Source organism: Vidua chalybeata, chromosome 5 (assembly GCF_026979565.1).
Source record: "Vidua chalybeata isolate OUT-0048 chromosome 5, bVidCha1 merged haplotype, whole genome shotgun sequence".
In the NCBI taxonomy this organism is placed as follows: domain Eukaryota; kingdom Metazoa; phylum Chordata; class Aves; order Passeriformes; family Viduidae; genus Vidua; species Vidua chalybeata.
In genome coordinates this window covers 32,491,977-33,068,692 of record NC_071534.1, presented here as the reverse complement: position 1 = coordinate 33,068,692, position 576,716 = coordinate 32,491,977, and the positions used below count along the sequence as shown (strand labels likewise).

The 576,716-nt window shown below is 38.0% G+C and overlaps 3 protein-coding genes and 3 long non-coding RNA genes across 15 annotated transcripts; 4 read left to right on the top strand and 2 right to left on the bottom strand.

The window, feature by feature from the left end:
* The first annotated feature begins 36,707 nt into the window (after positions 1-36,707).
* On the top strand, positions 36,708-43,085 carry LOC128788415 (uncharacterized). Of its 2 annotated transcripts, XR_008431067.1 has the most exons (5): positions 36,733-36,798; positions 38,814-38,878; positions 40,729-40,809; positions 41,468-41,658; positions 42,296-43,085. It is a non-coding gene; the product is annotated as an uncharacterized LOC128788415 (long non-coding RNA). The 2 variants fall into 2 exon arrangements; XR_008431066.1 differs by lacking the exon at positions 38,814-38,878 and having other exon boundaries at positions 36,708-36,798.
* A 23,566-nt stretch (positions 43,086-66,651) lies between these two features.
* On the top strand, positions 66,652-82,711 carry LOC128788429 (uncharacterized). 3 transcript variants are annotated; one of them, XR_008431073.1, is made up of 3 exons: positions 66,652-66,766; positions 66,891-66,987; positions 82,504-82,711. It is a non-coding gene; the product is annotated as an uncharacterized LOC128788429 (long non-coding RNA). The 3 variants fall into 3 exon arrangements; XR_008431071.1 differs by having other exon boundaries at positions 66,881-66,987; XR_008431072.1 differs by lacking the exon at positions 82,504-82,711 and adding an exon at positions 68,193-68,364 and having other exon boundaries at positions 66,881-66,987.
* Positions 82,712-148,242: 65,531 nt separating this feature from the next.
* CCDC59 (coiled-coil domain containing 59) lies at positions 148,243-154,220 on the bottom strand. Its single transcript, XM_053942312.1, has 4 exons — positions 154,056-154,220; positions 152,571-152,793; positions 151,713-151,812; positions 148,243-148,476 (listed from the first exon to the last, which is right to left on the bottom strand). The coding sequence occupies exons 1-4, from the start codon at positions 154,183-154,185 to the stop codon at positions 148,318-148,320; spliced, it is 612 nt and encodes a 203-aa protein (XP_053798287.1). The 5' UTR covers positions 154,186-154,220; the 3' UTR covers positions 148,243-148,317.
* Positions 154,221-154,259: 39 nt separating this feature from the next.
* On the top strand, positions 154,260-201,415 carry METTL25 (methyltransferase like 25). Of its 3 annotated transcripts, XM_053942310.1 has the most exons (13): positions 154,260-154,512; positions 158,434-158,598; positions 164,314-164,414; positions 170,127-170,759; positions 173,031-173,175; positions 182,774-182,868; positions 185,331-185,360; positions 186,487-186,560; positions 188,685-188,778; positions 198,821-198,895; positions 199,508-199,579; positions 201,144-201,263; positions 201,352-201,415. In XM_053942310.1, the coding sequence occupies exons 1-12, from the start codon at positions 154,260-154,262 to the stop codon at positions 201,240-201,242; spliced, it is 1,836 nt and encodes a 611-aa protein (XP_053798285.1). In that variant the 3' UTR covers positions 201,243-201,263; positions 201,352-201,415. The 3 variants fall into 3 exon arrangements, with proteins under 3 accessions (XP_053798285.1, XP_053798284.1, XP_053798286.1); XM_053942309.1 differs by having other exon boundaries at positions 201,144-201,415; XM_053942311.1 differs by lacking the exon at positions 198,821-198,895 and having other exon boundaries at positions 201,144-201,415.
* Positions 201,416-268,826: 67,411 nt separating this feature from the next.
* Positions 268,827-271,608, bottom strand: LOC128788600 (uncharacterized). The gene is made up of 3 exons (XR_008431138.1): positions 271,150-271,608; positions 270,358-270,456; positions 268,827-269,070 (listed from the first exon to the last, which is right to left on the bottom strand). It is a non-coding gene; the product is annotated as an uncharacterized LOC128788600 (long non-coding RNA).
* A 366-nt stretch (positions 271,609-271,974) lies between these two features.
* TMTC2 (transmembrane O-mannosyltransferase targeting cadherins 2) lies at positions 271,975-510,600 on the top strand. 5 transcript variants are annotated; one of them, XM_053942254.1, is made up of 12 exons: positions 271,975-272,344; positions 369,644-370,214; positions 408,182-409,010; positions 423,733-423,847; positions 437,480-437,565; positions 438,389-438,573; positions 440,195-440,273; positions 453,305-453,426; positions 461,748-461,829; positions 478,396-478,510; positions 485,423-485,486; positions 507,220-510,600. In XM_053942254.1, the coding sequence occupies exons 1-12, from the start codon at positions 272,262-272,264 to the stop codon at positions 507,400-507,402; spliced, it is 2,514 nt and encodes an 837-aa protein (XP_053798229.1). In that variant the 5' UTR covers positions 271,975-272,261; the 3' UTR covers positions 507,403-510,600. The 5 variants fall into 5 exon arrangements, with proteins under 5 accessions (XP_053798229.1, XP_053798230.1, XP_053798231.1 ...); XM_053942257.1 differs by lacking the exon at positions 369,644-370,214 and having other exon boundaries at positions 272,271-272,344; XM_053942258.1 differs by lacking the exons at positions 271,975-272,344; positions 369,644-370,214 and adding an exon at positions 370,516-370,551.
* Positions 510,601-576,716: the final 66,116 nt, after the last annotated feature.

Sequence of the window (576,716 nt, the reverse complement as noted above, 5' to 3'; positions counted from 1 at the left end):
TCATAAATCACAGGGCAGATGCTGATCTCTGTGCAAGCCCATGAATTTCCATTGCAAACACAGAGTATTTAGTTTCATTTGTGGTATTGTTCTTGAGTTTTACCAATCCAGGCTATGGGAACCCTTAAGGTAATGCATGGAGGACAGACCCAGGTGAGTGCTGCAGATAAACAGAGTCTTGCTGGGCATGAGACACCTCAATTTAGCACCCTGTGTACTGCCAGATTTTGTCATTGCTGGAGGTTGTCTGGGTGGTTTGTCTCTGGCCTAATTTTGAAAACATCTGTTATTTGTGTTTGAAATGTGTCAGTACTGGAACATAGCAAATGTTAATTTCACACATCAAGAACATTTGAAAAGTTAGGTCCTATTTAAAATTTTTATTCTTTTTTCTGCTGGATGACACTATTGATTGATCTCAACTTTAGATACAGTGTCTATTTTAGTCTAAGTAAAAAATAGAAAAAAAGAAAAAGTATACACTGTTTAGTTGTCCTGAGGATTTGTATTTTCATGCCAGTAACAGGAAAACTTTTCACCTAGGTTAAAAAAGAGCTTTTCCTCTGGATATAGGAAAAGTTATATGTATACACATACATGTGTATACATATGGGCATGTATGTATGAAGTTTCTGTACTTTTACTTTTTTCTGTGATGAGATCCTAGCCAAGGACTGCTGCCCTCCCTTCTGCCCTGCACTGCACAGTGCTGTTGTCTTTCCCTAGAAAACACAGCAAGGAGCAGAACAGTGCAGTGCTCAGATGCACCCAGCATGGTGGAAGGGTACAGACAGGAAACACACCACAGCTTCAGAGTCAGAAGTAGGCTTGCATCCTACATTTTAGAGATGTACAAATAACAAGGAGAATAAGATATTAAGTGTATTAAAAGGACCGTTAATGAAGAATGCTTGTCACATCTTCAAGCCATGACTTTCAAAGATAGTGAAAGCAAAATATTCTAAAGATTACTCATAAAATCTGCTCATTACTATGTCCATGGGTATCTTGACTAGATTACCCCCATCTTTAGACATCCTATATACTCCATGTTTTCATGTTTTGCATTGTGATTAAGGCAGCTACTGCTTTTCCTCAGGATTCCCATTAATATTTCAACTGTAACACACAGTTCCAAAGACAGGGGAATTCTGGTTTTGTTAGAATATGGAAGCTGGACTCTCCTGCGCCTGAAAGATAATGAATGATATGAACTTTACCATTGAATAATTTTGTATTTATTTTCAAATGCAATGTATTATGGATTTTTTCAGATTTTAGCTTATTTCAAGCAAGACAACTAAGCCACAAGAGAACAAGATGTGAGTTGTTATGTGAGTTCTCTGTTCTTCAGAGAGATTAATATTTTCCTCTTTATATATTTGTTGCTTACATAAGCCCATAAAGTATTTAGGACATGATGTAGGTGACCTATCTCCTAGTATGAATTGGTATAGTACCATTAAAACTGTTGTCATCAAATATTTATGCAGTGTTGTTGCCACACTACATTGCTCAGGAAGCCCCCCCATACTTGCCCTCACAAATTTTTTTTTTCTAAATGCAAGAATAATTAGCATCACATTAACCAGTTCAGGACTGTCATGAATCTGACCACATTTATCTTCTTCCCTTTAGGTCGGGTATATGAATTTCAAAACATACTATAATGTAAATATGTTTAATTTAAGGAAATCTACTTTTGTTTCATATGTGCATTTTAGGTGATGATGTATTGCACTTATTTAATCTTCGGGCCTCAATCAATATTTTATTATCTGAAAAGAGGAAACAATGCTACAAGACCATAAGCAATCTCATTCATGTCATTGTATCTCTGAGTATTTCTTCAGTGAGACATCTGTTCTCAAAGTAGGAAACAGAGACTCCCAACAGACAAGGAACTATGCAGAACATATTTGTTGATTTCAGAATCTCAAACTGAAGTGAACCACTTCCTTTAACAACAGAAGGCAGAAGTCAGATTATGCTAAAGAAGAATGTGCTCCGAAGCTGATAATAATCGAAATGATGTTTTTACAAATGATCTTTCATTGATATTTTCATAGAATCATAGAATAATTTGGACTGGAAGGGACATGCCACAGCTGTTTGCATGCTATGAAATTGCTTCTTATGTAGTTGAAGCACCTGGGTTTTTGAGGATAAGGTGGCTTTATTCATTTCTCAAATCATGAATTCTGTTTCAAACTCTCAAAAAAAACCAGCGTAGCATTAAGCAATGTATACAAGTACAGATTGTGCTCTGTGAAAACATATGCATGACACTCTTCAAAACACAAAATTGAGTTTACATAATCTCTATGAATAAGTAATAAGTAACCAAAAGTCAGTACTAAGTGGTAAACTTTCCTAAATCCTCTCGTGGCTGAACTGAACAGACACTTGAGCCAAGGTACGTAAGTCTGTCTTCATTTTCTGAAATCTCCCTCACTCAGAATAAATTAGGAAATGGAAAGCAAATAATAAATTAACCTTCATATATTAAAAATTTTCACTCTCCTATGAACCGCCAGCTTGACGCCACTTTGAATCATTACAAAATTATGACCTTTTGATGGTGGTCACTGCTAACTCCACACAATGACTTTCAGATAACACAGTCTGAGCCTTCCTGTAATTTAAAACTGAAACAAGCACAGTAGTCTGTAATGCTGAGTGCCTGACAGTGATCATTATGTTCGGGAAGGTTTTAATGACACAGCTAACTACGTCACTATTTTGCTTTAGGAGTGTTTTCTTTTACATAAGCTGTCCTCAATGATTAGAGTATAAATTTTTGTTTCTAACAAGGGATCATGGTGAAACTGTCAAGTAGAGAAGCTAAGCACAGGGATTTATTACTTTCACTGAAATCTTTAAAAAACATGTAAGTGCTGTCAAATTTGTATTACCAAAAGTTGTTTGTGGGATGTGCAGAGAAATTTTAAGAAAACAGGCTCACATTTATCTTATTTTCCTCATGCTGGAACAACAATATATTCCAAAATATTATTATTTGAGATGGAATAACTAAATGCAGTGCTTTTTAAAAGAGAAAAAATGAAAAGTGTGCCAAAGATACACACAGAAGATATTTTTGATTAAAAAAAAACAAACAGAAAATGTTTACAAAACAGTATAGTTGCAAGTTCTGACTTTTCTTAAATACTCATAATACTGATAGAAAATTTAGAAAAGTACTGTATATAGAGTATAGAAAACAGCTTAATTCTTCCTATCTCTGAAACTAAATGAGATCTATTTTCTTTTAATGAAAATACATGCGAAGGAAAACTTTCCTAGTACCTTACTTGCTGTATTCACACCAAAGAATTAAATAGTGATGGAAATCTCTAGTGTTACATAATAATGCATTTTTTTTCACTCCTGAAATGCATTTTGGAATTGCAAAATTGGCTCAGGCAACATTAACTAGGCTTCCTACATCTCAGTACAGCTTTGATTGAAAGACATATGGGGCTCTTCGTTGTTTCCCCAGGCTCCAGGCAGCTCCGGCGCCTTTTGGCACTGCCTCCCTCCAGAGCTGGGGCTTGCCGCTTGCTCCTGCGTGCCACTGCCGCGGCACGCCAGTTGGGACTTGCTGGGTTCTGTCGCCTGTGCAAGGGACGTTGGTAAAGAGCAAAGGAATGTCCCAATCACCCACGAGGGAAGTGGGAATGTTTTAATGGCCGCGGAGAGCTGCTGCGGAGAGGCCGCAACCCACGCTTCCAGCACCCGCATGGAGGAAATGGCAACCAGGACCTGGGACGTGCAGGGTTTTATCAGAGGCGGGGCGAGGGGAGCAGGAGCCCCACCCCGGCCCAGTGGGGGCAAGCACCGTGGTGATGACGCGGACCACAGCGCCCAACAGGGATGTGACGGGGCGGACACAGGGCTCCAGGGCGAATGGGGTAGCAGGGTTGGGGTGACAGACACAGAATTCTCAGGAGTGGACAGGGAGTGGTTACAGGATTGGCGGGGGGAAGCTCCAATAGCAGGCAACCTGGAGCGAACCACTGCGGGGAGGGGGAAACACTGGGGGTGCACGGGGGTATACAGAACTCGGCTAGCTAACACAGATCCCAAACCCGGGATGCAACAGACATATAGAAGTTTTTTCCTCAGAACACTGTCTGCTGTAGTGCAAGAATAAAGAGTATCCTTTGACAGGATATTTTGATGTTATTTGCTTCTTCTTCATTATTCTAGGTGTATGGATCCGTCCATTATTTACTGAGGCATACAGAATTAATTGTTCATTCTCTTACAAGCTTTTCTAAATGCTTGCCAGCAAATGAAATTATCTGCACAGTCCTTCTGTGAGGTAACTCCATTTCATACCTGGAGAATTATCAAAAGTAACTTAAGGCCAAAGTTATCCAGAGTATCCATTTTTCATAGTGCTAATTTGAAACACACAGAGGTGATTTTTCAGAATACTTAGTCCTTTGATAGCATTTGCATGCATTTTACCTCCTCGTTCTTTCCTGCTAAATAAATTTAAGGTGAGTTCTTTGACATACCCAAACCCACATAGTAATTGTCTTGTTTAAGTGAACTGTACAACCTCTCACAAAGGCACTCAATGGCAGAAGCAAGGACACCCTGCACTCCTCTAGGGCATCACTTTTTTTTTGGTCAGCTCTCACCTTGTTCTCTGTGCTTCTGAATAGATGCAATAGACATACTCAGATCACTAACTTATTATTATTATTATTATTATTATTATTATTATTATTATTATTATTGCCTTGCTACTGGCCTTACTTCTATTTGTTCTTTGCAATTTCCACTGTTGCTACCAATGTCAACAGCCTATATTCCCAGTCCAAGCTCATTCACGTAAATCAGCTGAGAGTGGATGGGTCACAGTGGGCAGAGCAGAACATTAATTAGCATTTTTATATTGTAATGTTTTTAAAGTTTGTAAGTTGTCCAAGATTGAGAGAACATTAACAGAAATATTTTTTTTTTAATTATGGTTACTTTATTATATTTAATAAAATCAGAAAATGTTGCAAATTTCATGAGAAAGAGAAGTATCTCTGCTTTACAGACTTGTTAATATAAAGAATCAGAATATTTTCCCAAGTATCTTTCTGGGCAAGAACTGAAGTATTTGAAATTCTATTTTCTCTGCAATTCCTCTCTTCAGTAGGCATAGTATGTAAAATTCCAATCTAAACAGTACATTAGGTCTGAAAAGACTAAAAGTAATTAAAAACTGAGTCTTCTAATGGAAACCAGTAGGCATCCTTAAGTACAGGCTTTACTACTTACACCACCTGTAACAAATAATTTTATTGAATAAGCATAAAACTCAAATCTGTTGCTCAGTTGTACTACTACAACACATTGGTCTTTCATATTTTTCTAATACATCATTAACATATAAGATTCTATGTAAAACTGTTTAAAGCCTCTTTAAAGCAATGTTTTTTAATTATAAACTACATGTTCTTTAACAATAAATGGGGAAAAGCAAGAGAAATATTCCGTTAGTCTATTTGCATGCTTTTTAAGAAAAGAACTCACACAAACAGAAACAGCTTGTCAGCAAGTACTAATAGAGCTGTTTCCCACTAATAATACTGCTGCTGTTATCTGCACAATGCTGAGAGACACACCATTCAATTATTACAGGGTACAAAACCACCTCTCATAGTGAGAAGAATGTAGGTGAAGTCAGTTTGTTGTTTGCTTTGAACAAATTCTGTTTCTTCTGTGAAAGAAGACAAAATCCTACACAATCAGTATATCAATACCAGAAGATGTTGACTGCTTGACTTTGGTATAATTAGCTGACTTACTCAAACAAACATGAAATGATAACATATGAATAAAAGGCTGTAAAATTGTCTCAAACCACAAATTCAGATCCTAGTAGGAATGACTGGGTATGTCTTTCACTGAGTTGCCTTGAAGACTTGAGAGGTTGGAAGGCATCTTTCTAATCTCAGTGGCCAGAGTCCACAACTGTCTCAAACTTCCTAAAATTCTTTCCAAAAGACATTAAATACTTTTGAGAGAAAGAGACTGGCCTAGAGTCATCTGTTTGCTTCCAGGTCTTTATCAGTACATGGCTCTCACCACATAGTTACCGCTCATAAATGGTTTGATTTATGCTGTGCTTCTGTTCCTGTTTTCATTTGAAGTAAAATGTATGAGTATAAAATTCTGTTAGCGAGTCTCAGCTAATGCTTTACAACCATTTTTCAATGATGGTATAAGCGAACACAGGAGATGCAAGCACGCACAGAATTCTAGTACTCCTTTATTCTTTTAAAAATTCAAATTCATAGAATTCAATATAATAAGGAAACAATCTTAAAAGAAAATGAGAAAGCAAATAATAATGTCATTATACAATCTACACTAGTACAGCTTTGTTAAAAACAAGAACATGGAGATGTTAGCTCATACACATTCAAAATAGAGACAAATATTTATTTTACTTGTACTGGAATGTTGGAGCCTCCCCTTTTTATTTTCTCCAGTGAATGAGAGTGAAGATACAGAAAATGCTTTAGACTGGAAAGTGATGACCTACTCAATTGCCTCAATTCAATAAAATATTTATGTACCATAAGCAAATATAGTTGAACTATGATCTTTTACATTTTTTTCTGTCTGCCTTTGTTCACTTTAGAGGCAACAGAAAACTATAGGACAAGTAATTATGTTATTATGTTTTGAATTGGTTTGGATAGATGAATGGATAGACATATACATAATCATACAAGGGTTTTGGTTGGAAGAAACCTTAAAGATCATCTGGTTCCAAACCTCTGCCATGGACAGGAACACCTTCCCACTAGACCAGGTTGCTCAAAGAACTGTCCAGCCTGGCCTTGAACACTTCCAGGAATGGGGCACACACAACGTCTCTTGAAAATCTTTTAAGTGCCTCACCACCCTTATTATGAAATATGTCTTCCTTACATTCAGTCTAAATCCACCCTCTTTTAGTTTAATACCATTGCACCTTGTGCTGTCACTGCAGGCCCTGGTTAAAAGTCCCTCTCCATCTTGGCTATAAGCCTTCTGTTTTAATTTTTGCTGAGCAGTGCTCAGACACTCAGCATCAAAGCTTTTTCTGCGCCTCACAATGCCCTACCAGCAATGAGGCTGGGGGTGCACAAGGAGCAGCGATGGGACACAGCCAGGACAGCTGACCAAAGGGATATTCCAGAACATATGGCTTCATGCTCAGCATATAAAGCTGCAAGAAGAAGAAACATGTATGAGAACATATGGAGTCATGTAGTGTTTGTCTTCCCAAAACACCGTTATGTGTGATGGAGCCCTGCTCTCCTGGAGATGGCTGAACACCTGCCTGCCCATCAGAACCAGTCACTGAATATTACTTTGTGGCTATTTCTGAGGTAAATTGCATTCTGAAATTATGACTGCATTCCAGGTAGCTGAAGGATATAGAAGTTTGATTTGTTCATTTTTGCAACAAATGCAACAGGCACACACTCATATATAATCATATAATCCAAGTCCACTCAGTCCTTCTTACATAGCACACCATTCAGAGCAGTACCTATCACAACATGCAGAGGCATAGACTACATTTTTCACTTTCATCTGGAAAGTATCTTTTCTTTTATTGTGACAAATATGTCATTTTTATTGAAAGTTTCAGTCTCTCTGGCATTTAATGTTTCACATTTCATAGATACAACTTGGGAAGGAGCTTACTAAGCCAAGAACGCAGTCTGGAAGGAAAATATTCAAGGCAGTTTTTCATTTCAGTGTTCTTGTGGACATGTGTTTTGTTGTGTTTTTTTGTTACTGTTTTTATTAAGGGTCTACAAGAGACATAGTAATTATAGTCTTCAGCTAGAAAAGACATTATTGTAAAGTCATGCAAAGGCTTTCTTTTCAAGGCTGCAGTTCAGTGAAATTAATATTTTGTAGCTTCAGGAATGCTATAGCTTGTATTAAAATTTTCATCAATTAAAAAAAAATGAAGCAACTAAATTCTGCATGAATCCTATAGTATAATCCTGTGGTAAGAGTAGGACATGAAAAAAGTGACAATTCTTGTTATAGGTTGGGTTGATTTAGTCAGGAGTTTTATTAATGTTAGTTAGGTTTATTCCTTGTATTTCCCTATTTTTCCCCTCACAGTGTTTTGCTCCAAGCTGTTTACCCCGAAAGTTCCTGCCACCCAGATCCACAGTTACCTGTCAATCTTCTCACCTCTCCGTGTTTTCTCCTTATTTGGTTCTGTCAGTCAGGGGTTGTTCACTCCCTGTTGAGTGTCAATCTTGTAACCACCCCCAGCTTCTTCATGAATGTTCTGTATCAATCACCCCATCTTAGCCCTTCTATTCGTCCCAGAACACTGTACCCACCTCTGTTATGTTACCATTGATTGTTATAATCTATGTCACTTCTCTATTGTATGTCCCCATTGGGCGAGCCAGGTTTCCACCCCTGTCTGCCCACCCCCTACTTAATCTGCTGCAACACTTTGTTCTCCAGCATTTTGCACTGCATTGCTCTGAGGCATTTTGTTCCAACCATGCATGGGGGAATAAAAGCTCTTAGGGCTCACAAACAGTGTCCTTCTATCGTCCCTTTGTCTCCTCTCAGCGTGAAGCTACCAAGGCTACGTTACCCACGCCGCAGTGCTCAGCATTACCAGGGAGGCAGACGCCATTAGCCTGGAGTGTCTGCGCACATGTGGCGGCCACCCGGACTTACACAGGCAGTGCTAGCCGGCGCTTCTCAATTGCTTGAGGTCGTAGCATGTAGCCGCTGCAAATACTGGCTCAGGATCTAAATTTTGACTCAACATCTATCTTGTTTTCAGCTCTAGTCAGCAATGGAAGCTCAGAGAAAGGGAGAAAAAAGAAATACTTGTAGAGGAGCTTTCTCCTTTGAGGAGCTTCCTGGTCCAAAGAAAGGTTTTAGAAAGGAGGCCAAGGGAATTATTATATTCAAAGAGAATGTACTCATATGTGTCATGTAATGTGCTGCATCCAGACACTGAGGTTGCACTTATCTCTGCATGTTCAAACCTGCAGAAATACACAAAGGTTAAAAAATGCGATCAATCAATTTGACACTGGGAACAACACCACAAAACCAAAAAAAACCAAAAAAAAACAAAAAACCAAAAAAAAAAAAAAAACCAACAAAAAACCAAAACAAACAAACAAAAAAAAAACCTATGAGATGATGGTGTCAAAACCAGAAGAGTACAACCTACCTGCTAGGCTAATGCCTGGTCTATACCTACACTAACAAAATGGGCTGTGTTACAGGTACAGGCACTTTTCAAACATTCCAGCTCCTTTTTGTTTTTTTAAAAAACTTGGGAAAGAGAGTTGTCTTATGCCACTTGCTTTGTCTACTTTACTGAAGCAGCAAATGCAGGCTGTCAGACTGGTGCTCTCATGAGGTTTGTGCGTGGCTTCTTCGCTGGGACAAAACAAGAAGTGAGGATTCTCCAGGGACAGGGAAAGCAGTGAAGGCAGTCAGGAACCCAAACAGCTGGTACCCCTGGACTGGACACAGACACAGACATCCCTTACCATTGGCAGTCATCTTCAGCTACAAAAAGCCTGAGAATGAGACAGGAAGGCTGGGGGAAAGGAAAAGCACAGACTGATGGTGGCAGAAACTGAAGTCTCTGTTTTCAGGGTCAGCTAATCCAACTATCTGTATGGGAGAACTCAACCTACATTTGGCACAGCAGTTCATTAAGCCATACTTGTTAATGTCACAGATTTCACTCTCTGAAGTGATGTTGCCATGACCACTTCCCTTGATAATTTATTCCACGGTCCAGTTGCTTCTGCTGTTTTTCAGAATGGAACTGTAAATTAGAGGGTTAATACACAAAGACTTGTGCATGCTTATTCTGGGAGGGGAAAATTCTAACTGGGGTAGTGGGGCTTTTCTATTTGAGTAAGAATAAATGTTCCTAGAGTGAAACCTGAATTAATTTCTGACAACTAAGAAAATTTTAATGGATTCATTTCTATATGACAGATATAATTATGCATTTTCTTTCATTGTAAATGATTGACAAGTACATTTACAGTTATTATTCAGAGCCTTCAATTGGTTTATTAATAATTATCTTTATTTTGAAACAAGACAATTAGGAGACATATCTGTGATTTAATAACAGAGTCTGCCTCATTTTATACATCTCTGGGGACAACTGCTACCATAATTTTCCAGTTCTATTTTATATATTTAAATAGCTTACAGATACTGAAAATTAGCTGAAAAATTATTCTATATTAAGCCATGCAACTATGCAGGAAAAGTGTGTTTGTGTGTATGCATGCATATGTATGCACATGGTTGCAAATTTTCCTTTATTACCATCTGTCCTCTTCACACACCAGAATTAATCTGGTTGCAAGTAAATAAACATATAAACTCCATGTTTAAATTTTGTCCTAATTCACTAGAAACATAGGATTGAAAGTTATTATAATTTTCAAACACATAGATCTTGAAAGACTTAAAGGGGGAAAAAACATTAAAGTTAATTTATTTTAGCATTGTGATGAGGCTAGAAAGAAGAATAACTCTCCTGAGACACAGAGTGCAGCTATCTGACCTTCTTTCATGGGACAATAGCAATTTTGGAGCCCATGACTTCCATTTTAGATATGTTCCAAAACTTTTTCTAGTTTATGTAGCAATTCATCCTTTGTTAATTTGTTGGTATTTTTCTGTGTGCTAGTCTGAGCTCTCAGTGCTAAAATTTTCTTCTGTTCCCATTGTTTTTATTCTCATATATTTTGTGCAATGCTGATATCTCCTTTCAACCTGAATTTGTTAAAGCAAAGAACTTCAGCTTTTTTTTTAGTTTCCATGTAGAAAATTCTTCAATCTTCTTATCAGCACAGCAATCCTTGTGTATCCCTCTGCAATTCCAACATCTCTCTTCAGCAGAATTATACATAGAATTCAGATCTTGGGAGGATATTGTTACTTTCATGGCCTCAAATTATCTTGTAATCAGCTGATGTTTTTTTGCTGTATTTCTGATTAATCCAGTTGAGCTCCTGACATAAAAAAAATTACAGCTTTTGTTTTCCAGAAACAGGAAACAGCATTTTGTACTGTTCAATTTCATTTGAGAAATAATTTGGCTCAAAAAAGCATTGAGTATTTTGACTCTCCCTGAAGTTTACAGTTAAGCAAGACTGTAAACAGCTGAAAGGAATTAGGAACCAATACATGCCTTCTAGAGTGGTGTAAAATTATGTAAGTGTTAATTGTTTGCCTGATTTAGCTTTGAATGTTGCTTTATGATGAATTTATGATGCTGAAACTGTCCACCTTGGTCTGTTACCTGAAAACAGCTGCACAATGAGCAATCTGTTTGTTAAAAATTTCTCTCGGTCCACTTACTGTCCTTGTTCCAAACACATTGCTATGTAAGTAGCCCTGGGTAATAAATCATAGTTATGTTTCATCTTTGCATCCAAACAAAATGACACAAACATCTGGGAACAGATACAATATTCAATGTTTTTCCAACAAAATGTATTATTGACACTGCACCTGTTCTCTAAGGCAAATAATTCTTTCTTCAAAAAGTGACATTTAACCCTGGTACGTTTAAGCTGCAAAGGGTTAATCTAGAGATTTAACCTTCATAAGCATGAGGAAAGAGCTGTATTGCAGTTAATTATATACATCTCAACAGGAATAATCACAGATACAGAGCACATGGGACAAAACAGAATATAGAACTTTCTTCTGAGTCTCAAATAGGACTTTTGTCCTAAAGGAGAGATTAGGAGTATTGCTTTTACTTTTATATACAGGTACTTCAATACAAACCTTAAAATAATTTTTTTTCTATAATATTCCTTTTTTTTCTTCCTTTTGCTACTGTATAATTTTTTTTGTTTGTTTTATAATTGTCATATTATTTCCTCATCACAACTGGAAAGAAACCTGTGTGCTTGCTATGCCATATCACTTATTGTCCCAATTGTTATCAATGGTAAGAGTTTTCTATTTATTGTAGTAGCATGAAAAACACTTAGTCTTAATTCAAATTGAAAGGGCAAATAGCAAAGAGAGCACAGTGCTTCTGCCACAGAAAAGAGGTCCAGGACTTGCATGGGACTCCATGACATCAAGGGAAGGCCCTCATAGCTTATTATGTTAAAGAGACAGCGAAAAATGGGTGAAGTCTGAAATGGAACCACTATCTTTGAAAGCAGTTCCTGCACAAAATTTCCTGAAAAAGTAGCAAGAAATTGTATGCTGTGGAGGTAGGTCTCAGAGGAAGAAAAACCCATGCAATCTAACAATTCTGAGGAAATCTTGCTCTTCCAAGGTTTGTGTTGTAGTCTTCATTTAAGTCAAAGAAAAGACTACCAGCTCAAATGTAATGTCAGCCTTTTAGGGGAAATCTTTGTGTTGTTAAATGTTTTCCCTTGTAAAGGCCTAACTCTTATTCATTATGCTTTATTAAAAACTTGATGTAATGTAGTTTTTCTAAGAAAATGAATAAGCACTACAGAGTAAATGCTGAAGTATCATTAGAATAAGCACTACAGAGTAAATGCTGAAGTATCATTATTAAAATTATTCTGAAATTTCTTCATCTTGCAAAGCAGTAGACATTTCTTTCTATTTGAAAGGAATGTTTACAATTTTAAGGCTTTTCATCTTTATGCCCTACTAGATTTTCCATCAGGCACACCATCTGTAATTCTCCTAGGAGCCACTACTTGTCAGTGTGAAAAAACCCAACAGAATGCAATCACACCCATCTAATTGAGGAACAGAAATAATTTGCATAAGTGATCAAACACAGAAAAGCTCAAATTTCAGGTATTTCCAGGAATATAGCCTAGAGATTCAGGGAAGATCCTTTCTTCTTCTCCCTCTTTTTTTTCCCATATCATAATCATAACCTCAAATAAACCCTAAATACCTAATTTGTAGTCTCACCTAAACTGTTTAACCCTGAAGATTCCCATTCATCACACCAGTGAGGTCTTTTCACAAGAGAAAACAAATTAATATTCCCCTTTTATTTAAAAGCTAATCTACAGACAGAGACACAAGAGGAAACTTAAACTTTTTTCCTTTTGCAAAAGTTATTGAATAAATACCAAGGATATCTGGTAAGATTATCTCATCTTGGTATGATAATTTAAAATTTTCTATTTTGAAAAAATCTATTTATAAAGATAGATATCCCATGTTTAGATAAATATACACTCTTCAGTGAAGATAATCTAAGATAAAAAAGGCATGTCTGGAATTTTTCTGGTTCTTATTCTGAAAACAGTGAAACATCAGATGAAGAACCACATTTGTTACAGACAAAAGGTCTTCTGAGTTGTAGGACATTCCTAAGTTGTTTTGCAGAAACTCTTGAAAAGGCAGTAAGTTTATTTCTACACAGTCTTTTTTTGCCAAGTTACAGTATTGTTTCTGTGATAGGTTGAAGAATCTTAGATGCATTAAGATTGCAATATCTTCTGACAATCTCAGAAAATCTGAGAAACTGGAAATTTCACCCATCTTTTCTGAGTCATAACTCAGTGCTCAACAACAAGGTTCTCTTCTCTTGCATCTCTTGGTGATACACTGATGTAACACCAGTTTGAAATCAGAGTTATGCTTAGTTTAATTTTTTTCTGTTCATTTCCACAGTATGCACAGCATGTTTTAAGAATAACAGGAGGCACTGACTGACACCAGTTTATTATATTTTGCTCCAGAAATGAGCAGAGTAGGTCAACAAGCAGTAACAAAATAGATATGTTCCAGTACAAATCATTCATTTACCCTCTGCCAATTCACTTCTCATGAACATCAGCACAGAAGTTGCTTCCCTCCGTACTGACAGCTGACATATACAAGACAACATCAATACTCTGCAGAGATTCTAGTAGAAGTGCACATAAAAAACAGTAAGAAAGTATGTTTTAGTGAGCAATATGAATTCTTGGAAGGAAACCCTAAGTATGTTTCTGTCTTCTAAGTTCATGGTTGTTTTAATTGTTTCTTTACAGAAGTATTTTAAAACACCTTGAAGCAGAAATTGTTTACTAATGATGGAACAAACCCTATAGACATTGAACTGCAAAACCAGCAGGTTTTATTACTTGTCCTGATAGCTTTGATTTACAGCTCTGGAGAAAGATCACAGAATTTTTGCTGATTTACACTGGCTGAATATCATGTCACTGGTTGTAGAAAAAAAGAAGAAATGCTCAAAACAAAACTATCCTACTGGAAAAGGAAATTTTTACTGTATTTCATAGCCATCATTCACATGGAACAAGCTTGCTTTTTTTTTTAAAGGAACACAGATGCCACAATAAAAACTAACAGCAGCCATAGTCAATGAAATGGTAGCTGCAATATAAGAAATTTACGGTTTAAGGTTAAACCAGCTTCTCTTCTTCAGGGATCTTTCTTTTTGTTACAGGAAATCACTATGAATCACATTTTCAAAGCAAATAACTAGAAAATTGTCTTTGCAAATTCAGGGGGTCCAATTTACTGCTGAAACATTTATTTTCAAAAAGTGTCTGTTCTTCTGTTTGTGACAACCCCTAATCATTTCTTACAATTCAATCAGAAATATACTCTTATGTATTATAATTATTTCTTCCTTTTTTTTTTTTCTATTACTTCTATTCCATGTGTCTATTGAGGCTGTGGTTCCAGTAGCATTGGAATATTGCTTTGGTTTGAGAACGTAGCTCATTGCTTTGGGAGTTAGATACCGTGTAATCACAAGAAAAAGCACCTGTATTTGAAAAATATATTTTGTTCATCTGTTTTAATTTTTGCTGTTGTATTTTATAGTACTACTGCATTTTTTACAGTCCTTGAGCTACCAGCACGTTTTCTCCACCTATAGGCTACCCCAGACCGAGTCCTGCAGGGTAACCCTCAGTTGGCTGGTCAACAAGTACCTGGATAGCGTAATTAAAATCCCCACCAGGAAGACGGAAGGACTCTTAAGCTGCTGGAATCTGAGCGGGTTTATTGAGGATTGATCGAAGGAGTAGGGAGGCAGAAATAGGAGCAGGGAGACAACCACACTCAGGGGAAGCAGACTCTGAGAGAGCCTGGGGAAGGAGGGGCCAGAGTATATAACTGGGAAGGGAAGGAGTAACTACGGTACAAATGATCCAATGGGAAGAGGGTGTAAAGGATGGGGTAACATAAACTGGGCCAATGAGGCAAAAGGGAAGGAGTAGTTTACAGAGGGAACCATTAGAAACAACGAGAATGGGGAACTTTTCAGAACTTGGGAGATGACAACCACAAACTGACAGGTGATGGGCATGTGCTCATTTGCATTGGGGGGCAGAGGACTCTGGGGAAATGCCTTATGCTAAATGACTGTAGTTTCCCATGGCATTCCCACACTGTCCTCCCCATGGGCACATCCCAAATCCACCCCCAATAACAAGATTTTTAAGGTCAACTGTATATAGATGCCTCTATGTTTGCCATGTAGTCAAAATTCAGTTAAATGAGTGACATGCTGACCATTTCACCTAAAATACATAATACATACTATATGTTTCAGATAACAGAATAAAATGTAGAATTGAGAATTATTAGGTATTAGAAGAGAAGCTAATAACCTACAATCCCTAACAATTTGCGTTTTAAAAGTTCCTCTTCTTTCCAGTGTAAGTAGACACCATTTGTTTTTACACTAACTGGTAGTTACTGGTTAGCAACTAAGTCATAGTTATTAAAACTTATAAAATAAATTTACTCAGAGATTTGTCACAGTTCAGTTATCAATTACAAATGACACAGAGCAGACAGTTGATTTTTCTCACTTGCAGTCCTCCAAATTAGTGGAATTTTCCAAAATGACTAAACATTACAAGGTCAGATTACCAGGACCCACAAGTAGCATCAGCATGTACTACTCTGAGAACTGCAGAACGCAGCTAGACCTTTTAAAAGAGGGAAATAGGGAAGTGAAAGACGTACAAAAGGACTTTAGTCATACTAGAAGGGTGCTTCCTAACACTTTGTCAAGAAGGGGGCTTAATGATCCATTTACTAAAGCAAAACTTGAGTTTCCTCAAGTCTTTCCTTTGTTTGTGTATGTGTATGTGTAAGTGTATGTGTATGTGTATGTGTATGTGTATGTGTATGTGTATGTGTATGTGTATGTATATGAACATGCATATGTATATGTGTGTATATATATATGGAGGGGTGTGAGGGGGTGTGTCTGTGTAATATTTTTTCACAGATAATTTCCTTTTTACAATAACCATTGAAGACAATTGCTTTAGAAGCCTAAAGAAACTTGCTCCAAGTGTTAGGATTTTGTCCCTGTATCCTCTATTTTCATTAGCAATTTTCACTAAATACACATTATGTGTGGCTTAAAACAAAATCCATTTAACATGTTCACTAACTAACAGCATGTAACACTGATATTGCATTAGGTCTTTAGAAGTGAATTTGCCTTTTACATCCCCACTTGTGAAAGTATGCTTCTGATCTGCACAACTTCCAACCTGACACACAGTGGGAAAGAGGCTTTGGGACCTCTGTGCCTTTCAGAAAGTTTAGTTCTCTCAAATAGCATAAAAAATCATCAAATAATTGTCCTGTAATTTTGAAATTTATAAACAAAATGAAGGTTTGGAATCACAGTGATTAGGTAGTCTCAGTCACAGAGAAGGTGATTGTGGGGAAGGTGCGCGTTGCTCAGCAAGTGTCTGTTCTGGAGCACAGCCCTGCTGTTCAGGTGGATCATGCAACTCCTGGAGCACTGGCATTGATCAGAAACTCACTGGTCTCATCAGATATGACAATTTGCATTTAGGCATGCCAGGAAATTTGTGTTTGAAAATAGTTCTACTTATTATTGCTTCTGCAAAGTGCAGCAGGCAAAAATCAAGGAATATTAACACTAATCACATGTTTATTATCCTAATAGTGAATCATTGTCTCCCAATATTGTGTATTTTGATATTCTTTAATTAGTCAATACACATTAAGATTTCTGATGTATTTCTGCTGTAGGTTATTGTATTAAATGTTATCCCAACATGTGTTTTGACTGGCTGAGGGCCAGCACTTGTAGTAATCAATCTAGCAACATTATTTCACAGTTTCTAATATTTCTTTGCTACAATCAACAATTCTATTTATTAGACTTAAAATTAAACCAACTGATACTATGAGACCTAATCTCCAAAGTTTGAGTATATAAGTAAACAAGATAAGATTTTACCTTGGAAAGATTTCATTTGATTAATTCCCTAAAGCGTTTTACAGATACTCTACTCGGTTCTCAAAATTAATTTTATAATTCACTGTGTGCTCAGTTCCAAAAAAACGTTACATCTTCTGTGGATCTGAGTGGCTTTACATTTTAAATATCCTGCAAGACTTTAAACACCCAGTACATATTTTCTAGAATAAGAGCTTTCTTCTTAGTTTGGAGTGCTGTAACTTCCAGTTGTTTGCTGCCCACAATATTTGTAACAGGGCAAAAAATGTCACATTGATCAATGCCTGTATGTCCCTTGTTCTCTGTCAGATATTTCTTTTTTTGAATAAGTACTCCAGAGACATTTTCTGATGATGTTAACAGGAGAGATATTTAGCTATGTCATTGTTTCACTATGTTTACCATTTGAATTAATGGGTTCATTTAAGCTACAAAAGCCAGAATCTAAATGTTTTTAAAAGGAAATTTAAAAGTGTCAGGTGCAAGTAAATATTCCTTAAAATTCAGTCAGAAAGATTGAGAGGGCCAGAGAATGAAAAGAAAGCAACAGACCTAAATAAGAAAGAGGCAGACACAGCCATTAATGTCTTTTCAGATATTTCAGAATAGTGGTGAATGGAGATGAATGTAAAGCAAATGCCTTGATAAGAGTTACTGCTATTTTCTTCTAATACATAAATGACAAAGTCTATAAACTCCATAACCATGGAGGAGCGTACTAGACTTAAAGCATGACAGCTTCCAGAATAAAGACACATATGTAATAAAAGTCTCATTATTAATAAATAAACATTTTTTGAGTACTGACAGCTACAAAGTGATTAGTATTTGGAAAGACTGTTGCACTATCTTGGGCACTGAGGCTACAAATAGCAAAGCCCTCTGTCCTTTATCAAGTACTTTAGTTTTACACATGCATTGGTGTTTTTTTTCAAATTGAAGTAGAGAAGTACTTGTAATGACAACTCATAAGGAAATGAAAAAGGATGTACATAACACAGAGCAAATGTACAATAAACACACATTACCATGCGACCTTTTGATTTGCTGAACATCATTTGAATGTTATAATGATGGCACACAAATGCATCAAAAGAGAACACTTCTTTTACAAATTGAGAAGAGATTATGTCCTGCATTTTACAAAATTTGAATATTCAGTGGATGAAGAGAGAGGTGGGAAGAGGACTGAGTTTGCATGCTTCTTACTGTCCCATGCATTGAAAACCCAACTGAAAATCTTTTGAAAATAATAATATTTAAAAAGAAAAATTAAAAGGGTTCAATTGGTATTTTAACACACAGCTATGAGTGAGCTAACATTGCTGTTCTGGTGCTCCTGCTGGGCTGAATGCAAATCAGAGAAGTACCATACTGTGCCTACTATCAGCCTGCTATTATTTCTTCAACAAAACCTTCATTCCCTACTGCTGCTAAACACTCACTTCTGAACAAGCATAACACAAGGAAGAGATAGCTCATTCTTCTCATGAAATTTAAGGCAAAATCCACCAACACTTGTTTTGCTGTCTCAGCCCTGATATGCACATATTGCAAATATTATTCATATAATAGCTTATAAAATGGCTTATAAATAGCCATTCTTCTGAACAAGACAGAAGTGTAAAATTTCCTGGTTTGTGTTCCTTTCCAGCTTCAACAGTGATGACATGACCAAATAATTTTTGTGCATCCATTTCTCTGTTTATAAAATGGAGATGATGAGGCCTTGTTTGTGAAGGATTCCAGGTTATAACTGAAAACTCTGGTTAAAACTAGGACTTATTATTAACTGTGGAAATGGTCAACAGATGTTCCAGAGGACAATAAATCCCTTTACAGTGCACCTATTATTGTGTAATGCTGGAGAATAGATAAAAAAAGATATTTCATGATTCAAAGGAGTTGTGAGCCAATCCTTGCAAGCTCAGCCTTGTATCTCTCAGCTGTGAATGGCTTCAGTCTGCCTGCATAAAAGCACACTGCTGCCTTCTTTATGTTTCAGTCATACCTGCTGTGGCAGAAGAGAGGATGTTCAAGGCATGTCTCTCACCCAGGCACTACTACCCCACACCACCTCCCTCCCCAGCCATGCAAGACCTGTGGCTGTTCCATGTGGCTGCACACCTCTGCCAGGCAGATTTGCTGCTTCGAGGGACCAATGACTTGCACTTGACTAATCAACTTCAATTGCTAATTCCTAGTGACTTTAATGAGAGCACAAACATAGGCAATCCCTATCTAACCAACACTGTCTGGACTAGCAGAAGAGAAGATTTAGCTTCTGGTCATAAAATTATCTTTTCTTTAATTTTTAAGGGTTAGTAGCAAACTCTTTCAGTCCTCTTTCCAACTTTCTCTTTTCATACACTGAATACAGACATATTGTAAAATGCAGGATACATTATATATTTCAAATATTTTTCATAACGCAAGACTACCCTCTAAAAAGGATTTTTTTTTCCTTCATTCTGAGGGAAAATAAAATGTGATAAGCTATAGCAAATAAATTTAATTTTGCAAATTAAATCTAAATTATCACTGTCATTACTAACACCAGCATTTTTCAAGATCTGAAGCTAAGAACTGCTTTACTTTTTAAGTAATGTTGTATAAACATATGCCAGAACTTACAGCAAGTGCTATGCAGTGACATTGTAGGAGTTGCTTTTATGTGTGTATTCTACGATTTCTATCAATTACCAGTGTGGGATCTTACTGTTACATCAATAGAAAGATATTGGCTTTTTTGAGGCTCCTTGCAGATCAATGTTTCTATAAATCCACTATCTTGTAATCAGACTCCTGGATAAGTGAATACCATTGTTTTCCAAATATCTGCTCTTAGAATGATTTCTTAAAGCATTTCTTGAAGCATTCTCTGTGCCACAGTACACAGCAACCTTGACTTCCTAGCAGCTGTGCGTTACTTTTCCTGGCCCCAGTCAGCTCCCGAGCGCCTGGCTTGGGCGCCTCGGCTTCTCGTCGTGGTTGGCATTTGCCACTACTTCCGAGTGCTTCTGCAGCTGCGCCCCAGGGTGGGCTGGCTGTGTATTGCTGTTGGTGCGAGGGAAGAAACGAAGAGGCGGGAATTCGTCCAAATCCATCTGCGTGACGGCTGGATGCTTTATTGGTCATGGGAGCTGCAATGGAGAAGATGCAGCCCGCTTCCTGCCTCGCTTGGATGAATCTGGCAGCGAGGCTGGGAGGGAGCGGGATGATACAGGGAAAGGGATAGGGGAGGACGGGAGCCCTCCGCCCAATGAATGCAGACACCATGGCGGTGACGTGGCCACAGCGACCAATGGGAACATGACGGGGGCGGGCACAGGTCTTTGGGGCTAGTGGGACTGGGGTGACAGGCACGGAATTCCCGGGGCCAGACGGGGGAGTGGTCACAGGAGTGGCAGGGGGGAAAACCCAATGGCAGGCAGCCTAGAGCTAACTTCCGTGGGGGAGGAAACACGGGGGATGCACGAAGATATACAGAACTGGTAAACTTAACAAAGACCAGAACCCCTAATCTGAACCTAAAACCCAGGATGCAACACTTCCTCATCTTTATTTCATAAGAAGTCAGAGACACTGAAAACCCTTTATTTCTGATTATTAGAAATCAGAAACATTTGAAACATGTCTGAGAAAAAAAGTGTTAATAATTTTCTTTACAGATTTTTTTGCAATACACCATTAAGCTGTAACAGCAAGTATAGGACTTGTTTTGACTTCTATTTCAAGATGGAATGAGGACAGAAACTGCTGGGTTTCCTGTCAAAATTCTTGCCAATGCTAAAAAAAATAAAGCCATAGGGTTTTCAACTTGTGAGTTTCTAAAATCATCAAAGTTTATTTAAGTGATAAAACATAAAACTTAGTATATCTCTATGCCTCAGTCTGGAGGCAATGCATCACAATGGGAAAAGATGTGTAAATAGAAGTGACTGAAACTGGCTACTCCCACTCCCTCGATATGATAGTATAGGGCTTATTTTGGTTTAAATTCCATCTGGATTGAATTATTCAACTCATTCTTTGGGTTGAGTGTTATAGCTACTTGTGAGGTCAGAATCTTCTTTTTAAGGAAAAAATTTAAGTACATAGTGGAAGATCTTGTCATAGTAGAACACACACATTGGTTCAGAGCATAATGCCTCCATTAGCACTGAAGCACTTAGAGAGAAGAACTTCTGATTTAGTTGCCTTTGAAAAAAATATATTTAATGAACACCAAATCTGCTCTCAGCAGTGTAGCAGCCCATGGTAAATGGGGACAAGCAGGGGATTAGCTTCAAAACTGTACTTCTACTCAGAACAAAATAAGTGAAGTAGAGCCATTAGCACTTTCTGGGCCAGTCAGAGCAAAGAGTTCATTCGGTACAGCACTTCTGCTCTCCCATACAAGTGCAAAATGGACTGCAATTTCCTACCTGTACAGCACAAATATCATCTTTCCTTCAATCTCTATTAATTATAAAACTTTTTTTAATTATATACATTTTGCTGAACATCATGATTGATTTGAATACATTTTATAGGCTGTGCAATAGAGAAGTTTGTCACTAGTCAATGTATTGGAAATTTCTGGAAGTAAATGACTTTGTAAAATAGATTAAACAGGTTCTTCCTACACATGAGCTGATCTCACCTTTGAAGGATGAATGGGGTAGAACATAGCCATGTTTATCAGAGGAATTTTAGCAGAAACTCATGAAAAAATATTCATCCATATTTAGAAGTATTTTATTTTCCTGAAAGTAGACTGTGATTACAAATGAATTAGAACTTCCGAACAGTCATTCTTGGAGGAATTATGTAGAGATAGTACTAAATAAATATTTGCAGATTCTTGTAACTAATTAAGAAATTGTTGATTTATCACAAAGTTTTCAAATCCTGGCAGTGTTTTACAGAACCTTTGAGTTAACTTTGGCTTTTATTTGAATGCATGAATCTTTGTGAGGCTGTCAGATGTTGTCTCCTGACTTACTGGTAGGCAGCATGTCTTTTTACAGCCAGGCAAAATTTAAATTTTCTACATTTTTAACTTTTCAGAAAACCTAGGGAGCAGAGCACAGCTTGTAGAAATTGTACTGCAATAAGATTTATTGCCACCCAGCAGCAACTTACTCAATATAAGTGGGAATAATTGCTTCCTAAAGTATATGAATATTACACAAAAGATTACCTATTCTGAAAGTACTCTGGTGTTTAAGCACTGGATCAAGCAGCCAAATTTTAAGAAGCACATAATTTTCGTTCCTGTCAATGTAACATTGAATTGAATTGAATTGAATTGAATTGAATTGAATTGAATTGAATTGAAAGAAATTGAATTCATTGAATTGAATCTTCTGTGATTATGGAAGCCAGATTTCAACTCCAAGCTCTCATTCTATTCTTTTGTCGCAGTGTCTCTAGTTCCTTCACTGAATGCATCATTACTCGGTATTGCTTTTCATAAACATCAGTCAGTTCTTGGCAAAATGTTCTTTTTAGCTAAAATATTTGCAGTATTTTGAGAAGAAAAAATCACTGCTTGTTTTTTAAGGATTTCTGTTTCTGCTACGTACAAAACATATAGAAGATGTTAATGCAATTTAGTATCCCCTCTGTAAAAAAAAGTGGAATTATTACACCTACTTGCACACCTGGAACTTAAGTGCAGGGGTAATGTCCAAATTTCCAAGAAATAATTAATTATGAATGATAATTACAGAAGCCCAAAGGCATATTTTTATTTGTGCGCTTTGTCTGTGGAGACACTTAATTCTGTTGTCTTGAATTCAGCATCTTCCTTATTTACATGTATAACACGTTTTTTCTTGCATACTACCTTACCTGATAGGGCAGATCAGGCTCTCAGTTCTGCTGTCTTGTAGTATAATGCCTCCCAGACCAGAGAAGAAAAATGTCAGGAAAGCTCAAACTCTGTTTTGAGTTTAAGTGTCTGCCCTTCTGGGAAGAGTGGAGTTAGGAGAAGGGGGACTTTTAGGCAGCTCAACTGTGTGAAATTCTGAGACCTTTTGCGAACTTAGAAAAAACTCAAATCTAGGACCTTTTGCAGAAGAACAATAAAATCATCTTCTTTACACTTGGATGAATTCTTTGCGGAATTTTGAGTTGCTTCAAACTGCAAAGAAATAGCATTATACAAACTATATTATTCAGATTTTTAAGACAAACAAAGCTCTATCTTTTCTACAAATATTTTGGCTACAATTTATGTATACATACATAAATTTATGTATTTGTATGAATGTATATGCATACTAGTCAGTCATGGATAGATTCTTACCAAGGAAAACCCTTGATAAAGATCTAACAGGATGCCTTGATAAAACTAACAAGAATATTTCCCAAAACTATAAGTAACTGGAAAAAGTATAAGGCAATACTTATTACTCTTGAGAGCTGTGCTTTCAGTTTTGAAAACCAGGAGCACTTCATTTTCAGAGCCATACCCTGATGGGGTAAGTTTCCTGAGATATAGAAAAACTTAGCATAAATGCAACGTAGTGAAGGCTTCAGAAAAAAAGAAACAAATAATGATTTGTGTGGAAGGGACATTTGTTTGTACCATATCACATCTGAAATTGTTATAAACAGCTGTGTGTTTTGTCTGCTGTTCTTAAAGGCAAACTTGAATTTTTCTTTTGCTTTTTTTTAATAGACCAATATATATATTTTAATGAATTCTTCCTTTTTTAGGATACATTTTAATAAAGGTAATGTTCAAGATGCACAAGATATGTCATGTCTTTCAAAATTTAAATTTGCCAACAACAGCAGCTATTTATGATCTGTAACTCCGATTTGTGCTCATGTAGCTGAGTTAAGAGAGCTGTTAGCCTCTATTGTAATCATCAGTTTCCTTCACTTAATGATAAAATGTATGTTGTTTTCAGATAATGTTCTGAGACCAGTCATATGTGAATATGTGATTTTTTCAATACACCTACCTTTGCTTTTTAATAAATCAAATTTTACACAAAATAGACATTTAATCTAATTTTAAATATTATCATATTAAATATTATGATTCTAATCTAACAAACTGGCACAGATACTTAAGATAAAAGCAAATACTTTGAATGTAGTATTTTCAAAATACTTTATTATTTTTATTAATGGAGTCTGTGTTTTAAACTTGTTTTGCTTTCAGAATATGAAAGTTATTTGCATTAACAGTCCTTGCTGTGGCAAAGAATCCTATGGTGCTAATGTTTCAGGAGTCTGTACTCAGTCTCAGCTTAGAACATCTAAATCTCACTTGTTTTGGCAGATGTCCTAAGAGGAATCGTATAAAGAAACCACTCATTAAGACCTCCAAAACATTCAGGTACATGAGCACAAACCAGAGTTGCAGATCTTAAATAGCTGCCATCACCAGCAAATTTGAATTTTGAAAGACATGATATGTCTTGTCTATCTTGAACATTACCTTTATTAAAATGTATCCTAAAACAAGAATTCATATTTAAAACACTGGGGATGCCAGAAGCTACATTAGACTTCCATATTTCTGACACAGTTTAACCCATGTGGACCATTTTACATAGTTTGGAACTTTTTTGTGAGCTGACTGAGTAGGGGCAGAGTGGAATGGAGATTACTGAGGAGGGGACAGGACAATCACTATTCCACAAACTGTTGAGGTCACATCTGAGGGGCCAGCAAGTTTGCTGCCTCCAGTGATGAACCCATGATCCAGCCTTTTCCAGGAATTGCTCTGGGGCAGCACTGCAGGGTGGAAGATGGATGCTAGCCCTGATTTTCCTGAGTGGTTTCTAAAAGAAGTAGCTTCATGTGATGTTGGATTTCATTACAGAACCAGAGTTGTAATGCACAAACCAGATGTGAGCACATTGCTGCTTTGGTACAGCCAAAGAGCCCATTTTCATACACAATGAGAAGAGGCTTTGAGCCTCTGTTTGACCTTTCTTTTCTTTTCATTTCATGCTTTCTTGCTTCTTCATCTCTAGAAAAGCACAGCTATCATTCTCCTTGTTTCATACTTAACATCAGAAAGAAAAATGGATCAGATCCATTTTCTTCTCTAAAGGTGCCTACGTAATTTTTAGAAGTTTAACTTGAAATGAAACACCCAGGCTAATAAGGGGTTATTGCATTGTCACATGCAGAACTGTATTGTACAGTGTATTTTTTCTACTAAAATGCTCTTTAGAAAAATACTCTTTATTGTTAATACATATCACAAACAGTATAGATGTAGTAATGATTTCTGATATGAAAAAAGAGTGGACGCATTGCTTTTTATCTTGTGAACAAAACATTCTCCATTCGAAGAATGTATTTTTGTGGAATATTTGGTTGGAGCACACACTAAGATCTTTTTAAATATCCCATATTGGGAACAAGGCAGTAGTCCAAATTAAAAAAAAAAAACAAAAAAAAAACAACAAAAACACAAAAAAACCCACAAAAAACCCCCACCACACCTTTAAAAAAATAAAAAGAAGGCAAACAGAAAAAAACAAACCCAATATCAAAATATTCATAATAATGATTTCTCACTTTAAACCATATCACAAGCCTTACAGCTCACAGAAAATTATAACTTCCCTGAAGTTCCTAGTGCCAGAGGAAAAACAGATAGTAGGTCTTACATAATTTTCTCAAGTTAATTGTAAATTGTAATAGCTTTCAAAATGAGAATGCTTCAGTTTGTGGCACTCATTTTATATTCATACAAACTGTATTTGGATTATAAATATTTAACACCAAGACTCTATCATTTAGAGTCTCTCTAGGCAGTATCTTCTGTGGGCTGATTATAAGTAGGCATGTAGTGAGGGGGATGTACAACAGTGTATTCCTAATTTCTATATCTGGAGGTCAGAGAATGAATCAACTCTTAAAAAAACCCAAAGGGATTTCTGATTTTCGAGTTCACCAGATATTTGGATTGCAAAACAAATGGGGAATACAGATATTCTAAAACTGTGAGGGGGGAAGTGGCAGGGAGGAGTAGAAACACTGTCAATACACAGACAGATCTCAGCCCCCAAGGACATACTTCTTTTGGCAAAACCTGAAAAAACCCCAAGGTATAGCTTAGCAGGTAGCACTGCACATGTTTTCTAGTGATGTGTCTAGAGCAGAAACACAGTACTGTCTCTTAGTATCCATAGTAAAAATATACATTTATACATTACTTCTATACATTTTGAATTCTTTTCATTTGGGGATCTCAGAATGGGGGTATACTTAGCTACTCTGCCCTAAAGAAAATCTTCAATATGGTCCTTCTTTTTATCATGGGCAAAGACTGATATCATGGCCATCAGTTTAGTTATTAAAATGGAAAATGGTTATGTCCTTCAATAAGACAGTGGATAATTTCAGAGAACTTAAGTATTGTTTATTAGAAGTTGCTCTTGTTGATTTTAAATCTTTCCACTAAGGATGTAATATTCCTTTCAGGAGTTCTGGACACTTTACTCTTAACATGTCACGGTAGGTATAGAACTCAGAGGGATTTGTATTTGCATCTGATCTGAAGGACATTCAATTTTATGAATTGGTTGGTGGCCATTCTCATTCTGTAATGGGCAAAGTTTTTTTAACATTTATTGACACTAACATGCTTGAAAGTACATAATGCTACAGAGAAATAGTCTAGTTTCTTCAGTTTCAGACTGGAAGAATGAGTTCTGGCTGCTTTCTCCTCTGTCTTTTAAAATGCTTTCATCTATCCTAAAATAATAAAAAAAAAAATAATTAGAAAAAGTAAATCAGCAAATAGAGGAATTGTAATGAAACCAGAGAAAGCACCTACCTTATCATTTGAATTATTTTTTTCAAGAGAATAAAGCTTAATATGTATCTAGAGCCTTTGTGAACACACAAGTATGCTGAGTCAAATCTAATTATGGCATGACCAATTATTCAATATTATTATGCTTTATTAGCCTTGATTATACACTGAATGAAACATCTGTAGCCTAAACAGCAAAATTTACTTGAACAATTATATTGTTTAACAAACGTACAACTGTGTACAATATAATCAGCTACTCGTAAAGCTTATGGGAATAATAGCCACTGAAAATCTGTTGGCATTTAACCATCTCCACAGACTCTTTCCCTCTAGCTTTATTCCTAAAAAGGTTGGAACTTGGTCAGTGACTTTAACAGTATTTTTTTTCAAAGCATCAGAAAATCTTGTGTAGACCTGTTTTCTCTGCTGGTTGGTTCAGTACGGTTTGATATGTAAACAGGGTGAAGGGCAATGCTCACAGCAGAATGAACCCCAGGGTAGTCCACCAGCTGTTGATTTTCTTCACAAAAGCCCCTGTTGGGCAGTTTTGGATCTGTGACTAAGACAGTGTTGATAACTATTGGTAAACAGTGATTGCACATCAGCAAAACCTTTCCCTTTTCCCAGTCTGTCGCTACCCCAGTGACTCTGAAGGAAGGATGGGCAAGAGGTTGGAAGATGGCATAGCTGGGACAGCTGGCTCACGTTGGCCAAAGGGATTTTCCGCAGCACACAGAGTGATAACTCAGCAGCTAAATCTTTGCTTGGGTATTTTTTCCTTTTCTTTCCTTCACCTATTAAAGTGCCTTTATGTTGACCATTTCATTTTGTCCCTCTTGTCTTCCTATTGCCATTTCTCTAGAGGAGATAGAGTGAGTGAGCAGCTAGGGGTAAACTCTGCTAGCAGCCAGAGCCAACCCACCACAGACTGACTGGAATTTAACAAGCTTAAATTTACTTTACATTTCATCATTTATTTTCATAAAATTTTCAAAAATTTTATTAAGATCATGTCACAATAGAAAGGTGATGGTTGGAATTCCTTCTCATCAGATCATCTTGCAGTGAGGAATGGAGAAAAAAGGCTTTCCTATTAGCCAGCAGTACTGATAAATCTTAAAAATAATGTCTTATTTATTAAAAGCACAAATATAAAACAGACATTCCAGGATGACTTAATCCTATTAATAATATCTCTCTTTTCTCTGTACTCCACTTACTTCCCGCTCTATATCACTGAAGAAGGCTGCTTTTAATTCTTGTCAAAAAAAGTTATTTTAATGGCATTTTTTAATAAGACATCTACAACATTGTCCCCACTAGAAGAGGAGAATATGTAATGGAAAATGTCCATCTGACTTTTTCAAGTACCATCCCAGTGACTAGAATTTTTTTGTAATTACAGCATGCTATTTCTGTTACTTTTTAGAAAATCTACTGCTATGGCAAAAATTATAGCAAAGGTAACCTTTTTTTTAATCTATGTATGGCCTCTACTAAGGCCATATCCTCAGTATAAAATGCTCATTTGTGCCAAGAAGGCATACAGCCTTGCGTCTGCTGTGAATCTCAATTTAATTTTTTTAAAAAATTAAGTTTATGATACTAATATTAAAGAAATCCCATTTTTAAAAGGACGTATCAGCTCAGAACTCTTTAAACTGCAACACAGAGCCATCTCACTAGGTCAGGCTACCTTGCTAGATCAGCCAAGAGTAGCTGTTTTTAAACTCTTGCTTAGTTCAGGACATATATCTCTGCAAAATCATTGTGGCACCACTGCTATCTTTTGTATTTTTTGAAACAGAAAAACTAGCTATTTTCCTCTTTATTGCAGGTTTTTGTTTTATTTCACTTTGATGTATTTTATTTCATTTCAGTTCAGTTTATTTAAATTATTAAACTTCATTTATCTTAAGTCATTAATTTTGTCACTTTCACCCTTCTGATTATTCCTCCCCATCTTGATGGGGTGAGCAAGCAGCTGTGTGGTACTTAGTTACTGACTGGGCTTATAACAAGTCAAGTAATAATGTTAGTTTGAAAACTTAAACAAAAACCTATTTTCATCCTTATGAAAGAAAAATATCAGTGCCATTATTGTGTAAAAAAAAATTCCAACAGTCATGGAAATTCCAAAATTCCAAAATAAAGCACTCAGTGAACTGAGGGACAGGATTTCTTGTATAGAGATGCCAGTACAGAGAGAAGAAATTTTCCAGGGTACTTGCATGTCTTAAGCACCACAGATTTACTTTCTAATTTACTTTACTAGAAAAAATGAAGACGTCAGGCACAGGGAAGACAATATGTTTTTTTATATGTGGCATTATGAGTAAGCAGTATCAGTAATTTTTATAACGTCTTATTTTTATTAAATTAAAAACAATTAAATAGTCTTTCCTGGCATGTCTCCTGGATTTCACAACACATTCAAAAGCATCAATTTTTAAACATATTTGTATTATTAAAAGTATTGCAAATTGCCAATAAAGACAGAAGAAAAGACTGCAATAAAGTTAATATTCTTGTCCCTTCAGGACTTCCTCTAGGATTTTTGGAAAAACATTAATGAGAAAGTCTAAGTCTCTTCTAAGAGTCAGGATAGATGTGCAATTTTAGCAGGTTATTTTTAGATTTTGAGGTTACAATAACTCAAATTTAAGTATTAATAGTAAATTAACTTTGAATTACTACAGCAATAGGTTTTGCATTGTAGTATCTAACATCAAAAAAAAATTTAGAATCATTGATTATCTGGAAAAAGGAAGAAGAAATACTAAGGCCAAAGACTGAGGGGAAAAATCAGAAATGGACCTTTTTAAGATCCACTCAGTTCTTATTAATGTCACTAAGACCACTTCACACTGACTTCACTGTACTGTGGAAGAAACTTGTTACCAACAAAAAAATTTGAGGTTAAAGACCAGATAAAATATGTTTTTTCTGAAGAGAATTGAGATCTTTACAGGAGAGGACTGTAATACAGTTAAAATGCCTAAATTTTCAGTAAATGCGAAAATTTGAAGCTTTCCTCAACAAAGGAAATTATTAAAACTTTGTAATAGATGTGCAATAGAAGGAAATTTTTGCAGGATAGCCTATTTATCCAAAACTCCTACTGATATCTATATTTTTTACACAGCAATTGTTAGTTCAATACCCAAACCAACACAAAATTACTGCATGAATCTGATGTGTATTTCTGCTACCTGGACATGGAACTGATTAATTATTCTAATGCAATAGATGTTTGCAATCTATATTTTTCTCTTAATCAAAAATATATATGAAAATACTTAGATATAGTTTCTTAATTCCTGACTAAACTGTTTGACAAAACATTTACCTTCAGCAATTTTGTCTTCAATAATCTCAATACTATTTCACCTTTTTACTCAAGGTTTTTGGCCCCTACAACAAAATTACAATAAAGCAGAATTCTGCCATGTCCTGTGCATCCTTGGGCCATCCTGGCAAACCATGGAGGATCATGCTCATGCATTTGTAAAGGAGGAGAAAGGAGCTTACTGACTTAATTGAGTTTTAGGGAAGAGCAACTAGGTCACTGTCTTCAATACTCCACAAGGTGGTGCACCAGAGATAGGAGGATGCTGCTTCTCCAGTGCCTGGGAATGTCAGGAGGGTAGTTTCTGTAATCACCTGTACTTTGTCTCACAGCTGTATACTATCTTGCCCACAAACTGTTGCGGTGCGTTTCGGGGGACCCTCTGGGGTGTCCCCAGGGAACCCCCTAAGCTGTGAGTTCGCTGGTAGTAGCAGGAAGGCAAGGAGACTCCACATGGCTTCTGAGGATGCTAATTAGATGAGGGTTTATTGGGGGTCCTACCCCCAGGAGGCAGCATGGTTTCTGAGGGAGAGGGGAGGGAATGGGGAGTGAGGGGGAAAGGGGAGGGGGAGAGAGGGGCCAAGAGAGCACCAGTCATGCGAGCCAGCTAAGAGAGCGAGCCTCGTCCCCCCGGCACACTTAACAGGGAGATTCAAAGTGGGCGCAGAATACGATTGGGCCAATGGGATTACAGGCATGTGATACTTCAGGGGAGGATCACAGGCTTGGAATAAACCATACATTTTCAAGGGGTGAGACAGAGCATACCATTTAACTAAAATATAACACCACAACAAACCTGCTGATTTTTTTAAGGAGTATAGTAAGGATGAGCCACGGAAAAGTATCCACTGCTCATTCAGTATTCCCTGATAGTTTGGACAAATATGCAATTTATTTGGTTTTGATGTTTAGATTTATAAATTTCTTTTAAATTACCTAACTTGCAATTAATATACTCTTAATTTCTTATACGCAAATTTTAAATTTATTTCAAAGTTTCAGGTAGACAAGGATGGATAACAAGCTCAGAAGTGATAGCCAAATAAATGTTCTTTTTCTTTTAGTTTTGTTTAGTTTTGTCTGTAAATTGCAGGAAGAAAAGGGAGGAAGAACTTGAAAGCGGAGTGGTGCAATTCTCAGGAACGCATGAAACAGCAAAACAAAACTATTCAACAGTATTTTCAACTGCAAGCAGTGCTTGCAAAATGGTCCCTGCTGTGGTATACACATTCTGGGAAACTAGGTTGCTTGAGCAAACCTGAGGGGGAACAATGCAGCCTAGAGGTCTACTAAGACAGAATGAATTTATAGCTGATTTTAAAAGTTCATGAGGTAACTGCCTGTGTCCTCATTTTATTTCTTCTAATTGTGGTGTGGTTAGTTTGCTTAGAAATTTGATCTTGTACAATTCTCAGAGATAATTATGATGTAATTTTCAATGCAATTTTTCTGGATATTTAATGCAGTCAGTGATTCTCAAAGAAAAATATTAAAAGTTACTGAGGCTGCATACTCCTCAGCTTAAGATACATAGTCCTACCATGACCAAGAAATTGTCTTTAATACTGTCAATGAGATATATATATATACATGTATGTGTAAGCATTGCTTGTAAATTTTTCAAACACATTATCCTTTAAATGAGACTTTGTCCTTGTGTAAAGTGGTTTTGGCTAGGATAGAGCTGAATTTCCTAGTAGATAGTATGGGACTGTGTTTTGGATTTGTGGTGAATATGGTGTTGATGTCACAGGGATGTTTTAGCCATTGCTGAGCAGTGCTGACAATGCATAGAGGCATTTTCTGCCCTTCACACTTCCCCACCAGTGAGGGAGCTGGGGGTGCACAAAGAGCTGGGAGGGGACGCAGCCAGATCAGGTGACCCCATCTGACCAAAGGGATATTCCAAACCATATGGCTTCATGCTCAGTACATAAAGCTGGGGGAAGAAAAAGGAAGTGGGGTAGCTTAGAGGGATGGGCTTGTCTTCTCAAGCAGACATTGTGTGTAATGGAGCCCTGCTCCCCTGGAGATGGCTGAACATCTGCCTGCCCATGGGAAGAGGATAAAGCACTTGCTCATTTAGAGTGAGCACCTATAATTCCTTCCAAAAAACTGGGTTCTGATTTCAAGACTGCTCTCTATTCTAATATGTTTCACACATATTTTGCTGGGGAGGGTTTGCAGTTCCATTGAAATCAAGAACCAAAGCAAAGACCTGAGGATTAATGTGATTGCAAATTAAATCATTGAGGTTTGTCGCTTCACAATCCTTTTTTACAAACTTCTAGTCATGTACAGTGATACGCTACATGTAAAAGCAAAGGCTATTTCATAAATAGGCTAAATGCTTTATGAAATAGTCTTTGCTTTTACATGTACCATGGAATAGAGCTCTTTTTCCTTTGCATCTGGATTTGAATGCAGAGCACATAAGCCTGTTTGCAGTCTGTGATGCCTAGAGAGGTTAGTTGGTCTGGTCTGCCTCATCTCAGCTCTAAGGTTGTTCAAGAGAAAGCAAATTCTGACTTTCTCTCAAAAGACTTCTCCCTGGGAAACATTCCCAACTACTTCTGATAGTGCTGATTTTCTGCCATTTTAGCGCTTATGTATGTGCCATGTTTCCTGAGATTCATTTGCTTGGAATCAAGAAATGAGGGTGACATTCAGATGAATGTCCCCTGAAACATGTCCAGTGTCTGTACTGTTAAGCAGTTCTTTTCTGATCCATACCAGAAGATAGTTAGCTACTCTGAAGATAGTTCCCCACAAGAGTGAATAGGCAAGAAACAGGTTTTTTATATCCTGTGTTCCTGTTTGCTGGCTAAAAGCAAAGCTAGAGTTCTGCCACTATAAGCACCTGAAACTCAGTGGCTAAGGACCCAAGACAGATTTTCGTAAAAGCATTCATTCATTTAGAAAATCCAATATTATTTCGATTCACCTGCCTTCTTTTTTAGGTAATAAAAGACCACAGCATTTGAATTAAATGGAGCCTTTTAAATGTTGTAAGTAGTCTGTTTCTTTTTTTTTTTTTTCTCACAGCCTTGTTTTGAAGGAGTTTGAGTGGTGGTTTTCAAAGATATTGAACACACTGCTTGTAGAAAAAGCAAAAGACTGTCTTTGAAATTCTCCCAGAAGAGATCATCAGTACTTTTACAGGAGATTTATTTTTATATTCTGTAATTTGTTGAAGGCACACTATAAGGGCAGATGTCAATCACAGATTCTGAAATACTTATCTGCCTACTGACTTGTAGACAGGCTTGAAAGCTAAAACGAGCAGCACACATTGCTTCCTTTCATATGATGAAGGATTCAGTGCCTTTCTGGTGAAGATTGTCTATGGAATTATGCAAATAATTGACTTTCTATTATTTTTTTATGAACCAAATGAGAAAATTGATGTCATCTCCCTCATACAATCAGTATTTTCATGCATTTAATTTATATTCTGTTGTTTTTCTTTCTAAGTAGACAGGAAGCAGACTGAAAACAATTAAAAGAGAATTTTCCCATTTATTAATAAAAAGAGTATTTTGGAGATAAATATGATGTGGCTACAAAAGTTATCTGGAAATAAATTATTGAGTGGTGCAAGAAACCTTATTCTCCTGAGTTATATGTGATCTTGAAGTTAAAACAGCTCAGTGAAAGAGTGAGACTGCTTCCTTTAAGAGTGATTATGAACATGAAATGTTTTCGTCCAGGCTCTTTCTCAATTTTCTACCACTTACCAGGAGAGTGAGGGGGGATCTGAAAAAATTACCCTCAGTTCTTTGTTACTTATTTTACTTTTTGACTTTTATTCAGTAAAGGAACCAGCAAAGGAGTCTTTGTTGGGATCTTGTTTTTACAAAATATGGAGGCTGGCTTTTGCTATATTCAGTTGGCTGGGAGGATTTACAGAGTCTAAGAAGGATGAATGAAATTTCCTTCTTTTAATAGCACTGAAAGAGAAGAAAAAGCAAGGACCCTTCTCTCTGAAGGGTAGTTCAGATACACAACTCTTACAGGTTTAGCAACCTCTAAATTAAAAGAATTGAAGATAAATGGGGAAACTAAAGTATGAGAAATTAAAGATTTTTTAAATTTTTACTTATAGAAAAGGACCAGTTTATATTGTGAGCTAATTTTTGTATTAATAGTAGCTTCCATTATTTTCTATGTGAAGTAAAAGAGAAGATCAGGTACTTTGAAAATTCAGAACACAATATATGCTAACATGTTTTTTACAGTAGTGTTTTACTATTGTGCATTGTTGCATCCTGGGTTTTGGGTTCAGATTTGGGGTTCTGATCTTTGTTAGCTTACCAGTTCCATGTATCCTTGTGCATCCCCTGTGTTATCCCCCCCACGGAAGTTAGCCCCAGGCTGCCTGCCATTGGGTCTTCTCCCATGCCACTCCTGTGACCACTCCCCCGTCCGGTCCCCGGCAGTTCCATGCTTGTCACCTCATTCTCGCAGTCCCACTGGCCCTGAACCCCTGTGTCCGCCCCCATCGGGTGCCCATTGGCGGTTGTGGCAAATGTCACTGCCACGGCATTTGTGTTCATTGGGTGGAGAGCTCCCATCCTCCCCTGTCCCACCCCTATATCACTCTGTGGCACCCCAGCCTCGCCGCCAGATTCGTCCAAGCGAGGCTGGGAGCGGCCGTGTCTTCTCCATCGCTGCTTCCGCGACCAATAAAGCGCCCAGCCACAATGCGGACGGGTTTGGACAATTCCCTGCCTCTTTGTTTCCTTCCCTCGCGCCAACGACAGCGCGCAGCCATCCCATCCCGGGGTGCAGCCGCAGAAGCGCCCGGAATTAGCGGCGTTCCAACCCCGACAAGGAGCCGAGGCCCCAGGCTGCGCTCTCGGGAGCCAACCGGGGTGGGAAAAGCAACACGCAGCAGTAGTGCATTGAGGACTGAATGGTAACTTTAAAGTCTCTGAATTTTATAGTTTTGCAGAAACAAAAACAAAACAAAAAAAAAAAGATTAAAGTGACAGAGATTTTTCTTTGTGGAATTCCTAAGTAATTTTTAATTTCTATAATTAACATCTACTTCTAACATTTACAATAGGCTACATAAATTCTGTTTCTTTTTTCCTCTGAAAGGCTTGTAACATATTTATCACTGTTTTGTTGTTGTTGTTGAAAAGCATAAAGAGATCCATTTTGTGTGTATTTGCAATTTTCAGATTGTGGGGATGGGGGAAGTATTGATTAACATTGTTTTGGTAGAGGGAGGGCTACAGGGGTGGGTTCTGTGAGAAGCTGCTGGGAGCTTCCCCATGTCCATTAGAAACAATGTGACATGAACTGACTGAAACCCCGTTCCTCATCCCCTGCCACTGGAAGGGAGGGGGTGCAGGAAATCGGGGGACATGTTATAAGATTTGGTTTTATTTCTCATTATCCTACTCTCATTTGCTCAGTAATAAATTATTCTACATTCCACAAGTCAAATCTGTTTTGCCTCTGGTAGTAACTAGTGAGTGATGTCACCCTGTCCTTTTCTCAGCCCAGGAACCTTTTGTTACATTTTTATCACCTGCTCAGCTAAGGAGAGGAGGGATAGAGGAGCTTTGGTGAGCACCTGTGCCCACCTGAGGTCAACCCACCACACAATGTTTTACAATATAGCTTGAAATCAGTGCTGGAAGAAGAAAGGCAAGGACATCAACCCAATTTGCAAAAGACAGTAATAATTCAGCTATATTTAACTGAATTAAGTTTAGGGTCAGGAATCATGATGTAGAGTAATGCAAACCAAGCTACTACACCATTCTGCTTCATTTAGTCTGTGATGATAATGAGGTATTGCTGAATGCTAAATAGATTATACATGGAAATTTGGGCTTGGAAGGAAAGCTTTAATCCTTTTTATGGCAATGACAGAAACACCAAACAATATCTTGAACCAAAAATTGAATGGTATAGGAGATATTCAGTAGCCCCTCCATCTCAAATTGAACGTAAAAAAAAGTTCTTTAAAATTTACTGTCACAATTAATTGCTTTTCAGTGCCATCATTGCACGTTGCTGGAAATAATTTTCCTGCACTTGTTCTTATCCTTCTGTAGTTATTTCCTGAGTTTTAGAAAATCTGTTTTAAATTTAGCCTTGTGAAGGATCATTTCAGTGCAATCACTGGATTTTGTTGAGTGTAATTTTCCTGCAGTCAATCTAATTTGTGGCTCTTATAGCTATTGCTTAGTCCTTTCCATTAAAGGCAGCCCCTCTACTGTTTGTTCCACTGTGGCGTTTGCTTTTGTTGTCCCCGGCTGCACGCAGCTCTTGGGAGTCCAGCTGTGACGTAGCTTCCACGTGCTGATGGGGTTTTCTGCCACAGGTTCCCGGACACAGCTACCGTGTCCCGGGCGCGTGGGCTGCCCAGCCGCTGTTACCATGCGCTAGGGATCCGGCAAAGAAGTAAGGAATTTGCCCATTTACTCCGTGCTTGGCAGGAACAGTTTATTGGTCACGTGGCGCGGTTAGATGGAAAGATGCAACCACTCCCGGCACTCGCATGGGAGAAAATGGCGCCTGGGTTCTGGCAGGGTAGGATTTTATGGAGCGGCAGGGCGAGAGGATCCATGGCCTCCCGTCCAATAGGGGCGGCTGCCGTGGCGGTAACGCCAGCAACATCGACCAACCAAGACGGCGCTGGGGTGGTTCCTGGGTCCCAGGGCTAGTGTGGATGCGGCATCAGGGAGATTGGCGGGGATCTCTCTGGTAATGTTGGGGAGTGTCTGCCGGAGTGACTGGGGTAAGCTCCAATAGCATGCAGTTAGGAGCAAACAACCGCGGGGAGGGGAAACACAGGGGGTGTGTAGGATTACAGAACTTGGCTATTTAACATAAATTAAAAACCCCTAATCTAAACCCAAACTCCAGGATGCAACATTCCACTACTTGTCATCCAAAAAGTACTGGAAACATGTCAGCCTTGAGAAATTTGTATTGGAAAATGTGTATATTGTAAGAAAATACATTCTATTTTACATAGGTTTGAAAAGCTAAAAGTAGTAACTCAAGTGTCATGAAAAAAATAAGTAATTATTACTATATTCTGCAATTTGTTGTGAGGTCTGTGTCTCTGTTCTCACTTCTGCTCTGCTCTATAGTTATACAGTAAACCACACTAACCAGGAATTCACTCATCCCTATACAATGCAGATTGCAAGCACACACAGAAATTACCTGTTCATGCTTTTTAGCAAAGATTTTGCAATGCTTAAAGATTTAGTTTTTTGGTACATCAAAAATATAATCAAATACTTATATATAAATTCTATTCATGAGGGATTTATTGTTTCTTAATAAACAGCTATTTTTAAATTTCTATTTATCTACACAAGTAAACATCCTCCTAGGTGTACCATCCTACAGACAGAGCCATTGGTCATGCATACAGTTAAAATTAGTTGTCATTTTTAACATTCCCTACGGCTTCAAGTCTCACACTTTCTATAGTCATAATCATCTAACAACAACGATAAAAACAAATTATAACAACTTCAACAGTCCCATCAGCATGTTGTTCCCCACAGGGGACCTATGTTATGATTAAGAAAAAATATTCTCAGTAAATTTTTAGTGAGGATTTTCCATGCTGAACTGGATATACCATCACAATATAATATTCCAAATTCTCCCTACAGAATTTTAGTAACATATTATTTTGGAGAAAAGAAAATATAGGAATCAGTCACAGCTTTAAGTACCTGTATATGTCCTGTATAACTTATCAAGTTTAATATTAGTAATTAAAAGTTTGAACAAGGGGTACTGGAAACACTGTATTTGTGTTTTATAGCAGCTAGTCATAGAATAAAATACAAGCAATAGTCAAGAACCTAGAATGAAACATAAAATTCATTCATTATAAGGGGTGGCCAAATCATGGAATCATAAAATTGAGTTTCTCTTGAATTATGACATTTTTATATTAGTTTGTTCCCCAGAGGCCCAGTATCAGGGATGTGGGTGTTTTCCATACACTCAGGCTTACATTAAGTCAAGATGTTCTCCAGAAAGGTGAAATAAGCCATTTATATATATATATATATATATATATATATATATATATATATATGAGGTGTGTGCTAAATGGGCCATAGGAAGATAAGTCAAATGAGAAAAGTACATAGCTACTTGTTTAGCTAGTGATACAAGAAACCATTCAAATCAAAATGTAACTAAAGACTGGATCATCCCATGTGTGCACAAAATAAGTCAGTTAATGGTTAGAATTGATAACTTAGCATTTTTATAGTATTTGTATATAGTATTTCACCTTTTCCATGTGAACATCCTTGTAAAATATACAATATTTATGTGGGGAAAAAAATGCCTGAAAATAGAGGTATGATCCTTCTTGCTAAAAGGCAACATTGACTGAAAAATGTTGACCTCCCTCAGTGTGTGTATCTGGATTATTTCAGTCATTACCAGTTCTTCAGCCCTTTATCAGAAGCCCCAGCTTCTGCAGGCTGCCGGCCAAGGAGAGGTGAGTGGGGCAGCACCGGGGCAGGGATGGGCACCCACTGCCGCTGTGGCCATCCTGTCCCCTGTGAGGGTTTGGTGCAGGACCTGGGGCACCCTCTGCTTGACGAGCAGACAGATGTTGAATTCCAGCCCAGCTACTGATGGTAGTGGTGTTTTAGCCTCCTGTCTACCTCTCTGAACATCTCCTTCCTTCCCCAGACAGAGCTTGGCACCCTCATGGACCTGCTGGTACCCACACAGCAGATCTAAATTCAGGAAAAACTGACTTTCACCCCAGTTGCCAGTGGCTACAGATATTTTTCAAAGGCTCCAGTTAAGCATAGCACCCCAAAAAAACTATTTCTGCTAGTGCAAATGGGGACCAAGTTGTTTTCTTTTGTTTTCCAGCTGCTCTTTTGTGCCGTGGCCTGTACTTAATCCTCTGTGACATGTGGCCCAGTTTATTCCCTGCTAATGAGAGGGATACGTGACTGCGGATACAGATGTGATACCTGAATTTCCAGGCTGGAGGCTCAAACCTACACACTGTGCCTCCTTTCACTTTCACCCCTCTTTCCCCTGCAGCAAATCACTTCTATGTTTGTATTTATTGGGCAGTGCCCTTATGGAAATCCTCTCTCGAGTGCAGTGTGTAAAATGCTGGCTGCATTGTCAATATGCACATATGCATCCAAGCACAGTTTTCTTATATTCATTAATAAGTGGCTGTAGTTTAAAGTATAAGGAGTCTGTTATTTCCATAAGTATTATACAGGTCAGATGAAATAAATTTTTCTGTGCAGTGATTAAGATTGATGTGGTGTTCCTCTAACCCTGTTTGTCATCTTGCCTCCTCAGGAATTATTTCTATCACCACTTACTTTTAAAAACCTGAACATAACTACTCATCAAAATAAAATATACTTTTTAGGTTATATGATTTTTTAACATGGAAGACACTGGGATTTGTTAGATTTGACATGTTTACTGTGCTCTGAGGCTAAATGTAAAATATAATACATTTACCAATTTTACATGTAAGCATTTATTTTGTAATGTTGAGAGAATGGGTTACAATCGTAAAACATAAGTCATAGCAGCAATATGAACTAAATTATTATTATATTAAATTTCATAGTAGTAAAGTCAACAAAACATAACACTTTTTTTCCTAAGATTTTGGTCACAACTGCTGAGGAAGGCTGCACAATAAAATTTGTTGTTGTAATTATTACAGTAGCAACATAGCATCTCTCGTGGTCCCAGCTTGGGACTTAGAATTCCCTATGCACCATGTTAGCTACATTAAATCAGGCATTGGCAATGGAATGTAGGCTTTGTGTTTCTATTACAGCAATGATTATGAGCCTTTGGTCAGGAAAACAAAGGCTAGCTACACTTGGGAACTATTCAGATAGAAAAAGAATAATTCTTGCCCTAAAAATCTTCCAATCTTCCCATCTATGAAGGGAATCCATTTAACCACCTTCCATTACAGCAAATTTTAGCCACATGAAATAAGGTACTAGAAAGAATAACTAGTATCAATGGCAGTCAATATCAATGCAATGAAAGGAAATGAGAATGATGCAGGATTGTTTGTCAAAATAAAAGGGGTGTTTATAAATGTTATGAGAAGGGAAAGTAGAAGTCATCCCTCAAGGTCCTAACAGCAGCTGCTGTGACTTGGATATTTCTAAAATGAATTAAATTTGCTTTGGTTTTAAATATAAAACCCTAAAATTGTCAAATTAGTCCTTTATTCTGTCCTATACTGCATAATGCCTTTTTGGTTTAGGTCACCATTTAAACCCAGACTGAATAACTGCAGATTTTTCTGAAACTGCTGTTTTTTCATTTTCCTATTCACAGCCACTATGCTGACTTGCAGATGATTCTTTCATGGAGTCTGACAGCAGGAATGCAGCAGCCTGGATTCTTACACTAGGAAAGGTATTGCATCTTCTTTGTTAGAAAAAGGCACAAGGATATTAGAAAATCTTCCTTTTTGAATTTGGTCTCTTATCAAGGCGTCAGCAGCCAACAGAATGAAGACACTACACATACCCAGTCACTCATTATTTTTTTTTCTCCATTGCTAAGTAAAGGATCACTGACTTATTCTTGCTGTTCTTACAGTGTTTTAACAGAGATAAAGTCAGACAGTTGTGGCCTTGTGTGGCTCTTTGCTTAAATCCTGCAGAGGGCTCAGGGACAGCCAGGAGAAGTGATATGCACTAGATGTGTCTCTGGGGCATGGGAGCCTGCATTGGTCTTTTCAGGGGTCTCTCTGCTCATGCTGGCACTGCACAGGTCAATGCCTTCACCCTTTGTTTACTCCTCTGAAATAATGTAGATATACAATGAACCTGCTAGGTTTAGGTGTTGGTTTTGCAGGTTAGTTCAGGCTGGGTTTTTTCCTTTGTTTTTACAACCTATTTCTGATTTCATGAAAGGTTAACTTTTCATTTGTAAGCAGGTGTACAACAACACCTTTTCTGGAAAACACATATATAGACATGGGCTTAAAAATGTTAGATCACAGGTTTATGTATTCCTGAAAATAAAGTTATTTGAAGGATTTACAAAGCCTATTCTATTGCTTTTTCAGGCCTTGGAAAATTTTGATGAAAATTAAATAGTTCCACTGCTATTGGGAGTCAAGAACTGATGGAGGATCTCTGTGAAGATCATAACTCAGGAAGGAGAAAGAACATTTTGGTGTAATAATGAAGCATATTCCTTTTCAGGGGTACATACCCACTGTTACACTTTAAGCAAGAAATATTCTCAACAAAGAAGGTGACTAATATTTCAAACTCAAATTTGTTTTTAAAATGGTCATTGTTTTAAGTCAATGGCTCCTCAGATTTCAAATGATGCTACATTCCTTTCTGAATAAAGCTGGTTTACTGGGGTTGGTAAGAGAAGCTAAGCTAACATTTGGGCTAGCACTTTGTGATTAATGGTGCTTTCAAAGCTTTCTGAAGTTTTACTATATGCTTGACACAGTAATCACATGTGTAGCAGAAACATTGTAAATTATGTTCTTTGTTATTCATGGGACAACAGAAGAATTGTGTTTGTGAATACTTAAGAAATCTTCATATAATACAAATTGTTTTCCTATAAAGTAGCAGTTCGTAATAGAGTAGCATATAAAATATTTTTGTAGTACTAAATCTGGTGTGATTTTAGTGTAAAGTATTTATTAAATTAAATTTTTAATGGATAGCTGGAGATAAAGATGCACATTGTTGACAGTGTCTGATAGGAGGGAAGGGGATTCAGAGCCTTTCTCTGACTGATACAGGGTCCTAAAAATGCCTGTGTACTGGTTATTGCTCTGGATATGTCCCCACCACAAACCAGAGTGAAGTAATGACACACCAGCTGAGCTGGTACATCCACGGGTGTGACGCTGCTTTGTTTTCCCCAGCTGCATGCAACTCTTGGGAGCCCAGCTGTGGCGTAGCTTCCATGTGCTGCCGAGGTTTCTGCCGCAGGTTCCCGGACACAGCTTCCCTGTCCCGGGCGCGTGAGTTGGCCAGCCACTGTAACCATGTGCAAGGGATCTGGCAAAGAAGTAAGGAATTTGTCCATTTACTCCGTGCTTGGCAGGAACAGTTTATTGCTCATGCGGTGCAGTTTGGTGGAAAGACACGACCACTCCCGGCACTCACATGGGAGAAAATGGCGCCAGGGTTCTGGTGGTGTAGGATTTTATGCGGGCGGGATGAGAGGACCCACAGCCTCCCATCCAATAGAGGCGGCTGCCATGGCGGTGACGCCATGGCGACGACAGCGACCAACCAAGATGGGGTTGGGGCAGTTCCTGGGTCCCTGGGTTAATGGGGATGAGGGATCGGGGTGACTGGCAGGAAACTCTCTGGACAGGATGGGGAGTGTCTGCAGGAATGCATCCAATAGCATGCAGCAAGGAGCGAACCACCACGGGGAGGGGAAAACACAGGGGGTGCACAGGATTACAGAACTTGGCTATCTAACATATATTAAAAACCCCTAATCTAAACCCAAACCCCAGGATGCAACACACAGGGTGTAATGCAGCACCTGGCAGAGCTGCTCAGCTCAGTGTATGAACCAGCCCACCCTCCACCTTGTGTAGTATGCACAACTGAAGCAACAGTGGGATGCACAGTTAGAAATTGTCAGGCAGCACTGCAGCCAGTAGACATACATTATTGCCCCCTTTGGTTTTCATGAAGATTTTCTTTCCTAATAAAAGGATTATCAAAATGAAATGATGAATTGATTATTTGAATTGTTTCAGAAGAGTCACAGATAGCTGTGCACAATAACAATGACTACAGATATTAAAACAAGACAAGACTAATGTCGGTTTCAGCCCTGTATTTCCTTTGAATTTATCTGCTCTGTCCTCTCAAATACTAATGCAAATAAAAACAATTAATGTAGGAAAGGCATTCAAGCCGCTGAGTTCATATTTTGCCTCATCTATTATTTTTATGGATGTCCTAGCAATAGGAAAACCATGTCACTGTGTTACTTTTTTTTTTGGTTGTTTCATTAATCAATCTTTAGGAAAAAAAAATACTGAAATTAGAAAGAACACAGATTGTACCTATGCTTTCATGAAGACATATTGAGTTTATCTGCTGGAGAGAGATATTTTAAAGGAAAGGGGATCCAAAAGGAGACACATGAACTATTGACTAAGTAGAGAGAGATGGTTAGGAAAAAAACATATTAAAGGCACAGGCTGCTGAGGTGAAACTGGATTTGTCTTTGTGCTGGAAGAAGGTATGTTATACCTTCTTGACCTATGACCTATGCAAAGTCAAATTACAAGCTTTGACTTGAAGTAACCCTACAGACAGCTCATTAAAATAAGGTATGTCCTGTGCTCTGGCAAATGCCTCTTGCGTAGCCATTAAGTACAGAGAGTTTAATAACATTTCTACACTAAGGCTACTCCTGAAGCAAAGGGGCAAAAAGATTGATTTATTTCTGTGCCCATAATAGGCATCCCTGGCATTTTTATTTCCTTTTAATGTATTAAAAAGTAAGGTGATAATTGCATAAGTGGGGTTTGGACATGCCTGTCCAAACTAGACTTCTATTTACATTGTCTTTTTAAGGTAAAAATTATCTAAAAACATTTTTTTTTTTAGATTGTAGTTTAGTGATCCATCACTTATATTTTGTTATTTAGCTAATTCTAATTTTAAACAACAGGGTAAAATTCCATACAAGAATTTGTATGTAGGACCTAATAGCAAATTTTTTTTGCCAGAGAAAATACACAGAATATTTTTGAAAGGTGGTCTCTTCTTATATAAATTATAGTTCCAAATACTGTATTTTTCAAATTACTGAGAAGAATACACATTGAACTTGAATAAGTTATATCTATCCATGAGTTAGGTACCCTGCTTCAAAATGCATAAAGGTTTTCCAAACATTTCCAGCCTCTGTTTTCCACAATTTTTCAGTTTGCAGATGAAAATGCACTAGCAGATTAGCTGCACTGGCACTCAACAAAGGAATCTAAACAGAACATCATTTCAGAAACAAACCAAATTTAATAGCAGCTAAAATGGTTGTGATGTGTATTGAAGTTTTGCAGTCATCTTACTGCATTTCTCTCTCTGTGAGAAAGCTGGTAGGAAGCTTGCTTCTCTGCTCATTTCACACGAGTGAAATATGCGAGAAAATGACAACTGTGACTTGAAAAGTTATTACTGAAGATAACATAGAATATATATTTGCATGTAAAATCACTGATTTACCAGAAAATAATAGTAAAGTAAGATCAGTTCATTGCTTAGGAAAAAAAAAAGCCCCAAGAACAGTGGGGAAAGTACCAAAAGCTGTGGAGGAGTTAGGACCAATTTTTTCACTCAGTATGTAAATTATGAAAAGTAAAAAAAGTTATGTAAGATCAGTTTATATAAGAGCAATTTTTATAAGCTAGCAAACTTTATATAAATTATCGAAACTGCACAAATGACCTCAAATGGGACAGTTTTATTACATCTCAATTTCCCTCTACAAATCATCTAGAAATTAAATATTATGGATAAAACTTGGCTTGATCATCGCGATTAAAACCCTCACAAAATAAATAAAACCCGCATACACCCATAGCTTTCCTAAAAACCTACAATGTTTATCATCAGTAATTCTTTTAATACACATTTACAATCCTCATTTCCTTACCTCCACCAAAATAATGGATCCCACAACCTCTAAAAGAGAAAGGCAGTGCAAAACCCTCAAACCATAATGAAAACAAATCTCTTCTCCTAGGATTCAAATATAATAATATGAATTATTATTTCACTTTGCCGTGGCACTCAAAGTTATTACAAATGCCATTCTTAAATTGTAGGATGACATTATAGAGCTCCTTTGCATACTTTGATGGCAACAGATCAAAAGTTAAATGTCAAGTGATTGTTTCTTTGTAATCAAAACCTTTAATATATCAAGTAATAAGAGAAAAGCATAGCTTACATGCTAAAAGATGTAATATTTAAGTAAAAACCAAGATTAAAACCAAAATATTTTAGTAACTTTGAAAGCAGTATTCATCTATGAACTTGGCTCTAGAGTTTATCACAAATTTGTTCATTTATTATCTAAACATACTGTTTATTTTCTTTTAGTAACTACCAAATTCAATTTTCAGGTGATTTTATTTTGATGCCTTACATTGAAAACATTGTTCCAATAAACGGAAGTGATTTAGCATAATACTGTGGTGTATCTTTTGCTGTAAGATTATTAAAGATTTTTGAAAATGTATTTAAAATATAGATGATGTAGATGTAAATGTTTTCAGGTTTTCTATACACCCGTACCCTTCTTTGGGTTTGTTGAAAGCTCCTTAATACTGCGTCTGCCATGTATATTGAGAAGAAAACAGTTTTGAAACTGATTATCTAAGAGTATGAAGTAATCAATAACAACACAATATACCTGCTACATTTCCAAGAGGAAGAATAATTTTTTACATTTCTGAAAGTACCCCACTGACCCATTTTTGGAAATGTCAACATTCTATCCTGCACCGAGAGGTGTTTCAAAACAAGTAACTCTTCTAAAAGAATTTTGTTTGAGCATTTTTATCACTAAGTATAAACAACAATAAATGGGTGATACTAGTCTTATTCAAATATTAAAAGCAAGTCACAAACATGGAGTCAAGAATAAACATAGAACACATTTTGCACTTGTAAGATCAATTGAAGAACCATGTTATCTTTTTTGTTTTTCAGTTTTTTAAAGACCTTTCCTTCATCAGAAAGTCTAAGCTTTTGCAGTAGGATGAAAGATTTCCCAGCCATTTTTGCTATTTCCACATAAGATGTATGCCCAAGACTGCTCTGTGTCTGTGATATTCAGCCATGTTGGTGGTAAAGGGAGAAAAATCAGCCACTGATTTTCACCAATCCCCCAAATGCTACTGCCTTTGCAGCCTGCCACACTGTGTATGTGTGCATAATGTGAAATAGCACAAGAAGTTGACAGCAATGGTCACCAGTTCCAGGAGCAAAAGTATTCAAGATTCACAGATTGGTGATGAGCCTACTGAGCAAAAGATGCTGAAATTTCCTACCAAGTATTTCTTCTGGAAAATACATGTTTTTGAATATCAGAGGGTTAATAATTAGAAGGGGCAGGTGGAAGATTAATTTCTGTGTTTTGAAGAGGATCTAATTAGAGAAAGTTAAAAGAGCCTCTACTTTGGCATTAGAGTGGGAAATGCTTTCTAAATAGTCTCAACATTAACTTAAATTACAATTATGGGAGAGGATACTTGAGAAAACTGCAAAAACCTTTGTTGCATTTTGCCAGACATTAAGAAGAAACAGTCTTAATAGAAGTATACAAAATAATAAAAGAGAACAAAATAATGAAACAAACAAAAAAAATTACAGCATTATCTTTTTCATCTAAAAATTATTGGTAGGAGCCAGGGAATGGTTGACCATCAGCCTTGCAGATACACTCTGCTTGAGCACAACCACCTGATGGGCATTGTCCTTTCCCTCCTCTGTCTAGACACTGACAATTTGGTCCCATCCTGGGGACCCCAGTACTAGAACAATTGTCCATTGAGCACCCTAAGCACATAGCGGATCCAACAAGGACTAATGGATCTAAGCCTTAGTGTGTTTAAGGTGCCCATTAACCTGAATTAAACTTCTCAATAATAATAATATACATATAGTATATTTGCAAACCCTGTTTTTAACATTGGCTCAAGCAACTTATAGCATGTTGTTTATTATTTCTATTTTCTATAGGGAATACGTATTTCCCTCTACAGTAAAAAGCATAAAAACCGAATCTTTTTACTAATACTCAAAGATTAACAGTAATCTTTTCAATAGCACCTCCACATTTCCCTTCCTTCCTATATTATAGCTAAACATAATGTAAAATATTTAGAGAAAATAGATTAGGGACAATCATATAAGAGAAATTCCTTTAATCTCCATAGAAGTCACTATTGTCAATGGAGACATTTTTCACGGGAAATTTCTGATGAAAGTTTTCTATGGGGAGCACGTGATGGAATAGTTACTTCCTTCAAAGGTTTCTCATAACCTCTAGAACATTTCCATATTTCACAATATCGTAAATAAAAGTGCATTCCCAAATTTGTTTCATAATTAACCTTTTTACGGAACTAGTTTTTGACATTTTGTTTGTTTTTGTTTTGAATAGTCGCAAACGAATCTTTTTGTTCAACTATTTCTGACTTGGAGCTCTTTGTTCCTACTTGTTGAATCAAACTGAAGTCTATCTTAATTCTTATGGCTGAGTTCTGTGTTTCCAAAGACTGCCATACTGAGCCTTGTGGGCTGGGCACTCCTGCTCTACAGTACTGCCCTTGCATGCCACACCCATCTGCAAGATACAGTGATTGACACAATCTGAGGAGAGGACTCTGCTAGTTAGAAGTACAGAAACTAAGAGTTCCAAGAGTGCTGCTGGTAGAACATACAAATATTAATGCCAATCCAATTAAGTTTCAGTGAAAGTGTATCAAAACTATAAATGTTTGATTCATCTCAGGAAAGAAGAGTAAGAAGATAAAAAAATGTCTCTCCAAATTAAAGAGATATCATTTACAACATAGCAGAAAGAAAACAAGCTTTTTGGTCAATAGACAAAATAAATCAATGATGATGTTAGCTGTTATTCCTGGATCACAATATATTGTTGATTAGCATCCTGTTTTTCCTCTCATATTTTTATTTCCTCACATTTTATATCAGCATTCTGCATGAAACTGACCTCTGCTTACCTCTGGGAAAGCGGTTACGTAGCATTGAAGATTTGGTTTGTCCTTTGGCATATCCCCTGTCAAAGCGTGGTGCAAAAGTTGTGCTGTCTCAGAAGGAGTTTCACACTCGTGAAATTCCATTCCACATTGCTTCCTTATCAGATCAGGCTCATGACTTCTACTGCCATTCGTTCTACTGCATTTCTCAGGCTAGCTCTGCCATCCAGCACTCCAGGGACATAGGAGACTGACTCTGTTCCTCACCCTCCCTTTTCTACATATTTTGCTTAAAGATGAGTGGCCATGCAGCTTGCACCTACTACAGCAGCATATGATGTTTGTGGAGGGCCACAAATGTTGTCATACTTTTCTTCTTCTACCTGTATAAGCTCATTGTCTGAACTACAATCTAGTTTCAAGGAATAATTTTCAATATTCTTGAGTCTCAGCTGTTCTAAAGCAGGCCTTTGAACACTTGAGAGATTTGCAAGATGGCCAGATGTTCTCTGTCCAAAATGTGTGATTTCAAGATTATGAATATACATGCCTGGGCTTCTATGCACTCTAGTATATCAAAAAAGAATTAACCTGGCAAGACTTCCAGTTTCTGATTTGCCCATTTAGTAGCAGTACTAATTTTAAAAAAGCAATTTAAAAATGCATGAGGATAGAGTTGGGGCTCTTTTGGTCACCTGCAATGAAGCTATACCCTGGATTTGCTGAATTCTTATCTTCCCACACACAAGGATGTATCATTCCATGACTGTTTTAACACCTGATGCAGTTATTTCAGGGTCATTAATTACAACTTATCAAAGTTGTTTCTGAAATAAAATTGTATTTTCAAGGCTGGAATGTATTTTCAACCTGTCAGCTTTGAAAATATATGGTTGAAAGAGAGTGCAACAGGAGAAAACATATTTTCAACACTTAGAATAATGTTTGAGACACAGAGCAGAAACAAGCAAGACTTCATTGAGGCTGATAAGCATCCTAAATCCTGCAGGGCTTATTGTACATCACTATCTTTTTAAAGGTTCATTTAAGCAAGTAATTTAGGGTTGTGAGCTTTTTTCCCCCTCTCTAGATATGCAGTCTCATAAGTAGCAGAGTGCTTCATGTCTTTAGCCATACCAGCTTAATCCCCTCAGCTCATAAACACAGAATTCATATAGTATTGTCTGTTTAAAAAAATCAGAAAGAATGACAGGAATTCTGCTCTTGTTAACCTCCCTTCATCTCCTCATTGACCTCTATCCTAGTTGGAAGATGTTTTCTTTATTAATTTGCTCTGTATAGTACTTAGCACACAGGGGCTTTGTTGCTAAATCTGGAATCCTCTCTGTAAGACTTACACTGTCTGTACTTACACAGTCCTTGCTAAGAAACACATGACATTGATGGCAGAATCACAAGGCAGGCTGGAGGCTACACCATCCAGCTGGGCCTTGGAACTATAGGTAGACCACCTTAACTAATAATTTGGGAAGGGAAATGTTGGGTACAGAATGTCTACAGTGTCCTCCAAAGCATATTTATCTGCTCCATGACCACACCTGTGCAGCCTCAGGCTACCAGATCTATCTTGTCACTAATGATGTCAGACAGAGGGATTAGAGTTTTCCCTGCAGGAGCCCAGTGCCCTGAGGACATCTGCAGGAAGAGCAACCAACATCTAAGTGACATGAATGCAAACTGGATTGAGGAAGTTTTTACATACTCTGGAGATGCTTGAGTTTTGCTTTGAACAGTTGCCAAGAATAGTTGCCCCTACGGGTGCACTGTCATGTGCTGTATCAATATTGCTGTTGGTCACAAATCACATTCTTGTACTGGATGCTGGACAATTACCACTGCCTAGGCCAGTTCAAAAGAAGCTGTGGAACTGGCTCAAACCTGAACTTATAGGTTCCCACCAGAGTGGGGGATGACACTTATTAACAGTGAGGAAATAAGTGAATATGGTTAAGTGACTGCACCCAATATTAGGTGTTTCGAACCCAAGGTAACAGAGAAATAGTGGCTTTATTATATTATGTACATTGAGAAAGGATGACAGAGTCTTTGTCACATGAAAGAGGGTTTCCTTAAACAACTTTGGTTGGTCTGTCAATGCCCCAGGAAGGCTGAAAACCTTGTGCCCAAGCAGTCTGTAAGTGCCCCATTGTAGGGTCCCCAGTGATCAGCCCGCTGTACCTGAGAGCAGCTTGACTTGGTCAGGGACACGCACTAACAGCGTATCAGGGTGAAACTTTTATTGCAATTCAGAAAAAGAAAACCCCTCCTGCCTCTCCCCACTCTTAGTCAGGTATGTTCTCCACTGCCAGAAAGAGCTGGTACCCTAGAAGGACTCACACTAAACCCTTCACAAAATTACACACTTTATTAATTAACGCACTGATAATAGGAAATTGTGACAGGTTAAGGTTTAAAGATTGACGGTGATAGTGATGGACTGCAAAGACAAATTTAAAGCAACATATAGACAAACTCTAACCATTACTGAAATCTAGATCAGGATAATAATTTAACACCCATACAATATGGTTCTTACTCAATAGGTGTCACGATATGGAAGAAGACAAGTTCGACCAATCAGCTGATCCCCAAAGTTACAATGGAATCTTCTACATTTAGATGGAGCTTTAGTGGTCCTGGTCACACGTACTTTTATTATTGATTGGTATAAAATTCTCTTGCTTCACTCTCAGAAACATAGCCAATAAAATTTGGGGTGTGTGCTCAGTGGGGTGGTCATACCTGAGGGGTGGGTAATTTTGGCATGGAGGTGTGTGTTGGTATTGCAATTATATTATAAAGGAACAAGTTCACCCAAGGAGAGCAATTTCACCCCAGCCGCTGGTTCAGCAGCAAAACATCTTCTCCTTTCTCCCTTAGATCGCAACTGCTGTGCAGTTTTTTGGCTGCATGGCACCACTGGGTTCCTATCCCTGCAAGGATTTCAACACAGTCTGGCCAAGGTGTCCCCACTTTGATCCACCCTCCATTTCCTCCCTCTTAGCATGTGCTTAAGGTTGCAGGCTCTGTGTGTGGTGAATTATAATGGAATGGATTTCCTGCATGCCAATTGCATTCCATCCTGGAAGCAGCAACTGCATTTCAGTCCATAATTTCCTCACTGTTGTAACATCTCTTAGAATGTGAATATAACTTCACAGATTTCTCTGATTTCACCCCCAGTCATCTCACTACAGCCCTTCTGGACAGTAATTAAGAGTACTTTCTATTTCTCTTTACTTACATTGCTGAAGTAGCCTCCTCCTGGCAGCTCCATCATCACTTCCCTCCTTTCTGAAGACTTCCTACTATGCAGTCAGAAGAGTTGCAGAGATTTTGGTAAAAGGGTAGATGTTATTGGAATTATCTGGCACAGAAATTCTGCATGTAAGCATCCAGTATTTCTAGAAAGAATTCCCTCTTTAATCACAGCAAAAGGTGGGAGTGATGCAGACAAGGCTATTTTTTCACTTTCTTACAAATTATAACAGAGCACATTACTTAACACTGGTTGATGGTCACTGGAAAAACTGTAGTGGTATCTACAAGTTACCAAGGCAAGTGCTTATTGTTGTCTTCTGAAAGTTGCATCATATAAAACTGAATTTTAATCACTACCAGTTTATATACCGTGGTTTACTTACAACTAATTGATCTTCCTTCTGCTTCGTATACTCAGAATTGGGCTTTACTTAGCCAAGAATAGGAATCATTAGATGCCTTATTGTGTCAGCACCATGTAGTTGTGTAATATTTTTCCTGAAATTCTACTAGCTGGTTTTTCTATACTTGGTTTGTATAGAGAATGGACTTATACATGATAATGAAATACTGCCTTGCTATTTTATATGCTGAGCTAATATTTTAATTTAATCAATCATTTTGTCATACATGAAAGAATTATAAAGACGAGCCTTTATTCCTCAGACATTTGAAAATGGTCTTCTAGCTCATCTCAGAGATCTATCACCTGTCAAACAAACAAACAAACAAACAAAAAATTCTTGATTTAGTACTGTGAAAGCATTAAGTCTATAAGCAGAGTAAGTCCATGGGGGGGAGTATTACTGACCTGGGCTTTATAAAATTATAACCCAAACCTTTGGCAAAATTACTTCTACAGGCCCAAGAAAATGGTGTAAATAGCTTCCTTTCCATCTGGCAAAACTATCCCCTCATGACAATGACTGTGAAAGCTTTGAAAGTGTCACTGTGAAAAATCTTTGCCTAATACCATGTTCTCATTTGCTGCAGCAAAAATGCATCCTTTTGATCTGCTGTGTAAAAAACATTATTGCACACTGTTTATTTTGAGTAGTTTATTCATTGTCAGAAAAGACATTTAAGGGAGTGTTCATGATCCTTTAGAGGATGTCGAAACTGTAAGCAGATTTAGGTTCCTAAAATCACACTACCTTTGAATGCCTGCTTCAGAAAAGTCCCTACATGCTTTTTCCAGTCCAGTCCATCGTAGCAGATGTTTCAACACAGCTTTTGCTGGGACAAGAGGTGGGAGAGAACAGCTCTTCCTAGGGAGGACCTGAGCCACATGAGCTGCTGTCTTCTGCTGTCACTTGCAATGCATCCATGACTATAGCCCTACAATATTCTGCTTTCTCATCACTATGCTTAGCAGCCCACATTTCACCTTAAATACTTTACAAAGATCCACAAGCATTCTCAAAACAGAGTCCCTATACTCATGAAAATTACTCCTGTACTTCAGGAGTACAAAGTGCTTTGCCTTTGGGTAAAGGGTAAATGGGCAAGCATGAATTTGAGTTTCACTTCATGTTTTTGATACTATCAGACATAAGATGCTGCTGACTTGAAAAAAGCTAACTGGCAGGAAAAGACAGGAGGTATATTGGACTTAGCCTCTCTGTGTCATGAGTAAATCCCAGGGATTACTGTGAGAGAGCTAGTCCTTCTTCCTAAAAACATTGGGGGGGGGGGGGTGTATATGGCAGAATATGTGATCATAAACTACTATTCTGTGTTTCATAGGAAGTGTTAAGACTTAAGTAAATTATATTGATACACATGAAGACCATAAAAATCATATTATATTTTATACACAGTTTCTATAACCATTTTATTAGACACAAGAAGAAATATTTTTCATTATTATCAGGTTTTCATTAGTGTTTCTTTTTGCTTTGCAAGATGAGCCTTGCAAGACACTACTGCTAAGTGGTCCTATTTTAAGATACATGCAGCGTGGTTGAAAACTTTAATGCAACATTTAGATTCAGATTTTCCATGAGAAGAACAAACCATCCTTCATGTACATAGAGTGACAAGTTGTAAAATTGCATTATAAGTTCACCTTGATTAATTCAAATATCAGTGAATATGATCAAACAAGAATTTGACTTCTCCACAGAAAAGTAATTTAGAGAAGCTAAAACAATTAATTAAAAAAAAGCAAAGTGAATTTTCCAAAATCTATAAAAATATTTAAGATATTCCAAAAAAATGGCATGTGTAAAAGTATTGAGCACATCCAGGACTGGCATTTATTGCCAAAATGTATGAAAGCACAGATTCAATTATCTGCTATAAAATCCTTTCCTGCTAACATACACAATAATTCTATAGTGCTGACTTTTTTAGATCTTTAAGACTATACCTATATACTATAGATGCAACAGGATGGAGAAGCACTTAGTCATACTGAAAAATCTTTTGAATTTTGTTTACAGAAAAAAGGAAGTATTTAAACCAACAGCAATAGATGGAAATAGCAGTTGTATTTTTTATCATTGACTGTATTGTGTAGGAGTTTCTTGACAAGTCATGAATTCACTTATGCTGCATAACCTCATCAGCCAATAAATCTGAAAATTCATTTCATAATATCATTGATTTTATTTTCATGTGAAACTTAGATGTATTATTTCCATATGGAAAACCTACTACAGGATAAGGTACAGAATAATAATTCCTTTGGAAGCCAGAAGACAATATATAAAAAATGATCAGCACACACAAGATACCTGAGTCTTATATAATAGTGTTATCTCAAGCAGATATGTCTTTCCTAGATGACAGCTTCTTCATAGCTGTCTGATTGAGCTGTTGGCCCAGAACTTGGGTAGATAAACCTGTCTGTCACTCAGGTACTGTTTTCTCCCACCAAGATGCTGCGTGGCTCTCCAAATTTTCAGTTCCTTCTTTCCTGTGTTCCAAATGTGAGCCCAGATGCTGAAAGGGTCTGTGGTGGTATGTCACTCAGGGTCACCTGCTCCTTGTGTATCCCCCTCTTCAGCCCTTATCACACAGGCTGCTTGAACCAGCATCATGACTAACATACACAGGGAAAAAAACATATCTGCAAAAATCACCATATCATTGTCTAAATAGGGTTAGTAACGGACAGGCTCCAATTTTAGATAGATTCCCTACTTTTGGTGCACAGATTTTGTACCTCCTGCAAACACTCACTGCTGGGACTCATGCACATTCCTGCAAAAGATCAGTACAGGTGGCTTCCTTTATAAAATACTGTGGTCTTTCCAGGAATTTAAATCCTGCACTTTCTAACTTGGTCGTGTCCGAGTGTATTAACGTGAAGGTGATGAGACAGGAATGTTTTCTCTGTGCCTGCTCTCGTGATGCATAAGCCTGTCAGCTCTTGGCAGACGTGCCCATGCCCTGCTGACAGTGCACTCGCTGCCTTTGCTGTGATCTTTGCTGGAGTTCCTGAAGAACTGGGCTGCTGCCATATGCTACTCTTTTGTGTGGCTGTTGGATGATGGGGTGAAGAAATGTTCAGCCCTATTTAGCAGTGTCAGGCCTTACAAGCCTTTGGCTTCAGCCCACTACCTGCTTGGTGCCCCCTTGGTGTCCCCTACATGCCACATGATAGTCCAACTCTGTCTTCCTTTTTGGCTTTTTGCTCAACAAATATGTTCCAACACAAGGATTTGTGGAAAGCTATTTTACATAGATTGTTGAACTTAAATGCTTTCAATTGTGTTCAAGAATACAGAAATGTTGGTGAAGAAAATGAAAAATAGTACTTAACAGAAAATTCCATCACATCAAATAGAATGAAAAATAGTGGCTATTGCTGACAAATGCCTGTAAAGTTAATTATTCATCAAAGCAATTCATCTGAGTCAAGCAGATGAACAATCTAAGCTAACCTACCATCATAATTTTAGAAACACTGCTTCAGAATGCTGCTTCAGAAGAACATAAATAACATTTCATATTACCCAGAAAGTTTAATATACTGTCATCTTTTTTTTATTAATATAAAGCTGCTGTGTTTATTAATCATGAGGTTTGGGCAAGTTCCACATCAAATTCAAGGAGCTGAAAGGCCCTCACAAGGCAAATAAGAATGAATAAATTTTGTGGACTATATTGACTGAAAAAACTCAGTGGTCTTTTAGCACCAACAGGTTCCACAGATAGTCCAGAATGACCTTACAGTACATTCCTCTAAAAATAGAAAATGATCTGTCATATAGCTTAAGGTTAAATAACAAATATTTGTAATCATTCTGTCGCAATCACCTGGCAATACACTTTCCTAGATAAGATCTTGAACCCCAAAGAATTTTCCCAAAAGAAATTGACAAAATTTTAATTAAAAGTTTTCTTTCTAACTGCTTCTCTCAAGCAAAAAAAAAACTTTATCAGAACATTTCTGTTTATTTCAATTTAGAGTAAAATTTAATAACAATCAGAAATAAAGGCAAAACAATATGGAATATTGTATATGGAGTATCATAAGAGAAACATATTTTCATCTGAGAGAAGACAGAATTATTTCGACATGCTGAAGTTTTAAAGTCCTGCTCAATATGATCATATATATTCGTACGTATATATCGTATGCATGCATATCCATAAAATTAAAAAATTAAATTTCTCTTCTCTAAAGTCTGTAGCAAGCTGTCATTCTTTTTGTCTTTTTGTCTTTTTGCCATTGCAAAGATATTTCTAAACACTAAATGAGTATTAAATATTATATTTGTTTAGGGATTGTATAACTATATATGTGAATCAGAGTTTGAAAGCAATACCTGGAGTTCACAAGCAAATTTAAAGTAAAATATTTAGAAATAGTGTGAGAACATAGCAAGTCCTTTCTCATTTTGCATTTTCATGCAAATAGCCACTGCTCACTATAAAATACATTACATATAAGTCAACTATTATCAAAATACCTTGGCTGTAGGATTTTATTCTGTGTCCTACTGTGAAGATTAAATACTGGTAGTATAAAATGTAGGCATTTTACTTTTTCTTTTAAGCCCAAATTCATCATTTACTGGGAGCAATATTGTCTTAAGAGAAGGTAGGTAATCCCTAATGTGAAATGAGAGCATTTAGATGTATGTCAGCCTCTAGACTGAAGAGGAATAAAAACAACAGTTTAGAATGGCAGATAATAAGAGAAATGAAGAAAAAATAAGATATTATACCTGAGAACTTACTTCCCAGGGATGGGAGAAAGCAGTAAGAAAATACAACTTTACAGAGGTATTTTAAAATCATCAGAGGAATGTGGACAAAAATTAAAAACAGCAAAAGCTGGTTTTACCATTCTGTGCTTCAAAATAAGCAACTTATTTTATGATAAATTACTTTAATATTTCTGTTTGCTTCACAACATGCAACTATTTAATGAGGGATAACTTTCATAATGTTCATTATTGCAATGGAGTCATCAGCCCACAATAAAATGCTGCAGGAAAGAAAAATAAAGTCCCAGAAAGATGAAAAACATACATGTTTTTTTGAAAGGAGACTATTTTTTAAAAAATCAAAAAGAAAATTTTTATGTAGGAGATACCATTATATGACATACTGCCTTTTTGCTTTTTTTTTATTTCTGTATTTATTTAATGTCATCTCATTTAAATTAGTATTAAACCAAAGGGTAAAAATCAAATAGACACACAGGTTTTCAGAAACCCATGTGTTCTTCAAATGAGCTTGGAAGCTGTAGGAACTGCTGCAATTGTTGATTTCTTGAAATCCATTACCAGAAAATGTGAAGTCAGATCCTCACATAGGTAGCCTGGCGTTGTTTCCATTGACTCTTTGTTCCATGAGCAAACTGAACAATGGCCTGCGACGAGTCCTCAGGAGATGAGTTGTTGAGAGCTCTTTCATGGTAAAATGCATAATTATTTCATATCTTCCCACCAAACTCTTACATGTTTATGTGTCTTGTAGTGTTATGAAAGTGCACATGGCTGTGGCACCTAGTTAGAAGGAATTCAGATATCTAAGGAAAATGTACCTTCCCTTTGTGTGAATTTTCTCTTTTTACTTGCGGCAGGGAAAAGCGTTATCTTCAACAAACACAAATGTGAATGAATAATTAAATTTTATTCCTTTTATTCTGCTCATTCTTCCAGGTTCTTGTTGCTTTTTTTTTTTTTCTATGAGATAAAAAGATACATTCAGACTCATTTTTTTTTTAAATAAAAGACAACTTGGGCAACAGTGGCTTATGTGCATAAGTGGGTAGATTGTAATGCATAGATAATAAATATCAAAAGGCAGATAGAGTCAGTATTGTTTCTTCTTTTTTCTTTTCCCAAAATAACATATATTAAACTTACATTTTCATCTCAAATGTTCTGTTCTGCCAGGGAATTAATTTTAAAATATTAGTGTATATGACTACATCGCTCTATTTTACTGTAATTAACCAATCCATTAATTAGATTTCAAGATTCTCTCACAAATGTGTTAGCCATACTTAACTGTTTGAACAGTGCAGTATTTTCTTTTCAAAGAAACCAATTGAAGAGGTGGGGAAGGAGTTAAGAATTGTTATTGACAAGAGTCTGGGCTTTTGTCTTTTCTGCATTATTTACCTGTGATTTTTCATGTCTAATAACAAAGACACAGCATTACTATGGAGACCAAATATCTTTGCTATTAATCTTCTCTCCTCATAAATTTAGACTTTATACATTTTGCCCACTAAAGAGTAAAGCTGAGAAGTAAACACAGTGCAGTGTGGTTCAAATAAATAATGGGGAAAAAATTATTCTTTCTTTCCTGAGGTATCCCTTGAAGTGTGCATGTTCATTGTAAAGCAAGATAAATCAGGAAAAAGGGGGAAAGCAAAAAACTAGCCTCAGGCAGCCTTATGATTTATATAGGTTTTACATATGGCTATATTTTGTTCTGCTCAATGAAAGAAAAAAAGGGTACAAAGCACTTGGAATTTGAGTTGCTTGTTCTCCACTGCCATTCCCCACTCAAGGGAAAAGAGCAGAAGTTGGACATCTGGAGGTGTAACTGAGTATAAGAGGCACTGAAAGCCAATCTGAAGAGAGATTTGAACAGGATTATTCCAAAGAATGCTCAATACTACTTGTTCTATAAGCAATTCTGGCACAAAGGCGAGGAAGAAGTCTTTCTCATTGCACCCAGAGATGTCACAGCCTCTTTGATCATTGTTATGCCAGTGCGCAAAATTCAGAAGCAAAATTTAAGACTGATAGCTACACAGTTTAACATCCATTCTGTATCTGACTGATGGTATTTGAATTTATCAAACTGGACTTTTCCTTTGGGAATGAAAGATCTGATGGGAAAAACAGGAGAACTTTTCAAATATAGAAACCAAATTGTCACATTCTCTCAGTCTTTGTATTTAGGTTGTTAAGAAAAATATCAGCTCAGTTAAGTTCGTTAAAATACAGGCGCAGGGAAGGACTACAGCAGTGATGAAGTCTCAGATTCTGTACTTCAGGAGGTTTGCAGTTGTGCCTATAGCTACCCTTGTTTCATTAGTACAGCAGACAAAAGATTTGGAAATATATTTCTTTCCTTATCTAAAGACCTCAGACAGACTTTGAGGGTTTTTTCAAGATAAAATTATAAAGTTGAAAATATCAAGCTACAATCTAACTTATTTTCCTGCTGTTTAATTTAGCAGTACGTGATGAGGCATTTTGCCCCAGAGACTTTCATCAGCTCCTTCCAAACAGGGCAAACCTTTGTAAAAGGACCAGTGTGAGATAGTCCACACTGTCCAGGAAAAGCTGTGACAGAATAAAAACTGGTGTGACTGCTTGTTTTTAGGTACTAGTGGCAAAAACTATTAATTCTTCTTGTGACTAGATAAAGACGCAGGAAGTCCTCTGCCTTCATGTTTTCTTTTTGACTTCTGAATCTAGACTTGGAAGCTGGCAGTCTGTCAGGATTGGGTCCAATAAGAACCTTCGCCAGTGAGCCTATTTTCCACCAACTGAGAATTGTTTATGGGTGAAAAGAATGTAATTCAATGCAATAGGCTTCTAAACAAGAGTTGAGTTTATCAAGTCAGTCCCATACAAAGTAAGCGTTGCTTACAAAGCAAAAGAAAAGAACAGAGTGGAATAGAACAGAAATGGTTGGCAAGTAATTCTTCTGCAATAAAAATCTGAAAAAATATCTACATTAGCAGACTAGCTTGCTGCTTCTCTGATGTTTGAGAGTTGAAATTATTTAGAGAAATAAAAAGGCTTGTGCACTATCTTCTTTGAGCTGCAAATAAGAGGAATAAGAGTCAATAAATATTGAAAAAATTGGGTTGCTGGGTTAGAAAAGGAAAGTATAAAACTTGATAGTGGTTTGGACTGATAAAGAGAAAATAAAGGCAAATATATAACCTCAGATGATACTTGTCTGTCTGTCTGTCTATCTATCTATCTATCCATGTCCATCCATATATACAGACATATAGATACCTGGTATGTGTTTTCAGTTGAAAGAACAAACAGTTGAGCAGCTCTGTTTGTTGAGAAGTAGCTGTTCAGACATTAATTGTATCTTAAATTTCTGCAGTGTCCCAAGTTTGAAGTAAAAATTCCTTCATCTTTTAGAATTGAAACATTAGAGGCTTGTGCTGTTATGAAAATTAATTCACAAAGGTCAGAGTTCTTAAAAAAAGTTCTTTAAAGTCTTCATCTATATGGAAGGGAAGCTGAAACAAAGGCTGGAAGGTGAATATGTCCAGGCTTTTGTTTCTGTGTGATGATTTTTAATGATATTTTATCCAAGACTTTTTTTTTATTGTGTGGATGTTTGCACTATCAGGTCACAATGATTTTCACTTAACCTGGCTTGTAATGAGTGTGCTTGATATATTCAAGTGTCTCCTAGTTTGCAGACACATACCTGAGACAGCTTTTTTGTTTTGTTTTGTTTTAAATGAAATGTTGCTATCTCTAAATTGAAATATCAGCCAGATATATTTGTAGTACAACCAGTATCATAGAGAATGAAAATGAGACATTTAGCATCTTTATGTGACCATATACTTATAAACTAATAAATGTTCAAATTGACCTTGATTAAAAGATCACAGTGGCACCAGCATCTGCTTAGGATATCAATACTCAGGGAAGTATATAAAAACAAAGTAGGGATGTTGCTGAGGTAGTGTATGAACATAGCTTTAAAAAGCCCACAAGACAAAGGAGATCAAACCAGAGTAGATAGAGATAGTGGTTCTGTGAGGCCTGGCACACTACAAATGTTAACAAAATCCCACAGTGAGCACATTCAGAGCCCCAAGATCCCCGTCCTGTGTGCACAACACCCACGACACCTGCACACCTTGTGGTGAGAACCGCTCTGCCTGGGGGGCAACAAGCTGCTCTTGTGTGGGCGGCAGTGCAACACCCGCTGTTCCCATTTCTGGTACCTTATTACAGAGCAGGTCTCAATCCCTTCCTACTGCCTTTACTGCTTTGGCAGGCTGCATTTCAAACAGTTTCTTCAATTTTGATTACTACAATGCACTCCTCTGCCTGAGGAGCTCTGAAAAAAAAAAATGCGGACTAAACCTTTGCATTAAGCTCTTTTCTTTCTGTAGCTCCTGGCTAATCACAGGACAGTAGGGCTAAGCGCTGCCACATGAATGCTGGCACCTTGAGAAAATTACTGTATCTGTACTGGAATCATAGTTTCTGACCCTGATTCCTTAAGCACCATATTAAATGGGCTTATTTACTGTTGTAGTCTATTTTCAGTGCTCCTGATTTGCTCTTGGGTCCAAGACGCCCCATTATTGATATTGACTGTAACTGGTTTACATCCACTTCTGACCTGAAATAAATAATTTAAAAAAAAAATCTGCTGCAGAATGAAGAGCAATATTTTTCTGGGTCTATATATTACAGCAGGTGTTGATGTAAATCAGTTAATATATTAATGTAAACCCAGTCCATCTATACTGATGGTCCTAGAAAAAGATGGTAAGAGGGTATATATCCTCTGTCTTAAATGAGCCTCTAATTAGGAAACATTGAGATACAGATAAAAAGTTTATTAAAGCCAATAGAGCTGTCCTGGGATCCATTAACAGCAAAGATCATTACAGCTGTATTAGGATGTGGCAGGTCACTCAAGCCATGCATGCTGAACTGGGGAATCGTGCTTGGCTGTGATAAGAGCAGCTGTCAAGAGTGAGACAAACTGAACCTGTAGTGGAACCAGACACTTGAGTTTATTTAGGGGCCAAAACCATTAAAGACCATACTCTACTTTCTTATGTTATACACTCACTTGTTTCCCTCATAGTGTCAGGTTCACTACTTCTTGGCTTTCCAGTAGGGAGATCATGGCTGGTCTGGGAAGGCTGGGCACAATGCCACTTTATTTTCTGTGGTGCCATTACTCAGAGTTCTCAGTCTCAGCTGTTACTGGACCGGTCCCTGAGTATCATCCAGCATTTATCTCTATACATTTTCCTAATCTCCAGCCTTCTGGAATCAGGACATCTCCTGACTTCCAAGGTTGTCCCTCCAGATAGGATTTTCTTTCCAGATTCCCGTCTTATTTCTGAAATCCTTTATTCTTTCCATGAACATTTTTTTTGGCCCTTTCTTTTCAGCAACCCAAATTTCCTTTCTCCAAATCTAAATAGTGTGTGCACAGAAGCACAATGGGCAATCAGTGTCCTAACTGGTATTTCTGGCTGATGTTACTTTATACATTGGAAGACTAGTCAGAGCATTATCAAAACTTACAACTTCTCTGCACAAAAGTTCAATTCTGGACATTCAGTACCTTCTCACAGTTATCTGTCACCTATTAACACACAGTTTAAACTACTTTTTCACCTATCATGCTATGAGGTCTCTCCTCCCAGTGAGAGCTCCTACAGCAGTCTCAGCAGGCTTTTCCAGAGACCTATAGCCAATCCAGTGGAGACCAGATGGCCTCTTCATCTTTGAAGAGATGTAGGGTTCATGAGTGGGATTCAGTCTCAGATTAAGACTAAATGTCCACAGGATGAGCTAGATGTGTTGTTGTAGGAAAGAGAGATCAATATGGTTATTTGATATGGTAGATGGAGTAAAAAGAATCGTTCAACCAACAATCAGACATCTATTGTGGGAGTTGGTGTTGAGGGTAGCAGACCTGGGATGCCATGGGAGGATACTTTTGTTTAACTGTGTCGATTCTCCGAGGTTCCCTGCTCCCACATGTCAATAGCTACCTGCCAGTCACCCGGGACTCACTCCCACAGCCTAGAAAGTTCTATTCTCCCCATTCCCCCATTGGCTCCTGTGTTACAGTCACTTGCCCTCCTGTTACACCATTGGTTAAATGTATATCACCCCACCTCAACTCCTCCTTCTGCCCCTATCCCCATTGGTTAATTGTACCCTGTCGACTCCTACTTTCCTCTGGTTTATATACTTTGTACCCACTGCCTGCTGGGGGTCTCAGCAGACTCTTGGCTGTCAGCTCTTGGCTCCAGCTGCAGTTTCAGTCTGCGTTCCATCCCTGGATTCCTCCTCCTGTGGTTTGTCTCCCTCCTAGCCTACCTTCATCCTACCCCTGTGGATCCTCTACTCAGCCTTCAAATAAACCCAGTTGGAATTCTACACGGAGTGCACTCCCGTTTGTTCCTGGTGAGGAGGATTACTACATCTGGGCACCGTCAACTGGGGGATTTGTGGGACCTGGGACAGTAACATCGCCAACCCCACGGGTCACCCTACAGGACATGGTCTGGGGCAGTCCGCAATCTGTTTTTTAGGCAGGCTGAATTGCTTTCTTCAAATCTACTCACTGCTGTTGTAAAATGCAGGCGAACCCAATGGGAAGAATGATGATGTCTGACTCCAGTTCAGAAGGCTGAATGATTTCTTTATTATAACTATGCTAAAATACATTAATATAGTATATAAAGGAAGATACTAAAAACTACATGCTACTTTCTCTAACTACCACCAACTTGTGACCCTGTTCTCCAGAGTCCAGACACAGGTGGATCCGATTGGCCACCAGGCTCAAACAACTCTCACCAGAATCCAATCAAGCAATCACCTCAGGTAAACAATTCTCCAAGCAAGGAGCAGAAATAGAAATTGTTTTCTCTTTCTTTGTGTACCTCTATGAAAAATCCTGAGAGAGAAAGAAATGTGCTTGCCACATACTGCACTAATTTTTTAACTATCCCACTGATAGCTGCTGGTAAGATTTCTTTATCCATGGTAATACCATCATTTTTCCATGGCAATACCACTGACCACAATGGTCCTTTACTCATATCATCCAGACTGTCCTTAGGAGCTAACTATCAATAAATTAATCAGCAGTTCCACTAATGGAAAATGAACTCTTATTCCAGCTCTAATCTCAGCATTTCTGTGTATCCAAACACCTAAGGTAGAACAAACACCTGCTTTGCTCCTTAAATGTATTCCTTCCCCTTCCTCAGTTCTCAGTAGTATTTTCCTAATGCAGCAAGAGTATTTTCTACTGAATAGAACTCCAATAAAATCTGTTTGGTAAATTGGTACAAGAGATGGCTTCTATATTCTGATCAAAGGAAAGGACAATACACATGACAAATGCTGTATCTATCTCGGTACACTCAGAAGCTTTGTAGGACAGAACCTCTAAATAATTCCATCTATGGTGGCTAAATTAGGTGGTAATAAAATATATAATCCATGGAGCTCATAAGAAAGCCCTGAGAAAGTCATCTTGCAGTCCCAGAGGCAGTGTAGTTGCACTGTTCTTGGACAGTAGCAACTGCAAAAATCTCCTGAATAAATATGACCAGACAGTATAGATCTTGAAAAGCCAGTTGTGGTTCTGCCAGTGGTGTTGTCCTGATAGGTGTCACAGAATTTGTATCACAGTACGCAAAATGACTGAGGTTTTACCCAAGAAAACCATTCTATGTGTGTTGCTGCTCTGCATCTCACCCTAAATTAGTAAAACCAGCTGTACTAATCATATCATGAGTGTTCAATATTCTACTCAGCAGTCTGCAAGTATAAAATCCTGCTTCCTTTCTATCTCCAAGAGATGATCATCTAAATCTCTGGTCTAAGACTTCTCTCAACCCAGGTTATCTCAATTTCTTGACTATTTCTGACTTTTCCTTTGTATCTCTACTGGAGATTTGAGCTGTCCTTCAAAATGTTGTGTCTTTTTTCATCCACATCAAGATCTGTTTTCATTTCTTAATCTGCTCCTTCTATACTTGTCCTGGATTTTCTTATAGTCCAAAAATAATTCATTAGGATCAACAATAGTTTTTTTTTTCCCTAGGTACCTACCTAATGGCCATCACTGCAGTGGGTAAGAAAGCTCAATGTAAGCTGTATTCTGGAAGTGTCTAATGAGTCATTTCCTTCTAGCAAAGTCAACTCAAGAATGTTACTAATATGTGCCAGTTTTGTACCTGACCATTTGGCAGCACTGGAGTTGGGGTGCTCAGTGACATATCTAGATGTAGAAACTTAGAAAATATCACAAAGTTAGTCATCTCCAGAATTAGGTGGCAGAATATTTATGCAATTTCTATAAATTCAAGAAATACTTTAACAGGTTTTGACTGTGGAAGAAATAATAATTGGCACAGCGTGACAATTTAATAGAATTGCAGTCTTAAAAATGTAATTAAACACTGTCTGTTTCAGTGGATACATATTTCTGTGTTTTTATAAAGATTATTTACTTACCAAATCATATTTAAATAGTATGTTGTTATCCTTTCCATATGCTCCAGAGTTAATTACTGTTGGATGGATTCTGAATCCTTTATTCAGGCTGACAAACTTCTGTGAGACATCTTTTAAACTAAGACTTTATCTTAGACCTTGTTTGCACATATGCAAGTGCCTATGCTAGACTCTTCTTTAGTTCTATACATACTACTGGGCATATTCAGATTATGCTCAAAGATGACATTGTCCTACAAGTGTCTTTAACTCTGTAACTATATTTTAAAGAATCAGTGTTTCTTCATGCATATATTTAATATTCACTTATTTTATGCATAAAGGTGAGATCTACATTACATAAGAATATTTTTTTCCCAGCAAACTCCTATTTGACATGCAAAAGATTCATTTGTATGTTGCAAATGAGTGCATATTAAAGTAGCTTAAGCAGTATTACTTGCTTCATGAACCAGATGTACATTTAATTTTGCTGGTAAACATACAAGAGGTAAAATCTAATGTGACTAATATCAACAATTCTCTGTACAATGTAAAGTGAAGTTCTGACTCTCCAGAGCTTGGTCCCTCCAAAAACCTACCTTGGAACTTAAGTGCATATTGCCTTAATAGTTAGTTCTTGTTTGTGTTAATAAGCAGCTACACAGAAGTTGCAGTATGGACAATGTTTTTCATAAAACAAAGTTCATCTTCATCTCATATTGAGTGCATTGAGAAAGACAGATCTTGAAATCTACTGACACAGAGGACCCGGTACCATTGTCTCTTGTTCCTATTCCTTTCTATATTAATGATACACTTTCTAAACTTAGCAAATCTGTATCCTTTCTGTTTTGCCTGTCTGTGTAAAACTACAGAACTATTTTCTACGTCTCACTTTTAGTGGCAGCACTACATTGATATCTGTCTGAATCCCCATTTCAAATCAGAGTGAGTGCAAAGAATCCTAAAACTTTCTAAACACATTAAAATAACAGAAATTATTGCAGTAAGATGGTCATGGTGATTAATGTTTTTTTTAATGACTGACCTTTTTGTAATGACTCAAACAATATACTCACCCTGTTATTGACCTTTCTGGTGCTTGCCTGAAAGAGAAATATTAACTTCCCTTCTTGGTTCAACAAAAGTATTTTTTCTTTCATTCTTCAAGATGCCCTCTGCTGTTCTTAACTCATAGGGAATATCTTTGAATACACATACATGCTTAAATAAATATAGGGTTAGTGCTGAGCCTCCTTTGGTCAAAGCATGCAAAATGCCTTTTCCTGCCCATGTTCTCGTCTTGTTTTCTGCTCAATACTCTTAGAATTTCTGAGGATCTGACAGCTGGACCAAAGTGGAGGAAATATTCCTGTTAATAGCAAGTAAATTCTGGATACACTGTGTGTTTGCTTTCTGTTTCTATTGGCAGTAGTGCCAGGCTTGGGCACTCTTTGCGTTTGCCATCCAGTGTGTCACAGTCAGTCAGCTATGACTGTGCTGGCAGAACTGTGATGGAATGTTTCAGGTTGTCGTGAGATATCAGCACAACAGCAAGTACCTGTTTCACACTCAAAAATATACTCACTCTCCTCTTTGCTATCTAAAGAAACTGCAATATTTCTTAAACATTCATAAGAATTTCAAAAGCCAGGTTAAATACATGGAGGTAAGAATGAGGAATCAGTGTCCTATTCATTGGCTGTTTTCCTAATTATTGTACTCTATTGGGGAATTACCTGAAGGTTCAAATTTGATATATCTGCTCTGAACACTAAAACAGCTCATTACAGGTACAGGCACTTTCTTTTGAATTGGATTGGATCCTACATGGGGGTGCCAAATTCAGCTATATTTCATTTTTTCCCACAGCAAACATCGCATTTACAGGTACTTTCTTCCAAAAGACATTAGACTACATTCTATTTATGTAGTAAATATGTAAACTTGTAAACTATGCATATATTTAAGACTATATTGGCAATCACTTTTTTAAATAGATCTATTGATTTCCTCTTTTCACAACAGTGCAACTACCATACCAATGCTCAGCTTTTCATTATTCTCTTAATGACTTGGATTTTTAATTATACATCTTTTAAAAAGGCTTGTTAACAAATTTCTATCCCTTTCCACTCTGCAGTACCTAATCTGGATTTTTTTTTATTGCTTAAAGTTTTCAGGATATTATCTATAATTTAAAACAACATTTTCAAGGTATTCATAGGGGAATGGCAGGGAAAGAGAGAAAGGATTTATGTTTAAATGCATGATAAATAACTTCCTGGTTTTATTCACTTGTTCTGAAGACTGGCCTTTAGAAATATGGAAAAGTTGAGAAAAGTGAAAAAATTTAGTTTAAGATCGCCTTATCAAAATTAACCTTGAAATAGATCTACTGAATGCATACAAATGATTGTACATATAATGATGTTTCAGCAGAAAATTAAGGCAGGCATAATAAAGATAGTTTTCTATTTAAAACAATATAAATAACCTTTCAGAAGTATCTAGCAAAATATTTATACAGCATGATTTTAAGAGAAAAGGAGAATGCAAATGCATTATTCAGATTAGCAGAGATAAAATCAATCTGGCAAATCAGTAGGAAACCGAAGAAAAATTCTGTTCTATTTATAGCAAGGGCTCCAGAGCAAGCTCTGCTCTTTTATGTGAAGCAGCAAAATTACAACTGCAGAACCAGCACTTTGTGGATCTATGGCACTTGGCAGGAGATACAAACTGATTCAAGGCCAAAGAAATAACACCAAAGGTGCTGCTGTTGGGGAAAAAAAAGGGAAAAGCAAAATGCAGTAATTTACAAAAAGTGGGAAAGCATGGGTAACCTCTGAAATCTAATTTTACCCAAAACATAGAGAAGGAAGTTGTGATGGAAATTAAGTTAAAATGGGCAGGCATTGGACTGGTTTTGTGGGTAAAGCAAGAGAAAACCAAAGAGACATGCAGCAAATTTTTCAGCAGCAAGTAAATAAAATCCTCATGGGCAAGTAGTCACAGTATTTTCCATCAGCAGTGAATTGCTGATATTCTGTATAGAGACGAGGGATGCTAATCTATAATATTCTGTTTTCAAGGTGCTGTTTTGTCTGAAATAATGTGCTAATGAAATGGGAGGCTGTTGGCTGAGCTGAAAGCAAGTCTGAAATTGTAGAGGTCACAGCCTATATGCATACAGAAAAGGTTGTTCCTGATGCCACTAGACCTCACAGTTTAAGAGTGGGTCAGAAATAGCACAAAATAATTGCATTAAAATGGTGCCATCACAGCTTCTGATAATAAATGCTTCCAGTGCAGAAGAAACCATATAAACCTGTGCTCTATCCTTCCCAAATGGGGTTAAGAGATACATGAAAAATTTATTTCTTTCCAGGAATCTAGAAATGCAGCTCAGATATGAGTGCTCATATTCTTGTTGTCACTGCCTCTTACAGGTTGGTCCTGAAACCAGAGTGCATAGGTTAAAACTGCAAAGGAAATAGGTGCTCTTTTAGGATATCCAATTCAGCACTGTGGAATACTAAAGATATCAGTGCATTAGGTGGTATTAGTCTGACTATTTAAGGGAGCAACTGTCCAACAACTGTTACTGCACTGAGGATTTCTGTGCCAGACCAAAAATATTTCTGAGGAGACTTTTAGGTTAAAAAAATTTTCACTTTTGACCAGAAAGTTTCTTTTGCAGCTAGACACAGCTTATTTTTATGGATTTCTTTCTAATTTACTGAAAAACAAGCAGAATTCTTAGGAACATGGTTTTATATTTGGGTTTCCTAAGATTTAAAAATAGAATTTCTAAATTCCAGTGAATTACATCCAGAGTTATTTTTTGTCTGTCAGCCCAAAAAAAAATGTGGCTGATTATATGATATCTACTCTGTCGCCTTCTGATGAGAAGGCGGGCGACCTGGTTCCAAGATACAGCACGGCGACCCGGCTTCCGCTGGGTCACTCGGTCCACTGACATGCACAGACACCAATGTGGTGGATGGTCAAATGGCGTTTATTATCTCATCTCGTGGGGTTAAATAGTCAAGGGGGCTTTACTACGTCAAAAGGGGACGGTGGGTCTGGCTAGGGTTAGTAAGGAGTGGAAAACTACTGAGGTTAGGAGGGGCTGCATGCTTCAGGGGTGATTGATCACTTATAGCAGGAAGAGGGGGGAAGGGTCTTGCTTTCCGTCACATCCCGAGATTTTCCGTTCGCCTGTCCCTATCTACCACATCTCCCCCCGCTTTTTTACTAATGAATGAGGTAGTTATAAACATAGGCACTAAGGTGAGGTACAAAGTTGTAATATGATAAGGGAAAAGGGGTTTTTGGTAAACCTGAGTAATATTCGCAAGGGAAGTTTAGAGAACCTTTGCGACTGGCAGCGTCCTCGGTTTTTGGTTCACAGCATTTGTTGCTGGCCTATAAACAGGATGTTGGCCCGTTCTAGGCGAGCTTGAACAAATGAGACCAGCTTGTTTAGCAGGCATGGTCCGAATGTGAAGGTTAAAAGCAGTATCGCTAGCGGACCTATTAAGGTGGAAATTAGAGTAGTGAGCCATGGCGATTGATTGAACAAGGACTCGAACCAGCTCTGTTGAGTTTCCCTGTCTTTCTTTCTTTGAGCCAGTCTATCTCGGAGTTCTGCCATGGAGTCTTTAACGACTCCTGTGTGGTCCGCATAGAAGCAGCATTCCTCCTTCAAGGCGGCATGCAGACCTCCTTGCTGCATGAACAAGAGGTCCAGTCCTCGCCTGTTCTGTAAGACCACTTCCGAAAGCGAGGAAACGGATTTCTCTAGAAAGGAGATGGATTTCTCGATCCTCTGCAGGTCTTCATCGATGGTCATTTGCAGCTGAGCAAGCCCTTGGTGTCGGGTCGCGAGGGCCGAGACACCTGTGGCTGTGCCAGCTGCTCCCAGGCCGAGCAGCATTGCGATAGTCACTCCTGTTATTATTTCTCTTTTGTGGAGTCGGCCGGGCTCCTCAAAGATGTGGTATACCTCTTTGTCTGAGTGGTACAGGACCCTAGGAACAATCAGAACTTGGACACAGAAGTCGATAGCGTCATTGAACTTGGCAAGGAACACGCAAGGACTCACCCCAGATCGCTGACAAACCCACATCCAGATGCGGATGGGACCGCCCACTTGTTGACCTTTCTGTTGGGCTTGACGACTTCGGTGCAGAAGTTGCCTTTCTGCTTTGCCAAGGCTGCATTGCCAAAGCATTTGCCCTGGCCTGTGACTTGACTCAGGGTGATTCCCCTACGGGGAGTGTCCCATCTGCACTGGTGAGGGGCTTCGGCTGTGGAGTAACTGAAGGGGGTGTTTAGAGCAACTCCTTCGTAGAAAGGAGGTTTAACATCGTAGCAAAGCCAGCAGGAATTGGTTAGGTTCGGGTTGGATTCGTTCAAGGATAGAAAGGTAGCCTCTAGCATGCGGAAGATTGGGTCTGAGTCCGACTCAGCTAAGCGGCCTATTTGGAAGGCATCTGCATGGCCGGTCGGGATATCAGTGGCCTTTGTGGGTAGTGGTTTGGGATGGGTTATGTTTCCCCCTTTCAGCACGTCCTTAATAACCTTATTGGGTCCTACCGGTCAGGGTGCTGGTGGTTGGAGCCTGATAATTCGCACATTCACCCACTCTTTTGGCCCCTTGAGGACTACAGTCCACGTTCTGCCTGTGGCCCAACTAGGGTGTTCTGGCTGCAGAACCGTCATGTTATAGTCTGTGCACTTCCGATATTTGGGTTGTGTATAATGGTTGCTATAGACCCCTCCCATGAAGGCGGGTTTTTTACAGCTGGCAGGTGCCCAGGTGAACTGTAAAAATCTATCGGGCTCTTGCGGTTCCCATCCTTCTCCCGATGGTCTGGCATCTGTGACAATGGTTTCACAGCCCCAGTGTCCGCAGTGTCCCCACCCCGGGTAGTTACAGTACTTCTTCCCAGGGTTGGAGGCTGGACACCAGTAGGACAGATACATGTACATGATGTGTGGGTGATGGGGTCGTATTTTTGGTCGTCCTGGAAACAGGTCGGCGATATGGAACACGAAGGATGGGGTGCCTGCCGTGGTGATTTCTTTGAACACCTTGTCACCTGAAAGATGCTGCAGGACCCACCTGAATGGCTGATGGGGGTAATAGTCTGGGTTAGCTCGCCCCTCGGCGATGAGCCCTAATAGCAAGATCACACAAAGCCACCGTTGCTGTCTGGGTCTCACCGGTGTAGGACTCTTGGGTGCTGTCTGGCGTTTTGGTGGTTCGTCGTTTTCCTCTGGAACCGGGATGTACGCGTTACGGGGACGACCCACGAGCATGTCCTGTAAACAGAAACTCGCAATTCTCGTTAGTCTCATTCTGAAGGTCTGGCTTGATTGACTTAAGTGGGCACCACTTGATCTTGCCCTCTTTCTTAACCGCTGCATACCCCCGTCCCGTGAGCAGCAGCCTCCAGCCCCGTTCCCATTCACCCAGCTCGTTTTTGATTACAACCTGCGGGCCCTCCTCTAGGGCTCAGGTGACCCAGTGCTTTCGAACAGGACTGTCTGCCTCATCTCCTCTAGGGAACTGATTCAGTGCTAGCAAAGCTGTTGCCAGTATACGCGCTTGGTCTCCTGGGGGAACGGAATTGGCAAAGCCCTCTGCCTTTGCCAATACTTCTAGCTTAGCTTTCAGGGTCTGGTTTGCTCGCTCAACTATGGCCTGCCCAGTGCTGTTATACGGGATACCTTGTACTAAGGTGATGCCCCATTTCGAGGCGAATTCCTGCACTGGTTTGGAAATGAAATTGGAACCGTTGTCAGTTTTGATTTGCTTGGGGATACCAAGCCATGCCATAGCTGTCAGCCAGTGCTGTATTGTGGCCTTAGAGTTAGCTTTGGGGTGCTGTGTGGCTACGATCGCTCCGCTGTAAGTGTCCACCGTCACTGCAAGCCATGCTCGGGGCTTTAGCAGTTGACATAAGGTGAAGTCCGACTGCCAGATTTCCGAGGCCTTGAGACCTCTTGGGTTGACCCCACTGGTCCACAGGGGTGACTTCTGGCAGTGAGGGCAAGTGGCCACTACATGTTTTGCATCCACGGCCGAGATCCTGCATCTCTTTGCGGGTGCTTTGGCTCTGATGTGGAGTGACTCGTGCAGCTGCCGAGCTTCCTGCAGTGTCCACACTCCCTTTGCTGTGGCGTCCGCTTTGTCATTGCCGGTCTGGAAGAAGCCTTTGACTGGGTTGTGGCTGTTGACATGAATGACAGACACGGTGCCCCGTCGCGAGGAGAGCGCCTCCTCCAGCATTGAGGCTGCTGCTGATGTTGACACGCCTGGTCCTGACATGGCCAGGCAAAGCCTTGCCACGAATATAGAGTCCGTTACGATGCTGAGGTGTTCGTCTTGGAAGAGTCTGCACGCCAAGACCACTGCTGCTGCTTCCAGTTGTTGCACTGACAGTGTGGGGTCACTTGTTTTGACGCAAAGCCATTGCTCTCCTGCCTGCCACACTGCCGCTGCAGTAGAAGTCGTGGAGGAAGCGTCTGTGAAGACCGTCAGTCCCGGCTGCGGTCGGTCCATGACCTTTGGCGGCATGTCTATATCGACAATGGTCAGCAGCTGAGTCCAAGGTGGCTTGGTGGCGTAGGAGATTTCTCCTCCGAAGCCGGTGAGAGCAAGGGCCAGGTGCTCCGATATTGCGGTTGACTCCGCAGTTGGCCGCTTGCGAAGGGGGAGGTGGATTCTTGTCAGCTCGGTCCCCAGGTGTCTCAGGGCGAGTCTCCTGCCTTTCATGATGAGGTTGGCGACGCATTCAACTCCCGGGGAAAACGCACGAGTTGGTCTTCCGAGGACCACCCATTGGATCGGCCGGGACTTTTCGGAAGGTCCTTGGGCCAGTGCTCCCACTCCTCCCTTTTGTGTGAAGTGGACGTATAGATCAAGTGGCGCATCTGGGTCCCACCTGGCAAGCGTGCCAGTAGACATCTGGTGCTCGATGAAGTCGAGGGAGCTCGCTGCTTGCGGCGTCAGCTCCTTGGGGTCCCAGGGGTGCTTTCCTTTCAGGAGGTCATATAGGGGTTCCATGACCTCGGGGGGAATCAGGATGATGTTGCGGAGCCACTGCAGAGAACCCACAAGGCGCTGCATGTCATGGAGTGTCTTGATGTCTCGGCGGACCTTCACCTTGGGGGGTGTCACGTAGGAGTTCGTGATCCCCACTCCCAGGAAGGTCACGCAGGGTCCTCTCTTGATCTTCGTGTTCGCGATCTCAAAGCCATTGGTCTGGAGAGTTTCCGTGATCGCGGTCACCAGGTGATCCACTTGGCTCGCCGATGGTGCAGCGACGAGGATGTCGTCCATGTATTGAATGATGGTTGCAGCGGGGTAGGATTGTCGGACTGGCGTCAGTGCTCTGTCCATGGTGATCTGGCTTATGGTCGGGCTGTCCACGAGACCTTGCGGCAGCACCTTCCATTGGAAGCGGAGGTTAGGCCACTCGCCGTTTGGGAACACGATGGAAAAGGCGAACTGTTCCTTGTCCTCAGCGTGCAGGGGTATTGAAAAGAAGCAGTCCTTGATGTCCAGCACTGCGCATGGCTGCCCTTTAGGGATGGCTGAGTTCATGGGCAGCAGTGTCTGAACTGGACCCATGGGTTGGATTGCCCTGTTCACCTCCCTCAGGTCGTGGATGAGGCGATGACCCTCTCCGGACCTTTTGGGGATTACAAATACAGGGGTGTTCCACGGGCTGGTGGAGGGTTCTATGTGACCCTTCTGCAGCTCGCGGCCGACCAGTTCCAGCAAGGCTGCCATTCGAGGCTTTGACAGGGGCCACTGCTTGACCCATATGGGGTCTGACGATTTCCAGGTCAGTCTGATTGGCAGCGGTGGGTGTACAGCAGTGGCCCTCAGGATAAATTTGTGATTCTGACTCCTAACATAGCGAGGACATCCCTTCCTATCAAGGGTGGAGAGCTTTGTAGAATGTAGGGGTAGATTGCCACCATCTGTTCCGGTCCCTTTTTCGTGTGGAGTGTTATAGCCACCAGCTGGGTGCTTTTCCACACCCGGGATGGCCCTCCCACTCCGTTCACTGGGGGGACCTCTTTACATTGCCAATGCTGAGGCCAAAGCGCTTGGGGAAAAACTGAGCAGTCTGATCCCGTGTCCGCCCAGAACTGAAGCCCTATGATGTGGGGATCCTGACTGCCATAAAGGCGGCATGTCCCCCACATCTTCAGGGGTTCCTTCCCTATTTTCATGGCCAAGGCCACCCAGGGGTCCCACTCTGGGGTGTCCCCTGCTGGCCCTGTGGCGCAGGCGCAGCTTGTGGCAGTGGTGGATACGAAGGTGCCACTGACGGCGCTGCAAAGCTCTGCGATTGTGTCGCTGGTGGGAGTGCGAAGCTGGCTGCCTCCTGTGGGGCCATGGGGTATGAGGGCCCCCTCCCCACTGGGGGTTGACATAAATGAGCCGCTTCGCATTCGCAGTGGGAGGAGGCTGAGTGCGGCCAGTGCGCCCCCTCCCTTTCCCGTTTCCCTGAGGCCGGGACCTGCAGTCCTTAGCGAAATGCCCCTTCTTCCCACAGCTCCAGCAGGGCCCTCTCAGGTGTGCTTGAGGTGGGGGCACCGCCGTGGGCTGCTGTGCCGGCTGGGGACGGCTCACTGCAATGTGGCCTGCCTGACCACATTTGAAGCACGCCATGGCACTGGTTAGGGTGCGAACGGCTGCTTGGACGGGTGTTAGGTGTTCCTCTCTTACGACGTGCCTGATCATGTCGGCTAGGCTGGCTCCGGCTGGCAGGGAGCACAGGATGTCCTTGGTGACAGAGTTGCACTGCTGGCGCAAGCAGTCCGCCACCACAGGGCCCTTTGCCTCTGCAGGCAGGGTAGAGGAATCTACTGCTGCCTGCAGGCGGTCTACGAACTGCATGAAGCTTTCGCTCTCTGCCTGTCTTATAGTGGACCACGGTGACGGCTTGGCCACAACCAGAGAGGCAGCCCGAATAGCCTCCCTAGCAGCTCGAGTGGTGGCCCTGACTTCCTCAGCCCGCATCTGTGCGGCTTGTTGCTGAGGTGTAACCATCTCGTCGTGTTTCCCCAGCAGCCTGGATAGGCTCGACCCGTGCAGTGGCTGCCCCGCCCCGGAAAACTGGGCTAGCGCTTTTGTACAATTATCTTCCCATTCCTGCTTAAACACGATCATTCCCGCACCACTGAGTATCATGCGACTTATTTGTTTGATATCAAAGGGGAGCAAGTCGTCATTGCCAAAGAGGCCATCCACAAGGGTGGAGACCATAGCCGAGTTGACCCCTTTCTCTGAGATCACTTTGACAATTGCCTGTATGTCTTTGGGGTTTACCGGATTATATATCCTTTGCTGGTTCCCCTCTGGCCCGGTGATCCTAACCGGGAAAACTTGGACCGTAGCTGAAGGGGTCCACTCTGCACAGGCTATCTTTATCTTAGCCCAGTCGGTAAACTGGGCTGGTTCGCATTGTGATTGCCTTTCGATGTGGCTAAAGGCTTTATTCGTTTTTGTTTTAAACCGCGTTAGCTCCGCTTTTTCCGTTTCTGAGTCCCCGTCGGCATCCGTCAGCTCTCCCGAGCTGGTGGAGCTGGTAGAGCTGGTCTCAGAGCCGGAAGTCGAATGCCAGCGCATTTCCAGGTCCCGGTGCCTTTTCGTGCGGCTCCGGCCCCGTCGCTCCCCCTCCCTTCGGGGGTGGTGCCGTTCCCGCCCCCTGGGCTTGCCCTGCCGCCCGCAGGGGGAGGTCTCTCCCTTAAATGGTAGCAGCGCTGAGTGCGGCTCCCGATTGGGCATGCGCTCTCCGCCGCCCCCCTCCTCCTCTTTTCCTTGCGGATGCGCACTAGCAAGAATTCGGGACTCTGGGTTCTTCCCGCCGAGAGCTCCCGCGCCCCGCCCATCCATGGTCGCCGGCGCCATGTTCGGCTGGGTATGGCGGCGGCGCTGCCCGCGTCTCCTCCCGAGCCAGGTTCTCCGCGTCTCTGGCTTCCCTCACCAGTTCCTCCCAAAAGGACTGCGCGCGCTGCCGCGCCCCCGGCGCCGAATCGCTGATCCGCGGTGAAGGGACGGATGGGGGGTCCGTGAGTTTTTCGGGAGGTCCTGCGGGTTTTTCGGGAGGCCCTGCGGGGGAATTGTGCTCGGGCTCGGGGAGGGGGGGAACGCGCCCAATCCCCCCAGGTCCCCGCTCCTGGGTAACTCACTTCCGGGGGCGGTTTGCATTGCCGCTCCTACCCCCAGCTTGGGTGTTGCTAATAAACATGCGCTTGCGGCGCTCCATGTTTCTTGCTCCTCTAGCGCCTTGCACAGGGCCCGCTCGACCTTTCCCCAAGCCTTAAGGCTTTTGCCACTGCCTGAGGTCTTTGTATCCTCGGCTAGCGCGTTCGTGCATTTCCCCCACACCTCCGGGTGTAATATTTCCACGGGACGTTCAATCGCCCCAAGCTCTAAGAGTCTCGCAATAGCGAGGTAAAAATCCTTGAGCTTGTATTTAATTCCCCACTGCTTATAAACTGAACTCACGACCTTCGCGATGGCTTCCATATCCGTCGCTGGTCCGGGGACGTCTCCCCCGCCAAGAATCGGGCCCGCCGTTCTGGCCGCTGTTTCTCGTCCAGAAGATACCCGCTACCCTAGGGTTTTGGCACCATAAGTCGCCTTCTGATGAGAAGGCGGGCGACCTGGTTCCAAGATACAGCACGGCGACCCGGCTTCCCCTGGGTCACTCGGTCCACTGACATGCACAGACACCAATGTGGTGGATGGTCAAATGGCGTTTATTATCTCATCTCGTGGGGTTAAATAGTCAAGGGGGCTTTACTACGTCAAAAGGGGACGGTGGGTCTGGCTAGGGTTAATAAGGAGTGGAAAACTACTGAGGTTAGGAGGGGCTGCATGCTTCAGGGGTGATTGATCACTTATAGCAGGAAGAGGGGGGAAGGGTCTTGCTTTCCGTCACATCCCAAGATTTTCCGTTCGCCTGTCCCTATCTACCACACTACTCCCATCAGCCAGCTGAAATATGCCCAGAATTTTGCAAACCTAGCTATCTCAAGTTATTTCAACATATTAGGTTTTATTCTCTCCTTAGGGAATTTGTGTGGCTCTGATGTTAGAGACAATCAGTATTATGGCTCTACTAGGAAATCCTAATCCTGACAAATCAGTTTCCATACCTACTTTTTTTTGCGAAATGTTAATCAGTCAATAAAATATGTGGAGACAAATTTACATTGTACTAACATCAAAAAGGTAAATTACTTTCTAAATGACTTTCAAGTTTTAGCATTAATATTAGTACAGAAAGTAGATCCCTGATTTTTTCCCAAGAGTAATCTTGGCTGCCCAAGTCACAGTTTAAAACTCTGGATCAGACAATGAGTTTTACTGGTTTTACCTAAATCTCAAAAGGGAGATAACACATGTTATTCCTTAGGTTTCAAGGAGGAATTGAATGTCTCTAGCTTGTACATTCCTTTTAAAACTACACAGACTTTTACCTTCATGGCAGAAAATAGAACTTTTTTCCCTTCTTGTTTTCCCTTTCCTTTTTTTCTTTTTGAATTAATGAATGTTTTTATTTCTTGTGTATTTCCTGTAGCTGAACTGAAGGGAAGCAAACTTCCTGACCTAAGAAACTTACTGCGCTTTTCTTCACACAGACATTTCTAGTGTAGAACTGACATGTGTGCATGCTAGACAATTCTGTCAGATGAGTATATGCTATGCAGTTTAGACATAATATTAGTCTGGTCCAATTTGGAACACAATGGAACAAAGTCTGCATGCAAGACATGAATTTCTGACAGGATTTGTAGCGCTGGTTCAAAAATACCCCTTAGGGTATGAGCTTCATTTAAGAAGCTCTTTGAAGTATTAACTTAATAGAACTAAATACTTGTCTAAATATATGAATTTGCTTTAAAAGCTTGCTGAATTTATGCCTTTAATAAATAAAAGACTTGAACATCTTGGAAGAAGTTATAAATTGCAAGTGCATAGTGTGCAAGGCATGATCAAAAGTACTGTGAAGAATACACAAAGTTAATAAGGTGCAATAGAAAACTTATATGATTGATAAGAGGTGTAATTTTGCAAATCATTTATAGTAAATTCTGAATTTGATATGGCACTACACGAAGAACCACAAATCCAGGTTCAGAGCAAGTCATGTAGTTAGACACCCTTATGATCATGTGACTTATTTTATGTTGAGTGTGGTTTGTTTCTGTGTCAGCCAATAAGACAGAACACAAAGCAGGCTCCACTGCTGTTGTCTATCTGAGGACAACCTTTGTCATTCTTCTACACCAAAACTGTGTGTTCCCACTTCTGTGTGTTCCTCCATGTACAACACAGGTCTGTCCTAGAGATTCTGTTGATTTGTTTTTAAGGTACACCTAGTTATTTCTAGCTTCCAGAAAACATTAGAGGAAAAAAAATTTAGTATTTTAATGATAATGGATGCATTTTTAAATACCCCACACTAACTGCAGAGTGTTTTCTGGTCTATCATATTTTTATGTATCTTAAGCTTTTATTGTTTTAAAGCTATTTCACTACAGTCACCTTCATAGGTTATTTTTGGTTTTTTCAGTTGTAGATTTTTGGATGATCAACTGAAACTACTACTTTAGCAGTTAAGACCTTTGGCTATTATCAGAATTCACATTACCTGTGAAGAAAATGAATGGTCCAGTGCCGTGTATCTTCTTGTCTTCTACAATAATGCCTGAGCTGGGAATTAGTTTGATTTATGCAATTAATTATTTAAGTTATTTGTGCAATTCTGTAAGAAATACTCTCTGCCAGCATGTTTTCCTGTCACTCTTTAAAAGAACAAACTCATGTAATTTCTTCTTATAGATTTCATTTTAAATTTCACTTCTTCAAAGAATAGCTTCATTTAGAAAATCTGACTCTATAAAATGGTTTTTGAATCAAGCACTGTTTATATGATGTGTGTCTCTGCTTTTTATTATACTGAAATCAAGAGCAAGACAGGCAGTTGTAAGAGAACAAATTCTCACTGACATGTTTTTCTGTTACTATAGAATTGTGCAGTTTGACCTTAACCATAATGGGAAATCTTTTCAAAGAAAATTATTTATGTTGGTAGACTGTTGCATGTTGGGTTGGTTCAGTCACGGATTTTATTAAATATTAGTTAGGTTGGTTCTCTGTATCCCTATTTTTCCCTCACAATGGTTTGCTCCAAGTTGTTTACCATGGGAGCTCTTACATGTCAATCTTGTAGCCACGCCCTGATTCTTCTTGAAAGTTCTGTATCAATCACCCCATCTTTGCACTGCTATTTGTCCCAGACCACTGTACCCATCTCTGTTATGTTCCCATAGGTTGTTATATTCTGTGTCACTCCCCTGTTGTCTGTCCCTATTGGGCGAGGAGGTTTCCACCCCTATCCGCCCGCCCCCTACTTAACCTAATGCTTTCTTTGTCCTGTCGCCATTTTGCCTTGCATCACGCTGGGAATGGTCGCTCCGACTATCGCTGCGACCATGCATGGAATAAACGTTCTTAGGCAAGCAAGCAAAGCGTGCCTCTCTTGTCCCTTCACTTCCTCTCAGCGTGAAGCTACCAAAGCTGCTTACCCACACGGGAGTGCTCTGCACTACCAGGGAGGCAAATGCCATAACCCTAGAGCGCCCATGCATGTGGCGGCTACAGTCTCACAAAGGCAGCGCTAGCCAGTGTTTTCAGCTGCTTGAGGCCGTAGCGAGTAAAAGCCGCAGTAGACCTTAAACTTCAAGATGTTCTAGAGTGAACTGTAGTATGGAATGTCAAATACTCCACTGAAATCTAAAAGTTGCATATCAAAGGTATTTTAGAGGCTTTTTAAAATCTATTGTCCTTTTTGACAACTATGCTAATTTTGAAAATCTGGTGAATGTGTGACCTTTCAGGCCAAAATCCCAGCTTCTTATCTTCAGCCAGTTGTCTTTTTGCTGGTTAATGTGATCCTGTGGTAAACTGGTTATCACCAAAGGAAAAAAAAATCTCAGGAACTATTGAAGTAGCTTTGATCACTCTTCTTTGATACTTAGTCCACAATGGCATTTTTGAGAGCTTTTATTAGTCCCATAATTAATTAAAAAGATTAAATATTTTATTGAAGAGTTCATCACCACAAATTCCCCACTGACTTATATTTACCTACAGATTTGCAGGATATTAGTCTCTTTTTGCATGTATAATTTCTTTGTGGTGTGAGAAACATTTATGTTTAATTTCCATTACAACTTAATAGTTTCTTTGATGTTAATCTACAAATTGCTCTTGAAAACATTTTGTTATACTCTCTTTTCTTTTCATTATCACTGTAGAGAGAGGCTTTTCTTTGTTTATTCTTCCTAGAAACTATTATTTTTGTGAACCAAGTACTTAGAAATGGGAATTGATGTAGTATTTCACTATCATTACTTTCAGCATTTTCTTCAGATTTTTTGCTGCTGTTATCCTTTTCATTTGCTTCCTAGTTAATTTTTTTTTTCATTTTGGGGTGCGGGGGGTTTTGGTGAGGTTTTTTCTTGTTTGGTTTTTGTTCGTTTGTTTGTTGTTGTTGTTTTTCCTATAATTCAATGTATCTTCGCCTACACAGTGCAGCTACTCTTATTGCAGCATCTGTGATGCTATTTTGTTGGAGCGATTGTGTCAGTTTAATATTGATCTTTTATGTTGAAACCAGCTTTCATGTATTCTTCAATTGGAGTCAAAATTATTACTGTACATTCCTACATATAAGTTTTTTGCTATCCATTTTTTGGTGGATTTTTTATAATTGATCTTCAGTTGAACCACATACAATTTATGCTAATCCATATTTCAAGTGTTCTGTACTATTTGAAATGGGTATGCATGTTCTTCAAAACAGAACACAAATGGTCTTTACTTCCTGTTTTTCCTGGTTATTTTGAGGATTTCCAAATTATTTGAGATATTTGTCTGTAGGAATACTGGTCTGCTAGTTGTGTCCTGATAAGAAACAGATGTTAGTGCTTCTTTCAGTGCTGTACTGTGAGAGAAAAGGCCACAGAAATCATGCTTTCTAACCATATGTCAAAGAGCAGAATACTGTTATCTGGGGTTTATAAGCTATTATGATTTTGATTGTAATAAAATTTTAGTTTGCAAGTCTACACTATTGGAAATCTTGTTTGGAGTTTTTTGACTACTGTTTGATCATACATAGACTGTGGTTATATCTGCATTGCTGAGAGCAGCATGGGCTAAGAGACTCCTGTTAGCTCTGAGCAAGGGATGTGTTGGAAATTGTCTAGCCATAGTCTGAGGGATCAGCACTGGCTCTGCGAACTTGCTAAAAACAGAGCAGAACTGCCAGTGGACAGGTGTGACATTTCAGTGGCTGAACTAGAGTGGTATTTCTATACCAGGCTACAGTTCACAATAAGCAACAGCCTCTACCCTCTTGTAGTGCTTTGAGTTCTAGTACTGTCTTTCAATCATTACTATCATTTTTTATCATTTTAATTTCTGGTTTAGAGATTTTTAGGGATTCTTCAAATGATGATGTTCCTTTATTTCAAGGGCTTCAAAGTTGCATGCATTCATTATTTTTCTTTTGCAACTTGCTACCACCACAGAAATAATCTACACAGACATTTCTCTGCCCCTCTCCTACCTCTTCCCTTCCTTTCCCCTAGCAAAAATTCAAGCTCTGGTAGGGTCCCCAAGGCTTACTTTCATGAAGTAGTGCAAGACTGCAGAAATAGAAAGGCAAAAAAAAATATTATTTAATATTAGCCTTCTTAAAAACCTCTTTCTAGGTAACAAGCAGTGTTATCAACATAAATGACCAAGAAGTTGCCAAGGCAACAGCTAGAGTAGCCAAAGTCCTGCACAGAAGAAAGAACCAAGGAAAAAAGTCCTTAAATTAGAAAATAACTGAGACTGGTTTCTGGTAATGCTATAGCAATTCAAGATGCTCACACTTTCCTCTTGAAATGGACCAAATTGTACCAATGCTACCAAAAATGTGATTATGATCAGCTAATTGACTGAATGAAGCACAGTAGAGGCAATGTACTTTCACAGTGAAATGTATGAGTGCAAAGAAAGAAAGGCTGTATGTATTTCTTAATAAAAAAAAAATTAGTCTATCATGACTTTGTTTTGCCTAATGTAAATCACCTCTGAATAACTAGACAATTAAAAGAAAATAATTTCAGAGGGTATTCCTCACGTGCAATGCTATACATATGGTGTTTTCAAAATATAATTTTCCTGGGAGGTTTGAAAACTGTATCATTTTGAAAAAGCTGCTAGTGCATAAAAAGTATTATAGTCATGTATTCAAGACACAATGCCTTTGCTGTTGCTTGTATTACTTATATTAATGTTTCATTTAGGAGCTGTTGTCATAGGCTGGAGCTTTACTGTGTTGGAAGGAGCATCACCATGGAAGCAAGAGGATCCCAAGCTCCTACTCTCTTTTTGATTGTGTTTCAGCAATTTGCATTTCTATAGCACCTACTTAAATCATAGATCTAGAACACTATAAGATTTATTTTGAACAGAAACTGAAGTTGAATGTTAAAGTTTGTTTGAATGATAATTGTTTCCCCTTGTGATAAATAAATATGATTCGTGCTAATAATTGTAACTATATTGATGTTTTAGAAATATTTGTTAAAAAGTAATAGAGGAAAGTGAAATGTAATTATTGTCACAAAACAGATGTTCGCAGATGTTCATAAGATACAGGATGGAGTATTGAGATATTTTAGCACAAACGGCCTTGGGAAGGACAAAGTTGGGAAAAACTCCAAGAGCGGAATCAGCATTGAGACAAATGAAAGTCCAGGCAACTCCTTAAGCAAGAACAGCCTTGAAGACAAATAAGTTGGTATAATTCCAGATAGGGAACCCAAATTTGGAACATAATGCTTACTTATATAACACCAAGCTCAATGTGCATGCACAACCTGCCAGGTTTTTCAGAGGACAGCGAGGAAGACCATTGGTCTTCATCCCAGAAGACCCCTGAAGAGTCCAGAAGACCCCCTAGCAACAATGGGAACATGTGCTGTGTAATACAGTGACGTAGATTTCAATAATCAAAATGGGAGAAGATTTACAGGAACTATTGATGAATATGTATTAGCATACAGTATAAAAATTGTGCTTGGATTCTTTTGCCTTCTGTACAAGAGGCAGGGTGAGAGGCCCTCCCCATACCCCGAGCGGTTTTGCTTATGCTTTATCTGAACCACTGCCAAATTTCTATTTGTGACTACTTCATTATAATTGATTTTATTATTATTTTATATTTTTTATACCTCAATTAAAATTGCTGCTAAATTTTAAATCTTATGGTTTATTAAATTGGACATATGGGACCTCATTCATGACACCCTGGATGCTCTGCCAGGCACAGCTCACACAAGGCTGCTTCTATTCATCCCTATCAAATTCATAGGTTAACAGAACTTTAAAAAATTTAGATTATGCTTATTATTAAAATTTTGAAATTCACAGTTTTTAGGTTATATGGGATGTCAACAGTGCTACCAGTATGACCACCATATCTTTAGGTCTTTTACTGGTAGGTTAGCTCTGCAGATCTGGACAACAGTGCATGGCTATGGAACATACATCCTTGCCCTGACTGCACATGTGAATTTTAACTGATTTGGAGCCTAAAATTTTGAGATTTCACTCCTGTAGATTGCCCACCAGCAGTGAAATGATGGAATTGTTTCAAATTTAAATTCTAAATAATCCAATAAACCAAAGGAGAATAATTTTATCTCCAGCTGCTGTATGACAATTTCTTCCATATCAAAACTAATGTGAGAGTGGGTCTGTGGGACTTCTTCCCAAATTTTGGTGATGCATAAACTGTCCTGGATAAAAATATTAAAATATTATTTTTCTGAAGTATATAATTAAGTGAAGTATATGTACAAAATACCTGATAATGCAGTTAATTATGAAGGGGTTATTTGTTTCCTCTTCAAGAAGAAGAAGAAGAGAAGTAACTGCTTTTTCTCAAATGGAGCCCTCGGCAAGTTAGTGACACTAATTTTTTGTGTTGATCTGTAAACAAAAATTATCACCTGGACAATGAAAGTTCCACTGTTTCAAAGTTTTTTCAATTAGAATTGCCTCAAAATTAGCAAAAGTAAATTTATTAAATAAAGACATGAAAATTGCCTTTATTATTTAAATCTAGTCCTTAAAACTGCTTGCTTTTGGAGTAAAGAGTTGAGTTTTTTACTGACAGAATTAGTGTACCCAAACTTATAACTGGGAATTTCTCAAAGGCATCCTTACCATATCTTGAATAAATAATATTTTGAGGTAATCCTGTTACTTAAAATTACCTAGCTCAAGCAAATTTAGCGAAATGAAATACAAGCTATTTTTAGCTTTCAGTACATACTGCATTATCACAGTTGTATAGAAAAGCAGAGATAAAAACAAGGACAAATCCATTCACATAATTATAATGATTCACTATCTTTAATTGACTTTTGGTAGATACATTAAAAATGTCTTTTTTTCCCCCTCATTCATCCTACTTTCCTTTTTCTTCCAAAAAGAATACACAGGGTTTAATTTCTCTTCAGTACCTGCTTCCCCTTTTGGCTGGGAACTGTAACTGTTATAAACAATTTCCTCTTCCAACCTTTAAAGTTCAAATCCCTCACCTTTGCCTCTAGCACTGATTTGGAACAGAGAGGAATGTTTCACTGACTTGTATCTACCAGACAATTCAATCAGACATGATGTAAGCATACAAATTGAGAACTGCCTGCTCTTGATAGACTGGACAACAGTGAAGCACTTTGGGATAGTGGACCCTTAACCTCTCACCTTTAATAAACTCCAGCACCATTTCCATCACTTGAGAAGTTAGACCAAAACTTGAACAAAACAATGGCATTTAAATAAATACCAGTTATTCTTAACTTCTATATGGTAATACTTATATAAAACCAGCATATTAACTGTGCATTAAATTTTAGTACTACACCAGAATTGTTCCCACTTTGTGACTCCTTAATAAATTTCATTTTTCCGAAAACAGAAAGAGAGAAACAGGGAGAAAAAAGGCTTTTAACTAAAGGAATTACTAAAATCAAACTTGTGTATGCTTAAAAGATGCCAAAGTGGGCAGTTAAAATTATTAAACTGGAATAAAATGGCTTTTAATTGTGTTTTTTCCCTTCAAATAAATGAGCCAACTCTTTTTTCTAATCTGAGTAATCTCTGTTTATGAAGTGATTAAAACTGTTGACTAGGTCTTACATCCTAATAGCGAGTATAGTAATTTCTGACCATGAAGATTTGGGGTGGATTTAACACATATTTGGTATTGTTGGAGAATAGCAAACACCTTGGACTAAATGTTTGCTTGAAATGAAAGCAAACAGTGCTGTTCTGCTCCCAGTCCAACCTTTCATGGTTCTTTCTTTGCTTATCAAAGACACACATTTTCTTTCCAATTGCTGCTTGCCGATATAAATTATTTAAGTACCTGTTCAATAATTTGTGTTTAGTAGAACTGACTTCTTTAAGTATTCATTCAGTTAAAACATAATTAGCACAACAGAGACAAAAAATGCTCTAAAAGAAATGAAATAATTGACAAAAGAACCTGCAGAGTTCGACAATATATGAATGACAATACAAAGGTTCAACTTCTGAAGAAGGACCCAAAAAGCTGCAGGTTACATCTTTCAATCCTGTTTAGCCCCTCTGAATATGAGCATATTTTATACATCTCACATAGACAAGTAAATAATTGGTAAGAGCCAGCAGTTACAATTTATTTAAAGTGCTAAAGGAATGTTACAGTTGAGATAGTTTATTATTGTCCATAAAACCTGTGTTCTGCCTGGATCATATTTCTGTAAGATAAGCCCATCTTTTTCCGCTGGGTGTCTCTGATATGGTTTCAGCCAGGTGGGGACAGATTGCAAAAATGAAAGCAAGAAGTTACCAACCTGACAGAGAAGACCTTGAATTTGGTGCTTTGTGTGGTAGTTACAGCAGGAAGCCTTTAACTTATTTGTCACATTTCCACTTGTTTAAACCCTAGTAAGTGGAAAGCATAAAGGAATGTTGGAAAAGTGTCTGGGTGGCTAGCTGCTCTATACGTTTTACCTGGAGAGCCAGGTAAAAAATTAAAAAAACTACAAAATGTTCAATTTTCTTTCACTGAAGGAAAAATTAAGTACTATGCAACATGCGATGTATTAATGGATTAATTAACATTTCCTTAGTTAACATTTCCTTAGTTATCTTTACTTATAAATAGTTCCCAGGCACACTAATATATTAAAGTATGACTTTTTTTTTCAAAAATTTTTCTAAGTGCAAAGTTGAATAATAATTACCAAATAAATATTTGGAGATAACATTGATTTAAAAATGAGCTAAGTTCACTGAAATTTAGGTTATCATCATAGCTGTCAGAAGCTGAGGCTAACAGGATGACAGTATGAAGTAGGAAGCATACAAAGTAGTGTACCAACATCAGAAACTACTCACCAGTAACAAAGAATTCACTCAGGGCTGCCTTTAAGCATCAACTCTTAAGGTCAGATTAAACCACACCAGTGACAAGGCACCCATCACACTGACACTTCCTTGGGTGCAGAGAGGACTCTCCATCACTCCTCCAGTAACATCAGACTCACTGCACATGCAGTGTAGAGTCCTCTGTGTTTTGGCAAAATTCCGCATGATGGTCCCAGGAGATTCCAAGACACTGACCTGTATTTCTACTCATTCTTCCCCTTGATTTCTCATCTTTAATGTCAGTTTTCCCACTGTGGATTATTATTATTTTGAAGGGAATCATTGATCAGCAGGAATTAATCAGGAAAGATTATTAGTCCAAGCAAAGAAGGAAGATGTGCCAATATCCTCATATGTCGAAATTCATTATTCCCTAAAACCATTAAAACTTCCAAAAAACTCTCATTACACGGTTCCTGTGAAATTAAACTTCAATAAAAATACAGCAAAAATCTCGGCAGTTTATATGTTTGTTTAGTTCTGATAATGCACTGCAATTTTTATCTAAAAAAAAATCTTGGTTTAATATTTTGAGGGGGTGTAAGCTTCACTGCCAAAATTGTTGTTTCCCTACTGTGAAAAGTTATAGCAATTCATTCTGGTTTAGAAGAAGAAAAAGGTCATAAACTGCAAATTCTCTGCAACAAATTTGTTAAATGAAACTAATAGAAAATAAGTACAATTAGCTAAAAGCTTTAAATCAAATTCCAGCATTTGGCAGACTTCCCATTACCCAAAAACAAGTGCTGAACTGAGAAGAATTCATTACAATATCTGACAAGGACCTCAGACTGTTAGCTAAAACATGGCTAATCATGATTTGGTATCAATCCCACAGTCACACAAAGGAAAAAAATATATACTTATCACAAGTCAATTAAATATAAGGCACTGCTTTACTGTAGCTGTTGTTCTTTACACTCTCTTGCTGCAATGGCCCACTGCTTGAGCAATCCCACAGGAATGGAGTGACAACTCTTTTTGATATTAATCCCTAATTTCTTTTGTGGCATCTCCATGTATAATGGATGGTTACACATAACTTTTTATTTCATGTATTTTTGTCTGTGTACATATGTGAAGTGGTTTTAATTTTAAAAAATCTTATCAAAAAGTTGATTATAGTGTTCTAGTCTAATAAAAACAAAAGAAACTGAAATTTCAAAAGATGCAAGAGCTAAGGATATAGAGATTCCTTCAAGTCCCCAGTGGAATAAGTTAATGTGGCAGCTGTAATAGTCTGGGCTTCGTTAATCAAGTCAGATATTGGAGCAGCCAAGTTATAAAACCAGAGGAGCAGCATGAAGGTTCACTCCCAGCTGCCAGCTGTTGGAAGCTGCAGGTGCATGGAGAAACAGATGCTTGGGGCATGCTGCAGGTGCCCATGGTGGCAACAGCCTGTGCATGAGCGCTGGGTGTGGCTTTGTGAGTTGGTGCAGAATTGGGTATCTTCTCTCCCAGCCCACCATGGATGGTGTCTGGTGTCATTTGTGACAGAGGAAAAATGGAGAAGCCCAGGAGAGGTGCAATGAAAAACGGGGAGGGGAGGGGAGGGGAGGGGAGGGGAGGGGAGGGGAAGGGAAGGGAAGGGAAGGGAAGGGAAGGGAAGGGAAGGGAAGGGAAGGGAAGGGAAGGGAAGGGAAGGGAAGGGAAGGGAAGGGAAGGGAAGGGAAGGGAAGGGAAGGGAAGGGAAGGGAAGGGAAGGGAAGGGAAGGGAAGGGAAGGGAAGGGAAGGGAAGGGAAGGGAAGGGAAGGGAAGGGAAGGGAAGGGAAGGGAAGGGAAGGGAAGGGAAGGGAAGGGAAAATTATTTCTAAAAATTGGAAGCTGATTTGGAGGCAGAGCTGATTTTGTAGTAATATGGAAATGAAGAACAAAAGCCTTGAATTTATCACAAAAGATAGTTTTCGAAGTGACAGCTTGAGCTAAATGTAGTGTGGTAAGAATGGGGCAGGTCACCCCAGAGAAGGATTCAACAGGCATATATCCTGTTCAAAGAGTAACCAGCATGTGGTCCCTTGGCTAGTGGTGGACAGTGAAAAGACAGCAAGTTTTGAGGGAATGTTACCAAGATTAGAAATGAAACAGAGAGGGAAAAGAACTGAGGAGCAGGCTTTCCATAATAAGACAAACGTACTTGAGCTATGAGTAAATATATAGCACACAGGCTATGGATGTCCTTCCTCCCAGCCATATCATGAAACAGAGGTGAGGCGGTTGGAGTGATAAAAGACAAATCAAGGAAAGATGTGGGGAAAGCAGCGTGAGGTGTTTTTTTCAGGTTCAATTTCACCTTGGTCAAAGAAATGACCATTTTTCAGTTTTGAAAATGTAAGTGTTTAGCATATTGTCTCATGGGTAATCAAACACACACAGTGTGAATCAGATTGGAATTCACAAAAGGGGACCAGAGCAGCAGCATCTGCTTCTGCTCCAGTGCCAGCAAACTAAGGAGCAAAGTTACAGAACTAGAATGACATCTACCCCTAAATAAGACATTATTTTACTGGGTTTTTTAAAATGTTTGGTGGGCCATTGCTATGCTAAAGAAAAAAGGATATGCAAGAAAAGTAGAATAAGTAACACTGATCATACAGAAGGCTCACATATTAAGACCTTAAATGAAATTGATAAACAAAGCACCTCAGTGAGTTACAAAAGCCTCTTTAAATGGCTTTCAACCCTAGGACTCAGCTGTATATGATCCAGTGTCTAGGCTGCTACAACACAGTTTTTGTTCTCTCCTACTCAGGAAATTCTTACAAGTAAAAATAAAGTATGTGAGCTAAGCCATGAAAGATAAAAAACTGAAAACACAACGGGTATTAGAGATTCTGTAGAAGGCAATAGGACGGAGGAGAGGTGAAGCTCAAGGAGCAGCCACAGAGAAACCTTTACTTCTTTCTGGCAGTAGTCTGATGAGGAAAGGCTCTACTGCTGCTTCAGTGAAAGGGGAGTAAATATATAAATGCTTCGCCTAGTAGCTCATTAGTCTTTGTTTCCCTACTGAGTGCAATAGCTAATAAATAATGGCTTTCCCTTAAATTACATATACCCAGCTGGTCTCTGTGCAAGGGAAAAATTCAATGAAAGTGACCCAGAGAGAAGGTTATATCTGAATTGGTGCTTCAGTCGAAACAATAAAAATATAGTATGGGATCTGTATTACCGGTGACTCAACTTGGAGAGCAACACTGACTGGGATCTGCTGAAAGAGATACAGAAGCAGGAAACAGAACTGTAATGGGAGACTTTAATTACTCTCTGACAGACTACACAAATGTCATACCCGGATGTGAAGCAGAGAAATTTTAGATAACATCAGTGGCTCTGGGAAGAAATAGAGAGACAGCTTACTGGGGAGCCTGCAGTAGGAAATGCAACACTGAGCTGGGTTGTGAGTAACGCACAGATATGTTATAAAGTGTTCCAGGCAAAGGGCATCTCTGTAGCACTGCCATTGGGAACTGGCATTTGGAAATACATAAAATAATAATAATAATAAAGGCCAACAGACAACTAAATTGGAATGAACACAAAAATCAGCAGGTTTTTATAGGACCTGATAGGGACTGTTTCAACTGTCTCTGCCTTCTCCACCAAAAAGTCCTCCACTGGGTGAAGCTGGACTTGTGAGCACACAGAGAGGCTTAGCCAGTCTCCAGGCCAGCAAATGTCTTACCATGGGCTTTTCTGAAGGAGGGTCAGGTCCATAATCAGGGTGTCCTGTGCTTCAGGGAGTGTGTGGACTGTGTGACTCCTTGATTTTTGAAAATATTTGCTCTGATAAAGTGCAGGAGAAAGCATTTAACCCAATTTGAAACTTGTCAGATAAGAGCAAAGGAAAAACCTGATTATCCTTTATGTTCAATGAAGGCTTGTTGTCTATAGAAAACAAAACAAATAAATAAAATGCAAACAAACAAACAACAACAACCAAAACCAAAAACAAACATGAGAGAGTAATCTCTAAAAGCAAAATTTCAATAGGTCAAGAGTGATTGTTCTCAAGCAGGTTTCCATCATACAATTCTGTGTTACAAAGGAGAGCTAATGTTTCATTTCAGCTCTAAGGCAGGGCCTTTGGTTTCCTCTCTTTCATTCCTTTCCAGCCACTGTTGGGCAGCCAGTGTGCTGGGCAGCATCAGGTATGGCCCTGCTGAAGTCAGCTGCCTGAGCTGCATTCTGCAGCCATCCCACATCACTCTGCACTGCCTTCCCCAGGCTTCCCACTGCTTCTGCTTCTCCACACAGAGCTGGGCTCCCCTTAATGTGAAGCTTCTAGCATGGCTGTCCCCTCCTAAAAACCAGGGACAGCAGAAAGCAGAGATAAGAAGAAAGGACAAAATAATGAATGGTGTCTGAAGAGGTTTTGAAGAAGCACCTCAATGTCAGTTTGCTGTAGTAATCCAAATATTTGTGAACGTAGTACTAACACAGTATGGGCTTAGGCATACATTATTTGTTTTGCTAGATGGATATAACTGACTACAGTTTAATTTTATACAACATCTTTCAGGTCTCTAAATCATTTCTAGTAATAAAAAACAGGGGAAAAGCAAAAAAAATGTAAGCATGGAGAAGAAAGAATTTGGGTGGGTGAGTAGGGAGGGTAATAAAAGATACATTTTTCAGTTGAAATTTGAAAACTGAGTTGATGAGACAGAGATACAGAGAAATGCTTTCTGCAGTGCATTTGTATTACAGGAAGATATATAAAAAGATACATAAAAAGAGCTTTTGCAACATGATAGCTATCATGCTTTCCAGGCAGTCATCTGTCTGACTGTCTTCACATGGGAATCTGTACCCCTTGGAAGCTGAAAGAAAATCTATGTGAAGTCGCATAAAGTTTTGCAATGTAATCTGTTCTGCATCATCTCTGTTTGACTTTCTTGTACTTATGTTTCATAATGACATCCATCATCACAAAACGCAAATATTTCTAGTTAGATTTTTATTTTCTCTTGATTACATAATTCCTTTTTTTTTGGTTATGTCACATAGCCAAGTAGAAATTTTGTAGAGAAATCGTGTCTGAATTGATGCTAAGGATCTGTAGTAATAGCTGGATATTCAGTGCCATACTTTGGCAAAGATTATATGCTAATATTATCTGTTTTCAATCAATTCATGCACAGCCACTCATTTATTCAGGATCTACTTGACAATTTTAAGCTCCTTTATACTGTGTGTTCTACATCTGGGTAGCTGTGGTTGGACCTTCTATTCAGTTGTTGGAAAATGTGGCCAAGACTCTCCCCAGATTTATGCTCACTCCTAATTATTTGAAGGCATATCAAATAATGTTAAAAACACCCTGTCTTTAAAGCTTCAGTTCTGAGCATACTGTATTGAACAAGTCTCTGTTTTTTTACTGTGTAAGAAACCTGACATATTTCTGAACTCTGCTACAAAGTCAGTAAAATGGGGCAAGGCAGGGTGCCAGGCTGGAGCTCCATGTGGGCTCTTCTTGATCACAACTGGTAGAAAGCCCAATACTTCATGGCAGGGCAGTGCTACAACTGATTTTCTCTCCAATACACCATGACAACCTAGTTGCCAAGCAGGTGGCAGGTTAGGCAAGCAACAATACCTCATGTGGAAGGAGGGAATCGGAGATGGGCATTGTGATTTGAATTTAGAAGATACTGATGTAGAACATGTGTATGAACATGCCAAAGGAGCTGGCATGGATATCTCACATGCAGGAAATGAGACTGGGCAGACTTGCATTCAAATTTCTTCTGAATATTTCAGGATTCATCTGATTTTTCAGATTTCACTCCTAAGAGTCTTGAAATATTTTCCACCATCACCTCCTCATTAATACCTTTCTATTAAGTCTTGTGCATTTAATTTCCTAATGGAAATTTTCTTCTACATTCAGATGCAGATCTGCAGCTCACCCCAGACATGCACCTTTAATCCTTCTTCTTGGTACTGATGTGCTGACTTCACCTTCTGTGCAAGTTAGCCAATGGAATATTTACTCACCTCCTGGGCTGGTTTTGCAATTCATGCTGAGCTCTGTACTGTAGCAGCATTACTTTTTCTGTACCTGGGCTTGCTAGTTTCCATATAGCCAACATATACCTACCTCCCTAATTATATTCTTTTTTTGCAATTTACAATGATACATCTTTCATGATCCTTCCCCCTTTTTTTTTTTCTTTCCTAGTTTTCAAGGCAGTTTGCAAAGGATATCTCGTATTGTCACTTCTACTTTATCTGTTAGGAAACTGAGCCAGGAGCAAATGCCTGTATTCATCTGGCAAGCCACTGGCTGAACCAGAAATAGCACCCAGAAATCTTGCTTGCAGTCCCATCCCTGATCTTCTGGTCCATGTTGCCTTCCACACAGATGAAGAACTACTCTTCCACAAAAATGAAATGCTAAATAGTCCCTAACAGCTCTAAAGTTTTGTCCCAGACATTCACCTACCAATAAAATAAATGAATGATATGCCCAAGCTGTGTGTAATATGTGTAATTCACAATTTTATTCTCTATTTCAGTGTAGCAAAAAGGAAGGCAACAAATGAAAAACAAGCAAATCTTTTCCTTTATTGCAGAGAAGCTTAATAAAATCTGGAGCATGAACACAATGTTTCATATGTAACTGATCATAAAATTCTGTAAACAGAATCTGTATTATAGAAGAAAATACAACAGTTTGTCACAGAATGAAAAACACTGAAAAAATGTACATACCTCCAAAATAACACACTGGAGTTACTCTTGCCATCAATGTTCACCTGTAATTCAAGAAAATAAAACTGTGTATTTGAAAAAAAGAAGCAGATCTATCTTAGAGGATTTTAGCTCAAAGTTCATTGTTTTTCCTACAGAATCTCACACAGCTCAAGGCGTTGTAGGAAGTTGCTTTTTCAATACTATTTCTGATACTTCTGATTTAAAAAATAAATCACAGAACTTCGACTACAGCTTCTATGTCACATAAGATGTAAAATAATATTTACTCGTCATCAAAACACTGCACTTGCATTGAAATGAATCAACATTTTAAATCAGTATGATTCAGTTCTTTTTCAAAAGCATTTCTGTTGACTTTTAATGATTTTATGTGAAAAATAAATATTCTGAAATTTGTATTTTTTAAAATTAAATATATAATATCAACCAGGATAGTCAGCATGCTATCCAGCTTTGGAGTAACAACTTTGGAGAAATCAACTGCCAACACAGGATCATTTCTCATGCAGGGTTTGTTTACACCTGATCTTGTGGGGCAAGAGGTGAACAAAGTATTTCCTTCCCTTGAGGGAATATATATCTCTTGCCAAAGAACTTTCCCTGAGCAGTATACATGTAAGTGTACCAAGAAACAGTTCCCATTATGAGCTATTATGATGGATCAAAAGGAACTGCAAAGACAGTACAATGGCAATCGAAGGTTTTTCAGTGGTGCCTCATATATTTGCACTTCATAACTAAAAACATGAAGTGACGCACAGAAGTGCAGTGAAGTGTCTAAAATATGCACTGACGTTTTAAGAATATGCCCACAGAATATTAAATAAAGGCCAAGTTCATGCTGCTGCTGAGTAGAACCAACTTCTGTTCTGCTTTAGAAGCCATGAATGTCCTGAAGGGGTTTGGGCCCTGAAGCACACACACCAGTGAAATGATGATTCCTGCAGAGATATGGAACCTTTTAAAACATGCCAGAAGTTCAGTTTTGAGAAATGGTGTCTAATTTTTAAGAGGATGGTCTAATTTTTAATAGCAGCCTTTCTTATCACTTATTAAACTGCATGCAGCAGTGCAGACAGGAATACTGCTGGTGGATGAGTGTGGAAACTTCAAATTCCTCCTTTGCTAAAGCTGAGATCTTGATCTATAATCCCGTCTTTCTTTCCTGCTTTGACTGTTCCTTGCCAGTTTCATTGTCACTCACCTAAATTGTAGCAGGTCTGTACCGGTGTTTGATTGTCCTTGGTCCCTTCCATCTTTCCATTAGATAATCATACCTTAGAGCACCTTCAGCTGCCATTTCTCCATGGCTGGATTTGCTCCTATGGTTGAAGTGAAGCTCCACTTCTCATTCTATTTATATATTTTTCTGGATTCCCTTATATTATTGTAAATTCATGTGAGCTTGGAAATATTGTTTCCCACTTAAGGATGACTATTTATAGCAGTAAAGAGAGAATTCTTGGGCAGGAATTGTCCAAAACCAGTTAGTGCTATCCAAAGCCTTCCCTTACCACAGCTCAGCAGTTGGAATGGGGCAGAGATCACTCTCAGTTGGCCATAGGCAGTTTGTAAGCCATTCACCAGCACAGACCCTGTGCTTGTATGTACCCACTGAGTCTAATATGTGTTGATAACAGAATAGTCCCTCAAGAAATTATTTCCACTTACACCGTCGGATTTTTTTGACTAATTTAATTTTTTGTCACAATTGCACAGCTTGATATTTCTTTCTATACAGCCTGTATCATCTACAACTGCAGAAAAATTAGCAACTTCAGAAGTACATTCCAATCCCCATCATCTTTACTTGCTTCCTTTTTCTCTTGCATTTCTCACATTCATTTCTGTTTCATTCCATTCTTTCTCTGATTTCCATGTTTTTTTGTACTAGTCAATTTTTTATATCTCTTCCTGATGTTTTTTTTTTGTCTCTTGTCTCCCCTGGCATGGCCTTCTGTTGTATTGTGTTTTTATTTCTCTGTAACAGTTCTGTAATGATTTGCCCCTTCACCCCCCATTTTCTGCCAATGGTTCCACCCCAAGCTTTCCCACCTTTCCCTCAATGCCAATCTCCCTGAAAATGCTCAGTCATTCCCCTGTCCCCTCCCTGGTACCCTGTCCATCACTTGTCTCCCCATCCCACTCTCCCAGAATCTTCCACCTTGGGCATCAAGTGAGTGGATGAGGTCCAGGGATCCCTCCCTTGAACTTCTCCCATTGGTTGGTGTATCTGTCCTTCCACCTTCCACTCCCCCAAATCCCCCCATTGGGTGGTGGGCGTCCTTTCTCCCTGGTTACCGCCCCAGTATTTAAGATGATTGCGAAAGACTCGATAGTACATTCGGCTGTCGGGAGAATGGCATTTGGCGTTCCTTGGAGCTTGCATTAAACTTGAGACCTTTTCCCCGGCCTTGAGTCGACTCCCTCATTACCTCCTCGGACGTCACCTCTCCTCCTTACAAGACAGACAGCGAAGAGCTCTGTCTTAGCCGCTCCCCAAATCTCCTCGAGACACAGGGGAGTGTCCCCTGCTGCTGACCGTGCCTTGGCCAGGGAGCTTCAGGGCAGGCACGGCGGCAGCCTTCCATCCCACACTTTGGGCTTTTTGGCCTGGATTCCTGGCTAGGAGTATGTTTCATAGTAAAGACTCATTCTTCTCCCTGCTCTGAGATAATGAAGGTCTTGTTCACCTTCCAGCAACTTGATTACAGAGTTTCCATTTCCTTCGGATGATTTCCATTTGCTGTTTTGTTAATTTTCTTTATTTTAGCTGAAGTACTGCAGTAATATAATCTCCTGTCTCAGTAAGTTACTTCTCATAACTATTCTTTCTTCCCTTTCTTCTCCTCTTATTCTGCAGTTGCTGTGAACTTGGTCTGCAGATGCATGGATTTAGGCATTACAAGCTGGGCCCTGGATCAGCTGGAATAGTGACTTCCTCTTTGGCTATTGACTCTTCTGCTGCAGCTTGTGCCAGCTGTGGCTGGTACCTCATTTGCCCACTCAAAAGCTGGCTGGTAACTGAGCTGCCCTGCTCAGTTTCAGCTTCAGAAAAGACTGGATGCGTATCTGTGGTTTCAAACCTGTAAGGATTTTCATATAAATAAAAACTTTAGAGAGGCCAGAAAGAACTATTGGATGATTTATGCAAATCTGGTCTGTGCTCAAGGCTTATGGACCTTCCAGAAATGCCACTAAAGAGTGAAAATCACATATTCTGGACTCCATAGTACAGACAATACACTTCTCTCACTTATCCTGTGTTGAGCCTAATGCTAATGTTTGGCTACACTATAGAGAGACATCTGATATGGTTTTAAAACCAAAAAAAGATAAGTCACCTCTCCCCCAGTATACTCTAAGCCTTGTATTGCTTTCATCTGCTAGATAAGACTGCTGTTATTTATGTATTTAGATTTTTTTAATATATACATGTATACAGATGACAAATCTTTCTCTCATGATATCAAAATGTACAAGTTCACAGTACCCTATCTGTGAAGCCTAAATTTCACAATGAACAACGATGAAGAGCTGGAGCAGATGAAGTACAAAGAGATGCTTATAGAGCTGGGTCTTTTCATCCTTGGCAAGAGAAGGGTAAAAGAGACCTCACTGTTGTCTTCTGTTGCTTGATGGTAGGGTGAAAAGGAGATAGAGTGAAATGTTTCTCAAAGATAGAATAGTGGTAAGATAAGAGGTAAAACATACAAGTTGCAACATGCAAAAGTCTTTGTTGATCAAATAAATGTGTTTTGAAAATCTGTCATATCATTTTTGAGCCAGATGTATTATAAATATGCAGCCACTGAGGTATCCTGCAGAGTTTTCTCCATATTCCATGCATAGCTTGGAGTCATAGAATCATAGAATCATTAGCATTGGAAAAGATCTTTAAGATTGTCAAGTCCAACCATTGACAGAGCACTGCCAGGTCTACACTAAATCATGTCCATAAGCACCACAGTCATACACAGAGGACAGATTTCTTGCAAGAGTCATCAGTTGTCCACAATTTATCAAAAGTTATAAAATTACATATATTCACTAAAGACATCCTTCACTAGAAGTCAATCAAGAAAAATCAGTGAGAGATTTGTCCATCAGTCAGAGCTGTGTCAATTGTTTTTCAGTTCCACTCATGAAAATGTGGATGAGCGGCCATACATACAATTGCCCAAACCCCAGCAGCAAAGCCAAGGTAGAGCCCCATGTTGCCTTGGGTAGGAACACATCACAGATCTCACTGTCGGGACCAAGATATCAGTTTTCATTTATGCCCTTAGCCCCTTATTGTTTTGTTTGTTGGCATGATCCCTTCCAAAGTCAAGAGCCCAGGACTTATTATAGGACAGAACTGAGAGGCCATCCAGTGGTGGACAGGTCTCTCAGATGTAATTTTGCAGCTCTTTTTATAAGAACTTCCTAAATTATGGCATGGCCCTTAATATGGGATTTGCAAAAGGCGCATTGGGAAGGAAAATTGCACTGCATGTCCAGCAGAATGAATCCCAGTTACTTCAATCAAAAAATGGGAGGGGAGAGTGGAAGCAAAAAACCATTTCTTTCCAGTCCTGCTATTTAATCTTCTAGCTATTTTTCCTGTAATATGCTTTCTGTTACATATATAAACTAGAAAAAGATATAGCTAAGAGTTGAATGTAGAGATAGACGTATCACTAGCTCAATCTGTCCTAAAAGGAAATTGCATATTTTTTCCTGGTTCTCCACAGAATTGGAAGTCTATCTATAAGTAACTAAGTGGATTCATAAAGAACATACCAGTATTCTAAGCTCAAGAAATACTCAGATGCTGAAATTTCTTTAAAAAAATTAAATATACAGAAACCAAGTTCTGTAAAAATGAAACCAAATGCAGTAAATGAAGAGTGGCTTTCTCTAGATGTTTCACGAGATTTACCATGCCCTTAAAAATCCCACCTTCAGTTTGGTGAATAGTGTAAACTGTCCTCATGATTTCCCAAACCAGCTTCTTCAGGTCTGTAGTGGGATAAATATGCCACATCTCTAGGGAAAGAATGCTAGGATTATGCTGCTCCTCCACAAAATTACTCAGCTGTCTGGCATTATTATAGACATCTGCGAAAGAGTACAGCTGGTCTTGCTGAAGGGAATTCAGACTATTATAAGTCTCCTTTAATAGAATAAACATCACTTAAATGAAAAAGTGCACACAGATAAGTAAAAAAAATGAGCTCTGTCTTTTCCATACTGTAATTCCACGCTACAGTGAGTAAAATACTGATTATTATGACCTGATGTGGACAAACAAGAGATCCATAAAGCAGTATCAGTAGCAGGCTTAGGACCAATCTTCACCATCCAGGCAGGACCACCATCTTGGTAATATGTCAGCAAGACTTTACTGAAGCTGATGTGCTATCTGGGCAAAATCTGCTGCATTGTTACAAATTTCTCCTGTCCAAACCTAAGGGGAGTAGGAACCAGTGGATGGATGCCAGTATGTTGACAATGTAAAGCTAACACGTGTGAAATTGGAAAATTGGCTCTTTAGTAAAAAGCAGCCTAGCAGTGGTACAGCAGAATGTGGCAAAATCCAAAACATTTGTATGAGGTATAGACTGCCTTGGGAAGCTAATTTAATTTTAATATGAGCCATAGACATCTGTCAAGCCAGTAACATTGGAAACAGATGCAAGCTCTAAAAAATCCACTATAGGATGAAGAGCTGGCTTACATGAGATTACTCCAAATGCACAAAATGAAAAGAAAAAGGTAACCAGATAAACGAAACAGATGTATTAGGAACAAGGAAAATTCTTGCCTCCTGACAGCTGAGAAAAGCATAGGCTTGAGGCAAAGAAGATAAAATGGAAAATAAAATTCAATGGGAAGTAAGGCTTTTTGTTAACACCAAGAGTATTTCTCCTCCAGCAGAAACATTAAGGCAAACCTCACACAAAAGTGTGGTTTTTAAGAAGTTTTTTAAAATGGATACTCTGGTGAAGTTCAGAATAGGTCTGCAAAACCTATATTAAACAAAACACATACAGTATCCTGAAGCTTTTTTCATATAGTCAAGTGAAAAAACAGACAAAATATTGAATAGAGTGGCTCAGGAACCAAATCCAAAGAGTGTGTTAAAAATCCCTTATCTGGAGCTCTTTGTGTCTAATTTACTAAATTTCCATCCCATGCTGATTATGTTTAGTTCCATAGATTCATATGAGCTGAGATTTTTTTTATCTTAAAGTCTTTTAGAGAAAATAGAATATCTATCTCTATGTTCTGAATGGACCATGAAATTTATTTGTTTTCTTCTATGTCTTACTTCTAAATAAGTTATGAACCAGACATACAAACAAAACACCAGGACATACTATTCAATTTTAAAAGGTTCAATTTTACTAATTTGTTTCAAAAGGTAGGGTTGGAAACCAAAGCCTGTGCAACACCATGAATTCAGGAGACATGAAAGTTGCATGATATATCCTCATTTATTTTCATCCTGACCCAAAGTATGCAAAACCTTCTTTCTTGCACACATTCTTAGTTTATTTACTTTGAAGTTGCCTGCTAGTCTTTCAGTCACTGGTTTATGTGCATAAAAGCTTGCCTGTTTGTTCCAGTTGTTTAAGCTAATAATTGGTATGGCTTTGCCCCTTTGGAAAATGTCTCTGACATTTTGTAACTTTTAAGTGTTTTATTCTCTACTCATAATAACCTTCTTTTAAGACAGGGTTCCACATGTTATAGTTATATTCATCAAAGGAATTCATGTTAGCAATTTTGGAACCACTATAGTACTACTGTACAGCAATAATTCTGTTGGGTTGCAGAAGAATGTGATATTAAAGCATGAAGTTCTTGCTTCTATCACATATTGCGCCTGAAAGATTTTACAATTGCATATTTGCATGGACATCTGCGCTGGGATGTCATCCTAGCATTGATATCTTGAGCTCCTAAAAACCCAAGGGATTTTGGTAGAAAAACTGTCAGTTGTTTTCTACAATGCAGTTTATAAATGTTAGCTAAAATAAAAGCAAATTTTTTTTCTGTAGACCTAAAACCTTTAAACTGGAGTCTCCGTGTACTTTAAGAATATTTTTTTGGGTCTATAACTTTAAATTTTTTAAAGACAAAAAAAGCATGTGGTGTACCATAGGGAATATTCTCTATTAAAACTAAATTAAGATTGAAAGTGCATTTTTGTAATTAATAGGTTAAAGAATATGACAGATATGCTGTAACTACTTGAAAGGTAGCATTAGGAAACCCCAAATCTCAGAAGTAAAATTAGTCTTAAGTGCACAGTTGTTACTTACTCTGAAATTGATTAACATCAACATGGGGAAAATATTCCTAAACTCCATTGTTTCATTAAATTAATTTAATCTATTTCGTAACTATCTACAATGAATAATTGATTAAAGATATTATATGCTGTCATTACATGGAATATTTATGGAACTCAGATGCTTTATCAAGCATTGATATCATTTCTTCCTTGCATAAATTTTGGTTTTAGATTCAGAAATACATTTATTAAGAACTTTTAACAGAAAAGAGATGATGGAGAGTGGTGCCCAGTGCCAGAACCAGAGGCCATGGGCACAAAAAAAAAAACAAAAACATGAGAGGTTCCCTCTAAACATCAGGAAACACCTTTTACTGTGAAGGGTGACTGAGAGCTGGCACACGCTGCACAGAGAAGTTGCACAGTCTCAACCCTTGGAGATATTCAAAAGCCATCTGAACCTGGACCTGGGCAACCGGTCCTAGGTGGCCCTAACTGAGCAGGGGAATTGGATCAGATGCATTCCAGAGGTTTTTTCCCACCCTCAACCAGTCAGTAAATCTGTGAAACCCCACACAAAATAGCAATTCCTTGACTGCATTAAAAAAAAAAAAAAAAAAAAAAAAAAAAAAAAAAAAATTAAAGTAACTGTGACTTTTCTAGTTCAGTTCAGTTCTTGTCATTGTAACTCAGAAATAATAATCATTGAAATTAAAAAAAAAAGGAAAAATAACAACAGTGATGGAGAAATTCTAGATGCAAGGGTGAAAATGATTCTACTATTTAAACCAGAGTGAAAACATACATGAAGTGGCAATGGGTTTATTATTTATATTTTCGTATACTGCAGGAACTGAGTTCCCTGACACCTATTTACATGATGTAGAGGACATTGTTCCCTGAAGTATAAATTCAGGCTCAGCACATCTATTGCAACTGTTGTAGCCTTAAGTAAACTAAGTAACAAAACAGCAAAAAACTCAGATGAGCTGTGTGGATGCTCCTTTCTTCAGATCACTTTGCTATCTTGTATCATATTGCTATTTATGTAAGTTTTGTCTTACAAGCATTAAATGTAATTGTATCTAATTGTTTGATCTAAAGTGGTGTTAGTGACATTGGATTGTTCTGGTTACCTGCCCCTGCAGTGTTAATTTAGGACACAACACAGCAAGAATTAAGGATAAACCCAGTATTTTAGCTCTATGAGCTGTAGGATGGTATCTTTCCAAAACCTCTGTGCTCTTCCTATGGTTACACAACAGCTGGTATATGTGAGTTGCCCATATTACCTGACTGATTATTAATTTCAGTCTTCCTTACAGTCTAAAGATATATGCAGGGTACCCAAATACTCTGCTAAGAGTCAAATGCCATCTTAACATTCAGCCACTTGATTGCATTTCTTTAACAAAATATGCAAAACTTGGGTTATATATGGAATAATCCATGGAGGATTAAAACTGATAACATTTCACTTCACTTCAGAGTGAAGATGGACCTGGGCTTGACTAAGCCCTGGATGAAAGAATATGTGGGAATTCTCCATGAAATCACTGTAAGAACACTTAAGAAGAAGAACCTAAAGTGTGAAAATCATGGGGGTAGAATAAGTGTGGTGCACAATGAAACATGCAGCAGCTGAAGTGAATTGACAGAAAAACACCAGTAGAGAACGTACCACTATCCACTAGAAAGTTTCTTTTCCTTCAGATAATTAGAAGTAGAAAAAATGATGAAATAAATTTTCTCAAAGTCATTCCAACATTGTTAAGAATATGTAAGCTTTAAAAAGAGATCCTGAAAAAAATAAAGATGTATAAATTAAATAAGACTATAATTCTTGTATATCATCAACCATATAGATGATGTAAATTTATTTTTAAATCAGAATAATTTTAATTTACAAATTCACTATTCATTGCATATTCTCTGTCTGCATCTTACTGATATGATAATTTCACTTGCAAGTTAACAAATAAAAGAGAATTTCCTGAGAATCTACAGAATGGAAAGCTCTCTTGAGATACAAGCATTTGAAACACTTGGATAAATGTATTTTTTCATTTAAAATGTGCCTGTATATTTTGACCTTTAACTGACTGATGCTTAAATATTGAATTAAAAACATAAAGGACAAAATTTTCTCAGCTCAGTACAGTGGACACTGACAAGGAGGATTGGGATTTTTATTTCCACATACCAGAATACAACTCAGCATCACTGACAAGATCCTCATCTGACCTCAAAGAGAAAAAAGGTGTCTTTTAACTGAAAATATGTATGTAGAATAATAACATAAATATCAGTAAGTCTGACTCATTGATTCCTTTCCAAGTTTGTTTTTTATATGAGTTTTATAATCTGATTTATGTAACTAGCTTTAAGCTCCCCAGCTTGAGTTTGTCGACACTTCACCCAGTGCTCTGTAGGGACTCATGGCTAGCAGCTCCTTAATGTGAAAAGGGAGAGTAGTCCTGGGTGTCAAACACACTTTCCTCTCCTGTTTGGATTGAAGGAGTCATGCTTCCTCTTCTTCTTCTGGCTTAACAAAGCTTTTTTCTTTTGATGTGAGACTTTGCACAAGGAGCCTCAAATAACCTTACCCTGCCTGGTTCACCTGCTGGTTATGGCACTTTATCAGAAGTGGAAAATAGGGATACAAATTCCTGAAGCTTAGAAGTTATAAAATCTAAACTTCCTTTTAGTACATGCTGCTGCAGCCTCTAGAGCCCCGTAATTATAGACAAGAAGTAAAAAGAATTAGATGAGTCTGTTTGCTGGTCCTTCCCATGAGATTCATATGCTACTCATATTTGCAGAACTGCAGTTTTGCTCTGACTCCTGGGCCTTATTTACTAGATTAACAGAGCCAGAGAAAAGCTGCACAAAGTCTGGAGATGTAAATGGGGGACAAAATGTAGCAGGGGAAGAGGGGGGATGAAAAGGGCACTTAAGACCCCTACCAGGAGAAGTGCCCACCTTGCACCCACAAAAACCCAGCCTCCAGCTGTGTGCCCAGTGAGAACTGTGGAGGGAAGGACAGGGAGGAAAGCAAGCTCAGCACCCTCCTCCCTCCCACCCCATTAATATCAGCATATTTTTGTGCCCACAGCTGTGTTACTATACTTGCACTGTCTTGTGTTGAGTCTAGGGAGAGGCACATCTCCTGGGACGTGAGAAATTTGTCATGTACGATTATCAGAAGCATCAAAACCTAATGTGTCCTGATTTGGAAAATGACAAAGATTAATCTACTTGGTTTTGGAAAAGGAAAGTTAATCAAATGTCACACGTATCATTTTTGGTAAAACTCTTTAGACTAGACCTTAGCTCTGAACCTTACTCCTTTATACAAATTTATCTTTGGAGTCAAAGATGATCCTTGTGAGTCTGTTGCAACCCAGGATATTATATGGTTTTATGACATCTTCCAAATGCCACCTTTATGACTATCTTATTATTTTCCATTTACACAGAAAGTCCATAATGTGTTTTAAATATCACATCAGTAAAGATTTGTATAACAGTACCATCATTAAGTATAAAAAGAACAATTGTGAAAAGGCATATTAGCATGTCCAGATTCTGTTTTACAGCACCATGAAGTGTATACCCTTACAAATTGTGGGTTCTCAGTTTGTTGTCCTAAATATGAATTGCCATCATATTGGTTACAAACCACAACCCAGTAATTCAGGAATACAGACATTTTAAGAGGGAAGTAAATTGATAATTACGGTACACATAATTTGATATTTAAATTCTCAAGCACGTATGAAGGTATAAGCACAGGTTGTAAACTTGTTAATGTAAGGAGCACTCTTGGGTATCCTTAGTACTCATGCTCATGCTATTAAATTTCTAAATTAAGGACCTAAGTGATTGTTTTCATTAAAAAAGTGCTTGTGTGCAGCTGTCACCACACTCCCTTCATAAATCTATCTTGGATTATTTATAGGTTTCCAGCTTTTTAATTCTGCCATACAAGTAATAGTAATTTTCATACAGTTATCAAGACTGTAGGTCTCAGGAAAGTGAATAACCTTGGAAGAAAGTCCCCACAAACCTTAAACATTCAACCACTGATTAGAAGATTTGATATATGCAGAAAAAAGGCAGAAAATAGAGTGAAATGAGAATTATGCCACATACAAATGAACACGAATACAAGTATACAGATTATGATCATGCATATGCATTCATAGATGCATATATAAATAGGTATATATATTTATATGTACAAGCATACATTCTCACTTTCTGTGAGTTACAAGGTTCATGTACTATTCATGCAAAAATATAACTGTCATTCTAAAACAGAAAGTACTGGATTTAGTCATATAATGAACTGTTATTATTGCACATTTTTGCATTTAACTGTACAGAACCCTTTTAATGGCAAGAAAAACATCTATCTGTGGAAGAAGGTGAAAACTGTTACTACAGTGAAACAACCACAGTGTGAAAGGAAGTTCTCATTTTCTGTATGATAACATCCTTTGTCTTCCGTTGCACCAACCTTCAGTTAATGGTTGACCCATTTTTGACAGAATTTCACATCACAGAATATCTGAAATGGCTACAGCCCTGAGAGGCATTTTAACTGCAAAATCTCCATCACAAGACATTTCTACAGTGCTATAAAAATAGGAAAGAATGTAGGTAAGCAGCATGAAGACTAATGCTTATCATTTATCTGCAAAACATACCATACAGAATTCAGCATCTTGAATTTGACAAATGTTTAGTTTCTGTCAGAGAAAGGAATAGGTTTTCTACTACAACTAGGACCACTTTTATATTTCACATGCAAACATGATTGGAAAAACTGTTCTGAAGAGCAATTCATTGCACTGAAGTGCAGCTAAGAGCATAAAAACATCCCATTATGCTTTTTTCAAGGTCAATATTCATTGTTATCTTGCAGAAAATGCTAAATTCAACATAAGATTCTGGTCAAGGCTCTGTTCTTCTGAATGTATTCTAGCATTTGCTTTACACAAATGCTGTGCCAAGTGCAAGTAACCTGTCAAACAAAGGGCATCACATGGGAATAAGCAGGCCTTTAATTTTCTGCATAGTTGTACTGTATCTGCATTTTGCTTACCTGTCTTTAGTTCAGCCAGGCTCCCTTTTAGATTCCTCTCTAAAGCAAATTGGCTCAGCTCCAGGTTTTCTGTTAAGGATGTTTTAAGATGTTATTTCTTCAAGCTGGATTTTACTTTTTTTATTATTAAAACAAGAGCAGGCACTGGAGCATTTAATAATCTATCCTCTATTTACAAATCTTTCAACTTGCATTATCCCTTTCTGGAAGATAGAGAAAACATGGATTCTTGATACTAATAAAAATTTCACATCACTATTAGTTTGATGTTTAAAAATACTTTCTTTACTCTGTTTCTCTTTTTAACTGGATTAGTCCTGACTAGGTAACTAATTTAAAAATATCTTTGAAGTGTGAATATAATATTGTCTCATATTAGTTAACTATTTTAAATATCTAAAAGTGACTCAAAATATTAATCCTATAATACGTTCACTTCTGTGACCTTTTAATGTGAGAAGCTGATGTGCTTAATCCCCGTGAACCAAACTGAGCAATTATTCAAATCTTTGCTTTTACTTTTTGCAAATCATAAAAATAGATTTAATGTAAACATGGGGCAACTTCTGATTTTGGTTACTAATTATTCATTATGTTAATAAGAAACACTTGAGGAGTAGCCCAGCTCCTCCACCCCCAACTTATACTTGAAAGCAAGGAAAAATACTGTCATTTTATAAATTATTTGAAACCATTTGTAGTTCTTGCTTCACAAACTGAAGTATGAATTGACAATATTCTGATTCAAATGAATGACTAATCATTCCTTATAGCTGCCAGTAGTTTGAAGTATGTTTGAGCAAACAGGGTTTAATCAAACACGTTGACGTAAAGGCTGAGACCAGAATGGTTATGATTAAATAAGATAAAATTCTGTATGTTTTCAGTCTGGAGGAAAAAATAATGAGATCTTCTTTTGCAAATACACTTTGCTATAGTGACACAAAATATATTTCCATTTATGAAGATGTTTAGAGATCTTAATTCAAAATATCAGTTCTACCTCTCAGAAGAGATACTTTTTATTCATGAAGAGCTTAGCCTAGGATTGCAAACTGTAACTGTCTTTAACAAATTGCTCATGACCAGTTTTTCTAAGCTGTGTCAGTTGGCACTTTGGAAGACATGGTGATCACAGCTGAGCGAAGGCTTTTGGTCAGACACAATCTATACCCGGAGTGTAACTGCTATACAGTTTTGTTAGCCTGTCCTGAGCTGTTGCCATTTGATATACCCACTCATTTAGCAGCCTGTCAGCAAATCTGCCTAAAACACCAGAATCCTACAAGTCCTGGGTAAAAAAAAAAAGCCCCTATCCCTGAGCTTTGTGGTTTGAAGGCTAAGATCTCTTCATTTTTGTCTGGTGATTGAAAGAGTGAAACTAATGGTATAATCTTCTCATTTTTTAGAATTTTTAAAATACATGTCAGAGGGAAACCAAGCAAAAGCTATCCAGTCACTTAAAGCAAATGCTGACAATGTTTTGTGTCAGTTCTGTACCCTAATACAACTACTGCAGATGCAGAACACAATGCAAAATAAATATTAACTCTAACTTAATGTCATAACTTTCTGAGTAAGCATTGAATTTTGGATGAAATCTATTCCCATCTAACTTTATTGGACTTCTGAATTTCTCTATAAATGCTAACATGGAATTAATCTTCCATAATGATAATAATCTCTAAGCATAATTATTAAAACCTTGGTATATCTAGGTTTTCCAGTCTCCTATGTAGTAAATAGAGAGGAATAAGCCCTTTTCAGGAACAACTCATACTGTCCTAAGATATGTATGGCATTATGTCTTTCTGCTTCACTGCAACATTTTTTTCTTATTTTACCAACTACGGAAAACTAATTGAAGCAGTTTTGGTTTGGTGAAGCATGAGCAACCTATAACATGTTTTGAAATTCTGTTACAATAGTCATATGCCTATTATTTGTATTGAATGCAATAAAATTTGAAATCATCTTGAGAGATCCATTGGTGATGTCTTTGAGACTATGACCCAGAAGAGTATTCTTGAAAAGATTGTATTTTACTGTATGTCACACTATCATGCAAAATGAAAGATTCATCACACTAATGGAGATGGTCCAATGGAGAATGCATTTAGCTAATCATACTTCAGGAATCTAATTCCTTATGTGCACATGAGTGAAAGTGGAAGAGTCAGTAATGCAAATAGTCTTCGGGTGATGGGATGACTTGTCTGATGTTAAATGACTGGAAATTTACCTTATTTACAGATCAAGAGCAAAGTCTAAAAACATAGGAATCATGGCATTAGCAACTTTGAAACAATATTTTCAATATAAGTTCTGTCCCCACAGTACTTTAAAAACTGCAGCAAAAACCTTGCCAGTGGTGTGAATAGGTTTGTGTGTGCCTGTTAATGTATGGATTTCCCTCATATTAATTGTTCAAGACCAGCCATCTTTTTGGGTTTTTATGGGAGAGGAGAGCACTAGACTGCAATTCATGGATACTATGAACTCTTATTTGGCTACAATCATCTACACACAGAGTAAAATTTTTCCATAACTTATGTCAAAACCCAGAAGAAATAATAATAATAAATCTTCCTGCTACACTTTTCCAATACTACAATAAGAATGACAGTAGTGATGGGAATTTATTTTAATTCTATATGATTAAAAAACCCCAGAAAAATTGACAAAAATGAAAACCACATCTAACAGCTTCTGATATAGCTATTATTTAATTTCAATGCAGTTTAAGTCCTACTCATGCTGAAATTTTTTTACCATGCCTGCAGAAATAGCTGAAGGGACAGCTCCAACACAGCTGAAACAAATACTAATGGAAATTATGGAAGTCCTCTAATCTTTAAGGATCTTAAGTAATTTGCTTGTAAGTTCAATAGTCACTGACAATTTCAAGCAAAGATTTAGCTTTAATTAGCATTGGTGAAATAGTCAGGACCTTATTGCTATGTCAGGGGAATATTCTCTGAAAGAGTAATGGAGCTATCTAGAAGTCATGAGCAAATAAAAATTAACCAGTTCCAGCCATTCCTTCTTCCTATTAACACAACAACACTCCAGTAAGTACTGACATAGAAGACTAATATGGAGCTACATTCCTGGTACAATCTCATTAGTGCTTTTTTACTTAACTTCTAAAACAATGTACTGATTAATTTTTATCAATACAGGTATATGCAATTTTTATATTATACATGGTGTATGTAGGTATGTATGTAAAGTCTGTACAATTTGACACATGAATAAAGTTTAATTATTGATTTCATATTAAACATGTTCAGTAAAATAAAGTAAATATTATTCTGAAATATGAATCCTGAATGAAAAAAAGAAATCATTAAATATTTGAGGTGTCAGGAAGTGATTTTTTTGGATAGTGCCAAAATTCACAGAGCCATAATAGGGTTCTTTATCCTTCTTAACATTTCCAGGTAGACCCTGGGTAGCTTCATAGCAGAAGTGCTAGGAAATATAAGTGTGAAGTTTCACAATGCCATTGAGAAGTGGAAACCTCAAAAACCTAATGGATAAAATTAATATTTTAGCACTTCAGCCTTGTCCCCTATGTTCAGCCTACTCCCAAGTAGAGACTTCCAATTCAGGGAAATGTTATCAGTACGTTAAAGATAAATGCTCCCCAGAGACAGATATTACAATCCTCTTTCAAAACAGTCCAATTTTCTGATCTTACCATACTTAAATGAAAAATCCTTATTGCAATAATAAAGTTACAGATTTCTGTATGAAATCCATCCCATTGTCTATCATCAGTAAGATATAATAAGTTCATTACAGAAATGCTTTAAGTGCCTATTTTTGATTTAGATTATTTTATTTATGATTTGGAAAATATTCAGATAAAATGAAATGCGTTTAGGATCATTTACTTAATTTCTTTTTACACATGGAATAATCTTTTTGGATACAGAAACCAAAGAAAATAATTTCTTATTTTTTTATAATACACATCAACACATAAACCAAGTAATATCCTATTATAAGGAATAACAACGGATTTTTTAAAGTCATATATTTGTTGTTTCTATTTTTAGATGTTGTGTATAGCAAAACAGTAAGTCTGTTAAGTAGATTATTTGTAAGTATGTACAAGCACAAATAACACCACAATTCATTGACAAATATACACTTGTGCACACTGGTAAGTTAAACTGCACATTTATTGTGAAGTATGCCCCAGTGTATATACCTACTGACATGAAAAGAAACCTTGTATTATTAAAAGGTATAAAATAATCTTTTAAGTTAACATGTTTGGACACTAAATATGCCATCATTAACACAAGGAATTACAAATGTACATCTCTAGATATGCTTCTGAGCTTGCATTCTGCCTGTGATTTATATCATCACTCCTTCCTAATTTTGAAGTCATACATGCATAGGGTATGTGTACACACATGTGTGTATGATACACACGTAAATAAAGTTGTAGACCAAGCAAATATGTGCAATATCTTTTTAAGGGAACTTCAGACGAATCACTGCAGGATCTAAATATCCTTCATTTTCTAAACTTGGAAATCCCACCAATAGTCTAAAGTTACCAAGAAGGACTACAAAGCACTGACAGTGAAGCTGATAGGAGGCTGCCCGGAACTGTACATTGTGACAGCCAAGGGATCTGCAGATGTCTGCCATAGGAAAGGAAAGCTGTCTTTTAAAACAATTAACTTACAATTAAAACCAGAGAATAACAAACTGTCTGTCATGCTATTTTTATTATCATCTGCTCTCCCTGATGAGAGCCTCCTAATGGATTTTATGTCCCATGAAAAGCCCAAGTTCACTGTTTTTCCCAGAATATGTATTTGCTCCTTGCATTAATAATTTCTGGAATTCTGATACATAAGATGAATAGGAAAATATATGTAGTATTATAATGAGAAACTGTGTTCATAGTCTATAAAAGACAGTTAGTTTAGTATTTTGTAACTACAGTTTTGTTTTCAAAGTCAATTTCTATACAAGAAAGTTTTTTTCTTTTGAAAATCTCTTCCTAAATTTTCTACATCTTAAGCTTTACAACATTTATGCAGTGAGAGATATATTCAGCTAAAAAATATGCCAAAGATAAGCCTTTAGGTATATCTGAATTCAGTGCAATTGTCTATGAATTTTATTGATAGCACAGTAACACTGGTTGAGCTGCAAAGCTACTAAGGAAACAGTACATTTATTGACAATTTATTTTGTGAGCTTCTGATGGGGTGTGAAGGATGAGTATTTCCAGTCTGTTAACAAAACCACTATGTCTGATGCTGAAAAGTAAATAGAATGTAGGAGTTTTGGTTACAAATATGCAGTCAGGTCAACCAAGGCTTACTGTCTACATCTGTTGTGGGGAGGAGGTAGCATCGTCTATTTGCCAACAATAGTGTTTATATTGTTCTACATTTCTTCCAATCCTTACCGTGCTGCCTACTCATTGTATTTCAGTATTATAATATACACAGTGCACCTTGGATTAACTGTAACAATATACACAAAGAAATATAATCCTCCTTGCTTTCATCACAGCTACACACAATTTTTTATAAATCAATGTAACTTAAATCTAAAGATTTAGCAGAGATTCACATTGTGTTATTTTGACTATCCTGCTTGGGGGCAAATTATGTGCTTAGAATTATGCAGTGTAACCTGTTTAAAGTGTTTTAGCTGGGGACTGCATTGTTTTAAACTAAGTCTATTTAAAAACAAACTAACTCAATGACCTTGCACATGGGTCACTTTAAAATCCCAAATTCCTGTATAAAGTACCAAGCTATTTCTTCATTCCAAGCACACACTAGTTTCCTTGCACATCAAAAGAAGTAAGATTGATTGGAATCTAACACGGTGCTGCTATACTTGCTTTCAAAAATGTGGTACAGGCTGTAGCTGAAAAAGATATTTCCTTGTCCTCTCCATTGTACATTAAGGACAAACCAGATTCATCACATGCCCTCAAATTTTTCTTTTATTTTTCTTTACAGGATGTAGTTCATCTGAAATCACATCTGACAGTCCCTCAGGGTTATTTTTCATTCTCTGAAGTCAGACATTTTACCTCTGTGTGATGTACTGCACCCAGTTATGTCCTTGCACAAACTGACCAATGTGACCAGGCAGAATTACCAGGGCAATGGTAATTCCCTGGTGAGCCTGGGAAGTCTAAATACAAAACTAGTGCAAACATCACCCTAATTTCCTGAGGATGGAAACAGAAGTGGTTGCAAGAAGCAGTATAATAGTTTTAATAATTTAATCTATAGCTTTAATCAAAATTTTACCTTCTAAATAGCAAGAAAACAACTTCTGTTGAATTTCCTACTTAGTATCTATGATAATAGGTTGAACAATCATTGATTATCTCTTCTTAATGATTAATTATTGCATACATTCTAGATTTTGCAATGGGTTTTGGCAAATCTCTTTCAGTCCAATGTAATAAAAGTATACCTTTCCCAGCTTAAATGAGAATTGTGAAGACTATATTATAATGATTTACAGAATGACACAATGATTCACTGGAAAAAAAAAAGTGTCTTGTGTTATGTGTTTGACATGCACACTCCATGCACACTGAATATCCATACTTCTATGTATATTAGAAAATGTGTATTAGAAAATTAGACAGACATGCTGCCATGAAGCACTGCACTGAAAAAAAAAAATGCAGCATGTAATAAAAAAAAAAAATTAAAAGTTACCTTTACCCTGAATTAAACAGCTCTGAAAGTTTCCTTACTCACTCCTAAATTTTTCTTTCCACATACAGAGACATCCCCATGTCACAAGATGAATAGAGAGCTTTTACAGAACAACCAGAAGAGCTTAGAGAGACATTTTTGAAAACACAAAAGAGAATAAGGCCTAAAGACAAAGGTTCATATTCTGCAACAGTTTTAAGGCATTGTTGACCCTTCCTACCTGCCATGTCTGTTTTAGGATGCTCTTTCCTCAGAGCCCCCAACACAAGTGTTTCAGGGGCTGGGCTCTCAACCAAATCAGGTGCAACTTTAAATCAAACCAGACAATTTGTAAAATTTATAGCTTAAAAAAAATAAAAATCTAATTTCCCTTGGTTATATTTTGGCCTTGGAAATGAGTTATTGGAAAGCAGGGGGAGTACTGAAATTATTTTAGACAGTGCTGTCACTGAAAAATTGCATGTGGAACTACATTACTGTTCTTAAAAGCTGACATGCACAGCTAATACGGATCTACCCTTAGGGACACCTGGGCAGCTAGAAGCAAAACTTTGCTAAGTGCCACTAGGTATCCACTGACATTTTCAGGTTATTAAGCACCTTTACAAACATCTTCCTTTTTTAGGTAATGGAAGTATGTAACACTTCAGCTCCCCCCTCAAGAATTTTAGTCTTGGTGTAACCAAGAAGTAGTCAGACATCTCCTGTCTATTTCACAGTTCTAGATCAGCGTTGCATTTCCTGGCAAAGTTTTACTTTGATGGCTAGCTTGAAGTTCTACCCGCATATTATGGAGTCAACCTTTGTTCCATAGAAGCTGGCATATTTTAGAATTGTACTGAAAATTTGTGTCTCTGTGAAAAGTACAGCATACATATTGAATATTCCCTATATTCATGTTCAGTTCACTATTCAGTTACAATGAAAATAAAAATTGACAATATAAAAAATATATCTCTATTTCTGCAACAAAGCCCTTCTTTCAAAATTGTATTTGCAATGAGCTTGAAATACACAGTTTCACACTAGTCCTTCAAACATGGATATGTTTACTGATGCACAAAATTAATAAAATATTGTAATTTGCACTAAAGATATTAAATATAATATCCAGAATTTAAAGAAAATGTGGTCTCATAGTATCTTGATCAGTTTGAAATTTACTTAGGAAGTATAGTATTTTTTAGTTTAGCAAGATTAACAAAAGAAAGAAAAACACAAGTCCTGCCAGGCTTTTCATGTTAGACATAAAACTGTGAAGCTGTACTTGAACCTGATGAGGTGATATTTTGGTTGTCATGCTCACTTTGCTGGACACACTGGGGAAGAGTCTGATCATCCTATGTCTACAGTACTCATTTTGGCCATTTCCTATGCAATGTGAAGGTTTCTGGGAGAGTAGTTTTTCAGGAATACCTGCTCCACAGTTCTACGTGACATATCCCCTATGCCCCACTGGCATTTACAAGATGTCCAGCGTGTCAGGAAAGTGCATCATCCTCCATCAGCTTCTTTGTCTTTACAGAGGATGTCAGCCCCTGGGTCACCAATTACAGATGTGCACAACATCCTCATATCCCTGTGATGAGCAGGGACTGTCTCCAGATTCCTTGCCACCTCTCTGAGTCTTTGGTGCAGCTCAGTGAGCATTATTTGATGCCTGCCTGGGATCGGAGTGGAACAGGAGTGATCCATAGTCTTGAGTACACTGGGACAGGACCCAGTGAAGTGCCAATCTTCTGGTCTGCTCCTCATGCATAGGCATGGCTCCTGGAGCACTGGAGATCCCAGCAGTCTTCCAGAAGGCATGGGACAGACAAGTCTGCTTGGGCCACAATGAGTTGCAAAGTGCCACAGGATTGAGAGAAAGAAGTCTGCCATCATCACAGCTATAAGATTTTGCCTGACTTTTGCCTATCTTCTGTGGAGGAATATAAATCTGTGTGAAATAAATCATGTTCTCTGATGATTGACATAAGTAATTGAACTACATTGAAAAGGCACTGTACTGTTAGTTAGAAAAAATATTCTGGCTCCTATGTTTAGGCAAGAATGTTTAATCATGAAATATATTTCTGTGTGGTCATCTATTACTGATGTCAAAAATGAATGCCTGAAGTTAAACAATTCCTTCTTCTATTTGACAGCTTTGAACTACTTCATTTTTCTGGTTCAGAAAACTAACATCAAATTCATCAACATCCATATAATACAATATGTGTTAATTGTCTGTTGGTACTATATTGGAAACTATTTCTGTTCATAGTGCTACACTATACAAAGCCAATCTCGTGTTATACTTTATCCCGTTCTATTAAAAATTATCTTCCTAATCTTTTAAAAATCAATTGATTTCTGCAGTGATGAAATTTATGAGTTTGGATCATTTTCAGAACTCTTAATCCACATACTTATCTACATATTAATTTCAAATGTTGTGAGATACCAGATACAGATCTTGAAATCTTAAATACTGGGCTAGGAGATATTTAAGGAAAAAAAAAAATTCAACTGGCTAGAGAAATTCTGACTCAGCAGAATTTGAGAATATAATAGAATAAATGGAATTAAAGGATTATTTTTAATATTTGAATGTACTTTGTGTTTTGAATAGATGTGCTTTCCTCCAGCCTCACTGTTTGTTTTTGTGTGTGACCTGATATACAGTAGTTATATATGTCAATGCGTAATATATGTACAAACCCCTTTACATGTCCAGTTTAAAACATTCAGTCATATATGGATAAAAAAATTTCCATGATTGCCCCAAAACCTATTATGTCTTTTTTAGGCAAAAATACAGAAAAATACATATGTTTTCAATGGCATTTTTCTGTCTCTCTACTATTGGTATTAAAATTGTTTATACATTATTTTATATTTATCCTTGTTCCATTCTTGTATAATTTTCAAACAAATTCCTTTGTTGTTAGGAATAACATTGTAGTCATCATTTAAGAGACAACATTGCTTAATGGGTTGCCGAAGCAATACAATACAATAAATTAATTATGAGAACTTCTGGGAGTAGAACCCAAAGTTTCCTAAATAACTCCATTAGCTGGAGCCAGCACTGTGTCTTTGTAGTATTCAATCAATGCAGACTTCCTCTCACTGTTTCCTCTTTTCAATCAGTATAATTGATAACACTAGCCTTTTAACTTGATAGACTCTTCTTTATCTGCTGTGTATTTTGTACCTTTGCAGTTTTTCTAAGGCCAAAAAGCAATTAAAATCAGAAATAACTAAAATTATAGGTAGCAATTTGAATATCCACACAAGTTTTATTAGCATTTCAGGCAGGTTAGTCTGAAAATCTTTCTGATCTGTGGTGCCTTCTTCTCTGTTTTTCTTTGTGGAAAAGAAAAATTGCATCTTTAGTTTCATATGCACCTGCTCACCCAAGAGGACTAAACTGGTTCAGGGTGTTTGGCACTGTATTTCTTTAGCTTTCATCTCTAGTAGGTGCAGGAATAGAATAGAATAGAATAGAATAGAATAGAATAGAATAGAATAGAATAGAATAGAATAGAATAGAATAGAATAGAATAGAATAGAATAGAATAATCCTGAGTTGGAAGGGACCCATCAGGACCATCGAGTCCTGGCCCTGCACAGGACATCCTCAAGAGTCACACCATGTGCCCAAGAGTATTATCCAAATGCTTTTTAAACTCTGTCAGGCTTAGTGCAGTGGCCATTTTCCAGGGAAGCCTTTCCAGGGCTCAGCGACCCTCTTGGTGAAGAACCTTCCTCCACAGAGATAGATTTTTCCATGTTTTTTTTTACCTAGGAAGATCTGAATTTTAAGCTATCAGTCACTAAATACTACCTTACTCTTTTGTACTTGCAGCTTAATGTATTTCAGCTACCTTTTCCCTTCTTAAAGAAAAGAGAATTCTGCCTTTTATGGTCTAGCCATTACAATGTCTCTTACACTAATGGAGTTTAGTGTGGTTGTATATAACATGTCTACAGGCAAGAGCATCTATCATATTTTAAAAAAACTCCACCACACAAAAAACCAACTTAGGCAAACCAAATTCATTCTTAAGATTCATCAGATCCAAAGACATGTTCCTTAAAACTGACTGATGGTTATCAGGTGATGGTGCACTTTTGTCTTACTTGCAATAGAAAAAACATAGATAGGCAAGGTGAGCTGAAACACTAACTTTTTAGATGGCTGAAATTACATGTGGTCCTCTTTTCCTTCTGTTCAAAGATACAAATCCAAAGTGTACTGAAGGTAATGCACTTGCAGCTGTGAAAGTACTTACACAGCAGGAGATTTGAAAGAAAAAATCCCAGACATTGACTTCATAGGGTTCAGCACAAGCTCAGGAATCCATTGAAACAGGAATTATTACTTCATCCACTGTCATTTAAGCCTGCAATACTTCAGAATTAAACAGCATTGGATCAAGTAAAATTTTATATTTATAGATTCAGTGGACTTCATCCAGACTTTTGATCTGTCAAAATACCTGAAACCAGCAAATGAAGGTTTGGATGCCTGTCTCAGACTTCAGTGGTGGTTTATTAGTACTGAAAACCATCCTACCTTTTAACCAGTTTCCATTTTAGGTAATCTCTTCTTTTCCTTTTTGGAGGTTGACCCTTAGTCAAATTAATAATCATTTTCTGCTAACTAACACACCAGCTTCATTAACTTAGCTGGAATTAATGCAATCTCTCAGTTACTTAACCTGGACCTTCTCCTGCTAGCTCAAAAGTAAAATTTGTTTAACTAACTGGATTTGTTATATATAAAAACCAGAATAAAATGTTTTCTGCAGCCTGAAATTATGCAAGCAGAATAGAAGGGTTTTTTAAGAGATTAATATCGAACATCTCTCACACCAGAGTGCAATTTCACAAGTAGTGGAAAAGTGGAAAAGATGAGTTAATTTTCAAGGGCCAGAAAGGCCTGCAAGAGAAAATGCATGAGGGCTGAAGAGGATAGATAAAAATACCCATTGCAAGTAATATTTTGATTAAGTTTAGAATTAGAAAGTACAAATGCTTCAAATAAGAGTTATTAGTTTAGTTTTCTTGGAAACCAATACATAAGGATAAATAATGAACATGGTTAAGACAAGTATCAGAGCAAATTATTTGGTGTCTGTGTGTAAGTAAGGAGACTCCCATGTCTTAGTAACTGTTCTGAGTGTTGGAGCCTTCATGGTGCAGACCTACTTGCTGCTTATCACATTTGCTTTTTGGCTGCTGTGAGATTTACCCAGAATTTACTTTTGTCTTTAAATTCTATTTTGGTTCAACTACTGCATTTCTTATTGTATTTCTTTATATATTTTTCAAAGGATTCTAATTATATCCACACATCTCTATGTATTTTTTTTCTGAGGTTGTTATATCTCATGGCAAAGTATTGTTTACATTGTGCTCTATTTTGGTAGCTATTTCATGCAGGCAGTTCCAATTCTTTCAAATTGTTCTGAAGCTAAATCTTCTGATCCTGCTGTCAGCTAGTGTATATGACCATGTTTCCACTGATTTTGATGGGTTGTAGCAATTTTCAGCAGCTGACAGCAGCAACTTTTCTATACCAAAAAATACTCTTGATTTGTAAGAGAACAAAAAATTCCCAGTGCTTACAGAATTGCATTATCCTTCTGAAACTAATACATTGCTCACAAAAATAATCTTTTTATCTATTCATGAACAAGTAAAGACAAAATTACTAACTAGAAGGTGTAATTTTCATCTGTTTTTAATGGTGCAAAAAAAATTTTCAAAGTAAGCATATATAACCATTAAGTGAATTGTTCTGTTTAGCTTTTAACAATAGTATGTGGCTAGAATTATTGTCTAGCCCATTTAAATAACCTGATTTTTTCCTAATCTGTTGCAGTTTTTAATGATCTGCACTAGTAACAGCAGATGTATGTAACATGAATATTAGTAACATGAAAACATCAGTCCATGAATTTCTTATTCTGATGTCTTCTGCAACCCAGCATATTAAACATCACATATCAATTCACACTTTGAATTGGGTTGGTTTACTTAACTATAGATTATATTTTCTTTTTTAAGGACAACTTCAGTAGCTGTTACAAAACAAAAAGGAAACATTTTAAAAAACATGACTGAAAAATAGCATCTAGTTTTAAAAAATGCAGAATTTCATTCATATACCATGTCATATTTTTAAGTGTGTATTGGATTTGTGTGGCAAGGCTTTGCTAGTACAAGGGCAACAGGGGTGGCTTCTGTGAGAAGCTGCTAGCCTCCCCCATGTCCCACAGAGACAATTCCAGATGGGCCCTGGATGGACTCACTGCTGACCAAGGTTAAGCCATCAGCAATGGTGGCAGCACCTCTGGGATAACAGATTTAAGAAGGGAAAATATTGCTGGACAACAGCTACTGGGAAAGAGAAGAGACAATAAGGGAGAGGAACAGTCCTGCTGGCACTGCGGGCAGGGCAGAAGGAGAGGCAGGAGGTGCTCCAGGCACTGGAGCAGATATTCCCCTGCAGCCTGTGGTGCAGAACAGAGTAAGGCAGGATGTGACCCTGCAGTTCACGGAGGTCCATGGAGGAACAGAGATCCACCTGCATCTTGTAGAGGCGTGCATGCCAGCTCAGGTGGATGCTCAAAGGAGGCTGTGACACCATAGGAGTGCTCCTGTTCCTGTGCTGGAGCAGGCTCCTGGCAGGACCTCTGGCCCCATGGGGAACTAAGGCCACACTGCAGCAGGTTTGCTGGCAGGACTTGTGTGACCCCATGGAGGACACACACCAGAGCAGTGTGTTCCTGAAGGACTGCACCCTGAGGGAGGGTCCTACACTGGAGCAATTCAGTAAGACCTGAAGCCTTTGGGAAGGACTCATTTTGGAGAATTTTGTGGAGGACTGTCTCCCATAGAGAGATGCTCCACATTGGAGCAGGGGGGAATATGAGGAGTCCTCCCCACTGAGGAGAAAGGCATGGAAGAGATGACATGTGAACTAAACACAATCCCTGTCCCCCTGTGGCTGACACAAGGGAGGTAAGAAAAATCAGGAGTGAAGTTGAGTCTGAGAAGAAGGCAAGGGTGGGTGGAAGGTGTTTTTAAAAAATTCTTTCTCATTACCCTACTATGAATTGATTGGCAATAAATTACACAAGTTTCCCCAAGTCTGTTTTGCCTGTAATGGAGTTGGGTGAATGTTCTCTCCCTGTCCTTATCTCGAGCCATGAAACCCTACTCATGTTTTTTTCCACTATCCAGCTGAGGTGTGAAATGATAGAGTGGCTTGGTGGGCACCTAGTGTCCAGCCAGGATAAATCCACCACAGACCATTTCTGTATTTAAAGTTTGGAGGTTTTTCTTTCCAAATTGGCTTTTAAAAGTTAAAATAATTTAACTGAAATATTTCTAAATTTCAAAATCACAAATAAAGGTATATGTAAGAAGTTTTAATATTTTTTGACTTTTTGTTTCATAGGAAATTCTATAATTTTTTTAGGCTGTAAATCCTTGTTCTCATCCATCTCTATATCCAAATACTGATTACCTATCTGAACTATACTTATTTGTATAAATTGTGCTGTGTATCTGCAAATACTTGGAAGAATTGTTCTCTGAGCTACCACACGTAAAACAAGTTTTCATGAGCAACTGAGTTTGACAATTCTTGCAAGAGTTTCTAGACAATAACTGGCATCCTCTCTTGAGTAGACCAGTACTGAATACTTTTCATAATGTTACTGCTTTACTTTTCCAGGTGTTTGAGCCAGTCAACAATAAGTAATTCTGAAGCAGGTATATCCCATTTTCCAACCAGCTCCCTCTAATACCAGTTTCCATTTGCTCCCTCTAATACCAGTGACTTCCCAAAGGCTCCCTTAGGTGTAAGAGATCTGGCCCCTGTAAAAGTTCATTAAATACCCTGGGACAAAGCACTTGGTAGCAAAGAAGCCAAATTAAGGAAATAAAATACAACAGCTGAGAGATGCTTAAGGAAACTGCAGGTGTCTGCTTACCATTTTCCTGATTATCTTCCACTTCTCTATTATCCAGACCCATTTTTGCTCACTGGCAACTTGATGGCAAAACTCCATGGCAGAACACAGTCCACAGGGTTTTGTTAAAAGCAGACATGATCTATGTTTAGACAGTCCCATAAATAACAGACAACCACATGAAGTACTTTTATCATATATGTGAAGTACCTGGGTATAAAACCTGAATGGTAGTTTGCAGGCAGAGCTTCAGTGTGAAATCACAGTGAAATCTTATTTAAAAACATGGCTATTTTTTGTGACTAGCCAGAAAGATCTTTACTGAGGTTCTGATTCATGGCAAGTTGAACACGAGCCAGCAGTGCCCTGGCAGCCAGGAGGGCCAACCCTGTCGTGGGGTGCATCAGGCACAGCATGGCCAGCTGGGCAAGGGAGGGGAGTGTTCCACTGTACTCTGCACTGGGGCAGCCTCACCTCGAGTGCTGGGGGCTCTTTTGGGTGCCACAACATAAGAAAGACATTAAGCCCTTAGAAAGCACACAAAGAAGTGCCACAAGGACAGGGAAGGGTCTAGAGTGAAGCCATATGAGGAGTGGCTGAGGTGACTTGGTCTGTTCAGCCAGGAGGAGACTGAGGGGAGACCTCACTGCGGTCTTCAACATCCTCATGAGGGGAACCAGAGGGGCAGGCACTGATCTCTTCTCTCTCATGACCAGTGACAAGGCTTGAGGAAATGGCATGAAGCTGAGTCAGGGCAGGTTTAGGATGGATATCAGGAAGAAGTTTTTCACCCAAAGGATAATGGATCACTGGAAAAGGCTCCCCAGGGAGGTGTTCACAGCATCAAGCCTGAGAGCTCAAGAAGCATTTGGACATTGCTCTCAGGCACATGGTGTGCCTGCACATCCTGTGCAGGGCCAGGAGTTGGACTCAATGATTCTGATGGGTCCCTTCCAAGTTGGCATAGTCTATGATTCTATGATTGTACTACATAGAATAACCTAAGCATGTTTATCTTTTTATTGCGGGGATAACACTCTTAAAAGTAGATAACCAGAGTTATAACTCCCGAAAGATAGCTATGTAAAACTGATGTTCTTCCTCTCCTGGGAAAGCAACTGCTACAGCTGCTGGTTTCTGTAGTTAAGTAATCATTAAGTATTGCAGAGAAGCATGGCCTGGTTGGAATAAAAGTGTTAAGGTGAGGGGGGATAAGGTGCGGGGACTGGTTCTGCATAGTTCATTGTTTGGCTAGCTGCCCTTTGCACAGCCATCTCTTCCAGCAATGGGCTTCGTGACTTCTTGTGCTCTCCCTGACACTCCTGCTGTGGTGCCTATCCACCATTCTTGGCTGCCTTTTGCCTTTTGCATGTCCTTAATCAGCAGAAGGCAAGCCAAGTTGTGGCACAAATTTAGATAGAAAAAATTTTAAAGGAACTTGAGAAATTGTTAGTGCTTGCAAGCAATAGTTAAAATAACACCTATAATATATGTAGCTCATATATCATCCAGAAGCAAAGGGCTATTTTAAGCAAAAACCCGAGTTAAATTAGTATTGAGCTTTATTATGACAGGTATTATATTTTGGAATTTAACAAATCCAAATGAAAGATTTGTTTAAGCCTGGGCAACGGGGATTTAACAATGAGATAAACAGCCTACATTCTGTCTAGCTATGAAAGATTTGACAAGGAAAAAGTTATCTAAATGTTCCTCATTCTAACTGGAGCACTGTAAAGCAAATTACATAAGAAAAATCGAACTTGCTGCATATTAAGAGAAAAATCTTTGTGGCCAATGAACTAAACCAAAATAAATAAAAACATTTCACTGAGTTTTTAGTACAAAAATATCTCACTGTAGTAATTTGGTTTTGACAGCCTATTTAAACTATGTAATTTGTTATTATTAACAGATACAAAAATTATGTATGGCCATCAGACAAATGTTTTCTATTTCAGCTGTTAAATAAATAGGTCTGTCTTTCCTTTGTGTCTCATTAAAATGGTAGAAGGCATATATCTGGCTTTAATGCATGGTTATATGAATTATTGCTAATTAATAGCATTAAGTGTCTGAGCAGTAGACAGTGCAAAGTAAACTGAACTGTAAAAACACTAAATCAGGGAATTGAACATATCCAAGCAAAATGAAAATGACACATTGAAGCTGTTGTTCATCAGCTATAAATTTTTTTTTGAGTCCTGGGGGGTATTAATTTGTAGGACTGTGTTCCAATGTAATGGTCTTAGTGGCTTACTTAGCATGCTACATTAGGAAGAGGAGAGCCGTATGACCTCTCTTCAGAAGTGAAACTGGATAGAATGAGTGATCCCAGGATTAGTGATAAGGAGCTACCAAAATCAGGGTCCAAGGGCTAAATTCGATGTCAAAACATAAGACATCAATTGAGACCTGTGCTCTGTACTCAAAAGCAGAAGGAGCCACACCTATTAGCTGTACTTAATGTTCGTAGCAAAAGACATTTTACAGTAATAATAAAGAGAAAAAGTTAAAAATAATATTAAGTGCTGTAGAAAAACAACCACTTCAATAGAATATAAATTATTATTGAGAAGCCAATTTTCATTTCAGTTCTTGCCCTACGTTTAAAGAATTATAAAAAACAGTAATCTTCAACCTCAAACTTATGATTTTGAATATTTAATTTAGACAAATGAATCTTTGCAATTTCTTCAGCTTACATATATGAAAAGGATTCTGCCTCTGGACGTTATCTGTTCAAGAATGACTGTAGTCTACCCCTGCCTGTATGGCATCTACATTCCAGGCACAGCATGTCTCATCATTCTGTTTGAAGTTATAGAACTAACACATATATACATGATAAAATGTGTAGTAAAAGTGTACAGAGCTGTAAGCAAACTTTAAAGCAAGAAAAATACAACATGCCCTCCACCCTACCCCCCCCAAAATATAGATTGATCCATTTAATCAGTCACTTATTCATTATTTTCCTGGAATTTCATTCATTTAAAAAAATGTTTGTGTGAAAGATAATAATCAAGAATCAGTGAATAAAATTCTAAAAAATCTACACTGAAGAACAATAAATACTGAAATACTTTAGTAAACTGTTAACCTTTTTATTGTGAAGAACCAGTTTTAAAATTTCTAGTAACTATAAAGCAGTCACCAGCCAAGTAAGAAAATCAAAGCAGAAGAATCCTTTTGAGAACTAAATAATTTCAAGGAATGACTCAAAATATAAATGGAAAGAAAACTGTTAGTATGCAATACATGTTTGCTACCAAGGTAAATGGAATAAAAATCATATGAGATGATCATCCAGAAATTAACAGGACTTATTCCACCAAAAAGACTGTAATGTGATCCTTCAGCTGTTAAGGAATATTTTGATTACAACTTTATGTAGAAGCTGTTACATTTCATTGCACCATATGGCACTAAGGTGCAGTACAACATATGGAAATCCAGTCAGGCAAAGAGAAACATTAAAGGAATAATAAGTGTATGGTGGCACTATGAATACCTGTTTGTAAGGAGTCATTTTGGGTCCCTTGCTGTCTGTGTTGAGTACACAGGTATTTTAGCACTTCTCTTATATTTAATGGAATTTTTTTTTTATACAACTGTCAAGTCCCAAGTTCTTGTGGCACTCACCCCAGGCCATTCAATATCACTGCTCTGGAGACACTGATGGAAAGTTGTTTGATGGGGATATTTTGTCTTCCTTTCCTCCTATCCTATTTTTCCCTTTCTTTCCTTCCTTTCCAGCTGCTTTTCGTGCAATACCATTTATTTAGTCCCTACCCCCACACTCACATATGCACTAAAGATTTGAAGCATTTTGAGCAAACACGTTTTAATTAATGTATTGTACATGTGATAATGCTCAATATATTACATATATTACATATATATGTCATATATATGTAATATATATTATACTTTAAGGAATTTTATCTTCCAAAGTGAACTGGTTAGATATTTTGCAGGTCTTCTCTATGCAGTCACTGTACAAATAAAATTGGGGGTTATTTTAAAATTACATCTGAAGATATTGAAATCTTCACAAAGACTTGTTTTAATACAATGAATATGAATTTTATTGATGAAAATTGCAGCATTTAAACTGACAGTATTAACAATGGCTAATACTGTCAGATTGGAGATATTGTATAGAATATGTGATATATATTTGGGTACAGTTCTTGCAGCTATCTTTATTGCAATGGAACATCATACAGCTGAAAAATCCCAGTTAGCAAGATAGGGAACCTGTGGAAGGTAAAAGTTCTTTTCCTGTGCAGCAGCATTCTCTGTTGAAGGCAGTGTAATGAATAAACACATTACTTATATTACAATAGCATCCAAAAGCCAAAAGTCCATCCACAACCAACAAAACTTCAGCTCCTGCTGAAGGATTTAATCATGCTCACTCAGAGAAAGGATGAAATATGGGAAAATGACATAACATATAAGCAAAGTGTCAGTAGTGTCAAATGGAATGTATTTGCTCAATTCTCATAATTGTTGAATTCCTTTTAAATGCAGTTTGAACAAGAAAACAAAGAAAAATAGGAAAATTATGAAGTAAGGAAAAATATGTTAAAAAAGAACAAGTTTGATAAAACTTAGAAAAGTTTAGCATAAAATAATCAGATCATATTTATCCTAATAAATCAAGAAAATGTGATGCTGGGCTTATTTTGGCACTAGAATTATGCCCCTGATTCATTTGAACATGTAAACATTTAAGCAGCAGAAATGGGTGATAAAATAGAGAAACCTGAGGGAGAGGAGAGGAGAGGAGAGGAGAGGAGAGGAGAGGAGAGGAGAGGAGAGGAGAGGAGAGGAGAGGAGAGGAGAGGAGAGGAGAGGAGAGGAGAGGAGAGGAGAGGAGAGGAGAGGAGAGGAGAGGAGAGGAGAGGAGAGGAGAGGAGAGGAGAGGAGAGGAGAGGAGAGGAGAGGAGAGGAGAGGAGAGGAGAGGAGAGGAGAGGAGAGGAGAGGAGAGGAGAGGAGAGGAGAGGAGAGGAGAGGAGAGGAGAGGAGAGGAGAGGAACTCACAGCAGGGAGGGAGGGAAACAGCCAATTACGGATCATTGGTGCTGATAAATATTGCTTTTTGTTTTGTCTTCTTTAAAAGCAAAACATATACACCGGGCAATTCCTGCCCAGATCTTTAATTGTAAAACTATCCATAGGTGGCAGAGTTCATATTTTTCCTGTATAAGATTTACAGGAACAAGATTTCAAAGCCTATTTCAGCAACCCAACCTAGTCATTTTTACAGTTTGGAGATTAGCCAGTTCCTAAGATTGAGCACTATATGTAGTGCTCCTCACCCATGTTGACATGCAGCCAGCACTGTTGGTAAGAAGCCACTTAATGACTGCAAAATATTTTTAAGATGGGAAAGGAGAATAAATCTTTTTGCCAGCTCCATATTAAAACAATCAGAGGGGAAAATATCCAGGATTTATCAATAATTTTAACACTTACGGTTTTTCACAAGCATTCAGAGAGCTCTTTTTCAGGACTAGGGGAAAATGTGTACACACAGCAGCCATCAGTATGACTGCCACACAGGTGTATATATAGGAAAACTTCTTTTGAATACAGGAAGCAAGAGCACTGATAGCAAGGACTTTACAGTATCTCAAATTGTAAAACAAGAACTTGAGATCCATGATAGCTTTTTATTGTTCTATCTTCAGACTCCTCATCGTTCTTTTCTTTTAGTGTACAAATTAATTAGATCAAAAGCAGTCCACTTATGTCAACTCAGGCTACAATTACAATTCCCATGTCTATGGAAAGATTTGAGCTTCTGACTGACAATTATTTTAAAAAAAGCAATTAGTTCATGGGGTATTAGTAATTGGGGAATGGAAAGAAGTGACACAGCTACAGCCCAAGAGAGTGTTTATTTGCTCTCGGATCTCTGATGAGTTGCATTAGAGTCTGGAGGTAACCTCCAAAGAGTGATTGCTCCTGGCTTTCCAAAGCTGGTGTGTTAGCTTTGCCTGGCTGGGTTCTGGCCAACCATCTGTCAACAGAGCATGCCGTGTTTGGCTTAGCAAAACAAAAGCTGAGAGATATAGTCACTCTCTATAAACACTTCAGGAGAGGAATAAGAACTATTTAATCTAAAGGATGATGTTGGCATAAAAACAAGTAGAAACAAACTGCCATGAATAAATTTTGGTTGGAATTTAGATGGCCTTTCAGCAGAAGTACAGTTGTGGAATAGCCTTTCTACAGCTGTAATTGGAGTTATACAGCTTCAGGATTTTCAAACTTGGAGTCTTCTCTGTTTACAAAGAGAATTTTATTATATTGTCTCCAAAACCTAAGTAAAATTATGCCTGCTCTGTACCAAAATATTCACCACTGATCATTACTCAATTTATACTGCCACAAAACAGTTGGCTTTGCAAATATCTGAATATTTGTTTCATAAGAACATTAAATGGATGCCTTTCTGAACATACAGCTTAGAACATCCCATAATCTATTATTTTAGCACAAATTCTAGGGAGCAGCTTAGGCAAACTAAAATTACTTTAGTTCCAAGTTTGGACTGTGTCAAGTAAGTGGCACTGCAGCTCTCCTTGCATAATTGGTGATGCCCTCACAAGTTAAACACCACCTTTAATACAAATCTTGTGGTGCTTTAAAGGAGCTTCTATGCCACGTGACCAGGAGATATATGCAATTTAATAAAATATAATGACTATGAGGGACTGGAGGGAAGATGTACATCCCATTCTTTAAAGGTAAATCCAAATTCAATTACATAAAACCTTGATCCAGCACAACAGGTAAATTCATGATTGCATGGATCTGCAAATAAGATAAAAAGACAGAGCTTATTTTCTTAATCTGTTTTATAACATGCTTGGAATCTCTACCTTCAATTATCAGCCTCATTGAGAAGATACTCTGGTTGTGCTTTCCTCATCTCAGAGAAAATTATAAAAGATGCAGACCTAAATCTTGCCTGATCTTGGCTCTGGGCTAGAAAAGCATAATAATAAGCATGAAAGTCTGAAATAGTTCAAATATTTGGGGTGCTCTGATCAAAATAAAATATGTTTGTGTCAAGATAGGCTGAGCAATTCAGATGAACATAATTAATAATTATAATTAATAATAAGGTCTCCTTCTGTGACCTTTCATATAGAAATAATTTTCATGCATGAACTGCATATGGAAAACTCATATTTTTTTTATTTACTCAGTGAGGCAGTATGGAAGAACAGAAGACTTGCAGGCTTCCTGAAATTAAAACATAAGTGTTCTTCATTTGTTTAAACATGAATTTTAACGTATCCTTTTGCAATTTCTTGCTCTGATCCTGAAAAGGCATTTTTATAGAAAACCTTGCAGCTCACTAAACTTCTCTAACTTAACTTATTGTGACAGTTGTCCTGTAACACTCCATCTCCTGTACACATTATACTGCTCTTGAAGGACACAGCAAACACCAGTTTGGCACTGATGTACACAGCCCTGAATGCAGAGAGAAAACGATGGCCAGCACTTCCTGGGATGACCTTATGTCTTAGTGGAAATCTGTAATAGATCTTCAGAACTTCAGTTTAAGCCAATGTTTTCCTCTAGTTATCAAATCAGATATCCTCTAGAAAAGTCTCCACCTGCTCTACTACTACTGGCTACTTTTTCAGATGGCAGGCAAAATTTACATTGCTGACAGGAGTAAAAACTCCAGTTAGAAGTGCTAGAAAAAAGGTAAGAGTTAGAGTAGGACCAAAGCACCTTCAGATATGAGTAACTCAATCCTGTGTTACTGTTGCTTACCACACAACATTTACTGTTGGTCTTTATCAGTGGGTCCAAAAAGGCTCTAATTAAGTACTGTTGACCTCATAGGAGCTAAAAGATTTGGAAACTGAGTTCAGTGGTGACTTCATATTTGAAAATAAATGAAGTTACCTATACATCTTCTATTTGGAGATGCAATGGAAATGACTTTTATTTGAGTTAATTAACATGCAGTTATTTGAACTCATAATTAAAATTTAAAATATCAGATAGAAAACAGGTGCTTAATGGAGCTGTGGAGTCAGTTGAAAATATCTGACATTTCAAAGTGACTGATGAAAAGGTCAAAGTAATCTTTAGCACTGTTATGTGAATCCCACTTTTATCTATCTTTGGATCTCACTAAGATGCTCTCATTTTCCATAATAGTGAGATACTGCTGACAGTCCAAGCTTTGGAGAACACACTCTTTGCAAATGAATACTATTTTCTTTTTTATTTGCATAGTTATAATGGAATGAAAAAAAATGCAGACAATGCATAAAATGTAGTAAAAAGTCTTTACTTTTTTTCCAGAAATTATGTATTATAAAATAATCCAGACGCAGCTATGGGAACATGTGACTCTTACTATAGATGTTAGCCAACACTACTGTCAGATCCTGGGGGGCTGAGCCCTGGCTCAGAGCCCTGTCCATCCGGCACCAGATCCCCTGGGATCCCCACTCCCTGCACTGGGAGGGAGCTCTGGCTGCTCCCTGGCAGCTGTGTCCTCCCTCTAACCCAAACTGCATAGGAAAACCAGAAAAAATTACTGCTTGGCAGGTATTTTTAAATGGAGGAGATATTTTATAAGGTCACTAAATAGTTAAGGTAGCTTTTGTTCCACATCCCATTTAATCCATATGTACAAGCTATAGACATGCAAGAAACTGGAAGGGACAAATGCCGTTGCTCAGCAACAAGAAACTGGCAGAAGCTCAAATACTCCATGTTTCCAGCAGACAATGGCTCTCTGAGCTCACAATCAATAGCATTTGATGCAAAGGAAATGCCCAGTTTATCACACTTGCCATCTAATAACACCTCAAGTGTATTTGTGGCTGGCATACATAAAAACATATCTGAACTTCAGCTGTTTGAATAATGTATTGAGAAATTCACCCTTTTATTGCATGAAAGCCAGTTACAACAAATGAGTTTATTATTTGTAGGTATTCAGTGAATAATTTATGGAAACAAATGTCACAATCTAGGTTATTCAAGAAATTCAGTTTAACTATTCATGAGCCAGGCTGTTCAAAAATTACTCAAGTCCATAATAAAATCTGAATTATGCTTTTTCATTTGTTCAACAGCCCCTTCCTTTGTGGTTCTTTATATATCACCTTGTTTTTATGCATACACAAATAAGTCTCACATTTTGTTTTTTCTGCTACATCTATCCTTTTCCTGTTTCTTTACTTCCCTTCAGACTTTTTGTCCTTCAAGTATTCTCTTGGCCTTTCCATAATTTCTCCTTCCCTCTTTGGGGCTACAATTATCTGCTTAGAAGATTAAATGTTTTATCCCACCCCTCTATGCAGCAAGTTGCTCCTTTGAGGTAGTGAGTTTCTGTCTTGTCACCAGGCAGAGGCAGGTGTGGCCCCACAAGCTGTCACAAAGGTAGAGCTGGGAGCAGCATGGCTCCAGGAGCTGTGGAGATCAGTAAAGTACTGATGCTAGTGCTTGGGTACAGCACACAAGAGACTGTCAAAAATCTGAATTTCCTGGTGTTGAAAAACTGTGGTGATGAGCACTTCATCACAAAATTAGTTTTACTGCCCTTCATTTTACTAATAGAAACTAAGGCATCACATGCTTAATGCTTCTCATCGAGCTATGACTACACTGTCTCTCCTGCCTTAGACATCTGTCTTAAAGCAGGATGACTCCATCTCTAGCACTACCAATTTTCTTTATAGGATATAGGTGAGTCCTAAACAATTAACTTAAACAAGGTGCCTAAACTTAAGAAGTTCATAGTTGGATGAGATTAATCTCCTCCAATTTTCAGAACGGCACCAACAGTCCACAGGATTGAATTATTTATTCCTTCATATCTCATACTAGTACTGAGGTGACAGCATACATTTTAGAAAAAAACCCAACCTTGCATTCAAAATGTTAATTAGCAATTAATCAGAATCACAGGTATCGAAAAATATATTAGACATATATAAGATAAATTTACATAAGGGGCTAAGATTTCCATGCCATCCAAATTTTGGTTTTTAAATTATCAATATTGGTGGTATTACTATTCTGTAAGAAAGATTTATAACTGGTCATATATCAAACACCTTTTGGTTTGTGGATAGACAGATTCCCTAAGGTAAAAGAATACCTTTCAAAATTTGCTACCTTCATAAATAGTCTGAAAAATGCAAATAATATAAAGGATGTAAACTAAGATAGCACTTCTCAGTCTTTGGTCTTCATAAGGTAAAACAAAACCTCGTTTCCTTGCTTTTATAATGAAAAAAACACATTCATATGCAAGACTAGAGGATATTTTTGCTTCCTTTCACTGAAACAAAATCATATGTCTTGAAAAATGTCATTGTTTGCTACAAGTGTAGAAATGATCCTGTATCACTGAAGATATAACCTCAAAGACACTAGGTTACAAAACCAGCTATAGAAAGAACCCTGTGAGGTTATTTTTATTTGTTTTCTGGAATGTGTGCCCTTACAGGCTTTTGAAGTCCTATTTTCTGTTTTTTATCAATTTCTATAAAGACAGAATGCTTAATAGAGAAGACAAACAGAAAACTTGCATCTGAAGCTCCAACTTACCCACAAAAATCTAGGAGATGGTTCTGGAAAAGCAATGTGATTAAATGAGGAGACTTTAAAAGGCATGAATTAGGGGAAGCAGATTGGGGATGTTCTGTATTTGTTTACAAAGTTTCCTGACACCAATAAAACACAATAATTACTTGCAGAATCAGTAAGAGAAGATAAACCAGAGTTAGGATTTGAGTTGATGCTCAGCATTTCAGGTGCAAAGCAGCTCTGATTTGGCTGTTTCCCTGATTATATAAAATATTAACTTCTTAATAGAGGTTGATCTAGCTGATTACCAAAGTAACATGCTCATGTTAATGAACCTTGAGGGCTCAGGATTCTTCTCAAAAGCCAAAACAAATATAATGAAGATCATAAATATAAACTGGCTTTCTATTGACCCTTTTAGAGGACTGATCCCACAAGACAGTTCTTTTAAACAAAATACTTGCTTGATTTTGTTCAGGTAATTATTGTTGTAGGAGACAGTGCATTTTCTGTTTTGGTTTTTTTTGGGGTTTTTTTTTGGTTGGTTGGTTGGTTTTTGTTGTGGTTTTTTTTTAAGATTCTTGTGTACTAACCTGGTAGAAATAACAGTTGAAGAACATTATAGTCTAGAATACCTGTCATTAACCTTTATAAATGCATTAATTCCCTGTTGCATCCTGGGGTTCGGGTTTAGATTAGGGGTTTTTAATTTATGCTAGATAGCCAAGTTCTGTAATCCTGTGCACCCCCTGTGTTTTCCCCTTCCTGTGGTGGTTCGCTCCTCACTGCGTGCTATTGGAGCTTACCCCAGTCACTCCTGCAGACACTCCTCATCCTGTCCAGAGAGTTCCCTGCCGGTCACCCCGATCCCTCATCCCCATTAGCCCAGGGACCCAGGAACTGCCCCAACCCCATCTCGGTTGGTCACTGTGGTCGACATCACCGCCATGGCAGCCGCCTCTATTGGATGGGAGGCTGTGGGTCCTCTCATCCCGCCCCCCATAAAATCCTACCCCACAAGAACCCGGGTGCCATTTTCTCCCATGCAAGTGCCGGCAGCGGTCACGTCTTTCCACTGAACTGCGCCACGTGACCAATAAACCGTTCCTGCCAAGCACGGAGTAAATGGACAATTCCTTACTTCTTTGCCGGATCCCTAGCATATGGTTACAGCAGCTGGCCAGCCCACATGCCCAGGACATGAAAGCCGTGTCCGGGAACCTGCGGCAGAAACCTCGGCAGCACGTGGAAGCTACGCCACAGCTGGGCTCCCAAGAGCTGTGTGTGGCTGGGGAAAACAAAGCAACACCGTAATTCCCAAAGGTGGAAATTCCCAAGAATGTAGAACAGTAATTCCTGGCCACTTGGATCAAATTCTGTTCTTACTGCTTTTACTGGTAAAGTTGGCCTAACTTTACTGGGATGCTGACTTTTTAATATTTATCTGAAGGCTATTAACAAGCATTAGCATGCTGCAGCTATGCCCATAAATATTCAGATATTCTTCATTAAAACTCCATATTGTTCCATCATTTGTTTCAAAGTATTTACAAATAATTACCTGTGTTAAGGAACATTAACAACTCCAGAAGTTACAGAAAAATTACAGGAGGCATCATCAGCTTCTTTCATTCAATTTTTCATAACTTTGGTTTCCATGACAACAAAGAAGGCAATTCCACAAATCCAGCAGCTCATTATTTGAGACAGTTTGCTGTTTTCTCTGGAGAGGAAAGACACTTTTTTTTTTTTTTAAAGTCTCTTGTGCGAAATTCATAATTTGGTGGATGAAATCTGAAGAAAAAAGTAATTGAAGTGAAGCTTCTCTTTGGGTAGCTGGTATATCTTGTGAAGAACACTTACTGAGACTTATATTGGTTCTTCCTACACTTCCAACTCACTGACTTATGTTGCCAGTATTTCCTCTCTTGGTTTTCTGAGACAAAATCTGACATAATTTGAACTCTCACTAAGAAAAAAATATTTGTAAGGTGAGGAAGATATTGTTTTCCTTGTTTTTCACCCTAAAACACAGCATCCAGAACTCTGCAGTTCCCCAGTAAGTGAATGAAAGTACTGTTGATCTTAACCATGTATGAACTCTCATTATTTTAGGAAATACCTCTTGAAAATACAACTAAGCAAGATCTCAAGTTCTGCTAATATTTTTTTAAGACTTGTTTATTTTTATATGGTATGTTTGAGAAATCCACATATAGAAAAGCAATTTGATGAAGAAGGCACAAATCAGGCTTCTTATAAATGTACGGGCAATATAAAAAGGTTTCTTTATCAATGACCCAGCTCTAGCACTACAAAAATATCCTTTTAGAAAGGGTACTGCTGTAGGGAAGAAAATGGTATGCATATTTTTTACTAGTTCTCTAAATGTTCCACAAGCAGGCAAGGCAAGAGGAAACATAAAACAACATGAACATTTGAATAATGAAATGTAAGCAGAAAATCCTTTAAGAAGAAGCATTTATTGCTATTATCCCCATTTAAAGTACAATACCATAGTATATGAATGTCCAGTTTCAAGATTTGGTTCCAAATTCTTCCATGGGTTTTAAATGGTCACACTAGCAGTAGTCCTGATGGAATCAGATCTTGTAGGAAATTGTAATTTTCTTCACAGTCTTAGCATATCATTACTGAGCAGTGTTTAAAGGCTTGAAGTTAGGTTTATTATGACAACTTTAGAAATGCTGAAAGCCAGACACTGTTGTTAAGCAGTAAACATGTTGCTTGCAATATTCCCTGCATTTTCTACCTTAGCATCAAACCAGATTAGCTGCATAGAATTTCAGGTCTGTTAAATCTGTATTTATCCAGCACTTTTGTTTCCTGATACTATATGAGGTTCTTGGAATCCAAAAGTTTTACCTAGACAACAGAAAAAAAGAAATCAAAAGCTTCACTACAGAAAAAGTATCTCAAGTATCATATCAAGTACAGCAAAGTCTTTCAACAATAACCAAACCACCAGAACCAAACCAAACCAAACCAACAAAACAAACAAAAAACCTCCAAAAATTTAGTAAAGTGAAATGGTGCATTCAAATGGCAGAAGGGTCATAAGTAAGGCAGCAGCAAAGGAATGAATGAGGGATCTGACTCTTACCCTTCACCCAAAAAAAAGTCCCAAAACTATAAAGTTTACTTGCAAGCAATCTCTAACTTCCCAGCTTATTTTCTGATGTGGTAAAGGACTCCAGTTCTGCTTCCATGGAATCACTACATTAAGAAAAGGCTGATTTAAAAGGGATCCATCAGAAGAAAGACTTCTGTTCAAAATATGTAACTAAAGATTTTATATACTGCTCTAACTTTATTTTCCCTTGTTTCTGAATGTGATTTGTAGCTGCTCTTTTCAATGCTCAACTGTTTCTGTCTTGACTTCAGCATCCAGACTCCAGTCAGAAATAGGATTTTCCAACAGTTAAGAAGGCTTTATAGCTTGTGATCCACATGCTCATAAAGTTGCGTGAACTACATGTAGCAAGCTAACAAAATATTTCTCAAGAAACCCAAAGGTCATATATTTTCATGCAGCAATCTGTTTGCCTGTTTTGAGTTTTTTTCCCAAAGTGTTCAATGCCATCACAGGAAAATTTCTTGTGGTCCACAACTGGACACAGTGACACTCACCTCACACTCCAGTATAATGCAACCGTATGCTGTAGCAGAATTGTGGGCAGTAAAAATAGATCACATTACAGGGTATAAGTAACCTAGACATATCATTATTTTTGACTGAACTTACACTTCATTTTACACTAGCTTGAAATCCACTGGTGAATTTAAATCCATGAAGTAGTAAAATTAGTAACTACAGAAGGACTGAGCTTCCTTTGTAGAAGTGTGCAGTTTGTTTTTAGAACTGAGTTTTGTAAATGTTTAATTGACCTAGTGGTTGAATGGAAAAACACATATTTATTCAGAATACACATTTGTTAACACTGCTTTGAAATGACAGTTTGGCTTTCTCTCAAGAAAATATTGCTTGAGATACACAAAGGAAATCTTGAATGATATGATTTCTGTTAAGATTGTTCATTTTCTTTTGTAAAGGATACAGAAAGTTTCATTCATCTGCCTTTAAAGTGAACTGAGGGCATCAAAACTAGGAGTTTCTGAAATGCCCTGAAATTCCCTCTCTGTGCTTCATGCAAGCTGCAGCTTCTACAGAATGTTCTCCTGAGCCATTGTCAAATCACCAAACAATTTTGCCTTTCAAAGACATGACCCTGGGTGCACATCTGAGGTGATGCATTTGTTTCTCGACACCAGAGGGAAGGTGACTTATGCTTGTTACAGGATGAAATACTCACTCTGCATTGTTACATGGTATTTTCAAACAGAAGTCTCTAGTTGTAGCTAATTTAAAAGCAGGGGTGTAATGAGAAATCACCAGTTCACCACGAATTAACTGCACTTTTCTTTGAGTTTATAAAAAGCTGTGTGTTCCCTATTAGAGAGACAGCCAGGTCTTGAGGTACTGCGTTTGTGTTACCATCTTCATACACCAGCAAAAATAAATAAAATATGTTCATCTGGAGGTCTAGCAAGCTTGCTTTTACAGCTTAAAAATTACTGACACATCAAATAAAGGGCTATGGTCCACAAGATCTATCAAGTGTTGCAATCAGATCTTTGAACTCCATCATTTCAAGAAATGAAAAACTAGAATGGGAGCAAAAAAGGTTAACAAAAGAAACAGAGGTTGAAAACACAAGGTGAAAATCTAATTATCTTCAAAAGATCAAAATTGTACTTCAAGAATCAATTAAATAAAGATAATACAAGCTGCTTCATTTATGACTAATCATCGCACTTGAATACATGCCTCCTTTTTAAATATTAAAGTCTCTGGATAATTTTACTAGTACTGTTACAGCTATTATTACTATGGTTTTATGACAGAAATTTAATTATTTTAATGAAACAAATTTTTTAAAATATCCAATGTTTTCTTATTAGAATAGCTCTTTTGAGTTTAAAAACAGTGGAATTATTTGTTGCTACTTTATTTCCTGGGAGATATAGTTGTTATGGTATGTTAACATACAATGTGATAAGATGCTAACTCCACAGGACATTGCTACCCAGTATGACTTTTACTTTGTTTGAGATCTACCTGTTTTGAGTAATGGCTTCATCCTACATTGAGATTTGCCTTACAGACTCTTCTTTTGATTCATGTAACTGCTAGGAGGAACTCTGGCAGAAGATCCAGCAGTGGAGATTGAATCCAGGGAGCTGGGAGTTTTCTGAGTTTTGGTTTTTATGATTTGTTTTTGGTTGGTTTGTTGGTTTTGGGGTTTTTCAGGGCTCAGGCTACATACCAGTAAATTGCAAAGCTAAAACTGTAATAGAGATCAGCTTCAAATGTGTCTGTTTCATTCATTTTTTCCACATTGAAAAAAGACAGAGGGCAGGAAAGCAAGCTTTGCTGACTTGAAGAGGAACCAAAAAGAAAGCTGTCCAATCCAGAAGAGATGCTTTGTTTTAAGGCTCTCTGGAGAAAATACTGTTGTAAAGCTCTATGGCAAAGGGCTGTTAATAAGATAACTGCTGAGAAAATGTTCATGTTCATTCTTTTTTACTTTGGAAGACAATAAAACCCCGAAACAAGAGGCATAATCAAGGTATTGGCTTGGAATGTATACTCTATTCACTCCAGAGAGCTATCAGAAACATCCCATAAAATTATACATTTTCTGTTCCCCAGGGGCTGGACTTCATTTGACAGTTACTTTTGCACTGAGACAGGCTAAGGAATGCTCCTCATATGATGGTGAGTGTAAAAAAGTAGCATCTTCATACTTGAAGATCAGTTTTCCTGACTTCCAGCAGAACAATTGAAGGTTCTGATAAATCCAAATAAAGAAATCTCACTCCAATTTTCAGATACTGAAATAATATAACCGGTGTAGAGGAAAAGTATCTAGATATTACTAGCATCAAGTATGAAAGAAAAATAACAACAGCCTTCAAAATAGATGGGTAAAGGAGGATATCATGTACTTCAGAAGTATGGCTCCAACTGTACCTTGGTTTCTTAATATCTGTTTAAAAACTCTTTTTTATGCCTTTGTGTAAAGAATGTGATTACTTCCCTGGAACTGATCACTCTTAAAACAGTTTTATGGATCCAGGGTAAAAACCAGACAGTGGAAAGTATGCAGCAATGCTGAGTATGTAAAATCTTGACAATTTAAGCATGTACACACATGTGTGTGTACATACACATATATGAGTGTGGGCATGGACACACAAAACCAGTGTTTTTATTAGTCTCATCCTGCAGGTCAAAACTGCAGAGGTGTTGAAAACTGTGGAAGAGATAATGTTACAGATAATACTAAAATATTCATATTCTTTATGAAGGTACATAATGAAGAATAAAAATATCATTTTTACCTACTACTTATCAATCATTGTCCTATTTAAAAGGTTTTGATAGAAGAATCAGAATGTAAATACATTGTATGAGATCCTATTGCACCATAAGAGGAAGAAAATGTGCATAATGTGCAGGCTGAATTGTGTTTCCACAAAGCACTGGATAAACAGTGATGAATAAATGATATAAAACAGCAGAGTCACTTATCTGCCCCCTCACTCCTGATGCCCACTCGTGCACTGGTTCTGTTGGATACTGTTGAAAGAGAAAAAGAATCTCTATGCCACACAGGGGACAGTGGTGCCAGGCCAGTTTCATTCCTGTTATATTCACACTTTAATATTAGCATATGTTTAGCAGGGAATAATTTAACAGAAAGGAGCTGAGATGTCAACTACCTGTCTCCTGTTCTGACTGACATGACCCTTTAAGCTTCACGTGACAGACACTGCACTGGCTGGCTGGGTGTGCCCTTCTCACCCTGCTTCACTCCAGCTCTGCATGAATTGCTGCTTTACTGCCTCAGGTATGGCTCTAGACTACAGATTTCAATCACAATTATTACCCAGCACAATTATCCTGAGTAGGCATCAAAGAAATCAGTAGAATTCAAAATCAATGGTCCATCAGGACTGTGTTTCCAAAAGCCATGTGGAACAAAACCTAAAATTTAACAAACACTTATTGTTACATAAAACATTCCCTGTTGTACACACACTATTGTTGTTAGAATACTGCTATAGCTCCAGCAAATAAAGTAATCCCTTCAGTTATGCTTTTCCCCAGGAATTTTTTCACAGTGTGTGAGTAATTGTACTGAGGTGTTTGTCAATCATATTATGTAAACAAGCTGTCGGTGATTATTTCACTTGAAAAACATCCATTTACCCATAAAACTCACAAGAAAAATCAAATTTGTAAGTTGCCACAACTTATATATACTACACATTTAGACTCAGGAGAATAACAGTCAGGATAAAATCTGCATAAATGTACAAGGGAGCTTTCTCTTGTATATTTTTGCATTGGCTTAGTTCATCACAAATCTACAAGACAAAAGTATCCAAAGTCATAAAGAAACTGTCTAGCTATTTTACAACCTTATATTGTAATAACATTGTATTATTTGCTATAATATTATTTGCTAGAATAAAGAGATGCCTGCATTGAAGTGTATGCCAGGGTCAGTAGTTTTTTCAAGTATTATTCCCCAGTATGTAATTTGTAAAGAACAAGTATAATTGAAATATATTCAAGACATGGTCACTGGAACTGAGCTACAAAAATTTATAATTCTGTGAGATAACTCATCATCTGTCAGAGTGGAGGATAAGACCAAATATTACTCATCCGAATGACGTTAATTTCAAAATAATTATGTAAGACTTTTAGAATAATCTTGATACAGCTGATAACATTGGGTTTAAAATCTTCAGTGGAAAGACTTCTTTTTTTTTCCCTTAGAAGCTATACATACAAGATGATATAGATTATTTTAGAAAACAGGATAAAATACTTGTGAAAATATTCTCGTACTTCAGGATTGCTAGGCATTGCAAATATAACAGCTATTGCTATTTTTATATGGAGTATCTCTGCCTCTTTATGATGCTCATTTTTTGAGTAATACTAAATTAGCTGAATTTATGTACATAAATTAGTACTTCTACATTTTCATTTTTATTACATATATACATCACAGGGTTGCACAGTTTAATTAAAAAATCCTTTTTATGTTCAAGAGAGCGGAAACAAAGAAGGATAGCAAAATGAATATCAATAAGAAATTGTAGAAAATCAATAGAGGAAATTAAAGGATAACAAGGGAACTCTATAGCAGACAGTAAGGAAAATAAAACTAATTTAAGCTCTATTTAGGACAGAAGGAATCCTATCAATTCTATTTTGGCAGAAACTGATTAAAAAAATTATAAATGGCCTAAATTTTCAATAAATATTTCTACTTGCTACTTGGGGAAAAAGGAAAATGGGATACAAAACGTGTATTTATTTACAATTTAAAAAAAATATTATTTAACAGGTTACAAGATTGCTAAGAACTTAGTGGATGACTGCACTCAGAGGGTCATGGCTTGCTAGTTGGAGCCAGTGAAAAGTGAAATAACACAAGGGTCTGTTCTGTCTTGTCTGACATATTTATTATCAACCTGGGCACAAAACTAGGGATACCAATTGCCATGCTCAAATACAGAGGCAGGACTTGGATTCAGACCTAGGCAGGCCAGAGGAACAGGCAAACAGGGGCAAGGACAAATGGGAGTCCTGGGTTAGAAGGACCTGGGTTAGAAGGACCTGGCACCATGTCACATGATCCACTCCTGAATTTGAGGGCATCCTGACCTGGATGAAAACACTGCTTCCATGACCAAGTTTTTTTTGTACTTTACACTGTGTTGTGAAAAGCAACAGTAAAAGAAAAGAACCAGTAACGCTGGAATTCAATTCTCCAGGGGAAGGACCTCCTGCCCATCTATCCTTGGGTCAGTGCATAGGCTGAAAACTCCCTTCTGTAACCCCACCTGAAGGCTGCCCTTGCTCTCCCCTGCGGACTGGTCATCCAAGGCTCAGGTCTCATGTGACACGGGAGAGTAACCTGGGCTCAGACTGCCATTAAAGTGCTGTGAGAAGGTCTGTAAAGTGACAGAAGAAACAAGTCTCTTTGATGGGTAGTATTATTGATACAGTATCAATAGTAGCTCAAAGATACAAGAGAGAAAATACCAGCATGAAAATATGAAAAGGTCTGATGGGAAAACAGGAAGGTTAGTTGGGATGGTCTGTTTAGTTTGGAAGGAGCTGTGAAGCATTGGGTCAAACTGGCAGTGTTGTCAGTGTTGATGCTGCTGGTGGCAGGCAGCACATTGAAGAAGTGAGGATACATGGTGGTGTCCAACCCTTCCTCCTTCTGACTAATTCCAGAGTGTCTGCCAAGGTTTTTCACACCAGAGGTGGTGGGCATGCTGTTGTTTAGATTAACAGCTCATTCCTAGCTATCTCTTTTATGTTAAATTATAAATTTTTGCTTTTTTACTTTAAAGGTGCATCTATCCTGACTTCAGGCTGTCTTCATTCCTGGCTGAAGATGCCCAAGTGAACCTGCCCAAAAGGGAGTATAACAGCATTGCAGCAGCACAGCATCACATGAGTTGACCTTGGGGCACTGATTTGTCTCACAGATGGGTCAATATTTGCCAAGACTGCACTTAGTAATTGCAATTCCTCTGGAGACTTACTACAAGCATTTCCCAGGAACAAGGAGCACAGAGAATAGGCATTTATAGAAAAAATTATAAAGCCTGACCTTCTGATACTTGTGCCTCCACTAACTAAAACTGACTATGTGGATATTTGTCAAACCTCTAACTAGATCTCATTTCACTTTGTTTTTTCTTCCCACACAGATCTGCAGAAAAGACTTTGTACAAAGTTGCTTTGAGAGACGTCAATAGAAGAACGGTCAATGACAGATGCCACCACCATTACAGCTGATAGATAGAGGTCCTGGGCTGAAACTGTGTCCAAGGCCCAGAAAAGCAGATTAGGCAGAGATTATCAAATCCCAGTGCCTCACAGTGCTCCATTAACAATCCCTGTGTACATATGTAATGGATGTCAAAAATCAGCTTTTGGCCCTTTACTCCCAGTTTCGTCTGCAAGGTGGGACCCTGCTGAAGCAACTCCTCCAGCAGAATCAGTGCAGGGGGATGCAGGAACATCCCTTGTGGCATTTTGGATTGGCCCCCTAAAGCAGGGGCTCACCTGATTAAAAGTATTTGAGCTACCTGTGACACTGAGGCCACCACAAAGCTCAGCCACAGCTGTCAGCACCTGCAGGAGAAAGCTGAGCCTAGGGAAGCTGTGGAATTGTGAATAGTTTCTGCTGCAAGAAGGGTTGTTTGCTGATATTATTACTGGGGCAGCAAGTGAGAAATGAGGGATTGTGGCCAAGACTCTTACTTAGCATTAGATAAGAGTATAATGTAGCAGTAAACAAGGTGTTGTGCAATGCAAAATGGCTTGTAGAACAGTTAGTCTTGCTCAGCTTTCATGCCCCTATTAAGAGAAAAACGTTGTTAAACTGGCAACTAGCTTTCAGAAGAATAAAAAAATCTGAAGCAGATTCTATATTGCAAGGCTTCAGGGTTCCTTCTAAGTAGTTCAAGAAGGATAAATACTTATGCAACTGTTAAAATATTGTTTGTGTATCTGGCAGGATATAGCCAAAATTTTAAGAGAACAGCATAAAATTAAAACTAAGGGATACATGTGAGCAATTCAAAAAAGTTTTCCACTGATTCTCTAATGCAAACATAATTCTAAGTTGTAATCAGGAAATTTCAAGGAAGATGTGCACAACTTCAAATAGCTATCAAGTCTTAAAGACTTCATTAAGCAGGGCTGCTGCATTTTGTTCTCAATGTCCCTTCCTTTTTTTTATATTTATTAATCTACAAATTGCTGTCTCCTGATGAAATTTATCTCCATGCTTCCACCCAGTGGGCTTTTCTTAACCAAGAACAAAAAGAGACCCTAAAAAGTGCATGCACACACAGTAACAGCAGCAACACTGGTGGTGTGATTTCTTTCCATCTTTTCTGTAGAGTGGCTCAGCTGAAATGAAGACAGGTACTTGATATTACCTTCTGCAGCTAGATAACCACAAATGTGAGATCTTTAAAAATATTTTAATATTGCTTCCATAATATATTTGCCATTGCTATAGAAATGGTAATTGGGAAGCATCCAATTCCAGTTGTCACCAGAGAAAAACTTAAATTTCAGAGTGGGGCTTTTTAAATCTAAAAATCTGAAATTAGTTTTGATTTTTAAAATAAATGAGAATCACATTACAACACTGGCTTGTGATTATAAATAACCCTTTACTTCATAGTACTTCTTTTCCATAAACTTAACTTAAACTTAGAAAAAGTATTTTCTATATTTTTTTCTTTCCAATTGAAATTATTTATTGATTTGCAATGGCACCCCTGCCTTAAACTGGAATAACGATCCTGGATATATATCCTAAAGAGCTTATAACAAAATGAGTTCTGTAGATGTCAACTTCTCTCTTAAATTACATATGGTATTTCAGATATATGCACTGGTTTTGTAAAACTGTGGTTCATATAAACTGAATATTGTTTACACTAAGAAACACATGGTTCTTGCCAGTTCTCCAATTGTCTTTTCTTTCCATTCCTTTTTTTTCTGTCAGGCCTCCAACTGAACTGTGGTGTGTCACTATACATTAAGGAAAATAAACTAACGAGGAAGTGCACATTTAATGTATCAAAGAAGAAAACACAGCTTAGGTAAACACTTTAATGCCAAGCCAGGAAGAAGAACAAGATCCCTTCCTCCATTCCAGACTAAGAAATAAAAAATACACTTTTCTGATGCCCCACCACTTTAATGACAATGTCTTCCTTATTTCTAATACCAAAACCACCCTCTTTCCCATACAATAACTCTGCTACTCTCTGCAAAGATCTGTTTACAATTTACTAATACTACCATAGAACTGAAACTAAAAGACAATGAAATTAAAGGATAATGAAAAGCTTTTCAGCCTGTAATTAATCTGCAACTGTTAACAGATAAGAAAATCTGCAGTCTTCAGTACAAATTAGATTTTGGTGGAGTAGGAATAATAGCCCAAACATATTAGACAGTAATTCAAACTGTAAAGAAGTCATACACTAATCTTCTGTTCTTACATTTCTTATACCACAGGTCAAAGAATCATTTCTGTATCAAGTGCATAATTTTATAGGAGACTTTTTGAGAGATACATAATACAAACTGACAGACAAAGATGCTTCTAGCTATTCCTGCTTTTTGGAGGGGGGTGTGTTGTTTTTTTTTTCCTTTGTTTCATGAAGTTGTGGATTTTTTACAGCTGCTAAAGGTCTGAGATAGCTTAATTTCACATTTGCCAAATGACATTCTAGGGAAATGGAAAGAATCTTACCTATACATTACAGTTTCAGGTTAAGCTCACTTTGATCTGTTTTTTTGCCTTTCCTTGGTTTTCAGTTACAAGCTTTTCCGTAAATATTCAAACTTCACCATACCAATGTTTTTGGTCTGTGAATCCAAATCCAAGGAAGGTAATTACCTATTTTAAGAGTTTACAATACAACCCAAGAATCTTCAGTAAGTTAAAAATACTTTAAAGTTGTCTTAGTGTCAAAGTTATGACTATATATGACTTTTATAGAATACCTGTACCTTTCAGAATCAAGGAATTTGGCAAACAATATTCATTTGCATTTTATACAGAGAATTAATTTTAGGTCCATCTTCTAATCAAAATCCTTTGGCTTTCTTCAGTTGTGAATGCTGAAGGAATGAACAATATTCAGAATTTACTTGAAATTTAAAACTTTTGTGAAAAACTTCTTTCGGTGAAGAAATGTTTCGTAATAAGAAGTCTAAACCTGCCTGGTGCAAATTGAGGTACGATTCCCTTTTGTCCTGTCACTTGTTACCTGGGAGAAGATGTTGACCCCCATCTGGCTACAGCCTCCCTTCAGGCAGTCTTAGAGACGGATAAGGTCTCTCCTGAAAGAGTGTTGAAGGCTTTGCTGAAGTTGAGGAAGTTAACACCCACACTTTTTCCCTTATCCATTAAGCACATCACCTTAACAGAGAGTGAGATTAGATTGGTCAAGCAGCACCTGCTTCTCATACTCCCATGCTGGCTGGGCCTTATCTCCTGGTTGTCCTGCACCTGATCTGTGATGGCAGTCAGGATGATCTGCTACATGACCTTCCCTGGTATGAAGGTCGAACTGTGAGACCTGTAGTTCCCCCAGCTCCTATGCTCTTGTTCTGGTTCTTCTTGTTAAAAAAAAAAAAAAAAAAAAAAAAAAAAAAACCCACAAAAAACCAACCAAAACCAAACAAAAAACCAAACCAAACCAAACCAAAGAACAACAACAAAAAAAAAAAAAAAAAAAAAAAAAAAACCCAACAAAAAAAAAACCCCAAAAAAACCCAAAAAACCCCAAAAAAACCCCCAAAACAAAAAAAAAGGAGAAAACTACTCTGCCAGAAATTAATAAAATTAATAAGGCTTAGGTTGCAACTTAAGGAAAAAAAACCCAAACGAGCAAGATAAGACATCAGAGGAACAATGAGGTAGCTTTTTATTTTTCCTTTTGCTTCCCCTTATATATGATTAACATCAAGAATGTGCTTAAGCCCCACTGATTGACAGTGCAGTCCATTCCTAGGTGTGCTTCTTCTGAACAGATACAGGATGTCAGGGTGTGGGCTGGAAGAGCTGCCCTGCCACCACTCATGCAGCTGAAAATTGGACAACTTGCTTTAATACAAAGTATGATGCAGAAATGGAAGCTGTTCCTGTGTTATGTTGTAACTGCGCTTTGTACCCTTTCTGCACTCCCCAAGAAAATATTTGTTAAATGCAAAATGTTTTTAAGTTTTGGCATGATTTATTGCTCCTAGTGCAAAGGCAATTTATCAGCATACCTCCAGTGCCTTCAGAGCAGATTACTGTATGGATCGGGGAGCAGCAGCTCATATACTTGAACATTCAGCAACTGAAATTACCACAAAATGATATCTATATATATAAAAGATTGGTTTTAAAATAACATTAACAATAGTAATTACTACCACCTGGACAAGGCACCATTTTAAAATAAAAAGTGATAATCTTAAGATATTGCCTGAAAATCAGACAAGTTTTTACAGGTAAGTCTGTGAAGATATGGATGTGTAAATTATATCTCCTTTGTTTTGATCTTGAGCACAGTGCATATTAACTAGTTCTGTGTTTTCAGACCTGCAGTGCAATTCAACATATTGACACCTATACAATAATTGCAAAAAATACACCTCAAATACATTGATATTTTAAAACATTGCTATTTTGTTGGTTTATCAACTGCTTAATGCATACCAGATTACTTTAAAAGGAGCCCTCTCTACCTCATTAAACTCGAACACCATTTTCCACTGAAGATAACAAATTTATTTATATTATCTATAGGGAATAAAATATAAAAACCCACCAAAATTAAACAAGTAGGAGGAAAAAAAAAAACTTGAATATCAGTTATATCAGTTAAAATGTTGACACAGAATGGATTCATACTTTTTATACCTATAATTTCTACAGACTTAATCATTTTGAGAAATCAAAAAACATTTTAAAAAGCTTTAACTGCATTGTCTTTAGAGAATTACATGTATGTGCTGTATTCACAAGCAAATGTTTTAACATATTCCTCTGAGATGACAAAATGTCACATTAATGATAACAGTGGAATACAAAATATAACATACTACATCTTTATAGGGTGAGGAAACACTGCCTCCAGCAGATATATGCTCCTTGATTCTAAGTCCAGAACGCCAGAGGATTTTTAATTATCATCAGGAAATAAGATGCAAACTGAAAAGGGACACCAAAGCAAAGGGAACAATATTTATAAAAAAATAAGGCTGGCTTTAATTTATTAAAAATTTGGGTTATTAAATATTTGGTGTTTGGACTTTTTTGTATCCAAGAACATTGCCTGAAGAAGTTTGATGACCAAATGTTTTCACATAACTGTTGAATATGCAGTAGTGTGGATGCAGACTTGGATGTTGTGTTGCCAACACTCAGGGATGCTGAGAAAGCTGTTTTTGTGCCACGTATGTAAACATGTTGTAAAATTTCTAGAAGCTTCAAAAGCTCAGTATCTGTGCATATCAGTAACAAAGCTTCCTACCATAAATCTGATGAGTCTTGGCCAGATCAGCTATACTGTGTGCACACCAAAAGCAGAGTTCATATGTGCACAGCAAATCCTACATGCCAACACACCAGATGAATTTCCTGCCACCGAGATGGCTTTCTGTGGAGGGCAGCTTCTTCCATTCCTCCCTGGAAAATTCTCAACTGAAATACAGCAGTCCTGTCACCAGTGAGCAACCCAAAACTGGTATAGGTAGGAAGCATGAAATACATCAGCCTGAAGACTGTTTAATATAAACACTCAATTAGCACATGGAACTCTTGGGGAAACAAGCACTTAACAGCAGCAGCCTGACTATTCTGGTGGATAGTTTTATAAACAAATCTACAAGTGGTCCTTGAAACTGAGAACAAATTTTAAAATTGTTAAGTATGCAATTTAGGATTCTGTTTTTAAAAGAAGTGTATTTATTTATTCAGCATTGTATTTGCTCTAACTTAACTGGACAATAAAGCAAATTGAATGTAAATATTAACAACTGAATGATAAAAATTTAAGTTTTTCCATAATCTAGCATTATCATTCTCCCCTATGTTTCACCACCTGAGTCTTCTTAAGCAATCTAAGCAATGTGTAACTGATTTGTGTTGAGGACTGACTGAAAACGTACAATGTATTAGTTTTAATTTTTTTAAGCACTGAACATGAGAATTATTTCTAGTTTTATTCCAGCATTTGACTTTTAGATTCAAGTGACATGTCAGCAACTGTAGATCATGTATTTTCTATCTGCTATTGGCAGTTCAAGTTCTTGTACTCATTCTATCAGAGAAAGAAAAAAAAAAGAGAAAAAAGAAAAAAGCAAGAGAGCAAAAGAGGGAAAAAAAGGAAAAAATGAAAAAAACCTACTTTCTAAAAAATCACTACTGTTAAAAAAACATAGGGTGAAAGAGAGAAATCACTGTTATATTTACTTCACTGCATTTTGGGTCTTATAACACCTTTCCCTACATGGCAATCTCTTTGGTCAGCTGGGTCAGCTGTCCTGGCTGTGTCCCCTCCCAACCTCCCAGGCACCCTCAGCTGCCATGCCAGTGTGTCAGCATGAAGGCCTTGGCTCTGTGTAAGCCCTGCTCAGCAGTAACAGGAACTTCCACTATCAACCCAGTGCTCAGCACAAATACTAAATGCAGCCCTGTACCAGACACTGTGAAGGCAATTAGCTCTACCCCAGCCAAAACCAGCACACACATTTTCTAGTGAGCAAGGGTGTTGACAACTAAGCATTGTCAGCTTAGTTTATAATTTTTTCCTTTAATCTACAAAGTGGGATCGTCAGCTATAGTTTCTCAACTGACAAATGTGTTTTCTCAACGGGGTTGATGGCAAGATATTAAAAGACACAAATGTGGGGATAATATCTCTTTTGGGGAAAATACATAAATCCAGACTTGAAAACATTGATCCAAATTGCTATTAATTAAAAGCTCCATAGAAGAAAAAAAATTTCATGACAAAGCTATACACAAAAGATAGAGCAATTAAAGTTACAAAGCAGCTTTATGAATGAGCCAACAATTATTTTTCCAAGATCTTTACATACAAACCACTTTTGGACCTTTGGCAAATTCTATTCTTTGTAGAGAATGAGAAATAATAGCCATCCATGTATAATATATGTACTTTGTCTTCATGTGCCAAACCTATCCAAGAGCACACAAAAGGCGCTCCTAGAACTGGCAGTTCCTGCAATACCAAATACATCACATACATAATTTTAATCCTCCCAAGTGAATGCAATTTTAGCAGTCACAATTGCAGGAAGTATTAGATTCATGGCCTATTATTTTGAATTCAAGATGTCACACACCTAATAGAATTTAGGTTCAGAAATACAGACCTTTTATTTTCAAGGTACCAAATCCCTTTCACTCTCAGCATAGAATACATATTTTCAGGATGAATATATGATTACTGGACTAATGAGATAAATAAAGGCAATAACAAAAGTAATACAGAGAAAAAAGACATTATTTATTAAAAGTAATTTAATAAAATGTCCACAGCTAACTTAAATATATGCAGGGGTTATGTGTTTTGCTGTATTTTCTGAAGAAGAAATTCTACTTGTAAATTTAGATTTGGCTGTCCTTTCTTTGTCTTCTTACTCAGTATTTTATAAGCTTCCATTTTCTTTTTCTTGTACAAACATTGAGCTTCTTCTCTTTGTTTTCTTTTTTTTGCTTCCTGAAATTAAATAAATATGTAAGATTATGAAACAATTACAAACCTGTGGGAATCCACGGCATCCCTCTCTGGCTGCCCTGGAAGGTCTGGGACCCTGGCAGGGGGTTAGAAACCCCCCTGTACAGAGCCCCGAGAGACACTGTCTCTGATCTCTATCCATGGAAAAGAGTTTTCAATCTTACAGGATGAATTATGAGCTCTGAGTGTTTGATATAAGTAGTAATTAGTGTGGCATGGGTGCAAAAGTAGAATTTTAGGATTCTAGATAAGGGGTTCTAAGGAGGCAAGATGGAGGAAATTGGGCGTGCCTTGTCCTTTTTCTTCTTCTTCATGCCCTCCATGTTTCACTGTGGTGTTGGCATTTTTCTATTGGTTTAGGCTGGGGACACACTGTTCAACAGGGGTGACAGATACTGGCACATTATTGTAAATATAGCACACGTAGTTTCTAGTATATAATGTTTGTAACATCCCACTGAGGGGCAGAGCCCCGCACGCTATCCTGCAAGACAGACCTGCTGCAGGTCAGAGGGAAAATATTTTAGATAAGAAGAAATAAACAACCTTGAAAACCAGCATAGACGAATTACGACTCCTTCTTTGGCAGCAGGGCTGAAAGACAGAAACTTTCTACAATCTCAGGAGCATTTAAATATCACAGATCCCGACACAAACCCTCTGTGACTATGAAGCTATTTACAAGCAATAAAGTTAATTTTTGTATAGGTACTGGTATTTAGGTATTGTACTGCCAATAGAAACACCATTTCTCTAAAGCTGAATCAGGATGTTCTTTCAGCACATACTGCACTCAGAACAAATTATACAGTTTCAAGCTTTAAGAAAAAAGCCAAGCTTTCTTCAGCAGAACATCCTACAATATGGTTTGCTGCTGCAATGTATACTACTTCCTTTCTGTGAAATGTGCTCCTTCACTACTCTCCTTAAATAAAAAAAAACACTTTCTCCTCTTGAGTGCAAGAAAGAAAAAGGTGATTCAGCAGCTCCCATGTGAGTATCTTGCCAATCCAGATGTGCTGGGATATTGGACACCTCTGCACGGGACAGGCTGATAGGATATGCGACCTATCTAGACCATGCGTTGGGTAGGTTTGTGATACTAGGACAGCATTATCTAGGGGAAATTAATCCAGACCAAACTACTAGTGGCCTGTTCTCTTTAAAGCAGCACAGACCCTGTCTTTACTTTTAAGAGAGACAGAACAAAACCACGAACCCTAATCAAAATTTTACCCATAAAACTTTCCATGAAGCACACATGCAACCAAACTACTAATAGAGTGTTCACTGTATATGGATGCACTATCAACACTATATAGATAATCACCACAATGTTACATTCAGACTTTATCCAACATCTCACACCACGCTCTCCAGTGTTGTAATTTTACTCAGTAATTTGGGCAAACATCCACAAGCCAGATAACCAGCTTACTTCACTTATATCATGTCCTACCAAAATATGCAAGACATCACAAATCAGACTGAAAGACTGCTCCAGTTCATTTGGATAATTTCTTCTCAAAAAGTTTATTCTTTGAAATACAGTGCCATGCTGATCAAATAGGCAAGTATTTCCACAGAATGACTGAGCAGATGATAATTTATGATCATATTTTTGTTTTCCACAGCATAGATGGCCTCAGTGATGTACAAAAACTAGTAACAATGGCTCTCTGATATAAAATTTACAGGACATAACTCAAGAAAAGATTTCTAAAAAGAAATCTAAGAGGCCTCAGGAAAAAAACCCCAAACAATCAAATAAACACACATATGCAAAAATATGCACAGATAAACAGATAACCTCTCTCCATTCAGAATCGTTGACTTATTTTACCATAATGACTAACAAAATTTATTCCCTTTTTAAAAAAACAGAGCAGCATCAGCTCTAACTTACCTGTAATTCATTTTGTATCTAATAATTTTTCTGCTAGCTAGCAGCCAAATGCTTACTTCAAAGCAAGAACATTCATCTTAGAGAGTTGCTACTTACCTTCATATTTTTTCTGATCTTTACTAAATACTAGCTTTTTTGGGGCCAAAAAAGGCCTTTGAGGAGGCAAAAATTGTGTCTTTAGGCTTATTTCTCTTCCCAAAATAAATAACAGTAAATCCAGTGTTTGCTAATACACATGACAATGAAGTACATACTTTACTTTTTCATCATGCTCCACCTAAGTACTCCACCTAAATGACTACTGGTTTTGGGGCACTTAGCTCCTGTTTTGCCTAATTATCTTTAACAAAACTAAAAATGCCAACATCTGCACTCAGACAACTCCTATGTTCTGCTCAAAGAGAACTCTCTGCAGTCTTGCTAGGGTTTTGCTTGTTCCCATCTTCTCTAAATAAGCCAGTCTTAACGTTAATTTCTTTTGACACAATTTGTAGCTAATACGCAAAAAGCAGCCACCAGCTGAATAACCATGTAACTCACCCAGAATCACAGATCAGCTTGCATAAAACTAAATACAGCTGAAGAAATCGTATCTTTTTTACAGCTATATATTCAATATTTATTCAGTAGCTACTGAAATTTAGCAAGTCACCAGGAAGTTACAAACTTCTACAATGTTACACTGTGCGCCATTTTACAGTGCAACAAACAATGTCCTGGGAGAGAAAAAAACTAGTTAAAAAAGGACCTCTCAAATTAATAATTCAAGTGAGCTAATTGACAGTGATGATATTACAATATGTCCTGTGAAAATAATTCCAATTAAATTCAAATGAAGAGAATGACTAAAAATTTTGATTGTGGATACTATTGAATTTAATTGTTTCACTGTTGGTCAAAGTACATAAAAAGGTAAAATGAAGACTGCATTATGATAATGCCATAAGAAACAGGATGGGTATTTCATTTTTCATCAAGATGATGGTATTGTTATTACTTCCCTTTCTACAAAATTTAAGAAGTCTAATATAATCCACTGGGGTATGCAGATCAAGCTCTAAGCTTTTTTTCATGTACCAACTGACATAATAAAATCCTGCTATGGGCAACAGCAAGATAAAAATACTAAGAACAAAGAGAATGATCCTTTGAATGCCTGTGTGCCTAAATACCACTGTCAAGTTGAAAAAGACTGAAAGAGTTCCAATACCTCCTATGGTCTTCCCTGGCTTCAGATGGAAGACTGAGTGGTAGAAATGCTATTAATCTAGATTTTGTTTAAAATCAAGAAAGTATTCTGTGTAAGCTTTACCTCTTTCTTTCTAGCATGCTCAGCCTTTATTTTCTCACACTCTTCTTTTGCCTTCTGATTGGACGTTTTATTTTTCAACTTCTCTTGAGTCCCAACTGACCTGGAGGAAAAAGTACACATTCTTGAGACACTGAGTATCATCAAGCAGACATAACCACAGATCCCACAGCCACTGCAGAATCACAGCACAGTCTTCCACTGCTTTTGTCAGTGAAGTTAACTACAAATAGAGGTTTCAGAACACTCATCCTTCTACACTGAATAGATTGTTTGAACCACTCTTAAATGGTACCCAACACCCTGCCAGGTGCAGTCAGCATGAAAACATAACAAACTAAACTTCTCCAATGCCAAATGTACCGAAGACCAGAGTGCACACAACTGTTAGTAATGCACACACCTTATCTGCTGTATCTTCACATGGATGATGTTTCCTGAAGCTTAAAGACAGCCTAGAAGAGTCTTCCCCACCATTCATGCTCCTCAGAGCTAGAAAACCTGATCATACTAGCTTAGAGCTGCATTCTCTCTTTCTAGTTTGAACACATGGAAGCAACTGCAGAGAGATGAGAACAATCATTTAGAAATATCACTCTCATGAAAAAACAACAAAAATTTTTCCTTTATTCTCATCTCCATCTGGTGGCCATACTGTGCAATGATGCCTCATTGTCTCAAGTACAAAACCCTTACACTGCCATTTATTTTTCTAACAAGCAGGAAAGAATATTTAAGACATAACAGCAGTTTTAGTAAAGCAAATCACCACACTAAAGTCCATGTGAACTGTTAAGGTCTAAAATATTTCTTTAGCGAGGGAAAGAACTACATTTTTAAAAACACACTTTGAAAACTTACTCTGCTGCTTTATTAACCTTTTCTTCTGATGACACTGAATCATTTGGAGTCCTGTGCCTCTTCTTAAGCTTTTCTTCCTCTGCAAGGTAAAGATGTTTCAAGTGCTCTGGATAGGTGTCTGTAAACTGATCATCTTGTTGTGAATGCACTTGTCTTCTCTTTTTCAGTAATTTCCTGTACTGTCGTTCAGTCTTTTGTTTCCTTTGTAATGCAAATCCTCGTCCTGAAAGCACAAGAAAAAGGGAGTTAAATACACCTGCACTAAAATAGTACCAAACCGTTCTACTGTTGTCAGGACCCTTTCCATCTGTTTTCTACCCAAACTGAAAAAAGCCACTACATATGGCAATTTCCATACGGACCAGTCATAAGCTCAAGGAAAGAACCACTATGATTAAGTTGTTCCCTACTGCAACATTGGAGCTCGCACAGATTTACTGAAAATTACTGCCTAAACCCCCAGGAGAGCATTGCAAACACTGCTACTTAATGCCTACTCACCACTATGCACCTTTGCCAATGTTTTTTGAATCCAGTGAAAAGATGTATTAACATTTCACTTCACTCCTACTTTTGACAGCTTCTAAAGCAATATGAAAATAGATTCTAAATAAGCTCCTAAAGGCAGTTTCAAGAAAACACTGGTAATAATGCTGGAAGCAGCAGCAGGAGCATGCAGCAGCTGTGTCACATAGAAAAAAAATCACTAAATCCTCCTACCACTCTATATTAATAATCCACTATGTCTTTTCACTTAAATAGCATTTATTGCTACAACTTTTCTTCTACACATGTCCAGAAGTGTTTTTTTACAGCGGCATCATAGAATTATTTCTGCTTAAAGGAAAGCTCATACACTGGTTGTTTCAGTCTCGACCATTTAAGAAAACTTACCAAAGCTGAAGTTAAACATGCTTTTTTCCTAATGCCTTATTTTTTATTGCATTAGTCTTAAGATCTACTGACTTTCATAATATTCACTAACAAAACAGTTTCTAAAGGGAAGTCAAACTAATTCCAACTTTTCCTTTTATTTTTTTTCCAAAGCTGCCACTTCAGTAAAGTGCTGCTGAAGCCCACGCTCTTTTTCCTATTCATTTTTACATCTGCATAGCTACCTACCAATAACCTGAACCTTTTTTCAAACATGCTTTCTTTTTAAATCTACGTTTGTCTATCCAAAAAATTCAAAGCGAGTCCTAAACCCGAAAACCATCCCCACACGCCTCAGGGGCTGCAATCCGAGCCCCGGGAGCTCCAGCTCACACAGGCCGCCCCAGCCAGCCCTGCAACCCCCATCCCCGAGTCCAGGACCACCAACACCGGGGGCGACGCGGGGCTGCGGGTTCGGCCAGCCCAAATCCCCCGCTAGGCCTGGCAGGGATAGCCCCAGCCTGGACGCTCGCGTCGAGCCTGCTCGTAGCTGGGCCAAGGAGTCGGGCTTCCTTCGGCGTCCCCTCAGGCCCACCGGCGGCCCCGACTCACCCTCCTGGACGCTGCCGACAACGCTGCGCAGCAGGACGGGCCTCCACCGTCGCTTCCGGCCAGGCCCGCGGGCCGCCGCGCCCGCCTTGGCCGCCGCCGGCCCCTGCCCATCGCGCTTCGCCGCCGCCATCGCGCTTCCGGCGCCGCGCACCGAGACGACGTCACCAAGCAGCGCCGCGGCGCCGACGGGCCGCGCGCGGGGCCATGTCGCGGCCGTCGCGCGCGCTGCCGGCCCAGCTGCCCCCGGCGGCAGCGGCGCGGGCGCTGCGTAGCGCGGCGCGATTCGTGCGGCGCGCGCTGCCGCTGTGCCGCGCGCACACTGTGGAGTTCTTCACGTGCGGGCTCTGGCAGCGCCTCGTGGCGCCGAGCCCCGACGCCGTGCTCGAGGCGCTGCGCGTGGCCGGGCCTCTGGCGCGCCCCCGGGCGGCGGGCTCGGGCGCCGCGGCGGCTCCGTGTGGTGAGTGGGGCCGGGGGCGCGGGGGCCGCGGGAGCCACTCGGCCGTGCCGGGAGAACGGGACGCGTTCGGACCCGCCCCGCTTCAGAGGGAGCGCAGCCGGTCTGGGAATTCTACTGCCGGGGCTCGCGGTAGTGGCGCTTGTGACGGTCGTCTCATGTCGTCAATTTCATCCTGTTCGTTTGGAAACGAAACGAAACTCCAAACTGTCAGATTCATTCACTCTGATTGCCCCTGAAGAACGCAATTAAAATGAATAAAAACCCAAATCAAACAAAACATACTAAAAACCTCCACGAGTGGAAAGATGTAACAGTTAAAAGTCCTCCGGGTGTTGAAACTGGAGATGCGGAGGACAGCTGGAAAAGGCTTAAACACTGTTTTCCTGTGTATCTGTAATAGTCAGTGTGTCTGGCACAGGAAAGCAGCTGCTTTATTTCTGACGAGATCTATTTAAGAAGCACTTCATATTTTCAGTAATTTTTACGTGACTGAAGAGGAAGCCAGCTAGGCTGCTGTGCTGCTCAATGTGCCGTAGTCCGAGTAGGAGGGAAATACACCGATAATGCTCCTTCAGGCAGGGCACAGAAATGAAGATAAAGCATCTGAAAGCAGTGGTATCTGGGGGGACTGAGCCCAAGCAGAGAGATCATTTTCAAATCCAAGGTGAAATCTCTGACAAAGCACTTAGCTGAGAAAAGGTGGTGTCGTGCCAAAGCATATGGAGAGTAGATAACTGTCACATTGCTTTAGCTCTGAAATCCTACTTTAAATGGCACTCGAGGCAGGAAAGTGTGTAGAGTGTAAGAGAAGGTTCCACAGAGAGTAGCATGTGTTTTCTGGCATAGAAGACAAGCTAAGATAATGATTTGGACTCAGAAAGAGATTGAAGAACTGTGAATTGCTACTTCACTATCAACATTTCTTTGTTGGATCTGAAGACCTCTCAAAATATTAACTGCAAGACTCATTTTTAAAGGTTTGAGTTATTTGGGAAAAATCCCACCAAGTTTATTGGTGCATGGAAAAGACACTGGATTATGAATTACCTTCAAGAGCCAGATGGAAACAAGACAGTGGTGTGGTCAGCAAGCAAAAGTGTTGGGAAGCAGCAAGGACAGGCTTAATGTTCTTGATAAATAATGTCAGAGTCAGAACTGATTCAGAGCAACAGGACATAAAAATGAATGTAAATAGAGGCTGGAACAAAACTAATTATCAGATGCAATCATCATAAAGAAAACAGTAAAGGAAAATTACTCTGATGTAGCCTGTTTCTATGGGAAAGTCCATGGAATGAACAAACACTGAAGTGGTGGCCTGTAGAGTAGCATGCGAATCAGGAAGGCAGAGTTTTGTTTTGTAGATTTCAAAACAGGATAATAATTTAATAATCTGCATTCAAAATGCATGTTGCAGAATCTCATACAGAAATTACTGGAACAAAAAAACAATTTATGTCTAAAATTAAGCATGTCTTTTTTGAAGAGTATGAAGTTTTCATGCTGTGGCTAAAATATGATATTTCTTCTTTGGTTTCTGCTAATTAAAATAAAAAAGGAAGAATTCCCCCTTTTTTTCTGACTTTAAAATTATAGTATGCTATTTAACAGAATGCACTGTAGTGGAGTGGGCATGTCCTTGATTTGTTGGTTCATGCCTTACTCATTTGACTGCATGGTGTCTGTCCATCCAGTCATATGATGAAAATACTTCGTAGTAGAATATGAGTTTTTCAGTGAAGATACCTGCAAGCATCTACTTACATTTGCAAATTAATGCACTGCTAGCCTGTAAAAATAAAATTGAGAGAGAAATGTAGTGTCATAGCTTATTTGAGTGCATTAGTGCAACTCAATAACGTTAGGGATCAGAAATGGACCATTAGAGATCTTGAAACCCAACATAAACAGAAATTACTCTTCCATGTTCAAAGTCATGTCATTATAATAACCATGTGAAGGATGGAACCCTTGTTTTGACTTGTACCCTGCAGAAAAATGTAAGATCCCCTTTTTAGATTCAGAAACTGATTCGAATACATCAAAAAGCTGACACTTGCCACATTGCATTTTGTTTGTCATGTCATTGCTGTAAATTGGACACAGGCCCAGACAAATCTGTGTTTAAGTATTTTCATATTTTACTGTTTGTACTGTGATTCCAACTTTGGGGCATGTGTTTCTTTCCTCTGAAGATTTGTTTGCAAATGTATAGACTGACTGGTTTAAAGACAAGCTAGATTTCCTCTTGTGAGCATCCAGAATAGACAACGTTTTTAATATTCATAAATAATGAAAATTTCACCAACTGCCATTCTGTAGTTTGAAGTTAGGCTTCAGATGCCTTAATGCAGTTGGTTCCTTTTTTTTTTAGTTGTCAAGCTGGGACAACAATTTAAGTTAGGTGGGAGTGTTGCTACGGGTGATCTTTTATGAGATTCTGCTAGTTCTATCACGTTCTTCCACCAGATAACCAAGTTAAGGAGTGTTATAGAACATGGGCGTTGCTGCATTGGATTTCAGTTAAGTGATATTTTTAAGAACAGTAATATTATTTTATGTCAGCTGCTGAAAAAGTGAAAACACATCTGTTTTCTTACCTTCCTGTGATAAATCTTACAGAAGAGACATTGGAAAGCAAAGTTGTCCCTTCTCCCTAAAAGCTGTGGTCTTTATTTCTCTTTTCTAATATCCTGTTACCATCTTAGCCTTCATGAAGACTAAACTAACTACAATTTTTTCAGACAAGGAAGTTATTTATGGAGAAATGTGGCTTTCTTTTTATATTCTGTAGTAGAGAGGAGTAAGAAGTGCTGTGCAGACAACAAAACCATGTTAATTCTGGTCATAGCTTAGAGAATATTTATGCTTTCTTAGATACAAAATTTGCTTGCTGTGCTTGTGCCCTTGTAGAGTCATATCATGAAAATTAACATGGTTTGGGACTATTTTTAGTGGATTGTGATGTATGCATTACCTTTAATTGTGGTCATGCAAGGAAATCAAGAGCATTAAAGCTGAGGTCAGTCAAAACAGCTGTATCCATTGTCATGCCAGAGTCAGGAAAGCTACTGTGCTAGGTAAGTACTTCCTCAAAATCTACCTATAACACAAAAGACAAACCAGGAGACTCTTTCCAAATTTTTGCAAATTTTGGTTGCTGGACTGGGTGCATTTATATATTGAAAATAATTACAAATATATAAAAATTATTTGCAAAACTATGTAGAATTCACAAATAGTTATAGGTAAAATAGAGAGGAATTAGACAACTCAAAACAATCTCAGAATTAATAAATTATTCATACTAATATGTTTCACTTAAAAATAAATGTACATTTTTGAAACTCAGTACTAAGCAATACCAAAGTGAAGTATTTCATCATGAATCTAACCAAATACACATTGGAATCTAACTTTGGCCCACACCTGATTTGAAATAAAATTTAATTTCATTCTCCCAGTGTTCATCAGTTACAAAGGAACTTGGAAATTACTTGAATCGAGTGATTGTGAATCCATACATTTCATATACTAAACAGCTGCATTCCTTAAAAAAAATCTAGCAGCATATATTGGCAGGTTGGGCTGACTAGGACATGTATAATGAGCAAGTTTGTAAACAGAAGAGAAGTGATAATGTTGACTGAATTAGCTTGTCAATTATACTGAAGTAGGTCTGCTGAAACAACAGATTTTGTCACATTTACACTGATTCAACTAAGGGCAAAATTTGACCTCTGTTCTGGAGGGGTAATACAGCTGAAGAAAATATAATGAGTTTTCCCACTTAGGGGAAGCAAGATGAATGGCCAGTTGTGTGTGATACTAAGTATTTATTGTCTATAGTTCTCTGTCAGCACTATTAGAGAGCTGTTAAGCACTGCTTACAAAAATCTTTTCCTTTTCTTTTATGTGCAGATGATGACATCTTTTCCAGTGTGTTTTGTGAAAACTCTGAGAAACTTATTGATGTACATTTGTTTGCCCTGGCTGCTAAGTATTATTCTTTGTCCAACCTTGGAGTGTGTACCCCACTGGAAGATGTGCTTGAAGCACTGAAAGGAGACAGTGAAGGAGCCACAGGTATATTTACATTTGTATTTTAATGTTTACTTAGTCACTATAATACTATAAGAGAGTTTTGGTTTTGGAGGGTAGTTTGTTGTTTGCGGGTTTTTTCCTACATGATCCTCACTTCCATTTTAATTTGTTCTTGGGTAGTTTCTTTACTGTCTTTGTTTATGAAATGATAAACAAAAAACTCTTGCTACAGTTTGAGGATTTGGTATCTATAGACCCATCATGGGATTCAGTTTTAAAAGGGATGGGACAGAGAAGCTGGCACATCACTATGTGAGATACCCTGTTAATACTTTCTTTGTCTTGTCCCCAAGTGGCAAGAATCATACTTGCTACTCATGTTTTTCTTAGAATTATAACCCTAAAATATGGCAAATATATGATGTCTTAGAAAAAAAAAGATTTTATTAATTCTGTATTTTTCGGACTAATCCCAGTTATATGTGATAAAACAAGAGTAATTTCCTTTACATTTTCTGTAGTTAAAGAAATTGAATTATAACACTCTTAAACTGGCATTAAGTTTGACACTTACCCTGATTATAATTTTTAAATCAGATTATAAACATTTATCCTTGCTTGGAGTGCTGTCATTTTCACTGCAAATGTGCTATTCATGGAGTCCTCAGCCTCGCTATATTTTGAAATTTCTCATTAGTTTTTAAGACTGAGCAGCTCTCTACCTTTGCCTCCTAGTGCCTTTTATCTCTGGAATGTATTAAAAATCCTGACATTTCTTATCCTAAGTGATAGCCCCATTATACAACATCTCTCCCAATTTATACAGTGATCTCTTTCCAATTTTGCCATTTTTCATGGTTGGCTCCTCAGGATTTTTTTAGAAGTACTAGAATGCCATTGCTGAGATACTCCTAATGATTTGTAGTGCATTCCTCTTACTTTCTGGCTTCTTTCCTTATGCCCTTAGTTCATCAGAAACCCTTTTTTCTTCCTTGACAACTGTATGCTGCTTTTCTTTCCCACTAGCTTTTTAGCTATTTTCATTTTTACTATATCTCATTCCCCATGTTTCTCTTAATTTTCTGTAATTCTCTAGTTCTACCTTCTTGTACTTGAGTTCATACGTGGATTAACTTTCTTAGCCAAAACTTTGAGGATTCTTTCATCTTCTTGTCATGCAGGATGGAGCATCAGGAATAAGGCAATTGCTGAATATTTTGTTTTCTGTGTGGCAGGAGTGTTGCTTGGTTGGGTAACTGGGGCCTGATTATGTATTTTTGAAGTACTTCTGAGTTGTACTTCTTGGGAAAAATATAATGTGTTCCAAATTTGTACGATAGAATTATAATTCAGAACCTTTGTGCTGAATTGGCAGTAAATATCACTTAACTTAATTGAAGTTCCTGGTAATCATTTGGCAGAGGCAAAATACCAACTTAGGGATTCATTGTGTGAAAGTTGCCAAATGAAAGTTGTGATCTTAGAGCTATTTTAAATATTTTAAACTAATTTCTATATTTCAGAAGATAAGTTTGTTCCCTGACATGCTAAAGCTTGCAAGTTGAAAGAAATTCAAGTCTGAGAAAACTGGCAACTTTATGATGGTGTTGCTTATATTCTGAAAAATATGCATCAGGATAATTCCATTTATATTTGAGATGTTTTTAATACATTTTCTTCTTCTAAGACAAACAGACTTTTGAGCCTATTCCCACAGTTTGCATACTTACATAATTCTCTGGCATCTTTGCAATCTTAATGTAGATACACTGCTATCCTTCCTGAGTATAACTGGGAAGCACGAACATTTTAAGCATGTTGTGGACACAGCTACTCAGTATGGACTTCTGAGCCTGAAGGGTGTTCCCTTTGCTTTGTAACCACCCAGAAGTGAGGGTTGCACTGAGAGTACTCCACCTTTGCAGTGTGTTTATGACCACGGTAATAATCACAGCATGCAGTGACTACTAATGAATCCATCTTTAAATTCCATGTGCTGGAATATCACTGTCCTCAGAAAGGTTTTTTTGAGTGTATGGTTAGTCCAGTTCCTCACTCTGGATCATGGTGTTAAATCACCGTGGTAAACTTCTGTACAGATGGTGTTGTGTGGTGTGGACTATGGATTTATACTTCTTTATCTGATGTATGTGAATTTCCACATGTCTCTGGGGTATAAAACCCCTGCACCCTGCCATAGGAGATCTTAAAAACATCTGTGTTAGCATATATAAAAACAGTCTCTCCTCAATTTGCTCAGCTTCACAACTAAAGATGTAGCTGTAAACAGCACTACAGAGTTAAAGCAGTTCTTCAAATAGAATACAGGTACTCAGGGTAGGGATTCCCAATGGAAATGAGCAGCATTTCATTACCAACTAAAACTGGTAATACGAAGCTTTCTGTTACTCCATCATATCCAAGCTACTTCTGTAAAGTATTTGAAACCACACTATCTTTTTTTCATCACAGAGGGAGATGGTTCTCTAAATTTCTGATGTTTTTTGAAATTAGTATTTGTTCTGCCTGCATCAGTTGCACACATAATAAGGAAATGTAAATGTATAATTATTTGTTTCAAGAAAGTAATTTTTTGATAGCAGAAAGAATTTAGACAGTTTGAGTCAAACTAGTATTTTTTTTAATTGAAATTTTCAGTTGTCCGGGACCATCCCCACATACATTTGTTTGCATTAGTTTGTAATATCTGGTTGTTTTTCAGAATAATGTTAAAACCTATCAGAATTTTGCATAAAAAGCGGAGAAAATAAAATTTATTTTAAAACCTGTAATTTTCTCCAAAAAGTATAGTTTTCCCGTAGCTGAAATATGAACAGTATGCTATCCTGCAGAAAGCAGGGAAAGAAGTCAAAAAGTGCTTAAGAAGCTTTCGTAGCTGTTGGGGAAGATGAAATAGCAAAGCCCTATAAATATGATGGCCTGGCAAAAGAATCAGAGAATACAGATATTGAGATGAAAACAAGGTTTGAAATACCAAACCTTAATCACTGAGCATCTCGAAAACAATAATATAGCCAAGCTGAAAGCAATCCCCCTTTCTGATGATCTAAAAGGTCAAATGGAATGTTCTGTATCACCCCACAATGTATGGTTCATCCCATACCTGTAACCCTCCCTTGAAGTATCAGGTAGCTGTAACCCCATTGGCCCAAGTCCTGTCCCAGCCCACCTTGAAGCCCCCTGATAAGGTGTGGCTGAGGGACCGGACGCTCTCTTGGACCTTCCTTTTAGGACACCCACCTGGTACCCTCTCTCTCTCTCTCCCTCTCTCTCTCTCCCCCCACTCTCCCTGGGCCTGCCACGAGTTGCGGCTGGCAACTCCAAGCAAGGCCCTTCACCCTTTACAAAAAACCATATGTTCTAAAGACCTGGCTTCAGAGATCCCTCATCACCACCCATCCAAACCGTCCTGGAGCCCAGCAGTCCCCGCAGTAGCTAAGGTGATAAATAAACTATATATGTAGATATAAACAAATTATGCCTTTTCTATCTGGAAACTCAGCTTTTTAAAGTTAGGTAATTGTTCTGGATTTCTACCATGTTTGAAATACTTAATTTGGATTAAGTACTCTTTGACATAGTACTTTACCCAGCATTACCCCATTCAGTCTTTTGAGTTCATAATAGAGAAAAGAGTAAAGGTGCAGTATGTGGTCATTGTCCAAAGTGACAGTGCTGCTTTGGAGAAAAAACAACTTTTATTTCTGTCAAGAAGTTAAATGCCTCTTCTCATTCCAATTCTGCTTCATTTTCTGATGAGCCTATCCAGACACAAAAATGTTCAAATATAAACAAAAAGAGAGACCTTTTTTCTTTTTAATTTTTTTTCCTGTCTGTTTTTCTTTAACTAGATATGCTTACAAATTAAGAGCTTTTTAGCTCTTAAAAGAGCTGTTTAAGTCTTTTAGTCTATTTTTCCTTTTGTCAGTTCATAGAGTCTATATTCGATTTTAAGTATTGTCATAACAGTTTATTATAAAAACCCCAGATGTTTAAGAAATAGACAGATCCCTTGGGGGGTTTCTTATAGCTCACTTCAATTCCCCACTCTCTATTAAAGAAATAACACACTTGGCTCCGTTCCCAGCATGATCTGATCAAGATGGTTTTTGCCTAATGATCAGTTTCTGGATAGATGAATACATACTGTGCATAAAGCAGAAAATGGGAAATTATATTAATCTGCCTAGTCATGTAGAAAATGTAAAAATGTAGAAGCATCTCATCAGTAATGATCCAGTTTCTTCTACCATCACTTAGACTTATGCTCAATTTAACTAGATCCAAGTGTACTGCGGCACTGGACCCCTAAGAGAAACCTGTGGGTCTTTCCCAGGGGAGTGCCTTCTGAGCTCCTGCTTTGGCTGGGTGGCACAGAGGTTAGCAAGTGAGTGCTTGGTGTTCTCCACAGGCAGTTAACCCATGATGGAGGTTGACTCCATCTCACTAACACATTCTCCAGCAACACTGAAATGAGTGATTTTCTGCCATAAAGGTGTAACTGTTTTATAACCAATCCATAGGATAAATAAAGAAAAGGAAAGTTCATCTTGCTCTGAATTTTCCCAGGACCGCTCATAACTTTTAGTAGAGATATCTCCCTCTTGATATTGTCGGCAAATCTGCAGCATTAACAAGCAATACAATGTGATTATTTATTGTCTCTGCCCTTATATTTAATTTATCGAAAGGTAAATATGATAAATGAGACAAAATAAATATTTTTCAATGAAAAGGAAGAAATAGTACAGTGTTGCATCCCAGACTTTGGGTTTAGATCAGGGGTCTGATGTGTATTAGCAGATTCTGTGTATCCCCGTGTATTCCCCGGGTATTCCCCCCTGTGGTAGCTGGTTCCCAGGTTGCCTTACCATGCGGGCCTGGCTCCCATCGCCCCTGTCCCTTCCTGTGGGTCCTTTCCTGCCATTACCCCTCCCCTGCAGCCGGGGCCGCCCCAGGCCCCGGCACCGCCCCTGCTGCCTCCCCATTGGCTCCTGCCTTCCACACCACACCCCTGCAGCCCCAGGACCGCCCCGGGGCCACCCCTGCCATGCCCCTATGCCATGCCATGCCCCAGGACCGCCCTGGGACCGCCCCAGGCCCCGGTGATGTCCCCTACTGCGTCCCTATTGGCTTCCCCAGAACACGCGACACTCCCCCCCCCACTCCACCCCCAGTAAAAGCCCCATGTGGTTGGGGCTGGGCGGCCATATTCCCCAATACAGGAATTGGGAGCACACCAATAAAATGCTCTCAGCTCCTGCTGCAGGAAATTTGGTCCTTCCTTCACCCCCTTTATCGAGGTTCCTCACGCGTAGCGGTAGAAACGGCTGACCCACCTTCCCGGAGCACGCGGCACCTGGGAACAGCGGCGGGACCAGTATCGGAGGAGCCGCGGTGCCCCGCCACGCACAGCGGCTGCTCCAGAGTCAGGAGAGACAGCAGAACGCCGCAGTACAGTTTTATAGTTGTAACCATTGTCTAATATCTGGTCAGGTATTAAATATGGTACATCTTAAAAAAAACAGAGTTTTACAGGGTGTTGAATGTTGCTAATTCATCCATAGTTCAGAAGTTTACTCTTGTAATAATTTAGTGAGTTTTTAATTAAAAATTACTATCCTGAAAATATATTAACAATGAAGTATATATTAGCTTTTTTTTTTTTCCTGATTGATCACAAATCCTTATTATTACAGGCTGTGTTAACCTGTGTATTTTCCTAATCTGATACAGGTATCAAACCAGATGAGTTTATGAATAATAAGAAATCACATGAAGTGAAGGTGATGTCAGAGCTGGTAGACGGCATAGCAAATTATTGTGGGATAAAGCAGGTGAGAAAGCATTTCTTACTTTGTGTTACCAGATACCTTCCAAGTTACTCTCCTTGTTGTGTACAAATACATCACTTTGATATTCTGTCACTGCTGTTCTTATTTTTCTTGTACATAACTGGAACTAAAGAAGAGCTGTTGGGACCAAACTGAAGGACAATTTTGTTTAAAAATGTATTGTTCTAAAGGAAGTGCCTTTCAGTTACTCATAATCATGAGTAATTTTAAAAAGTTATGATCATCCTCTATGTGCTGAAAAACTAAAAACTGTTCCGCTTTTTGGACCAGTCCTGCCTTGTTTGTCAGTATTATATTGCTGGTAGTTTTGCACATGTGTCAGTAGGAGAGTTGCCTTGTGTCATGCACACAAGGGTGTCACGCAAGAGACCAAGGCAGAATATCTTGAGAAATTTTGAAAGCTCCTCTTATTCTGATGCAAGATTTAAATTATTTTCTGTTGTTTAATACTGTTCACCTTTATTTAACATGGATTGAGTTCTATAAATTGTAAAACTAGTTATGATGTTTTAGTTTGAAGAGAGACCAAATTAAGCAGAGATTTTGGTAAGAGTGTGTATGAAATACATTTGGTAGAACATGTATGAGGTCTGGACAAACAACACCATTATCACCAAGCTTTATTTATTAAATTACTGTATTAGTTGGCTGTTTTATACATCAGATGCTAGGTTTATCTTTGGGTGGTGAAGAATTGCAGGATTCCTTTCTCAAATTTGATTGTAACTTAAACCTTTTTTTTATATACATGTAATTATGATTGCACGGTGCACTAGATCACTGTTTCAGTAAAACCTTGTGGAGGTTTATTTTTGGATCTGTTGACAAAACACAAGCACCCCAGCAATACTTGACATTTTTGAGTAGTATGTTTCACATTTTGTTAGACAAAATGCACCAATACAATTTCCTCAGTTTACATACATATGCTTTTTTGTAAGCTTTTTCAGTGTTAAACCTTATGTTAGATTCCATACCTTAGGCCTGTGTTGTGGTAAGGCTAAATTTTTCAGGTGAGCTGAGTTTGTTTATTCATTTTAATCTCTCTTATGCTGGTAAGTGGCCAATGTAACTTCATCCTTGCTTTAAACTGGAGGTGACATGGGGATCTCAACAGACATTTGATTCCTTTCTACATCTGAGCTGCCCTTGCTTTCCATGCAAGGGGCTGTAACTGTAAATGGAGACTTATATCCTCCAGGCTAATATTCATTCCCACAAAGATTTGTGGAGAACAAACTATATTTGTTTAAAATCAAAGGTTAATAAGGTACCTGCCCAGATTTTATGGTGAGGGTGTTTTCTCTGAGTATTCTTTTTTGTAAGTAAATATGTATGAGTATAGTTTAAAATTAATGTACCTGCAGCATCCCAAGTTGCTGTTGCTCCCACCCAAAACTTGGATTCAGCTCTGAATTGCTGAAGCTGAACTTTGCTTAGGAGGTTATTTGGCTCAGACTGAGTTTAATTTAGATAGGTAAATGATGCCGTACTCTTGATAGATTTGGGTCAGGCCTTTGTGGCATCCTTGGAAACAGAGATCAGAATTCTCAGTCCTGACCATCTGTTTTGTGAGGAGCAGCTGATGAGGACAATGTTTTAGGCAGTGTTCTTACAACTGGGATTGTCAAGTAAATAGAGAGCTTTAATTAAGGCCAAACATTACTGGGTGAGACACAATGAGTTTGTGAGCATATGTGGTCACATACAGCGATGGAAGGTGGGCTCTCCAGCAGCCGTTTAAGAGCCAGCCACAGTGATGAGTGTGGGTGCCCTCCACAGCTCCAAAGGGTGTGCTCTGTAGAGAATAGAAATACACCAGCAGCACAATTGTGAATGTTTTGTATTCTGTCACGAGCATGGATTTTTGCCTTGCTTACCTTTTGTTTCAGGCAAATATTAGTTGTTTAAGTGTTGAAGACTCATATACTAAAAAAGCTGTAGGAGGGTATAGTTTGCTTACAGTGCAGTAGTAAGTGGTTTCTGCATTTGCTGGAAATTGGTGTTTCATATAGCATTTCCATTGAGATTTAAATAGTTCCTGTGAGATTCAGGAATGAAAGGAAAGCAAAAGCCCTGTTCAGAAAGTAAAAAAAGTAAAGCCATCTTAATAACTTAACTGAAGTTTCGATGTAACCGGTTACTAATAAAATCACAAACCAATCCTTACTAAGTATCTGTTAATATGCTGCAATTTCATCCAGGGATTAATAATTTTATCAGGTAGCTTGGAGCATCTCTATACATGGGATTATTTTCTGTTTAATTTTTTGAAAAAGTTATAACATTAAATGAAAAATATTATTGCAGTGTATCACTAAATATGAAATGCTGACTGCTCTATAATAACTTTTTCCCTTTTTAGTCATACACTATAACACTTCTGCACTATGAAACTTTGCACTTTTATTTGTGCAAAGTTACAAATCCCTAATATATGAAAAGAGCTTTCCCGTTACTTTGGAAAATAAAAAAAAATAAAAGTCTCCTTCTCAATCTTTAAAAAGCAACTCCTTTTGTTTTTGTTTTCTTTCCACTTAAAAAAAAAGGTAGCAATTATAAATTTTTAGGAGTTTTTTTCTTATTGAATTTTTCCATCCTTCTTGCAAAACAAAATATATGTAGCATTTAATTAAAAATCTAGAGCCATGAAAACACAACACATGTTTTACAACAGCACATGTCCTGAGATATTTTCAGATATTACAGATCACTGACAGCCTGAAAAATGCCCTCCATTTCACCTCCATACCCATGTTGTGTAATGGGTGCTAGAGGATATTGCTCTCTGTTGGTAGTTTATGATGTACAATAGTAAATAGTAAAATAAGAATAAAAGCAAAAATTTTATTACCACTATAATCACTTCTAGGTTTATGATTTTAATTTAAACATTAAAGCAAAATAACGAAAGGGCTTTTTTTTTCCAGTAGTTTGCTGACCCTTTTAAGCACTGTTCCTATCATATAAGTGAAAGTTTTTTTTTTAAATAAGTACTGGATTAAACTCTGAAAAGAAGCCAGTGTTGACTCCTCTTTGCTTAAGCGCACATTTGTTTTATTTAATGTATTGGTCAAAGTTTTCCTTGGAAATTGCAGTATGTGCAGCAAGACTTGGAGTGTATAATGTAAGGATGATATAATTCTGCATTCAGCATCCATTACATTTGTGATTTGGTGCTGGGAAATGTTGGAATGCGTGATTGTGCCAGAAACTGTGTTTAAACATAGGACCCAACTCACTGTGGACAAGACCTTTGGAGTTTATTATATCATGGAAATTTCATTTTAAAGGTTCATGCTTGACAGATATGCTATGGATTGCTTATTATCTTTCCCTATGTAATCAATTGAAGGTAAAGTAGGGAATAATTTGATTCAGGCTATTTGTTTAGCACAAGATCATTGCTTGCTATTTTTAGTCAACTTTTCCTTTTGTTTCTAAATCCCAGTGCTAATTTAACAATGCATTACTATTTTCAATTTACTTGAGAAACTTTATGCAAGCTGCAGCTGGTCTCTACAGCCACTAGGGGTCACACTTAGGAATTATTCACTACCCCTCTCTTGGGTCCAAAAGCTGCTTTTTACTGAAAAAATTCAGAACTTGAAGCGGAGGTGCGCATATCCTACATAATTGTGATGTCTGTTAAATAAAAGGGTGGGTGAAGTTATTCCTTCAACATTTCTCTTTCATTTCAAACGACAGAAACACAGAATGGATCAGGTTGCAAGGGACCACAGTAGGTCACCTGGTCCAACCTTCCTGCTCAAGCAGGGTCATCCTAGAGCACATGGCATAGGATGGTGTCCGATTATTCCTTAATATCTCCAGTGAGGGAGACTCTACAAGCTCTCTGGACAATCTATTCCAGTGCTCAGTCACCTGCACAGTAAAGAAGTTCTTCCTCATATTCAGGTGGAACTTCCTGTGCATCTGTTTCCACCCGTTTCCTCTTGTCCTATTGCTTGGCACCACCGAGAAGAGCCTGGAAACATCCTCTTAACACCTTCCCTTCACATACTTATACTTGCAATTATCTCCTTTCAAGGTTGAACAGGCCCAGCTCCCTCAGCCTTTCCTCATAAGAGAGATGCTCCAGGCCCCTCATGATCTTTGTTGCCCACTGCTTGACGTGCTCCAGGAGCTCCATGTCTCTCCTGTGCTGACTTGCCCAGTACCAGGCACAGCACTCTAGGTGTGGCCTCACTACAGCTCAGTAGAGCAGAATATTGGTGATAAATGTGACAAATAAAAGACATTTCAAAAAGTATGCTTGTTATAAAAATTCCATTTCACTAAATTCATTCCTGTACAGATTAATTTAAAAAAATGCTATGGTTGTAGCTTGCCTAGATTGCAAATATTCCACAATATCACATGATGACTACCCATGAGAATGCCATGTGCTACCTGAGTAAACAATTTGTACCTAATAGTATTCTCCACTGTTTTCTATAGTCATTAGTGACATTGGCTCAGATTTTTCTTTCTAATTCCATGACTGTCCAAATCTTTTTTATTAAGATAATGACTAAATCTTTCTTTCTCATTGAATAAGAATATTGTTGTATTGAATAGTTTTACCTGGTAAAAAGCTATGCAGTTGAGTTTAAGATGCATCAATTTAGTGTATACTGCAATTTAGGTTTAGCAGTATCAGTGTAAGCTTTATTATGAACATGTGACAGCCCAAGAACAAAACAGATGTTCTTGAATCAAACACTTCCGGGAACATCTACAAAGAAGTCATTATACCTAGTCAATATTATTTTTGGTAGATAACTGGACAGAAGTGACCCTTATAATTTTCTTTCCTTAAAGAAGTGTCACTCTGCCAATTCTTATAAAAGATAGTTTTATGTATTTATTACATATTAAAACATGCAGTATATAAAGCTGTGATTATGTACTGAAAGCTCTCAGGTTACACTTGTTTCTGCTAACACTTTGTAAGGGTATTTCCTTCCTGAGTTACATCAGTCACTGAACTAGCACATGGTATCAGCTATGACACAAATTGAACTGGTACCTATTACTCCTGCCTCCAGAATGGGCAGTGGAAAGTACATGTGGCTTATGAGCCCCTTTGTTTATTAGAAAAGCATCCTCATGTTAAACAAATCTGTATGGATTGTTTTCACAGAATGGGAAAGCAGAATAAACAAGCATTCTGACATAAAAGAGTATCAATATCACCCATCTTTAGGTCATATCTGAAGGGATTAAATTAAGCACTGAAACTAAAGATGCTTTTTGCTGTACCGGTTGTAGGCTCCTCAGTGTGAGAATTAGGTGCCTAAAGCTGAATACTGTGAACTGTTTATTTGCTAACTCTGACCCAGTTTAGCAAGGGCAGGTGGAATTGCTGGTGGTTTATGGTTATTCTTTTTGGCAGAAGAAAGGTTTGTGTCAAAAAATGTACTGAAAGTCTTTACAAGAAGCAGGGCATGTGAATTGCAAAAACATTGCAGTGTCTATTTTCTGGAGCACATTAGTTAAGAACTTAATTCTGTGTTTTAAAGTCAGAAGGTAGACCAACAAAGCAAAAGAACTATGTGCATTGAGAGGTATGATGCTAATACTGTAACTATTCAATCCATGCTTAAATTTTTAGGGAATAATTTTGCACTTAATTGTGCCTTGTTGCTCATTAATATAGCAATTTTCCTTTATATTTTCTCCATTATCTAGGTGATTGATATAGGTTCTGGGAAGGGCTACCTGAGTTCCTTTTTGTCCATGCAATATAACTTAGAAGTTTATGGCATTGACTCCTCAAGCTCCAACACAAATGGTGCTCATGAAAGAAATAGAAAATTGAAGAAACACTGGAGAGCATATCAGAGTCGAGGAAAAGAAAGCTTCAAAAGCCAGAGTTTGGAAATGGCAAATGACAGGCCAGTGGAAAATGAAATTAATTGTAAAACAATCAATGAAGAGCTCTTAAATAATGCCAACAGTCTTCAAAATGAGGGCCAAGTGATTATCCAAGATTTAGTTTCTTCTTGTGGCTTCACAGAAATGGCTACACTTGAAACCAACACAGAAACTGAATCTGATTTAGTGACTGGGACACAATCTCATGAGACCAAACTTTCTGAGGATGTTCTTTCTATTCTAAATGTTCTTCCTGTTGATGCTGTAGAAGATTTTTCGTCGTCTCATTGTAACTGTGGGGAGCTCTGTGAAGAGGAAAAAGTACAAAGAAAAATGACATCTCTCAAGACTAAAGCAAGAAAGTCAAGTGAATCGAACCTGTATTTTCCATTGACCTCTTGCATCACTGCAGAAACAGAACTCAATGACATCATAACAGATCTGGAGGTTATTTTCCGCTAAATATTTACTGTATTTAGATTGTCTGTTGTCTTTATATTGCCATTTTAATATGTACATGTTTGCTGAATGTACATAGAGTACTATTTCTGGTGTAAATGAATATTCTGACCCAATAATGGTTTTTAACCAGGTAGCAGAAGTATGTCTACCAGATAAAGATTGTATTTCTATTTTGATATATATGTTGGGATTTTTTTGAATCAGTCTTTAGAGTTCATGAGGTAGATAATAATTGGCTGTCAAAGTTAACAACATATTCAGTTATTTTGTAACTGTCATTATAGATAAAATCTAATTATTATGAGCTTATTATTATTTACCAGGTAGATGCATATATTAAGCATTGGAGTTTCATTTTTCCTAAAAGTTCTTACTTTTTCAAGTTGCATATTTTTACACTTTCCATCATACTGGGAAAGCAGGAGAATTTATTGTGTGTAGTACTCAAGATGAAGATTTTGTAAAGAATTATTTTATTTTTACTTTACAGAATTACTTTGTAAAGTTCATTTAGTAATTTACTAGCTGGTAGGATTTGTGTTTACACAAACAAGCCCAAGTTCAGCTGCCAGTGGCGCAAGTCTAGAAACTCTGAGGTTTTATGTTTAGTTTTTATGCCTGAACTAACATACGTTCATTCAGTCTTTTATGGAATTATAAAAACTTCTCTGTGTTCAGTAGTAACCAAACTATTTTATTCCAGGGTGTAATAATCTCTGATTCAAGAGCATGATGGCCCTATAACTTGAGCTATAAGTGCAGCTGAGTATCTGAGAACATGTGGATCAAAGTCATGTCTGTCTGCAAAAGACACCCTGAGCAGCAGGGTTTCTTGATGAAGCATATGCCTATACATTTGCACAGCTGGATCTTGTATTCTCTTAGTGTGGAATTTGTAAAATGTTAAAGGTGGAAGAAATCCTATATCACTGCCTTTCTTGATATAAAAAAATACTGTCAGGGAACATGAAAGAGGAAAGCAGAAGTTTTACTGTTTCAGACATGAATGCACTATGTAATACAGGTGGGTGAGAGAATTAGATAAAATCAGAATGATTATAGAAAGGTATCTCAGTTGAGTGACCCTGGCCTAATTTCTTGTTGATAACCTGGAAAAGTGAAGGCTCTGGGGAGGCTTTATAGCACCTTCCAGAACCTAAATGGGACCTTACAAGATGGCTGGAGAGAGAATTTTTAAGAGGGCATGTAATGATATAACAAGGGGGAATGGCCTTAAGATGAAGGAGGGTAGATCTAGATTAGGTAGATATTAAAAGGAAATTTTTTACTGTAAGGGTGATGAGACACTGGAAAAAATGGCCTAAAGAAGTTGTGGATGCCACTAGAAGTGTTGAAGGCCAGGTTGGATGAGGCTTTGAGGAACCTGGTCTAGTGGGGCAGGGGGGTTGGAACTAGGTGATCTCTAAGGTCCTTTTCAACCCTAATGACTTTATGATTCTATGAGTAATAAATATGTCTGGAATTCAAAGCAACACTATGTTTGCCATGTGGATCCCAAATAATAATGTCAGAAGGGAAATACCTTGTTATGAATGGTGAGAAGAGAGAGAATTTTCATGGAGAAATGGAGGCAAAAGCAAAGTTGCAGAAAAAAAGGAGAGTAGGAAATAGAATGGACAGAAGAGCAGAGTATCTGAAGCTGAAGTTCTTACTTTGTGCTGTGAAGGAGAATGCCCATTTGTTGTTGAATAGTAGCAGGCATACTCTAAAACTGTCAGTACTGCTGTTTGGGAAATAACAAAGCTGCTCTTCACCTTATAACTGTATTTAGGAAATTGGTTTGATTTCAACAACTTAAACTAGCAGAAATGCCTTAGCTAGGTCCAGCCAGATTTACAGAAGGAATCTTTACTAAGAAAAATAGCAGTAGTACTAATAACAAGAACAGGAAACCTAGGAACAGAGAAAATGGTCTGTGCCCAGTAAGCATGTAGATATTCCATGCAGCTGTGTTACTCATAGTCTTGAACTTCTGCATCATGGCTAGTTTTCACCATATTTTCTTAGCACTGAAGAGCTTTGATTAGCATTGAAAAATTCTAGAACAGAACATCAGGAGTCCTCATGGAGTTGGGTATTTCTACCTTATTTCTCACTATTTGCACCACGTTTGGGTTTTGGAGTTTGTTTTTATTTGTGCTCTTTCAGTTGATGAAGGAGATGATTTATTGTTGCTTCTCTTTTTTTTTTTTTTTTTTTTTTTTTTTTTTTTTTTTGTTTTTTTGTTTTCCTTAGGACTGTATGATGGTGGGTCTACATACATGTGGAGATCTTGCTGCAAATACACTACGAATTTTTACTGCCAAGCCTGAAATCAAAGCCGTTTGCAGTGTGGGCTGCTGCTACCATCTGTTGTCAGAACAGTTTGAAAACCAAGAAGGTAATTCTTCTGAGCTTAACTTGTGGCTGCCAGTTTGCATGTTAAGAGTATTATACCTTTTAATTAATAAGCTCCTTATGTTTGTTGCTTTCCAGTGGCTTATTTAGTACTGGTTTTATTTACTTTATGAGGATCATTCACTCCCAGATGCATTGTTGCTTTTCCATTATGCTCATGCTCCTAATATTTTTACTGAGATTAGGGACATAAGTGCATAGGGGTTTTATGTTGTTATAACTACAGCTGATTTTATTTCATTAACTCACTTATAAATTTGTAAAAATTTATACTGGACTCTTCTAGTCCAGTATGTTTCCATCCTTTTGGAATATTTTGTACTAGATTTTGTCCTCGGCTGTCTGCATGCAACATCCAATTATGTTAAGTTATAAATACACAACAATGAGCAGAATTAAGATTTTGTAATGTGAGGTAATACTCAAAAAACTAGTCATCTGGGTACTGTGCCAGTCTTTGCCCATCATGAAACAGTACATACATGAGTTTTTCATGGGAAGATAACATGAAAATTATTTGAGGATTCAGAATATAGGCAAATTTTCCTACAAATGGGAGGGAGGGAGAAAGTTGGTATTTTTACTTGAAATTGTGAATAATGAAAAATATTTAAGGAACTGGCTTTCCTGAGACAAATGGTACATAGCTGAGGTGTCTAAATGACCATCTGCTGAAATGCTATGACCTGATCATCATATCAGTAAATCTGAGAAAGGGGTGGCTTGGCAAGGTTTGCTTCAGTTCTTCCAGGGAACTTCACAGACATGAAGGCATGTGTGTGGGACCCAGGTATTGCTCTTTAAGAGTTAGCTGCTTAAGTAGTCACGGCACAGTTCCACACTGACCATGACACATGCTAGCTCTTCTTACTTTAATAATCTTTTCATGTTGTTTTTAATTAACTCTACAACTGTTTTAAGAGTTTTTTTTCAGTGTATTAGTCTTAGTAATTTCAAAATTCTTCAGCTTACTCCAAAAGGAAAGGAAAAGAAAATACAATTGAAATTTCTGTGCTACAGAAATGCAATTAGAGAAAAAATATACAATTACTTTTACATCAGAGTTTTAAGAAATTAACAGCTTTTCAGGTACTTCTCATTAAGTCTGAGTGTCTGAAACATTTGGTTGTTCCTTATTATTGCAAAGAGGACATGGCTTCCTGTGCTAGCTGTATAGGATTAATTCTTGTAGACCAGTGCATAAACTCAGACACCCCCAAAGGATCAGGCGTGATAACCTTTTCAAAGTTCAAACAAACAGATATATGTGCATGGTTAGAAGAGATACTATAGTTTCATAGCAGTATGGAAATGAAATCAAATTGTGTGTTGGATTGATTTTACTCTGCTTGAAGGACAAAATTATTCTCAGAGGAGAACATTTGGACAGAACAAAAAGAAATTACAGTATACTTTCTTTGGGAAATAGTATATATATTGTCCTAGTAATGCTCAAAATAATTATTTTCTTTTACTATGAGAGTGCATATTCTAAAATGTATAATGCTGTTGCATTCCTCTACTAAGTCATCTACCATATGGCTTGTTCTTAAATGTACAGTGAAGGGCTAAGAGAACAAGGACTGACAATATCTAAGAGTTAAGATTTCTTCAAATGGAAAATGGGAAAGAATTCAAACTGTATCTTGTGTTTGCATTTCCTATGCATGGACTTCAAACTGACAAAGCATTCTGGAGGATGCTAGGGGACTCTGTCGCTTATCAGATGGTATTGGTCCAACAATTCAAGCAGTAAATGAACTCTTCTTGCAGCTGTCGGAAGCTAGTGGATTTTAGTACTGCTTCCAGAATGGACCAAATCATAGCACTTAAGTAGTAAGTAACTTCTGAAGGTCATGACCAGATCATGGCACAAAGCAGGGCCAGCTTAGATAATTTCTGGGTCTTGTCCATTCATGTTTTGATTATCTCCAAGGACATGATTCAGTAGCCCATTTCAATATTTGCCCTCAGCATGAATTTCTTTCCTTCATATCCATTCACGGTTTGCAGCTATTGTGTATTATCTATTGTCTTTTTTATTTTACACTGCCAGGAATAGTCCAGCTTAATCCTTTTTGTTGTCTTTCCTTTAGAAAAACAGCAGTTAGATCCCTTCTTGACCTTCTCTGAAGCCCTTTAGTGCTCTTGCCACTAAAAAATTCATTTCAGTCATTCTGGTGGGCTGAAGAGCCCAAAGAAACACTCCAGATACTCTCACAAGTGCTAAAAATGGAGAATAATCACATCCCTTAATCTGCAGGCTTCACTGTCAAGCTTCAGATTACTGTCAATTTTCTACCTATTTTAGAATGTACCTGTTTGAGTCATATCTTTTCCTTTTGTCTATAAAGATACTAAGGAAACCTTGTTGAAAGATTTAATAAAATCAAGATAAACTATGACTCTGCTGTCCCCTAGTTCATGGAGCCAGACACTGCCTTACAGAAGGCAGTAGTTTGTCAGTGCCTGATGAATTCCTGCTAGCTGTTGTCAACCTTCTTCTTACTCTTCATGGGCCTGGGTATGGTTTTCAGGAAAATGTGCTCCATAAACTTGTTGAGACTATCTGAGTTTATTCAGGTGAAGATGAGTGTTGTTTTCACCTGTTTCCTGTAATCAGGATGGACATGACCTGTCAAAGATGATAGAGTATGGTCTTCATGTGGCACCGGTGAGTTATGTGGTCCTGAAATGCATCCCATCTGGCCACATGCAGTTGTGTATTTCTGGTTGGCCTGTGGGGTACTTCAGCCAATATAATCTCTGCTGTAGATAGTCCTTCGCTGGCCCAGGCTCTAACACTGAACTTAGGAAAGCTACTGGCTGCTCTAGGCATCAATCAGAGATGGCAGAGACATGTAGATGCTTTGTGTGGAGAGACTAGTTTGAATATTAGGAGGCAGGTTTAGAGCTACATCTCTGCAATGACAGATTTTCTTAAGAAGCAAAGAGAATTGGGCAGAATTTGCTGCAACACAGGAAATCACTTACGCATTTGAAATCAGTCCAGTAAGCAAGGGCTTGCCTGCAAGGACACAGTGGGAAGGTCTGTTATAAAGGATTGACTGAGTAGCCTCAAAGTTTTTCAAAATCTGTTTTTAAAATGTCATTTGTCCTCTTCAAAAGTTTTTTGTTCTCTTGAGGTGTGCACCCTTAAAGTCAAGGTTGTGTCAAGTCCACCTCAAAGCTCTTGCCCCCAAAGTAGCACATTTTCCATCTTTGCTGTTTCTTTAATGTAAACTCAGAGGGTTGTTCTCATAAGCACAGCTGAAGCAGAGGAGCCAGCTCACAGAGGAGCTGCAATGGACTTCTGGTTGCCATAACTTGGTATGGCTGGACAGTATGTTCTTTGGCATGTAAGATTTAATACCAAGATCCGTCTTGTTTGAGGCCAGTGAAAAATTACTTTTTCACTTCATATTAACTGGAATTAACTGGTATTCATAGGAATAAAATTTACCTGTTATGATGCCTAACATAGTGTTTGTAAGTCTGGGGTGTTGAGTTGACAAAATATCAACAAAATGTTACTATGTTGTTTTTGTTGGACTACTGAATTACCTTGGTTATCACAAGTTTGGGATTTTTTTTTTTTTTTGTTTCTGACATGACTTCAGGGAATAATGCATTACATTTCTCACATACTGTAAAAATAGTACAGATTTGCAAGATTGGCTGATTCAGTTTGCTGTTGGACCTGCTGTGAATACTTTGTGAGCATTTCTGAATAAAGTAGGTGCCAGCAGTCACAATCTTGAATAATAATACAAGCAGTATACAGTGTCCTTCTGTGTGTCTCTAAATAAGCTGAATTCATCTGGAAATTTTTGTAATGGGACCACATTTCCAATTATGCTGGGAATAATTTTGAATTGTTAAGATCATGAAAGCCTTTGCTTTGATTTATTAGTAGCTAAAAAAACCAAGAATTGCTGTGTAACATCAAATTTCAACTCAGTTTTAAAAAGTTGAAGCCAATGTCTTTTAACACCTGTCTTTAAATTTCACTGCTCTTATAAGCAGTACAAAATTCTAAGTTTCAGTTAATAAGAAATAATATGACAGCTCTTGGAAAATTCTAAGTAGTTTTACTTTGGCTCTCTGTAAGGAGAATTGTCTGTTTATGTAGAGATTCTTGTATGGATAAAATATACATAGCCGTTAGTATAATTGATTCCTTTGGGGGTTTTCTTCTCCGTTACTGCATTGGGTAGTCAATCACATCAGAGTAGAAAGGATTTTATTATTTATCAGAGACATTTTACATAAACATATTTACATAGTGAGCCATTATGTCAGTTTTTCTGGGAAAAAATCACTTTACTAATGATTTTTAGGTTAAAACAAACTCTGTGTCCTCTGTTCAGGAGATATTCTTAGGATTTTGGGGAGCTGTTTTGTCTTACATTCAGCTAACATATTTTTGGGGCAATGTACCAGCTGGTCTATGATTATCCCTAAACAAATAACTGAAAATTTAACATATTTAAAAAAAGATTTTACTTTCCTTGAAAAGGAATCTGGGTTTCTGTGTTCTGATTCTCTTATTTCCATCCTCCATACCACCAAATACATCAGTACCAGTCTAGAAACCAGTGAAATTCTCCAGTATTATATCCTCTGTTTTGAGGAAAAAACACATGAATGTTGCTCTTGCTCTGGAGCTACTGTTAATACCCACCACAGAGATGGGATAACCGAGATTCTTTTTAATATATCCCTTGGGGCAGAAGAGAGTGAAATGAATGACAGGTATATATATGTGTGTGTGGAGGTATATATAATTTAGAACAATTTGGTTGCAATAGAAATGTAGCCATTGTGGTTATTATCTATAGTAATATGACATTATAAAAGCATGAAAATATCACTGAAGAAAATATACAAGGAAGAGAAAGAAATTATAAGAGTAGCTAGCAGATAGGAAAGATATCACCACGCATTATTTTTGCACTTCAGGAGCACTTTGCACTTCAGATGTCCATTGGTTGAAGTAACGGTCACTGTCGTGATCCATCAGGGGTGGGGGAAGCCATCAAACAAACACTTAAAGGGTTAATATAGGCTCTGGTTCAGGTGGAAATGCCCAGGTACCTCCCCTGCTGGGGGAAGTTTTAACACTTTGGATCATGTGCAGTCCTCAACACATGTGGTCACAGCACTAAGCCTGACAGAGTTCGAGAAGTGTTTGGGCAACACTCTCAAGCACCTGGTGTGATTCTTGGGTATGGTGCTATGCAGGGCTAAAAGGTGATCTTGATGTTCCTTTGGGTCCCTTCCAACTCAGCATATTTTTTGATTCTGCAATTTGAAATAAGAGATAGGTGTAGTTGTATAGATACTTTCAGTGATAGCTATCTGATAGAAACTCTTTTTGTGGTTACCTTAAGTACGACAAAACATTAATTCCAGATTGTGTAAGGATTTCCAAAGTCAGGTCGCTGCTGGGTAGAGAAGTTCTGAAGCCCTCCAGGAAGCTGTGGAAAGTAGCTTCTTAATAAGGCACTCTGGAAGAAGTCAGCAAAGTTTTGCAGAATAAACTTTGACTATTAAAAGCTATTGAACATAATTAAGGGAACCAAAAGGGTTGCAAAGGGTAGTCAAAATTCACATACAGAATTTTATCAGAATTGTGAAACATGGGAAAGCCTTGAGTAAGGTGGATTCAAAGGACAAATACTACGAAACCAAATTTTCTAAAGATTACTTACACAAACATTATGGCTTTGTATCTGTTCCACTCAAATATAAAAGATTACTCACTGTTTCAGGGTATTAGAGTACAGATGATTTATGTGTAGCCTAGGTATATTTTCAAAGATATTCCACAGCCAGTGTCTTAAAATAGCTACCACTGATACCATGGCAACACAGGAAAATACTTCCAAACAATAGATCAAAAAGCTTAATTTCCTTCCCAAGGCATCTTTAGATATTGCTGCATAGTGAACCCTTCCATGTATTTGTGACACAGCTAACTAGTCACTAAGCCCCAGATGTTTTCTATAAAAATTGATTCTGAAAAAATATGAAACTTGAAAAAACACTAACAAGCTAAGCTTTACAGATTATAATGAAAGTATTGCCTATTGTAGCTATTATGGTATTTTTCATTAATTAATGTAGCAAGAATATATTAAAATCTGAAACCATCTTACGTTTGTATTTTTCTCAGTGTGTACAAAGTATGAGGTTAGAATTGAGAATGCCAAAGTTTTAATGCACATAATTAAAACACACTCTCGGTTTGGGTTTTGGAAATTATTTTGGTGACAGCTGTTTCTGTTTCCTGGAATTAAAGAGCATTTTTCTTCCCCAGTACCCTCTGCTTCCCCCAGCAAAATCCTGCTTGTTCAGGAGACTTTTTTTGAAAAATACAAATTTAAGGAACAGTGAATTACATGGCCAAGGAATATTTAGTCATTCCCATGAAGGAAAAAGGCAGTTTAGTAGTTATCTATTTTGTTTGGAATAACAGAAGTAGACTGAAAATCTACAATGTTGTGGAAGACAGAGGCTGTGGAGGATCTGAAAAAGGTTATTTGTGTTTTAGTACTACTTTGTTGTAGTTCACAATATATACAAAGAAGCAAAGTAAGGGTGTATGTGAAGAAAAATGAGGAGGGTAATAAAGATTAATTTCCATTGTAAAATCTCAGAAGAAGAAATGCCATTTCAATCCATTGAATTACATAATCAGCCAAAAGCAGCCATTAGGTTTAGGGCTGGGATTCAGAGATTCCCACAAAGCCTACAGCTCCTGAGACACCAGGGCTGGAAAAAGCATGCCAAGAGGAACATGACGCTGCACCATTTCTGCCTCCACACCTTTCTGATCTGGCTCATCCCATGGAACTTAAGTCAGGCTTATTTTTCCCAGTAATGTTAAAGATTGTTGGTCCTGTTGTTTTATAAAGACCATATTTTACTGTAAAGCTTTGTGAAGTAAAGTTTTAATATTAGCACACTAAAAATTGTAGTATTATTCTTAGAGATGAAAATCTGTGTATGGCCTAATATTAAAGGTATTGGAGAAGCTTGTCCCATTATCTTGAACTTCCTTGTCATCATTTATGCACATACACATTGAGTTATATAAGATGTGCAATGTGAAATTCATTCTCTTGAAGTTCCTTGTCATCATTGGTGCACATACAGAGTTAGCAACTGTGAAAAGGATTTTACCTTTATCTTACTTGTATTGCCTTATATTTTTTAATAAATACCATATCAATTAAAAAACACTGATGTTTTGTTGCGATATTTGCAGTATATTATTGTGTGATTCAGTCTTTTTTATAAGTTGGGTTAGAGGTAAAGTCCTTGCTCTTTAGCTAATATCTTCTGATACTAAACACCAGTATAGCTTCAGTTCAGCTCATCGAATGATTATGTAAAATTTCCCATTTTATTAACTGTTCATAGAGGTAACTCTGTCTGATTAGCTACTCTGTAGTGAATTATAATGTGAGTGCTTCATGCGCTGTTGGACACTTGAGCTGTTTCCTGTGAAATGTTCCATGGAATACTTAAATCATACTTTAAATGTTTCTTGAATATTTTTTGAGATTTATACAGTTTAGAACAGCTGTTGTGTTAGATAGACGCACAGTAAGGTATTTAGTGAGCTATATAATATTAAGTATATCTGAAAGAGTTGCAGGCATTAAAAGAATTTCTAGTTTTTTTAAATGTAGCTTGTAAATATATGACCTTTATAGCAATATATTAGTCCTAAAAAATTTTAAAGTGTGCTTAAAGCAGAATGGATGTGAAAAGATGAATAGAACTTAAAGCAATGCTGTAGATGTGTGGTCAACTTTTGATACATATGAAAACTTTCTTTCTAACTTAATCATTAGTTTCTCTCTCTTTTTCTCCTGCTTTACAGTTTCAATAATTTAAATTAAGATGGTGCTTTGACTGATAATCTTTTCCAAAGATTATCTGAATTATGCATGAATACAATGCACTGATATTGAGATTGTAGCTGACAGGGTAGTAACTTTAACTTGAATGAATGATTAGTTTGCCTAGAGGACAGGGTATAAATTGGAAGGGATTTGCTTGAAAAGATCAAGGATTTAATCTTTCTAACTCAGTTTGCAAATTTTTATTTTGTAATATTTTAACAGTGATATTAGAAAGACATATTAATGAGAAGCATACAATAGGAACCATATCCATCATTGTTTTCTTGCATTCAATAAGTTGCCATTCCTGCAGCAGAAATAACCATATATTCCATGTACTCCATAATTAGACTTGAAGTTAATTAATATTTTAGAGCTTGTCGTAAGGCATTTACAAATTCTTATTACATTCCTAGTGCTGAAACCACTTGCAATCTGTTTGGTCAAATTGCATCTTTATTTCTAAAAAATCTTCTTTCTCCTTCTGCTAATAATTAAAATCCTATTTTTAAATTCACAGTTCTCAAAGCAGTATTTGGCCCCTAAGAGCCTCTGACATTCCTCAGGGTTAAGAGGAGAGCAAAGTGTGATGTTGCCTGCAGAGGTTTCTTGCCTGCTTGCTGTTCGTCTCTAGTGGTCAGCTGAGACTGGGCACTTCTGCCAGAAAGCCAAAGGCTTTCCCTCCCTTCCATGAGTTGTAGGGAGGGTTCTTTATAGTTGCCTTTTTTTTTTTCTTTGCTTAACTTTTATGGAGTGAATTCTGCTTTTATGTATGTATCTTCAACTGTTGGTAAATTTTCTGCTGTCCCCTCTTTTTAACCCTATTATATGATTTATTCTGAAATATGCCCCAGTCACCTTCCTGTGCTAAAAAGCCAGGATCTCGGCCAATTTGTGTTTGTTTTTTTTTTAAGAAAGCACTAAATCTTATTCACTGTTCTAAAAATCAGCTGACAATGTGTTAAAGAAAACTCTAAGCATTTAGAGTTAGTGTACATTTAGATGTGACTATTAAGAACATCTATAAAGTAATCTCTGTACCAGTTTTCCCACACTTGCATTAGTGTTAAACATGAATAATTGCCTTGTTATTCAAAATACAAATGATACTGAAACTGAGCACAGATTGTGATGCAAATGTTTCTTGGTGTTTTGAAGAAACAGCAAGAGCCTTTGCAGCTGCTCTTTTCTGGAAAACAAACATTCTGCCTTAGAGCAGAATGTTGTTTCAGAATTGGAATAAACAAATACATATTGTTCTGTGTGAATATGTTTGGGATAGGATAAGAAGACAGTGAGAAGTGGTACTGAAGCCCTGCTGAATGGAATGACTGCTTGGCCTACATCTTGTGATACATGGCATGGTGTAGGTTGCCATGAGTATTTGCAAACTTTTCTCTTGTCCCTTTGACTGTTTTTTCAGTGGATTTTTGTAAAGGACACTCACTTAAAATTGTTTTGGAAAATGTGAAATTACCAGAAATTCAGCATAAACCAAAAACATCTGTTATAGGAAAACATGTTTTTTGTAGCACCATCACAAGTTTTGGTACTGTATGAAAACAGTTAAGTGTTTCTACTACATTACCTACTGTTCATCTTGCTCAATCCATTGTGTATTCTGTAAGAGGAAAAGCTGTGCCTTTTGTTTCCTCCATATTGCAGAATGCCATGACCAAGTCTGGGGATTTCCCATGTGCCAGTACTTGAAGGACAAAGGGTGGTGCTGTGGTCGCAATGTTAGGATGTCAGCATGCTTGGTATGATTCCCCTTCTTTTCTTTTTCTATGAGAGCTTTGTCCAGATGTTACAGGATTCATTGTTTTTGGCGTCTGATCCTGAAGCCATGACTTCAATCCAAGAATCTACAGGATAACATCATTAATGTTGTAAGCATGATGAATTATATATAAAAAAAAAAAGTATTGACCTTCCAGCTTTATGTATTTTATACTTGCTGAAGGCATGAAAAAATGAGTATTGATAGAAATGTATTTTAAGAGTGGACAGAAAGGCCAAAACTTTGCTGAAACTTAAATAAGGTAACCCCTCAAGTTAGTAGTTCTTAGCCAAGGACTTAGCGAGAAACAAGGTAATTGTAGAAGGATTGCAATCAGTAACTCCCTCAATGCCCTCATGATTCATAATATTGAATGTTCTAGCTGTTTAAAACCTGAACAACCCTGCCTATTCCAAAAATTAGAGGAGCTCTAAAAATCCATTTAGCTTAAGAGTCTGGAAACATCTTTTTAACATTCCACCAAGAGATTAAGTACTTTCAAAGACTTAGCCTCATCAAGGTAGGATGATGAGCTGTTGTCTGATTTGAAAAAAGAGATGGGTACTGAAAATGTTGACCACTGTTTCAGTTAAAAGACCACTATTCCTTCCCTCTATTAATTTTGAATTTATGGTATCCAGATAAATCAGATCAGGTTCTGGCTAGGCTCTGCTGCTAGCTCTATACCTCCATTACAGAGAAGTGTATAGACTAAAGAGTCAGTGTGGACTAATGTATTCAGGTTATGTGAACTTGAACTACCATGATAATTAAATGCTGTCAGGAGAAAATATAGGAGGACAGTGGTTTAGGATCCATGAGGCATTCTTGGCAAAGTAAAAGAAAAGAATTGTTCATTTTAGAGATGTAGCTGTAAAACTCAGCGGAAGAAAAGTGCTTTCTAAAGGGATTTGCCTTTTCTCTTCTTCTTGTCAGTGTCATACAATACCAGTCCTTCCTCAGCTGACACATTAGCTGTTTCCTATTCCATTTTCTTTGGAAAGAAAAAGGTCAGGCTGTATTTCAGCAGTGGTAGGAAGATAAATTTTATAAGCAAATGACCCTCAAGAGAGTAGTGATCATGCTAAATATATCTATTTTAGATTTCTCACAAATCACAGAAATCTGGCAATTAAAAACTTTTTGTTTGAATATTCACAAAAGGCAGAGAGTTCTCCTGTGTAACTAGATACTTCTCCTGTTATGTTTGTAATTGTCTATATGCATTTTTCATTACTAGGATTTTCCTTGCCATGTAGGATGTACAAGGGAGCCAGCACAGAGCCACTAAGCACCCACATTTCTTGGGTTAAATGGCTGGTTAGCAGAAAGTCTGCTGAGCATGACTCTCAGAGTTTAAATTCGTTGAATTGGCAAGGGCCAGAGGTGTTGCCAAGAGTTCCAGCTTCAGAGCCTTACAATATGTCTTGGAACCCATATCCATCTCCTCAGCCGCAGCAGATAGATGCTGCTATGAGAGCATACGCAGCAAAAGGCAAACCTGATAGTTGGCCAAAGCCATGAATGGAGGAACCGCAACTATGTGGACTGTGTTTGAAATACAAGATTAGTGTGAAAGTGTGAAATACAAGATCAGTTCTATAACAAGGAGAAGGAGGAGTGGGTGATTGTGTAACAGGCAGTCTTATTTACTGTAGTGAAGTTTGGGACTAAAGGTGATAATAATCTGTAAATGATGAGGCATTTTCAGTTTGCTACCTAATTGGATGTAGTATCAGATAATCAGATACTGAGGTTTTGTCTTCATTTCTACTATGATCTTTAAAACTCTGTTGAAAGCTTTTTAGACACACTATCTTTTCAATTGTGAAAGAATATTACATGCTTCTAATTATTGTTCTTTGTCACTATGCATCATAAAAATCAAGTAGTCTCACATCTACATCAGCATTTATAGTATGAAGACTCTAGTGAAAAATAATGCATAGTATTTTTAACTGCAGTCTATCTGAAGTTACTTCATTTGCCTGTATATCAGCAGTTCAATTTATCTGAGTACTAGTGATTAAAACTAATATTGTCCTTTGGACTAGTATTTACTTTTAAATAATTACATATGCAAAGTGAATTATTTGTATTTCAGTAGAAATAGATTCAATAAAAATGCATTTGCTTTTAGCACTTTCACAGAAAGTAATCCTCAGAAATTCTTGTGCAATAGAAAGAAAAACAAGCAAATTTTCCATGTATATATTTCCAAACAGTTGGATGTCATTGCTTCTCCTATAAATAAACCAAAATAACAGGAGTAGCTACTTATGAGTGGCTAAAGGTATTAACACTTTAAAGTGTGCAAGCTCATGTTATGTCACACCATTAATCTTTTAAAATGTCATCTCCTCTGACTTTTATACAATGTGTTTATAAAATGTTATGATAAAGAATAAACATATCAGCAATTTAATTCCTTGACTTTTAAAGGCTTTGGAGAGAGTTGCAGTTGGCCAAATGGTAAGTAATACTATTTATTTTAGCTATTCTAAGATTAAATGTGGGTTTCCCCCTTGAATGTTCTTAATCCATGGCCTTTTATTGAACTTCTCCATATCTGGAATCTGAAATATTGGCCTATGCTATGTCAAATCCTGATAGATAGCATGCATCATCATGAAATCGCATTTTTATTACTGTGCTTGTACTTAGTGAATCTGTTTTCTTTTGACAATTAAGAGTCTGAAAAAAAAAAAACCACAGCTTAAAATTTAAGGCATTAAACTACCCTTCCTAATTTCCTTTGCTATCTTTCACCTAATGCATAAATTCAGTGCAAGTGTCCTTCTGATATCCCTGGTTTGGATCACTCTATCCCAATGTTTTATCAACTAATGTAAAAATAGATGTTGTTATGACAAAAGCTTGAACCTGTTAGAAACATCATCATTCTCATTTTTAATCCATGTAGAGGATTAAAATATTACACATTAAAAAATGTATATTTTTTCCCTGTGAATATTTTGATTTACTGTTGTGCAGTTATCCTGAAGGGATGGTGGGCACCAACTGTGCAGGTATTTAAAAGGCTAGGCTGAGAGATTTCTTTCCATGTTCAATAAGCCCACTGACCCCAGCAGTCTTTTTCTGTGTATTTTTAATTGGCAGTCATTAACTGGTTTTATACAAACATATTTTCCATAGACAAATACATTAAATTCTTAGTTTTTTTTTTTTTTTAGCATAGTACTTTCTGCATGGTTCAGACTACAGTCTAACCGCAGATGATTCAGCTAGGTAAATTACTCCTTTTGTCTTCGAAACAACTTAGATAATTGTTGTTTATTTTGCATATTAGAATTTAGATCATGAGCAGTGTGGTTTTGTCTGTTGTCTTTCTTTCCATCAAGACAGTCTGGATTTATTTATTTTCTTTCTTGCATTTATAGTTATATTAGAAGCTGACTTAAAAACATAATTTTAACTGGATGCAAGAACATTAGTAAATTGTCCTCTTAAGTCTGGTATGACTGATTGTAAAGTATATAACTCAATAAATAGTTAGGGAAGCCAATACTGGTTTTGTTACTCTGATCTTAATTTCAGTGCCAATTTTAAATCCTTGCCATTGTAAATTTTTTTGCAGCTGCCTACAGAATCGTTGTTTTATCGAGCTGTTCTTCAGGTTATTGTAGAAGAAATTTATGGCGTCACCAAAAGGTAGGAAGCTCTGAATTCACAGAATACCAACCAAAGACTGATCTGATTCTCTTTCATCTCTGTGCTGTAGAGAAAGTATGTTTTGGAAAGCAGAAGGATGTTGGAATCAGTCTTACCAGGTTGTATATACAAATCAGTATTAAAATGCAAGGTAGATTTGCTCATCCTCAATCCACATCACAAATGTATTGTCCTTCCTTTACCTGTAGCTGAAATAGGCCCTCTTTGGTACTGGGTACGTGGGTAAAGCACATCTTCACCTGAGAATACGCAGAAAATACACTGAACAGTCAATGCAGTCCTGGGCTACCCTGTCATGCAGAGGTCCTGGCAGCTTTGACACTGCAGATGGAAAAAGGCATTTCTGTTTGTCCTGAGAAAAACTGCTGACAACTCAATGGCCATCATTGCTCTAAAGAGCTACTCACTGCCTGTGCCTACACTAGCAAATGCTGCTTTCTTGTAGGAATGGGATTTGGAGAGCTACTACTGAGGACCTGACATCTACATTATACTCTTCTGTGGTTGCAGTTGGATTCAATTTTCTCTTCTTCTGTGGGATGTATGCCTGTTAGCACTAGGAGCACATCCAGAAGCACACCTTTCAGTTTAATTTAGTTTGAAAAGAAACTCTTTTTGAGCTCTGATACTATTTCATGGTGTGAGCCAATGCATGAGAGGTGGGGAAAACCAGAAAATTCACTTCAGAAGTATAATCCTGATCTAAAACAAGTGCTAATGCAAATACCCTTAAAACTTTTACTGGATGTAGAGTCAGATGGCTTACCCTTCAGAAGGTCAAAATCCAGAAAAAAGAAATGTTTCTTTATTTTAAAATTGCATAAAATATCACACAAAAAGTCATGGCTGCTAAATTGCAAATAAAAGAAAAACTGTGAGGTAGATTTTTCAGTGTTTGAACGAAGTAGAATTTGGAGGAAGTAATTAAGATTATATGTCTGTAATTAACACAATAACTACCTTGGAAAGACCTGTCTCACCCCCATGTTTTTTTTCTTTCTGAGCAAGATGTTAAATGCCCATCTTCGTAGGAATGACGTAGCAACATAATCATTAACTGATTCTCAGGCAATGCACCTAAATGTTTAGGTGCATTTGAATATTAAATATAACAGCAGAAATTATTCTCAGTGAGTGAGGGTCCTTGACAGCTAAACAGCATTAGAACTGCCACTGAGTGAAATCTTTTCAAATCTTTCTGTTGACTTCAGATGTTCATTCTGGGTTTTAGATAAGGAGATAGGTTTTACTAAGAATTAAGAGGGAGAAAAGTTTTAAACTAAGATACTTCTATTCAGTTTTTCACTGGGAGGGTGTGGGGAGAGTATATTTCTTGTTAAGTAGTTCAGTAGATGAAAATTCTGTACCTGAATATTTAACTCCTACTCTGCACATTTAGAAGAGAAATAATGTTAGACTCAGTCAAGAAAGTGAATTCAGACTAAAAAAAAACTTTGTGTTGTTTCTCCAAGATATTTCAAGCACAGAGAAGAGAACAAATATGACTGGTCTGCTAGGATTCATTCTTCCTATATGTTTTTTTTAAGTTTTTGTGCATTATTTTAGTGCATTTTTTGAAACAACATACATTTTTGTCTGGCTTGAAATGCAAGCTATTGAGTTGTGAACAGGATGGAATTCTGGCACCATTTAGTGAAATAAAAATTGAAAGGATAAGAACACCAGGTAACAAGCAAAAGTGTCATTTGCTCAGTCCAGTGGTTGCTGTTAAATAAATTACAGCAGCATCATGGTAGATTATAGAAGTAATATAGAAGTATAGAAGGAAATGTCTATGATAATATTGTCATTCATATAAGGAAATAAAAATGTTAATGAAGAAATTAAAAAGAAACTTTAACTACCTCTCAAAATTTTAGGTAAAATAATAACTGTATTATAACCATAATACAATTAGACCGTTGCTATGTCTAGAAGTTATTTCAAGTATTAGCTAGATTGTTTTAAGTGGAAGGGGGAAAAAGGAAAGTTGTTACTAACTTGGCAGTAGTAGCCATCCAACTGATTTATTTCTCCTGATAAAAATATCTGAATTTTGTTGTTGGATGTATAAAAGCCTACACCTCGGTACTGTATTTGCAGTGATCGACATGTTGGAAAAACCTTCTCCAAATCATCCTCCTTCATAGATTATGTCAGACAGTCTCTGAAAAAGCTGGAACTGGATGATTCAAAGGTGAGTCACTAATTAGTGATTATGAAATTGTTATATCCATGCAAGTTCTCAAGTCAGCATCACAGTGCAATGTTTGAGCCATTTACTTGATTTATGTCATATATTGCTATATGAATATTATGTTTGAAGACTTAATACCTTTAAATTAGTAAATGTTAAGGAAGCAGATGAAGATTTTAAATCACTTTGTTAGATACAGAAAAAGAAGCAAATATAAAGTAGAGATTTAAAAATAGAGAGATTAAATAGAGATTTAAAAATCTCTATTTAAAAACAAAGATTAAAAAATAATTTTGAGATTTTATTTGTGTTCTTGAGTATCTTAGTCTTAGTCCTACAACTGCTCAATTGGTAAACAGATGGCAACATAGCATTAGGCATGGAATATGACTGTGTGAAGCTCACAACCATGTTGTGACAGCAAGTTGTGCAAAGGAGACACTAGAGAATACTAGACAGGTTGTTAAAATTAAGTACAATCAAAGGAAAAGTGGGAATGGCAAGCATGTGAAATATTTAAGGTAAATGTTTTTGCAGTCTTTGGTAGTGTTTAAAACCTGTAGTCAAAATGGCAAATCACTTAAAATTTGCCAGGCACATCAAAGCATGAGTTAGGAGAAACAGGCAAAGCCAAATAAGTGAGTAAATTCAAATGACATTGGAATCATCCTGACACCACTAAGAAAAGGACTTACGCCTGAAGTGTGCTATATTTTAAAAGGATTATATTTAATTCTGTAGTTAGCAGATCACATCTAGAGAATGTAGTTACCTGTTTGCTCTCCTGTATGAATAGGCAATAACAATTTGCATTCACCCCAGCTAGAAATAAAAATATGTCTTTCTTCATGCGTATACAGTCACCCAAAAGCAATAGTGGACTGTTTGTGTAATAATCAGTTCACGAGATCATTGATTGAACTCGGCTAGTATAGATTTGTTCACTGTGTTTTTTTAAAACCAGTAAGCATAGAAAGTTTGTGTCAAGAGGTCTGATTTTAGATATGTTGCCTTTTGCTAAGAAGGGTCTGGACAAATGCAAGTTGCCCTGAGACAAAGATGTCTGTCAACAGTGCTTCATGCAGCACATTTATGTGGTTGTTAAAGACCTGATTCAAATAAATGCTTACTTTTGCTCATGTCTCTCCTCATTTTATGTGCAGCTGGCTGCATACTGAAGACTGGATTTTATGCTGATGTAAACAATATTATTTTTTATTTCCCAGCTATATTGAAATCTGCAGCAGCACAAGACCAGTGCTATTTTGATACTACTGAGAGGAAAGTTGTTACTGCTCCCTTAACAGTGGTTCTGACCCTGCAGTTTTCATGGTGGAGTCAGCGCTGTATCTACACAATATTGGAGAATATGTTAAATGCCTCTCTTCAGAAAAAAAACATACATAGCTAGAAATGTGATGAAGTCTAAACATTTGCTATGAAAGACAACAAAATCAAAGATAAATTTATGTGGAGTTTGGTTTTTTAGCTCTATTTAGAAATGAACAAAAGAGCAGCTGTACTGCATAGACCAAATGTCTACTTTGTCTCTGGCAGTGGACAAAATTGATGTATTGAGAAGAATATAAGGTGGGAGCAAGCATATATGAAGCATACTTCCAGAATAATCCAAAATGTCCTTGTTATTCACAAAAAAAAAAAAAAAAAAGGGAGGCAATCATTGTCTTAATGCATAAATATATTTAGGTTATATTTAAAAAGCAGCTAAAACTTAGTGACATTGTGGAATACAACCAGAGAACTGTGAGAAAAAACTGTTTCCATATGGGTCTCTGTTTCACATGTGCAAAGATATTTTCTAAAACACAGAAGTCAAGAAACTGTGAGTCTCCAGTCTTTTAGTAAGCTTATCAGAATATTAAAAAGAATTTCATCTCTGTATGATAATAAAAGTACTGGAAAGGAAAATAGAGGAGTAGAGGCACTGTTTCTAGGAATCCCTGCCAGGGTTTGGTAGCTTGTCATGCATGGTTTTTATCACTGAAGCTGAGTCTGTACTGTGGGATGTAAACACTCTTCCAAACTTAATGGTTCATGATAAGCCTCACAGCTGCTTCCTTTATACACACCAATACTTCTGTTTCTGATCAAAAGGTAGCCCTGGGCAATCCAGTCATTTTCCAGTCAGGGCAATTGTGGAGGCAGGATGAAGGGTGCAAATATATAAAACACCTAACCTGCCTTGATACTCATTTTTGTAAGTGTGTGCCTTTTGCTAAATATTACACTGATGAAGACTTACCAGGTAAATTATCCAAATACTAAGGTTTTTTTGGCTGTTGATTTTAAGTAAAGATAAGTTCTTGGATCCTGCCAATAATTCATGTGAAGAAACTGCTCTCTGTCTTCCCTTTGTGAAATAGATGTGAAGCTTTTGCTTATGTGAAGCAAGAATTAGACTCTTTTTGAAAAGAGTCTCAGTCAGAAATGAGTTAGAAAGAGACAACATAGTAAAACAGTTTTTCTACCAAAAAAAAAAAAAAAAAAGGCATTTATCAATAACCTAGCACCACTCATTGTTAAGAATTACTGTTCAAGAACTGAAGTTTCCTATTAAGTGAGCAAACATAATTTCCTCCATTCATGGTGTTTCTTTTTAGTGTGGGAGAGCCTGTCAGTTAAACACCTAGCTGCAAGTGAAATCCTTTTTTCTGCCTTGGTACAGGACCATTCCCTTCACACATCTCTTCACCTCAGTAGTAAAAATGAGGTATAAACCATGACTACTGAATTTCTGACAAAATATTCTCATTCTGTAAGGGCAGGGAAAGATCTTTTAGTGTGAGCATGCTGCTTCACAGGTATGGTTATATTGATTACAGCTTCAGAATTAATGGAATTGCTTTCTGGGCCATCTATCATAAAATCAAAGAAGGGATGTTAATGGTCATCTAGTTCCAACCCCCTTGCTGTGGTCAGGGACACCTTTCACTAGGCCAGGTTGCTGAGAGCCCCAACCAGCCTGACTTTGAACATTGCCAGAGATGGGGCACTCACAGCTTCTCTGCACAACCTGTGCCTTGTCTCACCACCCCCATAGTGAAGAATTTCTTTCTTATGTAATCTAAACTTATCCTCATTCATTTTAAAGGCATTTTCCCTTGTCCTGTCACTACATGCCTTTGTGAAAAGTCCCTCTCCAGCTCTCTTATAGGTCCCCTTTAGGTACTGGAAGGTGCTTTAGGGTCTCCTCGGAGCCTTCATTTCTCCAGGCTGCGCAGCCGCGCTCTTAGCCTGCTGGCCACAACTCTTTTAGTGTGGCCATTCAGTAAATTCCTTATCCACTGAGTACTCTCCAGTTTAGAGACAAGGATGTCATGTGGGATAATGTGAAATGTTTTGCACAAGTCCAGGTAATGATGTCAGTTGCTCTTTCCTTATCGACCAATGTAGTAACCCCTTCATAGAAGGCCACCAGATTTGAAGGCACAATTTGCCATTTATGAGCGTGTTGGCTGTCACCAATCACCTCTTTATTTTCTATGTGTCTTAGCATAGTTTTCAGGAGGATCTGATGCATGATCTTAGGCATTGAGGTGAGACTGACTGACCTGTAGTTCCCCAGGCCTTCAGTTTTCTTTCCTTTTTGAAAATGAGTTATGGATTATGTTCCCCTTTTTCCATGGGAACTTTACTAGGCTGATATGACTTCTCAAATAAGCTGGATAGTGTCTTAGCAACTTCATCTGCCAGTTCCTTCAGGACCTACAGACATATCTCGTCAGGTCCTATGGACTTGTGCATCTTCAGGCTCCTAAGATGTTCTTGAGCCTGATCTTCTACAGTGAGCCATTCTTCATTTAGTCAGTTCCTGCCTTTGTCTTCTGCAGCTCAGGTGGTGTGGCTGAAACACTTGCTGGTGAAGACTCAGTCAAAAAAATTGTTGAGTATCTCAGCATTCTCTGTAAGCAGCGTAACCAGCCTTCTGTTGCAGAGAGTGCACACATGTACCTTTAGAAGCTTTTCTTGTTGCTCTTGATGTCAGTCAAGTTTAATTCTATGAGAGTTTTATCTTTCCTAACCTGATCCCTGGATGCTTGGACAATATCTCTGTATTCCTCCCTGGCTACCTGTTCTTGCTTCAACTCATGATAGCTTTCCTTTTTGTTGTTTAGTTTGGCCAGAAGATCATTGTTTCTCCCTGCTGACCTCATGGTATTTTTGCCTGACTTCCTCTTTAAGCTTGGAGTATTAACCATAGGCCTTCATGGGCCTCTTTTCCCTCTAGGGCTCTATGCCATGGTACTCTGTCAAGCTGGTCTCCTGAAGTCCAGGATAATGAGTTTACTGTGTGCTCTCCTCACTGCCCCAAGGACCTTGAATTCTACCATTTCATGGTCACTGCAGCCAGGGCTTCCCCTTGAGCTTCACATTCCCCACCAGGCATTCCTTGTTGGTGAGAATTGAGAGCATTGGCTCCCCTATCTCATGGGAAGGAAGTTCTCACCAAAGCATTCCAGGAACCTCCTGGGTTGCTTATGCCCTGCTTTGTTGTCCCTCCAAGAGATACTGGTGTGGCTGAAGTACCCCATGAGGACAAGGGCTTGTAAAAGTGAAGCTGTTCCTTTGTGCTTGTAGAGGGCCATATCTAGAGATCCCTGCACAGGGCTGCAGTAATTGGTCTGGATACATACTGAAGCAGTATTTTGTTCCTGGTTGTTTTCTTTGTCATAGTTCACTCTGTTCCTGTAGACTGGGTGTTGTACAGACAAAACATTAAGGGTCACATAGATTTCGGAGAAATTCTTTCTGTCACAAGGTTTCTTTTTCCTTTTGTTCACCATTTTACCTAATTAACGTGAATGGGGAACTCTCTTTTGGGAATGAAGGGAGATAACATGAAGCTTACTGTGTGCCTTAATTTTCTCTTGCTTTAAAAAGAGTTGGAAAAACACTCACTTAAGACTGGGAAACTGTCAGTAGTGGAATTGTGTAATACATTAAGACATGAACTAACCTGAATATATGCAGCTATTCTGGGAACTAACAAGAATTTTTTGCAAGAAATGGGAAAGAGAGGGACTTTTAGCCTGAGATTTCTTACAATCTTAATGTCTACCCCACAGCCAATGTCTGTGGATGTCTTGAAATGACAGTGAATATCTGAAACTGGTTGGTATTGCTAAGAATATTTGTAATTTGGTAGGTTTTATTGTGTTCAGCCATTGGACAAACACGGAACAATGCTCTCCACTTTCCCCTAAATCCTGAAAAGGAATTAACTGAGACGGTCAAAACAGTCAAAAAATGAAGGTACTACATGGATTTATACACTTAATGCATTTTACAATTGTTGAAGAGTTGACTTTCTTTGCTGTTTTCTTGGACAGAAGGAATTTCATCTCACAGGCTTCCTGTTTCCTTTTTTAGTTAGGAAAGTACTAAATGACAGCTCAGGTAACACTTGCATAGTACTCTATAAAGTGTAAGCACATAATGCTGTTTTTAAGCATAACTGTTTTTCACATAGACAAAATACTATCCCAGTTATGGTACTGTAGCATTTTACTCTGACAAGGAGTCCTAAGAGATGTGACTTGTATCTCAGTTAGGTATAATTATAAATAATATAGATTCCATTAATTTGAAATGTATTTTAAACAAAGTTCTAAATTAATCACTTGGTAATTTCATTTTCTGTTTTACATTCTTTTACAGTATATAAAATTAAGTTATTTTTAACTACCTTAGTCTTGGAAAAGTTGTAAAATTTCCTGTTAGGTATGTTCTCCCAAATGCTTTGAACTGATCTAAGACATTGCTCTGCTAGAAGGATTGCCTTACAGTTTTCTTGTACTCTCATTAGTGTTCCTGATAGTGCTGGTAAAAGTAGAGAGAGGAAGCATGGAATTGTGCAGTCAGTGCAGGAAGAAGCAGTCTGTTTGAGGTAGCAAAGAGGAATTGCATCTAATAGACTGTGGAATAGCATCCTTAGGCTGTCTCTTCTTTGGAGGACATGTGCAGCATTGGACAGTAAAAGAGACTTTCATTCAATGAAAGTACTCTTAGCCTAGGAAAGGATACAGCGCTGAAAAAATCCTCTCTAAAGCAACGTGAAGTGTGGTATCAGTAATTGCCCCACACCTTGTGCCTGAATATTTTCTTTTCAGCCTGTGTTCTGTCAGCATGCCTGTGGGACTGCAGCCCAAGGTGAGTGTGCTCAGGTGTGTGGTATCTCACGTGCTCTCAGAGCTCTGTGACAGTCTCACCATGTTCACAACAGATCAGTCAGCCCTATGGCTCATGTTTAGTGCCATCTCCACCATATGGTATTTATGGTATACCTATATAGTATTGTTACAACTAGGTCACTGGAGACCTTGCCAGGTCCTCTTCTTTGTTCCTGCTGTTTGTGACCACATCAATCCACAAAGAAATCAGTTCAAAATAAAGCTTCCATCACCATCACAATGCAAAGAGTTAAGGTCCTTTTGTTGACAACCTGATAAAGACCAGAAGACATTGTAGCTTTATCAGGGAAGACATACTGGCCAAAATGAAATGAAGGTCACTTCAGTGTCAGTAACATAAGCTAGATCTTGGAGTGCAGAGTCATTATTAAGATAAATGTGTATATTTGAGTTTTTTCATATTCATAGTATCAACATCAAAATGTAAGAAAAAAGTTCACTGCATATATATGAAGAATTTTTTTTGATACACAAAAAGTGAGTGACAACACAGAGAACAGTTGCTTGGACAACTTCAGTGGCTGAATGGGCTTGCTTTGCATGTGGAAGTTCAATTCTTCTTCAAAAATACCAAGAGTAAACTACTCCTACTTCACCTTGGAGGGAGAGCTGAAGTTTGTGTTAGGTACCAAAGGCAGGTGGAAAGCTGTTGCAGTTTCAGACAACGCCAGTGTTATCTAGATTTTAGTTGTCTTTCAATAAAAAGCCCCATGGCTGGCTACCAGTTACTCTTTTCATGCCCTTCTCTACTAGTGTTTTTCAATGGACACTTTCTTTTCCAGCTGAGCTGCTGCATTGAATTGGTTCGCTCACCAAACTGTTATCTGAGCCACAGTTTGGAATAGTACCTAGTCTATCCATGACAGCAGGATGTGTTCTGTCAGAATGTGTAATAGGCAGAGAAGAAGTGGAAAAGCACATACTTGAGTATGGCAATGTGCAAGAGACATTTTTTGACCCACTTTTTATTTGCCAAACATGTCACAGCTTGTTTCCTTTCAATTTGAATGCTTCATCTTGAAAAATGGAGAACTTAAAGGAAGCAAAAGCAGAAAGGTTTCAAGATCACATTTTTCCAAATATAGATCTTTGCATTTTAATAGCCTGTAATTTCAAAAATCCATTACACTAAACCCCTATTAATATTCAGTTGAAATGAAAAGCTTATAGGGCAGAGGTTAAATAAACTATTTTATTTATTTCATGACTGGTATATTTTTGTTGGTTTGACTGTTTAGAGGGGAAGAGAAAAACAAAAACAACTCTAAAATATTTGCACAGCTTCACAGGAAATAAAATAACAATAAGACCAAAAAAATTCTTGTTAGTCCACATTAGTACTGCTGGATAAGCTACTCAGCCTTGCCTTTGCAGTTGGGAAAATGTACTTTCTAAATTAAAACATTATGACTGAAATACTACAAAAGTTTTTTCTGATATCTTATTTTAAAGCAGAGTTAGAATTATGCATCATTCCTGAAAATATTATTTGTCAGATCTTCTGAAAGCTTCCTGTGATGGAGACTGACAACCTTGCCAGTCCTTAATTAACCTCTAAGAGAAAATATTTCTTCAAGTTTTTGGCTGACTGGTGGTTTTTTTTGGCTGCAATTCAAGCCCATTAGTTCTTGCCCTATCCACTACAGACACAGTGAACAAACTGTTCCCTACTTCTTGGTGATAGCCATGTAAAAACTGTTATTATCCCCACTCTTAATTTTGTCTCATTTAGCCTCATCAGTTCCAGTTCTCTGAGTCTTTCTTCATAGGTCATGTTTTCTAGATCTCTGATCTATTTTCCCTCTCAGGGCTTTTTCAGACAGTTCATTTCTTTCTTTGAAATCTGATGCCCAAAAATGGATGCAGTATTCCAGCTAGAGCTTTTCCACTGCCAGAGTGGAAGGATTACTTCCTGCACTTTGCAGGCTGCTCTCCCATACATTTCACAGAATGGTGATTGGGTTTTTTGGTTTTTTTGGTTTTTTTTTTTTTTTTTTGGGTTTGGTTTTTTTTTTTTTGGGGGTTTTTTTTTTTGCAGTAGCACAACTGGGACTCTCAGTCCGCTTATGATCTGCCCTATCTTCCAGACTGTCATTTGGTGCTCCCCATCCTGAACAACGGATTATTTCTCCCTGAGCCTAGTCCCTTCTGCTCTTTAGCACAACATTTCAAACTTCTTCTCTAAGTAATGCTCCAGTTTCTGAAAGTTACTTTAAGTTCTGGCAATGCCTTCCTATTGCACATTTACAGACTTAGCAAATGTGGTTTCTGTTCTATTGTCTGAATTCTTAATGAAAATACTGCATTCCGTAATGGACCTCCAGTCAGCAGGTCATTCCAGTTGCTCAGACCCATTACGAACCACTCTCTGGTTATGGTCATTCAAACAGTTTTCGCCGACTTTTTGGTACTTTAATCTGAAACTTGTTTCCTAAATTTGCTTATAAAATTATTATGGGAAATGTTACCAAAAATCTTATTGAAATCAAAATATATGAGAACCAGTTGTTTTTCTCTGTCATGAATCCTTTTACCCTCCTCACAAGTGAAGTAGACTGAGTTATGATTTATTCTTGATGAATTTGTGTTGATTATTGCTCATTTGCTTATCTTTAAGTTGTTTTAAATTCTTTTTTTTTTCCATTTTTTCAGTACATTGGATCTGAACTGTCTGTTCTCTAATAAAAGATACATATCTGCTATCTGTCTGACATATTCTCTTTGAGAACTTCTCAGTGACAATGAGTAATAGTTCTGAGGTCACTTCAGTCCCTTCTTGGCTGTCCCAGGATAAAGTTCATAATACTCACCTGATTTGAAAACTAATGTATTTTTTAAATGTTTCCTGATTTGTTTCCCTATTTTAGACAAAGATTTTACTTCTTTGCAACTGTATTAGCCACATGCTCTCAGATGATTCTTCTAATGTGCAAAAATTTGTTAAGCACTTCAGCTTTATTAAGCACTTTCAGCACTTCCTTGTCTTTTGTCAGAGAGTCATTGAATCATTTAGGCTGAAAAATACTTTTCAGAGCAGCAATTCCAACTGTTAACTCAGCACTGCAAGTCCACCACTGAGCCATGTCCCTCTGTGCCACATCTACATGTCTGTCAGAGCCGTTAGTTTTCTGCTAAGTTTGGACTCTCATTCCATAGCCACGACAGAACAGCCATACTGCAAAACTCCCAGTACTGCAGAAGTGCATCAGACTCTTCCAGCCCGGCTCTTCCCAGCAGCCTCCATCAGCAATAATGCTGCAATCCTACTTCCCACTACTTTGGCCAGCTCAAGTGTGTTGTTTAGTGTCCAAGACTGTGGTCAGCAGAGCAGACAAATCATGACCTTCAAAAGCCAGGAGATGTGGTGGTCTGGCTGCCCTATAAAGAGCATGCTTTGTGAAGAGCAGTCATGGTCACAGCTGCAGCACCTGCTCTGCTGCACTGGCCAGCAAGGGCTGAAAAGGCTTGGTCAAGTTCCTGAACTGCCTGTGTATCAAAGTCAGCCCCAAATTGTGGCATTTACAGTCATAGAGGCAGTGCTGGCCACTCTCCACTTCGCTGTGTAATTCTCATTTAAGAATGACTGGACTTTTCTGAATAATGGATATATCTCAGTATTTCATGTCAGTGGAAAATACTGTGTGAAGAACAGTTACTGTAAATAAGAACTGAGAAACTGCTATTGGAAAATTATTACAAATATTAGCAAAGTGCTAATTTCAAAAACAAAACACAGATTTCATTTTGTAGTGTGACAATATTTAATTCTAAAGTTCCCTTTAAAAAGTAACTAGAATAACTCTGATATCTCTTTTTTTAATCCCTTGCAGCTCCCAGACAGCTGTATAATGGATTACTATGAAAAGTACAAGCACAGAATGAATGAGCTTGAAGCATTTAATATGGTAAAAGTTATAGGATTAATACTACTACCTTGCATATATATGTGCTAGTCTACAACAAAGCTCTGTAAAGTTTTATGTGTCTTACACTGTGGTATGCAATCTCAAAAAACAAAGCAGTTCCCCCTTCCATACTTCGGAGTGTATCCTATTCCAGAACTATATTAGGTGTAAGTAAAGTAATAAAGTGAGCACATGGAAGATTCTTTTTCAAGAGAGACTATTGCACTGGAAAATGGAATGTTAGTCTCCCTTTAAATCTAGACTGGTCTCCATGCAGTGATTTCATAAAAAACTTGTTATTAAAATTCATTAGTTCCCTCTTTAAAATTGTTCTGCTACATTTAATATTATTTTCTTGTTGGACAATGTCTGAAAAACAACTAAATAACATCGTTCCCTGACTTTATGGTGTTCCATGTATTTTTGATCTTTAATATAATCTGTTTTGAAGATGTCTGCCCCATAGGGAAAACTAGCAAGGCAACATTTGTACAACAGAACCCCTAAAAACTTATTGACCTTCCTGGAATTGTTGTGAGGATATGTAGCCATTTGGAAGTGTATTGCCTGTCTTTCCCAAAAGGATTATATAGCATCTAATCTTTCTTTCAGTTGAAGGTTGTTCTGTCTCCTTGCATAGAAGTTTTGATACTTCTGGATCGTCTTTGCTACCTCAAGGAGCAGGTATTTTTGCATTCTCTTTTATGATACCGAAAGGCTACATCACTGAAATGAGGCTATTTCAGTCAATTTATTACTGTGCACACCAAAAGTCTCTGTTGCAGAATTATTACTCTCATCATATTTGTAAAAGTATAAGCATTCATTCCATTTAGTATAAACATATGCCCAGCAGATGTTTTTATTTTCAACAAAGCAGCAACAGTAAAGTTTATGCTCTTTTAATTGTATGGTAATTACTAGTCAATAGATAGTAAAAAATAAATTAATCAAAGATGCATCAAATCTCATTTTATACACCATAATGAGATATTTAATAATTTAAAAAATTTTGGAAATGCTAAACAAATATTGTGCTGTTAATACTCAAACTTTCAATTAATGTGCTTTGGAACATATAATTCAAAAAATATTGAATTAGATCCAAAATGTTTATTACTTTCTTTTACTATTTCTTAATTAAGATGATAATGAGAGAGGGTCCACTTTTTCTAACTGTATGGGTCAGCTGAGGTACATTTGACTTAACATACAGCCTGGATATATTTTACAACTATAGATCTGGGATATAATAAGCAAATGCTAATACATTTACTCCATGATGACTTCCATTATTACACAGTTTCTACTAACACTGATTTGGAGCCCTGGTAATACTTTTTCTGCACCTATAAACATTTTTCACACAACTAATAATTTCCTAGGAGGAAATGGTAGCATCTTCCAACTTCTGTTCTGGGCCATGGTCAAAATAAAATTTTAAAATAAAGTTTAAACTCATCCTATGAATAGCTGTGTTTTTCCACTGTAAACCTTTCATTTTAACAGCTCCCTTTTATCGTGAGTGAAAAATCAGTTTATTCGCTGTCACGATGCACTTGGAACAACTGAATTGTAGTAAATGTATGTCTTTGTTCTAACTGGTATTTTTACAGAGAGGCAATTTGAAATAGTTAAATAATGATGTATTTTCCCAAACACCAACCAGTTAAAAATTGCATAGAAATCTGTATGATTTCCAAGATGGGAGATCAAACTTTCTGCCTATAGCACTAATTCACCTTTTCTAAATGTAACATATGCATGGATTTAATCTTGCACTGAATGATTCACAAAATGTGTTTAGGAAGAAAAGTAAAAGTTATAAAAGCCAAATGCAGCATGATGACCAGATCCAGCCAGCCTGATTCATTTGAAAAGTCAGTAACTTAGTTTCAGTAGTAGAATGTGCAACATAAAATGAGTATTAATTTCTTTGCTCTAGTTCAACCAATTTCTTTGCTGTAGTTCAACCGAAAAGCAAAGTTTTATTGATTAAGCAGATGGGAAGCTTTGACTCGATAGCACCAGAAATAATTAAATTACTCTAAAATTGATCCTATTATAGGCATCCTTTTTTCACAACAAACTTTCCCCTATTTTCTTATTAGATAAGTGGTTTTCCTGCTTTGCATTAGGATAATTCTATTTATTTTCAATTTTGTATTTCAAAATGTGGACCTAGTACAATATTTTAGCTTATAAGTCAAAGAAATTTTTATGCACTTCAATCATATATAATTTTCAGGAAAACATTGCCTGGTCTGGACTTGTGAAGTTATTTGATCCTGTGAAGTCCCCGAGATGCTATGCAGTTATTGCACTGAAGAACCAGTCATGTTCTTAAGTGGAAGCAAATTGCAAAGAGGTTGGAAATTCTGAACTGATAATGCTGTTTCCTCCCTTTTATTCTGATATTTTTAATTGATTCCTCAAGTACAATGTTTGCTTTTCAGATGCAAAAGAAAAAAGTTCAAAGCCTCTTTGAATCTTCAGAAATAAATATATCCTTTATAAATATGATTGCTTCCTTATGTCTGTTATTAATGCTAAACATCTGACTTAGCTATAAATATTACATTATAAATGTGATTGTTATTTTAAAAAACATTTCTATTTCTTCTTTTTAAGGTATTATGTTTGTGTTTCCTTTCTCTTGATACTTCTAATCTCAAGATAACCTCAATTTTTACTAGTGGCTGGTATCAGCAGTCTTAGACTAGGCTCACTTTTTTCTTTTCTGGATTCACATGGTGCAGAGTATAAACAGAAAAATAACCTGCATTGTAAACAAGAGGCTTGTAGGCACACAGTTTGTAGTAACTGGGAGTGGGGCTGGGGCCAAGCCTCATCCCCAGTGGGCTACAGCTGTGGAAAGCAGGTGAGCAGCATTGAGGGTAATGAGACTTGGAGTGCCCAGGTGCACCGACCAATCCCAAAGGGAACAGAGGGCGCACAGGTGTAATGCATGAACATGAGGGGTATAAAAGGTTGGGCTAAAGAACAAGCAGGGTAGATGCTTGCAGCTTTCTAAAGTGGTGTGGTATTGTGTAACTTTGTATGGACAGATGCCTAAAGCCTTCTGATGAGGTATGGTATTACTCTGTATGGGTGAATGCTTAAAGTTTTCTGAAATTTTGTGAGGGTACTCTGTGTATCGTGGCCATCTTGACTGTGCATATGCTGTGACAGAGACTTAACAGACTTCATAGGATCTTTGTGCTATGTTGTCTTCAGGTCATCAGGACCAGCTTATTTATAGAGCAGTGTAGAAGAGCCTAAGTAGTGACTACCTGCAGAGGACAGTTTTCTATCAACCCCTTCTTCATTCAGGCATTTTCCTGGCATGCACTTGCTTGCCTGTTACCCTGAAAGTGAAGGATGTGTGGTCTAACCCAGTGGAAGATTTCCTGGTGCTTAAGAATCAGCTGCCCTGCTGGGGTTCAGTCTGTAATCTTTGGGTTGTATTGGAGAGCTATTATCTGGCCCAAATCTGTTTGGTATAAATACTTTGGTACCCAAATGAATTAAAACTTCCTAGGCAGTTTCTTGTTAGCTGTGCTGTGTTCATGAGTGGGAAAATTATTTGTTGATGCATTTATATCAATGGGTTGCCTAATTAAACTTGCAGATTTTCCATCAATTAAAAAAGAGAAAAGCTTATTTTTGAAGTCCTAGTGCTTTTATTAGAATTTTTTGAGCATATGTAAAATATAATTCACTATTAGCATGCAGAAAAAAGGACAACAAATAAATAATAAAATACAGCATTAAAGAGGAAAAGAGGATACACGTGGAAGATAAGAATAACAAAAAATATTTTTATCTTAATTGTATAGTGACAATAATTAGACTGAGACTGAGATGTGAGTAGGAATGTATCTTACTCTGTTGCACTTTGCAAAATATAATGAGAGCTTGTAAACATGGCCACTCAAGAAAAGAGAAGTAAGGTATCTTTCTAACAAGTCACATCTTTCTTGATGTATTCATTCACTTGGAATAAATATTTTGTTTTTATGTTTGTCTAAACTCTGTTTTAGAACTCCAGTCCCTATTAATTCCATGGATCCAGTATGAGATTCTGATGTCTGTTTGGTCTGAGTATATTTAATCCTTAGAGCTGCTGAACATCTTTAGTGCCCAAGGAATTAAGTTGAAGTTGCAGGTCTGGAGTAGTAGAGCTAAGAGAAAAATGAGGGCTTCCATATATGCTACCTTTTGTTATGCAAAGAGTACTGAGGAAACTAACAAGCTGCTGAATTTTTTTCCCAGGAGAGGAATCAAAAGAAAGAACATCCTCTCTAAGCATCTGGAAGGAAAAAAACAATAATATCTGATACAAAAAGGCATTCTAAAGTACATGATGTTAAAAAGAAAAAAGGTGAACAAAAATCCTAGAAAAATAAGTTGTATTAGATTATGTTCTGCTAAGACATGATGACTAATTGTTACTGAAGTGTTACAGTGTTGTCATCCCTATCTTGCGTGCTCTTGAAAAAATGTTCTTGGGTAAGAAATTGCCTTTTTTTCTGTTATGACTCTGTTCTTCCACTTTTTCAGAACCAATTTTAAAAACCAGGCATATATGATATTTAAACAAAGGAAACACAGTTTCCCATTGAAAAAAAGGGCTTAAAAAAGTACCTTTTTATAGTCTAAAGATACTAATTTGGGCAAGCCCCATCTGGTTAATCTGAACACAGCTGAAATTGCAAAGGGTATACACACTAGTGTTAATTTTATGTGAGATCTGTGTAATGCTAGATAAAGTTAAATTTTTATTACTATCTTAAAAGAACACTTGCTGCAACAGTTTAGAAAAACAAGCACATCTCTAGGATTAGCAGAAGTGCTTGTCTACTGTTTTAAAAGTGTCTGAATAAATTTGCGTTCCCTCCCCCAGCAGCTTCTCAGGCTCTTTCAGTACTCATGCACTTTGCAGTCTGTGCAGGCAAAAACAGAGGTAATGTGCTTCTTAGAATAATAACTATCAAGAGGTTTATATGATGAGTTTGGATTCAAGCAAAGTCAGTTGCTGTCTGCTCACAAAGCTTTGGGTGCCTGAATACCTGTGAGTTATTGTTTACACAATGAAAAAAATCCCTGACATTAATCAAGGTGAATAAAACTGCTTTTCTTCATGGTTATTTTCTTTCAGTGTGACAGACCATTATCAATCTTGCTGTGCTCCCTAAGGAACAGAGGATATACCTGCTTTCCATCAGGTGTTTGCCTGATTCTGTTTGCAGCACAGCTATGTATTCTCTAATGGAGTGTATTATTTATTCTCTCTTAGGGTTGAAACGTATTCTCTCTTAGGGTTGAAACGTATTCTTTGATGGAGGAATAAGAGTATATGCAGGGTATGTGTGCAGCATTAATATTCAAGAGATCAGTGTAGCCCTAAAATCTCCAAGCCTGCTTTTGTGACAAACTTTAATTCTGCAGGTCAAGTGGGGTTCCTCAGGGCCTGGTATTGGGGCTGGTGCTGTTTAACATCCTTGTTGGGGACATGGACAGTGGGATTGAGTGCATCTCAGCAAGTTTGCAGATGACACTAGGCTGTGTGGTGTGGCCAGTGAAAGGATACCATCCAGACGGATCTTGGCAGGCTTCAGAGATGGGCCTGTAAGAACCTCGTGAAGTTCAAGAAGGCCAAGTGGAAGGTCCTGTACCTGGTTTGGGGCAATCCCAAGCACAGACACAGGCTGGGCAGAGAATGGATTGAGATGAGCCCTGGGGAGAAGGACAAGGGGGAACGGTCTCAAACTGAAGGAGGGTAGGTTTAGATTAGATGTTAGGAAAAAATGGTGAGGCACTGGAACAGGTTGCCAGAGAGCTAATGGACTCCTCATCCCAGGGACTGTTCAAGCTGGATGGAGTTCCCAAGGCCTGGTCTAGTAGAGGGTATCCCTGCCTATGGCAGGGGGGTTGGAACTAGATGATCTTCATGGTCCCTTCCAACTCACACCATTCTGTGATTCTATGATTCTAGGTCTGATTCCTCACTTGTAACATCACATCACAAAAAAATTTTGTGCTGTTTTAGTTTCTGGGGTTTTTTTCTGATTAAATATTAAGTATGTTTTTATGGTAAATTATCTTCATTGACATTATTCATTACTGTTAAAGTGCTTAATATCTGCTCAGAGTTAACATGCTTTTGCTCTGTCTTGATAGACTTAAAATTTTGAGACTCTGTGTCCTGTGATGGCATAAAATCTGCACAGGGGAAGCATGCTAAATATATTTGGCTTTGTGGCAGCAATATGTCTTTTAAATTACTGGAGTACTTATTGGCTTATATTTACTTATTTCTTAAAAACTATCCTAAGTGTGTCATTATATTGCCAAGTATCACTGGTACTTAGGGCAAGTGGTAAAACAGGACCAGCACCAAGAAAGTCCTCCCTGCTTATGTGTGAGCTAGCCAACTTAGTGTGGTGCTTCAGACTTTCTTTCCCAGGGAAGTAACTGAATACTCATTATTGTTAGCATCTTTAAATCTCTTTATCCCATGCATCTTAGTGTTCTCACTGATATCTGTTCTCCTTCCTGATGTATAGCCTAGTGCTCTGAAAGGAGGGGAGTTTGTGCTAGGCTGTGGACCATGAAGAATTTTCAGTATTCATAAGCAAATCAGAACTGAGGTATAGTCCAGACACTTAAACCAGCCACCTAACCCTTAGAACTGTGACTTTAGCTCCCTAAGTTTCTGAAATCCACTCAGATTTTGAATTCCAAAATCCTGCCAGATGGGAGCATGGCCTAATTCTCTGGGAATCCAGCTGCAGTTCTTTCCCTATCTGAAATGACCAACTCAGATTGGTGGGTCTATATTCTCTATCTCCAGGCAACTGCTGAATAAGATGGTTTCTTTGACTTGCTTATCCTTGCTTGTTATTTCTCTCAACGTTGCATTTCGGTGTACTTTGAGATAGAGTAAAATCCTTCTGAGGTTTAGGATGCCTCAGAGAAGCTACACCACAGTTATGCTTTTTGTTGCTTTCTGCCTTAAATTAATTTCTGATGATCAGAAAGATTAGTAAGCACCAGACATCCTGAGAGGTATAGAGTATTAAAAATTACTGTGTACAATATCTTGTCTTCACAAGATGTTCTCAATTCAAGAGCTCTAAAGCATTTGCTTCACAGGAATTCCAGAGCACATTATCATTAAACTTGGACATCTAAGGAAACCCACCAACATAATGAAGATTGGCCTCAAACTGTTAAAACATGCTGTTGTATACCAATCTCCCCAATATAAACCTGAATTCTTTTCAAGGCTGTCTGCAATGTCTGTACCAAACTGAAAACAAATAGATACTTGTCTCACATTCAGAGTGATGCTGTTCATGAAATCAGCAAGAGAATGACATTTTGGTCTCTGCTTTACGCTAAAAGGCAACAGCCATTAGAATGGATATGCCAAACACCCAAAGATTTCTTCTGATACCATTATTGAAATCCTTTGAACAGATTTTTTTCAGTCAGTTCAGTCTGTTACTTAGTCACTACTGACTGTCATCAGCAGGTCTACAATGTGCTGTGGTTTATGTTCCACAGCTGGACTTTTCTCAGAATACACTTGTCCAAACAATAAATTACTTCAACTAATTGCTAGAAGTAGTAGCTGCTCCTAGGTGTATTTATGGATTTTATAGTACATTTAGGTTGTCTTATCCAAATGGAATCCTGCTATATACCATAATTTTCTCAGAAATGTACATTTGAAGTATACCAGAAAATAGTTTCTAGATAACCAATTAAATGTAAAAGGAATTGAAATTGTACTGTGTGTCTTTTTGGGTAGGAAAGCACACATGAAAAATATGTAACAGGTTACATCATGAGGTGCACTTTTGGCCAGAATTTGATATTTCACAAATACAAAACACATACACAAGATAACATGGAGAAAATGTTAGATTTGCAGTTACCATAAAGTATATTGCTGGTCGTTATAAGCCTTAGGAAGAAATGTAATTATGTTATTTAACTGGAATACAGGAAAACTGGAAGTTTCAGTAAGTAAATACGAGAGTGCCATTTTAAATTGCCTTACAAGTTAGGAACTTACTGCAAAAGTGACTATTGGGGGGGGGGCAACCATCTGATATACTGTTTGCCCCAGGAAATCAAGCTGTTTTCTACACAATATTTATTTTATACCCGTTCTATAATCCAAGTCTATGCTTGTTTTGGATTTTTTTTTTTTTGTGTAGTTGATTATTAAATAATCTCTTTTCAGTGTTTTGCAATTACAATCACAGAGGTTATGTGTAATAAGCAAGGACTCTTTATTTCTTCTTGTAGCTAGCACATGCTAACAAGATACAATTATTTAATGTCTTTAAGATTAACAAAGACTGTCCAAAAGCAAAATATCACTTCTGAATTTAGCTGCAGTTTATCTGTGGATTAAAAAATTTTGCATGTGAAACTCTAAGTTTTCATTACAAAAGTCTCAGATTTATACAAGTCTTTCTTTTTCCATCTTGACCAGTATGAACTTACTGATGTAGATAAAGATGTTGTCAGGGTAGCTGATATTGGGTTTCACATGGAATTTATCAGGAAAATCAAGCCAACAAATCAGATTGTTAGACTGAAGCTGAGATGGCCTTAACACACTGTCAACTCTTTCATGACTCACTGATGAAAAGAGCAAAGCTGTCTGCTTACGAAATAACGAGGTAGTGTCTGGCACTGAAGGAAAAAATTCCAAAGCAGAAAGAAGCAGTGATCGCCTCTCTCAATGAAACAATAATTAAAATGTACAATTGTAAATCTATGCTGTTTATTACACCTCCTATTATTAGAGTAATGAATAAAGAAGCAGAAGCAACCATGCTGTTTCTTAACTATAAATCCTAAATTCACTTGTTAGTATTAGAAAGTCTAAAGTCATCAGGAGGACACACAGATGTTTGCAGATGTTAAAAACTGCAAAAAGAGCTGTACATTGCTTGAATAAATGTGCCATTTGCTGAGCTTTTTATACTCTGAGGCATGGGCATCAATTCAAAGAACACAAAATACTCAATGAGCAACATATAAAACAAGTTTTATCAATTTTAAGTTCTCTGGTGTTTATTGACTATTATTAGCTAATACAAAAATCCCTCCATTTCACAGAAATTATAGTTTTAATTTGAGAATATAAATAATGTTAGAGAATCTCATAGTAGAAGTGCATATCATTAAGGTTAAGGCCTAGACAAATTCTTGATTTAGGTAAAAGATGTCTGTCCGACACTGTAGTGAAGACCTGCATTGTCTTTTGAGTCACTGGCTAATTTCTGTTGATTACCATGGGAGCAGGCTTGGATACAAAAGCATCTGCTGAAGACAAACTATGGATGATCAAATACCTTTTGTACAAGGACAGTTCCAAATTTACGTTTCTGAAGGTGAAGAGATTGTGTATGCTTCCTTTATTCAGGCATATTGAAGTTGAACAATATAGAAATTATTGTGAATACTGGTTCATCATTGAAATCTTCTTGACATATACTAAGAGGAGGTTTAAATGACTTTTTGTTATTTTTTTAATTTCAGATAATATGTTTGAATACATCAAAACTCTCAGAATTTTCTCTTCTCCTCTCACTAGTCTTCAACGAGTGTACTGACTATAGTAACAGAGTTAAATGGCACTTTTTGTTCCTAAAAACAACTGAAGTGTCACAGCCTGTACTTTGAATCCAATGGTATAATGTTCATGAACACCATTTAACTGATTCTGTGAATAAGAATAGCAAGGTTTGGCCTTAATTCTTAAAAAAAGCAACACTTGTCACAGTACCTTAACAAAATATTTTCATAGCAAGATTTTCCTTTGTGTTCACTTTTCATTTTCCCCTGTATTTGCCTTCTGTCTTTCTTCTATGCAGAAATTTTATAAAATATTATAAAACAAAAAAATTGAATTTATCTGAGTGGTATGTTTGACCAGTTAGCACCTCTACCAACCCTGTGTAGGCAGCACATCCCTTATTTGTGAACTATGTGTTAAAGAAAGGAATATTAATTAATAACTCTCTGTATGGCCCATGAATTCAATAGAACTTATAAATGTTGATTGTCAGACAAAAATTTTGATTGATTTTTATAATTCCATTTAGGATGTATTTTAAAAATGGATTTCTATAGAAAACATTTTAAAGGCGATTTAATGAAAATATTTTACAGCAGGACTTGAAAATTATGTAACTGGAGGTAGAATCTCAGTGGAGAATTCAAATAATATTTCAGGTTGTCTGTGGGGATAATTTAATAAAAATCCTGTTTGTTATGATTTAGCAACAACAGAAATCAATAAAGTGTAAAAGGTATCACAATTATTCATTCACTTCTGGTTTATTGAAATATTACAGCCTCATATGTTGCTAATTTACTGGTGTTTGGCAAACTGCACATAAGATTTTGGAAGAGTAAATCTGGGAACATTTATGTTTTTACACACTAGTGTTTTACAATTCATTGAATGAAATAGAAGTGTATGATATTGTAAGCAATGCTGTTTCTCCATTGAAAAAGCTGCCAAAACAAATCTGAATACATGCAAGAGACTATTACAGTTCACAGTAAGCATTTAGTTACTTTATCAGAAGTTAATATCAGCTTAATTCTGTGCTTTTTAACTAGTTAAAGTTTGAGACCAGCTTCACATTTTGATTCCCCATCTCAGAACAGGAAGACAGATTCACTTGACACTAGGTAAAACTGCTGTATTATTACCTTGTGTCCCAGAGGCCACATAAGCCTGTTAGTCTGAGATTCTCCCAAATTAATTCTGTGCTCTGCAGCATCACCAGTCTGTGGTGCAGTGCTGCCCTGATATAATTCTACTCCTGTATAGCCCAGGTGAGAAGTGTATGCTCTGAGCATTATCTGGGGTTTTTTTTTGACAGGATAAACAAGGAAGAAGGAAAAAGTTTTATTACTCCTCCCACCTACTGCTTGTGTTATAACTTCAAGCACTTTGGGCCAGGTTTTCCTTTACTGTCTAAGGATAGCAGTGAACAGCTCACACAGTTCTTGAGGGCCAAGCATTGCTCCTGCACATCTCTGTGTAATTGGTGCCTGGGACATGCAGCCACCAAAGGCTGGATAATTCCCTTTGTGGAAGTCAGCCTGATTTGACCCTGTTATGTCCAGTCCTTGCAGAGAGTGGCCTTATTAATGCAGTGGTGTGGACAGTTAGGGGACTGCTTTCTACAGGAAATGGGTGCAGGATTTACTTTCCCTCTTAGAAGTGACACTGTGCTTTGTGGTATGGTGAGGTGTGCTGTTCCAGGTTGTTCTGAGCATTTTTTATTGAACTGGAGTTCTTCCCTTGAGCAGTGAAATCACAGGCTTGCCATTGAGCATTGCAATACATCTTTTCATTCCCAGGTTGCCTAGAGGACATTATTAAAAAGAAACAAAACAAAAACAGTTTTGCGTTCAGACAGGTGAATATTTTTATGTGTGATAAATCATAAATATCTCCCTTTGTTGGCAGAAGAGCATGTACACTGCGTGCATTATCACTACATTTGCATTCTGACAACCATTTTAACAACAAAATGCTCTTCAAAGTGCTTTTCAAAAGCTGACCCTCACTCTTTAAATATCTCCTTAGGGGTAACTATCTTTTGATTATAAATGTATTTTTATCTCTAATTTCGATGGACTTTTTTCCTGGGTTTTTTTTGGCTTTTTCTTCAATTGAGGGATAATGGAGTGTTAGAGAGAAGTACCATTTTCCAGTTGAAGTAAAAGTTTGTAACATATATTTTGAAATAATTTAAGTAAGATTTCATACAGATAAGAAATTCGAATTTTCTTTTGTAGATGTTGAAAAGGTCTGTTCCCATTGCAAAGTTTTAAACTTAGAAAGTTCTAATGTCAATATACACAGTCAACATATGCAGTTTGTATGGCTTTCAAAAACAGTGATGTTCTGAGCAACATGAATTCCAGTGCTCTGCTTTCCCAAAACACTAAGCAAATTATTCTAGAAAGACAGTTTTATCTAACAAAAATTTCCTAATGTTTTTTATGAAAGCCAGCTACAGACACAGTAATATTTTAAAGTTATTTTTATTTTTTTTTATGTCTAACCAATGTATCTTCTGTTCAAAGTGACCTTAGAAGTGTGTGCATTTAATTTCTGAAAAGTTGTGTATTTGTTAGTTGGCTTAAAATGCCAGGTTTTTTTACCTCTGCAATTTGTTGCTAAGTTGCCCTAAAAAGCAGTCAGGTAATAAATTACTTCCCATACAGAACAAGGATGCTTCAGTAAACCCTATCAGAAGAATACTACAAAGCATTCTCATTTTTTAACTGAATGTCACCTTTCCTTGTAAAAAGAATATTTTTCATCAAGTGTCTATTTCCTGCACAGAAGAACAGGAAAACATTTCAACAGACTGATTAATTTAATTTTTCACTTGGTTTATGTGAATTTTGATCCTAGGTATAAAATACTTTATCTACTTATATCTAATTTAAACCCTATTTGAAGAGCTAAAAAGCAGCCTGCAAGATTCCTACCTAATTCTGTCTCATTGTTTGGTGTGATTCCTCCCTTTGTGAATTGTACTAACAGATCCTATGTATCGCTCATACTTGTTGTTTTGAAGGATACATTAATTTCTTCAGGGAATAACTTGACCTGTGGGTGGCTTACAAATGGTATATAACAATTATTTTCCACTGCTTTGCTTTCTGACTGGATAACTTTTGCAGTAAAGCAAGATCTGTTTGTGCAGATGTTGGTTCATCTGCTTACTCTCACGACTTTAGTCCAGTCTAGATATGAGGCACTGCACTGTGGTACAGTGGTACAAATAAGTGGGAGATATCCTCCAAGATTGTAACCTAGCAACAATGGCAAATTAAATGTGGATTAATGATGGCTTATGAATTATGAACTATATTTCCTGCTACTAAAAAAGCATCTGATCAAAACTAACAGTTGTAACTACTCAGTGAAGAGTATTTACAAAAGTATTTATGGAACACGTACACCAAATAGGCACAAACAAAGCCAAAGAAATACATTTTTAAAATAAATTAGATAGTTAAAGAAAGTAAGCATTTCTGAAACATATTTACCCCAGACTTTTCTGCAAGCTTAATATGGTATGTGTAATATACACATTTAATATTTGTTTGTATCATAATCAAATTAAGTATGCCATGAACCAATACCAGAGAATCTACATTTGATGCCAGAAAGAACACTGCATGATAGCAGACTGAACACTGACAGAAAGTACATGAAAAATAGCCAAATATGTAGTGAATTGGACATACCACAGGATGTTTTGTAAACACAGCAACAATGGAATCTTTTTAGACTTTGTTTAGCTAAAACAGAAAAAAAAAGCAAGACTGATTGAATTAATTAATGAAAAAGAATATGTTGACCACTTGGAACGTAGCAAATGTAAACCAAAAGAATTGAACAGAATATAAATTAGAATTGTTTCCAGTTAGTGTATCTATTTTTATACATTGTATGCTCAACAGAAACTTCTATAAATAATTATCTCTAATGGGAATACTCAAAGCTAACTTGGTGAGCATTAAAGATGTGAGGCTACATGTTTGTCTCAAGTATGCTTGAATGTAACTATTTGATTTAGAAAAATTGTCATGTGTGTACTGTCATGGTCTATAAATACACCCCTTGTAGCATTGTGCTTGAATGGCACAGAGTGATGAATTTCTGTAATTGTTTTTACTGTGTCTAGATCTGTCTTTCACAGTTTTTACAAATATTTCAGGATTTGAGGAAAGTTGCAAATTAGACAAAGCCACAATCATGCTTCCATTAAGTTTTATCTTGTTTCTCTATTTTCATTTTCACTTTTATTTTTTTCAGTTCTGGACAAGAAAATCACCTTACCTTTTTGTATTGCTTTAGTAAATATTCTCACTGCTGTCTGTTGAATATGAAATGAGGTAATACTGTCATGAAAGGAACATCTTCCCAATTTCAGTCTGTTATGTAAATCATTAAAACAAATTTAAACATTACATAGTAACCCCAGGATCTTTTAAATTCCCATTTCCCATTCCCTTATGCAAGTCTGTTTTAGTGCTGCAGTGCTCAGGGAAGAAGTAGTGTTGAGAATCCTTGTTGGCTTTTCTTGGAATGTATTTCCTGCCTGCTTTTTTTCCTAACCACTCCTGTGACAAATCCAGTGTCTGAGCATGCTTTTTTGTGTTTATTTGGCATAAGTGAGTCTTTTTGCATTGTTCTCCTGCACTAACAGTGTGAAATACTTGAGGAGTAGCAGTTTCTGCGCAGATCTGATTAAAGACTGCTTTATGGTATCCTATCAGGCATTCAGAAGCCAGTGTTATTAGTGGTAAGAGCAAGAAGTGTTATTTTTTGTTTAATGCATTTCCTACTTTTTTAACTGCATGGTTCACCTCCAACACTGTTTGAGTGGGATAATACTTGTTAAATTGAAGAGATCCTTTGTAGCCACTTGACTCCAAGCATTTCAAGGAAAGCTGCCAAATGTGATTTCTTAGGGCTGTACCTTAATGCAAAAAACACTGGCAAGAGGAAGGAAGGGTTGGCGTTCACAAGCAACTTCATGTACCAGGAAAATCAGCTTTACCTTCTGAAGATTATATATGAAGTATTGCATGTTAGCAAGTTGCGAAAAAAGGCATTTGTGGCAATATTTTGTAACTACTTTTACCAAGAATGCATAAGGATACAAGATTTGAGCAGTTGCAAAGATTTCTATTATTTTTTGGGAACCAGAGATAAGTGGTTGAATTCGTCAGATCATATCCTTCCTGCAGTTATGTGGCTACTGAAAGAAGATTTTTTGGACCTTATGAAAAAGATTCATTATATGTTGTTCTTCTATATTAGTAGTAGTTCTGTGCATACTCTTCAAGAATGTTATTTGTTTTCGTGAAATATTTTTAGATTTTCCTTTATTAGTAAATTTGTTAATCACCAGACAAATAATCTGCATTCCTACCTGTATTCCTACTAGTCCAGGATTTCTTGTATAGCTTATGAAAAAGGAAAAAGTTAATGGATGGGGACAGTTCTCTGTGTGACCTATATAATCAAAACTTCCTCTACTCAGTGAAAAATATATGGAATTTTCATGATCTTTTTACCATTTTTATGGCATGTATCAAGGACATCAGTACATTTTCTATTACAAACAAGTATCAACAATCCAGACTAGTTCTCATACTTTTTTTCCCCCAAAATTAAATTAAGGATTTTTTAATTAATAAAAATGTAGCAGTAAATGTGGGGGGGGGGGGACAGGGGACAGAAAAGGAGAAATTCAACCAATTTGCACAATATCTTTTTCACCATATAAACCAAATTTTTGAAATGTCAGTATTAAGCCTTCAAGGCATGAACTTCTAAAGCCACCACCCCACATTAATTAAGGAATGTTATCGTTATCTTAAAAGTAAAATCCTTACATTTGCCAAGAAAATAAGCTTAATTTTTGTCTGCTAGGTTTCCCTTCTTTTGGATTTTTCTTTTGGGTCTATGTACACATAAACATGTGTTTCATGTCATGTGCTTCTATATTTTTAAAGTCCTACTTGGAATTTAAAAGTCTTACTGGAAAAGAAAACTGTGAATTCAAAGTGTTGAACTATAGGTTACTCTTGGTCAACTGGAATTGGTTCATGTATGGTTTTGGGTTCCGTAAGCCCCTCTGTTAACCTTTGACTTACTCCAGTTCAAAGCATTGTCTACACTGTAGATTCCTCAAAATGGAAGTGCTTGACAGAGGCTTATTGTACAAACTCAGTATGGATTGTTTTCTCCTCGAGAAAACTTAGGTTATATTATACCACAGTAATTGCAGAAGGATGACGATGTCACCTTGCCAGGCTTCTGGCAATTTTTTCAGTCTTCTAAGCTTGCAGACCTTGGAAATCCATTTAGTTCCCCACAGAATATAAATGTTAGTATTTGCACATGGATTTAGCTCACAACTGAATGTTTCCTGTTCAAAGTTATTTTTCCTCCAGACACAGGCACAATACCTATGAAGGTTCAGAGAAAATCTGCAGATTTCTCTTCTGAGAGTAAGGGAGAGAGATGCTACAGGGCCATGTAACAAGGGATGGAAAAAAATAATTTTTATACTGATGTGTGCTGTAAATCACTGACTGTCACAGATAATCAGTTTTTCTCTGCTACCACCCCAGGCCTCCTGTGTCTCTATATGTGACTGGCTCCAAAGGCACAGGGTTCCACATCTCCCATCCCATCTTTTGTAAGGTTATCTTTCAGCCCTGTGCACTGTAACTTACAGCATACAGCCTTTCAATGTGACAGTGATGAGCACAAAGCTGGCAGGACAATGAGCATTAATATGGGATGAATGCACACTTCAGCCTTTCCAGTTCAGCATTGTGTCTGTATCCTGCTTGCCACTTCACATCCACTCATCTGCATTCTCATCTCGCACTATGTCCATTGCTTATGCATCCAAGGGCACTCAGGCTTCACTGCTTTAGGATGTTTTTGTGTAAAAATGATGACACAGAAGATGTTCAGTTGACACAAAGCCAACTCAGCTCTGGCAAAGCTTGATACCCAATCTAATTCATAGGTGACCTCCACTGACTAGAATCAAAAGAGCTACATGATCCCTAGAGAGCTGTTCCAGAGCCATGTTTTATCCCAGTGTATAATCTTCCACATGTTTTACTTTCCTTATCAAATCTAGAAATAGCAATTTACACAATGTCAGGTTTCAAATCTTCCCAGTCCTCTAGTCAACTTACTGAAGCCTTTTGTGAATTATGAAATAATGTTAGTACTGGCACTCATAGCAACATAAAAAATATGTTCATAGGTGCTTCTTACTAGCTTTGACCCCAAGAATACTGAAATAATTTTCTATGCCTATTTTGGAAATGAGAGAATGAAGACAAATACAATAAACTCCGTTCTGCAAAACATGGGAAGTGGAAATAGATGCTCTCCTTCTACATGTCAGCTTACTCACTTTTAGGACAATTATATTCACCTTTTCATGACAGGGCTTCTAAAATACGATTGTTTAACCTGCATCTTTCTTCTTGTCTACTTTAATTTACATTGTAGTTTTGTTCTATGAAGTCACTAAAGGCATATCTCATATTAAAAAAAAAGTCAGTAGTATTTAAAGATCACTTTAATACTTGACTTTGAAAATCCATTTAAATATATACTGACATTCATGAAATGTATATTTAAATTTGCATTCATACTCAAAGCTATTGTGATTATGTGATTCTGGACCCTGAAATATGTAGGCAGGGAAAAAAATTACAGACTAATGGCAAACTTATTAGAAAATGAAAAAAAATAAGTTGATATTAAATATCAAGAAGTCCTATATCATTGTGTATCAAGAAAAATACACTGTTACACATCTTCAACTTTGACTGAGGTTCCTTTGTGTAAGTTGCTAAACTAGTGGGGAGCTACAGATGTTGCAAACACTTCAAAAGCTGTGGGAATGCATTTTGCTCTGCTGAGGCTCACTTTCTGTGTGTGCTGCCAGCTTACAGCTCAGGCACTGAGGTCATGGTCTGACTGCACACTGGAGTCAGGTTTAGAGTCCGTAGTGCAAGATCAAAAATCACGCAGTGTATAGGCTGCATTAACACCCTGTTGAATGCTCTTAATTTTACAAAACAGCATTTGTATGATTACATTTGATCTCGATCAAGAATGTATTACCAGTGATCTGGAAATGCATCGATCTGGTGTTGATGATGGGGAGATTACAACCTAAAGCAGACATTTGTCAAGAACTTTGATACTTATGCTTCTTAATGGATGCAGGATGCCAGAAGGGAAACTAAAAAACACAAACACTAGGACAGACAGAAGAAGCACGCTCTGAAACTCGCAGAAGTGGAGGAATGCTCTGTTTCATGTTCCATGAAATGGTAGAGAGGTGTTCTTAATCACAGCATGAAAAGAGAGGATGCAAGACTTTCTGACTTACAGAGGGTTGGAACACCTCACATTTTGGAGGCTAAGTTTCTGTATAGCAAATCACATTGGAAATCTGAAACAGAAGATACTAATTATTAGGGGATCCAGGTTCAAATCTTTAAAAATTTACTTGGATTTTTACTTTGAAGAAGTGAAGGCAATTTTGACCCAGAAGATGCAAAAGAATATTAACTACTGCAGTAAGGAAGAAATAAAGCATGTGGAAATTAAAATCAGCATACATGGAATGGTTCTATGCATTGCAATAAACAACACAATTCCTGGCCTTCAAGAGAATGCAGACATCACATTGTAAGAGTTTACTGGTGCCAGGAGGGAATGAAGAAACAGGAATTTTTAGATGTCATTGCATCAGAAGATGAATTAACCACCAGTCCAAAACAAATTTAACATTTATCCATTTTAAGTTGGGCACAGGTGCACAAGCCTGTGTGCAGCCAGAAACCACAATATTATCACTGAAAAAAAGGCCAGAGTTAGTAGAAGGTAACAGAGTCAGGATTAAATAGGTGTGATCTTTCACCTATTAAGAAAAGAAAGAAGTATGTGGGTAAAAATTATTTGGAAATGTCACAATTTCTGAACCAAAAAGTGTTTATTTTTATAAATTATCTTCTTGAGAAAAATCCTGGTTGAAAGAAACAAAATACTGAGGAAGAGTTTAAGGATGCTTTCCAGTAGATAACGCATTTTTCAAAGGAGTACCTGCTAGGTCTGACAGAACTGACAGTTCACACTTCCAGCAAAGTTCTGCTTACTGTGAGGGATCCATGCAGGATCTCTTAGCTGGCAGAAATAAGCCTGTGAGCAAGACCAGAAGCTTTGTGTTGCACCAGACATTACCAAAGATATAGATCTAAAACCTCACAATTTTATTTGAGCATAAGGAACAGAAGAAAGGGATAAACATAGTAAAGCACACAGGTAGCCAGCACCTCACAGGGGAATGTCAGTCTCCTGTAATTCCCAGAAGCATATGTAGATTGGAGGAGGAGACCATGGGGATCAGACAGAGAGCCTATGCCCACTCAGCCACAGCTGGAGGGTGCCCCTTTGCCTCACCACCCAAGAGCCTGAACTTAAAAATTAGGTGTTTGAGGTGGCTCTGCAAGAGGTGCATCTGAGAAATTAGTTAGAAATACATAAATACCCAAGCCTAAGGTGTCAGGAGCCTGAGGGCAAAGTCTTTTGGATTGCTCGCAGATACTGAAGAGAAGATGATTCATATGTATGCGAGCAGAAGCTTAAAAGAGCTGTGGGCATTTCCAGGATATCTCAAACTATGTCTGTTTATTGGCCATACTAGTGAAAAGAGAGCGTTCAGGCCTGGGGAGAAGAAGGTCTGCAGAGCTTGTAGCCATGTCTACTTACAGCTCTTCAAAAAAGATGGCCTCATCCATCCTTTTCTATTTGGAATAGGAACATTTGGAATGTTCCATGGCACCACGGTCCTCAGGATCCTGATCCCCTTCCCAGCACTGCCCCCACCCTGCCCATGGCCTGTGATGTCATGTGAGCCCCCAGCATGTGCCCCAGCAGCTCTGCAGCAGCATCGCTGCCCAGGTGCTCACACACTCCTGCCAGCAGGCCCATGGCTCGGGCCCAGCACCCCGGGATAGGCTGTCCCTAGCTGGGATGGTAGGGTGGGGCCTGCAGCCAGGCCCTGCCCTGCTCTGCTGCACCCAGGAGCCTGCCCCCCACTGCAACCCAGGGCACCAAACAGCTTCCAAAACCAGGATAAATGACACAGCCCAGCACCTCTCTAGGGCTGCTGAGTAGGAGTTTATCTTGAACCTGTGTCCTCTAATTTCTGCCTATGAAAAGAGACATAATCTCTTGTTGTGCTCTGCTGGTACCTTACAGATAGGTGGGATAATATTTTGATTTTTTTTTGCTGCATGAACATGATTTTCAGTTTACTTTCAACAGGGTAAAAATAGTCGTAAGGAATTAAAACTTCAAGAGGTATTTTTATAACCAGAGCCATAATCTGTAGGCATGAGGACTTGGTTCTGGCTTGCTGTGTTGCATCCTGGGTTGCATTCAGATTAGGGGTTTTATAATGTTAAGTTAGCCAGTTCTGTGTACCCCTTTGTACCCCCTTGTTCCCCCCACAATGGTTTGCTCCAGGCTGCCTGCCATTGGAGCTTCCCCACGTCACTCCAGTAACCATCCCCTGTTCCTTCCTGAAACTTCCTTGTCAGTTGCCCCATCCCCACGTCCCCATTCGTCCCAGAGCCCTGTGTCCGCCCCTGTCGTGTCCCCATTGGTTGCCATGGTCCACGTCACCACCACAGTGCCTGTCCCCATTGGGCAGGAGGGCTTCTGCCCTCCTTGGCCTGCCCCCTATAAAATCCCACGCACCCCCCGGTCCCAGCGCCGTTTTGTCCACGCGGCGCTAGGGAGCGAGTCGCACTTCTCCGTTGCAGCTCCACGCAACAATAAAAGCTCTCCAGCTGACCACACAGACTGAGTGGACATTCCTTCCCTCTTTGTCTCGCCCCTCGCACATGGCAGCAGAAGCCGCGGCCAGCCCCACCCCAGTGTGCGGAACACAGCAGTGCCCGGAGGGAAGTGGCGCCCTGGTCCCGCCGAGAAGCAGCACCCTTTTCGGGCTCTCCAGAGCTGCCCAGGACCAGGGAAAACAAAGCAACACCATATGCTGCTCAGCTTGAAATGGTGCAGGAGTGAAAAGAGTTCTCTGCCAGGCTTCTTTAGTGCAAAACCAGAAAAGAAATTGCTGAACAAAAGATCTCGTTGAGAAAACTAAATTCACTTTAGCTGGTATCTGAGTGGCTGGAGTTGAAGTTCCTTTTCCCCAGAGGCAATCCTGTTCGTATTATATCTGAATTTCAGGGACTGAAATTTTAGGCACCCAGGAGATCTGGGCACTACTAAGTAGTACTGTTAAGGGATGGCAGAATCAAGCATCCATATGCATAGTAAATCATCTGCATCTCACCAGTGTGAAAAACTCCACAGACAGGATTTATTTTCCTTAGTCTTTCTTATTATTTATACCTACCCCCCTATTCATTGTAGAATTCCCAAAAAAAAAAATGGTCTACAATTTTTCTTGCAGAAAATTAGCAAGGACTACTGTTGGGGAAGATGAAATAGCAAGGCCCTATAAATATGAGGGCCTGGCAAAAGAATCAGAGAATACAGATATCGAGATGAAAACAAGGTTTGAAATACCAAACCTTCATTACTGAGCATCCCGAAAACAATAATGCAATCCCCCCTTTCTGATAGATCCTAAGGTCAAATGGAATGTCCTGTCTCACCCCCCAATGTATGGTTCATCCCTCACCTGTAACCCTCCCCTGAAGTATCCGATGTCTGTAACCCCATTGGCCCAAGTCCTGTCCCAGCCCACCTTGAAGCCCCCTGATAAGGTGTGGCCGAGGGACCGGACGCTCTCTCTCTTGGACCTTCCTGCTGGGACACCCACCTGGCACCATCTCTCTCTCCCCCCGCTCTCCCTGGGCCTGCCACGAGTTGCGGCTAGCAACTCTAAGCAAGGCCCTTCATCCTTTACAATAAACCCTATGCTCTAAAGACCGGGCCTCAGAGATCCTTCGTTACCACCCATCCACACCGTCCTGGAGTCCAGCAATCCCCGCAGACTACTGCTGGCATTTGAAATATGAGTAGCAGGTGTTATTGTGTTATAATCACATAATAACTTAGGCTGGAACGGACCTCTGAGGGTCACCCCCAAAGCAGGGCTAGCTCCAAAGTCAGCCAAAAGCTAAGATGAAGAAGATGTAGCAGTCTCCATTTGTCATGTGATTGGCCGGAACACAGCAGGTGGTGGGGATACAGTCTAGCCTTCCTCACATCTCTTGGGCTGCTGAGATCACAACTGTAGCAAAAAGAGAAGGAAAAAGGGAGACAATTAAACACCTGTTTCTCCTGGTCATATTCTGAAGGGATTGCTTGCTTCACATGTGTGTTGTGTGGACTGACAACATCTTCCAGACGAGTGCAACAGCCTTGGGCAGGGACTCCCAGTTCGATTCCTCTACTCCTAAATTAGATGTAGCACCAGGTGAAGACAGCACTGCTTAGCCCTGCCAACAAGAAATACATGTGCACATACCAAGAATAGGAGATACAGATATCAATGGAAAGTCTGTGATGAAAACAAGAGTGCCTACAGAGTTCAAGCAAATCCAAGCTCTGTTAGCAGCTGCGCAGAGATTCACAGGATTATATTTTTGTACATTGGCACTTACACATGACCTAAATTTCACCTGGAACGGTGTCCTTTTCTGGTGTCTGCAGTGCCACATTGTTACTGGTTGTAAGAGCACATCCCTGTGTTTATGCAGGTTTGTCTCTGCAGGTCATTAGCAATATTTGATCACTGCACTTTCCCTTCCAAATTCTATTGTCAAATTATAATTTACAGAATAAATTCCTGAGCTAATATATGTGGAATCACTTCTGTGAATGATGACAAAAAAGCCTGCTTTTTTTTATAATTGTTAAACTGCTTGAGATTATGTTCTTCGTTTCCCTTAATTATTTGAACATTGCAAAAAAAAAAAAAAAGTTTTTATTGGAAAACCACTAAAGTCTTTTAAATTACTTCTGCAAAGGAATTGTGTACTGTTTTCTATACTACTAGCGCATGCTTCATTTACCCCTTTCACAAGCTAAGCATCTGCTGCTCCAAATGTAATGCAAATCACTTTTTAATGGTCACATTGACTAGATAGGAAATGCTTTTATTGGAGCTATGACTTGTAGTTAATTAAGCCAATTAGCATGTGATATAAGCACTTCTGAGAAGACAAAGCCCAAGAATAGCTCTCAAAAAAAGGTGGAAGGCTTTCATGCAGATATAAATGCTACAGAAGAGAAAAGGAATGAAGCAACAGGAAATTTAAAAATAAATTCTAAATGTATTCACTACTTTATCCAGTTTACAGCAGTCTCAGGTGGTCTTCTCTGTGAAACACATTTGTGGGCCTGAGAATCTACTTACTATGTCTGTGTAAGGAGATAAAAGCGGACTTTTTACTCAGCAGAGATGATGGGCAATAACATTTCTGCTGAGATCTTGCTTATATCATGAAATTATCTGATTTATCAACTGCACTTTTGACTTCCTTCCAAAAGAAGACTTTTCTGCTTAACAACAGAAGAGGGTCTCAGAGTCTGGCTGTGAGGGTAAGGACTGTCCTTTCTTCAAAGTAACAACCAAAAAGACTTCTGAGCCTTTAAAATGGAAATGTATCCCATTCCTTTTAGCACTGTTTCTCTAAGTAATGGGTAACAGTGAGACATTTTATAATTTAACCACCCTAGAAATACAGTCTATACATGAAGTCTCACAAAATAAGTTGCATTGGTCTTTCAGAAATTCCACCAAATTGGGTCCATGTATGATTTGGAACATGCAACGACCAAGAGATGTAAGTTATGATAGATTCTCTTCAGTGTGCATGATACCTGAATTTCATTTGCTGGGAATTTTCAATGCTTTTAATAAATATGTTTTTGCTCAATGTAAAGTAGCAAATCTTTTGCAGTGTTTCCTAAAATAGTTTGAACCTTGTTACTGTTTTGCCAGTTGCTTCTTGTTTTATATCTGGAATGAAACATGATTCTCAAACAAAGAAAAATCTGATTCTGTCAGATAAAGTAGAAGTTGATTAGGATGCTAAACTACTTAATTGCTATTGGTAGTTAATTTTTATGGTCTTTAAATTAATAAGAGAAAAAGTATTAAATCATCTGGTAGGATTTTGAACATAGGAAATGAGCTTTTATGCCTACATTGCATTCTGACACTTGCATTGAATATTTGCTAACTTCTGTTGCAAAAATTCAGACTTGAAAATTGCTGCCTATCCAGTGTTCCCCCCCACCACCCCATGTAATTTTGTTGCATCCTTCCTCTTTTTTTTCCCCCCCTCTTTTTCTTCTTTCCACCTGAATATACACATTACTGTTTAGCTTAATTAATCATAAGCTCACAGTTGGCTTTATGAGACTGGACCTGACACTCCTCAACTGATGTACAATTTCATACAAGTACAAATGATTCATTTTGTGACAGACATCTTTTGCAAGAGGAAAGCTTGGACAATTCTAGTTGTTCAGTCTTCATCTAAAAATGAAATAGACTGTGTTCTAGTTATTTCATAACATAAAAGTACCTTGCAAAGAGATCTTCTGTCTCACATATCAACTATGTCCATAGTTGCTCCACAGCTTCCTTTCTGTTTTTCTTAGGAAGATGTTAGAATGGCCATCATCATTTGATCTGTAATTTTACAGTGCTCAGTAGCAATGGCTAAAAGAGTTTATGTTACTCGCCCTTTGGGTTTAGGAATGTGGTATTTTGATTTCTCTAAAAGTAAATAAAGAGGGTTTTGAGGGTTTTGTTGTTCGTTTGTTTGTTTGGTTTTGTTGGGTTTTTTTGGGTTTTGTTTTTTTTTTTTTGAGGAACATGTCCTAATCAAAGAGGTTATAGTGAAGATGCAAGTCCTCTTGGAAACTCCTATATGGTTTTTATAGAACAGTTAATTTTCTTATTTTCTTTCTGTTGCATCCTGGGTTTTGGCTTCGGATTTGGGGTTCTGGTCTTTGTTAGCTTACCGGTTCCATGTATCCTCGTGTGTCCCCCATCTTCCCCCACCCACGGAAGTCAGCCCCAGGCTTCTGGCCATTGGCCGTTGTGGCAATGTCACAGCCACGGCGTCTGTGTTCATTGGGCGGAGAGCTCCAGTCCTCCCCTGTCCCACCCCTATATCCCTCCATGGCACCCCAGACTTGGGGCCAGATTCGTCCAAGCAAGGCTGGGAGCGGCCGCGGCTTCTCCATTGTGGCTCCTGCGACCAATAAAGCACCCAGCTGCCACGCAGATGGATTTGGACAATTCCCTGCCTCTTTGTTTCCTTCCCTCACGCCGACGACGAAGCGCAGCCAGCCCACCTGGAGCGCAGCTGCAGAAGCGCCTGGAAGTAGCAGCGTGCCGACCCTGACGAGGAGCCGAGGTGCCGAGCCATGCTCTCGGGAGCCAGTTGGGGTGGGAAAAGCGACGCGCAGCTGGATCTTTCCTCATAGAATTATCCTTGATCTTATCATTCAGTTCTGAAAAAAAGAACAAAATACTCTTGACTTATATTGACTTAATAGAAAGAAGGGGATTCACTGCACTACAGAATTGTGACCAGTATTTGGTAAATCACTCTTGGTCTCTCAAATCTTGCCTGTAAACACAGTTATATTGTATAAGTTTATATTGAGTGTTAAATTCAGTAGCTGACAAGATTCTGTTGGTCAGTGTAATTTATTGATGTTCTAAGGTACTTTCTATTACCAAGCCATCTACTATTTTTAGAAAGTCTACAAAATACTAAACTGAACCTCTGTTCTTCACTGAAGGATCACACAGTGCAAATTAGTTTGGATATTTTACTCATGGTGCAATACTGCTTGCAAATCAGGATGCTAAAAAATACTGTACTTGTAGTTGTTATGTTACTGACAATGCTACTGTACAAGAAAATATGGGCATTCTAATGCACTACAGGAAATGACAATAGGAAAAAGAATTACTTAATTTTAATATCAGCTTCAATTAGAAACAGACTTATATGATTAAGGAGAAAGTCTGGAAGAAACTATTTCAACCTGCTGAGTAGGAAATTAAAATCAGCACAAAGTAAAAATCACCAGCAAAATAGTTCATCATATTCAAAGCTAATAACTTGTTATAATAACACTCTTGCATATCTACACTTGAATTTTTGTGCCAGCTATTCCTATAGTACAGCAGCTGCATATCCAGATGAGACATGCCCTAGGATCTGTGCTGGACGGCAGTAGGGAGTAGATGTGCACCATCCCTATAAAGTCACTGCTGCTGGTTTCTTCCCTGCACCTCACTCACTCTGCATTACTGCAAGAGGCTGAGCAAGAAGGGGCTCATGGAGGTGACAAAGGTCATCAGCCAGCCAGAAGGGGTTCAGAGATTACGTGAGTCATGACAGGTATTTACGCCCGGGAACTGGGTGCTCTGACAGTTCAGCACACCCAGCATCTGCTGGTTTTGCAAAAAGTTGGATGACCCTTTTGCACAGCAGACCTTACGCAAACAACTGTGGGCTGTTAAATTGTTGGCTCTCCTTCCATATTGACTGGCTTTAGAGACTGAAGGTTGAATTAAACAAATGTTTTATTCCACTGTGGCTTACACCACTATGATATCTTTACTTCCAGATGTCTGTGTTTTCTAAAACTTCCCATTTGCCATTAATCTTTCTCTTACAGGCTTTCCAGAAGAGAACATTTGAGTCAATTTGAAATGTGGACATAATAGGATAACTGAAGCCATTTAACTGTTCATACCAGGTAGTTTTAGCAAAGAATCTGTATTTTGTATGTAGCAACACTTAAGGAGTGGGAAATGATATAATATTCCACTCAAGCTACCTATCTTATCTATACAGAGGCTCAGATGGACTGTTCTTATGCTGATTGAGAAGTCTGAATGTGACAATTACTCAGATTAAGATTTAAGAATATGACAGAGGAAATTTTTAATGGCATTTTTCAGCACACTGGCAACAGCTCTCATCCCAGAAGAGAAATGCTTCAGATCCAATTAAAGATTAGTGCTTAATAAAGAATTCTCTTTCCAAAGGAACTGGATAGACTATTGGATATGCTGACTGCAAAACCACAGAGTGGACCACAATAATACCTAGCAGTTTAGTTTAAAAAAATCAAACAATCACAGGAAGACTGCTTTTCATTTGGACATGCATTTGCAGTAAAAGTTTAAAATCCTTCATAGAAACCTTTTGGTGTATCACAGACTATATTTCATTCTAAACTGTTGAGTGATAAATTCTAGAGTATTTTATAACTTTGTTCATTTCAGTTTCCATGAATCCTGAATTTGTGAGTCTCTCTCACTTCTGAGTCAGGAAGGACTGCCAGCTGTGATTGACATGTAGTTAGCAACTCCACGTTAGTGACTGAACTGCTAAAAGTCAATAGACATATTAAAGCTTCTTTCTAAGTGCACAGTGACCTACATGTAAAGAATTCTACACAGGGTAGGAGCCAGAGACTCAGGAAGAGAAAAATTTGGAAGTAGTAAGTTGGAGGAAAATAATTATCAAAGTTATTTATGCTCTTATGTGCAAACAGTGCAGAGAAACAAAGTGACCAGAAGGTAAGAAAGTGTGTTGAAGCCACTGAGCCAGATGCTGTTCTGCTGTTCAAGAATGGTAGCTCTAGATAAGTCATCAGCAGATGAGATGTTCAGATATGTAAATGCACACCCAAGTTTTGTAATGCTGATTAAAAGTTTTAGCTGATAAAACTTTTAAAGAGGTTTAGCTATGACTAGATGCCCAGAAAGATAGTGTGATCAGGTCACAGATGGTTGTTTTCTTAGTCGTTATTAGTGTTCATCACTGAGCACACCTCACACCAGGAAATGTGATATCACCTTCCTATCTATTGTTAACTAATTGGTTTAGATTAGATTAGATTTCTACCTTGAGGAACTTTTCACTTAGGTAAGTTCTTAATTTAACTGAAAATGCACATTAAAACATGTGGGACCAGGCACAAAATGGTAGAAATTAATTTAAAATGGTCATTTAAGTTCATGAGTTTGAGTTAATTTAAAAAGAACAAAAACAAAGAGTGGGAATCTGAAATAACAGTCTTCACATGGTTGCAAGTGATTGTTAAAGGATGGGTGGTTGAGTAAATTAGTGTGACTTTCTCATGTATTAAGCCATGTCACCTCATCTAACTTAAGTGGGATAGTAAAGAAATGCCATGGAGTAGGGGAATTTTAACTCAGAAGGTGGAATTTTTATGTACCGACAAACCCAGATGCAGTCTACTTTTGTTTTGGTTTCTTTTCAGAAGATAGGCTGTAAAATGGTTTCACAAACTAAACTTATTTTTTGTTTTCTGGCAAGGTAGAAAAGTTTGGCTGTGGGCTGAGAAACTCTCTTCTTCCATTTCTGCTCCTGCAGAGTCATATGATAGACATTAGAATATTTTTAAGGCCAGACTTTGTAGTGTGAAATCATCCCTGGAGAAGATCACAAGGGAAATTTTCTCTTTTTGTATAAATGTATATGTCCCAAACAAAGGAGAGTAAATGCTTGTTAACATTCCACCACTGGTATACAGATGTTACAAATCATGTTTATATTCATGAATATTCATTGCCTAAACAGTAGCAGGCATGAGAAAGTCTGAATGGGAAACTTAATAGGAACAGTCTTGCTTTTTCTTATTATTATTTATTATTTTTAAAGTGATTTAATTTTAAAAGTGACTTAAAATTCTCTTTAAAAAATCTTTGATGACTTAGAACACTTGTATTATGGGGTATTTTATTATTGGATATTACTGGGATTTTTTCCTGATCTAAGTGCAGACTATCAATCTAAAGTAACCACAGTGTCTTAGAGCAGTGTTTTTGCACTAACTTCTGCAATGTTTCATTGAAAGCCCTGAAGGGCCTTGACTGATATCCTGAAAGAGACAATAACAATCTGTTGTGGTTTAAGACAACTTAAAGAGGTGGACAGTCTAAAACAAGTTACTTCCCGTTAGTTCCAACCAATCCTCTTCCACCTATAAGGAACAGGTACCAGCAGATAAAAGTGGAAAAAAAAAAAAAAAAACCACAACCAAATAGTTTACTAATAACAAAAACTGCAACAGGCAAAAAATGACAGTAAATAATCTCTAGGTACAAAATTTCTAAATCTCAGGAAATCCCTGAGAACAAAGTGACACCCAAATTGTTGGGGTACTGCCCACTCCTGAGGTGGCGGCTCCTGCTGCCGGCAGCACGCAGGGAGACAAAAGTAAAATGATGACCAGCCCTACCCACAAAATGGCGGCCCCCATGGGTGACTGCATGGCTTGAAAGGCAAAAGGAAAATGGCATTAGGTTTCTACCCCAGGATGGCGGCCATCACAAGCAATTACCTCCTTTACCCCTGTGCCTCTCACATGCCCTGTGTGTGCCCAGTCTGTGGGAAGAAAAGTTTGCTGCAAAAATACTCCTTTTTCCACGAAAGCCTCCTTAGAGGCTCTTTAAAGGAAATGTTCCTTACCTCTTCCCTGCTATGACCATTTTCTTTTTTAAGAAAACAAAACCAAGCCAAACTCACAGATTCACAAGGATACTTCGCGTGCATTTTGCACAGAGAAAATACTTTCCAGCATGTTTCTATATCTTATCACATGCTAAATCTTGGAATTTATAATTTAGAAATTAATAATGAAGTTCTTTCACAAAATGAAATTACAGATAGTATATTTTATTCAATATGCACAGTTTTCATCTGGATAGACAACAGATGTGGCCAAACACCTGGAGTTACACTGGACAGCATTTCAGCTGAAATGTTCCAACAGTATTATAAATCTGTGAAAGAGGCACACCCTCTTTGATAGGCACTGTTTTTTCTAGACTCAAGTGGTTTATTGTGCAGCTGGTTATCTGAAACCTTCCCAAATTAGTCCAAGCTAACATTGCAGAAAAAGTATTCTATGTTTTCTCCATGAAATACTTATATGTGTTGCAGTGCTGTGCTTTTGTTAAACTTTATATGACTATAGCAGTGCACAGGAAGCAGAGGTCACCACACTTCAAGTTCCACCTGCCTCCAAACTTCAGCTGGGAAGTGGGCTGGGCACCAATTCACATAACATTGGCTCAAATTCATCTGCAGCTCTGAAGGAGTACTAGTCAGCAAATGGCTGCATATCGTGGGAGGAACACTGTAAATGCTGCAGCAATAATTTCTTCTGGGAAAAGAATACAAACATTAAAGTGTTTGTAATTAATAACCATTTCAAGATGCTTGCCATGAATTGGAAACCTTTTTGCAAACTGTCCTGCTTAACTAATCATCCTATACTAGTCCCTGTAAGTTTTCCAGCGCCTCTGAGAGAAATTGCAAAATGTCTCATCCATGCCCTTTAAAAGACATTAATAATAAAGTGAAATCCAAATGTGTTCATTTTAGCTCTGAAGTAAAGCTCAAGCTCCATGCTGAGCACAATTACAAATAATGTATGAACTACAGATGTCCAGCTGGTGAAAAAGGGGGTAAGCTATCTTTGCAAGCACATATACTTACAAAGTTTAAAATGTATGACTTATCTTAATGTATTTTGCCTTCCTAGTAGCGCAGAACTTCTTGCTGATACCACTGTATACTCAGACACAATTGGGTATTTTTATGGATAGTCTGTAGAAGGAATGATCTCAGACTAAGGACAACAATATCCATAGGACTTTAATATATCTACAAAATATAGGGTAAACTGATTTTGTTTAAAAGGAGAAACTCAATAATTCAAATGCAATAGCCATGAAAATGTTGCTAACACAAAGTTGATTAAGTAATAAGTTTTCTGAAAATACTGGAGTGAAGCATTTTGTATGTAGTCTTTTGTAATTATTTGATTGAAGAGGCTTCTCCATTTGTTTTTTTAAACCAGCATAAGATGAAAGAAGACTGAGTTTTAAACCAAAGTCAAGGTGTTGCTTCATCTCATAAAGATGACAAAATTGCAAATTCAGCTGAAATTTTATCCATAGGTTATGGTCCACTGTGTTCTGAGACTGGTGCAGAAGCACAGCAGTCAGGCTGAAGAAGAGGGAGAGACCAAGCATGTGTCAGTGAGGATCCTTGAGGGAGCAGTTGCAGAGACACAGATTAAATCTGAGATGTAAAGCCACAGCTACTTTATGAGAGATATTTTTTAAAATGGTTTGTGAGTCAAGTGTTTTACCAAAGACAGTGGCTGTTTTGTATCTATTTTATGTCTGAGAACAGAGGGGTGCAAAACCTAATGACAGATAACAGTTTTGTTCCACTGTCTCTGAACTTCTGTTTTCAGTGGCTTTTTTTTGGCCATTTCAGTAACCCCAAATTGTACCTCACTGGAACATTCCTTTAAATGAAGGTAAAGCTGGATCAGCACAGTCTCCTAACCATCAGTTTAGACTTGTAGAAATAGCAGGTGGTATGTCTCCTAAAATAGGAAGGGGGACACGTGTGTCTGTTTTTCCATTGAAATACCCTGACTGGATACCTGCTGTATGCACATGGCATCTCCACTCGGATGTTCTTTACGTAGTGGGTTGTACTACATATTCAGTTGTGTAGTACATACTACACAGGATGATAGACAGGAGGAGACATAATTCCTACATGGGAATTAAAGGAAGACTGAACAGGCTAAAGGAGAAGTGAATGGGATGGGGCTTAGGGATATGGCAAACATCCATTCTAGCCACAAGTGCTTTAGGGTCCTGGTATTATTATTTTTTTCTCTGCCTCTTTGGGGTTTTATTAGGGTCAGGCAGAGCCAGAGAAAACCCCATACAGCACAGGTACAATACAGCAACACTGCCAATAAGCCAGAAGTCTTGCCTGAGGCCAAAGCAAGCAGGAATAGACATAGACATCTGCTTAACAATTTGAAAAAATTAATACTTCAGTGCATTTTCTGACTGAAGAAAACTGGGGCTCTCTTTTGACTGAAGAAAATTGGAGCCTGCATCTCTCTCCAAAGAAGTCCTTACCAAGTTGTCTTCTAAAACTCTTTTGAGGATTGTAGCACTGATGGGGATGATGTGGTCCAGCTGTTGTAAACAATAATTAAAAAACATAATGATAATTAATCAAATGGGACAAATGCAGTAGAATGCCACAGAAATTAAATTACTCAATCTGATAAAATTAGTATTGTAAAATATTATAGAACTAATTTCCAAAGATATCTAAATTAAGTCTAAATAACTTAATGGAGAAATATGTCAATTCTGTTAAAGGTGTATGCTAGTTCTAAACTGACTGTAGCAAGATTTCTCTATAAAGAGAGAAAAAGATTAATTCACATTTAAAATGATCTTTCATCCTTATGACAGTTCTTGTAACTGCTTAAAATTTCCTGTAGTTTCACCCTTTCTCCCTAAACTAGACACTATTAATGTATTTTGCATTCATTTACTATACATTCCCTCTGGTCCATATATACATTATAATATTTGCAGGCAGAACATTCTATTTAACTAGTAATCTAAAGTTTCATAGCTTGCCAAGAAAATGAAAGGGGTTTGAGTGGTGGAGATTAAAATGAAGAAGAAATTCCAGCACTGTAAATTGTAAAACTTTACACCTTACAGCTGCCAGCTGTAATCCACGAGGAGACAGTGTTCTTAAGCTCCCAGGAACTTAGACTGGGCCATTTTTTCGTAAATACTTTTGTTGTTCCTTCAGAAATGGAAGAAAAGGGAAGACAGAAGTCCCAAACCCCAGAAGAACCCTTACATACAGAGTACATAGCATTCATGAGGAGTTCTTTGTCCTTGAGTGTGGAAGGATTATGGTTATTTGATAAGATCTGTTAAGATTACACTTTTCTTGTTATTGCAGTTGAAATATAACAGCTGAAATGTTACACAGGCTAAGTCATACTAAGCCTGAGAGGATTTTCACAATGTAACATTTACATAAGATAAGGACATAGTGGTTTCTAGTTCTTTTTAACTGAAATACCTTCATCTTACTATTACCACATTATTTCTATCTTAAACCAGCTTTTACCATAAGATTAAATGTATTTTTTTGAAATCCATAACAAGGCTTATTTTAATAATCCATTTTCTTAATAACTTTAAAAAATTAGCATCAAACAAAATTCATGATGCAGTTAAGGTTCCTGAAGTTACAGCTAACTTGCAGAAGTAAAGCAATACATTCAGCACTGATTGGTGCTGAGACCTTCAAAAAGGAAAACCACATCTTCTTCTGAGAAAATGAGAGGCCCAACAATTGCCTCTTTTTTCCTCTAACAGCAATGGAAAACTATTTTGGGCAGGTCCAGGGAAGCCTGAATTTAAGAAGTGTGGCATGGCAAGGGAAAGAAGGGAAAGACACAGGACAACTATGTATATCTGTTTATCATATTGTGTCTGCCTGTGTCTTTGTGGTGAGAGAGAAAAAAAGGGAAGACAGAGGCATAAGAAATACCAAAGAATCAGTCAAAGGTCAAATCTCAAGATGAAATAGTCACAAATGCAGAGCTCAGAGGGAATTCTGGAAGACAAGAGAGAAAATCACCTTCTGAGCAATACTGAGTGATAGTGTGTTCCTTGCTAGTGGCTATAGCTTATAAAGAAATATCTGGATCCAGAATGAATTTGTTTTCCTGGTGCAAATATCCCAGAGAAGTCTCTATAAGATCTAGATACCCAAGGCAAGCAAAATAACCTAGTGCTGTTACCCTTATAGTTCATTAGTTATTGGAAAAAAAATGTAATCTTGACAATCTTGAAAATAAATGCATTAGACAAAAAAGGGGCTTAGTAATCTATGTGTTCACTGATTTTAAATAGTAGGTTATTTTTTCAAGTACTTCTTGATTGTGCTTTTAAATTGCACCTTTGTTGTCAACTGATCTTGATTTTGTCTGAGGTTTCTTCCATGTCCATTTCTATGGAACATACTTTTTGATTGGTACTATAAAGCACTTCTCCAAAAAAAAATAGAAAACAAATACCTTGTGTTATGGAAGAACTCCATGAAGTCCCTGGACTTAGTTTGCTTTAATTCAGATTCACATAGGTAGGTTTAGTGCTAGTCAAGTGTGTGAGCAGAATTAGAGATACTTCCTTAAGCCATGCTTAAAAGATTATCATGTCTTCCTCTGTCATTTTCAATGCAGCCGTCACTTTATCAATTTTCTTCCAATTAGAAAAGGGAGGCAAGATTCATATGGAAATCTACTGCTATTCTGTGGTTCTTTTGGTCTGAAGTAAGCCACAGGAAAATGGAAGTAGTAAACACAAGAGAAAATGGTGTCCTATGCTTTTGTTAAGCTGCATTTACTTGCTTTGACCCAGGAATAAACACATGAAATCTAAGATCCAAAGGAAACTTGTCTGTATAATTCTGAAGTTTTCTTTTTGGTACTGAAATCCTATGAATCTAAGTCCCTTCATGGCACTTTGGAGATAGGTCATTAAAAAGAAAAACCTTTTTCACTGGGCATGGAAGGAACTCTTTCCCTCTTAGCAGTCCATATGGTATGCCTATAAAAAAGGTGACTCCACCACCAGGAAGCCTGACTCTCCAAAGAGCCAGCATTTAGTAAAAACATTTTCCTTGTAGGCAGTGAATGAACCTGCTAGAAATGTTTTAATGCTGAAATATAGTCCTTTCTAGAAGTCAGATTTTTTACACAAATTTCCCATCAGTATCACTGTAAGAGAAGGCACACTGCATTTAGTGTGAGCTCTAAAAAGCATGAACCAAAGTACAATTTGAATCTCATGTCAAAACCAGCTACTCAGTGAGGAATTATCTCCTGGCAGTGGTAAGGAGAAATGTAAGAGAGACCCAGATTTCAAAAGACTTCAGGATAGTTATGCTTTTCACGTTTTAATCTTTTCTGACACAACAGAGCTACCTTCCCTGACATCACTTTTCATCATTGAGTTTTTGTGGCAGGAAACCTGTATACAGAAGAGCTCTTATCCTCTAGCTGAAATCATAGATAAAGGGGCTTAAGTTGGAATATCTTAGACTATAAGTATTTTTCTACTTAAAATTGAGAAAAGCTTCAGAGAATGCATCACTTTGAAACAATTTTGATAAGGAACTATAGATGTTTTGAAGAAAGCATTTTTAACATTTTTAACAAATTTCTGAGGGTTTGGGAAAATATGCTTTTTCTTAAAGTTTGCCAGACCTTACTAGTTCAGCAAGACCTGTTGAAAGTGTTGCTTTAATGAGTGACCACTTCTACTCAGCTCAGTAAAGAGTCATTATTTCCCCATTTATCTTTTCTCTGTCAAATGCAAAATCCTATCCAAGTTTAAAAGGTAAATTTATTTATAGTTATTATTAATATTACTCTTGCTTGTTTTGGCTATTATTTACAGTGGCTACATAGAGAACTTTTACACTGTTGAGATTTGTAGTGTGCAAAACTTATGTCAGTTGAGATACTTTGAGTGATGAAGAGCTAGAAGAGGTGTGGTCAAGGAAATGAGACTGATACACTCTGCTTTATTCACCTGATAAAATTTAAGGGATAATTTGCTCATGTAACAGGTTCTGTATTTTTTCAAATACAGCCTTATTCAAAATATTTTCAATTTGTCAGTAACTATGCTTCTGTCTCCTTTGTTTGATCCCCACAAACTGATGTCATATAGCTGCATTTCAGAAGTGACCCTGTTAATAATTTTTCATCTTTTCATAGAAGGATGTAAAAATTGCTATATATACATTCTGAAGATGTTCAGCGTGACATGCTGGAAAGCCAGGTGACTGGAAAGAATAGTTTCACAGCTGGCCCACTTTTATTAGCTTTTCCAGTATATTAATATCTCTTATTTTATTCAAATGAAACATATTCTCATGCTAATTGCTTTTAATTTTCATTGCTAATGTTTAATTCTCACTGTTAATGTTTCTTCAATAGGTTTTCCGGGGTCATGCATTTTCTCTTTTTCTACAGATTGTGTCAGTCACCAGATAAACTTGCAGGTTACCACAATATCCTGGACATGAAACTAGCCTTAGTGCATTACTTTTTTCCAAATTTGCTAACCTGGCATGGGTAGTTTAAGAGAGTATCTTTGAAAAAAATTGTTCTTTTTGGACTTCTTTTCCTTTTCTCAACACCACAGTGATCTGTCAGGTTTATAACTGTATTGCACATGGATACCTCTCCCTCCTTGCTGTTTAAACATGTATCATTTCCAACAGCTCTGGAAGTGCTCAGTAAAGCTGAACAATATCCCTTTTTTGAGAACTTATTGCATGTGGGTTCTAAAGCTGCACATATTTTTTATGGATGCTTGAGTGCTTTATCACATCTCCTTCTCTTTTTCCTCTTGTTCACCTGTGGCCCAAGATATCTTATTCAATACATTTTTGTTGGAGCTCATTACACTGATATTTGTATTTTATGGAAGTTTTCCTTTGATGTTGACTGTGAGATGAGTAGATTTCCTAATGAAATGTACATCAAACAGTTTGTTCATTCGTTCATGAATGTTCTTTGGAGAGAAATGAGGGAGAGACATCTTGAAAATTAAATTTAAATTACTCCTGAAAATGAGTAATGAACAAACTGCTCATCTCAGTAAAAGTTCTAGCCAATGGAAAAGGCCAGCTGGAAGAGAAAGCCAGGTTCAGCCCATGTGAGTGGGAAGATGGAAGGGGTTAGTCAGACCCATCCAGAGCCAAGAGCTTTAAGAGATTTTCACACTGACTGTCATCACTCTCCCCACTCCCACCAGCTATCCTTGGGCTTTTTTTCCTTGAGCTCTTTTCAACCACTGCCACTTTTTTTTCCACCACTTTTTTTTCTGGAGCAGCAGGAGCCAGCAAGCCTTAACCATATTTGCCCCTTCTGGTCATGCTTGCTCTGCCTTGGCCCACCATCATGCACCATCACCTCATGCACTGACCCCTCCACAGCTCACCTGTGCTTCCAGCTGGCTTTCTTCAATCTCCCCTTCCTCCCATTCTGTTTGCTTTGTGCTGAATTTTCACCCGGCATCACATTCTCATTGACACAAACTCTTCTTTACGTTTCCCCTGGCAAAATAAAGGATTCACTGAGTGAATAAAAATTATACTTGAATGCGTGTCCATGAGATACAGTGAGAGGATAAAAAGTAAAGAACAAGGACAGCTACAAAAAGGCCTGATAAAAACAAAGGCACCCACTAAATCCTTTTCAGACTTCACTAAACTAGTGTGCAAGGAAAAAGAAGACATGGAAATAATTCAAACTGGGAAACAATAGGAGAAGAACCTTAATATGAGAGGAAAAATTCAGCATTTCATTGTCACAGACTGGTTTATAGTACTACATGGAGGACAGTATCAGGAATTTACGTTGAAGGAATATAAATTTAAAGGAGTATTATTAAGGGCCTATGAATATGGGAAAAGGGAACATGATTATTCACCTGGAAGAATAATGTCTTTAATATTTTGCTATTAGACTCTGACCTAATATGTAACACATTACAGAAAAAAAACTATTCATCTTATAATAATTCTAGATAAAGAAATTCAATAGCATTTTTTGCAGGGATGTAAATATTATAGCTGAAATATAACTTTAAAAGAAAAGTGGAGAAATGGGCAGATGATTTAGATCCACTGTTTTTGCTTTATAGATAATTGTATTGATTACTCAATTGCAAGTGACATGCCTGATTATTTTGTTATGTTAAACAGTAAGTGCTTCATAAATCGAGGGAGTGAATCATGTTAATGACACACTCCCAAAATCATAGCCTGGGAGACTTGCTAAATACTTGTAAAAGTTGCTTTTTTGTGTACCTGCATTGAATACTAAAAAACAGTTGTATCTCACCTTGCAGCAAATAACTTCAGTGAGGAATTAGAAATACCTTTATTATCACACATGGGAATTAAAGCTCTTCCATTTTAAATCTGCTTAAATTAAAGTGGGCAGTTTCATGTAACAAGTTGGACAGTCTGACTTTTTGTGGACAACGTCTGTAATAGAGAGGTCCAAATCTTGTGCCATGTTGATAATTGTGTTCAGTTTCATTTGCAGAAAGTTGCCCTGGTAGTGATAACTACTCACCTTGGTTAAGTTATGCAACTGCTCCAGTCTGTATGGCTCTCTTTTGGATCATATCTGACTGGAAGCACTTAATCAGTCTCCTGACTTCCATGTGGACCTGGAGAGCCATTAGGAGATAGAGCTGTTGCTGAGGAAGGGGACCAAGCTGACACAGGCTGAGCTGTGGTTTTGAAACAAAGAGGTTTTGTTGCTTTGGGGTACAGACACATTATTTCTTTCTTTCTTTGTTCTGATGCTACTGTCATTTGTAGTGACAGTAGCATCAGAACAAAGAAAGAAATAATGTATAATGGAAACCTCAGGTCATATGCTCATCTATCCTAACATCCGTAACATCTTCTCTGAAATGCAGGTGGTCCACAAAGAGAGGCATATAAAATGCCTAAATCAAAATACAAACTTCAGATAATGGCTGGAATAGGTCCCCAGAGGATCTTCTTTCCTTGAACCAACTCTGTACAAAACAGTCTGTAAAAGGGAGGAAAGAAACACAGATAATTTTACAATACTAGATGTGAGAGCTGAGCGTTGCCAGCGGATGAGACTGCTTCAGACCTACTGTTGTTTTAGGAGAATCCAACACGAAATGATGCTAGCAATGGCACAGATTAATCTTATAAAACACATTTAACTATTAAAGGTCTTGACACAAAGGTGAAGTAATTCCAGCTGTCCTGCTGGACCATATAAAAGTCATATATGTTATTTAACTAAGATATTCATACCAGGTCCAAGTGACAGATGCAACCAGCATAATGGCAGATCAAGAGTTCTTGTAAATCTCATCAGGAGAAGCCATTTATTAAGGGCTTCAGCATCTCCAGGTGTTTCATGTCAACAGATCTGACTGATTTTCTCTGTTAATAGACCTTAAAAAGTTTCTGTGATTATCCTAGTCCTTTTTCTAAATTTTTGGTTGTGGATGATGTGCTACAGGAAAGATAGTTGAAAAGTTACTTGACACACAGACCTTATTTCCACCCACATTTTGGTTTCTATCTGGCTGTATTCAGACATTTCCTGACATTCAGACATTTTCCAGCTGAGGAGCACAGATATTTTGAACAACAGCAGGAAAGTATATGTGGAACTGCTTTTTATGTCACTTTTCATATGCAATAGTGATCCTGAGAGCAAGAAGCTGAACTTAAATAAAATGCATGAATCATCCTTTTCTGAACATGTGGAGAGTAGACTGAGGCATTAATTCACATCTTCCCCAGTGAAATTATAGTACAAGCTGTGAAAGCTATGGGCTGGATGTGTGACTCTGCAGTGACTTTCTCATAGTCCCTAGAGAATGAGTTCCCTCTGAACTGGGCCTGACCTAGATATCCACTCCAGTGTCATTGCAGACATCTTAAGACATTTCAAACTAATGATAATCCTAACCAAATTAATTAAAGCAAATGAGCTAGTATAAATTGCACACCTGGGGTGAAAAATTAGTTTCTCAAATGATATTCATGTTATTGTTATACCCATTATCTGATTATTATAGATGACAGTATTTATATATAATGAAACCAATGTGCTTTTTCTCAGTGTTCAAGCTTGTTCTGTGTTTTCAGTTAAAAATCCTTAGTTATGGAAGTAACCATGAAGTGACAAGGGCTGACCTGAGGTCAGTACAGGCTGGGGGATGAGCAGATAGAGAACAACCCTGCCCAGAAGAACTTGGGAGTGATGGTGGATGAGAGGTTGGACATGACCCAGCAATGTGCACTGGCAGCCCAGAAACCAAACATATCCCAGGTTGCATCCAAAATGGTATGGGCAGCAGGGCCAGGGACGGGATTCTGCCCTTCTGCTCTGCTCTTGTGAGACACCACCTGCAGTGCTCGGGGTACCAGCACAGGAAGGACATGGACCTGTTGGAGTGGATTCAGAGGAGTCTGCCAAGATGGTTAGAGGGATGGAGCACCTCTCCTATGAGGGAAGGCTGACACAACTGGGATTGTTCAGGCTGGAAAAGAGATGGCTTTGGGGTGACCTAATTGCAGCCTCCTAGTACCAGAAGGGAGCCTACAGGAAATATGGAGAGAGAATTTTAACATGTATCTGTAGTGACAGAACAAGGGGAAATGGCTTCAAACTGAAAGAGAGTAGGTTTAGACTAGATATTGGTAAGAAATTCTTGACTGTGAGGGTGGTGAGCCACTGGAACAGGTTGCCCAGAGAAGTTGTGGATGTCCCATCCCTGGAAGTGTTCAAAGCCATGTGGCGTGGAGTCCATGGTAGGAGGATTGGAATGAAGTGATCTTTAAGATCACTTCCAACCCAAGCTGTTCTATGATTCTAGGACTCTACTCTGGACAGTGCAGACTGTCAGATGTGAGTGGCACAACTTGATATTGAGTGACTCTGGCATGCCAGTACCAGCCATGGTTGGATTATGCCAGCTGCAGACCACAAGATTTCACGAGGCACAGGCCTGACATGGTAACTCTATAGGACTACAGCAAACAATTTCATGGGTCCAGTGAAAATGACATAGCAAAGAATCAGAAAATGGGACTTTGGAGGCACAAGGATGGACTCATTGGACCCCCTGAAAATCAATTCTTTAGCTATACTGAAGTAGCTCCACTGACTGCTGAAAAGTAAAGGTTAGAAAATTAAGTTGCATCTCTAAGGAATACAAATTGGTATTCTTATTTATTTGGAGTTTTTGAAGAAGAGTGAGCATGGTTTTTTGTTTTTGTTTTGGGGTTTTTTTTGTTTGTTTGTTTGTTTGTTTTGGTTTTTTTTTTTTGTTTTGTATATATAAAGCTGTAGCATGAAACAAAAAATAAAATCAATGGAGGTGCAAAATTGGTCCATTACCTAGTGCTATTCTAACCTCCTCTGAGATTCGTGGTTCCTGACTAAGGATTTGTTTATAAGCTGGTGATACTTTGCTCTCAATGCTACTTCAGTATCTGAGCTATTTAAATTAAAGTTAGCTTGCCTATCTCAACATTGTATTGCAGTCCTATGCATGATGCCAGTGTAGATGTATATACCTCAGATCTCCAACATTCTGGTCAGTAATGGTTTGTCAAGAAACTGTTAGAGGAGAATTCACAGGGAAAGAACTGTCTTAAAAATTTCTTCTTTCATTTCTGCTTTTTCTTGCACAAAGGGCAGTCTTGTATTTTATGAGTCTGCATAGCCTCAGGCAATTCACACAGTACAGAATACTATTCTATTGAGAAATGAATTACGGTGAGAGGTATTGGAGAGCTCTGTAACCTCAGAGAACACCAGAAAGTCAGTGTTTGACAGTGGTGTTGCAAAACTCCCCTTCAGCCAGGTATTACAAAGTCACAGTAATACCTCTGTGAGGAAACCTACCTATTACTCACTGAATACCTATCCAGGTTGTTCAGGAAGGACACAGGCTCAGAATTATATCTACTGAAACCTTGAGAATGGATTTAAGCATGTCAAGATCCATAACCTGCATGTTTTCTAGCCATATTTGTAGCTGTCCTGCTTATGCACTAACTTAAAGTCTCTTTGCTCTTGGGACACTTCGCCCTCCTTCCTTTTTCAGTGACTTGAACATCTTTAGCTAGGGCAAAAAGGAGAGGCTAAGTGTCCCACTGTACTGCTATTAAGCAGCGGTTTTGTGACTCTACTGCCTTGGCCCGATTAGGAAATCAAATGTGTGCTGAAAGCCTAACAGGAATTTGTAGACCTGTTAAGGAAACTACCTGGTCTGAGCATTCACAAGACTCTGGCAATCTGGGACCGAAGCCCCTCCACAGCTCCAGTGAGCCCACGGATGCCCTGCACACCCCACACACTGTCAGACCAGGTTTCCTGAGCAGTTTAACCACAGGTTTCCCATAGCAAAGTCTGAGATGTCTCATTCCATAAAGCCATTTATTCACAGCACAGTAACACAAAAACAGCTCAGGCTGATGTCTCCAAGGAGAAACCCCCATTAAACGAACCCCTGGGCTTTTATACCTTCACAGTCTACCCAGGCAAAAGTCTTGCTCTTTTCCCTGTGTTCTTGGCTCCTGCTGTGTCTCCCAGCATCCATCCACCTGGCTGGCATCACCTTCTTTGTGTCATTTGGTAACCAAAGTGTTGGCACTTCATGGCCTCTTGTCTTGTGCTTCCTCCCAGAGCTGCCTGCACCAGATGTATTCCTCAACACACCATGCCTTCAGTCTGACAGCTAAGGTGCTGCCACCAAAATTAGCTCAAAATCAGCTTCAGCAAAAAATCTTTATGTGATCATCTGTGACTGCTGCAGACCCTGTGCAGCTTAGTGGGGAGCTGTTTCAGCCAGTTTCATTCTAGGAAGGTAGATAACTTTGTATAGCTCTTCTAGATGACTTGCAGCATTTCACTATTTCTGTACAGTGAAACAGTGCCAGTACACCTTATGCTTGATAGATCTCTCTTGGATGCTTTTGTATTTCTTATAACTAGTCTCTAGAGCACACCATAAATTTGCAGAGAATTATTCTATCTCTTTTTCATTTGTCTTTTCTTCTTTGTCCCTGCCTCCCAAAGACCTATGATTAGCATTTTGAATGTATTCTTTATACACCTTGCTTTGCACATTACTGTCTTTAGCCTCCATTTCTTACTTGCAGCCTTCTGAAGTCCCACTGATGACAACCAATTCATTATATAATAAAATATAGAAAATTAATAACATTCTTGTTTAATTGACAATTGTTTTGGTTGGCATCATATAAAGGCTTAATCTGGTGATAAACTACTTCTGATTAATTAATTGTCCCTACCCCTGATTGTCACCTTTAATTTTACAGGGACTTCTACTGTAGAATTTTCATTGAGAACTTCTTTGGGCAAGTGTACAAATTGAGGTGTCTTGCAGTGATGAGGCCTTATTCTCATTTTTGCTCAGTCACATACTCTCCTCCCCTCTTTCTGTGGGCACCTGAGGTGGATTTATATTCTAAGCAATAATTTTCATGTATTGGTTGCAAAATATCTGCCTAGTAATCACCTGCAGATGAACCTGGAAGGTCCCTGACGCCTTAGATTATCCTCTAACATCACTTACAGCCATTCCCTCTGTCAGGACTGCTAGATTCATTCCCTTTTCCAGCTCTCTGAGAATGCCACTGGGAGAACCAGTGACACTCTTCTCTCAACATTCAGATTTGTCAGTATAGAAATACTTAGTAAAGTTTTTGTTTTATTGTAATTTTTTCAAAGTATATTCTTAGAACTATCTCTGATTGAATCACCGTAGTGCTCCTTGTCTTCAAGGCTCAGGTTTGTCTCTCATGGTCTATGGTAGTGCCAAGTCAGAGTGGCTGCAGTGGATGACAGAAGGGATGTGTTGAAGCAGCAGCTCACAAGCTTTTCTTGGTCCATAATGCAATCCTTAGTAGTCCTGTGCTCTGTCCTCAACTCTAACACTACTTGGGCCTGCAGCTGTCCATCCTCAAGCCCCAGAACAGACACTTGTACCTGTCTGCCTGCTTATTTCCTTCACAGACTTATCCTAACTGGCATCTTCTGTGTCTCTTAGTGCACAGTAAGGTTGCTCATATGGGAGAATTGTGCACAGACTAGCACCTCCTGTGAGAAGCTTGCAGCCCAACTGAGGACAAAGTCCTGACAAGAGGTTCTCTGAAACAGACATGGAGAGCCCTTATTGACTGTACAAATACCCTGAAGTGTCAGTTCACATAGTTGCTCCATGCCAAAGACAGAAGGATCCTTTTTCTCCACCCTCTGTTACAGGGCCCAGGAGCCAAATACCCTAATTGAACAGACTGTCTCTCACTCTCCAGATGTTCGCCCACTCCTGGGCAGTGACATAGGAAAATGCTTCATGTAGCAGGAAGTTTAGCAGTTCCTGCACATTCCTGAAAGATTTTAATGAGGCTGAGGGTCATTAAAACACACCCAGCTGTCACACCATGGGAGCTGAAGTAAGGGCATAAAATACCAGATTAGTGTTACTGCAAGTGAGAGGATACACCAAGCTGGTCTGGAAAACTGGGAAAATCAATTCTGGCACTACAACATTTAAGAAGTCTTCTGAAGCCCTGATTGGCTGCACAATCTGAAGAAAGAGAAGTGTGATGGAGGCCACAAGTAGGCACTAATAAAGGAGACAGACAGCCTGGCTGTCTGTCTCCTTCTTATGCACAAAGCCTGGTCTCCCTCTTCCATCAAATCACTGCCATCACCTTGAGCAGATGACCACTAAAGTCTGCAAATCATTCACTGTGATCTGAGTCCATGCCCCTTATCTGAACCGATGACTCTCCTTTTGTTGTCTAGTCAACACATGCAGAAAGCAGCATGGAAATCAAAGAGTTCTTTCAGATGCTGCTTCCTGGATGAAAATGTTCAGAATAGGGAAATAATTTCACAGGTCTTGTCCAGAGGATGGACTTCAAGGGAAGTGGATAAGCAGACTAAATTCTGTATTGACTAGGATGTTCAAAGAGTCTACAAATGTAGGCTTGTGTTATTTATAATCAGGACCATGTGAGATTGCCTGTTAGGCCTGCCCTGGACCTATCTCCATGACTCAGACAGAGGACAATGAATAAAGACAGAAAATACTGGGTTCTGCAATAAGGGAGAAATCTGAGAACTTTCACAGTGGCACGTGATCTCTCTTTGTGATGAAAGGGCCAGGTTGGTGTACTGTACATTTCACTGAGAATGATCAGGTGTTCCCAGCACAAGAAGTTAATGATCAACTAAAACGGAAAATATTTGTACTTTACAAGCACCCTTTCCTGTCCTTCCTACAATGCCTGCAATATCTCCTCCATGTGCTGATGGAGTACACCTCAGCTGTCTGCTTGTCTCCCTAGATTCTCACCATAGCACATTGCTGCAAGCTTGTCCAAACCAGGGGGGCCACGCCGCACTGATGGGGTGTGAAAGCATCCATTGCTTGAAAATCTCAAGCTGAAGCCCTAGATTTTATTAGGATTTAACAGTTAAATTTTAGAGGCTGTGCATCCTTCATTCCTAAATTTTTCTTCCTGCCCTGAAGCAGGACGAAAAGCCACTTACTAAGTCTTGTTTTCTTTCCAAACAAATCCTAGACCTTTAAGCACACTTTTTATTTGTCATATTATTTTAAATAGTAAGATGAAAGGGGCTGTCTTTATGTTGCCTGTATATCTTTCTGCAATTTGCCTAGCCCAAGCAGTTATATCCTCCATATTTCACATAGTACTCCCTCTGTGGCCAGAGGGTCTATGTATTATTGTTATTTTTGGTTCAGCTTTCAGGGCTTGCATATTGCAAACAACTTTTTTTTTTTTTTTTTTTTTTTTTGTAAGGAGACAGTAAAAAACTTTGCATTTGTCAATGTCTGTGTCTCTTGACTCAGTGCACTTTTGGAAAGCCATCTCCTCTGGTATTCACACTATATCACCCTCTACCACAAGACAATGTCAAATAAGATATTCCCAGTCCTGCCAGCTTTCTCTAAACAAAGCCTGCGAGTCGAGAAGGAGCTCAATATATGCATGACATGTATTGGCATAGACACACCAATGGAAGGGGACCAGTTAGGGTAATCTGGGATATCCTAGGAGACTCTGGGGAGAACTGTGGACCTCTCAGTGGTCTTTCTTCAGGGATTTTCATTCATTTCAATAATGCACTTTCACCCTCAGACCATCGGCCTTCACAGACCCCAAATAAAGCACTGAAACAGAATGTCTGGGCAGCAGGCTTTCCTATTTCTGCAGCTGCCACAGAGAAATGGGATGAGAAGGCAAAAGCAAAGATTTATACTCCATGAAGTAGTGGTTTGAGATGCATCTTCCTCTGGAACAGCCAATGCATGTCCTCTAGCAAAGGTACAGTAAGGGTTCTGATGAAGGAGAAAGCTGCTGTTGTTTTTATACACAAAGCTGGCCCTGAACCTGATAAGGAGAAATGTGGTATTCTTATATCTTTAGCATGGCTAAAATCTCTATTTATTGTTGATATGAGTCAGTGAATGTATGAAATGCACATTAGAATACATTTGGAAAACATGACAAATCAGACACTGTTTTTTAAAGTGCCTAAATGAATAACAGAGTAACATGAAATTCTCATTTGGAAGTGTCCATATAATTTAAATGCCTTGTAAATATCACTAATGGTTTGAATCTTGTACAATGTTTCAAAAGCATTCACATGCCTAATTCTCTTCAACATCAGAGCCTATAAGGCATATGAATATCTTTGCAATAATTTACAAAGGTCTCAAATGCATATTAGCACTGAAAACAGAACACTGGTTTGTGGTTTTGTCATTGTCAACTTTTATTTACAGGCTGCCTGTCTTTACCAAAAGTTTGTCCACTGGTTGCTGGCTTTTTTTTTTAATGTTCAAGCACTTTGAATAGTTTTGTTTGTCCTCTGTGTAACTAATCTCACAGATGGATTATTAGGCTTGTAGCATTTGTTTACATGTATAAATATTTTCTCTCATGGCTGAAACATTTTTGAGTGAGAAGTTTCTACTGAAACACTCCCTTTCTTTATAGAAAATGTACTTGTGTATTGTTTGAAGGAGGCCATGTGCCTTGGCTAGGCTGCTTAACTGGTGTATGGCTGCACGTACAGTGCACAGTGTACTTTTTTTAGTAATTTTCTTCATCTCTCCCAGTCTCTGCTTCTTTTATTCCCACAAACTTTAATAAACTGAAAGAGATATCCTATGAAGGCTGGAGCTTTCAAACCAAAAATGCAGCACTTGAAATGAAATAGTATGATCTCATCAATCCCTAATTTTTAGTGCCTTTTCTATGCCCAGTAGACAACTTTACTTTTATAAAACTTGAGTCCTTGTCAGCCCTGAAAATACTATTTATTGACTTTGTCATTTGTATTTACTATAAGCTATTGCCTCTTGTATATGGCCATACACAATGAGTTTCCAAACCAAATATTAAGTATTTTTTATGTTGATCAAGAGATCTAATTTCAAAGTCAAAGAATTCTCCAGCTCTGCACAAGTGAAGGAAAAAGTTTTTCAATGTACTGTGGTACAGTTTTGTATTCCTATACATCCGACATAAGAATAATGTGCACTGGGCTTGATCCAGCTGAGAGCAGCTTTTGTGTCTGTTGATCCTGGACATTTCCAGAGCCCCCCAGGATCTCTAGTCAAAAAGTCTATTTTTGATTCTAATGGGAGAAAAGTGCTTCCTTCTATGGCTGCAGACTGCCAAATTATGCATCCCATGCTGGCATTTCCTGACTGGCACTTCAATAATAGCTGTAGTAAAGATTTTAGTCTTTACCTCTAAAGCCAGTTTGGTGTGAAAGATTGATAAGCTGATGACTCAAAACTAAATGCAATATCTCATAAGAGAACATAGGCAGAAAGAGCTGCTGACTGTTTTTCCCTTTTGCACAGTAAATGAACTAACTAGCCAAATTCATTGTTAGGTATCTGTTAAAGGGCCTTTGTTTTCCCATAAATAACCCCTGCAAGTTTTGAAAATGAAATCAGCCATCACAAGCAGGCTTTTGAATATGCCACCAGGGCTGAATGCAGTCAGCATGCTCAAGAAATCATTTGTTATGATTCAATCAATGGGCCAGAGCAAAAATCTAAAGAAAGGCTGAAGTAGAATAAAAGAGCATCAGGTTCCATGCATACAGTCACTTCAGAAAATGATTAATCCAGCAACAATTACATAGTTATAGTATCCTGCATATTAAAGAAAAAAAAACTTAAATGGGAAGAGTACTTTATTTATCAAAATATGCTGATAATAATATCATAGCTGCAGCCAGAGATGTAGGTAGCAACAGGAAATTGCTGGACTGCCTCTGTAGTACCTTCCGGTACTGTGGATCCAAAGCTGGAATAGATCCCTAGTTCACCGAAGTACTTAAGCATGTGTTTCATTCCCAGAGAGATCAAAGAGACTTAATCTTGTCCTTAAAGTAAGCATCTGCTTAAATATTTAAACTGAATGAGGACCTATCTTGATCCCATTTTTATTGGAAACTGACTTCCATAACTGCAGAATTAGACTCCTAAATAGAACTTGCAGAACTGTGGATCCGGGCTTTAGTCATTCACCTATTTTGCTCTAAGCATGTGTCCCGTGGAGAGGATATACGTTCCATCAGGGGTGTGTATTTATCCAATCTTGGGATAGCTAAAGGATCTCTTCTCTCTAGTGATCGTTGACAGCCTGAAGTTGTGCTGGGGGCTTTAGGTTGGATGTTAGAAAAATGTTCTTCACTTGTTGGGCACTGGAACAGGCTCTCTAGGGCAGTTGCTACAGCACCAAGCCTGACAGAATGCAAGAACTGTTTGGACAATACTCTCAGGTACATGGTGTGACTTTTGGGGATGTCCTATGCAGGGCTAGGAGTTGGACTCGATGATCCTTGTGGGTGCCTTCCAACTCAGCTAATTTTTTGAGTATCCTTACTAGAAATCTCAGGTGATTAAGATGGTAGAGCCTGACTCAGCAAAATACTTGACATGACGAGCTGGATAATAAGATGATGTTGGTTGGTGTTGGTCTAGGAATGCTCTGAATAAAGTTCCCACTTGCTCCCAGTCCATTTTCCCAGAAGCCAGATACAGCTGTGAGGACACAGTTGGGTGGAACAAGGCCATAAGGCTCATGGGGTTGCATAGCAAAAGGGGTTGTGGCATTTTGAAAAGGCTCAGAGCAGAGGCCCTGCTGCAGGGGCGGGCAAGGTGGAAGCAGTGGTGAAAGTGTCATGCTCAGCACACAAGGTTTGATGGGCTTTCATGTAACCCCATTAAAGTCAATGAGAATGAAACACACACTTTGCTCTGCAGAGATGGGATGACTCATGCACCTAAAATTAAACATGTGGTTAAGTGCTCTGCTGAATCAGGGCCAGAGAGATGGAAAATGAGCACTGCCAGTACTGACTCTCCCCCATTGTCTTTTCCACACAGCTGCCTCCTGATGCCTGCTAACTCTTTTGTAAATATGGACTGTAGCTATAATACTCTATTAATTACTAAAAGAAACTGGGCCATATCCAAAGCCCTGGCCTCACTGAGGTCTTGGACAAAACTTCCATTAACACCAAGTTAAGATAAAAAAAAAATAAGATTCTGTAGCATAAGGATGGAGTTGTTCCTTCCACAATGGATGGAGATGAGGTTTCCTATCACAGAACCAAATTAGTGGGAAAGTACAATTACCAGATAAGTTTAGAGGAAAGGTAAAGTTTCTGTTGGGAAATGTACATTAGAGATCTCCTGTAGTTTTCTTTTTTGTGAACTTATCAGTTAACTTGTGTCACGATCCACTTGTTGTGGGGTGTCATGATGGTTCTTTTCACCGATCCCAAAAGTGCAAAAAGGCAAACAAGAGACTATCAGTTAATCACAACAAATGTGCCTTTATTAGGGGCCAAAACAGTAAATGCAATAGTGGGGGATCAGAAAGGAGATAAAAGGATAGAGAGAGAGCAGGGGGATGGGAATAGCTACCAACACAGGCGAGATCCTCAGTGGTCTGGACAATGGGGATCCCTCTGTCATATCGGGGGAGTCTCTGAAGTTCTGGTCAACTCAGGAGTCCAGTTATAGTCCACAGAGGAAAGAGGGGGGAATATGCAGGACAATGAGAGTCTATTGTGATTGCTGCGGGGGAACAGGTGAGTCCACTGAAACCACCAAGGCAGGACGAACATAATGAAGAATAAGTCCATTGGAATCACTGAAGAAACAGGTCATGTCATTAGTGGTTTCCCCACTCCCTGTGGTAGGGGTCTCAGTCTCAGTCCTTAGGAGGAGGGTTTTCGATCTCTGTCCATCAGTCACAGTGGTAATGAGGCAGATGAGGGGTCTTCAGTGACAGACCACTAGAGTCACCCCAAAAGTTCTTTCGGCTTAAATGGTGGAGAGTGGGTGAATATGCAGTAGGCCATTCCTTGCTGGGTCCATGCCAGGTCCTTGCCAACTCCTTGCCAAGTTCTTGCCAGGCCTTGTTCAGAACAGCTAACGTAATGGTACAGCAGTTGCACCTGCACTGCCGCTCCCTCCAAGCTGGAAATGTAGTGGGGGGAAGGGGTTTCTCCTCGTGGCAATCGGTAGGCAAATGTGGGGGCTTCAGACGGCCTCTTACAAATTGTCAAATCTTTTAGCATAAACAACTCTTACAGTACCAGAGAAAATTATGTATGCTTGTATACAGCAGATTTATTATTAACACATTTGCTTATTTAGCAGGTATGGTAATAATCATTAATTTGATCCAATATACAAAATAATTGTGGTTGCATCAAATTGTTTAGTTTTAAAACCAAAAATGCAAGCTAGAGTGGAATCTCTGTTTGAATGAGGGAAAATGTCATATGTGTGTTTGACATAAATGATTATTCATTTGACAAGCATCTGGTATTTGTTACATAAATTTGGTAAGTCACCATATTCTTACATTTCCTCACGACTTTCAGAATGACATTCCAAGAGTTATATTCAATCTTCTTTTAGAATAGGCTATATTTCCACTATCCATGTAAGCATCCCAAGAGAAAACAATTGAGGTGAAACATATCATACAAGAATATAAGTGTATATACAGATACAGAATAATACAGATATTATAGCTTAATAAACTATGTGTTTTATTTTTGTATAAATTGCAAAGCTGTGGGTTTTCTTATAAACATTGATGATAAGGCTTTGATGTGCATTTTATTATCTTTGGAAATGTGGGAATTTCTGATTGAAATAAGCACTGAAAAGTAGATTAAATGAACAGGGCTAATGACTTTATTAATGTTCAGCTCTTTATTAAAAATATCAGCTGGGCAGGGGGCTCGACATGGAGCTCGCCCCCCCGTTGTAGCTTTCCCAGGTGGCCGAAAGGAAGGAGGCATGCAGAGTCTGTCACTGAAGTCCAGAGCAGCAGCTGTCCCTTCTTCTCTCCTTGTGGCACACCGGTGGCCAAAGGATGAGGAGGCGTGGCGTGCAGAGTCTGCTGCTGAAGTACAGAACAACAGCTGTCCCCACTCCTTCCCTGGTAGCAGCACCAGGGCTCTCCTTTCTGTCTCCCTGCTTCTCATAGCCTAACCTAGTCTATTCTTTTTTAGGTGATGGTGATGGGTAAAAGTCAATCAGGAGATGTATTTCCCTCTTCCTCAGTTAGGACACTTGTCTAGACCCCTCTACTGAGTTTAATTTTTTATTTAAGGGTGTCTTTAGCTCCTAAAAATACTCCCATGATCCTAAGGGTTTTTTATTTGCATGTTAGTCCCAGAATGGCAGCCTGGGGGGCTGGGAGGCCAGTTATCTCCAGGTAGAGAAAACAAACAGAGCAATCAGCTAATTAACATTTCAATATCAGTACTTAGCTAGAGTTAGTAGCTTTTTTGGTGTTGCCATGGGTACTAAGAAGGCCCTGCCTGCCTCTCTGGGGAACACGTGGAAACTGTTCATTACAGTAGACAGTATGCAGAATTTTAGAAAATGTTTTCTTCCCATCTCACAGTGCAAAAACTTTAAAAGATTTTAAAACTGCTTACTGTGTGGTTTGTTCTGTTAAATTAAGTCAATATCAGAGTAAAGACCCAGGAATTCCAAGCATTTTTGCACCAGTCATTTAACTTATCTGTTCCTCTGCTTGTTACTGTGTTATCAGTGTATTACTGATAACTGCCTTTGAACCAATAAAGTAAAATAGAATTTGAGTTGTAAAAAGCTTGATGATATTAGATAAAAATTGATAAGTGATAATAAATTAAGATGTCAAATATGTACTAAATATAATATGTAGTAGACACTACCTCATAGTTAATAATAACCAATAATGCAATACACAATTATGCAATACACAACAATCCTTTAAAAACCTGGTGTCTTTCATTAGTGCCAATAGATCTGGGTGTACAAGAGAAGATACTCTAGCTACTTGCTTTTTAATGGAACAAGTGTGTTGCCAGGCCTGGACACTTATCAGTGAGGCTTTTTTAGATACAGACTAACTCCAAGAAATGCAGAACTCAGCACATACTTCTGCCATGCTCCAGAAGACCATAAAGCATCTACAACCATGCTTCAATATTTAACTTCTTCTTTCTTGGTTCTTGCCTTGATAATCATCATGGAAAATGCAAGCCAAGACAGTTGGTCTGTGTTGCTTTTTGTCGATCCTCACATATTAAATGCATAGATGTTAGGTTTATGGTGTTTTAGGTGTAAGGGGGCAAATACAAATGTCATACAAATCAAAAAAGAATTAATGTCCCTTCCCAAGATGAAAATAACTCAGCCTCCACAATGTCCATATCTTGCAAGAGCCACTTTTCTTTAGTCATTGTTCCATATTTACACTTATCCAGTTGAAATCTGAAGATGGAGAGAAGCAGATCCATGTTAAACTTCTTGCCTGTAACAGGCAGCTAAAGAACACAGTGGCTAAAACTCAAAAAGGCTGCTGTCTGTCAGACTTCCCTGTTGAACAGTAGACCTAGGAGCTTGTGTTTGCCTTTTTGGCTGTAAAAAAAATCACCTTATGCTGAGCTCAAGTAAAATGCATTTTAAAAAAACACACGTTTTTCCCCTCCAGCATTACTGTTTATAAGGGAATGAAGAGTGTTTAGGGAATGCAATCCAGGAAAGATGGCAAAGGCTTTTTCTGTGGCTGTGGCTAGATTAATATTAGAGTGGCTATGAGGCCAGTATTATAACATGACCAGCTTGCTTTAAGAGATAATGATATTTGTATGAATAAGCTAAAAGGCCTGGAAAGAGATAGCACTGTGGTGAGCATCAACGGATGCCCAGGCATATCCTAGGGGAAGCACTGACCTGTGACAGTTTACTCCTGGCACTGGGGTATGTCATTTTTCTCTGCTTTTATCACAGTCATCTTCTTCCCCACTTCCCCTAACCATTTTATCATGCATATTTTTATTATTTTTTAATGTATTTTTAATACCTGTATTTTTGGTGACACTCTGAGTGTTGCAGAAATATCTACTGTACAGGACCCAGGATTAAGGAGCCTGCATGATTTAACCATCCCACAAGTAAGGACTAGAAGGTGGAATACCTCTGTCTATCAATTTTTAGAGTGGCTTCAAGAAAATAAGGACCCTCTGTATAATGTAGCTGAAGAAGCCATTTAGCCTGCAAGATAGACAGGACATGTCAATTAAGAATGACCTAGTTTCACTGGACTGGTGGAGATTATGGGTATTCTCTGAACTATGCTGGCAAGCAACCACAAATCATATGGCTCTGCTTGGGAAAACTACCCATGAGAAGTGGGATTAATTTTGGCCTGAAAAATGAAGTTTTGTCAGTTTGGACAGCTATCTCACAGAGACAGGCTGGTCTGTGCCTGTGGTACCCTCAGCTTACCAAGCAGCAGGTGCTGAGCTTAGGGGTCACAAAGCTAGATTCAAGTAATAGAGTTAAAGAGTGGCTGGTCATTTTATCTTCCTGATAGAGGGAGAGCAATACAAGAGCAGGTAGTTTGAGGTAAGAACCACAAACAAAGCCTGCAGGGATGATTTGTTATTGTTTAGGATCATATGAGAAGTCTTGAAAGAGTGTCAAAAAATCTGGGTGTGGTAAAAGTGCATAGTAGCAGGAGGTCTTAAAGCAGGCAACAAAACAATAGTAGGAGTTCATGTAGTCTAGACCAATGGCCAAATACATAAAACCACAAAGTGTGCTTGCTGGCAGAGAGGAAGAAGTGCCTGAGAGTGGAAAATCACTCTTACGGCCAAGAAATATCCAGGAGGGACCTAGACACTTCCTCACAGAGTACCAGGAATTATGTAGGCGACCCTGGCTCCATGTTCTCAAGAATGGATCAGGACAGATGCCAGCAATGAAAGCAGCATCCCTGGGAGAGTGTATACAAGGGGGGAAAAGCAGAGCAGCAGGAGGGAAAGTTGAAGCTAGACAGAAATACCCATTCCACAGATACCCATCACACAAAGTGGTCTGTAAGATCAATTGGGGTCTGAAAGCTGTTTGTCCTGCAAATGACCTTATGAAGGAGAGCAGCTGGCTAAGGGCTCTCTGTCAGTTAAGGAAAACAGAAGTCTTTGGGATTATGTCAGAAAGTGATTGGTGTCTGTATCATCACCCAATCATCACCTGGATCATAATCACCCAATGATAAAGAAGAAAATCTAAGGATCACACTGGCTGTGAGCTGCAGTGGTCCAACTGCACAAGACTGCAGGTGAGCCTGATGACCCAGCATCTGGGGAAAGTGTAACACTTACAGAGGTGTCAACGGGACTGAACAGAAAGAATCACTATGTGGACTAGCACAAGATTAACTTGCAGCACATGTGAGTGTCACATGCTTTTTTGATAAAAACTAACATACTGCAAAATAGAGTAAAACACTAAATATGTAACCTTGATTTACAAGACTTAGGTAACTGTGCTGTTCTCAGTACATGCAGTTAACCTAATGATATAACTTCTAGTTGACTTCTCTGATAGGGCTGAGTAGCCAGAAAGCTACAGTGTGGGATCTGCCAGAACATCCCTACAGAAAAGCATTGCTATTTTCATTGCTGCTAGCAGCTTAGTGTTGTCTGAAGCCACGCACAGCAGAAGCATTTGGTATTTTGCCAAAGCAAAAAGGGAATGGGTGTTTTACCCGAAATGCTTGGAAGGATTCAACTCTCTTTGTGTTTCACTCATGCCTCTACAATGTACCCAGAGCACCATGGAGGCAAAGCAAAATCTGTATGTGAGTCAGAAAGGAGACTGACACCCAGAAGTGATGGAAGTTGGCTGGATTTGCATGAAAAAACAGGGTGGAAGCAGGGACTAGTATCCAGTCCTTTGCCATCCAGCAGTGATAAGGAAGTAGTGACCATCAAGGGCCAGCATTTTCTTAATAGTTTTGTCATGTTGGTTCTAAGATCCTCTGCCCTACTATCCCTATGACACCACTCAAATACCTGAAATAAATAAATAAATAAATAAATAAAGTAGTGTTTGTGAAAATGGCCTTGAGAGCCTCTAAATGACAGTCAACAGGAGAGCGCCCAGCACTGGCCTCTTTTTGGAGGTACAGAGTAGAGAGGCCACAGAATCTGGAGAGGATTTTTACATTTTACAAATGCCCTGACTTATGTGGAAGGTACCATTGATTGATATTTTACACTTTAATGTTATGCAGTGCAAAAGTGTGATTAATGGAACAATTAAATACCCTTGCTTCCAGCAGAGACCTGAATCTTCATTTTGGTGGGGTTTTTTTCAGTACCATAATGTTTAGCTAGTTTAAAGGTGTTCTTTAACTTCTTTTTGAGCTCCTATACAAATTTTACAGAGATACAGTGAAAAATTACGTCACACTGTGAGCAAAAACAATTAGATTATGATCCTTTAATCACTCATATTGAGCATGAAGTCCCTGATTCAGCAATGCATTTAAGTGTGCTTTGAATTTTAATTATGTGTGACGATCATTGTTATTCAGAAAGGTGTTTAGGCATATGTTTGTATGTTTTGCTGAACTGAAGCTTGAGAGCAATAAGAAGGCATCTGACACTTACCTAAGAGCAATCAAGGATGAGTCATAGTAGTGAAACTGAAGCTGTGACCACAGAGAGTTACTGCATAGAGCAGTCTCCTAACCCTGTACTATAAGAATCAAGAAAGAAAAAAGATCTGCTTATCTCAGTCTTCAGATTCCTGAAGTGTCTTCTTTTCTGGTTGAAACTGCATTATTTTACTTCTTTGTCAATCAAGGATGATGAATATGGGAATGTTTGTTTTTTTCATCACACTTTCCACTGGACAAATAATTCCCAGCACACAGGGGTGACTGTTGAACAAACTCCTGCTGTAAAACCAGTTGAAAGACTCCCATTGATTCTGAGGAAAGCAGCTTCAGGCCCTGAGTCACTGCATGGGCAGGCCTGGTCTCAGCACTTCTTGTGTTGTCTCTGTAATACAGCAGCAGATCAAGGCCTCCCAGCCAGTGACTAACAAATGCTGAGACTGGAGAATCACTTCCCAATCCTAAAGCCTTCTGACAGCAGGCTGCTGACTCTTTCTGGGTCCTTCTTTCTTTCTAGATGTCTCAGTCATCAGTGCGAGCTACCCTAGGATGGCAGACTGTCTCTAACAGCACCTGGCAGGGCTCTGGCAAGCACTGTATTTGGATGCAAGGCATCACTGCTCCACTTGCCTCATCATGATACTAAGGGAAGAATTTAACCTCCTGTCAACTGAGAGTAATAAATGAGAGAACTCCCCAGCTGATTATCAGCTCTTTTACCTGCAATGTCCTGAACCATTTAAATCTTACCATGACTGATTAAAAAACATAATGGAAAATTGATTTTTTTCTGTGTTATAGGGGGAAAATCAATGCAGATTAAAAACAAGAGAAACAGAGAAAGGGAAGAAATACAACTGCAAATTTCACTGGACTCAAACCCAAAACCAAGAGTATATATTCTAAACTGCAGAAACACACGCTTTCTAAAGCCTCCTAAGTCTCTGCACTGGTAAAATAATCTCAAACAAATTTGAAAGCAGATTGAAAATAGATGGCATGTCTCTAAGTGAAAAGAGACAGTTATCCTCTCCACCTGCTAACAAACACAGTTCTTTTTTTTTTTTTTTTTTTTGTTATGAAATGTCTCTAACCTAAAATACTGCCTGAAAATAAACTCCTTCATCAATTCATGATGAATTCTTCTAAGGCATTTTAGAAGACACTTTAAACCCCTGGCTTTGTTATAGCTTTGTTTAGGATGTGAGGAGAGAGAATACTGCAATCAGAAAGGAAGAAAGAGAGACAGAGGAAATGGTTACCTTTCAACCCCTGTGATTTAGAAAGAATAACATGCTTCTTTCTTGATCTGTTATATTATATATTTACAGAGTAAAATTTGACAATGTGGCATTGAACTGTAACTGCCTGCTGAAGTGCTATCATCCTCTACTGTACACCAGGAACTTCTAGACCTGGAAATTCTATGCACTTTCTAGAATGTATTCTCCCACTGCTTTTGGATTAATCACTGTATGCTCCCCTCTATACTTTCCAGTAGAAGTGATTAATGGAAAGGGTGGATAGCCATGCCCTCACTGCTGTGTAATCACTTCTCTTCATTTAGAATAAAGGCCAATTTTGACAGCAACACTATTTTTTAAAATTATTGTTTTTCTAAGTTCCTCAAACTCTTTTGACAAACCTAGGTAAGTTTTCTTCCTTTCTAAAGTTATGCAGCCACACATATTTATTCCTCATGTAAATGAGAAAAAAGTTGTTGCTGCAGTGCTCTGGGCATTTAAGACCTGATAAAAGTACAGCACCAAGTAGATACTTGGTGGTGATGAGTGCATATCTGTCAGAGGATGTAGAGCTGAGCTTGCTGTTCAGTTTTGGAGGCCTTCCCAAACATTTCACCATTCCACCTGATAAGGAAAGTAGGCTGGGAAAAATGCTACACATTAATTGTGGCAAAGATTGTCCTGTCTGCATTTTGACAACAGGATTAAGAAGACATGATTTCTAATGGCTACACTGAGAATTAGGGATGTTTGACATCTGTTTCTGTAATTCTGCACTCCCTAAATGCTCTAAAAAGCATCCAAAGGCACCAGATTCTGTGATAGGAACACCAGAATAAATACATCGAGGAATATAACTGGGAAAATGGGCGCTGCATATAATTGAAGCGATACACGGAATAAATAAATAGACTCCACAACCTGGGGTAGTTATGAAGTGGGTATGTATGTCAGCACCCAGCACAAGTGAGATAGCTCTCCAAAACTTGTGCCCCGAGCCTCAGTCTGACCCACACCTTTATTCCCAAAGGTGTTCCATATGCAATACATTACACAACTTTTCCATGCATATTCAACCCCTGGCCCCGCCTGTCCTCGCCTCTCATGCTAAATAGGTCCACGCCCTTCTGGGCACACATGGTTTGCTGTGGTGGTTGTATGGGGGTCTCTCGGTGGTCCTGAGGCTGAAGATTGTGGTCTTCCTCATGATTGAACTTTTGAACTTTTCCCCTCTGTGCGTGTGCTTTCGGTCCTTTGGTGCTTATCTGAGTACGTCTGTCAGTCTTGATAGGCTTGGAGACAGAGGAGCCCCTTTATCTGGGTTCTTTGCCTCCTCTAGTATTGTTCTTTATGCAAGAAGCTTCAGAAATTTGCATTTTCTTATACTCTTTGAACCATGGCAGAGGTTTCTTAAGTAAAAGGTTAAAATTCAACACATAACTCTACAAGCTAAAATATAAATGCTTAATTAATTTTGTTAACTTAAGTGAATTCCAAAAATCTCTATTTCATAATGGGTACTGGCCTTCAGAATTGCCTGCAGCAGGACCCTGAGCTCAGCACTGCAACCCTGTTCTCCCTTTTTTTCCACCATGTCCTCTGCTATATGAGTGTTTTTGTCTATCAACTGCCAAACTTTAAACATCAGAAAACTTATAAATTCAAACTAAACCATTTGGCTTTAAAAGCTGCAATAAAAGTGAACATTGGAGAATATGAATCAGACAAATGTGTCCCTGTGACAGGAGTTTGTTTTTTCTACTGAAAAATAATTTGTTATTCCATGTTTTGCCACTGAAGGTTTGCTTTTAGGAAGCATGTTATAGAGACGATCAGAAATTTTCTCTGAAGCTCAGTTCAAATATGTGCAAAAATTAGACATTTCTCTTTTTGGTGTGTGTATAAATAACATTATAGCACTCTTCCCATAGAGTGTATGGCAAAGGTGGAAATACATTTACAGATAACCTATGTAAGCCACACCAGCTTTGGTGTCTTTGTACCAAAGCAATGATGATGTAAGTTAGTTAAGGATTTGCTCCTCGTTCACAAAACTGGCTCATGGCTCAGTTCCTTTTTGCTGGTAAAGCTCTTGGGTTACCAGCAGTACTTTTGGAGTCTTGTTTGGTAGTCCTTTTGCCTGGCTGGTGCTGCTTGGTGGCCCTGGGACAACGCCTTATCTGGCAATATTCATGACTAACTTTCAAAGTTGAATTCTTATTGTAGGAGGGTAGGAATTACAAATAAAGAACCTTTTTTCTTATCTGATTTCAGCCATGGCCAGGGTAAAAAAGCACTTTGTAGGTTGTTTGTGGGTTATTTGTACACACAGAGGATTGTGTCATAGGAACCTTTCAGCCAACTACCATCTGCTGCTGCTAATGGAAACAGTCTAAACCGGCACAAATTAGGCAAGTCTCTGAGATCAAGCCATAAGAAGAATGAAGAATTTGCAGTTAGTTAAATTTTCAAAATGGCATTCTAAAATGTGCGGGTTTCTTCCAAGTCCCTCGCTAAAATATGCTGCAATGTATAACAGTGCAGTGCCGAGGGTGAGTCCAGGGAAAGAGGGGATAACTATGAGGTAAAGACAGTTTCTTAGAAACAGCTGGAATATGCCCGGCAATTTGGATGGGTCTATATATTGTGGGTGCTGGGAATAGGCTCGTGAGGCAGGAATCACCTGGGAAAATGTATTTCAGCAATGGACTTTAATAGCACAAGACAACCAAGCAGACTACCTTGCATGTTTGTGTGATTAATAGCTGTGGTGAAGGGTTAGTGAGTAACAGCCTGATGCCAAATGGATATCAATGGGATCAAACCATACATTTGGCAGATATAGGAAGGAGCATTCATTGCTGCACACAGAATAAAGGAGACTGCAGCAGTGCCCCAAACCCCCAATAGAGCTCTGTCATGTGAACAAGAATCTGGCTGTAACCCTGCACAATAAGGACCACGCATGTACACATGTGCATGCAATTACATGGCATGAATGTAATAAGAGAAAATTGAATATAAAATATCACAGAAAGCCAATAATTCTGGTTTATATCCTTTCTCCTTGATGCATAAGAGAACCTGGCTATTCTAAAATCTGGGTTCTATTTACATAGCCAAATTTAATGCTCTTTCTTGTGCAAAATATGGTAGGAAGGAATTTAAAATATCAACAATCTCTAGACCTATTTATCTCTTTTCATGCCTCGCTCTGTATTAAGGAATAGACATTAGATGATTGAAACTGCAACAGTTCTGCTGAAGATATGACAAGTTACACCAGCTGCAAACATGATCCAAAATCTCTGACAATGTACCTGCCCTACAAAATAAGGATTTAATCACATGGTAGCCAGCATATGGGAAAATCCTTTTGTTGATCATGGAGGCTGCATGTCTTACTCATTAGCAGATTGAGGAAACTAAATTAAGGCCTTAACACAGGAAGTCAAATTTACCATGAGATGTATTCAGTAGGACATTGTTGTTTTCCAAAAATTCCTAATGGGATTAGAAAGGAAAAACATTATTTTTACCAACTTTATCTAAAAATTATAAGAAAACAATCTTACGATAGTAAATTTTCCTCAAGGTCGCTAGAGATTGATCAAAGTCCAAGTTTGCTATCACCAGTGTGTGAACACCTTGGTATAGACAGGCCAGTTTGGTGATGGTAAATTTCATGGGAGATAGAGCTAGGTATATTTTCCAAGGTATACTTTCCCAAGTAAACAAAGTAAGCAAACATTACTAGAATAAAAATAAGAAGAGATTAAATAATATTAGAAAGCTGCTACTTTGCAAAACACAGGGAATTCTCTCCTCTCTGACGATGTACATGTGACGGAAAAGTACTGGAATAGAGTCTCCAAATAATTTTATTTTTGGTGTGCACACTGGAGATTATAACCTTCATTTCACTGCATCCTATGGCACACATCAATGTAGCTGCAATCCAGAATGTATATGCAATAGCCAGTAGCCAAGCAATCAACTCATTGTTCACAGAAAGTATACAATTCTGTATTTATCTCTTTGTATGACACAGCAGGGGAGAAACTGGGTCACCTGCATTTCCTGAGTCACTGCATCACTTAAAAGCTACAAATGCTCCACTGGACTGATTAAACTTCTACAAATCTTGGGTATAAAGAAGCCCTCACATGTTTCATATTTTGCATTTTACCGTATTTAAAATAAAAGAAGAAATTGCCTTATCTCTAAATCAACGTAGAAATGTCCTTAAACTACTAAAAATGCAGCAATGTGTTTATTTCATCAAAAATTAAATTTAATGTGACTTTATTGCTAGCATGTGTTAATTATATTTTGAAGTATGGAGATAGAGGCCATCTGAGATTTTAATTCAGGATTTCATGTATACAAAGATGGATTCCTCAAAATGAGCAAGCAGATGAGAAGAAACATTAATTCCTGCTAATTTAGTTGCTGTTTCTGCTATATTGTTAATTAAGAACCTAGAACTACTTGAATTATCCTCTCTGGGTTTATCTATATTGCAGTAAAAAATGTCATTTAGTTCCAATATTATTATAAAAAATCAAACTGACTCTGTTGAGAGGGGTTCAAAGGTTTACACCCTATAATAATTTCCCCTTGTTTATTTAACTCTTGAGAATTGTACTTGTGCTGGTGTTAGATATGTCTTGGTAATGTTGACATATTCCCTCTGAAATAAGAGTAATCATGGTTTTCCTGGCTTTACTTCATGTTTATACAGCAGGAAGCCAGGATTGTCCTGAGGTAAAGAAGTAAATTAGGTTATTCCATAGAAAATCTGCAGGGATTGAGGTGGAAATTACACTTGCATCTTTGGCTGCTTTTTCTCTGCTGTGGGATGAAGATCTGATCTTGCTGCCACAGAGATGTATCATTTTTTGTCCAGTTTTCACAGCCAATATCCCAGGTTGTACATTTGAAGGACAAATAAAGTAGAAGTAGACAGATCTAGAATAAAAACTGTCTTTCAACATCTGCATCACAGTGTCAATAGCCTGAAAAGTAGAGGACTTATGGACAGCACAATGATTCGCTTCTTTCTATGGGAAGGAAGATGACAAGGAACAGATTTTCAGCTGCTGATGAAACTTTTCCATCTACTGGGCAATACAGCTGCCATGAAATGATGAGAGGCAGGATATGATACACAACTCATACTCCCTATCCTCCACCTGCACAAAATCCAGGCTGCACACTACAGACCTCTTGGTTATGTTGCAGGCATCCATCTGTCAAGTAGAACTTTTCTCAGAATTAGTGTCCTAGGCCAAATTAATCCCTGAGATAATTCCATTGTGTTTTGTCTAAGGAAATATCAATTACTGTGAATGGAAGGATGATCTCATGATGAAAGCAAATGAATGACTTAGAATCATGGCTGGGACCTTGGATGGATTCCTCTTCTGCTGTAGAGTTCTCATATGATTTGGATAAACTGATACAAATGCCAGTTGCCTTGATTTCCACCTGCATAAAATGAGGTTATTTCTAATTTACTTCCAGAGCCATCTTTTAAGAATCTGTATTTCTTTGAGCTGTTTTTATAAAAAGAAATAAAAAAAGCCCAACCTAACAAAACCAAACCAAACAAAAAAATTTCTAAAAACCAAAAACCAAAATAGGCAAATTGATATTTTTATAAAGCATGAGAAAAACAGTAAGAGGATCATGTTCTGGGAGATGACAAATAGACATATCTGCATTTAGTAAGTTTATACTGTCAACTTACTCTGAACAAGAAGGATTAAAAACTCTTTTTGATCTCTCTTTGAGCTATCTCAAAGGACATGGGAGATAGATATGCAAAGCAGATTAGGATTAGTCTAGAATGGAGTAATATTAAGGAAATAATCCTTGAAAATTCAAAAAGAGACTAAAAATTACCTTTTTCTCTGCCTCTGAGATATGCTCACCTATGAGTCATACAAATGCCCCTGCATATTGTGTGCATACAAGAAACTTCCCTTGAACTATCTTTTATTTTTTTTACTTTGTAGAGAGAGTCTGCATAATTAGATTAGGTCAAGTTAAAAATGCATTGGTTTTCTCTCTCCCTTTCTCTCCACCTCCCTTTCTCCAGCTCTGCAGCAATACTCTAGCTCCACTGACTGATATAAAGTAGGAATTGGTGCCTCCCAGAAATGTACATTGTTAAGAAATGTTAAAATCTCTCCCAAGTACTGATACAAGTCCTGTATGTGCTTGTTTTTCCTGCATCTGTTTAATTTTTTTGTCATATCTACAATATTTCATACATGTTTCCATGAAATTTTACAGCTTTGGAGTTGCAACTTATTTTTACTTTGGCTGACATTACTGATATTATTATTATCAAAACCCTAGCAAAAAAAAAAAAAAATCTTAGAGAACGCAGAAATACTGTTGTCTTTGAAGATTAACATGATCTTGTTAACACGAAAGGAAAACAACAGCTTGGATCCTAGTCCACAGAATCCAACAACATTACCTCTGTGGATCAGTGACTAATCGTGAAAGCAGCGTTTGGCTAAAGCATTCTCCTCTACTCCTCTTTCTCCACTTTTGATCAAATAAAATAATTTTTTCCTTCCTTAGATAGTACCAGTTTATTCTTGACTGCATGAGTATTTCAAAATGGACCAATGTTTACATTTCTGAGGTTCATTAAGCTACATTTTTGGGTGTCATTTGGATTGTTCAAAATTAGGCACAGTATGTTATGACATTTCTTTGATGGTATCTGAGCACAAGAACTGGCAAAAAAATGAAAAATTCCACTTAATTATTCCTATAGTAACATTTAATATCCAGTTACCTCATTCTAATCAAAACCCCTAGCAACTTTCAAGGGGTTAGCCTTTCTCTTCTCAGATGCTTTAAGGAAGTTGGCACAACTATTTTTTACAAGCTGCAGCAAATTAACCCAGTGTACAGAAATTGAGGTGTCTAATCTAATCTGTTGAGGGATCTGTACCACATGCATTACCCTGACATTTAAGGTCTCATAGTCAGTGACCAGTTAACCAAATCTGTCACTATGACAGACATGTATTTCTACATTTTGTGCCACAACATAATCTTTCAGGCACCATTTAGGTGAAATATCTTGTAGCATGGTGACTCAGAGTCCATAATGTCTTTAATGAAGAAATTTCCCAACTGGTATTAAAACAGATAACTTTTGAAATGAACAGGGCTAATGCCTTTATTAATGTTCAGCTCTTTATTAAAAAGATCAGCTGGGCAGGGGGCTCGACGCAGAGCTCGCCCCCGCGGTCGTAGCTTTCCCAGGCAGCCGGAAGGAAGGCGGCGTGCAGAGTCGGTCACTGGAGTCCCGAGCAGCAGCTGTCCTTTCTCCTTTCCTTGTGGCACACCGGTGGCCCGAGGATGAGGAGACGTGGTGTGCAGAGTCTGTTGCTGAAGTCCAGAACAACAGCTGTCCCCGCTCCTTCCGTGGTGGCAGCACCAGGGCTCTCTGTCTCTATCTCCCTGCTTCTCAGAGCCTAATATCGTCTGTTCTTTCTTAGGTGATGGCAACGGTTAAAAGCCAGTCAGGGGATGTGTTTCCCTCTTCCTCAGCTAGGGCATTTGTCTAGACTCCTCTATTGTGTTCAGTTTTTGATTTATATTCCTTTTTATCTCCTAAAAATACTCCCATGATCCTAAGGGGTTTTTATTTGCATGTTAGTCCCAGAATGGCAGCGTGGAGGGGTGGGAGGCCAGGTAGTTTAGAGAAAACAAACAGAGCAATTAGCTAATTAGCATTTCAATATCGGTACTTAGCTAGAGTTAGTAGTTTTCTTTTAGTGTTGCCATGGGAACTAGGAAAGCCCTGCCCGCATCTCTGGGGAACACCTGGAAACTGTTCATAACAAATCCCTCCTCTATTTCTTTGATCGGGCTTAAGCCCGCATCAACTTACAGTCTTTGGCTTTTGAGGGCTACCTTCTTTTGGCATTTGTATGCTTTACTCAGGCCTGAGGGTAATTCTAGTGTTCTTTAGAAACCAAGTTTTTAGGTAACTCCTTTGGCTAAAGGACACTTAGTCTTATTAAACAATTACCAAGTACTTAAACCTTTTCTATGGTACTTTTAACTCAGAAACAGTTATTAACACCTTACTGTATATCAGCCTCTAGCAAGTCTTCTTTAAAGTTAATTTTAAGTCCTCTGGTTTCTTAATTACTGTCCATGCACAAGAGGAGGCGGGTGACACTGTTGGGTCTGGTCTGGCATCTGGGGGTGGCACTGGTTCTTTGACTCTGGTGACGTGGATCCAACCTCTTTCTTAGGTCCGCACCACAGTGTGTGTGGTGAGTAGTACCTGGAAAGGTCCTTTGAATTTGGGGGTTAATGGAGTGGTAGTGTACCAGGACTTTATCAACACCCAATCCTCAGGACTGATGTGGGCATTGGCATCCAGAGGGGAAGTTTGGGAGAGATATCCCCTCTTTCGGAGGCCTTCTAGGGATTTTCCTATGACCTCTAAATATTTCTGAGTTGCTGCCTCCCCTTCCAGATAATCTGCTGTACTGAAAGGGGTGATTTAAAAAAAAGGGAGTCCAAACATTATTTCATAGGGAAAGACCCCTATGTCAGACCAAGGTCTGGTTCTGCTGCACAAGAGAGCGAGAAGTAAACACCTGAGCCAATTCATCTTTGTTTCTTCAATTAATTTAGTTAACACATTTTTAAGAGTTCTATTCATCCTTTCCACTCTTCTAGAGCTTTGAGGATGCCATGGGGTGTGCAATCTCCACCTTATCCCCAGGACTTTTGTTACTTGATGTAAAGTTTGAGTGACAAAATGTGGACCTTGGGCTAAGTCAATGTTATTGACTAGCCCATATCGTGGTATGATGTTTTCTAAGATTATCCATGCAACTTCCTGCACAGTTTCCTTTTTGGTTGGGAAAGCCTCCACCCAGTGAGTAAGGTGATCCATGATCACTAGTAAATGTTTGTACTTTAATTTTCCCATGCAGGATCAACTTTTGGGCTTCCTTTATCAGGATAGCTGCTGCTGCTGCGATTACTTGCAGGCAAGTTGGCCATCCTCTGGCTACTGGGTCTAGTAGTTTTGAGAGGTAGGCTATTGGCTTTTTTTTTTATCTTTCCCACTTAAATACATTCTTAGGGCTTCTTTGAGCAACTCATTCATGTTCTTTTCTTGCCAGTCCTCTATCTTTTCTAGTTTTTGTCTAATATCGGGTCAGGATTTGGTAACAAACTAGACCTTTAAGAGGACTTGACCCTCTGGGCTATCTGGGTCTATATTTGAATATAACTGGAATTTTCATTTTAGTTGGTTAAGCCAAATTGCCGAGGTCTCATCCTTCTCCTGAGTACCATCAAAGGCCAATTTTGTGTTGCTTCCCCTATGGATACTCTTTGATCCCTCTTATCATGACGGACCTATAGTCTCTCATGTTTTGCCTACCTTCTTGTTGGCTGGGTGTCCTGGTTTTGGACAAATTAGGGGAAAACACCTCCAAAGGAGCCCCCTATAGGAAACCAAACCCTCCGCAACCTCCCCCCCACCACCGGGTTCGGGAGGAATTCCTTCAGAGGGAAAGTGGAAAAAACTTGTTTATTAAGGCACAACAAAAAACACTCCCCAGCACAAGAGAAATAGCCCAAGATGACCACAGATGTTTTCACCAGTCCAAGGGGGTTGAGCTGTATCTCTCTTCGCCGCAGAGGGTACGCAGCTTCTTTCGCAGACCCCGGGGGAGCTCCTGCCCGGAGTAGGTCCGATGTCTTGGGGAGGGGGGGGGGGAGGGAACAACGGAAACCGGGAAAAAGGAAAAAAAAATGGCAAAAAAGCAAGCCAGCGAAAAGCAGAGGAAAAAAGAGAGGAAAGCAGAGCCAGCAAAGCATGCAGCCAGCAGCAAGCAAAAGCAGCAAGCAAGCAGCCAGCCGGGGGGGGGGGGGGGGGGAAGGAAGACAAAACAAACTGAGGACAGGGAACAAAAACCACGATTGGAATAATGAGCATGAAAATGTCCTGTCCCCACGACACTGGGACTCTAGTTGGTGTCCACCAAGGGCATCCCCTGGTTCCCTGGGGGCCCCAATCCACCCTCTCTTTCCCATATCTTCACCCCTGCTGCTCAGATCATCTGGACCTTTCTCAGAAAGAACAGAATGCTTAGAATAGCTCAGGTCTCCCCAGGTACAAATACTCAGCCCTAGAAATTGGTCCAACTGGCTAGATATTCCAACGGGGTCTTCCACTGAATTTCTTAGCTCTTTCCCAAATCCCCAGACTTTGGAAACTGCCAAAGGTGCATCCACAAACCTAACTCCCCCAGCTGCTCTACCCACAGGAACCCCTTTAACGGGAAAGAGCCCCTCCACCCTTGGTGCTTTGGATTGGGTGCCACAATACAGCCCTTTTTCTAAGACACCAGGCAGGGAAATAGTAGTGGAGACAGACACTGGAGGCCAGGGGGCATGCCAGGTGATGAACCAACCCTGGGCAAAGGTGGCCTCAGCTCCCAAGTGGGAGGAGGCAAGGAAACTCCAGCTGGAGAAGGGGAAGAGGGAGTTGGGGAGATGGTTGAAGAAACTAAGGGAAGGGATGATGAAACAGAGGTGGGAAAACGGGGGAAAGGAATCAGGGACTCAATAGGAGGGGCTGAAGGACCAACTGGGGAAACTGTTGGGGAAGTAACAGGAGCAGAAGGGGACAGGCAATCGAGGGGGTCTCATTCCTTTATTTTTCTAGTCTCCCCCTCTCTATTCCCTTTTGTCTTCCTCTCTATTTCTTTGTAACTTGCATATTCTCACAGTCTCATTATTTATAGAATTCTCCAGCCAGCAAGCTGCATGAGATAGTTGTTCTATATCAAGGCCCTCTCAGTTGTGGTTTTTTTTTTTTTTTTTTTTTTTTTTTTTTTTTTTTTTTGTGTTGGTTTAACTGATTACACATCCACTGATCTTGGGTTCCATACCACGGCCACTCTCCCTGTAATTCTAACTTCGGCCATACTTCCTATACTGTAATGTATCATCTTACTCTTGTCTAGACCCTTCATAGTCTCCCGAGAATCCCATTAGTCTAACAGTTGCCCCAAGGGGCTGTTAGTGGGAATTCTCTTTGCTTTGGAAGGATTTGCTCCTTTACTATAACCTCTTCCCATTTTCAGGCCTCAAAAACAAAACCAAAACAAAACAAACAAAAAAAAAAAAACCAAAAAAACCTTAAATGGTGCTTCTATCTAAAATGGAATATACTGACAGGCAGCTAAAGCGCTTCTGGCCCCTCCCAACTTCGTATTTTGAATCACTTGACTAAACTTAATCTCTTTTAACTAAATTCCCACTCTTGGTCCTACACTCTTGGCACTTTACATTGTCTCTTGGCCAGGACAATCACTAGTCACACTCTCATCTATTGCCTTCCGTTCTTTTTCTCTTTGGCCTAAGTTTTGAACTTCTTGATGGACTTTCTAGGCTTGTACCCCTGCTAAGTCTTGCCCAAACTCTTACTTGGCCTTTTGCCTAACCTTCTTACTAGGCTAGGGAAGCTTGGTCTCCCTGCCGAGGTAAGGTCGAACGTCCTGCAGAGCCTTACACTCGAACTCCGGCCAAGCCCCCTTGCCTGATTCTCTTACTAGGCTTGGGAAGCTTGGTCTCCCTGCCGAGGTAAGGTCGAACGTCCTGCCGAGCCTTACACTCAAACTCCGGCCAAGCCCCCTTGCCTGACCCTACTAGGCTTGGGAAGCTTGGTCTCCCTGCCGAGGTAAGTTCGAACGTCCTGCTGAGCCTTACACTCGAACTCCGGCCAAGTCCCCTTGCCTGACTCTCCTACTAGGCTTGGGAAGCTTGGTCTCCCTGCCGAGGTAAGGTCGAACGTCCTGCCGAGCCTTACACTCGAACTCCAGCCAAGCCCCCTTGCCTGACCCTACTAGGCTTGGGAAGCTTGGTCTCCCTGCTGAGATAAGGTCGAATGTCCTGCCGAGTCTTACACTCGAACTCCGGCCAAGCCCCCTTGCCTGACTCTCCTACTAGGCTTGGGAAGCTTGGTCTCCCTGCCGAGGTAAGGTCGAATGTCCTGCCGAGCCTTACACTCGAACTCCGGCCAAGTCCCCTTGCCTGACTCTCCTACTAGGCTTGGGAAGCTTGGTCTCCCTACCGAGGTAAGGTCGAACATCCTGCAGAGCCTTACACTCGAACTTCGGCCAAGCCCCCTTGCCTGACCCTACTAGGCTTGGGAAGCTTGGTCTCCCTGCCAAGGTAAGGTCGAACGTCCTGCCGAGCCTTACACTCGAACTTCGGCCAAGTCCCCTTGCCTGACCCTACTAGGCTTAGCTTGCTTGCCTTCCTGCCTTTCTGCTTACTCGGGTTAATGCCTGCTCTGACGGGGACATCCTGCCCTGCCTTCCAGGGACATTCCCCTATCTGCTCTGACAGGGACCTCCATCCATGCCTGCCATGGACATCCTACCTGCCCTGTTATCCTGTCCTGCCTGCTGGGGACATGCCCTTTGCCTGGCGGGACTTGCTGTTCCTGCCTGCTAGGACATCCCTCCCTACCTGCCCTGTCATCCTGTCCTGCCTAGCGGGGACATGCCCTCTGCCCGGTGGGGACATGACGCTCCTGCCTGCTTGGACATCCCACCTGCCCTGTTGTCCTGTCCTGCCTGGCAGGGACATGCCTTTTGCCTGTCGGGGACATGCTCTCTGTCTGCCAGGTACATGCCCTCTGCCTGCCAGGTACATGTCACTCCTGCCTGCTAGGACACCCCACCCTACCTGCCAGGGATATCCCACCTGCCGTCCTATCCCATCCTGCCAGCGCCGGGGACATGTCCTCTAGGACCTCAACATCGCACCTGCCCTGCTGGGGATATTCCCCTTGCCCTGATTGCCAGGGACTTACTTTGCCTATAGGGCACCTCCACACGCTCGGAGGGCCTGCTTTACTTCTAAGGAGACGCCTCAGTTGCTCCTCTATTCCACTCGCTTCCCCCCGTTCCCGGCCGGCCCCTTCGCAGGAGTCCAGAAACGCGGTACTAGCAGGTCCCTCTCGCTTCGGAGGTCCGAGCTGCCGGCCCCCGTCTCACTCACTCACTCACTCATTCGCTCGTCTCCCGGTTTTTCTTACCCATCCAATGTGTTGCTCGTCTCACACGGATCCTAGGGTCCGAAGGTAGCCAGCAACTCCCGAGGGTCCCTCCAAGCAGGTGGTCGAGATGTCCAGCTGTCCGGGGGTCCTCTTCGGGCGTGGCTATCCCGGACGAGCCCCCAAATTGAAATGAACAGGGCTAATGCCTTTATTAATGTTCAGCTCTTTATTAAAAAGATCAGCTGGGCAGGGGGCTCGACGCAGAGCTCGCCCCCGCGGTCGTAGCTTTCCCAGGCAGCCGGAAGGAAGGCGGCGTGCAGAGTCGGTCACTGGAGTCCCGAGCAGCAGCTGTCCTTTCTCCTTTCCTTGTGGCACACCGGTGGCCCGAGGATGAGGAGACGTGATGTGCAGAGTCTGTTGCTGAAGTCCAGAACAACAGCTGTCCCCGCTCCTTCCGTGGTGGCAGCACCAGGGCTCTCTGTCTCTATCTCCTGGCTTCTCAGAGCCTAATATCGTCTGTTCTTTCTTAGGTGATGGCGACGGTTAAAAGCCAGTCAGGGGATGTGTTTCCCTCTTCCTCAGCTAGGGCATTTGTCTAGACTCCTCTATTGTGTTCAGTTTTTGATTTATATTCCTTTTTATCTCCTAAAAATACTCCCATGATCCTAAGGGGTTTTTATTTGCATGTTAGTCCCAGAATGGCAGCGTGGAGGGGTGGGAGGCCAGGTAGTTTAGAGAAAACAAACAGAGCAATTAGCTAATTAGCATTTCAATATCGGTACTTAGCTAGAGTTAGTAGTTTTCTTTTAGTGTTGCCATGGGAACTAGGAAAGCCCTGCCCGCATCTCTGGGGAACACCTGGAAACTGTTCATAACAACTTTGATTGTCATATTTGCAATAAAGCAAAACAAAGTGAATTTGTCTACTAGGCTCTACACAGTAGATCAGCTGTTAGACTATGTAACTCTAGTTATCTTTACAATTACTGTTGTTATTATTATGTGTTATTACAACCCTACACCTCTTCCCTCTTCCCTGGCACTACAGCCTGTGACTTTCTGGAGGTAAAGACTGTTTTCAAAATATGTGCTTAGTGACAGATCTGAACTTCTAAATTAGCTCTTCTGACACCTTGTGGTTCCTGTACATCACATTGTAAATCTGCTATCAGAATGTTGTCTGATATCTCTCAATGATACAGTAAAATATAAAGTTATTCATAACTACATGTATTTAATACTTTTAACCAACTCTAAGAAGAGAAAGAATTATTTTATTATTATTTGATTTCTACCCTCTTGTTTTCTTTTGTGGCATTGTTTAACAGGGTCAATAGTTTTTATATTCAATTTGTCTCCAGGTTTCTGCACTGGCTCTTTCTGGCTTCTGCCCCTGGCATGGCCCAGTTTGTGGAGTTCCAGAGCTGACAAGTGAGGTGCTGCATGCACATGTTGCCATCTGTATCTTTCTACAAAGCAGGCTATCTCCACTGGAGACAGCTCTTGCCATTGCCATAAGGAATCTTACCCTTTGTTTCTACAAGAAACAAGAAATGTGTCAGCAAGATACACAGATCTTTGTGGATTCTTGTAGTGTAGATAAATCGACTGGGAGAGGCTGGTTCCAGTCACCCTGGAGCACTTGTGATGTCCTTGGGAGCAAGCACTCTCTATACGGTCTACACACTTCATCCCACCCTTTCTTGACACTTGCTTTTATTAGACAGTGCCTGGCTTTGTTAAGCTTTTTTTTTTTCCTGGAGGATCTATTTTGTTTCTAAAGCTTTTCTGCCAGATCTCATCTACCCCAGTCTGTAGTCCTACTCTTTGAAGAAAAAATACATATGCTTTTGATAGATAACAAGAGGCTTCTGCCACTATGACTTAGCAGCAATTATACTGCTTTTTATGCAGAGTTTATTAGGATGTTCTACAGAAGGAGCTGTACAAACCTGGTGTGTGAATTCAGCAATTCCACTGCAGCAAGGAGGACTAAGTCATGATAACTGGGATCTTGGCAGTAGGTCCAGAGGCATATTGAGAATTGGTGTCTGAAAGGAAGGATCACAGGTCTTCTGTTGAAGAGTACCAATTCTTTAAAATCTAAGTTACTATGTTCAGTGCTTCAGGCTGAAAAGTTTAATGCCAGATCAATGTGATCTGCTAATGGGTTCAGTAAGGCCCCTCAAAGCTTTAATGTTCTGAAAAAAATGCACCTCCCCCTATGTCTGCAATTACTGCCACTGATGGTGATAACACATTCCCTGAATCTAAGTAGAAGCAGCTGAGATGTTTGTGACACTTGGGGCAGACTTCCCAGGAGCACATTGAGCATTGCTTGAAAAGAGGTCTTAATGTACTTCTTATATTTTGAGGTTGCAAAGAACAGCATTAAATAATCACATAGGGGAGAAAGAAAACTTGTTAAAAGTTCCCCAATTTATTAGACACAGCTTGATGAACAGACTCCCATTCTTCTGGGACAGCATGATGTGCCTCTTGATGGAAATCATGAGGAAACAGTTACATAAAAGGGCTGGCTAACAGCGAAAGGAGGCAATGTTTTAAAATTTTTCTATAAAAAGAGAAATAATCAGCTGGATGGACCCAAATCCTTTCTGTAACTTCATGCCTCTGTATCTCATGAATTCTGGAAGATGGTTTCAGTGCATTATTTTCCACAGCTGGCTTTCTGGTCTATTTATCTGTTCTACTCAAAGTGCACCATCTCTGGCTATACCCACCCCTCCTCTCGTGGGCAGTAGTTGTGGGGCTGTCCTGAGGGAGCACCAGCTTGCAGCGCTCCTTGCCTTGGGGTGTGTTTGTTTCCGACCCTCTCTGACAAGTTTAACTGTAAGCTAAGCTAAGTGCTCCCTATGGATGTTCACTCTGATAAATAGCAGGCTGTGGGCAAGTGTGGAGCCCCCTGCTCTGGCATCCCATCCCCAATATAGGTATAGCCCTTCTCTTTGCTCCTCATCTGACCTATTCAGCACGGCTGAGTAAAAAGAAAGAAAAAAAGGGGGAAAAAGGGAAACAGGAAAACAAGAAAAATAAAGACGGGAAATGGAAGAGGAGAAAAGGGGAACAGAGAAAAGGGGAAAATAAAGGGAAAAAAGTCAAAGAGAAAACAGAATGGAACAGGAAAACGGAAAAAGGAGAAAAGGGGAAGGACAATAAGCCCTGATTGTGCCCAGCTGGCAGTGAGACCCGGCCCAGCCCACGGCCCAGCCCACGGCCCAGCCCACGGCCCAGCCCACGGCCCAGCCCACGGCCCAGCCCACGGCCCAGCCCACGGCCCAGCCCACGGCCCAGCCCGTGTCGGCGGGGCCGGAGCGGGCGCGCGGTCGGCTCCGCCGCCGGCACGCGGAGCGGGCGCGGGGCGGGGCGGGCGCGGAGGGCGGCGCGGGGCAGGCCCGTACGCAGGCGCGGTGGGAGCCCGGGGCACCCCACGCGGGCGCTCCCAGAGCCTCGGCGGCGGCGCCCGACTCGGCAGCGAGGGGGGCGCGGGCGGGGAACGGAGCTGCGGCGGCGCCGGGGCGCCGCGGAAGGAAGGCGGGAGCCGGAGCCGGAGCCCGAGCCCCGCCCTGCCTCGCTCCGCTCCGCTCAGCCCCGCTCTGCTGTCGCCGCCGATCGCCCCGCTGCCATGGGGTAGGGGCGGCGGAGCGGGGGACGCCGTCAGGCTGTGGCCGCCGGCGGAGCACGTAGCGGAGCCCGGCGGAGCACGTAGCGGAGCCCCGCGGTGCCGGGGGGCGCGGGGAACGAGAGGGTCAGGCGCGGCGGGGCTGGCGCGGGAGGCTGGGCAGGGCAGGAGGCTGCCCCGGTGCGAGAGGCGGCGGCGGTGGAAGGCGGAGAGATGATCGCGGAGTTGTTGAGCAGCGCCCTGGGGCTTGCCCTGTACCTCAATACCCTGAGCGCCGACTTCTGCTACGATGACAGGTAGGGCGGGGAGCGGCGGGGCTGGGCGGGCAGGGGTTGCTCACCTGTCGGGAGCGGAGATTCGGCCGCCCCCCTTCTGGTGCCCTGGGCGGCGCCGGAGGGTCCCGGGGCTTTGGAGGCTCGGACTCGGTCCTCTCCAGCCCCACGTAGCGGGACGGACTCGCCGATCCACGTTGGCATGTCCTGGGCTGCTCCCTTATGCGCGGTGTCAGCGGGGTGCCCCGCCGCCTCCCGTCCCGTTCCCCAGCTCCGCCGGGACCGAGCGCCCACGGGAAGTTGCTGTGCGCTGCCGGGCTGCGCTGGGCGGCCGCGGGGACCGGAGCCCCGCCGGCCGGGAGCGCCGCTGGGCTGGCTTGGGCTGCCCACCTGCTCCTCTCCTGGCCGTACCTGCCCGCCGGAGCTGCGGAAAGGCGCTGTTCTTAGTCGGGGGAAATTCGGATTTGTGCCTTTTCCGGTGGCTTAATCTGATCGCATTTAAAACAGATGCATAATTATAATGTATTATTAGGGAGAACAGCACGCCTGGCTAAACTTATTAACCGTCCTGGGGTGATTCATGCTCCATTGGAATTAAACCATCCAAAAAGTGAGCCGGGATTGACTTTGACAGCGTTTCATCAGCCTCTCTCCTCTGTGGTCAGAGACTGTCTGCCCCGGGGGCGGGTGGGTGGGGGGCTCCGCTGGGCCCGGCGCGGCTCTCCCGGCCTCGTCCCATCCCGGCAGCGCGGCTGGAATCCTGCGGGAGCCGGCAGCTGGCCACGCGTGCGGGGCTGCCTGTGCGGGAGAGAGAGAGCGAGGAGTGCCCCTGGGTGGGTGTGTGAGCAGAGGGTCTTACGGCATGGCTCAGGTTCACGATGCCAGCGAACTCCGTGAGCAGCTGTCAGGCAGGGTTGTGCCTTGGAGCCTTTGGTGTGAGAGGAGGAAGCACGGCGAGGTGGGGTGAGGGATGTACCTGATCAGGATGATGTTTGCTGCTGAATTGAACTTCCCGGCATGCTGATGGGATTCGAAAGGGTCAGATGCGTTTTTGATTAGGCATTTGCCTTGGAAAATAACCTGCCTGTCCTGCAGTAATTAGTTACTAAACTTGGAATTTTCCTCCTTTAAGCTGTGTTACAGTGCACCTGCCGTGTTTTAAGATCTGTCACCGCTTCCAGAATACTCCCCCCTGTTTTCAAGGCTTGCTACTATTAAACCTATTATAGTGGAAGCAAATGCCAAGTGTTAGTCCTGGTATAGGTCTCTGGCTGGGAAGAGAGTTGGCTGCAGAATGTGACAATTCAGGCTTCAGCCCTCCAGGTCATTTACATGTACTTGAAGCCTTGAGAGCAGTTAAGTGATTTTAGGTTTCTGTGAGTCTTCCAATTTTCTAAGTGATTTTTCTTAAACCTATTTAAAAGTTTTGAAGCTTCATTCATAAACAATAAAAAAGTCTGTTGTTGCCCTGAAATGTGAGGTCTGAGTTAGATCAATAGGAAGTAGTGAATATTTTGATACAGTGACGCTATTTAAAACCTGCTTATTATAGTTAAGAACTGCAGGAGTTGTGGAATATTTACATAACCCTACATAGCATATATTGCAATGTTTGGGCAAAAACTGGGCTGTTTAAGCACAAGTTTAAAAGCCTGTCCTGCAGGCCAGTTCAAATGGACTAGGCTTGGAAAGCAGTATGAAGTACTTTCTGGTGCTGTTGATGTGGAGGTCAAGGTTACACTTGATCTTGCCTGAGTGTGCTTTAATGCAGTTAGATGAAAGTATTTGAGTATCACCTCTGAAAGTGTGGAAAAGATAATCACACAGATTTTGCTAGTGATAATCTCATACTGTTTAAAAGGTATTCTGAAAGACTGCTTTGTTCATGTGTTTACCTCCTAACTAAATAAAGTACTTCTCATCATTGTAGCTAAGATTTAGGCATTGACTAGAGTGCTCTGAAAGCCAGTTAATGGCATATCTGTATGTGGGGTCATCTAATTAGGATGTTTTTCAATTGCAGCACTGGAAGCGACAAAGCAGAAAGGGCTGTTTCGAGCTAGTAATTGTTGAACTAGAAAGGGTTACCTATTCAAAGAGGCAGGCTCAGATGCAAAGTATTCTTTTAACTGTAATCACAGAATCTTGCTGCCCTGCAGGAGCTGGCTTGAAATTTAACAGTAGAAAAGGAGGTCGATGCTGGAGCTGCAGGACACAGCCCTCCATGTAGGAGATGTATCATGCTACTAACTTGAACTGAACCAAGATTGTGCATTTAAGCTGGGAACCAGCAATGTCTTGTTTCAGGAGGGCAGCATATTGCCATGGTTTTTATTCTACTTTCTTTGTTATTATATTGAAATTACATCAACTGTTCTCTTTTTAATATAGTGATCAAACTTACTACATGAAGGGTATCTGTAATTGCTTTCTATATTTTTTTATGTAGGTTGGGCAAGATTAAGTGGCATCATAAAACTTTTTATAGCAAAATCAATTTTCCAATAAGTAAGATATAATATTTTAGCAGCAGCATGGCACCAAACTAAAGACTCTATGGACAGTGATATAACAAACTTGATTGTAGTCTGGGGTTTGACTCTGTACCAAAGGATTCAATATTTTGTTTCCCACCTTTTACCCACTTAAACTGAAATAGCATGAATTTTAAGCCTAAGGAAGCTGAGTGAGCAAATATATGTGTTCTTACTTTTTGTCATTAGTCTGCTTAACTCGTTTCTTTCAGGCTAAGCAAATATATTGCACGTAATCAGTGCAGTCCCAATACTTTTGAGCAGCTAACTTACTGATTAGTATGAATGTTAGTATGAATTAAAGTGTCATTTGTCAGTTTCTAGTCAGTTTCAAAACACAAGAGCCAGTGTTGTTGGATTTTTTTTTTGTTCTGTAGATGTAGACCTGAAAACAAAAGTTTTCGCCGCCCTTGTCCCTGCCACTGTAATTCTTACAGACAGCTCTGATATTTCCTAGTTATGTGTGTAGATTATTACTGAGAGTTTCACCTCCCCAGCTCAAACCTCCTTGTTCAGCTAGGACCAAACAGATATATTGTCCCCCTCTTTTTACTTATTTATTTGAAGCTGAATGTGGTATGTAATAACCCAAAACAAGAGATGAATGAAGAAGTGTGTGGGGGGGAATATTTGATGCCAAAGTAGCTCACATTGCTTGTTAATAAAGATTACTTATTGTTAAGCAAAGTCATCTTGAAACTGGTAACATGGTAGAGAGAAATGCAATTTCCATTCCTGGAGATGTGTTGAAGATATTGCTTGTTGCACCTTGTTAAATCCAGCTTCTTGCCAGATTAAGGGGGGGCTAATCTCTGCACACACAGTGTTTCATGCTAGTATCTACCAATATTACAGGAGGGAGACCCATTGCTACAATTAGGTTTGCACATAGACATGACCATTTTTGCCTGCCATTTAAGCCTCACCAGCCCACCTGGCAATTTGACCTGCAGATGCCTTACACTGAAGCTATTGTCCTTCATGTGTCCTGTGGTGACTAAGACAGGTCACTGTCAGTTTATAGCTGGGGAGGGGAAGATTTAGTGTTCTGTGTATCCGAGGTCATGCATTGTTACAGTGAACATGGCAAAAGGAGCTCATCTATTGAGGTGGTCCTTTTTCTAAATCTCAGAAGAAAGGCATATTTTAGGAAGAGTATGGTAGAAAGCTTTAACCTTGAGTGATGTATTGTCTCAGTGACACACTGTCAAAATCAGTGTTCTGGAAAATGTGTACAGATTTGTCTCTCTCTGTGTAGGGGTCTTCCATGAAATTTGGTAGCACAGACCAGCTTACACTGCATTTTATGTAGCAGGCCTGAATGGGGCAGCCTTGCTGATGGTAGAAAATATCCATCAGCCCTGTTTCAGAGTCACTAGGCAATATTCCAGACTGTGTTGAAAAAATCCTGTTAAATGTTTTCACCCTGTAGTGTCAGACTTGCATCATTTTAAAACAGGCTGAGCCCATACACATTTGACAGTACCTCTGTTGGGTCTGCCACATGAGATTTAATCTAGCAAGTGACCCAAATATATGCACTAGAAGAACAAGTGTAAGTGCACTGGGAAAAATTACTTGCCATCTGTCTCCTCGTGTGTGTATATTTGATTATTAATTTACATTTGTGATTTTTATGGCCCTTTTTTGTCATCTTCTCAAGTTTTCAGCTCCAAGTACACCTCTCCAGTAGCTTTTAGTAGCTCCATTTTACAGGTAGCCGCAATCTGCTGAATTCCAGGAATGAGGTTGGTGACAGGGACTTGTGTGCTTTCTCTGTAGTATTTTCCCTTTGTCCCATCTGTTCCATCTTCTGCATGCTAATTTCAAACCACCACAAAGATAATTTTTATATGAAACAGGAGTTTTAACACAGTCATAAAGGAGTAAAGGTAACTCAGAGAAGATGCTTGAGTAACTTAGGCTATGTAGTAAAGGTTTGTAGTTGAGTTTATGTTGTAGCTGAATATTAACCAAGTGAACTGGTAACTGATGGGATGAACCTGGCACAATCATAGTCTATTAATACTAGTTCTTTTTTAAATGCTGAACATATTCTAAATATGTATTTGGCTTTTGATTTAAAAATGGTTTCTGCATAAAAAATTGTGTCAAATAAAATACTTTGATCCAAATGTGAAATCTTAATTTCATCAAAATATCGATGGGTGGTTTGTTTTAGTTTTTGTTTTTTTTTTTTTTTTCCATTTGACATGCTGTAGTATAGAGATTTTAGAAAGCAAAAAAAGAAATTATGCCCCTGTTGCAGCGCACCGTCACGGGGCGCGCTGGGCGGCGAGAGCAAGGGTGCGACCGTCCCCCTGCGAGTTCTGCAATCCCAGCTATCGGCAGGTTCGGCGCAGGGACAGATAACGAAGACACGGGTCTTGGGGGAAACCAGAGTGTATTTATGGGATGGACGAGATGGAGCCCCAAGACAAGACTTGGGGGGTGAACAGAAATTTTATACAGTAACTCAGGAGGAGGGGTGCAGGAACATTAACCAATGAGGGTAAAGCTGAGGAGTGGTCTAAGGTGGGACTAAACTATTATAAACCTATCAGGAGAACTAGGGGAGTGGAATAACACAAAGTAACAAATAGGGTGTCGAGTATAACAAAATAGACAGGGAACACTCTGGAAAGAAGGGTAAGGATAGGGAGGATTGACAAGGAACATTCTGGAGAAGAGGGGTGGGGAAAGGGAGGACTGACAACTTGAAATGGAGGGGGTTAGGGAGGACTTGGGGAAGATTGGCAGCTTGGGAGAGGAGGGGATTAAGGAGGAGAACAGGGGGCAGACATGAACTTCATACAAAACACACCACATGCCCCCACTGGCTTTATTTTAAGATTCTTGTTTCATATGTAACACTAACATAAAGCATGTCATTTCTGGTAGCTGGTTCGGAGAATAAATTCATGCCTGTTAGCAGACGGAGAGTCTCCCTGAGTCGCTGATGGGATGTGCCTCATCTGCAGGAAGTTCTTCCAGCGCACAATGGAGTTACAAATTCAAATGATCAACTTTCTCCAACATGTCCCATATGTATTCCAGCTGCACTTCTGAATCCTTTAAGTTTGCCAGAGTGAAAGTCACTGACAGGCTCAGAAGTATCTCATCCCAATTTGTTAACCATCCGAGAGCTGCAAGAGTGATGAATTAGAGCTCCTTTCCTTCCCTCATCTGGAAGTTTGCCCTTCCCTTGTTGTTTGCTGCTAGGTTTGCTTCTTTCTTTTATTCTTTTTTTGCTGTGAAGTTGACTGAATCAGACTTTGCTGTTTGTTTATGTAGTTTCTTTCTTCAGCTGAAATATTTGGTGCTGAAACTGATGCAAGACTGCTGGCAACCTGTGGTAAGAGTTGCTCCAAAAAACTGGAGAAACAGACTAAATCTGAAGGCGGAGATGCTTAGTGTTATTGTTACTTATGTAGCGGTAAATCTGTTCTTTGGGCCAGTGTTTTACATTAGATTTTTAAAACATTTTATTTCTGAATATTTTACAGTCTTTACTCAGATTTTGGGATAACTGTCTGTTTTTTTGGAAAATAAGCCTTTTGAAAAGGCCCATTTCCTTTTCTGTCCTTTTAACCCTAATTTTTGTCTCAAATGGTTGTTTGAAAGGTGGAAGCATTTTATTTGGAGACCTGAATCTTATGCTAAAATTTTGAAATTTCTCTTGATTGTGGAACCTATTGTTTGCCTTAGGGTTTGGCAACCTTTGACTCCTGCTTTTTCATCTGGGGCGACAAACTTGCCTTATGATCCTTTTGAGTGGGAGCTTGTTCTGTGGGCAGGTTGTTTAAGTCAGGATGGCAGTAGGATTTCATTTCACATCTACTAGATCAGGTGCTTATCTGGATGGCCATCCAGACTTAAGAGGTGTTATTTTTTGTGCAGGCAGTCCCTCCCTAGTAAGAGGGTGTAAATTTTGCAATTTCTTTCCCAGTTTCACCCTCTGCAGAACTCCATAGTAAACCATTTTCCCCAGAGGCTAGCCTGTTGGTGGATGAAATTTGAAGAGTCAAAGTGTTTCTTTGGAATGGCATCCTAGATATTACTTAACATGTCAACACTACTGCTCAGTTTGTTACTTCAGGACAGTTGAAATATTTCGTGAACCTGTGAATGGCTTATGACTGACATCTCCAAAGGCAGCAACATGCACTTGGCTCCGTCTTCAGAAGATGCTTCAGGCTAGCACAGGGTTGCTGCTGCTTGCTTGCTTGCTGTATGACAGCTGATTATGAAACATAATGATCTCTGGGACAGCAGCTAAGGATCAAGTAATCTCTCAAATCACTGTTTTACTTCAAGGAAAAATGAAATTGGTAAATCAAACTGTTTGAAGCCAATAAAATTTTGTGACCCAGCCTTTGTAACTGGGGAAGGTTCCTTGATGATGCTTCACCGACCATTCCTGGCCTTGTTAAGCTTCAAGAGGGAGAAAAAGTAAAAGTGGTTTCCTTGAATACTAATCCTTATATTCCCTAGGACACTGTGAATTACTCTGTTAGCCTTCATTGTCCTAGTCTCTTCCTGAGGAATTTTTTCAAAAATAGTGGCACATTTCAGTTGGAGGTAAATAGTACTCATTTAATGTCTTCATGTCCCTTATTTCCTTTGCCTCTATCTTTTTAATTACTTTTTGCTTTACTGGAAATATTGTGCTTTCAGCATAAGATTTTTTGTCTTTTATATCTTAATTATTTTGATTTTTTTTGTCCAGTGGTTTATTCAAGTGGCCCATATTAATGCTTCAAAAACTGTTAAGAATCACTGTAATCTGTAAATACACTGTGGGTATATGTACTATCATTATATTAAAAACCGGAATTCTATTGTATGCTAAAATTTGAGACCCTCCCTTTTATGGCATCTTTCTTCCAACAGAGCTAGACAGGTTTGCTATTAGTCAGCCACAAAGACTCCTTAATATATTCATGGGGGTCACTGTTGACTGCCTCAGATAATTTCCTTTTCTCCAGGATTTAAGCACATTGGCCTCAGCAGCATTCCCAGTCCGAGCTGGCCCGGCAAGCCAGAGACTGACAGATGATTGAACAAGGATTTTCCATATGATGGTACAAACCATTGTTTCTAGATGACTGGACTGGTCTGTGGAATCTTTTATTATTCACCAACTTGTCAGTAGACCCCAGAAGCCCTGCCCAGACCTCTGACCTGGGTTTCAAGGGAGGACGTGTTTTTTTGAATTTAGCATCCTGTGTCCAGGATGGGTGTTTCTGAATTTAGTGTTACTCTAGGCCATTTTGCTAATGAGAGGATAGTATGATTTTTAGCTCCTACATGCTTTAGTCATCTAGTCCAATTCTCGTTCAGGGGAAGAGTGCAGTAATTGGTAGCAGAACTATTGCTGTGAAGTCCCTGCCAGTGCCTGGATGCTATTTTCATGCAGCTTGGTACTTTGTGTACTTAAATCCTAAAAAAGGACTTGAACTCTTGAAACAGGGACGCTATTCAGTGACCAAAATTGCCATGGAAACAAACCCACTCAACAGCAGCCAATGCCCTTCCTAGATCTCTGTCCAGTCTTCTCTTCTCACCTCTATGGCTTTTTACATATAGCAGTTAATTAATTGGAAGATGGGCCCAGGAACCAGACTCCAGTGTGCCACTTCCACATCATTGCTGTAGAATGACCTGCACCCAGTGCTTAGGTGGAAAACCAGTCTCTGAGCACTCTAATACCTAACTAAAAGATACACCACAAGTGTTTATCTGCAGCCCCAGCTTAGAGATAGCACTTCATTTCTGTACAGCGTTTTCAATTGCTTGGCTGCCTGCTCTAAGTGTAACTTGAGTTAACTGCTTGTCTAAGATTTTTCTCTCTCTGATACAAGGGAATGTAGCTCAAAGTTGTATGGCTCTCTGTGAATTAGGTACTTTTATTTAGGAGGTGGTGCTTGCCTAAGTGTGTGGGCTTCCAGTGTTATGATGTATCAGGAATGCCTTTGCAGCATCCAGCCTCCAATTTCTATGCAAGAATATTTCTCAGTTGATGCTTTTTAAAATAGCTTTTATATTTTCTCAGCAACTATTGAAGCTGGTGATGGCTATTTACTTTGGTACTAAAAAAGCCAGCATGGAGTTCCAGTGTATGAATAAAGCACTAATAAATACTTTTCCACTAAAAATAGTTTCCTAAAATTGATGTTTAGAGCAGTTTTAAGGTGACACAATTACTTAGAGGGGGGGAAGAGGAAAAACTGCTGAGTCACTGGTTGTTGTCCATTGTAAAGATCTTTAAGAATTAAGGAAAATAAAAACCTGTCTGTAGATAGGGGTCAGCTAAGCCCTTTATTATGGAATATCACAGTTAAAACCAAGCCCTGAAATCCAGCCAACCAGCACAAAACTGTATGCATTTATCAAAGAGCCCCTTGATATATCTTCATCCAGATTCCAATAGGAGATGAAAGACTTCAGGGGGAAACCAGCTTGTGTGTAGAAAAGATTGCTGTGTGCTGAAGTTAGCTCTAGAAGGTAGGCATAGGAGGTCTGTCCCATTGTCATTAAAATTATAAATATTCAATGTGTGGCTGGTTTTGGAACCATGTATGTTGTGGTAATTCCTGTGCCTGCATTTTACCCCAGGGTGTTTCCCAGAGGTGTTTTGTAGCATGCTTAGGGCTCAGCCTGCCCTAAGGTAATGAGTAAAGTTATGAGTTGTTGAGTTGAAGTTCTTTACTATATTAGTACCTATACATGTGACAGGGTTTTAGTAGACACTTTGCATTGAAACATGCTATTAATTGGATTATAAAGTGATAACCAGCATCTTGGAGGCAAACTGGGGAGAACTGGAATTCTTAATCCAGGATCCAGGATAATTTGATTTTTTATTTTATTATTTTTTTTTAATGACTGATTTGTTTCAGTCTCACATGAAGTCTTGAAGTGGGAGTTAATTTCAAAAGTCTGCCACTTCTGTGACTTTAACTTTGGTTTCTCCAAGTCTTTTGTGTGTGTATATACTTTGATATTGTTTTCAGAGTGTGTTTTCAGTGGTGGACCTTTGAAAAGACATGGGGGGCTCTTGCTGCCCAATGTGCAAAGCAGCACATTAAATAATACACTTAAAAGTCTTCCTTTTGAAGCACACAATGCCTGTGCTTTTATAGGGTGATTTGTAGTTTCTCCTCTGCAGACTGATCCTGTTGGTATTTTTAGTCTTTGTGATATTGTAGCACTTTTTTTAACCAATTATTTGTAATTAAACTTCTGATATCTTACATTTTTATACTTAAAGGAGAAGAAAACTTAGGCTTTTTAAATCACTTTGATCTGAATTAAGGTTCCAGTGCCAGAAAAATAATTTAAATGCTGCATGGCTGTATAAATAAAGCCTGCTGAAAGAAAAAGTACTACGCATAATGCAAAAATTTAATCAAATGGCATTTTTGTGTTTAGCAGCTCTTATTTTGTAGCACAGTTCTTTGTAGCTTCTTTGTAACACCAGTGTACTTGAATAAATGTTCTATTTTTGTGAAAATATGTAGTTATATGTTCTATTCCATTTCACAGTACATTACTCATCTCTTGCATGTAAATTACTTGGGTTGTTAAAAATGTTAGTATTTCTCTTTAATAAACATCACGCTTCTGGAGAGTTCTCAAAATATACTTTTATCCAGAAGATAAAAGACTTAATGATGGGGAAAGGCCACAAAGAAAATGGTTCCTCATGTTGTTGCGCTCATGGTAAAAAAGCCAAGGCCAAGCTGGATCACCTGGAGTTCTGTCTGTGCTGCTGTTTCCTGCCAGGCACATTCCTACTATGCCTGGCTGTTGAAAGCAGCTCCTGCTATGGAGATGGTTGTGATGATGTGGCTTATGGAGTATAGCTGGCAGGTGAAGCCTCAGACAGGTGCCTGCTGCACCCAAATGAGCCTGGGTCTGTGTGTCAGGATGGGCCCTGAGTGATGCTGCAAGTCACTGTGTCTCTTACTGCTTGGCTTCTCCTGGAATATGGATGAAAAATCAAAACTTCACAATTTCTTATAAAGATTTGTAGGGACAGTATGTTTGTTACAGCACTGGATGCATGTGGGGATCGGTCCCTTTCAAAGGACATGCGAGCCCCTGAGAATTCCTGATCCCTTTTTATTCTTCTTCACTAGTTTATATATGCATAGAATTTCACAATAGGTTCATGCATATTCATTCTGCTGATTTCAGTTACACTTACAGCTAGTTACACTTGTAACTAGTTTTTTATCAGAAAGTACAGAAAGAACTCTTGAGTCACTCTGCCCTGTTTGTTTCAAGGTTTGAGGAGTTTCTCTTTAAGCTTGGAAATTTGCATTCTTTTTCTTCAGCTGGGGCAGTTTTACTAGTGCTGCAGTTACTAGACTAAATAGCATATTTTACTTATGCTAGCAAGCTCAAAGTGGCACATTTTAGTTAAATCTAAATGGATTTCTACTCTGTTAAATTTTCACTCTGTTTAATTTCCCTCCCTGTTCCTCCTCGTTATGATGGCAAGCTTGTGGCAGCTGAAGCCACATCTTTGATGGTCTGTTGTGCTGGATGTTTCCATGTGGCTCAAGCCTTCATAAGGGTGTCTGGCTATTTTGAAATGATGGCTTGGGCTTTAAGAAAGGAACTTGTTGTATAAACTTTCCCTTTCCCCAAGAACCGTGAGGTGTCTAGATGCTGCTTAGCCAGAGCAATTTTGGTTTCTCTGGAGTGTGCTTTGCTGTAGCACTGTACTTGCTTTAATTAAAAGACAGGAGTTGTGGAGAGTCTCCTTCTCTGGAGGTAATTAAAACCCACCTGCTCCAGGTGAACCTGTGTTATTTGAATGGAGTGGGGTGGGTCTTGGACTAGATGACCTCCAGAGGTCCCTTCCAAAAGTTACAATTTTGTGAAAGTCTCACTAAATCAGTTTGTTTAATGTTGAATGGGTAGGTTTGTATGTGTTCTGACTGGAACCTGGGACTACCCTGATGGATTTGAGTAGCTGGAGTTTAATGCTTGACTGATACAGGGTTAAAGCAAGAGGAAGGATTGGATGTCCAGAGAGCAAGGAAGCTAGTTGGTCTTCTGGAATTTAGAGCCTGCTTGTAGTACATGACAAAAGAAAATAGGATATTAATGAAAAAGGTGATGTTTATATGTTAACATCAGTAAACATGTAAGAATTTTCAGGAAACTCTTTTCCTCTAGGGGACAGTCAGCTCTTTCTTCCATTTTTTTCTTAAATGTTCTGTTTTCAATCAATACAAGCAATCCTGTCCAAGAGCAATTGAGGGCCACCTCATTTAGGGGCTGGGCAAGTGTGTGGTGAGGTGAGAAAAGAATCCCACAAAGAGGAAAGACCTTGAGGAATACTGACTTTCACCTATTTGTGTGTTATATACTCAGTCTGCTAGCTGGCCATACTAATGATTATTAATATTCGGTATTTTGCTCTTGAAAAATGATGAAAATACTGATTGTATAGGAATTACCTGTAGCATTTTGTCTATATATCACTAAGTGTTAACCCTATTGTAATTCTGAGCTGTTAGCTTGATGTGTATGAAAATAAACTAGTTTTGCAGGAAAAAAACTTTGCTTCTCCTTGTAGCTCTGGATCTTGGTGCTGCTTGACAATAGTGTTGGAGAAGAAGGCTTCTCAAAGCAGGAAGTTTGGACAGGACAGATCTGCAGGTACCATGGTGATAAGTACCATATGTGTCTTGAAAGGCTTGGATACAGTAGCTTGGAGCAAGGTACCAGCATTAGGCACAGTTTCCAGAAACACATGCTTTGTGTGGTATTTCAGTCTATCAATTTGGCTCTGTGCTTGGCTTGTTCTGAGCTTCTTGCAGACTGAAATTCGTAGATTTTGTTGAGGTTCTCTGTGTTGTAGCTTACTACAGGCAGGGGGTTTCAGTTTGTGTTCACACTATGCTCGCCAATTGTTAATGATGTGAAAAAGCAAGGAGTTTATTTTACAGCAAAAAGATTTATACCTCAGTTTCTTACTACTGAATCCTAATGTTAGGGTGCTCTTTTCTGAATAAGTAAAATGACTCTAAAGCATAAAGAACTAAGACACAGGTAAATGTAAGTATGGGAAAGAGTACAGGATTCCAGAATAAAGAGTTATTTTATTAATGCCTGTGCCTCAGTGTTTCTGTAAGTATTTCTGTAAGGAAAAATCTAAGTGATGTGGGTGAGAATTTTCACTGATGAATGTGATTGAAATAATTTATCAATTTTTTTTTCCTGCTTGTCTAGTGGAACTGAAACAATTCTGCTTCAAAATACAAATTGCACTATATTTTAGTGTGGTCAAGGATTTAAGGACAGCTGTTCTTTGTGTGGCATAATGGGAGTGATGGCTGAAGGTTTTTGCTTGAGCAAGGGCACTGAGAGCACTTTATTTTGCATACTTCTTTCAAGATAAGAAATCGAGGGGAAACATCTGTGTGTAGAGTATGAAAATGTACAGTGTTGTACTTTATATACTTCTGTATGCTGTATTAGTGGAGAGTGTTTGTTTTCCATCCTCATTTTTCTTGGACTGAAATCCTATATAAAGTCTGTGAAGTAACATAGACTGATTCTGTTGAGGAGCACATACTGTGATAATTCTAAGAATGAATCTGAAATTGTACCAGTTAGTGCTTTGCCAAGACTAATAAGTGAGCATACTTGCAGAATAAGTGCTCAAGGAAGACTTCTTGTTGTGGTGTATTTTGTATTGTAAAATGCAAAAGAACCCTTTCCATAACAGGATGGTTGCATTTAATATGCATACTCAATTGTACATGTAACTATAGACACACACACAAAATAAAACACATAATTTTTCATCCCATCTGTACTCACGTGCTATCTTATGTGTCTGCACCAGCAGCACAGGTCATGGATAAAGTAAAGGGATGGGCCCTGCAATCAGTGATTTTTCCAAAAAAATGATTAAATTATTATCCAATTATGCCCTTGGGAGTTTCTGAGCTTATAAATATAGTAAGCAGTATGGTAATCAGAAAAGGCAACTTGTTTGTTTTGTGTTTAGAGAGTTCTTATTTCTTTAGTCATTGTTCTGAATTGCATCAGGAACTGCTAAATTTTTACTTTCTGCAATGAAGGATCTCTTCTGACTTTGCAATATTTGAGTTTCCTTTTTTATTTCTTTTCAAAGTTTGAAATTAGCTCCTTGGGTCAACTAACACTATCCATGTTTTAAAATAAATCTAAATGAGGAAGCAAATGCGGAGATTATGTTTCAGATGTTGCTACAGAAACTGACTAAACTTTGATGTAATTGAATTCAGTTTAGATTGGTTGAATATTGCTGCTGTTCTAATTAAAGAAAGACTACAACTTATTAATCTGCTATTCATGTAGCTGCCAAAATTTGTTCTTTTTTGAAGTACAAATGAACAAGTGAACACTTCTGCTAAGCAAAGTCAGTGTTAGTGCATAGACAATTATGCATTAACTATTTCCTGCAGATTGGATAGGGTAACTTGCTTAGTAATATGCAAAAAGAAGGATAAATATAACTTAGTAATCTGATTTAGTGAAGATGTGTTTATTTTTTCCTAACTTAGTTAAAATCAAAAATAAAGCAAATAATTATGTAGATCTGACATGCTAGTAAGAGATAAAATGGGAGAGTATGCCTTGTCTTTGCTGTTGGGACTTCAGTTTTACAAACACTTGGCCATGTGTTCAGCTTTTCAGATGTAAATAGTCCCATTAGATGAAATCTGGGTCTAAATGGAATCAATGGTAAAACCTGTGGCAATTTAAGTAAGGCTAGAATTTCATGAATGAGTTCAGTGAGACTGCTTGCATACATAAAGTTAAACACATGGGTGAGTGTTTGCAGGATAGAGGGCCTACAAGAATATGAGAATAAGACCCTTGCAACACAGTTTGAAGTCTAACCTGTCTTGCTGCTGAACGATGAAGAGTCACAGTGAGGAAGTAGGGAACTATTTTGTGCATAAACAAATGCAGTATATAAAACATCATAAATAACTACAATTCATAAAATGCTTTGTTGGTCCTAAATAATGAAGCAGTGAAAATGTTTTTGGGATGTGCTTGTAGTATGTTTTTATTTTATAGGTTTTGGCACAAATACATGTAAGTATCATTATTATATTTCATTATTCAGAAAAACTTAGCAGAAGACTTCTTTTGGAAGAAGGAAGGTAAAATAGAAATTACAGGGCAGCCCCCCCACCTTGTCCTTTCAGTCGTAGGAGTCATGCAACATTTGAGTTGCATAATTGTGTCAAATGTTTTAATCATCATGTATATTAACTACTTAATTTTACATCACACTTGGTGAAGAAATGCTGTGGGTATTGCCGTAATTGTGATCGTTCTCACCATCTGAGGCTCTCCCCTCCAGATGTTTCACCAGTTTGCAAATTTGATTTGGAGCTTCATGTACAGCAAAACAACTGCTATATATACTACCAGATCCATCTCTGTGCAGAACATCTTTGCAGAGCCTAGTTTTAAATTTCTTGGTGAGAAATATTATTGAATGACTGCCCTCTTATAATCCTGTGAGATTTAGATAAGTGCAATTTTCCAGGTTTTTGAGGGAGTCCTAATTTAGATTTCATAACACACACAAAGCAGTTAGCATGAAGTCTTATGGCAGCTTGACAGTCCTTTGTGCCTATGGAAACGGTTACACAATAGTGCATGTGCAGATAATGTTATCAGGTGCCCTTTGTGCGTGCTCACTTGTTTTACCTGGGGCATACTAAAAAGCTGCAGCTTAATTCTCATTTAAGCTCAAGCTGCTCTATTGTACAATCAACTTGCATAAAGAGAGAAATGTTGAGGTCTTAATAGTTACCGTTCATTGTTTTGAGTGACCTCATTTTGGCATGTCAGGCTGTTTTTCTCTATGTGCATGGCATTGATTGCCAGTGATGGGAGGAACATGACCTCCTAGGTGAGGTCAGACTCAGGCTGTAAAGTTTCCTTCTGTCTTTGCTCTCTCTCTCCTCATAGGTAGGAGTAGAACCCTGTGTCTTCCCCAAGTTGGAGACTAATAGTGTCTATGTGTTTGGAGAATGGAGAAGGACTATCCCAGCTGCATTATCTTACAAGGCAAAGAAGTAAAGCAGCAAGGCAGTAGAAAGTTTGGCACTGGTACCAAACTCTTTGGCTGTTGTGTGCACAGAAGATGACTGGGGCAAATACTTCTGTACTTCTTACTCAGTCTTTGTTGATTTTTTCTTTTTAAGGTCTAAAGTGTTTTTGTTTCAGTCTGATAAGAAACTGATGCAATTTCATTCAGTTCAGTTACTTTATCCAGCTGTGTAGGGAGCAATACCTTAGGGTCCTTTCAGGAGCTCTTGAGATTTTCTGCCCCAAGGAGTTTTGGACTGAAAAGTATAAGAAGAGCAATGCATGGAAAAGGGGCAGTGGTCCTGTATCTTAGAGACTGAGTAGTGTACAAGAGTCATCTAAACATTATGGTGTCAAATAGGGGAGGTCTGGCGAAAGGAAAGGGCAAGACAGAAGACAAGAGAAAAGTGAAATGAGATACAGACCTTGTTGGCTCTTAGGTGTGTGAGATGCAAAAGATCCAAACCCAGCACACAAGCTGTGAGAATTATTGCTCTCAGAGTATGAATGCTGCTGCCTTTGCTGAGAGACATTATCCCTAGGCTTTGTCAATCTCAGCTGTTCCTGTTGTTGGAAGCCAGGCTGGGTCAAACTGCGTAAGCCTGTTTGCTTGATGGAAACAAACCTAAGATCGATCATGCCATCAGCATGGTCAGCAGGTCTGAAGGGATGACTGTTAGTAGAGTAAGTGAGGATATCCAATCAGTGCTGATAATCTGGTCAGAGGGTACCAGGGAAGCCAGAGACCAGAGAGGTCTCTGGGGATTTCCTCCTGCCTTTCATGTGTTTTCATCTTGCTCTTCTAACCTGTTCTCTCTGTCTCCCTTGGTGGTTTTCTCCTCTTGTTTCCTAGAATAAGAAAGCCATTAATACATATACAGAAAACAGATGCTGAAGCAAAGGAGGAGAAATGAGCAATGACTTAATAGATTTAGGCCCATTCAAGAAGAAAGATACAATATGGCCTAAAAAATAGATAAATTGTTTGGGAAAGGAAAATGGATAAAACTGTGACTGAAGACAGAGACCTAGCTGATGCTGTGCAAAACCTTGATTGCTACAGAAGCTACAGTTTTGTGACTGCCTTGTTTGGCTGTTCCTCGCACTAATTTCTAGTTTGTGACAGACAGTGATGATGCAGAGCACTGCTGCTTTGAGCTGGCCCTTGCCAAGGCTGCTGTGTGGCTAATGAAGCGTGAGGCTTTAACCTTGTCATTTAACCTTGTCATTCTGGAACAAAAGCCTCCACCCAAAACCAACATACTTCATATCTACCCCTCCCCATTTTTTATTTTACTTACTAGGATTGCTTGTATAAACCTAAACATTGTTGACTGTCTTATTTTTTCAAGGATATAAAAAATCTCAGAGATTTTGCTCATGTTTTATTTCTGATTACTTCATGCTATGGGTATCGATGAGATAATGAAAATCTGTATCTAGAGTATTGTTGTGGGGAAAGGAAATTGTGTGCAATGTTTCTCATCAACCATCATTAAAGGATTGACTATTACAATTAAAATTATTTGTGTTTAATAAAGGATTGCTGTACTGTTTTTTGGTAATGTATATAAATCACATGCTCATAACCTTTCCCTTCATGTTTCAGAAAGGTTTTGGAAAATTCTGTTTTCCTCTTTCAGTGTAACTATGTCTAGGAGAAAAGGGATTCAGTATTTCCTGAAGGTAGTTATATTCTTAATCAAAATGCTGTGGTTAATGTTAATAAATATTTACTTTGGTTTTAAGCTTGGAATCATCATGAGTGCCACCAGCTAATCTGTGAATTTACCCGAGGTGGTAATGTGAGCCTTCAGAGTGTTATATTTGAAGTTGCACTCATCCGTTGATTAACTGAATAAAATTTGCATCTTCAACAAAGACCAGCCTACAGCTTTCTCTAGGTAAATAGTTCTGTGCTGACTTTTCAGAAATATTTTGCAAATTTTTTCTCTTTTAATTGTTTTAACATTACTTTCTTCTGTGTGTTGGATTTTTTTTTTTTCATCTGTAGGGATAGCTTGTTTTCAATATCAAACAAAACCCAAACACTATCAGAAAAAAATGTTGGGAATAAAAGCAATTTCATATCATCATAGACCATGAACTGTGAAAATGATACAAACTCAACTAATCTTCTCACAAGTCAATATTAATTTTTTTTGTCTCCTGGTTTTTGTGATGTTGTGTCTGTTTTTTAATACATCTTCTTTATTATTGTAATTTGCTTTGTCTGTGTTCACTTATTCTTTCCTACCTAGCTCTTACATCATACCTACTATGGGCCAAGGACAAACCTGCTTGGAGCTTGTACTTGTCTTGCATGAAAGCATCTTTGTGATGGGTTGGATTCTTTAAGTGTCACTACTCTCATCTCGAAACCTGATGTTTTTATTGATTCTTATAATTTATAGAATCTACTGCCCTCACTTTTTTAAGTATTTGGTCAGAATGAGTGTCAGGGTTGATGCTGGTGAGTACAGGTAACAATATATCTTCTATATTGCATGATATTATTGAACACTATGAGATCATAAAATAGAAAAATAATAGGAAACCATTGTGTTTATGTAAAATGTGTTCTACTCCTCAGTTTTGCTCATGAGCTGCCGTATACTCTCTAGGACATCTTTGCCAGCAGGGCAGATCTGTGAGAGTCTTCCCCTTGTTGGGATCAGGAGCCCCTTTAGATCTGGAGCATCTGCAGTCCTGAGGATGTGCTGGTTTCTGAAATGAACAGGGCTAATGCCTTTATTAATGTTCAGCTCTTTATTAAAAAGATCAGCTGGGCAGGGGGCTCGACGCAGAGCTCGCCCCCGCGGTCGTAGCTTTCCCAAGCAGCCGGAAGGAAGGCAGCGTGCAGAGTCGGTCACTGGAGTCCCGAGCAGCAGCTGTCCTTTCTCCTTTCCTTGTGGCACACCGGTGGCCCGAGGATGAGGAGACGTGGTGTGCAGAGTCTGCTGCTGAAGTCCAGAACAACAGCTGTCCCCGCTCCTTCCGTGGTGGCAGCACCAGGGCTTTCTGTCTGTCTATCGCCCTGCTTCTCAGAGCCTAATATAGTATGTTCCTTCTTAGGTGATGGCGACAGTTAACAGTCAATCAGGGGATGTGTTTCCCTCTTCCTCAGCTAGGGCATTTGCCTGGACTCCTCTACTGTGTTCAGTTTCTGATTTATATTCTTTTTTTCCTCCTAAAAATACTCCCATGATCCTAAGGGGTTTCTATTTGCATGTTAGTCTCAGAGTGGCAGCGTGGAGGGGTGGGGGACCGGTTGTCCCCAGGTAGTTTAGAGAAAACAAACAGAGCAATTAGCTAATTAGCATTTCAATATCGGTACCTAGCTAGAGTTAGTAGTTTTCTTTTAGTGTTGCCATGGAAACTAGGAAAGCCCTACCCGCGTTTCTGGGGAACACCTGGAAGCTGTTCATAACAGTTTCCAAGAGCGTTTGCTGCAGAACTGGTGTGTCAGCCTCACTGAAAGTCTTTGGCTTGTCCTCCCCTGCCTGCTTTGCTCGGATAATCCTGTAGCAGCTGTCGCAGTTCCCCTCTGATTCCTCTAGCTTCAGCAAAGCTGCAGGGTCACTGGAAACCTGGCCCTGACTCCTGCTGAGCTGGTGGAGATAAGAGCAGCATCATCCTCATTGAGCCTGTGTACCTTTGCCCTATTTCAGCTAAGTGAACGGTCAAAATCAAATCCCACATTTGATTTCCAAGGATGAGTGACAGGCAGTCCTCCCCTCATTGCTGGTCCCCCAGTGATGCCAGCTGCATGTGCCCTGTCCCCGGTGCCCCTGTGGATGGGGTGTAGAGTAGTGATGTGGTGTCAGCAGTTCCCTGTGATAACATCCCTGCTTGTGACAGCTAGAGGGAAAAAGTGGGTGTTTGGGATGAGGTTATACTCAAATTTGATTGAGACTTGCTGTCTATTGTTGTGATCCAATGCAGAAAGTGTTGTCAGTGGGTATGTGGTGAGGAGCGGGTGCTAGGCAGCAAGAGATCAAAAATACAGAGCTGCCAAGTTGGTCCTGTTGTATTTGGTATTGTTTGTGAGGCTCAGTGGAATGCACATTCCTTATTTTAGATGATGTCTCACTGTCCCTGAAAACATGTCTCTTAGAAGTTTTGCTCTTAATATTTTCAGCTTCAGCATGCATTTGTGAACTAACTGTACCTGGGAAGGGTGCTCTGCCATTGATTCAGTTCTTGTCCTGCAAAGCATCCCCACTGAACTGTTTTGGAAATGGTTTAAGGTATAATCTGCAGTGTGAGGAGGCTGGCAGTGAGTAGGGTAGTTGATTAAATCATTCCATAAATCCTGTAGACAGTTTGAACATGTACTGCTCGGATTAACTGCCTCCACTTTATGTACATCATTTTCTGTTAAAATGATTTGTTTTCCTACAGGTAAAAAGTTAATCTTCTAATTTTAAATTAATCTGGGTTTAACTTCTATTAGTGCAATCTACTTTCTTTTTTCATTTTGATATAATGTTCCATTCTTCCAGGCAAATTCAATAGTTTTAGTATTAGAACCTGGTACATGAGACCTTTTCAAGTGTTGTAGGTATTGCAGACTGCCTTTTCTACAGTTTCCATGTCTCTTTGTTTAATAGCAGCTTTTTCAATATCTAGAAATACACAGGGATGATACAAAAATTATGCCTTATTATTTCAATCTACAAACTCTCTTCTTTGAGGAACTGGACTTTGCAATAACCATTGTACTTTTAGCCCCTCTGTGCAGTATTAATCCCAGCTGTTGAATAGTACATGTACATGTACAAGATTGAAATGTATTTTTGCAAAGTCTTGTGATGTCATGAGATTAAACATGTCTCTTCTTCCCTTTATTATTTTTTTTTTCCTAGGTTCTGGCTTTGATATTGGGTGGTTGGTGTATGCTTGGCTTTGACCCTTCTGTGAGGTATCAGAAATTCCTGTCTGAAGATGTTTTAAGCTCCAAAGTCAGCTAGTCTTGAAGCATTTCTCTTTCTCCTGCTGCTGGCAGTATTGATCTGAAAAGCTGCGGGTGAAAGCAGCAGCCTGAGATCCCCACTCACAGTGTGTCTGGGGACCTCAGGAGCCACACTTGCTTCTGGCTGCTGAGGGCTAAAATACAGGCATGAGCATAGGAACCTGCTTAGCAGTGCCTGAACTGCTGGTGCATCTTGGAAGAATTAGTACCTAAGTACTTTTTGCACTACCTAGGATGAATACTATCCTATCACCATTTAAAAACCCAGAGTGAAACAGAGCCCTTTGTGATTGTTTGTTCCTTTTCATGCCTCATGGCTTTCTAATTAAAACAAACACCTAATGTGTCTGTTCTGTTCTTTCTTTCAAAGCAAGAAATACACATTTATGTATTGGAAAGGGGAGCCTGTCTCTTTCCGTTTTCATCTGAAAAAAGTGGCAAGAAAGAAAGAAATGCAAATGCAGTATTGGAATTAATTTTCCCCTGATTTTGAAGAGGGCTTTTCTCACATATTGACTGTAGTTTGTGCTTTGAAAAGTGATGTAACTCCTAGTGTGCCACACAGTAGCTTGGTGAATGCTGAGTGGGAACTTAAGTCACATCTTCCTTCAGCCATTCTTTACTGAGCCTAGTTAAGCTTTACTTTGTGGTCCAGTGTATATCTCTGGGTCTTGCAGATTTACAGTCTCTTATTCAGGGCAATTTTCAGGAATTCCAGTTTGTGGCATTCTTGCTACCAGAAAAATTGCCCAAATATTGAAACTTCTAAATTCACAGATGTTCCTTTTATTTGAGGAGATAATGTACAATGGGGAAGAGTATTTTTAGCCTCTGTAAGATGCAGTTTCGCAAAAGCTTTACTTTCTGGTTCCAGTCTATTTCATAGATTTTGAGGTTACTTTTTTGTTTGTTTGTTTTGTTTTGTTTGGGTCCTTGTTGGTTTTTGGTTTTTGTTTTGTATTTTTTGTTCTCATGTGTGTATTGAGTTTGTCCAGGTTTTTCAATTGTGTTGCATTTCAACTTACCTTAGAGTTTTCTTCTTTACTGTGGAAAAACTAGCTGTTAATTCCCTGATTTTTTTATGACAGTTTTGAAAATGACCCTGGAACAAATGGCACAAAAGTGCTTTTGGGTGAGGCAGCTTCACCTGCATTTGTCTTTGCATTGACGTAGCTGGGTGCTGTTGGCTGTAATGCCAGACCTACTGGCAGGTGCTTTAAGGCCAATTTATATATATTTTTTTCCTCTTTTCCGGGTATTTTATGGTTTTGATATTTACTCAGTTTTTCTTTGTACTGGTTTTAATTTTGGATCGGTGAGCAGTATTACTGACAGTGCAAGGCCAGAAGTTATCTGCTTAGTTATTGCAGTACTTCAGTTAATAGTTGATGATATATTTGCAAGACCAGCCTTTTGCAGAACACTTCCATTTATTTATTTATTGAAGACAACAGGCTAAGCACACTGTCAGCTTTAAAGCAGCGTCAGTCCAATGCACAGGTGGAGAACACCAATTTTTGTGCCTGTGCTTCAGGGTAGGATTTTCCCCAGCACAGATGTGTGTAAGCAGAAGTCATAAATACATTTGCTTAGTTCATGCTTTTCATCAACTTCTGCTTCTGTTCTTTTTCTTGACCTCTTTAGAGTTTCTTTCCTGAACATGTATGAAGAAGAACCAGGAGGTGAACTCCTGTTTTCAGAGTAATGTATTTTTAATCAAGTGGAGTTGTAAGCTCTTAAATTGCATATGACCTGTTTGGCCTTACAAATCCCTTCTAGAAGAGATAGCAGATGTATTGTATCTAGAGGCTATTGGAAAAGGTTGCAGTCTGGAGAGGAATGTGCACACTGTACTTTAAATCTCTTTCCAATTAAAGTTTCCTTTGTTGCCAGGGAAATAAAGCAATGATTATATTATGGGGCTGACAGTTTTGCTAATGTTTCATATTTTCAGAACAAGGCTGTTCAGTTGTTGAGGATGATGTAAAATTCAAGGACTCTTGCTAATCTTTTGCTGGGACTAAAATGTATTTTGATACCTCCTCCCTCCCTAAAAAAGCCCTCTAAAACTCTTTTCTCAAGGTGACAGAGGAATGGACTCCCTATTTAATGGATTTTGATAATTATAGCAAGTAATTAGGTACTCTCTGCCCCTCTGGTGGTGTAAAAAACTTCACAGACTCTCTAAGCTGGGCTCCCTTTACCAAGGATTAAGTGTGTTGGAGTTCTCCCTGCTGCGTTTCCTACTACTGCTTTTTACAGCTCCTTTGGTGTTGTAAGTCATTGCTGGGGAGGAGCTGTTACCCATGTCCCATTCATGCCTTGTTCCTACTTCATCACTTCAAAGTGAGAAGTATTATTTTCATCACTTTCTTTTTTTCCTCTGTCCATGCACTTAGGAAATAAGATACAGAGACTGTGGTGCTCTCTCTGTTGCAGTCACCTTCGCGTGTTTAAGGGCATTGGACTTAAGAGTTTTACTACATGCACTTGGGTATCTGTGCTCATGGTGAAGTGATGTTAACTCAGGTACTGATGACTTTTCCTTCTTCAAATTCAGGATGTCAAGGTTAAATGACATCCAATGACATCCAAGGTTAAGTGAAAGACTCAGGAGTGATGAATCTGCAGTTGAGACCATGATGCTGCATCCTCATCCTCTTCCCTTAGCTGTTTCTGAGAAAGAGACAGGAAGGAATATTCTTCCTTACTTTTGATGTTGGCAAATGTGGTGATGCCTTTTTTATGGAATAAAGAGGAAACACATGGAGACAGTTTGAATTCTACTTTTTCCTGCTATGCATGTTCTTGTGTGTGTGTGGGTAGGTGGTCCGCAGTACTGTCTGATACTGATAGGATAGCTCTTGCTGTGTAACCCTGAATTTCTGATTTATAAACTTGAGCCTGATGTCATAGTAACAGTATGAGCAAGATTTATTTTGCCTAAATTCATCTTCTTAAAATACTTATGTCTGTTTTAAAGTTGTTATGGAGGTAAGAATATTGCTCAGAGGGAACAAAAATGTGCAGCTTGTGGAGGCTCAATGAATTTCATTAACAGAGAGACTTCTCCCCTTCTCTGTCTCTATTCATAATGGTTTAGTATTTCAAGTCAAATGTTTTAAAACATGTACTTCTCCTACATGCATGAGAGGATTCTGTCCCTTGAGTATGGTTGTTTACTAATAACCTTTAGAAATAATTGCCTTGGTTGATAAGGAGTAGGTACTGGTTTCTTGCTTTAGAGGACAAAGATATTGAAGATGACCAACTAATATCACCACCGATCTTGAAAAAATCGTAATGACTTCTAATGCAAGCCCTCACTCTGTGGAAGTCAACTTATCGCATCTAATGCAGCTCAGAAATTCAGTCCAGTTTTAGTAGCTGAAAGCTAGAATGTGAAAGTCGCTCCTTTTGTAATCTATGCCTCTTTAAAGTGTCCTTGATTTCTGCCTTCACAGTCTGGGTGACATAAAAATGAAATGGAATAAGCTTTCATCAGAAATCAACTGAAATGTAGATTTGCAAGGTAAGTGTATAGGATTACTGCAGCCTGCCTGCGTACACCTGTTGTAATTTTAGTCTTATTTAATTATTCTCAGATGATGGTACTGTGTCCTAATTAATACTTTGCTATGTTTGTTGATGAACTTGGGAATCAAAAATTCAAAATGAAATTGCAGTGATTAAAAACGTCTCAGCAATGAGACTCAGGATTCTCTGGATACATTAGGAAGCGCAATTCCGTTGGTTGCTGACAGCGCACTGCTGGTGTTGCACAGGCGGCTTTGTTGCGATGGAGCACGCGCATTCTGCACGATCCTGGCATCCCTGGCATGGAGCGGGAGGCAGCAAACGCCTATGTCCTGCTGGGGATGCTTCATCTGCCAGAGGTACCCTGGATTCCAGAAGCTGGTTGGTACTAGCTGTGGAATATTAAGCAGGGTTGAATCTGCCTCAGTATGTTGAAATGAGATTACATATTTCATTAAAGCCTAATTTGTTTTTCATGGGGACGTACCAGAGGCTTCGGCAATTATCATACTTCTAAGATTGGGAGAAAGATGCTTGGATGAAATTTAGCAAACAAGGCTGTCAGTGCTCATTTAATAACTTCTTTGTGAATAATTTTGAACCGAATTTGCATGATTGTAGCAGGCCCAGAAAACTTTTTGCTGCAATTATTCAGTGATACCACTATATAATCAGCTGGAGGTAGTGGATATGCTCCTTACAAAGCTTTGTTTCCCCAGTTTCTGGCCTTTTCAGTCCCTTTCTCGGCCTCCCTGGGGGCATTCTGAGACAACCTGGCACTGACCCAGAGAAGATAGATATGAAGGATAGTGGGTTGGATGGAGGAGGAATGTTGACCTTTTGACAGAAGGATAAGATTCTGGTTTTTCACATTTGACCCTGCATTTCTTGAAATCTGCAAGGTTTAGGGAGAAAAACTTTGTGAGTTGCTCACATCCCTCATACTGGAGCCTGGATTGAAAGTTCTCTACACATCTAGGAATTGAATTGAGCCTGTGTAACTTGCATGCTAAATTTTGAAATGCCTGCCAGATGAGAAAAAAAAGAGGGGTAGGGAAATTAGAGAGTAAATAGTGCCAAATAAGCTCTAAAGTTGCTCTTTATTTCAAGTAGTGGAGTAGGAAGTTGAGTCTTGAGTTATAGTGGAAAAGGAGTTTGTGCCTCACAGTATAATTTTGAAAGTTAAGTATTTGTAAATAATAAGAGTTCAAGACTGACAGGAAAAAAAATACACTAAATCTGAAACAGCAGCACAGATATTTTTGAAGGTGATGGGATAGGGTGGAAAGTGTGTGTGGAGGTCTGTGGGACAATGTAATTTTTGTTCCCAGCCTATGGAAGTGGTTAGCAGCTGTTTATTGCCTGTAACAGTTTGTTCTTAATTGACAAGGTTCCCATCTTGAGAGTTTTCAGTTGTATGCTTATATCTCCTCTGTCTTGGTGTTCTCTAAACAGTTTAAGAAGCTTGGCATATCTCTTCCACCACAACAGCAGAAATCAAATTGCATTAGAACAATCAGACATTGTGAAGTGGGTTGTTAGGAAGTCTCTTTGCCTGAGATACAGCTGTTTCTTGAGCATATGTTATCACAGCAGCTACAAGTCTCAGTACTGCTGCATGGGAAAGAAAGAATTGTCACTGAATTACTATTCAAAAGAGAAATAAAATCCAAATGAACACCCATCTGAAATACAGTGTGGCTTGCACTTAGTGCCTTTTGGGTGTGCTTCGTTTTTATTTATTCTGCAGTGTAGATAGATGGCCTGAGGAAAAAAAACAATTAAAAATGCACAGACCATTTTCAATGAAGTTATTGAACTGGATAGTCTGTTCTGTGCAGATGCAGTTCCACTATGCTGTTGGACATGTGTTTGTGCATACAGAAAATTTACTTCAGAAGTTTAATGTTGTTCTTAGTCCACAGTTGCTTTTGTAATCACTTGATTACTTGATACTTGGTATCAAAGCTGAGATTAACTTTGTCAGTGTGCTTGTAATGTTAACTAACACACACACGTGGCATTTTTTTTAACAATTCAGAGATAATGTAATAATTTTTAAAGATATCATCATTACTATATAAAATATGTGTTGGCTAAACTAAAAGAAAAAGGAAACATGAATGCTTTGAAAATATACATCTGAGCACTGTTTCATTTTCAGCTGTCATAACACTTTACCTGAAGTATATTGGTTTCCTGAATTTCAATAGCCTTTGGTCTGATCCTTCCATGACCTGAATCCTGCTGGCAGCACAGGGATCTTCTCAAGTGTTGCCATGCCATGTGCATGCATTTCTGCATTGTGATACTGTTGCCTCCAGTAATGTTTTTAAAACCATGCCTCCATGTCTAATATTCTTGGTTAGTAATTTAACCAATCTCCTCTATAAATGTGAACTTTTTGTTTTCACTTCATTGCTGTGCAATCACATGGCCTACTTAATTTTATGGTTAACAGACAATCTCTCTTCAAAGGATTTGGGAATCCTTCTACCAGTTAGATAACATCTGTTTTGCCATTGTGCTTATATAATGGTGTATGATAATGTGAAACTGAGGATATCCTAAAGCAATTTGATTATTTGTTCAGATAAGAAGTCTTACCATAAGTCATTGTTGACAGTGAAATGGAAAGAGGGTGGTTTTAGTGGCTTAGGTGAATGTACAATTGCTCCAGCATTCTCTGAGTGTGCTATGAAATGGTTCCCTATAAGAGAATTCTTACAGGGTGCCCTATGGCCATATGTTCTTTGTGTTTTTTATGGAAACAGTTTCTTGGGAAGACAGTGGCATTGTATCTCTTACTAGGCAAAAGCATCATTGTCTCCTGCAGAGCAAGGACGTAATGAGGGAGTGGGTTTTGTGGTGGGGCCTCTGCTTTGTCTTTTTGGAAAGACAGTGTGAGGATATGTAGTGCAGAAGAAATGGAGATGGGCAAAATTGCTTAAGTGCTCGTGTTCTCTAGTGAAGGAAGCATGTAGCATGAAGAGTGCACTTGAACTTAATGGTGCTCATGTTACAGAATAACACAAAAAATGACCTTTTTAGCCTTGTAAGCATCTTTTTCTTGAATGTTTAAGTTTCACAGTTGGTGGGAAGGGAAGGAAGCTGCATGTGGCTGCTTCATTAAGTAGCAGGGAATGTAATTATGACTTGTATTCTTGATTTATTGTGGAACAATGATAATGAGTGACAACATGAAGAGTGCTCTTAGAAATACAGTCTTGTCTCAAACTTTGTAGCTGGGCTTCAGCTTGTCTTTAGCGTCTGTGTTACGTGTGTTGTGTGGATGCACAGGTTGTCAGAAATGTTGGTGACTGCTCCCTGCATCTTCATCAGAGCATCAGGAATCTGAACAAGTGATTAGGAGGCCAGCCTGGCTTTCTGGCTTCTCCTCCTGCCTTGCCTTTTCCTGTTTTTTGTTTTGTTTTGGTGGGTTTATTGTTGTTGTTTTTGTTTGTTTGTTTGAATTATTTTTTGCTTTCACTTTTCTCTGAGGGCATCCTTAATTGCAGCTGCACTCTGCTGTCAGAAGTGAGCTTGGTTAGCAGGGAAGATATCAGCTCAATTGCTACTTGCTGCCTCCTGGAGGTGAGGTGGGACAGAAGAAAATCAATTAAGAGATGAAAAAGCACATTTTAAAATAAACTGAGTCGATGAAACTCCCAAAAGGATGGAACTATTTGCAGGACATGATGAAGGTTTTGACATTTGCATAATTACATTAACATTTGTAAATCAAATGTGTTTCTTGCATCAGAGAGGCTGGTTTTAAATATTCTATGAAATTTTGTTTAATATTTGATAGTGAAAGAATTTTTTTAGAGCGTGTAATTGAGTTGGATTCATGGCTAAACAAGTTAAAATCAATTTCTTGTTCCACATAAATCCCCAGTTTTCTATGTTCCCTTGGGTACTCTTAGCACTTTAGCAGTAAAACCTTTATTTTACCTGACATTAGATATGATTTCTCAGTGAAAGCAATTTCTAATATTAAAGCATCATTCCTTTGTCAGTAAAAGTATTGCTTAATTGAAAATCCTGTCTGTAAATACTAATTCTTGCTTTCAGATGACCTCCAGGTATGGTTCTAATCTTCTTGTCAGTATGGAAGAGTGCTTAAAGAGCAAAGACAGAGGGAACACTTTTGGAGGGACTATGTTCCCAGCTTAGTTACCTGAAGATAATTTCTTCTGTATCACTTAGGACTTGGTGTCCCTCATACATGATAGTAGCATTTTCTTCCAGTTTTGTTTTGTTTTGCAAGATTGTTAAATTATGTATTCATGATTTGAAATGTTAGCCATATATCTGTTACATGTTACATTTTTTTAGAGTTCTGTTATTTTGACAGTGTTGTCACCACTAGTTATGTAAGATTGATTTGAAATTGTATCTCTACTATGTCAGTGAGTAGCGCATCCAATTTACACATGAACTATTCCATTTGTGTTCTGAGCTCAGGGAAAATACAACCTTTTCCAAAAGAAGGCCTGATATCCTAAAATGTTAATTACATTTAAAATATCCTACTGAGCTGTATGAACACCACATAATTATGAGACTTATTTAGAAACAAATGTGTTAACCTCCTTGATACCCAGAACCTTGCATAGTTCTTGAGCAGAAATTTATATCAGTCTTCATCAAGCTAGGCTTCCATGGATTGTTCTGAGCTGCAAGCATAAGAATCAGCTTTGTAAATGGACAGTTTCACTTTTGCTTCAAAGGTAGCTTGTAAATGAAGTGGTAAGTTTTAGTTAAGGAAGGTACATCAAAGATTTATGTGCTTAATCTTGACATTGCTGAATTCTGATGTTTGGGGATAAGTCCTTGCAGCATTTTGCTTTGATAGCCAAGCCAAATCCTTGGTGGTGTATCACATTGCCATTGTTCAGTGTGCAAGGATTGGAAACTGCCTTGCTAGGAATTGTTTGGTACAGTATAGTGTCTCTGCCCTCCGCTGGAAATTATGCTTACTAAGTACTATAATGTTCTTGGTAAGGAGAAATAACATGCTATCAGGAAATAACTAAAGAAAACAGTATAGTATACCTTATACTAATTGTAGGGGGAAGCAAATTCTTGGCAAGAAATTAGGAATTGTTCCATTTAAGACTGTAAAGGTCCAAATATTTATTTTTCTTTTCTTCCAAGAAGGAAGAGAAACACTGGCTTTTCAAAAATTGTTAAATGTTTTGTCCCATTTTGTAAAGTAATGATGTTGCTGTTGACTCTCAACTGGTGAATGTAAGCTCTCACCTCGCATGGATATGGTACTTAAGATACTGTGTACTCTACATGTTAGTCACAGTTAGAAGTTCCTATCAAGGAAGCCAGCAAATGTGGAGATAAGGCTGTACTTAAAATGTACAAAAACGATTGTAGACTCATTTATCTGACTGCTCTGGTACACCCTGCATTAAAGTACATAATGAATAACTACATCATGGTTCATGTAGGGTTTAACATTCTTAGGTTAGGCTTTTATCAAAGGCATTAAAAGAATGAATAGCTATTGTATGTATAAATCATATGGATAAGCAGGATGTAAAGCAGAAGTGAAGTATGCTGCACTCTTTGGTGGCTAATCTGCAAAGGATGACAGCATACTTTCCCTGTATGGTTATGTAGCTACCCCTTCAGTTTGTGTAGGTCCCATCATGAATCTTCAAACTTCATATTTGTTTATTTATAACATTTTATATTTTGTCTGAATTTGAAGTTATTATATGAGAATAATTTAAAGTTTTCTCTGTTAATAATGAGTGCATACAAGTAGTTAGGAAGAATGTAGTACAGTACTGTGTCTTTTGTTTTCTGTTCTCTGCTCTCCCCCCTTTTTAAATTTTTTTTTTTGCCTTCTGATTTTGTACTGGACAAGAGAGATCTTACCAACTTGTTTGGTGTATACTTGGAACAAAGGAAACTTCTCTGGTAGAGTTTGGGAATAAAAGAAAGCGCATTATCAGTATCAATGGATGTTTAACTGGTTTTCCATGACACACTGAAAACAGTGAAGAGAAGTAGCTATGTTTAGTTATGTATTTTCATCTCCTTTGCTTCACACTAGGGAGATATGACCTTTAGTTTTGACTGGTGGCCTTTTACCTGCACATAAAGTTTTGGTCATGAAGTTTAATCCAGATGTTGGTCTTGATTTCTGTATTATTGTGCTACTGTTCCAAACCACTCCTTAAATTTCTTGAAAGAATGAAGTTGCTGCAAGAAGAGAGTGTGCAATTTGTTAATGGTATTCCTCACCATTGCTAGGTGGCCCCTACCACTGTGCATGAGTGCAAAAATATAGCTTATATTTGTCTGCAAATTCTGCAAGAGCATCTGCAAATAGGCTCTCAGAAGCAAGTGTCTTCTACTGCCTGTTATATTGAATGTATGTTCAGGAGAGGCACCAAAAACTCAGGCTGCTTGGAAGGGGACTGGGCTGTTTGGTTCTGAAGTTTTTTTCACTTTGGAATTTACTTAGTTTCTTTGTCCCTCTGACTGGTGTGAAAAAGTCCAAACTAGGATTAGCTCTGAAGTGGCCTGTGAAGTCATTCTGTTTTCCCAGACTTCAGGGAGAGGAGGTTATGTTGACTTTACTCTCCTTAAACTCTGTTCTCATCCATAGTCAGTGTATTCTGTGGGTTTCTGGCAAGGAGCACACCTTATAGAAGAGAATTTATTTAGCTGGTAACCTTTTTCAGGAAACGCTGAAAAAGAGAGCTTTTGGCTATGTATAAATATAGATCCCTGTACATTATGCTACCTGGGGTAATGTCTGAAAATTACTAGGGGACCAACATTTTTCTACTTACTGAATCTGGTTTTGTTGATAATAGAAGGAGAATTACAGTGAAGCAGAAAGAATGTAGGTCTTTAAACCTTCAATTGATATTAAAAATTACTCAAAAGGAGTGGTATTCTTCCTGTGCTTTCCTTCTGCCTCACATTTTAAGATCTAAGCATTAGAGGATATGGGTTGTATAAAGACACAACTGTTGGCTTTTGTACCTTCATTTGATTCTGTTTCAGTTAAACAAACAAAATGAGAACTGATCAAGTCTAATACTCCCTCTGAACTATTGCAAACTTAGTTAAGAGACATCTCTGACTGTGCTGATATTTTGATAATATGGAGGTGCTTATAGTCTGATTAACATATGCTGCATTTTTCTTTTTTGCTGCTCGAAATAAAAGTCTGGGGCTACTAAAATGTTTTCTGACCTGGAATAGGAGGCTATAATATTTTATTTCTTGATAAACATATAACTATGAGTGCTGATATTTGCTGATTTTGTTTGAGAGGTATAGTCAACAATACAACTTGTGAGAAAATATGCATAGTAAGTTTTACTCATCTCCTCTTTTTTTCATGAGAATGTCTTACTCCATGAAGGAGTAAGTTAAAAAAAGTAGCTATGTATGTAGCTACCATGTAGCTAGTAAAATAAAATGCTTGTTTTGGTTTAAAGAGCTTTCTGTTCAAAATTTTTACTTAAAACATTGAATTAAACATAGGACAATTGTTATTGTTTTCTGTACATACATTTGAGAATTCTACTTTGCATCTTCTTAGCACAGTAAATAAAGAAGGAACTAGAATGTACCTGACTCTAAAAGTTTGCTAAAAATGTATCTAAAAAAAAATGTATAAAGACTTTATATTTTCCACCCTTTATGATTTCCCAAATACTTTTTAATTCAGTGATGCTTCCAGTTTTTTTGGGCTGAGTTAAAGTGATTTCCTTTGAAGCTTGCAATGATAAGGGTCTACCTACAATCATGGTTGAATTAGAAGTGCTGAGAGTCAGGAGACTAGAGAGCAGTAATGCACAGCTAAAAGCATTTGAATTAGTAGATTTTTGCTTTTCATAACAATGAAACAGAAAAAAAAAAGTCATGATGTTCTTCCCTCCTGGTTATGCAGCTCATGTTCCTTAATAACAAAGGTTATCCTAATGTAGCCAAGGTCTGCTCCTAAACGAGCAGCTTTCTCAGCTGCAGGTGGGGATGGATGGAGATGCAGATCAGATGCAACTCAAGCCAGGAAGATGTTTGCAAGTCACTCTGTTATCCCTCCCCTCACTGCTATCTGCATCTTTGAAGTGCTGGCTCCAGATTTTGTCAGGAGTCCCATTTGGCTTCCATTCAAATGTGATCAAATAAAGATGAGAGAGAAATTTAAATCTTTGCTATACCAGACATTCTCTTATGATTATTTGTTTTTGGTGGCTGGCACACCATACTTGTCAGGAAACTGTCTTTGAAATGCTATTTGCATTCAGCACTTGATGTCTTTAGTACAGTATAAGCTGAGATTTCTGTAGCAGCCCTCAAACTTCTTCAGGGAAGGGAGGAGCAACTTCCATGTCTTGAGAAACAGCAGGTCCTTCCCAGCCCTAAAGAAGGGATTAGTGTCATAGTCACTGTTTAAAACCAACACAAATAATAGCTAGCACAGCCTTATGACAGTCCTAGAAGAGGGAGGTTGGTGATCACTGAAAGGTGAGTCTGGTTTTGTTCTGATATGTAAGAGATAGCAGCTTGTGGCCACCTCCAATGATGTTGACTTTCTGTGGATTAAGGAAGGCAGGATGAGAAGAAGAGCTCTGGAAGAGGAGCCCTTTGTTCCCGGAGTCGTCTGGCATTTAAGGCTATGGAGAGCACATCTACACCGGAGATGATAGCTGAGCAGGAACTGTGATTTTTTTTTTTTTATGGCTGGAGGAGGCAGAGAGGAGGGATGCTTGTAAAATAAAAGGTGCTTTCCTCCTAGGGAGGATGTTTTTCCTGTTTGAACCTGTGACTACCGGATGAAGGAAATAGAGGCCATAGAACTTGGAGATGTGTTTCTCCAGTGGAAAGTTGCTAATATGCAACTGTTAGCTGGGCAATCTCCTAAAATGCAGTGCTTCCACCCTAATTTCTCCTTGTTCCCAGTGATCAGTAGTTGGGCTGTCAGCGTCGGTTTATAAGTCATTGTAACTAGCTTGGTTCCTCCTTCTCGGGTTGGTGTAAGATGCAGACATGGCTGTGTCATGTGGTATTTATTTGAACACTTAGATTTTTGACAAGGGAAGGCAATGTTTACTGAGAAGTTCAGAGGGATTATGTGAAATGTCATCCACAGCCTGTGCCTTGAAGGTGGAGGGAGGGATTATAGGATTTGCTGTGGGTGATGGGAACCTGCACATCTGCCTGGTTTTGCTATGTTGAAGATCAAAGGCTATTTCTGAATACATTTTGGGGGTTTTGAAGTGGTGGCCTTGCTTGAGTCAGTAAGCATTGCCCATGTAAAGGTTATGAAGGTCAATCATGTGACACAGGGCTACATAAATGAAATATACTTTTTTTTTATATAATCACATTGTGCCTGGTCCACTGGTGCTCTGCTCATCTAGAAGCCTTTGGTGATGGCCTGGCAGCCTATTCAGCTAAGAAGAACAAACCTTTCCCTGCTTTTTTATGATCTCACACAGTTCACCATTTTCAGCTTGCTGTTATCAACAACGAAAAGGTTAATTAATGTTATTTGGTTAAAAGGTTGATTGCTGTTATCAACAACGAAAAGGTTAATTCACTTAATAATGCGTCTTTGAAAACAAATTTCTAAACATTTTTCAGTCAACATTTATGGCTCTGAACTTCTAATGTGGTGTTTATTAGAAAATATTTTAATAGCCTCCCAACTGTTCATTACAGACATGTTTGGTTTTTCCTTTTTGAGGGCAGCTTTTAGCAGATCATTGGTTTTTGAAAATCATCCTGCTATTTAGTTACTGAAATTACTTCATGTCCGCCTTTCTGCTGTGTGTGAAATCAATGGTGTTGAGAAGGAAGTCACTCTCTGGAAATGTAGTTTCTTGTAAAGTCCTCTGAAGTGATAAAGTAGTCTAAAACATTTTGTTGAGGATTGTTTTCTTCATAAATACAGGAATTAGAAGCAGCATTCTTTTTTCTTTTCAGTGTTCACAGAACATTGTCAAAGAATTTGATATGTGCTTAAAAAGCAAACATGCAGAAGAACAAAAAATATGAAACAAGGCTTTGATGTTTTTTTTTTTTTCCCCTGGACTCTAATACTAACAGGCAGAAATAGGGCTCTGAGCATTATCTTGTAGGGCTTTACACCTGATAGGAAACCAGAATGGATTTTGAAGGACAGAATTACTTTGTTGTCTTAGGAATGGTTACTAAGCAGGGTAACAGCATGACTGTTTAGAGGGAATAATGCCTCCAGGCTTTAGCCAAAGGAGTGTGAAGGATGTGAGAATAACTGGCCCTGGGAGACACCAAAGAAAGCTGAGCCTGTCGGATAGGCTTCAGCATCCCCAGGCATCTGATCCACTGTGAAACTGAGCAAAAATAATGGTACTTTGTAACTCAGGTAGCAAGAATTTAGGATCCAGTGTTGCTGCTTATTTCTTTCCTGAAGTGGTCTGTTGACATTTATATTGTTTCTTTTGTGTGCTGATGTGACTCTCTGGGTCTGTGGGGAAGGCTGGTAGTAAGATATGTATGTATGCTGTTCATTATGTCTTTGGCTCTGACACCTTACATGTTTCTTATTGAACCCTTCAAACTTTTTAAATGGAAATTTTTACTGTGAATGATTTTCAGAAATCGAGCTATGTGATTGCATTAGCCTAATTAATATTTGTTGTAATGTGCCATGATTTTAGTAATGGGATTTTCAACTCTGGGCTGAAGATTTTAGTCCTGCAGTACTACTTGGAAATAAAAGTGCCTAAAATGGTTAGCAAAATTATTATTATTATTATTTATATGCTCAGTAAGCAATAGGGCTGAGATTACTATTCTGTTAGTGATCATCTTACTTCTCCCAGTCTGCCCTTCCAGCTCTCTTTCCATCTTTTTTATCTTTCCTCTGACTGCATGTTTAGTATTTTTGGACAATAGTTCCAAAAGGAAAGAGTCTGTTCCCTGCTGACCCCTGTAAAGCCTTCGAAGCTGGAAGCTACAGCATTTTGCTGAAAGGTAAGAGATCATATTTCGAAGTTAAAAAAAGAAAAAAAAAAAAAAGGGATGGGTTTGAGTCCGAGTCTGGCTGGCAATCTGGGAAGGGAGCACTGGTAGCTGTGCAGTGCAATGTCCTTCCTCATGTTTCTCAGCATCCTTATCCTAGGCAGCCACTGGAAGGATGCTGGCTCTCGGAAAGGAGTACTTCTTGCATGAACCAAAGGAGTGAGACACAGTATTTTATTTAGCCCCCAATTTACATTTATTAAAAGTGTGAAGGAGGAATAGTTTATACTGACCTAGGAATAATCTATTATTAATTTTCAGTATGGCTCTGCCGTTGATGTTTGATAGGGCTGCTGTCCCATCCTTGAGCTCTTTCGAAGTCCCTTGCACAAAATTAAAACAGAAAAGAGTTCAGGTAAATATTTTGTAATAAAATTGCTCACAAAGACCTCTTACTGAGAAAGTGTTCTTCTCTGTTTAGGGATGTGCATGACGTGATTCCACTACCACCCCATATTTCATATAATCTTGTGTGTTTGCATGTGTGGGGTCTCCTGTTTCTTCTGTGCCAGCCCTCAATAAGTAATGTCTCATTGATTTATGTGTGCAGGGAATCCTGCACAGGTAACACAATAGTTCCAGTAGGCATGACACTTAAAATGCATTGTTACAGACAAGTGACACTTCCATGAGAATAATATTAATAATGAAAGTCTTTCTTGAAACACTGATTTGAAATTGGTTTGAACCCACACTCAATTAAGACAACTATGCTGAGAAACTATGTTTAGTTACATGACTTGGAACTAGCAGCTATACACACACTCTGCAAAAATATCTATGCTATTATTTCCTTCAAAGTAAACCAAAAATCTCCTCCTAACCTACAAGTAAGAGGCAGATGCTTCTGTAGCAGTGCAAGTGAAATAAAGGAGAGTATAAGGCTGGTTATGCTTTCACTGCGCTGTAAGTTCAGAGCCACATGAAAATGGGCTGTGTGTGGGAGTGGCCACAAATTTATATTTTTTAGATGGAAAAAGTCACCTTTCTGCATTTGACTGTGTAGGGATGCTGAGTACATTTTAAAAAATAGTCTAGGCTTATACAACACTTCTGCTTAAGTGCTTTGCTATTTTTTTAGTATTTGTTTTTAATGAAGACCTGCAGTCTGTGCATCTGTGGCTTCTAGAAAGCTGAAGACACATATATTTGCTTCTGTGCCTAATGCATAATTTCTGCAGTTGTGATCATTCCCATTCACTTCATTTTTCATCTTTCTTTGTATGGTGTAAAAAAGAGGTGAGTTGGTTTCTTGAACATTTGTCTGTTAAAATCTATAGTCTCTGGGTTTTGGACAAGTTCTGCATCCCCACTAAAGAACACTGGAGTTTGGAGGAGGTGTCTTAAAAGAGCTTGAAGTGAGTCTAAGAGGTGAGTTGTGCTTATAAGGGCTCTTTCTGCCATTCTCTCATCCAGAGGAAGGTGAAATTTTAGTCTAGAGAAAAGGGCCATCTTGTGACATCGGAAAAGTTGAAAAGCAAAATTGTCTTTCCTCCACTTCTCTTGAAGTGCTCCTCAGTGTTCACTTCATCAGCTTTCTGAGGGAAGAGGGAGCAGGGGAGTCAGGCTGCATTGTAAGTACAGCAAGTTTCTATTTAGTTGACATTTGAATTGTTTTATCTGTAGCACAAATAAATAACAATAATGAAGCCAAACAAACAATGCAATCAGAGGGCAAGATTTTACAATCTGACTCTCTACAGGAGAATAAGTACATCAGATATCGAACCAATCACACACATCATCACGTTATTAAAAAACCTGATGATATTTGCAGTTTGTTTATGGCCAAAACATAAATCCATAAGATCTGTTTTCCATAGAAAAGTGTAAGGCTGTAAAAGCAACACTTCTATGTAATGTATGTAGTGTTGTTGCTTCTGCATATTTTGATTTTTTAAATTTATTTTTAGCTCAAACTGTTTCTAGATTTCTGTTATGATGCACAATGCAATAATCCTATTGAATCCTGAAAAGGAAAAATGTATTTTATTCACTTTTTTTTTTGTTAATGTACAGCAGTAGAGTGGGAAGCTTAGTGGCCAATATCAGTGCTGCTCTGAGGGTTGCTTCCAGGTGGTCTCCAGCAAGTCACATACATGATTGTCCTACATGGGCCCTCGTCAGCTTTTGCTGCTGGAGGCAGAGCAGTGACTGTGTGGTGGGGGCATCCACACCCACCCTGGATGCTCTGAGAAGCTTCAGGATGTGCCCTGGCTGGGGTAGGTTGTATAGGTGAGGCTGGTCAGGAGACCTCTGGTCAGTATCCTCACTAGGCTGATTCTTGGGAATAAGAGGAGACTTTGAAGATCTGGGAAAGTGTATGTGTGTTGAACCACACAAACTATTTGAGCAAATCAAAGCCTTTGTTATCAGTTGAACCATTTGCTATCTTTTTTCTTTTCTTTTCTTTTTTTTTAGCTGTTTTTTAAGATCAGTATGCCTTTCTTTAAAAAATAAAGAGAATCTCTTAGTGATGAGATTCAGCATTGCTGCATATGTGGGCACTGCAATGAGGGGTTTTTTGCTTGTTTTTTTCGAGTAAACTACATTTCTCTGGTTGCTGACTAGCTTTCACTTTTAATTGTACACAAATAAAGGCACATCAAAAACTGGAATATGAAAAAAAAACTAGGAATGGAAAAGCTAAAGAACTATTGTTGAAGACATGATATGTATAGAGGAGTGAACCTCCTATAATGTTTTACAGTATAATAAAATGTGTTAAGGTTTTTATTACAATGCATGTTTTTAGTTCTTTATAACGCAGGTCATCAAAGGCGCTCAGCTGATATTGCCTCTCATCTCTCTAGTCTGAAACAAGTCTGTTAAAATCACTTACAATATTGGGTGAGAATCAGAATATCTGTTTTAGCAGGGCTTTCAGCCCAGAGCAGACCTGAGCAACCTCTGAGCAGAATCAGTGCTTGATACTTCGTGTTTCATGAAAAAAAAAGTTGAATGAGAGAATACAGATATTTCAAAATGTGGAAATAGCATTACAACTGTCATGTAGTCCGACGTCTTATCCTCCCAAATGTCCAAAATCATTTACATCTAAGGAATACAAGTGTTTTGTTTTTGTACAGTGAACAGAGCCAAAAAAATGGCTAGAAACATTTGTTTCAGAAAGACATGGTAAATTCCTTTTTATCTGATTTACTGAATAAATTTTGCTGCAGCACAACACTTCAACATTGCAAAGCTAATATTCTAAGCATTATGAGCAAAATCTAACTTCTAGTATGAATAATCATGTTTGTTGTGATATGTTGAGATTCTAGAAAATCCTTGATGCAGTGCACCGTCTCTATCAAATCCCAAGTTAGTCCACTGGTACGTACACATGTGATTTCCAGATAAGTAAACTGACTGCTTTATTATCTTGCCAAATTGTTGTGTTCTGTAAAGCTGGCAGAATTGCTATCTGACACTTGCTAAAAAGCATTTTTAAAGGATTTTTCCAGTTCTCCTTTTTATCTTATTTTTCTCCTGAGCCAGTACCCTAAATGATGATTTTAGGTCCTTGTTGATGGTGATAAACTCGTAATTTTCATACTGAATCCCATCATCCTGAGTTCAATCGTTTGCAAAACACTGCTCTACAACATCTAAGTGCTATTCTTGTGATCTCATGCAATACTATCCTGTTTCATTTAATTTCATCAGGATTGATTTTTGAGTAAGCAGATGGCTTAGTCTTCTCTAAGAGTCTATAAGGAAATGCCTTGCCAGAAATACTTTGTTTCACGATATTTAAGTTAGCTGTGATTTAAGGGTTTGTAAGAGCATATTCAGCTTTTTTTTGTGCAGTTCATCAGTAGGGTTTCATTGCTGATCCTCAGACTCATAAATAGAGACCACAGTTCTGTTGCCAGATGCCTTTCAGAGCAAAGCCTGTTTGGCTGACAGGATGCTTGTTCTGTGCGTGCCGTTGCTTAGGCTGCTCAGGCAGGCTCTTCAAAAGCTTAATCCTCTGTCTGTTTGGAGGATCTGCATGTATCAAGTGCAGCTAATATGAACTGAAGAAAAATAGACTAAAAAAGACATTTTCTTTTGTTTTTCCTACACAATATATAAATCCAAATAGAATTATTCTAACATGCTATTTTAATTGCCCAAATAATTATTTTTTTTTAAATCAAGAAATATTAAGTTTAAAGAGTATTTAAGTCTTTTTGACCTCTGTCATGACATATTAGATAGTGATGAAGTATATAATTATGTAGTATGAAAAGTAACATTTTATTACTTTTTTTTTTCCCAATGTATATGTTCAGTGTTAATTTTTCTTTTGTTATAAAGCAGTGAGTGACACTTTGAATTACATTTTTTTCCAAGCCTTTTTTTTTTATTTTTTGGCTTTTATCATGCTACTTTCAGTTAAATATTGTTACATTATCTTGGATATTATTGTATTGTGTTCTTGAGACAGTTAAGGCCAACCAGGTAGTGTTCCATATGAGGAAAAGTGCAGCCAGAAGGTAAAGATAAGCAGTGGCTCCTCTTTAGCCAGTGCCTGGGAGCTTGCATCTGGGAAATTGCATCCAGTATGGGGCTTCCCAGTGCAACAGAAAAGTTTCTGAAGTAGAGCAAGTCCAGGAGAAGAATGTTGAGGTGGTTTGGGGGTAAAGGTGTAAGTGTAGGGGGGAGGCTGAGGAAATTGGATTAGCTCAAGTTGAAGATGAGAGGACTAAGGGGGATTTGACTGCTGACTTCAACTCTCTAAAGGAGGGCATTTAGAGGAGATAGATCTTGGACATATTTAGTGGAAATGGCAGACAGCAGTCACATGTTGTTGAAGGAAAACTCTGATTAGTTAAAAGGCAAATATGTGTCCACAGTGTATGGAGCTAAGCAATGGAAGAGGTTTCTCAGGTTTCTTTGCTCTTGGAGCCCTTAAGCAGCCTAGACTGATCAAGGTAATGGATCAAACTGATCTTTCTTCCAAATTAGCCCTGTCTGGTGCAATGGCGTTGATGAAATGGCCTCCAAAAAGGGAGGTTAAAAATACAGGAATTTTGTTTTGAAAATTTCTAGCAGATAGTATAGTGTAGCCTTTAAACTTGGGCTGTTTGACTGGATTTTATTGTTACATTTTCCCTCTGTGCAGCTCGTTGCTTTTGAATTGAATATTTGCTGAGACAGCGGGAAAGTTTTAAATTGGTGCTATGAGCAAATTTGTCTGAGTAAAGTTGTGCCTCAGCAACACAGTAATTTTGTTTTTCAGTTGACTGTGAGCTAAATGTAGGGAAAGAAATGTCATTGGACAGCACTGTTCATCAGTACATTCCCTTCAAAAAACCAATAGGGCTGATCATAAGCTCAAATTAACTGTCTGTGATTGGGATTGTTTTCACATGTCTCAGATCTTACCTTTTCAAAGCAACTCCCTGGCAGGACTGTAGAATGTTAAGGACTTTCTTGAGTGTATATGGAGTGGAGCAAGAGATAGGATTGGGAAAAAATGCTCATGAATTATTTTAGTATCTTTTCCATTCCCCATTTTTTTTTTCTATTTTGTGTCTTAGCTGGCAATCCTGTTGGTCTCTCTGACTGACCTAAACCAGGGGTTGTGTTCTTTTAACCTAAACCAGGGGTTGTGTTCTTTCATTTTCATTTTCCAAGTTCTTCCTTCTCCTGGGCCTGAATAACTGTCATTGTGTGACTATATGTGTAGCTCTAACTATACATTATAGCTCAAATATATCCTTTCCCCATTACATGCAGTTTCTGTGAAATTAGGAGATGTGTGGTGGAGAAATAGTTCCATAGAAATGAGTATTCATTGGTTTCTGTTTCTTCCTTATTCAGTTTGCACCATGTGTGTTTTAGGGATAGTCAGGGATGTGGAGGTGCTGGTCAAAATCGCACTACTCCCTGTGCTCATGTACTATGAGATGTCTTTAAAAGCCCTGGTGTGTACCTAGAAATGTAATAATGATAGAATCCTGTTTTTTATCTTAACATGGGCTGAGAACACTGGGAAATATCATAAAACCTCATCTCATTTTTTTATAGTCAGTCTATTGCCATATATACACTCTTCTGCTACCCTGCTTCATTCAGAGGGAAAAAAACCAAACAAAAACCCCAGCAAAACAAAACCTCAAGGAAACAAACAAAGCAACCCCACCAAGCCCTCTAGAAACTGCAGACAGAAAGCCTGACATCAAACTTCTTCTTAGTGATATTGTGAGTGTCCTGAGGGCTCAGTCTGGGGAGAAGAGTGTTTAGCAAGAAGGGTTTGGCTATATATTGATCTGTGGTCATGCCTGCCAGCCATGTGTGTCTGCTTCCACAGCACATTTTGCCCTCTGGTCATGTTCAATGATTTGTTCAATGCTCTTGGTTGTAGATGCTCTTTATTATTAAAAGGTAAAGCTTAACTGTGGATGAAGCATGTTAAGGAGAAAACAGACCAGTGATCTCACCCAGCATTGCTTTAGCAAAATGGTACACAGTGTTCTTTTGTCTCAGACAAACTGTCCTTTCTATTTTCTCTTAATATAATTAGGATTGGAGTTCTGTTTTGTTTTATCTGCTTTTGAAATATATTCATGGTATCATTTTTTTCTTGTGCAGAAAAATAAAACTGCATTTCCAGGGACAGATCAGACCACAAACTTAGAAACAATGCAGTTAGGTTATAAAACATATAACTGATGTAATGTGTTAGTTATTGTATTGTTCTGTTAGATAGCTTCACAGCAAAAGGGGAATCATCACAACCACAATTATGTATTTCAGATGCTCCAATTTATGTCTTTTGCAAATGAAATCAAGCAGATGCTATCCTGTAGCAAGAAAGACACTATACTGAAAGGAGGTGTGTATTATTGGCCTTTGCAGGTGTCTCTAGGTTATGAATAATGTTAGATTCATTGGTCTTCCTCCTGGCTTTAGGGCTCAGCAGTGGTGGCAGGCACAGCTTTGGTGCTGTGAGATTTGTCTCTAGCTCTGCTGTAAACTTCCTGCAGTGGTGAGGGAGGTGGGGATGATGTTGTAGCTGAAGGTCAACCAAGAAAGATGCAATCTGCTGGAAATATTAGCTTATTTGAAAAGCATTTTTATCCCATAATGATTAAAATGATGGCACCAGATGCACAGTAGTGGTTTTGAGATGATTTGTATTGATCATCTTTGTTGGTGTCCTATTTTAGTACCTAGTAAGTACTGCTGAGCTTTTTTGTCCTAAGCTGTTGATAGGACAAGGATTGTCAGTACCTTCATTATCATTATTTTGAATTTGCATATTAACATACACATCATGATTACCCTATTCTTTATGGCTGTTTGTGCAAGGGGAGAGGAAATTAAAAAAAAATCTTTATTTTTAATTTTGGTTTTTAAGTCTGGACAATAGGATGGAGGCAATAACATATAATCCATTACGAAGGGCTATAGATAGCAGTCTTAGAAACTTAGCATTTTTTCCCTTTGTTTTAACATGTGACCTTTTAATCTCTTTGATCCCTTAAGCTGTGTACTGCATAACCTTGGATTAGTAGAAACAAGAAATGCTGTGCATCATCTAATGACATATTTCTTCTGGCTACGTCAAAAGAAGGTTAGATAAGATCTGTTGTAGAAAATCTGCGTAGTCACAGGAGTGAAGGTTTGTAGCCAAGGATATTGTGACTTCCTTTTGCAAAGAAGGATAAAACTGAAACAGACTGCCGTGCTGGTTTATCTTAAAATGCTTAGGGAAGCCTTGAACATACGTGAAATCATGTTAATTGTGTAAGATCTCATGTGTTCTCCTTTCCTATGTGCTGACACTGGAAATACTAGTGAGAAGTTATTGAGGGTTGATATGGCTTGTATCCCATTCTACATTATTGAGGAGCTGCTTTTAAATCACTTGTTTTTGATAGTGTGGTGTTCAAAATTCTTGGGTGAAGGTGGTGAAGTATTTTTTTCTTCCATCTGAAACTGAAATAGTGGTAATATATTACTTTTCAATGTATATTGCTGTTGTGTAACCCTGCAGGTAAATAGGTTTCATTGTATCTTGTAGCAGAAATGGATGGCAAATCTGGCTTTGTTCCAGCACCATCTGTAAAATGGGAATAATGTTTTTATGGTTTGGAGATAGTGCAAAACTGGCAAAATAAGTTAAAAGATGACATTAGTTTTTAACCATGCATAGTGCTCCTCTCCTCCTTGTTAATAAAATTGATATTCACTTCTATCAGGAAGAAAAATAACCAGTGTGAGAAGGAATCTTTAAATAAAATTACTTTTCTCTTGAAAGGTTAAAAACCATGCTGTAGTCTTGCAGAACAGAAATGTGTAGGCATTGTGCAGAAACATTTAGGATGCAATTAATTATTTAAAATACTGTGTACAGGGGAGACAAGCCAGTCTCATTTTATGTAGAAATTCCAAGGTGCTTCAGGTTTGGAGTTGGTTGGAGGTACTGTGTGTAGATCCAGTAAAGGTAGAGGCTGGCTTTGATGCCAGACTGCATCTTCTGTCCTTTTTTTGCAGCTCTTTCCTCCAACTCCTGGCACAGGGAGAAGTGACACCTGCATTGAGTGATAGCCCAAGAATTGGTGCAGTGTGCTGAAGTGCCCTGCAGTGAAATGCTTCTCCTTTTGAAAGTTTGCATCAGTCACACATTGGCCAATATTATTGAGTGCCACAAATCTATGGTGATCTTCACGTTTAATTGATGGCTTTTAAGAAATCTGTGCAAAAGCACGTATTTCAACTATACCATGTTGTGAGTGATATTCACAGAGCTGCTCAGTTGTCTCATTCACAGGGTGGGCTTGATGAAGTACAGAGGAAATACCAATGTAATAAAGTACTTATTAAGGGTGTGTGATTATTTCCCATTATTAGTAACGGATATATTCTTTCTCATGTAAGAGAATGTGTAGTGATTATAGTGAGATGATGTTACAGATGTTAAACTTCTGTGCATAAAGTTATTTGACAGCTGGTCGGGTCTGAATCAGCATTTTCTTTCCTTTAATCTCAGAGTGTACCAAAGGGATTCTGGTCCTCTCTACCTACCCACCATTACTAAATGTCTTATCAGAGATGAGTCTTTGCATCTATTAAGAAGAAAAATAGTCAGAGAAGGAAGTTTCCTATAGCTGGACCCTTAGATTCGGAAGAGATCAGAATAGCTTTTATATGAGAGAAGTATCCTTCAGGATATAGAGGAGGGGGAAAACTGACACAGGAAAATTCAGTTGTTCAACCTAGAATTTTTGTAACTAATGTTTTCAGAGGTAGACAGGATAACAGTTTAGGAATCCAGTTTGAAAGTGTTTTTGCAAAGCTTCTCATGGGAGAAGTGAGGACAGACTGCTATTTTTGCTCTGGCACTTTAGCAAGTACAAATCTTTAACTTTGGCATTTCATATCTTGAAAATCTATTCTTAGTTTAAACCTAAATAGCAAAACTCACATACATGCACTGAAGTATTATCTGTGTCTGACATTGAATGGAAGCACCTGCAGTAACAATGGATTTTAAATAAATAAAATACTTAGGATTTTTTTTTTACTTGGCATCAGAGCTCCAGTTACTTCAGAGCAATACCTTTTCATCACTATTGACTGTGGAGGAAAATGCTTCTGATTCATTGCTGAAGTGGAAGCTCTCAGTAGCCAAACTGCAATCCAGATATCTGGAGTGTGAGATCAGAATTTTTAATGAAATTTTTTTTGTTTCCTTCAGGCATTGACATTGTAAAGATGTGAGAATTGTTTAAAATTTAGCCTTTCATAGAACTAATCTCAAACGATGTTATGAAGTTCCTTTGGAATCCAGTGTACTTGTTGAAGTAGAAACTAATCACATTGGTTGTGAATATAAATGGTGTTCTCGATCTCCAAGCTGGATCACTGGGAAGAAGACATGAAAAAACAGTTAAGACTGTCTACATTTAAAGTGTATTTCCACTGATACTAATTGAAATGGTGCAAATGGTTGAAGTGGTTGCAAATCACTGCTAGTTGTTTAAAGCCAGTTCTTCATCTCTTTTGGCTTGTCAAGGAGCCTACAGCTGTACAGTGTGTCTGAAGTTTAGTACAGAATGGAATGAAAAATACTTCATTAAAATACATATAGCAAGAAAGGAATTTAAGGCAGCTAATAGTAATCGATCTCTAAAAAAATTTCTGTAAGCAGAAAAGAAAAAGCACAGACTTAAAAATGTGTTTCTTGTGAGAAATAGGATTTGTGAGATCATCCAATGTCATGAAAAATGTCTTTGGTGCCTCCTAGTTCATCAAGTTTGTACCTCTGCAACATTTCACATGATACAAACAGAACAAAACTTTTGGTATGTAGTCATTTTACAGGAAAAAAAATAGAGTGAATGAGCTTTTCAATGTACTCCCTTTTTTCAGTTCATTCTCTAGCACTGAAGGCCTTTCCTCTTTCAAATGAGCATGGAATCACAATTTGATCATATCCTTTCCAAGATTCTACTGTTTAAACAGATGGGAAACAAAAAGAAACAGCAAATACAGCTCTTTGCAGCAGATGACTCCAGCCAGTGTGTTTAGAGGAAGTTTGGCTTCAGCGAGCTTTTCTGTTCCTTAGTCATTCATTGTAGAACAGCCCTGCCTGAAGCAGTCATAGTGCTTACTGGGTTTTGTTCTTGGGAGTTACTGGTTTCAGGTTTCTATTCTGTGTACCCTTGTAACCCTGACATGGATTCTGTGACTGCAGGGACCATAAAAGATTGGTATTGTGCTGCTAATCTGGGTGGTATGGAGATGTTTGATGTGGATGAGATTGAATCAATCAAGCAGTTTTAGAGTAGTCAGGGTATTTCAAATTACAAATATCTACTTTCATAAAACTGAAGAAGTGGGATGTAAGCTGTAGATATTTGTAGTATTCAGAGATTATATTTAAGTATGTGGTCACTTCAAGGCTAGGCAGAAATTCCTGGTTACCTTCTTGCGTGATCATTTATCTTACTAGAGCTGACCCTTCACTGATCTTCAGCTGGTGTGGTTGATGTTTGTCATTGTGGAGAATGCCTGCTCAGAGCTAATTTAGGAGCTTTGCTTTAAAGTGTGGTGTAGATGTTTTTGCCTTTGGAGCTGTGGCCCTCTGGAGGGTAGCTCTTAGAGAATGACAGTGTAAAACCTGGGGGTCATGATTAATTGCTCTTAAACATGATATTATTATCAGGGTACAGAAATGTTCTTTAATGACTGAAATTGAAACAAGCATAGGAAACATTTCATGCTTCTAACAAACTTCATCTTAGTAAAACTCTTAATTCTCTGTAGTTGACTTCATTTGGGAGATGTGCAAAGTGATACAAATATAATCAAAAGACTGTTCTAAGTCATAGTGATGGAATAGGTTAACTCTTACTGTGCATTTTGCTGACAGCTGGGTAAGAGGCCATTCAAATGTTAAGCACAATTTTCAATATCAGCAGTGTAGCGAAGACTTTTTGAGCATTTTGCTGCTCTAAACAGTCTAGCACATAATTTATTTCTCAGTCTTTGGACACCAGGAACATGGGACAACTATAATGAAAATAGTGTGAGGTTTCTGAGTAGCACTCTAAAAAATGAAGTTCTAAAATAACTTCTCATTTTAAATTTGTAGTTAAGAAAATGTGCTCAAATTCATCCTGTGATTTAGTTTTTCCCCCTCGTGACAATAAGTAAATAGCTGCTGTCAGTTTTTCTTTTTTTCTTAACTTGGTTAGATGGGTCAATGTGTGTCTTCTGGCTACAGCAACTTCCATGCTTAAGTTAGGGATTTTACTTTTTTGACAGTGACTTCTGGCCCAAAGCTAGTTTATGCTGTGAGGATCTAATGTGGCATGAATCTGATTCAATACAAACTGGACAATGAGCTCTCCAAAAGTTGAAAAAGCAGAGCTGAGTAAAACCTAAAGAGTCCAGAGCCAACTGAATCTTAAAAGCTGAGCTGTTCACTTAGCCGTTGAACTGAAATGACCTCCACAATTTGTGGCTGTGTTTTTTTGTTGGAAAAATTTGGCTAGAATCATGTCTACTATGAAAGCGTGTGGTACATGGCTGGTCTAGAGGGATTCATCTGCTTCATATGCCAGTATGTAACCACAAACCATATGTTCTTAGCTATTGAGTACATCTCTTATGGCTTTTAGGAGTTGGGAAGGAGCCATTAGCCTCAAAAAAATGAGTCTGAGATGGGGAAAATATATCTGCAATGGTCTGTTTCATCAGGGGTTTTTGCTTAGTAAGCATATATACCATGTTACATAAGGATGTGGAGAAATATGTACCTATAAATCTCAATGGCACTCTGCCAATCTGACTCGAGGAAGAGTTTTGTCATGACTCAGCTGTGGAGATTTGATAAGATATTAAGGACATGAGCAGAGAACATCAGTTTAATGTAAGTAGAAACAATAAAGCATCCTCTCTATAGTTGTGATAGATTGCTCATGCTTTGGAAGAAGGTGAAATCACCCCCCTCCTCATTAGTCTAAATTAATTAGTCTTCCTGGCTTGTTAATAAGAGAAATAGTGAAACATTAAATGTTGTCACCTTCTTTAATGTCTTGGGTAGAAATTCTGGTTTGCCCCTCATACTGCAGTGCATGCCTGAAAATCCTCCTCTGTTTCCATTACTAAACCCACTAATAAGTTCAGGGCAGATAAGCTGAACTTTTCTTTCCTGTATGACTTAGGAGAGGTATAAAGGGCTCTGTATGGAAGAGATGCCTTTTAGAGGAAATGCTCTGAATTTCTCCTACTATGTTCTATAGTCTTCATGGTGATCGGTGGAGAAGCTTGGCCTGTATATAAGAAGTAAAAATAAATGTGACTTTACCCATTTAAATATTTTTGAATGTGATATCTAGCTCAGAGGTGCTGTAAGGTTTGGATATACAATATTGTTCTGTTCTTAAATTGGTACCAATTTCTTTATTATCATAATTTACTTCTGTACGTGGTACATGCTGCATTGTGCACAAGAGTCTGAAAAAAGGTGCTTGGGTAACTGACAGAGTAGCTACATATTTTGAGATTAAAAAAAAAGAATTTGCAGACAGAATTGTACCTCATGGTCAGCTGTCAGACAAAGCAAATGGTGAAATTGAAGCATTGACAGGTGACAAGAGAAGTAAAAAGTTTGTCTTCATAGCACCATAGTCTGCCTTATAGTAGAACATATAGCTATTCCTGAATGATACAAGTGTTGCACCTTACTATTCCTAGCTCAGACTTTTCCTGGTATACTATAATTTTGCAGATCTCAGCATGGACAGAAGGAGGAGTGATTAGAGGCCTTTTTTTGTTGTTTTTCACATTAGAGTGGGGAGGCTTACTGGCATACATAATTTGATAAAATGAAATGGACAAAACCAGTTGAAATAGTTAGAATTCTTGAAGGCCATCAGGCTTTTCCTGTCGCTGTATAAACCCAGAATATTTACCTTCTTTCTTTTTGTTTCCCCTTTATTAAATACTCACAGTATACACTATTAGTTATCCAGATCCAAGACTGAATAATCTTCATGTTTGCATGGGAATACCTATTCTTTCTGACTTCCAACTTCTGTGTAAAATGTAATGCCATTGTGACTATCAGGCTGTGACAGTATGGTCAAGGTCTTGTTACATCAAGATTTGTAAAAGACTCTGAGTGGAATGGGTGCAGAAGGCATATATTAGAGGTATTTATTGCTGCCATCCGATATTTGAAGCAAGCTAATGCTACTGATTCATGATATTCTGTAGATGAGCAGTAAAATAAGCATAAGAACAAAAGCTGACAGTGAAAAGCAGTAGCCTGTGAACATGCTAGTCAGCGGTATTCCCTTGGGCTGGAGGTTTTAAAAAAAAACAGACATGTGAAAATAGTTCTTAAAAGGAAAAGGAAAGGTTGAGAGAGTAACTTAAAGTTCATTAAAACAGTATAATACTTGGACTCCCCAAATTTCATTTAATGGATGCTAAAATCCATTAGTTTAAGCATTTCTAGAACTGAAAGCGCATGTGAGAGTATTGTAGCTAGTATGTGTAAACAGGTACCCATAGCTGTCATCTCACAAGTACTAAATTTGTAGCTAGAAGCAGTCACTGTTTTTAAATATGATTTCTAGCATTTGGGAAGCAATACATGCAGTTTTACTAATCAGCTGGACTTGTTGGTAAAATATCATTTGCTGTTTAGTTAGGTAAGAGGTGCATTTTATTTAGACACTTCCCAGTTAAAACCTCTTGTAGTTTATAAGATAAGTACAAAGCAGCAGTCTGTTAAAGCAGCAAGGCTGTCATTACTACCCTGACAATCTGTTCCTGTTCTACAGATGCTGCCCTCTGATTGGCTTTGTTTTCTGAAACTTGGGAATATACCTTTTTTTATTTAACTCAGAATACTAAAGGATATTGTTGTTATGTCCCCAGAGGGGACATACAGTATTTAAAAGAATTGCCATTCTCATTCCCATAAAATGTCAATTATGTTTTCAGCAAGATGATGGTGATTTGGTTACATATTGAGGTAATTTAGTACCTGAATAACTAACTTATGTTGTAAAAACTTCACAAGAATTGCTTCCTAGTTCAGTTCAGCTTTTCATTTTCATATATTCAAGTAAGCAGATCAATAGCTAATCTCAAAGTTTAAAAAATGACATGCCTGATCTCTGATTTATAGAGGTCACAGAATTTGTTTAATAATCTTCTAAAATGTAGGTAAATGTGATGTGTCTCGTGATGGACTGAATGCTACTTTTCTTCCAGATGAAGCTAGTAGGCTTTGCTGTGACATTTTAAAACAAGTTCCTGCAGTGATATAGGTGCACTAGTTTTGCAGAAAAAAACCAGAAGCAAATAATTTATTATTACAGTATTTAACATCTTGAAAGTTTCTGGTTTGCTATCATGCAATATATTCTAATGTTCACAAGTAAGCAGAGGACTGAGCTTGCTACAGTTCCTCTCCATTTTGCAGGATTTGCACAAATATCTTTGCTAAGTAATTACTTGAAAATTTTGTGTATATTAATTATTTCTGAAAATATTGGGTGGAGTATTGGATTGTTTCACTTTGACACAAGAGTTGAATTACATATGTTGAGCTTTTTTAAGTATAAGCAATTTTTCTTTGAGTACAACATCTTGCTAACAGTTTGTATGATTTGATGTAGCTTTTGGAGGCTGCAAGAACATTTGCCTGTAGGGTTTCAAATGAAATGAGCTTTCTACAATTGTTGGCTTCCAAATGCCAAGAGTCCACAAATTAAACTGTTCCTTGTTGTTTTAAAGAAAGATTTTCAACCATGCTTGTAACCCCCCTACAAAACCTCTCTCCCTTGGTATTAGCCATATCTGAGAATGAAAGCAAGATATGTCAAATGAAAAATAAGAAAATATGATCTTCTGTATATATTTCAATATATATTTAAACTTGAAAATTGATGTTGAATATACAAGTCTTGTTCCCATCAGCTGTCTACATTAAATCACGTAGCAGCTTTAGCTTTATATTTAGGATGTGGAAAAAATAGTTCTGTCAAAACAATATGAACATTTATTATGCAAATAGCCAAGAAGCATATTTTGAACTTTTGAGCTTTAAACTTGTCAGCTTCTGGTGTGCATTGTGTGAACAGGCTCTCCAAGAGGATGTTAGGATCCTGGAGCAAGAGGCTAGGAAAAAATTAATTCTTCCTGCAGATTCCACTGGAGCAGGCATTCTCTGAGGTTTTAGACGTGTGGTTCAAGTACAATTTTTCCAAACCTTAAAAAGCTTTTATGCTCCTTTTTATCCCTTCCAGACTATGTGTATGCAAATTAGAACAGAATCATTAAAATGTGTGGACACATGCATGAGTGCCGATGCATTCACTGTTCCCTTGTGTGCTTTTGTGAAAGACTGTTGACAATTAAAACCTATGTTGTATTTGGACCAATTTTAATTTCATTGCTATGTCCAGATATACATATCTGCCTTACCTCCTCACTTATTAATGCTAAATGTATGTATTCAAAAGGAGACTTAAGCTGTGTAGTTTCCGAGTCCTGCTTCTTTCTCTCTCCGTGGATCATTTCAATATTCTTCATTTAGCAAATGAGGAAAGCAGCATTATTTAATACAGCTCACCCACATTAATGAAGTTGGCAACTAAAGAATTTACATGTTATAATGATGTGCTTGTGTACAGCAGGTTTTAAAAGAATATATTATGAACTGTAATGGAAAAAGGTGCGATGGGGACAGATAATATTTGTAGTGAGTGTGCAGTCTTTTAAGACTGCAGAAAGTTTTCCCTCTGAGAATGGTACAGTTTCTTCAAGTATTTTAACTTTTCTGTTCTATAATCTCAGCAAAGAAAGTTTTCATTTCTTTGTTTTTTCTGAAATACTAATCAATTTTGTACTTTATTACAACAGAAAGTCTCACGTAAGTCCAAAACACAGGTTAAATGCCTATTCACTTAATGAGTAAGATATGAGATAAATATCAGATAAAATGGCTTAAACTTAAACTTGCTTCAGGAGAAACAGTCTTGCTGTGTTCAGAGCTGATGTTCAAGTATTGTAAACAGTGGGAGCAAGTTAATTCCAGGGAAAGATTGCACCAGTGAAGGTCACTTACTCCAGGTTTAGGCTTGTTGCAGTAATGACCTGCAATGCTTCTCAACTGCAATTCATTATAAATCTGAACAATTTTGTCAGTATAGTAGGATGCAATGAAGAGCAGTATCATATTGTTTTGGAGGATCTCATCAGAGCTTGGGTTCAAGCCCCAAGGATTTAAGTCTTCATCATGTGCGCTTTGCAGAGAAGGGCGAGCGCTGAACAGGCTTTGTGAGAGGTGGGTGTTTGCCAGGCCAGGCTGAGCCTTGCTGCCTGAAAGACTCTCATATACACACGTTGTTACCTCCTCGTGGCTTAAGCAAAGCAGAGAGAGGGAGTTTCAGTGTCCTCTCAGTGTTTCTAGACTGAGAGGTATCTTTTTGTTTGTTTTGTTTTGTTAGTTAAAAAAAAGAAAACAAAGATGCCATTGGGAATTGTGACCTGGATGTATTCACCAGGTTACTTCACTGATCCATAAATTCCTCAGATCAACCTTGTTAGAGATAACAAGATTAAAAGAAATGTCAAAACTTGAAAAGGAGATAAGGGTGAGAGTTATGGCAATGATTTTGATGGTAGAGGAAATAAAAATTTTGAAGCCTTATGTTGATGATTTAGAATTCCCTGCAAGTTGTCACAGCTTCTCTCATTTAGAGAAATAAATCCAATTTATGTTAAATTTAAATTTCAAAGCATATTGCATGTTACAGTGATGTCTTTTGATCTAATCTATATACAGAGTATCTGAAACTTTGAGTGCAAGTGACATTCCTTGCTATAACTAAATTAATAAGGAGGAATCAACATAAAAGTAATTAGCATCTTCATGTTCCCGGTCTGAATTCAGAGGAACTGGCTTGCAGAAACAATAAGAATCAAAACTTCTTCTTGTGTGCTGAAGAGCTGCAAATCAAAATATATAATGCTGAACATACTGTTAATAGACAGGTTTTTTCCCCTTTGAGGATCATGTAATTAAATACAAGCAGCTGCAAATACATTAATGTTGTCAGGGGAATAGAATAAAAATTTTACTTGCCTATTTGCAAAATAGTGAAAAAAAAAAATCCTTACCTCTTCTCCCCCTGCAAAGAAACCCCAAACAGACCTAAACTTCCTTATACCTTACCTTACATTCATGCAATCTGTTTTTCATGATGTCTTGGGAATTCTGGATATGATCTGTAATCAGCCATGCAAACATTTCTCATCTTACAGCTTTATTATAGACCTAGTCTGCTTGCATGTGTAAGAAACTTGCCAATTAATTTTTCTTCTTAGAGTTGCAGTCTTTCTTTCAGACTTCTTTGTGATCACATTCACCTAGTTTGAATTGAATTTAGGACAAAAAATTGGAACTATTTACTTCCTCCCTAGAGACCTCTCACACAGTGAGGTTGATTTTGCTTAATCAAAATCAGGCCTTATGAATTTAAGGAAGTGCTGTGATTTCAAAACTGGATTCTTTGTTGTCCAGAAGAAAAATATGAATGAAACACTGGACTCTGTTCAGTCTGTCTCTGGGCCATAGTATGCAAAATACAAGCTCAGGGAAAGGGGGGCAGGGTGTGAGCAGTCACAAGGTCAAATTTGTTAAATATTTATTAAATTCTGTTTATGGACCACTTTAAGAAAGGAATATATTGAGAAAGCTGTACCAACCACAAGTGAAATCACATGCCATTTAAAGAAGTTGAGGGGGGAGGATTTGCTTGCAGGTAAGGTGGAGATAGAGCAGAGTTGTGTTGTCTCTGAGGAAAATCCCTCACCATTCATTGAGTTGTCCATCACAACTCTTAGTCCTGGAAGTCTGAATTGTATATCTTCTCCTCTTAAGTAGCAGAGTGGAATTAATACAGTAATTGTACTGTGGAGAGGAAAGACATTACTGAAGCTCTGGAAATACCTCCTGCAGTATGATGATCTGAGATCCCAGGCAGTAATCTTGTCAGATTAGTGTGAATGTATAATCATGCCTAATGAAGGGCAATTTAGGACTGAGATGGACATTGCATTGTCTAATAGTTGCTTTCTATAGTTATCAGTATATAAATTGCTTTGTTAATATATACAAAATACTTCAAACATAGAAAGGAACTTTACAATATCATGTTAATTGACCAGTTAATAAAATTACCCTCTGAAAGTCTAGCTGTAGCTTAACTTGAGTTCTAGGAAGCAGTGAAATGTTTAATTTCTCAAACCATGTAAAATTGTATTTCTGGTAAAATATGCAAAAATCCTTTTTTCATTTAAAGTGAGTTTGCTGGTTCTTTTCCCCATGTGCGATGGATCTGATGTGTATATTTATTGTACGGACATCTACAAAAAGAAATATTAAATTCAGGAATGCCTCGTTCCTTTTAGCTGCAGATGAACAGTGTAATATTTAAGAAACTATTGAAAGGGCTCCAGTGTGTTGCAAGATGTGTTCACAGTGTGTTGTGCTCTGAAATCTTGCATGTAAGGTTTGTGTGCATGTGCCAGCAGCAGAGCTGTCTGATTTACTAGGGGTACTTGAAGAGTAAGGATAATTCATAATACAAAGTAGAAAACATTCAGGGTAATGTTATGATCATCGTGATCATCTATGTCCCACATTTCTTACATTATTGATACGCTTTTTCTGTACCTTCTTTTTCCAAAACAGCAGATAACCTTGATGTCCAATAGACTGCCTGTGGCTTAACATTTGTTGTCCATGTTATTTATACTGGTGGGTCTGTTATGCTGCTGGCTTTTGCAGAAATGTTTGGTGCTTTGTGGTGTGAAATGTATTGTTTTATAGTCTGAGCAGCAGCCAACAGATTCACTTCAACTTTAATCAGAGCCTGATTCTAACCAATTACCCCAGAGGATGAATCCTGGCACCTTGTGCCAGTGCTGTTACTGTGTAGACATCAAGAACAGATCCAGACAGCTCTGCAGCTTCAAAGTTAGTAATGTTGCTTACTTGTTCAGCACTGCTGTTGCTGTAGGCACATTCTTGTTCCTTGTGCTTGCTGAACAGAAGAAAGGTGAGAACTAACTACTTAGTTAAAATTAGAGGAAGCGTTTTCAAGAAAAGCACTCAAAATGTGATTCACCTCCAGGTTGTTTGCCTCTCATAAGTTTGAGTGCTGTTCAATGACTGAATGTTGTGTGCTATTTTTCCTATGTAGACCTCTAGGGAAAATTTAAGTTTACTAAGAGAAAAATGTTAATACAAATTAAGTACTTTTTTTTTTTTTTCCCTGGTTGACATGACATCTTGCTATCTGCTAGTTGCAGATAGCAATAGAGTTATTGATTGTTTCCAAAGTCTAATTGTTATTTCCTTTAGCATAGGAGTGCTTTTCAAGCTGCTCTCAAGAGCTGAGCCTCTCTGTTCTCTCCAGAGTAACTTATACAGCGATGACTTTAACTTTTAATCAACTGATAGCTTGATCTTGCTTTTTCTTCCAGGTCTCGCACTTCAGCACTTGCAATTTTGACAGTGTTTTGGCTGGACTTCACATGCATATTTGTTCTGTGTGGTCAATAGTCTCTTAGCTGTGTTAAGTTACCTACCATATTGCCAGCTTTCACAGTATCACAGGACATGTTCCTTGCTGTCTTTTGCCTGCTTGCTTACTTTCCCTAGCTCAGGTGATAAGTAATGTAATAATTTTCTTGGAAAATATGATCCAAACTCCAGAGTTTATCAAGAAATCCATATTCCAGGAATAAAGCAGCTGTACTTTTATTATGTTTCTGCCCTGTGATGTACTCCTGAAGACATTTATCATTCTGTTTTGATAGTTACTACATCATAGTTGCTTGATGTCATGAGCAACCAATGTTCTAGTCTTTTTTCTGTCAAAAAAGGCATTTTGGGGAGTGTGAGCTAAGGATAATTTATGCTAGCATGCTACAAAACTATGTAGGTACTATTATAATGTTGGAATGCTTCCTGCTTTTTACACTTCATTGGATTCATAGAAACGGTGGTTCTAAGCATAAAAAGCAGCATGTAGCTACATATTGCACTGCCATTAGTATTGTGTGCCACTTGCTTATGAGAACAAGGAGGAGAACAATATTTGCTTAAGTTTACTGAAGCTATGCCTGCATGTAGAGGAGGAAAAGCTGGAAATGACCAGTTCTGTCTGTGCACTAAGATAGAGTTTGAGTGAAATAGGAGAGTGTTCTTCCTGGAACTACCCATGTAAGTGGACTACAGGTAATGGTTGTGCATGTGAGCCTACTAAGAGAGACTGGGAAGGAAAGAGCTTGTCAGGAGTAGGAGAACGGAATGTCCCTGCAGTTTTGAGTATTTAAGCTCTGGATCCCTGTTTCCAGTTTTGAGGCATGGATCTCCATGAAAGCTAAAAAACTATCTTCTCTTTTAATATACTCACTAAAATGTCCACTAGTGTCAACATTTCCCAATGATCTGCCATTGCAATAGCCAGCACCAACCCTGTTTGAGTTGTTTGAGGAAATGCTGGCGTTTGAGCATGGATGAGTGTCATTCCCAGTGGCTTTTACTTTTGGAAGCTGTTCTTACCCAGACCAGATCAGATGGCATTAGGATAACAACCTCGAAGATTCATGATGGTGGAGAAGGATGACATTGTTTCTGTTTATTTTGTTAAACTGGGAGCCCAAACTGACATACCTAGGGAGACACAAGAAGTAGAGCAGGAAGGAAGGGAAATCTTTCATCTGGTCATGAGGATGATGAGCAACAGTCTCCCTGGCATCTGAGATTTAAAGTAAAATTCTTGTATTTTTGATGATTCCTCCTCCAAATGAAACAAAATTTCTTATTCTCCAGAGTCTCAAAAAGAGTTTTACCTTATATATTTATTTTCTCTTTAAACCCAACTGATGTTGTTGAGCAACTGAAGCACTTAAAGACAGTGCTTATGTTGGAACTGCTCAGTAGCTTAAAGTAGAAAGCCTTGTGGGATCAGGAATGAAAAGGAAGGGAATAATGTGTATCTCCCCTAGCTTTCAGTGAAAATGGTGAGATGCAGAATTTTCTGTTGAACACAAATCTCTTATTAGGGGAATAAATATGAAATACTGACATGTGATGGAGTGCCTGCTTGATCCCCTAATGAGACTCTGAGAAACAGTTTTTTAATATCCATAATCATATATGACTCTGAGACTGGACTCTGATCTTGTCTCTGAAGTACAGGGGTTTTATTATTGTTGTTTTGTAATAATAGCTTGTCTTCTCTTTGAAATGTAGATTTATTTTTTTTTTTACTTTTGTTTATGTGTGCTTTAGGTTCATGTAGGTTTGCTAGCTAGAGCTGTTTATGTAGTTTAAAAAGTGTCAGAAAAGGGAAGTCCTTTCAGCTCTCTGCAATTGTACTTCTCTCTGGTTCCTGGAGTGGTGCAGAAGAGAAAGGAAAGAAAAATTCTTGTTATTATAGTTTTTAACATTGAGCAGCTGCTTTCTAAATTATTTTTTATTTATTCTTACATGTGCATTCTGGCATCACTCATAAGTGAAGCAAAGTTTATGGGATTCATCCTCTTTGCTCTGGGGACGTTTGTCTGCATCAGAGAAATATCACACACTATGAGAGCATTTGCAACCTGTCTTCTGTAGAGACTCAGGGCTGGAACCAATGGATGGGTGTAGATAGGGACTGAGCCATACTGGCCAAGCTTTCTCATGCTTGCACAGCACCTGCCTTTACTGTCTTGATCTGTCCCAGGCCCTTAGTCACAAGAGCAGTATAGGAACCAAATTAACACTTTGCTTCACATGAGGGAGGAAAGAATTGAGCCATTCTTTCAGGGTGCTGCAAAACTCCACTAGTGGCTTCGAGAGTTAAATCTGTAAGCAGCCAATATGCAATTTGAGTGCCCTCATGAAGACACTGTAAGGAGACCTTAAAAAGCACAGTCCAACAAATATTCTCACTAAGTTTCTGAATGGCATCAATTTCCCCCTTACCTTAATAAGCGAGCGTGCTGATAAAATGGTTTTGTAGAGGACAGACTAGATTCATATTACAGTATGTGGCGGCTTCTCTGAAAGACCGAATACCCTTGCAGTCATTTGAATGGTATTTTGCAGGCAGAGCTGTTTCAGAAGAAATTACACTGATAGTCAGCAAACTGGCAGGTGAGGAGTGAAGAAGTGCTACAGTCAGTATTCTGTTATTCAGCTTGCTTGTGCAAAGCAGACTTCTATGCAGATTTGTGAAGACTTTTGGAAGAAAAGTCTCAAACTTGTGGAGGGTTTTTTATGTCATTGCAAGATACGAAGCCTGTTTTTCCTTTTTAGAGAATCTTGCTAAAGGCTGTCTTCACTCTGGTTTGCAGCTTCATTCATTCACATTCTGGTTTTGCTCTTTTAAAACTTTGGTTTTGCTGCAATATAACTTTCAGCATCTGTAACGATTCTCTATGGATTGGTGAACAATAGGGGAGAAGTGAAACCTTTGCCAGCTCCATATGAACTGAAGCCTACACTTCAAAATGTTCTGGACCTCAATGCATCCATCTAATGACAAGGTCCTGATTGATCAGTGCTGGCAAATTTGATGCTATTCTGGAATAGCATCAAATTCCAGCTAGCTGTGATGTGCCAGGTAATATTGAACTCTCTCGTTTGGAAAGGGGGAAGGAAAAGGAGATGAATAAATACATATTCTGCAATTCCTTAAGTCAGGATTCCTGTAGCTCTACAGGTGTGGAATAATTTTGGCCACTTATTCCTTAGTCCTCAGAGCTTTTCTATACTGAAGTCAGAGAGGAATGGCCTTATGGGATCAAACTGTTGTTAGAGAAGTTGGGGTATCTTGCTACCTGTGATTTTTCTGTATGAAACCGAAAATATTCAAGTCTGGCTTAGCAAAATTCTGAACTCTTGTCCAAGCTGTGCTTTTTCCAGATATGGAATAGTATTGCAAATAAGATTTTGTACGTAACTTAAAAAGGAGGAAGATTGCATTTTATTTTGTGTGATTAGATGAGGAATCCTTTAGTTAAAGGCCTGTCCTAAATGAATACCTGTCAAATAAATGAATTACATTAAGGTTTTAAACATGTTGTTTCTAAAGTTTTTTTTCAATAAATGCTTTTTAAGAAAAAGAATATTGAATTTTGGGGTTATTAGATACCTTAAATGCAAGTCCTATGTAGTAAAACTTCAGCTCAGCATAAAATAATGCATTTGCTTTAATTCCTCCAAAAGCATAAAACTTAGATGCATGGAGCTGCAGATCATAATGTGAATGTAGTGTAATGTTTTTTAGTGGGGGTGTGAGTGAATTCGCCAACAAAATTAGTGCAAGTTTGTAGATTTCCAAATTACACTTAACTATAAACATGGTCACTTCTTGTGTCAAGTAGTAGAAAAAAGGAAAAGCAATTATAAAGAAAATGAAGAAAAATTGTTTTCCTTTTTGTTGATAGGCTATTTCACAGAATCACGGAATAGGTAGGCTTGGAAGGGACCTCTGGAGATCATCTAGTCTAACCCTGCCTTGGTAGGGTTAAACCTGCTCTGTTTAACCTAGAGCAGGTTAAACAGAAACTCATCCAGATGGCTTGATTTGTCTCCAGAGAGAGAGACTCTAAAACCTCCCTGGGTAGTCTGTTCAGTGCTCTGCCACTCTCAGTGTAAAGGTCTTCCTTAGGTTGAGATGGGACTTCCTGTGTTTTAGTTAATGGCCATTGCTTCTTGTCCTGTTGCTGCATACCACTGAAAAGAGTCCATCGCCACCCTCTTGGCAGCAGTCGTTGAAATAATGAAATGCTCTGATGAGATCCCGTCTCAGTCTTCTCCAGACTAAACACACCCAGCTCCTTCAGTCTCTCCTGACAGGAGAGATGCTCCAGGCTCCTCATCATCTTTGTGGCCTCTGCTGGACCCTTTCTAGCAGCTCCTTGAACTGTGGAGACCATAATTCTTGATCACAATATTCCAATATTCCAGATTAGGGTTGAGCAGAGGGTGAAGATCACCTCCCTTGACCTGCTGGCTACACTCTTCTGATGCACCCCAGGGTACCATGGGCCCTCATGGCCACAAGGGCACTGTGGACTCATGGTCAGCTTGTCATCCACCAGGACTCCCAGGTCCTTTCTTACAGAGGTGTTCTCTAGTAGTTCAGCTCCAACCTCCAAATCCTTCAGTTTAAAGTCCTTCTCACCATTCTGCCCTTTTGAGGCAAGTGGATACCATCCTTCCTTACCAGGCTACAATCATTAAAGTACAATTTCTGAAGTTAATTTTAAAATCTGTGGTCTTACTTTTCAGTCATAACCCAAACTGCTGTTTTGAAAGGTGCTGATGAATTGCTTAAACCAGAGAGGATATTCTGCTGTTACATTTGTTTAATTTCTTTGATTGAAATATTTAACACAACTTGCAACTTGCTTATCTTAGATAATCTATGGTTAATTACCACCTCCATTCTCTGTCTTTTCTTCCACCTTAACTTTGCTTAACTTGTTGCTTTAAAGATTCATGAAAATAAGTTTCCTGAAGCTTCAAAGTAATTAGTCTTTTCACTTTAATGATAGTCCTTGAAAAGGGAGGTTAGATGGGCTTGCCCTGAGGTTTAAATTCTCCTCCATTCTTTAAAGCAGCATAGTGTGACACTGCACATAAGCAAGGAGAAAAAATATTTTTTGCTCCATTACATTCAAAACTGCTCTTTTAGGAAAAGCTATTAAAAACAAATTGCATTAAAAAAAACAACTTTGTTTTTCAAGACAAAAACGTACTCCAAAATCTGAACTGTTAATGATTTTTAAAATAATTTCTATCTATGACTGAAATGAGAACTGAATGTTTAAACTGCATGTTTAACACCTTGCATATGGCATGTACATATTATACATTAGGCACATATAATACTACAAACATAAGTTGGGTTTTTTTCTCCTTGGAAGAAAATTTCCTGAAAGTCAGGCACCATGTTAGTTATTACTCCTAAGAGTTAGCATGAAGTGTTCCTTAAATTCTCAACTTGAACCAATAGGAATATAGCTATGCATTTAAATGTTACCACCTCTACAGCATTCACTGTAGTTAAAATGCATAATGTAGAAAATATGCCAGTTAGTAAACAGTTAATATACAGGTGTTATTTTAGAAGTAGCCCCATTGCATTGTTCTATTTAGGAGGGTTATTCCATTTCCAATTCATCTGTCTGTAAACAACACTCAAATGTGAAAGCAGTGATTTATTTTAACATGCTGAACTGCTATTCCTGACCTATATTATTCTGGAACATCTGTTGCCCTAAATTTTTAGGTTTTGAAGTAGTCTGAGGCCTGCAATATTTAGTCAGGTCATGTATTGACTTTCTCTGAATTTCCTCTTCAATGTTAATTTTATTTGAATGATGACTTCAGATTTTACTCTTAAAACAAGCCTTTATTTCTTCTTCCCAAAGCTTCATTTCCCACCTCCCTATGTGAATTTAGAGTTTTAGAATTGTCTTAGTGTTTTGGTCAATTTCTCTTGGTCACTGATCTCTGGCTCTGTTCATGTGTATCCTTCTCCTGTCTTTGGAACAATGACCACCAGTTTACTCTTACTCTCATTATATTTTTAGTGGTCTCCTCATTTAGTCACTTAATTATTTTTGAAAACATACTGAGTGATAATTCCTGAAGCATCCCAAAACATGGAAGTATTTTTAAAAACACATTCTTTTATTTCCTTTTAACCTAAAATAACGTTTTCCTATTTCCTTATGGATTACAGGATTAGCAGTGCAGTATATACCTCCTTAAATAAAATAATTACATGATGTCTTGCTATTTATTCATCACATTTCATCAGAGTTCTTTAACTGATTAGGAGAAGACTGGAGTCCTGGGTGGAAGTCCTTTTTTTTACCCGCTCCAGTTAACACATGGATGATAATTGTTATTCTACACATTATAATAATCACTACAAAACCAAATACAGCAGGACTCATAACATCTTTGGTATGTTATTTCATTTCCCATTCAGGGTTTTTTTGATGCCCTGCATTCCTGTGCCTTTCACTGCTCTTGCTATCCTACTGCCTTAGCTCCCTTCTCCTTGCCTGTGTGTAAACCTGGTTTTTGCCTTCCACATCTCCCCAGCATACACTCATTTCCCATTGCCATTTCCTGCCTTTGCTGTGCATTATATTGAGGTTTGGCCCTTTGGGCTTAGAGAAGTTTGACTTGATGCCAGGGAAGCAATGAGAAGTGATGGTCTTGCTGGCTGATGACAGCTTGTTCCTGAGCAAAGCAGCTGCAGGTAAATTTAGTTCTCTGATGAGAGCAACACTTTTTTCCCCTCCCCTTTTTAATTTTTTTTTCCAAAGGGAAATTTTGAAAAAGGATAAGCATTTAATGAAAGTTTAAGGAAGATGTGAAGTTTATGAAATGTCCTAATTGTGACAGTTTAGCAAAACTAGACAATGGTATGTTTACCTCAATTTTACAGGAAATTTCAAAAGGAAAAAGAAGTCCACCAGCAACAGAGCTTCAATGTATATGTTAGCATTGGGTTTTGGATGCCCTTCAAAGCCAGCAGAAAAAATAGGCAATCTGGGCATGACTTGTTTAAAGCTGTTGTTGAAAATAGTCAGGTGAGTGCTAATTTCTCTAAGGTAAACATCTAAAGTTTGAAGTATGTTATTGCACTGGAGAATCTCTTCAGGGATGAGGAGCATTTACTTAGGAGCAACAATCAGTAGTAATTTTGTTTTTGAGAAACAACCTTCTGAACTTAAATTGCTACCTTTCTAAAAAAAAATTTCATTAAAGCATCAGTCCTTCTAATTAAATAAATCAGAGTCATTGAATAGGTATGATTGATTCTTTACAGAAATGTATCTTTGTGTTTTCTATCCTCTGTATAATGGGAAGTGTGAAATTTTTTTAGGGAATACTTTCGTAATGCTCAGCTAATTGGGCCCTTAAATAGAACATAAACATTTTTGGCTGAAGTGATGTGGACTTGTCCTCTGTTTATTTATGTTTTTTTCAGGAAATGGTAATTGCAAATTAGTGATCATGTCACAGTAACACCAGAGCCATTTAATTTTGTTTTCCCCTTTAGGAAGGGTAAGGCAGTGAGAGGGAGGCAGAGAGTTTAGAGATTTTAGCATAGCTTATTGTCTACACAGATGAGGAGCTTTGCTGCCCTTTAGCTTCTGTATTGTCCCATAGAGTTTTGGTGGCTTGACCTGCTCTTCAGTCTGTTTGACCCTTGTCTTTCTGCTCAAGCTTGTGTCTGTCTGATGCTAATTAGAGAGCTGTTTTCAGCCATGTTCTCCTGAAAGCAGGATGTTGTCTATAGACCACATTGGTGGTCCCAAACAGAGTGATGTAACACATTTTCCCAGTTGCCCTCACTGCCTGCACTGTTAGCAGTTACCATACAATGTGCATTATGTTGGCATTAAGCAATGAGGTTAAGGTATCAAGTGCTCAAACACTGTAGCATTGGTTTGCTCTCTGACTGGCTAGGTAACACATTGAGCAAGGAGCATGCTGGTGTCCTTCCTGTCTGTGCTCACATTCTGATTTAGATTTTATTTAGATTTTAAAATGTCACTCTTGATTCAGAACACGGAGAGTGCCATATAAAAGACTATTATGTTGAGGATTCAAATAGTGCAAGACTTTTTGTGGGCTGGGCTGCCTTTGCATTCCTTGTAAAAGTAGCACAGAGGAATTAATAGGCATTTGGTGTCAGTGACCTGAGTAGAACCAAAAACAATGTATAAATTACCCTCAGATGACCTGTTTTTAGTCTTCCTTTGTTGTGCAGGGCTTTGTTAAAACTATGAATCTTGCCCAAAGAATTTTTATTTTTTGAATAATTAGTATAATGTTGTTATATTGCACCAATCAACTAGAATATCCTGTGAATATATGATAAAATATTTTGATAGAAAACAGAGTTGCCTAAGTCCATTTCAGTAAGGTTAGTATCATCTTCACAGGTATATTATTGGATAGCTAGGATGGCTTGGGAAGCATATGAACTAAAATTTCTGTTTATAATTTTCTGTCTTTTTCTTTGCATCATGATTTCACATTTTCAGAAAGGTTGATGATGGTGGGATTCAGAAACTGCTGATATTTTTGATTTTTTTTCTCTTTTGTTTTGAGTAGTGATATGAATGATGTGATACTTTTGCTTATGAGTCCATTATAAATAGAGAACCATTTTTAAAATCCAAGTTATTTTGAGTTAACAAAGGCACAAAAATTAAATTCTGTTAGATTTCTTTATGTGTTTATCAAATGAATAATTGCAGAATGTCCATACTGAAAACAAGCTGAAACAGTTTCATATGCATATTTATGGGTGTATAAAGCTTGCTCAGTCAAGGAAATAGTCAGTCTGCAAAGACTTGAAAAATGTGATAAGTTTTGGTTTCAGAAATTTTGTTAGTGAGACCTAAGTGCTTTCTTGAGTGAAGTTTTTGAGCAAAAAAGACTCTGCACAGTCCCTTTTTAATTAGGAGATGTGGGCCTTATTATTTAGAAGTGATTAGACAATGCTAAAAGACTCAGTCAGCTAAGATGGAAAACTTACTTTCCTGCTATTTTTAAAAATTGCAAATACAAACATGGACTGCAGTATGCTAAGGGTGATTATTATTCATAGAGTTGTAGATTAACCAGAGTTGGAAGGGATCTACGAGGATCATTGAAGTCTAACTTCTGGCCCTACGGGAGAATCTCAAGGATCAGACTCTGTGCCCAAAAACATTGTCTGAATGCTTGAAATCTGTCAGGCTTGGTGCTGTGACGACTTCCCTGACCAGCCTGTTCCAATGCATGACTACATTCTGGGTGAACAACCTTTTCCTAATATCCAACCTAAGCACCTTATGACACATCTTTAGGCCATTCCCTTGGGTCTTGTCACTGGTCACCAGTGAGAAGTGATCAGTGTCTGCCCCTCTACTTCCCCTTGTGAAGAATCTGTAGACCACGATGAGATCCTCCCCTCAGTTTCCTCTTCTTCAGGCTGAACAGACTAAGTGACCTCAGCTGCTCCTCATAAGGCTTCCTCTCCAGAATCAGACCCATCCCCATATTGACAGCCCTTTTCTGGATGCTTTATAATAGCTTTATATCCTTTTTTTTTTTTTTTTTTTTTTTTTGTGATATCCAGCACTGCCCCCAGCACTCAAGGTGAGGCTGCCCCAGTGCAGAACAGAGCAGGACAATCCCCTCCCTTGCCCAGCTTGCCATGCTGTGCCTGATGCACTCCAGGGCAGGGCTGGCCCTCCTGGCTGCCAGGTGACTCCTGACTCGTCTTCAACTTGCCCTCAACCATAACCCCCAGGTCCCTTTCCACAGCTCTGCTTTCCAGCTTCTCATTCCCCAGTTTGTCCTTACATCTAGGGTTGTCCCATCCCAGGTGCAGAATCCTACACTTGCTCTTGTTGAACTTCATATGGCTGGTCATTGGCCATCTCTCTAATTTGTCATGGTCTTTCTGCAGGGCCTCCCTGCCTTCATGGGAGTCAACAGCTCTTCTCAATTTAGTGTCTTCTGCAAACCTGGTATCCCTTCCAGTCCTGTGTCCAAGTCCTTTAAGAAAATGTTGAAGAGTGCAGGGCCAAGGATGGAGCCCTGTGGAACCTCACTAGTGACAGGTCACCACTCTGATGTCCCTCCATTCACTGTAACCCTTTATGCCTGACCCATGAGCCAGTTGCTCACTCATCATATGATGTGTTTATCCAGCTGTGGGCTGGACATTTTGTTCAGAAGGATCCTGTTAGGGACAGTATCAAAAGCTTTACTGAAATCCAAAAAGATCACATCAACTCCCGCAACTGGATAGGTCACCTTGTTGTACAAGGAAGTAATTTTAACAAGTAGGACTTGGCCCTCATGAAGCTGTGCTGGCTGTGACAGATGACTGTGTTGTCCTTCAGGTTTTTTGCAATACTTTCCTGTATAATCTTCTCCATAATTTTACCTGAACTGTTACTCTGTTTTGTGTGTGAGCACAGTTATTGTGTTAAATGTTTGTTGGTGTGCTTGAATATTTAGAGAAGTTCTATAATAAGTGGATAGCCATGAGTCATCTTGGTTGTTCATCAGACTGAAAAATTGCTTCATAGAAGAAAAATTACAGGAGTAAAAGCTTCCTAATGCATGTATCTGTGGTTTGTATGTAGGAATGTGGATTTAATGTGTGTGCATTTTATTTCTGGTATCTTTGCTGTGAGTGATTACTGCTGAGCTTTCTGTGATTCTATCACAGCCCCAAATTGCTCTTAAAGAGGAAACCTTGTCCAGTCATTTTTTAAAAAGAATGCTTTGGTTGATGTATTTGGCATGCACCTTGTCTATGACTGTAGTTACAAGATACCTTATTATTAAGTGAACAAGAGGAAGAATTGTAATAAAGAAAAATGTCATGACACTTAAGACCTCTTCAGGTGTTTTTAATCACAGTGCTGCTTTTCTCTTACTAAAGCAGCATCAAGATTTTCACCCCTTCAACACTCTCTGGTTTACAGATATCTTCCTGAATGTTACTTCACTTCCAAACAGCTTCATTTTTACTTTATTAAAGAAAAAAGCAGTTACAGTCTTCTCTGCTTAGAATCTCTGACTCTTTGAACTATTACCTGAACATTTTGATAAAACATAAAATACTTCTTAATGTTGATTTCAAAACTGGTATGCTGATACCATTTGATGTAAGGGCTACTTTAAAAGTTTGTTTAAAACTTATGTGGGAAATATACTGCAATATTTTTCCTTTAAAAGTGAGTGAAGTTATAGAGACCAGTGTGAAAATCTCTGATTTTTATAGCTAAATATAGACTGCCTAGAGGTTGTTTAAAAAAAATCCTGCAACTTGAGTATTGATACCCTTTGTAATTCTATTTTATTTTGCTACAGTTATGGATGTTGTTCTTATTTATCTCTGTTGCTACTCATACCAAACTGTTGGAGTCAATATCTTCCAAGAGTTAATTCCACCTACTTCACTTTCTTGCTTCTACAGTGAAATCTGTTCTTTTTCATTTTCATCTAAATTGGAGAGCTCTCTTCCCCTACTAGTTTTGTTTCATTATTCCTGTTGCATCCTGAATGTTTTATTTATTTATATATTTTCCCAGTGGAGTGGAGTTAAAAAAGGTCAGTAAATAATTGACAAATATGTTTTCTATCCCCTTTTTTCTTACAGTAAATCAGGTCTTAATGCTCAATTACTCTGCAGCTATTCAGAAAATTGCAGAGTAGGTATAACTTGCTATGCTCTAATTTGGCAGTGTTTTAGACTTTCTCTGTTGGCTTTTCTACCAACACTTCTGCTATTGATAAAAATGACTGTATGATGCAAGGATCAAAGCAGAGTCAAATTTGAGGTGTTAACAGAACCTTTATTTAATACCAAATTTCTAAATCCGAATCTTTTGCTGAAGTGCTGATGCCTTCAAGTTGTCATGTGTGATGCCTTTTGTATGACTATGTTTAAAAATATTAGTAAACCTTTTAAGTTAAGGAGAGTAAGTTCTGTCATGCTAATTATCAGCAGCATTTGACTTTGACATTGTAGTACTTAAAACACAGAAAGGCTATTGTATGAGGCAGGTTATTGTTTTTTTTAGTGCTACCTTGTACAAATTTTAACCTCCAAGTTGTCATTTCTTTAATAATTTTCCCAGCATTCTTTGATCATAAGCTTTTTTTCTCCCTAATAAGAATGTATGAGTGGTCATGCTAGATCAAATTGCTTATCCATCTTGTTGTTATGCTCACAGGAGAGAACAGCAGGTGAGTAAAGATGTGAATGAGAGCAGAGGAAAACACAGTGATACTTTCTTGGAACCTTTATACCAAGAATCTGCATTTTGGATCTGCACTGAATACCTATATTATTAGTGAGTGTTAGAAAGAATAAAGCAAAAACCTCACTTTGTAGTTCACTTTCTGCATACCACCAAATGTTTACATGTAGCTCTTCCATCACAGTTTTGCATTTTTTTTTCCAATTTGAAAGTTCTCAGTCTTTTGAGCTGCTCCTTATATGAAATACTTTTATCTTTTTTTTCCTATCTCTATGATTTCTTGTTTCCTTTTTAAGAGAAAAAACAAAGAGAGCATGGGCGTTCTAAATAAAAGAAATAAATAATTGGGTACATGCACAAGTATATAGCATCAGATTTTAGTTTTTTAAAATATCCTTATATTCTACTTGAAGTTTGTAATAAATCAGCATTTAAACTCAAGCTTATGAATATCTAATAACTCCTGAGATTTTTTTTTTTATTTTTCATGGGAAATAGCTAGGTCCAAGTCCTTTACTTTCTAAGTAGGTATACTCTGGATATGTTCTGCTTGACTAAATGTACATATGTAGAATATGTTAGGATTTACTAATTTAATAATTTTCATGTAATGAATTGCCTGCAAAATATTCTGAGGGTTTTCTGCAAAGCTTCAGAGTTGGCATTTAACCCAGCAAACTTTTTTATTTTCACTGTTACTTCTTTTTGCTCCTATACCAGTGGAGCAAATGGTATAGGAGCAAAAATGTTTTTCAATTATTTAATAAAATGAGAACAGCAGAGGTGCTTTTTGGATCTTTCTAAAGACATTCCAATTGGTTAAAAATATTTTGAGCTTGTCATAAGGTTTATGTCTCTTTTCTTGCTGTCTTGTTTTAAAAGTAGCATTTTTTTTAATTGCATCCTTACATGACAGCATTTTGCTCATGAACTTTTTATCAAAAGCAGTATGTGGTTCTGGAAATTCTTTGACTTTTTGGAAGAAATCACCAAAATTGAATTTGTTAGGATGATACCAAATCTTTAGTTTACTTATAAGTATTATAATATATGTGCTTTTCTATTTTAATATTTCTTCTATTGCATTTAGCTCTGTTTGAAAATATTATATCTGGTTCTCCTTTTGTTGAAGTTTTGTATCAGAATTTTGATCAACATAAATGGTTACTACTACTTTATGCAAATTAAAATAAGACTCACTATCTTGCACTAGCCATCTAGTGAACAGATTTTTGAGACATAAACTGTAAACCTAGAAGTGTATATGCAGTTTGTCTTTCATGAAGGTAGACAGGCTTTATTTAAATATGCAGGAAGATTTACCTCCATCTTAGTTTTGCTAGACTGCTTTGGAACTTTGTGCAGTGCTGTTTCATCTTGACTAACCTACATAATTTCCTGCCATCAGCATTTTTTCCGTCTCCTCTAGGTCGTTTATAAATACATGGAACAGTGTAAGTCTCAGTACAGCTCCCCAGGGCACACTGCTGTTAACTTCTTTCTGTGCTGAGAGTCCGCCATTTATTAATACTCCTTTGCTTCCTACCTGTTGGCTGGTTTTCAGGCTATGACAGGATTTTACTACTCACTCTGCGGTTACCAAGGTTGTGTTTTGTTTTGTTTTTTTTTTTAACAGCCTCTGATGTAGGATATGTACCCTACATTCAGGGCTGCTTCCTTGCCCGCTGTTTTCTTAACTCTCCCGAAGAGTTCTAACTGTGCAGGGAGGCCATATTTCATTTGTAAGGGCTGTACTTCTTTTCATCCCTGTAATGCTCATCAAAATGCTTTATCTCTCCATGTAGATTCAACCACACAGTCCTCAACATCCAGATATTTTTCGCTTTAAAGTATGCTACAGCTTACTCTTCAATAAAAGAGGGTTTTAGCAGAAAACTGTAATTCAGATTGATGGTATGTGGTAATGAATGATGCAGCTAGATATTTTCCACTGAAATTGTAGTACTGGTGTTCTCTTATTCTGATGCCTACTAGCAAAGAAAGTGAAATTACATCTACATAGGTTTAGGATTTTTTTCAGTTATCTTATTTTATAAAGCATAAACATTTTGTTACTGAAAATTGCACCCTGAAAGTAACTTACAGGATTTTAAACTTTCTGAATAAAGAAGCCTCCTTCTTCCTATACACCATATTTAATCTAGCATATTAGAAACTGTAAAATAGTTTATTTTATTAATTTGGTGTTATTACAGTGTTTCTTTCATGTAGTATTTCTCTTCTGTGGTATCATCCATTTGACTTTGAATTTATTTTCTCAGTTTTTCACTCCTTTCAACTGTTAACATAATTGCTGTTTTTTATTTTGAGTTCATTGGCCCATTTCTCACTTCCTCCTGATTCTCTCAAATGTGAGAGCTAAGTAAGCTGTTTGCTTGTTTTAGCTGAGTTGCAGTTTATGGAAAGAAAAACTTTTCAGTTTAGCAGCAAGGACAGACGTAGTAAATTTGGAGCATTGCCACTGTCAGTTGAAATTCAGAACCATCAAAATTCTATCTTCAGTCTATTCTAATGTAATGTAAACGTCCACATCAATGATTCATCAACAAGAGCTTTGCTATCACGGGATTTGTATACGTGCGTTGACTAAATGTTGCCATATGCAAACTAGTTTAATATTTGGAGATTTTGATTATTTTGGGGTAGACCACTGATATTTTAAAGTGTGGTGGATGTGTTGCATACTTGAATTTCTTATCTGATGTTACTGAGATTATAAACTTTTCAAATTAAGAAAAAACATCACATAGATGAATGGAGATGGTCTGTAACAAGGTCAGGTGCTGCTGTACTTGGGTGTATCCTTGTGTTTCTTTATTTAAATACATTGTGGCACTAATTACATGTGTATGTATAGGGAGATGAAGGTGTGGCTCAATTAAAGCTTTTTTTTTTTTTTTTTTTTAAGAAAGTACTTTAAAAGGAGGAGAGTAATGATTTTATACTAAATGTTATGATGGATTCCTCCCTGAAGAGTATGGGGAAAAATAGTTTTCAGGGATAGAGGGGGTTTAGTTCTATTTATAACATGGTAATAAATTTTAATGTCAAAAGGCTGCTGGGAAGACCTTGTCCTTTGGCTTCATTTGCTTCATTCTTTGTAGAGTCTGTTCTTTTGGGAAATACCTAGGTAATACCATTTATTTAGAGTGTTTAAGGTAACAGAGTAATTAATAGCCGATTGCTTTGATTGATAATGCGTGCTGCTTCTTTTTGTCTTGATATGCTGTTTGCAGTGAGGTGGTCAGAGATGGATAGCTGTTCTTTTACATGGGAATTAATTGTCTTAAATATGTTAAAGCTTGAAGCTGTTCCTTGTCACCCTCCCTTGCCTTCTCCCAGCTGAGGTACCATATTCCAGCTGAAAGCACCCGACCTTCTCAATAACTTTGAGGAAAATAAAGAGGTGTGTTGTCACTTGTACTTGCTCTGGAGTTGTGAGAGGTTCCAGTTAAGAAGAGACTTTGTTATGTGGCATCTAATGTGATCACTCCCAAAAGAAAGACCTTGTGCTGAAGAGATTCATTCAAATAGATCTCTATTCAAATAGATCTAGATTAGTGCAAACCAAATGCCTTACTTTTCTCTGGAATGTTATGCTCCTCTTCAGCACTCAGAGGTGATAGACTGCCATCTTCATCCTGTAAGTGCAGTGAAGAATGCGGGTCACCTCGGGGGCAAGCTGATGCTTGAGGGGTGGTTGTTCAGGTAGGTGTGTGTGCATGGAAGATGCAGATGTTAAGTGTTGATGCTCTCAAATACTCCTTCAGAAGACCCAAGGTGTAAAGCTAGAGAAGGGTTGTGTAAGTTGTTTCTTCCCCATTGTGGTTGGAGCCCAGCAGCACTCTGTGGGCATGCAGATGCTGAGCATGAGAATGATCAGACTGGGCTACCAGTCGTTCTGGACATGCACATCCTCACTGCTCGAGATGTGGAAGTGATTTTAACTCTTGTTTTTTGGTCAGCGAATTACAAACAAACTAGCTTCTCTCACCTTCTTCCTTTATTTAAGACTTAATTAATGGCTGTTGGTTTTTTTCCTCCCTCACCTTTTATAGTTTGGTGGTAGCAGGGAAAGGTGGCCATGCAGGTCTTTATGATTGTCTGGATAGTCTTTGTTGAAGGAAGATAATTAGGTATATGTGTCTCCAAGCAAGTGGTGACATATCTGGAATTGGAGAGGTCTGTGCTGGGGGTGGCACAGTGCTTCTTTCATTTGTTCAGCTCTTACAAGCTTCCAGGATGGGCATGTTTTCTGTATAGTGCTTGTCTGCTGTTGTTCACTTGCTGTTGCTGTAAAATTTGCTTCATTTTGTTTCTGCTGAAAGTTCTCAACAGTATATGCTCATTCACACCTAAATCATCCTGTCTTCCTGGCCAAAAGTAATTCTGTATTCTCATAATAAAAAAAAAAAAAAAAAACAAAACATACTAGTCATCTCATCTGGGTCATTTGTTAGAGGATGACATCTTGGAGGTCAGGGCGGGCAAAGAGTTGGCTGCTATATTGATTTGGAATGCCACAGAGTATTTCTTGAAGGCTTGAAGTCATTACTTTTACTGACCTGTTATGTCTTATGTGCTCAGTATAAGCTTACTCTTTTGGCCCTTGCTGCATGCTCTCCTGCTGTGGTCCAAGTGTTCAGACACTGGTTGTGCAGCCTTGCTTCTGCCCTGTATCACACACAGCTGATTGACAGATCTGTGACCTTTCACTGATCTACTGGTATATAGTCCAGAAATGCAGGAGGGACAGAGGGGCTCTGCTACTCTTTGGAAAATGTGTTAAAAGAAACAGACTTTCAGTACCAGCTTCATCAAGTAGGCATTCCCTTTCAAAGGGTCTAATTTGCCTTTGGCAGAACAGCCTCACAACTCTGCACAGGCTGTGTTGGGAACCCATGCGTAAGTGTGTGGTTTTTGTGTGAATAGATGCCTTTTTGCTTAGATGCTGCTTCCATGGAATGATGTGTTAGACTTTTGCATGAGACTTCTAAGAGCTGGGGACATTTGCTTTTGTATAAAATCATTTGGGAAAAAGTCCTTTTGAGCTAATCTGGGGAGACATTGAACAAAGATGTCTTTGCTGCTTATTTAGAAATTACCGAGCTGCCACTTCTTCCATAGTCTGAATAGAGAGGTAGGGAATAAACTTCATAGAAAGTTTCAGAAAACAAAGTGGGAATTTTCAGGAGTGTAACAGACGTAATTCAAGCTGATTATTCAAAAAAATTATGTGAAATTAAGGGTGCTAGTACTGATAGCTTTTGCTTACAATTGTAGATTGTTAAATTATGCTGTTATCTCCATAAGCAGTGAGCAATACTCTGTGTTGCTTTCTATACTTTTAATTTTGTTAACTGGACAGGCTTTGCCTTCCTCCATCTGTTACTTTTTCCAGACAGTCTTTGAATGTCATGAGAAAAGCATGCCTCTTGTTTTCGTGCTTGAAAAGATTTTCATGTACCATCTCACTTGGGATGCCATAAAAATACTACTGGTTTGGTAATTGCAGACTTCGAGTTATTTGAAGTGCGTGGTGAAACATGAACATTTCACATAGTGGTTATGGAAAGGGACAAACAAGATATTTTTTTCTAAAAATAAAAGTCATGATTTGGTATTCTAAGTAATGTACAACACATTATTTACAAATAAAGTGTGAATATATGAAATATATGTGAATAAAGAATTCTGTATATACAGGGCAGACCCTGGGTATATATGTGTTGCATCCCAGGTTGGTTCAGTTAGGGGTTTTAATAAATGTTAGTTAGTCAGTTCTGTGTACCCCCATTTTCCCCTCACAGTGGTCTGCTCCAGGTTGTCTGCCATAGGAGCTTTCCCATGTCAGTCTTGTAGTCACCCCCTGTTCATTCCTGAAGGTTCCATGTCAGTTACCCCATCCCTGTATTCCTATTTGTCCTGGAACCCTGTGCCCACCCCTGTTATGTTCCTGTAGGCTGCCGTGGTCCACGTCACTCCCCTGTTGCCTGTCCCCATTGGGCAAGGGGGGCTTCTGCCCCTATCTGCCCACCCCCTATATAACCCCATGCTTCCTTTGTCTCAGTGCCATCTTGACCATGCGTGTGCCAGGAGACAGTCACCCTAGCCTTCGCAGCGGCCACACGGGAATAAACATTCTCCAGCCATGCAGGACAAGGTGTGCCTTCCTCGCCCCTTTGTCTCCTCTCAGCGTTCAGCTACGAAGAGCGGCAGACCCACGCGGAGGCTCACTGCTAGAGCCTCCACACATGTGGCAGCCCCGGTCTCCCAGCCGAAACGCAGAGCCTAGCCGGGCTTCCGAGCCGCCCGAGATCGGGGCAAGAAAAACCGAAGCCGCATATATGCTCAGTAGCAACCACTTCCAAACTTCTATCAAATGTACCAGATTTTAAAGAAATTAATGGCTAACATTAGTGGTATTTTGTTATTGTACTGGTCATAGTCATAAGCACAGAGCAGCAACTCTTGCACTATATATGGTATTTTTAAAGCCTATAAATTTCTTTATGTGCTACTAGGACACAAGAAGTCTTTGAAAGGAGTATTTGGTATGAAATGTGATTGTTTGCAAATCCAACTGATTCATTGCTGAACTTCAATTTTTCATTATGCTAGGCTATTCAGAGAAATCCAGATCTTTCTGAAACTAATTCATTGACAAAATCCCATTGTCATCAGTGAAGTAATATCCAGATATGTACTTCTATGTAATCCTAAGTCTTTTACATGTCTTCAGTTTGTCTGCCCCGAAATGTTGTTCAATGGAAATATTAGCACTTGATATTTTTCTTCCAGGGCTGTTATGTTTGCTTACATAATCATTTTATTCCTCTCCATCCACAACAGAATAAAGAAAATTCCCAAATGGAATCCTCTACAGGGATGAGTGCCTTCTGTGCAGAGCTTGAGTGGAAGCCCAAGCACTGAGCAGCTATTTTTCTTTTCAACAGGAGAAAAATGTGTAATATCTCAGCAGTATTACTTGGACTGTTCCCGTTATTGATGTGATTCCCTCTGCATTCCATCAAACTAATGTCTTCCAACAAAAATACATGAAGGAAAAAGGAAGAATTATTTGTAATTATTTTCATTTGTCAAGAAAGTTAGTGCTTGTTCTGTCTTCACTTTACTATGTGCATTTGAAACTGAGTTCTCCATCCTACATCACTGTAGCATTTGAACTCCTGAGTCTTTTTGGCACTGATCATTGCAGCACAGTAAATATATTTTTTAAATTGCTCTTCTACAGAGAAGAAATTATGGGTCAAGAAGTTTTTTAAAGTTGCATCTTAAAGAATTTCTCTGTGTATTTCAATTACTTCATTGGGTATTAAAATTCTGGTAATCTGAGTTATGTTCACCACCAAGCCTAGAGCTGCATCTCCTTTGCTTGATGTGAGCATGGTAATGATGGGTACCAGGCCTCTAAGGAGTGTTCATTAGACCACAGAGGTAATGTGTTTGGCAAAGCCAGCTACAAAAGCTCCTCCAGGTTGTGAGGTTTGTTTTGGTCTTTGGGCCATGGAGACAGAATTTCCTTCTCTTCCAGATGGTTCACTGTGACCTGAAGCTGCAGCAATCAGCTGATGTTAAGGGACAACATTATTACCGGTCTCCCTAACAAAATGTACTGCACATATCATTTAAGGAGTGAACTGGCAACAAATTAAATAGTTTTACTGTTTGTGACAGAACCTTAATTAATAAAATCTGACTCCAAGTGAGCAATTCTGCCCCTAGGCAGAATTGTAATTGGATGTTTTAAAGAAACATGGGGTTTTTTTTTCATATGTCGTTATTGTAATTATTATATTTTTGGTCTTCAGTTTTCATTCTTGCATTCAGGAATCCTGAAAATCTGAAAACTTAGAGAAAGGAAGCATTAATATACTGTCGTGTGATAAAGTGTTGCTTACATTGTTTTCTGTTTGGAGCTCAGGGGTTTTATTTATCTCCTCTGGTTACTTGCTGGTTTATTCTATGCATGTTGTTGATATTTTTAAAAGGAAACAGAGTGAAGTAAAAATTGATGGAGGGATAGATAAACTGCTTCAATAAATGGGTCTGAAGATTTTTGATTTGGCTCTTTGGGGCAGGTCTTGCAAAAAGCCTGGGACAAGTGCATTATACCATTGCTACTATCAGGATAGTAGCATTACTCAGTCAACTTTAATTAAAAAACAAAAGTGCATGAAGAGGTAGGGACTCCATAGAGTTTTTAAAATATATTTTTTTAAAAATCAACATTGTAAAGTGAACTTATTTTTAACTTCATAACAGAAAAACTTTATGACAGAACAACTAGCTTTTGGGGGTTTTATATATTCAGTTTTTCAAGTATTTTATTTTCATGTGGAATGATAGTGAAAAGTAGTGTAATGTAGTACTGGGGGGAGTATTCTAGCTATAGTATTCTAGGAGTGGTCTAATTGCCTTTAAACTATGATAATCACTCTTTATTCTCCAGTTGCTTAGATTAGCAACCTATTAACATTTTTCTAAAGGGAAATCTTACTCTGAAAATGAAATGGGTTGTATTCAGTGCTAAATGGGTTGTATTCACCCCTAAATTATGCTGACAGGTTTCTGCATAAATATATTTATTGTGTTTGTGGTACCTAGGGAGGGACATTTGCCATTTTTGGCCCGCTGTCCTGGCTGTAGTTAATAGTGTTCTTTCTGACAGACTATGATGTGTACATAAATGTGAATAGACCCTGGAGACTTGGAGATGCCAGTAAAATGGGTGCTGTCAGATGTGGTGGACAAATTTAGGATGTAGAAATCAGGTGCATAAATAGCACTATGCTAGTAGGAAGCCATGTGCATGGCTTGTCTGAGTGGTGATGGCAGGACCCAGCATGTGCTTAGGTGTCTTTTCAGGTATGGGCCCCTAAACAAATGTCTGACTGACTGCTATTGTCTTCTATGAATATAAAACTTGCTGGTGGTGAAAGTTGCTACTAAAGTCTTAAGAACAGAAATGATGTTCTGAAATGAAGTCATGACTCTTTAATGTTAGTGTTGAAGCCAAGCATATGGAACTAGAGATTTAAGTGAAATGTGAATGCCAGGAACCCATTTGTTCATGTTGCATCAAACTTTGACACTGTTGTAGAAGTACCAGACATTTGAGCTTGGAAGTGTATTTATTTCTGCAGAATATAGAAGGCCTTATTTGTGTTACCTGGAAGTAGTAGCACAGAGAATTGAGCTGATTTCCTACTGATTTTGTGTGTGCATATTCAGAGTATGATACTTTTATTTTTGATGTTGATTTGAAAATGTGCACTGTTTACTGTAGCTTCAGATCAGCCTGTTAAATTAAGCTCTTTATTACACAGCTATGAGAAGTTTAAATTTAGGTATGGTTCTGCACAGACTTCCAGTACATTTACTGATCTCTCTGCTGGAGAAAAGATGGAAAAGATCAGTAGTGCCTCTATATGCCTATGGAGAACAATTTTAATGTTTTCGGTCCTTTTTGGTTCCAGAAATATTAATAGAAATCTTTCATTTCTTGTTTCAGTTGCAGGCGCTCACCTTGGGTTCTGTGTGCAGTTTTGTGCACCACAACATAAGAAGGATATAAAGTTATTAGAGAGCGAGCATCCAAAGATGGGTCACAGGAATGGTGAAGGGTCTGGAGGGGAAATTGTGTGAAGAGTAGCTGAAGTCATGTGGTTTATTCAGCCTGGAGAAGAAGAGACTGTGGAGGAGACCTTATTGTAGTCTACAGATTCCCTTCTCTGTGGTGACCATGACAGGACCCGAGGGAATGACTTGAAGCTTTGTCAAGAGAGCTTTAATTCTGATGTTGTGAAAAGCTTATTTCTCCAAGGGGTTTAGTCAAGCACTGAAAGGCACTCTCCAGTGAGGTGGGCACAGCACCAAACCTGACAGAGTTCAAGAAACACTTGGACAATGCTCTCAGGAACATGGTGTAATTTTTGGGGTTGTGTTGTGCAGGACCAGGAGCTGGACTCAGTAATCCTTGTGAGTCTCTTCCAACTCGGAATATTCTATGATTTGAAGAAGATACATTTGTATATCTATCCTTATGTAAATTCACCTGGTTTTAGTAGCCCATGCAAATTTTAATTGAATTGCCAGTTATGGTTAAACCATGACAGTGAGAGACTGTTTAGTATTGGAATAGAATAAATTCTTCTGTTAGAGGATTAAAATGTTTTCTGTAAAAAAGGCATAATGGAATGTTTAACCTCTCTGTTGGGAAGCATAGCCATGTGGAGGATGACTGACAAGAAGATGGGATGCAGTGTATTAAAACGTTGGTCTTTTCTTGCAGAATCATTTCTTCTGTTGAGGAATTGGCAGTGCTGTCCAAAAGTGATGTTTTTCTCCAACTCTACAGTTTAATGCAAAGTTGATAAATATTCTTCTTGATTTGATTCCTTGGACAGAGAAAGGAATCTAATTCTCACATTGGTAATGCTTATGTAGGCTGTATATAGCAGGAACATGTTATATACACATGCTATAAACATGTGTGTTTATTTCAGGTAGCCCTTGATACTTTAAAACCCAGTCATTTTTACTGCACAGGTGAAAACTAATCAACATCATATTATTGTCAGAAACTTCTGGTGGGGAGGAAGGAGAAGATATCATGAAGCTGTTAAGGGAAATTATTTTTCTACTGCATTGAATTTTTCAGGTAATGAAGATACTTAGCTGCTTCTTGTTACTCAGCTAATAAATGTTGACCTCTACAACATGATTCAAAGTTCACAGTAGCTAGAGCAGTCTCATTGTCCCGTATGACTTTTTGGGTTACAGCAGCCAAAAAGGCCCTTTCATTTGGGAACTGTGATTTTGTGGAGGCTTCCTGTTACTGGGAGGTGTCTGCTCTGAGTTGACTTCATTCAGAATTGATTACAGAAACAAGTTGAGGCTGTCCATGCTTTTATTGTGCTTGTCAGTGCCTATTAATGTATTTGTCAGGCTTTTTATAGACAGTATGTGAACTTAAAAAATATAACGTGCTTATATTCAGTATGATGAATGGGATTTAACAGAACTGTTCTTATTAACTGGATGCCTGTAGTATTTATGTAGCATTTTGCACTTTTGAAGTGCTATACTAACACTAATTAATTTTCAAAACACTCCTGTACTGTACTATAGATGAGAAACTTGGTGTCTAAATACCCATCAGCAGAATTGAGAATGTCCCCCCAAGGCTATAAAAAATGATTGAACAAAGATGTTCTAAATTAAAAACCTGTTTTATTTACTTTAATGTAATTTGCTAATTCGAACTTTTGTTCATAAATAACAGTAGATGACTGTGCTTCGTCCTCCCTAAATTATGCTGATGGGTTTCTGCATAAATATATTTATTGTGTTTGTGATGCCTAGAGAGGGACATTCTAAGGTGTGAAGTTTATACATACATTAAAAAACCATAAAACAACAATATGCTTGATGATAAGTCTGTTGATGTAATCAGGGAAAATGAGACGGTGCATATTCACAACAGCTCAGAGTCAGATGTAGATGTTTTCTGACCTGCTTTTAGGAGCAAGATTTTAAAACTTGCTATGAAGACATTTTTAGCCAGACTGTTAAGAAATGACATAATTTAAAAAGGCAGATTGTTTGAAATTTTGATCACTTGCTTAATAGAGCATTTAAGTTCCTAAGACTGATTGCTGCATTTTAAATTAACACTTGGTCAGAGAAGGAAGAACCTCTAGCACTCAGTCCAACTATGAACAAAGAAAAAACATATTGCCTGTAAACTGATTAACTTTTAGATATTGTAGCATTTAAAAGGAAGTGATTTAGGGGGGAAAAAAAAAAAGTCCCAAACATTTATTGGATGGAGTTTTTGTTTCTGACAAGGACCATCATATATTTGGACAATTTAATGAGTTGGTATTGAAATTTCATTTCCTTAGCATGGGGGAGTAATTGTATTATTTGTTGTGGAACATTTTTCTCCCCCAATGTGGTTTAGTACATTCCTAAAAGGAAATGGGAGAATAAAGAAGACAAGGAAAAAAAAAGCTGGAGGAGAGAGAAATGTCTTCTAATCTTATGTAGAATTGAAGAAATGTTAAAAGATTTGGCTAGAGCAGAATAAGTCAGAAGTCTTATGGCAGAAAAATAGTTGATGCTCAGAAATCATAGTTCTTGAAATTACAGTGTGTAAAGCCAGTTTGCCATTATAGTATTGAATGTTTTTGTGCATGAAAGCACACTTACAAGAAGAAAATTTACTGAATGTTTGATTTCTGCTGCTGCTGCTGTAATTTTCTTCCTTTAGATTTTTTGTTTGGCTAGATGAGTTTTACAAAAGGAATATTAGTCAATAATGCATCAGTCATGTAGAAATAATTCTTTATAGGAATATTTGTCTTTAAATGCCTGAGTTTTTATTTATACTAACCACTTTACCCCAGGAGCTAAAGAACTTACAGATACCTAATAATTTGGACTTGTCTCCTGGACACTATTTTCTAGTGGCTGTTGTTTTACCTTTTCCTAGAAGTCATGGAATTACAGAATCCTTTAGGTTGAGAAAGATCTCTAACATCATGATGTCCAAGACCACCACTAAATCATATCCCTGAGTGCCACATCTACATGGATTTAGAAAACTGGTGAATACTTTAGTTGTTTGGATTAAAAAAGAAATAATCCTCAGCAAGTTATTTTTCTTTAAAAAAAAAAAAAGATCTGATTTGCTCTTAGAAAGCAGTTGGCAGCTTAGGCAGTGTTAATGGCAAAACAAGGAGATGTAATTTTGCATCATAATATCCCTTTGGCAGTGAATTTTGAAATTCATAAGATGGTTTCTGTCATCTGACCATAACCACACTTCCAAAAGGGCCAAGTGGCTCCTTAAAAATAAACCACATCACCCTTATTGAGGGAGTTGAAAAGTGGTGTTCTCTGTCTTTATGATTCTACCTATTACGACAGTTTTATTACTACTGGCTCTGCAGAACAGGTACTGCCACGGGAGGCTGAGCTGGTTCATATATCACCTAGAGAATTGCTAATGAAGTTTCAGCAGCCAAATTCTGCCTGCAAATTAGAAGCATAGAACAGTTTCACCTTGTTTATGTGGCTACTGAACATTCTGCTTTACCTTTTAATTTCTAATGAATCTGTTTGCTCCTCCAAAGTCTTAGTCTTGTTTTTATGTTCAACTCAAAAACTGATTGTCCTGTACATTAATTTTCCAGTGTGTCTGTTTTGAGCACAGTAGATGTACTCCTATGCGTGTCTTGTTGTGATCTGTGATGTTTAACACTGCATTATATAAATGTCACTGCAGTTGTAATTAGGACACAAAACTTTTACGCCTAAATCAAAGGCTATATAGGCTTCAAAGGGGAACAGTTTGATTTGCAGAATCCTGGTTGATTTTGTAGAGCTAACAGCTGGAGATAGGTAACTTCTTTTTGTGAGCACATTGATCTGGATTGGAAGGCTATAAACGTAGAACCAGTCAGTCATTTTCACAATGGCTTTTCCAAGAGAAAGTGCTCTTTCATTTCTGGTTAAGTGACATAGAATTAAAGAATTGTGACAGATGAGGGAATATGTCTATGTGCAGTTCCTCTGTTTTATGAATGGGAGCTATGAGTGCAGCCGTCAGTGTGGATTAGAACTTCCATTTTGTGGCAGAAAACATGCCTTGCCTGAAGACTTGAAAAAGGGGCATGAAGGGAGTTGTCATCGATGAGTAGCTGTAAGTTTGTAGGACATGGATTGCTTAAGGCAGTAATTTGTTTTTTGCCTAATTTCTGTCCCTACTGTTCTCCAGCATGGGAAAACCTGAAGAAAGGAAAGAACAGAGAACAGAGTTAGACTGCTTTTAACACTGCTGTTTTTAGGACTGAAAGCCAATGACTTCAAGAGAGAAATAGGAGCAGACAGGAACTGGCTTCTGTGAATTCTACTTCTAGCTAAAAGCCTTGCAATTGCTTCCCATATTGTCTTTCCTTCTCTCAGATTAATCATGAGTTTGATAAAGAGAGTGAATGAAGTTTGAGTGATTATTTCTGTTGTCAGGGATGCTATTTCACTGCTCAAGAGAGAGGGTGGAATGAAGCAGTGGCAGGATTTTGCCCTACTCCAGCCTCACGGGAACACTCAAAACTCATTGCATGTATGCTGTTCTCTAAAAATAAGACACTCCACTGGAAAGACTGTAACACAAATCTTCTCCCTCTTTTCCTCCCTTTCCTCAGCTGATAAAATGAGAACCAAAGTGGTGCTCGGTAGCTCTCTGTTCAGAAGAGCTAAAAGCACCTGGATTTAGGAAATCAGTTGCACTGCAATAAGGATTTCACTTTTATATGAGGAGCTTGTTAATTAATCATAATAAACTCTACAATATTACAATATGAAGTGTTGCGTCTTCCTCACTGGAAATCTGAACCTGTAAAGAAGGTTCAAATGTTATTACTGGTTAGTGTGTTGTTTCTGAGTTGTTGCAGCTTCTCTACCGGAGTATTTCTGGCTATATTCAAAAAACAGTTATCCACTTAAGCAAAGTTTTTTTTTATATTACTGCTAAGGCACTGAAATGGCCTTGAAATATGTACCTAAAAATACTTTCACAATATTATATTTAGAGAGAGATCTTTGTGTATTTGTAAGTGTTTCAGAAGTGTTGGGGAGACATGACAATATTTGAATACTCTATTTATTTGAATAATTTTATTTTTCTTATAAAATCACTCTCCTGAAGTCAAGGAGTAATTTGTGTACATCAACACCAGAGATGAATTTACTTTGTCTGCCTTCCAGTTACAGATACCTGGGGTATATATTTAGACCTGATTGGAATGGCAGAGATGAAAAGGGCTCTGCACTTACAAGTTCATTTATATAGGAATTTTTACATTGCAACAGTGAAGTTTTATTTCCCACAAGTGAAAAAAACCTCCAACAATCCATGCTTAGAATTTTGTAGTAGCAAAAATCCCAGAAACCTAGAACTAAAAAGCCTAATTATAATTAATTGAAAAAGTTTTCTGTAAAAGCTAGTGGCAGTGATTTGCATAAATTCTTATTAAGGTGAATAATATATTTTCTTTAAGATCCATTAAACAGGCTTTAATCAGTTGAGCTTGAAAAATATCAGCATGGAACTTCCATTTAAAAGTAATTACACAGCATCTATTTATGTTCTGAAAAATTACAAAAACATATCTAAGAGATATCAACGCCCTTCACAGAGTAAGAAGCCATGTAATAAATATTGAAAGGAAAGGTGGATTGTTGTTCCTGGCTTTAAGTTAATTCCACAAAGGCAAAACATACCTGGTGGGAAGGAAGCCCAGTGGGGTGTTGTATCAGAGTGAGGTATCTGCAAACTACTTTTTGTGCTATTTTGATAAAGAGAACATAATGCACTGCAGGTGTGCTACAAGAATCAGTACTTAACAACTCTGCCTTATGTGGTGAATACCCTACTGCAGGTTTGGCTTTTTATTTTCTTCCCTTTTGAACAGTTAAGCTGAGCTGGCCATTAAAACATTTACTTATCTATGCAACCTAAACATTTGTGTGTGTTTCTATCCTGTTTTAGTTTTCAGCATTAAGTCTGATGCAGTCTTTCAGATCACAAGTGCTAATTACTTAGATGCATTGTCTTTAGCTTGTGTTGAATTAACAACTTTCCTTTCTGAGTTAATCCATTTGATGTTAAGAACTGTTAAGAACTGTGTGGAACAACCATTATATTTTTTGTTTGGAACAAGCATTATAATTTTTAGCAATATCTTGGATGCCAGGAAAGGTGGAGTTTCAGGAACTCAGAGTGTCTGCTGTCCTTGGCAATACTTTCCTCTCTTTAAGGCCATAAAGAAAGGAGCACTTAAAAAAAAGATGCTCTAATAATAATAATTCTTCAATTTTATTAACTGATATTTATTATTACTGAAAGTTGTACTGAATCCCTTCCTTGCATTTAGTAAGTCATGCAGAAGTTAAATTGAAACTTTAGATGCAGGCACTGAACTATCCAAAACAGCAGTTCTTCAATTGCAGTGTATGTCACACTTGTATAATTTATTGCCCACTGTTCAAAGTAGTAGTTGACCTGGCGGGAACTGGTACTGCTGGAATTGGTACCTGCCAACCTTTATTATGGTACCTGTTCAAAGAAAAAATCATCACAATTTTGTCTTATTCTAGTACATTTTTCTTGCTGCTTTCTTTTGTTTGATGACTTTACAGTCTGAAATACAGACATGGGCATCTATTCTAAAATGGATAAGGATGACTACTGTTAGGAAGTACTAAAAACTTCATTCTCTTTATTTGGGTCAATATGACACTTGTTGTCTTTGAGAGATACCTTTTATGATCGATAGCAGTATCACCAGCAAGAAAACAGAGCAGTAAGTATAGCTTTTGTTATGTGTGATAACAAGTTTGACACATCTTTCTTCCTGCTCATCATTTGGCATAGCTTTTTTTTCCTTGTGAGTTTCTCTTACTTGAGAGACCTCAGTGAAATAAGATATTCTGATGTTTTCTTGTACTATGAAAACTCCCTTAATTAAAAATTACAAAAAAGTTTGAAGCTTCTGAATGAAAAAGTAATTCATGATTACTTTTGGGGCTCTGGAGCCCAGAATAAGAAAATGATTGCATGTTGCTTTAGTTAGCAGGGTGCCCCTACGACTACTGTTATTTGTGAATGTTCAAATATTAATTTGTTTTTGATTTCCCCACATCACTGTGGTGTTCCTGATAATATGAGATAGCTCTTGCAGCTTCTTTTTGTGACTCAGGAGAAGAAAGGGAAAAAAAAGAGTTTATTTTATTTATTAAAAAACCCCAAAACCCGAACAATGAAAAACCAAACCCAAAAAACCCCAAAAACGCCTCTGTGGTGGCCTGAATTGCTTCCTTTGTTTGGTGATAATTATCACCATTATTTCTTGTTTTATTGTATTTGTGTATTTATTTTGACTATGTAAGGGCATTTAGGTTCTTTATTCTACTATTTTAATTAAACCATCCCAAAATGTTGCCTGACTCATCTGTAGAGGAATATAAACATTAAAATATCTCCAGATAAACTCTGTTGTGATGTTTTTCCCTGTTGCTTAAATTTTTAATGATTTTACATGTTTAAAGAGCTAGTGTCACAAGGATAACTGGTGTATGCTAAGATTCAGTTGATTCAGCTCCTTTAAATGTTATGGGAGGTCTATAAGTGATGGGTGGCCCAAAACCCAAAGTCACCATTCTATTCAAATAAACATACAAAGAAAGTATGTGCAAGACCTTTAACTCTTACAGGAGCTTGGCTTTGTGCCATGCTTCTGACGTAATGGAATGACTGATTTCAGGGTTGCCTGGGGCCGTAACCACAAATAAGCATATGTATCTCTGAGGTCATCGAAACCAATTTTATTATTTTCAGACTTGCTAGAAATAAGTCACCTGGCTTGATTTATACATAAAATTGCAGAATATCAGCCTACAGAAGGGCTGTTTAATTAAAAACTTCAACCTGTTTTGTTGCCCTGTAATATTAAATAACAGTCGCTTGTGTCTCTGGAAAAACTGTTTTATCTTTCTTAGAAGCTGATGTTTAGCGTTCACGGTAAGGTTGGGATTTAAGTTGAATGTCTTCATTGAAATAAGTGAAATAAGGCTCATATTCAGCAGTGCTGCAGTTCCCAGTTAGACTGCTGCAGGGGTGGGACTTCCATCTTCCAGTGAGTTTGAAAACATGATGGTGAGCTTTTGGGTTTCTTGTTGACTCCCAGTGCCTGTCATGCGCCAGAAGCTACCTCTGTTCCACAACAATTTCTGCATGCTTTTGTCCTAAAAGACTAAGATGAAAAAGGAACTATAAGGGGAAATGAAGTTGATTTGAATGAAGTGTTTATGCTTATTACATTCATCATCCAGGTATTTTTTTCTAAAATAATTGGATAGCAATATCTTACTGTCTCAGTATTTCTTCAGGTTTTCTTCAAAGACCATAGCAGCCTACACTGAAATCTTCATAGGCCTTTGCTGCCACTTTGTCTTAGTGGAGGTACAAATGGGTTGCATAGCTGTAATTATTTATTGGCTATGTCATAATTAATTTCTCAGTGTCTTTCTGTGTACCACAGCATGTGAGGAACTTGGGAAATTTATGATGCATACACAGCACTGTATTATTCCAAACAACTAATTTCCTGTGGTAAGAAATAAATCTCGAATTCCTGATTATTTTGCAGCAAGATCAATGTAGAGCCCCAGAAAGGGAAGGACGTCTGGTAGAGCAGAAACTGCTTATTCCTTATACTATTCTAGGTTGATTTTATTATGCAGAAATCATACATCCTGGTGTTTTATATAGCCTAGCAAACTATAATTTTCTTCATTAAACTTTCAGTGGGTTACAGTGCCAAGGGAGACAGTAAATAGGGCTCCTGAACTCTGAAGATGTAATCTTCTCCTAGCTTTGTAGGCAATAGGTATTTGCTTAGGTAATGTAAAAATTCAAATGGACTATTGCTCTTTCTTAAATGGTTCATAAAACATGTATTATATATATATATCATCATATATCATATCATACAGCATTATATATCATATCATATCATATCATATCATATCATATCATATCATATCATATCATATCATATCATATCATGTGTATTCATGCCCTAGCAGAAAAGAATCTCAGTTCAAGCTCAGACATGTGATTTGAAGCTACTTCTCTCCAAGGTGAAATTCTACATTTCTTGTCTTCTCACATAAAGATAGAAGATACTTGAAGAGAATATGTTTGCCTTGTCAACAAAAGCAACACAGTTCTTGCACTGTTTTTTGTTGTTTTTTTTTTTTTTTTTTTTTTTTTTCTTCTTTTTGAAATCTGAAAGTGCCAACTGATGTCTCCAAGGCAGCCTGTTCTCTGATTTGTTTGGGTCAGCTTCATTGCACTGAGTTGCCTGCTTTTCTCTCAATCTACCTGTGTCTTTTCCCTCATGATTGACATTTCTTCTTATTGTGATCTCAAGCAGTCTTCCTGCTTTGGCAAGAGGAGGAAAATTATTACTATTGTTTGGCAGTGCTGGAATTTTGAAAGATAACATAAAATTTTTGTTGTGATAAAATGTTACATGAATTGTGGTCTCACAGACCTTTTTATTTTTGTTGTTGTTTATGAAGACTACTGAAAGAAACAAACTACTTACTTTTTTAAAGCTTTCATTAACCTTTGTGTGTGATCAGCTTTCCTCTGTGGGGTATCTCTAGGCAGAACTTAGAGCTGTCATTGTCTACAGGTTAGTGTTATGAAATACCATAACCTTTTGGTGCACTTGGGTTTCTCTCATCTGCCAGGAAAAAATGCAGTCCTCTGTTGTGCAGCTCTCAGGAGTGGTTGTACTTTAATGTTAGAGTGGGCAGTTAAGCCTAGCAGTTAAATATTGTTTTGATCTTCCAGAAGATCTTCAGACCTTCATTTATAGAAGGATACTACTTTGGAAAGTTAAAGCTGCTTGGAGGAAAAAAAAAACCCAAAAGCACAGAAATCACTAGTAGAGAAGAGTGCAAGTGCTTGGCTAGCAGAGAACTGGAGAGACTTGGAAGTCTGGCATGTTTCGGTTCAAAGCTCCCTGCTTTTGTAGTCCAGCTTGACTTAGCTCTAGTTTTATTGTCAAGAAAGGTTGATCAGTTTTGTGATTCAGATAATGGCTTCGGTTTAGCTGAATTGCTGTCTGAGATCCTTCTTGCTAGCTGGCTGCCTCCTGATAGCTGTTCTAAAACATAGAAAGGAATGGGGTTTGGTTGTTTTGTTTTTATGCTTGTAAGTCTAAAAAGTGTACATAATGGCTATAAAAGCTTATGTCAATTGGAGGTGATTGGAAAACCTACTGGTTTCAGTGACATAAAGTATAGGTTATTCCAATACCAATGTGAACTAAAGCTAATACAGCAGAAACTGGGACTTGATCCTCTGTGTTCTGATAACATATTTCAACTAGTTTGTCATTTCCTGCCTTTTTACCTCAGTCTTTGACTGCATCCAGTACAATCCTCAAGAGTATGCTTGATACAAACTTGCATATGATGATAACTGTAAAGCACATTTTTCTTCCAAAATAACTGTGATTAGTTGTCTTGATGTTGCTCCCAAACTGTTGCCTGCTAGCTGGGCACTCTAACCAAGCAATTCAGAGAAACTAAAATTTATTTTAAACTCTGCTATGGTTTCAATTTCTAGTGTTCCTCAATTGCTATGGCATGCCACAAAACTTGTTTTACTCTTGTGAATCCCTGCATCTGTATAAACTATTGAGGCACAAAGGTGAAACAAATCAGTAAAAGTAATTTCAGCCTTTTTCAGTAGGATTCACACTTTCCAAATGAGTGGGTACCATCTGCTCTGTTAAAGTACCTTTTTGAAGGGCATCCCACGGTGCCCTCTGTAAAGATGTTGAAGAGTAGAAAAAACGTAGTACATTCATAGAATCATTAAGGTTTAAAAAGATCTCCAAGATCATCAAATACAACCTTTGGTGAAATACCACCATGCCCACTAAACAGAGTGCCACGTCTACTTATTTAGTACTTCCAAGGATGGTGACTTCACCTTTTTCCCGGGGAGCCTGCTTCAGGACTATGCTGAACAGTCTGTCTATTCACTAGAAGTTGTTACACGTCTTCCTGTGAACATATATTAGTTTTAATTATATGGGTTGTTTTACTTTTTTGTGAGAATTTAGTTTTCATAGAAATTGGTTTTGATGTAAGTCTGTAGCAAGTTCCTTTTTTCCTTGTTAAAAATATAAAATTATGAAAATGCTTACAGGAGTTTTTCTGACATGTCTGTGGCAAAGACTGAAGGTAAAGTCTAACTCCATCACAAATGCTTTCTAGCCAGATTTTAGGCCCTCTATATATTATGCAGGAATTTTGATTAGTAGGCATCTGAGAAGGAAAAGTACTGCATTCTTTAAAAAAATTGGAATCCACTAAGAAGGCACTTGAAGTATTTTGGTTGATTCACTGGTGAGTAAGCTATCATCACAGAGAAATGTAAGCCTCAACTATATGTTAACATTTCTTGCTGCTTTTTCCATCAAGTTAAACTTGCTTTGCTTTTTTGTTTCCTCAAGACTATTGCACTGAAATGGCAGTACATCTTGCGGTTCATGATAGCGTAGCTGGACTTTGTAGCTGACACAGAATAAATTTTGGTAATCCTCTGGGAGTATTCCCTTGCCCTCATTATTGTTTAATATCTGCCTTTGAAATGGGACTATGACTACAATCATCATTACCTGCATGTCAGGCAAGTTGATAAACTAGACTAGGAAGATAGTAGTGACTTAAAAGACAAGTGATGTCTGTTTGGTTTCTTAGACCAGACTGATTTCAGGAAAAAAACAAATTGGAGCAGAAGTTGATGTCTAAAAACGGTATCTTGTATTGTGCGCTAATATATTGTGGGCAGCCTTTTAAGTATATAATTGGGCAGCTTGTGAGGGCAGTTATACTAAAAATGGACAATACTGCAAGTAAAAATATGCAAGAGTTCTACCTTGTTGCCATTCAAAATAGTCTTTTAAAGCTTCAGCATCAATATTTGCAAGATAACAACACATTTACTTAACCTAAATGGAAAATGCTTATTCTCTGCAGTATTATTAAAAAAAACCACCAAACCCAAACAACCCACCCTGCAAATTTGCTAACATGATACCCTTTGAGTAGGAAAAGTGATACAGGATGTACAATTGATGTGTGGGAGAACTTTAGTTTTATGCATTTATGTACCTTATAGTGGGGCTGTAGGGAGGGAAGAGGAGACTTCTTGGCGATATGATAATTTTGTGCGAGTACGTGTCTGATAGTTTGTAGTGTGGCACAGTCTGGACTTCCTGTTCCTAAATTTTAAGCCAAGGTGGGTCTGTCTGTTCTCTGAATCACTTGATTCTTCCAGTGAATAACATGAACATGATGAGGGATAGCTTGGGTTTTTTGTGATTGTTTTTTTTTCTCCTCTACACCAATATGGATATTTCTTCAATATGAGTTCTAAAGACAGTGTGAAGGTTAAATTGAACTCCGTGGATATGCATGCACCAAATTGTTTTCACTATTAGATTTTGAATAATACTTTTCAGTTAAACCAATAAAACTAAGTTTAGATCAGCTCTTGTTAATGAAGGGTTGTTTTACTGCTAAAATAAAAGACTTGAAGAAGGAAACTTATGCACTAAAACCCTGTTGCATTTCTTTATCCTTCATCCCCTTCGAAAAATAAGAAAAGGAGAGTGTCTCTGTGTTGTGGTTCAGTGGTTTTTCCTCAACTCATTATTTCTATATTTGTATGGATACGTGTTCCTGGTTATTCTCTTCAGTGCTTCCCTAAAAATAAAAATCAAAATCAGAACCTAAAAATTCTTTCAGGCTTTAAATTTAGAGTGTGTGAGAGTCATGGGCTTAGGCATAATTCTGTACAGTCTTCTCAAACTTCCTGAAAATGCACTATCAAAAATAGATTAAATATGAAAAAAAAAAAAAAGTTTTTCTGAAGTTAAATTGCTTAACTTAATTTTCTCCATAGTCTGCCACATACTGAAAAAAAAAAAAAAAAGACAGAGAAGTGAATAGTTGTGGGACTGTTGTATGACTGATAAACTCTTTTTTTGTACTGCTACAGTAGGTTACCTCTATTTTCAGATAATGGCTTAAAATGTGTGTGTCTTGGAAAGAAAGCCTCTATGTATATTCAGAAGGTGACCTGTCAAAAAAGTACTTTGATATCCATTCTCATAATTTGGGTAAGAAAATCAACATTTTTACTGTAATTGCTATATTCTCAAGCCTATAAATATCTGTCCTTTTGCAATCATGAGTGGCAAAAATTATTTATGTTTAATTTTTTTGAGCAGGAAGTGGGGAAGAGTAATAATGTGGTTCCATATTGTACTGCAGAACAGTGAATCTAATAAGGCCTGCTGGGCCTACTTTTATAATCTAAAATAGATTTGAAAAGGGCAGCAGAGGTTCCAACTGTGAATTCTAACCATGCTTCAGAAGCTGGCATTACATACATATATAAAATAAACAAATTGTGAGTTATTGCCAGCCAGTCATTTGGCACAGAATAATGTTTTAAAGAGCAACTTCAGATGTATGTTTGAAAGAATATTTATCAGGTAAAAGCAAAGTATCTTGAAGTTTCAGAAGAACACAATTAGCAATTTTGTGTTGCAGGGTGTAGTTGGGAGTGAAGCTAGCTTATAAAACAGCTGTGAGAATAGCAGAAAGCATTTCTGATTCAGGAATGAAAGTATCTTTTCACAGACCTATGGTACATGCTATGGTGAAGAAACTAAGGGAGCAGAGAGCTGTTCTTCTCCTTACATTTTTATCAGCTTCCTCTTAAGAGGACACTAATGGTGTCCCATTGCTCAGCATATGGAAGTATTAATTACTTCTTTCATTTCTCTCCATTGTGTTTTGGTTTTTTTTTAATCTGTGCATGAATGATCAAATAATACTGTGCTAGCCAGTTGGAAGTAATTAGGGTTTCAAATTTCACGTAGTCCATCTTTTAGTATTTGTTATGTAAGGCTAAATCTTAAAGTGAGGTGAGTGAGGTTCATTTAGGGTTAATATTAAGGCCATATTCTTTCCCCATAGGAGGATATGCATAGAAATCGAAAGACTTATACAATGGAGAAGGAGTTCAAAACCTTCATAGTTAGTTTTTGAAATATTTATTAGTTAGAATATAATTAATTTTTGAAATATTCTGGGTGGAAAAAAAGTTTTAAGGCTATCTCAACCTTCTTGTAACCAAAATGTTTTGAACTTATAGTTACATAAAGATTTCAAAGCTCTCTTAGTCAATAAGAAAATAATAGATGTAGCATGCTTCAGTGTAGTTAAAGCAATTCCTAATAGCATTCCGTATTATATGTAAGCATTGCCACCACTTCCTTCTTTTGAATAACATCCTGCATCTTTAGTTGCAAAATTATGAAGTCTGGAAGTGTGCAGCTGATGGGTTGCTGGATCATAGCCAGTCACTGGCAGACAAAGTCAAACCACAGCAGATAAAGTAATCGAAGGAAATAAACAAGGGACAAGTAATTGCTTATTTTAAAAGATCAATTTCTTTAAAAGACATAGTGCAGTACAGAAAAATCTTAAAAAGTTTGTGTGTCTTTATACTGTGGTATAAGACTATAACCTTTGTGTTCTTACTGTTTTTCCCTGTGATTTTACTGTTTTGTTTTCTTTAGTATTTTTATTTCTTTGTTTTTGGCAGTGGTTGCAATCATCTAAGGGTATAGTTACAGTTGTCTCATACATCTTTCCACTCTGTTTTTATCTAATTCAGGAAAATCTTATCCAATAAAGTTTTACAAATAAAACAGTATTTATAGACTAGTTAATTGTAGCTCCTGTTTCTTCTAGTCCTAAACTGAAGTCAGCTGTAGAATTACTTTCATAGTCCAAAATACAGAATTAATATTATCATTTGTTAACATATTTTCCAGAGATCCTGTACTAACTCTCTATAGAGTTAATACCTTTCACTAGTAATTACATAAGATAGGAAAATTATTTTAAAACTATATGTTGTCTTCAGTGTTGAAACTCTGAGTTCACCTCTTTCTATACAATTAGGAAAGGACCATATTATTGGCAGAAATTAACTAGATATAAAGTTCTAGTAAGCTAATTTCCCTTTTGTGATGTTCTGTTTTCCTTTAATTAGTTTAAAATACAACTTGATCCTAGGTGTTTCCATCAATCTGTATGTATAGACCCATTCTCTGAGCCATCTAGCACCTCAGGGTCCTATATTACCTAATTGTTGCCAAGTATTTCCTTTCTGAAAACACCGTAATTATTAGATTTTCTTTAGAGATTCACCTAAGAACAATTTTTCTTGAGACAAACCAAAAAGTGCAACTTGGAACTCAGAGGATGCACAGATTGTGGTCTCCTGCAGGTGTCCCTAGTTGATATACAATTAGAGGCTTATGGTTTGGGATTTTATTTTTGGGTGTTGCTTTTTTAGGGGGTGGTGTTCTTTTGTTGTTGTTTGTGATGGGTTTTTTTTTTTGTTTGTTTGTTTGTTTTTTTTTTTTTTTGTTTTTTTTTTTTTTTTTTGTGAAGTGGCATGGGTAAAACTTTATTACCTGCTGGATTTGAAGGTAAATTCCACTTTAACAACTGAGAAAGATGAACTTTAATACACAACGTGTCAGACATAACTGTCACCAGAATTCTACCAGAACAGCAGATAGTTTCCTAGACTATAATTAAACTTTTAGATGAATGTGTTTTTATGCACTTAAGCTTATTATTTTCTTAAGATATCTCTGCATATTAAGTACTATTTTCTGACTTCTACTTCATCCTGTCAATACTATATATATATATATATATATATATATATATATATATATAGTAGTCTGCAGGCAAGTATGACAAGCTCTACTTCCCTGCTTTCTGACCACCACCTGCCTAACAACCTGTAAGCAGTCTGGCGGATTTACTTAGCTGCTGTGTGTTTTGGGGATGTGAAGCTGTTTGTACTTAAGCAAGTAGGCTCTTGGCTATGTTTTCAGTCTTATTGTCTAGATAAGTAACATGTAGTCTTGAAAGCATCCTTAGGGTATCTTATTAATTCATCCACTGTAAAAATACCCTAGGGTGTTTTCCCATTGTTATTCAAGAAAAAAGCACTAAATTAATACTGTTTAAAAATTACTGAGGAAAAACAACAATGAACCTCCATATTCAATCTTGCAAGTCCATCGCTGACTATCTATTTTATGTGAGAGACGTCTGGTCAATGGCTTCCTGCATGCACAGTTGGGAATTTTCCTTTTCCTTTAAAATATGTTGTCTGTTTCAAATGCTGATGGTAATTTTCAGCATATGGGGATCATTAGCAATATTGAAGTTGGATATAAGGCTTAACTCGTTAAATCACTTTAGAATGTCGCATGTTTTTTTACCCTAGTGTTAACACCTGGATCAGCTTAACACCAGCACAGAAGTTTAGGATAGATATAGTTGTTAATTTTGAAAACATCTGGAATTTTTTTGTGTGCGTATGCGTGTATATGTGCACGTGTGAATGGTTGTACCTCTGGCATTTTTGGGTTTGATGAATAAAAACTCAGTGAGTCGTGCTCAAAGTATGTACTGACCTGTGGCAAATATGTGATTTATGGCAGGAGGCAGAAGCATTGTTTCAAGTGGATTAGAAATGATGATTTTGTCTTTACAATTTTTTTGTCTTTCTTCAGCTTTCTGTTTCTGAAGAACTGATAACTGAATCTAATTCCTTTCCTTCCCCCTGCCCCCAGCATGTCCATTTGTTGTATACTGAATAAGATATGCCATTCTCCTGGGATGTGTAAAATGGGCAGGCATTGCAAATTGAACAAAGCAAGTTCCCTGCCTGAGTGTGCAACCCTGTTCAGAGATTGCTTGGAAATAAAATACCAGTTGTGTTGGAATTTTGAGAAAAGACGTTCTCAGGTGACCTGCTGCCTTTTAGTGAGAGCGGAGTTTGCAGCTCTGTCAAAGAATGATGACTTGCTTCTCTTATGCCCATTAGCAAAATTGGACTAATTTGCGGGACATAACCTCAAGATAAACTGCAAATGAACTGGAAGCAAGGCTAATACAGTATTTTGTAATTTCCTTTATCCCAGAGTCTTTTCCAGAGCCAGCAATTAATATAATTTTCTATCTGCAGAGAATGAGGGTGGCTGCTAGCACAGGAGGCTTTACTGGAGACAAGCTGGCACTGCTACCAGAGTGTGAGGAGGTGTTGCTTTCAGAATTTCTGCTAGAACTGGAGAACAAGCAGGGTAAATGGCTTGGTGATTCAGTAACTAGAGAAAAAACAGAGCCTTGCCACAGCCAGGAGCGAGGGCAGCCCAAGCCCTGGGCGTTGGGCACTTCCTTGGGGGCAGGGACAGGCTGGGATACAGGTTTAGCTCAACAAGACGTGTCAGGGTAGGGCCTGGGGAGCTGGAGACTGGCCCTGCTGAGGTGTCCCTGGGGCAGGGGCTGATGGCCTTGGGAGACTCACATGGGCTCCTGGGCCCTGGGCAGCATTGGGGAAAGCTTCGGAGACCTGACATGAGGTCCTGGGACTGTGGGCAGGGTGTGGGAACCTTGGGAGGGGGATCAGGCTGTCAAGGCTCATTAATGGCCTTGGAACCATATGGAAACCATACAGAAAGAAATTTTAACTTTATTTAAAATTTTGATCTGTAGAAAATACAGCATTTGATGTGACTAAACACTGAGTAAGGTGGAACTGTCAGCTTCTGTGTTCTTCATGCAGATGGGCAGGTACTAGAATCTGTTGCATTTACATGCACAAGAAACTAGGAGTATTGTAGAACTGCCTGCTGAAATCTGTACCCAAATACAGTTTGATCAGTACTGTATTTTCAGGGCTTCGTTTTGATTTTTTGTTGTGTGTAGGGCTTTTTTCGTTGTCTGTTTCTTTGTTTTAATTTTTAATATGAACAGGTCTAAACAGAAAAGGATCAAGGATGCATGAAATTTGTTGCTAAAGCTCTGAACGAATGCCTTTGGAATGTACACTAGGTTTCTCTGTGAAACAAACAGTTTAATTTTGGTGGGGGTGAGTTCAATATGAGTGTCTGCTGCATGAAAACTATCACCTTAGAGAAAAGGCAAACTAAATACTAAAAGCTACCATTTCTTGGGAGCAACCTGGGAACTGTCTGTGCTCTTTGTAGAAGAATGCTTTGCCTCAGAGGAGGGTGGTTGTGCTGGCAATTTTGTTGCCGCTTACATTCTTATGTTTCCCCAAGAAAAAACACTTTTGCAGTTCAGGGTTTCAACTCTAAATCCTGACATTTGATAGCCATTCTTAGCTGCCTGTCGTCTAATATATTATGTTTTTCTCAGAGAAAGGACTCTTTCTTGCATGACACCTGCTTTATTTTTGCCAAATTCCTAGTTTTCTGATAGTACTTCTGGGAGTTACACTACAAAAGGAATCACAAACAGAGGAATTAGGTTTCAAGAAAGGACAACACAGAAGGACAAGATAAATAATGTGGAAACCACAATCTTGTTTTCTTCCAGTGATCTTTTGTGACTCACCTAAAATGAGAAAAATGTGTGTGGGGTTGGGAAAACAAATACAGGCAACCTGATCCACTGCATAAGCAGAAGTCAAAATGAAAATTTTCAAATATTCTAAAAAGCATCATCAGATCTTTAAAGGATTTAGGCTGACCTCTCTATAACCTCTATGTTCTCAGAGACAAAAGGACTTGCTGAGAGAAAGCATGTCTGAAAGCATTACAGCAGGATGCTCTGGACAATGGAAATGCTGAGCTGTGTGGTATTTGGAGTATTAGCATGGAGATTCTGTGGTGCAGTATATATCTGTTTTGAGCATTTTTCTTCCCAGAACAAGGCAACATTCCTGAAACAAATACCACAAAAAAAAAAAAAAAAAAAAAAAAAAAAAAAAAAAAGGGATTTGCTTACAGGTTCTAAGGAAATGGAGAATGTGACGGGAGTCTTGGAATATGAGTTAGTCATGCATTTTAAATGTGGCCTTGAGTTTCACACCTTTTTTTTTTTCCTTCCTCATCTGAATTGAAAAACTATTAATTATAGGAGGATATTTTCTGGTAAGACAGATAGAGGTTTTGAAGAGAGAATGAAATAAAAATCATCTCTCTTGTTTGGTTTTTTGAATAGAAGAGTCTTGAGCTGGCTGGATTCTTAATTACCTTAATAAAATAAATGCTAAATGACTTAAGCTCAGTAGTAACAACAACACATGTTTAAATAATTGCTTAAATACAAGTAACTAATTAAATTCTAGTCATCTCTTTGCACTAAGCAAGTCTCACACCTTCTCCCACTGCATAAATTTAAATGCAAGTCTTTGGATTTGTACAAACACTACAGGAGACAGATTTTTACAGTAACGAATTAGACTTGGGGACTGCTAATGGCTGGCATGAGTTCTTGCCAGTGTGGTTGTAAGCATAAATGCTGAAAACTGGAGCATTTTTTTTCTAATCAGGCTGACAGACTTGAGTTCATAAGCTAGTACAATGTAAAAATGTTTTTTTTTCCTCAATTGGAAATACAAGAAATTGGAAAAGAAAGTGTATTTTCATCTGTGAAATATTCTGTTGTCTATCTTCAGCAAGTTGTTGCAGAAAATGTTGTCAGTCAAAATGTGCACAAGGCAATTATACAAGGCCCTGTCCAGAAGCAGAACATTGCACACTCCTACCGACTTCTATACTTATTGTTTACCTATGTTAGCAAAATCCATTCTAAAATCTAAATTAAAATTCCAGTATAAAAGGACAGTTGTGGTTTTAGTTCTGATATACCGGAGGATCCATTGTTTCAACAGTAATGTTTTCAAGATTTTCATATTTCTTTTACATTTTAATTATAACTCATCAAATCTTAACTGATTAGTCCTGGGTTAGACTCAGAAAAATGGCACTGAAGGGTGTTTTAATTTAACAGAAACAGTGTAATGTCTGTTTCTAATGTTTTAAAAGACAATTTATATGGAAATTCTACTCTAGAAGGAAATCAACAGATATGTAGTTTTTTAACACATCCTGTTAAAATTCAAAACTTGAATTTGTAGCAGTGTGATTGCATTTTCACAGCCTTTCATTTGTAGCCATTTTCTTCTGTTAAAATGAAGTTTTTATTTGTCTTTTATAGTCGAGCTATCAAGACAAACCAGGACCTTTTGCCTGACACGCCGTGGATCCATATCTTCTACAATGACTTTTGGGGGACCCTGCTTACTCACAGTGGGAGCCACAAGTCCTACAGACCTCTCTGCACGCTTTCCTTCCGCATTAACCGTGCTGTTGGGGGAATGGATCCATGGGGCTACCATCTTGTAAATGTCCTCTTACATGCAGCAGTCACTGGCCTTTTCACAAACTTCTCCAGGATTCTCTTTGGCGATGGGTACTGGACCTTGATAGCAGGCCTGCTGTTTGCATCTCATCCCATCCACACGGAAGCCGTAGCAGGGATTGTAGGGAGGGCAGATATTGGAGCCTGCCTCTTCTTTCTGCTTTCCCTCATGTGTTACGTGAAGCACTGCTCTACCAGAGGTTCCTCACCAAGTACTTGGGGCTGGATCTTGGGAGCAGGGCTATGTGCAGGATGCAGCATGCTGTGGAAGGAGCAAGGAGTGACTGTTCTGGCCATTTCAGCTGTATACGATATATTTGTATTTCATCGACTGAAAATGCATCAGATCATTTCTGCTTTATACAAGGTGAGTCTCCTTTGTGGTAAGCTTTTTGTGAGGCACCATTCACTATTAAACAGGTGCTAAATGTGTTTTTGAGTACACAATAATTCTTAGTAGTTTAGTCAACTCCCAAAAATAAGCTCAGATGTTTAATGCTGAAAGAACATTTCAAGAGCTTTAGTATGGTCTTTTTACATTTTGTTTAAGCAATGTGTTATTAGCCATTGCTATGACTCGATGCTGGGGTTGGTTTTCTTCAATTACTTTCCTTACTTCCAGCAGCTCCTTCATTCTGTTTACTGTGAAGCACTGGATATCTGAGTCGAGCACTGGATATCTGACTGCTTTTTGCAAGGAATTCGTTAGTGCTCTAATCCTCTTGTATCTTGCAAACTCAGCTTAGTTTGGTCAGGCGTGCAAGTGCGTGCAAGTGCGGCAGCTGATACCATCGGTTTTGCTCCCTGAGGCAAAGATAAAACTCTTATTGTTCTAGTTTAACAGAGATGCATATGACTTGGTGCATGCCTTTGACACATATTTTTTTCCTTCCCCTAGTATTATTGCCTTAATCAAATAAGTATTTCCTATTTTTTAACTTCTTCCCCAAGAACAAACAAGTAAAAAAAGCAGACAAACAAGTTTGGCAAATCCCCTAGCTTCCCACTCACAAAACTGTGTGTATTTTAGTGGTACCCAGAAACCTCAGTTAAAATCAAGAGTCCTTTACAGCATTTGCTGTACAAATGAGTAAGGTGAGTATATGTACTTTTATTTTTAGTGAAATGGCTGTTTTTCAGAAAAATACTGTCTTGACAAAAGGACAGCAGTGTTTCATTTGGACATGTGTTGTCACAGTTTTCAGTGAGATGTAGATTGCAAAAATGTATTTTGTTTCATTGCTTTGCTTATCTCAAACCTTGATTTGAAAATTTTGTTTTCTCTTCCAAATGAATTGAAAAGAAATTGTAGCTTATCATAAAGCAGTGATAATTTCTGTTTGTACAGACTATATAGCTGTAATATAAAAGGAAAGTAGTAGGGTAAGAAAAAACCAAAACACCTAGTCACTTTTAGTTTCCTCTTAAACTTCTCTAAGGTGTTAACTTGGTTATTATGCTCTTTTCTGACAAAATTCTTTCCTGGAAAAGGAAAGAATAATTTTGTATATATATACGCACATATTTGAGGTTTTTTTACTCATGTATAATGACATATGTAAGATCTCTGAATGTCAGTAGCCAAATAGTGTATGATACATTGTGCATCTAACACTGAGCAGAAACAAATAGGAAACTGATGAAGTTGTTGCATTTATTTTTTTCTAAAAATACATCAGCAGCAGCAGGTTTTATACTGAAAGGCACAAAGATGAGACTTTTTCAAGTGCTTCAAGGAGTTTAATTAATAACTCAAGTGTTACCCTATCCTATGGAATTAAACAGTTGTAAAAACATTCATATGATGGAAAATTCTGAACAGCTAGAAAATTTTTATTATTAAACATTGCTCAAACCCAAAATCTTTGCAGATGTTTCTGATATTTTAATTGAGAAAAGCTTGTTCTCACCTTTTTCCTCCTTTTCCACACCAGACCAGAGTAAAATTGGTCCAGAAGAGACCTAAATGACACAGGTAAAATCCAAGCTTCCACATTCTAACTTTTTGAACACGAGGTCTCTCTTCCTAGGTGTGGAGCTCTAAATTTGGACGCCTGGCTTGTGGGGTTTTTTTGCACCCAGCATCAAAGTTGCCTTGGACAGAAAACCGATGGTTTTGAAAATTTATTTTTTCATCTATAATGCTAGAAATAGTAATTCTGTATTTTGTAGGTTACAGATCTTTGTGGAGATTTGATTTTTGCTGGAAACAGTTTTATGGGGAGAGACTACATTGAATGAAAATACGAATATTTCAATTAATTGGCCAGAAATTCATTTTTTAATTCACTGAATTACTAGGCTGCATGTTTCTTGCATACATGTTCAGGCTGAGTGCTGCTCAGCCTGAAAAATTAGAAAGAATTGTGTCCATGTCCCTGTTCTGTAATTTGTTCTTCATGTTTTCCTAGTGTAATACTGGGGGAGGGCAGCTTCAGGAGAAAGGAAAAAAAAAAACACATCAAACATGTCAGTTGAGGAAAAAGTTGTAGTCTTTTGTAGTGTGTTGGAAGGCAAAAGTGTAGAATGGAGCCAAGGAAGAAAGGAAGATAATTTAAAAGTTGCTTAGCTCAAGGCTGTACTACCTAAGTAAGCAGTATCTGAATGCTTTGTAATGGAACAGTAGAAAGGTCCTATCCCTTTCAGTCTGCCTAACCTTTAGCTCAGCCCTGTCCAGCTGAGCTGATACAGCTGTTTCCTAGGCTGTGCTGCAAACTGAACTGAGAGGAAATGCAGGTAAAAAAATAACCTTTAAGCCCCACACCCCTCACCGCAAATATCTCAGATACTTCTTTTAGGAGTTACTTTAAAGCTGAATCAGTTCAGTTATATTCAGCCCTTGTCATTGCCCTACAAATAGCTGTACTGACTAGCAGTAAGAGGAAAGATGCAGTGTGGGCACAGAAACAAGGGATGGAGAGAGATGGATTTGAGAGAGTGGCTGGTTAAGGACCTGGGCTTATATGCTGCCAGACTATGGCTTTCAATTTTAAAAACGATGACATTTTACAGAATATACAATATATATATATATAAATAAACAATTATTTATGTTTAAAGAATAGTGAAACTACTGACCATCTTCAGGATGGTCAGGAAAGTATGAACTGGTACAAGCAACTTGAAGAATGCTCCAGCTGATGGTAGGATATGGTATTGGATGACAAGCCTATTTTTTTCCATTGTGTTTTTATCCTTGGGCCAAGTATCCAATGGTATTAAATGATGACTACTACACAGGTCAGTTATCATATGCATTTTGATTTGTCACATCAAGAGAATGAAAACATCCCAGTGCAATTTGAGTAGACTGGCAGGGCTTCTAAACAAGGTAGTTGCAAAGCTGGACCACTAGCTGAGCAGATTAATGCTACCCCTTATTTAGAAGCTATTCTTGAAGCATCTTAAAAATTTATATTGTAACCACTTATTAAATGATCCACCTCTTTTCTATGTCATCTGTGTATTGGTTATTCACTAGAACTTGGCTGCTGATTTTCTTTCTGCTGCCAGGTCTTGTGTTCCTGTCTGCCTGTGATGCTCTCACTCTGTCTGGAAAAGTTGTCAGTCTGGACTCCATTTCATTTGGTTAGCTGTATTTTATTCTGATTGATTGACATGAAGGTATTCACTGTCTTTGAGTCAAAAGATTTTGATGGAATTGTATTTATTGCAGTCATAAATGAGTTGTCTGAAATGAGAGTAATTGAAAAAGTGATGTTCTGCTGGGGTAAAGCATACCTTGTGGAAGTAAGTTGGACTTTTGTTTTATTTTTCAGGATTCTAGACCTTGAGTAATTTCCAGTGTAAGTTGCATAGCATGTATGCAGATTGATTGAGTTGTCAGGTGTGATAGGTATCAGAGATTGCACCTGTCAGCAGCTGGAGTTGTGCAAGTAAAACCACCAGAGGTGTAGGACTGGGAGCTTGAATATGGGAGAGAACTGTGATCAAGTTTGCTATCACAGAAAAATATGCAAATACAGAGGCTTAATTGTTTTGTGTTTGCAATATTCAGCTTTAATCAACAGTCTTCTGCAGAAGCATTAATCAACAGTCTTCTGTCCAATTAATAGTATAAAGCTAATATAAACCCTGTTGTGCTGCTCTTTTTTCATCTTGTGGGTTTTTTAGGTTTTCTTTTGTTTGCTTGGCTTTTTTGTTGGGTTTTTTAAAGTGAGTGGATCTGAATAACATTAGCAATTAAAAAGATGGGCAAATGCATTTAAAGCTCATTTTTTAATATAACAGTAATGATAAAGTATTTATTTCTCTGTGGCTTATGTATACAAACAGAAATAACTAAACTAGCTAATATTGCACTGCTACAATACAGTAACATTTTACCAGATCAACATATTGTTCCTACCAGGAGTTTGTTATACCAAAATAAGAAAATGTATCTTTTCCCATCACATATTTGATTAAATCCCCCTCCAGGAAGTCTGTCCCACATGTGGAGTTAGTTATTGGTGTATAGCTTATCATGAACCACAAACTGGATTGCAGGATGCATTATCTAGCCTCCTGTGCTATTATAACAGCATTGGTTTGTAAAAGGCAATTTTATTAGAGGCCTATATTTTATTTAAGGTAATGATGTAAACGTGGGGCCTCCATGGATGACGTCGTCAACCACCAAACCATGTTTTATAAAACTCTACTTTCTTTTTGATCTTGGAACGGTCTTAATTGTGGGTGATATGCTGCTGGGCAATGGATAAAGCTACTGATTTTTTGAGAACACTCCTCTAAACTTCAAGTAGGCCACTTTCTGCATTTTTTTGTCTTTGAAGTTACTACTTTTAGAACTACTGTGCTTTGAAAAGCAATGTCAAAACAAAATGCTGCTCTTGATTTAAATTTGCAGGTTTATCCTTCTCTTCTGAGGAGCTCTAAAGCCTTAGTAATGTAGTAGTCAGTGTTGCTTATTGCTCATCTCTTCTCCATTTGCAAGCTATGCTATTTTGCAGTAGTGTTTCATCATTATTTAGAATCCAACTGGATGGTTTATTTTCTGCTCATTTTCCACCATCTAAGGAATTTATTATGCTGAACTTACCCAGAGGTCTTGATATTTTGGCACAACTGATTGGAAGCCTATTATTTTGTAAGTTATTTCTCTTTTGGGTGGGCATGGTCCAGTCTTGTCTCCATGTCTTTGAAGTATAGTATTTACAGTGTTTAGACTGTTAGGGCAGCAGGCTAGGGAAGCAGACAGACTTCATCCTTGGAATCAGATATTTAATAAATATGCTTTTCATAGAGACTGCTTTTATTCCAGTTAAAAATAATAAATAACTTACAGCTTCAAAACATGACTTGACCTTTCACAGGGTTTATTTTGTATAACAAGAGTCGCATATTCAAGTGTACTGAGCTGTTAAATATTGCATTTGTGGGCTGGGTAACCCTTAGCATTTCAAGTACCGTGGAAGAGACTGGGGGCTTCATTGCCAGCTGGGGCCCTGTTTATCCCTAGCATCTCTCATTCTGCAGTAGTCAGCTGGGGGTTAATTTTCCTTTCAGCTTTAAGGCTGTACAAAATGCTGAAAACAGTGAGACAAATGTGCCTGCGCATACATTGCTCATATTTGGAAATGAGCCAGCCTGATGCTTTTCTCTTCACTCTGCTGGATGGCAACAGCATGAGGCCTGTGTGGTCTTGACCATCACTCCCCCCACCAGATATTTCCTAGATAAAATAGGCTTTTTCCAGTTTACTGCTCCCTTGACAATTTCAAGTAGCTAATACTGCTGTTTCCTGTAGTTCCCACAGCTCCTTGCTGTTTTTCTGTTTAATCCTGAAATAAGAAAAGCAAGATTGGCCTTCACTATCTTTTCAGAGATATTGATCTCCTGTAGGTCCCTGTGATGTCAGTGGAGTGGTACTGAATTGGACATCAATATGTATAAATAGCTGTTGTTTCCTGAAAATATTTTCATGGAGTGATTTAAACCACTGGAACAGATCACATATGACAGAAATACAGCATCTTAAGGCAAATTAATCAGAGTTGTATCTTGTGAAAAATGAAGAATCGAGATGCTGAAGTTGCTGACACTGGCATTTAATTTTAACATTAAATCTGTCATGTCTCCGTTGGAATTGCCATGAAAATCCCCATTACTTTTATCTATCCACTTGAAGTCCACAGTAATATTTAGGAGCCTGTATTTGAGAATGCTCCTCTAGAAGGATGAAAAAGGCAAAGTCTTTTTTAATAAATAAGTAAATAAAAAAAGAGAGACAGCTTTTCATATTTACCGGAACTGTGGAGAACCTTCAATTTACCAGAAAGGTTAGTTTGGCAGAGAAAGGTTGTTACTGTCTTCAGTCCTCCATAAGATTATACTGCATGGTAGCATACGAAGTATGCTGTGTTGCTCCATTCTTCTCTGTTGTGGTTTAACCTCAGCCCCACAGAGCCGCTTGCTCACTCCCTCCTGTTAGGGTGGGGAAGGGGAAAACTCAGAGACTGAGGTAAAGGTACTTTGATATGTAAAGCAAAAGCTGTGTGTGCAAACAAAGCAAGGAATTCATTCACTGGTTCCCATGGGCAGGAAGGTGTTCAGCCATGTCCAGGAGGGCGGGGCTCTATCATGCACTGCCCTTACTTGGGAAGACAGACACCATCACTCTGAATATCTGCCCCTTCCTGCTTTTTCCCTTAGATCTTTATGCTGAGCAGGATGCTGTATGTCTGAAACGTCCCAATGATCAGCTGTCCTGGCTGTGCCCCCTCATAGCTCCTCGCTGGTGGGGCAGCTTTGATGCTGGGTGAGCACTGCTCAGCAATAGCTAAAACATCCCTGTGACATCAACACTGTTTCCAGCACAAATCCAAAACATAGCCCTATTCTAACTACTTTGAAGAAAATTAACTCTATCCCAGACAAAACCAGCACATTCTCCCTGGCTTAAAAGGGATCTCTTTAAGAGGGACAAGGTAAGAAAGTTTCCACAGGCTTTGCATAGTTTTTGTTAGCACTTTTCTTTCGTTCTGAGGTTACATGCCAATTACTGACGTCAACAGCATGACTTTTTCATCGTGGTTTTTAATTGCAGGCTATTGGGACACTCACTACTTTTGACTCTACAAAATCTTTGCAAATAATATCAATCAGAAATTGTTACTCTACTATTTTTTTAATGTTTTCATAATATTTAAGAAATCTATTGAAAGCACCAAGCTTATCATATTGTCTAACAACTGAGTTTCAGAATATTAGGCATTATTACAGAAGTAGGGTTTTCTTCATCTCAGTGATTAGTTAGCTTCCTAATTAAAGAAAATCTGTAAAACTGTTTCCCCAGAAGCTGAAAAAAATCCTATTTAAGATATCAATATTAAAGAATAGTTAAATTTCATGCTTTTTGGTAGGGTTAGTCAATGTTTAATACTTAAATGTATTTTATGCTGTGATAAGGGAATTGGGTTTCTGCAAACTTTGAGGGATAAGAAATATATGTAGCTTTGGCCAGTCTTCAGTTTTCCATTTATTCACTAGCTAGAAAGCCGTGTTCCTTTCCCCTCTGTCTCTGCTTCTCCCATGGGTCAGTTGACCAGGTACTGGCCTCAGAATGGGAGAAATACCATACAGTGCTAAAGCTTAGTGATGTTTTAATGAGTTAAACATTTTCTGGTGTAATTCCTTTTGTGCAGATTTGCCTCAGGAATTATGCCTTTCTGCTTAAACCTTGGTTTAGTGCCATGGTTAAAATGCATGCATTCATGGTTGTATTCATCAAGTGTGGACTGTGTTTGTTAAATGCCACACAAGCCAACACACAGTGCCTGTGTGTTCAATCATAAGTACTTTAAATTGGCCTCTTAATGTCATGTTTAGACACCTAAATGTCCTGGTTTGATGAAGTGTGGATTGCTTGTAGCTCCTGATGAGCTTTACCTAATGAACCCATTGCACTTGGTCAATCACAGATAAATAGCAAGGTAAACCTCTTGCTCCCAGAAGTCAAGACATACAATAATAGTGTCAGAAGAGGAAAAACCTGGAAGTATGGTCTCAATCAGAATCAGATAGATTAGGGAGCAGGTGCAGCTTCTGGATGCTCTGAGTTCTGACTTCCAGCAATTTGTCTCAGCACCCTGGGGAAAGATAAGGTTGCTGGGAGTGTGAAGGTCAGGCTCCTGATTTTTTGAGCATCTTAACTGTGGTCATCTAAGTTTCAGCACTGTAGTCCTCTGACAGCATTGCCCAAGTCTATTCTCTAGAGCTGCATTTTCAGTTGTGTTCTTAGAGTCCTGCCTGAGAGAGAGCCATTCCTGGTACATGAACACGAGCTCTGGTTCGGAACCTGAGACAACTTCCTTTGAAGGAACAGAACCATAGACAAACCCCAAGCCACAGGGGAGAATTTTTCTGATGATAGGTTTAATTTTGAATTTTCTGGCTTATGCTCAATTTTATTTTAATGGTAATGATTTAATTATTACATACATGCTTTTTCTTAGTGAATGGTACTAAACATTGACTTATGTACACAGTTACAATATTAAAAAGGGAGGAAGTGTATGAAATTTACAGTGGAAACAGCCAGTTGTGATAGAAGACATCAAACACTTCTGGGCATATTTACTGGAGGAGCTGAACAATATTTTGTGCCTTTTGCATGTATTTTTTTCCCAACAGCAATATAGATTAGCTATGGGGAGGGAAGGAACCCATTATGTGCAATTTTGTAGCCGTCTTTATGGGTCAATTACTACAAGGTGAATTTCCAGTGTCGCTAAACTTGAATGTCACTTATAGAAGAGAAGGATCTCTTGATACTGTGGGTAGTCTTCACTGGGAGAAAGGGAAAACAAAATATGTTTTATTCTTGAGTTTCTAGGAAACTAATTGGAAGTGCGCATGTGGAAATTATGTTAAAAATTATCCAGAAGATTTTGGGGGAAGGGAGAGAGAATTTTTGTACTTGGCATTTAAATGCCAGGTAGAACATATGTACCTTTTTTATGAGCAGAACTGTAAGACTTTCAAACACATACACAGATTTTTTTTTTAAGGCTGTAGATTTGATTAGGTTGTACAAAAGTCAGAGCTTCTGTGACATTTAATCACCAAAATCTTGTTTTTTCCTTGACAATAAAATTTGGAAATAAATTCCTATAGCAACAAAGTCTTTAAAGTGAGTGTAGGGACATACTGAGTTAATAAAGGCAATGAAAGAGCAAGGGAAAAGAGGGGCTAGAACTGTATTGAGTCTCTGCAAATTCTTCCTCTCCCAGAAAACACGACTTTGGGGTTTATGGATAAATTTTTTGCATGTTTTAGTCTGCATGTTTTAAAAGTATCTCGGGCAGTTTGTACTGCTGTAGAGTACAAGGAAGGTTGCAGTAATAGCGGTGTTCATTTAGTAGGGATTTTGGGATTATGGTTTGTCCCTAAAATATATGTTTATTATATTTCTATCTCTATACTTGGAAACTTTTTTCCTTAAAACTTTATTAAAAGTAGCAAAACATCACCACAAAATAGCTCTCACAAATTTTAAAACAGAAGAAATGCCTATTTTTTAAACTTTAATTCTTACTTCTTTGGACTATTTCATGTATGGTGTTTTTGGCTGTTTGTAGTTTGAAATGTGTGGAAAGTTAGCGATCTTGTGGAATGATTTTTCTTTGTTTCTTTGTTTGAGCAATTACATTTTTACCTCTTCTGATCTGAGCTGTTAGCCAAGAACTTGATAGTTTGTGGGTAATTCTGGTTGAGAATATGGATTGAAAGATACCAGGTTCCATAATTATGCAATCCTGTTTAGTTTTAAAGAAAATCCCAAGGATATTCTCTTCCATAACAAAAATTACTCAACTATGTATCTTTATCCCAGTTTGAAACACCTTTCAGCTAGGAGGAACCTGTATAATATATATCTTTACCTTCCTTTCTTTGCACCTCCTCCGATCTCTTACTGATTTGCATACATACAATACCATATCAACCCAACCCTCCCAACACCAAGCTAGAAAAGAAAAAAAAATCTCCCCAAAAAAAACAGAATTAAAAAATTGCCTCAAAACAAACAAAAAAACCCCAACCACACCCCCTCTATATATCTTTGTTCTAGTAGTGACATTTTTGCTTGGAAGAGTACAATTAATTTTTTTCAGTCAACTTCTGTAAAAGCTGGCTGACTTCAGGTACCTTGATACAGACTGCAAAACTGGATTTAAAGGCAAGGTTAGTGGGTATGACCCTTGGCTGCATCATACTAGACTGATACTACTGCACAAAGTTTGAGGCTGGCGAGATGGTACATATCTGCTAATTTTATAATTTGACTTAAGTATTTATGAACCCTCTCTTTGTTAGGACACCTTGTAGTCAAAATAAGTTAGCACTATTGTCATCTTAGACCTTTCAAAATAAGAAGGAAGTGTTAATAATTTAGAGGTAAACATTGAAAAGTTTTAATTTGCTTTGTGTTTTGCAGATCTGTAGAATAAATCTTTTCAGGATTTCATCTCTAATACTGAAGTTTGAAAAAAGGGAAGGAAAATTCCTTACTTGCTCAAAATTGTGCTTCTTAATTGATGTTAGGACACTTTCAGATAAAACTGTGTCCTGGCTGAAGTTGTGGCAGATTACTTGATATCTATAATCCTACTTCTTACCTGCAGTTACACTTTAGGTACTATATGTAACCCAAAATTTTTGGGAAAAAAAAAACAAAAACAAAACAAAAACAACAAAAAAAAAAAGACTACTAAACACAATTAATATCTATTTATATTTTAATTATTGGTTTGATAGGTCTGTGTTGATGTATTTTGAAGATGTGGTTTCAATGGATTTAAAAAGGTGGGTTTTTATTTATTTTCAGACCAGAAAATTGTTTGCACTCCAGCATAGACCACCATATATATGGTACTATATTAGCTGTATATCCTATTAAATAACCATTTCTGCCTTGGCATTGCCCTGCTCATGGTATGCCACGTTGTCAACAATCTGTGATTGAACTGAAATGAAAAGGATTCATATGTCCTTGTGCTCTCAGGTTGGTCTCCAAGGCTCTGAAATACCCAGATGGTTCCTCAGTGCTCTGATAGTTACCCCTGGCATCATCAGGTGAAATACTGAAGATACAGGTGTCAGTGTAGCTTCTTCACTGTTAATCTGCCTGACTCTTATTTGTGACTGCAGATCTACATCGAGTAAGGAGGTGGTATGTCTGTGTAAGCGCTAACTGGCATAGATATAGCCAGATGTATCTTCAGTTATAGCCAGGTTTTCTAATGGAAATAAATTCAGTCTGAGACTAAAACTTTACTCTAAAGCAGCAGAGATTTATTAGTAGGTTTATTAATGAAGACAGTGCTCTTTGACTTAGTCCTTATTGCTCAGTGTTTTTAGCTTCAGGTCTATACTAATCTTAATTAAAATGTTTGGTTTTCTCCCTGTGATATTTAGAATGAAAGAATTTCAGTTCCTACTTAAGTCCAAATTTTGGACTATCTGCTGAGATTATAAGGAAAAAAGGGAGAAAGTAAAGGTGGAAAAAAAGTGCATTAATTGGACATTTGCATGTATCAAAACTTGGGAACCTATACAGGTCAAATATCTCTGTATTAATCAGCAGAATTGTTCTTATCAGCCAGATACTAGAGCTCCTTTCCTTTGTCCTTATTGCATGCAGTGTTTGTACTTTTTCTTGTAAATTTTGGCAGAGTAAGCAAAGGGATATTTTAGAAAATATTTTTTGATATGTGACCTTCCATTCCATGACATTGGTGGTTAGCAACCAATGTACTGCCTCTGTGGGGTAATAAATTCATGTTTTAATACAGTTACTTCTTTTGCTTGTAGTGTAGCAGATAGCTTCAAGCCCTCAGGGGGAGCTTTATAAATCTGTCTGTCAGGTGCACTGCTTTGCTGTTTCATCCTCTGGGCATGTTACAGTATTTTGATTAAATGTTATATTACTATGATGCACAAATTATTTAAAATGCTAGTATTTTTTAAAAAAAAAAGTATTTAAAAGAACCCCAAATGTATGTGTCTGAAAATACAGGCTTAACCTTTTTGTGAGTCCCAAAGCCATACTGCTTCACATCAGCAGACTTCTTCCAAGCCTGTCAACATGAAGAGATGCAGCAAAACGGCTCCAAAATTTTCTAACTGGAAATACTAGAAGTCTTTGTTAAGGAAGCTAATTTTTCTGTTCATTAAAGGAAATAAGTAACTTGTTTCCTTATTTCCCCCCACTGTTGATACCGTCAGTAGTTGCAAAAATTTAAGTCTGTCATGTTTTCTATATGTAGGTTTTTTTGGCAGCTGATATATTCTGCCAGTAGCTGGCTGCTACATCCAATTGTTAATTGCAGAAATACAAACTCCTGGTGAAAGCCTACTTAGGTGTAAGTACCCTGGCAACCAGGAGGGCCAACCCTGTCCTGGGGTGCATCAGGCACAGCATTGCCAGCTGGGCAAGGGAGGGGACTGTCCTGCTCTGCTCTGTACTGGGGCAGCCTCACCTCGAGGGCTGGGGCCAGTTTTAGGTGCCATGATATAAGAAAGATCTTAAACTATTAGATAGCATCCAAAGGATGCCAACAAGGATGATGAAGAGCCTTGAGTGAAGCCATATGAGGAGCAGCAGAGGTCACTTGGTCTGTTCAGCCAGAGGAGACTGAGAGGAGATCTCACTGCGGTCTAGAACTTCCTCATGAGGAGAACCAGAGGGACACGCACTGATCTCTTCTCTGTGGTGCCCAGTGACAGGACGTGAGGGAATGGCCTGAAGTTCTGTCAGAGGAGGTTTAAGTTGGATATTAGGGAAAGGTTGTTCAACCAGAGGGTGATTGGGTCCTGCAGCAGGCTCCTTGGGGAAGTGGTGACAATACCAAGCCTGACAGAGTTCAAGAAGCATTTGGACAACAGGCACATGGTGTGACTCTGGAGGATGATTCTATGCAGGGCTAAGAGGTGATACTGATGCTTGTGGGTCCCTTCCCATATGTAGGTCCCCACAGCATATTCTGTGGTTCTGTATGTTGTCCTTTTACTAGAACAGAGGATCTGAAAAGGGTAGTTTTTTTTTTTGCTTTTGACATGCTGTGTTCAACCCCTGTGCCTCTTTGTGCCTTGTCCAACTGCTGCAATTTTTTGATGCCAAATGTTTCTTTTTAACAGGTGCTCTGTTGAGCTTAAATACACATTTGGAACTGGAAGGGGGACCCAGTTTTAATGATGTGCAATTTCAAAGTGGCTTTAAGAAATCAGAGTGATTTGCTTCTGAGAAATTGTAATCTAAAACTAATGATCACACCTGTACACTCAAGTATAAGAAATAATTACCATACCTAAAGTCAGGATACAGCTTTGCCATTCCTTCTTCCACTTAATGCTTCAAAGTATTGCTAACTTACGCTATTAGCTGTTACTTCAAAAGACTGCCCTTGGGATTGCATTAAAGAGGTTTTATAGTCCTGTGTTTTATGAGGATATATGCAACCATTTAGGAACTACTACAAAAATTGATTAGAAATATGGATATGAAAATTTGTTTGGAGAAAGTGCTAATGCAGGGTGTTAATGTGAGGAGTTTTTTGAAAAAAGGACAACTGTGTAAAGAAATTTTGGGTGGTGGTGTTGCAAAATACAAACCAGATGTTAGACGAGGAATAATTTGAAGATGCCAGTTATGAAAGCATGTCCTGCCATATCTTCCTGAAGAGAAGGATCAGTGAATTCAACCTGAATATCTGTTTGCTGTGTTAGGAGAGAAGCTGTCACTGAAATAGATTCTGTGGGCTGTGTCATTTTGCCATAATACAAAAATGAAGTTATTTCTTGGTATATAACATTTTAATATTTAAAAGCCAAACTTTTTTTTCAGAATTTTCTCCACATGAGATAATTATGGGTAAAAAAAGTTAGAAACCAGACAAAAACAGCATAAAATTATGGGCTAGATGCTTTTAAATTTTTTTAGCATGATGATGACGGTTCACCATTAATTTATAAATAATTGAAGAATATAAACATAATTCTTGAACGGACTTTCTTTCATATTCTCTAGCAAGGAATGAACCTCTTACACCAGGTTGTTAGAATAGTCCTTCAAATTCAGATGGAAGCCTTTTATAAGGTGTGAACAGAGCCAGATCAGAAAGGTTCATTATCAGGAGGGGGAAAAAATAGAGAAATTGTGGAAGTGCAATGTGTTCCTAATTCATAGACTGATATCTTAAGATCTTGTCTTTACCTTCATGCTTTGTTAGAAGAAACATGTCCTATGAAAATGTAAATCTTGAGGAAAGAGAGGTGTAAATACAAGTTATCTGTAGAATCTTATTAGAAGATTTGTCAGTCCAGATTCTGTCATAAACATACAACAGATCAGGCCAAGATATGAACAAGACTTTTATTTAACTAGTTTCTGCAAAATAGCCATTTGCTTTAGAAGAACAATACAGGCCAAACTTAAACATTATTAAATTACATGTGCCAAGACTGTTAATTTGCTATAGAAGGCTTTCTTTCAGGAAAGACAAAACTCAATTGCTCTCATGTTAGCTCTGTACTGTCCCAGGGACCCAACTCTTTATTCTTGTTTTAATGTGATCAATGATAAATTAAAGCCAAAACGTTTAAGGTCTTATCTAAATATATAATCTGTAAAATCACAGCAAGGAAATGAAGTAGAAAAAAAATCACTGACCCTGAAAGATCTGCTAATTGCCCACATATCTCTCAACCATGTGAAGAGCTACTTTGTCAGTATGACTGAACAGTATGTATGTTGCTCTCTAGGTCTAGTAGAGTGTCTTATTAGAAAGAAGAGATTAAAAATGTGTATTTGACCAGTCTTTATACTCTGAACTATTATTTAGGGAAATGTTACCAACTGATTAGAATGCCTAGACAATTGAATGACAGCAGATTTTTTTGAGTCAGGGGATAAGCTGAAGAACTTTCAGCATATTGTAAATATGCTGATATACAATAAAATAAATATCTTACTGTTTATCTCTGGATATAATCAACTTCTCAGAAAGTTATACTGTTGTGTCTCTCTCCTGTCAAGTAAATCATCATAAAAACATGTGTTAAGCACCGGGGGAGTCTCACTTCCTCCACCCGTGAATCCTAAAAGGGAAAATATCATCCCTGAAAATTAGTGAATGTTATGATATATTTTTACAGAAAGCTGAAGTCCCCTGCCTTCTTTTTTATGAACTATGTTTTGTATGACACCACTTCAAAACCAAACTTGTCAGTCTGAAGGTAACATCAGTAATGAAAGTTGATCAATCACTATATTTGTAATGCAGTCTTCAGACCCCAGGGCACTTCTCAATTAGCAAGGAAGAATAAAGCTTGTTGAGATCTACATCACTGAGATAGCTTAAGAAAAACTCAGTGGGAAAAGATAAGCAGACAGTTCTATGTGTAATCTGTAAGTGCACATGTGACTGCTGGTAGCACATTTCAAGCATGAACCAGGAAAGTACCATCCTGTCAGCCCAGCACTGTAAGGGGTACCAGGATGTCTGTCACAAGCATTGAGGGCTCCAGGAATCAAGGGAATGAACTAGTTCAACAGCATAATTCTTTGTGTGAAGGGGCAGGGGGCAACACATTTAGGAGCTTCCTTCTAAGAACCAAAGACCTGATGCCAAGTACTGGAAGCAGGTAATTTGCTATGAGTCAGAGAAACAGAAATCTATTAAACCCCATGTCTGGCAATTATGTGTGTTTAGCATAATTGTGTTTCCTCTGAATATCTTCCACTTCTAATTCTTCAAGTTCTAGTTTGTACTCTAGAAGGAATTTAATTTCAAAACTCTTCCTGATAAAACTTGAAACTTGGAAATTTTAGACATCTCAGTGTTAACTTCTCCCTACCTATTCAACAAAATAACATTTTTAATACTTTCTTCCCAGTATCCTCCTAAAGTGGCCTCAACAAACAGATGTTAGTTCCAAGCTTACTTCTAGAATTTATAGCCTAGCTATAAATGTTGTTTAGGCCAAAATTTAGCACCAATCATAAAGTGACAGAAAATAGGTTTGATATTCGTGAACTGCAAATAAATTTTGCTAATTTTCTATCTCACAGAAGATCTTTAGCAAGTTAACAATCTCTGGATGGTATTGTCTCAGAAACTAGTTTTAGTGTAAAGTTATTTTAAAAGACATAAAGATTGCATTAATATGCTTGGAATTTCTGCCCACCTTTCTACTTACTTACTTTAGTGTCCATCAGTCAAGGAGAAGCCAATTTGACAGAAGAACAATGTTCTCAAATGTGAAGCACTTAAAAGCTTCATTAAAATTGTAATAGTAATAAAGACACGTTTCCCTGAGAGAAAAATAGTTCAGGAGCACTTATTTAGATACCAGAAATCCAAGCAGCAGCAACACATTCTGAGTTCTGTATCGGGCATGAAGTCTCTTGCCATGGTACGTGCATTTAGGGCAAAGCAGGCTTCATTAATGCTGATGTTTGCAAACTAATTGTGTGTAGATGTGTGTAGATGGCTTACAAGTTTGTTTGTTTGTTTGTTTTGCACTCCTCCAGAAATACATAAATGTTATGCTGATACATACTCCTACTCCCCAAGGGCTGAAGTAGGGAGATATTCTGCTGAAACATCTAAGTTGAAAACAAAATTTTCTTTCAGTCCTCATCACTGATACTCAAAGCCTTCCTCATTCAAAATATCCAGAAACAAATAACTGAATAGGATTTGTCAGAAGGTGTGTTTTCAGTCTGTTGTTAATTTTTTAAAATTCTTTTATTTTAAAGGCAGTGCTCAAAACCGACTAGTCCTTTCCATATGGACTATTGGTTCACTATGACCCAAGTCACATTATATTGTCTTATAATTTTCCTTTCTCTTGCTTTTGCATGGAAATTCCAAACCAACAGTCAGTGTACAGTTTTGGGTAAAGTTTGAATCCTATGCATGTACATGAAAGTTCATTTTATACAGGATGAAGAGACATGCTTATCAGTTAGCTGAAAGATTCTCCAGTTTGTGACTAAAGTTTCAAATACTTACAGGAGCTATTAAAAATGTTCTTTAGGTTTTCTAGTATTTATGAATCACTATATAAAGGAGTGATACTTAATCTTTTGTTTGACACAGGGTCAAACAAAAAGGAGTATATATAAAGGAGTGATACTTAATCTTTTGTTTGACACAGGGTCACTTAATCCTTTAATTTTGTCAGTCTGTTTAAAAATGTTACCAAGATGATAATTAGCAATTGTTTTTCCCCCTCTTTTTTCCTTTCTTTGTAATGTTTAAGACAGAATATTCTCTGTGGCTACTTGATCAAAGTTCTCAATCCCTTATAGGTTTTCTAAAGCTACTTCAGAGCTTTCAAAAAAACGTGTTTCTTTTTGATTTGAAAATAAAATAATTGGCAGTAGTTGCAGGTAATGCTTCTTGAAAATGGCTAGCAGTTTTTTAAATGCTTTAATATTTTGGAATAATGTATTTAATTTGGCTTGGTTTTCTTAATAGTTATAGAAGCTTTTGTCAATTCTAAAAATGTGATGAGGAAAGGGCAAAATAATGTGACTGCGGTTCTTGTAGCTGGTTATAACAGAAATTACCAGAAAAATGAATTTTTATCTCACAGGGTAGTGCTACAAAGTGTAGATTTTCCCCTGAGGAATCTGATAATATGTGCCTTTTCTCCCTCTCTGCTTTACTATCTCTGTCAAAATATTTCCCATGTGCCAACATGCATTAAACTGCTTTGGCAAGATGAGAAGGATTTTTAAGAATGTCCGGTTTTGTCAGCTTCTACCATTGACCCATTATTACCCTGGACAAGTTCATTATTCTGTCTAGATTCTTTTTCTGTGGATTAGGAATGATAATAGTAGAGTGTTTCCATGATTTCCACAAGAGCTATCCTCTAAAAAGCTTAATTTCTATAGGCTGGTTTGCTATAAGGTTATTTATATGTTTTTGGAAGTAAATTACATTTATGGTGTAGATCCCTCTTTCTTGAAGGATGTACTCTATTGGGTTTTAAGTTTCAACTTTTATAAAGTTTATAAGAGACCAGCAATTTTAGAAGATATCTTTTTTCTTTACTGAGAAATTTTCCAAATAGGACTTAATCAGAAAAAAAGATACAGGGAATATTCGGTCTTAAAATTTTGAAGATTAATTTGTGTCAAGGAAAGGCCTGGTGTTGCAAGAATTTCAGAATATGATAATTTTGTCTAGTGGTAAAATTGAAACTTTTCAATTTATAATTTTACACTCTAAATTAAACTCTATTATAAGAGTTGTTTAGTAATGTTTCTCATCTCCCCCTCTTTCAGATTGCATTAAGCCTTCATTCCTTCAAGGGGAATGCCAGTTAAACTAAGTAGTAGATCTTCCCCTTCTTTTATGTAGGTTAACTGTATCAGACTCTAGTCAGTTTTGTCAAATTGTATAATTTACAATAACCATGAAGAAAGCAGTGTAAAGACTGGAAATACCGTAGTCTTTGGAGAAATGTGATTTGCATATATATATATATATATATATATATATATGTATGTATAAAATATATATTTTTTGGGAAATTATCTGTATCTGTGCTGTTCAGGGGTAAGTTCCTTCATTCATGCTTTATCTGCTGCACTGGCCACTATAGCGTTATGAGAATCTGTTCTATCTCCATAATTCTGTCAACAAGTCTTGCAGTTACTCATCAGCAGTTCACTCTTTGCTGCAGCTATGTTAGTTTGGCTCAGTGAAGGTTTTCTCTTAAAGTGGTGGTTGTTTCACCTGTACAGGTCCTTGCTGCTCTGCAGATCTGGGGCCTCACATGGGCCATGTCTGCCTGTTATGCCAGATGTGCAATCCATTAGGAATTTGCAGTGCCACATTTCACACATACTTAACAAAAGATTTCTGTGAAATAACATAGCTGTTGGCCACCTGGGACAAGACAAAAATCCAAGGAGGTGCCCAAAGCAAAAGGTCAGGTTACACAAATTCGCCCAGTGCCTCCCCTGCTGCTTCCCTCCTCCTGCTCTCTGTATGAGTGCTGCACCTGATAAAGTACCACCCAGCATTTCCCAGCAGGGTCATGAATCCTGAAAGCCTATCAGGAAATGATTGACAGCTTGATGGAAGTGCCTCAGCTCAGCCATGATGGTCAAACCAGGCAGAATTCCCATTAGACATCTTTATCTAGGAATTAATGCAATTAATCCATTGGACAAGTTGTCTAATTTCATAGGTCAACAGAGAAGAATGTCAGTGTTGGCAATGGAACTAACACATACTCATGGTTTTCAATCATTGTGGAAAAGTTGTGTGGGGTCAGACAATCACTTTCTAAATAATTTCTGAAAGTTGTTAATCTTCTCTAGGTTTTCACGCAAGACTGTTTAATGTGTACAAAGTGCTTGTTATATGATGTAGGAAAAAACGTGTCTACCTTTGCTTTAAGTTATTCATGAAAGTATTTCCTTGATAGTAGGATCTTACAATAAATTTTTGGAAGACAGACATGTTTTGTACAAGCTCTTTCTAGTTGGCCCATTGCTGTACAAAGCAGGATCCAAGATGGACATGAGAAGGTAAAAAAAGCTAAGTTAATTCCTAAAAAAAGCTTTACATTCCCAGCTATATATGTTACATTTTTCAGGCTCATATTCCTATTTTAGCTTTGTTTCCAGGGTAAAGTATTGTATGAATTGTCTGTCATAGTGTCTATGAACAGTGCTCCATGGCCAAGTACCATGTGCGCAACTGTCTAGGTAAAAAGGTGGACTCAGCACTGTCCCAGAAGGCTTGGCTTGTGAGAACCAGCTGGCTGGTCATCTCTCAGCAGAGAGATGCTGCTTTGCAAAGTAGACAACTCTTGTGGACATTCAGTAACTTCCAGTGTTTTCATATCAAGCATAGGTTAACTGTACAAAATGTTCTTACCTCATGTTCTTCACCATGTGTTTTATTTTCTAGATGCAGTGGAGAAATGTGGGGTAACTTTGAGATCAGTTGTATGTTGGGTGAATGACTGGGAAAGTTTTGATTTTTCAGTTGCTCACATGGTCGTAATATCTTCTTTTTTATGGGCAGTACTGTTGAAAAGATGTGGTTATGGCTGTGAAAACAGCAATTAGACATATCCAGTAATACTTTTTTTTCAGTCTCTTTACAATTCAGATGTACAGGCCAGTGAAGGCTTAGGGGAAACTTTTGACTTCGGATAACATAAAGATGATTAGCCAACCAAAAATATCTCCAAGTAGCTTCCTTCATTCTTCATTTGTTTATCCACCCCAAAAGCTAAGCTTGGATTTCTCAAAGCTGTTTTAATCCTCTTTGGACTTTGCTGGAAACTTTCAGGCTTATCCCTAAGCAGTTAATGTTAATGAAACAATGAAGGTTGTTAATTCACAAAAGGGGATCAGTTTGTGTAAGCTGATGGTTTTTGTCAGTTGGAAATGATCGTGGTCAGCTAAAGAACAATTGTTTTCTTCAACCAGATAAATTTACAATTGCAATGGTAAAAAAACCAAATAAAACCACCAAAAACCCCCAAACCAATGAAAAAAAATTGTAGTCTCTTTAGGTGTTGTGGAGATTGTATGCCTAGAAGAATGGGAGAGCTCTTAAGTAGTTATTCTAGTAGCTCATCCAGCCAAATTCCTGCCAATTCACTGTATGTGTGCTATCTCTGCCTTCAGTATCTGAGCTGGGACAGCTGGTGGGAAGAGTGAGGAGAGAAGAGGGATCTGTATTGCACTGAGAATCAAGGTGGGCACGAGCGGAAGAGCTGGGACTGACATGGGAGGGTGAGGAGGGAAAGAGCAGTTTGCTGGAGCAAGCTTTTAGATCCTGCTTTTGCTCAACTAGAAGAAAGACAACAGGTCTTAGTACTTTGTCCTAATCCTACCCATGTTTTGTTCGGTGACATTTCTTATTTTTCAGGATATCCTTCCTGAAAAGTTTTGCAATGCCCTTTGAGAAACCTGTTAAACTACTGGTAAAAAGTTTTATTAGGTATGTGAAGGGAAATTAATTAAATATCAAAAAAGAACATAGGGTTAAAAGAATTACTTTATTGCAGAATTATCTAGTACATACATTTAATACAGTGTACAATGATCCCCAACTGTGTACTTGATGCTTTTGCAACTTCTTGGTGGATTTTCTGTTCATTTGTTTTTCATTTCATAAACAGAGTTTTGGAATTGCTGATGGGTTGTTGTTTTGTTTTTTTTTTCTGAGCATATTCATTTTGCATGCTCTCACAGTCTGCAATCCAAAATGCAGTTACTGTGCAAAGGAAAAAAGGCATATTTGATTATAGATTTATTTTTTTCTGAGATTTTCAGTGGCTTAGCAGATAACTTAGCAGATATATCCTGGCTAGTCTGGTAGTTCTAAAGATATTTGAAAGGTACACCTTCAAGCCAGAAGGATTTAAAACAGGGTCATTATGATTTAACTATGATTTTTAGAGTGTATCAAATCACATTGTTGAGTCAAAGGAAACAATTATTCCTCCTATCTGTTTTGGGATGGATGGAGAATTGTCAGCCTGTCAAATTATTTAATTTGAAGAATTTTGATTAAAATTTGGAAAGAGCTCGCACATTTTTAGTTGTTATAAACACAGCCACAATGACATGTCCAGGACTGCAAATGTCTTTTCTTTTATGGAAAGACATAAAAGCAGAGGCAACTAAAGTTTCAGAGAATTTAAAGCATACCGTTTTTCAAAATATGTTCCTCACTTGGTTTTAAAAATTTCTTTTCTCCAGAAATCAATACTCTATGCATTTATTAAAACAAGTTGAAATGGTCTTCCTTTGTTTTTCTTTTGTTTTTTTTTTTCTTTGTCTCAACTCTTCCATTAATGTCTGGCACAAAACAGTTGAACAGAGGGATTGCATAATGACACCTAATATGTTTATACTTGAAAGAGCAGTATTTAAAGTACTCAGTCATGTGGATCTGTCCAGATCAAGAACTCAGTCACAGCATAAAGGGTTTTAGGGGTTACATTTTTAACATTCCTCACATAAATACATCAAAGCTCAAGTATTTCAAGAACAACCCAAATTCTCTATGCTTCAACACACTGATGGATCTGAAGAAAAACCAATATGCCAGTTCTCTGTTTTTTTTTTTTCTTTCTTTTTTTGTTTGGAAGAGGGATATTTGCAGGAAAACAAAGATCCTTGTGCAGTGATGCAAGTTAACTTAAGCATTACCTAGATGACACTGAAACATGCTTGTGCAAGGGTGTCAAAGTGGTTTGTCTGGAACGCAGTCTTTGTTAAATGAAATTTCAAGAATAACGTGTCTCTTAGCTGCCTCTTTTCCTTTCCTAACCATACTTATATAAGTCTTCATCTGAATGTATTTTTCTTTAAAGCGTGCTCTCAATTTCACAAGTCTTTTCCTATTTGCTAGGTATGTTGTCACAGAAAGACAACATATGATAAACAATGCTGAAATTTTTGCTATCCATACTGCATTTTTTGATTTTTATTTCTTTCCAGAATTTGGAAGTCTGCATCTTAACATACGAAGGAAAACCTTTTCTTTATCACTTTTCTAGGCTATAGCTATAGGAGGGACAGCATGCTTAGCGTTAATAACATTTTAAAATATAAATTCTACATGAATTGCAATTGTGGGATAAAAGAAAATATGTCTTCTAAGAAGTTAGCAAATGTTCTAGCAATTGTAGCTGCATCATCAGAAAAGGTTAAATACTACCCTTTTGTGAATCCACTACTGTCTAGCTTTGTAAATAATTGGGAAATATTCAAGAGACAGACTGGCCTAAAATACAGGCATTCAAAAAACAAAGCTCAAGCACTTCCTCCTCATCACTTTCTACTTAAGTGCTCCTTTCCAGTAAAGAACTTTATTCCTGCAAAATCCTTAGACATCCCACATTATTCTCTACTCATCCACATTAACTTAAAGAGTCTTAATGCACATTTCTGCTGTCTCACCACCTTCCCCCTCATGAAGCTGCCCCTCTTGTCACTCTTGTGTTTGTAGAACTAATCTGCTGATGTCCTGAACCACATTTGATGAAAGATTTTTCTGGTTACACTTATTTCAGTTTGGTTTTTTTTTTTTTTGTTTGTTTGTTTGTTTGTTTGTTTGTTTTGTAAAGTTGGACAAAATAATAGTCAAAATTGGTTATTAAGTTCCTATCCTTTAAGAAACTGATTAAAAAGCAATAATTGAATCTGGTGGGAAAGTGGCAGGTCATGAAAAAGCGTACTCAGCATCTGCACACTGACATTGCAGTCCTGGGCATGTGGAAACCTTTCCAAGACTATCCTACCTTAGATCCCAGGCAAGGCAGTCCAGATTTCTGGGCATGCTTTTTAATCTCTGCTCTCTGTGGAGTTAAATTTCCTCCTACATTGATTTTGCTTGAAATTGAAGGTTTTTGCTGTTAGTTTCAAAATGCTGTATGCAGGTTGATCTTTTCTATTTGAATAATCTAATCTCTCATAAAGATAAGTTGGCCTTTTATTTGATGAGGTTTCTTTCTGTCAGGGTCATTGGCATTTTTAGAACAAAAAGGAACCTCCCTGTAGAAAGAATAGTTTATTGACAGTAGAAAAGAAAGCACCTCTTTGCATCTTGAGAAAGAGCTACATGCAGTTACTAATTGTGTGTCACTTTTCTTAGCATTTTCTGCTTTAGATCTTAGGCCAGTAATGCCATGTCAGAGCTCTGAGCAATGTCCTGTCTAGATATTTCCATTAAAGAGAATGCACTGAGAATCTTAAAAACTTTTTTAGGGTTTAGTGGGGTTTTTTTTGTTGTTTTTAATATAAATATTTAAATAAACCAGAAACTCATGAAAGAGACAGCAGATTTGCTAGGTGGTGTATGTTCAAATAATTGTGTTTGAAAGCAGGTTTAATCCTTGTCTACTGTCATCCTTGAAAGGGAAAAGCCTCTTATTTTTCCCTTGTTGGATTTTTGTGGTCTCCTTTAGGTCTCTAGAAAAGTCTTCAGTTGTCTCTGAGATGTAGTTCCCTCCTTTTCTCAAGCCTCCTGTTTCCATCCTTGTGGATCATTGCTTCCCACAGCTTTCCCTGTTGAGCCCTGCACTGCAGCAGCATTCCCAGTTTGGTGCTCTCTGAGAGCAAGCTCCCTCCTCCTTCCCAACATCCAGTTGAACCAGTGCATAATTGCCTGGTAAGACAAGGAGCCCAGAGCTCTTTTGACAAGCCACAGCCCTTTAACAAAACATACACGTATGGTGGACAGTGAGCAGTGAGCTACACACTTGTAACATCTGTCCCAGTGAGAATCTCAGCTTTCACAGGAAAAAAACCCAACCCAAACTGATACATGTAGTCATCATGGTTTTGGCCAGTGCTTAAGACTTGTAAACCTCTTTAATCTGGGATTTCAGAAAGCAAGTAACAAAAATTAAAATGAAGTGGGTTTTCTAGCCTTCCACTTATTTCTGTGATAAGATTCAAAGACTGACTGTGGTTTTAACTGAAGTGAGGTCAGTCCCAGATGTTAATGCTCTAGTCCAAGGGAGGCCTGTTGCAGGCAGTAGGAGGTGTTCTTCATAATTTAACTCTTGATTCAAACTCCTCTTTGTTTGTACTTGTAGTATGTGGAAAGTATGTAAACCTTGGCCAAGATGCAAAGGAGGAGGTAGGGACAGCATTGATTCTATACTGTTGCATTACCAAAGTCCAAAAGTTGTGTCTTGAGATCATGTTCATCTGTTGCTTGCAGCTGAACTGGATCCCTGGATACCATCCTTACCTCCTTTTAGGCACACGCTAACCAGTTTATGAGCAGAGTGTTTGTAAAGCCTGTCCAACCATGCATGATGAGAATATGCTCAAATAGATACTAAAATACTTAGTCAGTGAGATGGCATAGTGCAGGTCTCCTCCAAAACAAAGGACTCAAATGATGTGCACTTGTGGCAGTCTCTGGAAGAGAATGTCTGTATAGTCTGGAGTCTGTCACAGATAATGCATAGAGACTGAAATGTGGATATTCTGGTTTTCTTCTTAAAAAAGGAGGGTTTTCCTTAATTCTGGAAAGTTACTGAGCAAAAGGAAGGAAAATACATTGTCTTCTAAAAAAGTCCAACTGCCTAATTCTTCTGTTTGTGAAATTAAGACAAGTAAGGTTTCTGAGGAACTTGGAGACTAGCCTTGACAAAGTGATAGTTTCTGTGGAGCCTCTACTTTAAGGCATTTCACTTCCAAAGGCTTGGAATGTTGATACTTTTAAGCTGGTAGATGATTAAAAATGGATTTTCATCATTATTATATTTTTATAATTTTAATATTTTTCATAATTTTAGTATTAAAAACATAAACCTCAGAAATCACCTCAGACAACAATACAGAATTTGTTTCAAAGAACTACAAATTCTACTACAGGGTTATCTTTAGAGGTTAGTTTCTGTTTAGATATATGAAGTGTGGAAGATGAAGTTTTTAATAACTGGAAAAACTTCAAGGTCCCTTCATAGAGACTCCTGAAAAATATAGCAATTGTTATTTCTGACCTGTAATATATTTTGGTTAATGATTTTTATGTACTTCTGTAGGCAAGAAGGAATTTTAATGAAAATTGTAGGTACATAATTTAAAATGTTAGTCTTTTCAGTCAGATTTTTCATCACTAAAATGAATACTGCTAGCCAGGTAAATTCATAATGTGTGATTATTCCTAGTATTTTAAGGTTATTCTAATTTTTTTTCTCTAAGCAATGTCAAGAAATGTATTTTGTTCATTGATTGGCAAAGTTGAGAAGAACATGAATGGCTAATAACTTCTGAATTTTTTGCTGCTCTGAGCAACCTGATCTAGTTGAAGATGGCCCTACTCATTGCAGGAGTGTTGAATTAGATTGCCTTTAAAGGTTCCTTCCAACCCAAGCTATTCCATGAGTCTGTGAATATTTACATGGGCTTCCTAGGATGCAGTGTTCAATCATGTTAGATTTTACAGCACACTAGGTATAAAATGGTAGGCATGCTTTTGAAAAGCACCATTGCATTTCAGAGTAATATTTGGCAGACGCAAACAGAGAAAGGAGTGAGGGGCAATGAAAGATGAAAATAAAGTCATTGGCAGATGCTACTTAGGCTGTATAAATATGCAACAGAGGCATGCTGGATGACAATTTCCAGATCACACAGTAAAAGAGTTCACTGCTGTCTGTAATGCTTAATTATTGTATAATAAATACTTATGTAGGGGCAGAATCTTCTTAAATTCCATAGAAAGCATAATTACAAATTCCTATTACTGTTAGGAATACAGCATCTGAATTTAGAGGCAGTATGGAAGGATTAGAGCAAAAGGAGACAGAAGGTGGTTAAGCAATCTGCTTAGTATCATTCAGTATATCTGTGTCAGAGCAGGTGACAGAAGCATCATCTTGATCTGTTAAGGTGCATCTTGTCATGGTACTTTCATCAAAACTTTGAAGAATTTTCACTTTCTGGAGTGATTTGAGCGTAACTACCATCTATGAGGTAGAGTTTCAGAGGTTTCATAGGAAGACTTAAGGTGCTTTTGACAGGAGAATGATGAGCTGATGAAGGATCTGTGGGTTGGGCAGATGGTTTGAAGTGCGGACAAACACAGCAGTGAAGTGCATCCTAGTATCTGAGGATTATCATGAAGCTGAAGATGTGCATACTTCCAAGGGGCAAGGAAATATGTCACAGCTTTCTGAAAGATTCAGAAATTTGAGTTTTTACTGTCATGACATCTAGGTAACCTGTGTAGTGACCCTGAAAACAAGCAGCTGGTATAGAATGAATATTTAAGACTGTCAAATTGGAGGGAATTTTGTGGCCATGTAATCCTTCTTTGTGCATGATAGCTCAAGGACTTCGTGTTTTAATGTAGACTGTGTATCTTCTGTTCAGTGGGGCTTCTTTATTTTTCAAGACTTAGAAAAATAAAATGTTACTTCTTGAGGTATTACAGTTATAACTGTTCTCAGATAAGTATTTCTGTTATAAGTCTCAGTTTGCTGAAGAAGCAGGGATGGGTGTATGTTTTTTTACCATGCATGGAAGATTGCAGTTGTTGTAGTGATATTCTTAGAAGTCACATTTTGATAGGCAGCATCTTTGGTAGCAGTCATGGCTTAACAGATTTAACCACTTTCTTCAGCTTCCCTCTTTTATACACTGCTCCCTCCACTGGGCTGACACAATGTCACTCTGCACAAGGAATGGATTACTCTGGAAACAATTGGCAAAAAGAAACAAAAAAGTTCCCAAACTTTTACTGTTTAAATTCTTCTATTGTCAAGAAACTACAGTCTAAATTTACTCATTAGAAAAATGCAACCTGAGTCAGTTATGCTTACATTTTGATCTTAAGAATTCTGGCATACTGTGCTCCACTGTCTTCCCACCTTCTCACTGTCATCATTCCTTAGAAAACTCAATAATTTAATCTGAAAGCCAAGGTGGATGTTTTCTAGCATGCAAAGCCCTTATGTCCCCATCATATGTATAAAGATTATGGCATATAGTTTACTGAAAATGTATTTATTTTTAAATCATTATTGGAGGCTGGATATAGCTTTGATCTGGAGGTGGATTAAGGGGAGGCTTCAGATTTGTGTATAACTGAATTTGAGTTGTCAGCACCCTTAGTGCTCCCCTGAAGGAGAGAGTGCTGTACAGAGCAGGGAACTGCGGGTAGCTCAGGCCTCTCCTGAGCTTGCTGAGGAAGGGTACCTCTCTGCTCTTTCATGGAGTCTTTGCCAAACAATGTCTTGCTTCAGGCCACATTTTTTTCTTGTTTGCTCTATGGAGTGGCTGACCTTAGGCAACCTAGTTTAGTTAATTAAACTTTACTAAATCTTTTTATACTGAATTATGTCTGTCTGCTAATCTCTACAGATTGGTGTTTTATCTTTGAAAGAACTTATTAAAAAACAAGCCAAAAAGTCAAGATAGGAACAACTTTGAGGATTTTTCTTTTGGTGGTTTTACTTAGCAGCAATGTTCAGTGATGTGAGTGTCTGCATAATGTAACATATCCTATTCCAAATCTTGCCTTTTTTGAATTCTTGAAGAAACCCACACTCATTAAATAGCTTTCTGTTATGATAACTTGCAGAGAGAACTGCTGTACTTTAGCTTTCCTACTGAGTGACTTCTCATTATAAATCATCTCTTTATGGCTCAAAAATACTGCACTTCCAAGCTCCACTCATTAGTGAGACTGGAATGAATTTAATAATAACTGGCTGTTTGCACCAGAGCTGTGCTAAGGAAAGACCATTGCATTTATGTTCTTGATGCCCAAAACATGTTTGTAATGGACTGGACCTGGACAAACCAGGAATTACCAAGGCTAACTCTGTGTGTTTGTGTATGTAAATGTGGATGAGTACATGCAGGCAACGTGATTTCTGTTTGCACTTCTTTCTCTTCTTCTATTTTGTCTATAAAAATGAGAAATATATTTAAAACAAAGGTTTTGATAATGGTACTGAATATATTCAAGAAAAAATAATTTTCTTCCTTTCTTCTAAAAGAGTATATAATTTTTCATTTCCTTCAGAGAAGCTGAATTGTCTTACAGGTAGACTTATTTGATCACAGATCACTACCTCACAGGAAATATTAAAGATTTTTTTTTTTTTAAGCTAAACAAGATAACTGTGCAGGCTTTCAACAAAGTTCAGTGTGATCCGTTAAGAGGTTTCAGCACACCTCTTACAGTACCAGTAACTGACCTCTTTTAAGTACTTCACTCCCTAACAGTTGAGAAGTATCTTCGTATTGGTTCACAGGAGATTACTACTAACTGCCTCATTTCTTCACATTACCTTAATGGAGAGTAATGACATTCCATGTCATGAAGTAAGTTTTGTCATCCATATTCTGCTTCACCATCTTTAATCTCTCTTTATTGGAATTATTGAAGATTAGGTTTTGTAATATGGAGGTCAGTAAATGCTTAACTTTTTGCTCTGTCTCTGATTCAGACTCTAGTAATGCACTTTGTATTTTTAAAAGGCTATGCTTAAATATCCTTTTAAATACATCTTAAAAAGATCCCAGAATAAAGGGAGAAAGAAATTAACACCAATGTTTTTTATATTGTTTTCTTCATATTTCACATATAGGGAAACAAAGTAGAGGACATCCTATTAAAGGTATTTTGTTACTTTTATCAAACTTACTTCTGAGGAAATTTTCCGTTGAAGTGTCTGCAGTTTTAATTATTGGCTAAATGTTCTTATATTTGAGCATTTTTACTCCTGTGATATCTTTGTGACACTCTTTGCTATCATTAAGCAGTAATTACTTGTGTAGTTAGCCAAGACTGTTTGCTGCAAAAAGCTTAATTTGTTTTCTCTATTCATTTTCTGAAAGATTTTCATTCTCATTTCTGTTTAGTGTATTCCATAGGGAATGAATACAAAAACGTTCCCCAGTAATTAACATAGAAAACACGAATCTCTCTCTTCTTTAAATTAGTCTTTGACCATAACCAATTCTATTAAAAAGCTTGCAATCTAATGAAAAAGGGGAACAAATTAAGTTCTTATTAAAATGGTAGTTTTCTCAGTCTTACCTCTCAAGATTGCAGTACTTACTGGTCAGGTCTTACAAAGGTTATTCATTGAATTTCTTTTTTGAGGTGCTGTTTGTTTCCTTCTTTGGTTTTGGGTTTTTTTTGGTTGGTTGAGGCTTTTCTTTGTTTTTTTTACTCCAGTGTATTACTCCTCGAACTTTCAAGCACATATATCCAGAATTTAACTGCTAGTGCTTCATAACTACTTGGTTACCTATGTGGGAGGCAAGATTAGGTTAGATGAGAAAAGAGGCATGTAAGTGTGCTTCAGACTGCTTGTTTTGACTAGGAGTTTGGGAGAAGTTCTTGTCAGTACACTTGGGAGCAAAGCTTTTCATCAATGGTGGTGACCTACTATTTGTCAGCATTCTTTGTGAATTACCTTTCATCTGCTGTTGGTGGGACTTTGAATCTTGAAGGTGTGTCATTTTCACTGTAAGTCACTTCTGTTAAGGCTTTCCAAGACTTAGTCATTGCTGTGTTGCCTTTAGCTTCTTCAGTTCTTTGTGCTTCCCATTTTTTGAACTGTGATCCTAGTGGAGCATAGAAAAATGAATAATTAAAGAGAGATTGCATACAGACTGCGGGAGATGTTCTTCAGGCTGCTACTTATAATAAGCGCTTCATCTGAAAGAAATGGCCAGTAAGTGGCTGATACTGTGAAATTTATTCCAACTCCTAAAGGGTACTGTCTTCAAACATAATACTTAATTACTTGGAAGTGTCTTTTGGCCATCCTATGGTGCCTTCTTGTAAATAAATGAATTTTGTGGGTGTAGAAGGAAGGTGAGTTTTTTTTCTTAGTTACAACCTTGCCTGTATTCCATTTGTCCCACAGATAGGTTCTGAGTCACTTAACAATCTTTTCCTTATCTTGTTAAACTGCTAGATCTGAAAATAACTGCACTGAAATCAGCTTTAAATTTTTTTAAGGAAATAAGTGTCTACTTGATCTTAAATGAGCCTTAATAGTAAGCCTTCTGAGTTAATAAGCAGGTTCTGTGTTTTGCATGGACTTCCAATACTACTTGTGTTTCTCTTTGAAATGCTGTAGGTTTTTAAGCTTTACTAGAAGAATTACAATTAAACATTCAAAATTATAATGTATTTTCTTTGTTAGGAATATAGTTTCAAGACTACTTTGCTGGTTGTTCTTTTGACATATTTTAAAAGTACAAGTAAAACAAAAGACCCTGATTTTTTTTTTCAGTAGGCAAAGTGAAAAATGAAAAAACCCACACATAAGATGCTGGTTGTTATCCATGATCCACTCTAGAATCCTAGAAACTGACTGCTGTAAACTTGATGGCTTTCCAGCTGACAGCTGTTGCACCTAGAGAGCTTGTTCTGTCAAACATAAACTTGCTATTTATCCCATGTGCAGAAATTGGTTACTGATGATATTTTTCTACTGGGTTGGTAAAGTTGCTTAGTCATTGGTAGAGGCTTAATCTGGAATTTAATGACATTTTTACTCATAAAATCCATTGGTCAGTATGTGTCTATTTACATTCTAACATTGTGTGTTTTTCTCCCACTGCATATTAAACCATCTCATAGGTTTTAATTTTCCTTTATTGCCCTCTTATTAATGTAGGAAACATGAAATGTGCCATTAGAATTTTTTGTGTTAGGTTGGTAAGATTGCTTTCTGTGCTCTTTGGAGCCATTTTATACTTTGTTTCTTTTTTCTTAAGCATGGCAGTACATTGTATAGAAGAGGAAAAGAAACTGTTAAGAAAAACTGCATGTCTATCTATTCCAATCAGCAGAGCTTTAGTAAATTGCATTGTCAGGTCAGATTTACTTAATGTGATGAAGGAGATATAAATTATATCCTGAGCCTTAGCTGTTGGTACTCATTTTCATGTTCATTTATTACTCAAGAGGATGGGCCAGCTATACAGCAGGTACAGCTTTTGTGTTCCCAGTGGGACTGGGGCTCTTCAGGCCTCCTGATCCATTTGCTCAGGTTTAGTGCTGAATTGTGCTCCCCAGCTCAGCTGTGCCACTCATCTATGAGACTGACCTGCTTCCTTGTAGTCCATGTGACAGTGGTGGAAGGAAAATGATTCCATTTTACACAGCTGGAATCTTCCTTTGGTTTCCTTTGAACTTAAACAAATTACTCTGTCACGTTGCTCTGTCCAGTTCCTTATTTTATTTCTGAAAGATCTGTGCTGGAACCAGATCCTTTTAGGATTTATTAGTATTGAGAAGAATTGATGGATTACTTCATGTATCTTGGAGGATGTGCTTTCATTTGTAACCTCAGTACTGTGTTTACCTTTCTAGCAGTGGTTTATTAGAATTACTTGTGATCTGTGATAATCCTTTATGCTTCTCTGAAGATGAGCCAATTACTTGCTCCACTTCTCTTTCTTGTGGACCTTTAAGCAAACAGTGTTGCCGCTGCCTTTTATACAAGTTTATTTTTCTGAACATTTCTCTGTTATTTCAAAAACATTTTGAACATCCTTGCATGTTCAGTGAGCTGTCAGTGTTTTTTCTAGCATGGAAAGTGCAGCACTCTTCCTTCATTGTAAAACCTCTGGATGAGACAGTACTTGTTAAATGAAATACAGGTACGACAATCAGCTGCCTACCTGTGCAGTGGTAACAGTGGTGCTGGACAGCATCCCTGAGCAGTCTGGCGGTCCAGGAATGTCTTTTGGTCCCTGTCACTGTTGAGGCAGGATGGGAATGAAAGAGACTCTTAAGTCAGAAGCCGAGAAGAGAACTGATTTATTTCAAATACACCACTCTTTTTATAGAGAACATCATGCAGACCAATTTAATTGGTCTTAAAGTAAAAGCATCTCACACCATTGGTGCGCTGTGAATGACACACAGTGGCAGAACATATCTATAAACAATGTGAACAACAAGAGAGATAATGAATTATTTACATTCCTTTCGAACTCTTTCCCAGGCCCAGCCTGGTAGAAATTTCTCCTTTTCTTTCTGACTGAACTGAGAATATTCACAGATCTCAATGGCTTTCTAATCTGTGTAAAGTTCTTGCTGCTACAGATAGATGGAGTAACTCTGGGTAGATATCCATAACATCACTATTGTCACACATCATTTAGTTATGTGGACTTGGAGAAAGCCTTTCCTTGCACTGATTATGAAAACAGATTTATCAAGGTGCTGTATATGCATGCTGAAATTGGCCAAATATAAACTTTCTAATACAGATTTGAGTATTACAAAGCAGGCATTCTTTATTGAAGTGCTGGGCATTTGGAGGATCCTTCCACTAATCAACACTTCCTGAATGTTAGGTAAACAGAATTATTGTCATACACACTAATCATTAGCTATCCCCACTTACTTGATCTATATGTATTATTTTATTTACATAGTCACAGCCCATATCAGAAGTCCTTTTATGGTTCTTTGGGGTCTTCTTTAGTGGTCTTCAGTGCCCGGTGTCCTTTTCAGGTGGCGTTTCCTTGACCCCCACTTTTGAGTAAGTGTGATATCCTTGTTTTGCTTTGTCAGCTTTGCAGAGCTGAGCTGGCATCCTGCTTGTGTTTTGCATAACTTCTGTTTGCCTAAGTTCCATCTTTTATCTACTTCTCCAAGGCTTTGTTCTCTTGTCTGTATCAAGTTCTTCTGTTCTTGTACTATCTCCAGTCATTAATATAGTTTCTGATCTTAATGCAGTCTATTTTTTTCCCTGTACTCCTTATAACTAGTTTTCAGTGGAGAGGTTAGAGTTTTTGTGGTTTTGGATTTTTTTTTTTTTTTTTTTTTTTTTTTTTTTTTTTTTTTTTTTGTTTCAGTACTTAAAAATTCATATTGAAGAATGAAGGATTTTAGAGTAAGACTGTCAATATTAAATGCCAGTATTTATAACTCAAATCAATGTAAGGCAAGTCAGTAGTAATAAGGACTGTTTAACTTGTGCTACAGGCTAATTACAATAAAAGTATGTACAGATAATCTTTAGCTGTTTTGTGAATGCACTGACTTCCTTGTTGGAGAAAAATTGTGTGGGGCCTTAACACTAGAAATAAATGTCATTAAATATGCACAGTTGTTCCCAATGTTGGACAAGTTGTTGACAGTGTTCCAACTCTGAGGAAAAACACACCTTCAGGTCAGTTGTTGTATCACCAGTGAAAATGAGTAAACCTCATTTAGTGGTCATGCAAGCAGGAACTAACTGGGCAGGTGACCAGCGTTAAAGGCCACTTCCATCTCCGTACTGTGACCCAGCAGGGGTTGTAGCAAATAGCTTCATTCCTGGTGGGGATATGTTTTTGAATTTTAGTTGGGCTCCAACTTGGCAGATCTGTTATCCAGGAACCTCTACCTACTGTGGAAAATGTCAGTCTAGTGATCTGGCAGCATTTTACTACTTTTGGAAGTCCTGGTTTCCAAGCCCACATATATTTAAGGAATTCTAATTTGTAAAATAAATTCCTGTGAGTAATGCCTCATGACACATCTTCTTTCATCTCTGCATTTCCTGAGTTCTAAGAATAACATTTTGTGTGTGATGATTTTGATTTCTGGACTGTCTCAGTCATGTGTCATATTTAATTCTGCTTGTGAAATGGACAATGTGAGGTAAAAAGAACAGTGTCTTTTGAAAATGCTTTGGATACCGCTTAGGTGATGACTGAGTTTTGGCAGTGGCTGCCCAGTTAAGAAATCTGCTGCAGTGCCTTATTTAAGGGCAATATAATGAAGTGAGGAATTAGGATTTAATGCAAGGGAAATGTGCAGTGTAGGTGGGTCATGCAGATGGATTTTGGTAGGGTGATGAAAAAGGTTTCTACAGTCAGTAAGGCTAAAATTGCAGTGGTGGTACTTGCCTGTTAGCAGGCAGGAGATATGTTTAATAATTGCTCATTTTTTTCCTCAGATGAAAATGGCTACTTTTGAAAGGTTAGAGGATTTATGGGGATGTCAAAGCGTATGGCAGATGGGCTGGATTAGGACTCATGAGTATAATAATCCAAATCCTTACTGCCAAGCATTACAGTGGATCTCTTCTGCTCGTGGACTTCACCGAATGTACACAATCAGATCAGTGTAGCACAGGCTGTCAGGAGGTTCAGAAGAGTTACTAGTGAAAGTACTTGTCTGAGCAGAGTTCATTTTGAAAGCACTTCCTTTACAGGCAGAATCTACTGGGGGACTGGCTTTATTATTTAATTTTAATAAATTGCTGGAATGATTTTCTTCCTAAGCCTTAAAGAAAGTAAAGCCAAAATATATGCTAAACCTTTCTCATTATCTGTGACTATATTAGCACAGAGGGATAAAAGCTATGCTAAAATCATGAATGTTGAGAGAGGAAAAAAAGGGGAATGAATTTGTCTTTCCCTTCTAGGCCAATGCTGTCTGTGAGATTTGAAAACTGAAAACTAGGAAAAAAAAAAGAGAAAGGAAAAAAGCATCCTACTTTTAATTGTTGTGACAGACGTTTAAGTGTTAGGCACAGATTTTTCTTGCCTCTAGACAGAGCCTCCTCTGAAATCTGAAAATTCACAATGGCCTGTCAGTGTTATACAGGTTATTGGTAACTGTACTTAACTTGTAGTTAATTTTAAAATGTTGTAAAGCTACTGGCTATTGAAAAGATACATGTGTGAAATCTGGGGAAGAATGTAAACTATTTGTGTCCAAGGAAGCAACAGGAAATTTGCACTTCACTCCTGTGGTCAGTTAACTGAGTTTAAGAACCTACCAGCGCTCAGTCTCCATTTGACGAGTGCCTTACAGCATAATAAATTGATATGTTGGGATGGTAAACTTACTCCGCTATCTCTGAAGTCTATGAGTGAGTGCCTAGATATTTCATTTGAAAAACATGTAAAATGCTTAAAAATAGTTACAGCATGACACACAAACCTATATATGGATAATCTGTGTTCTTTGTAAAACCTACAAGCATGAGGATCCAGATATTACAGACCTTAAATGTAAAGCTTAAAAGAGGGCCTACAAATAGTTACTCCAGCAGTGAAGATTGATTAACTCTGAGCTACAGATTGTTAACATTTTTGGGAGAGGAGCAAGAGGCAAACTTCTTGTTAATATTTGGTTAACATATGAAGAAGACCTGAAAATTTTTAGTAGGTTTCACTATTATCCATAAGGAATAGCATATCTGCACTTACATGGTTTTGTCACAGAACTTTGTAATGTGAACTTTCTTGGCATTTAATTGAAAAGTTCAATGGTTAGGACTTCAGAAAAGTGAGATTTTCTTCCAGTTGTTAACTATTAACAAAATAAAAAAGCAGCCTAATCAGTCCATGGAAGCTCACTTTTCATCTGTTAATGAAGTTTCACTTCTTTAATATTTGGGTTATCTTAATCCTTCAAATGGTATCTAGCCTTCCAGAAAAGACTATTTCTAACTCAAACAAAAAAAGACCATCTTTCATTTCCCAGCTTCTTTCTGTCTTAGCAGCCTCCTCATAAGAGATTCATAAGAAGGATATATGAGAAAGCAAATAGGTCACACTTAACATTTGAGAGTTGTTTATGTGTATGTTTGTAGGAAATGAGTTTGAAAATTATTGAGCCAGAAGGGTGGGCAGAAAAAATTTCATGTAGGAAAACTGTGATGAGAATGAAAGGACAAGTTAAGCCAGGGACATGAGGTTTTACTGTGAGGACATATACGTAAATCCATGAAATCTGAATAATCTTTTTATTCTAAATGTAAACTTAGTTGGGAGTTTCAGTGATAACCAGCTTACACAGCTTTATAATATTAACAGCATTTAAATAGTTTTGGCAGGCATAGATGAAACTGTATGTGAAGTGAGTTATAAGGTATTACCCAGCTTACAAATAAAAGTTGTTCTAATAGGCTTTCCAGTAGTTATCATGATGTGTGGATGAGGGTTTTGATTGATACATTACCAAAACATAGTGGATTATTCAGAATGTAAAAAAGCTACTAAATAAAACTGATATTAATATGGCAAATTACATCTGGACCCAGGCTTTACTTTATGTATAAAAAGTGTGTTTTACATGTTTGCAATCCAAGTGCATGAATGTTTCCATTATAAATTTGTTTGTTCCCTACTAATGCCTCCATTAAATTCCATAATATAGCATAACTGAATGAATGAATCTGACTGATGTTTAATATTTTAAACTTCACAAGGAGGAACTGTGTAGAAATGCGAAAAGGTATAAATTTCTTCCTGATACATTATAAGATAAACTATAAATTATCATTACTAGACTGTGACTTTTTAGTAGAACATCAATAAACTGTAGAAAACTATTAGTAATTGCCCTAAAATGGAGCAACACAATCATCTGTAATTCATGATATCAAGGGTTGATCCCACCCACAAAGGAGAAAAATGAGTTGTTTTGTAGAAGTAAGATAAAACATTCTACTGTGAGGTACTGCTTCTGAACAACTAAGTAAACATTGAATAATCATCTCACAAATGTGTAGTGTGAGATGGAAAAAACAAACCTAATAAAATTAAAAATGATTGACAAATAATTATTTTTAATAATGGGGAAAAGGTAATCAAAGCACTTTAATCTGTATCTGTAACTATTTGGCAAACAGGTTTTCTTTCTTTCCTTACAAAAGGTGTCTGAGAAATTGAAATATAAAAAAACCATATATTTTTGCTTCTGCATATAGAGAGAGTAGTGTAAACCAGCTTTCATTTAAGGTGCCCATGTAATCAATAGCAGAACTTACCCAAGAAGCAGCTCCTGCTGGAAAATGTTCAGTTACTCCATAAATAAGTGCAGATAGTTCAGGTTGCTAGCATGATGACATTGGTAGGCACAGTGAGCTGCGTGCTTCCTATAATTTTATTTAGATGCATATGAAGATGTGAAACGTTTTAGAGTGCTTATTATGGTGTACTTGAGGAGAAACCCCCAATGTACTGTTTGGCTCTGAGATCACAGAATCACAGAATCATTAGGGCTGGAAGGGACCTCTGGAGATCGTCCAGATCAAATCCCCCTGCCAAGGCAGGGTCACCTAGAGGAGGCTGTCCAGGAACAAATCCAGGTGGGTTTTGAATGTCTCCAGAGATTCCACAACATCCCTGCACAGCCCGTTCCAGTGCTCTGCCACTCTCAGTGTAAAGAAGCCCTTCCTCATACTCGGGTGAAACTTCTTGTGTTTTATAGAAAAAGAAGTGGGACTTTCAGTAGTAGATAGAACTGAAGGCTCCAAGTTAATAGGTAGGAGCTAGGAGACCTAAATATGGAATCTCCATTTGTTTTCCTCTCTTGCTATCTTGGAAATTTTATTTGGTTCTTTAGTGAAATGCCTTGGGAGAGACTTTGATTAAGGAAAATGGATCTGGAACATCCTTTAGACTTTAAATTTAGCTAAGGCAAACTCGTGTTTTGGTCACAGCTAGAAACAGAGAAGGGATTTGGGAGATTATGTAGGAACTAATGTAAGATTCCATGAATTCCTCTAAAATAAGAGTTTCCAAAGCATTATACAGCTAAATCTTAAGCAAGGGCTGACAGCCCTAAAATATCTGAAGACTTGACTGTGATACATTCTTGGTAGAGCTTAAATGAAAGAGACAGTTCCTTTAGTCTGTAGTCAACAATGTACCCCAACGTGGTGCGATCCAAGTGTCAGAGTTGGAGATCTATTGTGCTTGTTTCCATTACTGAAAAAGAATTCTATCAGATATTTTCTTGGTTCTTTTTTGTGTATAATTTACACAACTAAATACCTGGTGTTGATTTATGCTATTTTTTTTTCTTTCAGAGAAAGAATTTGACCCTATTCTTCAGCATTGGTTTATTGACCTCCTGGGGAACTGCACTGCTGGGCGTTCGCTTATACTGGATGGGAAACAAGCCCCCAAGTTTTTCTAATTCTGACAATCCAGCAGCTGACTCAGACAGTTTTCTCACACGTACCCTGACCTTCTTTTACTTGCCAGCCAAGAACCTCTGGCTGTTGCTGTGCCCAGATACCCTCAGCTTTGACTGGTCTATGGATGCTGTGCCTCTTCTAAAAGCAGTCAGCGACTGGAGGAATCTACACACTGTGGCCTTCTATGCAGGACTCCTCCTCCTTGCCTACTTTAGCTTGAAGGGCTCCAGCAATGAGAGAGAATTCAATGGGAAAACTGTAATGAATGGCAAGCAAAATGCTAATGGGCATATCTGTCACCCAGAGATGCAGTACAAGACACTGGAGGTGAAGTCAAGCTTTGCATCAAAAGAAGAGAATGGCCTAAAAAAGCATGAAATTCAGAAACTGCAGCTTCCTTCAACCAAGAACATTGTCATTCTGTCTCTCTCTTTGTTAATAGTGCCCTTCGTTCCTGCCACAAACCTTTTTTTCTATGTTGGCTTTGTAATAGCAGAGCGTGTGCTGTATGTTCCTAGTATGGGCTTCTGCCTGCTGGTTACAGTAGGTGTCAGGGCCCTTTATGTCAAAGCCCAAAAGCGCTTTCTGAAGAACTTGGTTTTTTGTTCCACTGTTGCATTAATTGTTTTCTATGGACTCAAGACTGTTGTCAGGAATGGGGACTGGCAGAATGAGGAGATGCTGTATAGGTCAGGGATAAAAGTAAACCCTGCTAAAGGTAATTTTTGCTCTTTATGGTGAATGCTTCACATATTCCTGTCTGTCTTTGCCTTTGAATTCTCTGATTTTACTAGCAACATCTAAAGAGAATACTTTAAGAAATGTCATTTCAAGTTGCAGTGGTATGTGCATTAGTAAAACACGGGGAAAAGCAGGAATATGTTTTGATTAGGTGTTACAGGTTTGGCATTAACATGGAGAAAAGGAGACCCTAAGGTAAGGGGATACTTTCTTTTTCAGTGGTATTAGTTATGTGTTTTGAAATCAAAGATGCATTATTAGTATTATAGAGCCCACCCTGGTGTTTTTCCATTTTGAATCTGGTATATAGCATGCTAATGAACATTTTTTTGTGAGTTTACCAAATGTTCTGTTTTCTCTGATTAGAAAATGTAAGAAATAGTAAAGGACAGCATCAGGGAAGTGCTGTTTCTTTATTTCATCTGATGCAAATAACGTCAATACTACATAATAAAAATGAAGAAATGAGGTCAGGTATAATTCAGCCTAGGAAATGACTGTAGTTTCCCCTGCCTACAAGTACTGTAAAGAGTTATTTCAAATACTTATGCCTTGCTGTTCATGTGTAAATATCAGCTATTTGTAACATTGCCCAGCCACGTCTCAAAGGTTATATCTATGCTGTAATGAGATGTGACCACAGCTAGTGTAAACATATCCAAACAGGCAGTAAACCTGCCAGTTTAGGTATCAGTATCAATGTTTAGCTGTAGCTCTGTGGTTTCAATGTATGGCAGATCCAGCTTGGATCCTGAACTCCATGCTGCCTGGCTGTACTGCTCCTGGCACAAATGCAGGTTTATATGAGAATGGTTAAAATATCACCTATGAGTGCAATGTAGACATTGACTAAGCCTTCCTTATTCACAGTTCATCAGAAGTGAGAAGGGATTAGTTGATTGCTTTGCCTGTCTGTAAAAGAAAAATTTGACAGCACTTGAATACTTGAGTATTTTCAGTCCTCTGCTCAGAAACCCCTTATATGATGCGAAGTCATCTGCTGATAGAGTTGTGTATTTTGGTTAGACAGTTGTATCATGCCATAGTCTAAAAGCTGTGATAGTAAGAGGCAAATGCAGGTGGTTACTGTGAGCTGATAGAGAGTGAAAAAGTAGATTTGGCAGATAAAATGCCCAGCAAAGTAGCATTTTAGTAGTTTGTCAGTCTGATTTTGTAACTCTCCTTCATATACTTTCTCACCCTAGGAAAATGACTGAATTTGTTGCTGCAGTAAGTGAGTTTTTTAATTGTGAACAAGCACATCCCATTTGTTTTTACTTTTTTTTTTCAAAACTAGCGCAGGAGAGGAAGAAATGAAGTAACTGAACAGCGATCCAGCACACCAGAATGATTATATGAAGCTCTGAGACTTAGAAGTTTAGTGACAGTATAAAACTTGTATTAAAACACTGGAATTCCTTGGAAAGAAAAGTGTGTATGCACTTGGTTAGTTAATGCATGTTCCATTTTTGTCCTTGGTGGAGATGCTCAGACATTATTAGTTGTCTACTTGCAATGAGCCAAATTTTGTGATCAAAAAAAAAAACCAACATGCTAGTTTTTGCCCAATAGTAGGATTGGCTGCAGCATTGTCTGGAAATTAAACTACTGGGTATTATGCTCCCAGGAGACAAGATGAGCTGTTTTCATCTACACATCTCAGTATGCACAGACTTGTGTGTACATGATCGTCTGGATTCTTGCCATATAAGCTGACATGCAGTGTCTTGTAAGATATGTAAAAGCAAAGACAGTATGTCAATGCGATGATATAGACATGACTGAGTTGACTTAAATAAATCTGCTTAAAATATCCTGTTAAACTTCTGCTGAATATTTACTAGCCCATGTACATTGTACCAAGGCTGGGTATAAGAAACCCCTAGCTAATGCGACCTGTCACCCAACTCTATTCATTATTGTGAATATTTCTATTATCCCTGGCTTTGACTATGCTAATTTTATTTTCTGTTTCTCATATAGTCAAGCAAGCCTGACTGGACTAGACTGGCTGCCAATCCTGCCAAAGCATTAGGAGATCAACAATTCAAACTACTCTTCAGTAATTAAATGAATTTATTTTTGTTTGCCTCTTTTTTCTAGTTTCATGAATTCTAGTGATAAATAGGCTATTTAGAGAGTGGGACAATGGGCTGCTTAGCCAAACAGTAGAGTGGAGAAGTGTTTTCCTTATTTTTAGGCTACTAAGAAGAGGCTGTCACTCCTCATTTCTCTGCTTTCCTCAACTCGTAGTAAGTTTCACCTCAATAGTATTTTCTTACTTCTGAAGATTGTGGAGTAGCAAGATAATTTTCCCTGATAGTTCTGTTTTTTTCTCTCATCTCCTGCAAAGAGCTTCTTCTGAACAAAAGCTGCTTCTGTCATAATCTAAAAAGCAATGAGTCATCCCTTGAAATACGGTATAACTGATAAAGAAATAGGAATCTGTGAAGACCAGCTAAAGCAAAAAGATGAGTGTTTTGTTCAGATCCATCTATATTCTGGTCTAGCAGGCTGAATGCCACTGATGGCTGAATGCTGTGCAACACTGAGCTGATGTGCTGTAGTCATAAGGGTATTTGCTGAGGCAAGCTTTTAGCATGGGTGCGTTCGTGTACTGTGACTGAACCACTTTGGAAATGGATTTGTCTCATTTGGTGATGATTTATTACCAAGTCCTCTGTGTTGTGATATGTGTATGATGATAATCTTATCCTCTGATGTTGGACTTTCAGGCAAACATGTTCAGCAGCTTCTCCATCTTCAATCCTCAGGGAAGAAATGGATGATAATCACCTCACTGGTAGTTTCTTCTGGTCCCTTCAGGGGTACCTTGCAGGCAATGCAGACAGTCGTGTTCTGCTGCGGGTGAGAAAGCCTCTACTCCTCCAGGCAGCCACAGCCTTTCTGCAGTTTACATTTCTCCAGGCTGTTTTTGTCAATCACTGACAATGTGGGAAAAATACTAAAAAGCATGAGCATGGATTATCTCTTAAAAAAACCTGAAAGTGCACCATGGGAGAGTCAAGTGAGAAGAAGGGGGTGAAGCTGCCTCCAAACTACCCTGTGTGTGCCAGCTTTCTTGGCTGCCTCACTCTGTGGCAGGCAGCTGCCATCCCTTGGCTGAAGGAGTCCTTGTGAGGACTTGGGATGCCTTAGCTGCATCTTTATTGGTCTTATTCTGCTGTTCTGGTTATGACTAGTATTTCAAATAACTTTAAAGTGATCCAAGCAGTACCTTGTTACAGTTTGTCAGCACTTGAGGGAGAAATATGCAAGACTGACTAATTTCATTTATGGATTCTGAAGTGGGTGTATGCATGTTTTGACCATAGGGAGGGAAAGCCACAAGTGTTTCTCTTTTCTGCCTTCAACTTAATGAGCAACCCAACTGATATAAAACAATTCTCATTATCTGAATGTTCTTTTATAGCAAAGGAAGCCTCCCAAAATGTAAGAACAAAGAAAGTTATAAGTGGGTGGTAGCTATCATGTCTTTTTCAGTTAGACTGAGGGTCATTCTGTGCTGATGATTACCTTGTGTTTAATATAAAATTGTAATGATACACAAAATAATTGTGCTTATTATGCCTCATTAACTCTAGTTTTCCCTATGGTACCAAAAATAAGCTTCAAAAAGCATAATCTTCCTCTGGGCCTTGCAGTCCACATCTGAATATGGAAGATCATTATCATATATTTCCAATACCTGGTACAGACATTGATTAAAGAAGTAGAAAATAGAGAGGCTTAAACTGCTAGACTGCCACAGAGGTATTAGTTGCTTGGTCATATTTACTAATGAAATGTTAGTCTCCTGGTGCCACTACATTTGCAAATAGGCTTTGAGGATCCTTCCAGGAAATAGTTGACACAAAGTGGATGCTTAACTAAAAATTCCCCTCAGTTCAGTGAGGAAAAACAGTTACTATATTTTGTACTAAGTTAGGTAGAAAAACTGTATTTCCCACAAACAAAAAAGGTGCAATAAAACATTATTTTCCATTATTATGATTTTTGGATCACTACTGGTGACTGCAAACCAAAGGAAATGAAATATTTTAAGGTACAGCATTCTTCAAATATGCTTATAATTAAGAGCTAACATTATGCTGACAAGATCTCCTCCAATACCTTTAGAGCTTCAGTAGCTATTGCTCTGACATACAGCTTGTTGTTCACTACACATTTTTTTGTACCTTCTAAGTATAGCAGTGTGTGTCCTAAAAAATATCACATTGGGCATTTAAAAATAGTTTGAGCCTTTGGAATTTGCCTTTTAGTGTTTTGGTGTGTATATTCAGGTTTTTTATGTGTAGCTCGTCAGTAAAACTCCAACTCATCTTTGGCTCAAAAGCCCAAAATAGTGCTCTGTACAGTAGTTATTTCTTTTTCCTTTGGCTCATTTTATGTCAACAATAATAAAATTAACAGTGTGGTTAATATAACATTGCACTGAATAGAAAATGTGGGTTTGGGGAAAGATGGCTTGAGAGGGAAAGTGATTTCTCAGTGCACAGATTGCCATATAAAACATCAGATTTTAAACATACAAAACCTGCTGATAAGTACACTTAAAAGTTGTATGTATTATCACTGTTAAGAAATGCCAGTCATATGAGCATACCATCTGGAGTTAGATATTCATGAATTAGTTGTAGTTTTGCTAATTAACTCTTCTTCAGTCTTTGAATAAACCACTTTAATCTCAAGTTTTCTCTCTGGAATGGAGCTCATATTACCATAAGATTAGATTTTTTTTTTTTTTTTTATGATTCATGGTTGTTTTAAAACCACTCTGTATTTCTAGCAGTATAATATCCCTCCTAAGCCAATATATACCAGAATATATAGTCATTATGGTATTTCTTCATGTTCTTTTTAGTTAATGTTTTTTGTAATTGTCAGAGAAGCATAGTAACAAGTAATCATCCATTTTCCCAATATCTTTGCCAAAACTTTCTGATACTTAAGTCTTTTTTCACTAAATGTTGAATGGGTATTTTCCTTGATTTCTATAATAATTTTCACCTTTAGCTACTTTTTAAAGAAGAAAATACTTTAAGTTATATCAACTTTCAGTGGTGTACAATTTTTCCAGCCACCAGAAAGAACCTTTGTAAGAGCTACTATATGACAGATGAAATTATCTTATTTAGGTAACAAAATCATAGGTTAGAATTACACATTAAAAGTACCATTTATAATATATAATAATGTTATATGGCTATATAAGTCTGTTATATAGGATTTATTCAGGATATACCATGATAAATCTGGGAGCTCTGTTCATAACAGAAACATTAGAATTTGAAGGATAAATGTCCTACAGGATTTTTCAAAGTTCTTAAAATAAATTGGAAATACTTTTTTATATCTGCAACTCTTAAAAGCTTGTTTTAGTTTAGGAATACTGCTCCCCAAATCAGTGTCCCTGCCCAGACTCTCAAATGCTTTTTCCATCTTGCAGGGGATGAGAGAATAACCTTTGGGTCTGGCCATGCCTGCCAGGGTAACTGGGACTACAGGCACCACCTTGCCTGGCTCCTGTAAAAAAAATTAACTCTCTTCTGGTTGGAACTAGGACACAGTATTGAAAGAGTTAGCTCAAATGAACCACATAAAATTGTTTGAAAGTTAAATAAAAAGCCTACTCCCTGAAAACAATGAGGGGCTCTCTAAATGGATGTTAGTGCTGCTCTGGATAATTAAACAATGTAGAAAGAATGGCCATTTGTAAGTTGTTTGGGAAACAGTCATAGTTATTTAGGGCACTTGAGCATGCCACAAGCAGCCCATCCTCAGGAAAACAGTCTGGTTATGCCAAATATGGCGCAGAGCTGAAGGAAGTGTTTTACAGTTCAATTCAAACTGAATTTATTCTGCAGTGACAGTGTTCTCTCTTCTAGCTCTTTAGAAGTGCTGTAATTTCCTCTGAAATTCAAGTCAGTGTGGGATGTGCTTCTTCTTCAGCAGGATACGAGAAAGCCTGATATTCTTCCTTTATATATTTGTAGAGGTCTGGAAACAAGGATTTATTGTTTCCCACTTTGAGTGTAGTACAACAGCATCTCTAATCTGTGAATTTTAAAGTGCAGGGGGATAGGAAAGAAACTATTATTAACTAACAGGCTTTTTAAAAGAAACAAACATGAGACCTTGAAACATGGGCAAGTCAGACTGTTACTTCTTCCCCTGTCTTCCCTGAAGCGCTCTGCAAAATCATTCAACAAGCTCATCTGGGCTAAAAACTACAGTGTAGAGGGAAAAAAAGCCCAAACAGGCTCAGTCAAGGGGGAATCAGCTTTGGTAAGATGAATTTTTGCAGCATATCAATCAAAATGGCATAAGTTTTGGGGTTTTTTTGCCAGAAAATAATACATTTTGTTTTTTAGTTTGAAAAAAGAGAGACCTTTGGTCCATATTTGTGTGTTCTGTGGAATTAGCCTGAGGTTTTTTTCAGAGAGAAAGAGTTACTTCTAATTAGATGAAAATGAGATTATCTGGATTGGTGCCCAAGCAGAGCATGTTTGTTTAAGTGCATTAGATAATAATCCAGTTGTTCCGTTATTTTGTCTTTTTTTCAAAATATGACAACCTGGGAATATTCCTCTTTATTTAAAACTTTTACAATTAATTACATGCCATCATTTTCCTATCTGTAATGGATTTTTTATTGATACATATTCAGGTCCACTTACATAAATCTGGTAGAGAAACTAATCTTTAAAATGGACAGTGCAGTAATCTACATATATACCTTTTTATACTACTTGTGGTAGGGTAAAGTCCCAATGTAGATAGATAAATACAAGTATTTTAAGATTTCAAATACCCCTCCTTTGTAACAGGGGGTCTTATTACTTAAGCCTTAACTGTTATCATTGCCAATCCTCATGCAACCAAAAAGTAAATTTGTTCCATCGAAAAGGAACAAATCCTCAGTTTTGATACCATTACAGTATGTTCAAGAGGCTTGCATATAGTTTTGTCTTAAATTGCAGAAAAGATCATGAAATAGAATGACTGAATTCTCATTGCCATTTCCTTCTCTCTCCATAGATTCTCTAGCACACTGAACTTTTCTTCAAGGCCTTAAAATACAGAAGGTATTTTGAATATGGACCATTAAAAATGCTAGTTAATAGTTGTAGTGTCTTTAATTGGTTTCACTGCTAAATGAAGGAAATAATTTTATGACCTACCTTCCTTCCTGCCACCTATATTTCCATTCCAGTGAGGACATGTATTGGCTGGCAAAGCTTCACAGGTTCTTGTCTTGCCTTTCTAAGTGATTTAAAGCAAAACAAGCAAAATCAGACAACTTGAAGTATTATGAAAAGCCTCCTACCTGGTATGAAGTAATTTGCATTTTCCAAGTCTGACGTAGTTCGTTTGAGCACGTGCGATGACTCTCTTGATTTGACAAACCCAAATGCCGATTTTCTTTTCCCTATGGCTCCTCTGGGATGATTCCAGGGTGCTGTGCTCACTGTTCCTCTTTTCTGGAAAGAAGCCAACAGTGATCCATCTACTCTTAGCTTGGAGGACCAGGGCTGACATTCCAGAGCACCCTGCCATTGCTGCAAGAGGCTAGCTTGCAGTTCATCACTTGGGACATAAGTGATAATTTTGAATGTAATTTTGAATGTATCCTAGATAATTTTTTAAAAGCTTACTGTTAAGAAGGTTACATAGTTTGAGAAATTTAGTACACGGTCACCTCTTTGCATAAGTCACTAAGGTTCATCCTGAGATGACTGGGGTACACACACATGTCCTCTTGTTCCACTTGTATTTTTCTGCTCCTTTCATGTTCCTGCATGATTTATATCCATTACCTTTATAAAATACAGTTCCTCATATAATGAGAGTTTCAGACCAGCACTGTTCACAGCTCTGTTCCTGACCATTGTGAAGTTAAATGGAATGGGAACTTCGTGGCAGTAATGTCTTATGGTGTTCACACAGTTGTCATGCACACTTAGCTAACAAAGCTGTGCAAAGGTGTGACTGGGCTCTGCTGTGAAGAGAACAGTGAGTAGATCAGATGTTAAAGGTACTGCAGTCAACCTTTTCTCATTGCTTTCCCTAACTTGGATCAGTTCAGTTGTCTGATTGGTACCATACTGTTCACAAGAATCATTTTAGCATGAGGGAAGCCATGACAAACTTGATTTGCTGTAGGGTGGTAGGTAATGGTGAAGCCAAAGAACACTGGCAGCTGCTCAGTCTCATCTCTCAGGTTCATTGAGCTGCCAGAGTCACTCTGCTATCCTTTGAGGAGGAAGAGTTGATTTTCTGTAATATAGAGGGTGAATGGGGTGTATCAGCAGTAGAACAGGCTATGCGTTCACATTAATTTATATCCGGGTTTCAGAGATGAGAAACAAAACCGAAGCTCTGCCTGCCAAATGTGGGTTGGTTAGTACCCACGGTGACATGTTGCTGGATAGCTTTCAAAGCAGTGCATAGTTTTCAATTCTGTTTTTCTTTCACCTGCTGTCATTACAAAAGCCCTGCAATTGATCAACAAATGAACTGTTGAACAAATGCTATAAATAACAACCTTAATAAATAGAAGAAGAATATGTAAAAGTTAAGAGGTGATAGATCTCTAATACAATCTGTCTCAGCATTGCCACATACCCATTGATATAAAAAAAATCAATGTGCAAAGTAGATTAAACACATAAATGATGGTTATGTAGAAACCATTAGCCCTTTAGGAAACAAGAAATTGGGCAATTTTGTGGTTAAGTTAGCAAACGGAAGTAACTTGATCAAAATGTTCTATTAACAAGTGAAGTTTTTAGAGGAAATTTATTGCAAATTATATGCATGAATTTATTATATATTTTGAAAAAAAAATCATTATTCCTTTGGAATAATAGGAAAAAATATTAACACCTTATACAAACTGCAGTACAGAAGTTAAGCAAAAACTGTCCCACTTTGCAAGTAGCAACCTGTAGCATTTAGATTATTTTTTCAATTCTCAAACTACTTAATAAACATGATCTATTTGATCTTCTTGCTGTCTTCGTGAGTGGTAGTGGCTCTGTATTGTAGTAAAACTGTTTTAGATGTTGAACTCTTTTCATTATGTTTTATGAGTGTGCAGTTGAACCTTCAGAGGTTTTCTTGGGGAAGCCTGTCATTTCTCTGTTGGTGAAACTGTTTACCCCTTGATGAAAAAAGTGAAGGCTTTTCTTTTGGGATCAGCATCGCTTCATCCTTAAACACTATTGAAGAAAAAAATTGAGATTCTAATTGTCATGCATTCGCTTCTTTTTCATAAATAAGTCAGAAGAAATGTGGAAGGATTTTAAACAGAGGGAATACAAACTTGAACTGCTGTTTCTAATTTCACAAGCTAAAGAATAATAAATAATACATAAATATCTGTAAAGCTGCATAGAGGTTTTCTTGGCTTGATGTGCATTTTTCTGTGAGCTAAAGGTTCTAGTTTAGAACTGCTGACAAGTTGATTAGAAATTACTGAGCTGTTCCCTAAATACTTCAGTCTGTGTTCAAGTAGTTTGTTTTACTCAAATAATAATCTAGTTCACGCTCCTTAAAGCATTCATCAATTTGTGGATTAACTTGTGTGAGTAAATCTGATGGTATAAGGTGAGAATAGTATTACCAAACCTCATCACTTTCATGTGAATAGTGAATGTCACATATTAATTTTTTTTAAGTCTTGCATTTTTTCATTAGTTTTCATAACATACAAGTATGTTTTCATAGCATACAAGGAAAGGCAGCATTTTCCTTTTCTTTGCTATGTTATTTTTAAATGTTTACTAGGATGTACTTGAGTGATTTAATAGGCAATTCTAGTTGGATTATTTCCTTTTCATGTTTCAGCAGAAGTGTTTGGACAACAGATATATTAATAGAATTGCAGTTTTCAAATAGATTTCATTATTACCTAATTTTTCATGGTTTATATAGGGTGTCAGGTAGGAATCAGAATTTAATACTTTGAGTTATCTTTGTTAATGATTTGCGATGTTAATTTTTTTTAAATTTAAAGTAAACTTCTTAATTAAGAAATCAATATACATGCATACATGCTTTTAACCCATCTGACTGCTCTTCTATGACACTTTGTTGCTTTATTATCTTCATTTCACTGAATAACATAGCATGATCTTTGATTCAGTAGAAAGGGAATGTATTATTTAAATTAAGATGTCTGTAGACATTCATTTCCATTTCTCACTTGTTTTCTTAGTTCAGTTGCAAGCTGAAAATTTACTAGTTTTCTTTAGAAAATGTGCTTCTTAAATTCAGGCAGATTAGATTAAACAATGTTGTTCTTGTTTTGTTGTTTGTCTTGCACTCTTCCAGAATGAAAGTGCTTAGAGAAGGTTTAATATACCAGCCTGGTATTTTTCAGTCTTCTTAAATCTTAATTGTCAGTTTCACTGAGATAGTTGAGAAGTTAAGCATGTTAAATGTGAAACTAACATTTGTTATATTCATTTTCATTTTGAAAGCAATTGAATGCCTGAGAACTTGACCTACTCTCACTGTAAGGTGTTGTAAATGCAATCTTTAAAGTTCAATAGAGGTCTAGTTTGATATGGCCAAAATTATAACACTCAAACAACTATTTCTTTTCCTGCTTAGTTCTGCATAATTTCTTCTACTGTTTATTTTTTAAAAATCCCAGACAACAAACAGAAGAACAAATCCCTTATAAAAGTTTCATTTTCCTGCATGGACATGTAACTAACATAGGACTTCTCAAGCATTAGGAGATTCTTCAGTTTATAATTGACTAATGATAAGGGTGATGAAATGGATTTAATTTTTAATATGCCCATTAATATTGAGTATGATCTATGGAAAATTAAGCAATTAAATAAAATTTGAATGGACTGACTGTTTCGTAGGTGAGATGTGAATGTTACATTTGTTCCCATGCTATGATTGAATATTATTTCTTAAAGACCTGTTCTATGCAGCTTCATCACCAACCAGATCTAGATCATTCTTCTAACTAGTTCTGTATTTAAATAGATGCGAATATTTTTATCAAATTTATATAGTTTGGATAAGTGAAAAGACCTTGGTTTCCATGTTTCCATTAATGATAAATTGTCAGATTATCATATTTTATGTTTGCTGTTTTCTGCTATTGTCACTTTTTCTAGTGTATCACATAAGGTTAATCATTCGCAGTTTTACAAGTTTAAACAGAAGTCTAAATGAAATCAATTTAAAATTAAATAATGTAGATTAATTATTGATATTAAAAACTTGATGCAGATTGTATTGCAAAATGTAAATTAAAATATTGTCTTTAAAAGTATGTTAACTCAGATAACGATTAGAGCCTACGGCATGAAATGAAGTGTGGAGGAGAAGCTATTACTCTGACCAGTGTTAACAGTGTTTCCAGTCTAATAGATGAGAAGATGGACTGAATCATCCTTGTATGCATTCTTGTATTTACTGAGCTTCAGAATGGTGGGGAGTGAAAAACTGTGTGGCAGGAAATCGTTATCAATAGATCACATGGTCATTTGATGTAATGCTCTGTTATGGGAGATTAGAGTGAAAACAAAAGTCCCTATAGATAATATGGAACATGCAGTTATGGGAAACTGGATGCTCATTTACTGCAGAAGCAAAATAAGGTTATATCTTCACAAATTAATTTAAAAAATAATGTATAACTCTGTGTTTTTCTTCCAAGGGTTAATGCCTACAGACTGGCTAGTCACTTTCATTGGTACTTCCAAACTGTTTTCTCTGTGTAAAAAGGGAAGAGTAGAAGTAATGGGGAAATTTCAGAATTCTGCACATTTGCTAGCCAAGTGTAAAATTGAGTGAACCTGAGAGTAGTTTTTGCAACTGTATTTCAAAATGATGAAAAATTTTGTGACTTTTCTTGATTTTTTGATAAATAAATATTGATAAATTATTTCTCATTAAATACTAGGCTAAAATGAATTGACTTACAGAAGTGATAGTTCATTTTTTTATGGAAATATTGCATGTATTTTCTTTTTTTGATTTACAGGATATGTTGTGCTCAGTTGAATAACATGGTTTTTATGAATTCTAAATCAATTTATTAATTTTATTTCCCAGCAATAGCTAGTTTATTCTCCTCAGAGAAAAATCTGTGCTTGCTGCCATTTCCATCCCTGTGGTAGGATGATTCTGCAACAAACAGCAGCTTGAAAGTGATGCAATTTCTGAGGAAAAAAATGCTTAAGTCAATTATCAACCTACATAGCAATGTTACATTAAAACTACCTTGAAATTTTGCATTAGTCAGAACTGATGCAAATTCTTAAAAAAAGAAAAGGGCTCAACCGAAGTATCGGAGTTAGTTGCTACTTAAGCTGATGTTTAAGTGCATCTGGGGGGGAAAATATTCTGATATATTGTGTTTGGTGGAAAGGAGGCACATCATCTTTCCATTGGTTTGTTTCATTAAAAAAAAGTGTGGAAATAGAACTTTTTAATGAACCAACTTTGCATCTGTAACCATAATGTGGTTTCTTTTTCATGTTCACACAGTAATTGTAATGCCAGTTAAATTGGCTTCCTAAATTCTGAGTAGCATAGGTTGTGTTTTCATAAAATGTTAGTTCCAATTCCTTTTTAAGTAGCTTTTGTGCCACTCAACAAAGCTGCAAATGGAACACATGTGTAGCTTTAAATATTTTTTTTTACCTAAAGTCCTTTATAGATGGGCTATAAAAGCATATTGTGTAACATAATGAATTGTATGGAAAGGGACCAAATGTTTTTTTAGTAGAAAAAAATGCATTTTAGTGATCTTTGTAGTATGTTTATATCCATATGGCATTTTTTTAATCCTAGTTAACTTACCTAACTGTTCTTTCAATTCCTGTGTCATATGTCAAATTTTAATACTAAAGTGAGGACCATGTTGTCATGGTTTGACATGGAAGTGAATTTTTCTTCAGGAAGTTGAGTCAAACCAATCAGTGGTCAGGTTTGGATATTGGCACCTGGAGTGACCACTGAAAGTATGGACACACCTCTGAGAACACAGGGGGTTAAAAGCAAGAACTCCCAGGGAAACTCTCTCTTTGGTTCCGGTCTTCAGAGTGTGCAGACCTCCCCTGCCCAGCCATGAGCTGGGTGGGGGAGGGGAAGCTATGCGGCCTTGTCCAGGTAGGCCAAGGGGCTGAAGGTCTGGAACCAAGCCAGCTCCTGTGGACGGAAGGGTGGAGAGAAGCGGAGATACCTTTGTTCCCCCCCCCAGAGAGAAAGAGAGCCTGACGGCACCTGGAGATTTGCTGGCAGAGGAGAAGCAGAAAGGGGGGGGATGATGCCCAGCGTAGGAGTCAAGAATGCTGGGCAGAGATTTCAACCGTCCAGGGAGTCTGAACTTTTAACCCTTTCCGGGAAATGAGGGCTTTGTAAAATATTACTCCTCCTCAATTTGTAGTGGAAGAGAGACAGTCCGGGACCTGAGATGTTAGAAGAAGGAATATTTAGGTGGGAGGAGATGATGAAGTAGCTTTTAGCTGGACTTTTCTTGTTAGCCATAGACTGAACCAAATTCTCCTGCAATAGAGACTGCATTTTAGGGGGATGCAGTGGTGACCCAAGGAGACCTGCTTCAGCAACCACCAGCACAGGAATGGCAAGAACAGAGAAAAGCTGAGGAGGGAATGGTGATGCCCTCTGTCTTCAGGAAGAAGATGATCTCTGTTTCTGGATCCTTGGCCCCAGGGGAAAATGGGGGGGACTGTAGTCCCAAGATGAGAAACTGAACTGTTGTATCTTTGGGTCCATGGCAAAGCATCCTTAAAGGAGCCCTATGGGCAGTCTGTCCATGCACGGTGGTGAGAGCACTGTGACATGGAAAGGAGAGTGTCACACTGGCAGATTTTCTCCGGGCGGTTGCCATGTGTGACATGGAAACACAGGAGGTGGCAACTGGGGGGTCTGTGGTGCAAGAGAGACTTCTCTCTCCCTTGATAGATTAAATATTGATTATCTGAAGGGTGGTAATTTGATCAGGAATCCCGTCTGATGTTTCATAGTGGGTGTTTTGGAAATTGGGAGGAGGAGGGGTGTTTTAGAAGGGTCTTCATCTTGGATTTAGTGTGTGTGTCTTGTGTAGTAGTAGTTTAATAAAGTTTTTTTCCTTTGTTATTAAGCTTGAGCCTGCTCTGTTCTGTTCCTGATAACATCTCGCAGCATTTATTTGGGAAGGTGATTTTCATGGGGGCGCTGGCATTGTGCCAGTGTCAAACCATGACACATGTCTACTCTGAAAAAATTTCTTGCTGTTTAGAGTCAATAGGTTTTAAAACAAAAAAAGTTAAAACTAGAAAGATGCCTCAGTTCCACATTTGACCCTGAATATTTTTATTTATAGGTTGTATGAAATAAAATGGTCCTTTTCCTTGGTTATAGTAATTTCTAGAGACATATTTTTGTAAAAACTTCCTTTTCCCAACTGAAAGCTATATGCATTCAGAGTGCATGTAAATCGCCGTTATGAAATGTGAGTCTCACAGTAAGATGCAGAGAACCAGAGAGCTAGGGGAAAAAAATAACCAACCTCACCTCCAATAAAAATAGTTCCTTTGTGGAGTTTGTCTCCCTAAGAAACTTCCTGATACTTGTATACTCTGTCATGTGTAATTGGATTGTAGCTCTTTATGAATACTGTTTTCTCCTCTTGACAGCATGGGGTAACCTTGGAAATGTTCTCAAGAGCCAGAGCAAGATTTCTGAAGCTGAAAGCGCCTATAGAAATGCCTTGTACTACCGCAGCAACATGGCTGATATGCTTTATAATTTGTAAGTATGTGTAGCTTTCCTGGGGTTGAATTGTCTTTGAAACCTGTTGTGAAGACATCTGCTGATTTACTTGCTGTAAACAGAGATGATGTTTTTTGTTGCTTTGTAATAGTCATTTCATTAATTATGCTCCTTAAACAATGGGGTGGACAGGATTTTTTCTTGGTCAACATTATTGTATATTCATGTGATGGGTGTGGGCAAGGTAAACCTACAAATCTGTTTGCTTCAAAAGAAGAAAAAACCTCCTACACTAAACAAAGTACCAATAGATGACTTGTGAGCTGTAGCCCTCCATCTGTTTGAGACTCAATTAAATTGTGAGGTGTTATTTAGACTTCTTTTTTAAGTCTGAATAACACTTGATGAGCAGAGTGGGTGTAAGCACTTCTAAGCATAGACCAATGCCCTTCTGTTAGCTCCAGAGGTCTGAAATGTTAAAACAGCAAATTCCTTTCCTCCTTTGACTGACTGCAGAGCAGCATAGGTTACATAAAGTTTAATTACTTGAACCCTGTTGTAGGTGAGTAAGAGGATAAATTACATGAGCATCAAAATAATTATTCATCCGGGGAAAAGATTTCCCGTCCCATTAATGTACCAAATAATTTAGATGGAAGTGAGCACCGTGCTGTGCCAAGCTTCGCACTGAGGTGGGCTGGTGCCTTGTGTCCCATGGGGAGAGACTGATTCCCTGGCTGTCCCCGCTCAGTGCTGCTTCTCCTGCTGCCCCTCCTCCCCCTCCTGCCGTGACCCAGCCAGCACAAGCCCTCGGAGCAGGGCTCTGCTCCACAACAGGCTGGTCACCTCCACCAACCATATGCTCTTGTTTTGTGATGTGTGTGCAGGACAGAACCCAGGTGACTGTCATTCCATAGGTAGCCATTGGAAAATAATATCCTGCATGCAGCAGAAAAGCATGTCTGTAAGGTAGACAAAATGTGCAAAAACGACATTCAAATAGTAAGCCTCTTCAAATAAATCAATCATTCAAAAAATAACGTTCTGCCTGTAAGTCCAGTTTAAAATGAATACTTATATGTGAAAATGAAATTTATCTTAATAGTATTTCTTTACTTTTTTCCTTGTTTAAAAAGGAAGAAGTTGACCATTTCATTAATTTGCCTTGCAGTTAAGCAAATGAATTTATGAAACTCAATATAATTTAATGATAGAATTTATTTTCCAGAATGACATCCATATTTCATAATATGTGTATTTTTACTAATCAGTTAGTTTACACAAATACATGTATGCACAGAATTTCCCTCTCTCTTAGGCAATGAGGAGTATGAAAAATATATTTTTAAGAGGAATCTTCTGCTCACGTTTAAAAAACAACTTCAGAAGATTGTAGGAAATAAAGTGACAATATTGAGAAATATATTTCCTATATGCTATTCATTTTGAAGGTGAAAATTGTAACAATTAAAGTTTTTGTATGCCTGTACAGTACTTTTGTCTCTTACTGTGTTGTAGAGAGAAGCTGAAGTTAATCCCAGGGTAAGAAGAGGAAAGGGGGCTGGATGATAAAGACAGGGACATAAAAGAAATCAGTCTTTTCACTGTTGTCAGAATAAATTGCTAGTCTTCCAGTTTTCCATTGATACACAAAATATATGTCTATAAACCTTCATCTCTGTTTTTGAACAGAGAAGTTTTTGAAATTCTATTGTTTTGTGGAAGTATTTTAACTAAAATGCTGGTTGGAATATATAGGGCATAAGAAGTGAAGTTTAATTCTTAGCCTTTCTACTACTACATTGAATACAATACAATCCCTTATTTTAAACACAAGCTTTACAAAACCTTCAGTTATTCAACAGTAGTTGAAAAAGCTTACATCATTTTTTTCTTCTTGTAGGCTTTGTCAGTGTTGGATGCTTCAATATCCAGCATGAAAAATAGATGATAAATGAAGTGTCCTTTGATAGTACACAGATGAATCAATTCTTTTAAGCACAAACCCTCAAGAGCTCCTTTGCAAGTTAAACCCATCCTTGGCATGTAGTTCTGTGGGAGCCTTTTACAAAAATCCTCTGTAATGGAAAATGTATCTTACATGTGCTTACAAGAGGCCAGTCAGTTTTGCTGTTTCTGGTTTTCAGTATGTGCCTTTGAAACAGCAAAAATCACTCCATGGAACTCCAGGAAAAAAGTATCTTTACAGTTATTTAGAAGCACTGTATGTATTTCACATGTTCATTATTGTTTCTAAGCACCTATGCCTCAGTATTTGATGCAAATTAATTGGCATGTGCTGCTCAGTGTTCACTCATAGCAGTAACAAATCCAAGTGCTCTCTGCTGAGGAACAAATTATTAAGGTTTAACTCACAGTTTTAATGGATAACAATCAAAGAGAGAAACTACATAAGCAGAAGCTCTTGATCTCTTTACATCTTTTTCAATAAATTGAAATGTGAGGTTAGCTTAGAAGTTAACTACTGACCCAAAGAATTTAGCAGACTAGATGAATGGCTGAATTCAGTGCTGTATTTTTGTTTTTTGATTTATACCTTATAGCTTTAAGTTACAGCTGCTTTTGCCATTAAAAAAATTAAAATGCATTAATACATAACTACATAATCTACATTTGAAGGTTTGCCTGATTATGAACATCTTATATTTGTGTTCTCAAAGCTATGTAGCTCTACTGATTTCAACTAAATTTCATAGGGTAGTAAATCAGCATAAAATGACCTATCTTTCTCTGCTTTTTTTTAACTGAGAAAATAATATATTTTAATACTGTGAAGTACCAAGGACAGAGCTGTAGAGAAATGATAGTTATTCTTGCAAACAAGGCAATGTTCAGTAGATTAAGTACAAACTATTTTAGCTTGCTTTGGCTTTTCAGTCTTTGTTACCTTATGGTAGTTACCTAAAGCTTGTGGGTTTTTTTGTATTGTTTCAAGTTTCTTATAACTAGTGTCTAAAGTAAAATTATTTATCAGTTAAAAGACAGCTTTGCATATGTTATTTCACTTGTGTTTAGGCCTGGCTGTGCTTCAAGTATTCTTTTGTCATCCCTATTAGTAATCTGTTACCTTGAGTTTCTCATGTGATTATAAGAATGTTCTCAATCTGACATAAATATTGAATGTTCCTTTAAAATTATGCTGATTACTTTAAATGTTGTAATTTTGGAGTATACAGCGTCCTATAAAAGGTGAATTTCTAGCAATCAGCTATCCCCTTGCTTTTCTCCTGAAGTGTCTCATTTTGCCTGTACTGATATAGGACTGTGTATATAAGTTTGTTATTTAAATAATTTAATTTCTTTGAATAATTTCCATAAACTTTACATTGGAAAACTTAGGGTATTATATCAATAAATGTGGAATTTTTTAATGTTTTTGTTAGAAATTTCAGCCACTATTGCAGACTACCTACCCTAGAAAGTCTAGGATTGCAGTGTTTTACAAGCAAAGTTTAATTCTGCATCCTTAAGTAAAAATCAATATGAGCAAAATTATTCCTTGTCTGTTGTTGTTAGGCTTTATATATTGGAAAATGTGTTCTCTGCCTTTTAAGGGTGCTAGCATAAAAAATTCCTTATCAGAGACAAAAAACTCTAAAAGCAGGCTGACATACAAATCTGTGCTGAGCTGTAGTTGAACCTTTCCTAGACAAAGTTCCTGCAGCAACCACCTAGTAGGAAACAGGTCAAGGTTATTGTTCCTCTTCCTTGATAGCCCAGAAGTTTTTATCATTCAGGATGTTGAATTAAAAAGCAAAGAGGATGTGTCATCTGGTGTCTAAGTACTTGATTGTTGTTTTTCTCAGCTATGAATGCAAACTTGTTGCAAACCAGTTCGGAATTAATCTCTGCTTTGCCAGATAGTTCTTCCTCTGTCACAGACAGCAGCTAAAATGTGTGTCTTGCTGTAACCAAAGATGTGTTGATAAAATCTTTCTGTGTTGTCAGTGTGGCTGTTAAGGTAGTACCCAATGGTTGCTTAAGTAACTGGTTGTTTCCTGCTGTGCAAAACTCTGCTCTGGGACACTTTGTAGGGCCTATATGAAGTACAGATAGTTTACAAAGTTATATTGAGAGGTGAAGGGTATTCTGTGACCTAACTATTCAATTACATGTCTCAATATTTGAAATTGTGGGCACAGTCCTTACATAGAATTCCACCATTTTATAAAATTAGGAAAAAAATGGTTTGTGTCTGCCATTCAGTTTCAAAAAAGACCGCTCTTGTAGGAAGTTCTGTCCAGCTCTCTGTCTATATTGACTGCTGGGACACATGAGAGGGAATAGGCATCTGGTTCTAGGACTGCAAACACAGCACAGCACGGCCCATTGTCCAGAGGAGCGAGAAAGACAGGAGCAGTGCAATTCCTCATCCTCATAGCTGCCCTCCCTCTGTCAGTAAAAGGGATTGTGCAAGGTGATGTGGTCCTGAAAGGGTAGTATTCCCAACCAAACTATACGAGTAACAGAAAAAAAAAAATGGGACTATATTTTCTAATCAATTTGGGAAAGCTGTTCCCCAGATCTGGGAGAACATAACAGTTTTACTACACTCTCTGAAAGACTAGAGGTTGTTTTGGGGGTGATTATATAGTTTTGTTTTTTGTTTTTTTTTTTTTTTTAGTACTGGAGTGAAAGATAACTTAGTGAGTTCTGCAAAGGAAATTGTTATTCTCTGTATGTTTGAGTTCTTATCGATTAAAAAAGTATGTTTTGTGGTAGCATCCATACCTACCTTTCTACCCACTAGTCTTGCAACTGACAATTAAAGAGTTGCCTTAGGCAGAGCAGCTCCGTTCTTGCTGTGTGACTGGAGATACATCTGCGTAGGGAATTGCACCATTAGCTTTCGTTCTCCCCAGCTGCATGCAGCTCTTGGGAGCCCGGCTGTGGCATAGCTTCCACATGCTGCCGGGGTTTTCTGCCGTGGGTTCCCGGATACAGTTCCATGTCTCAGGCGCGTGGGCTGGCTAGCCGCTGTTACCGTGCGCTAGGGATCCGGCAAAGAAGTAAGGAATTTGTCCATTTACTCCGTGCTTGGCAGGAACGGTTTATTGGTCATGTGGCGCGGGTAGATGGAAAGTCACAACCGCTCCCGGCACTCGCATGGGAGAAAATGGTGCCTGGGTCCCGGCGGGGTAGGATTTTATGGAGGGGCGGGGCAAGAGGATCCACGGCCTGCCGTCCAATAGGGGCGGCTGCCGTGGCAGTGACGCCAGCAACAGCGACCAACCAGAGAACCCCGCAGGGGTGGGCACTGAGCCTCGGGCTGAGTGGGATCGTGTGGATTGGGGTGGCAGGCACGGGGTTTCCTGGGGCCAGACGGGGGAGTAGTTACAGGAGCAGCAGAGGGGGAAAATCCAACGGCAGGCAGCTTGGGGCCAGAAACCATGGGGGGGGGTACGACGCAGTGGAAGCGCGGGGGTACACAGGACTCGGCTAGCTAACACAAATAAGAACCCCTAAAACCCAATCCCAGGATGCAACAGGGACTAACACAGGATTTTCTTCCATTCCTTTCTTTGTTTGCCAGTGCAGCATTTAGATAGATACAGTCTTTTGTAGATAGTCCCACCTGAAATCAATACAATGAATGTAGCTTGAGGCCCAGAAGAGCCGCCATCATGGCAAAGTAATAGCTATCAGCCCCTGTATTAGTTGTTATATACCAGTAAACAAAACTGATTAAACTGTTTCAATGTTGTACCTCGGTTGAAAATGTTATAAATATTTCACTAACACACATTTAATTTAACAGTTGCAGTTCCTGTGTATTGTACTTGGCCAGTTTATGCCAGTTTTAGTCACTGAGGAGTCTGCTTTGTAAGCAGACCAGCTGACTAGAATGGGACTAACAACAGGAAGAACTTATTATGAAACTTGAGAAGGACCATAGGCAGCCATCTACTGCTTATTTATATACTATAACTGCTTTCTGTTCTCTGAAAACATTTTTATGCCATTAATATTTAGTGACTTTTGGTCAAAACCAAAGCCGAAGAGGAAGACAGGAAGATTTTTCATTGTTGGTGAAGCAAAATAGGTAAAAGTTGGCAGCTAAAGAACTCAGGAAGGTTGCAAACATCTCATTTGTGGGGGAGGTGTTTTCCTGCATGAACTAAATGAGTAATTCCATCTACAGGAATAATGCACATCATTTCCAGATAGCCAGAACTTGCTTCTCGTTTTTTAAAAAATTTTCTTTCTATTTAAAAAACAGGATTCTGAGCCACTTCCTAAGTCATTGGGAGAACTCTGCTACTCCTGCAAGCAGTCAGCACAAATCTTCCATTTCATAAATGATTAACACCCCATTTAAAAGTCACTGGAAGTAATGCAGACAAAAAAACCCTATTATAAAGTTCCAGAATCTTCCTACTTACTGTAGTTAGAACTTGTCTCCTAATTAATCCTAAATTAATTCGTGGACAGTTTATAACTGTCCACTGTGTGTCTTATGGTTTAAGTAGCTTTTTCTTTTCCAAATACTTTTATCTTTATGTATTTATCTATCTGTATTTCACAGAATCAAAGAATGTGTAATATTGGAAGGGACCACCCAACCTCCCTGCTCAAGCAGGCTCATCCCAGAGCACATGGCACAGGATTGTATCCTTACGATTTCTAAATATCTCCAGTGAGGGAGACTCCACAACCTCTCTGGACAATCTGTTCCAGTGTGTGGTCACCCGCACAGTGAAGGTCATCTTCCCCATATTCATTTACTCTTTCATGGTACTTGTCTTACTAACAACAAACAATAGAAGCCACATTTTTCCAGTTCTGTCAGTAAACTGGCTTTGCACAGAAATTGCATATTTCATTTAACATCTTCACTTGTCTGCCTTACAACTGGGAAGGTGAGCTGGAGAGAATAAAAAGTTTTGGAAGTATCAACTTGAAGCAACTGTTCCTGCCTTGTGGATTTTTGTGGGGGCATTTTGGTAGTTAGGCTTTTTTAGTTAGTTCGGCATTTTTAATAACTGTAGAAAGTTAAAAGGGCCAGAAAGGCTTTAAAGTTTCCATCCAAGTTTATCACTGGAACTTACTCTTTTTTATCAAGCATCCTTTACTTCAAGGATGTCCTTTCCTTCATTCATCCTTGAGTAAGGAAAAAGGAAGGCTTTATGTCTTTGTAACCGCAAGAGTTAGGTACATACTCAACATGTGTCAGTTGCTCTGCTCCACCTCTGGCTTATGTCCAATGCTTCTCACTGTATTGATGCCTTTGTGGTCTTTCTGGTCCTTCTCCCTTTTGCCAAAAATCTCCAAGGAGGAGCTATCATTTTGCATTCAAGCAAAGAAGCAAAAGGCATGTCAAGAACAGATCTGCTCTTGGCTATAGTGGATGCTTGCTTATACAGCCAAGTGCCCTGGCCATGGGGAAGGTGAGATACTGGCATCTGCAGTGCCTGCAAGGTGTGAACTCCAGTTCAGGGATGTTCTTCTACTGCATCTAGAGAAGTCAGCTTTTTCCTGACTTAGTTTAACCTCAAACTAGAACTGGACACTCATAAATCTAGTAATGTTTGTACTGCCAGAAGCTACAGTGAAAACTAGTGATCAATCAGGACCAATTTCACAAAGAGAAGAGGCAGTTTCATGCCTTGGTAAGATTATATTCTTCTTTTTCTTCTCCAAACTCATAACAAATACAAATAAAACACTAATTGTTAGGTGGAATTCAGCACTCAGTCCTTCATCTGAGCTGCTTGGGTTATATATATGAGGAAGAGAGAGAGAGAGACATATGCTGACAGACTCACAGTTAATGGAACAGCTTTTAAAAGAAAAACGTCTTTTGGAGGAGAAGTTTAAAAAAACCCCACCTCAAAATCTCAAGTAATAAATCAAAAGTGTCAATATTAGAGCATGTAGTGAATATAAACGATTAATTTGTAATAATTGCAAATAAAAGTTCTTCTAATCACAAAACCACAAATGTTGTACACTTACCAAAGTAATTTGTTTCAGTGAAGTTGACCAATTACTGTATTACTTCTCCCAATATGTTACATTATTTATTCCAGAATTAAAATAAGAATGGAATTTCTTAGATAAATTGTTTCAAAATCATGTGTGAGAATGTTTTTGCTTTTTAAAAAATTAAGAAGCAGCTTAAATGTCAGACCATACACCTAATTTTTTTCTGTTAATTCTCCCGCTATCAATATATAGCAAACAGGATCAAAATACCATACTTAATCTTCCTTGAAGTAAGTGTATAAAAATTTTTACAGTAAACATAATTCAGCTTCTAGAAAATTCAGAAAATGTTATTTCTATCTTGATGATTATACCTCTTGCCACTTGCAAGATACTTGACAGTAGTTACAAACCTTCGTGCCAAGCCAAAAAATATCCTGAATGTATTCTCTCATTTCTTACTTTACTGCAAGTACCTACTAAATGTAAGTTCTGTTAATATTAAAAATTATTTACTGTTGTAGTGCATAGCTACACAGATGGAGCAAAAAGCTTTGTGAATTTGAAATGGGAGTTTCTGTTTCCTAACCTAAAGCTGGAGTTTCTATTCTGTATTTTTACGTGTATTCACCCTTCCCCTGAAGCTATTCCCATTTGATTGTACCTATAATGTATTCATACTGGGTATCGTTCTATTGGTTTCACCTTATCTCTTATTTTCCCCTGTAAAAACTGTAACTCAACCCCAGAGCGGGGTCACTTGTATGTGCGGCGTTCAAGCAAATACAATCTACTTCAGACTGCACAACAAGTGTCCAATCTCTTGAGTCTCTTTATCCTGGTCATGATCGTGCTCTCTAAATAGCTCTGTCTGTATCAAACGAACCACAAAGGTGTTTGTCACTTCTCTCCTGCTGCTCCCGGAAGCACCTGGCCAGCGCCCCGGGAAAGAGGAGCCGGGCAGAAACAAGGAAGTCGGAGAGAGAAAGCGACAAGTGGCGCTGCAATGTGTGGCCCTGATACGGCAGCTGTTTTTAAAGCACAACAGGTAGTGCCCCGCTCGGAACTCCTCCAGACGCTGTTTTCCACTGCCATCACTGCCGAAGACAGCCGCTGACGCCGCCACCGCTGAGCCGTCAGCGCCACAGTCAAACCGGAGGGGAGAAGTTCCTGGACCATGCCGGTCCTGGGGGTTCATGCCTCTCACGCCCGCCGGCAGCTCTACTGCCACTGAGAAACTGTTCCAGCTCCTACCCGGTTCCGGGTTTCCAGCGGAGTGAAGACACAGCTTCTGCACACCCCAGAAGACGACTTCAGACTGGGAACCGCTGTTGTTTTTTGTTTTCTAAGGGTCGACGGATCAGTAATATTCAATACTAGCACGGGATGGCCCCGGCTAGTGGATCCCGGTGGAAGCACCCCCATTCCCACGGAGGGAAAGGGCACATGAGCGCACAGCATGCAGGGTGCCGCCGTCGGTTTTTAGACCTTTTCAGTTTTTTTTCCTTTGTTTTTTTCGGCAGCAGGCGGGTGAGGCTTGCTGGCGGGCAGAATGCGTGGGAAATTGTCCGCACAGCATAAAGAGATTTATAACCAAGTAAAAGTAACCCTGACAGAGTCAGGAGAAAGTTTTTCTAAAGGTTTTGTGAAAAAGTTTATAAAATGGCTGATTTTGAAGTTTCCAAATGTTTCAGTTCAGGATGTGAGGCAGAAAGTTTTTTGGAAGGGGGTTGGCACCACTTTAACAGAAAGCACCAAGAACAGGGATCCTTCAGTGAAGGAAGGCTTCATGAGGATCTTTTTGTTAGTTTATGACATTGTTAAATGTCATAAACAGATAGTCAGGAAACGCGGGAAACTGAAAAGAGCCCATCTGCTTTATTTCCCCCGTCTCCCTGACCCCCACAGTCTGAAAATGCTAATCGCTCTGTTGAAACCTCCATTTGTAACGCCTTTCCTGATCCCTTTCACAGTTGTGGCTGTTCCCAAAAATGCTGTACCCCTTCTAACCCCTTCCCACACCCCCCACAGGACGAATCGCCACAAGATGGCGGCGGCCGCATGGCGGGGGTCTTTGTCTCATCACAAGATGGACAAAGAAGTGCGGTGGGAACTCCTCCTTCCCAGGTACCCCCCCCCCCCCCACGCCAGTCCCTGATCCTCCTTCCCTTTGTCCTGATCCCTCCTCCTTCTCTCTTGCGGCAGACGAAACCCCTCCCAAGTGTGCTGTTGCAGGCCTCCACCCACAGCACCGCCCCTCCAGGTGGTTCCTTCAGCTCCACCCCTTGAGGTTCCATCACCCAATCCCGCCCCGCTCCACACAGCATCACCAACCTCAGCCACTCCCACACAAGCCTCCACCCCCGAGCCTCCAGACCCTGCCCCCCCTTTCCTGTTTCCCAAGCTCTGGCCTCTAGTTCCCATGGCGACATGAAAGGCGGGGAAGCCAAAGCAGGGAAACAGAAAGCAGGCAGAGATTCAAATTCTCTGTTCATAGCCCTGGTGTTGTACAATGCAAGAGGGCAAAACCCCAGATGGGAACCATTTTCATACGAATGCATAAAGGAACTGTGCAAAACAAAATGTGAATTTGGATAAAAAAGCGAATTTTTTAGGAGCATGTTAAAAGCAACTTTCAATTCTAACACCTTAGTTCCTGCTGAATTAAAGCGCTTGTTCAGTTGCTTGCTCCTTCCATCAGAATATAGAATGTGGGAAAGAACTTGGAAAAGGTTTGCAGGAGACCTTCTTCCAGGAATTTTGCAGAGTGCCAATTATGCCAAAGATATAGAAGATGATGAGATCACCCTCAAACATCTTGTGGGTGAGGGGGATTTGAGACAAGCCCAAAAACAAGCAGCAGGGATTCCAAAACCAGTGTTAGACCTCACAAAAGACGCAGCAGAGTGGGCATTTCTTAGTATGCCCTCAAAGGAACCTATAATACCTTATATTGCTCTCAAGCAATCTGTTTCAGAGCCATTCATGGATTTTGTTGATCAAGTGACACAGTCTCGACACAGTCGAAAAAAGGTGGAAGGGCAAGAAGCACGAGACGAAATCACGTTAGAAATTGTTACCACAAATGCAAATGATGCCTGTCGGCGAGTCATCATGGCTCTTTCAGCGTCACCTCCACCTATGCTGGATCGGCTCATCGAGGAGTGCACAAGAAAAGCCACACTGATGGCAGAGGACTTGGTGAAAAGTCCTCAGGAAAAAGTGGTTGCTCTGACATCAGCAACCCCAGAAACTCCAACATCGAGTTCTCCTCCTCCCAAATGCAGGTGTTTTTACTGCAGTGAGGAAGGCCATTTCATCAGCCAGTGCCCCTTTCGGGGGACAGTGCCTCCTCAGGGGGGGAGGGAGTGGGGGGGAGATTTCTCCAACCAGCAAAAAAACTAATTGGGCAGTGCAGCTCCACCCTGCGTGATGATACAAATGGGTTGGGTCAGGGGGTTGTTGGAGACCCCACAGTTGCATCAAACAGGAAACGCCGCAAGGGAAGAAGAGAACCCTAATTCCTGTTTTTCCTTTATCCTGGCAGAATTTTATAGTAAGTTTACCCTGTTGTGTGATTTCATTTTTCTTTCAGACTAGCAGGATGTCAATTCCTATGTTCCTGCTCCTCATTTGGCTCCAGAAAAGCAGGAGAATGAGGACTGGTTCAAGGGCATGTTTAAAGGCTGGGATCTTTCTGGGTGGGTGTTGTCCCTTCTAAAGGACATTTGTTATTTTGTAGTTGCAATCTTTTTAGTTTTGCTATCATTTGGGATTCTTAAGCGAATCATTTCTAGCATTGCTTCCTCCAAGTCTGCAGCCTCCGCACCTGTCATAGTTGCTGCTGCCACCACGGGAGGAGAATGGTGGGAGGATGGAAAACAGGACGACACTGCAGTTTAATAGCCACAGTTTCTCCTTCCCCAAAGCTCCATTCAATTTATTAAACAAAAAAGAGGGACAGATGTTGTAGTGCATAGCTACGCAGACGGAGCAAAAAGCTTTGTGAATTTGAAATGGGAGTTTCTGTTTCCTAAACCTAAAATAGCTAAATAGCTTCCCCCTGAAGCTATTCCCATTTGATTGTACCTATAATGTATTCATACTGGGCATTGTTCTATTGGTTTCACCTTATCTCTTATTTTCCCCTGTAAAAACTGTAATCAACCCCAGAGCGGGGTCACTCGTACGTGCGGCATTCAAGCAAATACAACCTACTTTGAACTGCACAAGTGTCCAATCTCTTGAGTCTCTTTATCCTGGTCATGATCGTGCTCTCTAAATAGCTCTATCTGTATCAAACGAACCACAAAGGTGTTTGTCACTTCTCTCCTGCTGCTCCCGGAAGCGCCTGGCCAGCGCCCCGGGAAAGAGGAGCCGGGCAGAAACAAGGAAGTCGGAGAGAGAAAGCGACAATTTACTACCTAATCTGAAGTTAATTGTGAAACAGGTTCAAAATGAAGTCATGTGATACTGATAGGATAGTATAGAAGAAAAAGAGGATATATTTCTCAATTCTGTTAAATCCTAACCCAGTGAGAAGAAGCAAACAATATAGATGGTGACTATTTAAGCTAATTGCCCTTCTCCTTTCATCCTGTGAAGTTTACTGGTTTAATTTAAAAAGTTTTCCTGAGATGTTAGAGGGAAATAAAATCTCTGATTTGAGACTGGAGATAAAAGAATTCCAAGCTCTTTGCATTTCAAAAAGCTTTCAGCAGATAAAAGCATAGAAGAAGAAAAGAAAATTGCTGTAGGTTAGGGAAACTACAAATAAATATAGTACCACTTCCACCTTAGAGGAAGAGCTGTGTTTTCCTGGATATTTTGAGTTAAATAATAAGAGATGTTTACCCCTGGATACTGAGGTCTGAGTCTCCATTCCAAAATGACTAATTTTTAAGGATTTTTAAATCATTCCGGTTTTAATATATTTGTATATGCTCTTTTTCAGTCTTCTGAAACTTTGGAAAATTGTAATGCTTTGGGCCTTCATTTTAGCATACAGTGTACATTCATGTCAATGGTGTCTAGACCACTTCTCAGAAATTTGTGGGTAGCTGATATAAATTGTAATTCACAAGGATGTTTGTCTTGAAAGCTAAATTAAAGCCTATCTATTATGAAACTGGAAATAATCAGTATAATTTTTAATACTTCTTCAGTAAATTTATTCAGAGTATAATAAATATAGGAAAAACCAGAACTGTTGCAGGTGCTTAGCTGTACAGTGAATAATCTAGTGAAATTGCTCAACAAGGGGAATCCTTAACCTAGCACATGATGGGCTGGGTGCTTAACTTTATCATGCATTTGAAAAAGTTTATTTCAGGTCAAGACAAAATGCCTGGCTAATAATTAATGACTTACAAATATCTCCATCATATTCTATCCACTTTAAAAAGTCTTGCAGACTAACATTTTCTCAAGTGAGTAAATGAATCTCCTGGTTTTCAAGAAAGCCAAAACTATTCTGTTTAACGTCTGCTTTGTTAAAGCCATATGGATGCACCTGATGTCTATGAATTCACCTTTATACATGGAATAATTCTCACACTGAACTGTTAGTGAGTGCTTGTGTCTCTGAAATACTAGTAAGTATATTTTACTTTGTTACCCAAGTATTGTTTTCAGTATTTGTTTTCAAGTTACTCTTTGTAGTAACCTTACACCTCACTCTCTCTTTTCTTTTTTTTTTTTTCCTTTTTTTTTCCCCTTATGCAGAGGATTACTACTTCAGGAAAACAGCAGGTTTTCAGAGGCATTGCATTACTATAAACTGGCAATTGGTAGCAGACCCACACTAGCTTGTAAGTATTTTGACTCCACAAGCTTGTATAATATTGACTATAGTTTTCATAGAAAATTTTCCTACTCTTTAATAATACTTCCTTTTTTTTCCAGAAACTTTTAAGTCAGAAAGCAAAATGTGAAATTGTGCCCTAGACAGCAAGTGTTTATTAGTAAACGACTATATTTAATGTGGTACAAGTAAGAAGCAGATGATATATTAACACTCAGCCACACAACTAGAACTTAAAATGCTTCTGAACTGGGGTGTTGAGTCAGAGATACTACTGCCCAAATTTTCAGGCTCCTGTTTTCTGTCTCTTACAGCCAGTCCCTGATATTTATGTGAGTGAATAATGCAAATATTTTTTTCTTTCTTGCCTGGGGAATATGGAGAATAATCATTTGGGTGTTGCCAGGTTCCAAAACAGGTTCCAAAATTAAGCGGTGGTATTTGAGATGGCTGAGACTTTTGTACCTTCAGTATTAATCTTCTCTGTATGTATATATATTCTTATGTATATGTGTAATTCTGGTAACACTTCAAACAGTGGTGCTATATGCTTTATACAGTCCTAAAAAGATGAACAAAATGCAACACTCTGTCTAACCAGTGATTCCTTCCCTCTTTACTTTATAGTTACCTTCTTATTTCCTTGTCTCTGAGCTTCTACCTTTTATATATTCACTTATGTTACATGTTCACACTCATACCAATGAGTGATCTGTGTTATTCAAAAACCAAATTAGATAACCACAGGCTCTCTACCTGATAGATACTACTTAGAATTGAAGCAGTAGATAATGCTCCATTCAAATAGAGCATTTTTTCCCTCTTCACAGCTGCCTATTTAAATACTGGTATCATCCTGATGAACCAAGGGAAGACAGAGGAAGCCAGGAGGACTTTTGTGAAGTGTTCAGAGATCCCTGATGAAAATCTGAAGGATCCTCATGCTCACAAAAGCTCTGTTACCAGCTGTCTTTATAACTTAGGAAAACTTTTTCATGAACAAGGACACTATGAGGTAAGACTCCAGATTTGTATATAATATATTTATAAAACTTTCAAATACAAATAATACATACTGCTTCCACCCAGACTTTCAAAATATATCACATACATGAACTGATTGAATTTCGCCAGATCAAGATTAGCATTCTCTACAGAGAGTATTTGTTCTCTACAGCCACTGGTGTAATGCTATTAATTAGCATCATGTCAACATTAGCAGTGGTCACATCTGATATGTGTTAATTCATTGGTTTTGGCTTTGTACCTATAGCTGGTATGCAAGGATAAAGCCTGATTAAACCTGATTAAAGGCCAGTCGACATAAAGTGTAGAGGCATTATAATTCAAAACACAGTAAGTCCATCTTTAGCTGGAAAAGTGCAATTATGCTTGCATTTAAGTCTCTAAAAATAAGACCCTGTTGAAATAATTTAAAACTTCAGTGATTAAAAACATCCCACTGTGTGTTATTTTCAGATAACTTGACCTCAGTGCTAAAGTGGGTTGGATATTTTTAATGTAACAATAAACTGCACCTTAAGCCATCCCATCTCATTTACACATGCAACTGTGACTGTTGTGATTCCTCTCCATTTTCCCTGATGAACTTAACTGAAACTGGACATTCACATGAGGTTTGACTTTTAGCAGTATTTGAAAGAAATTAATTCTCTCTTTGCATTGTCAGGCATACTTCAGAACAGGAGTTGTGAGTGGTTTTGATCCATGTAAAGTGTTCCTGACTGTGACAGTTATGTCAGCTGTTTAAGATCAGGCATGCAGAAGCTAGACAGATTCCCTGTCATCTGTCTGCTGCATCCAGCTCTGTCAGATGGAGTTACTAATTGGTTAAAATACAGACATCTAATGCATATATACAGAGAAGAGAACAACAGCATGTTGTCTGCACAGCCAATAGAGTGTAGATTTGGAGCTCAATACCTGCAAGATACAAGAGCTTTTAGGAATATAAAACTTCAGATTTCATCCTCGCTGTCACTGCAGCCTTTGTAAGATGTGACTGCTTGATGCAGAGCTAACAGACTGACCAGCAAGCATCCAAAGTGGGGAATGAATGATAATTCAAGGCACAGCATTGCCTTGAATTCAAGGCACAGCAATTTGCAAAGGGATTCCAGTTTTGGGTTTCTTAATTTCATAGTGCATCTCATCCTTTCTATAGAGCAGGCTTCAGTTGTAAGGATTATGCTTTATTATTATTTGACAGTAGACAATTATTTCTTTATTTTTAGGTCACTTAGCATAGTTAATCATCAGAATGTCCTTTTTCTTCAGATCAAAAATACTCTGTATTCTTTCACAGCCTACTGAATTTTATGTTTATAAACTCATCAGTCATTAAGAAGTATAAAAAAATGTCTTTGTTACTTTTACCAGGAAAAAAGTTGCAATATTTGAACTAACTTGATTTCTTGTCTATAAGCTTCACTGAATTTGGTAAAATTCAGGTAAAAAAAGGAAAAATTTTGTACTTTCTGTGGCATTTTTGATGTCAATGTGTTTTCTCTATCCCTGCACCTTTCATTTGGGGAAGGAAGATAATTTGATTTTACTTTATATGTGAAAGGATGCCCTTTAAGTTGGTGTTTTCCCATCTGTGTGTTTCTTTGCAGGAGGCCCTTACGGTTTACAAAGAAGCAATACAGAAAATGCCGAGGCAGTTTGCACCACAGAGCCTATATAACATGATGGGTAAGTGCATTGTTTGTGCTTCAGAATGATATTTGAGGAGTTAGGGTGAAACAAAAGACCTTATCCAGGCAACTGATGCTAAAATTAATGACCTAATAAAACCCAAAAATAGTTACTTTCAGTACAAGCAAACTAGGTTCAGTACTTAAATTGCCAGCAACTGCAATGCTGGATAAGGTACAGTAAATGATGAGACTATTAGACACTGGATGCCTTTAGGAGTGTCAGTGTAGCAGTTCTACATTTAGAATGCATGTATTAGTGTTTTTCTTGGTCTCCAGAATCTCTCACACACTACTTTGGGGGCCCTATTTGCCCACGGGTTTATGGGTGTTAGATTTTGAAATGTCTTGTAAACCAACAAGGTGTTCAAACAGACCGAGAGCAATAGTTGTACTTTTTTTTTAGGTTGTGCCAAAAACTTATTACCAGCTGATATATACTTTAGTTTAGATACCTACAATGAGAGAATTCTTATTTTTCTTCCAGGACCAGCTATCTTTCTGTTGCTTCTTTTCTCTCCGACTTCCTTGTTTTCGCCCGGCTCCTCTTCCCCAGGGCGCTGGCCAGGCGCTTCCGGGAGCAGCCGGAGAGAAGCAACAAACACCTTTGGGGGTTCGTTTGATACAGGCAGAGTTATTTAGAGAGCGCGATCATGACCAGGATAAAGAGACTCAAGAGATTTGACACTTGTTGTGCAGTTCAAAGTAGGTTGTATTTGCTCGAACGCCGCACATACAAGTGACAATGGTCTGGGGTCGAGTCACAGGTTTTATAGGGGAAAATAAGAGATAAGGTGAAACCAATAGAACAATGCCCAGTATGAATACATTATAGGTAAAATCCAATGGGAATAGCTTCAGGGGGAAGGATGAATACACATAAAAATACAGAATAGAAACTCCAGCTTTAGGTTTAGGAAACAGAAACTCCCATTTCAAATTCACAAAGCCTTTTTGCTCCATTTGCGTAGCTGTACACTACAACATCTGTCCTTCAAAATTTTAGGAGTCTTTTGAGTACTGCAAAAACCTAACAATTTATCTGTGAGGTGTTTCTTGTTTAATTTCAGTTCTTCATATTCTTCATCACATTTTATATGGGATACATTAAACAGATAAAAGAAAGATGATAAAATGCATTATTACTTATAGTACTCAGATCTGAAAACAGGAGGGCTGGTTCTTATTGTTCTAGAGATGCTTGTAAGTGGAATCCTTACTCAAAGCTCATGTGTTTCTGCTGAGCACCCTCAGTGTTTGGCCCAGTACTCTCTTGTTTGGGATAGGAAACAATGTAAGAACCTTTACTTTAAAGTAGTTCAAAGTGGAGCAATTAAAAGTATCTGTGTAAACAATTAGGATCAACAGGAAGGGTTGTGTGGGGTTTTGTGTGGTTCTCCCCATCAATGCCTCGTATACAAGGGAATGTATTAGTTGGTACCAAATGCTTTTACACAGTTGTTGACTACTTATTCAGGAAAGGCATCTTTGATTAGTATCTTACAATTACTAGGGCACAGAAAAAAGTAAAATTGTAGCTGTAACTGATGTTGTATGTTTGAAAAATGTAAATGTTAGATTTATTAGTTCTCTTGACACAGTGACAAAGTATCTAATGTCAGCCTAAACACTTTCTTAGCAGTTCATACAGTGCAATGGAGAGTTACTTCTCCCTGAGCACTAAACTTTGGCAAATTGGTGCCAATGGCTAAAATCCATAAATGGCACAAATTGATTATTACTTATACTTTTGTTCATTGTCAGTCTTAATGAAATTATTGTTTTATCAGTTTTATTTATCAGTGTTTGCTGATCAATTTGGTGTTGGTATCAACAGTCACCTTTGTGTGAATTAAACTTCTGATTACTTTTGGTCCTATAGTGACTGCTGAAATACTACAGTGCTTCAGCAAATTCTCTGAAATTTGTGTAGATACGTTTTTCATAATTCTGCTAAAAATATTCCTCAGAATACAAAATTGGAAAACATAAACCAGTGCTGTTTCTAGCATGGAATGCTTGTCCCATTGCAAAACAGGTTTGTGCTACCCTTTTTCTTTTCCAATGAATAGATTCTACCTTTAAAACTACTATGACCTCTAAGTTTCTCCAGAATTTTCCTTTTTTTTTTTTTGGTTGCTTTTTTAGGTTCAAGAGGCCTTTCTCAATTTCCTTTGTAAGCACAGTGATGTCCACATTCACACTGTTCCTGGGGTTTGCATTTTTTAACTCACAAAAACACAAATACTAGTTCAGTCCTTTGCCCAGGCTTGGCTCCTGTTGTACTTCCTCCCATATCTCCCTAGCCCATACTCTGGCTTCTGCTTTCTTTAAGCTGCTGCCAGCACTTCATGGATGTTCTGATGGCACAACAAGACGTGGTCAACTGAGTGTATCTTAGCTCCTTGTGGAGCTCTGAGAATTTCAACTTACCATTAACATAGCTTATATTTGTGTTTTGATTGCTTTTGTGATGGCAGCTTTTGCAGGGAAGACACAACTTGCTTCACAGTGATTGCTGAAGTGTTGCTTGTAGGTTATGCTGCAAAGGCAATCCAAAAGTTGGGTAGTGTCTTGAATAGCTATATTAACAGGACTCAGACTGATTTGTTTAAAGCTGTCCTGGATGTGTCTGCATAAGCCTACATGGATGCATTTAGTCTCTCCTACCTGAGATGACCAGACAGAGCTAGGTAGCTATGCTTCTTTATAGTGTGGAAAGAAAACTGTACCTCTGGGGAGCAATGAAGCCCTTCTGACTTAGACATCTATTTAAGAATATACACATAATCCTTGCAAGCATAATTCTCCTCTAGAAAGAGCTGAGATGACTGACTTAGACTTATTAGCTTGATTTGGGTGAGATAAATCCTAAATACCTTTTCAGTCATCTCTTTGCTTTGTGTGTGACAGGAGAACAAGGCAACCACATCCATTATCAGGAGTGCATCTGCTTTGCAGCTCATATGGTGTCACTGAGTATCAGAGCACTGCCTGGAGTGTTTATTTCTGTTTCGATGTTTAAGACAAAATTATAAACACGTTCGCTAGAACACTTTCTTTGATAAACAGCATTACATAAACTTGTCTGCCCACTTTTTGCCTTTAAAAGGGAGACTAGAAGAACTGAAATAGGCCAGTCCTGTCTTGTGCACTTGAAACTGCATAAACCTGACTGAGCTGTTCCCACTCCTTGTATGCTCATTGCTGGGGAGGAAGGGGGAGAAACTGGGGAAGTAGCAGAAGGAAGTTTTCTTCCCCATCTCCTTACATGTAGAAAAAGTCTTCACAGTTTATCATGAAATCCAAGAATAGTCACAGTTTGATGATTATCTGCTGTGGTTGTTACTGTGATGACTGTATTCCCAGTCTCTGGCAATCTCTTTGCTTGGTTGAGTGGCACACATATTGCTACATATTGGCATGTCATATAAGAAAACAGTACTTCCTCTAATTTTTAATAAGTACTCATTCATGTAATTGAAGATTTTTCGGAAGGTTTTTTTTCTCCTGTATGATGTACATGACCTACTTGAAAAAGAATAAACAGGAGATGAACTGTTTAAACTGAATCAGGTTTGAACTCCAGCACTCTGAGTGCAGTAGCATTAACACTCCAGCAGTGCTAAGCCTTTACACCACCTGCTTTCCCTGTTTGTGTTACTCTTCTTTTCCTGTGCTTGCTTCTATTGGCCTTTTGCTCTGACAGGCCCAGTGACTCATTCCTCTGGTGTGTCAGTCTGCCTGACAGACTCTCATTCTTTTAAAACACTCTGTAACTTGCCTCTTAATGGGAAAAAGAAGTATTGGGGCTCAAGAAGCAGGCATCCATTTGACTTTGCATTTTTTTTCATGGTACAAAAGACAGGGCTGTAATACCAGCATCAGATGTTCTAAGTTTGTGCATATGAAAAAGTTGCAGGGAAGATTTTGGTCTCCTGTTGTTGTGATTTATTTGGCCAGGTGTGCAACAACTCAGCTAAGGAAACCATATGTTTCTCTGGCTTTGTATCAAGAAACAAAACCTTTTCATTTTTTTTCCTTAGGAGAACCCAAAACAACTAAAAATTGAAACGTTAAAACTAGAATCCAAATAATTCTTCAACAAGCTGTATATAAGGTTGGCTTGGTATTTATTTTCTGTATACCATACTGCTTTGATGTAAATTAAAAAGTACATGCTAAGGTTACACAGATTAATTTGCTTGGCATGGCAACTTGCACTACAAAGGCCAGAGTCCAGCTCAGCTGTATTAAATAGGTAATATATTTTGTTTAAACTTTCAATTAAAGCCTGAGGTCAAAGTCCCTGTGGGATCTTGAGCACTTTAATGCCAATATTAGGATTGCTTAAGGATCAGCCTCTGCTCTAGATGTCTTTTGCATTTCTCGAAATCTGATATTGTACAGTTGATTGTATTACATTGCTTTTAAAACCACACTAGCCCACCTGCTACAGAAATTCATACTCCTGACAGTTAAGTGGTGTGAAGTGGACCATGGAGGCTTTATTTTAATACCAAACAGTAACAAGAAAGATGGTGGGGTGGCATTGTTCAGGTTTAGATGGGCAAGATACTGTCATAAAGACAAATATCTTGATGGCACTTCATCTGCCCTTGCTAACTAGCATCTGAATGTCTATTTTCAAATGCACTTCAGGCAAAGCCTTACAAATATTTTTTATGAGAAATGCACGTCACAAAAAAGCTAACGTTGCAGGAGTAAATACATTTCATGAATTGAAATTTAAATAAAGTTTAAATTTCTCTTTGTGAATTTGCTGGATTGCACATGGACAGAAAACAAATCATACACAAATGTGCAGTCCAGAAAAGAGGAGCCAGATTTTACATTTGGTGCAGAGGTTTGTATCATAAGTACAAAGGCTTAGCATGCAGAGAGACTTTCTGTGTTGATGATTATAACATAGCTACCACTTTACTTGATTATGCTTTTGGGTGGACGTGGCTGTTTCTACAAACCTGTTAATATTGTTAAGGCTTCTGTCCCATTTACCCCTTGCTCCCATTAGTTACTTTCTTATTGAATTATTTTGAAATAGTGTTTAGAACTCCAGGAAACCCTTTGGTGTAGTTTTACTGTGCAACACTTAATTTATAAGATCCAGATATGATTAAGCTGTGAACTGCATACCTCACATCATAACTTATGCAGAGTATGGTACCTGCACTTACCTAAGCTTTAGTCAGTGTGCTTCCTATGCATCTTTTGAAGTTTTACTAGTAATTTCTTACTAAGTGTACATTACAAGTCTTTTTTTTTTCTTTTAAAACTAGATTTTTTTTCTTCCATATGTACATTTTATTACATGTTCCATTGAAATAAGAATGGTGTCCTCTCCAATGATAATGGGAATAAAATTCTGGGCTTCCTTCTCTCCCCCTTCCCACCCTCATTCTGATACTTTAGCCCTTCCCCCTTTGAGACTTTGCAGACTGTGGTAGTTTATATCTGGTGTCCAAAGCTAAGTAGCTACGTGCTGCATCCAGCTGGCAGCCAGTCCCTGGTGATGTTCCACAGGGCTCAGTATTAGGGCCAGCCCTGTTTAATATCTTTACTGATGATCCAGATGAGGGGATTGAGTGTACCCTCAGTAAGTTCACAGATGACATGAAATTGGGTTAGGAGTATTGATCTGCTGCAGAGCAGTAAGGCTCTGCAGAGGGACCTGAACTGACTGGATTGATGATAGCTCAAGGCCAATTGTATGAGATTCACTAAGGTGAATTGCTGGGTCCTGTACTTGGGTCACAACAACCACAGGCGGGGGAAGAGTGGAAAGGAAAGCAGCCCCGAGAAAAGGGACCTGGGGGTGTTGGTCACCAACAGCTGAACATGAGCCACTGTGTGCCCAGGCATACTGGCTTGTATCAGAAATAGTGTGGCCAGCCAGACCAGGGAGATTATTGACTCTCTGTTCTCTGCACTGATGAGTCCACACCTTGAATCCTCTGTCCAGTTCTGGGCCCATCACTAGAAGGAAGACATTGAGGAGAATACCCAGGGAAGGGCAATGGAGCTGATGAAGGACCTGGAGCACAAGTCCTACAAGAAACAGCTGAGGGAGCTGGGCATATTTAGCCTGGAGAAGAGTCAGGAGAGACCTTATTTCTTTCTTCAGCTACCTGCAAATAGCCAGCTGGGGAGTCTGTCTCTACTGCCGGGAAACCAGCAATACAAGAGGAAACAAGAACAAGCTGTACCAGGGGAGCCTGGATATCAGGAAGAATTTATTCACTGAAAAGGTTGTCAAGAACTGGAATGGGCTACCCAGGGAAGTGGTGGAATCACCATCCTTGGAAGAGTTCAAGAAGTGACTGGACATGACACTTTTGTGACATTACACATTGGTGCAATGATCTAGTTGATGTGATTCTATGATTCTAAGTATGAATCTTAAATCTGATTGCAGTGTTTCCTGTTTTTTTTGACTTTGCTTTGAGGGAGTCAAGCTGGGTATGAAGGTTACAGCAATGGATTGCTGGAGATGATAATTGATTCAATGTTTGAGAGCATGTTTGTTTTCCCCCCCCCCCGCCGCCCCCGTTCCTAGATTTTCTTAGTTTTAGCTCTTTGGACTATTGATATGTATTTTAATGTGAAATGCTTGAGTTTTCTTAGGTTATAGTCTGAAAAAGCTGATTCTAAGGATGAAATGCAATTTTATTTTAAACAGGCAGGGTTTTATATGAAAGTAAGTATAATCATAATGTTTGCAGACCAAAAATATAGTCCAATACTGAAAATGGACTACAGGGATCCCAGTGAGGCATGATTCTAATGGAAAGTGCTTCTATTAATAGAGTTTTAAAGAAACCTACACTGGCATGAAAATGAAATTACCTATCTTGTGTGAGCTCCATGCCTCTATTTTTGTCAGTATACTTCTTTCACTGGAAGCCTTTGTACAGCAGGAAACAGCTGTGCAATGTCCAGGCTGTTCCATGCTGCAACTGATCTTATTTTGTCCTTAATTTATATCTGTTTTCTATGTTAGGTATTTTCCTTCAAAGTAGCTTAATGGTCTAATTAAATCAGATAAGGCTTTGCTTCAGCTAATTGAGGCCTATAAGAATTTGTTCAGACAAAGTAAATGTGGATTGACTCCCATCTATCAAAAACCCTGATAAAATACATTCCTTGAAATTTTCAAGGAGATTATTCTGTAAAAGGAAAAAAAAAAAACTAACCCACAATATGCTTGGTCTATGCAGAACTTGATGCTCACTATGTTCACATGCTTCAGCTGTTTCAGGGAATATGTGCATGCACTGCATACTTATAACCAAAACTGTTAATTTATTGCAGTATGTCTTATACATCAGTATAGTATGGCATCAAAGTGTGCTTCCAGATTTATTTTGTTATTTTATGCACTGGTACCAAAGGGAAGAAAGAGGGAAGTCGTATAACTAGAGAGGTGCATTTTTATGGTAAGCACATCTACAGCCTTGAGTTGCACAAGAAAGCTGCATAGTTGTATTATCAAAGACGCAAACTCTTTGTGGTATTGTGACACACAGGGACACAGATCTCTCCATCATTTTCTAATTGTTTATACTCCCAATTAAAAGAAATTATGGAAAAGTTAAATTTATATCCTTATGGAATATTAGAGATTTTTATTTTCAAAGGGCATCTCCATCTTCCTTTGTGTTTTGACATGAGTTGTCTTCTCCATGTCAAACTTCATGTTTTCTATATTACAGTTTTACTACCCTGAAATTGGAAGGGCAGATAATTAGCATATACAAGGATGATGCAAGGCAGATTTACCCTACATTGTTTCCTTTATGGAGATAATTTTTAGTTGTCTTTTCAGCAATCTCTTTTCGGGTCCTAAAAGGACGACCAGTGGAGGGATATATCTGCTTAATCTGAAAGTATGGGTACCTTACACCTGTGGAGATACAGTGCTTTTACATCCACAGCTCTATGGTACTTTCTGATTAGAAAGTCTGGCATGCTCCCTACCAGGATATGGCCTTTGCTTGGTATGACTAATTGCATCTGAAACAGAAAAATCATGAAATCAACAGATGAGATATTAAGCTAGAACCATGTAACATACATTCATGTAAATGCTAACTATTTTTGCTTTTTAACAATATGTGGTATGTATTAGAAAATCTTGTGTCCTTTTTGTAAATTTATTTTTCTTACAAACACATTCCACTTTATTATCCAGTAAAATATTAGCCTTTAGGGAAAATGGCTGCTAGCAACCTAATATTTTATTAGCATTATTATTTAATTGAAATATTTAATGTTTATTAAGATTGTTATGGGGTTCTAGTTATTAGTTATATGTTAATGATTGTTAAGGCTTTGTTAATCAACTATATTTAATTGTAATTAATATCCTGGCATGATTTTAGTGGGTAAGTTTTTATTATTTTTGTTGGATTTTGTTTAATTTTATTTTGAAATATTATTTTTAAATTCCAAAGATTCTGAGGAAATATGGGAAAATACTGTTGATGAATGGTAGTTTTGCAACTAGTATGTGGCAAATAAAATCCACTTGAGTATAGGGATTTTAATTTTGGTGGTATAAATCTAGCTAAAAGGTATCCTATTTCTGATTTCTTTGGAAGTATTAATAGAAATGTTAATGAACTTAGTATGCACTTCTTTAAATGGTGTTTTAGTTGCATATTAATGTTTTTCTTGCATTACATTAGTAAATGAGAATTACAGTTTAATTATATATTATCTTTCTAATAGAATAAGACAAGAAATGGGTTCATAAAACTAACTGAACTAACCCCTGTGAAGCTGGAAACAGTTTTGAAATACTGATTGGTCCCATTTTACTCCAGTCATCTATTGAATTCATTAGCACCACTCATTGTGCGGGGCAGTGCTGCACATGTCTGTGTGTTTATACAGATTAGGGACTGGAAATAACTGACCATTTAAAGCTGAAGGTTTTCAATGCCATGAATTTCTTTCTCTGTCATTGTTACCTCTGTTGAACTTACAGATCTGACAAGTTTTATTAATAAAGTGTCTGTGTGTGATCTTTCAGACTTTTAGCATGAGATTTGAAAGATTTTGCTAAAGTAATTGTTAAAGTAAATATAGAAATCTGCTTACGTGTTTATTTGCATATTTTCTGCCAATGGAAACTCTTGTTATCTTTCTAATGCCTAAATAATTTGTATTCCAAGTTTATAAGAATGCATGATTGTAAATAGCATTATTTTTCTTATTTTAATCTCAGACACACAAATGCATCCTGAATTACAGCAATCAATCCATACATGTTTTCTCTGACATTCTGATGGAAAATTATCTCAAGGTGGCATATCTATTATTAAATTGCATCAGCCTAATGCATAAATTTACTTGATTGAACTAATAGTTCAGTTACCTGTTGCTTGACTCTATTCTGGTAGAGAATAGAATGATCCATAATTCTGGTAGACCATAGAATTCCATTCTATTCTAGTGGTGGTAGATGTTGTCAATTTTCAACTCCTTGTTTTCTTCATTTAGAAGATGGCATTTATAACAGACCCCCTAACAGTGCTTCCTTCTGTAGCAAGCTATGTTCTAATTACTTACAGTATAGGAATTCTTGATACAGGTTCCTCAGAAAAAAATGTTCAGCTGTAGAGTGCGGCCTTTGTTCTTCGCTCCGGTCTCGGGCAGCTGGGGTGCCCGGCTAGGCGCTGCCTTTTGGTGAGACCGAAGCTGCCGCGTGCACGGAAGCTGTAGGGCTAAGTGCTCCGGCATGGGTACACGGCTTTCGTAGCCTTACGCTGAGAGGAAGCAAAGGACGAGAGAAAGCACACCTTGCCTGTGTGGCTGAGAACGTTTATTTCCCATGTGGCTGCTGCGGTGGCTGGAATGGCTGTTCCCAGGCACGGCGCGAGGACAAAATGGCGAATGGACAATGAAGGCATGGGGTTAAATAGGGGGTGGGCAGACAGGGGTGGAAATCCCCTTCACCCAATAGGAGCAGACAACAGGGGAGTGACGTGGATCACAGCAACCTATGGGAACATAATAGAGGTGGATACAGTGTTCTGGGACAAATAGTAATCACCATCCTCATTGTCCTCTGTTGGGCACTCTCTAATAATTTAAAATCATTCCTATATCACAGCCTCCAAAACTGTCCCCATCACTCGAGGTGAGGCCACCCAGTGCAGAGCAGAGCAGGACAATCCTCTCCCTTGCCTGGCTGGTGATGTTGTGCCTGCCGTCCCCAGGACAGGGCTGGCCCTCCTGGCCAGGGCATTGCTGACTCATGTTCAGCTTGTCATTGCCCAGGACCCTTTATGCAGCACTGCTTTCCAGCCTTTCATTCCCTGATCTGTCTGCACATCCAGGGTTGCCTCATCCCAGGTGAAGAATCTGGCATTTGCCTTTTGTCAGCTTCATATGGTTGGTGATTGCCCATCTCTCTGGTTTGTTGAGGTCTCTCTGCAGAGCCTCCCTGCCTTCAGGGAAGTCAATAGCTCCTCCCAGTTTTCATGTGCGATGTTCAGAGGAATGCAGTTTCTTTCTTTACAGTTTGATATTTAGATTGACATATTGTAGCTTTGTTTCTAGGTCCCCCACTCAGAAATGTCCTCAAAGTTTTAGTTTAGTTTGTGAAGTAGTTGAGCTCTTAAAATCTATTAAAAATTGAATTTCCAAGTACTTCAAAGTTTTTAGTCTCGTCTTATATCAGAATCCAGCATGAAAAATAGATGAGAACCTTGCATCTATTTGATATTTGGCAGTGCATTCAGCCTTTACAACCCACAGATAATAGCTCCATCACTTATGGCTGCTTACTTTACTCTTAAAGCAACTTGTTAATTGCTTGAAACTCTGCCAAGCTGTAACAGGTTGGGGTGGAATTTTCCACTTGAAGAAAAGAAAAGGATAATATGGATTCCTCATTTACTTTATGCTAATGAAGCAAGGACCTGTGGGAAAAATAGTATGCAATCAAGTAAAAGCATGCAATTAAACCGTGCAGCTAGGGAGAGGAGTTGAGAGGAGCACATAGCTTGACTTCTGGCTTCTTCCATCCTTTCAACACTTAATGACTTTGTTTTGTGCAGATAAAGTATATTGTTGTGTCACTTATTTATGAGTGCTGACATAGTGAAGAGATCACATGTGATGTTACTATCACTGAATTTGATGTTCATGTTCTTTTGGGGTTTCTTGCCTGTTTGGATTTTTTTTTTAATGTAGCCTGGGCTTTTTTGGAGGGAATTGTTCTGTCTTTTTGGCCTTAAACAGCAGCAGAATTACTTAAGTGTTTCTGTATTTGTTATCAGATATCCAGAACAGTGCACGAGTACGAAATGCTATGTAGATCTTTGATTTAGGAAGATATGTAGATCTTTGATTTAGAACAAGTAGACTTTTTTTCCAAACAGGGATGCAAGCCTCTAAATTCAGCAGGCTTGTTTGAAAAAAGTCTGTTTGTTCTTAACAATCATATTAGTTTCCCTTAGCCTTGGCTTAGCATTACTTCTGTCTCTACATCATGCTCATTTTATCTGTGGTCTGAAGTTTGGTCATTTTGCATGCACCATGCCCTAACTCCTGAAACTCCAAACTGATGTGCTACATTTTGCCTGGGATCCTTCTCCTCTGGTGACAAAGACAGAATAAAAACAATCTGACTTGGCTTTGTCCAGTTTTCTTTTATGAAGAAAATCTTCCGTAGCCTCTGTAAATATTCAAGATCAAGAGATAAAAGTAGCTTCCATGCTATGAGTTAGTTATTTTTCCTCTTTGGAGAATCTTTTTCTCCAAGTTTTAGGGGTGTGGTAGTAGGCTTCAATCTTGATTAAATAACTTTGGTTCTCCCTGGTACCTTCACAGTTATTAATTTCCATATAATGCAGAACTGGAGGCTGTGACTCACCTGGAGACAGCCTTAGCTAATCTTTACTTGGTCAGGTGTAGTCTCTTGATCCTCCAATAGTAGCATTTGATAACCTGTGACTTCATAATTTTTGGAAGATACTTAGTCATTTATTAGAAATGGACCAGCTGCTGGGATGATGAAATCCTGAAACTTCAACTGGCATTTTCCAGCTGTCATTGATCTAGGCAAGGGCACATTTATATCCAGAGTCCTCGTGAAAGAGCTGTGTAAGTGCAGAGTGTTAATCTGAAAGCTGTTATTCTTCACCACTACATACTTGTTTCTTATTGATTGTTTCCATACTTTGAGAAATCTGTTTGCTTCTTGAAGAAAGAGACTTTCTTGCTGTGTGTGCTAAACTCTTTCTGAGAAAAACTTCATGACTACAATTATCTAACACTAATATATAAGGTATAAAAAAACATATAATATAACATCCCGTTCTTATATTGTTCTTCAACATTCCCTGCCTCAGCCTCTCATTGTAAAGGATTTCACCTTGAAAAATGTCCAGTTTCAGTAATTTTGAATGTGATTTCATAAGATTAGCAATTTTAAATTAATGGATGCTATATTTTAATTTAAACAAGTTGTGGCAGATGACCTAATATAGCTACATTCAGAGATTATATTTTTTAATGTCTTGCCCCTCCCATCAATATACTTTCAGGACTGTTTTCTTAAACTTCTCTAGTTTTTGATTCTTGAGTTATTATGATTAAATGCAAACATTTTCCATGTTCTCCCTGCTTTTCCATGATTTGCAATGTAGAGCGATGGAAAAGAAGTAGCTTTTCTAAAGTAGATGAGGTAAGATTTCTGTTGCTTTGCTCTTTGCTTTTGACTAAAGCTTAGCAGGTGGTGCTCTCTCTGGCAATTCTTTTCCAGCAATAGTTTTCATCTCAGCTATGCTATTTCAGCTCTAATAAGGCCTTAACTTAATCTTCTCACTCATGTTTCTCCAAGGCTTTTTGCACGTGGGTGTGGTTGCAGGTGTTCAAATCACTTGGCCTTTTTCTAGATCTCTTCACATTTAAAACATAGAAAATTATGAGATAAACAAATTATGGAAACCTTGAGAAATTTGTGGCATTCTCACTAGCATTTGTTTGACCCTGCAGGAGAAGCCTATATGAGAATGAGCCGGCTGTCCGAAGCAGAGCACTGGTATGTGGAGTCACTGCGATCCAAGAGCGACCACATCCCAGCCCACCTCACCTATGGAAAACTGCTGGCTCTGACAGTGAGTTTATCAGAACCTCCTGGGGAGTGGTCTAAGGTTCTTTCAGTAGGCTAGGTAAAGGGATGGGAAGGCTTTGTCCTGAAAATTGCTTATTGCCTTGTTTGTCACACTGTTTAAGTTATTCCATTTAATTAAGGACTTCGACAGCATTGTGGTTTTTTTTGTGTGTGTGAGACAATGCATCTATTCTTGAGGTAGCACCAACTCTGTGCTGGAAAAAAACAGTTGTAATGGCACAGAAACTTTGTAATGCACAGTAAGGAGTTCTCTTGATAAAGCATTTATTATAAGTTCTTTGCATGACAAGTAATGGAATTAATTCTGTTAGATATTCAGTGTTTGACTCAGGGCTGTTGGAGCAGCCTATGGCTGAGTGTCACCTATACTTTGTGAATAACATCTCATGCTTTGAATTTACACTTCATTAGGAGTATCTCTTTGAGCATATGAAAGGAACGACTCGACTATTAAGAGCTAGTTCTATAAAATCAGAAGAGTTGGACTTCTTTATTTCTGTAAAATTTACTTAACTTTTGACTGCAGGTGTGCTTGTAGCTCCAGATAAACTAACCCCTTATGATAGTTATAGCAAAGTGCCAGTTCCTCCTTGATGTTCACACATTTTGAAGATGAAATGGATTTCTATTTTATTAATTCAAATAATTCTGTTTTAAAACTGCCTTTATTTTTCATTTATCATTCCCATTTTTCTTTCATTTTTATCTATTCTACATTTGATTTCATTCTTTACCTTAGTAGGTTCATATTTGCTTTCTGTACTCTAATGATACACCTCTGTATGGTTCTTGAGTCCTTGTGACTCAGTCTGAATATTCCTCCACTGAAAGTTCCTCAACTATTCACCTGGTGATAAGCTTTTTCTATGGTCTTGATTGTGCTATCCAGTCTTCAAGCAAAAAAAATGTCTTTTATTGAGGAAAACAACATGATTAATTTCAGGAGATCCATTACTGTTAAAAGTATCTGAATTTGGAAAAGGGGAAGGAATAACAAAAGTTTTCTGTATGAGTAACAGATGACAACACAGTTTGAAAGACTTAAAAATTGGTATGTGTTACTATGTAATATTAAATGTAGAGTTTTATTAAAAGCTACCTGAAATTGAAGGTTTTAACTTGTAATGGAAGTCAGGGTGGTACTGTCATATCCCCGCTGCCTGTCAGCTCCACATCCTGGAAAGGCGTTTTTTTTTTTTTTTAACAATTTCCAGTTACTGTTAAAATTTCTGGGATACTGACAAATATATGCACCCACTGTTTACCTTCTAGAGCAGAACTACAAATAGGTTGTACAGGAAGATTTATTTATTTATCTTGCTTTTCTAGCAGATATCTTTGTATATTGGACCCAAGAATAATAGCAGAAAGTCAGTGTTATTCTTCTTAGGAGATCCTTCTTAGGCTTCTTCTTAGGAGATCTTTCACGCAAAAGTGCTAATTTATTGGAATTGCTGTTGGGAAGTGTTATGGTTTAGGAATAGTATTTCCCAATTTAGTGTTCTCACTGTAACACTCCAAATCACACACTGCTCTCTCACTACTCCCTTTCCATCCCACTGCAGTAGGCTGCAGAGGAGAATTGGAGGTACAAAAGGTAAAGATCATGGGCTGAAACAAGAACAATTTACTGCAAACAGTAATAAAATAAGAAAACAAATAGTAAGAGCAACAGTATCAATAACAAAGTGTACGAGAGAGGCGAGCAATTCACATGGGAATGTTTAGAAACCCCGGCAATACCCGACTGTGCCACCATGCTCCTTGATCCAGAAGCTACCCCCTTTCCCCTTTTCTGGATGGGGAGGTGGTATAGAATAATCTCTGGGTCCTGGCCATGCGCCCTCCTGGCTGCTGCAAAAATTAACCCCGTCCTGGCCAGGAGAGGAAGTGAAGAGTTTTCTTAATAAAATCTAAATTTCTTTTTGTTCACTCGTTTGTTTGTTATGCACACACACTCCCCTGCCCCAGTAGTTCTAGGGTTAATTTTTTTGACTGCTGAGTGTGTGAAATACGAGGTCTGTTAGGGAAAGTCTTACAGTGATTCTGGGAAACAAGGTCTCACACTTTCTTCAAAATAACAAAATCCCCAAATCCCAAAAGGGTACAAACATTGTGAGCCACTACTTTATTTTTTTTTTTATTTTGTCCCCTCATTACGAAAGTGCAGGTATAGGATTAAAATTTGGTGTTATTATCCCAAGTTTTAGAAGGAAGCAATGAAAAATCTGTGTGAGTCCTTATAGTAGAATTGAACTGTTTGCATTTCTCTGGGGATATAAATGGAAGATATATGTGGTGTGGATTGTACCTTGAGCATCTGAGCCGTGTTTGTGGAAGAGCATGTCTCAGCAAGAAGAACTACATACAGCTTTGAACACTGAATACTGCACTATGATAGGAAATAAAATACCTTTCCTTTCTCAACACACGCTTGCTTTCCTGTATTTGCTCTATGCCATAATTTTAGTCTATTCTCTGCATATTTGTTTGTTATTATTTCTTGATGCTTTTGTCTTTATTATTGTCGCTTCTCATATTCATAGCAATATGTACAGATAGGGTTGATGTCCATTCTGTTGACAGCAGTATAAGCTGAAAAGATGGTGCTGATGTCCTGTTTACTTTCAGGATTTCATAAACATATAGCAAGGAACATTATGATGACAAAGTATTTACAGATGGCACAATATTTTTCTGATGGTTACTTCATTAATGAAAAATAAAGTTCACTTATCTTTGATCTATTGAAAATTGGCATTAATTCCAGTTAGTTCTTTGAGCTACAGGTCTGAAAAAAATATTCAACACAAAAATGGATGAAGAGATTTGGCAGTAAAATATGTGGGTTTTGTCTCCATTTTCGTAATTTAATTAGTTTTGCAGGTTACTGTCTGCTCAGTGATTCACAAAATGAATTTTGTCTAGTTTCTGGCATACTGAACTGTCCTATTATTAGTTCCCATCACAAATATATAATTGCTGGAACTGACATGCTTCCTGGAAGTCTTCATGAACATCCTGGAGATTCAGATTAGAGCTGCTCCCTTTGGCATAGTTATTTCAGCCCAATCCCAACTTGAGCTACCACTGTGATTTATTCTTCTGTTATTTTTTACTATATTTTATTTGTTATTTATGCTACCTGGGTTAATGATAATTTTCTCAGAGCCTGTAAATTTAGGAAAGAGAAAAGCCTACTTCAATTAGTTTTTGGATGTTAGAGATGTGTTAAAGGCTTCTTTGCTGTTGGAATCAAACCTTTGAACTTTATACAAACCTGTTTCTGAATATAGGTACTGAGACAAAACTGTTAATAACACTGTCTCTTTTCTAGGAGAGAAATGTGAGATCACTGATGAACTGAAGGGTGGATGTAGGTGCTAATATAGATAGGAAATTTTTCTGTCAGTGAAATTGGGGGTGTAAAGGAGGAGAGGAGGTAATTTCCAGACAAGTTCCTAAATTCCAGCCAAAGGCAATTCTAATATAAAACCCCTAGCAGTAAAGTCAGACCTGTAAAGTTCACAAATTCAGCTATGTTTTACTTCCTTCCTTTAATTCCAATGAAGTGACTTAATTTTAACCTCAGCTTTTCTACCTTCTTAAGTCTGTTGCCAGTATTAATGCTTACTGAAAGCAGCATCACATAGAATCAGAGAATCATTTAGGCTGGACAAGATACAAATAATGCCCAAATGAACTTGGGCATGATGCTGTATATGCAGGAAAAACAGACCAGCTTAAGAGCTCCAGAGGAATAGCTAATGAATTTACAATCTTGTTACGTAATATCATGAGTTTTAAGAATTTCCTAGCTCCTATATTAGTTCATGTTATATGTTTATATATAAGAATTACAGCCCACTAAGCTACAATTTTCTTGAAAATATGTTAGGAGAGCATAATTTAGTGGTTGAAAATCATGATTAGTAGCTCAGTTACTAGAATAATTGGAAAATAGCCAGTTGTCTGGGGCTTAGGTTTGTCCTTTTTATATTTTTGAAACGACATGTAGGTGTTTAGAGCTGTAGTGCTTTAGCATTATGTGCTTTTCAGACCTGTAACCTGTTAAGCTGCTTAAATAGTGAGTAATTTATTTTTCTATGTGACATGTTAGTTAACATAGCCAGTCTTCTGGTAGCTTCCTACCACAGCATCTGAGCTTCATCCCTTGCTTTGGTAGTTTATTTCTGCATTATAAAGAAAAGCATAATTTTTTGAAAGACTTTAAAATTGCAAGGCTCTCAGATTTAGAATAAAAATTACTCTGTCAAAAATGACAGTGCCAGGTGATGCCTTGAGCATGTATTGTAATTAGTTTCCCATTATATGAGCAAACCTTCTAGAAGAGAAGGCATTGGCTGTCTTGCTAAAAAAATAATTTGCAAGTAAGGCTTTTAATTTTTTTTTCTTTCTCTCACTTCAGTAGTCCTAAAGAGAAGACTAAGAAACCCTCCTTCTAATGTCTGGCCTCTGCCATCAGTCAGTGGTTGGTTGTTACAGTAGCATGCAAGTCTGAGAAGCTTTATTTCAATTACAAATAAGTGTTTTTAAGTTTTGTTTTGTCTGTTTTGAGTGAAGTTGAGCCCACAAATGACCCCGCATAGTTTGCAGTAGTGGCTCTAATTGCTAAAATTCTTAGCATCAGCCTCATATTGTCACATTTAGTGTGTCACATCTAGGAATTACAGGCTTTGCTATATTTCTCTGGAAGAAATTGCACAGTGTTTTCTTGAATTTTACATGGCTCTACACAGTGCTGTTAATCTCCTATTTTTTGCCTGCTTGGAAAATCACCCAAAGTGCTGTAAGAAAAATTTACTTTTCCATGTAAAATTTTGGTGCTGGAGCTACAACTATTAAATTCAGCAATAATCATCCTAGAAGATACCCTATAATATAAAATATTTTATTTTAAAATGTTTTCTTCAAATGGGGATTGGGAAAAGGCAGTCACAGACATGATAGAGTCAGTGTTTTGGATTAATGTAAAAGTAACAGGATTGTGACATTTAAGTATCAACGTTGAAGTTTAGTACTTTTCTTAAGTTTTGCAATAATTGCTCCTCAGTGAGTGACCATATTTTTCCTGCAGCTGATTGTTGCTTATGCTTCTGACAAACAGAAGGCCAGTGAAGTATCCTGCCATTTTTGGTTATGAAATTACTCAGAGTGTTGCTATCAAATACCCTATTGTATTCAGTAATTGGTGTAGTGCTTGACTGTCATCTCAAAATAAATATAAATAAATGAAAACATAGAAATAAATGGAAGATAGGAAAACAGAAAAGAATGGGACAGCAGGGGAAAAGGAGAATGGTGTTGATGAATAGACTAATTCAACATTTACAATTTCTGTAATTACTTGCTGCTGGTGTTTCAGCACAGAAAGAATATTTGCATTTCTGTTGGAAAAATCTGTCATATTGTCATCTTTAATGTCACTGGTTCATTGCTACTTTTTCTCCTGTCTGTCTAGATTTACACAAATGGGAAGGAAGCAGGAATGAGGGAGAACAGTCATGATGTCAAAAGAATTGTGACTGTCTCTAAGTCATAGGAATTGAAATGCTCTGTTAAATCTAGTCATGATCTTTGAACAGTTTCTTCTTTCAATAATCAAATCCTTTAAAGCAAACAAAAATATTTTCAGTAATACTTAGGGGGCCAATAAATGCCTACACATAGAGAAATCTTTAATTAGTAAAAAGGCATTTTCTGAGCAGGTCAATTTAATTAGATCAGCAAAGCTCTTAGGTATTTCATTTTGGGAAACTGTGTCCCTTGGCTGTTAGTACTGCTTCTAGGAAGATTTTTTTTTAATGAAAATTGGATATTTCAGTTAAAGTCACATAATGACAATATAAAAATGACATTGAGTCCATGAAAATGCCTTGCCTAAGAAATCAAGTTAAGCCAAGCAACAGCCACTACTGCTTTTCTGTCTTGTAGTAAGTTTGTCTTTGGAGCCTAGCATAGACATTATGAGCTTTCTTGACACTTGAAATCTCTAGAGGGTTAAAATTGATACATGCGCAGTTTGTATTTAGTTCTGACTTTGCAAAATGTGAGTTGTTTTCATTTTTGTTTCCAGCTTACAAGCAATTCACTAGTAGGGGCTAAAAGGAATGGGTTTCCCTCTTCAGTAGAGAAAATCAGGTTTACTGACTTCAGAAGTGTAAGCCCTTTTTAAAAAGTTTTGGTTATCTGGTGTATCTGGAGCTTTAACATGTCCAATCTGAATGACAGGATTTCTGAACTACAGAAATTTCAATAGCTGACATCTATTAAGCTTGTATTTCTTCAGAGGCTGCCTGTGTGCCAGAAGTATTGCACCCATAGATATACTTTCCGGTCCCCTTAGGACATGTGTTTGGCTGCATGCCAGCTCTAATAGAATTAATTGTAAAACAGAATATTTTCATTTAAATACACCATATCTGTCTAGTTCATAAATTACTCTGGAACAAGTATTTAGGCACATAACCCCTCACTAATCTCCTTTAGGGATCTCATCTTCGGTATTGTGTTTCTAACTTCCTGTAGACAGGGAAGAGGGAGCCCTAAACTTCTCACTTTACTCAACATAAATTTAAAGCTTGTTATAGACAACATCACTGACACAGAATGAACTGCTTTCATTAAAGAATCACAGACTATTTTGGGTTTGGAAATAACCTTAAAAATCATCTAGTTCTAACCCAACAAAAGATAGATCTTTTTTTGTTGTATTACATGGTTGAATAAAGCTGCTATAGTTACTCAGTATGTAGTAATTTTGTCAGTAATTGTGGAAAAATAGGCCAAATGTAGCTCAGGAGAAATTCATAGGACTCAGTGAAAACAGCATGTGAAAATACTGAATTTTTATTCTACTGACTGGCCAGTGAAATATGAGTAGATATTAATACATTTCTTTATCAGAAAATATAAAATGTGTTTTAAGACTGAACAGAAAAGAAAGGGACTAACCTGGAAATTTACTTCACATTTCATTACATATTTTTAATACAAAATGGTCAAAGCTTAATGACTGAAGTGAATATTTCAATAGGGGTCTAGACAGTAAATAAATCAGAAGCTATAGAATGAAATCCGTTCTTTAAAAGTTTACTTAAGACTTAACACAATATTTCTTGGTTCCAATAGTGATGTTATCAGGTAAATTCCTTCTAGACTTCAAGTTACCCCAAAAGAAACACTAAAAATCTATACACTATTTAAAAATACCACCAAACAAAGAAAACCATCACAACAGAACAACCAAATAAAAAATGCTCCAAGGGGGAAAAAAGGCAACTTGAGAGGTACAGACCACAATGCCTTTCTTCCACAGGGGTTAAGCTTAACTGTTCTTTATTCTTTAGGCTGCCTATTTTATAGCAAAAACCACAGCAGCCAATTTAGTGGTGATGGGGATAAACAGGTCACAGGTGTCTTACTGAATATATGATAGTGATTTGTATTTGAGTATCAGACTAGACTAATCCAATATCACTGTTTTTTCAAGAATAATGACCACTAATGCATGTGCTCTGGCACTCCTATACAATAACGGAATTGTAGTGATTTGGTGATTCTGGTGATAAGGAAATCTCTGTCTCAGAAAATGTCTATTCTTTTTACCATCAGTTCTGTTAGGCTTAATTTGGCTGGTTTTGGGTTTTGTTTTTTTTTTTCCCTGATCAATTGTCATACCTTTTACCATTGTCTTTAAAAATTACCATTTCTGTTACAGGTGTTTTATGGTTTTCAGAATTGATTTCTGATAAAATCTGACTTCCCACATTAAAATCAGAAATACATTTTTTTTTTATTTTCCACATTAAACCCTAAAATATTTTCTATTTATGTACTTTCATTTGTGGTAACTTTACCTTTGGCTGTGTATATAGTGTTATTTAAGGTACAAGGAAAAGAAATGGAGCTGCATCAGGGGACATTCAGAATGGATATTAGGCAAAGGTTTTTTGCTGCAAAGGTCACTGGGAAGTGGCTACAGCATCCAGCCTGTCAGAGCTCAAGAAGTATCTGGAAAGCACTTGGTTTTAGGTAGTCCTGTGAGTAGCAGGACTACAGATAGTCCTGTGAGGAGCTCTTTCCTCTTGGACATTGATGGTGTTGGATACACTTCTTCCTCAGTCTGGAGATCTGCACCATAAAGTAGCTGACCACAAAACTTACTGTAGCACTTAAACATTTCTATTTATTTAGGTTATTTTTCTGCAGTGACAGATTGCTCCAGGGTGACACACTGTTAAAATAATTTCACCCTTCACCCCCCCTCTTTTTTTTTTTTAGGGACGCAAGAGTGAGGCAGAGAAGTACTTCATCAAGGCTATTCAGCTGGATCCTACCAAAGGAAATTGCTACATGCATTATGGTATGTTTCAGATAGATAGGATTTCAACATGTATTCCAGGCTTGCTGTTAATCTCTTCAAGTGATTAAAGATTTGAGAAGTTCGACTGGCAAAATACCTTCTTTAAAAGGGGAGAAACTAATCTACCATATATTACTTTGTTACCATTTTTCCATCACTGTAGAGGGAAAGGTGAAGATTTTCATATTTTGCATAGCTTTCCTCCTATGACAGGAATTTCGATATTGCTGCCTCTCTGGGAGAGAACAAAGGTGACTATTGCCATATGTCAGAGTTTCATGGCCTGGAATATTATTGTTAACAGTTTTGGCCTGACTTCAGTGATTGTTGATAGGTGGGCAACCAGAAGTTTTACTTCAGTGCGTGTGAATTCCATATATTGAAATGTCTTATAGGCCTTACATCTACCTCCTTCCCACCACCTTCTTGGCTTGAAATGGCTAAGTATTACAAAAGGTTTTGACAAGTTGTCTGTATCTTTCCTTTTAAGCCATGCATGTTGCATAAAGCACACAGTTAATTTGAAGGTATCTTTGTAATTTTGGATTGTTTTTGCTAGATGTGCAAAAAATACTTCCAGATGTGTTTAGTCTCAGGGAACCAAAGTTATTTATCTTTATGGACTAATTCTTGCTGTATTTTAAAGCTGATAATGGACAAATCTTAAAATGCAAGCTATGTTGTGCCAATTGGAACATAGAAAGCAATAAGTTTCATCTTAGCTTAGGAAGAAGGTAGGAAACTACAAAGCACGCTATATATATATCTTTATATATTATTTTCATTTTCTCTTCTGGTTCTTACTGGTGAAATAAATAAAAATGAGCAGGTAAGAGGGAAAATCAATCTCACATAATAACCATGTTTTTACTCTGTGATATCTTTGTCTGAATTGCTCATATGTTGTATCTGTTTGGTCCTATGAAATATGAAATTCTGTATGTTAGATTCCCAGAGTCAGCCTTTTGACTTAGAACATGTCATTGTATTTAAATTAATGTAGCCCAGTGTTGCATTATTTTGCGTTATGAAACATTGCAGTTCATAGCCTTATCTTCTCTTTATGCATGTACAAGTAAAGATGATAGGGATATTTGTGCATATAAACCCCATTATTTCAGTTGGATGTAAGTATCGTGCATATTTCAAACCATCAAGCTGATGGTTTCTTGAAATCCTACTCAAGCCCCTCCCAGCCTTTGTTACTAAGAAATATGTCCTCAGTTATTAAGAAATCTTTGCATATAAATTCAATGGTTGGTCTCAACAGTACATCTCAGCAAATGATGTTAGGATTTAGTGTATTTTATTATAGGTCTAGAACTTTTTTTCTTTTTCGCTCATTACTCATCAACTTGCTTATCCTTTCCTGCAATATTCCCTCTGTCTCATTTTCAAGTATCCTATAAACTAAAAGCATGGTTATTCAAATCATCATTCATGTCTGATATATTGACTTCTTCATTACCAGATTATAATATTAACATGGTGTGTTATTTCCTAATTAAGATTATTCCCTAAAAACGTTGGAAAACTTTTCCTTTATTGTGTACCAGGTTCAAAACGTGGGTTCTGTCATTGTGCAGAGGTGATAATCAACATAAACGAGGTTCTACTCAGCAGGTTAAGAGTGAAGGGCAAAATTCAGTCAATGTTTGGAACAACAGCATAGTAAAATGGGATGCTGAAGGGCAATAGGCACAAGAAGGTTCTCTTTAACAGTCACTAGGTCTTGCAGCATTTTACCCAGAGAGCTCTTCTGAATGTGTGTGAAATCTTTTCATAATATAACTTCTGATCACCTCACTGATTCAGTGATGTTATTCTACAGTTATATCAAAGCAGCTATGAGAAAGATATGGTATACTTCTGCTTGGCTCTTGTGTCTGTGTAATACTACTGATCTCAAATCCTTGCCACTTTGAGTACAGAACTTTATAAAATTTGAACTGAATTATCCTTGTATTTTCTTTCTTTCTTTTCTTCCTAGTTTTATTTATCTTCTCTTTTCCACCTCGTTCTGGAATTAATCAGAGCTATGTACTGTGTGTTACCAGGGGCATTCCAAATAATCCATTGGAATCTCTAGAGAACACTTCAAGCTTTACCTCTCCATCTCATTAATTTGTTCCAGCACCTTGTCACAGGTACAGTCTACATCCTGGGGAATACATCCATATTTTGCATGTAAATCTTAGAGGTTACTTTTTTTTCTCAGCATGAAGATGTTGGATGAGAGAATAAAGTAGATGGTATCAGTCCTAAAAAAACACATATCTCACAAAGCAGCCAAATGAAAAGAGTGGTCAGTTGGGACATGACAGGGTGTTGATGGAGTAGCAGGAATAAATGGACAGAAGATTTTCTTCCAAGTGCACATGGATTGCATACACTTATCATTTGTGCTTCCAGGTTGTGCAGATGTTCTTTTTGACTTCTAACCTTCTGGACTTTTCTTGGAGCTATGAGAAAAACTGTCAATATGCTGTATCTTTTAAGAGGCTTACCTTTGTATTACAATGTGCTTTAATTCAAGCCATAAGCCAAAGCTATTTTTAGGTATTACTTGGTGCAAGGAGGCAGCTTATTTAATCTCATGAAAATTTGGAGAGATTGGAACAGTTTGATGGTTGCTCCTTGAAAGATACCACCACAACATGTTTCTCTGCTCAAGCTGGCATTATAATTAGTTTTCTGTAGGTACTTGGCTGACTTTGGTTTTAAGGGGATTTAAGTTTTAAGCAGTGTTTCCCAGACTCATTATGCTTGAAGATGTCTGAAGGGAGAAATAGTGAAAAAGATGAAGATATATAAATCCTTGTAGACTGCTGACATGATGCCACTCCATTGGACATAAGGGGAAGTGGCTTTTACTCTAGTGACCAGAGAGGATGGCAGTCCCCTCTCAGGTGGAAATGCAGGCTGCTGCTCACCTGACCACCTTTCTTTTACCCTTCTTTCCTTTCTACCTCTCATATGCCAGTTGTCTGAACATCTGAACCTGGTGCAAAACCGTTACATCTTACAAATACATGAGGGTTGATGAGTGATCTGCTACAAGCTGCTCAGGTACACAGTAGGCTACACCTCACAGATGGAAGAGAGAAAATTCTAATGAATAAGGAAGAAGAAAAAGTGAGAGAGGAAAGAGTAAAGAAGCAACGATACTTTTTTTTTTTCCTCCCACCATATAGACGGTTTTGAACTAGAAAACTGGAGGAATTTTTTTGGATACTGAATTTGTATGCTTCTGTAAGGTTTGTGGCATTTAATTGGATATTTTTTATACACATTTTTTAATGCACATTTTCTAAAGACTGCCTAACATGAACCCTTTTGACTAAAAGAGGTTGAACTTAACATTTATTTATTTTTTTAATTTCTATATTTTTTCTCTGGGAAAGTTTTCTGTCTTCTAAATATTTTAAGAATATAATGGCAGCTAAAGGATCAGTACATCAAATTTGTCAACATGGAGATGTTTAGTCAGGTCAGACAAGTGTCCTTAAGGTTCACAGACTATGTAGTTTTGGATATAGTATTTGGATATATGACAGAGGAGGCAAAGGTCTCTGTTTCTGTCTGCACTGAGCCTATCTCAGGAGAAGCTGAAGAAAGATTATGTATAAATTCTGTCAGTGCACAAATATGAGGTGCATTTCAAACAGTGACATATTTATGTGCTCATCTTTAAAAAAAAAAAAAACAACAAAACAAATTCTTCAGTAAATAGGATGCAGTGTAATTGAGGAGTTTGAAATTGTTGAATTGTACTAGCTTTTCCTTAAATGAAAAACACCATAAATCTACAGTGATATTTGTTGTGTAGCATTTATCTCCAGAAATGTCTTATTTTATTTATAATTTGCTGTTTAAAAACAAAAATAAAATAATAATCATAAAAAACCCACCAAGCAAACAACAACAAAACAAACAAACAAAAAACCCATACAAAAAAACAACCCAAAAATAAAAAAAACCCCGAACCAAAAAAAGAAAACTAAAAAAGCACTAGAGTTCATTTTACTTGTCTGCTAAAAATAGGTTTTGGCACTGTGCCTCTTAATGTGCATATAGTGGCCTTTCTCCAAAGTGATGAAAATGGAGTGGGGAATAAAACAAAGAGACAAAGGAGTACTAAGATTTCAAGATAAATATGTGTAAAGGTCCCTTCTCCCTTATATTTGTAATGGCTTAATTGGAATAGAAAAGTCTAGAACCCAAGAGGATTTTCAAATTAACTCTGTTTTATTAATAGCTGTTGACACCTCCTTTTAAAATAGTTTCCTTTGAATAATACATTGTTTCTAATAAGCCTAAATTGTTTAAAGATTCCTTTTTTCATTATAAAATTGGATTATTCTAATTATATTAATTATGCATTCACTTAATTTGGCATTTCACACTGATCATCTGCCTTTTTAAATGCATTCCCTGTTAGAGATGTAAAACAAAAAGAGACTTTCAGATTACATAAAACTGAAGTGTATTAGCTATATCCTAATTGAACTAAGAACAGATTAACATATTCCCAAATACACTTTTGTTTTTACATTGTCTTTCACTTTTGAATTTGTGATAATTTAGGAGTTATTTTTATAGATTTTCTTACATTATCTGTTTCTTTTTAAGCAAGTTTAACTTCTTAACTGCCTTTTTAATTGTTTTTCAATTTCATCATAATCTTTCTAGTCACTGTTTCTGCAAAGAGCTCTTAGCCCTTTTTTGATGTCTAAATTTTAACCTAAATTTATGAGCACTTTGTATCTGTCTTACTTCCAAAGATGGCTGCTTTACTACTCCTATGTCACAGCCTGAAAATGGGTTGTAATTGCTATGGTTTAAGGATCAAAGTATATTTCATTGAAATATAATAGCAGTGAGTTTTCAAGCACCATTTTTTTCAGTCTTTGTCTTAGGCTTACATGTATTAGTGAGTGTGAGAATTTTTATATATTTACAGATGTGACTTCATTTTTTTTTCTTAGATATTTCTGCTTAGATTGAGGTTCAGTAAGGTGAAGTGCCAGGTCCTGGATTTCAGTCACAATGACCCCTTGCAGCACCGCAGGCTGGGGGCAGAGCAGCTGGAAAACTGCGCAGAGGACAAGTAGCTGGGGGTGTTGGTTGTCAGCAGCTGAACATAGGCCAGCATGTGCCCAGGTGGCCAAGAAGGCTAATGGCATCCTGGCCTGGATCAGCAATAGTGTGGCCAGCAGGACCTGGGCAGGGATTGTGTCCCTGTACTTGGCACTGGTGAGGCCACACCTTGAGTCCTGTGTCCTGGGTCTGGTTCTGGGCCTGCAAGAAAGACATTGAGGAGCTGGAGAATGCCCAGAGAAGGGCAACAAGGCTGGGGAAGGGTCTGGAGCACAAGTCCTGTAAGGAGTGACTGAGGGAGCTGGGGTTGTTCAGCCTGGAGAAAAGGAGGCTCAGGGGAGACCCAGTCACTCTCTCCACCTATCTGAAAGGAGACAGGTGGGGGTTGGTCTCTTCTCCCCGGCAATCAGTGACAGGATTAAAGGAAAAGGCCTCAAGCTGAGCAAGAGGAGGCTCAGGTTGGACATAGGAAGAATTTCTTCACAGAAAGGGTAGTTATGCATTGGAAGAGGATGTCCAGGGAGGTGGTGGAGTCACCATCATTGGAGAAGTTCAAGAAAGGACTGGTCATGACACTTAGCACTATATGTAATGAGCATGGTGGTGTTCAGTCAAAGGTTGGACTCGATGATCATTAAGGTCTTTTCAACCTAACTGATTCTTTGTGCTGCATCTATAATATTTCAGTGTAGTCACATTGTTCTCATTGCTTGAGTTTTGTGCTTTTTGTCTTCATTGACTGAAGAGCAGCCTAAGAAAAAAATTATATATTTTCCCCACATATTTAAGGAAAAGCTCCTATGAAGAAAGCAGTGAACTAATGAAAAATAGAGTATCAATGTTGTATTTATAAAAAAGAGGAACATCACGAAATGATGACTTGACTCATGAAATCTTACTAATTCCTTTAGGAGAGCTTTATGTGGAAGGTAAAAATGTCATGCTAGTCCACAGGTAGGTCAGTGTTCACTTTTGTCAATGAAATGGATAAAACTTAATAAGACATAAATCCAGTGAATGGATTATCCTGTTTCTGATTGACAGGTTAGCTAAATGCAGTATATACCAAATGATAAATAAAAGTCCATGGGTCTGCTGCATTGGGAACCCCAGATGCTACATGATGATTTTGTATTGAGAAATTAAATCCCTTATGAGGGTCAAAGTGAACCAGATATAGTACGTCCATCACTAAGTCACTTCCCAATGTGCACTCGTGAACCTTTCTGCTGATGACAGAGGCTTTGTCATTTTAAATCTTTGGGAAATCCCAACATTGGTATACAGTGTAGGAAAACTATAAACTAGTTTATGATATTCAAATAATACATGTTCATAGAACATATGTGCTCTTTGGAGAAAGGGTCTCTCTGTCTTGAACATACTATGTGCCATCAAATCAGGATCCTGCCTTTGGACTATGGCATATACCTGCTCCTGCAATATCAATGAATGTAATTCCAAGAAGAGAGGATTCCTAGACTTGAAGCAGGAAGATGTAACTGTCTTGCAGAAATACTTCATTAAGCTGCTGACCTTTTTGCTCTCAGAACTCTCTCTACAAACTTTAGGAAAATCTTTAGCTACTACTAACCAACAGTATTTCTTAGTTCCAAACTGAGGACAAAAACTGAGCTGTTCAGGACAATCAACCAATTGTAAGTCCTTTTTGTCACTCTAGGCTACTGTTATCACACAACATTAAAAGAAGATTATTACAGACCACTATAATAACTATTTTTCCAAACTCTCTTTAGAACCAATCACTCAAGTGGAATGCAGTGGAGTATTTCCAAACAAGCTAGGTCACTGATCTGAAATGCTGTGGAATTTCCATGCTTCTGGCTCTTCCCTTGGGTTTAGCCTTAAATCTAATCATTCTGACATCTCTAATACATGGTTGACTCTGCTTCCTCAGCACAATATACTAGACTGCTGAAGGGATGTGATATAGATAGTGCAGATCAGAGACAGGGTTAGAAATGTGTCTATGTGCTTCTTCCATATTGCCAAAATGGGGCATTTCTGTAGGGACTGAAAAATTAACATGAACAGTGCTGGAGGTTTTGTGGCACAAACAATGCTGAGGGCTTCTTTGCTAATGGTCATATGTTTTGACCTATGAGTACTATTTCATGGGGATTTTTGTAGAGAAAGCATGAAGCTGCTACGAAAGTGCAACTGGATAGTTCTTTTTCAGCCAAATTTTACATTTCCAAACCTTATACATCATCAGGTGTCTGGAAAATGATATAGAGTTCGGGATCTTCCTCAGTATTTGTAAATCATGAGATCCTCTGTAGTATATATTTTCATCATTAATCTTTTGGTTTGGTGAGAGCTTCCAGTGATCCAGATGTGGTTACAGGTTTAGTCATCAAGTCCCAAAGGTTTGCTAGTTAATTTTTTCTCTCTTGTCTATGATTGTGCTCTGAATCCAGTGGTACATTTAGCAAAATTGCAACAGATAAGTTTTTCAGACAAAGAAAAGGACTAATAAAAAAAATTATTTTCCAAGCCAGTGCATATAATGATATTGCAGTACCCACTGACTTGCTTAGTGTTTCATTATGTTTTATTTGCATGGAAGAATTTTCTCTTTGGGAACTCATTAAAGGGAGAAGGTCTCCAGAAGTCCTTCCATCAAGAAACCAAGAGTACACATTTCAATTAAGATGGAATGGGATACAAGGAGCAGTAAAAACTGAAATGCTGCTACCATTTGGGTGATTGTGATATAAGTTGCCTTTGTTTCTCCTATTACATCTTCCAAGTTCAGCAAGAAATTGTCTTAACAGGTCTGGAAAAGCAGGATATTTAATAAAACATTCCCTTGCTCTGAGAACTGCTCCTTCACAGCCAGTGAATCTGTTTTGAAACTCCTAAACGAAACAGTTACATTAGGTCATGTCTGTTGATTTTGCATCTTGAAACATTGATTCATCATCTGAAATACTTTGGAAATCAACTTGCAGGCAAGGTCTCTCCTCATTTCTTCCACTGAGTGCAATTTAAATTTTCCATTTTGAAATCTCTGGTTACATCAGCTCTTTAGTTCTGCATTGCCACAGCAGAGCTGAAGTTGATAGTAACTTCAATGATGGTTCTGCCACTGAGAATATAATTCTGCTCTCAAGATATCATCTGCATCGGACAAAATACAATGCATTGAGTCAGCCAGAATCTGCTCCCTCTTCTTCTTTCTCTTGAAATTTGAAATGCTTTGAAAGCACCAGCAGATATTCAGCTTCCAATCCTCAATGCTGAATGTGCTGAAAGAGCTTCTAGTGAAGTTTATTGCAAACAGATTTTACAGTCGAATCTTGGTAGAGCCACTTTTCATGTTGTGGAACTAAAAAACTCTTTTGAAGAGGATAAGAAGCAGAAGACTTGGTGAGAAATGTATATTAAAAAAAATAAATTCCTGTTTAGGATGATTTTGGAAGTTTTTTTCATTATTATTCAGAAGGTAGTTTACTCAGTTTTGCTCACATTACTAAAGATACCACACCACAAGTCTGTCATAGCAACCTGAGTAAATGCAGAACCAGCAGCATTCTGAGAACATTCAAGATAGCTCTTTTCAAAATCAACACCAGCAAGATGAGCTATTTCAGAAATCTACTCTGTTCTGGGAGAGAGTACATTTGTGTGTTTGCCAGTGAGTAAAAGAGGGAACATTTCAACTAAAAGATTGGTGCAAATTGCACTTTTATCTAGTAAATTAAGCAAATTGCACTTTTATCTAGTAAAATAAAGGCTCACAGTGCCTGCAAGGAATAGTTAAGCCCATTCTAGAGGAACACAGTAATTAATGCCTTTGTGCTCTGAACATAAAAGATTTTTACACAGAGACATATCCCAACCAATTAATATCTTTCCAATTAATACCTTTCTTGTTACAATAAAGCAGCAGAACTAACAGTTCAGATGTATGGCTTTTAAATTGTTGGTGGTGCATATCTTAACAAATGCTTTACAAATGTTCATGATTGTTTTAGGGAGACAATTATACAGGATAGAGAGCTGTAGGCTTTCATTTATGTGGATAAATACTTTTTAAAAATCGATAAAACATGAAAATAAACTGTTCTTTTCAATTGCTGGGAACTGGAATTTTTTTGTTCTTGTTTAAGTTACATACATACTTATATCTCACTTTTCACTAAATTGTATGTATTGCCCCAAAAGTTTTTGGTCAAATATAAACTCAAAACCACTGTTGATGGTTTGCAATGAAAAGTACGTTTGAACAAGGCTGCAAGTACAGATTTCAGCAGCTTTAATGCTATTTCTGATTCTTAGATAGTTTAGGGGAAAATTACTAAGAGGATTGTGAAATATTGAATCAGTTCTCTGCTATCAAAGGTCTTTAACAACTCTTGACTACATATTTACTCTCACCCCTGTGCTGTCTAGCAAGAAAGGTGGAAAAAATTATCAAAAAAAAAGTAACATTCCAGGCAAACCACAGTGTTTCTGAAAGTCACATCTTTTCCTGGACTGTGGATTTCCCACTTCCAGTTTAGAAGAGTAATGAAAAATATTCTTTCCTCTAGATAGGAAAATGTGGTATTTGGACCTGTTTTCTCAAAAGCTGTTGTGATTCCAAAAAAAGTCAGGCTACCATAATTTGTGTTGTTGGCAAGAGCTGGAATCATGACATCTGCAATAAGTAAGCTCTCTATGTGATGTTGGGCAGTATCTCATAAGGTTTGCCAGCTGCTTGTCAGAGAATAAAATCCTACATATAAATTTAGACCCACACAAGTGGTTCCTGGATGCAGGGGCTTGTGGATCATACCTTCTGATCCACCTTCAACACCTTGCCAATATTACACCCTGCTAGTGCTCTTCTCTTGAGAAAACCTTTTTATGGCTTTGACAAGAAAGGTTCAGAAGTCTGTTTTATAATGAAGAAAGCACAGCAGTAAACTGCCAATCTGGCTCATTCTGATTTTAGTATATCAGATTAAAATGAATGGCAGCTAATGTTTTCAAAATGGTATTTTTCTACTTAGGTACTTTAAATTAAATTGAGATGTGTGAATAAAATTAGTCTGCCTTTCAGAAGAACTTGGCAAATCAATTTTTAACTGAAAGTTTCCACCTTGTACTGGGTCTGGCTGTGATAGTGTTAACTTCATAGCAGCCTGGATGATGCCTTGTTTTGAATTTGTGACTAAAGCAGCCTTGATAACACACACCAAAGTTTTGGCTGCTGCTGAATAGTGTTTAAGCAGTGTCAAGGCTTTCTCTTTTTGGGAGGGAGCATAGCTTGGACAGCTGATCTGAGCTGGCCAAAGGGATAGATACAACAGTTGGTATAACATTGTGTTCAGCAATAAAAACTGGAGTAGAGAAACAAGAAGGGTTTTGGCTTCTGAGATGGCTTTGTTTGGAAACTGGCTGAGCATCTCTACCTATGAGAAGTGGTGAGAAATTTCCTTCACTTTGCTGTTTGCTGTTTCAGTTTGGGGTTTTTTTTCTTCCCCATGTTAAACTGTCTATATCTTGATGCAGAGATTTTCTTGGTTTTGCACTTCTGTTTTCTCCCCTCACCCTGTATGAGTGCTTGCTCCCCAGCGCCCACGTGGACGAAAATGGCCACGAACAAAGGAAGGCATAGGGTATTATAGGGGGCGGGCCAAGAGAGGCAGAAGCCCCCCTCGCCCAATGGGGGCAGGCTACGGGGGTGTGACATGGATCAGGGTAACCAACGGGGATGTGACAGGGGCAGACCGGGATCCGGGGCGAATGGGGTTGCGGGAATGGGGAAACAGACACGGAACTCTCTGGAGTGGACAGGGGGGTGGTTGCAGGACTGGCATGGTGAGCTCCAATGGTAAGTAACCTGGAGCCGACTACTGCGGGGGTGGGGGAGAAACCTGGGAGGTGCACAGGGGTACACATCACCGGCTAACTAACACATATCAGAACCCCTATTCTGAACCCAAACCTGGGATACAACATCTCCCTGTTTTTCAAAATATAAAAAAGGACGGCTGTATGGTCTTTTTCACTGCTCGTCTGGTTGCTTCTTCACTCAGCTTCTGCTCCTGGTGTTTTCTTCTGCTGCTGCAATGGCTGCCCTTTGCAGATGGAGAGGGCTTGCTGCAATGATGCTGGGACCGGTTCTTCTCCGGGTGCTTGAGATAGGAGAAGTGGGACAACAACTTTATTACAAACACGTGGACTGGGGACACACACGGACTGGGGTAGCTGAGGAGATTTTTCTGTGGCTTTGGGGAAATTTTTTTTTTAAATGATGTAGGATCTTTTCTCTTTGCAGCGCCTGCAGTTTGATGCCATGCCCCGATTGGTGGGGTCATCTGCTGCACCCACAGGCACTCTGACGTTGCGACTCACCACCTGCACTACTTGATAAATCACACCTCCCCTTGAGGTGCTGTGGCCTGCCTTATTTTTATCTTCACGTGAACCAGATTTGCGTTCCTTTTTCAGTTTTTTGGGAAAGTGGGGTCTCCTTCCCCCCTCCCCCTCCCACTGTTCCTGGAGGTGCCCTCCCCACAAATGGACATTGGATAACATGTCCCTTCCGATCACAGTGGAAGCATTGGCGTTTCAATGGAGGCTGCCTTGGAACGGTGTTCTTTGGAGGCACAGCAGCCAAGGCGACCACATGGCTTCTGGGATTTTCTGGGATTTCTTTTCTCCCGAGCTGTGTTTCAGCGTTCATGGATGATGTTTCTGGGACAAGCTTGTCTTGGACCACTGATCCCTCTACATGCTTCTCAACTGCCACCTTGACCCGATCCGTGGAATCTGCAAAATGCTCAGAAACCTTCCCCTGCTCCCCCCTCCCCTTGCTTCCCTCCCTCCTGGGTCTCTGGGAACCATGGGAATGCAGAGGCAGGGACTCCTGCTCACCCCTCCCTCTGCTTTCCTCCCTCCCAGGTCTCCGGGAACCATGGGAATGCGGGGGTGGGGATTCCCACTCCCCTCTCCTTCCTCTTCCCCTCGCCCCCCCCCCAGATCTCCAAGGCCCATGGGAAGGTGAAGGTAGGGGACCCCGCTCCTCCGTCCCCCCTCTTCCCTCCCACCCAGACCTCCAGGACCCATGGGAAGATGGGGACAGGGTGCGGGGAACTGGACGGGGGCTGCCTCCTATTCCCTGAGGCAGCGGGGCAGAGGCGGCAGAGCTCTCCCCGGAGGGAGAGGGCGGGGTAAATGATGCAACTGGGAGAACATGTAAAGGACTGGGGGGAACGCCCACACAAGGAGGAACAGTGGGTGGGGGAGTAACCTGATCTCCCGAGGAGGCGGTGACCATGCCCACAGGGAGACCAGAGGGGGTTGGGTCAAAGGCGGGGACACAGGGAACAAAGGAGAGAAAGGGATTATGGGAAGAACAAGCCCCTCCACGTGGCTGTCCTCCATCTTGGGAAGACAAAGGCACTGACCACGTGGCCACGGTTTCCTCAGGGAAAAGGAAAGGATTCAAAGAAACAGAACTGCATGGGGTAGTGCCAGAACTGGGATTTCTAACTGGGTAAAAGGGATTGGAAAAAGGGTTTGGGGTCAGTTCCTCAGCGAAGTGGCCAGTTTCGCTAAGGCGGGGATGCTGGGGGGGCTTGGGGGAGCCAGGAGCACAGTCCACGTTTGTGGAGCTGCCCTGCATCATTGAGTGGTGGAGTACTCCCCCCTGCCCGCCTGGGTTAGGGAAAGAAGGGGTAGGATTAGAAGGCGGGGAAACGGTTTCAGGGAGAACAACAGTTCTGTCCCATGGCTCTCTTCCTTCCCAGCTCGCTTCCTGCATGGACTCCGCTTTTACAACTTCCAATATTAGCAAATGGAGGGTGGTAAAGCAACCTTTAACGGAGGGATCCCTACGTTCAATTCCCTCTGCCAATTTTGCTCCCACCCGGTCCCAAAACTCCCTTTTGCGAGCATCCCCCGCGGACATGCGGGGGAAGGAAAAGCACAGCCACGGAACAAAATTTTTAACAGAACTTTTGGGGCAGGGGCCCTTCACTGATAGGATATCCTTACCTTGGGTATAGAATTCCTTCTGTGGGGTGGTTAGCACGGTCCCCATGCTATTTCCACCCACCCGACCTCACCCCTGGTGCAGGAAAATCGAAAAAAAAAAACAAAAAAGGCAAAAGACCCTGGTGGCTGCTGCTCGCGTTGTGCACCATGCGTCCCCTCATCCTCAGGAACGTGGCAAAGCCCACCCACGTGAAGGGGAGTATTAGCTGGGTCCATCCCTACCACTAAATACTCACTAAACCAGAATATTCCACAAATAAAAACTGCAACCAGGGTCCTTGGTTCCCGGAAACAACCTCTCTTCGGCTTTCCACTGCTGTGAAAGGTTACGCTTCTCTTCCCATGTGGGGAAAGCACCGTGTGCTTTCCTCAGGGGTGGCGGAGACTTCACTGACCTACTTTGGGGAGTCTCTGCTCCCGTTTTCAGTCCAACATGAAGCACTATTCTGGTGCGGCTCTGCGACGGCGGTGGCTCTCCACGCAGACCACGCTCACTCAGCTCAGCAGCGGCACATCCTGGTCGGCGGCAACGGCGGCTCTCTGCGCGGTTTCCAGGTGCTTCGTGGTAAATCTCCGCCTGCACGGCCAGCACCAAATGCGGCGTCATGTTGTTTTCCCCAGTCCCGCGCCACTCCGGGGCACCTAAAAGGTGTGATTTCTCCTCGGGACCGGGGCACCACTTGCTCCCAGGCGCCACTTCCGTGGTGCGCTGGTCGGGGCTTGCTGGGTTCTGTCGCCCGCACGAGGGTCGAGGCAAAGAGGCGAAGGAATTGTCCACTCCACCCGTGTCGGAGGCTGGGGAGATTTTATTTGCCGCAGGGAGCCACGCTGGAGAAGCCGCAGCTCGCTCCCCAGCGCCCGCATGGACAAAAATGGCCACGAACAAAGGAAGGCATAGGGTGTTATAGGGGGTGGGCCAAGAGAGGCAGAAGCCCCCCTCGCCCAATGGGGGCAGGCTACGGGGGAGTGACATGGATCAGGGTAACCAACGGGGACGCGACAGGGGCAGACCGGGCTCCAGGGCGAATGGGGTTGCGGGAACAGGGAAACAGACACGGACCTCTCTGGAGTGGACAGGGGGGTGGTTGCAGGACTGGCATGGTGAGCTCCAATGGTAAGTAACCTGGAGCCGACTACTGCGGGGGTGGGGGAGAAACCCGGGAGGTGCACAGGGGTACACATCACCGGCTAACTAACACATATCAGAACCCCTAGTCTGTACCCAAACCTGGGATGCAACATTTGTTCTCCCCTCTGGCTGAATGTATCAGTAGCACATCCACTTACTAGTGTTTTGCTCTGCTAATCCAGGGCTTTCATTAGCAAAAGTACCTTACTGTTAACATTGTATGACTGGTTTGCTTTAATATGGGCTTAAAGATTAGGAATACTGTTTTGCTTCATTCATTAGAAGAGAATTGGAATACTAGTTGGTCAAGCTTATTTCAAAGATTACTCTTTAAAGAAAATACTAATTCAGCCCAAATAGATATAAACTATTTTATTTGGTAGATTTACTTGTAGAATTTTCAGATTCAAATATGAATTTGTCCTGCAGCATATGAGGCATACTCTGATGCGGTACCCAAAAGAAAAATAAAAATATTAAAAAAAAAAAAAAAAAAAGTTAAACTTTTAGCTTTTGTCAGAATTTTTTTTTATTTAGAAGCAACTTCCATTAAGAGACTTCCATTAACAGTTCAACCACTGATTTATAATTCTGAAGACAAATTAATTTCTTGTGGTCCAAATTGTTCTCAAACTATGTTTTCTTTTCTCTTTTTATTTATTTGTTTAATTATTTTCATGTGTGGGAAGGGTTTTTTTGTAAATTATCTGTTTCTGGGCACAATAAGCACAAAGCATTGTACTGAATCAAAGTACAATGAGTGTGGATGTAACTAAAGCAAGCAAACCTTATGCTGTGAATGCAGGAAGGCACCAAAATGTTTTTACAAGTTTTGCAGATCTGAATAATTAAGATATAAGAGACTGAGTAAATAATCTCCAACTCTCCCAAGCTGAAATGTATCCACAGAAAAAACAAAAAGCTAAGAAAGCTGCCTTTCATAATTTTTTGTATTGAAATGATTCCTTCTGCAAATGTCTTTCTTGTACCAAAGCATCAATGAGTTCACAATGTTTGTACAGACCTTGCTAGCTCTGGTTAAGGGAATGTTTCACCTTAGCACACAGCAAGTATGTGAGCAACTGGGAATTAATGAGGAAAGGGGAAGAGAAAAACGATAAAATCCCTTACCATGACAGACTGTCATTTGCTCATGGTATATTGTTCCTGATGAGGCTTGTGGTTAGTGGTGGCATGGCGAAGTTTTGCCTGAGAGACCTTACTTGACAAAGTAAGACAAAAAGGGAAGGACGTCGTGCTGGAATGTATAATCACTTTAAGGCTTTAAGATAGTTTTTCCAAATATAAAGTTATGTATGCACAGACACTAGACGGTTGAATTCCTTAAAAATGTTGTTGCAATAAATAACACATTTTACAGGTTAGGTGTGAAAAAGCATTAAACAAGCAAAAATAAGGTTGAGTACCTTCCAAATTATTTTTTTCACCTTCTTCAAAGGAAAACTCATTTTTAGAGTTCTACTGTATGTTACATGTTTTGTTTTGAAACTACTGTATTCTGTATTTCAATTAAAGCTTGGTTTGTGCTAAATTATTCATTCTTTTCTGCTTATACTTGGTTTAATTATAGTGATGATTTAATTTGTAAAAAGTGAGTCACTTGATTTTAGCCATCTTCTATTTTTGTTTAATGTGAGAGGTAAGTATCATATAGGAAACCTGTAAAAAACTACCTGTTGTGAGTCTTTTAGTGTTAGTGAAATATAAGATAAAATACCAGTCCATTAAGATGTATGTATATATGTAATGGTTTTAAAGCAAATACAAAATAGAATTCGAAAGGTAAAAAAAATGTATGTATACTAAAATTTATCAATTTATGTGAATTTGGGGTATGCTTCTAAAACAAATGTTGGGATATTCTTTGGGAATGTGTTTAATTTGTAGATACTATTTTATTTCAATATGTTTTGAGGAAGCAAAGATCATGGTAATTCTATAGGCAGAAAGGTACGTTCTCAAATGTCAGGCTTCCTGGGGTTTGGGAGTATGGTTTCTTGATGTCTGAGTTTTACTCTATCATTCTCACTTTTCCTAAATGCATTCCAAAGATATTGTTATTACTTGTCATATTTATTGCAATTTTTCTACATGGACTGTATTTTAAAGATATTGAAATACAGAGCAGATCAGCAAATGACATTGAATCTGAGACATTGGTTTATTGCTTGGTTTATTAGTTTGGGGTGTAGGTTTGGGGTATTTTTGTTGTTTTTTTTGTGCTTCCTTTTCCTGACTATACTGTCTGAAGTGTATTACGTAAGTTATTTTCTGTGGGCTCATGTTCACACACTCCATTGCAGGTCAGTTCCTCCTAGAAGAATCCCGCCTGATAGAAGCAGCTGAAATGGCAAAAAAAGCAGCTGAACTTGATAATACGGAATTTGATGTTGTTTTCAATGCAGCCCATATGCTCAGGTTAGTGCTTGTACATCTGCCTCACTTGATTTTTCTCTCATTTTGGAGGAAAAAAATCTTCATAGCCTTTGCTTGAGATGCAGGATTCTTTTTAAAGCCCAGCAACTCTTTTGAATAATTCAATGTTATTGCTAATAAGATACAAAGAAGTGGAATTAAATTGTTGCAACATTTAGCACTTCACATTTCTTAAATTCTCTTTATTATATCATAATTTCCTACCTTCAAAACTTCTGTTGTTCACAAGCAGGTAATGCATTTTGCTTGCATATGAGAATAAGTGTTTCTTTTGTGAAGAACCTTCTGTAAAATTTCCTTTCACCTGATTTTAAAATTTTAGTGTGCTTAGCAACTGAAAAGAGGAGACCATATTTCTCATCTGGATGTAAATAGAGCATATTGAAAATTTCTGTTAATATCAGCAGGGAACATTATGATAATTAGAAATCTAAATAGTCTCAGGCTGATAATTACATTGAGATCCATAGGAGCTCTTAGTGAAATTCTCAGAATCTATGACTTAAAATGTAGTCTTATATTTAATTCTCTTCTGTATGAATAGAACAAAACTTTGAACTTCTATTTTAGCTTTTAAAGCTGTCAGACCTGGTTATTCAGTAACATTAAGCTCCTGTCTGTGAGTTTAACATTATCATTAAACTCACATTACTGTAATGGGTATCCTCCATGCTTATTTCTAGGATAACTATCTAATTATTGTCTATTGTCCACTTAACAGCTATAAGGATACTCTATTTCATTTAGATGGTATCTAAGCATAGAAAATGCATGAAAAAGGAAATAAAAAAAATACACTTCATTAGCACAAAGCAGTTCTTGAGATAATTTCTCTGCTGAAGATATGTTACTAGGCTCCTTTATATTTTAGCATTTTAAATAAGAAATTAAAGAAAAAGAAAATACTATAAAAGAGAAGGTAGAATCAAAAGTTATTTTTAAAAAATAACTTACTGCTTGTTGATTAGAAAGGAAACCAAGACAAATGGCTCATTGGTAAACAACAGTTTGACCTGACAGAGGTGTATGAGCTATTTTAAGGATGCTTCCCCAGGATTATTTTGTGAATGATATCTCTCAAGACAGAATTCAGTAATTTGAAGCATTTAGATTAATGTTACAAATTCACAGACAGAAGATTAGCATGTTAGGCATGACAGCTGAATTTAGAAAGATACAGAGGGGTCAGATTCCTGATTTTACTGAGTGTGTTGTAGAAGATGGTTTAGTGGTATGATTGTGTGTATTATAAAATGTGGTGGTGTAAATCAATACTATTTTGGAAGTAGGTTTAATAAATCTCCTGCTTTCTCTGTGAACACTGAGTGTAGTGTTCAAGGTCTTTGAAGCACATATATTTACATCTGGATATGAGTATTTTTTCACTTTCAAAGTAATAGCTATACTGCTGTGCTATACATCAGCCATGGTTACCCTACTTGATCTGTTTGTGAGTGTACTGTTCTTGGGAGGCCTTGACAAGCAATGAGCTCAGTGATTCTAAGCTGCATTCTCAATTTTTACTGGAAGTACAAAGCCAAAACCTTCAAAAACAAAGAAAATGCACTAAACTGAAACACTTAAAAAAAAAAAAATAGGCCTGCTTTAGTTTAGCTAGAATCCCTTGTGCTCCTTTGGGATACCCAGATGATCTAGTTTTTCACTTAATACTCAGTTCTCTTTGAGGAAGATCATAATATTTTCCTAATACTCTCTGAGAGTCTAAAGTGGTCTATAGGATTTAGAAAGAGTCAGGGTGGCAAAGCTGAATTCAGTGCTGACAAGTATTTGCTCAAAACCCCCATGTGTTAGCATCTGACTGATTTTTTGCTATAGGTTATGATTTTGTTGTCTGTCCTTGTTTACTGCTTTACTTAGCAATTAATTCAAATATATGGCTTCTGTGATACTTGTTGGACAAGGGTAATGCATATTCATTCATTGTAACAGAGTACCTACAAATCCACCAGGAGTCTGGCTCTTCAGAAGCAGATGATTTTTAGACGATATTTAGAACAATTGAGGGCTGAGGTGATTCCAAGAGGAAAACAGATACCAAGACACAAAGGAGGATGGAAAGAAGGGAGTACTCCAGCTGGCACAGAGTGACACTGCTAGAAACAGAATGCTAAAGACAGTCATAAATGAAAGGCTGACATAATTTCAAGTTGGTGACCAACTGCTCTTTAGGTACTCTAGAGTGCTATAAAAACTGACTGGTAAGTGAGTAAGAATTTTGAATGAACTGCACAGCTGTGAGATAGAAAATACATTATAGAAGTTCACAGAGCATGAAAATGAAATTACTCTTGTAAGAGACATGGGATAAATTTTAAAGCCATGTTGTGGAATAGGAGACAGAAATTGATATTAATGTGGATGATGCAAGGTTTCCAAAATGACTGCCAGATAATACCAGAAAATTAGATTTTTGTTTAGATTCTGATATTTTCTTTTTTTGACCAAATATTTTACACAGTGATATATTTTTGAATTAGGAAGGAATCATCTTTCCCTCCTCTCCTACTACTGTTTCCACTATTAGCCTAAGGAGTGTCAAAAGACTCAGGAATATGAAGACATTTCTTGGTTTACAGCTGTTTTGGATAGAAAATAAACATACTATTCTCTCAAAATGCAATTTATTTTTCTAGTCTAGTGCTAAAATATTTTCCTTTTTTTTAAATCCCCCTACTTGCTGAGGAAAAAAAAATTAAAATGCGACCTAAATAAAAATTACCAACTTCTGAAAATTTAGAACTGGAATGCTGCAAATTAAATTTCTTTTTCTTAAATTTGCAACAGAATTGTTAACTGGATCCAAATGCAGTAGCTGTACTTATAGATAGCCTGTTCTCAGTTTAGCAGTCAGAAGAAGAATGTCTGCTCTTCCAATCAGATATTCCAACATTGCTGATTTCCTCTCTTTGTGACTAAATCTGAAGTAAAAAAAAAATAATTACTTAGTTCTGTTTGCAGAACTACTTTATAGTTATTAATTTTTTTTTTCCTAAATCGCTTCTGTAGCAACCCATTAATGCAATGCAAGATGATTCAAGTCATCTGTAAGAGGGGTGAGATGTGCGATGAATGCAATTAATTTCTTTGCAACAGTCTGGTAACTTTTAACTTGCATAACACTTGTCTGTAAAATTCATTTTCTCAACAAATTTGTTTTCCAGACAGCTTTCTTCAAGTGTCATGTAGCCATTTGGGTGGTTCTTAAAGCAGTATCTGGTCATGTGTTTTGTTTGTAGTATTTGCAGTGCTCTTGCTTAGAGGACTTTGAAGTCTCTCAGCCGAGCAGTGAGGCGTGTGCCCGACGCTGTTTGGTAGCTGTAGCTTCAGTGCCTGAGCCCTGTGTTAACAAGGGCTACGATTCACTTTGCTGTCCTAGACCAGGTGAGCTTCCTGTGGGCAAGGGAATGATCATTTCTAGAATGAAGGGTCGCAGTGTGGTGGCACTGCCATAGTAATAAGAAATGGGAGAAGAATTTCACCTTGCCTTCCCATGAAAACAGATTTAGGAAAAAGACCTCTTTGCTTAAAAACACATTTTGTAGGAAAAATTCATTTTTCCAGGCTTTCGTGAGAGGGTTGTTCTGGGAAAATCTCATGTGACATGAAGTTATGGGATGGTTTTAGGCTGTTGAAAACAGAAGTCTAGATTAGAGCAGTACCACATGGTCTTTATTTTTCAGTGATTTTCTGCAAGAGTATTTTGGCTGTCCAGAATACACTGACCAAACATGAAGTGTAATTGCTGATACAGTATCATAGGCACAACTTAACCCTATGTTATTGTCTGAACAGATTATAATAATCCTTTATTTACTATCTATGTACTTAAATATATAAGTATGTATGGCAAAGCATATAGTCTATATAGATTTTTAAAACAAAAAAGAGCAACGGTAGATGAATTGTTCATTGCAACAGAGCAGTTGATTATAAAACCTGATAATTTTGTTGTTACACAAAGAGGTGCATTAAGAAAGCCATTCTAATGAAGAAAATTTCTTTGTAGGTGTGCTGACATCTATGATTTTACTGTAAAAATCAACAGTCTGAAGCCTTGTACCAAGCAACAGGCATGTTGAAACTAACTCTTTCTCACTCACATGTATCTAAATCACTCAGCGTCGGTGTGTTTTTCTCTTACAACAGTATATTTTCCAGTGAACAGTGTAAAAATCAAAATGAATGTAAACTGATTATAGCTGGGTGTCTGAAGAACCTAAGAGTGATGTGTCGTCAAGCACATTTTTAGGTGTCACTGTTAGTCAGCTAGATATGGGGAATAGTTCGGTCTGGAAGCTCAGGTTTAAGAGATATGAGAGAATAAAAAAGTGGAAACATTTTTTCCCTTAAGACTGGATGCTAGTTGTTAGTGGGGAAAATCAGATGTTTTCAAAAACAGTTCTCATGAAAAAGTTTAGGATAGAGGTTAAAATATATATGAAATATGTATTTCATATATATTTGAAATATATATTTCACATATATGTGAAATATTCATAACTATGAAAAATACTCTCTTCTGAACCTCTCTTTGCTCCCTTTCCTTCCTCTCTGTTTTTTTATCAACATTTTATCTAACATTTTACTCTAATGTGAGTTATGTTACTTTTAATAGTGTCCTTCCATTATTTGACATTGATCCACAGCTCCTTACTGCTCAGTGGCATAGGGTTACTGCAATTTCCTACTTCTGTGCCTTTAATTTTTCTCAAGGGAAAGCTGTTTCAGGGCTTAACATAATTAATTTCTAGCTTAGATTTGCAGTGAAAATAGGAACCAGAATTCTGTAGCATCTTAGCTAAAGGAACTGTTGCTGAATGCCCAAAAAAAATAGAACTAGCATTTTTCTGACCAGGTTACTGTGTTGTGCATTCATTTCTGTAAACTGTTTTTAACAGAGAACTATATATTCAAACTGATTTCAACTTGGCAATTAATGATCCTTGTTCCAAGATGTACATGTGGCAGGAAAGCAAGCCTGCCACAGGCCTAAAGGAGCGACAGGATTTTAATGTGTTCCACACTCACATGCCAGCAACTCTTTTTGGAGGTGAAGTGTAGCATTTGTATTTGCCTCCTGGGAAAGGCACCTTGTTTGTTGTTGTATGTTATTTCACCACTTCAGAAGTTATTTGTGTCCTGACAGTTCCATGCAAACAGGGAAAAAAAGAAAAAAAAAAAAAAAAGCTCTGTAACATGTTTCATTTTACAGTGCCTTGCTGTAAATCCTGAAATTCCTAAGTATGAGATTATTTTTTTTTTTTTTTTTGGCAATCGTTTCAAGTGCTACTGATGCCCAGCAGGAGTGATTCAGAAGCAGGTTGAATAAATATTTTTAGACATTCAATCATTTCTAACCACTGCAACCACTGAGTCAATGATACATGTGCAAAGTAATTTAAAACAGTTAACAGGTATAAACCAGGTTCTATTTAGCAAATTGTTAGTCATGAAGTAGTTTCAGCTTGCAAAGGAATTGTGTGAGAAACTTCAAAGGGATTATCCTTTCTCCCTTTCTCCTCCCAAGACCAATAGCTGTAAAAATATGTTGTTTGGGATTAATTGCCTATCCATTTATTATGTGGCTAACATTTAATATCTGGGTGGATAGAAAAAAAATTAGAACACAGTCTGATAACAAATCATGTGAAGGCTCATGTAATGAACAAGGTAAAGCAAGTGCTCAGTTGATTGATACTTTTTGAACTAGTAACTGTTTACAAAAGCAGGAAAAGGAGGAAAAAAGAAATCAAACAGCCAACCCTACAGTCTTATCCTTGTTTTCTAGTATTTCCATTTTGTGTCACAGAAATGTAGCTGTAATCACATAACAAACAGAAATATGCTGAAGATCTCCTAAGTCTCCTATGAAACGACTTACCACTATGATTCATAGGAAAATAGCAAATAACTTTAGCAGAAGATAAGTAGCAGAAGACAACCTGAGAGTCCTGCTTGGTTGTTCTTACAGATTTGCCATCTTTCCCTTGACATATATGTGATCAACTGATATTCATTGGATTAGTGGCCAGAATGAATAGTCAAGGAGAAATTAAGAAGATGGAGACAAAAGGAAAAGAGAGGATTTTGAGAGAAGTGATAAAAAGGGCCTGTTGGGACAAAAACATGTTTGGATTTCTTTGGCAACATACTGCATTTTTGTTTGAAGACATTAAACTAAAAACTCAGGAGAAGAAATAAAAACTAAACTATGAGGAGCATGTAGACGCTGCCAGTAGTAGTAAAGAGAAGAAAAAGTGTTGAGCTAATACTGCTTCAGGTACCCAGAAACTCATCTTATTCTCTTGGAATATGAGATTTACATTTAAATGCCTGCTCAGAATTATGTGAGTAAATGTTGAAATCAGAACTCTTTTCTGAATTAATTCCCTCAATCATGGAAACCTAGTTTTTAGAAAACTTATGTTCCCTGACCGTTTTTCCTTTTTTTACTGGAATTATAGTGGTTTTGGGAGGGAGCAAAGTAAGAAACTACATTATGTTATAATATACAGTTTTGGAATTTAAGTATGTCTAATAACAAAAAATGAGCCACATTTTCTTTTCGTGAAGATTGGTATGTCTCTGTTTTTGCCTGAGATGAGTGTTCAGTGTATTTTTTTCGTTATGTACTAATATCATTGCAGAACTAAAAAGAAAATGAAGTAAGCAAAGAGGATTTGTGCTAATGGACATTTTGAACTATAAGAAAACTCTTAGATTTACATATTTTGTGCATTTGTTAGGGTAATATCTTTAAAAACCAGGGAGTAGTTGTAGTGTTTCGTTTTTAGCTATGCTTCTTTAGGTATGGTTTCATTTTAACAAAAGAAAAATGAGGTGTAACTATATTGTTCTTTTCCATCCTGATAGACAAGCCAGTCTTAATGAAGAGGCTGAGAAGTATTATGAAATGGCAGCAGGATTAAGACCTAATGTAAGTACCTTCTTAATGATATCCATTACGTAAGTTGATGAATGTGCTACAGAACTGAACCCTTTGTGTTGAGGAGAACTTCTTGCTGGAGCATTTGATCTCTCAGCCTGTGTTATATATGTTCTTTTAGTAGTTAATTATTGGGTAGTCAGATAAAGCTGTTCATTTGTCAAACCAATCACTGCACTTTCAAAATGCCTCAGTGAAGTGGTCTAGCCATAAGTCTTGGCTAACATACTTGGAAAAGACTTCTAGATTTAGGTTTATTTATCTATGTTTAAATGTGTTAAGTTTGGAAAGCTTTTCCAATTCCATCTCTTCACTAATAAAAGAGAATGAAAGGATATCTTGTGAGCCACAGTTTAAGGAATTTTTAATAATACCTTTATGCATTTTCATCTGTCATGAACTTCTGGCAAACGTTGTTCAGCAAACATAAAGATGTTTATCTCTGATATAGTTGTATATTGGCAAAGAAATACTGTTTGAGCAGATATATGTAGGAGTAAGTGACATGCCTTTTAAGAAGGGAAGCTCATTTCCAATTTTCATTGCATCAGGAATGAAAGAAATAAAAGACTTTTTATTTACCATTTTTTTACTTTAATATTACAATTTTTTCAATTACCTTCACATTTTGAGGAAAAAAATCATGAATATAAATGGGGCAGAATTTATTTTAGATACATAACACTATTTCTATACAATAAATCAAATCTAGGAAAATCAGAAGTCTGTAGTGCCAAATTTGAGGATACAAGTCAGCAAATGCAGTTTAAAAGAAAAGGAAAAACCCAAATTTGAAAAAAAAAGAGACTGAAAAAAAAGAGTTTTCAGAGCTAAGAATCAAAAGCAACAACAAAGTATAATAAAAAACCCATAATAACTTATATATATGAAATTCAGATTTTCATACTGTCTCTTAAGCACTCTCAAAAAACTACTTATTTCATTACTTCATACTTTGTGAAATAACAATAAAGACTTTGTGATTCATAATGCTTGCATAACGCAAGACACTTTTGCCTTTTTTTTCTAAGAGGATACCTTAATGTTGAAAGTATTCCCTCAGCTGTCTGCAAATTGGTATAATTTTTCTTTCTGTGCTTCATTGTATGCTCAAAATGCTTCTCAGAAACTAAGAAATAAGTTTATTGTGTATAACCCTATATAAATATGGTTATATGTGTGAGGTTTCTCAGAGAGCTTTGGAGTGACTCACAGCAAGCTCATGGCAATAGTACTCTAAAGTTAGGTATTTCTGATTGTTGATAACAAGCTTTACATGTTATGACCAAAGCATCCTTTTTGAAGAATAAGATTATCAAAACAATTATTGTAGAAACTTTCTTCTAACTTTGATTAGTGTAAGTAAAAATCTAATAGGTACTGGTGTTCAGCTTTCTTCAAAAGATAATTATACTTTAATGTTTTAGGTGATAGTTTAATTTTCTAGCTAGCATGGTGTGCATATGGTTCACAACTTTTTAAGACTATTTTATTGGTGCAGAGTGGGAAACTTATATCCATTTTCACAGCCATTATCAACTTTCTGATGACTTCACAGGGGTATGTCTCAAAATGTAAACAAAACCACAAGTAGTCATACATATTTTTCTTATTAACTCTCATTTTTACCATACTAGTTTCAGACTGGGAGGTAAAGAAGCCACTTGAGGAGGCTTACTTGGCAGTAAGCAGTTTAATGCATACATAGTAAGACAGAAGCTCCCAGTCTTTTCTAAGGAAAATGGAATGAAAGTGATTGAAGAACTGTGTACTTCATGGCTGCATCTGTGCCAATAAATTAAATGTGCCTAGAACTATTCTCTAGTACTGAACCAGCTGCTTAAAGTGTGTCCAGATACTGTCCTAGAGACTGCAGTGGCCCAGGCCAGAGTTTTGTAGAAACCATACTAACAGCCTGAAAATGCCCGCAATTGATTTTGGTATTTTGTATGTGGCCTGTGTATCCTCTCACTGTCTTACAAATATCAGCAAAATTATGTGAGTCAAGATGATAATGAAATATCCTTAAACAGAATAAGTGCTTGAAGGATCTTTGGTTGGTTGTTTTTTTTTGTATCCATCACTAATAGTCTAGAAACATTTCTTGACAGAAAATTCAAACTACTAGATGTATTCATGTAATGTAATATACAGATTCCTGCCATTCCATGTATGTAAACATATACCTATCTCTATGCTTGTGTGCATCTGCTTAGCTGCTAACAGCTCTGTCCCCAAATTGCCTCTCAGTGAGAATACTGTGACACCGTTGAAGTCTCATTCTGTGCAATGGATCAGCCTTGTTACTAATATAATTAAGTGCTCAGAGGGTCTGTTTAACAAGTGTCTTCCTACTTCTGGTGCTTTAAACAATACTGTTTGATATGAGTGAATTTTGGAGCAGCATCCCAAGTAAACTGGCACTCTGCTTCTTTTCAGTATGACTTTTTTCTTTGGTTCCCCAGCCACTTGGCCAGATCCCAAGTTGAAGATCCATTTCTTTGTTATCAACTGCAGCACTCTGTTGTTTTCCCCGGCTCCGGGCAGCTCCAGCGCCTATTGGCACCACCTCCCTCCGGAGACCTGGTTTGCCGTTTGCTCCCAGGTGCCGCTTCCGGGCGCACCAGTCAGGGCTCGCCGGGTTCTGTCGCCCACACAAGGGCACGAAGCAGAGAGGGAAGGAATTGTCCAAATCACCCATGAGGGAAGCGGGAAGGTTTTAATGGCCGTGGAGAGCTGTGGTGGAGGGGCCGCGACCCGGACTTCCAGCGCCCACATGGAGGAAATGGCACCCAGGACCTGGGAGGTGCAGGGTTTTATCAGGGGCACAGCAAGGGGAGCAGGAGGCCCCCCTGCGCAATGGGGACAGGCACCGTGGCGATGACGTGGACCACGGCAACCAACAGGGATGCGGCAGGGGCGGACACAGGGCGAACGGGGTCACGGGGTCAGGGTGACAGACACAGAATTCTCAGGACAGGACAGGGAGTGGTTACAGGAGTGGTGGGGGGAAGCTCCAACGGCAGGCAGCCTGGAGCGAAACACCGCGGGCAGAGGGAAACATGGGGAGTGCAAGAGGGTACACAGAACTCGGCTAGCTAACATAGATTAGAACCCCTAATCTAAACCCAAACCCGGGATGCAACAATCAACTTCTTTCTTTCACTGTGCCAAGACAATTAAATTATCACTTGTTATTTAGAATAACTTTAGACCAATGCCTGGCTCCTGAGAGATTTTCATCTAGCACAGCCTGAAACAGAACACAGATTTCCACTCTCTTGTATCTATTTCTTTACAAATATAACATATTGTATAATATCTCTAATAACGCTACTATAAAATACAGTCCTTAATAGCAGTAAGATATTTTAGTAATACTGTAAACATAGTCTTTTACTGATAGTTAGTGAATTTTTTATGCTCATTTAGCTATCATGACACAGTTTTCTTCTCAGCATTCTATCTTCCTTTTGCATCCCTTTCTTTGGTTTCTTAACTATTCTTGTTGCTTTTGGAATGAAGCAATACTCTATGCACAATAATTCCTCATCTTCTCCCTAATGTATAAGCCCTTTGGGTCCAGAAACTGCTCTGCTGAGCTTTTCTGCACCCATGTCCAGTTTAAATGGCCACCTGATTTACTACTTTCAGAGATACTTAACTGGCTATTTTAGTGCTTTTTCCAGACAGCAGTCTCCATTCTTGCATTTGTCTCCTAGACAAGCCCTTTTATTTCAGTGTCTCAGAATGGGAGAACAACAGTGAGCACCAATATGCCTGCATGTCTGAGTCACATTCTCATTCAACTAATCCATTTTTAGAAAAGTTGTGACTAAGGCAGCTAAAAACATTGCCAGAAACACAGTACTCAGTTACAGAAAATGTAACTTCTCTGAAACTTGCAGGCTATTGTTTTTAAGAAAGCAAGCATAAAAGGATTTTATTTTTGCAATATTGGGGATGATTCATTAATCACTGAACTAATTGTGAGAGGTCTGAGAATACATTTTTTTTTTCATTACAAGTCTTATTACAATGAATTAAGTATTTGCAAAAAAAACATAATAAAGGAACGACTGAATACAGCAAAGGTGTGTTAAAATGTATAGCCACATCTTGAATGCCATCCTTGCTTTTGGATACACATTCTGTCTGCAGATGGTGAAAGAATTAAAACACTGATACAATAGCTGCGCCAGCTGAAAAGGAGCTTGGGTGCAAATTAAAAACAAGTCTGGCTGTATTCGTGTTTGAGATATAGACCTAGCTGTTTTCTTAATAATGTTCACAATTGGCCTTATTTACAGTAGATGGGGATTTATCCTCCATGAAAGTAATTTCCAGACAAATTTCAGAAGAACAATATTTTCTGTAGAACACACTGCTGCTTTGAAGATGGGAACAATTTGTCTTTACTGAAGAAGCAAGCCTTCTCAAGCTGTGTCTATTTTAGCTTTCAGAGAGTCAACTTCCGCTGGACAGCCAAGGGGTAGAAAGCAATCGAGGAAGCAGTTCATAAAACAAACCTACTTTTATTTGCAATCAGTTATTTCTTACAGGACTCTTTTCTTCCTTCAACTCTGTAGGTAACCTACAGAGATTAGCCTCCCTAGCCCCTTGATTATTATGAATGCTTTCCAAAAAATATGTTACTGCATTGTGTGTTGTACCATGATCAAAACAAAATCATTTTAGAGCCTTCTCAGTGAGAAACACATGTGTTTGTTCTAGCAGTGTTGGCTTGAGTGTACATTAATGACATTAGTCCAATATTAATAAATTCAGTTGCATGAAGAAATGAAACCAAAAATTTCTTGGACATTTATACAGTAATTAGTGTGAGTATTGCTGAAGAAAAGCTGTATTCAGAGATGATTTCTGTGTGCCCTACATATTGTAATCTTCACAAACCAGGAAATTGTTTTAACAAGTTGTTAGGCACTTTAAAATGTGAGCTTTAAGCTTGCTTTGTTGTGGAAAAAGTCAGTCATCCGGAAACTTTAAATTGCCATTCTTTACAAGAGTGTGAGATACCAACTTAAGCTTCAGCCTTTGTTCAACCTTTAAGATATCATTTGTGTAATAGAGCTGTGTTTCTAATTTTTTAAGTCTGAGCCTGAAGCTCAGACTTTAAAAAGCTGCTCTAGAACCCCCACATATGGCCAATGGCTTTTGAGAAGAAAGGGCACTTTGAAGTGTGACCTCAAGAGTATTAAATGAAAGAGAGCTCACCAGAGCCTTAAGACTTTGAGCCACCACCTTGAGCTGATTGGCTTAGGAGCATTCCTCAAGGAGGTGTCATGACCTGTAAGTCACTACCATCCCAACCACATATTAGTGCTGCCTGCAATCTGGAGCTCATGACAGCTTTAAGCCCCATGTCATCAACACATTGTCAGATTCAGCTGTTTCCACTCTACCACTTCAAAAGGGCTTGATTAAATGTCTTACTGTAACAACATACATAAAGACACACACACAGAGTGAGGGGGAAAGGAGAAATGTACCTATAAGCAAAATAAATACAATTTCCACTAGATGATTTAATCATGATGTGGGGGACGAAACTATTTTTTGAATTGAAGGGCTTATGTAATCAGTTAACACCATATTAAAAACCAGTTTCTACAAGTGCTTCTTTAATCTTTTTTCCCGATGCTGGAGTACAGATTTCATGCCAAGGGCTTCAGGCTTGCAATAAGCTCTACCTCAAGCTGTCTAACTGGTGAAAAAATAATGCTAGTGATTTCTACATAATTGACTGTAATTTCATAGGCACCTTAGAGATAACATGCTTTCACTGCCTTCTTAAGGAAAGTGTTCAAAATTCATGGGGTTTATTCATGGCAGGAGTTCTAAAAGAAAATACTTCCACTAGTAAATACATCTTTAAAAAAATAAAGTAAATGTAGCATTTTTGTCTTGAAACATCTGTAATCAAGATCTACTTTATTATATATTTTTTCCTTCAACGTTTCTGTGCCAAATTTTCCTGTGATTTTCTCATGAACATTCAGTAATTGCTTCACGTAGCTTTATCGGATTTGGAGTAATTTTGAGGGGAAAAGCCTAAATGTATATTGCCAGCTTTGTTAAGGAGATGTCCTGTTATTGCCAGGGAGAATTTTCATAAACTTTTTTAAGAGCTTATGCTATGTTAAATCTACTGATTATGGCAATAGTGGATGGCTTAACAGCAATTCTTGCATTATCTGCCGCTGATCCTCAGTTGACAGAAAAACTGGCTACACTGGATCCAATGTCACAGCCACACTGCTCCAGGGATACAGCAGATCCCTTATCAGCAATGTATCTCCTGCTGCTCCTGCAGCTCTTTTGAGCAGGTCTACCTAGTCCTTGTTATTCAAATGCAGCTGGAGTGCCTTGCCATCCATACTCCTGGTTTCTGGAGCATAGTACAAATAAAGCTGACATAACTCCCTAGAGAAACAGTATATGTATGGTTTTAACACTATGTATTATTGTCAGTAAAACACGACAATTTATAGCTGCAAATCCTTGTTTTAAAATGTTGTTCTGCCTGTTTACTTCTTTATTCAAAATAATGAACACCTGGTAATATTTTAGCTTTATCTACTGGTGCTATGGCATGACCACAGAGCTGTATTTTTAAGTACTTAGCATCCAGCAGATCCATCTGTTCAGTTGTCTGCCTGTACTGAAAGTGGAGCAGAAGGAGCTTCTGTTGACTGCCCATGTGCCCTCGGAGATGCTCCCAGCTTCTCCTGCCCTGTGTCAGGGCTGCACATCTTCCTACTCCCAGCACCAGTTGCTGCTAAGCCTCGCGTTGTTTAAGGCTTCCTCTCAAGTGTGCCAAACTTTCTGCCTCAGTAATATGAATGGCTGTGGATTCCTTCCAGCCCAGCAGGGCTCTTGGCCTCCTGAAAATGCCTCCTTTCTTTGTCCCTGTTGAAGGTGTGAGGAAAAAGAAAACTTCCCAGGACCCAGTCCTTCCTCTCTTCCTGCTAAAGACTGAACCAATTGTTACAGGGCATGTAGGACTTTCAGGCACTAAAACAGGTACTAAAACAGGCTTCCTAATAAGAAGAATAGGCGTGACTGATGAGAACTGTATTTCCAGATAACATGTTTTTAGTAGTTTGAATTCAAACAGATACAGGGGTGAGATGCTTAGGTAAGGATCAGCTCCACTGGGAGACATAGTGGAACATCCTTATTGAAAAGAGGGCATCATTCTCTGATCTTAAAAGTTTAAGAGAGCCCTTTCTTGGTTACTGTAAATTGATTAGACTGTCTTTGTTGAAACACCATGAAAAAATGACTCTGAGATTTGATTTCAGAATACCTGTGACATTTTTCAGTCTGCAAAGTTCAAGGGTGACCTAGCTTAAAGGTTGTACAGAATGGAAAAATTCAAGAAAATTAAGTGAATGCAAGATTCCCTTCATTTCAGGTATAAAGACTCTTCACTATTTGCACAGAAATAGCAGTATTTCCCTATGTGAAGAGTTTATCCATGCACAAAGTCTCTGCTCCTCCTGAGCTTTGTAAAATCTTATTAGTCCCCAGCTCAATTTTCTTTTGTTGTGGTTTTGCTTCACTCCTTCTTGTCTGGGGCTAAGTCCAAGGCAGATACATTATTTACATCCAGCTATTTGGTAAAAACGTTGTTTATTCTTTTGAACAGAACTGTGTCTTTCTGTATTTGCAATTATATTTGTTCACAGCCCTCCAAAATATTTTTATTACACATTGAGGGGGGTTGTTGTGCACAATTGTCAGCTTCAAGACAGGCTTCTGTGTTGCTCTGAATCTTAAAGTATTCCTACTTCAGCAGAGACTAGTGTCTCCCACCTTAAAAAAAATACAACAGAAGAAACAAGAAGCCTCACGTACTGTTTTCCATCCCTGTGATCTCCATCAAGGGAGAAAGAAAGAATACAGGCTATTAGAATGGGGATATTTACCGGACCTGAAATACAATATCAGAATGAGTTATATAATTTGAAAACCAATTTAATCCGCTGTGGAAAACACTGAATTTCCTTTGGGAAATACATGAGAATATTTATTGCTTTACCCCAGAAAATCATACATGTGTTTTCTCCTGCATTGTAGCAGCTCTGTAAAAGCAAAGATTGAATGTGCTTTTGGGCAATTATAGAATACTTAAATCTAGTTCTCAATATTGCGATTCATCTTTGTGTAAGTTGCAGAGGAACAAGCTGGAAATCCTGTCATTACAGTTCTCATCTTCACTTCTGTGAGAGTTAGGTTATGGGGAGTTGATTTGTACTCTCTTGATTATACAAGCAGTTAAACACACAAATGTCTAAGATCAGTTGGTTTGGTCAGTGTAATTTGTGAGCTTTGAAATTGAATTAAAATGTGTTTAAGATGCTGTTTATTTCCCATCTAGAATAATTTGTTGTACATTGATATTCTAATCAATACAGAGCTATTTTGTCTGTGCAAGTTCTAAATGACTGAAATGAAAATACATTCATTCAAGTTTCTTCTGCTTATACAGATTGGAATACCACCACTGATTTGTTTAAAGTTGCTTCTCTTTCTCCTGCATATGTGAGATAAATTGGACTCTATATGTTCTGATCTCATGTGGAAGCAGGCAAGAACCTATGAGCTGTCCTTAGCTTAAAATTTTCCCAGCAGTAAGGTGCATACCCAGAAACAGTCGGCAAAGTAAGCCAGAAATTAATTGTTATGGTAATTCAGAGTGTTTTTAATTTCATTTTTAGCTATAAAAATGTTTACAAATTTCCCATAAATATTAGTCCTTCTACAGTCTAATTATTGACGTAATGTATTTTCCAAGTCATTCAACTTCATGAACAGTGAAATGTATAGACATGCTTTTATTAAAAGGGAAAAAGAAATGTTGCAAATAAGCATCTGTATACTAACTCCCCTTTTCTAATTTATTTAATCTTTAGAATCCATAAATAATCAGTTACTCTTACCAAGAACTGTTGAAACAGTAATTTTGTACTAAGCATGTAGTCTGGGAGAAAGAAACTGTCTGATAATTCATATGCTATTTACTTAGCACATAGGTCATACCAGGTTTTCAGTGTGTCTGATGGCAATACCTTTTGAGCTTGCTAATAAAGTCTTTTCTTCACAGTAGAAAAAAAAAAAAAAAAGGTACCTCAGGGTACTTTGGTTAATGCAACCATTTTCCATTCTAGGCTCTGTTGCTCACAGGTTCAAAATGTTATGTGACTAAATCTCCAAAAAAGAAAAAGACCATATTTTCACAAAAATCATACATGTTTATTTTTTGTTTAGTGTGTTTCTCAAGAAGTTAATCAGAGAAGTATTAATTTATAGATTCTGTTATCTCTCTGAACACCTACCCATGTTCTTCCAGTATTATTAGGTGATGTAGTCCTTAAATAGTTCATAAATTCTCCAGCGTGAAGGCATTCTCATAACAAGTAATGCTTGAGCTATTTCATTGTCAAGACTTTGATTCAGAAATTTCATACAATTGCACCTCAGTTAACTTGAATGGAAATCTCACATTATTTTTAATATGTAATTTCATTATGCCAATCTTAATCTCATGAAGTCTTTATCTCATGTTCTGTCCACCATCAAAAGTGCTTGAAGAAAGAAAATTATGTAAAGTCAGCTATGCCTATCCCTTGGAGTGCAGATTTGTTTCATCTAGCATTTTAGTGTTTTTCTTCTACATCTTAGTAGGCTGATATTCTTTATTTCCTGTCCTTACCTTTAAAGAATAAAAAAACTATACAATGTTTGTGTTTGTACTCAACTGTGATGTTCATTTACTGAATGATTTGAAAACTAGGTTTTTGAAATTAATTAATTTCATTTCCTAATTAATATTTTCCTAACTAATATTTAGTTTCCTAACTAAATAGTCTAGATTTGTACTATTGAGTTAAATAAAACAAATCATTATGCTTTGAGATGATGAGAGGTAGTAGTTTGTGAAGATGCAGTCTCCTGAAATTGTGGAATTGAAAATGGTGTATCATGGATAGATTTATGCACTTGATTGTGATTTACAGTCTGATAGTAATCTAGAAGGGGATACTGTGCTTCCTACATCAGTTCCTGGAGAGAGCAAGATTGCCTTTGCCTGGTAAATTTGCCCTTGGTGTAAATCAGAAATAAAGTGTCATGAAATAGAAAACTCGCACCCATAGATTAGTATTTCAGAAATTAAACCATCTGTTTGAACTCAATTAAAAGAGAATCCAGCAAGGCTTTTCCTAATAGAGTGTTCTAGTGCTGATTCTAGAAACAATGCAAGGAATTTATCATGCAATTAGAACTCATAAGAATGTGAGTTTAATGCCCATTAAATAAACCCAGCAACTATACATTCTCAATAGGATGTTCCAGAATAAATAACTTCTAATTTTCTTCCTAATCTGTAGTTCTGATGTATTTCTCAATTGAGGAATGATTTTTAGTTGTGTATTGACATATCCTACTAGATTTTTTTTCCCACCACAAGTTCTGGAGTAAGTTGCTTTCTCACAAGATGGTTTTGCTGCAAGTGGTCTTCTCCCCCACCCTCCCACACCTTTGGGTTGAATGTTATTTGTAATTTTGTGTAGAGAGGAGAAATGCCCTGTATTGAGGCCAGTTTTGGTCTGAGATCTGCCTGAAAAGAACTGTACATTTGCAGACCGCTAGGAAGGGGATGGGTGGCAGGTGTCTGTATGAAGTAATTTGCTTTGAATTTGTTTTTAAAAGTAACTTTAGTATTGGTTTCAACATATTTTTGCCTCAGAAAGTTAGTCCAGAGATCAGATGACTGCAAATGAGAAGGTGCAGTGGGGAGGGGATGGAGCATTGCTTGTTCCCCCCAAGAACAGTCCCTTTTTGAGTCTGTCTAAACCCCACTGTTTATTGGTTACCTCTTCATTTTGCATTCACATGATTCTATTTACCACAGTTAGTGTTACTGGAGAGCAAATGTGTAATCTGTTGTACCTACTCTACTGAAATGTCTCCCATACAATGAACAGCTTTATTATTAGGCTAAGGAAGTTTTACTAATTCTTCAGGTGTTCCAGTAAGGATTGTCTTCCTTAACAATAAATAACTTTAATCTGACATTAAGGTTTGTAACAGTGCCAGTTGCCTCAACATCTGGTTCCCTCAAGCTCATTGCAAACAATTACAGTATGAAAGAAAATATAAACTTCTTCCAATAAAACAGCAACAGTAAATAAAATCCCAATAAAACCCCTAGAATAAATTCCATAGGAAGATTTACTGTATGTCTCTTAGATTCTATGGATGTGAACGATTAATATATTTATGGGGGAGTTATTTGGTGGAGTTTTATTGCAACTCAGTAGTTCTGCTTCATTTTTTCACATTCTGACTGCATTTAAATGCACTTAAAATGATCAGACATTTTCTGTCCTTTTTGAAAGATCCATGATCCTTCATTAATTCTGTTTGGAAAATTCTATTCAGATAGCTGCATTGCTAGTGTTTTTTTTTGCTGACTAGTTCACAAGTTGAATGTTTAACCCATAATAGAGGAAGAAAATGCTCTCTGAACAGAGATTATGGAAATTGCACAGGAGACAAACTTTTTGGTTTGGGTGGGAAAATGAGCTTGAACAGAAAGTTCACTAGTAGAACCCTAAGTTAATTTCTGTGGGTTCCTGTGGTGTTCATATAGAATGAGTGATAGGTGTAGTAAAAATCGAGGCAAAATAATCTGAGTCATCAACTACAAAATTGCTTAGCAATTCTACTGGCTTCAGACTATACTTTGCCCCAGCCATAGAGGGCTTTTTTCTGGTCCAGTTTGGAGCAAGCATCTGGTTTCACTGAATAATTTCTAACACTGAATTTCAGAGGCAGGAATTGAACTTTGATTTCTTGGTGCTAGTCTTGCAAATATTAATTGTCCTCTTGTGCCTTTACAAGTAACTAATTTAACACTTTTACAAAAGGAAAATATTATTCAAATTGTTGCTTCATGTGTCCATTTCTTAAATCTTTAGTTTGACAAATACAGAAAACTTCTGTTTGATAAACAGCATTTGTCAGCATATGCTGCATCAAGTGCAGTCTTTCAGAGTAGAATGTGTCATCTACCACTGAACATGTCTTGCTGTTATTGTTATTAATTGCTGTAAACATATGTGTCACCATTCAGATGTGGTAAATAAAGCTACCCTAGCTGCAAGTGATTTTATTTTTTTAGAAGTCGCAACCTTATAAAAGACTACTGAGCAATTAATGGTCTTACTATTAATGATCAAAAGACTAAATTTTAGAAACTGCACCCCTGAAATCTTTAAACTGTAAGAATAAAAATTAAATCTGTGCACTTATTGTGGAAATTAATAATTTTAATATGTACTGTTCATTTAATTGCTAAATACTGTACAGGGGACACATGCAAGTTACTGGCTGCCAAAAAGTAAGGCATGAATTTTTATCAATTACACAGAACACTGTAATTCAGCATTTTGCAAAGGACCTCTAGTACATGCCTCTCTTCTCAGCTGCTTTCATAATTCTGTGCATAAAAATCAAAATCAAGACAAGTTTGGGCATAAGTTTATTGCATTAGGTAAAAAGCATGGAAGTGATAGGAGCCAGATGAAAAGGAACAAAGAAAAGAAAAATATGCAATGCCTCAGAGACTCCTAGCATTTTCTTTTCTATAATGCTCTAAGACCACTCTCTGTCTGTGGGCTGTCTTAATAATGATTGTGCATGATGGAAGCCTTAAAAAAATTAACAAGATTATTATTCTTTGTGCTCAGAGCAGGTATGCCAAGTTACATAATGGTTTATACAACGAGCCTGAAAACAATGCCTTTTGACTATAAATACCTAAATAGTTTGAGAAAACAAACAGTTATACCAATATTAATCTGGTTCTCAAGCATTTAATTCAGTTGTCAGTCAAAGGTGCAAAGGCTTGTTAGAAATTTAATGTTTAACTGAACATTTGGGTTGAAATATTGAAAATCTCATTATATTGAGATTCCCCTAAGAAGAACTTAGTTAAATTTTCAAGGTTAGAAATCAACATTACTTCTTTTTGAAACTGCAGTTGTTGTCTAGTCTACTCAAAACCAGAAACTCTAATGCAATATGCCTGTTACAAGCATCTTGGAAAAGCTTACAAACTTCTCTGTGTACTGATGTATTTGATGAGTATCTGGGCAGAAGTAAATGGATAATGCATTCAGTCTCAGCAGACATTTTTATTTTCTAATGACATTTTATTTGATTGGAAAAATGAACATGTTTTAATGCTAATAGTGTGAGTATAATTGTGATTAAAAACTCTGATGATCTCTGCATTAGACTTTTCTCTGAAGATTAGCCAGTTTCGATTGTGTTAATATGGACAGCTATTCTAATCAGCCCTGCATGTGAGCTGCTGGGGTGAACCATGTTAATTTTTTTTAAGATTTTACATATCTTTTAAATGAACGTCTTTAGGCAACAACACAAAGCCCTTTGCTTTTCTGTTTTCCAAGGTTTAGAAAGAAAATGCAGGTAAAATATATTTACTCACAAATTGATTTTCATTTTAATAAGCTTACTTTGTATTTATAGGACAAAATTCTGTTAGTGAAAGATTTTGAGCAATTTCTATTTGTCATTATCATAGTACAGATGACATTTCTGTTCACCAGGTTTTTCATTTGCTTGAAGTACAGAATTCCTACTTAGTCTGCAGCATATTTGTATTGGATAAGGTAAATAAGTTGTTAAGTGTTTATAACATAATCATAACTATATATTAAAATCATCAAATTGCAGGCAGTTGGGTTTCTATAAACAAAAATTAAGTAATTTGGGATTTCTTTGTTTTAAATGGAATCTTAAAGTGTGAGGAAAACTGAATAAGATTATCCTGTCCTATACTGATGACAATATTTAAGCTGTAAAGCAAAGAAGTTTAATTAGAAACACTTTGTGGTCTGGAAAATGTTATTTTTTTTATTTTTCTAATACAACCATAATATGAAATGCTCATAACGTATGTTCCTTTCTAGCTTTTATTGTGGTAACACAAGTATGTTATCTAAAAATGTCCATCACAGTTTCCATATAAACTGAGTGATTACTAGGAGACTTCTTAAGCATAAACCAAAGCAGTTGATGCATGACCATTGGTAAAAAAATGTCTAGATACACAGAAATTACAAGTCTAAGTACATTTTTGTGGGATGTTTTCAGCTGTTGTTAGGATCCACAGCCTATAACAGTTGTAACACGTGCTTTTGCTGATCTCTAAACTGCCCTGCCCTGAGCTTAGATGAAGGCCAATGGTAGCTAGTTTTTCAGTATCAAGATGTAACATGTATATGGTAGTTTGGTTTTGGATAACTATGTTTATAATATGCTGAGCAGTCTTGGAGGGTTGAGGTGAACAAGATGTTGAGGGAGAAAAAAAATCTCCACTGGCTGGAGAACATTGATAGTAAAATGCCCCCTACTGATGTGGTAATTTGAGAAACAAAGCAGACTGCTTGATGCTTCCTTCCTATGCCAAGTCTAGAACTCTTCCCTGACTCACAGCCGTGGGTTTCCTTAATGATGTTGCTATCTTAATCCAGAAGCAAACTGAATAATTTCACGGTATTCTTGTGGATGAAGACTCCCACATCTGTCACCCATAAATAGGAAAAAAATGGTTAGAAACCCTTCCTTCACTTTTTAATTTCTGGCTTTAAATATATGTATCATGTAGTTTGCAATTTGAAATAGAAGAGTCTCCAGTGTTTCAAAATACACAAGATTAGATGCATACAATTTTCATATATATCCTTCTTTCACCAGGTGGGTTGAAGTGTCATCTGCTTTAGGTGTCCAGATGAGAGTATCCAAGTGTAAAAGAATAAAAAAACTAAAAAAAAAACTAAAACAAAAAAAAAAACAAAAAAAAAGCACCAAAAAACTAAAAAAACCCATAATGTTTTTGTAGTATCATCAGCTGTTAAGGTGACCAGGTATTAACTCGTTTTGGTTTTCTGCTTTATTAGCATAATATATTATCCTCACCCGGAACTATATATGAATAGTGTTCAACAGAAACTATTTAATTACTATTTACTTTTTAAAATATTTTAATTAGTTTATTTATTATTTCTCTGGAGGTCCTTTTTTTCTGCAGGGTGTTCATCTTCCCTGGAATCAATAATGTGTTAATTTGGTAAACAGTGAATGAGATCTCTTTCTGTTTAATAATATTTTAGTAAACAATAGGTATGGTTTTTCTCTATTCAGTGTTAAGAACATACTACCCTTAAAGATGATGACTAAATCCAAGGATCCACTCCCCTCCAGAGCCTTGGTTTATTGTTCTTTAAATTTATATAGCTATTTATGTTACTCATTCTTAAGGTAATTAGATAGGGACAGAGGTTCCCTTTGCAGCAGAGATGTTTGGGTCCATTTATATGGACTAATACAACAGTGGAAACTGTGCTCTGTTGTTGCATCCCGGAGTTTGGGTTTAGATTAGCGTTTTTAATTTATGTTAAAATAAGTCAAGTTCTGTAATCCCGCGTTTCCCCCGTGTTGTTCCCCCCCACGGTTTCTGCCCCCACGCTGCCGGATCCTTACCCCTGTGCCGCTCCTGTAACCACCCTGCCGTCCGGCCCCGGGAAACGCCGTGCTGGCCACCCCAAGCCACACGATCCCGCTCAGCCCGAGGCTCGGTGCTCGCCCCTGCGGGGTTCTCTGGTTGGTCGCTGTTGCTGGCGTCACCGCCACGGCAGCCGCCCCTATTGGGCGGCAGGCCATGGATCCTCTCGCCCCGCCCCTCCATAAAACCCTATCCCGCCGGCACCCAGGCGCCATTTTCTCCCATGCGAGTGCCGGGAGCGGTCGCGTCTTTCCATCGAATCGCGCCATGTGTGACCAATAAACCGTTCCTGCCAAGCACGGAGTAAATGGACAAATTCCTTTCCTCTTTGCTGGGTCCCTAGCGCACGGTAACAGAGGCTGGCCAGCCCACGCGCCCGAGACACAGAGCCGTGTCCAGGAACCCGTGGCAGCAAACCCCGGCAGCACGTGGAAGCTACGCCACAGCTGGGCTCCCAAGAGCCGTGTGCAGCCGGGGAGAGCGAAGACCCACGCCGCACTCTGTTAAACTGTGCTCTGCTTCAAATTAATACTGGCAGAGTAAATGTTTTCCTCTCCATTTCCCCTCTTACCTGTTTAAACTGGAAACTGTTGTTGACACAAAAGCATACTTACTAAAATTGTTCATAAGCAGATTTGAAATTTAAGTGATGTATTTAACTTTTGTAGAGGAAAAGTTGCAGAGCATTTTTTCATTTTAAGAGCTTGCAAAGATGCTGATTTTTTTTGTTTATTTGTTTTCCAGCAGGACTGAATGTTTTGCTGTCTGCTTTGATGACACAGAAAATCCCTTTCAACTTTGAATTTTAGCTTTTTTATTCTGTCTGATCCATACTTCTTTGCAATACATCCTGTCATCTTGATCCAGCATGTTTTTTGCACCAAATTATGAGTACCTAGACAATTGACTTTTGTTGTCTTAGCCAGCTTACGGGAGATCAGTGTCTTAGCTGTGGTTCATGTACTGTTTGGGACAAAATACCAGACACAGCATATGCAAACTGCAGTTCTTTAGAAGCCCTATAGTGTAGAGAAACAAGTAGAAACATGAGTCTCTCTCCATAACTGCTGCTTGGTTTATCTGAGAACACCACATCACTCCGATAAAATGGTCTGTTTCCATGTGCCACTGACGAATTTACAGTGTTGTCAGTGTATTGCATTGGAGAGTAAGATGCAGCTGGCAGCAATTGTCTCACAGCATGGTCTTCCCCTGCTTTTCCTTCCACCAGTAATAAAAGTTCAAGAGAAAATTTTTGCTATCACTGTAGAAGGATAAAAAAGGGCACAACAGCATATTACTTAGTGGCCACTGATCAGATGCAGCAGTCCACCACGATTTTCTCTCATGCCTAGTGAGCCATTCTAGAACTAATAATCTGCTGTTTGACTACTCAGTCATTGTACCACCTATGTGTCTTCAGTTATCAAAGAGAAATATCTGAATTCTTCACCCCTTTTAAACTCAAAGTGCTGGCATGAAATATTCATTTGTGATTGATGTTTTGTGTCCTTCTTTAAATCAAAAGAAATCATCAAAAGAATATGTGTCCTTAATTGCACTTTTTAAAAACAATGCACAGCCTCTGTGTTTCTGGTAGGTTGGCCACACTTATTACAGTATTCAGTCAACAGTCCTGGGGTTGTTTTGAAATATCTGTAGTATCAGACACAGCAGTAATTCCTTAAGAGCAAGATGAATTTTGGCAACATCTTTTCAGTGACTTTTTAAAATGGTTAATTGAGAAGTATCTTCCACTTCTGATTCTACTGGGGTAAAAATTGCCATAATTTCCTTAGAAGTACCCCAGAATCAACAAAATACTCTTTCATCTCAGAATCTACTGCCCTGATTTCTGTGGTGTTGAGCAAAGAAGGTCATCTGTAAGCAGAGCTTTGAGGAAAACAATTGTGGATTTCCTTGCTTGTGTTTGGATTGTTCTTTGTTCATACTTCTATGCCATGCAAAAGGTATATTTGTGCTAGATTAAGTGTTTGTGTATTTGTTTCTCTCTCCGTAACTTTGTCACCAGATGACACAAGGGAAAAACAATGCACCACAGCTTTGGTCACGATGAAGAGACTAATTTATTTTCTCTGACTCCAATCTTTTATAGTTCTCAAAAGGTGCCAGTGGATTGGAGGGTGAATGTGCCACCTCTCCAACGACACTGGACAAACTACCTGTACATCAAATTTCTCCGCCTCTATGAAAGAATGCAAAACAATAGGTTGTTTACAGAAAGTTGTGTGGGAAAGTTCTCTACAAGAATGTAAACTCAGAAGGCTTTAGAAAACTCTTGATAATCAGGGCGACAACTTCTTTGACCATGGAGGAGGAAAAATTGTCTTTTCATGTTTGGGACTGTACTTCTGCTATGGCATGTGCTGTATGTGGAGCCAGAGATGACAAACAAGAAGGCAGTTCATCTTCTGTATCATTAAGATTGATTCTGTTTGTGGGTCCAATACTACTGTATATGGTTACAGTAGAGCAATCCTGAAATACTACTCAGAATTATTTTGAATTATTTGAAGATTCTGTAATTCTCTAATTCTAGGGGGGACTTTTTGATAAGATTTTTGCATGGCCCAGTGCTCTCCTTTTATTTTGGTATTTAAGGGAAAAACTGAAAAAATTGTCATCAATGTAAACCAAAACCACCTCAGGCAACTAAATGCTTGCTTTGCGTTATTTCGTTATTCATTAACTAATCTGTTATTCCTTTTCCCTACTCCCCATGAGCATCTTCCCTCACCGCCCCCAAAAAACCACTAAGGAAAGAAGCGCACCATAATAAAATGCTAATAATGGGAATAATTCCAAATAGACCATAAAAGACAGCATTTTAATAGAAATACCTCAATAGAAATGCCAGTCAGATATTTTTGATGTAAAGCGTCTGTCTCAAGAAGGAAATGAAGGCAGGCCTGTTTCTCCTTTCAAGTCTCTGAAGTAGTAGGTGGTGTCATTTGTTATACAGTGCTACAAGTCCCATGTTATTGCAATGGTAGCTGCTGACTGCCTTTGTTAACGTACTGAAAAGTTTTATCAGCTGTCTTTAATAAAAGACAATCTATGTGAAGCAAAATTACAGCAAATGTCTCTTTCTCTCTTACCCTCTGACCATCCTTTTTGAATGCCTGAGAGCAATGCCACTGATGAAGAATCTTGCAGACGTGCAAAATTCTTGTGACTGTTACAATAAACCATAGACATTGGGGTGACTGATATCCTAGAAAGTTAGGGAGCAGTCTTTCCAAAATCCTGTACACTTCCATATTTGAAATGTAAAGGAGATGGAATGAACTTTCAGTACTACCTGAAATGATTTATCAGTTCACATTTTCCATGGATACCTTTGTGTAGAACATTAATGGCCTAGAATTTGTTAGGACTGCAGGAAATCAAAAATGGTGTGTAGAAGTTAGAAAATTTTCATTAAAAGGCATGCAGTTTGTTCATTTTGTTTTTGTTGCTTGCTCTTCTGAAATTATGTATCAAATTAAACACATGATGGTAGAAGAGTTTCTTAGCTAGGCATATAGTCTTATATATATGATGTTTTTTATTAGTCCCATACACACACCATATTTTCAGAGGGGTATGGAGGAAATGGGGAGGAATTCTGGAAGCCATATGAGACAACTGAGTTATTTCCTGCACAGTAAGTTTTGTGAATGCTGTAGAATTAGCCCTGAGCACACTTAAACATGTGTCTTATTTCTATGAGTTTTTCTAGGTTTAAGATATTTTTAGTCCTTATCCCCTGTAAGCTTTGTCTTGGTGCAAACACGCACATAGTTATAATTCAAGTGAGAGGACAGCTCTGTGTCAATAACTTTAAGAAAGCTTTTTCATTCATGAACTCTCACTAAACAAAGTAGGATGACTAGAGGGAGTGGACATTTCTACTCATGATTTGAGAAAATTCTCTTAAACAATCTGAAGTCTAATAATGAATTAGATATGGGGGTATTTAGACAGTCATGTACATGGGAGCTGATTTCCAAATGTTCTTCACTTGAATAACATCAGTTAGCACCAAGAACATCTGCAATTAAGGAGTATATTATTTCATTACAAAACAGTATGCAAGACTTGCACTTCAAAGGTGGAGCATACAGAAAGTATGGCCGCCAATATGAGTTACTCATAGCATAGATTACATTTCAGGGGCCTACTTTATCTTCTTTTGAAGAGTATTTAACTGATAAAACTATATAAAACACAGCTGGCATTTTTGTTTGTTTGATTCACAGTAGAATGACATAAGTGACTTAGAGAAGGTGGGAAAAATCTGTCAGGGTAAGGCAAGAAAAAGTAAATCTAAAAATTACATCTTCAGATTCTTCTTCATTAGCATTGTGATGTTTGCAATAAGGAGAGCTGAACTAATTTTGTTTTGCTTAATTTTTAAACTGTAAGCCATTTTTTCTGAAAATTTGATGCATCACAGTTCTTTATAAGTTTTTGTGATATGTGTATTAATAGGTTAAAAGAAGCAAGAAGAAAGCTGAAAAAATATGAATATATAGTATGAGAATATAAAGTATTGAAATTATCTGAACAACATTTCCACCACAAAATTTAGGTTTTGGACATAAGAATTATAGGGATTTTGTTGGAACTTGATTAAAAAGGATAAGAGTAATGAGCTTTACTTCATAGTGGAGAGGCTTGGAACAAAGGTAAGTCTTTCTTGTCATAATGATTTCCTATTGCCACATCAGTCTGGGAGACCAACTGTAGTACATATTTTATTGGCCTACTACCTAACAGATTTTTATACAATCATCAAATGCTTTGGGTTGGAAGGAACCTTGAAGATCATCAATTCCAACCTTCCTGTCATGAGCAAGGACACCTAGACCAGGCTGTTAAGAACCCCATCAAACCTGGCCTTGAGCACTTCCGCAGCTTCTCTGGGCAACCTGTTCCAGTGTCTAACCACTTTCCTGAAGTTATTGTCACTGGAGAGCTCCTAAAGCATACCAACACACCCTCACAGTAGTCTTGATATGCCATTCACATTTTGAATATTATTTTGAGCAGAACACTGATGAATGGTGGCTTGAAACACTTACCCTCTGAGGCAAAACTATGTGACTTTGAAAGTGAGTTTTCCTAAAGCTCATTGAAACTTGGGATGACCTGAGGGTGTGAACCATAGTGAACTTTGTATGGTATCTTTTCCCATTTTTCTTTAGAATGCAAAGTACTGGTTTGACAAATGTCTTTACTGTGCTCTCATTAGGATGTGAATACTGTGCTTGCCAAAAGGTAGGTTAGACTCTTCAGCTTCATAAATGTGCTTTTCTGCCCTTGTAATATTTGTTAATTCCAGTGCAGTGACCAGGCATGCTATTATCATGAAGAACCTATTATTTCATAATGGAATAACCCAGAGATGAAAAATATAAAAACAAGCTAAGCATTTTTTTGTAGCTAAACATGAAAAAAATTCTAGTAACATAAGCTTTTAAATTGATTTTTTAGAAAATTTTAACATTTTTTAAATTAAAATAGCATTTTCCCACCACTGTTAATTTTATTCAATCATCCATTAAGAAATAATTGCCACAACCTGAATCTAAATGGATATCCTAGAACTCCTGGACATCCTTAGAATCTGAGAGCAGACTGTATTTTCTACCAGTTACAATTAAGACAAAGAGAAGAAAGGGATAAGTTCCAATTATTATTGTGTTAACTGTTCCCAATGATTATAAACTCTTTATTGACAAGGGGTTTGATTAAAATTAAATTCTTGTTGGTAATTCACTCTTGGATTACTTTAATTTTCTCTTGGAACCTGTGTTATGCTAACATTACCACATTTAAAGCTTTTTGAATTCTGTGTTTTCTCATTAAAGAGAGAAGTTTTACATCTGTAGGCACTAGAGCTTGACCTGTTTAAAGCATGAACTATGCAGCAGCTGTTCAGAAACTTTTTCTTGTTATATGTATTTGCTTAAATTACTAAATTGCTTCCATGAAAAATCAGCAAACATAAGGGAGTAATTTAAGTGGAAGAAGATTGTCTAAAAAGAAAAATTGAAAATATTTATAATATTCCTCCTTTTTTTTTATTGGTACCAGTATCCAGCTGCCCTAATGAATCTTGGAGCTATTCTCCATCTCAATGGCAAACTGAAAGAGGCTGAAGAAAACTACCTCCTTGCTCTTCAACTTAAACCTGATGATGTTATCACCCAGTCCAATCTTCGCAAATTGTGGAATATCATGGAGAAACAAGGTTTGAAAACATCCAAAACATTATAATGAAAACTCTGAACTTCTTTTCCTTAAAATGATTAAACCCAAGAACTTGAACTTCCACACAGTTGTCAGGTCAGAGAACTTGCTGGATTTGACTGCAAGGATCAGAGGTCCTAATTGCTGTAGGAGAAGCTATTCTGCTAGAGAAGTAGAAAAAGGGAGACTTTGAGGGATTCATGAAATACTTGTTACACAACAAATATGTTTGGAACAATGGCATGTGAGAGAAGTTGTTTTGGTGTATTTGATAAATAATTGTAAATCCCATATTGCTTACTTTTGGGTGGGTACTTGAAATGTATACTGTCATAGAAATATTAAGGGAAAATCACACAGTATACACTAAGCTATATGGGAGTTAAAGTGGTAATAGCAGGTCAAAGTATTTTGCTGATACTTTAACTTATTAAAATGTGTACTAAATCCAATGTGTTTGCAGTTTGTCTTAATGCTGCTGTATCTCACTTTTGAGCCACTTGCTAGCCAATTTCACAGCTTATATGGCCCAGTTTTTTTCAAACGTGTCACATGATGACAGCAATGCAAGTTGTTAACTGAGAATATGCCTGTTACTTCAGCTTGTTAACTAATAGTGCAGTTTTCTTGAGATGCACAATCAAATTTCTGTGAAATAGACAGAATGACCAAGGAGCTGTCTGTATTTTACATCAGATGTAGTACGTAGGCTGGTAAAAAAAGACCAGAGGTGTGATTGAGTAATACAAGCAAGAGGGATGTTGGTCCTGATAGCAAATCAGTGTAATCAGACTGTCATCTTAGAAAAAAATAATTGGTATTATAGAATAATGTGTTTGACTTTCTTTACTTTGCTATCAGATAAGTCCAACTTTAAATTGGACTCTGCATATTATATTTTCACAATTACTAATTAAAATGGGATTTGAAAATATTAGTGGGTAGGCTAAAATGAGACTTCATGAGCAACTCAGAGAAAAGGGAATGTTATGCATGGATGAGGCTAGCAAATAACTGAAGGGACTCGATTTGATCATGCTTAAAATAGTGTAGATTAAGAGGAATCAGTAATGGTGGTTGCCAGTTCCTTTTCATATTGTTGGTGTTTTAAACAAACGTATTCAGATTCTAACCAAATATTAGCATTCTATTTGTATTCTGACACATGCTAGCAGCAGAGCTGTCAAATATCTAAATATGCTTTTGGTGAGGTTCAATTTATTTCTGTTTCAGAATGATTTAGCCTCATTACTGTTTTAGTCTTCAGATTTTAAATGTAAAAATAATTTATTTTAAATCAAAGTATATGAAGCTTTAGTAATTGTTTTTTCCAGGACATTTGTTAACTGCTTTCTTTCTTTGGAATAAGTATTATTGCTTGTAAGAAAATTTACTATTTCATTTAATGGCCCTTTGGTATCTGCTTCTGTATTCCTTTCATAATGTCAGATAAAATGTTAAAGTGGTAGAGCACCTTGAACTGAAGCTGCTTCAGGATCTTCTGTTAAAAACTCTTTATTACTGAAAAGGGGTTTGGGGTTTTTAGTTTATATATTCCTTTTTAACTATTGAGCACCATTCCAACAAAAATGTAGAGAAGAACACCTTGCTGTATTTATTTATTTATTACTTGACTGCAGCAATGTTACCTGCCATTAACACAACAGTCTCTAAGTGTTGCTATTTCCTTTATTTGGTTTTACTTGCATTTGTTTTGTGGTTAGTGTATGTACCAAATGGAAAAGGGAACACTTGAGTTATACTCTACCTTCTTGGTCATTCTACCCTTACACTTGGATTTTAATTCTGTATTAAAATAGATTCAAAGTCAGTATAGTAGAAAAACTGTAGTTATGTGTATTTCCTTTTCTTTCCTCTTGCTCACTAAAATACCATCAGTTGCTAAGTTTACAACCAGAAGGGCCAGAGGGGCAAGTTTGTTTGGTTTTATGGAGTGTGTCAAGTTTTTCTCAAATAATGTTCTTGCTGGAAAAGCAAAATTGAAGGATCAAAAGTTGAATTTCTACTTGATCGTTGAAACCAGTGTTAGAATACAATGGTAGCTTGAACTTATTCTCCTGCTTTGCTGACTTTCTTGGAAAAGATATAGAAATAGATAGTAACTGTACCTGAGCTTGGTATAGAACTGTGGTATCCTGCAGCTTTATTTGCTCAACAGCCATCAAACTTCGATGGCTTCTTGGTCTTAACCATTCACCTTAACCATTATTTGTCTCCTTCAATGCGTACTTATTCTTGTTTGGTAATTGTTATTCATTGCACAAAAGGGGGAAGAGGGGAGCACTCCTGTGATACGGTGTCATGCTTAAATTGATGACTGGTTTTGTTTGTTTCTTTAAAAAAAAAAAAAAAAAAAAAAAAAAAAAAGGATGGACTTCTGTAAATTTACCAAGAATGTCCCTGAATACATTTTTAAATATAAGTCTGGGCTTGATAACTCTCTTCTTTTGGGATAAATTTAAAACATGTTTAAAATACGTCTCTCTGCTCAGGGATTTGTGGTGGATTATTGCAGACAGTGCTAAAAAAAAAAAAAAAAAAAGAGCACAAGACAAGTTTACTAAATTAAAATTTTATTTTTGAAAAACTGTTATTTGTATAAATTATCAGATTTGTAGGCTTTCCTTTTTGTAGAAATAATTGTTTATGTGCCAGATAAAAGAATTTCAATTTTGTTTTCAATAATAAAGCATTGATAACTAATATCCTGTGTATTCCTTTGTGTTACTGTAACAGCACTTTGGGTTTTTAAATTGTTCTAATTTAATGAGTAATCTTGATTTTTTAATGTATGGGAGTACTGTATAATATAAGCAAAATACAACCTGTCACATTTGACTTTCTTCTATACTCTATTGCAATTAGACTTCAGTGCATATTTCCAAAAGGTTCCCTGAAAGCATTTTTTAATATTTATACTTGCTAAATCTAACCAAAGGGATGTGATAATTATCATATTTGATTATTGTACCTAAACTCTGTAGGAATAAAAGCTGATTAATATATTTACAAAATATTTTTATATTACCATACAAACATGATGTCAGTAAAAATGTTGCTAAAATGTAATCAGTTACAAAAGCTGAAGAGAATATTCTGCCTACGTATAAGGTCTTTTGCATGTATGAGGTCACCTTTTTGTCATGCTGCGATGTCATATGATGAGTTTCAAATCTTCTGCCTTCCTGAGCAGAGATGTTATGAATAAACATGGTCCTTTTGCCTTTTGGCTGTCTTTTGATCTTCTATGGAGAGAGCCTTCTTGGCTCAGTGCAGCTCTAATATTCTTTTATCTTCCTAGTTCTGTTGCATTCAGGTCCTGAGCTTGCTCTATGATTGAAAAACGTGCATGGGCATGAGCAGAGCAGTCTTTTGGTCACTGACTTGCAAGTTCACCTGTCATGCCTTAGTTTTATTGAAGGTCACACCTTCAGGCATTCCCTGCATGAGGAGGTGTTGATAAATAGCAGATGATGAAGGCAGAGTATGCAAAGAATCATCTGAGCTGTGTCACTTGTTTCTTCCAGAAATAGAGTCTAAGCATGGGCTTGAGCTCCTGCTCTGGCACCTTAGCCCTGCATTCTTTTGTGTGAGACCCCGTTCTGTCTGCCTTGTGCTGTGCTTCCAATGTTTTTGTTCTTCCAAGAATCACACTTTCAGGCAACAGATACATGCTACATCTCCATTTCTGATGAAGGCACGTGACAACTCTCTGGTGATTTTTTTAGTCCTGCTTTCACAGACCCATCTGAACTTGGTCTCGCCAGCTGGTATGGATGGCTGTATCACTTCTGGGATTTCAGCTAGGATAAAGGTAAGGCACTGAATTATTCTGTGTAAGTATACCAGCTCGTTTGGATCTGGCTTGGCACTCTGCATTCCCATAGCAGTTCTGCCTGACAGAGGTGAATGCAGGTAGCATGGGAGAACTGCTTCCAGTTCACATCTGATAACAGGCACCAGTAGCTGAATTACAATCAGATAGGCTCCCTTAGGTAAACTGATCCTGCAATTTGAAAAGTCCCTGCCTCGTTTCACACAGATACTGACCATTTAATCTCCCTGAGATTCAGCAGTGTGATTGAAAGAATGTGGTTAGAGGAAAAGAATACATCTGATGTGTGCAGGGCGGTTATGAGGGAGGCTGGGACCAGAGGCAGACATTTTGGGGGAAATTAGTAAACCATCAGAGGGACAGAGCAAAGAAGGAGCCCTGAAATCAAGTTATTCTAGGATAAATTGTGGAAAAGCATATCCATCAGTAATTTTTTTTTTTTTAATGCTGCAAAACAAAACCCCAAATCTATACAGACTTGTAAAAAGTTGTAAGTTCTTCTGTTATAATAATAAATTGAAACCAAACATTGCCAACAGGAAAAGCTGGCCTTGGAACATAGTATTATAAAGTTCAGGACATAAAAAAATATTCCCCATTGTTCTGGTTTGGCCTGGGATAGAGTTAATTTTCTTCACAGTAGCTAGAATGGTGCTTTGTTTCAGATTTGAGCTGGAAAATGTCACAGGGATGTTTTAGCTATTGCTGAGCAGTGCTTATGCCGTGTCAAGGCCTTTTGTGCTTCTCACACCACCACACCAGTGAGGGGGCTGGGGGTGCACAAGGAGCTGGGAGGGGACACAGCCAGGACAGCTGACCATGGGGATATTCCAGACCATATAGTTTCATATTCAGCAAAAAAACTGGGGTGGAGTTTGGCAGGGGGCAGCTGTTGCTTGGGAACCATCTGGATATCAGTTGTTTGGTGTTGAGCAATTGTTTTTCACTTGTATCACTTCTGTTTCTTGGGCTTTATTTTTCTCATGGTTTTGTAATATTCCATTATTATTATTATTATTATTATTAATAATAATAATAATTTTCTTTCCGGTATTAAATTTATTTACATTTTAATTACTAAGTCTTTCCTAAATCAGCCTATGATCTTTATTACTTGTATCATTCCAATTCTCTCCTCCATCCCACCAGGAAAGAGTGAGTGAGCTCTGAGCATTGATAGCTTATTTGCTGGCAGGGGTTAAACCATGATACCCAAGAAAGACTGAATGCATGACTCAAGTTATGCCACTTGATTGGAAGACATTTAAAGTTGAACTTTTATTCACATTTCAAGTCAATGTTTCTCCCTTCTCTTAAATAAATTCTTTATCTTATTTACCCTGTTGTTGTGCACTCTCTTTACCACATTTTTTTACCACACTTTCTTTTTGGTATCACATTTCTAGAGCTGGACAGCTTTGAAGGTTACATATGAGGAAGCATTTCAGAAGGGCAAAAACACCACATAAAAGGTGGTGTAATTACTATTCCTTAAACCTTCTAGAAAGATGAAATAGATTAAATCATCTACTCTTGTTGTACACTCATTATTTTGTATATAGTTTCGGTAACAAAGCCTAGTTCTAGTTACTAAAATTATTGAGATTAAAGGTATTTATGTGTAAGGCTGGAAATTAAATTGTTCATACATACAAATTTCTATCTGTTTATGTGCATTTAACCACAGATTTATGTTTTAAAAACATCTGAGATTTCCTTTTGAAGAAACGGGTGTGAAAGCCATGTTGTGAGATGATGTGGAGTTTTCTTCATTTCATAGAGCTGTGTGTGAGCCTGTCTTTCCTTGCATCACTGGTCTTTTAGTTGATGACATTCTATTCCTACATGAATATTTTTGGCTTTTCTCTCATGCAGAGTTTCAATAGTTTAAGTTACAGGTTCTGTTTAGATCTAGGTAGAAATTAAGCTTTGATGGCTAAACTTGAGCTCAGTTTTGATTTCAGTAAGTATTTAACCCAGGTGAACAGATTTTTCAACCCAATAATACAGTGCAGCAGTGTTATTGTTTACAGTATAACAGTATTGTAACAGTGCAGATTGCTGCAACAGATAATCCTGGGAAGCAGTGATTGTTTGAGAGTCTTTATTGGTTCTTCTCTAGATTTTTTTTCTCCTGTCAGCAAAACATTTTTTATCCTCTTCTGGAGAAATATTTTGTCTCCAATTTTCTTAAAAACAGGTGTTTCTATATGCCCAGTAGTATTTTTTATGACAATAAGAAATTAGCTTTTCATAGAATTGATTTCTTTATTATTTGGTCATGTTTGTTGCAATCGCAACCATAAGTTTCTCACAGTAACTGAGTGTATAATTCAGTATATTGTTCCTTATATTAAATCAGTTCCCTCTTCTGGTTTATACTGATATGCAAAGCAAATTATTGCCAGAGCGATTCATTTCTGCACACCCACGGTTTCTGGAATATAGCATTGCTTTTCCTGTAGTGATAGAGAACGTTTTGATATGACAACGTGATGATGTAAGATGGTAGAATAGAACTCCTTTTTTTTTTTTTTAATCATCATCATTTCATAGCCTTAATGTCCTTTTCCTTAATGAAAGACTTTAACAATGTTTTTTAAAAAAACTAAACATACAATTAATAGCAATAGAGCTCAATGTATGGCACTTATACCTTAAAATTAATGGATATAGTGTAGTGGCTCTGTCATTAAAATCTATTATTTTAATTACTATTCCTTCCTCCAAAATGCCATTTTTTATGAAGTTTAGTGACAATTAATCTTTTAGCTATATAACTGTAAACTTCTGTTTCTTTATTTTTTTTTAATGGAATATGTCTCCTGATAGTTCTCACTAATTAAAAGAGTCTTTAGATATTCTTGCATTGAAAATCGTTTCCCTCATCTCCTATGTTAGTTTTATGAATTATTTAGAGACCAGAAAAGGAACAACTTTCCCTGAAGCAAAAGTCAGAGCTTTCCTTGAGCTTCTACATCAGTTTTATGCTTTTTAGCTAAAACCAAAAAGAAATAAAATTTGGTTTGGTTTGGTTACTTACAATTGACCTCAGCATTCTAAGAATAAATTGATATCCGGTTGATGGGTTTTGCACTTCATCATGCTAAAGATGCACTTTGCATACATGTGAACATATGTGTGTCCCACTGCCACCATCACAGCCTGGTATTCTTCTGTCAGTTCTGCAGATATTTACCCAATTTATTCTAAATCAGTTATTTACTGTAATGTTTATTCTGGTTGATATGAAAACTTCCTCTCTGACATAGAAAGAAGAAAAAAAAGCCATATAAAATGAGATGGGTACTGTTTAGGATTTTTGTGGACTCTCAGTAGTGAGTGATACATAAATGTCAATTAGAGGTGACCATATAAAAGTAGATTTTTGTTTAACTCAGTGAAGATCATGATTTTGGAAAGATAAGGAATCCCCTGCAAATAGGATTACTAAGATTTGTGAACAGATTTGTTGCTCAAATACTTTTTATAATGATCATTGTGATAATATTTACTGGAGTTCTGTTGTGCTTTGCTATTTGCTTACCTTGTTGTTTTCATCATAATTTCAGCTTTAACCTCCAATTTATAATGTAAGGTATAGGATTTTCAAATTTACTGAAAAATTACTTATTAAAGGTAAGACGATCAAACAGATCGTCTTTTCAATATTTGTCTTCTTCTGAGGGGAGATTAGGAATAAGAATAAGGAAAGAGAAATTTTGGGGTTGTATTTAGTTACTTTTCTAGCTTTGTTCCATCTAAATAAGTAATTAGCTATACAAAACCCTCAGAGTTCCACATAAAACTGATGCATGCACCTGGGCCCAGGTAACCCCAAGTGAAGGTAAGGAAACATATCTCACTTCTCCCTGGAAGAGGCACAAAATGATGAAGCAGGATCTTCACTCTGTGATCATGCCAGCTACAGCTTGTAGCTATAAATTACATTACATTTACCATAATTTTTCTAATTCTGAAACCAGGTGAGCCCATCTGAGTCTCAATATCGAGTCTGTTTCTGAAATAAAAACACATAAACCAAACGGTGGTCATCCCTGGAACACCTAGAATATAATACACTAAGTCTTAAAAATGGCTACTGGCCATCATTATGGAATGTACCAGAATTACATCAGAAAATTTTCTTCTTCCTGCATCTTTTGAACTGTTGCAGCACTCTGGCACACAAAGTAGGAAGATGTGGTGTGTGTGGGTGTGCTTGGGTTCTCTGATTGCATTAGCTGATAGCTTGTTGCATGTTTGTGAAGAGTTGATCTCTAAGCAGGGTATGCATAGAAAGATTATACACACACTGCAAATGACTTTCATAATTTCTACTGTAAATACCTCTAGAGAGTCAACAAGTGTTCATTGACCATAGGGAGAAGCTGAGCTGGGAGAAGCAGTCTGGACCTTGATAGTTCCCCAGAGAATGGCCAGGGAGTGAGACAGGAGAGATAAGCTGACAATCCTGCATGGATTTCACTCATCTTATTAAAAAGTATAATATGAAAAGGACCACCTATACTGATGATATGAATTTTTTTCTTTGTAGAGGTGGAATCCCAGCAACCTCATTAGGCCTAAGGTATACAAAATACAAAACTATAGCAAAACTGGACCAAACCATCCTGAAAGCATTTATAATCAAAGTGTACCAATACAAAAGGTTTTTTTTAAAATCAAGCATTACCTTGCAAAACTATGCAGTAGCTCAGACCCTTGCTGAACTTATTGTCCTCATTTGCTAGAGGGTTCAAAAACATGTTTTCTGTTGGTTTGGGTTTTTTTCTACCTTCAAAATTATAAAGTAGCTGTAACAACTCACTAACATCTAAAGAAAAAGCACGGAGGAAATCCCCATTTTAGTTCTTATTGTATAAATACCAACTGATATTTGGGCTCCTAGAAATTTGTGTTGAAAGGGACTTCATGACTGCATTTTTTGACAAATCCCAAATTGACATACTCATCTTGACTGTTCCCTGCTTAGAATCTCAGGAAGTGACAAGATGAAGAGATCATCTTTCAAACTTCCTTAACCTTAATCTTCCCATAACCCCACTACTACCATTGGTTCTTGTCCCTATTTGCCCTGCTATATTCATTGCAAAGAGTACCGTCTGTAGAGAGCAGTGATTTGTTCCTTCCAGCTGGCTGTAAAGTGCTATAGTGGGACTGTATAAATAAAGCTAATTAGTTTTTCTGCTTCATTCAGGGGACTATAAGTACAAATAACAGGGTACACAAATCTAACTTTTATATAAAATACTTCATTGCAGGGTTAATAGCTTTTTAATATGCACCTCTGGTTTTACCTCTTAAATTACAAGAAAAAACAGTAATACCTAAAACATAAAATTACCTCAAACATTTCAGATCAGAGAGACTCAGAAAGCTGTAGAAATGATAGATTAACTTATTCTGAATAAGCAACATCACTTGGTGTTGGATTCCTACTTTTAATTCAACATTGGAAATTATATAGCCATACTTTCTATGTCGTAAGATGAATTGGACAGATTCCAACCATCTGTTAAATTAAACATTGATGATTACTAAGAACATGTGGAGCAGACCCAGTACAAGGGGGATGATAACTGTGGATATGCCTAGGCCCTTGGAGCCTACTTGATTCATAAGGTTGGATACCCAATTAGAAGTGCTGAAGGTGTTTTTTTTTTTTTACTGGAGTGTCAGTCACTGCAAAGTTCAATGACAACAATTTGCTCCAATCCTTCTATATTAGTTACAGTATATCCTATGTCTGAAACACTGAAATGCTGGAAAAGGTCCCAGTAGCTACATCTTTTAAATAAATGCTTTAATATGTTGGCACTGTTCTGGCAGTAATTTCTCCTGCCAGACATTTCTGTCTTGGTGGTACTTTGAAACTGGGAGAGGGCAATAAATCTCTTAAAGAGAGAAGTTTTGATTACTAACAAAATCCTAAGAGAACAAGACATAACCAGTATATGTGACAAACCTGAAAAAAAAAATAAACATACTATTTCAAACAGGAAACTTCTCTGAGGGCCTGCTCCCAAATAACAGAAATTGTTGCTGTACAGTTTCTGCTGCTTTTTAGACAATGTGCTGCTGTTTCAACTTACTTGACTTGTAAGGAAGAAATTCTGTCCCAATTGAAAATGATAATGGTTTTGTCACTGACTTAAGTGGCTAAAATTTCACTGTAGAAAACTTTGTTTGTGATAAGGACTTACTAACATTTTTGTGCTGGTTCTGCTGATTATTTTTCTGATCTCCTAGCATGGTAAAAATTACTCTTACACATACTTTATTCAGAAACAGAGACATGAAGTGGTCTTTACACAAAAAAACACTCAGGTACACTGTGTGCTGGAGCTTACTGCCTCACTCAGGCAATGTGAAGCTATGTTATTTAAGAGCATCAAGACAGAAGCTGCTTTAAAGCATCAGTGCTGGAGCAGAGAAAGGCTGGACACAATCACTGAGTTGTTGTTTTACTGTGCAAGGTCACATTATCAAATTATAACAAGGATGCTTTGCAAAAGAAATTTTTTTTCTTGTGTGTTTGGGAAAATAAAATTTATTCCCTCTAAACGCTGGGAGAGCTTCTGTTGTTAAGGCAACTGAAGTAATCAACTAAGAACTAATTTACATTTCAGTTTGTCAAGTGCACATTTATAATTATTTCAATGCTGTACTGAATTAATGGTAAAGCCTGATAAGAAGCTGATCTGCCATTCCTGTATATAACCCCTTCTCCTCCCATTCTGCAAAAAACATTAGTTTTTAGTTGCTTTCAGTAAAACTTCTCTTATGATGGGCTTCAAATGCACTTCACAGTCCACTGAGCAATGTTTGAAAATTTATTAAAAACTATAATTATTGTACCAGGAATATAATCATGATTGATAGGATGAAGCCAAGTAATCTCAGGGAAGAGGAGGATTCCCAGACTGAAACTTGCTTCTGCTCTAGCAAAATGTAATTGAAACAAAAAGCTGTATTTTCTGAAAGCTAGATGAGTTCTTTTACTGGTGTTTTTGACACACAAAGAGAAATCTCAAATACACAAATACATCACCCCTAATTAATCCTGAGCCTCTTGAAATTATGTGAACTTCTGCAACCTCAAGTTCATATTAAAAAAAGCAGGTTCTAGTTGGTGTAAACCAAAGAATCTAGTTCTAAATATGCTATCTCATGAGGATCAGGGTAAAATGCATCCTCAATCCCTGTTACACATTGCTTTTGTAAAGTTCAGTTATAATAACTCTAGTATGTTAATAATTCATTTTCTTTTATCACAGACCTCAAGAACAACCTTTTCCTCTGAAATGCTTTTATGTTGTTAACTTTTGGTGAAAAAATGTGTTCCTCACTTTATTTACCAAAAAATATCCAAAAATAACTTCACTAATGGATGTCTTTTTCTGTTCTAATTTAGTTTTTTGTCAGTGATTGTGTTCTCATGTTTAGTTCTTTTCTGCCTTCATTGTCACAGCTGAGATTTATTGCATGATCGCTTGATTTTTCTAAAAGCATTATTCCCTCCTTGAATTTTATAGTAGGCTCACCTCCCACCCCTTGGATAGGTTCAGGTTTGTTCATTTTCTGCCACAGTGCTGTTCATTCAGCTGGCAGATTGCAGTTTTACAGCGTAAGGCATAGCAAAAAAAAATTCAGCTCAATAGAAAGATTCCGCTGAAGCAGTAAACTTGCTTTTTAAAAATTAATGAGTCATGTGGGTTATTAGGGGGGGTTTTCTTTTGAATTTAAAATGCAATATTTTAATCTTACCTAATCTTCAGTTTTAATATTGATTTTGTATTGATGAACTCTATTTCTTCAAAGATCTGTTGGAAGGGTTAATTGTTGTTGTGTATGTAGATTTACCTCTCAGCTTCTTAGGTTTGCCTTTAAACTGTTGTGGCTATTACAGGACATTTTCCAGCTGGGGTTCAGTCACCGTCAACAGTCACTGCAAGCATGGGCTAATTTAATTTAATTAAAAAACAATGGAATAAGCTGAATTTAAGGCTAGTCACCTCACACTTGATGTGTCTAAACATTTTTTTTTTTTCATGGATGTTTACTGTATGTCAGCTGGTCTACAGTAGCGTGTAATATCATCCATGCTGAAAGCAAAAATCTACTTTTTGGTGAAGTACAAGTTAACATGACTGGAAGTGATACGGCTGGATCCTAGGCTGACCTAGAATTATATTTGAGGGTGTTAACAAAGAAAATTGATGAGTTAAATTTGTTAAAGCTGTTTCTCTAATTGTACCAGTTGATGTCTTTCATGCTTACAGCACATGAATAAGGACAATTATTCCATCTGAGAAGCCAGAATGATTGGATCTATTGATAGGCCCTTCCTTAATGTAATCTATCACAGCACTCTGGAATGGGTAATCTCTAATCCTTTAAAATACATAATGCTTAGGAGCAAAATAATAAAAGTATTTTCTGCATGAAAAAGAGGACTAGGAAAACCAAATTGTAATACGATCACCTCCCTTTTAGGTGAACTCAATGAATTCCATTGAGCTCAAATAGGTCAAGCAGTGGTGTGTCTGGGAAAGCCATAAGCATAGCAGAACACTGACTGAAATACACAAATCATTTGAAACTGGTCAAAGAAAAGCTAGTGCATCCTAATGCAATCCATCAATAGTAGGAGGAATAGGATACATCAAGGACAGAGGGAATCACATGAGAATGTATTACAGAAACACAACAGAAATTACCTTTATATCATATCTGGTTGTCAATCCAGTGCTGTAATAAGGATTAGATGTGCAAGCTTTTTGAAACCCAGCTATCACATGAAAAATTATTCCCACACTTGTTCTATTTTATAACAATGCCCACACATTATATTTCCATATCTAGAAAAATCTTAGGGTCCCACTACTGACTAAAGCACAGAACTGAACCCAAAGACCCCAGTTTTTTCTTGTTATTTATCATGCCATTTATTCCTCATAACAGATAATAATTACGAAGAGCAATAATTAATTTTTTGTTACTGCAAGCTTTAAATGGAAAGCACACTAAAGAATGAGTGCTGTTAAACAGGACATGGATTTATTTCCAAGTAAGCCCTTAAAGAAAAAACCCAGACAAATTTATTACTATCTTTTACTCACTACAGATGAACCAGTGATGGATGACAAACATTTGCCAAACTGAAGAGCTACCAGCTCTGTGTTTGATTCTGTATTTGCTAATCCTTGTTTCATTAAGCCTGCAAAGAGATGAGAAAGGAAATTACTAGTTTTAATTACCTTTATACAGTGGATTAGAGACACTAATATTACTTGTCACTGCATCTTGCAGCACTTAAAGGCTTCAAAAGAGGTTTCCTGTTTTTCTTATGCTTGGACTCAAGATAGTTCTGACTAAAGTTGACCATTCAAAGAGCTGGAGTGCTTACTAATTATCTTTCGCACGAGGTAAATACATTCTGAAGCTAGCTTTACAACAAAGGTGAGTATGACAAAATTAACCTTAAGGAAAAGTGTTTGTTTCATGGTGAGAGCAGGTCTGATTTCACCCACACCTATTGTATGATTTAAAGGTATTCTGTTTTCACACAACTACACATAATTCAGAATTCATAATGATATTTTAAACTTTTTTGTGCTTAGGACTTTCCAAATAATCAAATCAGTTTAAGGGTAATTTATGAAGGTTAATTCTGAGCTGAGGATGAATTTTTTTTCATACTTACGTGGTTGAATCTCAGTGATAACTCTAGCACTGATATTTAACAGCCTCGCTTCTGTCTCCAGTTTGGAGGGCACCAGGCCAGTTCATTTTGAATATCAAGAAAACTGTCATGATTCACTGCTGTCCCCATAACAAAGCACGCAACATCTCAGTGTTTTTGAATATGGATAGGACTTGCATTCTAAAGAGTTAAATAGTCCATATTTTTCCTAATTCCAGATGTCTGATGTTGTTTAATTGGGTTTTGGCACATATGACATACTGATGCTTCATTTTTTTAATGTTTCATTTAGCTTTTAACATTACTGAGAAATTTTGTCATGCTTTCTGTTTAGTGTATTTTTAAACTGTTCTTAGTCCCTTGATAGATTTTCTCTTCCAAGTGCTCTTGACTTTGACAGAAATATTCAGTTGGTTAGGAGGCAATCCATTTCTAAGATGTTATGTTTTGAAAATATTATCAATTAAAAATTGCTCAATAAATATGTTTCTTTATGAAGTTTAGGCTCTATTACTTTAAAATATCAAGATTACTAATCATTATGCTGTTCCGTTTCATTATAGTTAATTTCAAGCATTTAATAAAACTATTTACTTGTACTTCTAGTTCAGAAGCCTCTAACAGAAGAGTCTAAACCATTATTTTCACAGAATATATTTTATTCTTTCTTTGTGATTAACCTGCTTTTGAGCTTCCACATTTAAAAGTCTGATGAAATCTTCCATTGTTGCTGCCTTGTGTTTAAAGTGATGAGGGAATTGCATTTCCCCAGAACAAGAGAACTTACCTAAACAAAGAATATCAAATGCTGACAGGAATATAAAGCAAGGGAAAGAGAGAGGAGGAAAAATACCTGATGCACAGGCATTTGGAAGAAAGCAGAAAAACCCTCTGTAAATTGAAGTTAACAAGATGTTTTTACCCAAAGTCAGGTAGAAAAACCCCTTTATCAACTGGCATGAATGCAGTTTAGCTGTCTTGTCTCATTAGTAGTTTTGCATAAGCAAACACGTTTACGTCTTGAAGTGGCTGTTTCCTTGCACACTCTTGGATCATGATGCTGTGATCAGTATGATAAAGAATGGCTTTCTAAACAGAAGCAGTGGTTAAGGTAGGCCAGCATCAAGTAGAAGACTTTGGAAAGATTTGGCTGGAAATACAAGGACATGGATGAAGTTTGACTTCTCTTTTAGTTAAATGAGGCTTTCATGATGTCTGTCTATCCTGCTCCTACCACCTGATAATCTTTCTTGGTAAAATTCTATCAAGAGTGACATACATGTACTGTTAGTAGCCAGAAAATAGGCAGCTGGATATGGGAAAAAAAGATTCTGTTATTGTGCTTTCCCCCATCCTCCTCCTCCCTCAGTCTGTTTGGGGAGAGAAATGTTGAAAGCAAATCCAGACTGGAGAGTGAGAACTTCAGTGTTGGAAAACAAGAGTCTGCACCTTTTTGGACATTAGGGGATCTGTCCATTAGGCACAACCCAAAGGAAATCAGGTCTCATTAGTTCTGCACTTCATAGACCTGTTTTTCCAACCTACTGAAGTTCAATTGTGGTAGCAGGTTTTTCTTCTGAGACTTGAAATCTGGATGTGTAGTTTTGGGGTATATGCCGTAAGGTATTTTGGACCCAATTTCCAGCAGTGAAGGAAAATTTCATGTAGTGTAATTGTCGTATATTGGAATTTTTAGAACTTCCATTCCTTGTATGGTAAGCTGAGAAATACTGGCAGTCTCCTCATGCACTGTGTGTTCTATAGATTTCAATCTCACATTAGGAGCTTTGATATAAGGGAAGGTTTAAAACACCACTCACTATTTTATTAATGCTGGTATATTCCTTAATACCTTTTCCTTTGGCTATCAGAATCTTTTAATATCCCATCACTCCTGCAACATACAGAAGGGTCATAAAGTGATAGGTTTCCCATGATAGAAATACCTTTGAAGCAAAACAAAGCATTATTTTACACTTCAGAGCAAAGTGAAGCTCAAAGGCATTTGCCTTTGTCAATGAGAAACATTACTAAATCCAATTTCATCTGCCAGAGAAATGTAGGCCAGAAAGATGCAATTATGTGTCTAGGAATTTTGAAAGATAATGAGGTTAGCCCCCTATTCTTGTATCAAAGATCACAAAGTTTTTAGAAACCACAGCTGAGAAGACACTCTGTCTTAATTCTTCTTGGAAAGACAGAATCCCTGTGAAGTTTACTGCTTTAAAGTGTTATGTTCAAGGTTCTGTGCAGTAGTTGCTTGCTCAGTTACCCACTTCCTGCTGCTATATGGGATTCCGGGAGATCAAGGGAGGTCATGAGATCAGTGTAAAATACTATAACAAAAATCTTCCAATAAACAAAACCATATTTGAAACTGACATCAAAAGCAGTGAACTAGAAACTGGCCACACAGAAATAGAGTATCTTGACATTGTATCTTTCATCTTACTGTATCCAAAATTATTTAGCATCATAACAAATGGAGATTTACGAGCCTACCCTCTCAACCCCCTGAATCACCAGGCCAGCCCAGATATACGGGAAGGCACAGGAGGAGATCAGCACAGGTATAAAAGAGGCTCCAATTCCCGATGTGGTTCTCCAAGCTTGTTTAATCCATGAGATGGAGGGGAAAAGAGAGACCAAACAGGAAGGGTCATGGCCTTATCTAGGCTCTGGACAGGGAGGGCTTTCTGGCTCTCCGCCAACCCCAGGGGAGCAGGAAGGAAGGGACACTGTTTATCTGATTCCAGTCACAGGGGTCCCCGAAAGGGAGGAAAGTATAGCCCAAGCGCACTGTAACAGGAGATCTCCTTATTTTATGCAGCTGCTTGGGAGGTGTGAAATTATAGACTCAATGGGAGCATGGACCACTGGAATTTTATAGTATGTTTATTACATATAGCTTTAAGCATTGGCAATCCTATTGTGTTATCTGGGGGGGGGGGTTATGACTTTTTTACAATAGTATCTGAATATTTTCTGGAATTTCATCAACTGACCTGAAAAAAATGACCTGTTGCTCATTTTTATTTTCTTCCCAGGGGACAAGAGAGTACAAATGTATGTGAATGAGTTAAATTTATAATTAAAATCTGCTTTGTAGTTATTGTTCCAATAGTTGGGGCTTTTCTTAAAATAATACTTAAGCTGTCCTCTTCTGTGCTTATGCTGGGCATATTTGGCACAAAAATGTAAAATAACATCTTAGAGTGAAAGCCAGTGGGGGCTTTGGATGTTTACTATATGAAAATCTATAAAGGCATTTCAGACCAGGCTGTGTAAAAATGTTATCTAATGGTTGGGCAAGATTTATCATTGCTTTGAAGTGCTCTGTTGTGCCAGAAAAGCAAAACTGTATACTGTGATTTTTGTCAAGGGGTTTATGTAAACATTTTACATGCTAGACATAGATATCTGAAAACTTATGAATATTGGCTAGTCTTTCCACTGAAGAAAGCCAAGGATAACTTTTGCTAGTCTCTATGGTTCTTAGATGAAGAAGCAGGTTTAGCATTAGTAAACACTTCCATAAGGGATGGTGATTATGCAAGACCAAGGAATATTCTGTTGCTGTTCAGACATGGTGTGATAGCAGCACATGGTGATGAGTCTTCTTGATAAAATAAATATCATTGATTTTTCCTTAAATTTTAGAACTGGAAAAAATGCACTGCTTTTATTAGGAAGCATGTCTCATCATGGGGCTGATTTGTGTCACACTCAGTTCTGACTACTGCTTCCAGACCAACCCTGAGCTATGCATACAGTGAGTTAAAAAGTGTAGTTAATTCAATTTGTAAGTGAAATTCAGCTAGATGGCACATTCTTTAGTAAAGCTAATATTGAGCCTTTATCAGTCACTGGTAATTTCTTGCTTCTGTGTGCTATGTAATTGAATGAGCACTCAGCTTATGATCTGATTACTTAGCAAAGTCTTTTCCACAAGAAAAGAAATGGAAGTCCTGCTGACCACCAGCACTTAGCTTTTTGGGTCTTAGGAGAGCACACATAAATACTTCTAATGGCTTTAGTGTGTTTTCTTTGGGGAGCATCAAAACCAGCCTAAGCAGGACGAGCCAGAGAAAGCAGCCGAGGCTTTGTCTGCACAGACGGGTGCAGACAGTCATGCGTTTGATCTGCTTGCACACTGAGCTGTCTGAATGGAAGCCAGCTCTGGCCTGGAAGCCATAAAGACTTGTTAATGCATTGCCATGCTGGAGCTCATGAGCCTTACCAGGGCTAGGGCTACTTTTGCTTCAATAACCTCTCTATAACTGATTTTTTAATGAAGTTGCTCCCATGGTTTGTTCCAACTATATAAAATATTCTATTTTAACAGGACTGCAAATCACATTTTCAAAGAGAGAAAGCATGAGATGTTTTAAATGCTGCTGGACCTGCAAACTTATCAGTAGTTATTTTTTGAAAACTTTCATTTGTTTCTGGCTCTACTTGTGAAAAAATCCATAAAATTTAATACAAGACCCAGGTCTGACAGGAGCATACAAAAGTGAGATAAACCTAGCAACCGTGACAGTTGTTCTAGTAAACAGCTAGTGATCATACATAGTTTTCTATTTGAAGTATCTGGGGATACTTCCAGTTTGAAGTATGTATGACATAGCTTCAGCCTCAAATTTAGTGCTCTGGAAAAATAGCAGGCATAACTTGGAGCAGCCACCCATTGTCCAAAATTCTGTACCCTGCCACAGTGATTCCTCAGCATGACCATGTGTCAAAAGTCAGCATGGCAGGGGGAAGACATTGAACATAGACTCTTGAGGTTTCTTTACAAGGAGGCAATGTTAAGTTTAAAAAAAAAAATCCTATAAAAAGGCAGAGAGGATGAAAGAGTGAGTGTGATAAAAAAACAGCAAGGAAAAAAGATGTGAGCTAAAATAATAAAATTATATTGTCATAACACCCACAGACCTCCCTTCTGGAAAGGACAGGGAGTAATTGTCGGGAGCTAAATTCAGTGTGCTGCAAATTCAGTCTCAAATGATCATTAATAATCTTGAGAAATTAGTCTGGTGGATAGAACTGAAACTGGTGGTATTTCAGAGGCAGAGTCGGTGTCAGCTGTCATCCCATTGAGAGATATACCCTGTTAGGGCCTGTTAATGTTGCACTCCTGTCAGAGTGACATATAACATTACATGTTAAACAAGTGGCAGACAAGACAGTGTGGAGGCAAATTGTTCAGCAGATGGCACAGACTACTTTACTTAACATCTGAAGTCAGAAAATAAAGCAAGTGCCATTTTTTGCATTCACTCTCTCATTCTTTTCAAATTCTTTTCAAATGGTAGTCTGGGTACTGCACATCAACTTCCTTTGTTGTGGCTGTTGAGAGGAACTTCGCAGTATGATTACAATATGAGATATGTCAAGTAGAGCATTAATCGTGCATATACATTTACATACACTTTGAGCTAAAATTGCAGCAGAGTTTCTGAGCCTCACTGAATGAATGCTTTGAGAGTATTACATCTCCAGATATCTGCTTTGAGTTGTGGATCTCCTGTGGCTCATTGTGTCTCCTTTTCTTTCAAGGCTTCACAATTTCTAGTCACTCTAGACTTACACTATCCTCCCACATTCTTAATCCTTGAAGGAGAAACATTTCTTTGGGAGCAGGAAAAATAACAGTTAAGCAGCATGATAACTCTTTTCTCTCTTTGAGTTCAATTTCCATCCTTTTGGAGTAAATTATGGTGTTCTCATTGACTTTGGTAATGGTGGACTGTGCTCTTACAAACCTATGAACTGGCCTCTTGGGACAAAAGAGAGTCATCAGCCACCAGTTTGGGATAATCTGCCCAAGGAAGGGACAATAAAAGGCCATTGCTGTGCAAAATGACAGAAGGGGAAATGCCATAATTTCACATTTTAGCAAGAGTTTGTTATTCTTCACACACACACAAGATACAACCTCTTGTCTCAGGAGTTTGCAGACTAATTAGAAGAGACAGAAGTGTTCAAATGCCTTCTTGTCATTCTGAAGAAATCCCAGTCAATGGTTTGAGAAAACTTGCAAAGGAACAGTGGAACCAGTGGCAAATTCTAATTCTGGTAAAGAAAAAAGGAAAACCTCACTTTCATAGGTAGAGTTAATTGGTTTTAGTTATACACATACCAAAATCACTATTAAACAAACATAGGCAGTGTTTGCAGTTCTGTAATAAGTGTTTCATTGAAGGACCATGTAATCACTGAACTTTAAATTATTTCTTGCCACACATGAACATGTAACTGTTGAGAGACAAACATAATGTCTTCTCTTCTTTTATGTCCAAGATACAGGAGTTCAGGAATGTGGTAAGTATACCATTAAAATCACAGGTTGATTTCAGTGGTGACGTAACACTTCTAATGCACAAAAATCTACAATACTGTCATGTGTTTCAGTTATTCTCAGCAGTCCACAAACTCATCAAGCGTTTCATGTGCAGAAACTCAATATGATAAATCTTTTCAAATTGCTCAATTTTATTCCCTGGTGATAATCATCAGAAATGTACCTAAATGCAGACTTATTTAGCAGTTTTTTACTGGGCCACATATTGCCCTCATCTTAACAAAAGATTTGATGAGGACATTTATGTTAAAGTCAAGGAATCCCTTAAAGACGGGAGCTTTCAAGATGTAAGTTTTATAAATTCTTCATTAATGTAAACAAAATTTCCATTTCCTTTTACCATCAAGAAAATTCATGCACCATTTTGACAAGTTTGTTTTAATGAAAAGTTGTAATACAAATACTTTCTACCTATCACTGCTGATAGAGCAGTAATTTCTATGTATCCTCTTTAATAGTCTTGACCTTGGTTTGTTATAACTCAGTATATTCCAGCTCATTATGAAAGTTTATCTGTCCCTGCAATGTATCTGTTAATAATCAACTGCAGTTTCAGTGTTAATATGTTTCTGGATAACATGAAATATATGAAAAGAAAGACAAATGGCAGTTGTAATTATTTTATAGTTTACAGGAAACAGTCTGAAATTGTTATAGCTATTTTTACATGGGAAAATTTTGGAGAAGGATATTCACAGAGGGTGATATAAAACTCCCTACACTCTTGCTACAATTTAATTGGGAAAGATAGACCTGACATAGCTCTTCTAAAGGGCCTTCCACCTTTTTGAATTGAATATACAGGGAGAAATTGGCCTTGTTAGGATGATGTTGGCCGTTATGAGCAACCCTCATAGAGATTAATAGGGATGAAAGAGAAATAAAGCACTAATACATGTGTAAGCCTTTTCAGAAATGGTTTTAAATAAATCCTGTTTTCCAAAATATTGCAAAACCTTTATATCCAGTAAGGCAAATTCTATGGCAGACTTTCAGTTTACCAAAATGAGGTAATACAGAATGTAAAAGGGACGATATTTATAGGCTACCCTGGACCGAGTCCCGCAGGGTAACCCTCAGTTGGCTGGTCAACGGGTGCCTGGATAGCGTAATTAAAATCCCCACCAGGAAGATGGAAGGACTCTTGAGCTGCTGGAATCTGAGCAGGTTTATTGAAGATTGATGGAAGGAGTAGGGAAGGAGAAATAGGAGCAGGGAGACAACCACACTCAGGGAAGCAGACTCCAAAAAGCCCCGGGGCAGGAGGGGCCAGAGTATATAACTGGGGAGGGAAGGAGCAACAAATGATCCAATGGGAAGAGGGTGTAAGGGAGGAAGAGGGATGGGGTAACAAAAACTGGGCCAATGAGGGAAAAGGGAAGGAGTGGTTTACAGAGGGAACCATTAGAAACAACGAGAATGGGGAACTTTCCAGGACTTGGGGAGATGACAACCATAAACTGACAGGTGATGGGCATGTGCTCATTTACCTTGTGGGGCAGAGGACTCTGGAGAAATGCCTTATGCTAAACGACTGTAGTTTCCCATGGCATTCCCACACTGTCCTCCCCATGGGCACATCCCACAGATATTGATCTCCAGGGGTTTAAAGTCATTCTGTGTGGTTTTTCATTAATTAAGCAGGTCAATTAAAATAATCATGTGAAGTAAAATTTCACTTCAGCTCAAATTTCCTTAACATGTTCTGTCCTTTCCAAAATCTACCACTACTTTTTGACTGATTGACAGTAGCTATTTAGATATTATGACACTGAATACAGAGACTAATGAGTCTATATAGCAGATCTTTGAAACTGCGAGATCAAAATATGACTGTTCTCAGGAACTAACTAACCAGAGAGTTTAACACAAGAAAAATCCCACATGCCTGGTGTGGAGCTACTGCTTGTGTGAAAACTCTTGATGAATGACAGAAACAGCTTGAAAAGGTGCCCAATCCATGGGAAATATGAGAATACTCCCATAGAATAGAACTAATGTTCAGACAGATGATTGTGAAAGCAATGTTAATACCTGCTTTCAGAAAACGGATCAAGGAAAGCAATCAAAAGGAAAGATTAATTGCTTTATCCCCAGATTATCTGGAATCAGTTGTTGATAGATTCACAAAGGGTGTTTCAAAGCTCTGTTTTAATTAAGAGATAATCCAGAATTATCACGTTTAATTAATGTGTAAAGTTCATTATGGCTTGTGTTTTTTTCAGCAATTTAAACAGAGTGGTCTGTTAGGATAGGAGAGAAAGAACATATTACTTCAGTAACAACACTGAGCAATGAATCCTGGTGTATGTGAGCAGCTGATGTTTCTCCATTAGTGTATTTTTGAATGAAGTTGTCACATTCTTGAAGAGACAAAAGTACAGGTAATTAAATTGGATTATTCCAGATTATTTTATGTAATCTAGTGTTTAAGAATGGTCATTATTGCAGAATCAGGCTGATCTTAAATAATCTCTAGACTAGGTAATTAGTAATTTTACCTCACGTGTGTGATCAAGGGCTACTTTTATGCAGGGCTCATTTTCATTACTACTTCTTTCCCTTCTCTCCTTTTTTCTTGGGAGTTAATTTAAAGATCTTGAAATGAAGTAGCCAGAATATCTTGTAAACCAATTATGATGAGATATCTGCTTTTATTTTTCTGCATAAATATTGGCATTCAACATCTCTTGCAGAAGTCCCAAAGCAGTTCTAATGTTCATTTGCCTGTTCTTTTCTTCTGTTCTTTTCTATGCCCCTCAATATCACAACCTATTTTTCTACTAAATATTAAAAAGCAATATTAATTATCCAACCATAAGGAGAAGAGATTTAACTGATATAAACAGGCTCTATTGACTTCAATAGAGCTGTGATAATTTATAACAAAAGATCATGCAGTAAATAGTCTATTAAAACTAAATTAAATGTATCATTAATTGCACACGGCATATCATTTATAGCACTGTTCGGTCTAAGCATTTCTTTACATTATATCATTACTATCTGGTAAAAGATCTGAAATCTGCTGTTGGAAATTTGGCTTCAAGTTAACCACAGCTGGTGGATGTCTAAACAGAGTAAGTGGAAGTAGCAAATCTATTAGTTTTGTTACCTAATCTGTGTTGAATATAAAAGATTTGTTTAATTGTTATTATTTTAATGCTAGATAATAATGAAGTACAATTTATGAAAATTGCTTTTGAATTTCTTCTTGATTTAAATTTAGTTGAATGAACTTCACCTTGATGAACCCATTCAATATTGGAAGCCCATTCCTCAGAAAGCCAAGGTCAGTAATAAATAGAAACAGCAATTGTTTTCACTCTAATTTGTGGAAGTAGTACACATTCTGATAATTTGCATATTTTGTTATTTTAACTGGATGAGAATTTTGATTTTTCATCGGAATTGTAATCTTAGACACATAAAATTGGGACAGAAACATTTAGCTTTCTAAAAGCAGGCATCTGGTACTAGGATCTAAAATACAGTCATGGGAAGAAAATTGCTATTTGCAAAGCACAAAACAACAGCCAGATTGTTTCTTGTTCACTTACTGTGCACAGTGCGTGTTGGCACTATAACGCAGTAGCTCAGAAACCTCAAACTGTCAGGAAAAACAAACCATGCCCCACAGACAGAATAGAAGGTTGAAGAAAAGGCACAAAAAGGAAACCAGGAATTCATCTCCATTTATCAACAGAATGCTGTATTTGACAACATTGTGATGGAATCTACTTCTCATTCATGAGTCATGCATTCCCAGTTACTCCTTTTCAGGCTGCTCTTGTTTCTTCCATCAGCTTACAATACTAAGCTTGATTTAACGGGCAGTGAAACAAACTGGAGGCACATAATTCATATTGATGCTTCTTAATTGCATTCTAGTCTGCTCGTTTTAAAGATTCTCTTTTGTCTTAGGAGCCGAGAAGATATTCTAATTATTGAACAATCCAGAATTGGTTTGTATTTGCATGTCTTTTCTGCTTATTTTAGGACATTTGGTTTTATAGAATTTTGGTTTTGCACGAGTTACCATTTCTTCCTTAGACTACTTTTTTCTTTTTATTCAATTTCCAGTGAAATTAATTAATGTTACCCAGAATATTACCAGTTTGGAGGTCTGACGCATGTAATGCAGTAACTTATTTGTTTATACATCAGCATTATTTGATCACATTATAAAGCCAGGGAAATTTTTCACTGATGTGGCTTTTCCTTATCATTTTTTTTTGCTCTGGATAAACCTGCTTTTTTGTTTTTGTTTTTGTTTTCCTTTTTCCTCTGTTCTTTATATCTATGTACGATCTTGCATAGTTGCAGGTGTGCAGAGGTCTAGCACAGGCCAAACTGTCTAGAAGAAAAAAATGACTGATCAAAGCAATAGATAGAGTCAACATGTAATCTTCAGCATGTAGTCATTCAAAGCACTCACCATGTCCACTGGAAGGCTGCCAGAAACTTGAAATGTGGCATGAGGGAATGCACAGAATAACCTGTACCTGGTGCTTTGTGAATAAGTGTCCATTCCATGGTGCTATGGCGAAATTCTCTCCTGTTCTCATTCCTCAGCCACAGACTGAATTTTGGTCTTGGGCTCATTCTTTCGAGAAATTGGGTGGCATTTATACGTTTTGGGCAAAGGAAGATGAGAACACAATGGTGGTGCCATTTTACTTTTTCTTGTAGCATAACTGCCAAATATTTAGAAAATATGCAATTATCTGTCATAAATGCAATTAAACCACAAATTAATAAAAACACAGATAAAAGTTGTTCTTTTTTTAAAATATTCTACTCTGATTTCTTAGATAATAAATGAAAGTAAAATGAGCGAAATAGCTAATCTAATTGGTGGCTTAGACAACCCTTTCCAGACAATCTTTGGCCTGAAACTTTAAAATTATTAAATTACACTACATTCAATTCTATTGGGTGCCTAATATAGTTATGATTCACCTTTAGGAATTAATACACTTTGTATCAGGTGTGACTAAAGAGTTTCTCTATAAATATATGATAAGCTTGCAGTTTCAGCTCTGCTTTTACCAGAAATGTTGCTTATTACTGATTAGTGAATGTTGAAAATGTCACTGTCAGATTGGATGGCTGAGGTGTTCAGAGAATGGAGGTACGCAGAACTGGAGTTACAGCTTTTGAAGGGATATTCACTGAACAAGCAATCATTCAGTGAACAAGCATTTTAAGGAGCAAGGCCAGTTGAGATTAATCCCAAATGGGCCCTATTTACTTAGTAAATCTGTAACTCAAATGCAGGCTGAAAAAAAAATTGTTGGCTAAGTTCAGTTATTATTTGAGGTGTACAATGTGATGAAACAATTCAGACACTTAGGAAGTATTAATTCTTGCAGTCAAAAAGGAGGGCAAATTGCCTCCCTGTGCTTGCTGGAATGAGAGGTTCTAGCTGGGAATAAGGCATTTTAAAGATGCTGTGGTGTCAATTGCTGAAGGGAGTGTGAGCCAGTGTGCTGCTCTGTGATTATGGTTTTGTCTCCACAACTTCATTGTTAGAGCAAATATCAGCATTTGTATGTGTAACTGAGCATTGAAAATTAGTAAATTTAACTGGTACTTAAAATTATTGCAAGTGCAGGATTGTGTCCAAAAAACTAGAGTTCTTCAAAAACAGAGAGTTCAGCAAAAGATTGCTTATTTGAAATAAAATAAAAACCTCCTAGCATGTCTCAAAGGTCATCACAGAAGACACTTCAGGGTTCTGGGGAGGTGGTTTAGTGGAATAATGCTAGACTGTCAATGTCAGGTCCTGCACAGAACAGTGGAAAATGGGCTAAGTTTAAGGAAATTTAAAAGCTACAGCCTTGCCACATTTGGGATGTTTTTCTTTCAACAGGAAAAAGAAGTAGCCACATATTTTCTTTCAAATAGTTTAACTCTTTTCATATCATCAGCAGTCTTGCATAATACCTTTAACAATAAAATACAACAGCTATTTTATTTACCCATATGCAGGTACTGTGCTAGATTTGTGACTAAGTAGATACCAGTCAAAGGAAAAACCTTGAGAATTTATTCTTAATCTGATGAACAATATTCATAAAACAAAAAGGAAAAAACCCTGAAAAAATCATGAAGAAAAATGTTTCATTTTGTCAGTTTAAAAATTAATTGTTTTGGCATTTGCTTCAGAATCAATTGCTGCTTCAAAATAATGGCAAGAGTTCAAAAGTGTGTAGAGAATTAATGACCCTATATTTGTTTAAAAACTAATAGCAAAAAGGAAAAGCAAGCAAACTTCCAGACTCAAATGAGTTACTTCTTGGGTTAAACAAAGACTCTTGCTAAATCCAAACCATTGTGTTTGTAAATACCTGATGTTTCCCCACAGGAAAACCTGAGGGGTTCTCAGACTGGGGCTGCTGCTAGTGAAGGGTTCTGACCCCACCAGTGACCATTGGTCCCACAGTACAGCTTGAGATAGCACCTAGGACTGAGAAAGTTGGATGTTGAATGATATTACCTTTCTGAGAAAAACTAGACAGGAATCTTGGAGCAACTGCTTTCTCTCAAAAAATTGATAAGTTGTCAAAATGAATATTTTTATTGGATTTGTATGTTTGAAGAAAGAAAAAAAAAATCTGTCTGTAGTTTCTTTTTAAGGAAAAATTCCTGAAAAGCTCAGTGGTTAGGCAGGATGTAGGAGGCCTAGATTAAAATCTTCCTTTAGTCTTATTCTTTGCAGTCCAAAGAAGATTTAATTATTTATGGAAAATGCGACAGCTCAAACAAATTAATTTGAATGACTGAATTATGACCAATCACCAGAGCCTGGATGTCATACAAAGCACTTTACAGGAGGGGAAAAATAGGGATTTAGTGCAGATCAGGAATTTCTGAAATCTTGCTCTTATAAGAAGCAAATCCAACTCTAGTTTTCATCTGTCTGAAGTCCAGGTCTAAGTGGAACTATGCTGGACTAAACATCTAAATCAGAGCTTTCAGAGTATTACTAGAATGAAATATTTTAAGTGTCCAAAAAATAGGATATAATGGGGCAGAAAGAAGAACATTTTAAGAAAAGAGAGGATCATTAGTCTTTTATTTCAAAATTGCTTTGCTTCATATGTCACAAAACATTGTGGATGACAAAGAGTTAGATACACTTCTACAAGCTTTCAGCTGTTGAAAGTGTACCTCTATTAGAGCAGCCAGATTGTACTTCTTTTTTTGCCAATACTTTTGTAACTTTTTAAAAAATCAGTACTTCTCTGGGAAAATAAATTATCTACTTCTACTATGAAAGGTTTATTTGAGCAGAGAAGAAAAAATATTTGTTTGTGCTTTGAATGCCCATTTGGGAATTCTAAAGATATAATTTATATATTGCATTTATTATACCTTCTTCTACCTTAAGAAATACTAAGGGGGACATGGGGAGGGGAGTGGTGTTGATGGTGAAGAGAGGCAGAGAGATAGAAGGAGAGTGAAACAAGAGCTTAATATATTGAAATATGTGGGAAAATACTGAAAGGCATATTAAAAATATCAGAAATCACCACAATTTTGGATTAATCTCTGAAGACATAACAATAGCAGAAGGAGAGAAGCTAAATTACCAAGGAATATCATGGGAGAGAAAATTTTGGATACAGTAACTGTTGCTATAAAACTCCTTCAAATAAGACCTTCTTTTATGGCCCTGGATAGTAGTGATGAAGTTTAAAATGATAATAGAAAAATAATTTTTGGTTTATTTTTGTAAGAAATAACTTGAAAAACAATAATTAAATGAGAATTAAATGTTCATAGAAAAGGTGGCACTACAAACCTTGTTAGGCAAAGAGAGCAGGAGTGGTCAAAACAACCCCTATGTGTATTACAGTCCAGGAGAAGCGAAGGAAGTACATTCTTCCGTGCCACTGAGGTGACAGTGGACATGCTCAGCTGCACACTGATCACTTTCCTGGCTGATCTTACAAGCTTACCACAAAAATGCTGGGTAAATAACTCCAATTTTAGGTTTTTGCTCAGCATAGAAAATAGGCAGGTGTTTGATTGGAATTCTTCAGTCAGTCTTCTCTGCTGTGATAAATGAGCTATGAGTCAAGTCAAATTACTGAAACACATCATTGTTAGTGAGAATTTACCAGTTAAGAAGAAAATTTTGATTCAATGGAAAGCAACCTAGCATGAAACAGCCTGTGCAGGCAACATAGCCATAAACTGTCCTGCTTTGGCTTGGTAGTCTTGGCCAAGGAGAAAATTTGAGACACAGAGACAACATTTTGTCTTTACTTATAAAGGCTCTTTTTACACTGTGCCTACAAGGTACACTGTATGTTGATAATTTCTTGTTGGCTGGTTATTTTATCACTGTGCATTGGCCTGATGAATTCTATTCAGAGCCCCGATTGCTTTAATTTGTTTAATATGCCCTGCTGTATTTGTATTGCAAGAACTAGTGCTAACATAACCAATACCATGACACCAGAAGTTACATCAGTTCCCTTAATTTTCCTTTAATGTAAGGCTTCTACATCAGATCAGATCACATCACATCACATCTATATACTTTTAACTTAACCACCTTAATTTTTTGCTTCTATCTTGCAACTCTAGAAAAACACATAGAGACCAGTATACTCTGGTCACTCATACCTTGTCTCCCTCTGTTTTTCTCTTAACAGTTTTCTTATTCCTTAACTGAATTGAACTAATGTACTTTGGAAAATAATGTATGGATTTTATTTGAAAAGAGGAGATCTTAATTCTGTTGTTCACATTCAGAGGCCACATTATAGAAGGAATCTGAGTGAGCAAAATTTGTTTGTGTGTTTGTGTGCCAAAAAAAGTATTTAAAGCTTTATAAGTGTGAATATTTCTAGAAATTCTCATGACAAGTCAAATTCTGCTGTTCTGATATTCATCAGTTATTTCCTATGGTTTTGAAACCAAACCAGGTGCAAGAGGTGCACTATATCCTCATTTGCAAAATACCTACATTTCTGTCATTCAAAGAATTGATGGGATAAACATCTGCTGTCACTTTCATCTACCGAACCTGACAATTAGAAAGTTCTTGCATTACCATCTGGATTTTTATTATTACTTATGTGAAATGCAGCAGATTATATTGGTTTGCCACAATTTGTCATATAGAAACTGCTTTCTGTAAGTATCTTTAGGTGTTAAAGGACCTTTAACAGTTTTTTGAAGGTAAGCAATATAAGGAGCTTTAGGCCTTTCTTCTCATCAGGAAGGCAAATTGCACTGAAGATATCAACATCTAAAAACTTTTCCTATTGATAAAATGGGGAATTTTGATGCTATTAATGTTGGTGGTAAGACAAAGAAGTCATCCTCCACAGGATTTTTGGAAGAGTAAAAGTCTACTATAGGTTTCTCCATTACTCAAAGTAGTGGGATTATTGCCTTCTATTTACCATATAGGGATCTCAGTTTACTTGCTTTGGTATATGGTATGTACTTAAAGTGAGATAAATTTATTTTGGAGAACAGGCAAGTGAAGGAAATTCCTTTGTGAGCAAATCCAAGACCATTAAGAAACTAGTCTGCTTTTCAGGGAAGTACTCTGTTTTTCACTTCTTATATCAGTTATTAGAATTTCACTGTTGTAGCCCTTGTACAGAGTACAAGATAATGTTCATTTTTTTTATCACTCCTTTCCTTCTGTTTCCATGCTGGAAAGGGCTGATTCCTGGTCCAGAGAAATACAAAGGGATGCTTTAAATAGGCAACAGAATCATATTTTTGCTGTGCCAGCTGCTGGGTCTGGTTGCTGCCATCCTCAGGTAACATGAACCACACTGGAGACCAGATTATGCTGAGAACTTTGTTTATTTATGCTTCCCTGAATTTTGTTGGGTAACCAGAATTCTTTTGATTATTTTTGTGTTGTTTACTTGTTAAACTTGGTTGAAACTCTGATGATCTCTTATTTCACAAATTTACACAACTCTATTTTAATTATTTTCTAAGAAGAGGTGTTTTGGGTGTTTTATGTGAAATAGAAAATATAATTTGCCTTTTATCTTTTTGTTTAGATTTACTAGGGTTATCAAAAGTGTGACAAAGTAACTTGTTTGTGCCTCAGTCTGCATTTCTTGTGAATGCATATTTCTTTTCTGTTTAGAAAACAGTCTGTTGTGATCTTCACAATCTATGGTGTTTTCTCAGGAAATCATAGTTAATGCAATCACGCCAGATCTCCTCTTTCTTAGCATTCTCATGTGTCTGAATGAATGATAAAAACGTTTCTTCCAGAGTCTTAATAGGGAGTAGTTTTCAAGTGGAAGTAATATTGCATAAAGCTGGAATTTTTCTTTATTTATTGCTCTATACAGGCCATGTCCAGCATAGGTAAGTCCAATAATCTTTCTTATGAAAAATCTTTTCCAAAGAGAATCATCTGGGTATGTAAAGGGTTGGTATTGAAAGGATGTCTTAGTGGGACATTGTGAGTTTTCCTAACTGTCATTAAAATACCCCCAAACAAACCACAATGAATGAGATGATGAGCAATGCAGCTAATTGAGCCTATTCTGCTGAATTTGGCTGAAAATCACATGGCATTTTAGAATAAAATCTGAGAGACCCAGTTTGTTTTAAGTTTTGCTTTGAAAAACTTAAAAACACCCCAGAAGCAATTTTACATAAGAAAAGAAAGAGAGTGGTAGTTTCATTGGTACCTGCAATTTTCAGGATTACTTATCATAATAATGCACAACTTTGGACTTCCAGATATGTGTAGTTTATTTTCATTACGCCTCTAGTATCCAATGGTTTTGCTGTGGGGTTGTTTTTTTTTATCTCAAGGCTTTCCTTACTTCATCAGATGCCATGTGATGGTGCACCGTCTGCAGTGCCTGTGAGCCAGCAGGAATACCCTCTCCGAGGGAAGTGAACTCTTGTAAGTTGCCGTGACCTATTTGCTCAAAGGAATAGATTTGGCAGAGCGTGGAGGGGCATTTTGAAGTATGCATGCAAAATGGTTTGTTTAACTGTACAGGCACTTCAAAAGTGCTCTTTAGAAAAGCGTGCTGTTTTATTAGTTTATGAGAAAAGTGAACTTTTGTAACTGAAGGTTTACGGTGGGGATGGTTTTCTACTTCTTGCAATTACCATTTGAATACAGAAGTGCTATTAGTTTCTCTGAGCTGTGCCATGCAAGTGCAGGCTGTGGTCTGAAAAAATAACCTCTTAATGGTTTGATATTGAAATCAGGGGAATTTACTCTCTCAAATTAGCAATTTATATTCTGTGTGGTTGCTACAGTAGTTGCTGCATTTAAATTATTTATGCAAAGAATTCTGTTCTCATCTTTATTACAAATCACACTGACCGCATGCTCTGCAAGAGTGGAGCTTCCCTCTGAAATTCTGCACCGTTTCAGGACCCGGATGCAACATTTATCTTTATCTTGTCACTGGCTGTGTACTGTGATGGAGATGAATTGAGATCACACAGCACTGCATCTTTTATTGACACTGGAAACAGAATCAGCTTTGTGTGGAGATCAGAGAATCTACGGCAGCAGAGAATTCGCTTTCTGTCACTCATTAGCACTTCTTGTAGACTATAGAACCAAATCCTTCGGGGGATGAAAACAAGTTCAGAGGGTGATATGTGCCTGTCAATACAAATCTGGTTTTAAGAGGAAGAGAAGAGGAATCCTTTGAGTTTCCTATGAAAAAAAGAAGAAAACAACAACACTGACACTATTTAATAACAGATTAAATAGAACTGATGCTTGTGGAAGTAAGCAAATAACAGACTCCATTTTTCAGGATGGTTGATTTGGCATGCTAAATACTTCAAGAAGAGAAAATTCACTCCCATCTGTAGATCAGTGACTTCAGTAGTCTCATACATATACACTTACAACCCTGTTTATTTCACAAAGCCTTAAATACAATTCTTCCTGGTTAAACTGCACCAACCATGTATAAATAAGAATTTCTCCCACAAAACTACAGCTTCTTTGTATATTTTTTCCACACCTTGTGTGCTAGAGTCTTCAGTTAGTAACGATTTGCATTATTTTAATCTCTTTTTTTTTAGATCAAATCTAAGCAAAATATTGACCTACATGATTTTTCATGCATGGTCTGACACAAAATTAGCTTTTATGTATAACTAATTTGAAATTAGCCCTTAAATTTGCATAGGTTGATGGCAGTCTGTCACTTCTTTTGTCCTGTCTCTTTGAAAATGTTTTCTGCCTCTTCACTTAGAACAATGTACCATCTTCTTAAAAAAAAATTGCATAAGTTCTTGCTTTCTTTCTGTGGGACCTATTTTAGGATACAAATGTCATAAGAATAAGGCTAAGAATAAGAGTAAATGTTTCTGTCCAAGCCTGTGTTGCCAAATCTCTGCTCTGGTCTCCTTCTCTCCAGCTGCGTCCCACTCCAAAGAGCATGTAAGCCCTGGGTGAGCACAAGTGAATGTCTGTCAGTTGTAACTGCTCTCTCTTTGGCACCTGATGCTCTGCTACTGTTCCTGATAGTACAGATCTAGTTACATTGCTAAATTTATCCAAGTCATGGGAAAATCTTTTCTTAGTGATTTCTTTTTCCTCCATTTTTTTCCCTTATCTTATAAAAGTTTAATTGAGTGAATAGAATACCAAGATGTAATAATCTCTGTGTTGGCGAGGCATTACTACCAGCCTCCAGGTAAAAAAAAAGGAGTCTGGGGGAAGAATTCTGGTGCTCAGCAGTAAGTGTGATCAGAGAGGATACAAAAATCTAACAAGACTTATAACAGAAGACTTCTGCTGCCCACTTGTAGCACTTATAAATGTATAGTGCTTGTGAAAGCTATTTCTTGACACTTTAAGTGGTTGCTTCTTAAAATGGATAATTGCAGAGAATGGCACCAGAAGCTATCCTTGCTTAGTCTGAAGTAATTCATCAGAAAGCTCATTCAAATCACAGCTGTAACTAAACACCCTGATAAAGTTCAACACACCTATAGGACAGCAGGTGACACAAGAAGAAAACATGCTATAAAAGCAGATCTCAGTTAAAAAGAGTGGTGTCGTAAAAAGCAACAAACCCCATGGGTATAAGTAAATCAAGTGAAATCTTCAGAAGTTTGAGAAATTTTTTAAAAAGAAAATAATGACTGTTTATATGACAACTATTGTATTACTGGATGTAAGCCACTTACTGCTGGCCCTTTGGTATAGAGGATTTGCCAGATCAGAAAGAAAAGAAGTCCAAAATTTTCTGGGCTCTTGAGTCAGGAGAATTTCCCAAAGGGACTGCTCTGGCTGGTGCAAGAAAGAATAGATCAAATCAGATGCAACTTAAAAGAAAAACAGGATACTGAAATAGTCAAGAGGCAAGACAAAGTTTTGGGTTTTTTCTTTGTTTCTTTTTTTTTTTTTTTTTTTTTTGTATTCTCTTTGCCAGAATTTTGGAAAGCTGGCCAAGAATAATTGAAGTGTTGCCAAGAAGTGAAAGAGCCAAAGAGGAAGCTGAAGTTTAGGCAGATCTCTTGTGACACTTTTATATTCTTGGCCTTAGGGGAAAGCCTGACTGGTGGAAGCCAAAAGGAGGGCTGTCATGGATTTCCTGAGAGCAAGGCTTGCATACCTTGTCCAGCTCTAAACAAGTTTTATAAATATGCATGCCAAACTGTGTCCTTGGGCACAGAGACAAAACCTCCTCTTAGCATGACTTGAATTCATATCTCCAGAGTGGAAAGTTCAGACCACTAATAGCTGGTATAAAAGAGTACTTTCAACCCTTCAGTTGCCAAAGGAAACAAGATATAAGAATCAGTGACTCCAGTCACATTTTCAGCAATATTTACCATTCATGTAATAATACAATTTCAAGAAAAGAATGATCACCATTTCTATCTTCTTTGCAAAATGAACTGCAAGGAATTCCTTCTCAACTATGTACAAGTATCTTGCAGTTTGTACAGATAGGGAATTTATTCTGTGTGTATGTGCTGCTGCTCCACAATTTACAGAGATACTTCATTATACTTTCACATCCATTCTCTTTTCAGAAAGGAGAAATAAGCCTTAATGAGGCTTCTTTTCTCATGGCCAGATTTTTGACTCCTTAGTCACCCATCAAATTCCATAATGATATGAGCAATCTCAATGAACACAAAAGAATTTATTATGCAAATTGACTTTCTTATTCACTGCTTTAAAGAATTCAAGGTTTAGCAGCTGGAGTTCTGCATGGTGCCAATCAGACTGCTAGAATGTTCATTATGATGGGATTATTGATCTTGCTCAAGTACACTGAATAATTGTCATCTGGAGGAAGAGGACACATAGAACTACATTTAATGGTACTTAAAAGCAGAAGAACAATTTTAATGCAGTGGGGCTTAAGCAACTTGTAACCTACTGGATTTGATTAAGGATTTTTTCCGTTATGAGAAGAAAATGGATATTAAATTGTTAATCCTAATGAGAAATTATTATGCAATAATGTTTTATTCTAATAACATGATTTGATTAAAGTAAGTAGTTTATTCCTATAATCATTGACTTAAGTTAAACTCTAACATGTAACTGTGGTTTTATTTATTTAAATACTACTGCAGCCTGTTATGTGGAAAGTATTAGCAAAATGTTTTTTAAGCATTTATGAATACTCAGCATTGTAGGTCAATAAGTTGTCCAAAAGGAGACATGAACTATTGTTTCAGGGGAACAAGCACATGTGAAGAGTTTTTCAAACCCTGCAATATGATTGACAGAATAACTTTTTAAAGCAATAAGAATATGTAAATACATATATTAGCAGACATTACTGGTTTGCTGTCTCAGAAATGTATGTCTGGGTTTGCCTGACCAGATCATCTTTTTTTTGACCAGAGCATCTTAATGCTTTGTCAAATTTTCTTCTTAAAAGAAATGACTATTTAAAATAGAAAACCATTTTAGTTATGAATCACCAATAAATAAATTTGGTAAAATTTATTTTGATTTAGCCATACGATAATTTTCTACAGATAGAAAATATTTTAATTTTAATCACACAATTTTATTACTTGTTTCAACACCTGTGATAGGTTATAAACCTATAAGGGAGAGAAGTGGCTTAGTTAATGCTAAGTGTGTGTATACAAGAGTGTCTAGAGGTCTTAATTCAAGTCATGTCAGCAACTTTATTTCTCCTTGATATTTACTTCGAATTTGTTGTCTGCACAAAGGTGATACTACTTTGTGCATATTATGGGAGATATGAAGCTTTGCAGAGTTGCGTTCTTCTGGACGGCTTGGAAGCCCGGCTAATGGCGCTGCTTCTTGGCTGGACCGGGGTTGCCGCTTGTGTGCGAAGCTCTGGGGTTGAGCCTCTGCGTGGGCTGTAGCTGTGTTCTGTAGCCAGCGCTGAGAGGAGGTAAAGAGACAAAGGAAGGCACACCTTGTTCTGCATGGCTGGAGAAAGTTTATTCCTGTGTGGCCGCCGTGGTAGCTGGAGTAGCGCCTATCTCCTAGTGCACACGTGGCCAAGATGGCGACGAAACAAAGGAAGCATGGAGTTATATAGGGGGCGGGCAGACAGGGGCGGAAGCCCTCTCGCCCAATGGGGACAGGCAACAGGGGAGTGATGTGGACCATGGCAACCAATGAGAACATAACAGGGGTGGGTATAGGGTCCTGGGACAAATGGGATTGCAGGGATGGGGTGACTGGCACAGAAGTTTCAGGAATGAACAGGGGGTGACTACAAGACTGACATGGGAAGGCAGGAATGGTGAGTGACTCGGAGCGAACCATCGTGGGGGGGAACTGGAGGTACATAGAACCGACTAATCTAACATTATTGAAATCCCTAACTGAATCAACCTGGGATGCAACATGTCCCCGTTTATTAATATATAAAAAGGACAACTGTTTAGACTTCTTTGCTGCTCATGTGGTTGCCTCTTCTCCCAGCCTCTTCTGCTGCTGTGACTGCAATGACTACCTTTGTAGATGGAGAGGGCCTGGAGATGGTGCCGGAGCTGATTCCTTCCTGAGTGTTTGGGCATAGGGGACTGGGAAGACAACTTTATTACAAACAAATGGACTTTGTACATAAACAGACTGAGGTAGCTGGAAAGAAAAGTTTTTTAAAGAGATGTAGAATCCTTTCCCTCCTCGCGGCGCCTCCGGGTAGATGCAACTCCCTGGTTAGTGGGATCATTTGTTGCATCCACAGGCACTTCATCGTCTCGACTCACTAACTGTCCTGGGATGTATGGTTTAACATGTCTCCTGGTGACCTACTTGACTCCTGAAGGCGTGGATACGCAGGCATATCCCCGTCCCCAAGTCAAAAGTGGGAATGGACCCTGGATTTCTTTAGAATCCGGATCCCTCATTAGCACTGGTGGCTGTTCTTCTGGCTGAAGCTCCTGATGCTGTTTGAAATGCCTCAGTGCTGGTGGTTCTGGCCTGTCAAAAGAACAGTTTAGGAAATTGATGGTAAATAATGCCTTGCAGAGCCTTTTGTGTGGTGATAGCACATCTCCCCGCTGCTTCGGGAGGACCTGTTTTAACGTCTGATGAGTCCTTTCTATTATTGCTTGGCCAGTGGGGGAGTGAGGAATCCCAGTATTATGTTGGACCCTCCGTTCCTGCAGGAAGTTGCTGAACACTCTGGAAGTATAAGCTGGACCATTGTCAGTTTAAATTGTGGCTGGAACTCCCAAGGTTGCAAATGTGTGTATGAGGTGCTTTCTCACATCTGTGGCCCTCTCACCTATGTGGGCTGAGGCAAAAACCACCCCCAAGTAGGTGTCCACGGATACATGGTCATTTTTGAGTTTCCCAAATTCAGGGACTTTTGTGACATCCATTTGCCATACCTCACAACTGTGGAGATCTCTGGGATTCACACCTGCTCCCAGTGTTGGCAAAGCACTCTCCTGACAGTTGGGGCATGAGGCCACAATTTCCCTGGCTTGGTCACGCCACAGATTGAACTGGTGTACCAGACCCGGGGTGACGCCGTTGAGCAGGACGGGAACAGAAAACTCCAGATTAGAAGGCAAAGAAAATGAACAGATTTATTTCAAATGTACCACTCTCTATATAGAGAACATCGAGAAGACTAATTTCATTGGTCTTAGAGTAAAAAAACATCTCACACCATTGGTGTGCAGTGAATGACGCACAGTGGCAGAACATATCTATAAACAATGTGAACAACAAGATAGATTAGAGAATTATTTACATTCTTTCCCAACTGCTTCCCATGCTCTCGCCTGGTTAGAAAACCCTTTTCTCTTTCTCTCTGACTGAGCTGAATATCCACATTTCCCCCTTTTTGTTTAAAGAAGGAGGCAGTGCTTGTCATCCTCCTGCGTGGCCCCTTGCAGGAAAGAGGACAAACACAACTCTGAGGTTTATCAGTTGACAATCAAAACCCCCCATTGGACATTAGCTCAGTTCATTCAAAGAGATTTTAACTTATTCTTATATTATAAACTCTCTATCAACTTAACTATCAATTTAAAGAAACCCATCACCAACTCCAAAACATTGTTAGTCTGCATGCTACACAGGCAGCCTAACTCGTCAACAGTCTGTTTCCAGAAACAAAACAAATGTTCACTCTCCATTTGTGGAGGGACCAGCTGGCTGATGTTGGTGTCTTGATCATCGTCTGAAGACCGGATGGATAGTCGGCACCACGGTCACCATCTGAAGGCCGTCTGCCAACCACCTTCTGTTTCTGCTGTCGCAGGTCAGGGTGAACACACCTTGCAGATATCCATCGTACCCCGGTACCTGTGGAGACACATGCATACCCGCGGCCCCAAGTTATGACATCGCACGGGCCTTCCCACTTGTTTGTGGCAAGGTCCTGCACCCAGACCTTTGCTCGGGGCAGGTGCGTCTCACCCGCTGGATGCAATGAGAGAAAATGATTCAAGATAACAGGAATCTCTGAATTTTTCGGCACTGTCAAATGGTTGATTGCATATAGAGCTTTCTCCAACCTATTGTGTGGGGTCTCCCCTGGCATTCCCCCTTTTTGTTTTTCCAGAAAGTGCTTTAGAGTGCCATGAGCGCGTTCAACAATGGCTTGACCTGTTGGCGAATGCGGAATGCCAAATTTGTGAGAGATTCCCCACAAACGTAAAAACTGATGCGTCTTCTGTGAGACATAGGCAGGGCCATTGTCAGTTTTCACACATGAAGGTATTCCCAAAACTGCAAAAGCCATCGCAATTGCGACCCTTCTCCCCTGTGTGAGCAGATGCCCACATGGCAGAGGAGAAGGTGTCAATGGACACATGCACATACTTGAGTCAACTGAACTCAGCAATGTGAGTAACATCTGTTTGCCAAAGCTGCAAGGCCTTTAGGCCTCTGGGGTTCACCCCTGCTGGTAAAGTTGCAGCAAACCCATGACAGCACAAGAACTGACAATGTCACGAGCTTCGGTTGACGTCAGATCGAATTGCTTCTGCAAAGTATGTGCACTTTGATGAAAGAAATCGTGACGCCTTGGCTTGCGCAGTTCTATCAGATTGAGGCGCCACCCATGCAGGGTTGCCCAACCTGTCAGCCCTGGCGTTACCTTCTGTTATAAAACCTGGTAAAGTGGTATGACTCCGAATGTGCAGGATGTAGTATGGATGAACCTGGGCTTGAATTGCGCACCACAAGGCTCTCAACAATTGAACAAAACTGCATTGCTGACCTCTTTCAGCAGTGAGCAGTCCAACCGCTGGGTTATGTCTACAACATAAGCAGAGTCAGTGACCAAATTCAAAGGCATCTGAGAAAATCTCTGAAATGCCATTGCAACAGCTTTCAGTTCAACCAATTGAGCTGAACCGGACACGTGGCCTTCCAACACTTGCCATCCAGACTCATCCTTCCAGGTCACAATGGCTTTTCCCGTTTTTCCCGAACCGTCGGTAAAGACGGTGGGTCCCTGCACTGGCAGTTGACTGTTTTTCGGTCGTAAGGACAGACTAGTCGTTTTTGCCAGTTGCAGTAATTTATGACTGGGCAGATGGTAAACAATTTGCCCTGGAAAATTTTGCAGCGTACATTGCAAGGGAGCACTGTTAATGAAACACCATTCAAAAGTGCTCCGCTCCACTGGAAGAACGATCCTCGCGGGATCAGCTGCCATCAATTGCAAACACTGATAAAGGCATTTGATTATCAACTGGGCAAATAAATCAAGTAGAAAAGACGCCATCTTTTTCAGTTGATGGGGCAAAAAGAGCCACTCCAAAATGTGCAAAGGATCTGGCCATTTGTCATTCCATTGGTCAATGACACCTGTGGGATGACCATCTGGACAGGTAATGAAAACAGTGATATCAATGGAAGGGTCTACTCTATAAACTTGACGAGATGACAAAGCCTGTTGGACCTCCTCCAACACTTGTCGCACTTCAGGAGTCAATTTCCGAGGTGAATTCAGATCTGGGTCCCCCTTTAAAGGGTTGAACAGTGGGGACATCTGCTCTGTGGTCAGTCCCAGATAGGGACGTAACCAATTGATGACCCCAAGAAACTTTTGAGCATCATTCAGGGTTGTGACAGACTTTGGCAATTGCACCTCTTGATGCTGAATAGTTTGTTCAAGAATTTTGACTCCTAAGTATTTCCAAGGAGGATGGCTTTGAACCTTTTCCGGAGCCACTTGCAGTCCATAAGAATGCAAGACGGCAAACAACTGAGGCTGTACCTTCAGCAATTCCTCCTGAGTGGGTGCTGCCACTAGGATGTCATCCATGTAATGATAACAATACACATCAGGGAATTGCTTGTGGACTCCGGACAAGGCCTGAGCCACATACCATTGACAAATAGTCGGAACTGTTCTTGCAGCCCTGTGGCAAGACTTTCCATTGATATCTCCACACAGACTCAGCATTGTTGATGGCAGGCACGGTAAAGGCAAACTGTGGCCTGTCATCAGGATGCAAGGGGATTGTAAAGAAACAATCCTTTAGATCAATGATTAAGATTTTCCATCCCGCGGGGAGCATGGTAGGTGAGGGCATACCAGGCTGCAATGCCCCCATACTCTCCATGACTGCATTAACTTTCCGGAGGTCTTGTAACAGCCTCCACTTCCCCGACTTTTTCTTAATTACAAAACATGAGTGTTCCAGGGACTGGTAGAAGGTTCAATGTGTCCCTGGCCAAGCTGATCCTGAACTAAATCATGAAGGGAGACTAACTTTTCATGTGGTAGGGGCCACTGGTTCTCCCAGACAGGTCTGGTCACCAGCCACCGTAAAGGCAGCATAGGATATTCTGCGCCCTTCTGCGTGGTGACCCCTATCAAAAACCCGTTCCGATCCGTACCCCCCAGGCCGCCAGCACATCCCGCCCCCAAAGAGTGATTGGAGCTGCAGTAACATAGGGCCAAACTTTAGCAGTCTGCCCTTCTGAATTTTTGATCAACACAGCCTGCCGGCTCAGAAATGTCTGTGCCGCACCCCCCAACCCTTCAATGGCCGCTCCCACAGAGTCCAAAGGCCACTTAGGAGGCCACGCAAAAGAGGAGATGACTGTCACGTCAGCTCTGGTGTCGATCAAACCTTGCAGCTGAATCTGAGGCAGACTGGCACCTGGTAAAATCACGGAGCACGTCATCTGCAGACGGTCGGCAGAAATGACCGCAGACCAGAAGATTTGCAGTGGTCCTATGGATCCGAAACCACCACCCCCACGCATCCGCTGATCTGCCCTGGGAACACATGACTGGAAAGGCACAAGTTGAGCAATGCGGGTCCCTGCCAGAATAACGACAGGGGGGGAGGGTGTGGAAACCACAGCACAAATTTGGCCCGTAAAATCAGAATCAATGACACCCGGGTGCACAAAGATTCCAAAAAGGGTAGCACTAGATCGTCCTACCAACAATGCACTCAATCCATGGCCTAAAGGCCCGAATGCGTTCAGAGGAATATTATGCACCTTACTAGAATCTAAGATGACTGCTGCTGCGGTGTGTACATCCACCCCGGCAGAGCCACGGGTGCTTGCACTGAGTTGGCTGAGACACCCTGTGCTGGTGCCGTGCCCTGGGGGACCACTTGTGTCAGTGCACAGTACCCCTGTGCACTCTTTCCCCTGTTTCCTGAGCCCATCAAATGCTTACCGTTAGCATAGTAAGTAGACTTGCATTTGTTTGCAAAATGACCTGGCTTCCCACACCTGGAAGACAAAAAGTTAGGGTCTGGCCCTTTCCTCACTTTTGCCCCCTGTACCTGCTTGCCCTTCTTTTTGCCCTTCTTGCGTCGACCAGTCCCTGAGAATGGCATGCCTGCCTGCAAGGTCGCTGCCAGAACAGACATTTTATGGTCCACCGTACCAACCCTGGAACAAGCCTCGACCATGTCTGTCAACAATGGGTCACCTGGCAGCGCATTTATAATTTTCCTGCAGTCCTCATTTGCATTGTCCTTTGCCAAAGTCTTGCACAAAACCTGCCTTAAATTTTCATCCTCGATCTGCTTTTCCAAAGCAGCTGTAAGCCTTTCAACAAACAGCAAGAACAACTCCTCGGCTCCCTGTATTATCTTCACACATCGTTGCTTGGGAGCGGCCGTCTCCATAGTTTTCATCAATGCCTACAAGACATATTTGGCAGGTATTATAATTCAATTTCTAAGAATTGAATTAAGAAAGAGGCTTTATGGCAACTTTAAAATAAATTTTGCCATATTAATGAATATTCCTGTAACATTATCTTAGCCATTTTAAACCAATTTTCTAGTAGCATTATGATGTGGGAAAACCACTTCTTGTCAATTCTGTGGAGATAAACTTGAGAAAAATGCAAATGTTGCCAGCTGTTATACTATAATGAAGTAAATTATATTATAGGGCTTTATTTGCATCACAATTCTGATAAAACCTAAAAAACCAAAGCTCTTTCCAAAGGGGCCGTTGAAATTTCTGTTTATTCAAGATGTTACCACCTTGGCATGTGTATTGCCATGCATAGCTTGCAAGAAAAGGTTGCATAACCTTTGGGCCAATAACACGTTGCAGAAAACTATTTATCAAATCAATTGGAGCTAAGTTTGTAGATAAATAAAAATATTTTCAATAGCATCTACTTTCCATTTAAAGTAAGTCTGACCCAGTGATATTGAGTATCAAATCACCACATGTGCAAGCTATCTGGATCCTTCAACAGATTTTTTTCCAGATTTCCATTGTTGCTGCAAGAAAAAGATTTAAACAGTCCTTAGTGGGGTGTGGGGGGCTTCTCCATGTGAAAGTTACTGTGAAATTGTCTGGTGTGGAATTGACTGGCATGGATTTAGAGCACAAGGACTATTCTGAAGAAATTATTCATGAAGACTTGAAATTAAAGATTTTATCCAGTTAATCTTACTGAGATATATATGAAAATGGAGCTTTAACCCATAATAATTGTATGCAGGAACCTGAGGGAGAAGTGTTGGATGAAAGACCAACAATCTTCTGATAGTGGTGGCTTTCCTGCAAGGCAATCACTATCAGTTCAACTCCTGAATTCTCTATTTCTCCTCACTGGCACAAAACATTGTTCTACACAGTTCAACAGGAAATACCTACCCAATGCTACTTGGCAGACAGTGAGAAATTGAGCAAGAAATGGTCCTGGTACCTCCTGGTGTTGAGACAGTGCTCTGTGCCATGCACCTGGGGTTGTGGTCCCTGGGCTGGGTTGCTGGAAAACAGGGCTGGAGTGTGCTGTGTCAGACTTCAAGTCCCATAGTGGGGTCCCCTGCCACGCCAATTAGAGAATTCGTGGAAAAATGTTGGGTACTTATGTTTTTCCCTGTGGCAAATAGATCTTGTAAATGTCCAGGGCTATTTGAGAGCTGATATTATTTTTGGTGTGAAACCTCTAAGTTTTGTGAATACCTACCAGCTTCCCTCTTTTCCAGCACATGAGACAATCTACCCTGAGTAAGGCCTCTCCATGGTCACAGGTAAGAAGGCTGCAGGTGTCTGAGGTGGATTGCATGCTAAGTGTGCATGGCAATACCCAGGGACAAAGCTTCCCATGGCTAGCAGTGTCCTGGGCTCTCTCCCTGCTGGAGTCCATAGGCTGTGTGCAAGTAATTGGCGAGAGAAAAGCTGCCCAGTTGGTGAGCTGTGGCGAGTATAGCAGGCAGCTTGAGATGGAGACCACATAAATAGGTGAGACACAAAGGGAATGACTTCTCACAGCTGCCATTGCCTGTAGCCTGTTTCTTATGTTACTGAAAGAGAAGGGAAACCTGGGAAAGAAGGAAAACTACATCTTGAGCATATACACTTTGCATTCTAGTATGCAATTTCTTCCTTAGAGACTAAGCAAACAATGTAGGACCATTGATTTGGGGTTTGTTTTGTTTTGTTTTGTTTGTTTTTTTGTTTTGTTTTGTTCTGTTTTTCCCCCCAGGTATGTTCTTTAGAGTCCCTTCCCTTTTATACGGTCCTACCCTGTAGGATTTTTATATCTGGATTTTTTAATTCCCTGGGAGAAATAAGGCCGGCAAATTTAATCTTACGTGAATGGCTGGGTCAGAATAGAGATTTGGTTAACAGTTACCTCTCTTAGGATAATTCAGGAGGCTTTAGACGATTTTGAACCAAATGGGAGATTCAGGTATTCACAGATGAGTTTGGCATTCTCAGCAGCTGTAAGTAGAAGATTCAGGAGTGTGACAGACAAATTTGAAGGAAACAGGTAAGAAATAACATCAGGCTGCTTGAGCGTGGTTTTTAAAAGAAGGCTCAAGATGTCACTTATTTTTAGGTGACTTATGTAAGAATCTTCAAGAAGAAATGGGAAAGGAGACAAAGATTATTTGGTGAACTTCTGATAGAGAAAATAGGAATGTTGTGACAAGGTGAGGCATTTTCAGCTCAGGAATTAGTGGTGGTAGGATGGGTGTTTGGAGGAATGAGGATATGATGATCTTTGCTATGGCAGGAATCCAGTGTTGTAGTGCTTTGAAGACGCGGTAATGTCAGAGAAGATTTCTAATGTCATTCCAAACCACTCGGGGGTAAAGAGTCATCCACAGGGACAAAAGAGGCAGGGCCTTGGATCATTTGTAAGAATTGGAAGTGGGCTCATAGGAAAAATATTTGGGACAGAAGATAGAGGATATCCCCATGTTTTTACAGTAGCTTGTCTGAAGACCCTCTCTCCTTCCCTACTAGCCATCTTTTTAGACTACTACTAGAAAGAATTAGCAAGAAGATCAAAACCTGGAATTAAATTTTAAGTTTAAGGAGATGGAGAAAGTTCAGGTTTAACAGCTCTTGCAGGAGGGTTGTGGGATTTGAAGGTTTTCTGGTTTATCCTTCCCTGACCAGGAATCCATACAGAATTTAGTTTGTGTGGACAGAGAATTTGGGACTGTTTGTCCTTTCACATTCCTCTCTCTGCTTCCTGAAACACAGCTGCAGAAATCTGTTCTGCAGAAATCTTTTTCCTCTTGCAGTCTGTAATTTATAGCTTAAAAAATAATCAACTGAAATACAAACCAAACACCCTTTAAGATCTGTCTGTTTCTCTAGGTCAATATTTAAATAAGAAGCCTTGAAAATTCACAGTTCTACTTTGACCTGTAATTTATATGCCTTAGTCTTCATGTTTCTTGGACTTGGAGAGCTGAGAATTTAGAATGGACACATTGGACCTCCTGCTGCTAAATCTGTGCTCTGAAGTGCTTCTTCAGAGGAATTTACTGCATTTGCTGGTGCTGGTTTGATATTAGGTGTTCAACAATTCAGTGAGCGCGCTGTGCTATCAATGTGTTCAGCATCCTTTGTCCTATGCTTTAGAGAAATGAGATGAGCAAGAGGAAAACGTAAAGCCCTAGCTTCTAACATTTTTATTGCACTCTAACTTAACATTTGAAATACCAACACATTGGCCACAGAAGTGATTCTCCTTCCCCACAACCACCCACATGCACACACTACCTCCCCTACTGAAATGTTAGAAGGGCAGAAACTCAAATTACCTGATTGTGATATCACTGAAGTTGCACAAATTGAGCAATTGCTTGATAGCAGCAACAGAGTTGGTACTTGCAAAAACACATCATGAAAGTTAACTTGCAAGTTAATCTTTTACCCCAGGCAGAAGGACTTTTAAAAAAGTTATTTTTTTAGTGAAACATTTGGACAATAAGCTTCTAGAAACTGAAGCATAGGAGGCACTTTGTTTATACAGAAACCTGATTAGTATTCTTTGCACACAATTTATCTGCAGAGCAGTTGACAGCATGTGTTCCTGTGATTAGGCAGGTCTAAAGTGACCTTTTTTTCTTTGAAAGTTATAAATTGTTTTAGAAACTATTCTGCTTTGAATGATGTGAATCAACCAAAATGTCATTTATTGCTTAAAGAAGTAACAGGATAGTGTTCCTATTCGGAATTGAGTTGTATATCAGACACTTTTTATTTTATGTGGACTTGTAAAATGTTTTTTTTTTCCCCTTTAAAGATGAGTGTTAGGATATAAACCATAAATTATCCTTCAACAAAAGGCTTCTATTATCTGTAGGCATATTAAAAAAAAGAGGATACTTCAGAATCTATTCCTTGAACATCAGTTGTACAAAATATACCTCGATAAAATAGGATATTTTGAGAGTCTTAAACAAGTGACGGTAGTATTTTAATAGATTATATTCTTCCCTATTTGCCAATATTAATTAAATTAATTATTAATTTATTAATTAAATTAATTAAATATTAATTAAATTAATGTTCCTGCATAATTATCCATGATGTTGAATTTGAAACTCTTTGTTTCATGGAAGAGTTTAATCAATATATTAATTACTTGTCATTACTTGTCATCTCCTGATGATATTTTCGAGAGGAAGAGGGATAGCTCTATTGTTCTATCTAAATTCCAGCTCTGCTAATTGCATTATGCTTATCTAAATTATGCCAGCTGTAGATTCTAATGAATGTGTAGATTGGCTGTTAGCAACTGATATGTTCCATCTTCCATATTTTCATATCTTGCCAAATTGATGTCTAAATGCTGAAGAATGTTTTTGGGCCCAGTCCATCTCATTTTGTTGTTCAGGAAATGGCACCCACCTTCACGCCTGTGAGAGTATTTCTACAGTTACTGAGAGAGAGAATATTTCTACAGTTACTGAGAGAGAGAGTTATTCCTGTGCTGCACAAATTAAATCCAAGCAGTCATGCAAGGTAACGTGCAGCAGCAGAAGAAAGAAAACAAAATCCATTCTCAACCTACAGAATTAGTTTAAGGAAAAAAGTTCACAACCAGTTCTAAAAAATGTAAAGTATAAAAGTTAATCAATATCTGTTGTATGCTGGGTTGGTTCAGTTAGAGATTTTAATAAATGTTAGTTAGGTCGGTCCTCTGTACCCCTATTTTCCCCCACAAATGGTTCTTACCAAGTTCCTTATCACAGGAGCTTTTACATGTCAGTCTTATAGCCACTCCCTGATTCTTCTTGAAAGTTCTGTAGTAATCACCCCACCTTTGCAGTCCTATTTGTTCCAATACACTGTACCCACCTCTGTTATGTTCCCATAGGTTGCTGTAGTCCGTGTCACTCCCCTGTTGTCTGTCCCTATTGGGCGAGGGGGATTTCTGCCCCTGTCTGCCCGCCCCCTATTTAACCCAATGCTTTCATTGTGCATTCTCCATTTTGCCTCGCGCCGACCTGGGAACAGCCGCTCCAGCCATCGCTGTGGCCACGCGAGAAATAAAACATTCTCAGCCAAGCAGGCAAAGTGTGCCTTCTCTCATCCCTTTGTTTTCTCTCAGCATAAGGCTACCGAGGCTGTGTACCCACGCCGGAGTGCTCAGCCCTAAAGCACCAGCGCACGCGGCAGCTACAGTCTCACCAAAAGGCAGTGCCTTGCCGGGCTTCCCAGCTGCCCGAGGCTGTAGCGAAAACAAAAGCCACAAATATCCAAAGCAAAATTATGCCTGTAAACTTCATTCTTTCCTCTAAGCAACTGCTTTTAGTTCTTTTATACATTTGCTGTGAAGAGTGAGAAGTAATGCATCAAAAGGCAGGAAGGTAAGAAGGTTTCCATTAAGGTTAAGGCTATTGGATACTGAGAAGGTTGTTTCCTTTTTCCAGTGCTCAGAAATGCACACACACACCAATAGAAGTGGTACACATTTTCTCATCATATGGCCTATTTTCATCCAAGTGGTCACATTTTTCAATCTAGGTGTGTTGGACAAGATTTTCTAGTAATTCCTTTCTTCATGTATAGATTGGGACCTTTAGCTCTTACTTCCTTCATATTTAAAGCATATTTTTCCTACTTCAATATGCAATTTTAATATTACTTTAATGTAAAATTTAATATTACATATCTATAATTGTAGTAAAAACCCCAACAATTTTCCAAGGTAAGCAAAAAAGTAATCATGATGACTAAAACTGTTATATCAGAAAGAACAAAATATTAGATGGATGGGTTCAATGACCTTGATAATCCCTCTGTAACTCTGTTGCATAATGAGAAACTTTGAACAGATAGCCTATACCAGCTAGAATGTTTCTATGAAATAATTTCCTTCAAAAATAATAGCAAAATGGTTTAAAGCTACTGCAAGCACACCTTTGCAAAAAGTTCCATTATTCAGGATATTCAGCACAGACTCTTCCACATTTCTCTGTGGACCCTAGAGAAAATACCAATGTAAAACTGCAGAAATGTCAATATCTGGCTGTATGCACTTTTGGAAAAAAAAAATCCACTTTCTCTTGTCAATTCTCAGTGCATGAAGATGATTTTCCAATAATTGAGAAACCAAACTGAAGATTGTACTGATATTGAGAAAATGTGAGTAGACTCTCTTAAGTCCCTAAAGATCTCTAGAACATTTTTAGGCCCTAAATAATTATAAGCAGAAATTAGGTTGCCATGGCTTCCAAGGATTATTTTCTGTAACAATTAATTAAAAAAAAAAAAACAAAAAAAAAAAAAAAAAAAAAAAAAAAAAAAACAAAAACAAAAAAAAAAAAAACCCCAAAAAAACAACAACAACAAAAAAAAACCAACAAAAAAAAACAAAACCAAAAAAAACCTTTATTTCCTGGAAATAAACACAAAATTAACATTGCCTGATCAACAGAATAAAAATGAAAATAGACCAGGTGTAACACCCTGCAATATAATTTTATTCAACCAGTGAACCAATATAGTTCATAAAGAAAAGTATGCTTTGTTGATAAATAGTTCTATCAGTTTTTGTGTTCTTTTGTACTAAATCTTGTATTTGACTTTGGGTGCCTTTTTCTAATAATTAAACGTGTCAAACACTTTATGAAAACCCATACATGCACACACATACACACACTATTAACACTATAATTGCCCAGGTCAAATTCAATTTCATTGAATTTTTTTAGCACCTGCCTATCAGCTGTTTCCTTCTGAAAGCCCTGACATTTCCTTCTGTTGTGTTCCATGAGGGAAAAACAAAGCCATAAACCAGCTTCTTTCCATGCATTCCACTGCCTTATTTTTGTGAAGCTCTGGCAAACAAAAGAAATTCTACTTTAAGTTTTCTAACATTTCTTCAGTCATATCCAAACCGGAAATCCTTCTATGAGCGTCGATGTTGCAAAAATATTAGCAAGAGATTTGTACTTCTCTAAAAGAAATCTCTCCCAGCCGGCGAGATTGCAACATCCATAGTTTCTCCCTTCTCCAAATCTTCACATACATTAATACTTTAAAATCTTATCAAAATTTTAAGTGATTTGATAACCTTTCTCTTTTAAAAAAGATTGATTGTTGTATTGTGTTTTTATCTCTTTGTAACAGTCCTGTAATGGTTTGCCCCTTCACCCCCCATTGTGTCCTAATAGTTACACCCTGAGCTTTCCCGCCCTTCCCCCAGCACCAATCTCCCTGAAAATGCTCAGTCATTCTCCTGTCCCCTCCCTGGTACCTTGTCCATCATTCAGGTCCTAATCCCACTCTCCCAAAATCTTCCACCTTGGGCATCGAGTGAGTGGACGAGGGCCAGGGGTCCCTCCCTTAAACTTTCCCCATTGGTTTGTGTGTCTGTCTGTCCTTTTGCCTTCCACTCCCCCGAATTCCCCCATTGGGTGGTGGGCGTCCCTTCCTCCTTGTCACCACCCTGGTACTTAAGATGATTGAGAGAGCCTCGAGGCCGCTTTGCTGGGACAATGGCATTCAGAGCTCCCTGGAGCTTGCATTAAACCTGAGACTTTTTCCCCGGCTTTGAGTCTACTCCCTCCTTACTTCCTCGGACGCGCCTCTCCTCCTTACAAGGCAAACAGCAAAGCGCTTTGTCTTAGCCGCTCCTGGAATCTCCTCAAGAAAAAGGGGAGTGTCTCCCGCTGCTGACTGTGCCTCGGCCAGGCAGGCAAAGCCAGGGAGCTTCAGGGTAGGCACGGCGGCACTTGATGTTTTTAAGTAACTAAAATTTAAATTTGGGGTGTGTGTCTTCTGGGCTTTTTGACCAAAAAAGTGGAAGAGCCTGAATAAAGAAATTGAAAAAACAACCAAAAAAGTCACAGGATCAGGCCATTTTCACAGCAGTTCAGTCTTTTGCTGGTTCTGGACTAGGAATTAATCTATTTCTTCTAACTCGTGAGCTACAGTTTGACTAGAGTTCATCCCTAGAACATTGTTTTAACACAGGGGACTAAATTAAAATTTGTATAAATAATAATCCTCTCTGGCCCCTTGACCCAGTGCTGGCCCATGAAGTTGGTAAAAACTCTTATAAATCCTGGTTCCTATCTTCCAAAGACCATTTGTCCAGGTAGTAAGTTACAGTAATTGGAAATGACACAGTTTCACACTACTGGCTTCCAAGTGGAAACAACTATGTTGCAAAATGTTTGCTTTTTAATGATTTATTATTTTAAGTTTTTATATATATTACATAGTCTGTATTTAAGAAAAACATGCTATTAGTTTGCAATGGGGAAGAAAATATAAAAAGAAATAAGGACTTAGTTTTAGGATCTGGACAGTGATAAATGGGCTGTTTGTTACCTGATCTCACGTGAAGGAAAAATTTGAACTCATTAAGTTAAAGACATGTCTGTACAGACATCATTACCACTTCTGACAGAGTTTTTAAAGCTCTGTTTTCTTAGCAAAAACATCAGTAGATAAGGTTCGAAGACTTTTTTCCTAATGAACCAGAATTGAAAAACAACCCAGAGCTTCCTGTTAAATCTAAGTCATGAAATTCACATTTCATCTATATTTCCATTTCAGTGAAACAACCTTCTGTTTCTCTAGAATTATTCCTTTTCATAAACAGTCACACCTACTTAGCTTTTTCTTCATGAACTTAACACCACCAAACCCACATGTCTATGTCTGGTAGTCTGCAGCAGAGACATATTTTAAAGGTAGCTAAATGGAGCTGAATTAGAGCTACTGAATGGCTCTAATTCAGTTCCATTCATTCCTTCAGTGGAAGGTCTCCCTGACCACTATTATACTTTTAGCACTCCTCATCACTGAGTTAATGCCTTTTATCTCCCAGCCAGGGCAGGTCAGCTGTATTAGCTCAGCTGTCAGTATGCAAATTGTTGATCAGGGTAAGATGATGACATTTAGTCATGAGTCCAGAAACTTATGAAAATCTGAAAGAAAAGCTGCTTTTACAAAAGGAAAATAACCACAGATAATAATAATGTTTACTAATTTAAAAATCTTAAATCCAAACCAGATTTTCCTGACATAAAGGTTAGTGAATGTCAGTGTGACAACCAGATACTTGTGGGCTTTTTTGTATGCCATACCCTATCCATATTTGCACCTTTTTCTTTGAATCTCAGTGGAGAAGAGAAGGTATGTGTGCTTTTCAGCAGTATTGCCTTTTTCACCTCAAGCTTCCATAAGTACCTGTATTTACTTACTAGTTTGAGAGTAATAATTACTTTTGCCACAATATCTGAGATTCTGTTGTGAAGATTGAGTTCTAGAAGATGAAACTCAGCATTAAAACCACATTCTGATATCTCCTCTTTGATTCTGAACTTGTTATTCAGCAGGGTTATGTTGCTGCCAGTGATTTAAAGCCAGGTGCTGCAGCATATTAGAATACTGACGTTTTATGGAATAAATGCAAATCAAATGTGAAAGCATAGCTGGCACCTCTGAGTATAAAACATTATGTTGCTGTTAAACTGGCTATAGATACTAGACCAAAACATGTTTGACAGTGAAAAAAGTCCTTAGGCAATGGAGCTGGCACCATATCAAAGGGAGAGTAAAATCATCTTTCTGTTCCACATAATTATTGATCACTGAGGCAAAATTTCTGTGAACAAAATGCATTGACTTTGTCAGCCTCTCCCACTCTGTCTTTTCCAACCAGGCCACTGACATCTTTCAAAAGCATGTAGTTTGTTGATTGAAAGCTACGTAAGGCTTTAAAGGAAACGTTGCGCTGGAAAAGAGACTTGGGAAGTGCGGCGTGGGTTTTTGCTCTCCCCGGCTGCACGCGGCTCTTGGGAGCCCGGCTGTGGCGTAGCTTCCACGTGCTGCTGGGGTTTGCTGCCGCGGGTTCCCGGACACGGCTCCGTGTCTCGGGTGTGTGGGCTGGCCAGCCTCTGTTACCGTGCGCTAGGGACCCGGCAAAGAGGAAGGAATTTGTCCATTTACTCCGTGCTTGGCAGGAACGGTTTATTGGTCACGTATGGCGCGGTTCGATTGAAAGACGTGACCGCTCCCGGCACTCGCATGGGAGAAAATGGCGCCTGACTGCTGGCGGGATAGGGCTTTATGGAGGGGCGAGGCGAGAGGATCCACGGCCTGCCGCCCAATAGGGGTGGCTGCCATGGCGGTGACGCCAGCAACAGCGACCAACCAGAGAACCCCGCAGGGGCAGGCACCAAGCCAGAGCAGGCTGAGCGGGATCGTGTGGCTTGGGGTGGCCAGCACGGGGTTTCCCGGGGCTGGACAGCAGGGTGGTTACAGGAGCGGCAGGGCAGCAGGCAGCATGGGGCCAGAAACCGCGGGGGGGAACAACACGGGGGAAACGCGGGATTACAGAACTTGACTTATTTTAACATAAATTAAAAACCCTAATCTAAACCCAAACTCCGGGATGCAACAGGGAAGCAGTATTAGAAAAAATCTGACCCCTCTGCCCAAGAAGTGTTAATTTTCAAGAGCAGTAAATTATATACTGCATATTTTTTCACTCAAGTTTTGATGATTGAGCTGTTTTGTTACATTTTGAATTTAAACAGGATTTTATATGAGGTACCCTTGAATAAAGAACTTTGGACTTTCAATCTGGTTTTAAGAGTATGGCTTTGTGGTCTCAAGAAGGTAGTGAATCTTTTTGCCTACCTGATGCCTTACTATAAAATACCACTCTTTAAAAAACCCATTTAAGGATGATTTGATTAGATTTCTTGTTTTCGTAGGGTGTTCAGAGTCAGGACTGGTTATTAATATGTATCCAGTTTGCACATTAATATGGTACACAAAGATTGAATTAATACATATTAGGAGACAGAAAAGCTGGAGAGGGAGAAAGGGAGCGAAGTGGGGGATAGGTGGGCAGAAAGGTTGAGTGAGACAGAGACAGAAATCATTTTCAGGGACCAGAACCAGCTGGGTTCCAGGTCCAGAGAACTTTATGGGACCAGGGATGGGCCTTCTCTCCCAAAATGTATAAAACGGAAGGAAACAAAGTCCCTGGAACACAAATTCAATTCATCCTAAACTTAGGATGTGGCTTTAAGATGTTTATTTTAAAATGCTCAAATTTTAACAGGCCTCTGAAAGTCACATGGATTTAAACCATGTTATTTCATCAGATATACCGCTGGAATTTTTGTGGTTAATTAGCAGGTGATATTACCAGAGGGGAAGTTTTAGATGTATTTTTTTTACCCTAAGCAAAACAGAAATGTTGACATAAGGTATATCTTTTATATTCTTTTTTACCAGATACTTTAAAAAAATATTGTTGGTATATGTTATGAAAAAAAAATTTTAATTGCATTCATATTTTATTTTCTTTAAACAAATAAAAATAATAAAATAATTCTAAAGATTAATGACAAAGTAGAAATTAAATGCTCTCTATTTCCTAGTTTTAATGTATTTACATTTACTGAAAAAAAATTCAATTTCCTATAGCTCACTAGCTACTGGTCCATCCATACTTTTCAAACTATAAACCAGTCTGTTTTCCACATCATTCATAAACAGTATTGTAAAAAAGCTTAGAGGTTAAATTAATCATTATGAAAGAAGGAAGTTTAAGTAAACTGTTAAATAACAGTTGCCAAATATTCATCTGAAATATTTTTTCAACAATTTAAAATATATATATTAGTCATTTGGCCATATTCACCAAAATGTCTAACATTATGTGAGTAAAAAATTTTCAGGGAACATTTCTTTCCTCATCTGTTATTTCTCCCTCTTCTTTTGTATTAGGCAAAGAATACACAAAGTTTCTGGCTAACTTTCTCTTCTTTTTTTTTTTTTTTTTTTTGACAAAATGTATACTAAAATCAATGTGACATTTTCAATTCACTGTAAGGCTGAGAATATGGCTTAAATGGGCTCAGCTTTCAGTTGCTTCAAAGTACTGTTTGACAATAACTGAGTTTGACTGGCTTCAAAAACACCTTACTTTTTTTTTTAAATTTTTCAGTTAATTTGATCTGAAAATTACCTGATATATTTGCACTTGCATAGGAAACCTTTCCCATTATAATGCTTTAGCACAGTGAGAAATCACTAGCAGTTGATTCTTGTTTACTACTACTGAGCCAGTATTAATAAATGCTCGCTCTGTACCAGCATACAAATGGTCATAATCAGCACCAAGAAACATTTTTGTTAATCAACTCTTAAGGAATTTAGTGTTCAGGATAAAAAAAAAAAAAACTCAAATTAAATAATACTATTTTGTTTTTGTTACTTTTTTCCTTTTGGATAAAGTTGAGGGCATAGACATTGTAGCAGTGGATAAAACTTGCACTCTTTCCTGCATTATTTTTTGGGAGTAAATCCAGATCTAGAGATCAGAGTGGGCGGTATGACATATTTGGGAAGTGTTGGAATTGAACATGTATGTAATGGGTTCCATTAGATTAACAGAAGACTAGATAAATGTTGCTTAGTTTGAATAAATTATTCTCAGATAATATTAAGACGACAAATCAAGACACTTGAGGAGATGAAAAGATGGTTTACCAAAAGCTGATTATATTTGATAAAACTAGTACTTTTTTGGTAATTCATATTTGTAAGCAAAGGAATTGTCATGTATTTTCCAGTAATGATTTTACTTGAAGACCTTTTAGTTAAACTGGACTTCAAAAGAAATGTATAGAAGAGGATGAACAAGGCAATGGCAGGAAGGCATTGAAAAATAAGCAACCTGTATGCATATACTGCTACAGAAACCTTTGCAAAGGTGGGTCTCAGGAAGCAACTAGTTTCACAAAAAGTAGAAAAATTACAATAAAGTAAAAATAAAATGTATAATCAGATGCAATTCCAGAAAGAAGAACTGGATAAACTAATTAATGATAATTTAAACAATATAACATTCCATAAAATACCATGCATGATCATGCATGAGAAGAATATATGTGTTTTTTAATTTATGGAGGTTTTGCTGTGAGCTATCACCATGATTTAGCTCTGAAAATAGAGATAGCAAATAACACAAGGAGAGGCATTTCCACTAAATAAAGTAGTGCAAGATACTGGATCCAGCACAGAGGGGAATAGATTCAGTTCTGCTCCCCCATGGTCTAGAAGATCAGATTCTTGTGAGTATAGGAAAAAGCTATTGGCTTATTACAGTTTGGAGAGCTAATCTTATGAGAGGAGGCTAGAATGGATTATCTTAATTATGGCAGTGAAATGAAAGGTTGGAAAATATTTTTTCACTCTAAAAAGCTCATGAAGTTTAACACTAGGGAGTAAAACTACTATTTTAGCTGAAAACTAGTACATGTGAATATAAGTAAACAAAGTGATCATGTATAGGTCTAGGGTGGAAATTGCTATAAAGGTTTTTAACTATTAGATGAGTGAGGTTTGGACCAATCTAATACTTTGCAACACTGGGAGCCAAAAATGCCTTAATTATTTTACAGGGAAGCTTAAGAGGACTGTGTTGTGTAATTTACTTAAAGAAGAAGAATATATATTTAATATAATGGATGGCTCCTTCAGGTTCTCGTTATCAACAAATTGAAACAATCAAATAAAACAAATTTCTTTTTTAAAATTAAGATATTAGTTGCAGTAATATTTAGTTTAGAAATTGCAATAATTTACATTACAGTAGCAAATATTTTAAAATTATAATCTAACTGTACTAAAACAAACACTTTGAGTAAAAAAGAATGTATTACAAATTCATGGTCAACACTAACGTTAGGAGTTCTCTAATCAGATTACAGCTACTGTGGACCCCATCAAATTATATAGTTACCTTCCCAGGACTGAGGATTCTTCAAAAATCCATTTGTTAAAAACATGTTGTGGTATCGTAAACACACTTATTTGGTTTTATTGTATTTATGTTAGGTTGTGTACAAGGTGCAATGGATATTTATTGTCTTGGAAGAGTGTGATTAGAGGGGCGGGAGGTGAAAACAAGATGCATTTCTCTGTTTGTGCTAAAACAAGAAGCAGATTGAATTCACTAAATTTCTGTAGGTGACATGTAAATCAGAATTTTCTGACAAAACAATATAGGGTGAGTCTTCTAATAACAATTATTTTATGGTTTCGATGAGTCATAAAACTCCCTCTGAAAAAGGTGGCATTAATTAGACACCCAGCAATAATTCATTATTGTATTGTGAGAAGGCTATAAACAGGAAAAAAGGCAAAGTCAAGTCCAGTGTCACCTAACAGCATAACACATTGGCAAGAATGAAAAAATAAATTTCCAATGTATATTAAGTTGCAAACATTAAGTTTTCATCTCTATATGTTGGCTTGTTTTTACTGATGAAAGAGCTCAGAGACAACTAGAAATATATTATGTTGTTAGTGTTTAAATTTGCCTAAGATATCTAGCATTACAGAGCAAGGTTTGAATGAGGATGGCATCTGATCACACAAAATAGCTCTTCTTCTCGGAATGAAAATGTATACTGAAGGTGTAGTCAGGGAATGCACTGTATCATCAGGGAAAGCCTCCCCAGGAAAATTCAGTAAATAATTTGGTTTTAATTTATTATGAACAATTGGAGCTCACTGGTGCGGCATTGTTTTTTTCTTGCCCCGGTCCAGCGCAGCTCGGAAGCCCAGCTAAAGGTGCTGCTTCTCAGCCGGACCGGGGTTGCCTCTGGTTCAGAGGCTCTAGCGACAAGCCTCCACATGGGCTGCCGCATTCTGTAACCAATGCTGGGAGGAGGTAAAGAGGCGAAGGAATGGCATACCCTGCCTTGCAGTTTGCTGGAGAAGGTTTATTGCTTCATGGTCGCTGCGGTGGAGAGCAGTGTCTGCTCCTGGTGCCCATGTGGACGAGATGGCGATGAAACAAAGGACGCATGGGGTTTTATAGGGGCCGGGCAGACAGGGGAGGAAACCCCCTTGCCCAATGGGGACAGGCGACGTGGGGCTGACGTGGACCACGGCAACCAACGGGAACCTGACAGGGGGGATACAGGGTTCTGGGACAAATCGGGATATGGGGATGGGGTAACTGGCACAGAAGTTTCAGGAATGAACAGAGGGTGGCTACAGGACTGGCATGGGAAAGCTCCAATGGTAAATGACCCAGAGCGAACCATCATGGAGGGGAACTGGGAGTACATAAAACTGACTAACTAACATTATTAAAATTCCTAACTGAACCCAACCCGGGATGCAACACACTGGCTCTTTGAATAGTCTTAACTATGCTGAAATGATCTGTTGCATGTAGGGGATTAGTTGAACAACAAATAATTTGGAGAGTTGCCTCAGAATTGTTTGGAAAAATTTCCTTTTGGTCTTCAGCTGTGCTGTTTTATTTTCGTTGTAAGTTTTTTGTTCTCCAACTTAGCCTTTTTAAAAAAAAATATGTCTATGTGTTCCTAATGCCAGTTGAATTACTTAAGCAAGCAAGTCTGAGCCCAGATGTAAAAACTTAGGGAAAGAAATTGATAGTCCCCAACAGAAAATAGGAATTATAGCTGTTTTCTTTTCTATGAGACACTTTCTCTTAGGTCTCAGTTTGGCAGAATACTGGGACCTAAGAGAAGGCATTATTTCAAGGAAAGAAATAGTTCTAGTTTACTTCAATGGGGCTACTTCTCTACTAAGGAATCACATGGGTTTAAATATCTTACTGGATCAGCCTTTTAGGTTTCGGAATTTTCACTGGCTGGATGGGGACTTACTATTGGGTCATTGTTTTTACTACCATGGCAATAAAATTTGAAACCCCTCTGAATAGACTGAGATGGGGAGCTCCAGACTAAAAATGGAAATGTGTGAGATTCAGTTATTGTTCATGCATTTTCCTCACACTCAAAGCTTAAATCTAGCAGGTAGTTATGCAGGCATTTTCCCTAGGCACACTTTTAACTGTGTAAAAGCATTTGTATGGATGGTCCCAAATCATCATGATTTTAGTGATGACTTAGTTCTATAAACCAAGAGTGAACACTTTCTACTGAAAAAAAAAATGCATCTGGAAGCTCTGGACTCATTTTGGCAATGGGGAATACTTTGCATGGGGTAGTAACTTAGCACAGATTCACATTAGACACTGCTTCCAATGGCAGTGGGTGGTGGATTTCCTTTGTCTCTCTGTTATGGTTCAGACATAAGCCAAAACTGCATATGAACACACGACTGACCAGCTGAGCATTTCTTGCTAACTGTGCACGTTACTCCAGCTTGAACTATAATGTGTTAGCTGAAACCTCTTTCCCTGAGCCTGTTGTGTTCAGTTGAGGCAGAGTAAACCTCAAAGCTGTAATAATACAATCATGTGCAAGAGCCCTTTTAAATAGAAATTCGGTACTCTTCTTAAAGAAATTGATAGGTTTTGAAGTTCAAACAGGATATGCAAAGACAACAGTGCTTTATTTTTTTTTTTATCAGAATGTAACAGATTGGGTCAGGCACAAAACATCTTATCTGAAAAGCATCTTTAAATGGTCTCTTTTGGCAAGACTTTTTAATGGCAGGGTATCCTTTCAGTTTTTTGGTTGTCTTGAAACATAAACTTTAAGAGATTTAGAGATTTTAGAGGAGCTAAGATTTTAGTTAGAGATAAGCTTTACTAGAGTTAATTAAAATAAATTAGTAGGCCTTGATGAAGTTAAGAGTTAGTAGTTAACTAATAATTGATTGCTTGTCAACACAATGTTTAGTTAGCTGAGTTTATAATGAAGAATATAGAAACTGACAAATAGCTTTTAGGAACATAAGACAATTGTGGGCCTCCTCTGTTCTGAAACCAATTGAAGACAAAAAATAGGAGTTCTACCACGGTTCATTTGTCATATTTGCATTGAAAAGGCAGAAAGGTCAGAATGAGGAAGACTTCATTTACTTCCTCATTTTGGGACCCCTCCCCATGAAAGGGACCACTGACCCATTTCAAGGAACAAACTATGCATACTTAATAGCTTTTGAAATTATTAGCATACAAAGCGAGGAATGGGATGTACTAAATTATGAATATGTATTTGTGTTTTGGGTATTCAATTCTTGTGTGGATAAAAGGACTCTGTAATCATTTGAAAGGTGCGGTGTGTATTTGGGAGCTATCCCACACACTGCCCAGCGTCACAATAAACATACACTTTCTAACTTTAAACTGTTGGAGAGTTTTTGTCCGTCACAGTTGGATATCGGTACTAGATCAATATCCATATTTCTTTAATAAATCAGTCTCATTCAAAGAAGCAGCCCTCCATGTTAAAGTTCCTCATTGTAGATGGTATTAAAAGACATTATATGCTGGCTCTTCTTTGAGCAGAGTGGTTGAACTGAACAGTCTTCAGAGGTCCTTTCCAACCTCTGAATCCAAGAGTCAAAACTTAAATTTGTCACCTTGAAGGTGGGGCTCCCAGTCAGCTTCAGGCATTGATTTCTTCTTTAGAGAAGATTAAATACTGCCTTTGCTGTATGATGAGGACTTACAGGACTGTTGTGCATTGTATATTTCGCTTTTTGGTTTTTAGTGCAGTGTGAGTACACTGATGCACTGTCAGGAAGACACTGGCCAACTCTGCCAGCAGCAAAACACAGCCATATGCTAACGATCTCAACATCCAAGTCAACATACAGCAGTCACAAATAGTAAGTGAATAAGACATAATACATCACATTCAGGCTAAAGAACCAGATTTAATAGCGTAGTTAAATTTTATAAGCACTTGAAATAGCACTTGGTTAGTAAAACCCAATAAAACAGAGCTTTTACAGTAATACAATATGTATGTCTATATTACACAGCTAATCATGTCTGAATTGGCTTTTAATAATCAGTTAGTATTTACCAGTTGTAGTGTCCAATAGCTGTCTGGTTAAATTCATAACCGGAAAACTTAATTTGAGCTGTCATTGTAAGTTTCTCATTCAAAGAGTCTCTTACTCAACAGCCTAGCAAGAACAAAAAAAAGAAATAAAAAGTACAACATATAGAAGAGGTATATTGTAAAAAATACCAAAGTCACTGAAACACATATATTGAATGAGATAGTTTCATTTTATTTTAGTGATTATTCTCAGTGAGACAAGCACAAAATATTTCTTAACATTTGAGCAGGAGCCACAATTCAGAGCCTGACACTTAATTGAATTTGTTTCTGTGTCTATGGAAAAGAGAGAAATGGCATTGCAGAGAATGACTGGGTAATGTACTCAAACAAAACATCAGGAGTACAGTATCCCTTCCTATGAGATTACTTTGTCAAAAACTTTATGATATTTGAATAGTGTACAGTATTGGAAAGGGAAAGGAGACATAGAATTTCCACATAAAGCGTTATCTAATGGGCTGTCAGTGACATGAAACTCAAATGTATATGTCTGCAATTGTTGCAAGAGTATAGTTAGTGTTGCCTTGCCATACTTGCACGTTTGTTTTCAGTACCTTTCAGTGGGAAAAATTATTAGTTGGTAATTACTAGTAAAACTGGTTTGCTGTGTGATATCCAAAATCAGGATCATTCTGAATCCTGTGCAAAGTGATAAGCAGAAGGCTCCTGCAGTCCCCTGTATGAAATTGAAACTTCACACCATTAAGGTGGTTAACACAGATTATAATATAGACCAATTTCCTTAAATTGGCTAATATTGATGATGTTTGGCTTTGATATGGATATAGAATCCAAACATTTAATGAAGCACTTAAAATATGGTGTGTCTGGACTCTAATTTAGATTGTGCTTTTGGCTTCAAGGTAAATGTAGCAGTTTAGATACCGTTCAGAATGTTTCAGTTGCAATAAGTTTGGCGAGCTGAGACATAAATGATCTTGACTGTCTATTTATCTTGGTTCTTTTGCAGCATATGATGCTTCCAGTGTATAAAAATCTTTTCACTGTGAAACTATTGCTCAATTATTAGAGCTGTAGTGGAGAGACACAGTCACTTTATGAATGAAAAGAAACACACAACCTGACTGCCCAAATACATGTCCAAATGGGTATCCAGTGACCCAAATATGGAGCTTCTATATACCTGTGTATGTATACCAAATGTGGTTTTTGTCATGTTGTATTGAATCCAATAGTTCCATTAAAAACTTTGAACATAATATAGTTGTTAAAATGACCTCTTTTCAATGTTTTTACACATCATTTTAAATGCAATAGCTAATAGAATTTTCTCATTGCAAGGGACGTGATTAATATCCTGCAAGATTAGAAGAACCTGCCTGGTGAGCTGACTCTCTGTCTCATCTTTTACATCTCTCTCTAGGCTCAGCAGCCTTTAACAAGTTCAATTAAACATCTTTGTTTTCAATTTGAAATATATTTACTTATACTTTAATGGTCTATCTGGAAGTCCTATGTTTCTGGAAGAACTGGTTTTGGACATTTAAATATTTAAGAAGAAATAAGTTGGCAGAAAACCTGTGAAGTTAAACTGTATTTTGAAAACAAAATTCAGTTCTATAATCAGATTTGTCATTACAATGCATCTACATCTGAACTAGCATTGCTCCAGAGATCTCTTTTACACAACAAATTGCATCATTTTGTATGTTCATCAGACATTGAGTGGTATAAATCCTTTTTCAAGTGTTTAAAATATTTTCCGTATACTAAGATGTCCTAGACATCTTATGTCTATGTGAAGATAAGGCAAGGCCAAAAACCTACTTCAATGCTTAACAGCAGCCTTAGGTAGAGAAATCCAGGACATGCTGTGATGGCTGTTTGTTCCTAAAAGCTCCTATAATAAGATGCTGAGGTCCTACCTATCAGCTTATCTGCTAGTATATATATTTTATATATATATATATATATATATATATATATATATATACACACACAGAAGAATTCAGAGCACTGGACATTTCTTTTAGGCTTACAGCTGACACCACTTAAGACTTGATACGTAGAAGAAATGCTGCAATTTCTCTTTTAAGACTCTCTATAACTGTCTTCAAGAGACTAATAAAGCTGTGTGAAACTGGTCTCTCACTTGCTCTTTCAGAGAAACTGTGCATTTTTTGCATTTTTGTCATCAAAACAAGGTGCTGCTGGCCATTTCTCTGCTCTAGATTGGAAGTTAATTCTCCCGGAGTAATTGTGCACCAACCAAGTATCACAAATACTATAGCTATAATATATAATTGATGTCTGACTAACAGTCTTAATACTCTCTTTGTTACTAACTGAGGTATATAATTTATATTCTATTCTACTTCTTGCAGAAACTGCAAGAAATAATTTTCTGAATAATAATAATGTTAAAAAACCCTGGAGAACACCAGACAAGTTTTATGGAAGGTTTAATAACCACTTTAAAACATAATCTTTAGAAGCTGTAAGTATAGGCCTGCCAATCAAGATGCAAAAATATGCATGGCTGCTAGCAAATCCACTGTAAGAATTTTAACTTGATGTTTGCTCAATTTGAAAGGAAATCTGCACTGATACTGTGAAAGAGAAAATTATAGATAAATAATTTAAAGTTTCCTATTTGAAATATGATTTAAAGTCAATATCTATTTTCATGGCCTCAGAGCAATGAGGAAAGGAAACACAGGAAAAATACAAGAAGCTTGATTCAGTAGATACTTCACCTGCCATGCATCCCTTTTTGGCTGCCAGTATGGGTGAGTTGTTGGCTTAGCACTACATATTTCTACAAAGGATGGTTGGGTTTTTTTCAGGAGTTGAACTTTGATGACTCTTATGGGTCCCTTCCAACTCAGGATATTCTTTGATTCTGTGAATCTATGATTTACTCACAGGGATTTTTTTAGTGGATCCTATAATGTATTTATAATTGATTAATCTTTGACTCCATTTATTTCCTTAGAGGAGGTTTTTGAATGTCAGTAATATTTGTCTGAAATCTGGAAGGCTTAGCTTTCAGACAGCCCCAGAAAGTGAGTGACAGACACCATCTCTTTGGACACCTCTTAGAAGCAATTGTATTCTTCTAGTAGTTAAAAAAATGCATGTAAGGGAATATTTACTTGATATACGTACCTAGAGTATACTAATATGAATTTTTAACAGCTGGAATTTTGCACCATTAAAATCTGCAATGGAAAAAACCCCAAGCACTTGTATATAAATACAACATACTTTTTATATTAATAACTCAAAAGTATAGTTTAAGTGATTTAATAAATGAGACTATTTTATCACTTTCCCAAAAATGAATATATAAAGCAATCCTTTGTTATTTATGAGCATTATTAAATACAATGGCATCCTCTACAATGGCATTTTAAACTTCAGCATTGAGAAGTGCTAAATGATTTGGTCAGGGAGTTATGTTTTGTCATTAGGGAATTAAATGACACAAAAACCCTTACTGGATTAAGATAACTCAAATTCCTCTGTCCATGGATCCATTGCATTTTAATGCTAATTTTCCTTCATATGGTAGATCAGGCCTTGAAATGACGTAATTTCATATTTCAGAATGATTACTGCTGTATGACAGTTCACCCTATTCCTTCATTCTTACATGGAAATGAGCTTTAAAATAGCCCAAAATTACAATTTTTACATATTTGACATAATGTCAAAAATAGTTCAAGAAAAGGGACCAGATTTAGACATATAATCCAAAATTTTCTTAATGTCCTTTATTACTCAAAAAAATATGTACTTCTAACTTGAAAATACTGACATTTCTGCTTTTTTAATATAATGACAGCACATATAGGATTTTTTATTGTTTTCTTTCTTAAAGATAAGCTAAATTGTCAATTAAGGGAAATTTATATAATTTCCTGAATTTAATTTGAATTAAGTTTAATACAAACTTATTTTTAATCTAAAGTAATCCTCAGTCATCTTGGTAGATGAGGCGATTTGTGAGAAATACAAATTATGTACACTGTTCAGCAAAACAGGTTTAATGTGTCGAACTTTGCAGTCCACACACAAATGGAGTTTAGAGCTGAGTTTATGGCATGTTTGGTACTATCATGACTGAGTTGTATGCAGCTCACAAATGATCTGCAATAATTCTTTTTGTTCTTCATTAGTTTTCGCTGCTCCTGATACCACTTCATGATATCACTTCCAATGATAAACTTCAACAAGCTCCTCATTAGGTGTCTTTATAAAATGTGATAATTTTCTTTTAGAATTTCATCTTGAAAGAATATTTTAGCTTGATTTGGCAAAGTATTTCTTCAGCTGCCTAAAAGAAAATACTTGCACTGACTGTTCTCTTTCTTCACCTGAACACATTAGATGTTAAGGGGTTTTTATTTGTTTATAACCATTTGGAAAAATTACAAGTCTATATCATAGTTAAACAGTTTGATAGTATTTATATCAGATATTCTTCATAAATCATTATGCGTCTAAGATAAGCACATTAACAAAAAATATTGTATTTTAGAATACTCAGACCGATACATTTACCAAAACTATGTCAGACCATGCTGCTTAATTTAAATTATGCGTAGATTTTCGTTTCCACTGTTCAGCTCCCTGTAGTTTATCAGATTTTTTTAGCTCATTTTCTACCGTCCATCTTTAACATAATTCTTTCATTTTCAACTGTGCTATTCAACAGCATGTAAATACTTATGTCAGAAAATAGACAATTAACTTAATGCACATGCACACATTTCCTCAAAAATAATTTTTTTTTTCACTTGTTGTTAGTCATATTATCCCAAATAGTTTTTGAAGATATTGATTTTTACACGAGGATTTTCCCTGAAGTTAGCTAATTTTAGTATTTGTGCACTATTTATTTTGCTCCTGTAAAAAATGTCTAATTACCATATTTCCAAGATAATAAGAGTTTTTAAAATCTTTTTGAAAATGGCATGTCATTATTACCTTGTATCACACTAACCAACAATATACTACAGAGGATTTTGGTGTTTATGTTTTATCACCTTATTTACCAAAATAACTTGAGTATTAGAACAATAAAGTAGTAACACTTCTGAGATTCCTTTGAGGTTTTAAATTGTTAGTGCTATAGAAACAGTGCTGTGAGGCGATGGCAACATATGTTCCTGGAAACATTTATAATAATAATACAGTTTCAGTAGAGATGGTAATGGTGTAAACAGGGCAAAGGAAATACCAGAAATGCAGCAGATGCAATTGATCATATGCCTTGGAGAATATTCCACTTACGTATTTTAGGTCCTGTCAATGTAATTCAAAAGGAGGTGATGTTGTCAGTAAGATATATCACAGTCAAAATAATATGCAATGACAGCAGTCTCCCTGTGCTGATGGAACAGATCATGACTTTTGAAATGAAGAAGACATCCATAGCACAGCTGAGGTATTATAAACCAGGGGAAAATAATCTGATTTAAACATCTGAATCATTGTGACCTGTGATCAAATTTATGCTTAAAGTTCCTGTGACTGATAGGGCCATATCAACTTTATTTTAAGCTGATAGGGCTGCTTTATATTGAGTTGACTAGTGTGTTGGAACTTGATCTATGTTTTATTCCTTCCCTAAATGTTTGCAGCTTTCGTTATTTCTCAGGATTGTAAATCTGGAAGCTGAGAAGTTTTTGAGGAATTGGAATAAATATCCATCAGAGGCAAGCATACAAGTTTTGATTTAGAAGGCAGTGCACAGAGCTCCTGTGATGGTTAAGTACAGCATAGGCCTGAAGAAAACCTTTTCTTTTTTTTTTTTTATGAATTCAGATCTGCAAAGAGTTATTTTCGCAATTTTGGAATTAGTATTTTAAACACACAAGTAAAATATTACATGCTGTAAGAAGGTTTCTCACTCTTCATTGTAAGTAACTTTAAATATTTTATTCTAAAAAATTCTGTGCTAAGAATTGGAGCTAGATTTGCCTTTTGTAATATGGAAATTCTTGCAGTGCCTTCTGAAATTCCCTTAAGATTAGAAGATTACCCTAACAAGTTTGTATACAGATGAGAGTGATAGAAAATTGTTAAGCTATTCTATAACTAAAGCATATTTAATGCACATTGGTATCATAATGTCTTTGAAATTACATCTTATATGGATATATCAAAAGATACTTTCTTTGAATAAACAGCAAAAAAAATTGTAATTTTTCAAATAATTCTGCTAGAAAATAGATTGATTTTTAACATTAATAATTAATTAATAATTTGATAATGAAAAGTCCGAGTTCCAATTTTTTTTTTTTTAATTAACAAACTGTGTCTTAAAACAGTAGCAAGGGACAGACCACATCCTGACACTCTGTAGTTAAATCAAAGCTTTTCTGCTTGCTACCTAACTCTGAAAACCTGGAGATTAGTGAGAAAATCCACTTGTGGCTACATATCAATGGAGATGGATGGGTAATCTTTGCCACCTGGTGGGAGATACCATAGCTCCCTAGGTTTTAAGTAGGCTGTGTAGTTTTGAATAGCTGATGTGACAGTAATGTATGAATCAGTAATTCATAGACAGTTTTTATAACTCATCTACAGTGACTGATTGAGTGACTCCTTTAGGTAATCTCAATGCTTTCAAAAGATTGTGCTGAATAGATTGTAAAAAAAACCCAGAAAATGCTAAAAATTATTTTTAAAAATCTTAAGAGGAATGTGCACTTTCTGATTCAGAAGGAAATCTTTCATGGAAAAAGAGACAAAAAAGAGGTGTGAGGTTGTGGATAGCTTTCCCATCTGAGATTGCATGTTTTGTGAATTTGGCCAGATTTTGATATCAATTTTGCTGCAATAATCTACAATATATCAAGCAGCTTTACATACCCTATCACTTCATTTAATTTCCCCTAACAGAGTGTAGAATACTTGCAGCACTTATTGCAGCACACACTAAACTTTGATTTATACAGATTTTTTGGGATTTCATCCTTTGTTTTTTGCCATAAAAATGCTTATACTCTGTGCAGAGTGCTGAAGGACTATCCCCAGTATATCATATATTTGGTACTAGGAATAGAATTAATGAAGATTCACATAATTTACATCGGGAAATTTTTAATAGATTCTCTGTAGTGATTTAATTTCAATATAAAAACTATCCTTGCTTAAAAAATCAACCTTGATTTTATTATTGAATCATGAGATTGAGCTCCAAAAATTTACAAGTGTCTCAGCTAACTAATGTACAAATGAGCCTTCTTACCTTTATTTTATTCCCCCTCTACACCTTGGAATGCAATTCCCAGGTATAGTCTCATCATGGAATAATTAATCAGGTTTCATAGTGAAGTCATTAGAGCAGGTGTTAATTTACATGGAGTCTCTTCAAGTTCCTTCAGCATTTCCAAAGTAACCATATGCAGCAATTTCATGCTATGAAACGAATTCAGCACTCTGGTGGTTTTTCATGTTGGTACTAGATGTGACCTCAGTTTGGTAGCAAGCAGAGTTTCCTCTGATACTGCATGTTTTTCATTAAAGGACAGCTGACACTGTATTAATTTCTTGCTTAACTGTGACACTGACCATAAGGGTTGCAGCAATCAATTTATCCATTCTGCTGAACTCAGATAATAAGATATAATAAGATACTGCTGCCCGTCATTTCTATCTGACAACTTTCTGGACACATTGCTCTCTCCACAAAGATGTCTTTGTTGCTCATGTTTTAAGATATAAATCTAATTTTTTTCTGATGTCCTCAAAATTCCAGGTTATGAAAGCAGTGCTTTGCAATAAACAACGTTTTATTTCATATGAATGAGGCTATTAGCCTTTAGTGATAACAAAACTAAAACCAAAAGTTGCGGCTCTCCATTGTTTCTCCTGTCTCTGGGCAGCTCCGGCGCCTTTCGGCACCGCCTCCCTCTGGAGCTCGGGTTTGCCGCTTGCTCCTGCATGCTGCTGCCACAGCGTGCCGGCCGGGACTTGCAAGGTTCTGTCGCCCACGCGAGGAACGTTGGTAAAGGGCAAAGGAATTGTCCAAATCACCCATGAGGGAAGCAGGAAGGTTTTAATGGCCGCAGAGAGCTGCAGTGGGGGGGCCGCGACCCGTGCTTCCAGCACCCGTGTGGGGAAAATGGCGACGGGACCCGGGAGGCACAGGATGATATAGGGGATGGGACAAGGAGGGCAGGCGCTGTGGCAATGACGTGGACCACAGCAACCAACGAGAACGCAGCAGGGGCGGACATGGGGCTTTGAGGCGAGTGGGATCACGGGAACAGGGTGATGGACACAGAATTCTCAGGAGTGGGCAGGGAGTGGTTACAGGAGTGACGGGGGGAAGCTCCAATAGCAGGCAGCCTGGAGCGAACCACCACGGCGGGGGGAAACACAGGGGGTGCACGGGGGTACACAGGACTCAGCTAGCTAATATAGATTAGAACCCCTAATCTAAACCCAAACCCAGGATGCAACAAAAAGTAGCCATGCTCTCCATAAATATTAGAATTATGCTTTTTTTTCTCAAGGATGGAAACTCTTATAGTTATTATTGACTTATCATGGACTCATTTTTTTCCACTCTATCATTGTTAAACCTCATCATGCTACCTAAGGATTATCTAATTTTATGATATACAGTAGTTGAGGACTGTGTTTTAGGTGTGAAATCTGTCTATTGTTCTCACACATTCTCCAAAGAAACCAGAGGCCATGAACTGGGTTTTCTTTTGATGACATCACACTGGAAGATGTGTTCCAAGTGTACACTATTTCAGCAGCTAATTTTCTTCAGTTATAGGACTGAAGTTATAAGACCAGGCTCAGTCCCACAAAATGAAATCTCTGTATATTTACAAACCTTAGTATTGAATATTTCAATGTACAAGTCTCTTCCTAGCAAGCTGTTTCTATTAATTTTCTTACTAATTATTATTTCTGATTTCCTGATCCTTCGGGGGATGATTGGATAGATGGATGGACGTAACTATGCTTTTAGAAATAAAATCTAAGTTTGAATCTTGAAGAAAAAGACTCACTACTCCTACACTATTATTTCTTAATAATTGAGATAGACTTGGGAACTGATACTCCTATAAAATCAATGGGAGTTCATTTTCCTTACACAAGAATAAAATTTGCCATTTTTCCATCTCTAAATTGGGGCTTGTCTTTTCCAGTCTCATAAATATCATAATCTGGGAATTCATCACAAGATTTAAATGTGTGTGAAACTTCAGTTCAAATACCTTTTTTTTAGAAGTGTGTGGCACTGTAGCTTATTAACATCATTTGAATTCATAATATTTCAAGGCAGCTTTGAGCCTTTTGGACAGTTTTTGATCCTGGAATCACTATTTAGTGATTCAACTTCCTTGCAGAAGTTATAGCCACCCTGGTTGCAGACCTGGTGGGATACACATCCCTTCTCTATTGCATTGAGCAAAAAGGTACGAGCTGGTATCAGGTGCAGTCGTGCTGTATTGCATGTTTATACAACTGGTTCAGTCAGTTTGTACAACTGACTTCAGTCAACAGTCCTAGTTGTGTGTTGATGCAGCAGTGAAATACTGCCTGCTGAAAAACATGAGTATCCTTCTCATTCTCAAAAGCAAGGATCTTTGATAAAAGATAAGATTAAAAGATATTAAGCTATTAGCCCTTTTGTAATTACTTTTTGCAAATAAAGATGTATAATTACATAAGATGTATTCCAGATTCTTACACATAACTGATCTAACTACATGGACATCTTCTTGAATTGTGATATGAAATTAAAATCATGTGTAATCCTACTATTATATGAGAATTACAGCAGAAAAAAAAAAGTATGTTCATCAGATACAAAAACGATCAATGTAAGCTGACAAAAAAGGCTTCATTATGATTAATTATGAATCATATAATTCATTATGAATACTATACAATAC

What these genes read in the sequence shown, in the direction of transcription:
- CCDC59 (XM_053942312.1), bottom strand. Translation starts at nt 154,185, where the DNA reads ATGGCGGCGGCGAAGCGCGATGGGCAGGGGCCGGCGGCGGCCAAGGCG. An exon ending in TGTCGGCAGCGTCCAGGAGG is followed by an intron (nt 152,794 to 154,055) that starts GTGAGTCGGGGC and finishes TTGTGCTTTCAG; the next exon opens with GACGAGGATTTGCATTACAA. An exon ending in AGCATGCTAGAAAGAAAGAG is followed by an intron (nt 148,477 to 151,712) that starts GTAAAGCTTACA and finishes ATTTAATTTCAG; the next exon opens with GAAGCAAAAAAAAGAAAACA.
- METTL25 (XM_053942310.1), top strand. Translation starts at nt 154,260, where the DNA reads ATGTCGCGGCCGTCGCGCGCGCTGCCGGCCCAGCTGCCCCCGGCGGCA. An exon ending in TTAGGATGTCAGCATGCTTG is followed by an intron (nt 182,869 to 185,330) that starts GTATGATTCCCC and finishes TGACTTTTAAAG; the next exon opens with GCTTTGGAGAGAGTTGCAGT. An exon ending in GAGTTGCAGTTGGCCAAATG is followed by an intron (nt 185,361 to 186,486) that starts GTAAGTAATACT and finishes ATTTTTTTGCAG; the next exon opens with CTGCCTACAGAATCGTTGTT.
- TMTC2 (XM_053942254.1), top strand. Translation starts at nt 272,262, where the DNA reads ATGATCGCGGAGTTGTTGAGCAGCGCCCTGGGGCTTGCCCTGTACCTC. An exon ending in GACTTCTGCTACGATGACAG is followed by an intron (nt 272,345 to 369,643) that starts GTAGGGCGGGGA and finishes TGTCTTTTATAG; the next exon opens with TCGAGCTATCAAGACAAACC. An exon ending in ATGAACAAGGACACTATGAG is followed by an intron (nt 438,574 to 440,194) that starts GTAAGACTCCAG and finishes GTTTCTTTGCAG; the next exon opens with GAGGCCCTTACGGTTTACAA.